This window comes from Acomys russatus, chromosome 3 (genome assembly GCF_903995435.1).
Source record: "Acomys russatus chromosome 3, mAcoRus1.1, whole genome shotgun sequence".
In the NCBI taxonomy this organism is placed as follows: domain Eukaryota; kingdom Metazoa; phylum Chordata; class Mammalia; order Rodentia; family Muridae; genus Acomys; species Acomys russatus.
The window spans coordinates 47,828,750-48,326,771 of record NC_067139.1 but is presented as its reverse complement, the minus strand read 5'-3'; the positions used below and the strand labels follow the sequence as shown (position 1 = coordinate 48,326,771).

The window sequence follows — 498,022 nt, the reverse complement described above, 5'->3', positions numbered from 1 at the left end:
GGTCCAAAGTGATCATCCTCACAGCTCGACAGCATAGTCCAGCATTTGCACGCGGGTGCAGTTGAGTCCTCTGGCCTGTTCCTCTGGCCTGTTTCTCTGTCAGGATTAGTTAGACGTTCACTGTTCATAGCTAGATGGAGTTCCAGGGAGCTTGTAGCCTTCTGAGGCCCAGGCTAGGAAATTACACAGCATCACTTCTGCAAGTCTATTGGCTGAGCCAACACCCAGATTGTAAACAAGCAGGATTTCAGACCTCTTCAGGGTTAGGCTCCTTTATCAGTCTTCATATTTGTAGGCCTGATGGGCCATACATTTGCAACCTGTTTTCTGTCATTTATCTGTTATGAGTCCTGGAGCTACAATGCAGACCTTACCTTCATTTTATAAAACACTCCACAAGGTCTTTGGTGCTGTGCACTTCATACCTAAAGGAAGAAAGAGGACTTGGGAATGGCCAGAAACTTAGGAGAAGCCAGAGACCTGGAATTAAAAGACTGAGGCTTAAATGAGTGCAATTTGCACTTTCCATGTGATCTTGGAGGAAGCGTTTACTAGCCTAGAGCCTCCCATTCACAGCAGAAGGGTGGGCATGATGCAGGCTTTGCCTGTCTCTCAAATTCCTGGCACGTATACACTAAAGTATCTGTGCAGCTTACACATGGCTATAAAAAACGTAAGAGCCACTTTGTCTAATATCATGCAACATGAGGCATTAGTGACAGAGGACTCACTGGTATTACAGAATCTTGTGATATTGCTTTGTGATTTAGCTCCTGCCAGCTCTGGGTGTCACGGCATGAAGTTAGGGATATTTTTATTGCGGGCTTCTAGGTTTTCTACAAAGAAAGTCATCCTTTAAAATATTTTACTAAATTGAAAACATATCACTCATCTTACCCTGTTGTATGTTAAATAGACTCTTAGGAATTTCAATCTTCAGCAATTCATTAAATGTTTATGAGAACAAATACAGACTGTTTACTGGTGCCAAACATTGTTTGTTCTTCTTAGTCTTCACAAAAATGAAGGGTGAGTTTTACTTTGAGATTCCTATGATGAAAATATCATCACTGTTCCTGTTTGATTGGCACTGAGTCAGGGGCTTCAAAGATGGGCCATAGTCATGTGGCTTTTTAAAAAATATATTTTATTAATTTATTCATATTACATCTAAGTTGTTATCCCATCCCTTGTATCCTCCCATTCCTCCCTCCCTCCCATTTTCCCCTTACTCCCCTCCTCTATGACTGTGACTAAGGGGGACCTCCTCCCCTTGTATATGCTCAGAGGGTATCAAGTCTCTTCTTGGTAGCTTGCTATCCTTCCTCTGAGTGCCACCAGGCCTCCGTGGTCAAATATGGGGCACTAGAGTTCGTGTGAAAGTCAGACCCCACTCTCGACTCAGCTGTGAAGAATGTCCTGTCCATTGGCTAGATCTGGGTAGGGGTTCGAAGCTTACTGCACATATTGTCCTTGGCTAGTGCCATAGTGTGAGCAGGACCTCTGGGCCCAGATCTGCTCATCATAATGTTCTTCTTGTAGGTTTCTAGGACCCTCTGGATCCTTGTATTTCCCCATTCTCCCATGCTTCTCTCACCTAGAATCTCAATAGGATGTCCTCCCCTCTGTCCCACTTTCCTGGTAAGTGAAGGCTTTCATGGGACATGCCCCTTGGGCTAGTGTCCAGATATAAGTGAGTATATACCATTTGACTTTTTCTGCTTCTGGGTTAACTCCACTCCCTGGAATATACCCAGAAGATGCTCCAACACACAACAAGAACATTTCCTCAACCATGTTCATAGCAGCCTTATTCATAATAGCCAGAACATGGAAACAGCCTAAATGTCCCTCAGTAGAAGAATGGATAAAGAAACTGTGGTACATTTACACTAAGGAATACTACTCAGCTATTAAAAACAAGGAATTTCCAAAATTTGTGGACAAATGGATTGAACTAGACATGTGGCTTTCTTTACTTTCAAAGGCAGAGAGGAAAAGAATTGATGTGACTCTTCAGAACAGAGACTGTTTTTAATTAATTAATTAATTTACATTACATCTCAATTACAGCTTCCTCTCCCTCTTCTCCTCCTGGTCTCTTCCTCTTACTTTCCCATCCCCCTTCTCTTTCTCCTCAGAGAAGAGGAGGCCTCCCATGGTTATTAAACCATGTTGGCATATCAAGTTGCACAAAGACTAGGCTCATCTTCTACTGACGCTAGAGAAGGCCACCATCCAGTTAAGGGAAGGGATCAAGAAGCAGGCAACAGAGTCAGAGACAGTCCCTGCTCCTGCTGCTCCAAGCTGCACTCCTATGACATATGTGTCTGTCCCATGCATGCTTCCTGAGTGGTGGTTCATCAGAGACTAAATTTTAAGTGAGGCAGTGGTAGATGAGGAGACAGAGAGCTCTCTGGGTACAAGAGCAGCAGGCTGACTGTTAAGTGCCTTCTAAGCAGGCCATGCCTTTTGCCAGGCTTCCTGGTGTAAGAACAGGAGAGCAGCTGGAGTGACTCCAGACCCTCTCCTGCTCTTTTGTATTGTTACTAATGTTGTTGCTATTTTGCATAGCTTGGTGTCTTGGTTAGAGTTTCCATTGCTGTGAAGAAACACTATGACCAAAGCAACTCTTATGAAGGCAAACATTTAACTGGGGCTGGCTTACAGTTTCAGTGATTTAGTCCATTAATGCCATGGCAGGAAGCATGGTAGCATCCAGGCAAACACAGTGCTGGAGGAGCCAAGAGGTCTACATCTTGATCCAAAGGCAGCCAGGAGGCAGCTAGCTTCCACAGACAGCAAGGAGGAAGTTCTCATTCCACACTGGGTGGAGCTTGAGCATAGGACACCTCAGAGCTCACCTACACAGTGAAGAATGTCCTCCACAGCTCCTCATAGTTCCAATCCCTAGGGGCAAACATTCAAACACATGAATCTATGGGGGCAAACCTATTAAAACCACCACACTGAACCTAGACCACACTGATATGACTAGAATGGGTAGCCATTGAGCTCCAGGAACCTGCTTGTCTCTCTATCCCAGAATTGAGCTACAGATGTACCTATGTCCTAGATTATCATTATTATTTTTTATTTTTTATTTTATTAATTTATTCTTGTTACATCTCAATGGTTATCCCATCCCTTGTATCCTCCCATTCTTCCTGCCCTCCCATTTTCCCCTTATTCCCCTCCCCTATGACTGTTCCTGAGGGGGATTTCCTCCCCCTGTATATGCTCATATGGTATCAAGTCTCTTCTTGGTAACCTGCTGTCCTTCCTCTGAGTGCCACCAGGTCTCCCCCTCCAGGGGACATGGTCAAATGTGAGGCACCAGAATACATGACAAAGTCATATCCCACTCTCCACTCAACTGTGGAGAATGTTCTGACCATTGGCTAGATCTGGGTAGGGGTTTAAAGTTTACTGCCTGTATTGTCATTGGCTGGTGCCTTAGTTTGAGCGGGACCCCTGGGCCCAAATCTGCCTATTAAAATGTCCTACTTGTAGGTTTCTAGGACCCTCTGGATCCTTCTACTTCGCTATTCTCCCATGTTTCTCTCATCTAGTGTCCCAATAGGATGTCCTCCCCTCTGTCCCAGTTTCCTGGTAAGTGAAGGCTTTTGTGGGACATGCCCCTTGGGCTAGTATGCAGATATAAGTGAGTATATACCATTTGAGTCTTTCTGCTTCTGGGTTAACTCACTCATTATGATCATTTCTAGCTCAATCCATTTATTCCCAAATTTCGTGAATTCCTTGTTTTTAATAGCTGAGTAGTATTCCATAGTGTATATGTACCACAGTTTCTTTATCCATTCTTCTACTGAGGGACACTTAGGCTGTTTCCATGATCTGTCTATTATGAATAAGGCTGCTATGAACATGGTTGAGCAAATGTTCTTGTTGTGTGCTGGAGCATCTTCTGGGTATATTCCAAGGAGTGGAATAGCTGGGTCTTGAGGAAGCCCTATTCCCAGTTTTCTGAGATAGCACCAGATAGATTTCCAAAGTGGCCGTACTAGTTTGCATTCCCGCCAGCAATGAAAGAGTGTTCCTCTCTCCTCACATCCTCACCAGCATGTGGTGTCACTTAAATTTTTGATCTTAGCCATTCTGATGGTGTAAGATGGAATCTCAGAGTTGTTTTGATTTGCATTTCCCTGATGACTAAGGAGGTTGAGCATTTCTTTAAGTGTTTCTCAGCCATTTGATATTCCTCTGTTGAGAATTCTCTGTTTAGTTCCAAGACCCATTTCTCAGTTGGGTTATTTGGTTTGGTGGTGTTTAATTTCTTGGTTCTTTATATATTTTGGATATTAGACCTTTGTCAGATGTAGGGTTGGTGAAGATCTTTTCCCAGTCTGTAGGCTGTCGCTTTGTTCTCTTGACCATGTCTCCTGCCTTACAGAAGCTTTTCAGCCTCATGAGGTCCCATTTATTAATTGTTGACATTAAGGCCTGGGCTGTTGGTGTTCTGTTCAGGAAATTGTCTCTTGTGCCAATATGTTCCAGGCTCTTCACCACTTTTTCTTCTAAGTGACTTAGTGTCTCTGGTTTTATGTTGAGGTCTTTGATCCCCTTGGATTTGAGTTTTGTGCAAGGAGACAAATATGGGTCCAGTTGCAATTTTTTACACATAGACTTCCAGTTAGGCCAGCACCATTTGTTGAAGATGCTATCCCTTTTCCATCAAATGGATTTGGCTTCGTTGTCAAAAATCAAGTGACCATATGTGTGTGGATTCATATCTGGGCCTTCGATTCGATTCCACTGATCAACCAGCCTGTTGCTGTGCCAGTACCATGCTGTTTTAATTACTATTGGTTTATAGTACAGTTTGAGATCAGGTATGGAGATTCCTCTGGAGCACCTTTTATTGTACAAGATTGTTTTAGCTATTCTGGGTTTTTTGTTTTTCCATATGAAGTTCAGAATTGAACTTTCAATGTCTTTAAAAAAATTGTGTAGGTATTTTGATAGGGATTGCATTGGATCTGTAGATTGCTTTTGGTAGGATGGCCATTTTTACTATGTTTATTCACCAGATCCATGAGCAAGGAAGATCATTCCATCTTCTCATGTCATCTTCAATCTCTTTCTTCAGAGATTTGAAATTTTTTTCAAACAAGGCCTTCACTTGCTTAGTTAGAGTAACTCCTAAATATTTTATATTGCTTGTGGCTAATGTGAAGGGTGTGGTTTTCCTAATTTCTTCCTCTGCAAGCTTGTCATTTGTGTATAGGAAGGCTACAGACACTTTTGAGTTAATTTTGTATCCAGCCAATTTGCTGAAGGTGTTTATCAGCTTTTAGGAGTTCTCTGGTGGAATTTTGAGGGTCACTTATGTACACTATCATATCATCTGCAAATAGGGATAATTTGACTTCCTCCTTTCCCATTTGGATACCCTTGATTTCCTTTTGTTGTCTTATTGCTCTGGCTAGAACTTCGAGCACTATATTGAAGAGATATGGAGAGAGTGGGCAGCCTTGCCTTGTTCCTGATTTTAGAGGAATTTCCTTGAGTATCTCATCATTTACTTTGATTGTGGCTATTGGCTTGCTGTATATAGCCTTTATTATGTTGAGAAAAGTGCCTTGTATCCCCAATCTCTCTAAAACCTTAAACATGAATGGGTGTTGGATTTTACCAAATGCTTTCTCTGCATCTAAAGAGATGATCATGTGATTTTTTATTTTCAGTTTGTTTATATGGTGGATTACATTGATGGATTTCCGTATATTAAACCATCCATGCATGCCTGGAATGAAGCCTACTTGGTCATGATGAATGATGTCTTTGATGTGTTCTTGTATTCATTTTGCAAGTATTTTATTCAGTAGTTTTGCATCGATGTTCATAAGAGAAATTGGTTTGAAATTCTCTTTCTTTGTTGAGTCTTTGTGAGGTTTAGGCATCATAGAATGAATTCGTAATGTTCCATCCACTTCTATCCTTTGGAGTAGCTTGAAGAATATCGGTATTAGCTCGCCCTTGAAGGTCTGGTAGAATTCTGCAATGAAACCATCTGGCCCTGGGCTTTTGTTTTGGTTGGGAGACTATCAATGATTGCTTCTATTTCAGTGGGGGAAATGGGACTATTTAGCTTGTTTATCTGTTCTTCACTCAACTTTGGCAAGTGAAATTGATCAAGAAAATCATCCTTTTCCCTTAGATTTTCAAATTTTGTGGCGTATATGCCTTCAAAGTAGGATCTTATGATTCTTTGTATTTCTTCAGTGTCTGTTGTTATGTCTCCCTTTTCATTTCTGATTTTGTTGATTGCAATACTGTCTCTCTGCCTTTTAGTTAGTTTGGCTAAGTCTGTCTATGTCGTTGATTTTCTCAAAGAACCAGCTCTTGGTTTTGTTGATTCTTTGGACTGTTTTCTTAGTTTCTAATTTGTTAATTTCAGCCCTGAGTTTGATTATTTCCAGACGTCTACTCCTTTTGGGTGTTTCTGCTTCTTTTTTTCTAGGGCTTCCAGTTGTGTTGTTAAGATGCATCTGCGTGATGCTTCCAATTTCTTTTTAAAGGCACTTAGTGCTATGAATTTACCTCTTAGCACTGCTTTCAGTGTATCCCACAAATTTGGGTATGTTGTCCCTTCATTTTCATTGAATTTCAGAAACCTCTTGATTTCTTTCTTTATTTCTTCCCTGACCCAGGTGTCATTTAACAGAGAGTTGTTTAGTTTCCATGTACATGTAGGCTTTTTGTTATTTCTGTTGTTGTTGAATTGCAGCCTAAGAGCATGGTGATCTGATAGGATACAAGGTATTATTTCAATCCTCTTGCATCTATTGAAGCTTGCTTTGTGACCTACGATGTGATCAATTTTGGAGAAGGTTCCATGGGGTGCAGAGAAGAAGGTATATTCTTTCTTGTTTGGGTGAAAGGTTCTATAGATATCTGTTAGATCCATTTGACCCATGGCATTGGTTAATGATGTTATTTCTCAGCTTAGTTTCTGTTTCAATGACTTATCCTTCAGTGAGAGTGGGGTGTTGAAGTCTCCCACTATTATTGTGTGGGGATTGATGTGTGGTTTAAGCTTTTTTAGCAGATCTTTTACAAATGTGGGTGCCCTTGTATTGGGAATATAGATGTTCAGAATTGTGATGTCATCTTGGTTGACTTTACCTTTGATGAGTATGAAGTGCCCTTCCTCATCCCTTTTGATTAATTTTGGTTGAAAGTCTATTTTGTTTGATATTAAAATGGCTATGCCTGCTTGCTTCTTGTGACCATTTGCTTGGAATATTTTTTCCAACCCGTTGCCCTGAGGTAATGCCTATCGTTATGGGTGAGATGTGTTTCTTGAATGCAGAAAAATGTTGGATCTTGTTTATGCACCCATTCAGTTAGTCTGTGTCTTTTTATTGGAGAATTGAGACCATTGATGTTGAGAGATATTAATGACCAGTGACTGTTAAGAGTCTTAATTTTGATGTTGGTTCCAGTCGAGCATTTGTGTAGTTGTGTTTTTGTCATGGGATAGTTATCTATTTCCTGAGTAATTTTGGTTGTAGCTTGACCCTTTGGGATGGAGTTTTCCTTCTAGTACCTTCTGTAAAGCTGGATTTGTGGATAGGTACTGTTTGAATTTGTTTTTGTCATGGAATATTTTGTTTTCTCCATCAATGGTTATTGATAGTTTTGCTGGGTAAAGTAGTCTGGCCTGGCATCTGTGGTCTCTTAGGGTTTGTAGAATCTCTGTCGAGGCCCTTCTGGCTTTGTTGGTCTCTGCTGAGAATTCGGGTGTAATTCTGATAGGTTTGCCATTAAATGTTATTTGGCCCTTTTCCTCTGCAGCTTTTACTATTTTTTTCTTTGTTCTGTATGTTTTGTGTTTTGATTATTATGTGACAGGCAGTTTTTCTTTTCTGGTCAATTCTATTTGGTGTCTGTAGGCCTCTTGTATGTTTATAGGTATCTCTTTAGATTGGGGAAATTTTCTTCTATGATTTTGTTGAGAATAGTTTCTGGGCCTTGGAGTCTGATATCTTCTCTTTCTTCAATGCCTATTATCCTCAGATTTCTTCTTTTCATGGTGTCCTTAATTTCTTGGATGTTTTGTGTCAGGAGTTTTCCAGATTTGGCATTTTCTTTAATGGTTGATTCAAGATCTGTGATTGTATCTTCTAGACCTGAGATTCGTTCTTCCATCTCTTGGATTCTGTTAGAAAAGCTCACCTCTGTGTTGCTCGCCTTCTTCTCTGAGGTCTCACGTTCTTGTTTTTCTTCTGTGTGTTTATCATTGAATCCAATTTCATCTTCAGATCTTGAACTGATTTTTTGATTTCTTTCATCTGATTGTTTGTATATTCCTGAGTTTCTTCCATTGCCTTGTTATAGGTCTTCAGAGCTTGAACCATTTTATTTATTTCTTTCATCTGGTTGTTTGCATTTTCCTGCAATTTTTCCAGTTCCACTCTATGTGCTTCTTTTATGTCTCTCACCTGTTTGTCTGCGTCTTCCTGCATTTGATTATGAATTTTATTTGTTTCCTCCATTACCATCCTCATTACTAAGGATTTGAGATCATTTTCTTGTATTTCCGTTGTATTTGAGTTCTCTGGGTTGTTTTCTTTGGGATAGATAGAAACTGGAGATGCCATGTTGTTTTGGTTTTTTTTTTGCATATGCTTTTACGCTGTCCTTTACACATCTTGCCATCTTTGTTTTTGTTGTGTAGCTTCCAGAGTTGGGTGGAGTGAGTCCAATGATAGATTCACTTGTTTTCTCATAATTTCCCTAGGCTGGAAGCTCTGATGCTTCACTGGTGTGGATGGCAGGAGGTTAGCCCTGTTGTTTTGGACTCTCATAGCCAGTGATCCTCAGCTCCCCTGTGCCGTGGATCCTGCAATTGTTCTGGGTCTCTGAATGAGTGTTGGGTCAGGCCTAGATATCCATAGCCTTCTGTGTCCCCTGCCAAGTCCAGCCAGGGACACTGGGCCCGAACCACAGGCCGAACTCAGCTAGATTCTCAGGGCCTGAACCATCTGCCAAGCTCAGCTAGGGATTCTGAGCCCAAAATGCACACAGGGTCCAGCCAGAATTTTTGGGCTGGGACTGCGCACCAAGCTCAGCTAGGGGCTTTTGGCCCAAAGTGCGTGCTGTGGTCAGATATCGGCTCAGGGCCAGAACCATCTGCCAAGCTTAGCCAGGAATTCTGGATTCAAACTGCACACTGTGTCCAACCAGAGTCTTAGAGCCGGGACTGTGCCAAAAGCTCAGCTAGAGTCTCTGGGCCCAACTGTCTGCCAAACACAGTTAAGGACTCTGGCCCCAAACTGCATGCAGAGCTTCACCCGAGCCTCTTGGGAGGAATTGCTTACCGAGCTTAGCCAGGGACTCTGGACTCACACTGCGCCCTGAGTTCAGTCAGGGACTCTGGGCCTAAACTGCGTGGATAGACCAGCAAGAGTCTTAGGGCCCACAGCTCAGCTAGAGTCTCTGGGCCCAGTCTGCCTTGCATGTCCAGCTAGGGCCTCTGGGATGAATCTGCGTGCTGACCTCAGCCTGTGTCAGTGCCCCAGAACTGCCTGCCGAGCTGAGCTAGTGTCTCGGGCAGAACTGCTTGCTGAGCCGAGCCAGCACCTCCGGTGGAACCGAGCACTACGCCCAGCCTGCATCACAGCAGGAGAACTGCAGCTGTGCTCAGCTAGCGCCTCCGGTGGAACTGAGCGCTCCATCCAGCCTGCGTCACAGCAGGAGAACTGCGGCTAAGCTGAGCCAGCACCTCCGGTGGAACCAATCACTCTGCCCAGCCTGCTTCACAGCAGGGGAGCTGCCGCTGAGCTGAGCTGGTGCCTAGGGTGGAACTGAGCACTCTGCCCAGCCTGCTTCACAGCAGGGGATGCACTGAGCTAGTGCCTTGGGCATAATTGCTTGCTGAGCTGAGCCAGCATCTCCATGGCACTGTGCACTGAGCTGAACCCAGGACTCTGGGGCTGAACTGTCTGCCGAGTCCAGTCTGGGTCCCAAGGCACCACGCGACCCAAATCCTGTCCAGAGTCCCCTCTCCCGCAGCAACTCCCACCAGCCACCACACCAATCGCCTCCACCGGAAGGCTTTGAGCCGCAAACTTCAGCCATTGCCACTGCTGACACTGGTGCCGCTGGTGCTGCTGCTGCTACGATTCAAGAAAATCCGCGCTCCTCTTGTGTGCAGGGGCATGCAGGTCCTCCGCACCCTGGTCCCTCTGAACCATGGAGCGCTCTCGCTGCCGTGGTGTGGGGACCTCGGTGTTCCTGGCTCAGAAATCTGTGCAATTCCCTGAATTGTTTACTGGAGCCTCCAAACACGGTCCACACTGCTCGCCGCCATCTTGTATCTCTCCTCATTATTTTTAAACTAAGAAAAATTCAAACATTTCATGCATGTAGTTGTAATGCACCTTAATAAAATTCACCCCCTCATTTTCTCCTCTCCAGCTTCTACCCTCTCCTTCTTCCAATACAATTTCTTCCCATCTTTATGCACTTTTATTAAAAAAGAAACCCTGCCAAGTCTGCTTCGTGCTTCCCGTGTGTGTATAGGAGCCCAAGTAGCTTCTTGGAAGCCACATCTCTAAGAACACTGACTCTCCCAACCCCAGCACCAATTGTTACTAATGGGCCCTCCCATGTATAGACTGAGGTTTTGCCTGGCTTCGTTTTGTGCATCCAGTCACAGTCATTTGGCTGGTTTTGAACCCGACTGTTAGGTGCACAGCTTGGCTATCATTTTCAGGTTCCAGTGTGAACTGTTAGATAAGGGTATAGGTTGTTTAGGTGAGTGTGTGTGTGTGTGTGTGTGTGTGTGTGTGTGTGTGTGTGTGTGTAGAACAGGGTTTTCAGTGAAGGACGTTGTTAACATCTGTATTAGAAGAAGAATCATCCTTCAGTGACTGGATTCTGAGGACTGACTCAACATAGCACAGCTTTTCCTGTGTGGGTTGTTTCAGATTGTCGTTGACTGAATGTTTGGCAGGATGTAGACTGTGAGGCACAGGACACAGCCTCCTCCTGATCTTTGGCTGTTAGTCATCGAGCTCTGTAGTCACAGATGGTGCAGCATTGGCAAGACAGTTGACGTTTGTGTGCCTCAGTTTCCTCATTTCCAATATATAAGCTCCTCTCCAACATATTAAGTGTGTTTGGCACGAAAACATACCACACACTTCTCTAAATACTTCTACTATCTGACCAGTACTCCAGGAAGAATTTTTTTTTTACTGTTGTTAATTTTTTATCTAACCACATATTAAACAGCCATGGCTTGATATCCACCTTTTCAAGTCTTATCTCCCCAGCTCTTTCTCCAGTACATCATTGTTAGCTCTATGAGGTTGGTTGGTAAATAACCTATCAATTAAGGTACTTTAGGGAATGGGAGCAGGGGAAGATTCAGTACAGTTCTGAGGGCTTTTTTTTTTTTTTTTTGTAAACTCTAAAAAATAATTATAGGCTCACAAAAATTTGTCAAAATTAGTTCATATCCCTCTGTCATCAAGGTTCTTCTAAAACACTGGTTTTCAACCTTTCTAATGCTGTGACCCTTTAATACACTTCCTTATCTTGTGGTGGCCACAAACCATTAAATTATCTTATTTCTACTTTATAACTGTAATTTTTCTACTGTTATGAATCATATTATAAATATCTGATCTGCAGGGTATCTGATATGTGACTCCCAAGAACATTGTGACCAAAAGATTGAGAACCACTGCCCTAGGGAATATATCTTTTATAATTACAATACATTGTCCAATGTAAGAAACTGACATTGGCATAATACAACCAGGTAGACCAGAGGCTTCAGATTCCATCAGTTTTTGCATGTAGTAAAGTATATTTCTCATTATGGAGAGCTAGTCATTTGTGGAGAGTAATGTAACTGCTGAAAGTGTCAGTGTGTAGTACTGGTCTCTTTACAAAGGATCCACTGGAAGGCTCATGCTTTTAAAGGCATGTGAGATCACAAGCCACCTCCTTTTGCTTCCTTTTCTTTTGGTAAAGAGAGAAAGACTTCAGAAGCCAGGCCAGCTGCTCTCTGGACCACACAGCAAATGGTCAATAAACAATCGGTGCAAGTTTGTCAATCCGTTTTCTCTATGTTGCCTATTTCCTTTTCCACAGTCTCTGGGAACGTATATGTATACAACAGCCGAACAGGTGCAAGAAAGTGGAAGACACATGGGCACCAGGAAGAGTCCTTTGGGAACATGTATTCCCTCACAGAGGTCTGTCCCTTGGATGAGTCAACAGCTGTGAAAACTCCCATGCAACAACAGTTCCTCTGAGGGATGCCATCTTTGTAGGGATTACTAGCATGGCTACCTAAATTTAAGCTGGAGACCTGAGTTGAAAAGATGTGTGTATGTTTATAGCTTTTTAGAATCAGCTAGTTCAGACAGAGGCAAAAAGAGCTGTCAGTTTTGAGTCTCTGGTTAGGTTTTGTTGAAAACTAGAAACTAAATCTGTATACACTCTGTGTCATGCCTGGCTCAGTAGGGTATAGTTCCATACCTACTCAGTAAATAAAGGAATTTGAGTATATGAACTGAGTTCCCTCGCCTTTGATTCTGTGCACTTATTCCACTGTGACTTACAGAAGAGAAACGGGAATCATCTTCAGGAAAGGTAATTTGTTTTGTTTCATTACATTTCTTGTAGTCATAAAAAATGTAGGATTTTACAGAAGGACAATTGATCTTGCTTTTAATTTTCTTTTTATAGGTCTACGGAGGATGGCCACCTGAAGGCTTTACTTATTAATGACTTGCTAAGGAAATGTCAGTGTCAAGCTTTTTGAAAGCCATGTACTTAGACAGATTTTTAAGATTCATGTGGGCTTTCTGATGACTTTTGATGTGGAGACCAGAAAACAGAAGAGCAGGTCACAAGCCTGGTTGAGAGGCTATGTCAATACTCTTTCCACAATAACGTTGCCTTGGGATATTTGTACTCTTAATCATAATCAAAGTAATATATACACCATGAACATTCATAAACTAATATTTGAATTGGGAGCTATCAGGGACTTGAATTACCACGATTGCTTTAGCATCCATCTCTGTTTGCACAAGTTCAAAGTTTGGGAGACATGATCTTCCAAGAGCAAATACCTGAAATTAAGCAGAATTATTTCTTACTTATGTCTTCCTTGAGGGACTGATCCTCAAGAGGCATTGTAGAACAGAGGCATCAATGAATTAGAAGCATGACAGTTCTTTCAGTTTCCCCGAAGTCCAATATTTATTCTTTCAGAAAATGTATACAGAAATCACAGATCTATCTGTCTGTCTGTCTATCTACCCTTCTACCTATATTTTTATTTTAGTGTGTGTATTATATAGACATAGATGCACATCATGCATGAGTGCATATGTGTAGATGCCAGAAGTTAATGTCTGGCTTCTTTGCCAATACTCTCCACTTAAAAAATTTGTGTTTGAGATCATTATTTAGTGATAGCTGACCTGAAATTCACTTGGTTGCCCAGGCTGGCCTTGAGCACACAGAGATCAGCTTGCTTATGTCTTCTGAGTGCTGGGATTTAAGGTGCATGTAACTATGCCTGGTTTTTCATCTCGTTTTTTTGAGCTAGAAGCTCACTGACTTGGCTGGGCTGCCTGGCCTACAGTTCCCAGGTGCCCATCCACCTCAGTCTTCCCTGCCCTGGGATTACAGGCATGCATAACTGTCCCCAGTTCTTTTTTTTACATGACTGCTGGAGAAATGCATATTTATATGGCAGCCTGACCTGTGATCCACACCCCCCAGACTTCACTGCTTTACTTCTGTGTCAGCACCTCCTGACCTATAAACTGGGGACATATGAACACGAAGGGATCAGTACATAGTTTTGGGCTGTGTAAGTTGGAACCAGTTGATAATTATCTTAGCAATGTCTGTGAAAGGAGCAGCCTGTTTTTTCCAGATGGCAGGTAATTCTCCTCCTGGGAAGAGACCAGAAATTGTCTGCAAAAGTGCTCTTCCCCCTCCAACAAGGCTCTCTTAGGATCAATTATGGTTTGATGAATCGAGATTCCTGAGCCTCCATCTGCTGCCACCAGTCTTCTAGGCAAAAACACAAACACTTATAAACTTTCTTTTCAAAGTCTAGATTGGATCAATTTGTATTGGAGCTGCCTGTGCCAAAGCACAACAAACGAAATGTTAAGTTGGTGCTTGTTACCCACATACACAGGCTCGTTTCAATGTATTTGCTTGTTTGGGATCTAGTTGCAGACCTGCCAGGAGAATAGGCCTGGGATGGAATTAGTCTGAAGGAGTTGTTGCCAAGAGACGTGGAAGAGCTGTCCTCAAGGTGAGGCTTTGCAATGGAATCTTGTGTCTCTGTTAACTTGCCTCCAACCTACATTCATGTCTGGTGTCGCTGTGTGTCCAATTTAATAATAATGATTTTATCAGTTTCCAGAGGTGCCATTGGCACTGCCACAAACTGAGCAACTTAAAACGACAGAAGCATATAAATCCCTTCACTGTCCTGGAAGCTAAGATGCTATGTGGTTGTTAATGGGGCAGAAGATCATTGGGTTTCTGGGGCGGAAGTCTCCCTGTCTCTTCCACTCTTTGATGGTCTTTAGGTGTGTCTCGAATCCCTGTCAGCTACGCAGTACATTTCCCTATATGTCTCTGTCACACTTTCTTCTGCTGCACATTCCTTTGTCATTGTTATGGGTTTAGTTTTAATTTGGCCTTTTCTACTTCACACTGACATTGCACCTGCCTTTGGGTATGGCTTTGGATGAAAGCCTGTCTGCAGTAAGTGCATGTTCACAGACTCCAGGAGTTAGGACATGACCACACCAGTTTGGAGGGCTACCATTTGATCCAATATGGTACTTTTGAAATACTTTAATAAGTGTGATTGTTAGGTCTCTTGTCTCATGCCTGCAGACCCAGTATTTGGAGGGAGAAACAGAAGGACCAGTGTCAGTTTGAGGCCAGCTGTGTCTGTGTAGTGTGGTCTATGCACCATAGGCTACAGAGTGAAAACCTGACTCAAAAGAACTTCACTCATCCACTTGCTCAATGTGTGTGTGAGATACAGTAATGCAAATTTAAAAAATTTATTTGTCTCTCATATATTCCATCCCTACTGCAGTTTTCCCCTCCCTCCTCTCTTTCCTCTTCCCCCTACCCATATACTCCTTCTCCATGTCCCTTCAGAAAAGGACAGACATCCCAGGGATATCAACCAAACATGGCAGATCAATTTGTAATAAGACTAGGCATCACCTCCTAAGGCTGAATGAGGCAACCCAGTAGGAGGAAAAGATCCTAAAAGCATGCAAAAGAGTCAGAGTCAGTCCTTGCTCTTAGACAGACCCTTGGTCAGGGGAACTCTCATAGATTCCTAGGAATTTCCATTGCACTAGGTTTCTACCTCATCCCTGAGATGCAAACCCCCCCTCCAGGATTCTCTCCCTCCATCCTCCATAACCTGATCCTTCCTGTTCCCATCCCTACCTGCCTCCAGTCCACCTATCAGATCTATTCTATTTCCCTTTTCCAGGGAGATCCATGCACCACTACCACCCCCTTGAGCCCTTCCTGCTGCTTAGCTTCTCTGAGTCTGTAGATTGTAGCATGACTGTCTTTTACTTTACAGCTAATATATACTTATAAGTGACTGAAAATCATGTTTATCTTTCTGGATCTGGGTTACCTCACTCAGGATGATTTTTCACTAGTTCCATCTACTTGCCTGCAAATTTCATAATGTTATTTTTCGACAGCTGAGTAATAAGCCATTGTATAAATGTACCATATTTCTTTATCCAACATCTAGGTTGTTTCCAGTTTCTGGCTATTAAGAATAAAGCTGTTATAAACATGATTGAGCAAGTGTCCTTTTGGAATGGTGGTGCATCCTTTTGGGTATATATGACATTTCTTTAAGTGATGCTTGGCCATTTGAGATTCTTTGTTGAGAATTCTGTTTAGATCTATACCCCCTTTAAAAATTGGATTATTTGGTTGGTGGTGTCTAGTTTCTTGAGTTTTTTAAATATATATTTTGGAAATTATCCTTCTTTCAGATGTGCAGTTGGTCAAAATATTTTTCCATTTTATCCTATTGATGGTGTACTTTGCCTTACAGAAACTTCAATTTCATGAGGTTTCATTTTTTGATGTTCTTAGTGCTTACACTATTGGTGTCATTTCTGTTCAGGAGGTTGTCTCTTGGTCCAATGTGTTCAAGGCTCTTCTCCACTTTCTCTTCTCTCACATTCAGCGTGTCTGGCTTTCTGTTGAGGTCATTGATCCACTTGGACTTGAGTTTTGTGCAGGGTCATAGATATGCATCTACTTATATTCTTATACATGTTGACATCCGTTGAAGATACTGTTTTTCTTCTATTGTATAATTCTGGCTTCTTTATAAAAAAAAATCAGGTGTCCATAGGTGTGTAGATTTAGGTGTGGATCTTCAGTTCAATTCCATTGTACAACCTGTCTTTGTTAATGTAGTATCATGTGGTTTTTATTGCTACAGGTTGGTAGTACAGCATAAAATTAGGGACAGCAATATCTCTGGTTGTTCTTTTATTGTACAGGATTGTTTTAGCTGTCCTGGGTTCTTTATTGACATTGATTATTGTTTTTTTAAGGTATGTAAGGAATTGTTTTGGAAATTTAAGTTCTGTGAAGGATTGATTTGAATCTGTAGATTGCTTTTGGTAAGAACCCCCTCCCCTCCGCACCCTTTCTTTTTAGTATGTCAGTCCTACAAATCCATTAGCATGGGAGATCTTTCCATTTTCTGATATCTTCTCCAAATTATTTCTTTCTTCAAAGACTGAAGTTCTTATCATACAATTTCTTCACTTTCTCAGTTAGAGTTACCTCCAATTTATTTAATATTATTTGTGGCTCTTGTGAAGGGTATTATTCCTCTGATTTTTTCTTAGCCCATTTATCATGTATATAAAGGAGGGCTAACGCTTTTTTTTTTTTTTTTGAGTTAATCTTATATCCATTCACTTTGCTGAAGGTGTTTATCAGCTGGAGGAGTTCTCTGATAGAATTTTGGGGGTTGTTTATGAGTACTATCGTATCATCTGAAAATAATGATACTTTGCCTTGACAATATAGTAATTTCTTCTAATCCATCTTCTATGCCTGAGATTCTCTTTCATCTCTTGTATTCTCTTGGTGATGCTTGCATGTATAGCTCCTGTTAACTTACCTAGGTTTTCTCTCTCCAGGATTACATGTTTGTGTTTTCTTTATTGCTTTTATTTCCATTTTCAGGTCTTGAATAACTTTATTTATTCCTTCACCTGTTCGTTTTTCCTGGCTTTCTTTAAGGGATTTATTCATTTCTTCCCATTGTTTGTATTTCCCTGGATTTCGCTAAGGGATTATTCATTTCCTCTTTAAGGACATCTATTATCTTCATAAAATTGGCTTTAAAGTTGTTTTTCTTGTGCTTTAGCTATGTTGGAATACCCAGGGCTTGCTATAGTAGGAAAGCTGGGCATTGCTGCTGCCACACTGCCCTGGCGGTAGTTGATTGTGTTATTATGCTGACATCTAGGCATCTTGGTTTGTGCTAACTATACATTCAGGTGCTGGTTTCTGAGTTTGTCTTTGTTAGATGGATGTTTTCCTTTTGGTTTTTGTTTCTCTATGGTCTTATTGCCTAAGTGGCCTGTGGTTCTAGTGGCAATGAGACCAGTCAAGTCCAGTTGGTTGCTGCTGCTGGGGAGCTGGTGTCATGGTACCAGCATGGCCTCTTGTGAAGCAGAGAGCTTCTGCTGGAGCTATGGACTGAGATATGGAGACTAGGGGAAGGGGTGCTATTGGGTAAAGCTTGGGGGAGCCCTGAGGAAGCATTGGGTGGGGGATTATCTGTAGGTCTGGTTACTGGTAGAGATGAAGCTTCTTCTGAAGATGTGGAAAGTAATTTAAATTTTATGATAGACAATATGATAATTTTAGTTTCATTGAGTGCCTACTTCATGCCAAGAATATTTCATCAGTAAAAATGAAAATATCATTGCCCCCAAGGCATTTCAGTGTTTATACAGTAAGTCTAAGCTATATACAACAAGACATGCTTATATAATAATGACAGGAATTATTTGCAAGGTTGTTATGGTTGCCTTGTCTAGAGAGAATAGTAATAAAAATAAAAATATTCATTACTTCAGCATTTGGATGGGAAGTCATACTCTGTCTGTGTTATGGTATGTATGCAGTAGCCAAAACAGAAGTAAACACACATACGCACAAACCAAACAAAGCAACAAACCCCAAACAAAAAACAAAACAGTTATGAGGTGGTATTGGGCATTAGAGATTGTAAATTTTGTAATTTTAAAATATAAGTATTCTCTGTGTATGAGGGTTGGCATACACACACACACAGCAGAAGGAAGAGAGAAACCTGGGATTACTAGATGATTGTTTGACCAGTCCTGGAATTTTCTGCTTTTATGACATTGTGGATTTGGCATTTTTATTATTTAAAAGAATTATCAGAGATGATCTAGTAATGATAATTTAGGGCATTATTTTCTTTCTAAATTCTGTCTCTCTATCTCTGTTATTATCTTCATTCATTCATTCATTCATTCATTCATTGTGTGTGTGTGTGTATGTGTGTGTGTGTGTGTGTGTGTGTGTGTGTGTGTGTACACAGGTCATGTATTCCATGGTCTTTGGCATTTCCCTTCTGCCTTGTTGGATATAGGATCTCTTGCTGTCCATTCCTGGTCATGCCAGGGCAGGCAGCCTGGGAGTGTCCAGAGGTTCTTTGTCTCTTCCTCTTACCTTACTGTAGGCATGCTGGGACTGTGGGCATGCTACCGTGCCTAACTTTATGCAGGTTCTGGGGATTTGAACTCAGGTCTTCCCACTTGTGCAGCCAGTGTCTCCCCCCCCCCCCCACCCCCCAAGCCATCTCCTCAGCCAAAGCATTACTTTCTTTTTAAAGATACACTGTTTCTGGAATTTGGGAGTCTTCTGAGATCTAGCAGTCTTCTTTCAAATTACACAAGTCTGGGGCTCAAGTCCCTCTACCATTTTGAGGTATTTTCTTCCTCAATTATGTAACCACTGTTGGTTTTTTAAAGATTTGTTTTCTTTGCCCTTGGCACATGGATTCTTTTTATTTTCAGATTTAGTAGCCAAATCTTTTCTTCTTCCTCTCATGGTTCCCTCATCTAGCCTTTGTCTTATGAACACAGGTGGTTCTTTAAAGGGTCACTTAATTTGCATCTCACCGGTGACATTCTCAGTTTCAACACATGCTGACTTTTTTTAAGCTTTAAAATCGTATTTTCCAAGAAGAATTATTCTGCACCTGTGTGCGAACACATGTGTGGATAAGATGTGCACTTTATACATGAATCTGAACGTCCACGTTATCTGTTGTTAAAGTTGCTATCTGCCTTCTGAAACAGTTCCGTGTCAGCAGATGTCTGGTCTGAACATTTTATTTGCTCTTTCTTAGGGGTCTCGCCTCCCTTGGTGAGGGGGCTGGACTTCCTATTCTTCTGTCTGCCCTCCCGTCAAGGTATAGAGAACACAGGCATGTCATGTCTCCCTGATGTGAGTTGACAGTCTACTGAGGCAGGCCATCAGCTCTGCCATGACAGCTGGTCTTTCTTTGCTCTTGCAGCAGTAAGGAACACTGTCCTATAGCTTATCTGGTTCTTGACTGTCTTTGGCATCCGGGAAACAGAGTCCTTTTGTTGGCCCATGTCCAATTCTCTGTTGTGGAGGGTAGGTCCAGTGAACTTCATATCCTAGAGAGAAAGTCAATTCATATTCAAGCTCCTGGGTGTCCTGTGTTGGTCTTTAGTTCTTTTCTAGGTCAGAAAGGGCAAATGGCCAACTTTTCGATTATTCCACCAGGTCCCTGCAGATGAACTACGCACAACCTCTTTGACCCTGTGCAAACTAGGGCACAAGTCCAGTCAGTATAATCAGAAGTGCCCAGCAGGGGCCAGCCTAGACCAGTCCTCCTATAGCCTCCCTTCATCCCTGTGAGCTGCCATAATACATGGTCAGAATCTCTGGTCTTTTGCAACAACTAAGTCATAATAGAAAGAAAAGCAAGGCAAAGTCTTCCTGTGGTGTTTTCTATATTTAAAATTCTGTACAAAAATAAGTACAATTAAAATTTGGACCCAAAGAAAAATATTTAAGATAGGAGAAAAGATCTGCTATACATTTTTATAAGATGCATTTATAGGATCTGGGTGAAAAAGTGTGGGGAGTATTGAGATAAGCCTTTTGGAGGCCCACAGAGAATGTTGACTGAAGCATCCGCATCTCCTAAGACTCCTCAAATGGTCCCGACCCACTGCACACAGTGTTGATCTACTAGGGGCTCCTAGCTAACTAATGAAGTCGCAAATGGATCCGAGGCTAGTGCAGTCTCCTAAGGTGACCTCCTCCCCCAGCCCCTGCCAATCTCCCAGAGTTGCTCAAAGCTACACCAACCTAAATGATTGCTATTGGTACTTGAGGCTAGTATGGGATGGTCTGTTTGGCCCTTTAACCTTTTAAAGGCTTATACACTGACTAATAAGGTTAAATCTGCACCTTTGCAGCTGGTCTTTGGAATCTGATTCCTGGGTTTCTGCGTGAGTTCCATAACCATTCACCCCCTTCCTTCTGGTTCCTGATCCCCCAAAAATGATCCATAGACTATATTTTGTTTGAAGATGGGAGCTGACTTGAAGGAAGTTCTGTCCTATAGGGCCTGGCTCAAGTGAAGAGACTGATAAATAAATAACCCATGACATATCTCTATGTAAATCTTGTCTGTTAGGCTGACGTGGGGTGAATTACTTACCATGTAGCACTCCTGTGTTGACCTTGTTTTTCATCGTCATATGGATGGGGAGCTCTCTAGTCCCCAGCAGCTTTCTACTTTGCAGAGGTCACATTTCCACTCATGAAGAAATCTCCCCGGAATTACACAGTCTCAGGAGCTGATGACAGAGAGACTTTGGACTGGGACACACGTACAAGAGCTTGTCTTCAGTACTGCCATCTAATACCTTGGATCCAGCATCACACTGATTCATCTATAATAAACAAATGGGCTGTAGTTGAAAAAAGGGAAAAAACTCTTTTGGATTAAAATTAACCACATTTCATCTATGAACCTATCACCTTAGTTCTTTGTGTTGGCTTTAAATAAGAAGCCCTGACCGTCATATTGTCTCCTTGATCTGTCCCTAACATCAATACTGGCATACTTGACTATAGGGCCAGCCTAGATACCCTCAACACAAATTTAGTTTGTATCTATTGCATTGAAGATAGCATTAGCTATACCCACTTGGGCTGGAGAGATGGCTCGGTGGATAAGAGCACTGGCTGCTCTTTGAGAGGGCTGAGGTTCAATTCTCACTACCCACATGGCAGCTAAGAACTATTCAGGGAAATCTGATGCCCTCTTCTAGCCTCTGTAGGCTTTGAATGCATGAGGTTCTTGACACACATTCAGTCACAGGTATACAACTAAAAAGAAATAAAACCTCAAAAAAATAAAGATAGTTATCTATTTGACTATTTGTAGGCTTGAGAATAAAAACTATCGACTGCCCTCTTCATATCCCTCATCCTTTTAATTTTAAAAAATAGGTGTGGAATAACATATAAAAAGTGGTTAGCAAAAGGCTTAACCCATAGCATTTGAAAACTGTCACCAGTTTGCATTTGGGTTAATAACATTTAATTGCTGGAACTGTTGCAGCTATCAGCAGTGTGGCTTCCAGCTCCTTATCCAACACTGAATCTTGAAACACTTCTCTTCTGTCACCTCTATTCTCCCTTTCCTACACAGATTTGGGGTGTAATCAAACCCCGAGAAATAACTTACATATGGCATTAAGCCTTCCCCTTACCTCACTTCCAGAGTCAAAGAGAGGGAGGCTTAGGGATGAAGGCTTCCTGGAATGTCAAAGCCTTTCTCACCAGGAGCCTCTTCTAGTTAGGGCTGTAGAGACTGAAAGTGGGCTCATGGCACAGGTGAAATAAATTGGGGGGAAAACCCAGAGCCACTGTGTAAGAACTGGCAGTCTGTGTCTGCAGGTCTGAACTCCTATGTTAGTTATTGATTATTGTTTCCTTCATGTGCCAGGTTATGCTTGGCACAAGATGGACCCTTGATGAGTGCATCAAGAATAAACAAAGCAAGGCTTTTTATTCTGATAAATCACACAGGTTCATCAGAGGCTGAAAGGATGATTCTACAGTTTGGATTTAAAATATCCCCACAGGCTCTTGTGTTTGAACAATTGGTCTTCAGAAGATGGCACTGTTTGGGAGGTTGTGGAACTGTTGATGTGGGAGGCAGGTTGGTAGAAGTAGGGTCGTTGGGAGTGGGCCTTTGAGAGTTACAGCCTAGCTCACTCTGGCCCAAGATAGCTACTTCCTAGACAGTACTCATATGAGAAGTTGCTGCTGTAAGTTCCTGTTACTACAGACCACTATTCCTTCCTTACACTCTCTGAAACTATGATGCAAATGAAACCACCATCAGGTATTTTGTTAGAGTGATGGGAAAAGCAATAGATAGAGTGGCTTGATTGCTCCTTTTGGATTTCTTTAAGACCCAGTTAGTTTTCACTTCTCACCATGATACTGCAACTATAGTCCTATGTTTCTAATGTAGAGTTGCCAGATGCCTGGCAGAGATGCTCTGCACCTGCTTCATGGCAGACATTACTAATGAATTGTAGCATGCCTTTTCACTGGGAATAGAAATACCTATGGAATTCATGGAAATCTATAATCTAGAATGCTTTCAAGGAAAGGTTTGCTTGTGAGGGCTGAGGAGTGCGGGTAGCTGAGAGTCCAGCTGGAAATACATGGAGGTCAACTTCAGCTGCTGTGCAGCTTCCAGATGAAAGTCATGCCTTCTCTGGGATAGTCCTCCTCAAGATAGTCTGAGTCAGGGTGGTGACTAGGAGAGGGCAGGTATAAAGATGCAAATGCTCTAGGCTACTATTAGCCAGCTCTTCTGGGGGACACTGGCTCCAGCACTTTCCAGGTTGGTGGAAGCTTTACCAGACTTGCACTGTCTTCAGTGCAATCCTAGCTCTCCTTCCTTCTTTTCATAGACGTTGCTGTCTAATAAATATCTCATACCTCAACCCTCAACTCAGGGTGCCTTGAGAAAAGCCAAACTAGAAGTCATTGCCAACAGACTGAAGCTGGCAATACAATTAGCTTCCTTTCTGTGCCATCCAAATGTGGGTGTTTGTATTGCATGGTACAATCAAGCAAAGAGAATATTTAAAGACTGTTTTGGCCTGCTGGACATGGAAAGTACAGCTGTGTACCAGTTAGTTGGGTCTTTTTTTAAATATATAACAATAAAACTCAAAAGGCATGGCCATCTTCAAAGCATCTGAATCATTTTTTCCATTTTCACACGCAGGGTTTCCCAACCTTGGTGCTACTGACATTGGCAGAATGTCCCCACTTTGTCCTTTGCATTGCCAGGCAGTTACGAGCATTCACTTTATGTTTCTAGACCTTAGCAAATGGCTCCCAGAGAGGGAATATATCTCCCCAGTTGAGAACCACCAGCCAAGGAGAATATAGGCAGTAAACTTCAAACCCCAACCAAGACCTAGCCAACGAACAGGATATTCTCCACCGTTGAGTGGAGAGTGAGATCTGACTCTTACACGAACCCTGGTGCCCCTTTTCTGACCACGTCCCCTGGATGGGGAGACCTGGCGGCACTCAGAGGAAGGATAGCAAGTTACCAAGCAGAGACTTGATATTCTAAGAGCATACATAGGGGGAGGAGGTCTCCCTCAATCACAGACATAGGGGAGGGGAGAAGGGGGGAAGTGGGAGGGAGGGAAGAATGGGAGGAAACAGGGGAAGGGCTAACAATCGAGATGTAGTATGAATAAATTAATTTAAAAAATGTAAAAAACAACAAAAAAAAAGAGTTCTGCTTGGGGAGGCAGTTTCCAGGAAAAGACAAATCCAAACTCTTAGAATGCCTTGAAATATTCCTTTTTTTCATGGGCCAAGACCCTGGCCTGAGATCTTTTCTTGGAAGGGGAACAATAGTTCTTTGAATGAATCATCAAGCAGATAGAAAATCTGATTATGCTTTGAACACAGGCCTCCCAATTAACAGGTTGAATTCAGAGGCTGCTGGCAGCTGTTTGAAATCTCGGGGCCAGCTTTTTGAAGCTCACTGGGTCTTTGGGAAGGGCGTCTCACCCCTACACATCCTACAGGAGGGTGGTGGGCTCTGCTGTCCTGACTAGGAGAAGTATATTCCTCATCCTAATGAGAACACTGGGAACTGGTTTTCTGTGTTTAGGACAAATCTGAATTTGTAGGAGTTAAAGGTCCTTTACCTGAAAGATAAAGAAACAGTGATTTCCCCAGGAACTTCCAAAAACAGTATTTGCATCTTGTTGGAATGTTTAGAATCAAATATGCTAATGCACGTGTACACTGGTCACTTAAAGTGTTCCTTTGATATCTTACTTTATTTTTAATTTTTATTACATTTAGTGTGTGTGTGTATACACACACATCTGCACTTGCACATGTGCATGTAGATCAGAGAACAAGTTTTGTGAGTTAGCTATCTCTTTCCACCTCCTAGATTTCAAGGATCAAACCTAAGTATCTGGCTTGGCAAGTGCCTTTATCCACTGAGCATCTCTCTGGTCCTCTTGGGTAACTTTTTATGTAAATAATGCATATCTACTGAAGAACATTCAAAATTATAGATGGCTGGCTGTGTCAGTGCATTCTGGTAACTGCAGAACTTAAAGGCAGAGGCAGGGAGGGTTCTAGTTCAAGGTCGGTCTAGCTTGCATGAAACTCTGTCTCAAAAAAAAATCAATAAATAATAAAAGGCTGGTGCTGGGATGTAGCTCAGTTGGTAGGGTGCCTTCCTAGAGTGCATGAAGCCGGAGTTTGATTCCTAGGTCTTACATGATTAAGGAAGAAAACTTACTCCACAAGTTTTCCTTTGATCTCCATGTGTGTGTGCATGCACACATAGGCACCATAAATGAATAAAAAATAATAAATAACTTTAAAATATCAGGGCCAAGGATGTGGTTCAGTGGTAGCACATTTGCGTAGCCTGGGGGAAGGCCCAGGTTTGACCAGTAGGCCCAATAAGAAGTAAAAATAAAAAGAAAATAACAACAAAAGAGAAAAATTATACTTAGGTAGGGAAATTAAAAATTGTTTACATCAACTCCACTTAATGCTAAATGTAGTCAGTATTTTGAAGAGTAACTTTTGAGAGTTCTCTTCTTTATGTAGAATTATACTTTTTGATATAAACTGGATCATATTGAGATAGTTTTCAATTCTGTTTTAGCTGGTTGTGATTAGTAGGATTAGTAATATTCTTGGGGTTCACCACTTATGTTCTCTCTGTCTCTCTGTCTCTGTCTCTGTCTCTGTCTCTGTCTCTGTCTCTGTCTCTCTCTCTCTCTCTCTCTCTCTCTCTCTCTCCTCTCTCTAATTTCAGTCTGACATCTGAAAGGGATACCTCAGGAAACAAGAATTGCTTCTCATGTTCTTGGCTGCAAGCCCTGTCTCACTCCTTCATGTTGGGATGGAAGGCTAGCAACTACGAACTTTGTAGATTCTCCTGGAAAAATTGAAGGCAGCCCTGGGAGAAAAAAAAATCTCTCCTGATCATATAATAGCTATACTAGATCTCAGAGCCTTGAAATAGTATCTGCTGAGGTTGGCTCCTGAGCTGTTAATACTGCACAGATCGCTTCAATCAAGCTACAGGATTTACAAGGTAATAGAAAACGTTTCCCATAAAATCTAACTTCTTTTTTTTTTTAATCTACCAAGGTAAGTTTTTAATAAAAATCCTTTGGGCTGACCTTTTAAAGCATGTTTTTCTCTAGAGCAACAGAGTGACCTGCAGGAGGTTTATAAGAACTTTCTGGAAGGCTCCAGGGCAATATGGCCCCATTTGCATGTTGGCAATTGGTAACTAGAAGTGATCTATCCATGCTATTACTGTAACCTTGGATCAATAATTTCCTTTCTCTATATTTTCTTTTTTCCTTAGTACAAATATTTATTTATTTATAGAAAAATATCTCTGTACAGCCCAAGATAGCCTTAAACTGGCAATATTTGGGCCTCAGCCTCACAAGTGCCAGAATTACAGATGTGTCTTGCCATACCTGGGTTAAATAGTACTTAATAAAATCCCAACCAAATCAAAGAAGTTTCAATTTTGAAGCACAGCAAAGTTGCAGGATTCAAGCTATGTTCTTCCTGACCAAAGTGCTCAGTGGTGCTAGTCTGGTTTGTATGCTGTTTAATTTGTTTTGAATTGCTTGGTTTCATCAACTTGACACAACCTAGAGTCATCTGGGAAAAAGGAACATCAATTGAGAAAATGCCCCCCATAATATTGATCTGTGGGCAAGTCTCTTGGGGGTATTTCCTTGATTAATGAGTTCTACAGGAGGGTTGGGCCCAAAGAAGCCAGTGCTACCCATGGGAATGTGGTTGTGGATTATATAAGAAAGGGAGATGAACACAGTTTGGTGAGCAAGCCAGTAAGCAGTGTTCCTCCATGGTCTCTGTTTTGGTTCCTGCCTTGAGTTCCTGCTCTGACTTCCCTTCATGATGGACTTTTTCTTCCTGAAGTTACTTTTGGTCATGGTAGTTATAATAGAAAGCAAACTAGGATAGGTTGGGTGGGAAGGCAATCCTCATCTGTGTTCATGGTGTTCTTTTTAGAGAGTCAGTTTCCATGTTTTACATTATAATGCTTATGAATAAAATCAGTACCTTTCCACCATCCTTCTTGTTAACTGTGCTCATTGCTTCCAGTCCAAAAAATCCTGACATACGACTCACAGCCACCCAAACACTCATCCCTACTCTTCTGTCTTTTTCTCTCTTTCCTAACACTGCCATGTAAGCATAACCATTAACTCAAGAGGACTCTCATGAAGCAAAGTGGGGAAATTTGACATTAGTATGAAGACTCAGAGCATATGTTGATCTCAGGGTCAGCTAATGAAGGGAGCTGTCATTTTGGAACCAGTTATAATCCTGATCCTCTCCCAGAGAATGACACATCTTTGGGTAGCTCATTGCAAGGCTTGTATATTATGAAGCTATTATTCTTTTTGCACGCATTAATTGGGTATTTATTCTAGAGACCTGAAGACTTTTCATGTCATGGCCCAAATAGGAGACACAAAGCTCAACTGTCATATTTATAGCATTTAGAAGCTTTACTACTAAAGTTTGGAAGAGGACATAGGAGACTCACAAACCAAAGTTTGTGGTTGTATTTCAAAGCTTTATCCATGGATACTGGTGATTGAACTTCATGCAATTTCAAGTGTCATGGAATAGCATTACCATTTTCTTTCAACAACTTTCTTTCAAAATATGAAAACCATATGTAGCTCGTGGGCCAGATCCAGCTTCCTGGGATAGTGTGTTAGCCCCTAGTTTACTCTGTACTAAGCACTGTCAACAAATGGGCCTGGCGGTTACCCTCACAGAGTTTTTCATGAAAATGTTTAGGTTATGCAAGCAGGAGAATGCATGCACACACACATACAAACACACACACACACACACACACACACACACACACACACACACATGTCTATAATCAAAACCAGGAGGAACTAGACGTGGTGGTGCACATCTTTAATCCCAGCACTCCAGAGGCAGAGGCATGTGGATCACTGTGAGTTCAAAGCCAGCCTTGTCTACAAAGAGAGTCCAGAACAGCCAACGCTACAGAGAGAAACCCTGTCTGGAAAAACAAAAACAAAACAAAACAAAACCAAAAAACAAGCAAACAACCCAACAACAACAAAACCCCCCAAAAAATCAGGAAGGAAATCCTGAGTTTCAGTAGTCTTTTTTTCCGAAATATTTATTTATGTATTTATGTATTTATTTATTTATTGTTGTTATTTATTTTATTTTACTAATTTATTCTTATTACATCTAAATTGTTATCCCATCCCTTGTATCCTCCCATTCCTCCCTCCCTCCCATTTTCCCCTTACTTCCCTCCCCTATGACTGACTGAGGGGGACCTCCTCCCCGTGTATATGCTCATAGGGTATCAAGTCTCTTCTTGGTAGCCTACTATCCTTCCTCTGAGGGCCACCAGGCCTTCTGATCCAGGGGACATGGTCAAATATGGGGCACCAGAGTTCGTGTGAAAGTCAGACCCCACTCTCCACTCAACTGTGGAGAACGTCCTGTCCATTGGTATTTATTTATTATTATGTGTACAGTGCTCTACCTGCATGTCAGAAGAGGGCATCAGATCACAATCACATTAGAGACCACCATGTGGTTGTTGGGAATTGAACTCAGGACCTCTGGAAGAGCAGTCAGTGCTCTTAACCTCTGTGCTATCTCTCCAGCCCCTTGAGCAGTCTTTTTACTCCAGGATACAATATGACCAAAAAAAAAAAAAATGATATTAACACTGTGAGTCTCTAAGATGGAGATAACAAGGGACAGATTTGCAAGAACAAACAGAGCACTTACCATGCATGACTTGTTTAAGAAAACTCTTTTCATTAGGTAAATGAAGTCATTTATAAAGTGACACAGCTGCAAGATTAAATCTGTACCTAAGGCTTAATCCCTTCTTGAAGGTTTATTCTCTACCCAGTGACCCAGTGTTGTAGAAGAATGACCTCCACATTTTTTAAACTTTTGATTGTGTATAGTTATTGTACACATCACAGGACAATTTCATACATGTATACATTGTACATTGAGCAAATCCCCCAGTGTCTTTTTCCTTCCATGTTCCTCCCAAGCCAATGGGGTCATGTTCTTCATGGCAATAGCTGTTCTTTGGAATCAACTTCTGTGTCAGTTGCTTTTCTATTGCTGTGATGAAACACCATGGCCAAGGCACCTTAAGGGAGGAAGTGTTATTCGAGTTTATAGTCCCAGTGTGATAAAGAGTCCGCCATGGTCGGGAAGCATGGTGACAGGAACAGAACGCTGAAAGGCTACACTTCTTCCTGCAGACACAATGCAGACAGCAAACCGGAAGTAGGGTCCAGCTATAAACTCCTATAGCCTCCTGGCAGGCGCAAACATCCTCAGGCAAGACTGCACCTCCTAAACCACAAAACGGTTTCATCTACTAAGACCAGGATTTCAAATACATGTGCTTCTATGAGACATTTCTAATTTAAACCACCACAATGACAACATTTTTCTTTAGTCTGTTAGCCTTCTCCACTCCCATCTCCACTCGTCAGATGGCTTTTTTTTTTCAAATCCATCTTTTTTGAATTTTCTCCTATGATAAAAAAAAAAAAACAAAAAACTTGAGAGTTAAAGTGGCAGTGTGGTCTGGCAACCTGTCACACTTGCAGATGAGACTCATGTGAAGTACGTATGTCATCTTGCCACAACCTCAAGATGGAGATGTGCTCAATGGAACCATAAAAATCATAAAAATAAGAAAATACCCAAGTATCCTGTGAATGTGGGGTCCCTGGAAGCTCAAAGTAGAAACACATCTGAAGAGACAGGAAAATAAAAAAAGCTAAAAGTGTCCCCTCCACACACCTTTACGGTATTGACCAGTGTCAAAGCAGTGCCACAGTCTCTGTTCCAGAAATAAAACAGAAAAGTAACAAATGACACAGGGCATGAACCCCAAAGAAAGCCCGAGGCTCCTCTGGAGACAGAAGGTTGTGTGCAAAGACAGCAGACAAGGCAGAGGACAGCGATGTGCCCAGTCTGCCCCAAGGACTGACAGGTGTTTTTGAGGACACCTCATTTGTCACCCTGTCTAATCTCATCAAGGGAAAAAAACTCTGAAGGCTGTAAGAGAAATGGCTTCCATTAACATGACCAAAAGCTAGGACAAAACCATCAGGCTCTTTTGGGAAGAACGGATCTATCAAGGGCAAAGGAGAGAGCAGCAAACCCCTACCCACTTTTCTAATCTCCGTGGTTAAGGCAAAAGTTTCTGCTCAGGGGTGTAATAGCAGTCCTGATTTTGTAACTTCCCAGAGAAGTGGCCATGCAGACCTTTGGTGTTTTCAAGTTGCTAATGATACACCTATGCTCTCACATGTACCTCATCATGGGCAGCAGTAACAGGGCTGTCAAAGCAAAGGCTTGAAAATGGAATAAATATCCCAGGTACAATGCAGGACAGCCTCTGGACTACACACAGAAACCTTAGAGTTATGTACAAAAACCTAGAGTGTCTAGTTATTGATGAGGCTGACGTATGTATCATGGACGCTGGGTTTGAAAACTTTTTAACAGCATCCAGTCACACTAGATTTTAATAAGAAATTCCCTAAAAGAGAAGCTTGTTGTATGTGATTATTGATGACAATAAAGGCACATGAGCATATATACAGACACCACACACACACACACACACACACACTGATCTTTATGTTTCCTAGGACCTGAAACAAGTTTTTTGTTATGTTTATTTTATAAACTACATACAGCAAGAAGAACCATAAAACAATCAGTCATAGTGTTTTGGCTATTTGTATTTGGCACCCTTGAAGAAAACATCTTTCCTTTCTTGGTGAATCTAAAATTCTGAATGTAAATCAATATCTATCATATCTCATCTTTATCAACTTAAAACATCTATCTAGACCTAAAAACATCTTAACCCCTAAACAACTAAGCTTAATTGTAAAACTAAACTCTCTGGTCTTCAACCCCATCAGAGGCTTGAGAAGGAATAAAATTAATTACATGAGTAGACAGGAAATTCAAGTTAGCAGCTTCCAAACTTCCAAAGTGAAAAATAATAGAGACAGTTTGCTGCCTGAACAGTCACCAAAAACTCTCCATAATGTTGGAGCATCATCTTCAGCCTTCTGGCCCAGTATATCTGACAGACATATTTGTGAGAGAGGAACTATTGAGGACTTGCTTACCTTGTCTTGGAAGAGTTTGCTGTTGACTTTGCCTGCATCCAAGCTTGCCTATTTTTAGGCAGAATTCTGTCTGTAACTGAAACAAGGACATTTTGCCCAATGGTTGGTTTTTCACATTTGAAGCCATCTCGGTAAGGAGGTTCATTGATGCTCATCATCATCTTTGAGGTAGGCTGCGTGTTGCCAGGAGTTAACCTGTCTTATTGTGAAAGAATCCTTAAAACAATAAAATCTTTAAATGCCATTTTCTGTAGGACTCCGAGGGTTTTGAAGACCTCATCTAACTATTTTATCTTCTATATCTATAAAATCATATCTATTTGTTACACCTAGGATGTATATTCTTATGATAAAAATAGGCTAGTAGTTGACATGACCATGATTTGATCAACTAACAGTTAACTTGTATAGTTTACTATTCTAAACAGCTTTCAATAGCACTTTCAAAGTATCGGAGGAAAACCTCATATTCTACTTGAGTTGTATGGGTACAGTACTTCATTTTAGAGTGGAGATATATAAAATGTGAGTGAAGAATAATCTTAAATTTGAATTCTATACCAATGTACCAAAATGAAACCTATTTTCATCAATATACAAAATTCTATACCAATGAATTAAAAATAACCATGTGAGCAACAATTAAAGCCTTAAGTTGAAGAGTAGACTCAGTAGTCTATTTTTTTTCCTATCAACTCTATATATTTGTATATTCTCTCTTCTTTATTTTCAACCACTATCTCCAAACCTAAGAAAGAAAGATGGAGGAGAAGAGAGACATCTCTGAGTCTGATCTCGTTTTCTCTCTGAATAATACCAATAGTAACTTATAACCAACTCCCAATGAAAATAAACATCTATAGCCCAAGAAAGCAACCATAAACCTACCCACCCTTCCTTAAGGGAAATGGGGTATCTTTCTCTTAAGGTTTCTTCTGGCTGATTTGGATAAACAAGCCAGGAATAGCATTTGTGGTCCAATTTCTAAATGCTAAGAAATTCCAGGCTTAATAGAAATCCTGCGTGTAATAGTCTGAAATGCTGGACCGATTGGGATCAGAAGCTTTCTTCGAAGCTGTCTTGGGAGCTATCCTGTTCTGATGGAGAACAGCAACTGAAGCACTTGGTGCTGGGACATGAAGGATGCTGGGTGTCAGCATGCAGCATGCTGAGAGGAATGAATCCTGTCAGGTCTTATCCAGCTTCAATGCCTGGTTCTTTTGCTCTGAAAACATATAATTTCTCCCAAGCATTATACAGTTCTAAAATTATAAATGTATGAGGTGTGCAGGGTACACAGAACAATTAATGCTAGTTCTCTGCTATTTGCATGAGCAGAAGAAAGACATCTGTAAATCTTCATTTATGCCATATGAAGAATGGCATCTAAGCCTAAGGCATAGGGATTCTGTAACCAACAAGAAACATTGTCTATGCATATTCATCTCTTGGCCAGTCTCAGAGCTAATCCTATGTATTGGGATTAGCAAAACAAGTTACCTGCTTGTTCTGCAGTTTAAATTTTTTGCATCCCAATTGTAGCCCCCTTCCTCATCACCTCAAGATCCCTCCCTCCCTTCCTCACCACCTCTCCCCGCCTCCCCTAGTCCTCAGAAAGTTGAGCCCTCCTCCCCTAATATCTGACATCAGCTCATCAAGTCTCTTCTGTACTACCTGTATCCTCTTCCTCTGTTGCCTGGCAAGGCTGCCCAGCCAGGGGGAAGTGATCAACACAGCGGGGGGAGGGGGGGAAGGAGGGGGAGTCAGAGTCCATGTCAGAAGTGGTTCCTACTCCACATATTGTGGTATTCACAAGGAGGATGTGCTGTCTATCTACTGCATCTGAGCAGAGTATCTAGGTCCTCACCATGCATGGTCCTTCATTGGTACATCAGTCTCTGGAGTGCTCCCTCCTCTGCCCGGCTTTTAAAAAATGTGTATTTTATTTATTATAATTTATTCACATTACCTCCCAATTGTTATCCCCTTCCTTTGATCTTTCCATTCCCACCCTTGCTCCCTCTTCTGTCTATTCTCCTTCCCTAGGCTTCTGGCAACATATCAAGTCTCATCAGGATAACCTGCATCCTCTTCCACTGTGTGCTCACTAGACCATCTTGCCGCAGGGTGGTGACCAAATTGTGGGCATCCAACTGCATGTCAGATGCTCAGCAGCAGTCTCCCCTTACACCCACACTAAAAACCAGCAGTCCGTCGGGTACATCTGAACAGGGGCTCTTGATTCTCTGTATGCATTGTCCTTGACTGGTGTATCAGTTCATGTGGGACCCCCTGTGCCCAGATCCATGGGCCCTGATAGTCTCCTTGTGAAGCTCCTGCTCCCTCCTAGACCTTTTATGCACCACTATTCCCTACAACTCTCAGCACTCTGCCCAGAGTCTAACTCCGAGTCCCACTATCTATCACAATCCCCCACTGGTTGGAGTTTCTCAGAGGACATCTATATTGGGCTAATATCCACTTTTAAATGTATTTTATTAATTTATTCAGATTACAACTCAATTGCCATTTGATATTCCTCTGTTGAGAACTCTCTGTTTAGTTCTGAGCCCCATTTCTCAACTGGGTTATTTGCTAATATCCACTTATAAGTGAGTATATACCATGTGTGTCTTTCTGTATCTGTGTTACCTCACGTAGGATGATCATTTCTGGCTCCATCCATTTGCCTGCAAATTTCTTGATTTCCTTTTTAATAGCTAAATAGTATTCCATTGTGTAAATATACCACAGTTTGTTTATCCATTCTTCAGTTGAGGGACATCTAGGTTGTTTCCAGATTCTGGCTATTACAAATAAAGCTGCTATGAACATAGTTGAGCAAATATCCTTGTTGTCTGGTAAAGCATCTCTCAGGTATATACCCAGGAGCTGTATAGCTGGATCTTGAGGTAGAACTAGTCTCAATATTCTGAGAAAGTGCCAGATTGATTTCCATAGTGGTTGTACAAGTTTGCACTACTACCAGCAATGTTCTCCTTTCTCCATATCCTTGACAGCATGTGCTGTCATTTGAGCTTTTGATCTTAGCATTTGAATAGGTGTAAGATGGAATCTGAGTAATTTTGATTTGCATATTCCTGATGACTAGGGACATCAAGCATTTCTTTGTTTCTCAGACATTAAGTATTCCTCTGTTGGGAATTCTCTGTTTAGCTCTGTGCTCGATTTTTTATTTGGATTATTTGGTTTGGTGGTGTTTAATTTCCTGAGTTATTTATATATTTTAGATATTAGCCCTTTGTTGGACGTAGAGTTAGTAAAGACCTTTTCCCAGCCTGCAGATTATTAGTCTGTTCTGATGACAGTGTCCTTTGCCTTATAGAAGCTTTTCAGTTTCATGAGGTCCCATTTATTAATTGTTGCTCTTAGAGCCTGAGCTATTGGTGTTCTGTTCAGGAAGTTGTCTCCTGTGCCAATAATTACTAGGTTTTTCCCACTCTTCTTACATATTTAACATGTCTTGTTTTATCTTGAGGTCTTTAATCCACTTGGACTTTACTTTTGTACAGGGTGATCAATATGGATCTATATGCATTTTTTTAAGAGGTAGACATCTAGTTAGACCAGTACCATTTATTGAAGATGCTGTCTTTTTTCCATTGTATGCCTTTGGCTTCTTTGTCAAATATCAAATGACCATAGGTGTGTGGATTTATTTCTAGGTCTTCAATTCAATTCCATTGATTAACTGGCCTATCTCTATGTCAGTACCATGCCATTTTTATTACTGTTGCTCTATAGTACAGCTTGAGATCATGGATGGAGATTCCTTGGGAAGATCTTTTATTGTACAGGATTGTTTTAGTTATTCTGGGTTTTTTGGTTTTTCCATATGAAGTTGAGAATTGATCTTTTCAGGTCTTAAAAAATTGGGTAGGTATTTTGATAAGGATTTCATTGAATCTGTAAATTGCTTTTGGTAAGATGGCCATATTTACTATGTTGATTCTTCCAATCCATGAGTATGGGAGATCTTTCCATTTTCTTCAATTTCCTTCTTCAGAGACTTGAAGTTTTTTCATATAAGCCTTTCATTTGCTTGATTAGAGTTATACCAAGATACTTTATATTGTTTGTGGCTATTGTGAAGGGTGTGATTTCCTTAATTTCTTTCTCAGTCTGTTTGTAATTAGTATCTAGGAGGACTACTGACTTTTTTGAGTTGATTTTGTATCCAGCTACTTTGTTGGAGGTGTTTATCACCTGGAACAGTTCCTTGGTAGAATTTTGGGGTCACTATTGTATATTATCATATCATCTGCAAATAGTGAAACTTTACCATCTTCCTTTCCTATTTGTATCTCCTTGATCTCTTTTAGTTGCCTTATTGCTCTAGTGAGGACTTCAAGTACTATATTGGTGAGAAACAGAGAGTGGGCAGCTTTTTTGTGTCCCTGCTTTCAGTGGAATTGATTTAAGTTTCTCTCCATTTAGTTTGATGTTGGTTATAGGCTTGCTGTATATTGCCTTTACTATACTTAGGTATGTGCCTTGTATCCTCAATCTCTCTAAGACTTTTAACATGAATGGATGCCAAATGCTTTTTTGGCATCTAAGGAGATAATCTTGTGTTATTTTTTTCCTTCAGTTTGTTTATATGGCTGATTGCATAGATGGATTTCCATATACTGAACCACCCCTGCATGCCTTGGATGAAGTCTACTTGGTCATGGTGGACGAGATTTTTGATGTGTTCTTGGATTTGGTTTGCCAGTATTTTTACATCAATGTTCACAAGGGAAATTGGTCTGAAATTCTCTTTGTTGGGTCTTTGTGTGGCTTAAGTATTAAAATGACTGTGGCTTCATAGAATGAGTTTGGTAGTGATTCTTCTGTTTCTATTTTGTGGAATAATTGAGGTATATTAGTATTAGTTCTTCTTTGAAGATCTGAAACCATCTGGCACTGGGCTTTTTTTTTTTTTTTTTTTTTTTTTTTTGGTTGGGAGACTTTTGATGACTGCTTCTATTTCCTTAGGAGATACAGGAGTATTCAATTAGTTTGCCTGGTCTTGATTCAACTTTAGTAAGTGGAATTTATCAAGAAAATTGTCCATATCATTTAGATGTTCCAATTTTGTGGCATATAGGCTTTTGAAGTAAGACTTAATGATTCTTTGGGTTTCCTTGGTATCTGTTGTTACCTTTTCATTTCTGATTTTGTTGACTTGGATAGTCTCCTTTTGCCTTTTAGTTAGTTTGGCTAAGGGTTTGTCTATCTTGTTGACTTTCTCAAAGAACCATTTAGGTATAAGTCCGTCTCCTGTTCTGAGAGACTCTAGCCAGCCCAAGCATGACAAACATGGCCTGGCAGGCCTGGGCTTTCTCCTTATTCCCTCTGCATTGATTAAAAACCATTTGATTACATTCCTAAAGCTAGAGGTCCATTCCTTTATTTGGGCGCTTTCTCCTTCTAAGGCTGACTACTAATGTCCAGCTATCAAAGTATTGAAGTTCAGCAGTCAAAAGCCCTCTGGCTCACCTAATTAATATGCTCAATGAAAATGAAATACCCAATCCGAACACTGGGTTTTCTATTTTACCTTTATAAATAGCCATTTTTCTAAGTGCCACATATATCTCCTCTCTATCCAAAGGCTATAATTGTCCCATTGGGACAAATAACCCTTTCCCTCTCCTGTTGTGTCTGGAGTCACACAAGCAAAACACCATGGAAACCCAGTAGTGGAGCAAAAAGTTTGTTTTCCAGGCAACAGGTACTGGCAGCCAGGGATGCAGCTCCAAGCTTGGGAGTTGGAATTGCCACCCAGAACGAGATTATTACAATCTCTTAAAAGCAAAAATAATAAGCAGAAAGACATGTGTAGGAGGGGAGGGCAGTCTTATCTAGACTGGTCAGTACCAGATGGACTCACCATTTTTTTTTAAAACAAAGCTGGAGATAGCAGGATGTGATAAGGACCAGGGAGTCAGTAATGTGTGGAGTCAGTAGGATGGGAAGCAACTGTATTGTATTTTGGGTACTGGGAACATCCATCTGTCCTTGGCTGATGGATGGTCCCATCATTCTGCCGGTTTTTACATATTTTACTAGAACTGAAGGCCTATGTGCTCATATGGAGAACAGGCCTAACACGGGAGTCAGGGGCTGGAGAGATGGCTCAGTGGTTAAAAGGACCCACCACCTGCTCTTCCAAATGGCCTGAGTTCAATTCCTAGAGACCATGTGATGGCTCACAACCATCTATAATGTAATCGTACGCCCTCTTCTGGCCTGCAGGTGTACATGCAGGCAGAACACTGTATACATAATAAATAAATAAATAAATCTTAAAGAAAAAAAGATGGAGTCAGACCAGCTAATCTTTTCACTCCCTTGTTCCCTTTCCCCTTCTCCCTTGTTCTCTTGCCCTTTGTCCCACTAGGGCAAATAAAACTGCTTTGTGCTGAGACCTTGGTCTTGGGGTGTGTGGAGCAGATAACCGATAGCAGCCTTGTCTACTTCCCTGCTGCTTCTTGCTCTTTCAAGTTTCCTAATGCTTCTTACCCATTCGAGAAGAGGCAGGCACCTTTCGGTGTCTTTCCCAATAAATCTCTTGTGTGGGGTTTATTGTGCTGTGTGACTTTGGTATTCTTTGGCTTCCAACTCCTAGGCCACCTTTCCCCTCAGAGCTGTAACATGTGCACTGGGAAAACCTTTCCTCTCAGAGGTGTAACATGTGCACTGGGAAAACCTTTCCCCTCAGAGCTGTCACAGCACTTATGATCTTCAGCGGGGAGCTGTCTTTCCACCTGAATGAGCTTTCCCTACTTTTTTTTTTTAAAGGAACTTTTGTGACCTTTAGAATTTTTGGCCTTTTAATTTAATTTAAAATAGGCTCCACAAAATAAATCATGTTGTCTTAGTGGGTTCTTTTGCATCTCTCCTCTCTGGTATGTGGAGAGTTTTGTGGCTTGAACTTCTAGGCAGCTCATGCTAAGTCATTTATACTGAACAGGTGGGGGTGATGTAAAACAAAATCCAAGCAACAAGCTGCACCCCACCACAGCATGGAGGATCCCTTGGGTCCATTTTCTCTGGTTTGTAACATGCCTTTTTGGAAGGATTCTGAGGAAGTAAACAGAACTCTAGCCTCCTCCCTAAGATTAAGTAAGAAGGAAAGCTCTCCCTCTGGCCCAGCTGCTTGCAAGTTGTCCAGGTTCATTCTCTGGGGTTCCAACTTTTGTGAGTCTGCATCCATGTGGGGAAGGCTTTTTAATGATGCAGCTGCCTTTGAGTCACCCGTGCTCCAGTAACTCCTCGTCAGTGTTCCTGTAAATAACCCCAATAAACACATGGCTCACCAAGATAGACTTGGGCTGGATTGTTTCTTTGGTCTGTCAGTGCCCTGTCTGCGATGAAAGAATATCTGTTCACATTTTCCTAGAAAAATCACAGGACACCAGTACTGGAAGTTTTGGACTAAGGTCAGTGTCCTCATGGCATAAGTAAATAAATATTTAGTTCTCCAATGGGTATATGCCCCACCCCTCCACACACACAGGCTTTGTTCCTGGCCAGAATGATCTTATGAGACTCAAGGATTTTTTTTTTATTCTAATAGAGTTCATTTATTAGCAAATATTTAAAAGAGATGGAAGAGACTGCTAATGGACAGGATGTAGTCTTGGTCTACAAATACTTTGGATCTGTGAGGAGGACGCGAGGTTCTCACAGAGGGTACAGGCCAAAATTGAATAGAAAAACAATTACCATGCTATTACCCACAGCTCTTACATCTGGAGCACTTAGCCCGCCAAAGGCGTGGGCACAGAATGCTGCACATCTGCTCTCACCAAATCTCACTGCTCTGCCAGCTGAGATTGTTTCCAGTTGAGGCTGTTGAAGCTTAGGGAGAAGCTACAGACAGAGGCCTGAGGGGTTGATTGTGTGGTACAGGAGATCTGAAATCCCAGAAACAAGACATTTGTGTTTTCCAAAGAACCAAGGTCTCATTTCTTCACAAAGAAAACCATCAGGAAACGTCAATATAGACATTAAGTTCATGTGGTTTTTTTGTAAGGAGGGAAACCTTCAGGATGTTTGGAAATAAAACACTTAAATGCCATCATTTACTGCATAATTATTTACTGAGTCTAACTCATGTGCCAGTGTCTAGACTAGGTGCATGGGTAGGGCTGGACTTAGAATTTAGTTTGAGGAATGGATGGTGAGTGTATGATGGTCAATGATTAGAAACTTTCAGTTATAATTTAAATAAGTTATAAACAACAGTGCAAAGATAGGGATTATAGTTAATGATAGCTTTCTATGTCTTTGAGGTTTTTCAGGAAATTAGGTAAGGTTTTCCACCATGAAAAACAAGGTAACTACGCGAAGCAGTAGTTAATCCTGAACGTCTCTGTGGCTGTGATGTCACAAGGTTTCTGCAGAGCAAGACAATTTTTATTTGTCAATTATGCTTCAGTAAGTTTGACTAAATAGAAATGTTTCATCCTCAGAAATGGTGTGCTTCCTGTGCCTTCTCACGCTGGCAATGTGGGCTCAGTGCCTTACAGTGCCAGAGTCATTTTCTTCATATCGTCACCGTACACTCACCATCCATTCCCTACGTTGGGTGGTTGGATGATATTCAGTTACACATGTGTGCACATGCGTGCAGACATGTGGGCACACACACAACACACACACACACACACACACACACACACACTGTTCTTTATCTGTTTATCAATTGACAGGTTATTTCCATGTCTTGGCTACTGTAAATGATATTATAATTAACACAAAAACTAAGATACCACTTAGATATTCTAATCTATTTGAGTATATCTATAGGCATGTGTGTATCTAATATATATATGTGTGTGTGTGTGTATGTATACATGCATAGGACATTTCAGGGTGCCTAATTTCATCGTAAACACCTTGCATAAAGTTCTTAATCATTTACCTATAACGCTGAGTTATATTGCCATTATTATCCTACTTTACAATTGAAAAAATAAGATATTGAGACGTTTAATAGCAGATTTAAGGAAGTAGTCATTACTATCACCCAGGCTTTCAGATTTCAGAGCTATCACCTTAGTATATGTATTCCTCCTCCATGAGAAGTAGTTGGAGGAAGAAGACATAAGGCCTTACCTTTCTGAACAGTCTACTTCTGCTCCACCTCAGTAAATGGTACTGCAATGTTCTTACTTGTTCAGTCTGAGTTACACACACACACACACACACACACACACACACACACATACTTTTTCATTTATGACCTACAGATTATGCCATTCAAAGTCATCAGAATTTCTTCTTTTACCCAAGGCAGCCATGCTACCATCTTCTGACTTTTAAACACTGTAACAATTTTCCAGTAGATTCTCCCATCTTCAGTTTCATTCCTCCAAGTCACGCTCCATCCCTCCATGTGGAAGCAATCTTACTAAGCTGTAAGTCATACTCACTTTTACTTCTAGTCCTCAGATAAACTCCAAGTATTGTAGAGCATTTAGTGTGAGGCAGGCGTTTCTTTATGGATCTTACATATATTACCTTTATACATTAATTGTATATTATTTATTTTACATAGGATTAGTTTATCCAGATTGTAGGCAGATGTTGTAGCAGAAAATCTTTTTCTCTCAAAACAAACAAAATTAAGTCACTTGAATACTTAAATCCAGTGAATCTTTGCTGTGACTTTTAGGAAACACAAACATCAGGTCTAACTTATTTTGTCAGAATCTTTCTCGTGCCCTGGATAGTTCCACAATTGTTAACTTATTCCTAGCTCTGAACCACCATATTACTTACTACAGTCCTGTGTATTCTGTCACTTTACTTCTCATCACATGCCATCATTTCTAATACTTTCTAATTTTCTCTCAACAGAAGGGGCTGGGAAGGCAGTGAAAACTGTCTCTGCCTCCCTCCCCTTTCCCTTCTCCTGTGCTTGCACTAATCTGCACACACACACACACACACACACACACACACACACACACACACACACGCTTTCCGAGCTCCCAAATGCTGCTCAGCTGCTCCTGTATTACTGCTATCTTCAACTCATTAAATATTTATTGTGCTTCTTTAGTGATATTACTTGTGATTGCATGGATATTGCCTTCCATCCAGCCGCTCCACAAACATCCATCTTTACACTTACCAGGATCAATAGACTCAACATTTAGGGATTTGGAATTAAACATCAACCTATAGTGCACACATAAAAAAAGACTCACCTTCAAGGAAGGTGGAATTTAATTTCATTTGCTTGGACGATCGGTTGGAGGATGGTGGGAAATACTTTGGAAATTACTTTTTGGCTAATTTCCTGGGGAGAGGGTGTCACAGGTAGGAAGGCTTGCTTTTGAAATGAAGACGAGTAGAGCCATTCATCCAGAGTGACTCAGAAGCAATCACGCTGCGTCCAGCATTCAATTAGACCTGCCACCACTTTGATCTAGCAGAGGAATTTGTTATTTCCCTGGCTTGTTTGGTGCTGAATCTCAGGCTGGGAGCCTGGTTGGCAGCATTGTTTCTAAGTGGAGTGCAGGCTAATGCCCCAGCAGAGAGTCCTGGCGAAGACCTGGGGCATCCCATCTTTTTATGGTTAATTAGAGGCACTCTGTACACATTGTGCCCAGGTTCCTCTCTGAGGCTGCCACATGGTGTTGTGACCTTGGGCTATGTAATTCCACCTCTCTGATGCCAGCTTTCCAAGCAAGTCCACCATCAGATTCTGAGATGATGTTTTAAGTAGAGGGCAGGAAGGCATAAGGGAGGAGTCCTGGTGATGCTGTAGCCATGCCCATCTGTGGCCCACTGATGGCTCCATTCTCTTCTGCCAAGTGGTATCAAATTGTCTTGTGACCTAAGTTCTTCCTCTGAGTGACACAAGGCTTCAATCTTTTCCTTATTCCAGCATGGGGGCATTCTATTCTTTGGTGTCCATTTTGGGATTGTTTGATAGCCACAGGGTCCAAGCATCTCTTTACATTATCTCCTTTCCTGTCAGAACCGTCACACTGTGAAAACATTCAAACGCATATAAAGCATTTAGAGTGAATCTTGTCTCTAGTAAATGTAGTAATGTACAGTAATACATGTCACTGTGTGCTCTCCCTGTCACCCACTTCGACTGTGCAAGCCCGACAAGTGTTTGTCTGACTTTTTACAGAACTTACTGAATACCATGGCTCACGGTATGCTCTTAGATAGAACAAGTGAGTACATGAATGAAAAACAGACAGAGGAAAAGACTGAAAGGTGCAAAACCAGGCAAGAATAATAAGCCAGTATTTTTCATGAGACACCGTAGCATGGTGTACTTTACTAACTCCTTCATGACTCAGAACAATTCTGGATGGTCACTATTGCTGCCCCATTTCACACACGAGGGGGCTGAAATGCAGGGGCGTGAAGCCATCAGCCAAGGCCACTGAATGAGTGGGATGGCATCTTTTGTTTTGAGGCTTGTCTGTTTCAGGGCTCGACTATTTACAGTCTGGGGCTCTTTTCAGAATCTTTCAGTCTCCTTCCCTTCTTCATTTTCAGGCAAACCCACATGAAGATGTCCAGTATGTGCCCTTTGCCTTCACTGACATGCCTGTGTGTGGCTGTGGAGGAACGGCAGGGGGAATACTGGTGGTTGATGTGTCGGCAGCACCTGCTTCAGATGCGTCAGAAAAAGTAGATATTATCTTGGGCCCACATGCAACGCACATGTCCACAGTCACATTTTGAGAATGGGTATCAGCCATTTCAGATTGCCCAGGCAGGCCAGACACTAACTATATCAGATATTTTGTTTACTTATTTACTTATCTGTCATATTCAGCAATATAACAACAATGATAAAATGATAAAATGACTGCAATCACCTAACCAGAAATTTCAGGGCAAAAGTCTCGGCTCTGGCACTTTCAACAAGTTAGGCTTGACTGCCTCCTCAATATGCCAATCAAAGTGACAAATAATGGACATGTTTATTTAATGAGGCTAAATTGGAAACAGATAAGGTGTCCCTTGATCCTGAAATTCATCTTTGAGGTACTGACATAGCTCTGAGGTTTGTAGAATGCAGAGGTATACATAGCCAGACAGCAAGCAGCTCTAGTTAAGATCAAACCATCATTGTTTCAATTCTAGTTCTACAAAGAACACCATAAATATCTATTTATATTTTTATCCCACCAAACATTTATATTTCTGCTTTCTTTCAATATTCTAAACATTGTATGAAAGATATCAACAAATTGATCTTTGACATTCAGGCTTGTACAGGTCACAAACCCTATATTGGTGTATATATTACATTGCATGTATCATAATATACATTACAAACTGGTTTACTCATCTTTGCCTGCTTGGTTTTCTGGCCCCTCAACCTCTATTACTTCTCTTTGCTTTCTTTCTTTCTTTCTTTCTTCCTTTCTTTCTTATTGTTTAATGGTATATTCTAACCCCTGTGAAATAGGGACTAAAAGTACCAACCTCAGTATTTTGGAGTTTAATAGAAGGGCAGACAGTAAATAAGCCATGATCACTTGGAACACTCAAACTCCCATGTGGGTGTTCTTTTTCATGATATAGGCTGATCAATCATGAGCCTAGAAACAAAGTGCACAGGTCACATGGGATTCTGGTGATAAAGTATGTTGGCTTGTGACCATTGCCCATGGGCTGGCTAGTGATCATTTACAAAACCCTTGAATTCCTGTCCACTGTGGATGGCTCCCTTGTACTTCTATCCTGCCTGAGACATAAGTCCTCCTATTGCATTGGGAATAGTTGAGGGATGCAGCAAAGGCCAAAGACTGACTGTCCCCAGTGAATCAGTGGGGGACACTAATAAGGTGATTGAAAATTTGGTGTCATTTGCTCTTCATGAGGAGAGGAAAGGCTTAACAAAGATGGACACTGGATGGGGAAGGCCTCCCGACTCTCAGTAGCAGGAATTATCAGGGCCTGAACAAGACATGCTGTGTAACTGGGCCTGTTTCTCCATCAGCCTCATCAGCTGCACGTTCAGCTTTCCCAGGTGAGGCTCAGCTGTTGCTTCATCAAATACCCAGCTTCCACAAGACAAAGAGCTCTGCCTTACCATGCCCTTCCACCATCAGGCCAGCAACAGATCTCTGAATCTGTGAGCAAACCACTGCTAACACCTATTATGCCATCTGTTAGAAATAGAATGGCCTTTCAGGAGTGGGGTGGGAGAAGCCCACATGGAAAAATCCCGAAGGGCTACAGCCTTTCAGTGAGGCAGTCAGACCTTCAAAACCAACTCTGCTTTTCTCTGACGATAGATGGATCCAGAAGGGTTATTTTGGGCTTTGCGGTGCCCCTTTATACATATCCCTGTGTTACCTCAAGGGATCCTACCCCAAACAGCTTCTTGCTCTTGAGTTGGTGAAGTAGATTGCTAATAGGCAAGGAAGGGAAAAAGCCAAGCCCCTCCTTAACATTGCAGCTCCAGCCAGAGCTGATAGCCATGAAAGTGAAAATGTCAATGATAACAGATGTTTTGGAAGTGACTCCTATTGTCACTTCTCTATCACATCCCAAGGCTGGCCAACCATAAATAATGGACACATTCTTCAGGGCGTAGATAATGGGCACATTCTTTAGAGCTTAGATCCTGCTGATGTGAGACATCCAGGTCTTTATTCCTGCAGTGTGTGAATACCCTCTTACCTGGTAAAAGTATCTATGCGACATGACTAGGTTAAGGGTCTTGAGGAGTAGAGGCACTTTCCAGCTGGCCTAATGGAGCAGGCACAATTACAAGAGTGTTTACGCAGTATAAGAGGAAGGCCAGGGCCAGAAATGAATATGTGCTTCTGCTACTAAGATTTTCATCTCTGTGACAATCTATTTGTGAAAATGACCTAAAAAAGCAGATATTTATTTTGGCTCTAGTTGCAGAGAGTTTATTATAGGTTTGTCAGGGCCCATTGCTGTATGGTGAGATGAGGAGAGAGGGGGGGGGAGGGAGGGAGGAAGGAAGAGAGAGAGAGAGAGAGAGAGAGAGAGAGAGAGAGAGAGAGAGAGAGAGAGAGAGAGAGAGAGATATCCTTTTTTAAAGCCCCAGAATTCCAAGAATTGGGATAACAAATCTGTAGTTCCATGATCCCTGGAATGGCCGGACACACCAACCACCAGGCCCGATCTCTGGGCAGAAAAGGAAGAAGCACGCTGCAAAGTTCTGCTTCCCTCAGGGATGTGGGACTCCTGGAAGGGTGGAACGGGGAAGTGAGGTACGTGCCACAGGATTACTGGTCTAGCCGTAGGTGCTAGAGAAAAAGATTTCTCCACAGCTAAGTGTTGAGGCTCTTTTAGTAGGAGTGACTGCACCTGATGGCAGCGGAACCTCAGGGCTCTGCAACAGAGACAGGTGACAGCAGAAACCAGACCTGATTAGGGCAAATAGAATGGCTGTTTCAGGAAGAGCTGACAGCTCACTACCACAGAGAGGCATTGCGGAGAGTGGAGCAGAGCACAAACAGTGGCAACAGCGATCTGTGCTGACTCGCTGATGAACAGCAGATGCCCACGGCAACCAGACAAGCTTCTACAGTGGCCACAATGGTAGCGGCAGTGCCATGGCAACAGCCTGTTGCAGTCAAGTCCCTGGGTCCAAGGATGAATTCTTCTGGGGCCGGGAGTGGGCGCTTTTCTTTCTCCAGTGTTACCTACTACTCAGAACAAACAGCTGTCTCAGACGATTTTTGATAAAATAGATGTTGCACTTTATTTCATGTGATCAGGACCTTTATAATCCTTGGGCAGTGGGGATGGGTTTCGAGGGTGAATGTGTTTCATTAGCTGGGTCTAGGATCCTGGTGATGCTTTATATGCACGGGGAAAGATAACAGGTGACACCTGTTGTAATCACCTTGGGGGTTGTGTCACATGCTCCTGACGCAAGCACGGAAACAGGGAGAGAGCTTTGCCCCATGCCTTCCGTTCCCAGGATGATATTTTAATCTCAACTTTGAGATTCTAGGGTTTGAAAGCGCTCCATCTCGCTGGTTTCTATGCCCGTTCCCCTGGAGGCAGGGTCCACGAGCCCCACACAAATCTCAGTGTGACACCGCCAAGGTTGTGGTAACTTTTTGCAACAAGGACAAGACGCATATACCAACCTTCGGTTCCTTGAGTGTCTTCACCCTTTTAGGACTCGGTGGGTCAGATTCCTCCTTGTACATTAATGACACCCGAGATGTCATTCTCAGGCTTGGCCTGTCATGACAAAAGCCACAGAGACTAAGTTTGCCTCTCATCTGTGCCCTTCCCTAACCTCTAGTCCTTTTGACCTCCGCTAGTCTTGCGTGATTGCCCTTACCGCGGTGTTCACTGGGTAGTCGCTTATGCATTATTTGTCTTCTAGTAGGCAGTAAGGTCATCTCAAGCCAAGGCCTCATCCCATTTCTCTTTCTACTCATAGCCTTTGTCACATAGAATTGCACATAGTAGGGTATCAAAGAGGGGGGGACTCTACAGGTACCATCTCATACTCCAGGGAAGGAAAGTGAGTCTTGGAGAGAAGTGATAGTGTACCAGCGCCAGTTTTAGGTACTATTTTTTGGGTGGTGGTGGTGATGTACACAGGTTGTCTATGTGCCTTCTCTCCTATGTTTCCCTGCAGAATGGAGCCACAGCAGCTCATCCTGAGAAGATGCACATGGAATGGCTTTTATGGCCTCTGGTCTTCCCCACCTCACTTATCTGTTCTCTTCCCACCTTTCTGGGAATAGGTCCCAAAAAAACTCTTACACTTCGATATTAGTCTCAAGACCTACTTCTGGGGATTGTAACTCAGGATGAAACCCCAACATCACCGTGTTTCAACATTGACTTTTGTCTAATTTCACTCTTGAGTCTGATAGATAGGGATTCTTATTTCCACTTACAAGAAAATAGAGTAAGTTTCAGGCAGGCTCCGTAACTGATATCCTAAAGAGAAGGCTGGAGTTGGAGTGTTGGTCAGCTCGGCCTCGGCTCCCACATTCTTAGCCATGTGTCAGAATATGGATTTTGTCCATTTTACAGGTTCAGCCAGACTCCTGGGTGTGATTTTGGGTATATGATTCCAATTTCTGGGACGTGAAAATGGTTTCCATGAAATTGGTTTTTTACAAAACTTAGACTGAGTAGGCACATGTCTAAAAAGTGTCTCTGATTTCATGTGGATGGAACAGAGATGTAGCAAATATATTTTATTTTTAGAGTTACAACATTAAAAACAATAAATAAAACTTTTCATAAACTATTCTAAGTTTCAAGGCAGTCTTCTCTTTGCTTGCTTTACCTTTGCCTTGTGCAGCGATGTGGACACATTTATCAAAGGTTTGTTGGCTACACTTAATGGATGGATCACTAGTGACAACTATACTTGGAGTAATGGGATTCTTGTATTTTGTTCTAAGAAAGAAAAAGTTACCTTATGAGGTTAATATGCTCAAAAAGTACATTATGTATTTGCACAAAGTGGCCATAAATAACAGTGAAATAAGAAAATAAAGCCCTTTATCAAACATTGTATTTTCCCTCTCGTGAGGCACCTACAGTAAGTGGAAGGCAGATAACCAGCACAATGTGATCAGTTTGGAGGTCTTCCCCAAGTGACATTCATAGAAACACAGTTTGGAGGCCTTTCCCAAGTGACAGTCATAGAAACACAGTTTTTGTTGATGTTGCAAAGCCTGTCTTTCCAGGTCTTCCATAGACACCACTCCTTTTTGCAATTAATTACTTTATTTTATGTGCATTGATGTTTTGCCTGCATGTTTGTCTGTGTGAGGGTATCAGATATTGGAGTTACAGATGGTTGTGAGCTGCCATCATGTGAGTGCTTGGAATTGAACCCGGGTCCTCTGGAAGAGCAGCCAGTGCTCTTAACCACTGAGACATCTCTCCATCTCTCAACACTCTTGGTAGTATTAACTGTCCTACAGCAGGACTTGGATAGACTTGCGTTTCTGCTGGCATATCTACCATCTGTGGTGTGAACCTGGGCATATCCCTGCAAATGTCCAGATTCTTGTTTCTCTAAGACTCAGATACAACTCAGCTTAGCATCAGTCTATGTGGGCAAGGGACTGCCACCACCACTACTATCCCAGTGTAGTGGATATAAACATGTTTTTGTTTTGACCCAAGTGTGGGATATGTAACAGACTTGTGTGAGGGTGTGTGGTGTTTGTCTGCTATAAACAGACTTGTGAGAGGACACATGGTGTTTGCCCACTAGAAGAGGAACTGCCTCTTGCATGGCCATGCTTTTTGTCAACTAATAAACATCCTAGTACAGACACATATATGTGTGTATATATGTGTACATACATACATTCATACACATATGCATGAGCCCCAAAAACAAGAGGTTTGCCTTTTTTTTTTTGGCTTTTTGGTCTTGGCATCGATTCCTATCATTTGTCTGTTTATTGCTCCACTTCGAGACACTCCTCCCAGAGGGAGCCATTCCAGAGAGTGCTCTGAGGTTCTGGCTGCTGTTCTGGGTTCCAGCTGCTACGGTTGCAGTCACCTTTGCTGAATTGTTGGTTTGCTGTTTAATGGGTCGGCTGGAATCCTGCCTACTACACCAGTAGAACTGTGTTTACAAAGATCTACTTCTGTTCCCATTAACCTATTTTATCTCCTATCTAGGGCAGGTGAGTTGAAAGAGAGCCATAAGCATTAAAGAACCCCAAATAAAGTATGCTTGAAACATTAAAACCCTACACCCCAGCCTCATACAGTATAGCATTGCATGAAACTCAGTTTTCTGTGTGTAGGACAGAGTAGGAACCACAAGAGTTTATCCTGAAATCTAGTTATGGGTTTGTGAAATAAAAAACTAGGCAGATGCCAATAGTTCCCTCTCCACATCTGCCTTACAATGGAGAAGCCTCTAGGTATTATCAGACAGACTGAAAAACAAATGCTGGCAAGGAAGTGGAGAAAAGAGAATCCTTACACACTTGCTGGGCATGGGGATTAGAAAGAGCATGGACCACAGTGTCTATCATTAAAATAATGAAGGTACTGTTTGATCTAGCAATCCCACTCCTAGGTAGATAGCCAGAGAAATGACGGCACAATGTATCATGCTAGAGCAAGGAGTATTGTTTGACACTATGCAGCACTGAGATGGAAAAACTGAGCATTGTGATTGAACGATTCAACATTTGATGGCAAAATGGATCATTGTGGTTGGACAATGCAGCACAGTGTAGGCACAGTGAATCATGACATGACAAGGTGGCATTGGCATGCCCAGTGGACCATTATGATGTCACGATTGATTGTGCTTTATTAAATATGCCGTGATCTTTATTTTTTTTCTTTTCACTAATTTCAGTGTGAAACCTAATTTGTCAGATATTAAATTTAAGCACCTGATAGGTTCTAGTTTTACTGCTTTGGAAAACCTTTTTCATCTCCTTTCTCAAAGGCTGTGTTTATGCTGTGAGATGTTTCTTTAGGCAAGATGTGTCACACAAATCTGATCTACTACCCTTACATTTAGATTGGGTGAATCAAGACTATTAGTTCTCAGAGTTATTAATGGAGCAGATATATTAATTCTTGTTATTTTGTTGCTTTTGTATATTTAGACTTTCCCCAACTTCCATTTGCTTATATGCCATCTCTATGACTGTATTTCTCTTTCTCTTCTCTGTCTATGATTGATTCCATAGAGTGTCTTCTCTAGTTCTTAGTGGTCATGAATTTTTTTTAGTTTATGTCTATCATGGAAAATGTTTTTTCTCCTTCAAGGATGAATTATAGCTTCCTGGTTATAGTGATATTGGATGACTTATTGTTTCTCACAGCTTGACGTATGTCATCTCATACCCTTTTGGCTTTTAGAATTTCTGCTGACAGATAGACTCTTATTTTCATGGGTTTGGCATTTTATGTGACATTTTACTGCAATATTCTTTGCAATATTTAATGTACTTTATCATGTATATTTAGTGTTTTAACTGTAATACAATCTGATAACTTATTTCTGTTTTTTTTTTCTATTTGATGTTCAAAATGCCTCTTATACAGGGATGACCAACTATTTCCCCAGACTTGGGATACTTTCTGCTCTGATTTTATTGAATATGTTTTTTTTTTGTGTGTGACTTGTTTGGAAACCATTCTATTTTTCTAGACACATAGTTTTTAGATTTGTTGTTTCAATGATGTCCCATAGATCTTGAATATTATGCTCATACTTTCTTAGTAACTTATCTGACAAGCCTTGATACTCTGTCTTCCATTTGATTAATTCTGTTGATGAGAATTGTTACTAAAAAATAACTTATTGAACTTTTGCTTCTAATGTTTTAGCATGAAATTTTAGATATCTGTATTTTTATTGAATTCCATTTTCTTATTTTATGTCAACGTCCTTACTTTATTCATGTCATACTTAATTTCATTGAACAGTCTTATGATCGTTGCTTTTATTATTTGTCTAGGATTTCATATGATTCACCCTCATCAGAGTCTGTTACTTTAGAATTTGTACTCATTTTAGAAATCACAATGTCTTTAGTATTTCATGATTCTTGTATTTCTGCTTTGGTACTTGTGCATATGGGATTAGGCCATTGGTTGGGTTTATCAAAATCACCCCCTGTCTGTTAGAGGACTGTTAAGATGCCTCCCAGCTAAGAAACATGAATATTTGACAACCATGAAAGCTGTAGTATAACTTGCAATCATGGATGGTGATGCTTCTAGCAGTGTTCTTATTGGTAAAGATTGTTTGGGCTACCCTCAGTCTTTTGTGTTCCATACAAACTTTGAGATCTTTGTTTTTAATTTCTATACAGAACTGTATTGGGAGATTGCTTTGAGTATGTAGGTTGTTTTTTGGTAGGATGAACATTTTCCCAATGTTAATCCTATCAGTCCATGAGCATGGGAGGTCTTTACTTCTGCTAGCTTCTTCAATTTCTTTCTTCAGTGTCTTAAAGATTTCATTATCCAAACCTTTTGTTTCCTTGGTTAAATTTATTTCAAGATATTTCTTGAGACTGTAGTAGGTGGGATCGTTTCCATGATTTTATTCCTTTTTAAAATTATTATTATAAAAACTTGAATATAAATGGAAACATCACACCCCCAAGTTAATAAGACCCCAAGTCTATACAACTCAATGGAGTTTTATATAGTTAGAACAGGCATTTGGTGTGTTTGTTGTTGGAATGTAAAAAACAATTTTATGTGCTAACTTTGTATTCTGCTACAGTGCTGAAGGTGGCTATCAGCTGTATGAGATTTCCAGTGAAGTCTTTAGGGCCTTTTAGGTATAGAATTATCTAATTTGCAGATGAGAATGCTCTTACTCTTTTTTTTTTTTTACTTGTAGCCTCTTTTTCTTAGTCTCTTGTCTTATTATTATACTTAAGTCTTAAACACTTGTTAAATAGAAATGTAAAGTAGACATCCTTGTCTTGTTTCTGATTGTGGGGAAACACTTTGAATTTTCCTGCATTTATCATGATATAGCTGTAGAATGGCTAGATGTAGACCATTGATTGGCTGGTCAATGAGCTCCAGATGTAGATCATTGATTGGTTGGCCAATGAGCTCCAGGAATCTTCCTGTCTCTACTACTGCATGCCCAGTTCTGAGGTGCTGCTCACTTGCTATTCTTGATGAACTTCCTTTTTGTCTGAAGCTTCCTCTGTTGCTGACAGTTTTCCCTTTCATCTCTAACACTTCCTTAGTCTCTTTTAGCTGTGAATTTTATTGAACATTTAAAAAAATATGAAGACACTGCTTTTTGCCTTCATTCTAGTAGAATGCCTTTTCTCATGCAGAAGCTGGGTCTTCAACCTTCTGCTTTCAACCCTTTAAGGTACTTCATTGTTTTCTGGTCCCTATAGTTCTTGTATTTTCTGGTTCAGTTTTTTTTTTTTTGTATGAAATGTGTTGTTTTTCATTTTCATTCAAATCATTTTACTTTTTACATGCTGGTTGGAAAATTTTGCTACTACTAAGAGACTTTCACAGGAGTGTAAATTCTGTGGGGCATCCTGATGTCTCTAGATTTGCAGAAGTGTGTAGAAGTCATATCTTCTATTAACTACAGATAAGTCAGTTGTTGCATTCACAAAAGTCACACTTGATTATATGAGAACCATTTATGCACAAAATAGTCTATTATCTCAGAAATCTTCCTATTTTCATAAGTGATGTCTCACATATACCTTTGCAAGAGTGATTTGTTCCATTGGCCTCTGTAACAAGAGTTTGCTTGCTTATTTTTGGGAAAGTAGTTCAAAGTGCTTATCAGTATACTGAACACATCTGTCAATGTTTTCCAGCCCAAACAAATTAGTGTATGTCATTAACTTTAGTTTACATCCAAATTTCATGGAAAGTGGCCAAATGTTAAAACCTTGCTGTCATTTCCAGTAATAAAACTTAACCACATGGTTTTAAACTGATTCCTTAGAAAAAGATAATTTGTAGAATGTTCTCAACTAAAATCTGATTTCTCAATTCTCTCAGTAAAACAGTTTTGAAAACTCTAGAAGATATGGTATGAAATAGTAGCTATCAGTATTGCAAAGATCTGTGTTCAAGTTCACCCTGCTTCTTTGGTGTGGTGTTTCAGGACATTACCTAGTTTTTTTTTATCTCAACCTTTTCCCATGCAAATAATAATTTGTCCATCTGTGTAAATATTTTATTATAAACATATAGGATATATGAAGTTAGAAAATAAGCATAAATTCAGTTACAGTTCTAACCCTAGTGATAATCACAGTTATTGTCTTATGTTTTGGGAACACTAAACATATAAAGAAAAAAAAGTGGGGCTATACATAATGTAGATTTCTGAATTAATGCCTGTAACAGCAGGTCCAGGAAGCTACCAGTACTTGGCCCAACATGGTGGGGAGTTGGTCAGTTCACTGTCTCATGGCTGGGCTCTGCCTCATTTTCAGGCTTGTACCCTCAGAGAAAGCCAAATATGCACTCCTTGGCAATCACACAGAAATCTCTCCTTTGGTCAGTTACCTACGGTGTTCCTGCAACAGTCTCCTGTCAGTGTGCCCCCAGGCAGGCCCTTCTCTTTATTCACTGTACTGCTGGTCAGTCTGTCAAAAGCGAGATGTGGTCACTGATGCTTGTTCAGCACACTCCCAACAGGTTGCGTGCTCGCGTCAGGGTGGTCTTCAGTTATTCCCACATGCCTCTCTTTCTGTAGCTCGGTTCCTTTCATATATTTTGTCATTCGGGCAGTCTTCAGTCCATAATTTTAACTTAGCATTCTCTTTCCCTCAGCAACGCAGTAAGGCAAATGTGAGGAAGTATAGTTCACACGGCTGTCTAGCATTGTTTTATACACACTCCATCAGCTAAGTAGCTTCTAAGTAGCTTCAGCCCTTCAGCTTCTCTGCGTATCTATAAAATGGATAAGTTAGCATCAGTTGACAGTTTTAAGAATAAAAAAAAAACAGCTTTGTATATTCTAGCAGGATTCTAGACACAGGGTTGAACTGTACAATCTTACCACTGCATCAATCAGGCAGGATGCTCCATCTCAAGATCCTCCATCCCTACTTTCCCCTGCGAGCCTTGCAGGTTCCCAGGCTTCCTGTGCCCGGGGATGCTGTCTGGGAATCACAACTCAAGTTTTGCAGCTGTTTCTACAGCTAAGAGCTACTTAGACAGAACCAGGCAGTGAGTAAACAAAACCTCAATAGAGTCTGCTCTTGTTGACATGGCAACCTGACTACCAGCTGTCACACGCAGGTCTGTCAGGCTGCACATTGAGGGGGAGACTTTTACCACCTGTGCCTGAGTAACAATTCTCCTGAGTGGGGAGGGAGACAGGTGGGTGCATACAAGGACTAGATTCTAGGGGTTGCTTCGGCACTCATCACCCTCCCCCCGCCAGCTAGGCAAGCCCCTCTTTGAAGATGAGCTCAGGCTTTGCTGTTTTAATTCTTGGCTCTACCAGCTGCCTAAGTCAAGGTGCTGAGTGGAATCTGCTTGAAGATGTTTCGCCTTCAAGTTTCCACCTGACTGGCTTTCAATAGCTTCCCAAAGACACTCTAGCAAGCAGGGACTAGGATGATGTGACAGGAGAGCAGCAGTTGTCAGACCCGCTGTGATGGGAGACAGAGTCACTTCTTAGGGAATGACTACTTCAGAGAGAAGTCTCTGGGGTGTACATTGTAACAAACACAGGGCACAAGGGTCTTAGCTCTCTAAAGCAATGGGTTTGTTCTCTGTTTTTTTTATTGCTCCAACTTCAGTAAAAAGGTATGATTCCTTTGTGGAAGGTCTGAGCACACAGTTGTTACAAGAGGTGGATTCTACACTCCCCCACCACCACTGCATTTTGGCACTTTGACTAAGGTGGAGTACAGTTGCCTCAGGGTGACTGTATAGCAGTCAGCTCCCTGTTGCTGTAACAAATGAGCTGAAATAACTTTCAGAGAGGAAAAAATTTTTTTGCTCACAGTTCGGAGGCCATCATCTATAAATGGCCCATTTTGCTCTACCCTATGGCAAGGTGGCACATCTTGTTGGGGGTAGGAGTGTGTAGCCAAGGAAAACTGCTCGGCTCATCAGGATGAGGGTGGGTCTCCTACAATCCATTAAATGACACACTCCAGTGACGTAAGACCGTTTCCTAAGTCCCTATGTCCTACAGACCCACAGCTTCCCTGTGGAGAACCACCTTGAGCACAGCACATGGGACTTATGGGAGGACATTTAGCATCTAATATATGGCACTGATGAAAGTTGTTCACTTCACAAAACTCCCTGACTGAAGGGTCAAAGGCCCTGAAAGGGCTTCTAGCAGCCCTGGGGGTTATCTTGACACTAGATTCTATTGGCAGGGTTTAAGAGGAGGAAATTGCCACCATGTAAAAGAGGCACAAGAAAATTTTACCTGAATCTTATATTTCCAAAATAATTAAATTTTGATTATTTTTCCAATGAAGTCCAACTGAGTTAATAAATATAGCTATAGAATTAAACTAAGAAGACTGGAAAGGTAAGATAGCTCAAGGATTTTATAACGTGGTTTGGAGGATGCGTGCACATTCTAGTAGAAGAGAAACCTCTTGGTTCTGAAAGGTGTAGACCATGCTGAACGCTCCTTCTCTGTCCCCAGGGCATGGATATCCCAGCCTGGCCTCAGTCCTGGGGTGGATGTGAATGTGGTCAGCTGTGCTCTAGTTATGATTTGTTACAGGAACTCTTTCTGTTTTCTGCTTTGAACTTTGGGATCCAATATCTCATTTCACTCTGTAGTAGAGCAATCTATTGCGTGGTAATTTGAACATTTTCCTCTGACCATTTCCCCCTAGTTCCCTGACTTGAGCTGGGGTGAAGGGGACTTCAATCCAAGAATCCAAGCTGGAGGGGAGGGCATTCACTTGTCCAAAGCGGTGCCAGCATAATAAAAGCAACGCCTCTGATGTTTGTTTTTATTCCAAAACCTTCCTTACATGGCACCCACCTAATGGCCCTAGTTTGCTCACCACTTTCTGGCCTTAGTTCTAAAATCCCACATCCTAGTAAACTCTCAAGTCCCAAGTAGTCTAGGATGGAAAGTAGTCCTGCCCTGAGGATTTGTGAGACCAATGAGTGAATGGAAGGCTTTCTATCCTTCACATGAGGTCTCGCTGAGGGCGAGGTTAGCACACAGGTGTGCCAAGTGGGGACCGATGTCTATGGCTTGTACACTGAGGTGCGTGTTAAACAGTTAAAGACTGTTCAGTTACACATGAACATTATTTATGAAAGTTGACTTTCAAAGCCTGTAAATATAGTATCATTGGAACATGGCTACACTTACTTTGTGCATTGTCTGTGGCTACTTTTCCAACATGTGGACTCAGATGGAGGGTGAGAGGTGACAGGACCATGGCAGACAGCAGTAACACCCCAAGTGGTCTTAGGATACCATCTCTCTGTCTCTCATCTGCACCCAGAGCTTCTGAGAGTGGCCAGATGCTTCTGTCCCCTGGGCAACCATGGCACTGGGGAGGGGTGGGGGGTGTCAGAAATTGTTTTCTGTCTTCTGGGTACTTTGAAATCTCCGAGATTGTAAAGGAACTCAGGGAGGAAGGAGGACAGTGAGGGTCACAATTTCCCCAGCATGCTGGGGATAGGATTTGGAGTTGTGTACACACAGAGTTTGATGGAAAACAAACAAATGGCAATCCCTCATGCATCTGGTCATTGAAGGTTCTGTGGTCACAGTAAGGACACAGACACTGCTGGGAGTGCTGGACCAACCCTGAAATGTGCCAGCCAGGTGGCTCACTTCATGCCAAGGCAGAACAGTCACAATCTGTAGGCTGGTCTCTCCTCCACCCCCGGGGGACTACAGGAAAGCTGTCACCTAAATAAATGCTTAATGCGGGGAACAGGCAAAGCTTTCTTTCTCTTTTCTAGCCCTTTAGATCCTGTTAGAGTCTGAGTGACCTGGATACTTTACAGGCATGTGTACATGTTTGTTACTAAGCCAAACAGGAACATACTCTTCATTAAAAGGGATTCAGATAGCATGTTAGTTTGTGTCCACATTTTAATGATGCTTCTAAGAGCAGCACCTCACTGAAAATGCTAAGAGCAAGTGTGTACCTAGTAAGTGTCTAATTCTTGAGTTCTCATGGTTGAATTTGCTTGGCTGTGTTAACCTTGAGACTGCTACAGTACTCCTCAGACTAAAGCTAACTTGAGTCATTTGGAGAACCTGGAAACAGCGCGTGGTTTGTTCTTTGGCCTCCCAGTTTCCGTTGTGGTTAGGGACAGTTCCTGGACCAGGCTTGCGTTGCTTGAAAGCCTCAGGTAGGGACCTATTTTGGTGTTGGTCCCTCAGTCTCTGACTGCTTACAACACCATTATCTAGGTCCCTAGAACTACTGCCCTGCCTCTCCTCCATGTGATATTTTTTGAACACCAGTGGCTGCAGGGCTGTGGTAGACTCTTGCGTGTAGCAAGCATTTCTCCTAGTTCCTCTTCTAGTTACACGCAGCTGGAGTTCCCATCCATTACCTCTGAAGGCACACTGATAAATCCTGCATCATTAATTTGATCAGAGCCTCGGGAAGTTCAGGAAGAGAAATGCATCATTTTGAATAATAAGCGTCCTAACTCGACATTTCCTCACGTATAAGGAAGTACCTGGGTCTCAGGTCCCTGGCTGGCCTTCTAATTTATACTCATGAAAGTGTGTGTCATGAAGACTCCATTTGGCAGCATTCCCAGCAATGTATGGAGGTGTGAGCTGAGGATTAATTTATAGTCCTGTTCCTGGGCTTATTACTGCACAGACTTCAAAATCCAATTAGAAATTATAATGCACTCCAACGTATTCCTCATTTTCACAGCACCACAGGGACTCAATGAGATGATTTACCTGGAAGGTATTTACATTTATTACTTCTTATTTTATAAGGCAAAATATTTCTAATTTGTTATTTAAAGATTCATATACTGAATTCTTGCTCTGAAGCTCTCTGGATTACCATCTAGTGGGAATGAGGAACTGCCTTTCCATGGAAGAGAGAGAAGGGTTCTCCAAGTCCTTGAAGCAGTGTGCAAGCTGTTTGGTGTCTGCATTAGTACAACAGTTAAGCCTTGAAATTTTGAAAAATTAAATACTTTCCACTCTGCCTATGAAAAGTAAGCAATAGAAATAAATTTCAGCAATTTGAAAAAATTTAATTTGAACACTTAAATACAAAAATAAAATTTGTACTATTCCACCATGCAGTTATTACAACCTATAATATATTTGGCTTATTTATAAAATGAAGTGTGTGTGTGTGTGTGTGTGTGTGTGTGTGTGTGTGTGAGAGAGAGAGAGAGAGAGAGAGAGAGAGAGAGAGAGAGAGAGAGAGAGAGAGAGAGACTCTGTGTACCTGTGCATACATGTGTGTTCACTGAAGCATTATCCTGGTTGTAGACAGTTTTATCTAAGTCTGTCAGCCACCATAGGAGACAAAGATTACCATTAGCCACATTTTATAGATGATGTGCAATTCTAGATTCATTTGAGCAGTCTGGCTAAAGGTTTCTCATCTCAGACTCTTCCATGTCGTGGGGTTCTGTTTCCATGTAGGAACACAACAGGATACCAGCATTAACATGGTGTCAAGTTTATGACTGTGTATTTAAAAGTTAACTTGGTTGTGCTGCATTCTTTCTATTCTACTTAACAAATCTTACCCATGCTTATTTCCACCTCTATATTATTTTAAACACAATGTTTAACTTGTGGCTGGCCAATTGATTGCATTTTAAGAATATAAGAGTATTCATGTCTCATTTTATGTCAGACTTAAACTTCAAACTTCATGAAGGAGTAAAAGTTTTTTAACTATAAAGAACAATTCAAGAAAATATTGGGCCATCAACATTTCGCTGGTGATGGCAAGACTCTTGAGGTCTTCATTGAGGAATATGGGGATTAGTCAATGCTTTCTGGGAGAAGGATATCTTTTTTTTTTTTTTTTTTTGAATAGCGATGTAAGAACTAAAAAGTACCCTGTGTGTCAGTAAATAAGTTCCCATCCATGTGTATTCAGGCAAACACAACTAAACTCAGAGAATCACACACAGGAAGGCATGAACATAAGAGGACGTCTCCTTGGGGACAATAAAGAGTTTCAGTAAAAGAGGGGGCAAGGATGAGACAGAATAATGGAATAAAAATGACTAAAGTTTATTATATACAGTTATGAGATTATGAATAACTTTTTAAAAGTAAAATACACGGGAGCTATTCCACTGGAGTAGACTATTATCCTCCTAGCCATCATGAAATAGTGCTGTAGTCATAGCAATGAAATAAGCAGAATAATTCAGTGATACTTAGGTCTATGGTAATGAAAAGGGAAGCAGGGGATGCAGGTGTTGGAAGATGCTAGAGTACATAAGAGATGGAAGATTAACTGGAGGTGGGACTCCATGTTGCAAGTTCCCTGAAATTATTACCCATGACGAGGTAGGACACCACTTTTATTTTCAGTGACACCACTTTTCTTGAGTGACCCATACTCCCATCAATATCAATCCATGTATACGCTCCTGTAAGAAGACCAAATGAACTCATTGGTTTGCCAAGCTGGGCTTGGAAGGACCCCTTCCCTTAATGTGCCATTAGGCCACTATCTGGAGTGAACAAATATTAATGAAACACCTCCTCATCCTGTTTCTAGCTATTTACAACTCTGTCACCCTAGCCAATTACCTAACCTCTTGGAGTCTTTATAAATGGGTATGGTAGTGGAGTTCTGACCCAAGATCTTGCACATGGTTGGCAAGCCCCATCTTGCCCCCCAATCACTGAGCTACATTCTCAACTCCCAGAGATTGTTTCTGAGTTGATGACTGTTAAGGGATTAAATGGAAGGATTGCCATAGGTGTATATAGTAAATGCAAAGCAAATGTTAGATATTGTTAGATATGAGGGAATGGAAAAGTAATTTCAATACATACAACACTAGACTCCGACCCTAAGCAACCCATGCATTTGTAAACTCAAATCTCTACCCTCAGCCTGTTTATTCTAATTGGCATCTAATGAGGAATTGCTTTTATTCTTACACATGGCTCAGGGTGAATTAAACCAGCTTTAAATTAAGTTCAAAAATGAAAATGCCTGCTTTCCTCACAGCTTTTTTTCCCTCTTTGTTATTCAATCATTAAGAAGAGGTTTGGAGTATGAGTCTGCATATTTGAAGAGGCAAAAATCTGATTTCCATAACTACTTTCAGTCTCAAAGGAAAAGAACTGGAGTAATTGCTAAGCGGAAATGGTGGACAAATCCTACTCAAGAGTCCAGGCTAGATGCATCTTAAGCCACCTACCCAGATGAAGCCAACAACCTAGAGCTGTTTGAGAGTCTATAGGGAATTTGTCAAATGTGCTCAATTGGAAATCTGCACACAGCCTTTGCCATGTGCTCAGGTTGCTGAAGTCTGAAGGACAGAGCCAGACCACAGCCTTTAACTAGACGGCATGAGAAGGGAAAGAGACTCCTCAGCTATGGCTCTGACTGATGAATTTGCTAGCAGAGAATCCCAACTGCTTAAGGCCTTTCTTCCTTCCCAGCTATAAACCTGTAAATTTCTAGAAATCTCACCAGAAGCTATGAATACGGGAAAAAGGCATTGCGTGACCTTAGTGACTCCTGGTTTCATCCTATAAGATTATAAAAAACAGAAGAAAAAAAAAAAAAGCAATTTCTTAGCTACCTTTATATTAGTTTTTGAATTCGTTCTTTTCGATTTTTTAAAAAATTTATTCAGATTACATCTCAATTGTTATCCCATCATTTGTATCCTCTTGTTCCTCCCTGCCTCCCATTTTCACTCTATTACCCTCCTCTAGGTCTATGACTGAGAGGGACCTCCTTCCCCACTATATGGTCATAAGCTATCAAGTCTCATCTTGGTAGCCTGCTTATTCTTTCTCTGAGTGCCACAAGTCATCCTCACCAAGGGGAAGTGGTCAAATATGGGGCACCAGAATTCATGTCATAGTCAGTCCCAATCTCTACATAACTGTGGAGAGTGTCCTGTCCATTGACTAGATCAGAGTAGGGGTTTGATGTTTACTGCATGTATTGTCCTTGGTTGGTGCAGTAGTTTGAGCAGACGCCCCTGAGTCCGGATCCACCTGTCATGATGTCTTCTTGTAGGTTTCTAGGACCCTCTGGATCCTTCTATTTCCCCATTCTCCTATATTTCTCTTATCTAGAGTCAAAATAGGATGTCCTCACATCTATCCCAATCTCCTGGTAAGTGAAGACTTTCATGGGACATGCCTTTTGGGCTAGTGTCCAATTATATGTGAGTATGTACCATGTGAGTCTTTCTGCTTCTGGGTTAACTTACTCAGTATGATCATTTCTAGTTCTATCTATTTGTCCACAAATTTCGGGATTTCCTTGTTTTCAATAGCTGAATAGTATTCCATGGTACAAATGTACCACAGTTTCTTTATCCATTCCTCAACTGAGGGATATTTGGTTGTTTCCAGGTTCTGGCTATTACGAATAAGGCTGCTATGAACATGATTGAGCATATGTCCTTGTTGTGTGCTAGAACATCTTCTGAGTATATTCCAAGGAGTGGAATAGCTGGGTCTTGAGGAAATTCCCAATTTTCTGAGAAAGCACCAGACAGATTTCCAAAGTGGTTGTACAAGTTTGCATTTCTACCAGCAATGAAGGAGTTTTCCTCTTTCTCTACATCCTCACCAGCATGTGATGTCACTTGAGTTTTTGATCTTAGCCATTCTGATGGGTGTAAGATGGAATCTCAGAGTCATTTTGATTTGCATTTCTCTGATGACTAAAGACGTTGAGCATTTCTTTAAGTTATTCTCAGCCATTTGATACTCCTCTGTTGAGAATTCTTTGTTTAGTTCTGAACCCCATTTCTCAATTGGGTTATTTGGTTTGGTGGTGTTTTATTTCTTGAGCTCTTTATATATTTTGGATATTAGACCTTTGCCAGATGTAGGGTTGACGAAGATCTTTTCCCAGTCTGCAGGCTGTCGCTTTGTTCTTTTGACAGTGTCTCCTGCCTTACAGAAGCTTCTCAGCCTCATGAGGTCCCATTTATTAATTGTTGACATTAAGGCCTGGGCTGTTGGAGTTCTGTTCAGGAAGTTGTCTCCAGTACCAATGAGTCCCAGGCTCTTCCCTGCTTTTTCTAATAGGTTTAGTGTTTCTGGCTTTATGTTGAGGTCTTTAACCCACTTGCACGTGAGTTTTGTGCATGGTGATAAATATGGGTCTAATTGCATTTTTCTACATGTACACATCCAGTCAGACCAACATAATTTGTTGGAGATGCTATCCTTTTTCCATTGAATAGATGTGGCTTCTTTGTCAAAAATCAAGTGACCATATGTGTGTAGATTCATTTCTGGGTCTTCAATTCGATTTCATTGATCAACCAGCCTATTGCTGTGCCAGTACCATGCTATTTTAATTACTGTTGCTCTATAGTACAGCTTGAGATCTGGTATGGAGATACCTCCAGAGGATCTTTTATTGTACAGGATTGTTTTAGCTATTATGGGTTTTTTTTTCCATATGAAGCTGAGAATTGATTTTTCAGTGTCTTTTAAAAATTCTGTAGGTATTTTGACAGGGATTACATTGAATCTGTAAATTGCTTTTGGTAAGATGGCCATTTTTACTATGTTAATTCTCCTTATCCATGAACAAGAGAGATCTTTCCATCTTCTGATGTCATCTTCCATCTCTTTCTTCAGAGATTTGAGGTTTTCTTGCAAACAAGTCCTTCACTTGCTTGGTTAGAGTTACTCCTAGATATTTTATATTACTTGTGGCTAATGTGAAGGGTGTAGTTTTCCTAATTTCTTCCTCTGCATGATTGTCATTTGTATATAGGAAAGCTACTGACTTTTTTTTGAGTTAATTTTGTATCCAGCCATTTTGCTGAAGGTGTTTTTCAGCTGTAGGAGTTCTCTGGTGGAATTTTGGGGGTCACTTATGTACACTATCATATCATCTGCAAATAGGGATAATTTGACTTCCTCCTTTCCCATTTGGATCCCCTTGATCTCCTTGTGCTGTCTTATTGCTCTGGCTGGAACTTCAAGAACCATATTGAAGAGATATGGAGAAAGTGGGCAGCCTTGCCCGGTCCCCGATTTTAGAGGAATTTCTTTGAGTATCCTTCCATTTAATTTGATGTTGGTTATTGGCTTGCTGTACATAGCCTTTATTATGTTTAGATATGTGCCCTGTATGTCTGATCTCTCCAAAAAGCATCTTGTCAAATGCTTTTTCTGCATCTAAGGAGATGATCATCTGGTTTTTTTCTTTCAGTTTATATGGTGGATTGCATTAATGGATTTCTGAAGATTAAATCATTCCTGCATAGCTGAATGAAGCCTACCTGGTCATGGTGAATGCTATCTTTGATATGTTCTCCTTTCCATTTGCGAGTATTTTATTGAGCATTTTTGCATCAATGTTCATAAGAGAAATTAGTCTGAAATTCTCTCTCTCTCTTTTTTTTTGTTGGGCCTCTGTGAGGTTTAGGTATCAGTGTAACTGTGGCCTCATAGAAAGAGTTTGGTAATGTTCCATCCATTTCTCTCTTTTGGAGTAGCTTGAAGAGTATCAATATTAACTCCTCTTTGAAGGTCTGGTAGAATTCTGCACTGAAACCATCTGGCTCTGGGCTCTTTTTTTTTTTTTTTTTTTTCTTGAGACTATTAATGACTACGTCTATTTCTGTAGGAGAAATAGGACTATTTAATTTGTTTATCCGATTTTGATTCAATTTTGGCATGTGACCTCAATCAAGAAAATTGTCCATTTCCCTTAGATTTTCAAATTTTGTGTCACATATGCCTTTAAAGTAGGATATTATGATTCTTTGTATTTCTTCAGTATCTGTTATTATGTCTCCCTTTTCATTTCTGATTTTGGCAATTTGGATAGTGTCTCTCTGCCTTTCAGTTAGTTTGGCTAACGATTTGTCTATCTTGTCGATTTTCTCAAAGAACCAGCTCTTGGTTTTATTGATTCTGTGAATTGCTCTCTTTGTTTCTAATTTATTCATTTCAGCCCTGAGTTTGATTATTTCAAGACGTCTACTCCTCTTGGGTGTTTCTGCTTCTTTTTTTTTCTAGAGCTTCTGGATGTGTCATTAAACTGCTTATATGGGATGTTTCCAATTCCTTTATAAAGTCACTTAGTGCTATGAATTTTCCTCTTAGCATCACTTTCAATGTGTCCCAGAGATTTGGGTATGTTGTTCTTTCATTTTTGTTGAATTTCAGGAAATCCTTAATTTTTTTTAAAATTTCTTCCCAGACCCAGGTGTCACTAAGTAGAGAGTTGTTCAGTTGCCATGTGTGTGTAGGCTACTTGATATTTCTGTTGTTGTTGAAGTCCAGCTTTAGACCATGGTGATCTGATAGGGTACAAGGTATTATTTCAAACTCCTTGACTCTGTTGAGGCTTGCTTTGTGACCTACTGTATGATCAATTTTGAAGAAGGTTCCATGGGGTACTGAGAAGAAGGTATAATCTTTTGAGTTTGGGTGAAAGCTCTGTAGATATCTGTTAGATCTATTTTATTCGTGACATTGGTCAGTGTCCTTATTTCTCAGTTAAGTTTCTGTTTTGCTGACCTATCCTTTGGTCAAAGTGGGGGTTTGAAGTCTCCCACTATTAATGTGTGGGGATCAATGTGTGGTTTAAGTTTTGTTAATAGTTCTTTTACAAATGTGGGTGCCCTTGTGTTTGGAGCATAGGTGTTTAGAATTGTGATGTCCTCTTGGTTGACTTTACCTTTGATGAGTATGAAGTGACCATCTTCATCATCTCTTTTGATTAATTTTGGTTGTCATTCTATTTTATTAGATATTAAAACAGCTACATCAGCTTGCTTCTCATTTCTGTTTAATTGGAATACCTTTTTCCAGGCTTTTACCCTGAGGTAATATCTATCCTTGTGGCTGAGGTGCATTTCTTGAATGCAGTTGAGGTCCCACAGAGTCTAGGGAACCCCCTCAGTTTGCTGAGGGTGACAACTACAAGCTGTGTCTTTGTCCTCTTACCATTGATAGATGAATAATACACTTGGCCCTTCCAAGAAATTCTAGACCAACTACCCCCCAAAATTAAAGTATAGTATCTCAGAGTTGAAGATGGGACATACTTTGAGATGGCTAAGGATAGCAAGCATCTCTTCATGTGCTTATTTTGTTTGTGTACTTTGTGTGGCTGAATGTCCATTTTCCAATTAGATGGTTGTAGCCTTACTCCTACTCTTTCAGAGTTCTTCACACATTCCAATGACAAGGTCTAGGTCAGGCTGTGCAGTGCATACTTTCTGTAATGCTGCCTTCCTATTGCTGTTTTCAATTTATTAATTTTGAAAAATACACCTTTGAGAAACCCAATTTGAAGAACAGACTCTTCAACAATCTCTCGGTAATCTAATAGAGTGCTGTAATTTGGATATGTCCCTTAAGAGTTCAGATGTTTGGAAGTTAATGATATTTTGAGGTAGGGATGTGAGGAGATAATTAGAATTAAATGAAGTCAAGAGAGTTGGGGAAAATAGGAAGAGATTTGAGCTAGCATTCCAGCTTTACATTTTTCTGTTATGGCCTCTGCCATTTTATAATGTGAGGCCAATGCCAAGCAGATGTTGACACCAAGCTTGGATTGCCAGTCTTCAGAACTGTGAGCAAAGCAAATTTCTACTCTTTATAAATTATTGAGTTTCAGGTATTCAGTTATAGCAACAGAAAGTGGACAGGGACTCAGTATTTGAAGAAGCAGAAAACAATTAAGAATGAAGCAATATATGGGCAATACAAAATATGCTAAAGATGAGAGTACCGTAAGTTAATCCTTGTTTTTTCTCTTCTATTTTAACCAGATAAGGAAACTTAGGTACAAAGTGGGTAAGTAATGTGCTCAGTGTGGTGGTTTGAATAAGAATGTCCTCACCTCATATATTTGACGGCTTAGTCACCTAATAGTGGCACTATCTGAAAGGCTTAGTAAGTGTGGTCTCATTGAAGGAAGTGTGTGACTAGGGGTGGGCTTTGTGGTTTAAAAAGCCCATGCCAGATGCAGTGGCTTCCACACTGCCTATAAATCCATTGTAGCACTCTCAGCTACTTCTCCAGCACCATATCAGACTGTGTGCCACCATGCTCTCTGCCATAATGACAATGGCCAAAGTCCCGAGATTGTAAGCCAGCTTCCAAATAACTTTATAAGAGTTGCTGTGGTCATGGTGTCTCTTCACAGCAGTAGACACTGACTAGGACACTCAGTGAGTTGTTTAATGATTGAATCCGGATCAATTGTAGATCATCTGATTCATAGGTACTTCTCTCTCTCTCTCTCTCTCTCTCTCTCTCTCTCTCTCTCTCTCTCTCTCTCTCTCTCTCCCTCCCTCTCTCTCTCCTCATGTGTGTATGTTCCTAAAAAAAAATTTCTCTTAGGAAATGTTAACTTTTTATGACAGAAGGGTCACACCCTAGACTCATATTATTTCTGTCCTAAATATTTTAGTACATATCACTAAAGATAAAAGCTCTTAACAACTCATCCCAATACCATTGTTGCCCCATACAAAATTTACATGAGTTCTCTAGTATCAGAGGGTTTTAGAGGCATCTTCTGCCTCAGGTGTGACAGAGTTCCATCTCTGGCCATGCAAATGCTGCTCAGAACAATTGTAGTGCATTATGGATGGTGTGTACCCGGGTCACCAGATAAACCAATGCTTGGTTGATGAAATTTGAACTTCAGATAAACAATTAATTTTGTCATGATAATATTCAAAATATTTTTGGGACCTATTTTTACTAAAATAAGTATTTGTCATGTATTAGTAATTCAAGTTTTACTGGGTAACCCATATTTCTATTTAACAGTAAGAGCTAGCTTTTTTTGTTTGTTTGTTTAAAATAGGCTTTCTCTGTGTATCTTTGGCTGTCCTGGGCTTGTTTTGTAGACAAGGCTGGCCTGGAACTCACAAAGACCCACCTGCTGCTGCCTTCCCAAGGGCTGGTATTACAGGCATGTGCCACCATGCCGGGTTATGGGCTAGCCTTAATGTTACCAGGAAAGATGGACCAAAAGCCTTCCTGGAGAAGATGAATGCATAAAAGCATGCAGATACACAAGTGTGTGTGTGTGTGTGTGTGTGTGTGTGTGTTGTAATAAGCATTTGGAGCTCTGGATGTGGAGTACTTTGCCCTTTTGTCCTACTTCCCACAAGGTCTATTGAAGCATTTTGTCTCCAAGACCCCTCTCCCCCAAGAAAGCTGAAATACATGTAGCAATAACAGCTATTACTTCTAGAATGTTTGCTTTTGTCCTAACTATCTAATTCTCCCAACATTGCCATGAGTCTGGAATTCTCATTGTACAAGTAATCTAGAGCTGAGTGAGTTGATATGATTTTCTTTGTTGCCCAGTGTAGGCTTTGAACTTTTCAAACCTACTTTTTGGGGGTTCTTTAATGCTTACACCTCCCTTTCATCCTACTTGTCCTAGATAGGAGAGAAAAAAGGTTATTAGGAACAGGAGAAGTAGACCTGTTTAGATTCAGTTACTTGGAGCGAGTACACTGGTGTAGTCAGCAGGATTCCAGCAGACCTGTTAAATAGCAAACCAGCAATTTAGCAAAGGTGACTGCAACTGCAGCAGCCAGAACCTGAGCAGCAGTTGGAACCTTGAAGCATTCTCTGGACTTATTCTCTCTAGGAGCATCTTGAAGGGGCGCGATGAACAGCCAAGCAATAGGAAACAATGCCAAGACCAAAAAGCCAAAAATAGTCCAGCCTCTTGTTCTGGGCTCATACATATCTCCTCTCAGAGTCCATACTAGGATGTTTATCCGTTGGCATAGACCATGCCCCTGCAAGATGAAGTTCCTTTTCTAGTGGACAAACATCACCTGTTCTCTCACAAGTCTGTTTCCAGTGGAAAAACACTGCACATCCTCACACAAGTTTGTTTCACATCACACTTCGGGTCAAAACAAAAACATGTTTACATCCACTATAACCCAGTTGTATTAAAACCAGCATTCAACCCATTTTGCACACTTTATGAACAGTGATGCTTTCAGTTGTTTCTGAGCCCCGAGGAAGAGCTGGGGATTTGCAGGAGGGCACATGTAAGGTCTGTTCTAGAGTCAGGCTCTGTATTATCCTGAACTCTTGCGTCTGAACCCTGTGGTCTAGGAGCCACTGTGTTTCCCAGTTTGCTTAGCCTAGGATGAAGACACATTCATCACGAGGTTCTTAGTATGGGAAGGGGACCAGTGGAATAAGTTGAGTCTTATTTCCTGGATCTGATGGAGCTCAAGAAAACCAGAACTAAGAGCAGCAAGTCAGGATTGGGAGTTTTATTCAGGAAAATGGAGATGTAGCAAGTTCTAGCTGCTACTTCTACACTGACAAAAAACACAGACTTTAGGGCATATATTGTGTCTGATCTCCATTTTCAGTTGTAGAATTTTGGGAAAGTTACTTGAAATCTTTGAGCTTCACCTTCCTCATGTCAATCACTGTTTGATGGAACTGCTTGAGACATTGGTCCTGACATTTTATAAAAAGCGCACTTTCAAAGTCCTTTGAGGCACAGTGCCAAACTTGATAGCTATTACCATATCACTACCACCATCTTCATTACCATCACCACCACCAGAACAATACCATATTACTACCTTACCAAGCAACAGTATCATTACCACCATGACCAAACACTATCATCATTACCACCACCACCAAACAACACCAACATTACAGCCATCACCATCATTACTACCCCTACTATATGAACAGCACAACCATTACCAACATCACCACAAACCATTACTACCACCACCACCGTTCCAACAACAATACCATCACTATCACCACCATCACTACCATACCCAAAACACCACAACCAAAACAACACCATCACTACCACCACCAAACAACACCATCATTACTTTTATTACCACCATACCAAAAATACCACCATTACTACCACCAGCACTAACACCAACACCACCAGCACCACCAATACAATCATTACCACCACCACAAAGAAACACCATCATTACCACATCACTATACTAACTACAAAACCATTATCATCACCACCACTTAAGAATATTGGCCTAACTTATCCCACATCTCTGAGTCTGTATATCGTTTACTTTCCCTATTTATTAAATATTTACTAATTTGTATCAGACCTTTGGTGAAAAGGAAAGAAAGAAACTCAGTACCTACCGAGGCAATACAAAACAATAAACCATGCCACAGACTATAGGGATAGACCTAATTATGGGAGTTTGAGTTTAGAGGAACTGTACAGCGAGTGTGGAAGCTAGCTTCAACTCATTCAAGCCACAGGACTGATCAAGAGGTACCAGGGCAATCTGGGTTCATGAACTTGCTCCATCAGATCGGAGCTTAGTTCTCATACAACCCCACCAAGAATGAATCTTTCTGTGACTCTAAACTCTGGTTGCATTCATTTCTGGGCAATTCTTTCCAGGGAAAATTTGTAATGATCTGAGAACTCCACTGAGAAAGGACTTTTAAAAAAGTGTGTGTGTATGTGTGTGTGTGTGTGTGTATGCTGTATGCATTCCTGTGTAAGTAGCATAGTGTGTGTGTGTGTGTGTGTGTGTGTGTGTGTGTGTGTGTAAGAAGATAACCTCAGATGTTGGTCCTTGTCTTGCACCTTATTTAAGATAGGGTGTCTTTGTGGCCTGTGTATGTCAGGCTAACTGGAGAACAGCATCTAGGGAGCTTCCTGTCTCTGCTGCCTATTTTGCTTGAAGACTGCTGGGATTATAAACTTGTGCTATATACTCTGGAAATCATACTTTAATCCTCATGCTTGTGCCGAAAGCACTTTTGCCATTTACATCTCTCAAGCCTGAGAAGGCCTTTACATTGCAGGAAGGCCACACACTCAGCACTGGCTCTTTGGCCTGGACTTGAAAAATGTCTACCCCTGACCCTATCCCTGTGATTGTGAGTCCAGCACTCTTCCAAGTGTCATGGTAAAACAACTGTAGTGGTTTGAATAAGAATGGCCCCTATAGGCTCATATATCTCAATGCTTAGTCATCAGGAAATGGTACTATTTTAAAAGGATTAGGAGTTTTGGCCTGTTGAAGGAGTTGTGCCAGTGGGTAAGGGCTTTGAGGTTTCCAAATTCATACTGTTAGGGTCCAGAACTCACTGAAGAAAACACCTAATACTCAAATAGTAGGCAAACGACAAAGACTGGTTATTCTGCAGAAATCTAGCATACTGGATTCACCACTTAGGCACAGTGGCAACCCTGAGGTGAGCTCAAAGTCTCTCTTTAAAGGAATTCAGGGGAATTCCAAGGGGGTTAGGTAAACATTCAAACTAGGAAACTTGGAGAAGCTGAGAAAATGTGGGCAACTTTAGTCGGTGGTCATGAGTTAATCATAAGACAGGAAATTTTCCAGACCAGCTCTAAATATTTCTTAAGCAATAGACTGGCAGTTGATCAACCTTAATCTTATCTTCCTCTAGCCAGGAGGAAGATTGGCTGCCTGTTTTCTGCAATATTTCCAGTGACTGCTGAGCTCATTTTGAGGAAAGGAGACTTAGGCCTATTCTGAACCAACCAGAAACTGAAGCCTGTTATAGAGTCATCTTGGCCATTATATCAAGCCTTCTGTGGTCTCAGAGTTCCTCGGAAGTCTTGAATAGGCGTCCCTCTGGGGTCCCAGATTCCCCCCTTGAGAAATGCTTCTTCTTAAATCTGTGAGATATATTTATAGGCTGGTACTGTTATTGGAGAGCCATTAGTTGGATGGTAGAGACCTTTCTTTCTACAAATTGAACCAGTCTGTTGACCATGCAGGGGCGGACCAGTGAGGGCAATTAGCAAGAGAGTCAGGGGTCCTGCTATGGCTGAAAGCAGGGTAATCAACAATGGAGACTATTTCTTTTTTTCTTTTTTCTTTATTAATTTATTCTTGTTACATCTCAGTGGTTATCCCATCCCTTGTATCCTCCCATTCTTCCCTCCCTCCCATTTTCTCCTTACTTCCCTCCCCTATGACTGTGACTGAGGGGGACTTGCTCCCCCTTTATATGCTCATAGGGTATCCAGTCTCTTCTTGGTAGCATGTTATCCTTCCTCTGAGTGCCACCAGGTCTCCCCCTCCAGGGTACATGGTCAAATATGAGGCACCAGAGTACGTGTGAAAGTCATACCCCACTCTCCACTCAACTGTGGAGAATGTCCTCTCCATTGGCTAGATCTGGGTAGGGGTTTGAAGTTTACAGCCTGTATTGTCCTTGGCTGGAGCCATAGTTTGAGCAGGACCCCTGGGCCCAAATCTGCCTGTCATAATGTTCTTCTTGTAGGTTTCTAGGACCCTCTGGATCCTTCTACTTTGCTATTCTCCCCTGCTTCTCTCATCTAGAGTCCCAATAGGATGTCCTCCCCTCTATCCCAGTTTCCTGGTAAGTGAAGACTTTCATGAGACATGCTGCTTGCGCCAGTATGCAGATATAAGTGAGTATACACCATTTGAGTCTTTCTGCATCTGGGTTAACTCACTCATTGTGATCATTTTTAGCTCAATCCATTTGTCCACAAATTTCGGGAATTCTTTGTTTTTAATAGCTGAGTAATATTCCATAGTGTAAATGTACCACAGTTTCTTTATCCATTCTTCTACTGAGGGACACTTAGGCTGTTTCCATGTTCTGGCTATTATGAATAAGGCTGCTATGAACATGGTTGAGCAAATGTTCTTGTTGTGTGCTGGAGCATCTTCTGGGTATATTCCAAGGAGTGGAATAGCTGGGTCTTGAGGAAGCCCTATTCCCAGTTTTCTGAGATAGCACCAGACAGATTTCCAAAGTGGCTGTACTAGTTTGCATTCCCAGAAGCAATGAAGGAATGTTCCTCTCTCTCCACATCCTTGCCAGCATGTGGTGTCGCTTGAATTTTTTATCTTAGCCATTCTGATGGGTGTAAGATGGAATCTCAGAGTTGTTTTGATTTGCATTTCCCTGATAACTAAGGAGGTTGAGCATTTCTTTAAGTTATTCTCAGCCATTTGATACTCCTCTGTTGAGAATTCTCTGTTTAGTTCCAAGCCCCATTTCTCAATTGGGCTATTTGGTTTGGTGGCGTCTAATTTCTTGAGTTCTTTATATATTTTGGATATTAGACCTTTGTCAGATGTAGGGTTGGTGAAGATCTTTTCCCAGTCTGTAGGCTGTCACTTTGTTCTCTTGACAGTGTCTCCTGCCTTACAGAAGCTTCTCAGCCTCATGAGGTCCCATTTATTAATTGTTGACATTAAGGCCTGGGCTGTTGGTATTCTGTTCAGGAAGTTGTCTCCTGTGTCAATATGTTCCAGGTTCTGACCCACTTTTTCATCTAAGTGACTTAGTGTCTCTGGTTTTATGTCGAGGTCTTTGATCCACTTGGATTTGAGTTTTGTGCAAGGTGACAAATATGGGTCCAGTTGCCTTTTTTTACACATAGACCTCCAGTTAGACCAGCACCATTTGTTGAAGATGCTATCCTTTTTCCATTGAATGGATTTGTCTTCTTTGTCAAAAATCAAGTGACCATATGTGTGTGGATTCATATCTGGGTCTTCGATTCGATTCCACTGATCAACCAGCCTTTGCTGTGCCATACCATGCTATTTTAATTACTGTTGCTTTATAGTACAGTTTGAGATCAGGTATGGAGATTCCTCTGGAGGGTCTTTTATTGTACAAGATTGTTTTAGCTATTCTGGGTTTTTTGTTTTTCCATATGAAGTTCAGAATTGAACTTTCAATGTCTCTAAAAATTGTGTAGGTATTTTGATAGTGATTGCATTGAATCTGTAGATTGCTTTTGATAAGATAGCCATTTTTACTATGTTAATTCTAATGGAGACTATTTAAATAGTGACTAGTACCAGTTCTGTGTCTGTTCCCTCTCTAACTTTTTCTTGTGTAGACCATTTCTGACTAGGGACATTGACTCTTTGACAATCTCCAAATGATCGATATAGAAACAGCCTTCTAAAAAAAATCATCAATAGCCTAGCCATCTACAAATCCTGAGAACTCCACTGCAGATGGTCTCCTCCTTTCTTTCTAAGTTACACTACTGCTTCTCTTGCTCAAACCACCAATCAGACTTGCAACCAGCCTTCTAATTTCTTTTTTTTAATTAATTTATTCTTGTTACATCTCAATGGTTATCCCATCCCTTGTATCCTCCCATTCTTCCCTCCCTCCTGTACTGTGTTTGTTTGCATTTTCAATATGAAAAATAGTTAGAAGAATATTTCAAATGTCTTTAGGCCACTGGATTATAGTTGATATGGATCATATGAAAATATATGCACACCCAGAGCAAAACAATTTTCTTAAATGTTTACATTTGTATTATTTGTAAAACAAAGAACTAAACTTTTTAAGAAGAAAAAAAAAAAAAAAAAACCAGCCTTCTTCCCCAAGGGCAGCATAAGGCTCCTTGTTGCAAAAACAACAAATCTAAACCTCTTCTAGTCTGTAACACTACTTCATAGAGGGATGTTAAGGACTCTTGGAAGTTAGAAATGGGCTTTTCTATGTTGGCAATATCTGGGTCTTTGGCTCCTTGAAGAGTCTGATACTGTTTATTCTGAAGCACTAAGGCTGAGACCCGTACCAGCTCCCGCTATACCAAGGCCTAGTAAAATCGACAGTGTTACAGCTGTAACTGGGGTTCTCTTTTAAGCTGGAAATTGGCATTTTCTTCAAGCAGACTATAGATATCATCTTTTAGGTGATAAATCATTTTGGCAATGCACTATACTAATACACCGAACTCTCTGATATGGTTTAAGAACTGAGTATGCAAACAAGGAGTGAGCAAGTGGTGCAGGCCCAACAGCTGTCTTCTGGAGGCATAAGAAATCTTATGTCTGTTAGGGCTACAGTTTCATTGCAGAGGTGAGAGCATCCTGGGAGGTGTCATGTCCTATGCATAGCCCCTTTTCTATTATGAGCTGTAACATTAATCTGGTACCCTCTGGTTGTTGCCATCTGCTGGCTATAGTTTGGGGGACTCAGAATAACGTCCTGTAATTGTGATGCACTTGTGGTAGGGGGATTTGACATCTAGGCATAACCAAAAGCCTCAGTAAGGTCTGGCCTTGAGGTGTTCAAGATCTGGTAGGTGGCCCTTAGGAGTTCTAATGGTCCCAGCAGAGGGAGGTCTGTCCCCTTGGGCAGAGTTGTGGTTGGCAAGGTTATAAGACTAGCTTCAGAAGCCAGTGCTGTAACATGAGGTTTGGGTAGATTTACCTTTGGAGGTCCAGATTTATTTATTTTTGGATGAGATTCTAGATCAGAGAGTGGTATCAACAGGCCTGGATTTTGATTGGGTCTGGCTCTGCATCAATTTTGATGGTTCCTTGTTGGGTCTGAAGGCCAGTTTTTATCCAGGGGAATTTGGTGTTTGACTATAAAGTCAAATATTAATTAAAAAGCCTAAGGTCCAAGCTGAACACACTCCTTCTGGCACATGATATATGTAAATTCCCCAGACTTTCCCAGCATCCCATTTAACCTTTTCACCTGATTCAGTGAATTGGACCAGAATGATCAGAGGACCATTTAAACATCTGTATCTTTTGGACCTGTCCCTTGGAATCATGGGGATCAAGTCAGTCGTTACAGGTGGTGTCCAGGAAATATGTCCCAGGAGGTACAGAAATAATCTGAAGGGCCTACATATTTTCTCCATTGAGTTTTGGTTAAGCTATATCCTGGGCATGCATAAAATCTGGTATGAGGGGCCCAGGTTCCATCAGTGTTCAACTCCATGTCTGGAAACCAGGTGCCTTCAGGAGCAATAAAAGATCTTTGGTAAAGAAGATCACCTATTTCAACATGGGTAACTATCCTGGTGAGGTTCACGTACCAGTGTGGGGTCATCAGGATGGGTCTTAGGCAGTAGGCAAACAGGATCAGGAGTGTTGGAGTCACAGCTTTAGCAGGTCGATGTGGTGTGGTGTTGACTTCCATCACAGTCCCTCCTCAGGTGGGATACTGAAGAGTATTTGTCTTGCATCTGGCCAGGGCCTATCCATAAGGTCTGGCTTTAAGCTCTGGATGTGACACAGTACGATGTGGAACTCATGGTAGATGGCCGAATCTGTATCTGGCAAAAGTGTTACTGGGTGGAGGGCGGATTTGAGGAGAAAAGATTGGTAATGGACCAGTCTGGCATTTGACAGCCAATGATCCGATGGGTTCTTTAGAATCCCTTCAATAGCATGAGGGGTAGTAATAGCAAATTCTTGTCCCATGCTTATTTTATCAACATCTTTGACTAATAATGTGGTGGCTGCCACAATGCAGAGACAAGGGGGCCAGCCTTGTGACCCTGGGTCCAGTTTCTTTGATAGGCCATTGGTCTCTTCCAAGGGCCTAGGGTCTTGGTGAGAATTCCTTTGGCTATGCCCTTGCTTTTGTCCCCATATAGGTGGAATGGTTTGTAGATGTCAGGTAATGGCAGGGCAGGTGCCTCTACCAGGGCTTGTTTAAGTTCTGGAAGGCATCATCTCTCTCAGGAGTTCAGGTCATGTCATTTTCCCGACCTCTCATGGCCTCGTAGAGGTCTAGCAATCTCAGTAAACCCGGGAACCCAAAGTCTACAAAACCATGCTGACCCCCAAAAATTCCCTTACTTTCCATCATGTGGTAGGCACAGGGATGTTTAGCTCCTAAGGCCCCTTGAACCTATCTTTTTGTTAGATAGTGGCCACGTTGGCTGTTTCTTTTTATTGTTGTTGTTTATTTCTCTTTAACATATACATTTATATTATTGCACACATACACAATAAACTACATACAGCAAGAAGAACAACAAAACAATCAGGAATTATATAAATGTTACATTCATAGTGTTTTGGCTATTTGTATTTGGCACCCTTGAAGAAAGCATTTTTCCTTTTTTGGTGAGTCTAAAATTCTGAATGTAAATCAATATTTATCATATCTCATCTCTAGCAACTTAAAACATCTTTCTAGACTAGACCTAAAAACATCTTAACTACCAAACAACTAAGCTTAATTGTAAAACTAAACTATCTGGTCTTCAATTGCATTAGAGTTTTGAGAAGGTAATAGGGTGTCATTCTCCTAAAGTTTCTTCCAGCTGAATTGGGACAAATAATAACTTTGTAGCTGCCCAAATTAAATAGGGAAAACGGATAAACAAGCTAGGAATAACATTTGTGGCCCAGTTTCCAAATGTTGAGAAATTCTAGGCTTAATTAGAGTCTTGTGTGGGACAGTCTGAAATGCTGGGTCAATTGGGGTTAGAAGCTTTCTTTGAAGCTGTCCTAGGAGCTGTCTTGTTTTGATGAGGAACAGCAACTGAAGCACTTGGTGCTGGAACATGAAGGGGATGCAGGATGCCAGTGTCCAGCATGCTGAAGGAATGAATCCTGTCAGATCTGATCCAATATCGGTGTCCAGTTCTTTTGTTCTGAAAACATATAATTTCTCACAAGCATCATACAGTCCTAAAATTATAAATATATGAGGTATGCAGGATTCATAGAACAATTAAGGCTGGTGGTTCTCTGCTCTTTGTATGAGTCAAAGAAAGACATCTGTAAATCTTCATTTATGAACAGTGGCATCTAACAATAAGTCACAGGGATTCTGTAACCAACAAGAAGCATTGTCTATGCATAGACATTCATACCTCAGTCAATCTCAGAGCTATGCATTGGCTGTTTCAATACTGAATGTTGGGCCCCCATGTCACTAGGAAATCGACAAGTTTCTCCTCCACCTTCAGAATTATCCAGGGCTCATAGAGGAGTTTTGAGTCCCAACATCCTCAGTCATCTATCCCCCCCCAATCCCCTCTATCTCGAGGATCTTGGGGCCCTCCTGACTTTTCTTGGGGCACTCACTTTTCCAATTCCACAATCATTACAATATACACATTGATCTTTCTGCAAAGGTTTTCAGGAGAAAGAGTGGTTCCCCTGTCAAAAACTGTTCCACCACTGGCTGTCAAAGGCTTACTTCTGCCTGGCATGGAGTTTGTCCAGGTGGCCCCACTCAGCCACAAGGATCTGGGCTAATCCTCGTATCTGTTGGTTTCTCTCAGTTTCCCGATCACTGTAGATTTTCTCTTACGGCAACCAGCTCACTTCTGCTCTTACCAATGAATCTATCAAGTCTCTGCAGCTTCTGGCAGATGTTGAGGGTGGCTTGTGTCACAAAGGCCAGGTTGATTGCTGACTGACGTTCTGGCACCTCTGGGTCAATGTGATTGTATGTCTAGTAGGTTTCTAAAAGTTTCTGCAAGTAGTTTCTAAGAGACTCATCTTTTTCCTGCAGTATTTCAGTTGTCTTAGACAAATTTATGAGTCACCTGGCAGCTTCCTGAAGGGCGCCCATTAGAATCTGGCAGTAGACCTGGAGCTGCTTGCTCTCTACTGCAGGGGTGTGGTGGTCCCAGTCCAGCCATGCCAAGGGGAAGGCGGCATCCACTTGTGGGGGAGTCTGCGCTTCCAGAACCGGAAACTGCGCTTCCGGGCAGCTCCTAAGATGAGGTTCCTCTCCTCAGCTGTGAAAAGGGTTTGTAGGGGTTGCTGACAGTTATCCCATGTCAATCGATGTGTTAGTATTATAGAATCTATGAATTCAATAAGGGAAGAAGGTGTCTCAGAAAAGTTGGGATTCTGGGCCCCCCAATTGTACAGGTCAGCAGTGGAGAAGGGAACATAGATCTGATATTGGTAACCATTTTCGTTTGGTGGAGTTGTGGTGCATGTGGGCAGGGCCACTGTGGAGGCTGGCTGATGTCCCACTGCCACTGGGTTCATGGAGGACTCCATTCATCGCAACTTCCGCTCCACAGGGAATCCGAGGATTCTCGACTCCTCAGTCTCTCCCATATCCAACTCCTACCTCTTTCTCTGCTTTTTCCCCTCTCACCATCTCTCTCCTGTTTTTTTCCCTCACCTGTGCATCCCAATTCTGCTTCCTGCTTATGACATGTTCTCCTGCTTGGCCTGGGGTTGGGGTTGGGGGCTGGATGCGGCCATTCCTCCAGTGCCTACTAGGAGAAGACAGCTGATCTCTTGTGCCTTTCTCTCACTGGCAGGAGAGTCATCTGAGGTGGGGGAAGGGTGGGTGTTCCAACCAGGAGGGAGGGCTTTCTACCAGGTATTGCCAAGTAACTATGTAGGGCACTTGATCTGGTGCCTTGGCTTCTCAAAGATGGACCCTTAATCCTTTGACCCTGTGAATCGTGGGGAGATAGAACATCCCATTCTCTGGCCAGGCAAACCTCAGGTTGGCCATATGCTCCTGTAGAGAATAGTTAGTTTCATTGGATGGACCAGCAGGCTGTTGCCATCTGCCAGCCATCCAAACTCCTTAGAGTGAGCCTGGACAAGGACTAGGGGGGATGGTTTGTGTGTGGCCCATTTGGCTAACGTTCCAACAAATACAATAATGAGACAATAACAATTACAATCAGACAAACAGTGACACACAGAAAAAAAAAATCCCTGAGAAAATGAATGCAAAAACCAAAAGCTCGGTCAACTGGAGAGTCCTATTGCCTTTGGAAAGGAAAAATGGCCACAGGCCCCAGTAGAAACAAGGTGAGAACCACCTTGTTCTCTCAGAGACGCTAGATGAGAACTTGACCCACTGACTTGTTCTTCCATACCTCACCTTCTTCTGCACATTTCAGGCCATGGGGTCTTAAGGGGATCTGCTGACTCTGAGGGCCAATTCAGATAGCCAGGCTAACACAAACCAGATACAGATCAAAATGTGAGCAGATCAAAGTGTAAGCAGGCCAGAATACGTTATGAGTGCCCCCAGACTCATCAGACTCACCAATCAGCAGGGAAGCTGAAAGTTCCCATTAAATGCTCTAATATTTGAGTAGGGGGCTTCAGCAATTCCTGGTCAGGGAACCAAATGTCAGGGTCCCGGATGCACTGAAGAAAACACCCCAGACTCAAATAGTATGTAAGGAACAAAGAGTGTTTATTCTACAGAAATCCAGCATGCTGGGATCACCACTTAGACACAATGGCGACCTCCCAGCTGAGCCTGAAGGCTCTCAGGGGGGTAGAGGTGGGGGTAGGCAATCATTTAAACAAGAAACTTGGGCAAGTTGAGAAAGTGTGGGCAACCCGAGTTAGTGGTCATGAGTTAATCATAAGACAGATTTCCAGACTGGCAGTAAATGTTCCTTAAGCAATCGGACAGGCAGTTGATCAACCTTCAACAATCTTATCTTCCTCAGGCCAGGCTGCCCATTTTCTTCAGTATTTCCAGTGACTGCTGAGCTCATTTCTGAAGAATGGAGGCTTAGGCCTGTTCTGAATTGACAAGAATTTGAAGCCTATTATGGAGTCAGTTTGGCCCCTTGATCAAGCCTTTTGGGGGCCTCAGGGTTCCTAGGGAGTCTTGAATAGGGAGTCCTTTTTGGTCCTCACAATACAAGGCCCAGTGCCTCTCTCTTCCAGGCTCCTGAGGATCGGGATGTGGCCCTCTCAGCTCCTTCTCCAGCACCATGTCTGCCTGCATGCCCCCATGCTCCTTGCCTTGAAGATAATGGACTAAACCTCTGAAACTTCAAGCCAGCCCCACTTAAATGCTTTCTTTTATAATGGTTGCCATAGTCATGGTGTCTCTTCCCAGTGGTAGAACACTGACTAAGGACATCGTTAGCAGGAGTTTATATTGCTGTGTCAGGACTGATTATGCTTCTTGTTGACAGATTATGGACTTTGGGAGTTTGGGTTAGGGAACTGTTGAACACTTTAAGCATCGTTTAATGGGCCATGCTAGTGGCAGCATGAAAGACAGCAGTGCTGAGAGGAATGTGGATGATGAAGGCCAACTCAAAAGATTTCAGAGGAGGAGACTATTAGTAAGTGGCCTAGAGATCATTCTTGTGAGATTTTGGCAAAGAATGTGGCTGCTTTCTGTCTTTGTCCAAAAAAATTTGCCTGAGGTTAAAGAGTTGTGGATCAATGTCACTGGCAGAAGAGGTTTCAGGTCTGCCTAGTATTGAGTGTTGCATGGCCACTCTCTTATGCATATCTGTAATGAAAGGGAACAAACTGAGCAAGGAAAAACTAAAAATGTACAGTTTGAAGAAGAAAAAGAGCACCAGGAAGGATAATGGAGCTAACTCCAGTGCTCAAGGAGATAAAAACTTAAAAGAAAAGTCTGATGTTAACTAAATGGAGTAAAGGGAGTGGTGTTCTCTTGGCAAGACCCCACCCAGCTAACCTTCCAACTTGTGAAAAGGAATTAAGGAAAAGCTTAAGCAGTGCAGGAAATAATCAACAACAGAAAGCTGATGCCGATGTAATTGTAGGAAGAGTCCAAGTTCCAGGCCCAGCAAGCAGAACTTGGCAGCTCTAGTCATGTGGTTCTGGCTTTTGAGTCAAGGAGACAAGAAAAGGATGTGTGGGAATTCCCTCCACAGCCAAGGAAAGCTGCTGAGGCAAGGCATTTGTCAGGGTTTTCCCTGCGTGGGAGTCCCAGCGAGGCTGTTCTGTGAAGCCACAAAGATGAAGCCTGGATTGGGTTGAGGATCTCAAGATGCTGGAGATGCTAGGGTCATGAGATACCTGCCTAGGAAAGCTGCTGACAGGGAGTGAAACCAGCCAAAGAGAGAAGTGTGTTGTAGCCAATAAAGCTGAAAGGAGCTGGAGATTTGAAGAGCACTTTGACATCAGACATGGAGATGCAGTGTTTGGAGTTTGATAGGTTGGTTTTTCCATCTGGCTTTGATCCAGTATTTCCTCACTATGGTCCCTTTTCTCCATTTTGGAATGGAAACTGCTATAAGTCTATGAAAAGACTTTGAACTTTGGACTTTTACAGACTTTGATCTTTGGATTTTTAAAGACTTTGATCTTTGAACTCACAAACAGAATTAAGACTATAATAGGCTATGGTGACTTTCAAGTTGGACTGAATGCGTTTTTTCCATTATGATATGGGTACAAGCCTATGGAGGACCAGGGAGTGTAATGTGGTGTTTTGAAGAAGAATGCTTCCCACAGGTTGGTGTAGTTGAATCCTTAGTCATCAGAGAGTGACACTATTTGAAAAGGATTAGGAGGAGTGGCCTTATTGGAGGAAGTGTGTCACTGGTGGTAGGCGTTGAGATTTCAAAAGCACAAGTCCAGCCCAGTGTCTTTCTCTTCCTGCTGCCTGCCAATCTGTAAAACTCCCCGCTCCTTCTCCAGCATCATGTCTGCCTGCATGCCACCGTGCTTCCTGCCTTGATGATAGTTGCCTAAACCTCAGAAACTGTAAGCCAGCCACAATTAAATGCTTTCTTTTGATAAGAGTTGTGGTCATGGTGTCTTTGCATGGCAATAGAACACTGACAGAGAAAACAACTGCATGGCAAGTGGACCACCTAGTCTATTTCCAAGGGTAACAGAGGTATGGCTATGGGAAGGAGAATTAGACATTAGGTAAAATAAACAGATGTGTATTCTTGGAACAATAAAAGGGAGGCAATGGGAAGCCTCTAAAATGAGGGATTGAAGTTAAAACTATGAATGTGTTAAGCTATGAATTTCAGTTAAGCTGTGATTGTTGTTGTTATTATTATTATTATTAAACAAGCGAAAAGAAAAGAGGCAGTGTGTACCGGAAGAGGCATAGTGACAAGGAGATGGAAAGATGCACAGAAATATTGTTTGTAAATGCTGTCACTTGCACTGCTTCTTTCAGTTTCCCTTGGTCCACTTAGGTAGGAGAGTGCACTCCAGTTTCCTCACTGGTGGGGCTAACATGCAGGGTTACTCTAGAAGTGGAACCACAAGCTTCCTGCTACTGCCGCGTGCATAGTCTTCATCACCAATTGCTGCTTCTCTTTCAGTGTGCCCTTTGACAGTGATCTCTTTGTTATGTGTCCATAGTCAGCCTGTTTCCATGTGAGGACTGCAGTCCGGAGCACTTTACTGGTACAACAACGTGTACAGTTGGGGGTAAAGTTCAGAGGGTTTGGTCTCCTCAAAACCAGAGTCGCACCTCATCTTCACCAACCATGCTGGGAGCCCATGTTATGAATTGATGTCAATCTTCCAGGACACACAGAAGAGCAGAAAAGAGTGAGGAGAGGTAGGCGTAAACTGATGGCAGGCATGATGCCTTCTCCCATTTCCGGTAGGATGCAAGGATGCAGGGGAGTTCTGAGGCCAGTGTGCATCTGGCATCAGAGTTGAGCCTTAGGGGCAGGGAGCAGATGAAAATGGCCTCCTAAACAAGTCAGTGGGGGAAGGGATTTAGCATTCTGATCTCCCAGCTAAAGTGGATTTGACAGCCTGTAGTCAGAGGCCAACAAAGCTGTGCAGGTGCTAGCTATTGAGTGCAGATACTAATTGCAGTCTTATGTGAACAACAGTGGTAAAGGGGTTGAAAGGATGTGATCAAAGCCCCTGTAGATCTTTTATTATAGACATTTTTCCTTCTTCCCTACTATCTTCTCAGCGAATCCTTATTTTAAACATACATATATCTTTGTAACATTGACTTCTGACCCCAGGGCCAGCTTTGTGGGAGTGTGGAGTGTGTCCTTGCTCATCAATTGGCAGACTCTGATGGCTTAGGACTCTGCCATCAGCATTCTGAGTTTATTGTACAAAGAATCCTGCATTTTTGATTTGTACCAAACCCCATAAATTATGTAGTTGGTCTCCTCTAGCACAGGCTTTGGCACAGCAGATACATTTGGTTTATTTTTATTGAATGAAAAAATTAATAGCTGAGATTTATGAGGGGGTTCAAGACATGGGGTAAATGCCTATCTTCCAGGGGAACTGCTATCCTCAGGTCTCTGCACCCAACAGTGAGGAAGTTGCAATTAGAGCGTGCTTTCTGTTTACTACTCACCTCCCCTCACCCCAGTCCTTTCTCTGGGGTCTTCATGAGGAGAATGTAGGATCTATTTATTTTTCTTTCCCACAACATAGACTCCCCCCCCATCGGATAACACTATTTTTATTTTTTCTACAAAATACTTAAATTTCAGATAATTTTTTTCAAGAAATAGGCAGTGGGGAAATGAGATGAGCCCTGATGAGGCTTTGATGGGGCGAGGCGTGTAGATAGAGAAGACATTTGTCTGGGATCTGTGAAAGGAAGAGGCAGTGACAGCTGCACTATAGGCAACAAGGTTGACCTCTCTATTACAGCAGCCACAGACGACTTTCAGAACTATGAAGACTGGTGGAGCTGTAGGTATGTCCTAGACCAGAGGTCAGAAAACTATAGCTCATATAACAATATAGTGTCACCTGATTCTACACATAAACCCTTTTTGGAACACAGTGGTCCCTTGAGAATTGTCTACAAATGTTAGAATATAGAAAAAGAGTGAGAAAGTTGTGAAAAGGACTACCATGGCCTTATCTAAGCTAAAAATTAGTGGCTGGTCCCTTATAAAGTCTGTTGACCAGTGACTGCAATTAGGAACTCCTGTAGTTTATCACGAAACACCTGTAGTACTTCAGGCTGCCCTGTGCAGAAGGAATCTCTGGTTAATGCATTTCAAAAGTACCCTGCCAAACCTGCCCTCTGGAACTTCTGAAACTCGGTAACCTACCCTACCGTGGAGTCACTATCCACACTTGGCCATAACCTCTGCAGGCTCTGCATAAGTCCCCGTGGCTCTTGCTCAAGGTGTGTAGTGTGTTCATTGTTTTCCTTTCCTCCTCTCCCAGCAAGTTCCTTCCACGGCATGCAGGAAAAGCCAGAAATACCCAAGAGGCAATTCTGTTCAAATGGGTCCCAGCCAGTGACTTAGAGTGATTATGGGAAAAGTCCAAGGCCTTTTCTGTGTTGATTGGCAAACTCCGAGGTGCACTCTATGGTGTCTCCTGGGGCTAACCTGGGATTGAGCTCCAGGTGCCCAAAGTGGTAAACCTGTATTGCCTGCCTCCACTTCCCATAGGGGAATGGCTGTAGACTGTAATAAACTATTCTGGGGGGAATAGGAATTAGATACTGAATAATGTAAGGGTGTGAGAAGTCCTGTAATAAAGACATATGTTTTCTTTCTTGCCACTTAAAGCTCTTTCTGATCTGGGCTGTGTTCCATTTCCTAGACGACTTTCTCATATCTCCCCAGGATCTTTCTTTCACTATGTTGATGTCATATTAAACTCCTGTTCTCAACGTATGGGGTCTGTCTGGCTTTGGATGCTGTTCTTTAGCTTTGCTGCCTTGGTTATTCCTCCTCATCTTTTGGATCACAGACTTTTAAAATGCTACATCAGCTGGATAAAAGGGAAAGAAAGAAACAAACAAAAAAATCCTAAAGTCAGGCTGAGCAGAACATGCGCTGTTCCTACCACAAGAATTCTCTTTTTCCTATGCTTTTAAAAAATATGGCAACAGGCTTCATTATGACATAATGGAACATATGCCATTGTTCTTTGTTCTTTTTTTTTTTTTTATTAATTTATTCTTGTTACATCTCAATGTTTATCCCATCCCTTGTATCCTCCCATTCCTCCCTCCCCCATTTTCCCATTATTCCCCTCCCCTATGACTGTTCCTGAGGGGGATTACGTCCCCCTATATATTCTCATAGGGTATCAAGTCTCTTCTTGGCTACTTGCTGTCCTTCCTCATGGGTCCCCTTTCCTACAGTTCTACCCCACATCTTCAGCGGCTACTCTTGCTGGTTCCCTCCAACCCTCCCTTCCCCAAATAACCTCCTTTTCCTTTAGGATCACATGTATTCTGTTACCCCTTCTTTTTTCTTCCCCCTACTCTTTTTAAATTCTATTATTAATTCTGTAAAATTACATGTATGCCTGAAATGTAGTTGATTTTGTTTATCTTCCTTCCTCTCTCCGGCTATTTTATTCATCCCACAGCCTCCATGCCAATCTTCTGTCTTCTTCTGCTCTTCTTTTTAATAACCTGCTGAGTTCAATTCTGCGCACATATTCATAGGTATGGGTTTATCTGTGGGAGCAGGATTGGCCTATCAGAGGACACACACACACACACACTTTTTCCATTTTATACCCTAAATGTAGCCCTTCCCTCCTCTCTTCCTGGTCCCAACCTCCCACCCACTTCCCAATTTTCCCTTTCCTTTCTTGCCAGAAAATGGGAAACACCTCCCATATCAACCTGCCCCAGTACATTAAGTTACATTAGAACTAAGCACATCCTCTTCCGCTGAGGCCAGGTAAGGCAGCCCAGCTAGGGAGAAGTGATTTAAAAGCAGACAACAGAGTCCATGGCAGAGACAGCAGAGATAGCCTTCATTCCACTTGTTAGGGACTCACATGAAGGCCAAGCTGCCCATTGATTACATATATGTAGGGGGCCTTGGACCAAACCATGTATGCTCTTTAGTTGGTTGCTTTAGTCTCTATATGCCCCTGTGAACCAACAGAGTCAACTAACAGGCCATACTCTTAAAAAAAGCCTTTCTTTAAAAAAATCAGGTGATGATAGTGCAAGCCTTTAATCTCAGCATTTGGAAGGCAGAGGTAGGTGGATTTTTGTGAATTTGAAGCCAGCCTGGTTTACAGAGTGATTCCAGGACAGCCAGAGCTACATGGAGAAACCTTGTTTCAACAAAACAAAACAAAGAAAAACAAAAACAAAACCACAGAGCCAATCAACCAAACAAAAAAACCAAACCAAAACAAAACAAAAAACCCAGGCTCTTAGCATTTGGGAGAGAAGGCCCCCTCACCTGGGCAGCATAGTATAGTTAAGCCTCAATGTTGGAGTTGCAGGTGCTACTGGTCTGGACCTGAGGGAGGGAGTGTGGGAGAGCCAGCCCTGCCTCTTGTCTGCAGTGCTGTGGCTCTGCTTCTCCCTTTTGCTCTCACTATCAACGTAAGGCTGGAGAGTTGGCCCCAACAGGGTCAGGAGAGCAGGAGAGCTGCTTCTGCCCCTCACCTGGGCAGCACAGTAGAGCTGACCCTGATGGTGGGGTTGCAACTGAGCTGGCCCCGAGGGTGTGTGGTAGAGCTGGCTCCTCAACTTGTCTGTAGAGTGGGCAAGTGAGAGATTCCCTCTTGCAACCTTGTCTGCTGCTACCTACGACAGACAGGAGTGTTGTCCCTGCCCCCTCACCTGCTGGAGGACTCAGGAAAGCGGGTCCTGCACCTTGCCTGAGTGAGACAATAGAGCTGGCCTTAGATGTAGGAGTTTCAGGAGATCTGGTCTTGAGGGTGTGAGCGCAGGAGAGCCAGTTCTGTCTCTGGTCTGCTGGGTGGTAGTGAGGACAAAGGAGACAGGTCCTCCTCCCCTCCCTTGTCCCTCACCATCTATAGCAGAAGAAGTGATCAGGGTTCATGAGAGTGGGAGAACTGGCCATGCCCATCACAAGCTGCAACACTTGGGAGTGCAAGCCCTGCACCTTGTCTGTACAGCAGGGGCAAGCTAGCCCTGGTTGTAGGGATGGCTGGTGAGCTGTCCCCAAGGATGTGAGAGTGGGAGAGCCAGTAGACTGACCAGCTCAGATATCTTTCAGGCCCAGATCCAGGCCTTTGAATTGGCCCACCCTAGCATCTTCCCCATTGATGAACTGCTTGAGTGCATGAAGGGGCTGGTCTAAAAGATACAAAACTACAGGATCTCCATGACACAGGGCAACAAGAAGACATCTGAGAGGAGTCCCTGTGAAGATCCAGTATGGATAGAGTAACAGAAGCCAGAGACCTGGTACATTTGCAAGCAAAGAAGTTTTGACAAAAGGGTATACTATGGGACATACCATGACACACTACAGCTTCCACAAGGAAAATTTTCCCCCTCGGTTGGATAGGAGGTTTGCAGTGAGAATTTTTGTTTCTTAAAAAGTCCAGTTATGTTATGTGAATGTCTGTTTTAATTCCAGGTGTGAGATATGGGCGGCTTTAGATTGTCCACAGAGCTAGCTACAATGTTCTCATGCTCCAGGAGAAGAATGGTTTTACTAGCTGAGGATAGTTTCTGTTTGTAATTCTGGAGATTCTTATAAATGCCAGAGCCCTGGGAGGGGCTGTAGGTGTTCTGAAGAGGCAGGTACCACCTCTGCTGCTGCTGGTTCCTGCTGCTGCTCTTGCTGGATTGCTGGATTGCTGCTTGCTGGTATTCTAATGATGAAGATTGGGCTTGCCCCAAGGAACTCAACACCTCTAATCATCAGGAAGTAGTCTGTGCCACCTTTGCTTTCTAACCTTATTTCTCTCCTACCTAGTGTTGGGGGGGGTGTTGAATGGCATTGGGATGGAGAACGGTGGTAGATAAAGGAACCCAAATAAGTAGCCAAAAAGCCTGGTATGAGGGGAGAAGGAGATGAGTGGAATTGGGGAGCATGGTGTGAAATTCAAAGAATCAATAAAATGTTTTAAAAATAGAAAAAAGTAAGGAAACCGACTCATACTCCACAGAAGCTATCAACTGTAAATAGCTCCTCATCTAGGAATGGGGCAAGCCCCTCCCTCCTCTCTCTGTGTTGTAGTATTAGCCAGCTTGATCTTGTGCAGGTGTTGTGTAGGCAATCATAGATGCTGTGAGTTCATCAGAGCAACAGTCTTAGCATGCCACTTGTTTTGTTCTGGTCATCCCCAGACTGTTGGCTTTTATTTTTCTTTCTGCCTCCTCTTCCATGATGGCCCTTGAACCTTTGTGCATGCAATCTGTCACAATGTCATCTTTATGGATAAACCACTCCACAGAAACTTATTCTTTCCATTTTGGCCAGTTGTGAGTCTCCATATCAACTGATGTCCAAAATAATAGTTTTTGGATGAGGTCCAAGAGCTGTGATAATCTATGGACGCAGTGATAGAAATTTAGAGGGCAGTTTGACACGATGTCTATTTGGTGGAATAATAATAGTAGGTTCACCACTGGAGACTACAGGCTTATTATCTAGTGGCTCTTAGCTATATTGTAGGCATGCATTCAATCTTGTAGAGCAGGCTTTAAATGCAACAATTAAGTTTTGGTTACCCCTATAACTTCATGCCACTATTGTACTCATGTGTATCTTGCTATGTTTGTTATTATTAGAGCTTACATTGTTCACTGTTGCATAGGATTGTTGATAATCTTTCTCTTCCAGGAACCTACATAGCACCTTCATGTTCTGTTAAAGCTATCTAGTGAGGAGGTCATTTCCACATCAATACAAATTTGATTTCTACATGCTCTCTATCCAAAATGTATGATGTCTTCGCAATGGGATCTTACCTCTATTTCAGGTAGACAGCCAAGGTAGTTTCATATAATAGCCTGCATTGTTTTGAATGTCTGTAGGACATTCACAACCAACAATTTCATGGGAAGTATCTCACTTTAGGCAGTGTACTCTTAATTTGGAAACCCATGGCTTTTGGCAGGAGCATTATCCCCTGTATAGTGTAATTCCAATTTATATAGTCTTATAAAATAGGTTTCCACATGACTTTTTAATTTTTCTTTAAAGCCAAATAAAATTCCACCATATATGTACATATATATATGCTTAACATTTTCGTTATGTACTTATCAATTGATGAATATCATCTTTCTTTCCTCTCATACCCCCTGTATTAGTTACTTTTCTATTGCTTTGATTAAAAAAACTTTGACATATATTAACTTAGGGAAGAAAGGGTTGTTCTGTTTTGCATCTCTGGGGTGATAGTCTATCAGACTGGGGAAGATATGGCCATAGTTGGGGAAAACAGTGACAGGAGCAAGAACTGGCACTGGGATGAGGCTATAAACCCTCAAAGCTTAAGCCAAGTGACATACTTCCTCCAGCAAGACTCTACCTCTTAAGGGTCTATAACTCATGTTTTACATGAGCTTATGGGAGACATTTATTGTTCATACCACAAGAGGCTCCTTTCTTCTTTCATGAATTACAAACACACACACACACACACACACACACACACAGAGAGAGAGAGAGAGAGAGAGAGAGAGAGAGAGAGAACAAAATAATATAGATTCTGTATGTGAGAGAAATATGGTACTTTTGTCTTTCTATGTCTTAATATATTTAACATGACCTCCAAATTTACTCATTTACTGAAAATGTCATGATTTCATTTTTCTCTAAGTCCTAATAAAATTCCATTTTGTATATGTCCCATTTCTTAAGACATCTATCTGTTGATGGACATCTAGGTTGTTCTCACATTTTAGCTGTTATGACTAGAGCAGCAATGAACATGGATTGTATCTTTCTTCACGGCACCTCTTCATTGACATAATTTCCAGTGTCTGCCTACTCATTTCTTTGTTATTCACCAGAGATATTTCTTGGCCATGGAAATGAAAGGTTCCATTCTTCAGATGGCCTTTATTTAGACATATAGGTACCACACAGCTTCTGTATGAGGTTCTTGACCAAACTGAAGTCGGTTTCCTTCAGTGTTCTCTGGCAAGCTTTGCTCTGGACTGTGAAGCCCAGTTTATTACCATAACTCTTTGTACCTAAGCAAATTCCTGCTCCAACCCTTAGTACTTAACCAGCTCCTCTTAGCAATTTTCTATCCAGTCTCTCACTCACCCTCTTATCCATAAGTCTTCACTTGATTCTACTCTGCTTCAAATGGAGCTTACTAGCTCCCGAGTGTTGCAATAGTTGTGAGCAAATCCGTTCTTGCCTGTTGAATTTGAGACTGAGTTCAGCCCCCAAATGCAAATGCTCCTTTATCACACCAATGAAAACAAAAATCTGTCTTGCCTGTTTCATCAGGTGTAGAAAGGGGTTTAGTACAAATCCTCTTCCATTAGGGGCTTGTTCTTTAAATTTAATCCTGAACAATCTTATGAGGAATGAAGATTCTTGAGTAGCCAGAAGCTATACCTCTAACCTTTCACCTACTAGTCACTCCCACTTCCATAAGTCAAAAGAAGAGAGACTGGACACATGAGCATCTTATAACTAATTCCTTATCATGCTCCTTCTAACCCATCAGATGCCCTAGAACACAGAGATACAACCATCCTGTTCTCTCCACTCCTACTTATGTTTTTCCATGCTGGCTCTTCCTTCTTTGAAGGGAAGGTTTACTGTCTTCTATGTTTTGTGGTCTCTAATCATGCACCTCCCACAAGACTCCAAGGAGCACCTGGGACTTCCACCAAGCACATTGCCCTAGATGTCAGGAGTCCTTTTTGAATTTATGTGAAGCCTAAAGCAATGTTTGCATGGCTAGGTGTCAGCGGGAGAGTTTTCTCAGTTTGTTCTATCTAACACAGACTGTGGGCAAGGACTTAGGCGTAGGAAGTATAATAGAAAACAATATTAGAACCCCAAAACTGAAGAAGTTGGGAAATTGAATCAAGGAAGTGAGAAGAAGCAGTCGTGATGTCGCAGTCACCACGGACAACTGGGACTCAGTCTCACTAAAGATAGTCTGAGCACCTATGAGGGTATTACCTCATAATTATATGGTAGAGAGGCATGAAGAATTACCAACTGACTCCTTCACCTAAGGAAAGTAGTCCATGGAAGATTTGCACTTCTTGACCTCCTACTATTGGGCAAACAGAGAAGAACAGACATCTGTATTTGAAGTAAGTTTGTCAATGTGCTAAAAAATAACCTACTGTAGTTTTGTGCTGCTCCAAGTGTGCAGAGAAGATATGGGCTGGGTACTAACATCATTTCATAGCCTGGCGACATTAAAAATATCCCACAATTCATGTGGCATGAATACAGGCCCTTCCGAAGAGGTATTAACTGTAAGTATGTGAGGATAGATACGACAAGGAATATAAGCTACCAGGACACAGAGGGGGATCAAAATCTCAGTCTTTGAGCTGGGGTACTCGAAGAACAGCATTGTTTGTAAGTTAACAAACTATGTTGTAGTTTTTGAGTTATGTCCAAAGCGGCTTGGAACAGTTAGAAATCTGAGGAAACATCACCATCAAGTCGGTTTTGTGTGTGACCTCAGGGCAAAGGCAAAGTCAGCTGCTTCTCCAAGCCTTGTTGCCTGTCCAACAGCAAAGAAATCCCAGTTCATTCCTGGATGGTGACTCCAAAGATCAGAAATAACTTCCAGTTTGTAAACTCTTTTTATCAAGAGTTCCATGAAACGCTAAGTGGAGAAACCTGTAGACATGGCCACTCTTCAGTGACGAGCCTGTTGCTGTACAATGTAACATCCTCACCATCACTCATACTTTTGGCAGAGGAATCAAACTCTTACTTTGAAGAACAAAGCATGGGGAGAAATCGAAGAGGCTTAAGAAACCTTCTGGTTCTTCTTTTGCACTTTAAATTTCATTATTGATTCCCATTAAGCCCCCAGATGCCCCCTGTGTACCCACAGCTTTCTCTCCTTCAAAAAGAGACTTAAAGAAAGTAGCTTTAAGACCATTCAAGCTATAGCAGCCTTACAAACAAGCAAGCACCTTCCTGTTTCTGATGGCGGAAGGTCCTCAGATTTACTAGAAGCAACCTGTCCTTACAGTGGGATGCAGATATGTCTAAGGTTATAGTGTATCTCTTGGATAAAAGGCCAAGAAACTGGACTGAGTTGCCCATGAGGCTACTTTGGATAAACATGGGTTATCCTATTTTGTTTTTGTTTTAATTTTTTATTAATTTATTCTTGTTACATCTCAATGGTTTTCCCATCCCTTGTATCATTCCATTCTTCCCTCCCTCCCATTCTCCCCTTATTCCCCTTCCCTATGGGTTATTCGATTTTGAAAAAGCACTGTCTTTTAAATAAAAACATGTACTGAGAACATGGTTAGGTTGTATTCTTGAAGTCTACTTAAATAAAGATATTTTATCATATTCCTGTGTTTGTGTGTGTGTGTGTGTGTGTGTGTGTGTGTGTGTGTGTGTGTAGTTACATGCACTTAGGTGCCAGAGCAACCACATGAACTCAGAGGACTACTTGTGAGACTCAGTTCTCTCCTTTTACTCTGTGGGTCCTGGGAATTGAACTCAGGTCATCAGGCCTGGCAGCAAGTGCCTTTATATATTGAGCCATCCCATTGGCCCAAGTTTTTTGTTTTGGTTTCTTGTTTGTTTTAAAGATTGTCTCTCTCTGTAGGCTGGGCTGGCCTGGAACACACAGTCCCCCTAGTTTAGCCTCCTCAATGCTGGGATAGTATGCACCACTATCCCTAGTTTCTTGAAAATACTTGGCTCACTCACTGATTCTGAGATGGGAATGACATCCACGACTGCTCTCCATGGTACCAGCCTCTTCATGGCACCATGTGGCACATACCACTGTCTTTTAACCACTTTCCTTTCCCAAGAATTCTGTAGCTCTTTCTTCCTAGAGCTCTGGCCTTCTTCATACCATTTGCATTTTCTTTAAATGAAGGCCACGGGCAACAGATGACATAGATTTTTATAATTCCATCACCTTCCAAGAAGCTAAACGAAACAACACAGAAAGAGGGTAGGCAAACGATATTACCATGTGGTTGCACAGAACAACAAGCACAACAAAGTTGCCTCATGATCCTTTTGGTTCTTAGACATATGAAACGCCGTTCTTCTTTTTCTTATCTTTTGTTTTGGAGAAAAAAATGTGCAGTTCAGATTGAATTACAAATAATTATCAGAGTTTCCCATTCTCATGGTACTGTAGGAAGACATGACATGCAATAAGCCTGAATTGCAGTCCTGGGTGAGATCCACACCCTATTGCACTGTGGCTCTAAGGGATCCGATTGCATTTCCCTAGTGAAGATGAGGTAGTAGTATCAGCCTTCTGAAGATGTGTGTGGAAGTAAGCAAAAGGCCACACAGCAATACCTGCGTGTACTAGGTGTTCGGTCAGGAGCATCTGTTAATTAAAATAGTAGTAATTTAGGTGATTGAACAAATTTGTCCTTGGAGTTTCATAACAACTTTCAAAGGAAATGTATTTTGTTTCCAATCTTAAACTTGTATTTGAAAAAATGTGAGTTTCCCTCAGAAAAGTGGAGAACTTTAAGAACCACAGCTCTGGGTAGCAGATCTGGGGCCAGAATTTCTCTCTCTTCCCCTGTCTGCTTCTCCGCAGGCATAGATATATACATTCTAATCCAAATATACATTCTGGAAACTCACACCAAGTAGGAGAAATAAGGACCATAAATAGCTTCTAGCTAGTTGTATTTCACATTTTTTTCTCATTAAACGAGTATGAACACATTTCAGTGGCCACTGCCCTTTAGATTTAGAATCGTGCTGAAAGGCTTGTGCTCTTGTAATAGAAATCCATGGTGTTTCTCAAGAAAAGGACCTTTAAAATGCAGCAATGATGGAAAGTACTCAAAATCTCAGAGAACTCCAGAAAACATGTTCATAAATCTACTTGGCACCTTCTAAATCTGATTATTAAAAAAAAATCTTTATCCCTTTATATAATTCAATAAGAACTACTAATTCATGTTCATAGGATTAAAATAGCAAAAAAGGAGATCCACACAACAAATGTCTCAGACACAAAGTCTGTAAGTCCCTATATCCTTTGCTGTATTCTTTCATTAGCTCTACCAGTGCCCAAGTTCAGTTGATTATCAAGGCTCCCATTGGTTCCCTTCCAGCCTGTTCCACTTATACATGACTATTTAAAGCACAAGTCCTGATCTTATACTTGGACCCACTTTAGATGTTAAAATAAAGAAAATTAGGGGTTCTGAGATTGCGTATGTTCCTGTCATGCTTAGAAAATTGCAAGGGTGTCACAGCCCTTGTGTAAGAATGTCTTGGCTATAATTAATCATGGTAAAACTTCCTAGGGAGACTCAGGTTGGTTTCCTTTGTACAAAGAACAAAAGGTTTCACATGTAAGAATGAAAGAAATTGTTCCATCAAAAAACTTTGTCAAGATCATAGCTGGGAAATGAACAATGTGGTCTTTCTAGTGCAAGCTATAGATTTTCTTCTAGAAATTCTTTTAATTTCCTCAATGTTTTCCTTTCTCACCTTTTCTCTTCCTACTTTGAGATCCCCCTCAAAGATCCTCTCTGAGGAATTGGCTTCTAAGGGACCTACTCAGAGGCCATGTGGCTTGTCCTCTTGACCCCACACAAAACAGGACCAGGGACACTCCCTGCTTATCCATAGCTAATTGAATTATCATTCTGAGAACTAGTGTTGGGGCTTCAGAGATGCCATGGAGAGTTGAGCATTTCAAGAAACAAAGGAAGTTCGTAACAATGTATTATTTGGCTCTTGTGTGAAGAACAAAAAAAAATTTGGTCAAGAGTTTGAGACAGAGAGATAGATGATAGATAGATAGATAGATAGATAGATAGATAGATAGATAGATAGAAACACAGATAATTAGCCTGCAGAGAAGAGAATAAAAAAGAAAACTTTTTTGTTTTTTTGAGATAGGGTTTCTCTGTGTAACCTTGGCTGTCCTGGACTAGCTTTGTAGACCTAGCTGGCCTTGAACTCACAGCAATCCACCTGCCTCTGCCTCCTGAGTGCTGGGATTAAAGGCATGCTCCACCATGCCTGGCGTCAACTGCCCATTCTGATTTCAGTATTTTGTGGACTTTCATTGCACTCTCTGACCCTTCATTTCATTTTAGGTTCTGGTTCTTTATAAATTCACTCATTCTCTTTTTGCTGTGTTGATATGGATTATCACAGTGGACAGTGTCCCTTGCAACTGAAGGATTCCAAGACTGATCTGTGTCACAGACTTGTCTATGCTCATCAGCAACATCTTCAATATGACAGAGTAGAGCTCATGCTCCAGGGACTAGATTCAAGAAGTGGAACTACCACTATTACCTGAGCATCATATCCCCTGATTTATTTGTCACCAATGCTGCAGCATACACATACTTTTGCTATGTTTTCAACCTTTGTACCAGACAAAAATAGATTCTACAGTTGATAGATAGCCCCTCCGAGAAGTATGACTTCCCATATGGGGTAGAAATTGGAGTCTACCAGAGTGCTGGAAGGATTCCAAGATCCCTCATCACACCACTGACCAGGCTTTCATCTTTCCTTCCCTGAAAGGTGTGAATTTGATCTTTTGGTTGGTCATCAAGATTGCCATATTCAGCTGCTTGTAACTGAGACACACAAAGGGCTTTGCAGGAAGACAGCCCACAGGATTCTATTTGAGGAGTGCCAAATGGTTCTCTAGGACCCAGCTGGTTCTGTGGTCTTTTGCACAGTGCCTGAAATGTGCACAGCTATTTTTGTTGAGTTATAATATTATTGCTCACAATGAAATCTAATATTAAAGCAGAGAACTCTCAAACCTGCTGGTTGTGTAGTTTTGGGAAAGAGCAAAACATCTGTGCTCTGTTTCCTCATCTATGAGGTGGTGGTAATAGTATCTGCACCACCAGCTTCTTACAGGGTTAAATAAGTTACTACTTAGAAAGCCCAGAGCAACATAACACCATCCCTATATGTATCCAAAAGAAAAAAAAAGAAAAAATAAAAAGGGATGAATATGAAGAAGATATATAATGAAAACCCATTGTTACATATAGTAAACATGCTAATGAAAACAAACAACTGTTTTACCTAGCTGAAAGCCTATGAGCCACAATAGTGACAAACCTAGCAAAAGTGGCACTTATGCCCTGGGAATAACCATCAGCTGTCTAATTGGACTTACAGTTTTCTCAATAGGAGGGAATTTATGCCTGGCCTTTTAATACAACTCCCTGGCCGGTGAGGTCATGGACCCTAGAAGAGAACAGACTACTGCCATTTTCCAAACCAGTATAATTTTTAACTGCATTCTATTTTTCTGTTTGTTTGTTTGTTTGTTTGTTTGTTGAGACAGAGTTTCTTTGTGTACCCTTGGCTGTCCTGGACTCACTCTGTAGATCAGGCTGGCCTCAAATTCACAGTGATCAACCTGCCTCTGCCTTCCAAGTGCTGGCAGTAAAGGTGTGCGCCAACATGCCTGGCTTTAACTGCATTCTAAATACACATTTTATACCCACAGATATGTGTAGCTCTTACCCCTCATCAAAAATGAATTAAAAAAAAAAAACAAAACAAGTGGAGACTATTTTTTAAAACCCACAATTGGCTAAAATACAGAGAACAACAAATCATGGGGTGTTCAACCCTAGATGATACATGTACAACACAGTTCTTTTTTTTCCTTTTTTATTATTAATTTATTCATATTACATCTCAATTGTTAGCCCATCCCTTGTATCCTTCCATTCCTCCCTCCCTCCCGCTTCTACTCCTATTCCCCTCCCCTATGTCTGTGACTGAGGGGGACCTTCTCCCCCTGTATATGCTCATAGGGTATTGAGTCTCTTCTTGGTGACCTATTATCCTTCCTCTGAGTGCCACCAGGCGTCCCTATCCAAGGGACATGGTCAAATATGGGGCACCAGAGTTTGTGTGAAAGTCAGATCTCCTTCTCCACTTAACAGTGGAGAATGTCCTGTCCATCGGCTAGTCTGGGTAGGGGTTCGAAGTTTACTGCCTATATTTTCCTTGGCTGGTGCCATAGTTTGAGGAGGACCCCAGGGCCCAGACCCGACTGTAGTTTTCCAGGACCCTCTGGATCCTTCTATTTCCTCATTCTTCTAGGCTTCTCACACCTAAAGTCTCAATAGGATGTCCTCCCCTCTGACCCACTTTCCTGGTAGGTAAAGTTTTTCATGGGGACGTACCCCTTGGACTAGTGTCTTAAGTGAGTATATACCATTTAACTTTTTTTGCTTCTGGGTGAACTCACTCATTATGATAATTTCTAGCTCAATCCATTTGTCCACAAATTTCGGGAATTCCTTGTTTTTAATAGCTGAGTAGTATTCCATAGTGTAAATGTATCACAGTTTCTTAGTCCATTCTTCTACTGAGGGACACTTAGGCTGTTTCCATGTTCTGGCTATATGAATAAGGCAGCTATGAACATGGTTGAGCATATGTCCCTGTTGTGTGGTAGTGCATCTTCTGGGTATATTCCAAGGAGTGGAATAGCTGGGTCTTGAGGAAGCCTTATTCCCATTTTTATGAGAAAGCGCCGGATAGATTTCCAAAGTGGTTGTACTAGTTCGCATTCCAACCAGCAATGAAGGAGTGCTCCTCTTTCTCCACATCCTCGCCAGCATGTGGTGTCAGTTGAGTTATTGATCTTTGCCATTCTGATGGGTGTAAGATGGAATCTCAGTGTCATTTTGATTTGCATTTCTCTGATGACTAAGGAGGTTGAGCATTTCTTTAAGTGTTTCTCAGCCATTTGATAGTCCTCTGTTGAGAATTCTGTTTAGTTTCAAGCCCCATTTCTCTATTGGGTTATTTGGTTTGGTGATGTTTAATTTCTTGAGTTCTTTATATATTTTGGATATTAGACCTTTGTCAGATGAAAGGTTGGTGAAGATCTTTTCCCAGTCTGTAGGCTGTCGCTTTGTTCTCTTGACAGTGTCACCTGCCTTACAGAAGCTTCTCAGCCTCATGAGGTTCCATTTATTAATTGTTGATGTTAAGGCCTGGGCTGTTGGTGTTCTCTTCAGGAAGTTGTCTCCTGTGCCTATGTGTTCCAGACTCTTCCCCACTTTTTCCTCTAACTGGATTAATGTCTCTGGTTTTAGGTTGAGGTCTTTAATCTACTTGGATTTGAGTTTTGTGCATGGTGACAAATAGGGGTCTAATTGCATTTTTCTACATGTAGACATCCAGTTAGACCAGCACCATTTGTTGAAGATGCTGTCTTTTTTCCATTGAATAGATTTGGCTTCTTTGTCAAAAATCAAGTGACCAAATGTGTGTGGATTCATCTCTGGACCTTCAGTTCGATTCCATTGATCCACTAGCCTATTGCTGTGCCAATACCATGCTGTTTTAATTACTGTTGCTCTATAGTACAGCTTGAGATCAGGTATGGAGATTCCTCCAGAGGATCTTTTATTGTATAGGGTTGTTTTTGCTATTCTGGGCTTTTTGATTCTCCCTATAAAGTTGAGAATTGTTCTTTCAATATCTTCAAAATATTTTGTAGGTATTCCGATTGGGATTGCATTGAATCTGTAAATTGTTTTTGGTAAGATGGCCATTTTTACTATGTTAATTCTCCCGATCCATGAACAAGGTAGACCCCACCATCTTCTGATGTCATTTTCAATCTCTCTCTTCAGAGATTTAAAGTTTTTTTTCAAAAAGGTCCTTCACTTGCTTGGTTAGGGTTATTCCTAGATATTTTATATTGCTTGTGGCTATCGTGAAGGGAGTAGTTTTCTTAATTACTTCCTCTGCCTGTTTGTCATTTGTATATAGGAAAGCTACTGACTTTTTTGAGTTTATTTTGTATCCTGCCAATTTGCTGAACGTGTTTATCAGCTGTAGGAGTTCTCTGGTGGAATTTTGGGGGTCACTTATATACACTATCATATCATCTGCAAATAGGAATAATTTTACTTCTTCCCTTCCCATTTGGATCCCCTTGATCTCCTTTTGATGTCTTATTGCTCTGGCTAGAACTTCAAGAACTATATTGAAGAGATATGGGGAAAGTGGGCAGCCTACAACACAGTTCTTACACTCTTGGGGAACACGGTAGAAGAAAGGGAAGGAAAATTGTAAGGGACAGAGGACCAGGATGTCTGCTGTGAGATAGTCTTCTACATGTGACAGGAAGATCAACCCGTGAAGTCTCAGGAGTACGCTTGCAAAACAACACTTGGACAATAACACCAGTTGACATGCTTTTGTGGATGACAGAACTCTTACAAGACCACACCTTTAGATAAAGTGTTATAGGCAAGTAATGGCTAGTGAGATAGGGAGAATAATATTTCTCCAGGAATGAACCCTGATAGGCTATCCAATCTCAAGTACTCAGCCCTAAACACACATGTGAACAATTATAAATAGACCAGCACATGTGTGTTTCTGTATGTGTGTGTGTGTGTGTGTGTGTGTGTAACAATAATAATTTAAAAAGAAGAGATCAATACTTTGAGAAAGAATGAGGGGTACATAGCAGTTATTGGGGAGAAGGAGGGATAGAAATGATGTAAACATAGTGTTCATGTATGATATTCTCAAAAAAAAAAAGTTAACTTAAAAATGAATAGAATTTTTAACAAAAAACTTTATTTTGGCTGAAACACCAAAATGCAGAAACCAAATTAGAGGGGAAAAAAAAAACCCTTTCAACTGTGAAAATAAATTGATTTGAAAAACCCCATTTTCTATTTTTCTCTTCTACTGGTCTCTAAACAAATAGCTTGAAAGCTGGACACAAAGAAGTGAGTTTTCTTTTTTCCTTTTGTGAGGTAATTGAATTTGGATGTTTTGGTCGAATGAGCCTACCTCCTGTTAAAGTCCTGAGAGAGTGGACAAATTTGAGGATTTGTTTATGTGGGCTAATAAAGCCTTAGACTAAAATGGGAGGTGTGGGAAGGAGAGAGCCAAGCACTGGAGGCTGGAGGGTTTGGTCCCCCAGGAGAAGAAGCTGCACTTCCTTGGCCTCAAGGGCATTAAATGTGTCATCTCTTTTAAAAGGATTTTCGTGTTCTTTGTGCGTGATCCTGTCATTTCTATCCATCTGAAAAAGGATGTATTTTGCACTTAAATGACACATAAATTCGTTTGGGATTCTTTTCTTACTCAGCCCTTCTCAAGACCCAGGCTGCTAGAACAGCCTCCATAGGCCCTTTCCGAGTTGTCATAGGCCAGGGACCCAGAGAAATGGGAAGAGTCTGAGCTGACAAAGCTTCTGCCTGGGACTGGAACACAGCACTCCATTTTAGGAGATGCTAGCCAAAGCCTAGACATGCTTGTCTGTAAGGGAGCAGAGTGACAACAGTCCTAATAGGTGCGTTGGTCACATATGTGCATAGCATAAAACTGCATCCTCTCCCACTGGTGCCAGACAAGGCATCTCAGTTAGAAGAATGGAATTCAAAGGCAGGCAACACACACACACACACACACACACACACACACACACACACACACACACACATGCACGTTAAGTGTCATACCTGAATCTCTAAGGAGATTCTCATAAGAGCTTTTATTCATGCCTGAGGAGTACAAGCCTCCAGCGAGTCAGCTTAGTGGATGGTGACAGGTATCCAAGTTCCCCCAGAAAGGTCATTGGGCTCCCAGCAGAAATCAAGCCTTTCTTGACCATGTGCCTTTTCCTCAGTCTTTCTCAGCCACATGATGACTTCGATGCATGCATGTAATTTCAAGGCAGGAATACAGGAGGTAGCCATAGGTCTTTCAAGTATGACGACTTTATGACACATATTAAAGTGTATTCCAGCATGTGATTAAAAACAGTCAAGTTACACAGCTCCTGAAATGCCTCTGTGTGTGCAAGTGCATGCATGCGCGTGCGCAGTTAGCCTCATGTATCACAGCCAAATTTGGCTTGAACTCTGGATCCTTCTGTGCTGAAGTGCTGAGATTATAGGGGTGCACTACCGTGTATAGAATGATTTTTCCTCATTATTTTATTTTTAAAGTACTCTACAGTCTGATCACAGCCCCCTCCCTCTTCTCCTCCCAGTCCCCCTCTTCCCTTCTTCTTCTTCTCTTCTCTGAGGAAAGGCCCCACAGGTACCAACCAGACATAGCACATTAAGTCACAGCAGGACTAAATGCATCCTCTCTCATAGATGGCAGACAAGGCAGCCCAGTTAGGAGAATGGAATTCAAAGGCAGGCAACAGAATCAGAGACAGCCTTTATTCCCATTGTTAGGGGACCCACACAATGACCAAGCTGCTGCACATTGGCTACATATATGTGGGGTGTCTAGGCCCAGCCCATTCACGCTCTTTAGTTGGTGGGCTCTCTGAGAGCTCAAGTTAGTTTACCCTGTAGGCCTTCTTGTGGTGTCTTTGACCCCTCCTGCTCCCTCAATCCTTCTTCCCACTCTTCCACAAGACCCTCCAAACTGAGCTCTGCCCATTGTTTGGCTGTGGATCTCTGTGTGTGTTTCTATCAGCTGCTGCATGAAGCCTCTGAGAAGACAGTTATTCTAGGCTCTTGCCTGTAATCATAGTAGAGTCCCATTAAGAGTGTCAGGGGTTGACTCTCTCCTATGGAGGGGGTGTCAAGTTGGATCAGTCATTGATTTGCCATTCCCTCAATCTCTGTTCCATCTTTATCCATACACTGATTGTAGGCAAGACAAATTTTGAGTCAAAGGTTTTATGGGTAGGTTAGTGTCCCCCTTCCTCTACCAGAAGTCCCACCTGGCTACAGGAGGTGGCAAATTTAGGCTCCATATCCAAAGCGGCTAGGAGTCTTAGCTAGGGTCATGCCCATAGACTTCCAGGAGCCTCCCTTGTCCCAGAGATGCCAAGCCACATTGATTTCCACTGTCTCTTTCAGTCCTGCTCCCTATCCCCTCTTCCCACACCTGAGCACCCTCCCTCATTCCCCTCCCCATCCCTCCCTCAGTTCCCTTCCTCCATCTATTTCTGATGTCTGATTTTTAAACTCATATTTATTTAGGTATAATTCACAGCTCACATACACATAATTTGTCTATTTTTAGTGTAAAGCTGTAAGAATTTTACCAGTGCACTCACTTGTATAACTACCACCACCCGCAGAATAGAGAACACAGCCATCTCCTCAACATCACCCATGTATCAGTTTGTAAACAATCTCATTTCCAATTCAGAACCTGGCAAACACTAACCTTAGTTTATTTTTTTCTTTTATAGGTCATAAAAGGTCTGATCTTTGAACATTGATCATGTAGTAAACTGTGTTCGCGGTCTGTAACCCTTATCTTTATAACTATAGTGTATTTTAAACTTATTAAATAGTTGTTCAGAGCGGGGGAGAAGGCTCAGTTGCTGAATCACTTATTATGCAAGCGTGAGGATCCGAGTTTGATCCCTAGAACCCACCTACAAAAGCTGGGCATGGCGGAAATACAGCACTGGGGGGGGGGGGGGTAGAGACTGGTGAAACCCTGGGCATCACTGACCTCTGACTTCCATATGTACATGTATAGTCACTTTCACATGCACACACACACACACACAGACACAGACACATACACCTGTATACAGCTGCAAACACTGACAAAAATGATTGTTGTATGTCTATTTTTTTTCTTCTGGAATTATGTAAAACATAAGCAAGAGGAGGAGGAGTTATCGAGCCATTTGTTACTGTATTTTAAACAATATTACCAAGAAGATGCTCACACATATGTCTGCATGATCAGTGAATAAGTGTGATTCTACATTCAGTAGAAAGATTCTCTAGGCTACTGCTCACTCACTCATGATAAGTTGTGCTCCCCTGTTATGTCACAGTTGAATTATTCAAACATTTCTGAAGAGGTTGAAATGTTTCAAGTTATACTGGGTGAACACCTCTCATGCTCATTACAAATCAGACAGAAGCATGTTTAGTCACGTGATACTGCTTTGCCCTCCTTTTGCCCATTCACATATTTCAGTCTGTTTATTTCATATTTTCATTCCATATGTTTTGCAACAGATCAGACATGACGGCGAGGCTCAGGAGCAAGATCACGAAGTCCTCAAAATCCAGTTTATTTTCTGTGTGCTCATCAAGTTCAGAAAGGATGTCTCAGTATTTTGGCTTGGATTCTTCTCTCTGAGAATAAAGAATAAGTGAACCTACCTTGTGTATAAACTTTATATTTAGAGATGGTAATGAATACTAAGTATACTATTAACAACAAAGCATGCATAGAATCATCACAGGAGCACTGGGCAAAATCCTTCCATGGCTTGTTTCTGGGACTCTTCACAGTGCTCTCACTGTGTATGTATATCTACTATACCCCAGGTTGGCCTGACAGAGAATTATGTCACTTGCCTCAAAGTAAGCAGCTTTTGCAATGGAAGAAAGATTTTGGCCTTATCTGCCTGATTCCAGAGCCACACTCTTAACTAGTAAGTTATTTTGCTTTTCTTCATACACAGAACTTCCTGTGTTTTCAGACTTTAAATATATAATCTCTCTCTATAGGAGGTACCTTTTATGTGTTCCCTGGACTGTGAGATTATTCAGAAATACCCAAGAAACTGCTAGAAGAAAACGCATTGCTTTGCGGGATTGTTCAGCATTTAGTCTGATTGTCAATCATATCCAGGCTCATAGCTGTCATACACAGATTGCAGGAAAACATCTGTATGGCATATAAATGGAGAGCCCTTTCAGTTTCAAACATTTCAAACAACAGCTGGAAACTTTGACATTCAGCACAGAAAAGTCATTTGAGTCAGTCTGGTACATAGCTGTTTGTGTATTCAGTTTAGCTGCACATGTTCGTCCATGAGCTGGCTGATCCACGAGCTGGCTGTAATGCTTGAGACACTCTTGGAGTGATGACACATTCTTTTTACAATCTAAACCCATGCTTGTTTCTCTAGGCTGGCTATCCCCAAAAGTCACATATTCAGCCAGAGCCAATGGTGCTCTCTACCCATTTGCTCCAAGAAAGCTGAACACTACTTAGAAAGAGTCAGAGTTCAATAAAAGATACGACTTTCCTGGTGAGACTGCCCAGCTTTCCCAAAGAGCATGGAATGTGTACATCAGTCTGCTCCCTCTCTTCTGCATATTGAAGGATCAGGGGGCTGCTAAGCTTTACTCACTCAAGGGTTAACCAGCCATCTTTTTTTAGTATCTTCTCAGCAATGCTTCCAGGCACCAGTTTTATTGTATCTTACTGGTGACTAAGTGTGAAAGCTGGAAACTGTATTTAGGCCTTTGAGAAAGGTGACATTCTCTTTAGGACACAAGCCTGGCAAAAGGTGTCACACAGTTTACCAGAGAGCTTCACGGAGAGTTTAGAACAATGGTTTTCAACCTGCGAGTTGCAACCCCATGGAGGACGAATGACCCTTTCATAGGTATCAGAAAACAATTATATTACATTTAATAACAGTAGCAAAATTGCAGTTATGAAACAGCAAAGAATGTTATGGCTGGGGGTTGCAGCATTAGGAAGAGTGAAGACCACTAAGTCCCATTTAGAGAAGAACTTACTTAGATGTGGCCTTTTGCTGGCGCTGCTGATCACACACCTGCCTTAGAGACAGAGAGCTGCCCCGTTGGGCTAATCTTTTGAGTTTTCCATGTTTGACAAAGTTTAACTGCCGTTTTTGATCCAGAGAATGCCCTCGCATGAGTTACTCCCCCTCTAATTGCCCAGAAATGTGGCTCTGCTTCCTCATGCTCCTCTTCCCGGGATTACACTTAGGCTGGGTGTCTGCAGTGGAAACTGCTGCCTCACATGATTCCAGCCACAGTGCAGGACATGAAGCCAAAGGCATCTTCCCTAATGAATGCTGTTTTCAGAAGGGGGCAGTTTATATCAGGATGGAGGTCCCACTCGCTCCTCATGCTTATGCTTGTTGAATGTCCTCTGAAGATGTGACCCCAGGTGAGGGGCTCTTGTTCTTTCTGGGATACACCATTTATTTTGGCAACACGCAGATATATGTGACCACATGGTTAGTTCCCACCTCCTTCACTCCAAAGCCCCTCCCTGAGTTTATCTCAGTTCTACCAAGTATTTCTTCTTAAAAAAGAGTTTTTCTTAAAAAAATATTTTCAAAACATGCGTATATAACACAGAATATTTAGAAAAACATTTTTAACAAGAATATGTAAACATAACTCCCAAAGAATGCTGTCAATAACATTACTTTCTAGTTGTGTGTGTGTGTGTGTGTGTGTGTGTGTGTGTAAAGACGAGTGTGAATGTGTTATGAGTACATACTATGTGTGTATATGTATGAATGCAGGTAGGTGCATGCTACAGTGTGCATTTAGAAGTCAGGGGGACAACCTCAGGTGTGCTTTCTCATCTTCCGCCTTGTCTGAAGCAGAGCCCATTGTTTCTTTCTATTGACTGAAGCAGGCTAGCTGGCCACATTGCTTCCATGGGTTCTCCTGTCTCCACCTCCTGTCTCACTGTAGGAGTGCTGGGGTTACACACGAGTGCTATGGTGGGTACTGGGGAGTCAAACTCAGGTCTTCATGCTTGTGCAGCAAGTGCTTTTGTTGCTGAGCCATCTCTCCAGATCCCTCCAGTCATTTTTATATATGATGTAGCATGCATGCACACTTGCACACACATGCACACTTGTGCACGCACACACATGCACACTTGTGCAGGCACACACACACTTTGATAGAATTATAGGTTCACTGGAAGCTACACTATTGATCTAGCTCTTCCTAGCAAGTAACATCTTATATGATTTAGTGTACTAAAACCATATATGTATACAAATACATATATACACACACTTACAGAAAGATAATAGTTATCCTTCTAATACTTCAGAGCATGTTAGGAAGGTATAGACAATTTTTATTTTTTTTGTTCTACCTGTGAGTATATCTTAGTAGTTTAGGCTTGGATACTTCTTTCTTTCTTTCTTTCTTTCTTTCTTTCTTTCTTTCTTTCTTTTCTTTCTTTTTTTCTTTCTTTCTTTCTTTCTTTCTTTCTTTCTTTCTTTCTTTCTTTCGTTCGTTCTCTCTTGTAAGAACCATAGGTCAGTATTGGCCAAAGTATGAGCATGTGTATACGATACCACATAAGAACATAAGAAAATTAAATAAAACAACAGCTACTCTTGCTCATACCTCAAACACTATCACATTTTAATGCTCAGAATCCCTTCTTAGGTTTTTCACCTCAAGATGGCCCCAGTATTTTGCTGTTTCACTACATGACCTACTCCATTGGGATTGCAGCTATGAGCCACTGTGCCCACATGTTAGCTTGCTCTTCAAGTTCAGTGGACAACTTATATACCAGAGATAGTCAATAAACATTTGTTGATTGAAATAATATGATGGTATCATGGAGCTGGGGTTCCTTGCTGCTTGGTATGCATTCATTCTCTTACCTCTGTGAAATTCCTAAATTGGGTTTGTAGCAGATTCTTGGCAGTGGCTTTTCCAAGTTTGCCATCGGGGTCAGAAGAGTTTCTGAAAATCAGAGCAACAGTTGCAATGGCTTTTTCCAGATCTGATCCCTTCTTCAAAGCTACAAGAGAAGAAACGTTGAGTGGAGAATCAGAAGAGAAGGGATGGCTTGTGCAGACACAGGGATGTGCCTTCCATGGGAACTGTGGGAAGTAAGTTTGGACCTGCAGGTCAGTGTGACCTAGTACTTGGCCACATTGTCCTCTTTCGTAGAGTGGGATTTGGAGTTACCTGATTCTGAATCTCTGAGATATAGAAAACAAAAGTTCCTTTCATAACATTTGAGTTACTTAGGCTGAGATTTGACACTTGCTTGCCGTGTAGCCCTGGGAAAGCCCCGTGCTTCACTAAGCCTTGGCTTTCTGAGCTGTAATTTCATTCAGTTATTCAACAAATATTTACTGAGCACCTAGGGCATGTTGAGCATCTTTTGATACGAAAGCTACCTCACGTAAAGATTTCAAAGCTTACTCTTGTACAATTTATGTTTTGCATTAGGTATGCTGTCCCTTCATATGGCTATGATAAAGGGGTATGGCATCAGGGCCAGCTATGACATAGTAATGTTTACAACAGCCTTTTTTTTCTTTCCAAACACTGTGATGTTCCAGTTAGCTTCTCTGATTTAGAATCCTCGGTGGGGAGGGCAGTGTTAATTGAATAATCTGTTACAGTCGGCAGCAGCCAGTGCACTCAGAGACACACACAAAGAACCGTTTGAACACCTCTGTATGTGGAGTTGCCTCAGTCAGCCATACACCTGCTAGGATAAGACAGCCACACTGTACAGCTGTGCCAGGTTTACCTTCTCTCCAGCGAGATACACTCTTCATGAAGCTAAAAGCTATACCTTTGTTTTTCTCCCTATCTGCCCAACAGAAGCACCAATGTCTGCTACATACTAGGGCTAGTCAATGCAGTAGAGTGAGTGAGTGAGAGGAAAAGAAATAAATCTCATAGCCTTCACTCTAGGCAATATGCAACCATCATGGATTCAAGACTGCTCTTAGCACAAGGCTAAGCACACTGAGGTGAGGAGATTATATGTGACCTCTGCTCAGGTGGATCAAGAGAATACATATGAATATACATGTATATCTGGCTTTTATATTTTTAATAATACATGAAAAAAACCTACAATTTTCTCCTTTTCCAGCATTTGACTTTGTCACTATTTTTATTGTAGCCATTTTTGACAGGTGTTAATAATATCTCAGCATGCTTTTTGTTTGTCTTTCTAATGATTACTGGTGCTAAAAATCTTGTGTGTGTTTATTTGCCATCTGTGTACATTTCTTGATGAAATATCTACTGAAGTCTATTAGTGGGCTGGGATTAAAGGTGGGCAACACTACACTACTCCCAGCTGAGAACTTTCTGAAACTGTCCACAATAGCACATAGAATCATCCTAAAATTTGGTAAATGGGATTGTTTTGACATGAAAAAACCTCTGTACAGTTACAGAAGCAATTGTCAGAGTGAAGAGATAGCCTACATAACAGAGGAAAGTCTGTGCCTGACAGGTGTTGATGCCTATAACCTATAAGACCTTCAAAATTCTATTTAAAAAGTCAGCCGATGAATAAGTGGGCTAATGAATTGAATAGGTAGTGCTCAAAGGAAGAAATTCAAATGATCAAGAAGTAATGGTAAAAGTTCAACATCTTAATACAAAATCACTTGGGGGGGCAGGAAATGTGTGGGGGACGGAGGGGGACAGTGAGAAGAAGGGAGGGAGGGAAGGAGGAAATGTGTAAATGTGTGAGTGTGTGTATAAAAAAGAAAGTGTTGTGCTTGTGTGTTTGTATATGCATTTGTGCATGTGTGTGCATCTGTGCATTTTCAGACCTCTGATCTGGTCCTTGAGTCTATGGTCTGACACTACACTGTCTTGGCTACCATAACTATGAACAAAATCTTTCCAGTGAAGAGAGTGGCTCTTGTTGCTTCATCCGTTGGCCATATTGCTTTAGTTATTCTAGAGCCTTTTCTTTCCAAATAAGGTTTAAAATAAGCTTGCCTGTCTTCAGAAACCTCGCTGCGATTTTTAATACAAATTGCACTAAAGACCAGTTTGGAGGCAAAACCATGAGCTGACTCACTCAGGGAACGTTTGTTTGTTTTGCTTCCTCTTGAATCTGCAACGCTTTGGATGGTGCCAAACACAAAGCAGGAGCCTCGCAAACACATGTTGAGTGAACGGCTGTAAAACTTACTTTAACTTCTTCCTCCTTGGTCTCCTTTTTGGTTTCAGGGTCTCACCTTTATGATCTTGTGATTTGTGCTTTTTGCTCGTAGCTTCTGCTTCTCCAGATCTGACATGCTATCTCCCCTGAGGTATTATCCTCAGAGAAATGTCCCTCTACTTTTAGCTCTTTCTTGCCCTGTCGTAACTATCTATTCACCCAACCTCTGCCATTTCCAGGAACCTATGTTTATATCTAACACGTTACTGTTCACTAAATACTGGGGCATGGGCATATTTCTTACAACTCCTGATGTATCTTCATATGTGTGCATGCATGCACATGCATGCGTGCACACAGTGCTGATGTAATAAAGCCAACTTTATCTCAGTTTTCTCCATTTTCATAATTTTAATCTTAAACCTAAGATGCTAGTGTGTGAACCTTATGTAAACATAGTCTTTTTTTGAAGAAGCCGTTGACTGGATGGAACATAATTCCTTAGGAAATAAATAGATGAATATTTAGGACTGATAGATTTATTAATCAACATTCAAGATTAGTTAGATATGGTGTAGGAAGTCTGTACGGAGTCTGAGACTGTTCTTGGAGGATGGCAGTTGTTGGTACTCTGCTGGACGCCTCTGCCTGGGGAGGGAGGAGTAATCCTCAGGCTCTGAGTGAGTTTCTAAACAATGACGGGCACCTTCCTTTGTTACTAACTATGCTTCAAGTATCTTTCAAGCACAATCTTATTTAATGCTTCCTCAAACCCACACAGGTGGGTACTATTTGTGACAGATTTACATGTTAGAATCCTATGCTCGGAGAGATTAATGACAGAAAATGTACAGTGCTCAGACACAAGGAAAGGAAGGCTTAAGGGTCTAACTGCAGAGCCGGCAGAAAGAGCAGCTCCTTTGGAGTATGCCTGTGCAAGGTCAGCCCTGCTGGCTGTGGAAAGTAGGCCTTTCCCAGCCCCGGTGGAGGGCAAGTCGGCTTGGTCTCTGAATTGGGGCTCCATCTGGACTACCCAACTTCACGTTCTTATCCTACCTCCCTTATAAGACAGCAGGCATTTCATCCCAGCTGTAAAACAGCACATGCTCATGGTCAAAACAGAACTGGAAATATTTAAAGTAAGAAATAGAAGAGACTTGTCTGTCCTACCAATATTGATGATGATAATGATGATGATGATGATAATGATGTGTGTGTGTGTGTGTGTGTGTGTGTGTCCCGTCTTCTCAGTTTGCTTCTTCCCTGAGTGAACCCAGCAGATCGCCACCTAACTTTTAGTCTGCCTTGTATAGACTTGTGAAGTGTGTGAAGCGTATTTTAAGGGGTAAAGGAAAGGCTGCCGTGGCTTTCTTGTCTTTGGGGTTTGGGCCTGGCGATGGCTGCAAGGCAGATCTTCCAGGCTGCTTTGTGTTACCCCTTCTCTTCTGTAGCCCATTGAAGTGGATTTTGAACAATAGACATTTTATTCCTACTCTGTGCACAAGTGTGTGACATCCAGCATTTGTTCTGGGCACAGGATGGTGATGACTTCAGAACTACACTGAGCTCTTGCAGTGTTCCCTCACTCCAGTAGGCCCACAGCAGTGAACAGTCCTCCCTCAGTAGTGGAGGTGATTCAACTCCTTTAATGTGCGTGCCAATCCTTTGGAGTAGGTCCACTTTGTAGATGAGGAAACTGAGGCATAGAGATGCAATGGCAGGGTCTGTTGCCTTGTATTTGATCATTAATTATTTTGTTCCCTGAGATCGGCTTGCTCTTGCTGTCTTTTACAGGTAGACTATCACATACACCAAATGTTGCTGTGTAAACTTGCCTCCAAATAATCCCTGTGTGACCAATAAAATGCCTACACCTGGACAGGACAGAAGTGAGGTAAGCATGGCCACCAAAGTTCGAGGCTTGGAAGAAGGATCATGGGAAGGGGAGAGACAGAGAAAGAGAGAGAGAGAGAGAGAGAGAGAGAGAGAGAGAGAGAGAGAGAGAGAGAGAGAGAGAGAGAGAGAGAGAGAGGGAGGGAGAGAGAGAGGAGAGGGGGAGAGAGAGAGAGAGAGAGAGAGAGACAGAGACAGAGACAGAGACAGAGAGACAGAGAGACAGAGAGAAACAGAGAGACAGAGAGAGACGGGGGGGGGGAGGAGGGAAGAGGACATGTCTTTTATTGCTATTGTAGGGTTAATAATACCCACCTCAATAATTATAGCTACTACTAATAAACATTTATAGCCTTTATTTTCTGCAACATAAAGAGACTAAGTAACATACCCTGAGTCACAAAAGCAAGCTGGCTTCGTTCTCATGTGCACACTACCTCTAAGTCCAGGCAGCTGTGTTCTTCAGGACTTTTTCCTAAACCTCTTCTTAAAGGGGCAACAGGTCCCTCTGTGGTAATGCTCTCTTCCTCTGCATATAGCATCTCTATAATTCTCACATTTGAAACTTTGTATCATCTCACTTGTCTCCTGGATCAGTGTGACCCAAAGAAATACACCGCAAACCACCATCATAATTTAGAACTTTCCCATAGACAAATTAAAAAGGCTAAAAAGAAATGAGTAAAATTGATTTTAATAATGTATATTACTCAACTCAATTTATTAAAAATTTCAACAGGTAGTTAATACTAAGTTCATAAGGGATTTTTATATTCTGTGTGTGTGTTTTTTTTTAATTTATTTCAGTGTTCTAATCTTTATTCAAGTTAATTACTGCCCCAGGTGCTCCTTATGGCTGGTGTGTGCCATGGGGATAGTGCAGGTCCAGGCTGTATGCTCTCTAGAGCAGTGCAACACTGAACTACTGTAAATCTTTCTCAGGTCCTAATATGTTGTGGGTCTCGGAACACATACACTCAGTAAGTGTGTTAATCTGAACTGACTACTTCAGAGCCGTTTTCTATGTTTGTTCCCTCCTTTTCCCTAAAGCATGGGACACTAAACATTAAGCACTAGATTTGGTGATTTCTTAACAAGTTAGTATTGTATAAACACCACTCGCAACATTGTGAAGTGTCAGAATCACCTTGTCTTAGATTTTCTTCTCATTTAAGTTACTTTTGCAAGTGAGAAAGTGGAGTCTTGCAGAACACACCTCATCTGCCCTAGCACATTCAGGTTGTGTGGACAGTACTGATGGCTCCTAACCCCCTGTTTACTATTCCCCTGGCCAACAATTCCGCTAGCACTATATTGCCTTGGTATCAAATACACAATGCACTTACCTGACATCACTTCCTTCCTCTTAAGCACTCATTGAGCCTAAGTCCAAACACCATGGAGAGAAAAGGAGCTTCATGGATGTTTCATGATTTATCCAGAAGTTTCTCACATCTCAGGCATTTTTGATCTTATTAATTTTAAGTCTTGGCCTGCAGTTATGGAGCAAGAGAAACGTCCATCTTAACTATTCCAGTTCTTACCTTTTATTGAAGCCAGTTGTTTAGATATTGAAACACTGCCAACAAAATAAAACAAACAGTGATTTTTTGAGTTTGAACACTGATCTCTGCATAAAGCAATAAATGATTTAAATTACTATTTTCAATAGATGTCTGCTCTTTGTGCCTACTCAAGACTGGCCATACAGTAAAAACGTGCATGGCGGTGGCTGGCTCTGGCCCAGATATCTACATGTTCCTGGTTCTTATATTGCCTTGTGACTTAAATTCCCTCAACTGGGAAAGGAACAAGGGAGAACACTTTACTGTGAGCTTCTCTGTGTCTTGGGAAGGTAGGAGGCCACAGTGCTTCCTAGCACTGGGAATCCACCTGTTGTAGGTGGTGTGGATTCCATGTTCATACATGGCTGCATGGTATGAAGCTGTCACAGACCTGGAACTCCACTCAAATGAAAAAGGAAAAATTAAAATCTTGTTTATAGAACACTATAGAATGCTAAGCCTTTAAATGTGATTTCTGTAGCTTTTTAGCCTACCCACCTAACCTGGGAGTGAGATGCATTAGTGGGTGGTAGAGACATGTTATCTTGTAGCTTAGGGTCTAGAGCAAAAAACAGATATTAAAAAGGGAGTGCAGTACAGTGCAACAGAAATACATGCAAAGAGAAGAGAAGGGCTAACTTTGTTTATAGTCAGGGTAATGGAATCAGTGAAAGAGGAGGAAGAGTTCTTCGGGCAGAGGGAACATTGTACTGAGGCCCTGAAGTAAGAGAAAGCATGGCTTGACAGAAGAACTCAAGCAAATGGCATATGGTTGGAAACTAGAGAAGGGAGACAGTCAGGAAAGGAAAGTGTTGTCCAGGGTTAGGACCAGAGAATACTGAGACTTAGACCCTTGCAAGGCAAGTGAAGACGACGTGTCAGATGTGCATTTGGGGAATCATTTCACCTGCTAATCTGAAGTAGGTGGAAAGTAACCCCATGAGAGGCAAGAAGAAGGCAGCTACTTTATGAGCAGTAAATCAAAATTTGCAGTTTTCTCCCACCCCCGAATGTCTGGGAAAGACCACAGAACAAAAAGCTGTGGTCAGCCGCGGTATACCATTGGCACCTTCTTAGAAGGAAATTCTGGATTTGAGATCCGGGTTTGGTATCAACAATTGGAGGTATGACTGGTCTTTGTGGGGAGGCTTCATTTTTCTCACATGTAGGACCTGGCTGCCTGTTTTTCCTATGTGTTAGGACCTCCAGGCTCTTCTCTGTGAGTTCCTCCTGATTTCTGAAACCTCTGCACCAAGATCATGCATCGTAGGATGGAAGAGGTGCCATCTTTTCTCTCTTCACAATGTCCACTTGCCACATGGCATGCATTAGTTTTTATCACCCTGATTGATTTTCTGTCTCTTTCATTAGTAAGTGAAGACCCTGACAAGCCAGAGCTCTGCAGTTTATCCCCACACCTCCCACCTCTTGCTTGGCAGAGTACCTTGCCCTTGTTAGGTGTTCCAATACTGCTTTGGGAAGTGAAGGTGGTATTCTAAATAGAATTCTATGAAAAACAGCATTTTTTTTTTTACTTGTTAGACCCAGTTTACACATTCAAACAATGTGAAAGTTTTCCCCATCACAGATACTTTCAAAGACTGTGCTGTTGAGTAGAAATCAGCACCAAGTCCAATTTGCAAATATATCTCAAGAGGCAATCAAAGATTTTTATGTTAATTCCATCCTTCCAGTTTACAGGCAAAGCTTCAACTTTGTTCTCTTTGTTTCCCTGTTCTAATTTCACACTGGTCCTGGGCAGCAATAAACAGCAAGTTTTCAATATTATGGGTAGGAATAGATTGAAACTACATTTACAAGTTCCCTGAAACTCAATAAAGGAGACTCAAATAGCACTGACCTTTTTGGCATTTTGTGGGGTGCTGAAGTGGGTCCTGGAGCTTCAGAAGGACTGGACTCTCCTCCCGAGTGGATGGTGTGGTCCTGGGCGCTGTGCATACAGCCTCCCATTCTCTTGACTTCCCTTGTTGTGCATCAGCGCTTCCTAAGCAACAATCACCTGCTCACAGATGCTGTTGTCCTTCACTCCATGGCAACTGAGTAATGACACTTGAAAAACTCTCCTGGTGTTATCCTAAGTAGGCCCTGAGCCATTCATATGTTTAATCAACCTTTGAGTGTCTCTTGTGGGCCAGGTGCTATGCAGGGTTGTGGGGATATAAAATGACAGAGATCAAGATTTGACACAAATCTTGGTCTCGGTGTGTTTACTGGAATGACTAACATTAGTTAGGTAGGTGTTTAAAGTGTGGCTGTGAGGAGTCGTCCTATGTAAGGTGGATGCCAAGAGGTCAGTCAGCCATCAGGAGAAGCATCCCTCAGGAAGTGATAGGTTGCTGTTAACTAGGTCCAGAGGTCTATGTTGGAGGCAAGGATGTGACATCTCCTGTGTGGTGGTCAGAACAGAGAGGCACTAAGATCAGGGTGACTGGTAGAGTGTAGCTTTCATGGATGCTAAAGAGAAGAGTGCTGGCTAGGCTACGCAGAGACCTGCAGACCACAGTGGAGGATTTTGCGTCTAAGTCAAAATAATGGAAACTCATCGATAAGATTACTGAAGCTAGATTCACATTTGGGAAAGATCACCCTAGCTTCCGTGAGAGTAACCTTAGGAAGGAGAAGAGAGTGAATGCAAGTCTCTTTTGTTCCTAGTAGTTTTAGAGCTCTATGAGAACCAAGGGGTTCTTATAGAGAATCTCAGTTGAATGAGACTAATTCAGAGCTGACATGTCCAGTAATTACTGACGTCACTGGTGAAGTGATGAGAGGAAACAATAAGAGAAGCTATGAGAGGTCTCCTTCAGAGTACATATTGGCCTTAAGACATTGCTTTGTCACTGCTATCCTTGGTCACTACTGCACAGTCATTATGACCGTGTCACTCCCACTGCCTATTTTTATTCTTATTTATTTTTTATTGTTTGACTTTTCAAGACAAGGTTTTACTATGTAGCCTTGGTTGTCCTGGATCTCTCTCTAGACCAGACTGGTCTTGAACTCATTGAAATCCATCTACCTCTGCCTCCTGTGCACTGGGATTAGAGATGTGTGCCACCACCAACTAGCTGCTTGATTCTTTTTTAAAAGTGTGTGTGTGTGTGTGTGTGTGTGTGTCCACATATGCATGTGTGCTCACATGTGGAAGCCATGAATCACCTTTAGTGTCCTTCTTGGTTGCTGTCCACTTTACGCTTTATTTTTTGAGAGAGGTTCTCTCACTGAGCCTGGGACTCATAGCCTGCCTGATCAAAGCTCTGAGGTTATAGTATTTCTGTGCTTGCATGTTTGTTTTAAGATTGACTTATTTATTGTTATGTATACAGTACTCTGCCTGCATGTACACCTGCAGACCAGAAGAGGGCATCAGATCGTATTATAGATGGTTGTGAGCCACCATGTGGTTGCTGGGAATTGAACTCTGGAAGAGCAGTCAGTGCTCTTAACCTCTGAGCCATCTCTCCAACAGCTCTGAGGTTATAAGCACATACTTCTGTGCCCAACTTTTTAGCACTTGTAGCAGAGAGCCAGACTCAGGCTCTCCTGCTTACATAGGAAGTACTTAACTCACTGAAGGCCCATGTCAACTTCTTTTTCTCTTGTCCCTCTAGCTTTTCCTTAATATCCTTAACAGTTTTCAAACAAACCCTGCAATGAAACGGAGGATTTCAGATCTAGCCAATGGACAGGACATTCTCCACAGTTGAGTGGAGAGTGGGATATGACTTTCTCACGTACTCTGGGGCCTCACATTTGACCATGTCCCCTGGATGGGGAGACCTGGTGGCACTCAGAGGAATGGTAGCAGGCTACCAAGAAGAGACTTGATACCCTATGAGCATATACAGGGGGAGGAAGTCCCCTTCAGTCACAGTCATAGAGGAGGGGAGTAAGGGGAAAATGGGAGGGAGGGAGGAATGGGAGGATACAAGGGATGGGATATGAATAAATTAATCAAAAATTTTATAAAGAAAAAAAGAAAGGGAGGATTTGTTTAGCTCTACTAATTATAACTGCCCACACTGGCCTGCTTCACAGCCAGCCTATCCTTTAGGTAGCCAGTTACTCCACACTGCTCCTGTACGCCGGGATTGGCGCTGAGCCAATTTCACTGCTCAGATCAAAGCCTTAGCATTAGGACAGCCATGGTGGTGCATGCAGTCCTAGCACTTCAATTATAGAGGCAGGATGACATAGTTTTTTTGCTTATATTTTTGTTTGTTTGTTTTTTCCTTTGTTTTGTTTTGGATAGCTTGGGCTGCATAGTAAAACCTTGGTTCAAAAACCTAAAAATGAAATATGCTTAGAGGTGCTTTCCTTGACAGGACACCTAGGGTAAGATTTTCAGATCTGGATTTTTAGGAAACAATTCAGACCATTCTGATGTGTAGCATCGGCAGATAATAGCAATGGTCACAAACGGCTTGAAAGCAGAAGCAGCTTGGGTTTGCATCCCAATTCAGCCAATCACTACTTGATATTCAAAACTGTGATGTCTCTCTTCTCATCTGTAAAACAACACATTTTTTTTCCTTATGGAGTTAGTGTTGAAACAGGATGGGTTCATGTCGAGGAAGCACTTAACACTGTCTGATATCGTAAGGGAAATCAATGAAGATTAATTCCTGGAAGGGTAAGGTCAGAGATGATTTTATCATTAGAGTCCTGGCAAGACACAGGCTCTGACTGAGATGATACCGGAGATGTTCATCAAAGAACACTCAGTGGGAAGAAAGAGGAAACACGTGAGGCACAGTAGTTTCTGCTCCTCTCTGTCCAGACAGGGACGGACCAATATTATAGAGTCTGGGGAGAGCTGAGTTCTTGGAGCAGAGAGCACTTGACAGGTTTGTTAGAAGGAAGCAGCCCTGCTGTAACGGAAGTTGAGCAGGCAGGGGCTGGAGTGAAACTTCCCACACTCTTCTGAACCTCTGCCTCCCATTCCCTAAGCCCATCGGTAAACTAGTAGCAAAGACGGCTTGCAGAAGTAACTGCAGGGATGCTTTCCTGGGCCATACACAAGGGTGGGGAGCAGAAAGGAAGGGAGAGATATACTAGGGCACCAAAGAGTGGAATAAAGGAGGTGACAGGGTGAGACTAACTACAGGAATCTGTGGTATATTGATGGCCTTATTGAGTTTTAAATGAAGCTGGCATTCTCTGAAAAATACACGTTTCTGGAGCTAGGTGGTCCTGGATCATTTTTTTTTCCCACACCAGTGTTTCACATTTTTCTGGAACATTAGGCTGTTTATATGAGTCAGTTTAAAGCCATTTGGGTAAAATATATTTTTTAAAATCCCCCAGTCAACTGGACCTTGGGGCAATGAAAAGACAGTGTATTGAGGATAATGAGTAGACATCGAATTGGGGACAGGAAGTGTGTAGGTGGCCTGTGTGTGTGTGTGTGGGGGTGTTGACAGATGACACTGTGGGTTTACTGATAAGCACACAGTCCCACCTGTATGTAGGTGGCAGCTCTGGGATTCTTGTAACCCAGCTGCAGGCTGGGTGGGCATGGATATTACAGAGGTCCAGGGTTTCATGAACCGAGAAAAATGTCATCACAGAGAAGAGTGGGTTTCTCTGCAAAAACTAGGTTTGCTCTCACATTTGGTTTCTTTTCTTTCATGCTGTTCAGCAAAAATGCAATAGCAGATTATGGGAGAGTAAGAGGCCTGCCTGCTGGGGGCTGGCTGGCCCTCTTTGTTCACATGGTGGTAAGCTTTTCATGTGTGCTCATTTCCCGGCTACAAGGACTCCTAGATTCTTAGACTGACCGAAAGCTATCTAAGAGTCACTGCTAGAGGCCACCGTGCTCTCTGAAAAGACACACATCAGCTTCATGCCAAGAGAGGCACAAGAGGACACAGCTTCACATTCAATTACCATGATTGTCAAAGCGCTGAGATTTGGATAACTGGTGCTGGGCTAACAGTTTGCCAATTTGTTTTTTCATATCCGCAACAACCATTTGAAAGAAGATGTGTCATCATTTGCAAATGGCGTTCAAACTTAGAAGGATTACATTACTTACCTAAAATTCTATTTCATCCTCAGTGGATTAGACTAGGTCAAACCGGAGGCTCTGGAGTTTCAGACATGATGTTCTTTTTTATTACATTATGCTGCCTCTTACTGATGATTTGGCCACAATAAAAGCTCTATAAATCTAATGAGATATCTGACCAGAATTTTCTCACTTAAGCTAGCCTCCTCCTCTATATCCCTGGAGCACATCTTATTCTTATTTAGCACCTTGGATGACCTGCTTTATAATTACCTGTGGCTTTCTTTCTGCATAGTGATAATGATAGATGGCATTAATTTGAAGCATCTTAAATGCCATGTTATCCCACACATTTCTCACTGATCCCTTTCAGTTTTTACAGTGTTTGTTAACCATTGCTTTTGGTGTCTGTATCATGAAAACTTCTTATACAGCTGGAGTAAAGGTTTGTCCAAAAACACACAGATAACCAGACGTGGGATTCAAGCATGGAGCTTTCTGATTGTGTGATTCAAGCTCTTAACCCCTGTCTCCTCATAAGGGACCATAAATTAATCACTCTGCCTTCTACTCAGCATCCTGCTTATGAAACTGGACATGGTGGAATACAATGTGACAGCCACTGAGTTAGATACTTGCAGTGCCCAGCGCTCTTTCCTTTTTTATATCTACTCTCTTGTCTATAGAAATTTGGGTTGTTTCTGTTTTGGGAACACTATATACACAGCCACTGTAAACATTTTTCTACAGTGACATTTGAATGGAATGGGATGGTGGGGTTATAAGATCTAGTAATCTCAGAAACGACCAGATTGTTTTGCAAAGGAGTGGTTCCATCTCATACTCCAACCCCCAAGATCTGCTTTTGAATCAACACTTGCCATTATCATCCCTTAGAGCTTGAACCATTTAGGCATCAGCATGGGTCTCATTTGTTTTTTGTTTTGTTTTTGTTTTTGTTTTTGTTTTTGTTTTTTTATGACTGCTGATATCATGGACTTCTTATATGCTTATTAGCTGTTTGGTTATCTTGGGAATGGTATTCAGCAGTAAAAAGGAACAAATTACAAATATCCACAACAGCATGATCAAACTGCAAAATCATTAAGTTGAATAAAAAATTCAGATACATTAAAAACACAGTCGCTCGGTATGATTACGTTTATTTTCCAGCAGCTCACAAAACAAGCAAAACTAATCTGTGGTAATAGAAGTTAAAACAGTGGAAGTCTCTGAAGTGGACTTTGGTTTACTAGAGCAAGGAGGCTATCTAAAATAAGGACAGTGCTTTAAATCTTGAGGGAGGGGGGCCCTGTAAGTATGATCCACATGTAAACCAATTTCATTAAAAACTTCACTGGTGAATTTTTTTTTTTAAATCAAAGGCTCTGATTCTTCTTTCCCACCAAATAGCACTGTTCCCATGTCTCGAGCTCTGCTCCACCCTCTTCTGGTGGATACCCTGGGTCTGTCTTTGAACATTGTACCTCCCTTCACAAGGTGGGGCTTCCTCTTAGAATCGAGAACTTACTTCTCCAGTAAATAAGTTCTCAATTGTATTAGTGAAGATTCCTCTTCTCCAAATGGGAATTTGAGGGGCTAATTTAATTTATTGAATTCTTCAATTTTGTTCTCATAAATCCTGTTAAATAAACTACAAAGTTGGGCTTGGGGCATTTGAATAATGTGTATTGATTCTTTCCCAGAACTTAATCTAATTCCATGATTCTGCTGTCAGCTCATTTCTTTTTCTACAGAAGGAAGCTAGAAGTGCACAGAATTCCTGCAGGGACAGCTTTGTCCTCTGCAGTCAGGCCGTCTATTTCCAATGGTGCGGTGCACGTTACGTAACCGCTGACTCGGCCACTCCCTGTCTACTTGTTTGATCTTAACAACGGATGAAAATGGTGCTCATATGACCAGCTATAATTTGTTTTCATAAAACACAAGCTTGTTCTGAGATGAAATTTTTACACTCACCCTGCAGCCTAGCATTTACCAATGTTACATATATGATTTTAGTGCTACACATACGACATTGACACAGTGCAAGTAGGGTGTGATTTGTTTGCTTGTTTGGTTTGTTTTAGGTTTTTGTTTTTTAATTTTTGTTTGAACTTGAAAAACACAGGAGATAGTTGAGTGAAGCACACAACTATGAGGGCCTGGATCCCCAGGACCCCCATAAAGCCTCATGGGAGGATATGTCCATAATCCCAGTACTCCTATGTGATATGGCAGAAGACTCCCAGATACTTGTAAGCTGGCTATCCTGGTACACTTAGCAGCAAATAATAAGTGACCCTGGCTCAAAGAAGGGGCAAGGTAAGCACCAATATCTAAGTATCCTCTTTTCTCTATATGTGCACTCACACTCACACCCATGGACACACACACACAGTATACACATCATAAACACATACATATATGTGGTAAACTATGCACAAAATTATTTATTTAAAAATTTGCCATCTTTCAGTGTATGGCTCACTGGCATTAAAGACCCTCATATTGTTGTATTTATCTCCACCATCCATGTCCAGAGTATTTTCATTTTTCAAACTGGAATTCCATGTGCATTTAACACCATTCCTCTCCCCCAGATCCTGAAACTACTGTTCCATCTTCTATCTCCAGGAATGCATCTTTCACATGTGAGATCATATAGCATTTGACTTTGTAACAGACTTTTTTTTTCAGTTACTGCAATATTCTCAAGATTCATGTATGTTGTTTCATGTATGCATCCTTCCTTTATATGGCTGAATACTAACCTGTACCACATCAAATGTGTACTGACATTTTGTTTAGCTACTGATCCATTCATGGTCAGCTGGATTGCATCTCCCTTTCGCCAATTATATGATTCTTCTATGAGGATGAGAGTGCAAATACTGTTTAAGTGCCGACTTTCAGTCTGGGGTGTGTGCTTGTAACGGTAAGTAAAACTGCTGGGATGTGAAATAATGTCATTTTAAATTATAGTTTTAAAATGCTAGGTTTTTGTTTGTTCGTTGATAGTAGTTACACTATTGTTAAAAAAAATTACTGGTTCTTGGGTGAATTTCACATCATGTACTCAATCCCACTCCTCTCCCCCTCTCCTTGTACCCACCCTTTACCCTTGCCACTTCCCTCCCAACAGAGAAAAAAAAATTCTTATTGTGGAAGCTGTAGTGTGTCACAATGTGCCTCACAGTATACCCTTTTGCCATACGTCTTTACTTGGAAGTATTCATTGCAATGACTCCTTGGTCTCTCTGGTACAAGGCCTCTGGCTTCTACTATTATGTCAATATTGGATCTTCATGGGGACTCTTCTCCAATATTCTCTTGTTGCTCTGTGTCATGGAGGTCCTGTAGTTTTGGATCTGTAGGACCAGTCCTTTCATGTGCTCCAGTAGTGCATAGATAGGGTAGGTGTTGGGGTGGGGCGACTCAAAGCCCTAGATCTGGGCCTGAAATATATCTGAGTGGGTCAGCCTACCACCTCTCAAGATCATCTTCCCTCAAGGCCGACTCACCAGCATTGCCCACAACCAGGGCCACATCTACTCTGCTACCCAGGTGAGATTCAGCACCTGCTCTCCTGAGTGTTGCTGCTGGTTAGGGCAGGGCCAGTTGTCCTACTTTCATGACCCCAGGCCAGCTTTCCCACCTGCCATAGATGGCTAGGGATGAGAGACAGGAGAAGAGGTCTCTCTCTCTCTCATCTGTGCCATTACCCAACAGACAAGAGACAGTGTTGGCTCTCCTGGAATCACAGCCTTGGGATCGGCTCACTTGCAATCCCCACATCCAGGGCTGCTTTACTGTGCTGCCCACGTGAGGTCCAGGGCCAGCTCTCCTGAGTGCTGCATCAAGTGAGGAGCAGGGCCAGCTCTCCTGAGTGCTGTAGCAAGTGAGGAGCAGGGCCAGCTCCCTGAGTGCTGCAGCAAGTGAGGAGCAGGGCCAGCTCTGCCACCTGACATAAGTGGTAAGGATCAAGGGTGGAGGAAGACACTGCTCTCCTGTCCTTGCTGTTGTATGGCAGGCAAGTTGTGGGGCTAGCTCTCCCATGCTCACACCTTTAGGGCTGCCTCACTCACACCCGCATCAGGATCAGCTCCACTGTACTACCCAGGTGAGGTGTAGGCCCCTATATCCCCAGTTCTGCAGCTGATGAGGGGTAATGATAGCTCTCTTGCTCTCATGACCCCAGGGCCCAGTCTCTTGCCTGCCACAGGTGGTGAAGGTTGAGCAGGACCATGCAACTGAGCTGTTCAGCTCTCTTGCTCTCATTTCCCCAAGGACAACTCTCCCAAGACACCCAGGTGAGGGGTGGGGCTAGTTCTGCACAGCCCTCAGACATCAACATGTTCCTGGGTGGCAGCGCAGACCAGGGACATCAGCCTAGCATTTGGTGTAATAGACCTCAGCTGCTGCAGGACCTTGGACTCAAATGTGGCTCCAAGTAGCTTGATAGGCCAGGACCCCACCCACCATGGTCCTTGGTGACATCATCAGCTATTCACATTCTCACTACCCTTGAGTGTTCAGTTCTGTTCCAATTCATTGTGCACACATGCTTCAGTTTCTCTTTTTCTTCTATGTCTTCACCACTTACTTGCTACTTTTAATGGTACCTGGGGTCTCTGAGTGTCTGGGGTCATTGCAGGAGTGGTCTCAGGAGTACTACACCCTGCTCACGCATTGTGGCATTGGGCAGGGGTCATCTTGGGCATGGTCTGCCTCATCCCCAGATCTGTGCAGCACCAGACTGGTTGTCATCTTAGGCTAGCTCCCTGTCTCGGCCTCATGGTGCCAGTCTGGTGATCGTCTTGGGCTTGGTTCTTTCTCGGCCTGCCGGAATGGCCTCAAGCCAGAGTCATCTCTTTTAGGCTCACTCTCACCTGCGGCCAGTGGTCCCAGTTGTGGTTCTTCTAATCTCTGGCTTAGCTCCTTATTTAATCCCCTGGTATAGGACTGGTGGTTGTCTGAGGCTAGCTCCCTATCTGAGCCCCTGGCATTGGACTGGTGGTTGTCTGAGGCTAGCTCCCTATCTGAGCCCCTGGCATTGGACTGCTGGTTGTCTCAGGCGTTCTTTTTCCAGGGAATGCAGGTCAGAACACTCAGTGCAGACATAGCCTCTCTCCTCTCTGCCATCCACTGACATACATGTGACACAGCAACACACCTGCAATGCCCCTAGGAGCAGCCACTGTTCCATTTAACTGCTACTAATATGTGAGGATTGTGATTTCTCCCAGTCCTGGCTATTTTTTTATTTTTATAGTACCATCCTAATAAGGCAGTGATTCATTGGTTATGATTTCTACTTCCCTCACAATTGGAAAAATAATCTCCCTTTTATTTTCTTATTGCCTACTTTGTATCTTTGTATAAATATTTATGCAAGTCACTTGCCCACTTAAAAAGGTGATTGGTTGTTTTCTTTGCTGAGTTACAGAAGTTGTTAAAACAGTCCAAAAAAGTTGTCTGTTTGAATATTACCTTACTTTGTCTTTGCACTAATACATATCCTTAAGTCACCTTTGCAGCTTTACCATACAGTGCAAATAGTTTATTTTGCAAGTTATGCGAAAAACATATTTTCTGAGCACCTGTTTCAAGTTTGACATTAGCCAAGGCTAATGCTACAATGATGTAAAACTGAGCAAGGCCTCTGCCCTCTGGTACGCATCCTACTGGGAATACGTGAGAAGCATAAGCCAATAAAACCAGGACTGTGAACTACAAGTAATAGCAAGAAGAAAAACTTGAATATGAAGAGGGAACATACAGTGTTGATAGGAGGTCGAGACAGGAAAGGGATCTTGAGGCCACATTTGACTGAATACCGAGAAGAAAAGGGACGGAAGAATAACAGCGTCTGGGGGAAATTTCAGAGGAAGACAGCAGGAGTACAGGCTGTCTGCGTCCAGGCAATAGTGTTTGGTACTAGCAGGATAATGACTACCCTTGCAGTTACTGTTGCCAGTAATAGTTACTTTCCTTCCAATGTCCTATGCAGTTTTAAATTTTTAATGTTTAATTCTGAGGTAATTATAGATTGTTATGCAGTTTCATCCCTGGCAACACCTTCAGCAGCATGGTGAATGGCATGACCAAGACTGATCACAAGCTGTCTCCCCAAGCCTCACTCTTCCCACCTCCACCCTCCCTGACCCCTTGGCCAATCTGTTCTCTATTTCTATAATCCCACCCTGCCAGGAATGTTATATGAACAGAGTCCCGGGGGTTGGAATTTTTCATCTCTGTCTACTTTATCCTGAATGCTGTTCTTTTTCTTTTGGTGAGTAACAGTCCACACTACATAGCTACCACTGTTTGGTTCACTGTCCACTCAGTGAAGGACATTGAAATTGTTAGTAGTTCAGGATGTTATGTTTAAAGCTGCTGCAAATACTCATGAGCGAGTTATTGCATAAACTTTATTTCAGTTTCTTGAGGACAGATGCCCTGCCCTCTGTGCAACTGCTGGATCTAACTGCAGTGGTCTGTTTGGGTTTACAGTAATCTGGAGAGGCCTTGTTTTCCAGCAGCAATGTGAGTCATGCGTTCCCCTGTATCCTTGACTTACTGTGGCATTGTTATCTTTCCAGCCATCTTGATCAGCAAGCAGTGATGTTTCATTCTAGCTTTAGTATCTATTTCCTTAATGGCTAATTATCCTGAGCATGGTTTTCCATTACAGATCTCAGTGATAGGAGCTTTGTGTGTCTTTATTCCAATTTCTAATTAGAAGGGGAAAAAAACTGTTGACTTTTAAAAGTACTTACTATTGTCTAGTTACTTCTTTGTCTGATTGGTGCTTTGTGAATATCTCTCCCATGGTGCACCTTGCCTTCTTCCTCTTAGGGGATCTTTTATAAAGAAAAAATTCAAAAATCTTATGAGGTTCCACTTTTCAAGTCTTCCTTTTATAAACTGTCTACTGTGCTTTGCTTTAGTGTCAAATTGCCACAAACTGGAATTGCCTAAGTAGGGGCCTCACCTGCAGAGTGGTGACAGTCTTCTTCAGCATCTGAGGAGAGCTACAGTGACTGTGACCCTGAGTGGTACCCTCCAGTAGCAGCAGTACAGGTAGAAGGACAGGCAGAAGGAAGATCATCTTGCCTTTTGTTCCTTGCCTTTCCCTCTTGCTGTTGAGTTACTTTGCCACAGCTGCTGATTCCTTCACTGAGATAGAACAAGAGGTTTCAAGCTCTCACTGAGGACTCAGGATCAGCAGAGCTCCAGGACACTTCTGGACTTCCAGCAAGAGATTGGGACTGATGAGGCAACCAACCTGAGGACTGAGAAATACCAGTCATAGGCCGCCCTCGGTAAGAGACTACCGCTGACTGCGACTGCAATCCTCAAAAACAGAGTAACTACCATGTTCTCAGCTGACTTACTAAATTCTTTTTACTTTTTATTTTTTATTAATTTATTCTTGTTACATCTCACTGGTTATCCCATCCCTTGTATCCTCCATTCTTCCCTCCCTCCCATTTTCCCCTTACTCCCCTCCCCTATGCCTGTTCCTGAGGGTGATTATCTCCCGCTGTATATGCTCATAGGGTATCAAGTCTCTTCTTGGTAACCTGCTGTCCTTCCTCTGAGTGCCACCAGGTCTCCCCCTCCAGGGGACATGGTCAAATGTGAGGCACCAGAGTACGTGAGAAAGTCATATCCCACTGTCCACTCAACTGTGGAGAATGTTCTGACCTTTGGCTAGGGGTTTAAAGTTTACCGCCTGTATTGTCCTTGGCTGGTGCCTTAGTTTGAGCGGAACCCCTGGGCCCAAATCTGCCTATCATAATGTTCTACTTGTAGGTTTCTAGGACCCTCTGGATCCTTCTACTTTGCTATTCTCCCATGCTTCTCTCATCTAGAGTCCCAATAGGATGTCCTCCCCTCTGTCCCAGTTCCCTGGTAAGTGAAGGCTTTCGTGGGACATGCCCCTTGGGCTAATATGCAGATACAAGTGAGTATATACTATTTGAGTCTTTCTGCTTAAATTCTTATCTGTCTGTCTGTCTATCATCTATCTCTCATCTATCTACCTAATCTATCATCTGTCACTGATGTCTATCATCTGTCTGTCTTAGGGTTTGCATTGCTATGAAGAGACACCATGACCAAAGCAATTCTTATAAAATACAACATTTAATTGGGGCTGGCTTACAGTTTCAGAGGTTTAGTGCATTATCATCATGTTGGGAAGCACGGCAGTGTCTGGGCAGACATGGTGCTGGAGCAGGATCTGAGAGTTCTACATTTTGATCCACAAAGAAAGAGAGGAAACTGTATATATTTCACACTGGGCATAGCTTGAGAATTTAAGACCTCAAAGTCCCGCCTCCACAGTAACATACTTCCTCTAACAAGGCTACCCCTCATCCAATAAGGCAATACCTCCTTATAGTGCCACTCCCTGTGGCCAAGCCTTTAAACACACCAATCCATGGGGGTCATAACTATTCAAAACACCACAGTCCACTCCCTGGCCCCTATAGGATGAGAGCCATAACATAACGCAAAATGCATTCAGTCCAACTTCAAAAGTTCTAAGTCTCTTCTGAGCTTCATTCATTCTCTACTGTAACCCCCTATAATATCAAAATCAAAAAGCAGATCACATGCTTCCAATGTATCGTGGAACAAAACATATATTAATGTTCCAAAACACAGGGAAGGGAGCATAGTGAGGAAACACTGGACCAAAGCAAGACTGAAAAACCAGCTGGACTAACTCCAAACTCTGAATCCCCATGTCTGATGTCAAAATGTTCTTCAGATCTCCAGTTGCTTTCAGGTTTGTTGACTGCAACACACTTAGCAGCTTTCCTCAACAGGTATTAAACAGCCTGCACCCCTAACCTCTTGGGGTCTCCAAGGCAATGCAGGCTTCGCCTTCACAGCTTCATGCAATGGCCTCTTTAGGCCTCCATGACAGGCACCTGGCCTCAGAAACTTCCCTCAGCTGCAGAGGGAGATTCTACAAGCCCTTCCACACAGGGGTGTCTCTGGGATTTCATGCAGGGCTAACCTGATCCATTCCTGTCTTCAGTGGCTTTCCTTAGTCACAGAAGGAAATTCCATCCTTGATTCTAAAGCCAGAACCATGTGGCTGAAGCTGTTAAGTTCTGCTGCTTGCTGGGGCTGGAACATGGCCCCCCTGTTCAATAACATTTTCACTAGCTTTGTGTTTGTGATGGTTTTCTTTACTGCCTAAGCTTGGCTGCCGTGTAACTTGCTCTGTAGACCAGGCTGCACGTCTCAGAGATCTGCATGCCTCTGTCTCCTGAGTGCTGGGATTAAAGGCGTGTGCCATTATGCCTGGACCTAAGCTTTTCTTTAATTCCTTTTCATTATAGATCTTTATAAGGATAGACACCATGCCTCAAGATCTGGACTAAAGGCATATGTTGATTTGGAACAAAAGTCTATGCCACACCACATCAAGATTCAGATCAAAAGCCTGTGTCTTCTGGCCTCAAGATCTGGATCAGGTGTGACCTCTACTTCTTGACTGTAGTTCACTGCAAATATAGCCAAGTTGACAACAATCACAATCCGCCCCTTGTCAATTTGACACACACTCATATCTCCTTATGTCTAAATGAAAAAATAACTAGGCCATAATAACATTTAACATATACAACTATCCCTCACACAACCGCAAATGCACAAACAATAACCAGGTCATAATAATGCCTAATATACTACAGCTGTCCCTTGTACAACTGCAAGCAAAGTGTAAACTTAGAATCAGTAGCACCATTCCTTGGGGAACATGCCTTTCACAAGATGGAAGCTTAGCTGGATGGAATCTTGCCCCAAGGTCACCACACCCTTAATTCCACTTAGTATCTTTAATCTGTTTATCTCCTTGAACACAGGATTTAGCTTTATTCCACTTCCTGGTGCCCTTTTAATCCTTGAACTATTTTCTAGTTTTTCTTTCTCAGTTTGCTAAGTTGGTCAAGATATTCTTCATAAGAATGTCCCACAGGAGAGAATTTATGCTAGGCTGTTTTGAGAATTCCCTGTCAATGCAACTGTTCTAAATCTCTTCACTTTAGCCTCAGCCATACTCAATAGACAAAGGCAAGAGGCAGCCACATTCTCCATCATATTATCACAGGAATGATCTTTAAACAACATACTAAAATTCTCCTCTGAAACCTCATGAGCCAGGTCCCCGTAGTTCAAATCACCCTCATTCCTACTGGCTTCCATACCCCTACTAGGATGGCCTATTAAGCCCCACTTAAAGCATTCCACTGCTTTCCTATTCCAAAGTCCCAAAATCTACATTCCTCCAAACAAAAGCATGGCCAGGCCTCTCACAGGAATACCACAGTGCCTGGTATCAACTTCTGTCTTGGTTAGGGTTTCCATTGCTTTGAAGAGACACCATGACCAACGCAACTCTTATAAAAGAAAATATTTAATTGGTGCTGGCTTACAGTTTCAAAATCTTAGTGTTTCTGTTTATAAAATATGAGGTCTAGGAATACCTTCTTCCTGTCCCTACCCCTTGCCAAGCATGGATGGATGTACACTGCTCTAGGACCATTTTTTTGTAAAGGCTATCTTTCCATTCATCCAACTTTGTAAAAAACAAGCTTTGTCAAAATAATAGTAAACACTAGGCTCTAAAGATGGGGCTGCAATTAGAAGGGTTTGGTGTCACCCTGACATTGGGAGAGGTTTTTTTTGTTTTGTTTTGTTTTGTTTTGTTTTGTTTTACTATAGTGCTATTTCATGGATGTTATCTTTATATTCCATTTAAAAGTATATTTTACTTTTACATAATTTTTCTTTGAGTTGCACTTTAGGACAAAAGGTTGTAAACATAGTGCTTAATTATCCCTTTGTGGTTTTAAATTTTAAATACTAGTTACAATACACTTTTCCTATACATCAACAACTCACGCTCAACTCCTGTAAAACTGAACTTACTTTGTGCTCCTATTGTGCTATTTACTGTTGGAAAAATTTTCAATTACTTAATGTTGAAAATTTGAAAAGTGAATGTATTGCTACAACATATCTTTTGGATATAGCACGCATGGCATTATATGCAATAGACATAATAAAATGAATCAATTGTCCTGCTCCCTTGAGGACTTATTTAAATCCTATGAACTCACAGTGGAAGAAGAAAACTGTCTTTCAAACATTGTCCTCTGACAGTCATGTATGAGTGCTGACCCACGCACATGTACACACTGATAATGGCTAAAATATACCCTTAAAAACAATTATTAAATTCTTTGTTTCATTTTGATACATTTAGGGATTTTCTGTTTTGTTCCACTGATTCCTGTTTTTCTATGACCACTACAGAACCTTAAAACTTAAAGCTGTGTAATACACTGCAAATGAGTCAGTCTGCTTCCTTCCACTCTCCTCTTCTCTCCATTCACGCATGTGTTTGGGACAGGCTCTTTGTATTTGCTCAAGGTTTGTTTCCATCTTGCTATGTACCCAAGGCTGACCTATGACTTACAGGTATTCTCCTTTCTCAGTTTCTCAAGTTCCAGGGTTATAGTATGCTTCATCACAAATAGCAAAATTAAGTTCCTAAAGTTATATTATCTTAGTTTTCCTTCATTGGCAAATGTCTAGATTTTCTGTTTTTTTTTCTTAGAATGCATTTCATTTTGAAAAATCATACAAATGATTTTCTATATCACTGGGCAGGCCAGAAAGTTTGGCAGCTGATTTTGGTACTGTTTTAGAGTCCTATGTATATGACATGGACAAGTGCTGGGTTACCAGATGAACCGTGGTTTATCTCCATTGGGCCAGTGCTTCCTTTTATTCATTTTAATATTATTAATTTATTCAGATTACAACTAAATTGTTGTCCCATCATTTGTATTCTCCCACTCCTCCCCTCCCTCCTGCTTTCACCCTATTCTACTCCCCTAGGTCTAAGACCGAGGGGGACCTCCTCCCCCATTATATGGTCATGGGCTATCAAGTCTCATCTTGGTACCATGCTTATTCTTTCTTTGAGTGCCATCAGGCCTCCTCACCAAGGGAAGGTTGTCAAATATGGGGCACCAGAGTTTATGTCTGAGTCAGTCCCCACTCTCTACAAAACTGTGGAGAATGTCCTGTGCATTGGGTAGATCAGAGTAGGGGTTCGATGTTTACTACTTGTATTGTCCTTGGTTAGTGCAATTGTTTGAACAGACCCCCATGGGCCCTGATCCACCCATGATGATGTTCTTCTTGTAGGTGTCTAGGACCCTCTGGGTCCTTCTATTTCCCCATCTCCTATATTTCTCTTACCTAGAGTCCCAGTAGGATGTCCTCACATCTATCCCAGTCTCCTGGTAAGTGAAGACTTTCATGGGACAGGTCTTTTGGACTAGTGCCCAATTATAAATGAGCATATGCCATGTGAGTTTTTCTGCTTCTGGGTTAACTCACTCAGCATGATCATTTCTACACCCATCCATTTGTCCACAAATTTCGGGATTTCCTTGTTTTTAATAGCTGAGTAGTATTTCATAGTGTAAATGTACCACAGTTTCTTTATCCATTCTTCAACTGAGGGACATTGAGCCTGTTTCCTGGTTCTGGCTATTATGATTAAGGCTGCTATGAACATAGTTGAGCATATGTCCTTGTTTTGTGGTGGAGCATTTTCTGGGTATATTCCAAGGAGTGGAATAGCTGGGTCTTGAGGAAGTCCTATTCCTAGTTTTCTGAGAAAGTGCCAGATAGATTTCCAAAGTGGTTGTACAAGTTTCATTCCCACCAGCAATGAAGGAGTCTTCCTCTTTCAGTGTTTCCTTTTTTTTCCCAGAGGTGACAGCATGAGGAAAGATATAGGCTCTCAAAAGATTTCACACTGCTTCTCCACCCCTGAAGACAATGACTTCCTAACCCCCAGCATCCTTAAGCAGTCACCAGCTTCCCTGGGTGGAACAGACCCCATGAGGCCCTCCCCCATCTGTGGCTGAGTGTTTCCTGGTTCAGTCTTGTGTGCCCCCTGTGTAGCCAATCACGATCACTGTGAGTTCTTGAATAGCACACCATATCGTGCTCACAGGCAGCGCTTCATGAGCTTCCTCCCTGTGGCATAACTCCTTCATTCGTTCCCTCTCCTCTTCCACAATGTTCTGTGATCCAGGGAACAGGGATATGTATGTCTCGTTTAGTACAGAGTACCCAACAGTCAAGTGTTCACCACATCTTTATCAACCATGCCTCTCTGCTTTGGCCTCTTCTATGGCTGAGGACAGCGCTAGTCTATGATTATAAACATAAATACTTAAGTCGGTTTGACCATGTGCCAAATTCACAACATAAAATAGTAGATTCACCTTTATGACCTCTCAAGCCATGGGAATTTGACTACATGCATAAGCTCTCTCCTGTGGAGCAAAACTCAGATCTAATTTTAAAAAATCAGTTGGTTATCCCCACAAACGTTATGATACCACTACACTGTAGACCTCTTCACTCCTAAAGGATATTTTCATGTGTTAGAAGATTTAATATTGATTATTATTTTATTACTTTAAAAATGTCCGATTTTCCTTCTGATCTCCAAGGTTTTGGATGAGGTATATATCGACAGTGTTTCTTTCTTTCTCTTCAAGCCGTGTATTGTTTCTTTCTATTCACTTTTGAAGTTTCATTATTGTCTTAGTTAGGGCTTCTATTACTGTGATGAAACATCATGGCCGAAAGCATGTGGAGGAAGAGGTTTATTTCAGATTATAGTTCCACCTTATAGTCCATCACTGAGGGAAGTCAGGGCAGGAACTCAAACACGGAAGAAACTGGGAAGCAGGAGCTGATGCAGCTGACATGGAAGAGCGCTGCTTACTCTGTTTACTTGGCTTGCTTCTGCTATTTTCTTGTGGCATCCATGCGGACTAATTGGACCTGGGGAGGTACCACTCAGAGTGAAACACTTCCTCCCACATCAACCATGAAAGTGCACCACAAGCTTCCTCATAGACCAATCTGATGGGAGCATTTTCTAAAATTGAAGGTTCCTTTTCACACATGACTCTACCTTATATCAAGTGGTCATAAAACTAGTCAACATTACTACACTCAGCTCAACTTTGAGTATGTGCTGGTATGTACCAGTGTTTCCAGTCTGTGGCACTAATAAAGTTGTGTTTCGTATTAAATTTGGGGGATTGTCAGTCACTGTTTTTTTTTCTTTCTTTTTTATTCCCAGGACTATGGTGATATGACTAAGTTATAGCTGTAGTTATATTTTTATAGTCCCTCAGGTTCCTCTCAAGGCTTTATGTTTTAACAAATGTTTTTATTGTATATTTTATGTTGTTTTACTTCAATTTCCTGAATATTTTCTCTTTTTCCCATTCTGCTGTTGAGAAAGTTTTCATTATTTTATAAATTTCTACTTGGCAATTCAGTAATCTTCTGTTTCTTTGCTGACAGTATTTAAAAATTGTACCTTGAACATATGTATTCATTATTGGGTGAGTGCTTATAAAACATTTTAATACAATAGTTTAACTTTTTTTTAGACAGGGTTTTTCTATGTAGTCTTGGCTGTCCTGGACTCACTTTGTAGACCAGGCTGGCCTTGAACTCACAGAGATCCACCTGCCTCTTAAGTCCCAAGTGCTGGGATTACAGGCACGTACCACCACACTCAGAAATATTTTTAATTTTTAATATAATACTTTTGTTAATCTTTGAGAGTTTAATACAATGTACTTTGATCATATTCACCCCCACTTCTCCTTCTAAGTCCTCTCAGATCCATATCCACCCCCCATCTTCCCACTTCATGTCCTTTTAATATATAGCTATATATTTAAATGTATTATATAATAAATATACAAATAAATAAAAGAGAGAAATAAAGAAAATACATATGATATATATATATATATCAGAGTTTAATTTGTGCTGCCCACATGCTTATGGATGAGGGACCACCCACTTACTGCAGCTTAGCTGCCCTCCCTGGGCAATTCTTAAAGGTAAACTGACTCTTCTTCTCCCAGAAGTCATCTGTCTTCAGCTCCTCAGTTATGGGTGAGGAATAATGAGCTCATCTCCACTCCATGTAGAGTACTGACTATCTTGACCTTGTACAGGTCCTGTGCAGTCAACCATAGATGCCATAGCTTATAGTGGTCCTGTCACGTCCAGATGATACTGCTTTTCTCAGGTTTTCTCTGATCTCTGGGTCTTGATTATTTGAAAATCCATGCCATATAATTCTTATATCCTTGCCATCTTGGCACTGGTAGCTGCTGCTGTCTTTTGTCATTGAGCTTTAAGATATTTTTGTTTCTAATACTGATGGATGGTTTGCATGTGTGTTCATGTGTGTGAAGGACAGGACCATGTGTTAGTGTCTTCCTTACTGCTCTTCACTTTAGTTTTCAATGCAGCGTCTCTGACCATCATGGAACTTGCTGACTCGGCCTCGCTAGTTGACTACAAGTCACAGGGTTCCCCTATCTCTGACACCCCAGTACTTGGACTACAGAAACTTACTATTGTACCTGGGTTTTATGTTGATGGATGTCAAATTCAGATCTTCATGCTTTCATTGCAAGCATTTCACTGACTAAGCCATCTCTGACCCATGGAGGATTTTTTTCATTGAAAACTGGTTTTGGTTATTATTTTATGAGACCCCTGAGTCAAACATAATCTTCCACTGTAGAGAGTTTTCTCTACTCTTCCACCACAGAGCAGAGAGGCAAGCCTTTTGATTACCAGCTCTGGGTATAAATCTAAGATACCAGTTGTAGTCTTTTGATGCTGGAAGCAGATTGGGTCTGATTGGGAGTGAGAGTTCTGGCTCCCTGCTATATTTTATTAATATTTCCCTGGCTGAGACGCAGGGGTGGTTCCACATACAAAAATCTCTCAATGTAATCCACTATGTAAACAAGCTGAAAGAAAACACACACACACACACACACACACACACCTCATTAGATTCTGAAAAAGGCCTCGATAAAATTCAACAGCCCTTCATGATAAAGGTCTGGAGAGATCAAGGACACAAAGGGCATGCCTAAACATAATAAATGAAACATCCAGCAAGCCTGTAGCCAACTCAAACTCAAAGCCATTCCACTAAAATCAGAAACAGGCAAGGCTGTCCACTCTCTTGATATTTCCATATTTATTCAATAGCGTACTTGAAGTTTTAGCTAGAGCAGTAACAACTAAAGGAGACATAGGAGAATCAAATCAGAAAGGAAGAAGTCAAAATACCGTTGTTTGCAAATGCTATGATAGTACACATAAGGGACCCCGAAAATCTACCAGGGAACTCCTATCACCGATAAATACCTTCAGCAAAGTGGCTGGATTTAAGATTAACTAAAAAAATGAAATGAAACAAAACAAAACAACCCCCCCCCAAAACCCCAAACTCAGTATCTTCCTATATACAAATGATAAACTGACTGATAAAGAAATCAGGAAAACAACACTTCTCACAGTAGTCACAAATAATATAAAATATCTTAAGGTAATTCTAACCAAGCAACTGAAAGACCTGTACGTTGAAGACCAGGTTAGACACCACAGGGTAAACTGAGGAGAGGTGTAGTGCTCTCTGGCTAAGCACTCAGCAGAATTTCTCTGAGAGTACCTTTTCAAGTTAGAACTGAGTGCTATGGACAATGACTTCCACTGAGAATGGTAAGCTGAGGGGGCAGAATTGCTTGTTTTTGGCAACAGACCAGAGCTCCTGGCTGAAGATTCCACTTGATTGTGGCAAGCTGTGGCTAAAGCTGATGGCTCTTAGTGGGTTGGGGAGGGGAACTTCTATTGGTGGTGGCAAGTATCTAAAAAGGAAAGAAAGGAGAGGAAAAGACCACACATGCGCACCCCCACACACACTTACACTTTTTTTATTAATCAATTCAGATTACATCTTAATTGTTATCCCCTCACTTGTATCCTCCCATTCCTGCCTCTTTCACCATATTCCCCTCCCCTAGGTCTGTGACACAGGGGGACCTCCTCCCCCACCATATAGTCGCAGCCTATCAAGTCTCATCCTGGTAGCCTGCTTATCCTTTCTCTGAGTGCCACCAGGTCTCCCCACCAAGGGGAAGTGGTCGAATACGGGGCACCAGAGTTCATGTCAGAGTCAGTCCCTATTTTCTAAACAACTGTGGAGAATGTGCCGTCCATTGGTTAGATCTGAATAGGGGTTCAATGTTTACTACATGTATTGTCTTTGTTTGGTGCAGTAGTTTGAGTAGATCCCCTGGGTCCAGATCTGCCCATCATGATGTTCTTCTTCTAGGTTTCTAGGACCCTCTGGATCCTTCTTTTTCCTATATTTCTCTCACCTAGAGTCTCAATATGAAGTCCTTGCATCTATCCCAATCTCCTGGTAAGTGAAAACTTTCATGGGACATGCCTCTTGGGCTAGTGTCCAATTATAAGTGAGTATATACCATATGAGTCTTTCTGGGTCTGGGTTAACTCACTCAGTATCATTATTTCTAGTTCCACCCATTTGCCCACAAATTTCAGGATTTCCTTGTTTTTAATAGATAAGTAGTATTCCATAGACTTACACTTACAGTTAATGATGAAGTAAGACAGACTCTAGCAGGTAAGTTCCAACAAGCTTCTTTGTGGATGGAAAAGAATTCCAACAACTTTAATTTTCCTCCCACAGTTTATATATCCTAACAAGATCTTTCAAACAGTACAAAAATTACAATGTGGTTACACTGTATTTTTTCTTAAAGTGAATGATTACAATGAGTATACATAAGAAAAAATGTCCCTCAATACCCTCACATGATCAAATATTTTACATATTATGGATGTAAAACAAATATAAAAAAGTTATTCCAAATAACTCATATATATATATACATATATTTGTAGCTAAACAACTTGTTACATATTAACAAAGTGTGAGCGCAAGGTAATTTCTCAGCCAGCTGTTCTTTATGGGCAGGCTGCAATTTGAAGTTACAAAGAAAGAATCAATTATCTTAATAGGCAATCTTATAAAAATCTTAAAAGAACCAGAAACCTAAACTTTAATATGAAACATAATCAGCTATTTCCACTTTAAATCATCAAGGTGCACATCTACTCATTAATAATTTTTGTTAAATATTATCAAGAAGCCAATGGGTACAAGAAAACTGATCACCATCTCAGTCATTGCACAGCTCAGAAGAGTCATGTCAGCCAGTGTTATTTTGGGCCATCATTCTTGCTAGCCAGCCAACCTCAAAAAGTCTCTAGCTCTACTATCAAGACTGTACTTTTCTGAACTTCAAATTGTTCCCTAAGGTTTCTTACATCAGAGCCACTAGCAAAAACATTTTAATTTAATCTTGCTAAACAATTTTCCAAATACTTTCTAAAGGTGGTGGTCATTGCTCACAACAATCTATATCTGTAGGTTCTTTTCATGGGTGGTGGTTGATTTATTAATCTGATCCAGCAGCAATGTCTGAAACAGATCAAGCATGTTATTGTGAGTGCCAGTGATACTGCTAGTGAAGCCTGGAAGCCACCTTAGATTTCTCATACAATTCATATATTATGAGGGATGTGGTGACCACAAGGGCAACAAGAAGAGCGATGCTTCATAACAGCATAAAGTCCTCAGGACCTGTAGTCCTCAGGCTCCACCTCCTGAGCCACACCCACTGTGGTCATGCCAATAGGTGGGATGCATTCCATGAGTTCTAGAGCTGTTTTGCTGTTCTTCCTGCATGGTCCCCAACACTTGTACAGAAAGAACTTCAAGTCTTTAAAGTTTCTTTAAAGAAAGATATTAGAGAAGATATGAGAATATGGAAAGATCTCTCATGCTCAAGGATCTGTAGGATTAACATAGTAAAAATGGCCATCTTACCAAAAGCAATCTAAAGATTCAATGCAATCTCCACCAAAATTCTAACATGAGTCTTTACAGAGCTTGTAAGAACATTACTCAAGTTCATATAGAAAACAAACAACTCAGGGCAGCCAAAACAATTCTGTACAATAAAAGAACTTCTGGAGGTATCACCACCCCTGATTTCAAACTACAGAGCTATAGTAATAAAAACTGCATGTCATTGGCTTAAAAATAGACAGGTTGATCAATGGAATAAAATTTCAGACCTAGATGTTAATCCACACACCCAGGGACACTTGGTTTTTTGACAAAGAAGCTAAAATTATACCATGGAAAAATGAAAGCATCTTCTCCAAATGGTGTTGGTCTAACTATCAGCATGAAGAAGAATGCAAATAGATCCATATATATCACCCTGCACAAAACTCAATGTGAAGTGAATCAATAAATCATAAATCAAGATAAACTGAACTTGATGGAAGAGAAAGTGAAGAATAGCCTTGAATTCATGGGCACAGTAGACAACTTGCTGAACAGAACACCAATAGCTCAGGCACTAAGATCAACAGTTAATAAATGGGACCTTGTGAAACTGAAAAGCTTCTATAGGGCAAAGGACACCATCAATAGAACAAAACGGTGGCCTATTTTTGGGGTGGAAAAAGATTTTATTTTTTACCAACTCCACATACGACAGAGGACTAATTTCCAAAATATTTCAAGAACTCAAGAAACTAGACATCAACAAACCAAGTAATCCAATTTTTAAAAGGGCACAGATCTTAACAGAGAATTCTCAACATAGGGATCTCAAATGGCTGAGAAGAACTTTAAGAAATGTTTAACATCCTTAGCAATCTGGGAAACCTGTTGCATGATATTTGATCACACCGTGAAGCTAGAGACTGTGTTGTTTACTGAAAAAAACCTGTTTCTGGTTGTAATGTGACTCAGACCCAGCACACACTTTTGATCTAAGAGCTTTCTACTTGAGTATTATAAACAGGATTAAATAAAGTTAACCCTAGGTCAAGAAATAGAGAAAGCAGTCAGTTGACAGGGAGTAAAAATAGGGGGAAAAAAAAACCCAGAGAGTAAAAGGGAGTCAGGAGGAGAAATAGGGAGATGCACTGGAAGTAGAAGGGACTAAGATTCAGTTTTGATGGCTTTTTTTGGAGACAGCTTGGGGAAGGAGGTGTTTTTTCTTTTCTTTGAAAGTGACATCTAATTGAGAGGCAGACAAGTTAATGAATCAGAGAAAGATTTGAAATAATGAGGATATGCCTAACTCTCACTAGAAGAGACAGGAAAACCAGAATTTAGGAGAGCAGTGAAGAGGGAAAGAGAGGAAAGCAGTTTTTCAGGGTGAGTTTTACAGAGACAGGTTGCAGAGAGAACAAGCTAGATACAGGTGAAGACAGAATGAGCCAGAGAATGAGAAGGAGTCAGAAGATTAGAACAAATTGCTAGAGTTAGTTTGAGGCCAAGCAGAGCAATTTGGTGAGAAACTGAGAGAAGCCGGATTGAATTGGTCAGCTTGGAGAGGAGTTTGAGTGAGAACAGCTGAGTTGAACCAGCCAGCTGGAGTTCAGAAAGAACAAGAAAGGGAGAGTTTATTCAGCAGGAAGTCTCAGAGGCTGAAAACATGCTAGGCCTAGATTAGAATGTATAGAGGGTAGAAGCTTCCAGTACTAGCCCTAGGGTATAAGACAGGTGCACTAAGCCTAGGAGACAACAATTACATCAGGCAAATAGAAATATATATATATATAAACACCCAACGTGGGGCACCAAATGTTGTTTTTAACAAAATTCTGAACATTCCATTTTAACAATAAAGACTGAGGAGCCAGATCCTGGGGTGAAAAGCCTATTAGTTCAGAGAAACAGAGAAAGCACTGACCTTCCTCCTCAGTCAGTGTTTCAAAAGAGTTTCAGGTTTTATGGAAACCGTAGGGCTCAGAATTGCACCCTCTTGTTCACGCTTCATGCAATGTCTCTTTTAGATGGCCTGTTCATTTTTAATGAAATGGTACCTTGGGGGTTTGTTGCCAGAGATAGTGGGCACTGGGGCTATCTCTGCACAGTCAGTGGGTCCACTGCCTTGCCTATTTCCTCTCAGCCTGGCATAAGCAGAGCCAGTTGGAAGCACCGTGCTTGTCAGCATCCTGTACAATGGAGTTGCCAGCAGATGGCCTAAAGCATTTCAGTGCTTGTCTGCGGTAGTGAAATTGAGTTTCTGAATAAGGATGTTGAATATTTTATTGGTGTAGGCTTTAATTATCTTCCAATGCAGCGTGGGGAGAGAGAGCCGTTAACTGGTGGCTGTCATTATATGGACCTTTCTGATACTTATGAGGTGGAGAAACTGGCTCCGATGATCACTGGAGCAGTCTGTGGCCTCTCTCATGAATAAAGCATGTGGCAGAATCACAGTGATACAACCAACACACTAATATGCAGAGTGCTTGTTAGCCCATCAATTAACATAGAAAAGAAAACACAATTTTAGGCTATTTCTGTTAGTAATCCACTGCTCACTTAAAAGACGGTCCAGCATGTGTTTGGTTAACCCATGGGTTTTAAATTTAGGATTTGAAGGCCCAGTGGGTGAAGACATTGTCAAGGATACTCATCCAGCTTGAAGAGAGATGTCTGACAAGAAGCCTGAAAGAGCTGTGAACCCAATAAGGAATGCCCACTTGTGTTTTCCTGCAATGGCCACTTAGGAGAGTAAGAGCTTATTTTTACCAGTGTCTGAAAGGGTTGCATATACAACCTTTAAGTGACACATTCAAACTCAATTATTTTTGAATAAATAATATTTTTGCATGCTTTGTAAACTAAATACATAAAGATAAAGGTGGATGAAAATTTCCTTCCTATTTCTATGCCCTTCTGTCCAGTTCTGTTCTTTTTTTTTTTTTTTCTATCTAGTTTTAAGCACCTTAGTCTGAATTTGCTACAGTTTTTTTTTTCTCAAGAAATATCTTTGCATGATTTGCATACAGAATCAAGACGGTCCCGATTCCTTTAGGGCATGAGGCACAGAACAAATGCTCAACTTTTCAAATAGGTATCCAATGGAGACCAGATTGAGCGACTGGCACACCCTCCTCTCCACTGGCGACCTTTGAGAGGCTGCATGCCTGCTTCCTGCCTCCTAATGAGCACTTCCTGGACCTCTGGGAGCAGAAGATGCTGTAGCATCACTTCTCTCTGTAATTGTCAGTGTTTAGAGCATTTCCTAGTGCCCTGGTGGAGTTCTTGGCTGTCCCTTCCTCTAACCCAGCCATTAGTTTTTTATGCTACTCTGTGGCATGTCTCTTTATATACATTTCTGTCTTTCTCCAGGGATTCAGAGCGCCTTTCCTTTCCCTTAGACCTTCATTTTTTCTCAGTTTAAATCTCCAGAACACAGCTTTTTCAAACTAGGTGGGAGATTTTCCTCTGTTGATGTTGGAGTTCAAGCCTGATCTGCATGGAGGACCACAGTTGTGCCTTAAATTCCTACCCGCTTCCATGTGAAGGGAATGTGGTTTAACCCAGAGAGATTTGGGCTTCTAGAATATCAGAAAGATTTATTGTTTTTAGAGATCTTATGTTATTCTATTTTCAAGCACAATCTCATCATTGTATCCAGGGCTTTAAAAATACTGTGATGAAATTGTTGTGTTAAAACTCAAAAATAGCTGGCAATATGTCTTTCTCTTGGCATGTTTGAAATTGGACAGACACAAATAAGGATAACCAAGTTGTAAACAGAAATATCGAGTCTTGAGCTCAACAGAGGTATTAATATACTGAAGAATCTATTTGGGGGATGCTAATATCACCAACAAAATATATGCCCTCCTGGGATATGACTTAGGGAGGAGGTAGGGTGCCAGAAAATGTTCTTGAACTCATCCATGCCTGTCACAATGACAGACTGTTATGTGGCTTGTCTGACTGAGCAAATCCGACTGCCTGTTTTAAGGTGTCATTTCTTTATGGGTTTTCAGGAACACAAAGCACCCCAAAATACACCGAGACAAAGATTAGCCGACATCCCAGTACCTCTACCTCAGAGTCATTGGCACAGTTGGTGACAAGAATTCTTCAAGTATCCGATTTGGAGTGAGCATCGCTTAAGGAAGAACACTGTGGACACACCTCTTTACAGTTTGGGGGACTAGAAGAAAGTCTTGCTTTCTATGCTTTTTATTTATCCATCTGCTCATCCATTCTCAGAGTCAGTCAGTCATTTGGCAGCAATAAAGCAACACATATTGAGTGCCAACTACATACCAGGCATGCTGCCAGGAGCTACCCAGAGGGTGCTCTCCTTCCAAGGCTTGCACTTCAGTGAGAGTGAGTCAATAAACCTGTATGTTTGAACAATACATACTAAACAAGCATGAAAAGTACTGATTTTGAAAAAGAAATCTGATATGTCATTATGGGGCAGCATGAGATGGCACGCTAAGCTGGCAAACAACTTTAGGTAGTGGGAGCACGAAATGTTTCTCTGGTGACACTCAAGCTGGGTCTGTTTCTAGAAGAGTACCGACAAGTACTGAGTCCGAATCATGGGAAGGAGGCACTTGGAACTGCAGGAGGGGGCCTAGAAAGGCATAGAGTGCTGGCTCTGCCATGCTGACAGACAAGTGTTTTCCTGGAGGATGATGCGGAGTCATGGAGGTGTTCAGACACAGCAGGAAGTGGACAACAGATGGAAGAACAGACCTAGGACTTGTGAAAAAGTGTGAAGTTATGTTAGAGACATAAAATAATTCATGTGTGATAAATGACTGAAGATTTGGTAGTGATCTCGGATTCCTGGAGATAGAGACAGCAGGAGGGTAACAGTCTTGCTGAGAGATGAGGAAGTGAAGAGAACACATGTGTGCACACACACATACACACATGTGCACGCACACACACGCACACACACATGCACACACACATACATACTCACTTAGGTAGCTGACTATGGTATATCCATGTGAAAGAGTATTATCTAGCCTTTAAAAGATACATAATTTAATTAATTGGAAAATCATGTTGCATTAAGCACTATCTTCTGTGACCAACACTATTCTAAATGCTTTCCGCATAATTTCTCGGTGGAGGTGCTTCTATTTCATTATGTTGATTAAAGATAAAGTATATTAAAACACTTGAACACCTTCCTACTACTGAACAGTGGTGGAACCTGGATTCACATGAGGTTTGAAACGCAATCATGTTTTCAACATGCTCATGTGTTTCCCCCACCAACACAGGTACCACTGCATATGTGGAGATGCGGAATCAGTGTCCTTAGCTTTAAGGATGTGGTTTAGACGACCTTTCTCCCTAGCCATCCTTGCCTCTAAGGACATGTTAGTACCACAGCCTCACAGCATGTGGTCATGTCCAGTGTTACACATGGAGCTGGACTTTTTTCTGCCTTCTTTGTCTTCTAATAGGGATTTCCTCCCTCAGTGGTGACTCCAAGGGTTAAAACCACCACTGTCTTCACGGATCACCTCCACCTCTGGAAGAATATTTCTACAGGAAACTGAGAGCTATCCTTGCTTCTGGGGTTACAGCCTGAGAGGGTCAGAAGTCAGAGGCCTCCTATTGTGTTACTTTCATTTAAAAAAGAAGAGCCCCTTAAGTTGAGTTGTCAAGACAAATAACCACCTTGAGGAAGGAGGAAGCAGTCTAGCTAAGTGGGCTCCTGCTCCCAGCGCACCCTCCACCCCTGATTATTTGGGCAGGCCACTGCTCAGGCACAGTAATAGGCCTCTGGCTCTGTAGGCAGTTCTTCATGGGAGGGCAGCAGCCATTCCATATGCTAAGATGAATTTGTTTCCTAAATCTCCTCTGAGGTTGTGAGAGTGAAATCTACTCCTTTTACCCCGTATCTCGCTGGATGGAGAAGATCTGACAGTGTAGGTTTGAAAATGGGGAGTAATGGAAAAGAGAACCTGAAAGAAGAACATGCAGGCTTCCTCCTAGGGTCTAAGCTTTGCCCTTTGCATGTGCACAGGCTCCCAGCCCCCAGGGGACCCTTCACAAAACTGAATCACAAGGAAAGTGGAAAGTAGCAATAGACAACAAACGAATGAGTGTCATCCTGCTAGATGAGCCCAGTGCTTTGGCTTGGTGAGGCTTAAGTTCCTAGGTTGTGAAGATTAACTGTGCAGGCACCCTCTTTACATCCAGCATTTTCTTAGATACAGAAATGCTTGAACTTTCCCTCCTCCCCCAAATGTAATTGAATCTGCACAATCAAATTCACTGTAGATTATCAGGGGGAAAAGACTCCACAAATTATATATAGGACAAATTATATATTGAGGACATTTCAGCAAGAAATGGATTCCTAACAAAATGGCTTAAACTAAGAATTAGAACAACTGTCAGTCTTAATCATTATCCAAGACTAAGTCTTTTACAAAGCATTGCCTTGTATAAGTTTTAACAGATTTATTTTATATTTGTGTGTGTGTGTGTGTGTGTGTGTGTGTGTGTGTGTGTATGTGTTTGTATCTCATGTGTACCTGTGGATGCCAGAAGTAGGTGTTGGATTCCCCTGAAGCTGGGGTTCTAGGCATATGTGATCTCCTGGAAGTAAGTGCTGGGAATTGAACTTGTGCAATGTGGAAGCGCAGAAAGAGTTCTCATTCACTGAGGTATCTGTCTAGCCCCTCTCCTGTACTGCCTCATCTTGATTTTCAGGACAACATGGTAGGTGATATGAGGACTCAGATGGCCATATGGAACAAAGCAGTATGTTCAATGAAATGTCAAAAGGAGTGAGACCACTGATAGAAATGGACTTGCTGATCAGTTGACTTTGAAACTGAGAGGATATCTAGGTTAGCCAATCAGGACTCATGTGACCACCAAGATCCTTAAAAGATCTCATGTGAGATGATCTTGACCAACAATCTGTTATTTATACATTGGAGAAAGACTCTCCAACGAAGGCCAATGAAAAGCCAAGGAATATAGAGGCATCTTTTAAAAGCTGGAAATGACAAAGAAATTCATTCTCACGCAGGACCTCAAGAAAAGAATAATGTCCTCTTAGTCCTCAGAATCTCACACGAGGAGGCCTCCTTGGGACTTCCGGCTTGTAGAGATATAGAGACTGTGTTCGGGTTAATGTCCTAAGTTTGTGGTAATTGGGCAGCAAGTGAATACTACAGGTCAAAAACCATCATTTTAATTTATGTAGGTGAGTAGTTGGAGGCTCAAAGGTGCTCAGAGAGTTTCCCAGGATCACGGAATCTTCTTTCACGGTGAAGCCAAGGTCTGCCATGAAACTATTGCACCTTGCTGCTCAGAATGTACATGATCCATTTACATGTAATACCATAGAGTGTGTCGCCCAATGCCTAAGAAGGAATGGTGCATGCTGCTGAGCTCCCATAATGAAGATCTGACCACAGGTTTCATTGGAGGCAATTGCCAGTGTGAGAAATGTGTTCCTCATGAGTGGGTACGGTGCCACTCTAAGCTTGGTGGAAACATACTCATCCAACTGGGAAATTTTAATGCAAGTTGTAGGATCCTTGAGACAGCATGGGTAACAGAGGAAGTGTAAAATGAGCAGTAATCATTAGTCATCTTGTCAGACACTGTATTTGCCAAATTCTAAAGTAAAACAACTGTGGGGACCAATCAGATTAAACTTCATTGTATGAAAAAAACTAAAGGAAGAAATACCCTCGAGATAGGCCGGTTTACAGAAAAGAAGAAAAAACATTTAAAATGCATAAACTGTTCAGTGTTTGCTTTTTTTGTGTCTACCAAATTCATGAAGAAGCAGGTGAGAGGTCAAGTGAAAATGACTCATGGAGGTGGAGAAAGGACAGTCATTTCACAGAAGCCTGTAAGTGCAGCTCATAGCACTCCTCAATAAGTTGTAGTGGTCAAGGAATTGCTACATAAATGTCCAAAGGCTATGGGCAACCTCTCTACCACCAGGGAACCTCTTAGACTTATAAGTGTCCTCAAATTGTTTTTGTCAATAAACCTGGGACAGTGCAGACTCATTCAATTAAAGAAAATGCTCAGCTAGACTTAATCTCAGAGAAACACAAGCCTGCCAGGAAGGTAGCTTGCATTTGCTGTATTATCTTGACCTTTGTCTTATGTATTGCAGAAGCCAGTCCCCATTTGGGATGGGAGAACCCATGCCTACCCTGGAAATATGTGCTGCTAATAGGTCCTGAGAGGGACTTAGCTAAGAACTAAAGCTAGGAAAGCCTCAGGCTGCATTCACACAGGAGAAAGAAGCAACACTGGTTCAGCTGGGCTGTTAACAGTCCTAAAGATGGAATTGATTTATTCAGTGAATGGCATATGGACTTATCCATGTTGGCATATGGCTCTGACTGAAGCTTTTCTTCTAGCTACTGGGAGATGAGTGTCCTTATGGTGGCCCAACTTGAGGGTCTGTGTCTTTGTTGATCGTGACTTTGTCCTACAGGTAGCCCCTGGAAGATGTTTGGAAAGGTAGGGTCTAGAAAGCCTGAAAAACTGACTTGGATCAAATCATTTTGGATACTCTCATCTCCATGAGGAGAGTGCCTAACAGGCTACCTAATCTTCAGGAACACCACTTTTCTCACTTGCTTAGTCAGTACAAAATAGGACTGTGTTTTTGCCTCATGTGTGAGTATTAAGCAGGATAGCACATATAGAGTGTTAAATTAGGGTCCCATGCAGAGCAACGCTCTGCCAACAGTAGTAATTAAGGACCATTTTTGGTAGTGAAGGTGTTCACAAGGATGCTGCTACTCCCTGAGTGCTTTGAAGGATTTTTTTAAACTGTTGTTATAGGGGAAGAGCACCAGCATCTTTATCTCATGTGGTTAAAAGCTTGTTTAGCCCAGCGGCTAGCTCACATTAATTACTACTCTCCAGGTGACATTAAAATCATATTACACATTGGAGCTGAAGTAAAAAATATATCTATACATATATATGTAGGTAGTTAGTAGAAAAACCACTTTTTAGAAGTGAGAGAAAAGGGATTTACATTAAAGTCTCTTCCTGGCCTCAAGTTGATTGAGCTGTTTAACAGGACAGAACCTCCATGGCAGACACTGCAGTGGTCCATTTATGTCCTCTCAGAACTGGCCACTGCATGCTACCTGGCTTCCTGGCTTCCAGCTATTAACATCTGAGGTCCCATCTGGACTTTTCTGCATTGACCACAGCCTAGGCATGGGATGGCGCAAATGTGCCAGGGAAATTGTCAGGCCTTCCAAGCATCCATAGCTCCATTCTTCTCTGTGGAGGCAACTGCATTGGCTCCCATGTTCCTCCACACAACGAACTTGGCCACAGACATCTTCCTTCTTTGCCTCCCGTCCTGAAGCCCTTGCTTGCCCTTGAATTGTTGACTTAAGGGTTCCTCCTGGGGAAATTCAACTTAAGACACTCAGTTCCACATTGGGAAAGTACAATTTGCAGGCTGTTTAAAGGAACAAATAAAATTCAGGCTACTACGGCTTTTGTCCAGCACAAAATACTCTATATAAATGACTTGCTCTTTTACCAGCATGTAAGGTCCCCTAGACAGAGGTCTATCTGAGTCGTTGCTGAAAGCTAATGCGGTCCTCACTTTAGCTCTGGCCTTCAGATTATTATCTGGAACCTAGTATGGATGCATACTTTGTCATCTTCCTCTGACACTTTTCTAATTATTTGAATTTATCTCTTTTTTCATCTTTTTTTATTTATTCATATTACATCTTTATTGTTAGCCCTTCCCCTGTTTCCTCCCATTCCTCCCTCCCTCCCACTTTCCCCCTTCTCCCCTCCCCTATGTCTGTGATTGAGGGAGACCTCCTTCCCCCCCATATATGCTCTTAGAATATTGAGTCTCTTCTTGGTAACTTGCTATTCTTCCTCTGAGTGCTGCCAGGCCTCCCCATCCAGGGGACGTGGTCAGAAAAGGGGCACCAGAGTTCGTGAGAGAGAGTGAGAGAGTCAGATCTCACTCTCCACTCAATGGTGGAGAATATCCTGTTCGTCGGCTAGGTCTTGGTAGGGGTTCGAAGTTTACTGCCTATATTCTCCTTGGCTGGTGCCTTAGTTTGAGGAGGACCCCAGGACCCAGCTCTGCCTGTCATAAAGTTCTTCTTGTAGGTTTCCAGGACCCTGTGGGTCCTACTATTTCCTTATTCTTCCATGCTACTCTCGCCTAAAGTCTCAATAGGATGTCCTCTCCTCTGACCCACTTTTTTGGTAAGTAAAGATTTTCATGGTACGTATCCCTTGGACTAGTGTTTTTTATATAAGTGAGTATATGCCGTTTGTCTCTTTTTGCTTCTGGGTGAACTCACTGAACTCACTCATTATGATAATTTCTAGATCAATCCATTTGTCCACAAATTTCGGGAATTCCTTGTTTTTAAAAGCTGAGTAGTATTCCATAGTGTAAACGTACCACAGTTTCTTAGTCCATTCTTCTACTGAGGGACACTTAGGCTGTTTCCATGTTCTGGCTATTATGTATAAAGCAGCTATGAACATGGTTGAACATATGTCCCTGTTGTGTGGTAGGACATTTTCTGGGTATATTCCAAGGAGTGGGATAGCTGGGTCTTGAGGAAGCCCTATTCCCATTTTTCTGAGAAAGCACCAGATAGCTTTCCCAAGTGAATTTATCTCATTTCTTTTTTTGTATATGCCTCATTTGACAAACACTAGGCTATCATCTCACAAGTACAGGGCCATGGTCTATCTTCTTCAAATAACATTTGTCTGAAATCTAAAGGTGTAGTCATGCTTGGCATGTGGTAGGAGCTCATCAAACAGTTGGTGAATGGCTTGATGCCCGAATTAGGCTATTCCCAGTATTCCCATTTATAAGAAATTGAAGCGATAATATAGACTTCCATACATTATTCTTCCAGCTTCTCCTAGTGTTGACATTGTATATAGTACAATGCCAAAGCCAGGAAGCAGCTAAAGGAGCAGTGGAATCGGGTCCTTGGCTCGTTACAGGAAACCCCATGTTTCCCACCCCTCTTAGAATGAAGTCTCTTCCTGTGTCCAAGGCCTTCCAGTACTCTCTCTCTCTATTCTCCACTCTTCAGCTCCCATCTCTGCCTCTTCCCTTGTATGTCCTGGAACCATCAGACTTGCTGTTGCTAGTTGTCCTGAATTGAAAGGCATTGAGTGCTTCCCCACCCCCCACCTTAGGTTCCCAGGTACTCCTCTCTGCCCTGATATGTTCACCTCATGTCTAAGTCTTTCTTCAAGTCTCATTTTAAAATAATGTCCCCAGAGGTTGCCCTTGCTGCCTTCCCATTTCCCTAGCCTTTGCTTCTTTTATCAGTAGCATCAATCAAATCTATCCATGCACATCTTATGTGTGTTACTTGTCTCTTGTCTGAGTCCTCTGATCTTGAGGTACAAGGAGAAGTTTGGCCTGTAAAAATCTCAACCTTGCATCAGTTTTGAAGTAGATTTTCTTCCCATTGCATACGTTAACTTTGCACAGCCAATCGCTTCAAAGAATTGAGCATCACACAGTTTATTAGCTTTCCCCACATGCCATCAGATCATCTCTTGTCCCTAAACTATGTGGGGAACATGAGAAGTCCTGTTTCATAGACAGAGTAATAACAGTAACGGCGATGACCAGTGGAGGAGGCAGGGTGGCGCTTTGGATTGCGTTCTCATGGTGAACCCCTGGCTAGCAGCCACAGCTTGAAGGAGTCCCTGCTCCTGTTGACAGTGACCTCCATCATGCAGGTGCCTCCAAGACTTACTTTTTTCCCTTCATTATGTTCACTTTTCCAGGAATTGAGATTGTGGTAGGAATTATGTCCGGTTCTTTTTGCTGGCCTATGGTCTGAAGTGTTTGGTGTCTATTGGCAGGTGCACCTGTCATTAGTGTAAAGTCACCTTCATTGGGCAGACTCCACCAATGGTGGCTGCCAGTGGGTAGGTTAAAGCTCCATTTCTCTTACTTCTTAAATCTCAGAATATCTTTCGCAATTGAAAAATAATTTTGCGTGGGGGAGGATTGCACATGTGCATGAACATACATATACATGTGAAGATGGAGAGCAACTACGGGTATCACTGCTCATTAGCAGTCCACATTGGGTTTGTTTGTTTGTTTTATTTTTTTCCACCTTGCTTTTTGAGACAACCATCATACTAGGCTAGGCTGACTGGCCACAGAGCCTCAGGGATTGCCTGTTTCTACCACCGTAGAGCTATGATTACAAGAGTGCTCCACTTCTATATGCATTCTGGGAATTGAACTCTGGTCCTTCTATAAGCAGTTACTGCCTGACCTACACCCCAGACGCACTTTCTGCTCTGCTCTGAGATTGTGTTGGGACTGAGGTTCTCCTGTCTTCATCAGCAACACCACGGAGACACCTTTTCACTGTTGCTGCATTTCTGGTTTTCACTCTTTCCTTGTTTCATTCTCCCATTTCATACCTTGGCTGGTTTCCTAGAATCCCCTTCAAGCTGGCTGCTTTTGTCTCTGGCTCTAGTTTCATGTGGGGAGTGCCGAGATAAACCTTTTGGGGGACCATAGGAAATGGCATGTGAGGCGTCAGTGGCTTCTACGGCTTTTTGAACAGTCCTGATGCACTACACGCTGTTGATCTACTAGGGACTCATAACACACTAATGAAGTCTCAAACTGGATCTGAGGGTAGGGAAGTGACTGCTTCCTCCTTCTTTATGGAAGTATCCTGAGGTGACCTCTTCCCCACATTTCCTCATAGCTACACCAACCTGATTGATTACTATTGGTGCTTGAGGTTAGCATGGGATGCTCTGATTGGCTCTTCAGTCATAAAAAGGCTTATACATTGCCTAGCAAAGTTAGATCTGCACCTTGAGTGTGGTCTCTGGAGTCTGAGTCCCAGGATTCTGTGTGAGCTCCTATGCTTCTCATCCCCTTTTCCCCAGTTCCTGATCCACACAAGTTCATAGGTCCCACAATGTGGACACTGTGCATTGTATTCTAGGAGTTGCTCTAGTTCCTTTCATCCTGGTATCAATTTTCTGAGTTTGTACTCCTCGCCTCAGGATAGATAGGGGGCAACCGAAAGAATGAGAAGTTGTCTTCACAGGCACATTTGCTGACTTCGCAAACCCTCCTACATGGTCCCCAGAGTACTAACTTTCTTATACTTCCACATTCAGGTGCTCGTACACTGTGACTAAGGGAAAGTCACAGGGCTTCGAAGAAATTGCTGGGGAAAGAAAGAGGAGTCAGGAAAATGGTATGTTGGGAATTCTAACTTAGGTGGTCCATTCGCCGGGCCCCCCTTGCTATCTGTGTCCTTCAATTCCCCAAGGAAGAAAGTCTGTTATCATTTTGAAATAGTCAATGAGCAGTGAAATTAAGAATTCACATTAACCCTTGGTGGTCCTAGGCCTACCGACTATCCTGATTACTCTTAGTTTTTCTTCATCTATAAAGGCCAAACCTTTGTCTCATTCCTTGAAACCCAAAGGAATAGCCAGTTCAGTGAAATCCCTGTTTAATTAAGGCAGCATTCTAATGTCACTCTATAGTAGACTAGGAAAGCATGTCTGTATCTCAATCATAGAATTCTATTTATCAGAGCTCCCAAAGAGCTTTGGACCTGTGACAGATTGCCTGTCTTTGTGGGATATGAGCTTTGGAGAGCTCATGACTGTGCATGAAGAAGTGGCCACTTTCTCTTCCTGAACTGGGCTGAAAGAAGCTAGTTACTTAATTCAGCTAGTTACCTAAACAGTAGGGCAGAGGAGACATGGGCCTATGACAGTGGCCCTACCTGCCACCCACTATGAAGCAGATGATCTTAGCATTGGGGGGGGGGGAGGGGATAAACCTTCCTTCCTCAGTATGAGGAAGGCTTTCTGTTCTGTCTCCTCTTGCACTACATTGTCCTCACCACAGCTTCTGAGATCTGTTCAAAAAACATTTTTCAAAGCACTAATCCTCTACTGTCTCCCACCGCATCCTAGCAAAATCCTTCAGGGTCTACCTTAAGTTTCTTTCAGATAAAGATAATAGTTCTAATTATAGCCTCCAAGTAGTTCTTACCCCTGCACCCATAGGCATGCTCTCTTGCTGCGAAGCCTTCCTCAGTCTTTGTGTTATGGTAGCTCCATCTACCCCTCTTGTCTCCTACCATCAGAGCTAAAGTTTGCCTGCCTCTACTTGACTGTGGCATGCTTCCGTCAGCCCTGTCCTTCCTTAGTTTGGTGATGCCCAGACCTAAAGCTCCTTCACCCTTTTCCATGACTAGCTCAGATATTGTGGATGCCTGTGCCTCCATCACACACAGTGTAGAAAGGGTGTGGATATTTTAACACAAGTTTCTCCTAATAGAATGGAGGTTTCTTACTATAGAGCCTGTTTCTACTTTGATTTGAGTTGAACAGTGATAGGGATTTAGGAGGTTAGACTAGGGGAGAGGTTAACTAAGCAAAGAACACCAGGATCAGGAAGCAAAGGGGGGGTGGGGGGGTCAGGAGACAGGGACAATAATGTTAGAAGCATTGCATTTAACCTTGATTCTCTCATTGTTAAAGCCAACGGGGCCCCGAGGCAATGCTTCTTCGTTGTTCAGCCAGATTGTATGCAACAACTTTATTGAGGTCAAAGAGATATCACAATACAGATTTACCCAGCAGGATTTAAGGAACTGGTTACAGACAGTATTCAAGACACAGGCTATTTTGTGCTAAACTGTTTGCAGCATCATGGATCACACAAACAATCTGTACATCAGTTACAACTTTATCTAGAAACACAGATTCTTAGCTTGCCCTTCTTGTTGGGCCCTGTTGTTTCAGTTGTGTTAAGATGATGGAATGAAGATTGGCATCTTCTAGATAATGAATATGCTCTGGACCATCTTTCATGAGAACCCTTTATGGGCTAGAGTAGCATAGGGAAGCCATTCTTAATTTTTGCATACACAAATCTACATTAGTAATTCTGTTCAGGTATAACTTGAGATTTCTAATAGTTATATTCAACAACATACTAGATTTAAAAATAAACAAAATTAAACATTTGACTGGTCACACAGGACTACAGAGCACATTTCTTAGTATTTAAACTATGGTGTCTAAATCTGCATCTTTGGATGCTAAGAAAATGCCACACTATAAGCACAGGGTCATTGGGCCTTATCAGTCATGGCTCACAGGATAAGAGCCACAAAACACCATAGAAAGTTACAAGAATGTAAATATTTCCTTAAGTAAATCGGATAAATACTTGGCAGTTACCATACAGAACACAGATTGTCTACATAGGGAAGGCTCCCAGACCTTAGCTGAAACACGTTCAGAACATGGGTAAAGTCAGAGAGACAAACCTTGCAGAGTCTACAAAGTAGTACATACATGTCTGTAAACACCTGCTTAACAAGCTTATGATGCAAACTGAAAACTCTCCAGAATACAGTCAAATGTTTATAGTATGAGAAAATGCTTGTTCATGCATTAAATCATATAAACATTGTTTCATCAAGTGAAAACAGTACAGAATAATTATCTAAAACAGGTTTACAGTCCTAAAGGGCCTAAACTAAAAAATATTAACACATGCATGATGTTGTAATTCATCAAATAGTCTTCTAGAAACCATTAAAATCTCTGTTGCATCAAAACGCATAGGAAAACTCAATACTATTTAAGTTACTTTATGCATATTACGTACTAGAGACTTTAAGCTACAAAATGCTTCTACTTTTTTCAATACACATACAAAATGACCATAAAAGTATCTGTGCATTTAACAAGGTACTTCCTGGTTACCATCTGTAATGAATAATGTATCTCCTCCTGGCATCTCATCTCTAAGTACCACTTATCACCACCCAGGCCTTTCTGCATTAATGAGGACTACAGAGCTCTGATTTGCATTCAACATTGTTTGCATTAATAATTGATGGAAACTCTTAGAAAAATTCTTCTGCTACTGAAATGGAAGGTGGTGAGGCTCTCGCCAGGGGAATTTGGGTGACACTCATTTATATCTGATTGTTAAAGGAAGTGGGGCCAGTAGGCTGTTGGCCATACTCTTCAGAAGATGGCCCCAGACTCGCCTGCTGGCTGTACCCACCACTTGACCCATAGCTGTCTTGGTTATAGCCACCTTGATTATAGCTGCTGGAGTGCTTCTCCATGGGGTCTGAAAGGTATCTCTGTCCCGAGGAATGCCAGCCAGTCTCCTTGAAAACAAACCAAATGTTTCCAGCCCAGAGGATGAAGTTCAAAAACCCAAAGACCTGAGGGAGGAGGATCAGAACAAGAGGTTAAATAGTGAGAGAAATGCGAGAAGGAACCATACCATTTTCAGTGACTTTTTTTTTACAGTGGCATGGGTGACTCTTCACTTTCATTTTAAGTCTGTTTAAAATTTTCACTTGGAGCCACTATTTGATTTAGGATTCCTGAACACTTTCTATAGGCCAGGCACTACATGAAGAGTTTTTATATATTGATTCCCTTAGTCTAAGAGTTCAGTGTGATTATATATGTCTACATTAAAATATAGACACTTATATATGTCTGTATTAAAAATGAGAAAACAAAGTTCAGCAAGAAAAATAATCTGGGTCAAGGTTGTATGCCTTGGTAAGGACTAGATCTGTGATTCAACTCCATTCCGTCTGCTCCAGAGTCTGAGCCTCAGCAAAGCCATCTGTATCTTCACAAGTTATCCAGTCTTGATTTGTATAAGGTAACTGTCAAGTCACGTATAATCGAGTATTTTGAGTTTAATAATGGTGCATTAATTGATAAGGCCCCCGTCTCTTTCAGGCTAGATGTGCTCCTTGTCCAAACAACTTGGTTCACAAAAGCAGTGCATACGCAATGCACAGGTGACAGATGAACAAACTGTGTTTGCACACAGAAGCAGAGTCTCTGAAGGGCAGTACTTCTACCCCCCTCCTTCAGAAGTAAATGCTAAAACCATATTACAAACGTGGTGCAGGATACAGAAAGGAGGGATTTTAAAAAAAGAAATAGGCGTGACATTATGGAAATTCCTCTTTTTCTCATGAACTATGCTAGCAGGTCAGAGGACATGTGTTACTTCCTCAGGGCCAGTGGGTCGCTGTAGACAAAACTGTTTATGATTGCAAGGGGCTTAGGTAAGAGTTTCCTAACATATTGATTGTTCATTGGTTGACTAGGAAAGAAATAGCATATTTTAACAACTGTATTGGGGAAAGGCAGCAACAGCGTGATACAAATTGATGACATTAGAGTATATTTGATTACCAAACCAGCATAACGTTGTCCAGTTAAAATGGCTTCTTGATTAGCTTGGGGTGGTGTGTGTGTGTGTGTGTGTGTGTGTGTGTGTGTGTGTATGCATGAGTGTGTGCATGTAGAATGCTGGTGTATTCAACATGCAGAGACTTAAGGGCTTGGATCAAGACTATTGCAGTATTTTAATGTATTTCAGTATTTTAACAGCAGGTATTTCTCAGGACCACCTGACAGCAAGCTGATTACCAGTGAAATGAAGGTAATATTTCGGTCTTGGAGGATAGTTGAGACTAATCAATTGGATGTATATAAAGTTGACACATTAGTAAACACTAAATGGTATTAACAGCATTGGGGAACCACTGCCATCATGGTGGTTAGACCCAGAAACACTTTTTCAAGATCCTGAACACCACGGCCCTGTATCTGTGATGTCCAGATACCTCACTTATATTTTAGGGTTACCATGAAGTTACAAATGGCAAAAAAAAAAAATGATTTTGTTACCACAATAGAAAATATTTATCATTTCTTGACCCTTTTCCTCGTAGAGATAAAGGTGTGTATGGTTCCTTCTTCAGAACTTGCATTTGCCCAGCAGGGTGACTCTGTGAGACATGCTTTGACTTACACAATTCCTAAAGCCCTTATCAAGGGCTGATGAGAGTGAGGTGGACACGTGACCATGGAGGGACCAATGGGACGTTCTCATCCAGACATTTGTAACTGGACTTGAGTGAGGTAAGCTCAGTCTAAGATGAGTCCTTTAAAAAATATTTATTACCTCTCCCTCTCCTTCTCCCTCTCTCCCCTCTCCCTCTCCCATTCCTTACCCCACCCCCAACCCAATCCCACCCTCTTGCTGTGTGTGTGTGTGTGTGTGTGTGTGTGTGTGTGTGTGTGTGTGTGTGTGTGTGATGCATGCGGAGGTCAGAAGACAATTCGTGAATCTGTTCTCTCCTTCCTTTTTGTAGATTTTGGGGATTAAGTAAGTATGGGCAGTGAGCACCTGCACCCACTGAACCATCTCATTGGCCAAAGAAGTTTCTTTGAAAGGAAATATACATGTAGAAACTGCAGGTTTCTCCCATATGAACAAGAAAATCATTACTACTCTATTTGGAAAAGGAGGATGACATAACAGACATCGTCTTCCAGCAGATGCACACACAGAGGAAGGGACAGAGGGAAGAAGTGAAGAATGTGAAAGGCCTGGCTTATTGACTATCTTCCAGCCCACAGCCCTGGATTCTGCTCTAGGGGGAAAACTTCTAGTTTTTCTAATTATTTTTGGGTTTTGCTTGAGCTTAGTGCAATGTGCCTTGAAGGCAGGTATACTTGTAATTTTTAAAAAATCCATGTTGATTGATTAATATCCTTTCCCCTGTGACAGTAAGACATAGTTCCTTTTCCTTGCAGTGTGAAGTTTTAGTTCAAGAGTTTGAGGTCCATCCTGGAACTTTTCCACTGGAGGTGAAAAACAGGAGGTTAGGTAAAAAGTTCCGATGGCTCGGCAACTCAAGGAGACAGTATTTTGGTTGTCTGCCATCAGGAGTTGAGGATCTGATCCAGATTCTCCCATCCTCATCTCTTCAGGTCTCAGCAGTTCACGATATCTTTCCAAAACCTATCATTTTCATGACAAAGTTGGAGCCAGTTTCTATTTGCAGTCTGGATATGTCAAGGAGCACCGACATCAGTCCCAGACAGGGGTCTAAAAAATACTTTACACTTGCTTTAGTCAGTCAGTGAGCTGTTCTCCTAGAACTGTCAAGGACATAGTGGCAACCCCACAGCCTCTCCGTTCACACACGCACATTGCTGTTGGGTGTAGGTGAGTGTATTGCTCTCCACGGGTGAGTCTGGCAGTTTCCTAGAACACGAGTGGAATGGACAAGGGCACGTGGGATGTCATAACTCACTAGGAGATGGATTATCAAGCTACCAGGTGTTGAAGGCACATTTACTTGCTTCTTTAACGTGTCAAGCAATTTTCTATTTGTTCTCTTGAATTTTCAAATCAAAAAATCACAATTATTTGTCCCTGCCCACAAACAAGTTAGAGAAACATCTGTATATATGTTAATAGGTGCTTCAAAGCTGTTGCTCACAAGTGTGGCCAGCAATGTGTAAGAGTGTTTGTGAGATCCAGGGCACGGCTCAGTTCCATGGTTCCTAGTTCATGAAGGCGAGATTTATCAGGAGCAGTGGCGCAGCCCTTGCCCTGCTGCACTGAGTTCCAGAAAGCCGGCAGAGACACAGGTTAACTTGGCAGTCAAGATAATTATTCGTAACTTTTGTTGCGGAGCATTCCTTTAGTGAACACAGCTGAGCCTCCCACTGCTCAGTAAATGCTTCTCTTGGCTGATATTGTAGCTGGTCTCTATCAGATGCAGCTTCTGGCTGTGGACTGACATAATTGCTTACACTTACAAGTTAGGAATACAACTGAGCCTCTCTCCCACTGTTAGTATTCCTCCTTTCCTGTACAGCCCAGACTGGTAATGAGAATATTTGATCTTTCACTACTTTAGTGCATCTTTTTTTCTAAGCTGTCAAGCAGCTAACCTGGAGTGGGGAGAAGATCCACAATGGTTTTAAGCACCTTCTCAAGCCATGCGTTTCCTCTTGCACCCTACTATGTCTGCATGTTTTCCCCCAAGCAGCTTGCTATAATTTCGTGTGCGGCTTTAATAAAAAATTTTTTTTTCTTCTAGGAAACATCTGAGTTAACAAATCCTCATTCAGCTCCTGGCAGGCTTCTGCCTTAACATTTAGGTTTTATATCGGCTCCAGCTTAGAATTTTCCCTTGACAGTCATCTAAGCTACAACTGCTAATACCTGCTGGGTTTTCATTTAAAAAAAAAAAAAAAAACTGTAATCAGCAGCATTGTAGTGTGTTGGGTTTGACAATGAGAATTGTGGAGGCTAAAATATCATCTTACTCTTTCAGGGAGATTTTCCTCTTTTGATTGACCTAGTTTGGGGTCAGAAATGTCCACAGTGGCTGGCTTTCGGGTGTTTTCTCTTAAACAGTAACCATCAAATAAAGACTTGGGAAGTCAAGCCTGGAGGAGCAGGTACTTACCACAGATGTGTTTAAGCTGGACATGACAGGGCTGTGGACAGCCATGCATTTGTTGGAGGGCTGCTTGCAAGCTGACATCAGTAACAAGACTTCCTTGGGATCTGTTGCCACTTTGACATCAGACAGTCCTTTTGCCCAAGCAGATGAGCCCACCAACCACAAGAATGAAAAGACTACAGTGACGATAAAGTCCTGCGCAGAGAGAAAACAGGAGAATAAAACAGATCCGAGTTCCAGAAACAAATCTATTAATTTATGCAAATACTATTTGTATTTTTGAAAAATTCTAAGTTTCCAGAGCATCAGGACCTAGATATTCTGTCAAAAACAAACAAGCAAACAAACAAAAGCAACAACAACAACAAAAAATAAAGTTTTGTGATGCCGTGTTTAAAGAATTATATTGCTATCTGGTTTTTGTTTTTTGAGACAAGATCTCTCTTTGTAGTCCAGGATCTCCCTTATACAGAGCAGGCTGGCCTTGAACTCATAGTGATCCTCCTACCTCTGCCTCCCCAGCGCTGCGCTACCACATCCAGCTCTATTGTTATTTATTGAAAAGGTGCTCTATCTCAGGAATGACTCAAGGACTTTATAATCCTTATCTTGTTCCCCAAAGCATCCCTATTTGCACATGGTAAAATAAGTCAGAGAATGGTTGAAGCATGTCTGAGATTCCACATGTGATGATGGCATTCTAACTACTGACTCCCAAGTTCTTAATTGCTGTGGTGTTCAAACACTTAGAGACATTTATTTGCCCACTGACAAAGATTCCTGGGTGGCAATATTTTTCGCTTACCTATTTGTTAATTTAACAAATGTGGGCAGTAGCTATTTTATGCCTGGAACTGAATTAAGTAAGGGCAGTACTAGCTGTTATATATTTGTTGATGAGTATAGGCTTAGAATTATGTTTACAATTATCATGTTATATGGTATATAATTTTTGAGACAGAATCTTTTTTTGTAGCCCTATCTGTCCTGGAATTCATTGTGTAGACCAGGCTTGCCTCAAAATCATAGAGATCTGCCTTCTTCTACCTCCCAGAGGGCTGGGATTAAAGACATGCTCCACCATACCCTGGCTATACTATGTTTTTATACCCATTTTATATATGAGGAAACTGAAGTCCAAGACAACTGAGTTACAACATAAAAAAAAGTGGCAGAGCCAGGTCTAGCTGACTATGAAAACTACCTGCTCTGTCTGCAGAGAACAGAATCTTCTTTGCCATTATCAAGCACAATGTCTATGATATTAGGGCACTGCTATTTAGGAGAAAGGTCTCCACAGCCAGTGAGATGTCTTTGTAGGCAAAAGCACTTGCTACCAAGCTTGATGACTTGAGTGACTCTCAGGACCTACACAGTAGAGGGAAAGAACAGACTCCTGCATATTACTGTTGGAGCCTCATATGCTGTGGTGTGTATCATGTGTACACATGAAGACACACACAAATAAAATAAATGTAGTTTCAAGAATTAAAGAAATGAACATAGAGAGATGTCTCTGAACGTCTGACAGGGGATATTTGTTACATCCTCTCTGTCAGGGTGTGGGGCAGGTGTGAGTCCTAACCCTAGGCTCTTTTGACCCTAATATGAGAAATCTTAAACCTGCTATATTGAAGTGTGATTACTTAAAACACATCATGCTTGCTTACATAAAATAATAAAAGCAGTAGGCAGGAAAGGAAGCTAGCAGATGTGAAACACCAACAGTCTTCTGAGCCAAGCACTCCACATGTTTTTCTTTTCTCCTTTGGGACATGGTCAGTTTTGCCTGTATTGCCCTGTACACAGGGGCGCCTGCATGACTTTTCAAAAAGACTCATGGCCTGTACTGGGGAAGCCATTACACTCTAGTGATGTTGTGTTCTGTAAGTCTCACAACTAAGATTGGCTAAATCTTTGGAGCAACTATTCTTTTGCTCCAGAGGCTGTTTTAGGTTATACACATCACTGGTTTCCACTACTTCAATGTTACCTCAACAATATCAATGGCCAAAATGTTATATTTTTACAGGGGTTCTAGGATAAGGGGGTTCCCTGTTTCTGTTTACTATACCCATACTCTCTCTTATTTTCTTTTCATATCTAACCATTTTCATTCTGCGTTGTATATAGTATTGTGAGATGTCTTAAGTCCCTTCTGGAAAGATGAGGAGATTAAAAGTGCCATTAAATAAATATAGCATTTACATCTGTCTTGGCATTAGTAAGAACAATCACACCTAGTGATTGGATATGAACTGAGTGTGTCAAGTCTATGAACTTTTTGTTCGTAGCCAATGTGGTACTTTAGCTCATCCTTCATTTTTTCAGGCAACCTGAGTTTACTCTTACATATTATAGGTCAATAACTCTGAAAGAAGGGTCACCAAGGTAAAGTAAAGTTGTTATCAGGGCCATCAGGCCTTTTGGTAGTCTCTAGAGAGAATGCATACTCTCACTTCTCTTTGTTAGTTAAGGCTGTCCATCTTCACTGCTCATAGCCATTTTCTGTGTTCAAGGAGCAACGTCCAGTCTTCTTCCCAACATTGCATCACTCTGACAATGACTCCTCTGTCTCCTTCTCACTTTTCAGGCCTCCTAGTTACATTGGGCATATACAAATAATTCAGGGTCTCACTATTTTAAAGCTCTCTTAGCAATCTGACTTCTATCTGCAATGAAAATCTTCTCTTGCCATGCCATGCAATACAGTCACAAGTTCCAAGGATGAGGATGGGGACATCTTTACGGGGCTATTATTCCACCTACATAGTTGGAAATGTTTTGAATCTAAGGATTAGTTGGAGAATAGTTGGCATTTTAATGATGTTACATCTTCCAAGGAGGGAATATGAAGTATCTGATTTAATTCATATATTCAAATAGTATGGTTTGGATAATGTGCAACAGTCTTGAGGAAACTCTTACAGGAGATAAGACCATGCAGGGCACTGCCATTCACTGTAACATATTGTAAGGCCCCATAGTTGTTGTATAGCTCAAAGTACTGGGCAGTGCTCTCCCTTATTAATGCTCATCACAATTAGAGACAGACTTGTCTAAATGCTAGTAGGATAGTATGGGAAAAACAGTAAGTTTCTGTCCATTTAGCAGAATAATAGTTTTAGGTTCTTTCTTGGGGCCTAGGTTCTTGGCTTGATAATGGTGTAGATTTCATCTTGTGGATTAGGCTTTAAATCCTATCAGAAAGTGTTTGGTCACTCCAATGACACATGTGCCACTATTGCACCCATGGATGCGGTGTCCTGCCAGGTCAGTTGTTGATATAGTTTTCAGGGTTCACAACTGGGTAAGATTGATCGTTAGGTTTCTCCTCCAGTACTGTGCATAGCACCCACAGAATCTATTCAGTAGGGGTAAAGCTTCCAGGCAAGTACCCATTTTATTTCTTCTTGTTCTGACTCTAGTATCTATAAATTCTCAATCAATAAATACATTTGTATAGGATTCAATGAGACCTTTCAATTGGATAATAGAGAAAACTATGTCAAACTAACATTTACCGAACACTTATTATGCACTAAGTGTTATTCCAGATTCTTTTGGATTAACTCAGTCCTGATAACAGCACTGTGAAACGCATGATAACACATGTTAATCCTGTTCCTGTTTTGTACTGATGTACCACGGTGTTAAATAAATTGCCTAAAGCCTGAGTTAATTGATAGAAGAGGCAAGATTCTAAGCCTGGCCATCTGTCTCCAGGGGCTGTGGGCTTGACTGCAGTATGCTACTTCTAACATCTGCTTTAAGAAGATTTTTTCCTACTTAAAGCAAATGCATTAAAAAGGTTTTCAGGAGTCAGTGAGAAGGATCAGTGAATAAAGGTGCCTGCTGCCAAGACTGATGACCATGTAGCTTCCCCCACACAGTGGGAAGAGAGAACTGACTACAGTAAGCTGTCCTCTAGCCTTCATGGGTGCATTGTAGTCTACACATACACACACACACACACACACACACACACACACACACACACACACACACAAATAAGAATGAATAAATGAATGAAAAAAGGATATATATGGATTTTCAAAATCCGTATTTGAGATTCTGCTTAAGTTAGTGAAACACTTTTCTGCGGAGGAATTAATGTCCTTACTGAATTCAAAGATCCATGTCATTGGACTAAACACAGTGCTTTTTGGCACCTGATATGACATATTATCTCCTAGGAATACACTGTAAATAAAAAAAGAGGCCACATAATTTATTTCCTGCATAAGTTAAAAAAGCTCAGTTCTGGAACTGGTCAGATCCAGATTTGAATCCTTAATCTTATACCTTCTTGGGCAATTTGCTAGTCTCCCTAAGGCCACAATTTACCACTGTAGGCTCAATAAGAGCATCTTTTCATGGGATAGTTGGAGGATTTAATGAGTTACTGTAAGCAATGTTTATCACTATGCCAGGAAACACCAACTTTAACAATCACCCATAAAAATAACCATGACAACACTGACAATGCAAACAGCACGCGGCTATGAACAGGTGATGTCATGGCTACTCACCTACCTTGGGTGACTTATCTCTATGCAAATGGAAAGCAGAGACATTAATTTTGAAAGTAGAGATTTTGAACAGGGTACTACTGCAATAATCCCCCAAAACTTGGAAACTAGCTGTGTGTCTTATGATGGGGAAAACAATGCTCAGCCATTTACAGTAATTGTTCTATGTGACTATGAATGTGTATCTATTCCCAGCATGATGAGTAGAGCATTCTTAGTGTGAGTCCAATGCTGAGCATACATTCTCTGCTCAAAACCTGCCTGTGACACCTCCTCACTGAGAACAAACATCAAAGACCACACAGAGGGTCCTAAAGAAGCCTGAGCTGGTTGTTCTTCTGCTGTGAATTGCATTCTTGACCTATCCTTTCATCTCTCTAGAAAACACATAAGGCTAAGGGGGCTTGCTTCCTTTCACCTTAAAAATCACTGCTTCAACTTTAATATGCTCAGGTACTGCCTTGCTAAGCACATATGTATACAATTTCCCTATTCATCTTTTTAATTTTAATTTTCTTATTTTCTAAATTTCCCTTTTAAGATCTGGTGTTTGATTTCTGCAGTTTTCTTGGTTTGTTTACCCCCAAATACAATGTACACATATTATAGGAGACTTTCTATAATGGGAGTGACTGGAAGACAAGGTGCCTGTGGCAGATAAAGAATATATTAACTTGAAAGTTGTTTGTCTTTTTCTGGCTTTCGGCATAAACTAAGTTGAAGGCTACCTTGCAGAGAAGGAGACATAGGTCAAACAATTGACACCATTTTCCACTTATTCTCCAGCTTCCAGCTGAGGCTCCCCTGAGGACAAATCCAGGCTAAAGCCAGGAGGTGAATACAGACATAAAGTTATTGTATAATTCAAATGCTGACTTCTGTATCCACCATATCTGGCCGCAAGCCTTGTTCTGAGAATCTTCTGTCTCGATGTTGTATAAACTCTTCTCCCTAATTGTCCCCTGATATCCCAATAAAACAGCTTATAGCCAATTGCTGAGCAAAGGAGAGACAAGGGCTGGACTTCTTGCCAGGCAGGGGAGGAGGAGTTAGAAGAGGAAGTGGGGGACTGAGGTACTGGCAGAGGTCCAAGAGACATCAGGAGGAGTTGGAGCAGGAAAACAACAAAGTGTAAGTATCTCTGGGATGTACTCTGGAGGAAGCCAGATTAGTTTAGAGGATTAAGAATAGAATAGTAATTGCTCAGTTATTGTGCTGTGAAGCTTATTATTAAGCAAATATAAAAGAGTCTCAATTATGTGTGTGTTGGCCAGGTTAAGAGAGAAACTGAGAAATAAACACAGTTGTATAAAAATAACTCTAAGAGGTAGGAAGTCCCCAGACACAGGAGTTCAGTTGGGATCTGTGCTGGTGCTTCCTCACAGCCCCTGGGTGCTTCCCACATACCAGCTACCCCCACCATGACCCTAAGGACATTGTAAGCCTTACCACCTACCTACTTTGGTCCTATGTTACTGGTGAGGAAACTGGAGTATAGATGTTTAAATGTGGAACGATTAATACCTGGCCTAATTGCAGCAGCTCATCATGGGCTTTAGGAAGATGTGCTTTTTGGTGTGTGCATAACTATTTTAATCAGAAGTCTCTAAATTTTAAACAATTTGGTATCACCTAAATGATTTGGATTTCGCCTACATACTTTCTACATTGTTTAATATTTCATATTTGTACCAAATATGATTAACCCAGGAAGAACTACACATTCACAATAAATGATAAGCTAATAAGCTAGTCATAAATAGAAGGCTGAAAACATTAATACTAATAGAGTAAACATAATATAGCTTGGTTATTTCCTAGAAATATCTGCCAAATGCTTTCGAACCAAGAACTTTTGCTAACCCAGTTTTAGAAGTGTTGAGACAGTTATTAATGACATTCATAGTGTAGGCGGATCAGAAAGCTTACAGTTAAACTGACTGTGGAGTGACTTGCTTACCTGTGTTATTGAAAGCCTGTTGATGGCTGTGCCTGAAGCCATTTTCTGATCAAGAGAACTATGTGGCTCAAGCATGGGTAGTGGCTTTCTTTGAGGGTGTAGACAGGAATTCACTTATTGGCAGATACTATTCCTGGTTTATCTAGATGACTCTACAACATTTACTTTTCATCATTCTGAACCATAGTTAGTCTTGCTTTATTTACTTATCCCTATTGAAGAGAGAAAATGCCATTTGGAAAGTACGTCAACCTTTCAAATCTCTCCTGCTTGGGATCTGGGTCTCTAAGAAGTATTCATAAGAGACATTACCAACTGCAAAGCCATTTCAGCCAAATGGTCAAAACTATCTACTGTCTATGTCTTGGTAAGTGGTTAAAAAGTGGACTTGGAAGTACTGGTCACATTCTGAACCTGAAGAACTCTGACACATTGGGTGTGGGTCTTCCTAAGAGAGCACGGGCTGGCTTCACTTTGCCTCGGTGGCCATTGCTTTGAAGGGTTGATTTGTTTCCCTCAAAAGTTGCTGTTAGCAAAGTGGTTTATACAGAATTGATATAATAAGACTGCTGGTTTTAGAATACTCAGGTGTACTGAGAGAAGAGTGCTCAGTATGAGAACATTGTTCGAGCCCATTCCTCTTTCCCCTGCATATTGATAAACATAACCAAGTGTTCCATTTCTCCCTATTAGCAAATACATCTAGTATTTCAGTTTGATGCCTTTGTTATCTGCTTTGTCTGATAAGAGTTTTGCTTTTCTTTCTTTCTTTCTTTCTTTCTTTCTTTCTTTCTTTGTTTCTTTCTTTCTCTTTCTTTTCTTCTTTCTCTTTCTTCTTTTCCTTCTATTTTGTATTGCTAACACTTACCCCAAGATCTAGTTTGAAACTCGTTAATCCAAAAAGCCAACCTTATCCTCAGTGTAAGGGGATTCATCATGTGAATCCCTCCTCCAGTTTCCCAGAATGAGTCTAAACCAGCAGAGAGAGAGAGAGAGAAACCAGCAAGACGGACACTTGGTGGAGGGTGGAGCCTTCACTTTGGTTTTCAAAGAAGGAAGAACTAAGTTTTTTCCATCATTCCATCTGAAATGCTTATCCTAATTTATCAGAATTCTATGAACTCCTTAACTTTTTTTTAAAGCATGTGGCAGAAAAAATCATTTGATCTTCACAAGAGCTTGGAGAAGGCAAAGACTCTTATTTCACACTCTGCAGAATCTAGAGCCAGATGGAGGGGGCTTAAATCCTGTGCCCAGTACTCACAAGAACTTACTATCTGAATTTGCCTGTGTTTTCTAAGGTTGAAATTGCCTACCATGTAGGGAGCACAGATATAGCAATACATTCCATTGGTCTCCAAAGCACGGCATTCTCTCTCGTAGTTTTCCTTCATCTGAATAGTAAAGAGAAATAAGCTCTAAGCCCTAACTAGCAACTGCTAAAAGTCAGACAAAACTGATGCTAGAATTAGTTTTTAGCCAAGTCATGGCACTCAGCTGGAAGACAGCTCTGTTCACTTTCCATTGATACATTTTAACACCTATCTTTTATTATATCATATTATTCTGAATTTCTGTATCTAGTAATTATACAGGATTTTATCAAAATAAATTATATTTAAATTTAAGGAATATATTTAAACAACAGTAGTAAATAATGTGTGGCCTAAGCATTAGGAGTAGAGAGTGAAGAGACCTGAGGTCTGGAGAGGACTGTGATGTGTTTTAGGATAGGACCCCAACACAGCTTCCTGCCAGAAGTCTAGTACACGCTGCCAAAATGGGCAATATGTGAAACTTAAGATACTTTGTAGACATGTTCAAAAAAGCAAAATGATCCAGAAGAGACTCTGCATACTACCAAAAGAGAAATGTAAACACCAAGCCAGCCACAAAACTTTTATATCAAATATAAAATGCTGTCCTGCATGGAAGGTAAGCTAGGACAATGGTGGCACAAAGCTTGTGGGAGTAACCAAGCAACATCTGCTCTGACTTCAGGCCCACTCTGTGAAATGAAACCCACACCTGTCACTGCTTGGATGACCCAAACCCTGAGACTAGATAGCCCAAGGACCTATGGTAAGGACAAGCACTACTGTTCTTAAAACACACAAAAGACAAAAACAAAACACGATAGCAATAAAATGATTCCTACTGACATTTTGCTATACTTATAGATCAGTGTCTTCCTCGACCATCATTAGAGACACTTCCTTCAGCAGCAGATGGGGAAACATACAGAAACTCACAGCCAGACATTACACATAGAAAGAGTGACACTGGAACACTCGGCCCTACATGGGATGTCTCTAATATATCCTTCCCCTCAAAGCTTAGGAACCAGGCAAGAAGAGGCAGAAAGAGTGTAAGAACCAAAGGCAATGGGGAACACTAAGGAAAAAAGGTCTCTTTGATTCACATGGTCAAAGCTCATGTGAACTCAGACAGAAGCAGTATGCATAAGGATTGCATCAGGTCCTCTGCATATACACTGTGACTTTCAGTTAGTGTTTTTATGGGAATTCTGAGTGTGTGGATGAGTGGGTCCATGATTCAGGGAAGTCAGGGCAGGAGCTTAAGCAAGAGCCAGAGGCAAAAATAATGAAGAACACTGTTATCTGTTTGCTTGCAGGCCCATGATCAATTAGCTCTTTGTGCACCCCAGGACCACATGCCTAGGGAATGGATCTGCCCATGGTGGAATGGACCCTCCTACATCAATTAACAATCAAGAGTGCTCATCCCATATGATCTGGGCAGTCTATCAGTTGAGACTCTTCTCAGATGACTCTGGTTGAGGCAAGTTGGTAGATAAAGCTAAATAAGACAGTCACTGATCTTACGCTTTGGGAGAGAACTTCTTACATTGTTAATTTATTTGATGATTACCTTACAGCTCAAGAGCAAAGACTGTGGGGTACCAACTACTTCACTGGCCAACCACATTCTTGGAAAAGCCCACCCATCTCAAATGCCCCCCTTTTCCAACTTCTGGAGCTCAAAGCTCCATTTGTCCTTCAGTTAGTGTGTGTATGTGGGGGCGGGGCGGGTCATGAAGAGATGGGGCAGTGGTGGTGGACGCAGGAGTGGTCCTCTCTGTATCTCCTTCCCGGAAGAGGTTTTGCTGAACTCAGTCATAATTCTGTATAGGCAAATGGTCCACAAAAGTAGAAACTGTTACCTATTGTAGTTAACAGAAATTTTAAAGTGTTTGTATTGCTGTTCATTTAAAAACAGAATTTTCTAGATGAGAGAAGCATGGGAGAATAGCAAAGTAGAAGGATCCAGAGGGTCCTAGAAACCTACAAGAAGAACATTATGATAGGCAGATTTGGGCCCAGGGGTCCTGCTCAAACTATGGCTCCAGCCAAGGACAATACAAGCCATAAACTTCAAACCCCTACCCAGATCTAGCCAATGGACAGGACATTCTCCACAGTTGAGTGGAGAGTGGGGTATGACTTTCACACGTACTCTGGTGCCTCATATTTGACCACGTCTCCTGGATGGGGAGACCTGGTGGCACTCAGAGGAAGGATAGCAGGCTACCAAGAAGAGACTTGATAGCCTATGAGCGTATAAAGGGGGAGGAAGTCCCCCTCAGTCACAGTCACAGGGGAGGGGAGTAGGGGAAAAGCAGGAGGGAGGGAGGAATGGGAGGATACAAGGGATGGGATAACTATTGAAATGTAATAAGAATAAATTAATAAAATAAAATAAAAATTTAAAGAATTCAAAAAAATTTATGTGCATGAGTGTTTTGCCCAGAGATAACTGCATTGTGTGCATGTCTGGTGTCTTTGGAGAGCAGAAGAGGGCATCTGGTCCCCTAGAACTGGAGTTGAGGTGCTATGCATGGGTGCTGAAAACCAAACCAGTCTCCCTCAAGTGCTCTTAATTGCTGAGCCCCTGCTCTGTTTTTAGGTGTCAGGGGTACATGGTTGTAAAGGAGTAGGAGTTAGACCCATAAAGTGGACGAGCACAGCAAAGAGGACAGGAGTGCAGGTCAGTCATGGTGAGGAGGAGCACAGCGAGCACCAGAAGCACTCTTTCTGCTCTACATGCACTTGGTTACTTCATCTCTCAGTGGCCAACCTGGAGATATACTAATATTCTCCCATTTTACATGAGCAATGAGTTATTTAAGTGAGATTTAAAGGATGCAGTTATGATGTAGACCCAGAGAGTTTGGCTCGAGGATCTGTGCTCTTCATGTCTTATATAAGCACTCTATTACCTTTAAAGGGCTGTGATTTTACTAAAGACATGGCCTTTTGTTAGTTTAACGACTATGTGGCCATATTAATACAACTATCATTTATGACGAGTTCTTGTGCATGCTACTGAACTAAGAGTTACTCATTTAAACTCTCAGAACACTTGGAAATTGCTCTTTGGCTCCACTTCACAGTGTGAGAGTCAAGGCAGAAAAAGATGACGTGATTTGCCAATGAGGTCATGACTATTAGGCTGCTAAGCTTTGATCACAACTAAGGCTCTCTGAGCTCCGGTCTGTACCTTTCTCTGGAAGGTGAAGCTCCTTATACCCAGGTCCACCTTTAATGGTGCACACTGTGTCTGAGAGTTGATCTTGGAGGCCTTTGCCTGCTTTATCTCCTTCATTCTCACTCAGTTCTGTGGAGCAGCTTCAGTTCTGTCTTCCAAACAAGGAAAGAAGAGACTTGGACTAGCTAGCTAATGGCAGAGTTGGGTGCCAAACTCAGACCTGTTTCACTCTAAATCAGGTTCATTGTTCATTGCTCATTGTTGAGTTTTTCCCTTTCACAGTCACCTTGTCCAGGGTGTGTGTGTGTGTGTGTGTGTGTGTGTGTGTGTGTGTGTGTGTGTGTGTGTGTGTGTGTGTGTGTGAAGTATATGTGCATGTGTGTGCACTCATGGAAGCCAGGGGAGAATACCAAATGGACTGCACTATTACTGTCTATCTTACTGCTTTCAGACAGGAGGGTATCTCATTGAAGCAGTAGCATTCTTGTCTCCCCTAGCTACAACCCTGAGTTTCCAGGTACATAGGCCACACCTATCCTTTTACTTGGGTACTGCAGATTCAGACTCCTCCCACTTATTAAGCAGCTGCTCTTCCCCAGTGAGCCATCTCCCTAGCCTGTCCAAGATGTATCATCTTCCCATTCTGGGTCAGGCGCTATCATGTGACTGCTGTAGGGATGGAATAGATTGAAGGGGGCTGCTATGACATAGGAGTATTCTCATCCTTGGTGGGTTATGCCTTCCAATGCTATATACTTCCTAGGTTGCTCTGTGCAACAACAGTTCATACATGTGGTGATGTGAATAAGATGTCCCCCAAAATCTCGGGCTTTTGAATACTTGATCTTCAATTGTTGATGTTGTTTGGGGAGGCTTAGGGGGCATGAATTTGTTGGGAGGGAAAGATTTGTCGGAGGCAGGATCTGAGTTTAAAGACTTACACTATTTCAACTTGGATCTCTCTTCCTCCTACTTGCTGTTGGAGATGTGAGGTCTTGGCTGCTCTGCCACAATTCTCTGCAATAACAGATTATGTTTTCTTTCTTTCTTCATTTTTTTTTTTTTTTGGCTTTTTGAGACAACGTTTCTCTGTGTAGTCTTGACTGTTTTGGACTCACTTTGTAGACCAGGCTGGTCTCAAACTCACATAAATTCGCCTGCCTCTGCTTATCAAGTGCTGAGATTATAGGTGTGCATCTTCATGGCTGGCCCAATAACAGATTCTTATCCTTCTGAGACTGTTAGGCCAAATAAACTCTTCCTTCTGTACATTGCCATGGTCTGGCTAAGGTATATTATCACAGCAATAGAAAAGGAACTAATACTGCACACCACTGACACACTGGGAGCAATCAGAATTGTGCAAACTAAAGACGGAGTAGGTGCTAATGTTCTTCTGTCCACGGCTCTGTGTAACTCAAGCACTGTGTTTTAGAAGTGAGCAATCTGCCTTGTGTCTGTGAGTCACTGCAGGGTGCTGCTGCTTCTCTCCTTGAGCTAAATTTGATTGTGATTGACATGTAGCACTTTTTGTTTTCCAACCTGTTCCTGGAGAGCTTCGCCAATTGATTTGTTGTTGTTCAGCTGTAGAACTGAGACCTCTTAATTCATGTTTGTAATAGTCCTTCTGAAGATAAGACTTTCAAAAGCACCCTCTCTATCTGCATCTGATTCTGTATCTATGTCTGTGGCTGTGTCTGTATCTGTATCTGCATCTATCTGTATCTGTGTCTGTATCTATATCTATCTGTGTCTGTGTCTCTGTATCTGCCTCTGTCTCTATCTCTATCTCTTTCTCATCTGTATCTGTATTTGTGTCTGTATCTATATCTGTATCTATCATGTCTATGTCTGTATCTGTATCTATCTGTGTCTGTATCTATCTGTACCTACCTGCATCTGTGTCTCTGTATCTGTCTCTATCTCTTTCTCATCTGTATCTGTCTCTGTCTCTGTATCTGTATCTATTTGTTTCTGTATCTGTATCTGCATCTACATCTATCTGTATCTTTGTCTGTGTGTGCATCTGCATCTGCGCCTGTCTGTGTCTGTGTTTGTGTCTGTGTCTGTCTGCATCTGTATCTATCTGTGTGTGTCCCTTTAGCTTACATTGTTACCATGGTGCAAGACGAGGCATTCCCAACTGGTTGGTGAGCCCCAGAAAGCCCCACTAGTTTTTGCAGTGCTATGAGCATCCCTGAGACCATATCTGGTTTCCAGTCAAGCCTGACTGACTTTTGATTACAAACAGCACAAGCCTTGTAGAACAGATTAGCAGTAGTGTTAGCAAATTAGCTGCTCACAATACATTATTATTAATCTGCTCTGGGGACACAGGCCAGCTCTTATTGGCTGGCTCTGGGACCCTGCTACATTCTGGTTTCCTATCTATAAAGAAGCAAAAATGGCATAAATTGCTCCAGTTCTTTTGCCAGGGCTAAAGGAATTAATGCAGTGTAGTTTTTGTCTCATTTCCTGAAAGTTCACACTTTTTAGTTGTTGTTTTGGTTTGGTTTGAGGCAGCATTTCACTCTGGAGCCAGGCCCCTGACCACTTATGTGCCCCAGTCCCCCTGCCTCAATTCTCCTGCTGCTGAGAATATAGCCACAGTGCCTGGGTAAATGCGGACAAATGCTTGCTTTTAGTTATTATCAGCAATGGGGAGACTCTTATACAATAAGCCACGGTGCAACAGTATAGAAAAATGTGCTGGCCTCATGTAGTGAGATTTACTGGCCAATAAATCAGGTGTACTTATTAATTTCCCCCACAAATGTTTGGTAAGAATCTACTAGTACATGTATTGAGGTTATTAATAAAGATTGTTAATAAAAACAGACCTGATACCAATACTCCTGTAGTAGAGGAGAGAGACCTTAAATCAGATAATCTTTGAAGGACGTGGCATTGCACTCAGAGATAATAAGTTTCCAGAGAAAATACTTAGAGTGTTTTGACTTCTGCCAAACTATAAAAAACGAATGAGTGTGGGCCCTGACTAGGCCAGCCCAGAGGGGCAGAATGCTTTATGTAAGGGTTTATGTTGGGTCCGTACAACAGTGGGCATTTCTTGAGGTGCAGTGGTAAAGGATGCTGGGATCAGTTGCATGCTTCTGGGGCAGGAGGCTACATGTTTGCTGAGGCTATCAGTGCTCTATTGTTGTCAACATGTAGCCATTTCCATCTTAGGAAGCCAAGCAACAGACAGCTTGGGCACAGGCCACACTGTTTCTGTGCTGGAATCTTAACAAAAGGGTACTGCTGTCTCTCTGAGTCTAGGCTCTCCAGAAGTTAGCAAGCCGAACCCTGGTAAGTATTTCTAGGCGACTTGAGATCTTATACAGGACACTCAACTCTTTCCAAATAATTGGCAGTTGGTATGCCACAAATATTATTAAACACACACACACACACACACACACACACACACACACACACACACACACACACACACAAGGTTTCTACACCAGAAGCGAAGCCACTGTTAAAAACAACTTAGCTATCTTAGAAATACAAGTTGGTGGGGGTAGGTGGGTGGAGGGAAAACACACTAGCAGAGTTATCCAAGGATGAATCTGGAAATTGTGGAACCTTAGTGAAAACATATCAGTCTTGTAAGTTTTATTTGTTTAGTGCTTCCAAAATATTTTGGGGATTGCTGTTGAATGAACTGCATGAAAATGCTAACCCATCTTTACACAAGACATCTGGGAATTAGAAACCTGTCTACAAAATACCAGATGCCAGGCAGTGTATAGAGGGCACATGCTGAGGGAGCCTAGCATACAGGAGCAGGGTCAGCAGCCCAGGAGAGCCAACAGTTAGGCAACTTGAGCTTCATCTCTCATGTGCTCTTTGGTCCACACTATTTTCTTGTCATGTGAATACACCACCTCCTTACAATTTATCACACATTCTAGAAATCCCATATGGACGAGATATCACACATACAGACATACAATCAAGAAAATGCCACAAATACCCATTCAATAGTGGACAAATGAGAGATTAGTAATTAAAAATCTCATAATCCCAAGTAACCTTATTTGTTTAAGTATTTTAAGTTGCCCACCACTAACCTCTGTTTGAAATGATTGTTTTCTATGGAAAGTGGCCACAAATCAGCTATACTAAGAAATTTTGACTGAGATGTGGCTGACCTCTCACTTATCCTCTTCCCAATTGAGTCAATTTTTCTCTAAACTGTCTCATTTTGCCATAACCTCTTAAAAAAAAAAAAACAGAAAGACTACACAGCTCCCTCCTCCAAAATTATGTAATAATAGAGTGGGAAGGAACTGCTGAGACAAACTCAGCCTGTCCAATGCTACTTAAAATCACAATAGAAATATTGCATCAATTTATTATTTGATGCCACAGGCACCTTGGGTGGAGCCCTGGCAATTGGAAAGGGTCATCCAGCAGTGTAGAAAAGCAACCTACCTATGGAGATGAAACTTACCACAGTTCAGTGTCCATGTCTATGACAGATCAGGAGTTCACTCTATATGGACTAAAATGCAAAACATATAAAATATGGGGACTAGGATATGTACATTGTTGCAAAGATGATGTTGGTAAGGATGGTGTGTTTTCAGAGGATGTGGACTCATTTGTTCTTGCTCAATGACACTGGGCGAGGCTTGAGGTGAAATGGCTCACGTTCTGATCTGTATTGTGCTGCTTTTTAAAAGGTATAATTAATCATGCTCCTGATGTTAAATAAATATGGCTTGTACTTAGACAACTCAGGTTAAGGTATTGAACTGTTTTTTTTTTGTTTTGTTTTGTTTTTTTTGTAGGCATCCAAGAGTGTGTGGTGTGTGGTGTGTGTGTGTGTGTGTGTGTGTGTGTGTGTGTGTGTGTGTGTGTGTGATTTAACACTTCATTTGGCTACAATAAACCATAAACTTGATATATCTGTGTAAAGGCAGGCCATTTGAAGATGCTCTGCCCAGTGGAATGAGTCATTGGTACACTGAACGGTGTGAGTCACACAACCCTGCAGACAGTACCTGTGTTCCTAGTCACTATGCTGAGTGAGCAAAAAGAGAATGTCAGGCTGGGGTATAGGAATGGAAGGATTTATTTCAATCTTTGATTTCATTGTATTTCTCTATGTGACCTCCCCTGCACATCCCTTTAAGTGATCAGACAAGTTTTGCATGGTTCTAGAATAAGCGTATTTTACTTTATTTGACCTTTGGAAACGGTGGGACCTTTCTGTTTAGGCGAGCGGCTATGATTATATGTCACACTTCCTTCCCACCAGCTTTTCCATTTTTCAAATGAGCAAGTGGTATTCACACACAGGTTCACGAAAAGAGCTATTTTTCAAGTACTCCTTACGCCTTTCTCGAATTGAGGACCCATTATTCCGTCAAATATCAACCCATCTGTCAGCCTGCAACAGATGGTTCACATGAAGAACTTCAAAATACCAAGAAGGAAATTATCTTGTGCTTCACCAGCCACAGCTTAAATTCCATCTAACTTTAGCATTCTCCTTCCTTACTCATCATGTGAAGTGAATGTGAGGAAAATATTGCATTGGAATTACAAATTAGAAGCCGTTACTCAGTGAGGTGCCTCTTGGCTCCATAGACATCTTTACTGTTCGATGAGAACAGGAGACAGACTTGGGTTGGGGTCTTCATTACACCATCTTTCAGGCACATGGCCTTTGGTAATTTATTCCATCCTATGGGCATTTATTTCCTCCGTGGGACCGTAGCAAATTAATAACTTGTCTTAGAAAGAAAGGAAAGGATCACCTTGTGAAAATCATGTTACGAGGCTCTGAAAAATTGAGACAGGCTTTTATTTTCACCCTTGATTCTCCTTTCTGTTCCTGCTGCTGGTTTCCTACAAGATCATTCTAAAGGATTCTGTGTTTCTGGAAGGCAAATTTTGAGCTGGTGCCAAAGGCTAGAAGACAGTCAGACATAAAGAAATGGATATATGTGGATGAAGTCCTCTCTCTACACAGGTCTCCATCTTTGTCTCATCTGTCTGTCTGTCTGCCTTCTTGCCTGACTATTTCTCTGTCTGCCTCTCTCTGTCTCTGTCTCTATCTCTGTCTCTGTCTCTGTCTTTCTGTCTCTCTGTCTCTCTCTCTGTCTTTGTCTCTCTGTGTCTCTCTCTGTCCCTCTGTCTCTGTCTCTCTCTATGTCTGTCTGTCTGTCTGTCTGTCTCTCTCTCTCTCTCCCTCTCTCTATGTCTGTCTGTCTGTCTGTCTGTCTGTCTGTCTCTCTCTCTCTCTCTGTAAGAGAATAGACATGGAAATTGCATTAGTTTTGTTTCTTGATATGTGACTAAACTACCTTGACAAAAGCAAATTGAGAGTTTGTGTGTGAAGGTTTCATTTTAGTCAGTAATCCTAGCTCTCAGCCCATCACTGTGTGCAAATAAAGGCCGCAGGAGTATGAAGCAGCACGTGCCATCCTTAGTTGAGAGCAGAGACAGAGGAAATGCAAGCGTGGTTCTGCTCTGCTTATGTGTCCTTTTTGTTCAGCTGAGGGTCCAGCCCATGAAACAGTGTCACCCATATTCAGAGTATACACCCCCATCTCACTTAATGGAATCAAGGTAGCTTGCCACAGACATGCCCAAAGGCCAAACGGATCTAGAGCTATTCACTCAGATGCTCTTCCCTGGTGAGTTGAGATTGCGTCAAGTTGACAATCAAATCTAATGAGGGGCATGTCACTAAGGCTGGTCTTCAACTTACTTTGTCGTAGCAGATGATTTTGAATCTCTGATGCTCCTGCCTCCACCTCCTTGGAGTTGGTATGAAAAGCTATACCACCAAAAAGCTATAACCCTATTCCAGCCAGTCATCCAGGGCTCCCTGCATGCTAGGCAAGTATTCTGCCAACGGAGCTCTGGCTCCCTTACAATCATGGTGCTTTTTGCAAACTTGAGCAAGTGATGTCAACTCCAAACTTCCCAAAGAAAGTGATCATATGCTTTCTTGGTTTTTATTTCAATCCTGTGAAATAAATATTTGGGAGTTTTCCCTCTCTAGACATAAATATTAATTGAATCATAACTTATGCCTCATGCTTTATTTAGCTGTTTCTATTTGTTTTGTCAGTTTTTTCATACTTTCGATTCACATTCCACTTTTACATTTGCAGGCTTTCTGTTTTCTTTTTCTCTTGCAGGGGGAATTTCTGATGATATTGGCTTCCCTATGTCCAGTGGATTCTTTTTTCTGCACTGCTGTGTGTTTCCAAAGATAAGAGTGGGCCTGAAAGTTTTCAGAAGCAAATGTGTTCTAGGAGGGCTGAGATGGCTCGGCGGGTAAAGTGTTTCCTGGCAAGCATGAGGACCCGAGTTAGAATCTCTATCATCCCTGTGAGAAAGCTGGCCACTATCTCCTCGGCCCTGAGGAGGTAGAGAGGCACGGATCCCTGATGCTCACTGGCTGCTGAGCTCACAAATGGACAAGTGCGAGAAGAAGAACCAACCCTGACCTTCAGCCTCAATGCTCTCTCTCTCTCTCACACACACACACACACACACACACACACACACACACACACACACACGTCCCATCATGTGCCAAAAAGCTAACAGACATCTCACCATAGAGCAGATTCTGACTCGGGAGATCTGAGACCAGGATCTCTAACATGCTTTGAAGCTCTTTATGTGCTGCTGTGCACACACGCTCCCGGCTCTCGGAGAAGCAAGTCTAGCCTTCCTCCATGCCAACTTCCCAGCCTACACCATGGCTAGTACAGCCACTAGTAAGAAGCATCCTACACTAGCCTGATGCTTTCTATTCTGCCTCACTTTCAGATAGGTTTGTTCGTTTTGCTAGTTCAGTTTTAGGATAGCGGCCTCTTACTTCCCCCATTGTAATATCCGTCAGGTATGTGCTATATACCAGGCACGGTGGTAAGCACTTGAGTGAGATAATCGCACCCATTTCTCAGTGGATTTAGCAGGACTGCAGTTGATGAGCAGGTGAAGACACAAATGCACAAAGACATCACCTAGCTAGCAAGAACAAAAGCCAGGACATAAGTAGTGTGACTCTAGAGCCTGGGTCCTCACCATTAGGGGGATGAGGTCCCCTTCTGTCACAGGCCTTGGGGAGAGGAATAGGGTGAAAGAGGGGAGGGGGAGAACAGGAAAATACAAGTGAGGGGATAACAATTAAGATGTAATCTGAATAAATTACTTAAATAAATAAATTAATTAAAAGAGATTGTTAAGATTGTTCCTTATTAGAATCATCTCAAATGTATTTGCACACTCACCTTAGGCCCTTTCCAGGCTTACATTCATGTGATACAAACAGAGTAAAATTTTCTATAAAGGTAAAGAAGACATACATACGTGCTGTTTTTCTTGCTTTTTCTCCCTAATTCGCTACCTAATGAAATTCATTATAACCAAATACTAGGTTATTAGGATTAACATTATCAGACCATAGTTCAGTAATGTGTACTTAGCCAATCTAAACATTATTAGACTCCAAATGAGTGATTACACTATGAGGGCATCGTTTGACCTATGGTCCATTAAAATCTAGAATAATGAGGTCTTGTGTGCCATATTGTGTGCTATTGGTAAGCAGGAGAAATTGTCTGCTAAAAACATGAATATATTTCTGTAAAACATATTCTTAGTTACAAAGAAGACCCCTTTCCCATATAAATTTCCAGCAGTCAGATGAGGAGCAGTAACCTGGCAGTTTAGGGAACAGCTAGTTACACAGCACTCGTATCATTCTCTTTTAAGACCTTTTCAACTACACCTAACATTGAGACAAATAAAGAGTGATTTTTTAAGAACACATTAAAAAGCTTTGAGCCTGTTTCAGAAGGTAGGCGTGGGGGTGGTGATTTTATACTTCAGAAAACACTTCCACTCAGTCCTTGTACCCTGGTGACCAACATCTAACCTCATGGAAAGTGATGGTAGGGAAACATTTTTTACCCAACACTTTCACTTGATTTCTGAATAATGTGAAGTGTGAATTATGTGGCTTCTGTTTAGCATAAATAAAAACAAAAGCCCATGCAAAACCAATGGACTGGAATCTGCTGGAAATAGACAAGAGTTGAATCCCACATGAGTTGAGATAGCTGCTAAAATCTAGTTGAAATGAGAAAGTTGCCAAGTCAAAACACAAACAAACAAACAAAAACCAACAACAAACCATTTGGTGATCTGTCATGTCTGCTTTGGTGAGCACTACTCTTGCTTTGGTATTTACTTGAAGTTGTTGGCTTGTGTTTGGGACCATGTATGGAAAAATACACACCCATCAACACGGAATTAATTCAGTTCAGGGATTCATTTTCACTGCGAGAATACAAACTGAGCAGACATCCCATATTTGCACGGACTGAAATGTTTTTAAAACTATCTTGTTAATGTTTTGTCTTTTGGATAAATGCTTTGAATGGCCACATAGCTAATGCTCCTCAACTCATTCTGTGATGTCACAGGTTTGCAATGGCCACAAGGATGCTGCTCAGTTGTGTGTGTTCATACTAACCCCGCCCCACTCTGCCTTCCCCAATGGTTTCAAATAAGAATTTTGGCCTCTGCTCCCTTCAGGCAATTCATGAACTGTCCATTGGACCAGAGCCTGGCTGGGTGTTTTTCAGGTTAGGTTGTGGCTGTTCTGACCCTGTTCAGGATCAAGGTAGACAATCCTCCCAAAGAGCCATTCTTTCCAAATTCATGACTCTTTGGTTCTACTTTTTAAAGGACAGGGCAGGAGAGAGGCCTTATGCTTCCACCATGAAGCTGATCTGGAGGAGTCGTCATCACCGAAGTGACATTAGTCCAGATCTCTACATTCCTTCAGTCTCAATTTCCCCACCTGCCAAACAGGATAACACATATCTCACAAAACTGTTATGGATATGAATTGAGATGTAACACTTGAAATACTCACCACAATCCTGATGTGCATGGAGTACTGAATAAATGTTAATAGTTAAAGTTCTTATTGGCATTTTTCTTTTTTATGTATGTGTGTGAATGTATGAACCTGTATGTGTGTGTATGTATGTATGAACCTGTATGTGTATGTATTATGTATGAATGTGTGTGTGTGTGTGTGTGTGTGTGTGTGTGTTTGAGTGGGATGCATGTATGTGTGGTATATGTACCTGGTGTGCACACCTGTTTACCTGAAGAGGCCAGAGGATGTCAACACGTGTCCTGCTCTACCATTTTCAGATCATTCTTTTGAGACAAGGTCTGTCACTGAAACAGGAGCTAGGCTGGTGGTCACCAATCCTCAGCAATCCTCCTGTCTCTGTCCTTCATAGAGCTGGGGTTACTGGGATGCATGTTGTCACACTCTACTTTTTACATGGGTGGAGAGATGAAACTCAGGACCTCAGGCTTCCCTTACCCAGCCTTACCCACGGAGCCATCTCCCCAACCCCAGCATTATAATTTATAGGTTTACTCAATCAGATCCAAACTCCTTGACCAGACCTATACATGCAGATGAATCCCCAAAGTAGGTTGAGGGTGGCAGAGGTAAAGTCCTTCTGAAATTTAGGGTGTATACGCTTTATGCTGACCCATTTGATTTTGTGGAAATGCCTGCTAGTTTGCAAACTTGAGACAGACTGAGCAATGACTGAGCCTAGCTTCCCCTTTTCCTTGTTACCCAAGGCAGACGTGTGTGTTGGATGAATGCTTTAGCTTGCTAGAAGATCAGCAGCCACTGCCTGGCTGCATCTCCCTCTGTGTGATGCTGTGCTCCATGTGTGCCGGGCTTTGTGATTCTTCTCCCTGTATTCTGAAGTGCCACAACCGTTGGCATCGCAATCTGTACCTGGCTTTTATCTCTAGTGCCACCAGCTCTGAACAGTAATTGAAGTGTTCCTTGAGTCACATTTTCAGCTGCATTTGGTAAACACAATCATCTCACTCATTCACCCCTGGTCGTTTTGCTCAGTCACCTGCAGCTTATTAATAAACAATGTTTTTCCCAAGTCAAGTGGGCCTTTCCCAAAACTGTAGGTTCTATTCTAAAAAAGGTTTTGGTGAACTTTGCTCATAAAAGATGTAATGAAACCAGATGCTTTCTTGTTCAAATATTCACCAACTCCTTTGCTTCTCAAGATGAAATGGCTTTGCAGAATAATTTCACCTTAGCCCTTAGAGAGGTTCTAGCTCAGTTGGGTCATATAATATCTATTTATAAACATGAATGTGAAGACTGTCCAAGTAAAAATTCATAATTCAGTTTAAATGCTTTGAAAAGAATGAAACAATCTACTCCTAATATTTGGCATTCATATTAAAGAGGAATACCGAATTTTTCTTATAATGACACATAAGTTGTATTTCCCCCACTTGGGGATTGAGCCCCAGGCTTTATGCATGTTAGGTGAGCTCCCCAACACTGAGCCAGGCCCCCAGCCATTTAGGCCTTTTTCATTTTGAGACATGGCCTCACTGAGTTACTTATGGTGATCCTGAGCTCACTCTGTACCCAGAGAGGCCTTGAATCTGGAATCCTCTTGTCTCAGCCTCCTGATAAGTGTGTTTCAAATATTGCAATAGGCAAAACTATAGAAAATTTAATGCCCGTGGAGAATGTACATGTCCTGGAAGACATAGACAGTGTGCAAGGCAAAGCAGAAGCCTGGATACCACAGACAAGCTGTCTAGTTAGACTAGCCAAACTGGTGGACTCAAAGTTCAACAAGTGACTTTTATCAGCAAATAAAATGGAGATTGCCTAAGGAAGACAACTGATGGCACCCTCTGGTCTTCACATGCATAGACGTACACCCCCACATATACATGTACCCACACATACCACACACTTATACACAAGGAGAAAGACAAAGGGAACAATCCTGTGGGCATCTGTGGGTCCTCAAAGTAGAAGGCCTGGGGGACAAAAGGACTCTGTGACAGGAGAGAACTTGGTGGACTTGTAAATCTTGGAAAAGTGAAAGACAACTTATTTTCTTCAAATGACTTCAACTCTGGCTTTTCATCATTTGGAGACCCTTGTAGGATGTAATAACCAGACCCTTACAGGATGTGGAAACAGGATCCTTACAGAATGACAAATTGGCTTTGAGAGAAAGAGGAGGAAGAAGTCATCCGAGAAGACTGTGGCTGCACTTTAAACATGAGGTGATGAGAGTCTAGACCAAGGAAATGACAGCGGGACTCAAGGAAGAGAGAATAGGAAATGATTGCTCAGTGAAGAATCTGCTCTGGAGCTAAGTGCAAGGCGTCTGCTATAGGAAACACTCTGGATTCAGAGAGGGCACATGGTGCTTCCAGTGTAGGGGCCTGCCTCAGAGCTTGTGCTCCCAGAATTCCAGAAGCAGTGGACTCTCTCAGGTAAGCATGTGATCTGCCTGCTGGATGTCAGAAGCTCTCCTGGCAGGGCAGGGTGTGGCATGGTCAGTTAAATCAAGATGCAGATCCTGGGCTTTATCTGTAAAATTTCAAAAATTTACAGGGCAAAAAAGTAGGGCCTTCTCTTTGATTCAGAAAGATGAATGGCTACTTCCTTGGGTTTTGAAATCTTTTGATAGACAATCCAAGGGTACTACCATTTTAAGTTTTTGAGGACTTTCTTTGAAAGAACTTTTCCTGTTAGTCCATAAACTATGGAATAGATAACACTGCAGCATCTCCTGCCTCTTCTTGCCTTCCCTCTTCTCACATTCTCATCCAGTCATGACCCCATTTGCATTTCAGATCTTCACCCCTGGTATTTGCCACTATCCACATATGGGCATCCTGAGCTCCCTCAATTTAACTTGTCTGAAAATAACTCATGTCTCCCCAGACACCTACTCCTTCATCTACATGTATCACTTGGCTGAAGACAAAATTCTCATGCTCCATGCCAAATGGCAGCTGCAGTCTGAAGTTCCTGTACCCAGACTCACCCCAACCCTCTTTCAGGGGATGGAAAGGTACCCTGGATCAGACAGGTCTGGCTTCATGTCCACATCAGCTCCTTATCTGATGTTACTAACCTTGGACCTCCTAGAAACAAAAATAAGAACTCATAGGATTTCTTTGAACTGTAGGTGAGATAAGGCTGTCAGCATAGGAAGCCCCAGGCAAAAGACAGCCTTGTGGTAGGTAGATTTTCCAATCATTCTCTGTGCACCAGGTTTGTCATCTTCACCTATTCTCTGCTGTATTAATGTGTGTGTGTGTATGTGTGTGTATGTGCAGTTGCATGTGTCAAGGTGCACATGAGGAGGTCAGAGGACAACTTTCAGGAATCAGTTCTTTCTTCTACCAAGTAGGCTCTAGGGACCAAACTCAGATCACCAGGTTTAACAGCAAGTGCCTTTCCCACATGAGCCATCTTGGCAATGCTGCAGCCTCTTCTTCAGTTCAGAGTCTCACTTCTACTACCAGCGATTGTTCAGTTGTTAACACAAAGTTTTAAAACATGAGCTAGTACATCTCTCCTGGTCACACATCTGGCTGTACAGATGTGCAAGTGCTTTAGGGTTCATCCTGTTTTGCAAACCCTTCCTTTGAGGTGGGAGTCAGATATCCTGTATAGAATGTAAATCTCTGATGAATTGTTAGGCTCATTTTGCCTCCCTTCTAGCTTTAAATATATTCATTTTCACAAGCACTCACCTGTCCTCACCTCTATCCCCCCATACAAGCGTTGTGCCCTCTTTGACATGTGATCTAACACTCTAGTTCAGTCCTTACAGAAGCCATCCCATCAGATCTTCCTAGATTGCTCACCCTTTGTCATGTGACAATCCCCATCTACTGACTTACTTTCCTTACAGTGGACCTTGGTGAACTAAATGTCTTCAAGACAAGTGCCTTTTCCAGCTGAGCCATCTTGGCAGCCCTGCAGTCTCTTCCTCAGTGCAGAGTCTCAGTCCTTTAACTTTCTCTGGGTTTTTGGGTCCTCATGGTATTTTCTAAGCAATGATTTTTTTTTAAACTCAAGTGTTTGTTGAATCCAGTTACAAGAATCTCAGTCCTCAAGAGCTAAATGGAAATATGCAGACAACATTTGAGTAGTGTGTCTATCCAGCCACCTGCTGCTCCTCAGTTCACAGTTTACCTTACAACTGAGTGTGACAACTGTATTTGCATAGCCATCTGTTTTACAAATTGCCAACAGGCCAGGATTTTCCAGGTCCTTAGTCACTACACCTTCCATTTAGTTTTTACCAATGAGCCTTTTCAGTGAGATCTGTCACCAGGCTATGTGGCCCAGAGATTAAAAAACCGAACCCACTAGTTTGACATCATAATTTTTGGGAAAAGAGTGAATGTGGAAATGGATTGACAAAGGGCCAAATATTTTTGTGGCTCACTTTTGACCTTGTTGACATATACCAATCAATGACTGGGTGAAAACCCTAATACTGGCTTTCTTTGTGTGGACAAATGTGGCCTGGGTTGATGGCATTAAATAGAATGACTGGCTTGGTGGCATTAAGTAGAATGACTGGCTTGGTGGCATTAAGTAGGATGACTGGCTTGGTGGCATTAAGTAGGATGACTGGCTTGGTGGCATTAAGTAAGATGACAGGCACAATTTTAAGAAACACCAGGGAGTGGCTTTATGAACTTTAGAAAGTTATCCAATGGAGAATTCCTTTTTTAACTCTGGGTGAAGGAAGTGACCAAGAACTTTCTAAAATTAGTACTGATTCCCTTATCCTTCCACAAGTTGCCATCTGGTGTTTGTTTCACGGACTCACAGGAAGCCAACTGGAATAGAATATATTAAATATCTGTAGCATTTTATTCTGAAAGGTCCACTTGATGTCAAACTTTTGTATAAAGTTGTGAAATCTCAAAAGTCTGAAAGACAGCAATAGACACTCTTAAATCTTGTGCTGAGGGGGATTCTCTTAAATTTAGTCCAGGAAGAGATGATTTATTCTAGTCTTGGTTGGGGATTTATTTGTAGCAGCAGTGTCAAAAGAGATTACAGAATGAAAGGAAGCTCTTCATCTAAATATAGAGATAATAACGTTATGAACCCTAACTTGTGCATATGCGAAAACACTGGCAATTAAATCATAAAGAAATAAGCACTTGGATTTTGATTTTTTTTTACAATAACCATATTTAAGAACTATAAGTGATTGGGTTTTTTTCTCAATGAAAACATTAAATTAAGACTGTGTCTTTTGTGCAAAGCCTGGGCTTAGAAGTATCACAAATTACCTTGTTTTTACTAACTCTTTGGCAATTGTCCATAAGAGGGCTTTGTTTATGATGTTTACAGACCCTTGCTGGTGAAGACAGTTCTTTCTTCTTACATAGAACCATGAGGCACCTTATGTGGTGCCAGGGACCTACTGAGCAAACTGACGGAAGTATTTCTGGATATCGCTTCCTCTGTTAAGTTTTTCCTGGCAATCCCAGGCAAGGTTAGCTTCACTCTAGTTACAGCATTAGAGAAATATCCACTACCACTTGTAACTATTAGAACAAGGTCTAGGAAAAAATATTTTTGATTTCTAACTGGTTCCTGAGTGGGGAGATCCTTTTGATGCCTCAGCTGCACCAACGGTGTGAGGATGCTTTCTGAGACTATCCATGTCTTTATAAGAGGAGCAAGGAAAGCCAGGAGGAAGAGAGACTGGGGAGACAGGCCCAAGGATCAGGGAGCTCTGCAGAAGAGGGGGTAGGAAAATTGTAAGAGTCAGAGGAAGGAGTTTTCTGTGATCTGGTATTCCCCAGGAGTGTCAGAGGGTACACCCATGAAGTCTCACTAACATGACGGGCTGGAGTTGAGCTGAACAAGGATGACAGCAAAAGACATGTTAGCATGGATGAGGGAAAGCCTAATTGACCTCAAACCTATACAAATAACTGCATTCAACTAGAGGATGCTGAAAATGGAAGAAATAGTCTTCTTCAGGGAAAATCACAACAATTGGTTATCTAATTCTAAATGGTCAGCCCTTAAAACAGTTATACATAAGTAATGTCATATAGACTGAGCAGGTGTATACACACACATGTATGTAATAATTAATAAAAAAAAAGAGGCCAAGAATATAAAAGGCAGAAAGGAGGGGTATGTGGGAGGGTTTGGAGGGCAGAAATGATGTAGTTATATTACAATATTTTAAAAATTTAAAAAGAATAAATCCTCTAAACAATTTCCTTTATTTGCTTATCATCTGTTTTTAAAAGCCTTGTGTGATATTTAATGTACAGCAGAGTCTTGATTATCTGAGATAATTATTTTAAATGTTTTGATTTTGGAGGCAGAAAGATTTTTATTTTTTCCATCAAAACATAATAATTGTACATGCTTAAGTGTACAACGCAATCTTTGATATATATATAAATATATATATATATATATATATATATATATATATATATATATTTATATATATATTTTAACTATTAAGCCAGGTTAGTTAGAATAACCATCTACCATCTTAAATGTCTATTGTTTTTTCAATGACTACCATTAAAACCTCTTGTTTAGATGTTCTGAGATGGGAAACAATTCATTATTGTTAACTGTGTTGCATTTGAATAGAACTTAGTTTGTGACATTGGTCCTGTTGGCCAATTTCTCTCTTCACCCATCTTCACTACTCCTCCCTTCAGGAGCTACCATGCTACTGTTAACTGCTGGGAATTGACTTGCTTGGATTCTATATGAGAGTAACATCCCGTGGTATTTGTCCTTCTGCACCTGGCTCACTTCACTTAGCAAAATGCCCTCTCACTCTAACCATGTCACTACAAATGACAGGATCTTATCTCTTTTATGGCTGAATAAGTAACTTTTCATCACATGAGGCACCCCGTAGACTTCTCCAGATGTCATATAATCTCCTACATTTCCATCACCAACTCATTACTGTGATGTAAATCCTGGAGAGCTTGCACACCAGTTACATATGTACTGCACACGTTGATGTGATCATGTCTGGGCTCTAATCTTTATAGGAGTTCTGTCTCAGGAGGCCATTTGTTGCCCCGAAGGGCTAACTTTGAAAAGAATATTTATTTTGATGAATTACAAGGCCAGACAAAATGGCACATATTTGACTGTACCATGAAGCCTTAGTTCAATTTTAATTTAAAATCATTGGTTTACCTACCCCCACTCCTGGAATTGTGGACTTTGTGATGGAAGCTGTGCTATCTTCATTACTTGCTTGAACTCTACATCTTGAGTTCTTTATATATGTTAAATGCTGGATAACAGTGAAGAATACACGTTCTCTCTACTCACAGGTCTTACTTTATATCATGAAAATCCACAAGTGTAAAAAAGAGAGATTATTTTTCAATTGAATTGCTACTTCTGTTACTATCAACACTGGATTCTACATGAGAGTGAAGTCACACGTATTTGTCTTTCTGTCCCTGGCTCATTTCACTTACCATAATGCCCTCTAGCTCTATCTATGCTACTACAAATGACAAGTTCTTATTGTGCTAGGGTACCTTGCATGTCACAAGAGGCTTATCAGCAACCTGGCATCTATGTCTAGGTGCCATTAACAAGGTCTCCAATAAGGAAGACTATAAGTGCCTCTAGTCATTGCCATGTTCGCCCTTTGTGCCCCTTTGATGTACACTGAAAGCTACTAAATCCTTTAGACTAGACCCAAAGCTCCTCAGGACTCTTCTATTGGTGGCATTTTTATTAGTGCTTCATCCTTAACAACAACTTAGCATTTCAAAGGGATTTTTGCATGCATGGGATACACAATAATTATGCCAACCTTTTGGGTTCTTGGAATGAAGTCTATCAAACTAGAGGGATTCAAGTGTGAGGTCTTAGGCATTCAGTGAATGAATCAGTGTGAATCACTGGCCAGATTAGCTCCCAGAACACTCTGTATCTAAAGGGTCTTGTGCCCCTGATGTCCCAAGGCCAGATTTTCTAGCAGTTATTTTCCCATTAATGAATACTGACTATCAAGCATTTTGGCAAATACCAGGTGCTTACAAATGTTAAGTAGTCATTATAAAAAACAAATATTTTAGACTCTATATTCTGCAGTAGATTACAGGAAGGAAAAAATAGTTAAAGACAAACAAACAAACATCACATTCAACTAATGGATTTGCCCACAAATGGTGGTTTGGAACCTAGTGTATTAGCAGTAAATGTTCTTGGTAAATGGTCACTAAGTCTGTCTAAAACTTTGTGGAGACATCCTACTCACAAGTGGGCGTTTTCCTAAAATAATGGAAAATAATTGCATGGTGTCACTCACACATCCCTTCCACATACTCCACTTTAACCAGCCTGACAGAATGACAGGACAGAAGAGGGTGATGGCATAAGACCACACCCTGTGACCCTGGCATGGGACAACTTCTCTGCGGCTTTATTGGTGAACACAGAGAACACAGATATGGCTGACTTCAAAGCCACCCACAGTACATATTTTGATTCTTTCTATTTTCAATGACTGATGGAATTGGGAGTTCATGGGATTTATTTCTATTTAAGGTGCGGGAAGAAGGAGCACACAGACGCTATCCTTGACCTTCTACCTTAGCTAGAATGACAAATGACGAACCTCCACAGAGCCAAACTCTAATACTGGAGTCACATACAACTGGGAGAGCTACTCTCCCAGGCTTAGAGGTGTCTGTTTGGCTCACAGTGGTGATGAGAAGAGGACCTTGTGGTTGGCTTCTGGGAATTTTCTGAAATCTTTGGCTTTCCACAAGATAAATATTTCTAGTAAGTGCAGAAACGCCCATCAATGTATCCAGAGACTGGAACCAATAAGAAGGCCTTCCCTTTCCAGATCTGCTGTCCTGATCGCCAAGCCGTACTGTTGCTGCTAACTCCCTGGAGGCTTGCTTTACTTGCAGTGCTCTGAAAGCACACACAGAACGCCACTGCGTTCCTGCTTCTTTGTCTTACAGTTGCTGCCAGGCTTAGAAAAAGAAATCACATGCATTAAAACTTGCCTCCCTCCTTCAATTCCTCCAGGAAGTGCCTCATTTTCAGTACTTATTAAAAATGGGTAGGCCATCCTAAGAGGCTTCTGGAAGTCTAGGTTCATAAGGTGAATGCACACAAAGGCAGCAGAATATCAAGTTTTCGTAATTAAGCCTTTCATGTGCTCAGTTCCTAGAGTGAAAACCGGCTTTCACTTCAGCTGATTTAATACAGCCTTTCTAATTTAAACCTTCCCCTCCACTCCTGTTTAGCTGTTGTTCAATTTTAGATGGGAAAATGGGTTCCTAGTTCCCACGTTCTCAAACCAATAAAGATTTTGTGTTTTTTTTTTAGACAAGTCTGATGAGATAGTAGTAATTTCTGACCTCTTTCTCCAATTCAAGAGCTGTGAGAGAAGGAATATACTTCTGTTTTGAATAGATAAAGTATTAAAAGACAGAAAGAGAGGGGAGACTTGGATGGGTATGCCTAGCATAATGTCTGACTTTAAGTTAGCAACGTCGGCACTGTTGCAAGACCAATGCTCCAGAGGAGGGAGATGACAGAGTCATCTCATGGCAATAGAGGCAGCAAAGGGAGCATACAAAAAGCAAACAAACAAACAAACAAAAAAACCTACTTAGAAGTGAAATTATGATAAACACGAAGGCTGTTAAACAACTTAGCTTCATACATAGAGCGAAGCGACTGAATTTGAATTACAGTTGAATTACAGCCGAAGGCACCATTTGTCCTGCTTCTCCACGTCCATGCAGGAGCATCAGGATGATGCGGGTGGATGCCTGTTTGAGAAGGAAAGTCAAGTGTTTGTGCAAGGAGGGATGAATTCTACCTAGCACGGGAGCCACAGACACAAAAACTGGAGTGTGGATAGCTTTCTTTTATAGATTACAGTTGATCTTTTGTCAGGTTGATTTAGAATCACCAGGAGAACAAACCTCTTGGCAAGGCTGTGAAGGAGTTTGTAGATTAGGGTAAACGTGGTAAGAAGGCCCACTATAAATATGACTGAGCACCACCACTCCATAGACTAGGCCTGGGCTGAATAAACAGAAGAAAGCAAACTGAGTGCCAGCCCTGATCGCTCTGCTTCCTGACTCTGGACACAATGGATCCAGCTGCCTCATGTTCCTGAAATCATGGTTTCCTTGCCAGGATGATGGTATCCTTGACCCATGAGATTAAATATAAATATCCCCAACTCCTTAAATTGTTTTTGTCAGTGTGGTGGCTTGAATGAGAATGACCCCTATAAGTTCATCTTGGTCCCCAGTTGGTGGAACTGTTTGGGAAGGATAAAGTGTTATAGGCCTGTTGAAGGAGGTTTCTCACTGGGGCCAGAATTTGAGGCTTTTCAATCCCATGCCATTCCCAATTAGCTCTCTCTGCCTCATGCCTGAAGATCAGAATGTAAGCTCTCTGCTACTGCTTTGGTGCTATGGGTGCTGACTTACTACCCTGCTTGCTGCCATGATGGCTATGGACTCTCACCTCCTGAAACTATAAGCTCCCAACTAACTCTTTCCTCTACAGGTTGCTTTGGTCATGGCAATAGAAAATGTCTTATCACAGCAATAGAAAAGTAACTAAGACTGCCAAGTCTTCTGTCTTAGCAAGGGGGAAAACGACCAACACAGGCTACCAACTTGTGACTATGTATTCAAATGTGTGAGACATATTAGAAGTATTTCATTAAAACCACCACAGGAAGTGAGAACGTGGAGATCCTCACAGAAGGAGGAGTATTTACAATGGGTCTTTGAGGCTGAACTTGACTTTGATAGGATGAGATAGGACAAAGGGAGAATAATCCAGGTGGTAGGGATATAAACGCAGAAGCAGGAGTTCATGCAGTATGGGTTGAGGGAATGATGAACTCTTCAGCTTGGCTACAATATAGGACTTATGGGATATAGGTCATGGCTCTAAAGAATGGTTGACACCCATGGTATGGGAGGTTCTGAGTGCTGGTATGAAGAGTAGGCTGTTACTTTTTTTCCATTAGAAAGTGACAGTGTCATTAATTTAGATGTATGCAGAGTGACAGACTGAAAGAATAAAATTCAGGAGGGTGTTCAACAGGGTCTTCAAAACTATGACAAGACAGGGTCATTTATCCCTTTCCTACAGATCTTATCTGCTCCAAGTTGCTCATAACTATAAAGCCTTTTAAGACACAGAGTTTCATGAAATTTAGAATGTGTTCCCTGCACCTCATGCCCTTTCTGTGCCAGGACACCAATTCCATGGACTTTGTTCTTTTTCGATCTCCAATCTATAAAAAGTGGAAGAGAGGGGAGCCAAGAAAGGCCGTGGCCGTAGGAAATTATTTAATTTGAGGGTTTATGAAACAGTTCTCCAAGGCCAACTGTAGTAGGCAAAGTTGGCAGCTTCCTCCTTCTCTTATTGCTCATTGATCATCCTCTAGGTGGCCACACCCAGAATTGAAGTTAATGGAAACGCCACAGATCAAGTCCATCCATTACTTAAATATCACTTGTGAATTTTCAAAGGTTTGCTTAATGGTTCCATTACTAGCCAAAGTTCTGTTACCAGTCTTGACCTTCACTTACTGAGCCCCAGTGAGAAGAGAACTGCCAAAGCCTTCACAGCACACACAGAGCCTAGTGCTGGGTCTTAAGCTCAGGTGGCCCATTTTGGGGTTTTCTCCCTGGTAATTAAAGCCCAACTTCTGCCTCCTCAAACATGAATCCAAGGCTGCTTACTTAAGATACGGAAAAAATTCAATGTATAAAATTAATACAATTAAATAATTCATGTTATCCAATATAATGGAACATAATGTAGCCACCAAATATCAAAATGGCTAACACTGATGACAAACATAAACATACTTCTAAACTCATCTTACCTCACCATCTCTTGATCATGTGATGAAGTAAACTGTTACTAAGCAACTACTAAACTACCACTCACCTAATCACTAAAGTAGAAAGTTTCAATCTTCCCAATAATATTTTTGGCATATGTATTATGACAGCATTCTAATTGAAGACAAAAAAATTTTATAGTTCAAGATTATTTAATTTGGCAACAGAATCCCAAGTCAAGGTAACAATCAGAACAGTAAATTCAGTGCCTCACACACTGGAGCCCAGGGGACGCTGGCCTCAGGTAATGCTGAACTCAGGAGCTCAGCTGCTTTGCTCATTTCTCCATCTCCACTGTCTTTTCTCTCTAGAATCTGCACACATTTGCTCAGCTTTGTTCTCATGGCAGTCTCCTTCTGGGCTGGGGAGATGTCCCAATGGGTAAAATGTTTACATAGTAATCACGAGGACTCAGGTTTGAATCCCCAGAACTCATTTACATGGCATGTAAATTGCACGACACCATAGCATGACTGTCTATGTTCCCGTTGCCCCACAAAGAGATGAAAGATGAACACAGGAAAATGCTTGAAAGCTTGTGGTCAGGTGGTCAGTCTAGTGTATGCAGCAAGATGAAAAATGAGCAAACTAGCAAAGAAACTGTCTAAACCAAGGTGGAAGGTGAGAACAGACACCCAGGGTCGTCTTTCTTACCTCTATAGGCATCTGTAGCATGTGTACACTTGTGCGCACACACATGCACACAAGCACACACACAAACACATACACATGTACACATACACACACACACATGCCCACACACTGGAACACACATGGGGGGTCCTTTTTATATCATAGGCAGGATGGCCACCACCAACTAGACCCACATATTTCTCAAGAAGAAGAAGAAATTTACTCTATAGATAAACCTACGATGAGACTTTGGTTGACTCACTGTGACTTGATGTCAGGTGAGTCATTATGTCAGATAGCTCAGCAGGACTCTACAAGTGGGAGGAGGCTGACTCCTAAAAAGAAGGAAGCTGGTGAGTCAAAACATGCCTACAATTAGATTATCCTCCCCCGTATCTGTGGCCAAATCATTTCCCCAGCCAGATATCTATGTCTCCCATTCAGTTGGTTTCTGTTCCTGTTCAAGCTCTATTGACTCTACTTTCCTTCCACCATATGATCCAGCAAGTACTCTTTCCTGTTCTTCCCTTCATGTTGCCTCTGTCACTGGTAATGATAAAACACAGTTGCTTTTTCAGATAGCTTCATCATGTTTTCATTATGTGATGGCCAGGTCCAGCAGGGTGACAGCGGTTTAGGTCACTCCAACATAGTTCCCATGCATGACTCACACAGCAGATACTCAGGCATCTGATTGATGTCCTTGGCTTTTCATTTTTCTACACTCAAGTCTAAGCAGGTACAACACAGCACTGTGGGGGAAGAACATGTACTTCAGCTCTGTAAATCTGAACCAACATCTATAGTGGGCAAAGTAGTAACTGCCTTTATGGTAGCTGGGGAGTTTAAGTAGATAGCATTCATTTTATCAACTCCCAGTCCATGGAAGCACTCAAGGAATTTTAGTTCAGACAATTGCGTTGAACTCTAATTTTCTCTAGCCTAAATTAAAATTATCCCAAGTTGTAGGGACATTTCTAGTTCGTTAATTATCTACATTTCTTTTCTGTCCCTAGGAGTAGGCACTCAGGTGCCGAGTGAGCCTGTTAGGCTATGACCCAAACAGCACACTTCAGCCCTAACTGTGAATCCTTTGGGATGGTATATGAGTTGAACTGCAGTTTCATAGATATTTCAGAACAACATGGAAGGACTTTCAGATTTTCAAGTCTTAGATAGGTGTTGAAAATAAAGATGGAGTTTTACCCTGGCCAGTCTCTCATTTGTTTCCATAACTACATCACTCATAAAGGATCAAATAGTATTTACTTCTAGACATTTCCTTCTTGCCTCAGAGCCAAATTTCTAAGTGCTTTCTTATATGTCTCTGTGGCTTTGCTTAGAGTTCTGCTAATAAGCAACAGGAATTAAGACAACCATCAGGGAAAACAGGCTGAAGGCTGCAAAAATACCAAACTCTGGACTCTATGCCCATTATTTGCATGTCTAATGAACTCTGGGTATTAGAGCAAGGCATTTCTGAACTGCTGGGTGTCTCAGAGAAGCTGAATCTGTAAGTAAGCTTGTTATGGATTCAAAGCAGCAACCCAGGAAACAGGTAAGGGCAGCTTCCATCCTAGAATGATGGAGTAAAGAAGAACAGCAGTTAAACAAGAGTGATGGGGCTGCCAAGATGGCTCAGCCATAAAGGTGCTCACTGTCAAGCCTGGTGACCTGAATTCCAACCCTGGGGCCCACATAGTGGAGGGGGAGAACCGACTACTGTCAGTTGTCCTTTGACCTCTACAGGCATGCCATGGGCCATGGAATGCACCCCCACATAAATGTTCTATGTTCTATGTTATTTAACACGCAATAGGAGGAGAGGAGGGACTGAGACTAGTTCACAGCTGTATGTGGTAATCAGATTGCCCGAGTGTTTTTTTTCTTGCTATGCTATTGCATTCTTTATACTTCTTTACCATCTTTAGATTGGCCAGTTGTAACAGTATTCGAGCTCCTGCTTAGATATAAGGAGTTGTGCTATGTTCTCTATAGCGTAAGAATAAGTACCATAATTGTAGGGATACCAGAAAGGAAGGTAGCAGAACAACGGAGGACAAGGTGCTACTCTATATTATTAATCCTTATTGCATTCACCTGTAACAACAACAGCTTAAGCTGAGTTCAGAGGTTCAGAGAATAAAAACTAATGTAAAAGATATGTGGTCATGACAGTGCAATAAGAAATCCATGTCATTTCTCAAGATGACAAAGTAAACAGTATTTACCTATTCACTGCTCTCAGTTGACCCACCCAGTAAATCTTAAACACCAGCTACATAGAGCAGACGATGGATGCCAGGGTGGCTAATATAAGGTTGATGGAAATGATAGCTTACTTTAATAAGCACCCTCTGGATGCCTGCCATTGTTGTAGTGGCTTTAGGTATAATCGCTCATGTAACCTGACCAATGGCCTCATCTCTATTTCACAGGTGTTAAAATGGAAATGCAGAGTGGTTCTCAAAACTATCACAGTCACATGAGTGGCAGATTGTGGTTCTGGGCTTTTGACCCAGACAGTTGGGCCCTAGAGACTGAATTCTTAACCATTACTTCTTACTGACTCTACATGACAGAAGTTTGAGCTCAAGGCTAATAGGAATAAAGCTGAGAGGTGGAGGCTAGAAACTGGACATTATACAGATTTGGGTCCTTGGAGCTTAGCCTCGGACCTGGGAGCTAAAGCACAGTCTAAACGTCCATGACAATTTCATATGTGCCTATAATGCATCTTTTTACTCTGCACTCCCTAACTCTCTCTAATCCCTTTCCCATTCCACCCTTTCTTCTCCCCAATAAACCCCATTCCTATTTCCATCTTATGTCTGACCTAGTGAGCCTCAGTAGGTTGCCTGAGTGACTATCGGTGGAGAATAACTTGCTAGAGTGTGGTCACACCACTGAAGAAAATGACTATGATCAGTTTTCATGACTCCAAGAAAAAGCTTTGTCTTATTCTCAAGATGGACGTGTCACATGGGTTTTCTTACTGTGAAATGACACCCAAAACAAAAGCAATTAGGGTGGAGGAGTGCTGACCAGTGTTTACATCAATTTGACAAATGGTCATCTGAGAAGGAATCTTAAATGATGTCTCCATAGCACTGGCCGATAGGCAAGACTCTAGAGTAGTTTCTAGATGGATGATTAATATGGAAGGGTTCATGTCCCTGTGGCTAATACCACCTGGACAGGTAGACCTCAGTAGTATAAGAAGGAGTCATGGAGAGCAAGCCACTAAGATGTGTTCCTCTATGGCTTTTGCTCTAGCTCTTGCCTCTACGTTCCTGCTCTGAGTTCTTACCCTGACTTCCTTCAGTGATAAAATATGAACTGATAGTTATAGGATGAAATAAGTCCTTGCCTCCTCAAGCTGTTTTTGGTCATGGTGTTTTATCACAGCAATATAAACCCTAGCTAAAGCAGGCGTTATACAGAAAAACCCAAGATAAGATAAAAATCTCAAAGAAAATTGTAAATAACTCTTATAGAGGGCTCCTTTCTTTCCAGCTCTATCCCATATGGGACTTTCACCCAAACTACTGTGAAGCTAAAGTAGGGTCCTAACTTGCTTGGAGAGATTCAATTGGATGGGTCTCTGTTATTAGGGATGGAGGCAGAGGCAGTGTAATAGCTCCTGAAGCCTTCTAGAAGAAGATAATATCTCAAACTGGTCAAGGAACTGGAGGTGCCACTGTGTTCTCTAGGATGCCACCTAAAGAATAATGTAGAGGGGGATCCAAGATGGCGGCGAGCAGTGTGGACCGCGTTTGGAGGCTCCAGTGAACAATTCAGGGAATTGCACAGATTTCTGAGCCAGGAACACCGAGGTCCGAACATCACGGCAGCGGGAGTGCTCCACGGTTCGGAGGGACCAGGGTGCGGAGGACCTGCGTGCCCCTGCACACGGGAGGAGTGTGGTTTTTCTCTGATCGGAGCGGCAGCGGCAGAGGCAGCAGCACCAGTGGCACCAGCAGCAGCGGCTGAGGTTTGCAGCTCATAGCCTTCCGGTGGAGGCGATTGGTGTGGTGGCTGGTGGGAATTGCTGCGGGAGAGGGGACTCGGGGCAGGATTTGGGTCACGTGGAGCCTTTGGACCCAGACTGGACTCGGCGGACAGTTCGGCCCCAGAGTCCCGGGTATTGGCCCGGCCCAGCAAACAATTCTGCCTGAGGCACTAACTCAGCGTGGCCATAGCTCCCCTGCTGTGGCGCAGGCTTAGTTGAGCACGCTGCTCCACACTAGGCACCACCTCAGCTCAGCGGCAGCTCCCCTGCGGTGACACAGTCTGGGCGGAGCACTTGGCTTCACCACAGGCGCTAACTCAGAGCAGCTGCAGTTCTCCTGCTGTGGCACAGGCTTGGTGACGTGCTCAGTTCCATCCTAGGCTCCACCTCAGCTCAGCGGCAGCTCCCCTGCGGTGACACAGTCCGGGCGGAGCACTTGTTCCACCACTGGCGCTAACTCAGAGCAGCCGCAGTTCTCCTGCTGTGGCACAGGCTGGACAGAGCTCTCGGTTCCACCAGCTCTAAGACTCTGGTTGGACACAGTGTGTAGTTTGAATCCAGAATTCCTGGCTGAGATTGGTGGTCAGTTCGGGCCCTGAGTCAATAACTGACCACAGCACGCACTTTGGGCCAAAAGGCCCTAGCGGAGCTTGGTGCGTAGTCCCAGCCCAAAAATTCTGGCTGGACCCTGTGTGCATTTTGGGCCCAAAATCCCTAGCTGAGCTTGGCAGACGGTTCAGGCCCTGAGAATCTAGCTGAGTTCTGCCCGTGGTTCGGTCCCAGTGCTCCTGGCTGGACTTGGCAGGGAACACAGAAGGCTGTGGATACCTTGGCCTGACCCAACGCTCATTCAGAGACCCAGAACAATTGCAGGATCCACAGCAGAGGGGGACTGAGGATCACTGGCTGTGAGAGACCAGAACAACAGGGCTAACTTCCTAACATCCACACCAGTGAAGCTTTGAGCTCGCAGCCTAGGGAAATCGTAAGAAAACAAGTGAATCTATCGTCAGACACCCTCCATTCAACTCTGGAAGCTACACCAACAAAAACAAAGACGGCAAGATGTCTAAAGGACAACGAAAAAGCATACGCAAAAAAACCCCAAAACAACATGGCGTCTCCAGTTTCCAGCTATCCCAAAGAAAACCACCCAGAGAACTCAAATACAATGGAAATACAAGAAAATGACCTCAAATCCTTAGTAATGAGGATGATAATGGAGGAAACAAATAAAATTCGTAATCAAATGCAGGAAGACGCAGACAAACAGGTGAGAGACATAAAAGAAGCACATAGAGTGGAACTGGAAAAATTGCAGGAAAATGCAAACAACCAGATGAAAGAAATAAGTAAAACGGTTCAAGCTCTGAAGACCTATAAAGAGGCAATGGAAGAAACTCAGGAATATACAAAAAATCAGATGAAAGAAATCAAAAAATCAGTTCAAGATCTGAAAATGAAAATGGATTCAATGATAAACACACAGACAGAAGAAAAACGAGAACGTGAGACCTCAGAGAAGAAGGCGAGCAACACAGAGGTGAGCTTTTCTAACAGAATCCAAGAGATGGAAGAACGAATCTCAGGGCTAGAAGATACAATCACAGATATTGAATCAACCATTAAAGAAAATGCCAAATCTGGAAAACTCCTGACACAAAACATCCAAGAAATTAAGGACACCATGAAAAGAAGAAATTTGCGGATAATAGGCATTGAAGAAAGAGAAGACATCAGACTCCAGGGCCCAGAAACTATTCTCAACAAAATCATAGAAGAAAATTTCCCCAATCTAAAGAAAGAGATGCCTATAAACATACAAGAGGCCTACAGAACACCAAATAGAATTGACCAGAAAAGAAAAACTGCCCGCCACATAATAATCAAAACACAAAACATGCAGAACAAAGAAAAAATATTAAAAGCTGCAAGGGAAAAGGGCCAAATAACATTTAATGGTAAACCTATCAGAATTACACCCGACTTCTCAGCAGAGACCATAAAAGCCAGAAGGGCCTGGACAGAGATCCTGCAAACCCTAAGAGAACACAGATGCCAGGCCAGACTACTTTATCCAGCAAAATTATCAATAACCATTGATGGAGAAAACAAAATATTCCATGACAAAAACAAATTCAAACAGTACCTATCCACAAACCCAGCTTTACAGAAGGTACTAGAAGGAAAACTCCATCCCAAAGGGTCAAGCTACAACCAAAACTACCCAGGAAATAGATAACTATCCCATGGCAAAAACACAACTTCACAAACGCTCGACTGGAAACAACATCAAAATTAAGACTCTTAATAGTCACTGGTCATTAATATCTCTCAACATCAATGGCCTCAATTCTCCAATAAAAAGACACAGACTAACTGAATGGGTACATAAACAAGACCCAACATTCTTCTGCATCCAAGAAACACATCTCACCCATAATGAAAGGCATTACCTTAGGGTAAAAGGTTGGAAAAAAATATTCCAAGCAAATGGTCACAAGAAGCAAGCAGGTGTAGCCATTTTAGTATCGAACAAAATAGACTTTCAACCAAAATTAATCAAAAGGGATGAGGAAGGACACTTCATACTCATCAAAGGTAAAGTCAACCAAGATGACATCACAATTCTGAACATCTATGCTTCCAATACAAGGGCACCCACATATGTAAAAGATCTCCTAAAAAAGCTTAAACCACACATCGATCCCCACACAATAATAGTGGGAGACTTCAACACCCCACTCTCACTGAAGGATAAGTCATTGAAACAGAAACTAAGCCGAGAAATAACATCATTAACCAATGCCATGGGTCAAATGGATCTAACAGATATCTATAGAACCTTTCACCCAAACAAGAAAGAATACACCTTCTTCTCTGCACCCCATGGAACCTTCTCCAAAATTGATCACATCGTAGGTCACAAAGCAAGCCTCAACAGATACAAGAGGATTGAAATAATACCTTGTATCCTATCAGATCACCACGCTCTTAGGCTGCAATTCAACAACAACAGAAATAACAAAAAGCCTACACGTTTGTGGAAACTAAACAACTCTCTGCTAAATGACACCTGGGTCAGGGAAGAAATAAAGAAAGAAATCAAGGAGTTTCTGAAATTCAATGAAAATGAAGAAACAACATACCCAAATTTGTGGGATACATTGAAAGCAGTGCTAAGAGGAAAATTCATAGCACTAAGTGCCTTTAAAAAGAAATTGGAAACATCGCACATAAGCATCTTAACAACACAACTGGAAGCCCTAGAAAAAAAAGAAGCAGAAACACCCAAGAGGAGTAGACGCCTGGAAATAATCAAACTCAGGGCTGAAATTAACAAATTAGAAACTAAGAAAACAGTCCAAAGAATCAACAAAACCAAAAGCTGGTTCTTTGAGAAAATCAACAAGATAGACAGACCATTAGCCAAACTAACTAAAAGGCAGAGAGACAGTATTGAAATCAACAAAATCAGAAATGAAAAGGGAGACATAACAACAGACACTGAAGAAATTCAAAGAATCATAAGATCCTACTTTGAAGGCGATAAAAGAAATTGACCAAGCCTTGCCAGTGTCTCATGGGACAGTTTCTCAGTTTACTTGGGCTTTTGAAACAAAACTCCAAAGGGCAGCGTTTATAAAGGTGACAGGTTACTTCCTCATTGTTCTGCAGTTTCCAAGTTCAGTTTAAGCTCTTTGATAAAAGTTGTCTTTGGTTTCTAAGATGAAGCCATGTCTGTGTCTGCTTAAAGGCTATATGTCCAACAGAGTGTAACCTCAGCCTATAAAAAGAAACACTACCTGAACCACCTGCTGTGAGGGCTGAAACCTGTTAAGGAAGAACCCTTCTATGCCTAAGGACCTCCTAAAGGTTCCTTCTCTCAATACTTAAATTTTCTTTCTGAAAAAAGGCATGTTTTGCCAATGTGATAGAAAAGGTGAAACCTTAAAGAGGTGACAAGGACATGTAGATTCCTCTCCTATTTAGGAGATGAAGCCATTCATAAATAAAGCCTTCATACAATTTGCACACTGGCCCTTCACATTTTATAATTCAAGATCGCATTGCTCCTCCTGTTTGAAGGATGTGGTAACATGGTGCCATCTTGGAAGGGTAGAGTGGCACTCACCAGACATCCAGATATGACACCATCTAGCCAAAGAACCTTTCGGGGCACGGGAGATAAAGAAATCTGCTTTAACAACTACCTGTCTCAGACATTTTGTCATAGCAGCACAAATGGACCAGGATAAGGTAGGAGTGTCAGAAGCACATTGCCAGCCCTCTCTCCCCTATGTACTGGGCATCACTGATCTTGTCAGGGGAAGCAAGTAGAAAGATGTCACATTTCCTTTTGCATTTGATGAAAATAGGAAGCTCACAAGAAAAAGAGTTTTGGTGCTGGCCAAATTCCCTAGCTTCTGACTTTTTAACTGGATAATGAGTTCCTTGGAAAAAGAGGAAACAAATAAACACCAGATGGGGAGGGGACAGACACTGTCCACCAACCCTCTGTGGACGTATTTCCAACAGTGGCCAAGAGCTGTGGTCTCTGGAAGACCCACACTAGTCCTTTAAGCAGTCACTGGCTTTATTAAGGCTAACTCCTGTGTTTAACTTACTATTTGCAGAGACATGATATCAAACACGGTGGAAATTTCCCTCTATTTAAATTGTAATCTAGATTTCACTTATCGTTAAAAAGCTTAAAAGAATTGTAGATGTCAATTTTGATAGAGCACTTCCACAGTATGCTATGGACATCTTAAATGAATTAATTTATTTGCTTTTATCTGTGCTGTTCTTGGGGGAAACTATTTGCTCATGCAAATTTTATAGTAGTTTAGATTAAGAGTTCATTCAAAGGTGAATTCATCCCTTTTGTATTGTCAACATTTCTTTTTTCAGAGAGCAAGCAGATGGAACGTATAACATACAGGCTGTGCACACACATGCCTGACGAGTCAGGCTTTGGACTTTGACAAGCACATCTGTGGTTAACAGGAAACATATTCACGGATTCAAATGACATTATTTCAAGCATTAACTACATTGTGTCTGGGACAGAACTTAAAAAAAACAATGTTCTCCATTCTATCTGCCAACTTCCAAATGCGCTGGACTATCTTTAAAAGGATTCCATTCTCCTAGATGTATGGGAGAGACAGCTTTCCTCCCAAAAAGCCACTGTCCCTTCTTAGGCTCCCAAATCCCTGTCCACGGGCTTTCATCAGGCCAATGATATAAGCTTCATAATGATTCTGTGGGTTTTGTTAGTGTAGCGAATGCTCTTTACTCATCCATCCATCCATTTTGGTTGGCCTGTTAAAGATGTTCAGTGCTATTACAGTGAAAATTACTTAGACATGAAGTGAAACTGACACTGTAAGGAAAAAGACAGGAAGAAGAGAGAAAAGAAAATGAAAAAAAGAAGGAGAGAGAGGGAGGGAGGGAGAGAGGGAGAGTGAGAGAAGATCAAAAGAATGAGAAAGACAGCGAGAGAAAGAGAACAAGAGTGAAAGAGAGAGCAAAAGACACACACACACATACACACACACACACACACACACACACACACACACACAGAGAGAGAGAGAGAGAGAGAGAGAGAGAGAGAGAGAGAGAGAGAGAGAGAAACAGACAGACAGACAGACAGATGGGGGCAGGGGGGAGTCTATTGGTTTTAGCAGTGCAGATACTGAAAAATCCAAGTTCTACCCATGATCTCACCCAAGTTAATGCTTGACTAAACAAAAGCATTGAGTCTATGCTTACCTCCTGTTTTTTTTCCCTCAGCTGTGGACTAAGCCTGTACTTGAAAACACAGTCATGGCCTTCTGGTCATGTGACATAGTGAATTATATGGAGAAAAAAAAAGATAACTCATACCCTCTACTTTAATAGTTATCACCTCAGACCCAGCAACGAGTCAAGCTATACTTAGGGACTTGGGGCTGGAGAGGATGTCTGGTGTAGAGGGACTGAAGACAGTACAGTCATGAGGGCTGTAGCCCATTGAAGAAAAGTACACCTTTGTCTTCAGCGCTATGTAATATACAGGGGGATCATTAAAACTAATGGCCATAAAAATGTTCTAATCAGGTATCACTGACTACATTACAGTGTGCCCTTCCCTGTACAGAGCCTGCAGGCAGGCACCCCTCCATCCTTATAGCACCCAAGCAATGTGTGAGTCATTACTAGCTGCAGAGAACATAACAGGCATAACCCTAACTGTTAGGGTTAGTGCACTCAGAGGTCCAGCCCACACACTGCACCCATCTTCTATCAGCATCCTGGCTCCTGAGCTTTCAGGCCAGCTTTCCAAAGTCTGTATAAGAGGGTTGACTCATTGTTCCCTTTCTCTCTTGGGATTGTTTTGAGGCTAAATGAGAACATATTAAAAATATTTGGGGAACACTGAGCATAAAACAAATGCAAGCCAATATGGTTGCAGTGGGTAAACTCCCTTGTCTCATAAGTCACTGCTCATCAAATTGGTCTCCTAGTGGGACTGGATAAGAGAGTTCAAATAATACAACCTCTTTCATTTGCCCACTTTCCTTTCTTCCTTCCTTCTTCCTCCTTCCTTTCCTTCTTTTAAAAAATTAATCTTTTATTTATTTATTTATTTACTTACTTATTTACTATACACCTCGATTGTTATCCCCTTGCTTGTATCTTCCAGTTCCCAACCTCTTCTGCCATATTCCCTTCCCCTAGACCTCTGACAGGTGGGGGAGCCCTCCTCCCTTACTGTTTGACCACAGCCTATCAGGTCTCATCTGATGGCCTACATTGCTTCGTCTGCAATAAAATCTGAAGGTAGCTATTGAGAATGTTTGGAATTCTTTGAAGAGTGGGTTACTGAGAATGTAGACCACTGCTTACGTACTCACTCTGAGAGCATTTTGTCAGGCATGTGAGACAAGTCATTCTTTTTTGTTTTGTTTTGTTTTGTTTTGTTTTTTGTTGTTGTTTTTTGTGTTTTTTTTGTTTTTTTTTATTATTTTTTATTACATTTTTTTTATTAATTTATTCTTGTTACATCTCAATGTTTATCCCATCCCTTGTATCCTCCCATTCCTCCCCCCCCCATTTTCCCATTATCCCCCTCCCCTATGACTGTTCCTGAGGGGGATTACCTCCCCCTATATATTCTCATAGGGTATCAAGTCTCTTCTTGGCTACCTGCTGTCCTTCCTCTGAGTGCCACCAGGTCTCCCCCTCCAGGGGACATGGTCAAATGTGAGGCACCATAGTACGTGAGAAAGTCATATCACACTCTCTACTCAACTGTGGAGAATATTCTGACCATTGGCTAGATCTGGGAAGGGGTTTAAAGTTTACCTCCTGTATTGTCCTTGGCTGGTGCCTTAGTTTAAGCGGGACCCCTGGGCCCAAATCTGCCTTCAAAAACTCAAGCGACACCACATGCTGGCGAGGATGTGGGGAGAGAGGAACAAGTCATTCTTTTAAACCAACTTCACCTTCAGTTGAGAAAACTTAAATCCCCTCTGACGTGAGATCTGAAAAGATCCAGAACACGGATCCCGGGGAAAAGGCTAACTTGAAAGCTATGCTCTCTGAAACATGACAAAGTGTAACTGGATGAGACACATCAATTTCAGAATCACAAATCATTCAGGTGACCACTTCTGCCTTCTGAAGTTGGCATGTTTCCTTCTAAACAGAAAGGCACACTGTCTGTAGTGACACATGGTAGCTACCTGATTCCTTTGGCTTCGTTTTCCTTTTCCTGCTTCTGGATCCCTTAGCATAATTAGCAATTAACACATCCTCCTGAAGATACTCAAATCCTTATTTTTACTTTAAAAGGGCAATTTGATATTTTTCCAGTAGATTGAAATTTTTATAGATGGCCATTAATAAACTTGTTTCTAGTCTGTCTGAAACGGCCTGCACTCTGGCATCCCTGATATATAACTCATAAACCTGGCCATTCTAAAGCCTGCTTCCTGTCCTGTCGTCGGCAGAAAGATAAACCCCAAACGAGCTCTCCCATTGTTCTAGCATCAGAGACTCAGAGCATTCCCTCCATATATAGATGCTGAAGAAGCAGAAGAACCTAGAAACCATCTGTTTCCAAAGTAGCCAGCACAGGAGCTATCCTGGGCGCAACCTCACACACTCCCTCCTGCTATTACTTCTGTAGAATATTGTCCACCTGAGGATCTTGCACGACAGGTTTGGGTCAAAATTCTACCCCTCGCCTGCTGCTGCTGTGGTGTGGAAGAGCAGATGTCATCCCCAATATTCCCACTCCATATCTATGTGAACAATGATATAAACTAAGGCTGTTGTGAATATTAAGCCAGCTCAGTACATTCTGCAAGTCGTCTTAGTATGATATGATGTCATTGTTGTGACTCCTGCTTATTATCCGTAGTGTCATCCTTCTCACTTGTCTATACGCTGATCTCACTCATGATGTAGGATATCATATCCTAGAAGAGCATAAAGCATGATGAGAATTTGCTCATTTTCAGATGAGTATTTCTTCTTAAAGCTGATTGAATCAGCTATTGTTAGCATAACGTGAGAACTTCATTGCACCATACTGCAAGTCTGACAAGGGCCAACCCAAATCATATAGTTTTAAAAATCCATATGTATGTTCTAACAAAAAACAAAATACATGTGAGTTCAGTTTTGATTGCCAGCTTGACCTAGTCTAAGGAGGAATTTTCCATAAAGTGTTGGGTAAGAAAGCCGGCCTGTGGTCATGTTTGTAGGAAGCCTCTTTGGTTTTGATCACTTTCACTGAGATGGAAAGACTGTGCCCTGGGTCTGGTCATGAACTCTACAGAGTAGAGGAAGTGAGCTGCTGAGCTCTAGCTCCCATGCAGTAATCCACTGCTCTCTCTGTGGATGTGGCGAGGCTTAGCTGTTCTGTATTCCAGCCACCTGACTTCCCCACAATGATTGGCTCTTAGTGTTAAGTTACCATCATTTCACACAGTGAGCTAAACAAACCTTTTCCTCTTTATTACAGCCCTAGGAAACAAAACTACAAAAGACAAAACAGTAAGAACATCAAAGAATCAATGGTAAGGGGAGGGAGCTGCTGTAGTCATGGCCAGCAGCCATCCTTCTGCTTAAACAGGACTGAACAAAAGCTAGCACAATGGTTAGCTCCGCAGCAAGTGACTCTCTAGTAACAATGTGTTGAGTGAGCATCATCCAAGCCACCCTCCAAGCTGCATTGGCTTACTCCCGCTCTTTGTGGGTCCCCAAGGGCAGCACCAGCGTGATGGTTTGGAACTGCCATGGTTTGCCCTTCATGGCTCCTACCAAGTGCATGAAGTCTGCCTGTGGGATTCCTAGGACAGGGGCTCTTTTTCAAATAACTTTATCATGTTTTCTTTTTATGTCACAGATGTTTCATATTGGGGTCTTTCCTTTTTTATTCATGGAATTATCTCCTCCTTGTCCCCTCCCCTAGAATATAATAAAACAAACCCTGCCTGGAATATTACATAATTCCAGATCCCATTAGATCCTCATTGATGAGAAAGACTATTTGCACAGGGACAGAACAGAATAATTTCATATGAATAGACTATGGGGTTTTTTTTTTGTTAATAAATAGGCAATTCCCATTAGATCGGTAAACTAACAATGCAGACTTCTTCCTCTGTAAGGAGGGTATTGCCTTGGCCTTTAGAATTCTGAGACTGTCTTCTTTGTCCATGGAAACAATGGACGCATGTTAGTGTTTTCCTGACACTCTCTTCTGTGCATATCACAGGAGGAGTGAAGACATTCTGGTTCCATTATGAGGTGAGAAAAAAAAGAGACACCTGGCCAGAGACATAAGCTCTGTTCACTGCTTCCTCCCCACATGCTACTCTATCAAAGTGCTGGGGTTCTGAACTTTTAACTGACCACAGGGTCCTAAACAAACTTCTTGCCCTTGGCAATTTGTTCAACTCTACATAAATATAATTTACAGATCAGATCAAAGATTTACAAAATTTACTAAAAGAATTTCTAAAAACTATTCCTATCTATGAAAACTAGTTGAAAGAATATGATTTCTGTCACAGTCTCGGTATGAACATTTGAAAGTATAATGGTAATGTATCAATTTGACATGCTACAATGAATACTTATTTGGTATTTTGTGATTCACTAAAAAGACAGTAAACAAATTCTCTAATAGTTGATAAATTTATTGTTTATTCACTGAGAACTTATATTTCTATTGTATTTTCTCAAGAAATTAAAGCCTACTATAAGATTTTTCACTTTACTTATTACCATATTATATTTCTTTCCAACAGAAATGTATATACAATTTTTAAATTACTTTTTAGTTGTTACTGGTCTTAAGACTTTAGTGTTATAAATTTTGTTGGTCTTGAGTGTCCATAAAATTATTATTAATGCACACTTGCCTAAAACAGCACAATGTCCTATTCACTTAATAAGTAATTATTAATCTAAAAAGCTAAGTTGTGTTACAGATTTATGTCTCTTAGATGGATAGGTTGCTATTGCTCTCCGCTTAGCTTTTAAATACCTTTGGGTATAAGATACGCTACTGGGAAAAGTACTTGTACGAAACACGTGGAGATGAGATGGAATTTGCTGTGACAGTGTTACTAATTCTTGTTTCTGACTAATAGTCAAATCACACAGCGTTCTGTCATCAAAAACACTCTTCATGATCTAGCAATTAACAAGCAGGGCATGAATATTGATTATTGAGAGCAAAAAATTGTATGTCCCTCATATCTAAGGGACCTTCGCCCAGGCACTACACATTCACTGCTGCCAGCACTGAGGATGTTGGACAGTCACTCCCCACTGCCTGCAGCCTGTGACAATCCTGTGCAATAAGCTTTCAGATGCCGAGAAAGACTGGCTTTTTTGTCTGTGGATTGGGAGTACATAATTCCTATTATTTGGTTGTTCAATGTCCCCCAAAGGCCTGTGCTGAAATAATTAGTTCCCATGGTGGCCCCTTGAGGGGATCGATGGATAAAATATGGGGCCCTATGAGTGGTCCTTAGAACACTGGGAGAATGTGCCTTTCGAGGTGATCGTGAGGTCCCAATCCTTCCACTTTTTGTTTCCTGCCATAAATTGAGCAGTTTGCTTTACCACAAGCTCCTCACTACTGTCATTTGACACCCGTACCTGAAGCCTAAAAATAATAGGTCCATCCAATCATAAGCTGCAATTTCTAAAACCATAAAAATCCTTTTCTTTATATGTTAAATATTTCAGGTGTTTTGTTATAGAAACAGAAAAATCTATTCTCAGGAAAATGTACCCATAAAGTTTTAAGTAAAATTACCCATAAAGGTTGTGATATTTATTTATTTTCCTTAAATCTACCCACAGCTTAAAAACAAACAAACAACCCCCCAAAATAACAGAATCTCCCCCCCCAAAAAAATAAAAACAAAAACAAAAAACCACCAAAAAAACAAAAACAAAAAAAACCCAAACAACAACAAAAAACTGGAGAGTTTTGCATCTCTCTAGGTGTATATATGGTCATATTAGAACAAGTAAGACTATACTGATTTTACTAATCCAAGTCCTTGAACCATTGTCAAAGACAAAAGAAAGTAGTGGTGGGGTACTGAAGGAGTGATAGGGAGGGTGGAGGCAGGGTATGGAGAGTGCAAAGAGAAAGGGGGGCAGGGAGGAAGGGGAGAGAGAGAATTTAAACTTTAACTACTTTGATTTCCTTATAATAAGGAAACAACTTCAAAAAGCACAAATCATACTAAGTGACTACTGAAAATAATGGCTACCTCACTCTATAATGCTACAACTACAAGTCCACAGCAGGTCTCCTTTTACTTTTCTGGGTCTCATGGGCTTCCTTACCATTGTTGGTCCTGTCTACTTCCCCATGCCAGGGCACAGGGACCAGTAGACATTGTATTTTCTATTGTAGATCTGAGAGATCTGGATGATAGCACATACGATTGCCTTCCACACACCAGCCTGAGATACAGGTCACTCCAAAGCCCTTCAGGCCCTAGCCAAGGAAGTTATAAAATGTTGTTTAAAAAAAAGACAACAACTTACAATGAGTGGGCCACGGTTGTTTTCGCGGTACTTGTTCTGGAAGAAAATGTACACGACAGTGGCAGCCAGAGAGTAGAGAAAGGCGAACACAGCCACAGTGACGAAGAACTCTGCTGAGGATGAGGAGTCGCCAACCAGTGCCAGCTTCTGCCGTTCCTTCCCCGCACAGGTGGGCACTTCAAAGGTCACCTGGTGCAACCTGAAAGCAGCAGAGGCAAGAAGACCCTTGACATGTTGTAGGAGAAGTGCTCACTGTCACATCTGCTAACGCTACATTAGATACGGTTGGGAGTTCCATGATGCATCCACTAGAGAATTTGCTAACGAATTTGTAGATTCCGGCTTGACCTGTGGGAATAAATACTGCAGAGGTGGTAATTCAGCCAGCAGAGGCGAGAAGTCAAAAGAGAACTGAAATGAGCACAGCCCTCCGCTGAGACTCTAGGCTTTCTCTCCTTAATGTGTGTAGCCCAGCAGCTTTAGGCCCTGGGCCCTGCCTGTGTCCCCAGCCTCTTTTCTCAGTGTCTTGAGACCTGTCCTCCTGCTCCTCCTATAGCTTGCTTAAGCTGCCTCAGTTATACTGAATGGGGTCTCACCTGGCTGAGACTCTTCTGTCTATGATGGCCTTCTCAGTGTCTAGGCACTATATCTTCCTTGGGAAACCTCCTGCTAAATATTCCCCACAGTGGTTTCCTTGCTTCTGACACTCTTATTGCATATCTTCTTACTTTTTAAGTAATTATAATTACAGCATTTCCCCCCAACAGTTTTAATCCCATCATGCTGCTTTATGACGTGTGTGGTGTTTGTTACAAGGTGATGCTTTCTAGATAGCATACTTGCTTGTTGCTTGTTTCTTTTTTCTGTCTGCATTGCATCCTCAGTAGTAACTACCAATCTCTGTTGTAGTGTGGGGTTTATTTTTTGTTTGTTTGTTTGTTTTGTTTTTCTCCATTTCATGTACCTCAATGCTGGCTTTTATTAGGCATATCACACTTGAAAATAAGTACAAGAACAGTCTTTGTTCTTTGATTGACCTTTTAGAGTGTTTAAATTATTAGTTCCCCTGGGAGAGCATGCAGCACAACATACATGGTCCATGATGGAGACAAGTGAAACACGTAAACAACACTCTCTGCCCAACCACAGACACTCAAGGAAGACGTATTACACGTACATTACAATGCTGTGAGCTGGAACCAAGTGCTAACTGTAATTTGGTACAGGAACCGGGAGTCTTCAGAAAGGACTGTTATGGAGACACTTGGAAATCTACATTAATGAGGCTCCTTAAGGTCACTGAAGTCTCACTTGGGAAATTGCCTGGAGAAGTAACTGTTCATACAGCCATTCCTAACTCATATTTATGGAGATTTTTTTCTTACTAGGCCAAATGTAAATAACCCTTTCCAAGTGTCCACAGTGTATACACCCTACCAGTTTATATAGTAATGGTAACCATGAAATAATACTAATAGAAGCAGAGTTAGCACAACCAAACCTTTCTCTTGTGTTAAATTGTTTTAAACACATTATTTAACTTAATATCCACAGCAAACTCTGCAGTGGGGACTCTTTGTTGGCCTTTGTCACTTACTGATAAAGAAATGAAGACTTAGAAGGCTCACATAATTTGTCTTAAGATGCCCACCAAGTTTTGGTGGACCAGGGGTTTAAATTCATGTCTGACTCTAGAGTCTTTAAAAATGTCTATATTAACCTGTTTGTGCTAACTAATCAAGACATTAACTAGGATAAACATTTCTAAAATGAAGCCCATGAGCTGCTGGCATTCCGTATATAGCAAGGCGCCCTCTTCGATGCACTGAGAGCTCCAGAAGTGAAGCCGCATTGAGAGCAGAAGGAGGAAAAATCCATTTCGTAAAGACATACTCTTTTTATTTCAGTCCTTGACTGAGGAAGCAGTTTGCATTGCCCACTTGACTTTGTGGAAGGATCTTTTCCTTTACAAACAACCATGTTAAGCTGTAATGTGAAATAAGCATTGGGAACAGCAGTCTGGGTGATCGAGTCAGATTTTCTTCCATAACCTGTTCTGTGCGAAAGCAGGGGAAATGGATGAGACTGAAACAGTATTCATATGAATGCTGGAGCAGATGCTCTCACAACACCTGTTTCTTCCCCATCTTTAATCTGCCATTCATTGAATATGCTTTTGGTAAGCAACCCTTTATTTCACACAATTAGAGGGGTGATGGTTCTGGAATGGGAGACAAGAGATGGGATGGTTTCTGCTTAGGTTGATGGTCAGTGTTAGTGAGGAAGGTGGACATTCTGAGGGGCAGCCTGGCTTATCCTGGGCATAGCTGGGCATAGGGCAGTCAGGGAAGTTTCCCTGTGGAATTTACCTTTAAGCCACAGCTTCAGAAATGACCAGAAATTGTCCAAATCAGAAGGAGAGAGAGAGAGAGAGAGAGAGAGAGAGAGAGAGAGAGAGAGAGAGAGAGAGAGAGAGAAACAGACAGATGGACGGACGCATGGATGGACGGACAGAGACAGAGACACAGAGACACTGAGGCAGACAAGAGACAGGGGTTGGGGGGAGAGATCCTACTTCATGTCCATGTGGAAGGCTACCCTGTGAAAAGATTATGAGAACAGCAGTTGCTGACACGATGTAGGGAAGCTGGCAGGCTCATTCACCATTGGTGGGAATGGAGACTGGAACAGCCACTTTGGAAAACTGTGGCAGTTCTTCAACTGGTGAAACACTGAGTACTGTAGGTCCGAGCAACCCTACTCCTAAACACATGTGCAAGAGACATGGTAGCACATAATCACACATAAGAATTCTCAGGTAGCATATTTCTTAATGGGAAAAATGGAAACAACCCAAATGTTGAACTGATAAATGGATAATCATGGTGTATTTATCCATGCACTGTTGCTTTTAATTTACCCGTGTGGCCTAATAATGTTTATTATCTGGCCTATAATTATTATTATGGCAGCATTTTCTAACCCGATAGCAATCAGTCAAGACACAGACACCTGTATCTTTAAAATACCCTTAGTCAACCTGGGGCAGGGCAGATATTAATCCCCTAAACTACCTCCCATAGTGAGGCAGGTATGGGATATCTGCCCCAATCCCATCCCATCTGCTTCTATTAATTTCTATCAAGCTACCGCCCATCCACAATCCCATATACTTGCTAATGTTCTTCATCTGGGCCAAATCCTCCATCCACACCGGCCATGGGCTTCTCCTCCACCTAATCCATGGTGCAGCCTCCTCCTTCTCTCCTCTCCTCTGGTCTCTCTTCCTCCCAAGATTCTCTCTGTCTCCCCAAGCCCTGGAACCTTAGCCAGGCCTATCCCATTTGCCCTGCCCAGGTGTGATGACCTTTTATTAGTCAAACAGGTTAGGCTCTTAAGCAAGGTACAGGTGGGTCATAGAGACAGCAAGCACTAATTAGCATCAAAATACATCAGACCAACCTCCCACAATGCACTATTATTTATCAGTAAAAATAATCAAGCTCTTATACTTGATATACCATAGAAAAACCTTGAAAGCATTTTGCTGAATGAAAGAAGTCATGCGTAAAAAGCCAAATACTGCATGCTTTCCCTTACAGAAAATATTCAGAATAAGCAAATCCATGGGGCAAAGACATAGCTTACTGCTGCACTGTAGCTGGCGATGGGAGAATCTGCTATGGTGGTTAAATGTGCCAAGATTTGTTTGGAGGGTAATGAAGCAGACCTAGAATCAATTGTTGTGATGGAAACAGCCACGCAGCCATGAAGATGTTAATATTATATTAACATACTGTACATTATAAATAGTGAATTAGAAGGATGGCTCAGCAGTCAAAACACTTGTTGCTCTTCCAGAAGATTCAGGTCTGTTTCACAGCACCCATCTTGCAGCTCAGAACTCCAAGTAAGCCCAATTCTAGTGTATACATTGGCCATGCTTGGCCTCTGAGGACACCAGGTGTGTATGTGTTACACAGACAAACATGTAGATAAAAGATGGAAATAAGTACAAAAAATAAAATAAAGATAGTAATAAAATGGTGAATCACTTGGTAAGTGAATTAAATTTATAAAATATTACAAAATAGACAGAGAGGAGTGAGCATGTGTCAAATCTGAACAAATGAGAGGCCAGCATATTGGGGGAACATTGTGTGTGTGTGTGTGTGTGTGTGTGTGTGTGTGTGTGTGTGTGTGTGTAACAGTGAGTGGGGAGAAATGCACTGTGGGGAAGAATGCAGTGTGTGTGAGGAATGCAGTGTGTATGAGGGGAATGTAGTGTGAGTGGGGAATGCAATATGTGTGAGGAACACAGTGGGTGTGAGGAATGCAGTGGGGAGTGCAGTGTATGTGAGGAATGCAGTGTGCGTGGGGGAATGCAGTGTGTGGGAAATGCAGTGTGAGAGCAATACAGTGTGTGTGTGAGGAATGCAGTTTGTGTGGGGGATGCAGTGTGGGTAGGGAATCAGTATGGGTGGGGAATGTAGTGTGGATGGAGAATAAGTGTGGATGGGGAATGCAGTGTGTATGGGGGGGCATGCAGTGTGTGTGAAGAATGCAGTGTGGGCAAAGAATGCAGCATGTGTGAGGAATCAGTGTGGGTGGGGAATCAGTGTGGGTGGGGAATCAGTGTGGGTCAGGGGACGCAGTGTGGGTGGGGAACCAGTGTGGGTCAGGGGATGCAGTGTGGGTGGGGAACCAGTGTGGGTCAGGGGATGCAGTGTGGGTGGGGAACCAGTGTGGGTCAGGGGATGCAGTGTGGGTGGGGAACCAGTGTGGGTCAGGGGATGCAGTGTGGGTGGGGAACCAGTGCAGGTGGGGAATGCAGTGTGGGTGGGGAATGCAGCGTGTGTGAGGAATCAGTGTGGGTCACAGGATGCAGTGTGGGTGAGGAATCAGTGTGGGTGAGGAATCAGTGTGGGTCAGGGGATGCAGTGTGGGTACGGAATCAGTGTGGGTCAGGGGATGCAGTGTGGGTGAGGAATCAGTGTGGATGGGGAACCAGTGTGGGTGGGAAATCAGTGTGGATGGGGAACCAGTGTGGGTGGGAAATCAGTGTGGGTGGGGAATCAGTGTGGATGGGGAACCAGTGTGGGTGGGAAATCAGTGTGGGTGCAGAATCAGTGTGGGTGCGGAATCAGTGTGGGTGGGGAATTAGTGTGGGTGAGGAATCAGTGTGGGTGCGGAATCAGTGTGGGACAGGGGATGCAGTGTGGGTGGGGAATCAGTGTGGGTGGGGAATCAGTGTGGGTGGGGAATCAGTGTGGATGGGGAACCAGTGTGGGTGGGAAATCAGTGTGGGTGGGGAATCAGTGTGGGTGGGGAATCAGTGTGGGTGGGGAATTAGTGTGGGTGAGGAATCAGTGTGGGTGCGGAATCAGTGTGGGACAGGGGATGCAGTGTGGGTGGGGAATGCAGTATGTGTGAGGAATGCAGTGTATATGGGGGGATGCAGTGTGCATGAAGAATGCAGTGGGGGGGCATGTAGTGTGGGTGGGGAATGCAGTGTGTATGGGGGAATTCAGTGTGGGTGAAGAAAACCATCAGGCAGTGGGAAAGGAGATGGATGGTGGAAAAGAAAAAAAAAAGAAACATCCAGAAACCTCTACTGGGGGTAAGACAGAGGCTGTGAGAATCATGTTACAGATGTTGGCTTTAACTTGTACACTACCAATATTTTCTTAGTGTAAGCAGCATGAACAGCAAACCCAAACTACCATGTAAGCAAAACCTGTGTTTCCTGATGTAGCTATTTGGATCTATACCCGGATGTGCTCCAAGACCAGCATGTCTTCATCAAGCCAATTCCTGCTACTGGCATACAGCACCTGGGCATGTTAGCATGGTACAGAAGCTTTGGGGTAAGGCTATGACAGACTCATCATTGTTTTCTCCACCATCTGTTGAATAACATTATCTCCATTGCTGATTCATTACTTTAACTAAAGTGAATTGTTAACTATGCTCATTTGTACAAAGAAATAAAATCAAAATGTAAACTCAACTGTACCTATTAATGCCAGTGACACACAGTGGAATGTTTGGCTCATCAGCCATTCACTGATGTGAAATCAGGATAAAGGGGAATGGAAGTAGAGTTCCAAATGAGTACTTGACCTGAAGAAAGGAGCGAGGATAATTTATGAGGAATAATGTCAGCACAGGGTTGTCAGCACAAAATAATTCATCCACGCATTTGAATGCGCATGTGGTTAGGTTTTTTTCAACTTGACACAAGCTGGAGTCATATGGAAAGAAGGACCTCAATTAAGAAACCGCCTCCCTCAGATTGGCCTATAGGCAAGTCTGTAGACCATTTTCTTGATTAATGATTGATTTGGGAGGGCTCAGCCCACTGGGGAGGGTGCAAGTCCGGGGCAGGCTGAACAAGACATAGGGAGCAAGCTGGTAAGAAGTGTCTGGCCAGGTTTTTTTTCCCCCCAGTTCCTGGCACAAGGTTCCTGATTGAGGTTTTTTTGTTTGTTTGTTTTTTGGTTTTTTTTTTTGTTTTGTTTTGTTTTTTTGTTTTTGTTTTTTTCCCCTGAGTTGTAAGATAAAATAAACTTTTTCCCTCACAAGTTGATTTTGGTCAGGCTGTTTAATAATCACATCAATAGAAACCTAATTAAGACAATGACTACACATATCTACTTCCCATCCCCAGATACATGCATAGGTTCCTTTAGGCAATATATACTTGTGTCTCTGTGTGCACTGTTGCGGAAGAGAGGTTACCATCAGCACATATTTTGTAGCTGCAATAATTTTATGAGCAAACATCATTAATTTAGAGCCTAAACAAGTGACAAAAGCTGTTCCCTGGAGATAGAGCACGCCTGCCGAGAATCTGGAAGCCGCCCGGTCCACCTCTGATCTTGTGAAGGAGTCAGGAGGCAATTGCTGAGGTTGTAAAAGGCACCAAATTCAATTTGTTGATTTCAAATGTACAATTCCCTCATTCCCTCCTTGGTTGACCTGACCCAATCAAGGGGTAATTGAATTTTTCTGGGTTTTACTGCATTTTGTCTGTCAAGAAAAGGCTTCCATTTTAGAGTAGTTTTTCTCTTAAAAAAAAAAAATTACCAGTACACCCTGGGAACCATTTTAAACAAACCATAACTCTCCAATTAAAGTAAAGAAGTCACCATGTGTACAAAGTTTTGAGTTTTCTTTGGTGGGGCTAGAAGAATATTAAACTATTTCTTCAGCTTCAGTAGTCTGGGGAAGGGAAGGCTGGTGTTGCTGTATTGATAACAGTGTTAGTGGGATGGGAAGACGGATCCATGAATAGGACTCTTGTCAACACAGACACAAGGACCAGAGTTCAGATCAGCAGCACTCACACAAAATACTGGGCTCTGGGTCCAACTAAAGACCCTTCCTCAAAGAGGGCAAAGAGTGACTGAGGGGGACTCCCAACATCAATTTGGGACCCCCACTTGCATGTACAAACTTATACATGCAATCCACAAGTTTCCCCCCACCTATGAACACATATACACAAATTCATGCATATAAAGTGTGTATACACATAAAAATAACAGCACTTGCAGTAACAACTGGTGACATTTTTTCTACATCCAGTCAGTGTGCTTTATTCTGGATTCGCCCACTTAGGTCTCTTAGCACAGTGCTGCTAGTGTCACTATTGTATACATGGGAAACTGAGGCTCAAAGTATGCAGTGATCCAGCAGAGCTCATGTGTCTCATGTATGGCACAGATGAGTCTCAAACGCAAGCAGATCAAACGGAGACCATTGAAGAACTGATGCCAATTTCTGCCTCTCTGCTTGGAAGGTTAAAGCAAAGTGAAATTTCAAGCTGAATGCCTATGTTAAAATAAGCATGCCAGCTGCCCTGCACTATCTCATCCAATGGCACACAAGTCATCTACTCGGCAGAGTTTACATGGGATAAAATTCTAAGGCATTATTCATTCGGCTACCACATGGACATGTGTGCAGTACATAGTATCTACCCGGCCATGCTGGTTGGGACTCTGCATACCAATCAATATAGCATCAGAAAAAGCTTCCTGGTTCCCAAATCTTATGAGAGTTTATCCTGCTCCCTGTGGGCAAGTGGTCTGAACATGTGGCCCTAAGAGTACGGTTCTGTACGGGCAGTGAGACACAGGGTAATGGCAAGCACAGGCCTAGCTCTAGGTAGCCGTGAGGTTCTGTGATGAGGTTTTTGAGTTCACTGCAGGAATTTTCAGCAGGTTGGGCACAAACAAGTTAAGGTCCCACCAATCTGTGAGTAAGTGACTTAGTGGAAAACAGTGAAGCCGTACTCCAAAGGCTGTGATTCAGCCAGCAACAAAGTTGGAACTCAGTCATTTTGGGCAGACTAGTCAGAGATCACTCTGCTGACATAAAGAAGAACCCAGACTTCCTGACACCCATCTTTGAGCTGTTTTCCTTGTGCCAACGTCCATTTCTAAATTTTACACCACTGTGCTCCACATGATGCTCAACTCCTTTCATTCAGGGGGATTCAGGAAGTGCGTGTGCCAGTCATTAGCGAGTGGTCCAAAGACTTCTAGGAAAATAAAATGGAGATGGCCTAAAAGGCTGGGGAGGACAAACCCCTGCCTGTTACCTCAGGTTTTCTTGTGTCTGGTGCTGTTTAGGAAGATGACAGTGATTTCACATCTGCTATTGCTAGGTGCCAATCACCAGTGGACATTTATTGAGTCCAAACTATGGCAGGCATGGTGCCAGATGCTTTTACGCACTATTGGACATAGACCAAAGTGCAGGTAGTCTTCGTATCCTTTTGCTGACGAATGAGGAGACTTACTGGCATAAAAGTGTTTGGGGACCGTGGCCATCTCAAGCTGGCTCTAATGACAAAGATCCAAAGGAGGCTACCTTTGATGCCACTTACACCTCAAAAGACCTTTCTATGCTGTGATCCAAGTCTGGGGAAACTGTCTCTTCCCAAGAGCCTTTGGTTGGGATCTGTTTTGGGTAGAGATGGCATGAGAGGACAAAGTCAAGCTTGAGCCCAAACCTGGGAAATTCACTCACTGTGAGGAGACTGAAAATGTGCTAGCAACTGGGCTCTGGCAGCCTAAGATAGAAGACTCTCTCCTCACCTCATAGAGGGTGGAAAGCAGTTATCTGAATGCAAGGCTCACTCACTGGGAGCTGACATGAGGACCGGCATACCTAGGGAACTTCTGGGAAGAAGCGTTACTGCAAAGCTGTCTGCAGTGTCAAAACAGGAGGATCATGAAACAGGTCAGGACCAACATCCTTCTCACAGAGCCCCAGCGCGAGGCTGCCTGCTTCCACCAAGGTCAGCAGACATGGCACTGAGACAATGACCTCTCCCCAGCCTGCTTGACTTCAATGACAAGCTCAGCCTCTTCATTTTCACAGCATGGCTTAGGAAGACAGAATCATGTTAGAGCATGGTTTGATCCTAACCTTGAGTAAATCCGAAGCAGCCTGATCCCCAAGGTCTATAACAACAGTGTATATTCACTAGAAATCAGTTCTTTGAGAAGGAGAAAAACGGTGAAAATAAAATGCTCTTCAGCACGATCGGCATGCTTGTCCTTGACTCACTTATGCAAGAACTGTGTTTCAGTTTATTGTCACTTTAGAAGGAACTTTCTGTTATTTTTTTGTCCTTCTTGCTTTACTGTTTTTTTTTTTCCTCCCACAGGAAATTGAGTGAGATGTTGGGAACTATAATTAAAGGTACTGAAAACAATCCTCCTTTCTGCATGATTAACTGTATTCATGCATGTGAGGCAGGAAAACTGCTGCCCTGCTCCCCAGCTCCCAGAGCAGAGATCACATCTTCCATCAAAAGATATTGTGTTGGTAACAGAGAACTCTCCAAATTTTACTACACACACACACACACACACACACACACACACACACACACACACACACACACACTTCTGAATTTGCATTGTGTAGACAGAAAACTTAAAATGAAAACAGAAGCTTGCAGGTAATTAAGAAGGAATGGTTCTACAGAGGCAGGCCATGGCCAGGAGTTGAACCAGGAGCACTAGAGCTATAAAAATCTTCTAATGACTCACAAAGAGGCACCTCTGAGCTCACCAGCTATGATTTATTCATTTTGGTTTCTTCAAATAGAATTTGAGTAATAGAAAATTCAGATGGCCTCTCTATTGCCAAAGTAACATAGATAATAAGGTTACCAATTTATCTGAAGTCAAATCCATCTTTTCTTGGTCCTGTTTGGTACTCTACCCAAGTAAGTTGTGAGGAAAGTAAACATTCCAGAGAGCCTCGAAGAGAATCTTGGGTGTTCTGCTGAAAATGGAATATATGCTCATTTTATTTGGTTGATTAAAACAATGTTTCATGAGTGAACCATCCAAAGGATTTGATTAAAATGTGTTTGCAACATTCAAAAATAAACTACTATCATGGAGGGTTACAGAATCTCTTTCAGCTGACATTTTATTTAAATTAAGGTGATTTGATTCATTAATTCTGTGAAAAGGTACAGATACATTTAAAGAAGAAAAGTACAATGATTCTTTTCCAGTGATCAACTTAACTAAAATACAGAGTCCTCAACCTACTTCCTGTGTACATGTGTGCACATGTGTATCCACTAGAGATTGTGGAGTCCAGAGATGAACACTGGGGTCATCCTCAGGAATACTGTCCACCTTATTTTGAGGCAGGGTCTCTGACTTGCATGGTATGTGCCAGTTTGGCTAGGTTGGCCAGCCAGCTTGCCCCAGGCATCTGCCTGTCTATGTCTGCTCAGTGCTGAAGTTACAAGTGCATGCTACCATGCCCAGTTTTCCCACATGAGTTCTGAGGACGGACGTCAGGCTCTCATGCATGGGAAACAAGAACTTTACTATCTGCGATATCTCAGCCTATCGACTTTTATTACATAACCATGTTACCATAGCATAGCTTACATTTAAAAAGAGATATATCATATTCTTAGCAGTTATTGGCTACATATAAATATGGTGTATGAGTCCCACATCATACAGGTTGTCCTGCAGAGCTACATAAGGATGATTGGTAACAATTTCCTAAAGGTTCACGCTATATAATTATTGATATATCAGATTGTCAGTAAGTTTCCTAACTCCAAAAAAATGATTAAAAACTTTGTCATTGTGGTGACTGATGGAAATTGCAAGTAAGACCTATATTTTAGTGAGATTACATGTGGGCTATTCCATTGCAATCCTTCACTCTGCCACTACTAACCTCGTCTACTCTAACCACGAGGTTAACATGGAGACAGGATTCAAGCACAAGTCTAGTCAAGGACACGCTCTTTCCAAAACGCCAGTGTGCTTCCGGCTCTGACACACAGTGTGCTTCCAGCTCGGACACACACAGTGTGCTGTTTCCATTTTCCTTCCAATGTAAAGCTATCTTTTTTCCATCAACTTGAAAGGCAATTATCGTTACTAACCATTAGCTGTGTGACAAGGGCCATGTCTCTTTTGTTTGCTTGTTTGTCATTTGCTTTGGAGCTGAGCCTCAAAGCCGGAGCCCTGTGTATGTCTCATCTGCCTGTGTGTTCATTCGCTTATACCTTCACACTGAGCATTTGATAGAATGACAGATTCCATCGTAAACAACTAGAGATGATTTTTCTATCAGAGCCTTTGTTGTAAGTCAAGGAGGTACCCAAATAATCTATTCCAAAAGATGGCAGTCAACATTAGGATGGAGACTACATAGGGCTTAAGCCAGCTTAGGGTCCCCTAGGGGACCAGAGGCTTAGTTGAGATATAAAGCAAAGATTAGTGTCAAGTATAAGGCCCCAAGGAACTGGGAAAATGACAGGGAGGGGCGCTTTAGGCCTGAAGTAAAGTGTGTGCAATTCATGCTAGGAAGGGGAGACTGGATTTCCATGGGAAATTTTGTCATAATAGCGGTAACAGAGGTGGCCAGTGGGTATTGATTACAGTCTTTTGCACTACCCACTGAGCTCTGTGCCCTGAATGTTGTACTCACTACATCCTTAGTATAACTCCAGAAGCAAATCACCGTTATCCTTATTCTACAAATGAGGACACTGGAAGCTGAGCACACAGGAAGCCAATCCACTGTAACTGGCCTGCCTAGAGAAGCCTAGAGAAGCTCTCACTGTCACGTGAGTGTTCTTCTCCTCCATCTGCCACACACGCGTGTACTCTCCCAGGCCAGATGCTGTTGAATCTCTCCTCAGACGATCATCTGAACCAGCTTATTATATACCATGTGGAGAGTGGATGTGTAGACTTTCAGAATAGTAGTTGTGAGAAAGCTAGTTCACTCAGAGTCCATTGGTTTAACAAAAAGACACAGTGTACTTGAAACACTGGATGGAGGTACACCGCTGCTGCTTTGCCAGTGTTTGAGGTAGAGGCTGATGTTCAGCGGTAAGGTAGAAGAATGCAGGTGTGTGTGTGTGTGTGTGTGTGTGTGTGTGTGTGTGTGTGTGTGTGTGAGCATGTGCCTGTGTGAGCATGTGCCTGTGTTAGAGGCTTTCCCCCCAAAGTGTTTAATGGGAAATCCAAGAAAAGAGAACAATTTCAGCAAAAGCATTACTGACTTGGTTGTCTTGTCGATTTAGTTTTAGTTGGAACTGATCTGGAGGTTCTTGGAGATACTGCCCTTAAGGGAAAAATTTTATGAAAAGCCTTTAAAGCAATGGCTACATTTCTCTTGGCTTCAGAAAAGAAACTGTTGTAAGTAGGATTTGTCTTGCCTTTCAAGCTGCTCAGGGAAAGGAACACTATGGCTCACCGCCCTGCTCAGCTCTAAAGTTGGCATGCCATGGCTGTTGTCTGGCAATCTTCCATTGTGTTGTGTCTAGCTCAATCACTTTCTACATAGCCAAACCAGTGTCTTGAACTCCTGTCTCTAATTCAATCATCTCAATTTTAATTCCTCAATGGAAGGCAGCTTAATATAATAACTCACAATGATATGGTTGGAAAGACTTTGGAGGTTTTCTGAGCATACTGATGCAAATCTATGACAGAGCATCAAAACTCTGTTTTGAAAAGGAAAATGGCATTAATTATTGGAAAGGCCCCTACAACCCCATAGTAATATGTCAATAAACATCCCCCTCTTGTTATAGGTCAAAGTTTATCTTCTAGGATGTTTTTCCTCTTAATTCACAGAATATTTAAAAGGACAGAATAAAACCTAAATTCACTTCTCTCCTTTCAAAACTAAAAATTAAGGTCTCTCTCTCTCTTTCTTTCCCTCTCTGTCTCTGTCTCTGTCTCCTTCTCTGTCTCTCTGTTTCTGTCTGTCTGTCTGTCTGTCTGTCTCTCTGTCTCTGTGTCTCTGTCTCTCTCTTTCTCTCTCTCTCATAGTCCTGGCTGTCCTCGAACTCTGCTTCCTGAGTCCTGGGATTAAAGGCATGCACCACCATACCCAGCTCTCTCTGATTTTTTTCAGACAGGATTTCTCTGTGTAGTCTTGGATGTCCTAGGCTCACTTTGCAGACCAGGATGGCCTTGAACTCACAGAGATCTACTTGCCTCTGCTTCTCGGAGTGCTGGGATTACAGGTGTGTACCACCATGCCTGGCTACAAATAAGTCCTCTATGTATTTTAATGTTCAACAGTTATCTTTAGCTTCCTAGAAATACTTAATCCCAAGAACGGTTCAGAAACTTCTAGGGGTGCTGCTTTCCTGGGCCCCATGAGAAAAACACCATTTTCCTAACATTACTAGGATGCTGTTTTCCATGTCCACTCTGTCTCTGAAGTGGTCAGTGGCATGCCACGGGAATGACATGAAGTATGATTCAGTGGGTTTTCCTGATTGCCAATATGATATGTGTTTGCACTTTCTCACATCTGATAACATTCTCAGGTTTGATTTTTAATGTCGTAAGTACCCATTAGACGTAGTCCTCATAAATAAAATGCACTGTGTGACCCGCAGTCGTGTTTGTAGAATACACAGGGGCCTTAAGACCTCACATTTGAGAACTACAGCTTCCTTCGAGTTATTTCACTTCCCTCATGGCCAGCACTGGTAGTTTGGGTGATGTGGCCCATCTCCCAATTTCCCTGGGCTTTCCTTTCACCTTCTGGAGACACGTGAGTCATCACACTACTCAACTGTTCCTACGGTAATTGGGCAAGAGTATACCAGCTCCTCATCCTTGCTGGATACTAGGCACAAGGCTCTGAGAGCCAGCTGATGAAAGCACTTAGCTAGCTGATTGGTTATGTCTGACCGCATAAAGGTAGGAACCCTTACCTCAGCCTACACATATACCCTGATCTGTCTGGCACCGCATATAAGGTGAGAGCTGAATTAGATGCTGTATCATGAAATTATAAAGTGTAGTCGTGGACTCTCTACTGTTCAGCTCATCGCTGAAGAGGAGACACAGATGGAAGCCCAAAGATGTGGTATTTCCTTTGAGAGCACAGGAGCACCCACCATAAAGGAGGCCTCTTATGTTTGTACTTACATGCACATAGTCCTTTCCTGAAATCCTTTGAGTTTTCAGGTTCGAACACTAGATGTAGATTTGATTAGTTACCAGGTTTTAGCATCTAACAATATGCACAGATCCTGCTACAGGGCAATGGGGCAAGAATGAAGGAAACAAAGAGAAGGAAGAAAACTATGCTAATTCATTGGCTGTATCCTCAACATCTAGTACAATGCATTGCCCATGGCAAGTGTCCAAGACACTTCTTGACTGAACTGACTTTGGCATTGCTTCTTAATAAATGAATCCTCACAAATGACGATTCTGAACAGCTATCAGCTGCAGAAATAGACGTGGTTTTGTGATAGTTTCAAATAATCCATTCTCTTCTCTCTTTGCTTGCTCTTATCTCTTTCTACTTTCCTTCTGCCACTTCTCCACTTTTTCTCTGTCATAGTAAATGCTTTCTTTACAGTGCAATTGTTTTTACAGGAGGATACTGGATATATTATTACATGGCTCAAAAGAAGGCCTTTTGGAAAGTATCTTTTAGCTTTACACTTCTATGTTTAGCTTGTGTCAGATCCTAAATCTTAAAGAAAGAAATTTCACATGTTAGCCAACCTGTGCCAACATTTATATCCTAGATCCCGAGGCAAGAATCATGAACCAAAGTGGATTAGGAGAGTGGGTAGGAAGAGGAAGAACTATAAAAGAATGATTATATTGAGCAAGATTCAATACTCAATATATCTGGCACCCTCACTCAAGGGGAAAGCAACCCAAAGTTAAGATTTCCATCTGAAATCCACATAAGTATTCTAGAATTCTATCTATATGAGGTTTCCAGCACAGGCCCTTGGCCTACTCAGGTTGGTAGAGAGATCATACTGCGAGGGCCATCAGAAGGGAAGTCTGGGTTTTTTATTGCTTGAGTTTTCTAAAACACTATGTTAAGAAATGCTTACTTTTCTTGTGCAGTTTCTCCATGCACAATTATCCAGGTTTTTCATGAGGACTTTGAGAAAACATGCATTTTCTTTCTTTCTTTCTTTCTTTCTCTCTCTCTCTCTCTCTCTCTCTCTCTCTCTCTCTCTCTCTCTCTCTCTCTCTCTCTCTCTCTTTTTTTTTTTTTTGGTTGAGACTGAATCCAAGAACTCAAAAAATAAAATGGCAATACAGTGACTCTCCACCCTCAACTGTGCTTGTCTGTGCTTGGCTTGACTCTTTCTCCTTGTGGACAAGAGTAATGCTCACATAAGCACCTTGGCATCTCAATAACTTCAAACACCAGAGGCTGCAGTGAGTGCAGGAATCCCCTAGTGAAAGAATCTCAGAGTGGATGTGTGTTGTTGACAGGTCCATGTCAAGGACTCCAGAGCTTTGCATCCATGGAATATGGCCAACCATTCTTCCTGGGGAGTGGAGGGAAGGGGGTACAATGGCAAAGCCTTCCTCTGTGTCAGAGTGCAAGTGCTGACTGTGTGCAGAAAGTGTCTGCCATAGCTTTCTCCCTGCCAATGCCTGCCACCTGTGTAAGGACTGCTCCCTACAGAGACTGCTCCTGCTGAGGTCAGCTAAGCCTGTCTCCTTGATCCATCTGTGTACCATGAACTCTGCCTCCTTGCTTATTTGGATATAATAACCCCACCTCTTTGTTCAACTGTACACAATAACCTGACCTTTCTGTTCAACATCCTGAGCTTCCAGGGTGCTGACATGTCTCCAGATGACAGCCTGTACCACCTGAACCCAATATTTGTGTGTGTGTGTCTCTGGGTATGTTTTCTTCATTTCCTCACTGTTCCTCTCAGGTTCATTCCTCAAAGAATGGGCAAGAGGGCAATATCCCTACCAGTTCCACTGGGAAGATCCAAATTGGGTTCTTAAAAGCCATTACCAAGGCTAACACAAAGCTGCACTACTTGATAGCTAGGTGTTTGTGTGTTTGTGCACGCATGTGTGCATTAAGTATGTGTATGTGCGTGTGTATTTGTTTAAAGTGAAAAGCTGTGGAACTTCATACTTTTTATTGTTGGGAGGATGGGTCCTAGTACAGGTAACAGAAACAGTATAGGTCTACTCTCTACGTCTTTTCCCTACAAGATAGGATGTGGGTCATTTCATTGCAATATCTGCAATGCAAAAAATGAAGTAGATTCATTTACAATGCATAGTTGTTTTGAGAGAAAACATACTTATGTGCAATATGCCTTATATGTCTTGGGAGAAGCAGGATAGGGGAAAGATAGAATTTGTATTTATGAGCACATTAGTACAATAAGCAACTAGAACTCATTCCTTCTGTGGTCTTCTAAGAAACTGTGGAATACATCAAAGAACCTTAAAGCCAAGGGCCTGGATTACTGGGGCATTTATAGTCTTTAGTGCTCCAGTGTTAAGGAATAAATCCAAAAACGTGGAAAGAACATAGAGTGACAGGCTGTGAACATCCATAGGGGATGTGTGAACTGAGGTGGACAAGAAATGCGGTGCAGGACATCATGTGATCTTGCTATAGAAACACAGTGTTTATTTTTGTCAGTTATAAGAGTAATTAATACATATTGAATACTTACTGTGTTGGGCACTGTTGGAAGTTGGTCTGATATTCTTTGATGCTAATTACTGCTTGCTGTCTCTGTAACCTAAGGTTGCCCTGTAACCTTGCGTAAGGAATTTCCTGTTTGACCAATAAAGGGCCATCACACATGCAGGGCAAATGGGATAGATGCGGCTAAGATTCCCTGGCTTTGAGAGACAGAGGGAATCTTGGGAAAGAGGAGAGACCAGAGAGGAAGAGCAGGAAGGAAGGAGGCCGATGCCATGGGTTAAGTGGAAGAGAAACACATGGCAGGTGTGGACAGAGATTTGGCTCAGATGATGATAATTAGCAAGTATTTGGTATTATGGATGGGAGGTAGCTCGATAGAAATTATTAGAAACAGGTGGCATGGGATACCTGCCCCACTATGGGAAGTAGTTTAAGGGATTAATATCTGCCCTGCCCCAGGTTAACTAAGGCTATTTTAAAATATAACAGGTGTCTGTGTCTTGATTGATTGCTGGTGGGTTAGAAAATACCACTGTAATGATAACTATAGGCCAGATAATAAACATTATTAGGCCATACTGCTAAATTAAAGACAACAGGGCACAGTTCTAAGCTTTGTTTTTATATAGATAGCCACACTTTTAAGTCTTCAATGACATTATGAAGATGTGAGTATTGCCCTATTCTTAATAAAATCCTAAGGATAATACTCCAATTAGACGGTGCAGTATTGAATGTGAATAGCTGAAAAGGAAGCCATGAGGAAAACACATTCCTAATGTAGGACAAGGTATAGAAAACAAAGGCGATGATGGCCTAATATTTGAGAAAATAACCAAGCAGATAAAGCTTGAGAAAATTACAGGGAGGATAATATACTTAAATAAGTACTTTAAAGTTGATTAAAGTGGAGACTAAGGAGCCTATGCATGATAAACATACGGAGAGAGGAAGGTAGGAGAAGTATGACATAATGGACAGGAATTATCAAAGTGTTGGCATTGGAGAATATACAGAGTTAACTCCTTGCTTCAGAATAAAACATAATATTTCCCCTGAGCCTTTGTTGTGTCCTCGGGACTTACCTTATGTAACCTCACTGTGCCCAAATCTTTCTCCTAAGATCAACCTCATGGAAACCCAAATTAAGTTAGTTTCCATTGGTAAGCTGTGTCTTAGGATGCATACCTTTTTTTTTTTTTTTTTTTTTTTGTATCTTCACACCATTTTGGCTTCATGTGTTTTATAGACAGTAGTTCAGAGGGTAAAAGCACTTGATATGGAAGCCTGACAACATTAGGTTACTGCCCTCAATCCAGGAAAAGGTGGGTGGAGCTTGCCCATTTCTGGAAGGTGGTAAGAATGCTACTGAAGAAGAAAAGCAATATTGATATTATCCAGTTGTGAATCCTGTCAGTAACTGGCTTGGGAAGGCACGCCCACTTGTGCAATAGTGGCATGAATGGCAAGGGAGTAACCAAGCAGTTTCAGATTCATTTAAGGCCTGCTCTGCAAGATGAAGCCAATAACTGACACTGTTATTGAGACAAAGAGCCTGCTGTTGAGTGGCTCATATGACATAGGAAAGATCCTGGAACTTTGATTCTGCTATATAGCAATAATGGTATTAAACCAAGACCTCATGGCTTATCATTATGCTCCTAGATTAGTGCATCTCTCAACCTTCAGCAGAAAAGTTTTTTTTTTTTTTTCAAATTCAGTTGATGGCAATTAACATGGAGACCTACAACTGCAAGATAGAAGACTGCAGAGTACTCAGCTCTAAATGGGACATATACATCACCTACCCTCCTCCCAAGGCTCAGGGATCATTGTAGAAGAGGGAGTGGAACGATTATAAGATCCAGAAGAGATAGATGACTACAAGGAAACAGTCTTTCCTGTACTCAACAGGGCAATTGCACATATGAACTTAGAGTAGTTGTCACAGTATGCATAACCTGAGCAAACCCTAGCATGGAGTTGGGGGGGGGGGCAGTGGATGGACACAAATTCTTATTCCTAGATGAGGAGCTATTGACAATTGATAGTTGGAGAGTTGGCTTTCTTTAAGGGTGTGCCCGTGATAGGTCAACCAGGATTCAATGGATAACCATACACCCAAGAATACATGGACTTCAGAAATTGGACTTTATGGGTTTTAAAAAAGAACATGAAGTCACATGGGTTAGGGAATATCTGAGAGGATCTGGGGAAGGGAAATTAATATGAACAAAATAAACTGCAAATAACTCTCAAAGAAGTACTGAAAAATTAAACATTTGAGTAATTATTTCTTGAGTGTTTTTTCCCAGAAATTTTAGTGTTATATTCCATTAAAGTCTTATAAGTCTTTCTTACCACAGCTAAATTTTAAATTTGCATTCTTGTTAGATACAAGTTTGGGACATATCTGCATAAAAGCCTCAACTTATGTTGGAAAGCTTAGTTTGAGAAAATGAACCACAAATTGGGTTTATTTATAAAAGTTGTCTCACACTTCCCTTGGTAGATTTTCCTTTGATGTGGAATCACCCATCCATTGAATGACTAGGACTAACAAACCAATATGTCAAAATATAAACCTTGAGCTACAGCGCTGTGCGTTGTTTTCACCGAAGCATAAGCTTCAAACTATGAAACAAACAGCAGATGGTCTGATACACAGAGAAAAAAGAATCAGTGAAAGGAGAAAAGACCTTTGCCTTCAACCTACACAAGACTAGAGTAGGTCATGAATCAAGCCAGATGAGGTTTGCTTTTTCTAAACACCCAGGCTCTTGTTTGTGTTATTATAACCCATGTGTTATTATAACCTAGCATAGGTTATAATACCAGCAACTTGCCAATTCTGTGACTAATTTGGAAACTGGTTGTTAAAGACAAGACGATTCTTTAAAGAATGAAAAACAAGAAAAGAACAAACAATGTATACAACCAGGATACACGCTACTGTCAGTCAGCAGCAATGGTAAAAGTGCTTGATCCGCCCAGTGGTTCAAATTGACTGGTTGGAGTGGTTCTGCCTCATGCACGTTCCCTCGACACCCAGTGAAAAGTTCTCTTTCACTGGAAAAAGCCTTCTTTATTTCCAATAGAAGAGCTCATGAATGCAAGTACAAATGCAATCCCAATAGAGGTTTCATGTGGAAGCTGACATAAGAACAACACTCAGGAGAACCTAGCCAGACATTATGAGACCATGAAGAGGTGACCCTTTGCTTGACATTACTTTCTCATAAGTTTCTTTTCTCCTAGAAATGCAATCTCTAAGAAGCCAGTTGTTCTTGGTCTATTTCTTACTGATTGCATTTTCTTATTCCTGAGATGTCCTCAGTTATTTAAAATAATTTTGAATTTGCGCACTGAGAAAATGTCATGTTACTATTACATCTATGTGTTTTAATGATTTTGATCAGATGTTTGGAAGCATCATGTCCTGTGGTGACAGGGCAAGGGAATACTGATTTGGAAGGAGAGTAGTCTGAAGAAAATGCTAAATCCTGCTGCAACAAACCCACGATTCAACTCTTCATATTGCTGGCTTCGCTGATAACCAAAGCTGGGTATTCCAGTGAATGGGCTAGGATCCACAGCATAGGTATAGTTAATTATGCAAAATATTCCATGCAGCACACACACACACACACACACACACACACACACACACACACACACACACACACACACACTCACAAGAGAATTCTTGTTCTTTGGCAACTCAGTATCCTCAGACACTGGAGAGTGAGGTGGTGGTTCATGTTTCCAGTGCTGCAATTCAATGCATTATTGATCTCCCCATGCAATTAGAATTCAATGTTTGAAAGTATTTAAGATTTAAATAAAAGAGAGTGTAGTCACTAGGAAGTATCAAGATGCATAGAATCTTTCAACAAGAACTATTCTTTTGCTCATTTTCTGTATTTAAATACTCCTTTACTTATTTCTCCACCATTAGAAATGTTAGATATTTTAGCAAGCTTCACAACACAAAGACAAATGTCTCAAGAAGTTCACACAACAGCAAATGGAGATATACAGTGATCTTGGTGCGAGGCTTCTGCTAGAACAAAGGCTGTGCAAGGTGAAAATCCTAGATCATGTGGTTCAAGGTAAATACAACCCTATGCTTAGCAGTTGGAGAAAATGGCTTAACATTTCTTCAAAGTGGTTGAACTGTATCACAATCCCACTAAAAAATGTTAGGGAAAGCCAACTTTCCCACAGTGTTGTGACACTCCGTGTATTCTGTCTTTCCCTCATTTGCTGCCTTAGTGATATGGAGGCATCGTTGTTTACTATTATTATTATTATTTCATTTATTTTTCTTTTTCTTGTCTCAGGTAGTTCAGGGTGCCTAAAATATAGCCAAGGGTGACCTTGAGCTATTGATCCTTCTGCCGCTACCTTAGGAGCCACGGGATTGTAGCATAAACAGCATAATTCCCTAATGGCTAATGATGCTAAGCATCTTATAAACTGCTTTTCTTGTTATCTGTACATTTTCTTTGAAAGAATATTCATTCATTTTAAAATTAAGTTGTAAATATTCTTCCAATATTCTGGGCACAGATTCCTTTTCAGATGTATGATTTAAACTTTTTTTTCTGTTCTGTGGGGTTTCTTCTCACTTTCTTGATAGTGTCCTTGAAGAGCACTTTAAAATTATATAGTTTTCCTATTGACTTTTAAGTTTTGGTCTTGTGTTTAGAAAGAAACTGATTATGCCAATGTCATAAAAATGTATTCCTATGTTTTTCTAAGGGTTTTATAGATTTATCTTCTGTGTTGTTTATACTCATTTTAGGTTAAGTTTTTAAATATGTTTTGAGGCAGGGAGTCAAGCTCTATTTTTTCTCTTGTCCATAGTTAGGTGTTTGAGCATCATTTATATTATTATTATTATTATTATTATTATTATTATTATTATTATTATAAAGATGATTTTCTATGAAGAGTCATTGTATTCTCATCAATAGTCAGTTGACTGTGACAGTGATTGATTTCTGGGCCTGAAATTCAGTCCAATTGATCTGCATATTGTTCCTTTTTCCAATACCACACTGTCTTAATTAGTCTGACTTTCTTTAATGAGCAGAAATATGTTCTGTTTCTATTAATAAGGTTTTCCAGAGGTGAGCAGAAAAAAGGGTGAAGAAAAACACCCCCTGAATCAAGTATTAATTTAGTAAACCATTTTCAGAGTCACTAGAAAAAAAAAAATGGGCCACTGTGTTCTACCCAAAAGCCTCTCTATTTAGATGAATCTTAGTTTCTGCCCACAACAATCTTATTGGCAGTCATATTTTAGACTCACATTATGAAATGCATTCAATACACAGTAATTGAAAGCTTGCTCATAGGGCTAGAAATGGCTCAATGGGTCAAAGTGCTTGCTATGCAAGTGTAGAGGCTGGAAGAGGCTGGAGTTCAGATTCCCAGCACCCATGTAAAATGTCCCTGGGGCCAGTTCGCCAAATATGAGCTGCCTTGTGGGTGCTATAAGAACAAGCGGTGTTCTTAACCACTTTGATTTTCTTTGGAGAAATCATGTTTCTTGTGGACCCGTATGGTGTTTCTAGAAGGGACTGTTCCCTAGTGAAGCAGTGAATGTGTAACCCCGGGGGAGACTGGCCTGATTCTTCTATTTTTTATAATTTAATTAATTTATTCAGATTACAACTAAATTGTTATCCCATCACTTGCATCCTCCTATTCCTCACCCCCTCCCCCTTTTTTCACCCTATTCGCCTCCCCTAAGTCTATGACCAAGGGGGACTCCTCTCCTCCCCGACTATATATATGGTCATAGGCTATCAAGTCTCATCTTGGTAGCTTGCTTATTCTTTCTTTGAGTGCCACCAGGCCTCCCCACCAAGGGGAGCTGGTCAAATATGGGGCATCAGAGTTCATGCACTCTGAGACAGGCCTGATTCTTAGCTTAAGTGAACCCTGTAAAGATGGAATAGTACTTGTATCCAACCCAAGATTGATTTAAGGCCATTGTTTAGATCCTGCGATAAATGTGTTTTGGAGTGTCTCCTTTCCTGTGGGTTTCTTTTGTTTGTTTGTTGTTTGTTTTTGTTTTGGAAGCCCAAGTTGTCAGCCTTCCCTTCCATTAGTGGACTTTCCCTAGCTTCCCAGTGCATTTTCTTTGTGCTCTGACTCTTGTGATACAAAATCTGTCCCTATCCCCATGTGTTTTCAGATTCTCTAAAACAAGAAGAGATATTTAGTGCAACTTTCTGTATGTATTTGTTTGTTGAAGTTTTTACTCTCCCAATAGATTTTCCTCTAAATTTCTTTGAAATTCTCTTATTCTACTTATGTTGCAGACAGAATCTCTTAAATATATCAGACCAGTCTTCCAAAATTTGGACAAGACATTGTATAAGAGGAAAATGACAGTTGATAATGACAGAGACAAAACACAAAATACTTTGCCAATTTACATCTTCCACATCTTTAATACATACATATCTTATGGGATACATCCTGTCCAAGATACTAAAAATAAAGAAGTGACTAAGATGGAGTGTTGCTCATCCCAGCACCTGGAGTCTAGCAGGAGAAATGAGATACAGAAATAACTCTAATGCCAGAGAGAGTGACATGAGCGCTGTAGTAGCAGCACAGGTCAAGAGTGATGGTAACACAGAGAGAGGAGATTCATTTAACGCAAGGAGAATTGGGAGAGATTTCATATGAAACTTCAAGCAGACTAACCCTCTCGTGAGTTCCTTCTGACCAATTATCTCTAGGAGATGGAGTTTGCAAAATTAAGTATAACCTGTAGGGAATAGTTTATTTACTCTTAGCATCTTACATTAAAGTTTCCACATTTTCTGCCTTCTTTGGCAGTGAACTAAACTGCTTAGGACAGGCCTGAGAACATAAGAATGTCAAACCCTGCTAGTTTGTGGCTACAGTGTCTAAAGCCTAGTGTTTGGTGCATTTAAATTTTTTCTTCTTTTTTTTTTTTTTTAAATGCGGGTGGTGGTGCTGCTGCAGGGAATACCAATGGAAGTTCGTAACAACTGACTATAGCCTGGGTTGGGGCCAACCCATTCCTTGGCAGCTGTTAATAGGGTATAAGCTAGCTGTGTCTGCTGTGTGGCTGTGTTTTATCAGAAATGTTTGTAAAGACAGTAATCTAGGATGTTTTCTCTACAGATGATGATTAGAAGCTAATTTTAAAAATTGTTCCTGGTTCTACCCTAGTACTATACATGGTTCTGGGTGCCACCCCAGTGACAGGCCTTTGCTGTTCCTGAGGCTTTTTTTTCTTTTTTTTCTCTTTCTTTTGTGACATGTATTGGTTGCTCTCTTATTCTGTTCAGCTGTTCATGCTACCAATACACACCTTGTTTCTGTTTACTCGTTTTTGTATATAAATATATATTTATAGCCACATATATAATTCGTACCTTCAGAAACTATAGCTTTGTCATGAACTCTGGAAAAAAAAGTATCCTGATTTACTGTGCTTGGTTGGCATTATACAGAATTTAATAGGCATGTGGGTGTGAAAATATTAAAGTTACCCTTTCCTGCTTGTACCGAGGTAGCACACTTAAATGAATATGTGAAATCTTAACTACAGGGGTTTGATTGCAGAAACTAATGAAGTGTTCTCTAAATCATGAAATATTATGTTAACTTCCAACTCCAACTAGCTGTTTGGTCTTCCCATCTTCAAAAGGAGGCAATAAGAACAGGAACTGCAGACTTGTTTCCAGCTGCCTTGAACATGGGCACTCATTTCTTTTTTACACTGTCCTTCTTTCTACCACACACGACACAGACCTTCTTCGTCAGTTTTGCAGAGAAAGGCCCTGTGTTAGTTAGTCTGGGGGGCACACAATCAGGCTGACAGACAGGGCTTGGAAAGCTCATTACCGCTCATAGCTATCCTCACAGTGACTTTGTGTGAAATAGCCCTTCCATACTGGCAAACTCAAATACATTGGGAAGGCCTGCTATTTTCAAACACAAAATTGTGTGTACCCAGGTGACAATAAATTCATTTATCTGGCCAGAGAATAGATGATTGAAAGCAAGAAAGCTATTCTTAAAAAAATAAAATTCAGGTTTTCAAGGAAAGTAGTTTAATTTGATAAAGAAATTTTCCCACTGTCTTCTTCCACCTCCCCACAAAATTCACATTGTGGATAATCTTTACATTTGTTTTCCCACTGGACCGGAGCCCAGGGGAAAAAGGAGAGACCGGCATTGCTCCTCTGATTTTATTGATGTCGGCCTGCTGTGTCATGCATTAGCAGACACCTGGTGGATTCCCATTCTCAGGAGGGTGCCAAGTTCCTCCTACAAGCACACATGCAGGAATTCTAGTGTACTTTCTTTTCTCAAACGCCACCTTCATAGACTTACAGCACAGTGTGATGACTTGCAGAATGTTCCAGAGATGTTTGCATAATTAGCTTCAGAACTGCAACAGAAGAATCCATTTGGTTTGTGGGACAGTGCCTCTGCACCCTTAGGAAATCAATACATTTGCCTAAGACTATCCTAAAGTATGCTTTGCTGGGGCATGCAGCAGTCTTCTGGGCTCACCAGCTGCTACCTAGCAACGTGACCCTTTTACCATACTTTAAGCTTTGGACTTACTGGGTCTTTTAGCAGCCCTGAGAGTTTGCAGATGCTTTCCTATCACTGCGAGTCTATCCTGTCCTGCAAATCACCAATGTGTGCAGTTTGAGCTTATTGGAATTTGACACCCTTTCCTCACTCTTGCATCCTGCTTTAGGATCATGTGACTTCTCTTGACTACAGCTGGGAGAAAACATATGCTGTGATGCTCATTTGATTCAACAGGTATTGCCTCTGAGTGCATGCATGCGTGAGTGGAGGACCATGAGGGTATCTTGGTGACTTAATGAAGACATGGGCCCTGGGATCAAGCAAGCCTGCCATCAATCCACATACTCACCGAGATGTGTGGGTGGATCTGGGTCAGTCTGACTAGAGAAGTATCAGGCAGGAGGCTTGAAGTTTCTTCAACCCAGATTTACCATCAACAAAGTTGATAGTGGTGAAAGGGGAAATTTTTAATTAGCATTAAAGCAACCAGAACAGCAGAGCTCTCTAACTCATAAGTGCAGGTCGGCAGGTATGCTAGCCCAAGGTCCCAGATGATAAGTCACAAAGAATGCGGAGCTAAGAGACAAAGGCCTATTGAGTGTTCCAGGGACCAGCTGGCTGTAAAAGATAGAGAGGTTACACAAGGACAAATTCCTGAGAGAAACAGGTACCAGACATGGTCGAGTGAGTCATGAGCTAAGACCCTTCATCCAATCTTATGGTGTTTGCTTAATCCCCCCTTGAGGCCCGCACACAATGTTCCAGGTTTGAGTTTAACCAGATGTGTCATTAGCTCAGATAAACATCTACCCTCGGGTTCCGAGAAAAACAGGAACCAAGGACTGTTCCCGTGTGATTAAGTCTGACCTTACCCCAGATCTGCCTACACAATTTGCTGATGTTCAAATGTTTGAAACAACCAATCGTGTGTGGCCGCACCAAAACTCCCCTGATATTTGTCCATATAAACCCCAAACCCCTGGGCTTCTGGGTCGACCCCTCTGTCTCCTGCGTGAGATACGTGTCGACCCGGAGCTCCGCCAATAAACTGCCTCATGTGTTTACAGCAAGACGGTCATTTGTGTGTCTTTGGGTGTGCGCCATCCCGAGGCTTGAGTGAGGGTCTCCCTTCGGGGGTCTTTCAGTGGACGTTTCTTTTCGCATGCCAGTTCTGCAAGTGTGTGAATTCTCCAGGTATTAGAAGTAATAACTCCAGACATCCAAAGTATAAGTCAGGTAAAAATCATAGGCTTATACTTAAGGGAAGGAATCGTACATGAAACTCTAGCCAGGCCTCCCATTGATGAGGGCATTTAGAGAAATGAGGTGGGAAGAGCTGTGCAGACCTGAGCTGAGGTCAAGTAAAGTCAAGTGTTGTGAGAATTTAGTATGAATGAAATTGTGGTTTCCATTTCCTATGCACACAGGTAGGAACTGTTCTTTCGCATAAAAGCAGCGAGAAGAGTGAGTGAGTGAGTGCAAGAGGCTGGTGTTTTCTAGTCAACTATAGCAGCTACTGTGAGACAGAAACTTGGGGCTGGGGAGCTGGAGCTGGTGTTGCAGAGAAAGACCTCTTCCTGCTGGTTTAACTACAGAATGGACCTGGTTCTCTCAAGATGCTGCCTCAAAGAAGGATTTCACGAGAAATGAAATGAGAGCATTCCTGCGTACTACACAGCTCTTTGACTACTAATACTGCAGAGTCACCACTAAACCTCATTAAATACGCATGCTTAACTTTGTTTAATTCAGTATTCCCTCAAGTTTATCTGATTCCAAATTAAGGTTGCATAAAGTCATTAACATTCTGTTCAACACATTTTGATTTAAAATGAAATGTTAATGCAGGGAGATCAAGGGAGAGACTTTATGGATTGCTGGGAGGGAGAGAGAATAAGAGATCATTTCTCTCCAATAGTTATCTCCCATTTGGGAGTTTTCTTGAAATCAGATATTAGCATATGAGAAAGAAATGAAAGACCATTGCGCCTTCTGACCCACTGAGAAGGAAGGTCCATTTCTCCACACATTATTTAATACCATAAAATCTCCCCTGGAAGCCTCTGTTCCATTCTGTAACTCAACAGAGACCTTTGATAAAATTAAATAGGATATTATCTCTGAAGCACACTGGGAAAATGAAGTGCCACATTAACTCATACCAACTTTTAAAATGTGGACACTGAAGTCATGACTCGGCATATTGGGTACAACACTACTGCAAAGTGTCAGAATAAAGAAATAGAAAGTAATGATGATTTGTCAAGGGCTTGCTGGGCTCTATCCACAGGGTAACCAGGCCCATGTGCATGGCTGTCTGGAATCCACCATCCTGGGGTACTTTTCTTCCCAAGATGCAGGGAAGGAGCCAGGTTGGACTCTCAGTGCTCAAAGGGGGCTTATTTGAGTTTCTTTTGTTGCTGTAAAGCTTTCTACTGCACAGTTGCTTGGAGCTCCAGCAATCTCTAGGGTGTTCTCAAAGATGAGTGTTTCCCTTTATACAAATCTAGGGCAGCTATGGATGCCCCTCTGGGTTTCCAAGAAGAACAAGAGAGGATTTTCTAGGTATTTTCTTTGTGGAAAAATGCTGCATTGTCATTTGTAACTTGGAAGCATAAGATGTCCCCAGAAGCCCTTCATGGGGGACCTTCGGGATGTTGGCTAGGGAATAAGGAGGCAAAAGAGGTTCCGTGTGAGAACTTCTGTGTGAGTTTTCCACTAAAGCCACAATAGGTGTCCCATGATCTCATTTCCCCAACACTGTACTTTGTACTTCTCCTATGGCTGTCCTTCATTCTGCATCACACTGGTCCACATCTCTGCCATGTGAGGTTCCAGTCTTTCAAGCACCTTCTTCCCAATGGCCTCCAGTTGAAGAAATACTGCTGCTCTCTGCTTGAAGTTGCTCACAGCATTTTCTGCAGCCATGGTACCAAGGCTATCTTTGAGGCTTATACGTGGAACCCTTTGAAAATGAGACTGGGTTCTTCATAGTGTGGCCACTCTTTCCTCCAGCACTGAGCACAGAGCCAAAGTCCAGGGAGTGGCAGCTGACCTGCACTTTAGCATTTGCAAGAGACTGAGGAGCGAAGCTGCGGGTCCCATTCAGCATCTTGACTTCAGTGACCTGATAGTGTTGGGTGGCACTCTGCTCCCTGGCATCTCAGACTGGGGTTCCCCACACACAGGCCATTTTCTTATAACTTATACAAGTGGTGTCACATCCCGGTACTACTTTTGTTTCCACTTACTTGTCGTTTTCTTTTAATTAATTCTCTTTTCCTTGCACTTATTTTCAAGAAGCACCACCAACTATCTCTACTTTAAACAGAAACCTAGTGTCATTTGCTCTTAATAAAAAATAAGATTACTCCTCAAAATAGTAAAAATAATTACTGAATTCACTCATTAAACAAATGTCCATTGGGCATCTATTATGTATCAGGCACTGATCCAATGAAAAGGGCCATGAACCCAACTCTTTGGGGGTGGGGGCACATATATGTTATAAAAATAAACAGCTAACAACAAATGTAAAATAAATATTATAAAGCCACATGAATCAGGGCACAAAGAAGACTATAGAGGGTAATTAGGATGCTGTTTATATTAAGAAGTCAGGAAAAGATTCTCTAACATTTGAGATGAACCCAGAGAGAACAAAGCCTTTGACTACATGGAGGCAGAGGTTCTGGGGCAATAGAACAGTGGGGGTCAGGGGTCTGAAAGGAACTTCAGGGCCTCTGTGAAACTAAGGGGCTGGAGCCTTCTAAGTGAGGGAGGAGGCCAGGAAGAAGGCCACAGAGAGAAGCAAGAAGACAGCATGCCAGACCTGGTGTACCAATTGTATTCTAACAGTGATGAACACTTATGGTGCCTGCATTATGTGGCTGCTCTGTGCTAAGCTTCGGCAGCATAGGCTCATTTCTTTCTCTCAGCTGTCTGTGCGTGAAGGCACAGTTACAGTTCCCCAGGTATGAGCATTGAGTTCTGGAGAGGAATGACTGCGTAAGTACTGTCTTTCTGCACTTCTTGCCACCTTCTGTGCTCTTCATAGCAACTGAGGAAGCTGCCTACTATGAACTTCCTCATCCACTCTGTTATCTTCTGGTTTCTAATGCATTTGGCTACGTGGAGGTGCTAGCTGGAGAGACCATCGAAGTAGAAGGAGCTGTGGCCAAGCCTAGCTCTAAGGGGCTGTGTCTTGGAGCTTCCCTATGTCCTGATTGTACACTGTAGAATGTGTGTATGAAAGTATCTTCAGATCAGCTAGTTTGAATGTAGTAGTGTGCTGTGCATCTTCTGTATGGCCCTCATACCATCCAAAGATAAGAATGCAGAACCTGACTTGCCTGGACCACAGCAGATTTCTTAAACTGTGCATGTTGCCTCCAGCTGACTGACTGCAAAAGCAATTTAGTCGAGTTCTAGGAAAATGTTATAACAGGGCTCCAAAACCAGACCGTGTGGTTTCCAACCTGGCTGCAACCACCACCCATTTAGTGTTTCCCCCAATGTATTTGAAAACTTGATGTGCGCCTTTCTCTATTCTGATGCTATACAAACCTTCCTCAAACTGCTTCCGTGTCAGAACATGGAATCTTGGGTAACCTAAATCTGCATTTTCTGGTCATGGTCACTCAAAATGGCAACATAAAAAGCTTTATCTTTCTCTGAGGAGAGAGCTGGGTTTTTGCACTGGATATCTACACTTGTCCAGCCATATCTAGACATGTGGAATATACATGTGCATGTCTATCCGTATGTATATGAAAATTAGAGGTGGTTATCACAGTAGGAAACTTAAGAGAATTTATATTTTGTGCTTCTCAAAATATTACTAAATTTGTCTTCTAAGTATTCAATTTCATTTTTTATAATTAAAGGTGTCATTAAAGACTACTCTGCATTTGTTCAGGGTAATTACAATACATCCGACTATCATAAATATTAATTAGTATCAGACTGGAGCTAGAGGGTTGAAGCAAAATATTTTAGGCAATGTGGTGGTACAAATCTAAGTTCTCCTTGAGGAAGTTCCCTTACAATCCAACCTGTGACAGTGGCAGAGTGAACAAATTGTGCCAGCCTGATGTTTGCCTCAGGGACCAGGAAATTTGAAAGACAACTATTAATGACAAGTGCTCTAGTGACAGAGGACCTGGCTCTGAGTACATTCTATTGTGCCCAAGAAGGACTCAGAAAATGTAAGGAACATTCATATTTATCAAGAACTTACTCATTTCTAACTATTTCCAACAACTATTGTTGTAATAAAAGACATTGTCTCTTTTAAAACATTCAAAATTCCACAAGGTGGTTATTTTGTTGTGTCTTATTTAGAGGTGAAACTAAGAAAATTGAAGACACTGTCATGGCTTTGCAGTGACATGGCTTGTCATGAGAGAACTGAAGCCAGAAACTGGTTCCAAAGCTTAAGAGCTTGCATACAAAGGCAGTTCAGTTCCTTTGGTCATTCAGCAGATATCCACTTAGATTTTCTGTATAAGGCAGAATAGTAATGCAGCATGGAAGTTCTTTGAAGTAACAGGGATGGGCAGGTGTCTCAGAGGGTAAAGTGCTTGCTGCGCCGGCATAATGGCCTGAGGTCAGATCTCAGCATCCAGGTAAAAAGTCAAGCATGCCAACATATACCTGCAATCCCAGCACTGGGGCTGGAGACAAGAAGGCGACCAGCCAGTTTATTTACATCAGTGAGCTCCAGATTCAGTAAGAGACCCTGAGTCAAAAAACAAAGTGGAGAGGGAATGACAGAGGATGACTGACTTCTGACATCAACTTCCGGACTTAATATATGCACACACTCAAACATGTACACACATACACATTCATACACACTCATGCATGACACACAACAAATGTAGAAATGAGATAACATCATAAAGAGAGATGGCTGAGGGTGAGCATGACTGGGTGATGGAGGCGCATAAGTAGGGTGGTGATGGAGGGTAGGCACCACAAAGGGGTCAAAGAAAGACCCTGGAAGACAAGTTGTATCAACTGAGCAGTAGAAGCAAAGACTTTTGGGAAGTGTGTCAGCTAGAGGCAATGATATGATATGTGCAAAGGCCCTGGAACACCGAGTGTTGACTGCTTTTAAGGAATTGTGACAGTCAAGAGGGTGGTAAGAAAGCAAGTGAGAAGTGTTGATGTGATTTATTCCTTGTTGGTTGAGGTCACTTTTCTTTGTAAAAACCAGTCTGGAACATTTTCTGTTAATTATTTGCCATTCTCCAGGTACACAATTGAGCTGTCTCTTATTATTAACTTACAGCCATGTCTAATGCAGAGTCTTCGTGTCTGACATGGGCATACACACTTACTGTTCATGGACATACTCATTCAATGTTTTCAGTGTCTATGGTCATTGAAGACAGGAGATATCTTTCTTCTCCCTAAACACCACACCCCTATTTCCACCTCTCTCACATAAAGTGATCTTTATCTTGTGGTTCTTCTGAGCCTCTATCCTGCCAAATTCTGAACTCTGTGCCTGGTTTTCTAGAAATCCCCTTTTTCCTTGTTCAGTGCAAACTCCAATGGTATTTACTAAAGAAGTCATTACATAGATTTAACTCATTTCCATAAGAAAAACAGCAGTTAAAAAGAACTTGCAGGCACATACACAATAATAAAAGAAACAAACAAAACCATGTCAGCCCCTTGGGGTTGAGTGTATGTATCACTTTTCCATAACAAATTATGCTCAGTCACCTTTGAGAGAACATATTGCAATGGAAATGGAACATATCAATCCAGACAATTTGAGGAAAGCCATGCCATTTATTAACAAAGAATGATCGACACTGCCATTAACGGAAGCCATGATGGTATAAAATGCCATAAGTTCAGCCCAGTTGAGCAGCCACTTGGGAGCAGTGTAGAGGGGAACAGAAGGTGAAAGGAGCACAAGAGAATGATCCAATATGCCACTCAGCTATGGGTCGGTGTCACGTGGCGACATCTGCTGCTCCATGGCCAACTTTCTACAGCTGCGGGTTCTTCCCAGAGGGCTGCTCTCACTGGTAGGGACTCTCGGAGTTATTGATTATCAAAGCTGCACTTATTTATTCAATCCTAAAGAATCAGTAGCTGCACCTCATCTTTACAGACCTGGAGACAAATCTGTTCTGGAGATAAACTGTCAGAAAAGCACCAAGGCATAGCAGACTGGGGTTGGGGGGCGGGGGGAGCTCCACCTACTTACTATAAGATGCTGGCCAGGTGAATTGTGCTTCAAAGCCGTAATATTGAAAGTTATTATGATAATAATCCTTCTTCAGAGGGTTAATGGGATGGTGGGCTGAGGTCACATGCGTAAAGCACTTTGAACACTGCTGGAACACTACTTTAGCCAACAGTAGTCAATACACATTCAGTGAGTACTTGGAGGCTTAAGTGACTGTCCCAAAAGCTGGCAGGCTAGAAGGCTATGCTCTGAGTTTAGATATATTGTGGAAAACTATTTAGTAATAAAGGTCTGTGTCTAACATTTGCCATATATTTAAAGTGAGAGGCAGCACCCAAACCTTGCTCACACACTTGTGTCGGTGCACAGTCTACGTCGTTAGCACATCCCCTTTCTACCTTTCTCCTTTTCCTTCTCCTTATTCCTCTTTCTACATCCTCCTCTTCTTTGTTCATTTCCATTATGTTTATTTTATTTCTTTTTTACAATTTTACATTTTGGTACCTCTCTTCCTACGAACTCTTTCTGTGCCCCAACACACTCCCTCTTAAATCCATAGTCTCATGAATTTTCAACAGTATCATTGCCTAAACAACACCTGAAAATTAATAGCACCAGTTGACATGCCAACATAGATGGGGAAATCTCAGAAGGCTCTGCCCCTAGATGAAAAGCAGGCTATAGATAATTAGTGGCTACTGAGAAAGATAAAATCATTCTTCTCCATTGACAAGCACCTTGAGACATTATCCAGTGTCAGGTGGTCAACCTTCACTTTCTAAGAGTCCTTTGCCTAATATATAGGCTTTGAAATCTGGGACATAGGACCATTAAAAATCCAGATTGTGAGCACTAGAAGTGAAAGTGTGCCTGCTTCCTTCCCTGGACATTTGGAAGTAAATTTAGGAGCCTCAACAGGGGCCTTGGTAGCATAGTGTTTCAAGTGCTTTGTAGGTAAGAATAGACTTATCCAGCATAGGTATGCTTCCTATTAAGTTTCTTCCACTCCCCTTTATCTCTCTGGTGTGTGTGTGTGTGTGTGTGTGTGTGTGTTACTTTGGTATTGATATTGGGTATGACCATTGGCTCACAGAATGTCCTAATTTCTGACAGTCACTGATACAACTGCTACACTTATTATTTTGTCTATGTGTTTGCACATACATGCCACAGTGTACATGTAAAGTCAGAGGACAATGTATAGGAGTCAGCTCTTGCTTCTCACCATGTATTCCTAAGAGCTGAAGGTTTTTGTTGTAATGATTTAAAATTACACTTCTGTCTTCTTTGTGGTATCATACACACCAAAAGAAGATGCTGTTTCATATCCTTAATTTTTACACAACTGCCAGTTTCTCCATCCCTCTTATGTTTTCTCATAGTATTATCTCTAATGGATAGTTTTATCCAATTCTTAAGATAGCTTCATTTTCTTTATAATCATCCACTGAGGTAAAGTTCAGGATACAAAGACTATTGAGTAACATAAAATTACACTAGGTGACTTGACAACCCAATTATTTTCCAAGTAAGCATAAATGATCCCCTGTTACACAGAGAAGGCAGTTGAGGTTCACAGTTGAGATAATCTCTACGTCTATCTTTTTACGCATGTAACAGTTTTGGCTTTGCTGGGTCCCATGCTTTGTGGAAATGAGTTCTTGAGTCTCAGACTTGGTTTGAAAAACACCCAGGTCTTGAGAGTTCAGAATTTTTAAGAACTTAGTCCATATCACATATCATTCTTAGGCCCACAGGTTATGTTTCCTTTGAGTCATAATATAACCTTCTCTCAAATCAGGTTCTGATTTATTTGCACAGATTTCTTTTAAGGCAAATTTAATAACATTTCATACACAACACGATTGCAAGGCTTCATGAATATATATTAAAATCTTAGGTAAAGAGAGAAGATACTTCAATATGTCAAGGATTCTGATGAAAATGTGAACTATCTGTAAAGCAAAAGAAAAGTTGTTTTCTAACAATTGGAAAGTTCATTGTATAGGAAGTTGATCTTGAAAAATAAAGATAATGGTGATGATAACAAAGAATCTAAGATATGCTTCTTCCCTGCTGTAGACATTGTATCTAAGAAGTTAAGCTGTGCAGTAATTTAAGGGGCAAAGGGTCATGGTCATGGTCTTTTGGCTTCAAGTAGGTAAGATGAATCTAGGGTACTTCATGACTAAGTTTTTTTTTGTTTTTGTTTTTGTATACTAAAGGTCACTTCTCCTCTGTATCTGGGTAGATACGGCCTCAGCACTGTAGAAAGCATCACTATTCCTTCATCCCTTCTGCACATTCTTACTCACAATTTATGTTAACACCAGAGTACTGTTTCTAGAGGCCCATTCTTCAGATGTGGAGATCTTGATTTTCACTTTTCTGATGCCCTAAGGTTAAATAGGACCTCACCAGTAAGTTGAAGGAAATCCTGAACATTGTAGAATCCCTTAAGTAACCCAACATTGGCATTTCCAAAACAAGAAGCCAAGAAGACCAATGTAATGTCAGCTATCAAGAGTAAGCAATTTCCAGAGGAGAAGCTCCCAACATGCTCTAATGGAACGCCCCTGTTCTAATGAAACTAGAATAGACAGTGTGATTGGAAGCAATCTCATGGGTGTTTTTGTAAATTCCTAATGAATATTCTTTCAAACCAGTAAAGGATTTTTTTTCTAAATTAAAATATGACCATTGATACTGTAAATGATGATGGTTATGATACCATTTATATTTGCATATTAGTTGCTGGGAGTAACTGCTGACTAAAAATCAATTAAAATTCACTTGTAGGCGATTTAGTTATGATTACCCTATATAAGACATAGCCCTATGGTCATAAAGATGTAAAGAAGCTTTTAAATATTGAGAATGTTATGGTGGCTTGAATGAAAATGGCCCCCATATGCCCATAGGGAGTGGACACTATCAGGAGGTGTGTTCTTGTTGGAGTAGGTGTGTCCCTGTTGGAGTAGGTGTGTCCCTGTTGGAGTAGGTGTGGCCTCGTTGGAGTAGGTGTGTCCCTGTTGGAGTAGGTGTGGCCTTGTTGGAGTAGGTGTGTCCCTGTTGGAGTAGGTGTGGCCTTGTTGGAGAAAGTATGTCACTGGGATGTCGTCTTTAAGGTTTCAGATGCTCGAGTAAGACCCAATGCCACTCTCTTTCCTGTTTCAGCTACTTTTCTAGCACCATGTCCGCCTGCACATTGCCATTCTTCCCACCACAACAATAATAGACTAAACCTCTAAACTGCGAGCCAGCCCTGTAATGATTAAAAATGAGATACCACACAACCTATATAAGTATGGAGAGGTTTATTTGGAGCAGGGAAAGGGGGAGAAGTTAAGTTCTGAGTGGACCACGAGGGTAGAGGGAGAGTGTGTGACAGGGACACAGAGAGAGAGAGAGAGAACAAGGGAGTGGAAGAGGAAGAGAGAGAGAGCCGAGGTGGGTATTCCTTTTTCATATCCTTGGCAGGGGCACACCTAGTGGGAGGCAGGTGATGGCATCATAGGTTGCTAGGCAGACTGGAGGCAGGTATGCTAATAAGCCCCAATTAAATGCTTTCCTTTATAAGAGTTGCTGTGGTGTCTCTTCACAGCAATAGAAATCCTAAGACAAATGTATTAAATTAAAAACCCATAGTAGAGATTGCTGTATTCAGGTTGACTGTTCTTCTGTGTGCTAAAACACCAATACAGAATATGCACACACACAAAATTTGTAAGCTATAAACACATATGTCTATCTTTATATTTATGTGCCTTCTGAATTATCTGAAATCTGTACAATGATTTTGAGTTGATTTGGTAATACAGTCATTAAAAAGAAAAATCTCAAAGGCCCTGATAATTCCAAACACATATTTATCACATCTCAATCTTCTTTGTTCTTTTTCTCAGGCCCCAAACACTTGGATATGTTCCAATTTCAACTAACAGTCAACTTAGGGAAAGAACTTGGCTATGCTTTGATTTTTCTCCTTTAAGGAAAGACTTTTATTATTCACACCTGGGCAACTAGGAGGGAGAAAAGAGTAAAGGAGGAGAAGGTGATTGGGTTGAAGGCAAGGCTTCACGATAACAATGATAACAATCCACTTAACACTGGGACCGCACCTCCAGTCTTCAAAGCTGTCTCCAATATTATCTAATTAAGGAAAGCAAGGAGGGCAATGACAAGAGTGAGATCGAAGCACGAGGGGGCCTGGAGATAACTAGGAGATGGTGACAACAGAGGGGCATAACAACAGCCACTAAGTGAGAAGCTGCAGGTTCTGATCTATCCTGACTTCATGGAGGTTTTGAGGGATGAACTAAAAAGATAGAAGAGCAAGGAAAAAGGAAATACAGAAAGGAGAACTGATGGAAAAGAACAAAACTAACCCCCCCCATAGAATCCCACACTGTCAATCCATTCAACCAGGCTTCCTAAGTATGAGAATGCACCTGCATTCCTGATGGAGGGACTTGGTGATGTAATAGCAGCCTGAAGCACTGGGCCTGCTGCGCATGCACCAGGACAGCAGTTATCTCTATAACAGAGGATCAGGCATTGTATCACAGACCTCACCGGTGAAGCCTTCAAGGATTGAAAGATCAGTTTATATGCAGAGAGCAGGGGCACCAGGCACCGGAGAGGTTCTCAAAGGCAAAGCCCTCACTTCCTGAGAGGAGGAAGCTGCTATTCCCCAGCAGTGAAACCAATGAAATGAACAAAGCAGATTTCAGCACCTTTATGTCCCATTAATCTTAGTCCCATCTGGTACCCTTGTTCACTTCATTGCTTGCCCCAAACAGCCTCATTCTCCACAGATTTTACAAGAGACCTTGAGTGAGAGGTATTGTCTAGGCACAGCGAGAGCATTCAGAAGTGTGCACATCACTGGCCAGGCGCTGGTGACAGAAATGCCAAAGGCGGGTTCCTGCTTTTCTCCAGCATAGGCTAGATGGAGACTTCTCCAAGTGGGTCTGCTTTCATAAGCTCCCATGACTTGCTCATCCCCCAGCTAGTTCAAAGCTGTGATACATTATGCCTCCTGAAATGCATCCTAGCACCTGTTCTTTTCTCCCCCACCACATTCAAACCCACAGCGACGATCCAGCTGCCTATTTCTATGGGCTTTCTGCCTCCACAGTGAGTGATGCATGGAAGGAGCCAGGTGAGAAAAGTCACGTGTAATGAACACGCCTGTGCACTTTTGACAAAACCTGAAAGCTAGATCTGCGTTATACCTTTATGGCAAACACTCACTGCACTTCTGACATTTCACTTGCGACAGCAGTGGCGGGGGAAGTGACAGTAGGGAGATGACCAGCATGTAGTCAATACCAGGCATATTCAACAGTGCTTATGAATTAAATATAAAGGGCTTAGTTTAGCAAAATATCCTGCTGGGCTTGCAAAGGCTCTCCATCACTATCAGCACAGCTGATGTGCCTTTCCTCCCTCTGTCTTTTCTTTTCCATTTTTCTTTCCTTTCCCTGCCCTCTCTTTCTCCTGCCTTTCCTTTATTTATCCCTTCCGTTGGATATTTAGACATTTCTCCCATGCATAACTCCTGAAAATCTTTGACACATTGGGCCATTAGAGGAGAGAATGCATCAAGCCTCCATTTTGCTTGGCTGCTCAGATCTCTCCCCATCTTTCATCCATGCTTCCCTTGGGGGGGTGCATGTGCAATATCTCTGAGGTGCAAAGTAATTTTGTCATTTGTTTAACCAAACTGGCACGATAAAAATAAAACCCACAAGTTATATGCAAACCAGAAATTGGCGCTGCATGCGACAGGACCTCAGTTGGCTGAAGTCTGCATATCTGTCTCTTTGGGTGCCTTGGTGGTGGTGGTGGGGGGTGGTGTTGGCTACAGACAACAGAGGAAGCAACTGCTTTCAAAACCTGTTATTTTAGCTTTCTGGAGCTGCCATAACAAATATCCACTAAGTGGGAGCCTTCAAATAACAGAACTCTATTCTGTGATAATTCTAGGGGTCAGATACCAGAAGGCAGTGGCATTGGGGAGAATCTGTTCCATCTCTCTCACAGCTCTGAGGCTCCAAGAATGTTGTCACCTTACTTGGCTTGCACATGCGTCACTCTAGTCTGTCTTTGCGTGATGCCCCTGGTGTCTACATGTCCTCTCCTGTTCTAAATCTTATGGAGAGTAATCTTCATGGGGTGGATTTAGAATATCCTATAAATCCAGGAGGCTCTTATTCTGAGGACCTGACCATAATCACACCTGTAAAGGCCTCATGTGCCAACAAAGTCATATCCACAGGATGAAGTCCAGGACGTATCTTGTGGTGTCAACACGCAACCCATTCTACCAGTGATTGCTCCATTCTCATCATATCACCAATGCCGAGATTCAACAATTGTACCGACTCCATCCCCGTGCCTTTCACAGCTTCTAGATCTCATACTCTGTAGCTCTTGGCTCTTTCAAGTTTGGTAACAACCAGCAGCTGAGTCCTTCTCCCATCAAAGCTCTCTGTCCCTGCTTTTGGCGCTATGTTTCCTCCTGGCTCTGCTCTCCTCCACACTTCCTTGATTTTCAATGCCTCCTGTGATCACTTTGGGCCCACCCTGCCAATGTAGCATTTCATCCCTATTTTAATTCCACTGGCAGCCCAAATTATCTTCTTCTGCATTAGACAGCCACTTACAGGGTCCAAAGATTAAGACTTTGACCTTGCTTTTCATTGTTCAGCAGCATAGTATAGATATTTTGTTCTCAATATGGAATAAATACAAATAAGCAAATGCACACACCCATCTTTTCCAACACATTAAGAAATCTTTAGGCGGGGATAGGCATGGTGGCACATGCCTTTAATCCCAGCCCTCAGAAGGCAGAGGAAAGTGGATCACTGTGAGTTTGGGGCCAGCTGGTCTACAAAGTAAGTCTAGGATAGCCAAGGTTACACAGAGAAATCCTGTCTTGAAAAACATAAACAAACAAACAAACAAACAAACAAACCAAAAATAAAAAATAAAAAACCAAGAAATTTTAGGAAGAGGGAAGCATGAGGAACCTGTCCAGATGCAGGTGGGGGCCTAAAGATGAAAAACAGGGTGAAAAAGAGAAGCTATTTTGTTAGATTCCATGGGTCCAGCCGTTAATAAGGAGAACATACCTCACCTCACAATGATTATATAAAAAATTCCTTCTATTTGCTTAAAACTACTATGTTCCTTCTCTCATTTATATATCAAAGAGTCCTACTAGCATGTGTGTCTGTGCATATGCAATGGTATATATTCATACATGTGCAGGGTGACTTAGGAATAAAGTTCAGACTGAAGCTATAGGTTACATTTTTGATGTGATGTATTTATTTGTATTGCTTGAATATTGCATCATAGGCTCATACTTATATCATTCAAGAGATGCACCATAAAATGTAAGTTTCTACAGGGATCCAAGGCCTGCATAAGCAGCAGTGGAAACTTCAAAATTGCCTCTTTTACCTGACACTTACTTTTAAATAGTACACAAGTCCACTCGAGAGCCAATAATTAGAAGTTGCCTTTTTGGTGCTGATAACATGCTTTATCCTTTAAGAAAAGCTATTTAGTTGGTGTCATGGATGATGAAAGGCCCATCCTCAGAGACAAACAAAAGACCGGCTGGCTCATCTCTGCCAGTCTCACCTCCCTGCCCAGGTCCAGAAGGCAGCCTGGAAAGCATAGGGTTTTCTTACTTATCATTCTTGCATCTGTGGACTATAAATACATTGCAGGGATGTGACTTGAAAGAAAAAAAGGCAAAAACAAGTGTCCACCTTTCCCTCAACAAAACAAAGACATGAAAGGAGCCTGGACTCTAATGCTATTAAGACATTAGCAGGTAAGAGTGAATTAAAATCTCACAATTGAGAGCTGTAAAGAATCCTCCTGCTGGACTGAGCACAATGGGTTGCCCTACACTGATCTAAATTCCCTCTTCCCTTTCTTACACCCTGTACAAAGAGTCTCATCAACTGGCAAGGGGTATGTTGATGCTACCTCCTTGAAAAAGGACCTCGGGAGCCCCAGACAAAGGGAAGGGACTTCAGGAGTCACATTGGAGCCTGTCAGCTGCCATGCAGAGTACAAGACTCTCGAGGCCTAAGGAGCATACGTGTGCACCATCAGCCGGAAGCTAAGCAATCAGATGCACGCTCTCTTTACCTCCCTAACAACCAGAATGCAGAGACCCTGGGCTGAGCCCCAAAATCTATATTTCAACAGGCAAGAAACCTGACCTGATGCAGATGCTCACACTTGCAGAGGAATGCCAGCCCCTAGTGTCTGCTCCGTTATCACCATTTTAACTTATTGAAACGTCTATGTTTGGACTCTGAAAAGCACAAATGTAGGCGGATTTACATCTTTCCACCCTCCACTCTTTCCTTGTGTCTTGAGAATAAAGAACTCTTATGCGAGCATATATAAACGAGGAATGATTACTGATAATAAGTTAAAATAAAACGAGACTCGTACTGTGTTACAAGAATCAACAAAGTCTACACTCATTCTAGACAAACATAATCAATTTCCATAATATGTTAAATTCCCTGAGTTATGTATAATTATTCAAGTTTCAGGGAAAGAAGGAATCAAGCTGTGTTGATCTCCTGGACTTGTATAAATCCATTGCTCCTGGCTGCCTATTCCTCTGCTTCCTGCTGAGATAGTCTTGCGCTCACAAAGCAACTCTCTCATACTTCTGCTTTGTTTAGGTGGAAGGCTGGTGAGTCAGAATGATGCCTTCCTAAAACCAGGCTTTGAGAATGTCAGTCACATGTGTTTGTTTATAGTTGAGCTAGACATGGCCCTACTAAATACCAAATAAAGCCGCACTTGCTTGGAAATTCTCCATTGTTCTCTGCAATGTCAAGCCTGGCCATGGTGGTGGTGATGGTGCAGGTCGTCTTTAATCCCAGCACTCCAGAGGCAGAGGCATGTGAATCCCTGAGTTGGAGGCCAGCCTAGTCTACAGAGCAAGTTTCAGGACAGTCAGGGTTACACATAGAAACCCTGTCTCAAAAACAAACAAACACACAAACAAAAGTATTTGTCAAAATCAAAGAATGGGTGGAAACATTTTACAGTGACAGGAGATATGGGTTTAAATTGAAGCCTGCCTCTTTCAGCAACCTGACCTTGAAAACAATTATAGACTATTTGGGTCCCTCCTGCTTTAGCTCTCTGTCATACTTACCTTTTAAATATCTTTAGTACTTGCTCTTTTTTCTTTCCTTTTTTTTTTTTCTTTTCTTTCTTTCTTTTTTTTTTGTTTTTTTTGTTTTTTTGTTTTTTTGTTTTGTTTTTTCTCAGTCGCTGCTATACTTTCATGAGCAATCTCACTCATAAATATGTGGCCAAAAGAGACAGATTTTATTTATTTTTTGTCTATAATATAGATGACAATATTTTTTGATCTAGCTCATAAAAAGAATCAAGGAAGGAAGAAAGATATGAAGGGAAGGAGAGAGAGAGATAGAGAGAGGAGAAAGATTGCAAAGAGAAGAAATCAAGGAAGGAATAAAATCCAACTTCATATACTCTTAATAAAAGTTAACTGTGATAGTCCATGTGAGAGATGATTTATAATGTAGTTGTCACTTAAAAATCTTCTGAAAAAAGAGACCTTTCAAGAAAAGTGAATTTCACAGACAACATGGTCAAGTATTTTTACTCAACATTAAATTGTGTAGTTTTAAAAATATAATTTTCTTTTTCCTGATTTCCAAAAACTGTCTTTCTTGGGAATTAAGTAGGAGCTTAAAAATTAATGGTAAGTTTTTATTCATGTTTCTGAGTAAACAGATTTTCCTTCAGTTTTGCCACTCAAGTGAGTGAGATTCCTGAAGCTCACAGTATTTTCCCTCTCCAAAGAAGAGAGCCTCAGGAAAGCTACCCCAAGCCCTTGTGTGCTAGGTGTGTTTTCACAGGAAAGAGGAATGTGTGGAGAAGCAGGGAGAGGCCAGGGAGCGCAGAACCACCTGAGGGACCAGAGGAGCTGTTTCTGCAGGCTTGTTTAGATGTTAGATGTTGCTTCAGCCTAAATCACTGTGTGGAGTCTTTTAGTTAAATCTACACAAACATCTGAGGCGGAAAGTGCATGGAAAAATCAAGGCAGACACTTCTGGTAGAGATGGTGGTGGTGGTGCACCACTTCCACTCACTGACCATCTGAAGAAAGCCTGTGAAGGTAGGAAGTGCACAACTGGGTAAACACAGCCAGGGAAGAGGAAATCACAGGACATTAGAGACCAGGCCCGTTTTTTAATTGTATTATTATTTTTTTATTTTTTCCTTTTTATTAATTCATTCATATTACATCTCAATTGTTATTCCATCCCTTGTATCCTCCCATTCTTCCCTCCCTCCCACTTTCCCCCTACTCCCTTCCCCTATGACTGTTCCGGAGGGGGACCTCCTCCCCCTGTATATGCTCATAGGGTATCAAGTCTCTTCTTGGTAGCCTGCTTTCCTTCCTCTGAGTGCGAGCAGGTCTCCCCATCAAGGGGATGTGGTCAAATATGGGGCACCAGAGTTCATGTGAAAGTCAGTCCCCACTCTCCAATCAACTGTAGAGAATGTCTTATTCATTGGCTAGATCTGGGTAGGGGTTCAAAGTTTACGTATAGTTCTTGGCTGGTGCCATAGTTTGAACAGGACCCCTGGGCTCAAATCTGCCTGTCATAATGTTCATCTTGTAGGTTTCTAGGACCCTCTGGATCCTTCTCTTTTCCCATTCTCCCGTGCTTTTTTCACCTAAAGTTCCAATAGGATGTGCTCCCCTCCGTCCCACTTTCCGGATAAGTGAAGACTTTCATGGGACATGCCCCTTGGGCTAGTGTCTAGATATAAGTGAGTATGTACCCTTTGAATCTTTCTGCTTCTGGGTTAATTCACTCACTATGATCATTTCTAGTTCAATCCAGGCCCATTTTTTTAACAGTCCTAAAAACATTGTGATTTTCTTTTCCTGTCTATTTCTTTCCTTTGTGAGAACGGCATGTCTCCTTTTGACAGATAAAGTTAATGGCTGCAATTGTTTCTTGCTCCACTTGTCACAAATGATCACTGCTATCTTTTTACCTGTGACTAGAGAATAAGGTGGCCCAAGTTAGACCAGTAAGAAAGATTATATTGCATTCTCTGCTCGTGGTGATTGGTCATAAAGAAGTAAATCACGTGACTTCATCCAGGCGAATCATACTCCTTGCTTAGGAGTACTTCTCGGTGGGCCTTGTGGTAAACCTGCCACCCATTCTTCTTTCACCAAGGCATCTCATAGCCGGTGTCCTCTATCATTGAGATTACCTGCATAGTTGTGCCAATGCCTGAACTCCCAAATTTTTTGTGACTGGCTATATTTCTCACAGTCCAGTATTTGGTCAGTTGGTATGTGTCTGAGGAAGTATATTTTTAATTCTTAATTTTCTAATGATGTGGATCTTGGGGGTGACATTATGGCTTCATAAGTGAAGTCTTTGTTGTGAAAGCAAAGGAAACTGTGTTCAGATTCCCAGAAACCTGAGGAATAACCGGACTTGGTGGTATACCTGTGTAATCTCATTGCTTCTGTGGTGAGATGGGAGATGGAGCCAAAAGAGCCCCTGTGAGCTCATGGACACGCTGTCCTGGTGTATGCAGCAGCAAAGAAGAGGCCCTGTCTTAAGAGCATGTGGAAAGGTATGATCAGCATCTCAGATTGTCTGGACTCCACAGGAACACCATGACACATGTGTGCATGCCGTAAGAACATGCTCATGCATGCACGCACATACACAGTTTTAAAATTACATGGTTCTTTTCCAGTTAGTGTGATAAGTTACTAACATCTAGATAACCTAACTGAGGCTTTCCACTGAAGAGTAATTATGTGATGTTAATACCTGTCGTGTTTTAAATTTTTATTACATTATAGTTAGTTTATTTAATGCACCACAGCATGTGTGTAGCAATCAGAGCACAATTTATAGAATCAAATCTTTTCTTCCATTATGTAGGTTCCAGGTGTGGAACTCAGGGCGTTCAGCTCGGTGGAGGCTACCTTTACCAATGGAGCCATCTTGCTGGCCCAGGTGTTGTATTTGAAGAACAGGCTTTATGGTCTGATGTGTAGAGTACATTTAAAGTTAATAAGATAAACAGATCTTCTCTGGGTCTTCCCTAGTGAAGACATCAGGATACGGTGGTGTCCTTGGTACTCAGAGTCTCCCTTTGAGGAACACTGCATGGGATTGGTATTTCTCAAAAAGTCACTTTGGGACCACTGGCTTAACTAACACACCATGCATAGACTAAGGGACTTGTCCCCAAACATTTAACAAAGAACATGAAGGGATTTTTGCAGCACACAGCTGATAACACCAGAGTTTTCCATGTGTAAGTGTGCACTGATGAGAAATGGCATGCTTGGAAGCGAAGTGTGTGCTCTCATCAGCCACATTCCTTCTCATTACCTTTCAACACATTACAGCTTGTGCCAGTCAGTAGTTCCTCTAGCAGATTTGTTCTTGTCTGCTTGATTATGAAGAAAGGAAGGGGGAAATGGGACAGTGGCAGGTTGAATTGGTCAAAGTACAAGTGGAAAAAAAGTGTACAAGAGGAAGAATCTCAGTATATATACTATATATACTTATCTGCCCAGGCTCCACATTTTATAATATCTCCTAAAGTCTGACCGCTACATAGGAACATACATGCAAATGAGAATTTAAAGCATAACCAATACATTATTTTGTAATGTGTTTTCATTTCACTAATGAATTCACAATCGCTAAGTCCTTCATTTAGGGGTAGAATGGCAAGAAGCATGTGTGTAAGCCTGGAGACTTGAGTTCAAATCCTCAGAACCCATATCCAGCCCAGCATGGTAATGCTCTTACATCACCACAGTGCTCCTGTGGCAAGATGGGAGGCTGAAACAGGAGCATCCCCAGATGATTACTGGCAGGTAGCCTGGAGTGCTCCTTGGCAAAACAGTAAGCCAAACAATGCAGAAGGCAAGGACTGATCCCCAAGGCTGTCCTATGACCTCCACATGCACAGAAAAAATTCATCCTGTTCCATAGAGTGTGCAATTGACAGAGACTGAGAAATATCCATTTATTTTCAAGAAACACCCACTGGGTTCTTAAACTACCATGGAATACTGCACAGAGGATGCTGTCTACAGTCTACATTATTGCCAGACATGGTGACATTATTATAAGCAGTACTAAACTCGTAAGTTAATCAAAATGTCATTGATAACTAATAATTTGTGATTTTTTTTCAGGCTTGTCACCAAACAGTCACCGATTATTAACAGGATTAAAATGTTATCTGGTTTTGTGTTTGTTACTTTGGTAGTTTGGGTAGGTGTTGTGCTCTTCAACACCTTTTAGTCTTTCAGCAACAATGTTCTATGCTATAAAAGAGTGCAATAACAGAACATATAAATGAACAAAGAACAAACCTAGGATACATGACCAAGCCCTAGTATTTTAAAAAGTGTGTCTTACTACGAAGTAGTAAGCTAGAAAGTAACTCATCCCACAAAATTGGTTGAGATTAAAATTCTGAGAAGAGCATTATTATTGTTTGCAGTTCAAAATGGCCAATTTATATTATACCAATATGAGAAAGTCCACAATATTTTGTCAATGTTTGAGCTACTCAATGCTCAAGAGAACCGAACAAGCCACAGACTCAGAGCAAAGATTTTCAAAAGCCATTTGAAAAGAATGAGAAGTAAACAAAGCATTGAGCAAAGATCTTAGCAGCCATCCCACCAAAGGAGATCTATAGATGGCAAACAAGCATAATAAAAATGCTCAACTTCACATGTCATCAAGGAAATGCAAACTGAAACAACAGTCAGTACCATTGTGCACCGATTAAACTGGCCAGCACCAGCTGATGAGTATATGTCGTAATAGCTGATCTCTTTTATGTATCATGAAAATGAAAATTTTGTTTGCCACTTTGGAACATAGTTCCATGCTTATCTTACAACTTGACCCAGGTATTGTATCTTTGGTGTCAGCCCAGAGGACCTGAACATGTGTCTCACTAAAATATTGCACATGGGAGTTTTGTTCTTGCTTTTTGTTTTTGCTCCCTGGCCATCTTGGTGGTTGATGGCTGGGGATTGTCCCGCACTTAAGGCAGGAAGATGGTGGCTGCAAAGAAGATGAAAAAGTCTCTGGAGTCAATCAACGGTAGGCTCCAAATTGTTGTAAAAAGTGGAAAGTATGTGCTGGGATACAAACAAACTGTGAAGATGATAAGACAAGGCAAAGTGAAATTTGTTATTCTGGCCAACAACTGCTCAGCTTTAAGGGAATCTAAAATAGACTTAAACTGGTATACATCACTACAGTGACAATAATATTGAATTGGGCACAGTGTGAGGAAAATACTGCACAGTATGCACACTGGCATTGACTTAAGAGATTCTTAAATTATTAGAAGCATGCCAGAACATTACTAATCAATTAACCAGCAATGTGTGAAAAGTGCACATTGTTAAGTGAAAGAAGGCAGTCTGAAAGCTACCTTTTTAGATGCCAATTTTTCTGGGAAAGGCAAAATTTTAAGCAGAATAAATTTTAAAAAGAATGATTACCCAGGAAGGGAAAGTGGGTGAATGACAGAGCACAGAGAAGTTTTAGGGCAGTGAAAATACTCCAGTGGAGGTGTACAAGTCAATGCCATTATACACGGGATGAAATGTCAGACAATGTCCAAGTCCGAGAGTCGTTGTTAGCTATGCACTTTGCATGACAATGATGTGCCAGTGTAAAGTCCACCCATGTGACAGATATGTCATTCTGCTAGGGTTGCTGACAATAGTGGAACTTGCTTAACTGCCACAATATCCTTCTGAAGTGGGTGCAGTGATGTGCAGAATCTTAGGTGACAAGCATAGACACCCAAAGTGAGGATTAGTTCTCATCTCTCTTGCCACAACAGTGACTAATGTTTACTGAGTGCTTTCCATGAGCCAGGCATTACTAATCAATTAACCAACATTTCATTAAGTTTCACTAGTTGTTGTACACCAGAATGAGGGTTGGTTTATGTTTATATTTGTTACCTTATTTTTTATGGAACTAGCATTTGAGAAGGTGGGTCTGACATGCTATAGAAATAATGTGAAAGACCTCAAAAGCAGTGAGAAAACTTGTGCCAAACTGTGTGGCCTTGAAAAAAAATCTTCAGAGGTAGGTTGAGCTGGAACATTGATTATCACATAGAAGAGAAATCACCAATGTTAGTGTCCAAATATCAATGTTTCCCCAACTGGCACTCCCACTGAGAAGCCACACCATGGCCATTATGTTCTACAATGTAACAGGACTACCATTTGTTGAAAATAACGCAAAACATTGTGGCTTGCTTTGGCATATTTGGCCAGTGGAAACCCTTTTATACTCTAGGGCAGCTATTACACTGACTTTGTTACAGAGGGTAAAGAGAGCAGGCCACCTGGAATCTGCAGTTGGTACACCAGGGAACCAAACCTAAAGAAGTGTAGCTCCCCTTGCTATAATGTTAGCATTTCCAGTCCTGACATGGGAAGTCCCAGGGATTTCAAGATGGTTGACAGATATAGAGTCTGTATTTAAATAGCAAAATTATTCAATTAAAATTAATTAAATTAATCAAATAAAAATATTAAGCAACTGAAAGTCCCAATGGTATGCCAAAGTGGTAAATAGCAAGCAGAAAATTTGGCAAACTTGATACCTTATACAATGCCATTTATGTTTTCTTTTTATGTAAATTCCAGTGGCTTTATTATATGTTCTATATATTGTTTGATCCCAAAAAAATTTAATCCTAGTGGCAAATAGTGTTTTCATGTCGTCAGTTTACCCTTTTGAGTTCTCACAACAGTTCCTTGTATTAACTTTTCTTTTCCCAAACTGTGAGCTTGAACACAATGACTTGTTCTTTTATATATTTGTGTACTCGATGGTTCTGTTTATTTGTTGTAATTAGCCTTGTGTGTTGGAGAGAAGCATTTTAGTTATTTCAAGAGAGAGCATATTTCTGTAAAGATAGGAAGCTAGAAACTAAAGACCGAGATGGCTCTGTCGATGGACCTGGACCACAGCCTGCTTCTCTGGCACTCTCCTTCCTGCACTGGCTTCCTTTCTGATCTGGACTTTGTGCTTTTCTGTAGGTTTTGCCTCTGTGGGGGGTCTTCAGAGACTCGTGGGCCTTCACTACAGCCACCTAGTAAACTGCAGTTCCCTCCTCTTACCTGCTTCCTCCCTCTCTCTAGATATCTGATGTAAGTTTCCCAAAGATAGAATCTGGTTGTAACAGTAGAGTTTGTTTGTTTTGTTGTTGTTGTTGTTTTGTTTTGTTTTTACAATGGGGCATTTGATATTAAAAACAGCAAGCAAGCAAACTACTACATCTGACAAATCCCATAATTTCACCTGTTCACAACAGAAAAGCCATCCAATGCTCCCCCACTGACTTCCACCATCATTTCCCAGGCTGTAAACACAGACCCTGTTTCCTTTCTTCCTTGCCACCTATAAATTCTTTCTACTAAACAGTTCTGTGAATCACACTATTAAATATAACTGAAATGTTTCTAATCTTACCCCCCTCTGAGTTCCTAAAGCCACTGTTAAGCTACCACAACCCCTTACCTTAACAAACAGCAACAGCCAGTTAACTGGTACATGTAGCCCATGGAAAAATACATTTTCAAATAACAGCTAAAATGGTTCTTACAGTATGTAAACCAGCTCATATCACGGCCTTAACCTAAGCCAATCATATTCATTTCATCTAGAATAAAACTGAAGCACCTTCCAAGGCCCATGAGGCCTTGTGTTGCTGGCCCTGCCTACCTCAATGCAGCCTACTTGGCTCTTACCTCCTGTGTTCTTGAAACTATCCTTTTTTATTCCATCCTCTCCCATCCTTATCCCAGCTGCTCTGTCTCCATGATCTTTTCACCTTATGCTTCATACTTCCTGTCAATTAGCTCCCAAGTCTTCTCTGCCTCCCTTCACAGTTTCTGCCCACCATTGTGTAATCTATTGCAAGGGACATGATCCTGGTCTTTTGCTTATTTGTTTCTTGTCCCTCTCCACCCTCTCACTGCAGTGAGACATATACTAAGGTCCCTGTGCTGTTCATTCCAGCACCAAGAACAGCTCCCAGTGCAGCCCATTCAAAGCATGTGCCCTGTGAATAAATGGGTCTCTTTTTGTGCCACAAGTTATTTATAAGCCATCGACTCGCTAATGCATCACCTCAGATCTAATTAGAAAGAATGGATAGGGTCCCCGGGACCCAAATGCGGGGCTGAGCATGAGCTGAATCTGTAGCACAGGCAAGCCTCTCCCTCTCCGATCACACACTTGGCAAGTGTTTCCTGACCAAATGAGGGAATGGATGTGGGTCAAAGGTCAGCATACCTCTAATGGTGCCTGCCAATGTACAGTAAGACTTTGAAAGAAGGGCTGAGTGTGCTATTTTCCCTACTGACTGTATCTCTCTACCAGAGAGCATTATAGAAAGTGGCAGAGACACACTGTTTATGGCACTAGAGGCATTTGGCTGAAATTAAAGTGATTTTTAAAACTACAGAGACACCGTCATCTGGCAGCAGTGATGATCTGAGTGGAGAAGGCATCCCACCACATCCTCATTTCATCTGGCACAATATAAGACATTTCCACTCATCCTCGTCTACGGTACTCTTTGTTCCAACATGGAATACTGGTGCTTTCTGTTTTTATCTGCATAAAGTGACCATTAAACTTTATCATTCTTTACAGAACACTTGCTCTAAAGAAGGTCTGAATTTTCTCTCTAAAGACCATGATAACCAGAGTAATAATTTTAGATTTGGAAGTGTTACGGTTCATGTCAGTCTAAGACTGTTTCACAACAACAACAACAAAATCACATTTAATGCCATTTTATCTGTGGCAATCACTTTTTCTTCACAACTTCTGTGAGGACTTAAAAATGATCAAAGGAACTAATGTCTTCTTATTTTGGCAAGTAATATACCAAAAGCTAGATATAAATAATAATGAATTCTTGAAAAGCGCCCCAAAGACAGATTCTTTCATAACACACGTTTAACTGTGAGGGAACAGGGATCCATACAACCCTGAACTCACTTCAGTACAACACAAAGTGTGTTGTTAAGATGAACACCATGGTGTAAGTTAATTTATCTATTAGTTACCTTACACTGTGTAAATATAATTTGTTAATTCAGGCAATTTGTTATAGACTTCCTTGTCATTACAGAATATTAGCAGGCTCTGACATGAATTACTTTCATTGTGGCTCTCTATGGTGGACGTATAGGTAATGATTACAATAACATTACTGCAAGTTCCTGCTTAGTAGTAGTGGCACTCTAAGTCCTAGGTGGGCAGTATAAATTCTGTGTCTCAATTTCATCAACGGCAATCTATTCTTTAAACGACTGATATCCATAAAAAGAGAGCCCACAGCCCTTTCATCCTCAAGGTTCACATGGCCAAGTGCAGTGCTGCCGCCATATTGAAAGTTTGGCTCAATTAGTGCGTCTCAGAGGGCTACATTGGAAAATGAATGATAAGGTAGATCTGGCTCCTAAAAAACATTGACACTGAGGTGAGCAGGTGGATCAGGGGGTAAAATGCTTTCCGTGGGAGCATGAGCAGCTGAGTTCGGATCCTGAGAACCCACATAAAGTCAGATGAAATAGGATGTTTGTAAGCCCTCCACTTTTACAGCAAGGTGAGAGCAGATTTGTAAATTCCCAGAAGCCAAAGGCCAGCTACTTCATGTATAAAGCAGTGAACAAAAGATCTGGTCTCACATGAGGTAAAAGGCAATAAACAACACCTGAGGTTGCCCTCTGACCTTCACAATGTACTGTTGCGTGTGCACACCTACATGCACACATGCAATTATGCACAGACACATTCATCATACACACATGTAACCTGTTTTTTTAAAAAAAACTTAATCATAACTTTTTTCAAAAATTTTTTTTGCCAGAAGTAAAAATGTCTAATAATTAGATAACAGTGAAAATAAATATTCCATGATAGTAAATAAATAAACATACTTATGGGGTTCTTTATTGAGAACAATCTAAGGAAACAGGCACTTTCATATCTTTCTATTGGACATACAGACATTATGATTTAAAGACAAATTTAGAAACATTTACAAAAACGTAAGCTATGCATGTTTTTGTAACAATTTCACCTTAAAAGTAAAATTACAAAAAAAAAAAAAAAAAAATCTTGGTGGTAGCCTTATTTGTAATAGTGAAAAACTGAAACAGCCAAGATATACATCGGTAGGCAACTGGCTCCATTATTTATTATATAACAATGCAAAAAAGTGATGATCTAGTTGTGAGATACTACAGATGGTAGATGCTGATGAGAAAAAGCACTTGGAACTTGTAAATAAACAAAAATTAAGTTGCAATATCATAATATAACAATTACTTTGCATAACTTGAGTGTATAAAGAGGAAGTGTGAAAATACTGTGATGATTTTCTCTGAGAAGTGCTCAGAAGGGCACCAATGCTCTACCTCATTTCTCCTGAGTCCTTGTTGAGGTATTTTATGTAGTTTTAGGTTCATGGTAAAGATGAGAGAAGTGTAGAAAGATGTCCTATTTCTCCCTTATAAAAGAAAACACAAGCCTCTTCCGTTTCCAGCATCCTCCACTAAAGTGGTATATTTGTTACAACTAATGAACCTGCATTCATATGTCATTGTCACATGGGGTCCATAGCTTATAAACTAGGGTTTACTCTTGGTTTTTGACACTTGATCAGCTAGTACAAATGCATATTATGACATGTTTGCACCATTCTGGAACCACCCAACATATTTTTTTTGAGTCAGGGTCTTTCTGTGTATCCTTGGCTTTTCTGGACTTGCTTTGTAGACCAGGCTGGCCTTGAACTCACCAAGATGCTCCTGCTTCTGCCTACGGAGTGCTGGGATTAAAGGCATGCGCCACCATGCCTGGCTCACCCAACATATTTTCAACTGTCTCAGAAATCCTTTGTGGGGCTGAAGAGATGGTTCCATTGTTAAGGCATGGGGACTCACAAGCATGAGAAACCCACATAAAACATGCTGGGCATTGTGGTGCATGCTTGTAATCCCAGTGTGGGGGTGCAGAGACATGTACCCTGGTGTCTACTGGCTAGCCAACCTCCCCTAATTGGTAAGCTCCAGGCCAAAGATAGATCATGATTAAAAATAGAGTAGAATCTTAGTAAGCACATCTGAGATTGTCTTCTGGCCTTCATAAACATGTGTGTGTGTGTGTGTGTGTGTGTGTGTGTGTGTGTGAGAGAGAGAGAGAGAGAGAGAGAGGGAGGGAAGGGGTGGTGGTGGTGAGAGATGGCATGCTCAGGTGCAATCTCTCTCTTGCAAACACACAATTTTTTGTATTCTACTTATTTATTTGTCCCACCCACTCCCTATTCCTGGCACCCACTGATTGTTTTACTGTCTCTTATTCTTTTACAATATGAATTTTAGGATGGAAGCAAATGCTATTGTTTCTAATTAAAAAAAAAAGATGTAACTGTTTTGGAGGACGAAGCAGAAGATGGTGAGAGACACAGTAGGAAAGAACTCCTGTCTACGTTTACTGAAGCGAAGCGCATATGGAGAATTTGAAGCATCGTTCACAGCTAAGGTTTTAAAGAGCAAAAGCTAATCAGACACAGCTTGGAAGAGGACTCAACTCTGGACTAGGAAAGATGGCTCTCCCATTTCAGTACTAAGCTTAAGGGACATTATAAGTGATGGTTCTCTGCCATCTAGAGTTGGCGACCTTCTAAACCCATGCCAGGGAAAATTTGCCAGGGAAAAGAGAATATGCAACAGCAGTGAACCATAAAAGCATTTGATTTTAGAGAACATTCATTTGAACTGGGTGTGGTGGTGCACACCTTTATTCCCAGCACTCAGCGAGGCAGAAGCAGGCAGATCTTTGTGAGTTTGAGACCAGCCTAGTCTATAAAGGGAGTCCAGGACAGTCAGGAATGCACAGGCAAACCCTGTCTTGAAAAACAAACAAACAACAGCCTCCCCCTACAAAATGCCATTTATTTGTGTAACCCCTTAAAACCTAGTTTCTAATTGACATTCACCACTTTTGTACATAATCTTTCCAGCAACTACAGCGACAACAGCCCATTCATTTCCAGTCAGCAGCTGAAAGGGAAGGGGCAATCATCTCATCCCCTTACTGGAGTTGTTTTTTCCTCATAGTTTCTCGCTTGACCCAGGAAAGCAATTAGAAAATAAACAGCAGCAATTCTTAGTCCTAAGGAACACAGTGGCTCTGAGCCATCCCCGTTCCTCCTGGCGTGCACCACCTGTCTGCTAAGAACAGCAGACTGTAAACTTGGAAGAAGGAAGGAAGCACTCAGGAGGGTTGCCAGCTGGTGGCATCTCTTTATAATACACGGGTGACCCATAATATGGTCTTTGAATGCTCAGGGTGAGCTAAACACATCTGCTCAAAGCTTGCTCTTGTGCTTACTAACTATGTGAATTTGTTCATCCTCCGTGAGCATCAGCTCCATGCACTACAAATAAAGTTCAGAGTGGCTAGCTCATATGACATCATTGGGACAAAAGGCTTTGATACATGTGCTTGCTTTGTACAGCTCATGGTATGCAGTAAAAATGATTCATATTTCTTTTATTTGATGATAATGGTGATGAAGATAACTCATCATTATTTCGTGTTACCAGAAAAGAATTAGATGTGACGACACTTTATTGTGACACCAATGAAAAGCATTTACTAGTTGTGCGGTTTCAGATAAAGTTTATCTCTGAATTCCAATCCATGAAAAGGAGGTAAAAATTAAATGCTCTTACTGTTACAGTGTTCCTGTGACACCAAGGAACATAAGTATGCTAAATCATCTATAATTGTGCATATGTACATACACACCTGCATGCAACAAAGGCATTCACAGACCTCCTCTTTCTGACTTTACCCTCTAGTCAAGTTAGGCTCCGGGTAAAAGACAACCAGCACTTCAATCTTTGCTAAGGGGCATGCTTAAAGCAAGTTGTGGGAGTGGGAAGTTAGTAAGTGTAGTTTGCCTATTCCTACAACATTTAGATTGCTATTTGATTCCCTGTTATTTTTAAGGTTCCTTTCATTCTAACAGTGATATATGCTACAATTGATGATTTGGAAAAGTAAAAGACAGTAACGTACACTTACTTATTCACAGAACTTTGCTATTTGTTGTGTTAACTATATTAAATCGGGTGTTTGTATAAAGTATAATCTGCTTTTTTACAGTCCAGCAATATTAATGGTAGCACTTCCATTTTTAGCAGGCATTCTATGGAATACAAAGCAGATAGGGAGTCCCCAGCCTCAAGCTAAGAATAAACCTAAATTCAGGACCTCTGAATCCTTCCAATGGGCTCTGGAAGGGGAACCTGGAATAAGAGGGTTAGTTCCCCCATTATTTGAGATTCCTCAGTCCCATTGCCTTTACAACAGCTCTGGCAGTTGGGCATCTAGTGGGCAATCATCTTGAATGCTGATGTCCTCTACCTTTTACCCAGTAGCCTCTGAGAAATGCAATCATTCTGTCAAAGATGGGTAGGGGTCACGGAAGAAGGGAGTACAGGCCTCTATGCTAAACTGAGTCTACTTTTACTGCATAGGGTACATTGTGTGACTTTCATTCCTCCTTTGGAAGGGACATGATAAAGAAGCAAAGACTCAGATTCATGAGGCAATGGAGCAGGCACTTATATTTTCAAAAGATATGATACAACATAGAGATATTTGAGTGATGGTGTCCTCCTCTGATATTTGTTGAACCTAGCTGTAGCTAACTTTCTTTCTCATTTTATAATCAACTCGAAGTTCCAGGCCTCCTTCCTATTTTAGAAAGAATAAAACTGTAAGGAAAAACTAGTTAATTTTTTCAACTGTGAACAACGGTGTTCTGACTAGTTTTGAGTCAACTTGACACAAACTAGAGTTATTTGGGGAGAGGGAACCTCAACTGAGAAAAGGCTTGCCCAACAGATTGGCTTTTAAACAAGCCTATGGTGCATTTTCTTGATTAATGATTGGTGTGGCAAGGACCAGAACATCGTGGGTGGTACTACCCCTGTGTTTGGTGGTTCTGGGGGCTATAAGAAGGCGAAATGAAGAATCGGGGAATGGAAGGACCCAGAGGGTTCAGGAGTCCCACAAGGTGACCATCAGGGTCCCTGGATCTGGACCCAGGGGGGCCTGCAAAAACTGTTGCACCAAGGACAATGCATGCAGAGAACCTAGACCCTCTGTTCAGATCCAGCCAACGGGCAGCTCATTCTCCATGGTTGTCAGGAGAGTGGGAACTGCCTCTGACACGAACTCTGGTGCCCCAGATTTGATTACTTCCCCTTGGTGAGGAGGCCGTGCGGCACACAGAGGACAAGGAATCAGACGATCCACATGAGACCTGATAGACTGTGGTCACATGGTTGGGTAGGAGATCCCCTTCTGTCAGAGGTCTAGGGGAGGGGAATAAGGAGGAAGAGGGAAGGAGAACTGGAAAGGGAAGATACAAGTGAGGGGATAACATTCAGGATGTAATTTGAATAAATTATAATAAATTAAAATTTAAAGAAAAAAGAAATCTAACTGCACAAGCGAGGAGGAAGAAACCAGTAAGCAGCATTCCTCCATGGCCTCTGTTTCTGCTTCTGCCTCCAGGTTCTTGCCTTCAGCTCCTGCGCTGACTCTCCTCAGTGATGGAGTGCAACCTGAGAGTTTCAAGCTGAAATAAACCCTTTTCTTCCAAAGTTGTTTTGGTCATGGTGTTTTATCACAGAAATATAAACACTGAAACAAAAGCTATGCGTGTGTTACCTCAGGGCACAGAGCTTCACCTAGGTTGTTAGGGTCTTGCTACCGCATTCTCCATCCCTGCTTTGCTAAATCCCACACAATGAGACAGAGAACTCTGTAACCGCACGCTGATTTACTCTCTGCAGCTTGTAACCTCCCCATTGGAGACCAACAAAAAGAGCTGCCTTGATTACAGCTGCCTTCATTGCCAGCACATGCCCCCATCATGATGCTTAAAAGCCTGTTCAGACATTACCTTGGTAGGGCAAGAATCAGAGTAAGTCTTCCTCCGAAGTAAAAAGGAGGAAGCTGAGTCCTTTCACTGCCGTTGTATGTTGCCTTCTGCTCTTTCTGATGGCAGCTGGTACACTACCAGACTTTTACTCATCTCCTGAGTTAGAGAACTAATTCAACCTTTAGGGAAAAAAAAATTCTCAACCAGACTCATCAAATTCTCATCCTATAGACAAGGGAATTGAGGTTTACCAGAGACTGCTTCTGTGCAAGCGCTGTGGGCATCTCAGATTGGGTTCCCACCTAATTGGCTTCCAATGATGTCAACCAGTGGAAAGCCCTGGTGGCAGCCCGGAGGTCAGAAGCACCCAAAGGCTGGGGGTTCCTCTTGCTCTCATCACTAATGAAAATTTAATTTCCCCTGTATCTCTCCTTTCTTGGAGTCTCTACCAGACAGGCTCCATGCTGTGTACAAACTACGAAGACTAGAAGACTACTGCTGCCTCTTTAAATGAGTCTGGTCTAGAGATCACTAACCATTATTTAAGGCTGATATTAAATAGTCTAGGCTTTAAAGTCCAAGAGGCAAAATTGTGGACAACTGATGGGTGTGTAGAGGGTGTCTGAGTTTCTTTTTTTTTCTTGCTGTGTTAAAATAGATGGACAGAAGCAGTCTAAAGAGAAGGGTTGTTTGGGGTCACAGTATAAGGCGACAGTCCGTCATGTCTTGAAGTCAAAGCTAAAGGAACTGAAAGCAGCTGGTCACACATTGCTTCTATGACCAAGAATCAGTGAGTGGTGATGCTAATGCTTGGCTCATTTTCCATTTATACAGTCCAGAATACCCAGCCAGGGAATGGTGCCACCTACAATGTGTGGCTCTTCCCACCTCAATTAGCCTAATTAAGATCATCTCTGGCAATCATTCTCAGAGGCTAACTTTAGCCTACACAGTCCCTCACAGTTGTGCCCTGAGGCTTGTCTCTTAGGTGATTCCAGTGTCTATCAAATTGACAATGAACACAGAGTGCGTTAAAAAATATATATAATCATTTAAAAATACAAACCATTCTTAGATAAGATGTCATATTAAAAGAAGTGGTGGGCTAGATGGATTTTGTTCTTAGGCCTTAGTTTGTCATGCCCTGCCTTATGGGCGGCAATGGCTTCCTCAGCTGCTAGGTTCTGCATGCTTGAAGATCCCAATTTTGGTTGTTATCCTTTGAATATACAATGTTCACTACAGGCTCATGTGCTGAAAGTTAGGTGACCACCAGGTGGCAGTATTTAAAGACATGGTGGCTTGCCTTTGTTGGCCCAGTCCCTTGCTCTGTTTCTGATTCCTGTTGACCATAAGGTTAAGGGCCTCCAGAGTCCTGCTAGACCACCTGGCCTTCACCTGACCTCAAAGGAATGGGACCAGGTGGAAAAGACTGAAAGTATAAGCCAAAATAAATGATCCTTTCCTGTTAAGTTGTTCTCTCACATATTTTAGTCTATCACATCTGTGGAGCATACTGATGAAATACTTCCTGCAAGTTAGTTCCCTATATTGACCTTTGCAAAGCCAGGCCACCTGAAGTGAGTTCTCTTTTCCAGAATGAACTGAGTTCAAACCCATAACCCATGGAGGGTATGTCCTTTTACTTCATAAGTTTCTCAGTGCATCTAGATCTTCAGAAATGCATTCACAAATATGTCTCAATGGGACTCTGTGTCTTCATCACTCACTCCAAGTCAGTTGGCAACCTGCTGGTGTTTTCAAGCAGCGCTAAAGTTGGCATCCAGTGCTGAACACTTAGCGACCCCAAGAGGACCAACACACAAAATTGGGACAAGCTGACAAACAGGCTACTTTGTGGACTCACATTACCATCAGAGGTTAGATGTGAAGACAATGCAGAGACACAAGATTGGGCCTGGTTCACCCTGTCCACCACCTGCACCATGATCATTTCAGCTTCTCTCTCATTAGTCTTGACTCTGTGGCAGTGTCATCATCAGTTCTGCTGTCTCCTTGCGCAGCCAGATCCACTCATTGCTCAGATCCTTGACCCCATTTCAATCAGTATAAAATCTAAATTTTTCTAACCAGTCTCTATGTTGATGATCTCTTGCCATTTGTCTCCCAATCAAGCAAGCACATGTTTCCTTGCTTGTTCTCAGCTCTCTTCCACATCAGACATAGGGCCTCTCCACTCCTGCACATCACTTCCTCTGCCCTATGTGCTTGGCCTGTCTTCGAAGAGCTCCCTCTTGTCTTTCGGGTGTGTGCTCATACATAATTACATAAGCAAATCATGTCTAACCAGAAAACCTAAAATGACATGGCTTCTCCCTTGATCCTTTAACCTTCTCATTCTCTCCTCTTGTTTTTTGAAGTTCTGGGATTTGCTCCTGCCATACTTCGTGTTTTCTTCATCCCTCTGCTTAGCAAGTCTTTTTTCTCTCATCTGATCTGCTTTAAATGCTTCCATTGTAAGCCCCTTTTCACCACTCTACTGAAGTTCATATGGTGCACTCAGTCCACACACTGTATAATTATCATCTTCTTCATAAAAATATAGATATAAAAGAATATGTATGCATATTATACACACACCTTCCATCTTGCACTGGTTGTAAATTTCATGAGAGAGTAGGCCATGTCTATGTTACTAAGCAACCATGTATATATAATTAATGGACTTTATAATGGCTCAATAAACACGTATTGATAGAACAACAGGATGGGGCATTCACAACTCTAGGCTAATGACTGAAAAGTCTCACTAAGCTATTGAAGGCTTTGACTGCTCACCTGGATCTCCTTAATTAAACAATTTCTACCATTACAATCCAAAGTGATGGTTTTTTAATGCAAGCATTCAGTATCTGACTGGTGGCTTTCCTGAGCTGCAAGTGGACAAGACCTGCAGGCCTGGCTTTTGACCAGGCAGCAACACAAGTGGTTAGGTATTTGCCTGGATGATTCCACCCCTATTGTGATGCATTGTCTACAGTTTTCCAGAGTCTCAGGTACCTGAGTTGCTCATGGTGACAGGTTGTCTGTCCTTTGTCTCATGTCCTCTACCTCTTAGGAGTTTCCAGTGATTCTCTACCAAGGAAACTACTTGCACTCATGTATTTGTCTCAGTATGTGTTGGAGGAAATCCAAAACAAGACAGCTCAGATTTGCTAGCCACACTCTCCAGGGAGAGTGCCTCCAGGGAGACATGGCAGCGGTTACACTTTAGAAGCCTTATAGGTTGGGAGGAGAGCAGTGGGATGCTGATTAACTTGACATTCACTTAACTTTTTATTTAACCCCTCCCACGCTGTCAGCCAATGTGCATGTTTTTATCATTTTCTGTAATCTCTATAATGTTCTCTACAAATAGTGCAAACTAGCGCTCAATATCTTGTTTTCATTGTCTAATTCAACCCTGGTGCAAAATCCTCTCACAAGACTCCACTGGTAACAACAACACCACTAATAGCATAATTCATGATACACTTGATTTATACTAATCTACACAACTAACTTGCATTATCTAAGTGAATGATCAGTGGCAGACTGTGAAGAAGACGCCATGATTTCATTTTCACACTGAGAGAGCTGAAGGGCCAAGAGGTCCCATCACGTGACTTTCAGACCATACATTCCGCATCTACTAAATGGCAGAGCTTAGGTTTGAAATCAGGAATTTCATCAGGGTTTTTCCTGGGTCTTTATACCCTGACTAATCTTCTAATCTCTTTTTTCATTTTCCTTTATTTTTATTTCATTCTTCTCCTCCTGGTCCCACCCTTCCTACCCCTTTCCCTATCCCCTCAATCCTACTCCTCAGAGAAGGGAAGCCCTACATCCACCTACTCACCCACTCCAGAAACCAAGTCACATCAAGACTGAGTGTATCCTCTTCCCTTTGTGGCCTGGTAAGGTAGCCCTACCAGGGGGATGATAGAAAAGCAGGCCACAAAGTCCTTGTTAAGAGTCATCCTCCACTTGCCTTAGTAGGGGACCCATATGACGACTGAGCTGCCCATGAGTCACATCTATGTAGGGGGACTAGGTCCAGTCCATGCATTGTTCTTGGTTGGAGTTTCAGTCTCTACAGCTTCCCTACCCCCACCCCTGGAACTTCTAACCTTTTAATCTTCTAAATTCTCTGGGCCTGGCAACTCTTATCATTAAAAAATATCAGTTTAAGGTGCAATGTTAAAATGAGATGTTATAGACTCGAAATTTCTGAAGCTTTGTCCAAACAGAGTGAAAATATTTAGTAATGAGAAATGATAACAAAATACCAACTGTAGACACAACATCTCTAGAACACAAGATAGAAAATATTGCAGCCTTTACTACCTGTATCTCCCTCATTGGCTCAATAGTAGGGAGAAAAGGAAGAGTTTATCTCCACTACCTATGAATATGAATCTTTGTAAAGGGGTCTCCTCCCACCTCAGCTCTGGAAGAGCTGGTAATATAGTGTAAAGGCCCAGATGCCACAGCTTTCTTGTTCAGTTGCATTTATTCAAATACTCCAAAGAGGAATAGGGAGCCAGAGGGGAAGGGCTAGACTCACTTAAGGGGAAGAGGTCCTGTTCAGTCAGTGACAACTGAGCAGCCCTGCTTGTCTTTATGTTAATGTGAATATCCAATCCTTGAGGTCTCTGTTTTCAGGATCTTATGGCTCATGCTGAGTCTCCCTCTCCAGCTAGAGATGCTAAATAATCTCTCCAATGGCATGATAATGTGGCAGATTTCTCTGTTCTGCCAGTCTGGGAGGGTTTCATTAGAAACACAAAGGTCCTATAATAATAAGTAAAGACAAGCTACCAATACCCCTCAAACTATTCTACAAAACAGAAACAGAAGGAACATTGCCAAACTTATTCTATGAAGCTACAGTCACCCTTATACCTAAAGCACACAAAGTTTCTAAAAAATTAGATCACTATCCCTCATAAACATTGATGCAAAAATACTCAATAGAACATTTGCAAACTGAATCCAAGAACACATAAAAAACATCATCTGCCATGGCTTCATCCCAGGGATGTAGAGATGGTTCAACATATGAAACTCTATCAATGTAATCCACCATATAAACAAACTGAAAGGAAAAACCACATGATCATCTCATTAGATCCTGAAAAAGCCTTTGAGAAAATGCAATACTCTTCATGATAAAAGTCTTTGAGAGGTCAGGGATACAAGGCACATACATAAACATAAAGGCTATATACAGCAAGCTGATAGCCAACATCAAGTTAAATGGAGAGAAACTTAAAGCAATTACACTAAAATCAGGGACAGGACAAGGCTGCCCGCTCTCTCCATATGTATTCAGCATAGTATTTGAAGTCCTGGCTAGAGCAATAAGACAACTAAAGGAGATCAAGGGAATACAAATTGGAAAGAAAGATGTCATGTATCTCTAATTGCAGATGATATGATAGTATACATAAGTGACACCCAAAATTCTACTAGGGACCCCCTACATATGATAAAATGCCTTAATCAAAGTAGCAGGATATAAAATTAATTAAAAAAAATCAGTATACAAACAACAAGTGGGCTGAGAAAAAAATTAGGGAAACTACACCCTTCACAATAGCCACAAATAATATACAATATCTTGGTATAACTCTAACTAAACAAATGAAAGACTTTTATGACAAGAACTTCATGTCTTTGAAGAAAGAAATTGAAGAAGAAATCAGAAGATGGAACGATCTCACATGCTCATGGATTGGTATAATTAACATAGTAAAGATGGCCATCTTACCAAAAACAATATACATATTCAATGCAATTCACATCAAAATTACAGCACAATTTTTTACAGACCCTGAGAGAGCAATTTTCAACTTCATAAGGAAAAATAAGTAACCCAGGATATAGAAAACAATCCTGTACAATAAAAGAACCTCTCCATAATTTCAAGTTGTACTGTAAAGCAACAGTAACAAAAACTGCATGGTGTTGGCATATAAACAGACAGGTTGATCAAAAGAATCAAATTGAAGGTGCAGAAAAAAATGAGCATACCTACAGACCCTTGATTTTTGCCAAAGAAGCCAAAATCATACACTGGAAAAAAGAAAGCATCTTCAACAAGTGGTGTTGATCTAACTGCATGTCTGCATGTAGAAGAATGAAAATAAATCCATATTTATTACCCTTCACAAAACTCAAGTCCAAGTGGATCAAAGACCTCAACATAAAACCATATACACTAAATATAATAGAAGAAAAAGTGGGGAACACATTGGTATAGGAGACAACTTCCTGAACAGAATAGCAATAGCTCGGGCTCTAAGAACAACAATTAATAAATGGGACCTGAAATAAATGGAAACTGACAAGTTTCTATAAGATAAAGGGCATTGTCAATAGAACAAAACAGCAGGCAACATATTGGGAAAAGATCTTCACCAACTCTATATCCAACAGAGAGCTAATATCCAAAATATATAAAGAACTCAAGAAATTAAACACCAACAAGCCAAATAATCCAATTAAAAATGGGTACAGAGCTAAACAGAGAATTCTCAACAGAGGAATCTCTAATGGCCAAAAAGTACTTAAAGAAGTGCTCAACATCCTTAGTCCTCAGAGAAATGCAAATCAAAATGACTCTGAGATTCCATCTTAAACTCATCAGAATGGTTAAGATCAAAATTTCAAGTGACAGCACTTGTTTGTGAGGATGTGGAACAAGGAAAACACTTCTCCATTGCTAGTGGGAGTGCAAACTTGTACAACTACTTTGGAAATCAATCTGGCACTATCTCAGAAAATTTGGAATAGTTCTACCTCAATGCCAAACCATACCACTCCTGGGCATTTATATCCGAAAGATGCTCTACCATACAACACGACATTTGCTCAACTATGTTCATAGCAGCTTTATTTGTAACAGCCAGAATCTGAAAACAACCAAGATGTCTCTCAACTGAAGAATGGACAAAGAAATTGTGGTACATTTACACAATAGAATATTACTCAGCAATTAAAAACAAGGAAAATTTGAAATTTACATTCAAATGGATAGAAATAGAAAATATCCTGAGTGAGGTAACTCAAAGCCAGAAAGACGCATATGGTATGTACTAACTTATAAGTAAATACTAGCCATATAGTATGGGATAGCCACACTACAATTCATAGACCCAAAAGCTAAGTAACAAGGAGGGCCTAAGGGAAGATGCTTGACTCTCACTCAGAAAGGGAAATAAAATAGACATTGGAAAGAGATGAAGAGAGAGAACTGGGTGAGCGAGGTGGTAGGGAGGGGAATAAGAGTGTGAATCAGGTATGTGGAAAATAGGGGTGGGAGGTGAGAGGGCTAGAAGGGAGAAGGGAAAATAATGGAGGGCATCTCTGGAACAAGCTGGAGACCTGCCACAGAGTAGGCTTCTGGGAATATATAGAGGTGACTCTAGTTGAGACTCCTAGAAGCAGGGCACATGGAAACTGTAGTGGCCATCTTCTATATCCTGGAAGGACTACCAATGAAGGGAGGAAGACACCAACCCACCCACAAAAACCTTTGACCCCAAATTTATCCTACTTACAATATGTACAGGGATATAGATGGAACAGAGATTGAGGGAATGGCCAAACAATGACTGGCCCAACTTGAGACCCTCCTAATGGAGAGAGACAGCCCTTGTCACTATTAATGATACTCTGCTATGCTTGCAGACAGGAACCCAGCATAACTGTCTTCTGAGAGGCTTCATCTTACAACTGATGGAAACAGAGCCTGAGACCCACAGCCAAACTTTAGGCAAATCTCAAAAAGTCTCATGGAAGAGCTGGAGGAAGGTTAGAGGGATGCAGAGTGGACAAGAACTCCACAAGAAGACCAACAGCATCAATTAACCGAGGACCATAGGGGCTCACAGAGCCAGAACCACCAACCAGAGACCATGCCCAGACCAGAGCTGGGTCCCCTATGCATACATAGATGATGGGAAGCTGGGCCTTCACTGGACCCCCTAGCAATTGAAATGGAGTTGTGTGGAAGGATGGCAGGCTTTACCTCAGGTGAAAGCAGTCTTGACAGGCTTTACCTCAGGTGAAAGCAATCTTGGCAGGCTTTGCCCCTTGGAAACACCACAGATTCTCCATTGAGATGGACATTGTGATGAACTGAGGGGCCACCATCCTGGGTCCAGAGTTAAGGACTACTGTGTTGCAAGTCGACCATTAAGTGGAGGAGGGAACCGGAGGAGAGTCCAGGGGTGGCAGACCAACTGGGAGAAGCGGAGAAGAGGAGGGACAAGGCTGTTCTGCGGTGGTGTGAATTACTTCCATCTGGGAGAGAATCTGCCTACAGGCCCAGAGACGCTAAGAAATTTGCCCCACAGAACCGATTCCTGGAAGGTTTATTCTTGTTCTCTTTAACTGCCTTTCCCTCTCACTTAAAGTGGTCAGGTTGTAAGGAAGATACCTTTGATTAATAAATTCATAATAAAACTTAATTGCTAAGGACAAGAGCCAACAGAGTTGTCTTTGACACGGACTCTGTTGCCTGCTTTAGGAGCATTTTATCCCAGCTAGACTGTCTTAGCTGGCCTCAGTGGAAGAGGATGTGCTTATTCCTGAGGGGACTTCATGTGCCTGGGTGTTGGTGGGAGGGCTTCTGTTTTCTGAGGAGAATGGGATGGCTGAAACGTGGAAGAGAATGGTGGGACCAGGAGGAGAGGAGGGAGGGATCTGGGACCCAATGTGAAGTGAATATATAAACTAATTAATGAGAAAGATGGTTAGGTTTTTATAAGGTGGAACCGTCCAGGGTATCTCTGAGAAAGTCTATAGAATAGAACATGCCTTGGTGTTCAACATGTGGGGTACCACTTGTGGCTGTCAAGGATGTTTTTCCCAGGGTTTCTTTCTTTCCATGCCTGTTAGCCAGGCAAGTTCCTATAACTAGAGACAAGGTACTTAAGGGTGGGCTTGCACAAACTTTGAAGTACAGCAAAAAATGAGAGAGGGGCATGTTAAATATGTGACAAATGGCAATTTTTACTCCAATAAGCTAGGGTGGGGAAAAAAAACACAAAGCATTACATACATGGCCTTGTATTTGTTCAGCAAGCACCTCAGCCATCTTTAAAAACCATTTTAAGAAAATGTTTTAATGGCTGTCTAGCATTTTACTATATGGATGTTTTAAATTTGTAAACTGTTTTGCCCCTAATGTGTTTATTTCCACCCATGCATAGCCCCTGAAATGCACAATCCTGACCTCCTTCTTGCCGGATCACGTGTTAACTCAAAATATGTACATTCTTCTGGTGGGTGCTCTTCACATATACTAAGTACCTTAAAATGAGCAGCCTTGTGTTACACTTCAGGGACATGCTATGAATATAAGATCCAAAAACCCACTCCCTCCAATGTCAAACAAATTTCACACCATCATAACACTGTATAGGAAATAGGAAAATGGTTAGCAATCACCTGTTTGTTTTAACCACAAGCCAAAAGGGAGGTCGGTGGCAGTTGTCTTAGTTCTGTAGTAAAATAATATATTGCTGAGTAGCAATCCTCTCTGGATAAGTAGAAGTAAATATGTGCACATAGGTAGTGTAGAGGAAGTACAAATTTTGGTATGTTTACTAGAAGCAGCATTTGAGTTATCCAGGATTTTCTAATTGACATTACCTTATTAGCCAAAGTCCTTGGTGATAACCAGCTAAGTAGGTGTTTTGACCTGTCAGTGTAAACTATCTTCTGTTTCAATGACTTTGCACTTGAGTTTACATATCCCTTGTGTTTGTAAGTAAAGTAAACAGTGAGAAGCTACTAAAGGCCCACATCTTAATTCAAGGATTAGGATCAAATCAGTGGCGGTGGCTTATTGAGTCTTTGGAAAACACAATAACCCATGTAAATTCTTGCTTACTCTTGAGAACATTCTCAACAGGAGAAGGGCGTAGCATTTCTCAGTGTCTAAATATGGAGCTGAAACTGCTAGCTAAACACTTCTCCTACATGCGTGTTCCTGGGACAGCAGAGCAAGGTGTTCTGTGGGAGTGGAGGTGTGTTTAATGAGCAGACATGGTAAAGAGAGAGGCAAAATTTACTTTCCTTCTTTATGAAGAATGAGGGAGCATACATAGCTCCTGGGAAATCTAGGAGTTATTTTACATGGCCCGTTATAGTTCAGTAGTTATAGTTTAGGCCATTTGCCTGGCAGGGAGAGAATGGAAGTGGGTAAGTATTTCAGGCTTCTTCTTTTCTTACATTAATGATTTCAATGACTTTTACCCGGTTTGTATAAGAACTCCTGAGTAAGGTGGCATTTGATAGAAAATTCTGAGTTAAAAAATGGTTGAACATTTTTTGCTTCAGATCTGTAGTAAAAGTATTTCCAAACGAAGGGACTGCTATACTTAAAGGTGGAGGTACTATCTTTACCCAGTTTCTCCAGAAGCCCTTCAGTGGGCCAGCAGCATGACTCTGCAGTCTTGGGAAAGCAATGGAGAAGCCCATGCTGGAAACTGTTTGCTTGCTAAGTCTTTCCATTCCTCACAGGGTTACAGGAAATGAACCCCTTACTCTCCATCCCCACCTGAGCCTAGTTGCTGGTTTTCACGCAGATGGCTCTCTTAACTGCTCTTCTCCAGTTTGAGAGCAAGACTAGGAATGCACGTGCTTTCTGCAGTGTTTACTAGGTGGCTGTTCTAGATCTTACAGGGTTGACTGTGAGGGTACCCACTCCTAGTAGCTCATTATCAGGGATCATTGTGGAAGCAATGCAGACATTATGAGTCCAGGAATAATGTTGAGCAGCCAGGTCCCATTGCTTGGCCATTGACAAATCTTGGCTAGCAATCTAGCCCTAACCATGAACATTGGTCAGTGAACAGATACTAATCTGGTCTTTCTCCTCCAGAAGCCAAGGGTTTCATACAGAACCTCCAGAAGAATTAGCTTCTTCATACTCGTTTTATCAGCATGACACAAATATTAATAATGAATTTCTCTGAGAAATGCTTGGCAGTTCTGAGCTTTGTACTCTCTGGTAAGTGAGGAGAGCATTCGAGCAGCAGCATTTGAAATTGCCGTCAGTTCTATTCTCTTAATCCTTCAAAATGTTGGTAAAAACATCATTTCTTATGCTTCATTGCCTATGAATAAAAGCACTTTTGTCTTAGGCTAGGAAATGTTTATGAAGCCAAAATATTAAAAGGATATAGTCCATAATTTGTGAAGCCTTTCAGCTACTTACTAGGGAGAAGAATTTCCATGGAGAATATGTTTGGGAAACAATGAGTCTCTCAGTGACTTAAAACATACATTGGATTTCTTGAGTTTGTTTCATCACACTCCCCAATTCTTTTCTCCCATCTTCTACCTACCCTTTACTCCCCTCTTTCTTCCTCCTTTTTCTTCCTTCATTTTTCTTTCCTTTAGTGACAGTCTTATAGTTCATGAAAATGTTTCTAAAAAAATACTGTACTTACCAGCTTACAAAAGGTTTTAAAGGTTGACTTTGACTTTCTTTGTAATTAAAGAGCCAGTGTCAGGCCCATAGAAGGTAATGTTAATATAAGCTGAACAAGAGAGTATATTGATAATACACCAAAAGCACTGTTGAACGTTGCTCAACACCTCTCCCCAGAGTTAACTGATGTCAGTTATTGGAGAGCTTTACAGGAATAAACAATTTTAAAATTGAATGAAATTAGCCTGTTCTCAGGGTCTGGAGCCACAAGATGTGAGGTTGGAAACAAGCTCTGAGGGGAATCTGCCATTATCTTATGGGCATGGAACAGACATGGAGTTGATAAAGTGGTTGAAAGGTTATTTCTATCAGTTTATCTTCTTCCCTTCTTCCTCTCCCCCCCCCATTCTTCAATAAACAAGTATATCAATAGAGATATGAATTCCTTCAAGCTAGAGGACTCAAACTCTAAATAGCAGAGTAAGGGAGAAATGAAGTTTTCCTTCAGCATCCCAGGATGTAACTGATGACAGTAATGGGAGTTCTCTCAAAGTGTCACTGTGAGAGTAAAGGAGATTGAACAGGTACTCATCTCAGTAGTATTTATCTGGTACATAGATGCACTATTAGATAGTAACATCACTAAATACATTATCATCCAGAACTGATAATCAATATAAAATTATAGGTAACCCACAAATCTAGATAGGATGTGAGAAATTTCTTGATTGGTGGTGTGTTCTTTTCAAGACAGGGTTTCTCTGTGTAACCCTGGCTGTCCTGAACTTACTTTTGCAGACCAGGCTGGCCTCAAACTCACAGAGATCTGCCTATTCTGCTTCTCCAAGTGTTGGGATTATTGGTGTGCACAACCAGGCCCAGCTGAATGTGAGGATTCTTAAAGTTGGAGAAAATAATTGTGTAAGTGGGGTCTCTCTGTTGTTAGCCCCCAACACTTGGCCATAATGGAAGGCTTTCATTTTGGAGGACAGTCAATGTTGTATTGAAGGTATAGTTAGAAAATCCTTTCAGCGTGCAGGGGTAAGTACACTCTGGGAAGGACATTTTGTGGTTTCAAGCAGAATTTCTTCCTATCCAGCCTTCATTTCTCTACCAGAAATCACAGAAGGAAGGCAGCTTCTTGCCAATCACGGAGCACCATTCCTTACCTGAACGGGTAGGCAAAGGCTATGTCAATGCTGAGATTACTCTCTGTCTTGTTGACGCAGTCCACACTCAGCCGCAGGCCTCCTGAATAGCCGCCACATGTTGCAAATGCAAAGATTGCAAAAAGCTGCCAAGAGCAAAAGAAAGGAAAAGGCAGCTATTAAGATGATGGCGATCTAAAACAGCAACAAAACAAAACAATAATAAAACATAACCAGAAGCTCCGTGTCAAGGAGGAAAGAGGTTTTAGCATCTCTGTAGAGCTGCATCACATCCTGTCGAGCTGGAGGAGGATGAGCATTAGGAGGAGGGTAGGCTGGAAGAGGGTCTAAAGAACAGTTCAGTCAGTTAAAGAAACGCTGCTTGGACAGGGAAAAATGACTGCTAGTGTGTGAAGCAGTGCCATGCCTCACGGGGCCATGGAATAATTCTATAGACAAAGACTGGGGGACGTGATTGTGGATGCCTCCTGATAAATGTTTCCTTGTTTTGTTTGTTTGTTTTCGTTTTGTTTCTTTGCTGGTTGGTTGGTCTTTGTTGTTGTTGTTTGTAGGCTGCATTTTGTAAAAGCTTGACCTGACAAATCTAGAGCTAGGGAAGTGGAGAACAAATAAGTAAGTGGTTCCCTTCAGAGCAGGAGAGCTCACAGTGCGTTGCCTCAAGTCCACACATGGTTATATCTCTGTGTTGGCTGTTGTTTTTAAATTAAGTATTGGAAGATTCAGTGTCTGAGTTGCTGCCATACATTTTCCTGGTGGAAATATGGATCTGTGGGGAAGACACCAAAAAGTAGGAGCATGAACTCAAAGACGTTTGCTAGGCAGGGGACAAGTCAATGGGGGTGGGCGGATGGAGGGAGGGAGTCCTAACATGAGAATTAAGAAAATGCTAGACTTGGTTACTTCATAGTTCACATAAATTGAAAAGAATTCCCTGATCATACCCAAAGAAAGCCATATCAATGTACTTCAGACTACCCCATACAGAAAGATTCCAATTTATTTTAGTATTAGTAGAACTAAGATGATGATGAGTGAGAGAAACTGTGTGGATTATGTGCAGGGGCCCTAGTGGATAATGTGCGAGGACATTAACTAATATCACTGTGCCTTGGTTTCCTCATCAATAAAACAGCATTGGCAATAATCTCCTGAGTTATTTTGTTCTTTGTGATACAAGCAGACAACTATTATGGAGGTGTCTGCTTGTCCTGGACAGGTGTCTGTCCCGAAAGTTCACAATGTGGATGAGTGCTTTCCACCAGAGGAGCCGTTGGTGAAAAAACCACTTTAAGAACTGTCTTCTTCAATTGCCCATTTAGCATTTATAGAAAAAGACTAGCTAGTGACAACAAAACATTGTAAATCTCTCACAGGGTATGCAATGTTTTGGGGACCCCTTTTGCATATATGTGTCAGTTTTATACATTTTCAAAATCATTATTTTAAACTGTGACACAAATATTATATTGGGAATAGTGTATGCAAATGGATTCATACTTGTTAGGCCTGTGGAGCCCATAGAACAGGGTCTCCTGGCATAGTGTGACTACGCAATAAATGTTCATGAGTGTTGTTACTGTAAACAGTCTGTTTTGTGATAAGTTTTTCCAGGCAATAGAGTAGGAAATTTAGAAGTAAGCCCAAGCTAGATCTAAACAAGTCTCAGCTCTAGAGAACCAACAGCTATGCAGTCAGAAGAAACTCTGTTTTTACATTTTGCTTTTCTTTGCTCTCTAGCTTGCCCAGGGTATGGGACTGATGGGTAGTCAGTGGGCACTCCAGCCCACTCCACAGTCCCACCTAATGCTCAGTGGCCCTTCCCATCAGCTCTCAGTGTTGACAGCAATGAGAAAGAAGTAGTGCTAATTGCTCAATGCTTACATCTGGATTGTGCCTCATGATGGCGAATATTCCAGATCCTTGCAGCATGTGCGCATGGATATTTTGGTGAGAATAACTCTTTCAGAGACTGGTGTCATAAGGTCTAAAGTAACATGGAGAAAGTCTGCTCATTCCTTACTGTATCTTATCTGTTAAACATGTAATGCATGTGCCGTTCTTTCCTCATGATGGTGTTCTCAATGTGTGTGTGTGTGAAGATTAATATCCCTGTATTGAATATATGACAGAATAGCATAATCATGTCAAATAGTTGCATTTAAAAATTCCTTGAGGACATTATATTGTAGCTGAATGCCATAAGAACAATTCTTGTTAATATCTGTATTTGATAACTTTAAAGAACATACAGATGGTTGTGGTGATGCACACTTGTAATCTCGGGACTCTGAGAGGCAGAGGCAGGAGGATCTCTGTGAGTTTGAGGCCAGCCTGGTCTACAAAGTAAGCTCAGGACAGCCAAGGCTACCCAGAGAAACCGTGTCTCAAAAAACATACACATTCACATGTGTGTGTGTGTGTATGTGTTTATATATATGCTTATATGTATACTTATATATAATATTATATTTATATAAAATATATAAGTATATATATAAAAGAAAAAGAAGAAAGTTCTTACAATAATGTTACTGTGCTAACCTTATAATGAGTAAATACATTATGTACAGTGAAGACTGTTTCATAAGATATTATTGTTACCACTATGTAATGAGCTTAATATAGGATGATAGTTATTTACTAACTGATCAGAAACACTACATGGATGGTAAGGAGGAATTAGCCTGTTGCGAACACACACATCATTTGTTTTTCCTCTAGTCTTCAGTAAGCTTTGCAAAGACAAGACATCATCCTCCAGTTACATTTGATACCTGTAGCTTTCTGGTTAAGTTTCTTATTCCCTACTGTTGTCACTGATTAAAGGGAAAGCACACGGTATGACTGATATCAAACTCATATGTGTTTGGCAAGGATTAAGCAGAGCACTGAGGTATCAGATCCTGCTTACTGAATAATTTATTCCAGAGATGGTTAATTGTGTATTTGGAAAAGTGAAATTAGCCCCCTCAAAATATACCATCTAAGTAATTAGGAAACATCAAAAACACACTGAAAAGAGAGGACTAGTGGTTCTTTGGCATGGGAGAGAGGAGAATTCTATGGTATTGTAGAGGAAGGTGCAGTGGCTTTCCTTCCAGTGGTTCACCTAAGTCCTTTACCGTAGGTGGCAGAACACAGCACATCTGACTTTGAGTCCAATTTCTAGCTTGGTAACCCTAAGCAAATCACATCACTTCTCCAAACATGAGTTCCTAGTAAGCCACGATTAACCCAATGGTTATGTAGCAATTATTGAAGTACAGAAAGGTAAGTATGTCAGGAAACAGATACAGCTGCTGCCATTGCCCAGCTATGCACAGAACTACAAATGGTGTCACTAATTTGGAGAAGAGAGTAAGATGGAAAGTTATGCCCGAAGATGCTACAATTCGAGCATCTGGGAAACTAATGAGTGGAATGAGACAAAAATCGATGGAGAGATGGTTTCCAGTAGAGGGGATGGCTGATGTGACAGATAAGGAGGTAACAGACAAGGAGGCAAGTTCAGGGCCATTGCATCAATTCGATGGTGAAAAGCTGAGAGTATTAGTTTGTATTTCACAGGGCTGCTGTAATTATTAAATAGTAGACTCCTAGCTCCCAACAAATGTTAAATTTCATTCATTTTTTTCTCTTCTTCTCATTGCTCTGTCATTGCTATTCACCTCACTCTACTAGAGAAACTGAGATTAGACAGGAAAAGCTGCTTGCCTCACCTCATCCAGCACTGTAGAGTTGAGGTGTGAATCCTGACACCCAGACCTCCTGAGACAGCATTTCTGTCAGCTTCAGGATTTTGGGGAAAGCAATGTTTGCCACAAGAGTAGAGCTAACAGTCAAACTGTTCAGAGATATATCATGAGAGCAACTGGAGATTCTCCAGCATCCTCCTGTTTCTCTCACAAACACATGTGGCTATCTCACTAGCCAATGAGAACAGGCCTTGTATCCTTTCTATTTTCCCTATAATTCTTTTCCCCTCTCCCTTCCTCTTGTCCTTTCTTCCTTCTCTTCTTCTCCCTTAGATGAATAGGTTGAGGCATTTAGAAGGAGGACTTGCAAGATGCAATAGTCTTCCTAGCTTGGCAACTAGGATATGGGTGCACATGTGACACAGATTAGCACTTGGGCTTGGCAGTTGGTACAATTGGAGACAAAACTAAATGGATCAATTGGACTGACTCGTGTAGAAGCAGGCAGACATCTGTTACGTATTGCTTCAGGTAGCATCTGAGCACTATGGCTCCTATGCCATCCCCAGCTGCCTCTCTGCATGAGGCACACCCCATGACTGCTTTCACGCTGTGACACTGAAGTCTATGTTGCTATGATGGTAGCTGATAGCTTATGTTCTAAAAAGCCAAGCAACAGGCTGTTTGTCAACAGTTTGTGAAGCTGCCTCATTCTTGTCAGGTTGTAGGTTTCCGCCAGGGGTGGTGTGAGCAGATGGATACAGTATACAAAGCCTCGCTAGGGGCCGTGTAAAGCGGAAACAGCTGGAAAAGGAGAATGGGTTTCACTCTTGTAAACAATGCACAAACCCTGTGTGAACAAGACTATGTTTCCATATATGTCTGTTGTCCTCCTGTGCTGAAATATTATAGGTGAGTCATTACTGTTACCAAGTGAATATTGATAACAGTGGGAATAATGAAATACCCCCACTTGGGGTTCAGGAGATGGCTAGGCATGTAATGTACTTGGCCCACAAATGTAAGGTCCTGAGTTTGAAGGCCAAGAAAATAAAAGAATTGGCTATGGTGGTATGGTGGGCGACCATAATTCCAGTCATGGTGAGATGGGAGGCAGAGACAAGCACTTCCCTGGAAGTTTCCTGGCCATCTAGCCTAGCCTATTTGGCAAAGGTCCAGGGTAATAGAAGACCTTGTTGAAAGCAAATGGTGGAAGACTGCCAAGAAACAATACCTGAAGTTGTCCTGTGACCACATATACACCCCAACATGTATGTGTACACACACACACACATGCATGTGCGCACACACTTCGGCATTTGATTGATTCTCATTGTCAGTTTTGTCTGTGAGTATATTATCAATCCACTCAACAGTGCATATCCTCATTTCACAGGTGAGGAAAAGAAGGCCAAACAGCACAACCAAAGTCACATTGATTACTGTTAAGTGAAATTGTTTGGGTTCAGATCTGCCTTTCTTTAAAGCCTATGGTCTCCCTTCCCAAGGCGGTGACTTGAAGCATGCAATGCAAAGATTTATGCAGAAGTAACTGCTGCAGGTCTGCTGAAGAGGCTTTCTCTCCCACTCCAAGATTCAGAAGGCCAAGAGAGGGTAGAAGGAGCATCTGTAGGAAAAAGCTGGATGCCTGCCTCAGCATCCCAGCCTCCTTTCCATAGCATCATAGGCCTTCCTTGGGGCAGCAGGGGAAGGGGGGGGGGGATGAGGAGTGCTGCTCTGAATATTTAAACAGCCTGCTGTGAGCGTATTGTGCCAATTATACCTGACAAGCCCCTCCTTTTAACTGCTAGCCTGCCACAGCTGGGGGTGTTGGCTTGCTTTCTTACTTTCAAACATCCTTTCCTTGGCAGTGCTAACAGGGTCCTGTGCCTTTGTGCCCTGAGTTAAGTAAACTGAAATTGCAATTTGTACTTGATTTTTATTTTCCCGCATAAAGTAGTCACAAATCTTTAAAATAAATACTAGGTAGAAATAATAATGGCATTTAGAAATTAGCTTCATGCTTACAAAAAATAAAATAAAATAAAATCATGAAGGAAAGCTGTAGCAGGTGGCGATATGCAAGGAATGTAAACAGTGTATATCTTGAACTAACGTGAAAGCCTCATCTTCTCTGGGGACTAGCTTTCATAGTACCAAAGGATGCCATTCAAACTTCCAAAAGAGAGATGCAACCAACAGCCCTAGCCAGCTATGACATGCACGGACCACAGCAATGACCAGCATGGTATGAAAATTCTAAGGGTGCAGTAGTTGACATCCATACCTGGGTGGTAACTAACAGCTCTCTAGTTGGACTTAACAATCCCCTTAACAAGAAGAAAATCATGACTGGTACTGAAAATCTAGCAGCTACCAAGGGTTAGTGAGGTCATGGGTCTTGGTAAACCTACAACTGGCACTTTATTAAGCCAGCATAATCTCTAACTACATTCTAACTATTTTCCTTATACCCACAGACAAGTGTGGCCCTTATCCTCATCAAAGCAGCTTCACTTTGCAATAGACAGAGACCACTGCAGAAAACCACAATGGATCAAAATGCAAAAGGTTGTGGAGCCCAGTCCCAACTGGTACATCTACAACATGCACCTAAGGCTCAGGGTTTATTCTGGAAGAGCAGCAGAAGGATTGACAGGGGAAGAGGGAGGAGTTGCTGTGAGACTGTGTCTCACAGCAATGTCACGAAGTCTCCCCAACACAGTTGCTTAACCATCAGCTGAAAGAGGGTAACACCAATAGACATGTTTATGTAGACAGGGAAAAGCTCACAAGATTTCAGCACGAGTCGAAGAACTACAGGCAAACAAGGAGCACGGAGAATGGAAGAAATTGTCTTTCCCCAGGAAAGAGCACGCCATTTAGCAATGAGTGAACAAGTACCAAATACTCAGCCCTGAGTGTGTGTGTGTGTGTGTGTGTGTGTGTGTGTGTGTGTGTGTGTAACAGCAATGAAAATAAAAGAGGACATGAAATTGGAAAGATAGTGGGGTAGGGGTGTTTGTGGAAAGGTTTTGAGGGAGAAAAAAAAGGGGAGGGGGAAATTGTGTAACTAGATTATAATCTCAAAAAATTATGATATTTACAAAGAATGAATAGTTGTTAGAAAGTGAAACCTTGTGCACAACCTTCTGTCAAGTGTAACACAGCATTTAGAGAAGAAGGTATTCATACAGATACATAGAGATCCACTTTCCCTGGAGAGGGCTAGAAAGAGAGTATTTGAGGGCTCTTAGCTATTACTATTAAGAAATGGAATTAGAAATAGAAATTTTCTTTTAATTGTTTTGTGTTACTTGGATTTTTTGAATAAACATGTATATCTGCCACGTAAAAACAAATTTTCTTATAACGACAAATTGAAATAGCCTTTTAGCAATTATACGGAGTAAATTCAGACTTGTCACTACAGGGCAGAGTCCTTCGATCAAGGTAGTTACTGTGAGACCCTGGTTAGTTCTTGCATGGGTATTTTAAGTGAGAAGGATATATTTCTCATTACCCTGCTTCCCATCTGGCCTTGTGCTTCCTCTCTCCTGTGTACCTTCCTGCCCCAATGAGCCTGAGAAACAATATAGTGGAGGCCGTCTCATTTATGGCCACACTGTAAAAGGTTACAGTCTCCCAAGTTTTAGCTAACTAAGCTTACCAAAAAAAAAAAAAAAAAAAAAAAAAAAAAGTTCTAGCCTTGGGTACTTTGCTACAGTAACAGAAAAAACAGACTCACAGACCCCTATGTGTATGTTAGCACACTACAGAAAATAGTTGATAACAAAAATGTTAACTACAAAGCCAGGTGCAGTGGCACACTCCTGTAATCCCAGCATTCAGGGAGGCAGAGGCAGGTGGATCTCTGTGAATTCGAAGGCAGCCAAAGTAAGTCTACGACAGCCAAGGCTACACAGAAAAATCTAGTCTCTAAAAATGTTAACTACATACTTCTAGTTGACAGAAAAATGAGTAAAATGAACTCACGGCACTCAGTCACCATTTTGCAGGTCAGTGGTGCTTGTTCAGATGTGTGAGCAGAGACCATTTTTTGCCAGAATCCACACTATCACAAACTGAAGGTGATTCACAGCCTTCAGTCATTTTGTTTTTATAGAAGGCCTAGAAAGCAAGGGCCAGGATTCTCTGAACAGAAAATAAAATTCCAGCTAGATCCAGTTCTGTTCAAATTCAAAGTAGTTAGCATGCCTTCTTAAGTTTAAATATTTCATCAGACACAGTTGTATTTGTACCCACAAAGCAATTTAGAATACCTTCTGCTTATTTTGGAAAAAATATTGATCCGTGATCAATTGGATGCATTCAATTAACATCTTTTCACTAGACAGAAGAGTCATTAAGCAGTCATTATGCTCATCTCCTCTCTTCTCCTTAAAAAAAAAATTCTCTTATTTAATGAAAGTACATGCTGCCATTAATAGAATAACAGCAATCCATTTAAAGGGGAAGATACTCTATCCTTGTTGCTAAATGACACACAAGGCTTAGCCAGGACAGTCCCACATGTATAGACAGACATTGTATCAATGCTCATTATTTATGGATGGAAACCTGGAAGTTTTCTATAATCATTTCTATTCAGAATACTTTTGAACATGTAACTAGTTATGCACCCAGGTTTGTGTATCTTTCTCTGTCCTAGTCCTTTGAAAACCTCAGTGGAAACTGCTTTTCTGCAATCTCCTTGAACACATGAACATAGTTGTTTTGGTCCTTATGCCTCTTGACTGGCAAATCAGTGTTCTAGATCTCAAACACAATGTTTCCCTAGGAGCTAACCCTTTAACAGTAGGAAACCTACCATGATATACAATTTTTATTCTTAATGGAAAAGGAACAAATCTAGATAGACAGTCAAAAAATAGCGTGCAAGCTGGGTACAATGGAACGCATGGAATCCCAGTACTGAGGAAGGAGAAGCAGACAGATCTTTGGGTTTGAGGCCAGCCTGGTCTACATAGTGAGTTCCAGGATAGACAGTGCGATATAGTGAGGCACTGTCTCAGTAAAAAGTCATATCATTGTCTCAGTAAAAAGTCATATTTATTACTTTATTTTTTTCCTTTTTCCCTTTAAAAAATCATATTTTCATATTGAAAAATATTCAGTATACATGGCCAGAAATTCTAGGAGAGCAGGTGGGGAGTATCCTAAAGTCCTGCTTTCTGTCTGTAAGTATAAGGGCCATAGTGACTGTGGCTGCTGCTTTGAGAGCCAGGAAAGCTGTGCTCTGGAGAAGTCAAGTGACTCATCCAGAGTCACATAGGAGGAGAAGAGTAACCAAAACCTACAAGTTCATAATTACACTATCAACAAATGTTTAATTGGCTACTACTGGAGAGTACTTGTGGATGAACTGTCTAAAACTACTATAAAAACTACCATTCATCACCTATTTTCTTTAAGAATGTTTGTCAAAAGGTAGGAAAGGCATTCTCATTATAAAAATGTTCAGTTAAGAAAAAAAAAGGTAGCCAGGTGTGGTGTCACACTCCTGTAATCCCAACACTCTGGGAAGCAAAGACAGGCAGATCACTGTAAGTTCCAAGCCAGCCTGGTCTACAAAATGAGCAACTAAGGCTACACAAAGAAACCCTGTTTGGAACCCTCTCAAAAAGAAGAACATAAAAGGTATGATAAAGTTAAATATTACCCCTTTGTAATCAGGTAATAAATGCATCAAAAATATGTAAAAACCCCAATTGCTAATGTGTCTGTCTTTGGAGACAGGGTCACCAAAGAAATCAGTAATAAATAATAAATGAAGTCATATGGATTGGGCTGTAATCCTGCAGGATCAGTGTCCTTATAAGAAGACACAGCAGAGCATGCTCTGTCTCTGTCTCTGTCTCTGTGTCTCTGTCTCTGTCTCTGTGTCTCTGTCTCTGTCTGTCTCTGTCTCTGTCTCTGTGTCTGTGTCTGTGTCTGTGTCTCTGTCTTTGTCTCTGTCTCTCTCTCTCTCTCTCCTCGTATGTGTGTGTATGTGTGTGTGTGTGTGTGTGTGTGTGTGTGTGTGTGTGTGTGTGTGTGTTTGAGACAAGGTTTCTTTTTTGTAACAGCCCAGGCTGTCCTAGAACTCACTTTGTAGCTTAGTCTGGCCTCAAATTCACAGAGATCTTCCTGCCTCTGCCTCCTGAGTGTTGGGATTAAAGATATGCACCATTACCACCTGGAAAAAGAGCTCTCTTTTAATCTTGCTCTATAAATGCACTCAGTAGGCACACAGGGAGGAGAAAGTCACAGAGGAGGCTTTGTCATAAAGCCCAAACTTCCAACACTTTGAACTGGGTCTCCTTGTTGCCAAAACCTGTAATATATTCATTTCTAATGTTTACTCAACAAGCCTATGGTATTTTGTTATAGCAGCTTTGCCTGAATAAGACACAATCTCTAACAAACCAGTTGTACTCATTGACGGCAGGTTACAATATGAAAAATTATTAAATATTATATACCTCAAATGAGAGACCAGTACACAATATTGATACACTGGGCAAAAAAACATCAAACAAATGTGGACAATCTTTTAAGTGCAATTGCAGGGGGCGGGGGCGGGGGCGGGGGCAGGGAGAGAATGTGTAATGACAGTACTTAGATGAATTCAGAAAAGCCCTGAGAGACTCTGAGGAGAGAACTGTGTTTATGAGGTAGAGATGGAGCTAGGGATAGAGAGAGATAAAGATAGAGGTAGAGAAAGGTTGATGGATAAATAGATGATAGAGATGGATAGATAGATAGATAGATACATAGATAGATACATAGATAGATATAGATGATAGAGGAAGATAGATATAGATGATAGGGGAGAGAGCAAAAAGAGCTCACAGATAAATTTTTTTTAAGAACATAGGGTTATTACATTGTTTTGATTTTTAAAGTCTAGGGTCTAGAAAATGAAGAAAAATCAGAATAATGAAATACTTAAAATCATATGGAATTATTGCTATTTTTATAGGTAGTAAAACAATGCAATGTTGTTTGTATTGAGTTCTATTGAGAGATGCATAACAACGCATTTATGGGGAAAATGAGATGCTATGTATGGAAGAGTATGGAAGGACCCTTGTCTATGAGCTGGTGTGGTTGGAGAAGCAGGTCTCATTACATCATCCTGTGGCTGTGCATATTTGATGGGTACTATTATTAAATGCTTTACAAATTATGATCATATCGTGTTCTAAATGAACCTAAGTGTTTACAGAGGCAGAATTCAGCGTAATTTTAACTTAACATACATAAAAACTGCTTTTGTATTTTTAAAAAGAGCATTCAGTAGCTGGGTATAGTGGTATATGCCTTTAATTCCAGCCTTTGGAGGCTGGGGCAGAAGAGGCAGGTAGATCTCTCTGAGTTCAAGGACAGCCTGGCTTAGTTTCAAGATAGCCAAGGCTACACAGTAAGAAAGACCCTGTCTGAAGAAGGAGGAAAAAAGGAAAAAGGAAGGGAATGAAGAAAAGGATAAAGTTTTAAAAAAGCCTACAAATACAAAATACGTGAGGGTTGTACCTACTAATGTCAGCCACCTATACCTGTCTTGCTACTATAAGCCCACAGTACTTACAAGAATATATACTCTCTTTAGCAAACATTTTTATTCTTAATAATCTTTTATTGATTTTTTCTAAGGGCCTGCTTTGTTCTGCCTCATTATGAAAGAACGGGTTTTTCTCATTATACTTTAATGAGAATAAAAATCACCATAGCCTACCAGGTTATGTGTGCTATCTGAAGGTCATTCGTTCCTATACCAAGGGGAAATGCTACCATCTTTTTCAATAATGTCTTGCTATTGATTAAATCCAAGTGGCAATAAAATGCATCAAATTACTTAAGATTTACTATATTGGCATTACTTTCTGAGTACTGCAGACAGGGTGGTTCACATAGTGATAAGCAGAGCATCAGTATTTTACCATCTATCTCAGCACTGCAGAAGGGACAGCAAACATGGGCCATGAGATTCAGTAAGGGAAGGACAGTGACCATTTCTAGGAACTCTGTCCTCCAAGCACAGGCAGCCCTTGCCTTAAAGTTAAAGCTTCATCAGAGTTGTCTCATTTGCCCATGAGAACCAAAGACAACTGAGGGAAGAAAGAGATCAAGAGAAGCCTGGGAGATCACTCAATGGGTAAGACTCTTGCTGCCAAGAGAGACGATATGAATTCAAATCCCCCAGGAAAGTGGGGAATGGCAGTATGTGCCTGGAATTCAAGGGAGCCTATTCCCCTGTCCACTCTCTCATACAGGAACATATGCACAATAAATATATTGAGTGTGGAAGACTTTAACAGAAGACTCCTATTGGACTGAGAAGGAGGAGCTTTGAAGGTTCCACAGGGAAGTGTCTTATAAATGAAAGTGACATCAAACAATGTATTCAAGGAAGAAAGGACATCAGGAATTTGAAGAACTCAGAAGAGAGGCAGAAAATGATCTATAGTCTAGAAATACCATGGGACTGAGCCTGTCTAGTGCATCACACGCATTTTATAGGCACTGGTTAAACAGACTTATCATGTCTAAAGAGGAAGAAACACAGCAGGGCATGGTGACGCATGCCTATAATCTCAGCACTCAGCCAGGCATGGTGGCATAGGCCTGTAATCCCATCACTCAGGAGGCAGAGGCAGGCGTATTGATGTGAGTTCGAGGCCAGCCTGGTCTACAAAGCGAGTCCACGACAGGTAAGGCTGCACAGAGAAACCCTGTCTGGAGGGGATGTGAGGAAGAAACTCACAAGTTTGTGCCAAAGTAATCTAAGAGGCTCAGAAAATGTCATTCAAGTGAGGGCAAAGTGGAGCTGGCTGTGAGATTGAAAGGGTTTAGTGGTCTAGCATGCCTAAGGCTCCAGGTTTGATCCCATCACCACCATAAAAACAGTGGATGAAAGAAACACAAATGTCCTCATTCATATAAGACATGTCAGAGTAAAGGGCAAAAGCTAGGGCAAAATAAGAGAGGTGAGAGTTACAATAATTTGACAGTGTTTGAAAATAAAAGTTTCATATGGTGTCAAAAGCCAGGAGCTAACACTGAGAGACTGCAAGGTTAATTTTTTGCTTGTCTAGGTCAGACTTACACTCTCCTCAGAAGCAGGAGAATGAAAGTGGCTCAGACCTGTAACAGAAAGGCCTTTTGATGGCAAACAAGCAAGTGGTTTAAAAAGTGGAATCTTGGAGTTATTTTTATGGCCACGGGAAAGGTACATGTTATGGGTTTATGGTCAGACAGTTAACATACCATGAAATGTTTCATGGTCAGTCAGTTCTCAGAACAATGGAAACAATGTTCAACGTGTAATTTGCAAGTTCATTGAGGTGGAATCAAACCAAACAAAAAACAAGTTGACCTTTAGCTAGGGATATGATCAAAGCCTAACATTGTGTAACTAAAAAGAAAAATGGAGTCAGCTTTCCCTTAACAGGCTTGTCCTGGAACTGGAAGGAAGTGAAACTCTTTTGTGGGAAATCTCACAGCAGTCATTTTCCGCAAGCTTCTTAAATCATAAACACCAATGGGATGACAGGCAGAAAAGTGTGGGCTGGTGTCCTACTTCAGTTTCTACTGGGGGAAGTTATGGCAATCTTTAGACATAATCCAGTGAAAATTCTCCACACACATGTTTAAAAACTGTTTATGAATCTGGATATTCCTTACTGTACTCTAATAGCCCAAATTAGGCGCCCAAAGAGCTCATGGTAAGAACGAACACTGCTACAAAGAAGCACAAGTGACAAGCTACCATAACCGGTGGCAAATTATAGATACGAAGTCTTCGTTTGGGGGCTAGTTATCTGCATTGCAAGATACTTTCCAGGTCATTCGCTTAGGTTTCTTATTGTACATTTTTCAATCTTCTCATGCATATTTATATCCCATGAGCCATTTCTTTAGAATTATGTCACTACTTACTGCCACTTTTACTATCTCAGTGTGTTTAAAAACAACATCTATTATGAAACCCCAGGATTTGTATTTATTTATTTTTTGTTTGTTTGGAGGGGGTTTGTTGTTGTTGTTTTGTTTGTGTTATTTTAACAAGGCCAAAAAAAAAATCACTTCATTGCAATGGTAAAGAACAAAACACCCCACGGTAATTTTACACTTGCTGTATCCTGGATTACAAAAGGAAATAACAGAATCCTTCAGGGAAACCTGCTAAAAGGACATAGAAGACCTCAATAGCTCTGAGCCGCATCCTACTGATTGGTAATGGAAACACCTGTCCCTGAGGATGTGCTTAGCACGGGCCAAGGCATGCCATGTCATGGCAGCTGATTTATTTCTCTGTGGAACATCAGAGGCCAGCCTCCATTCATTTTCATGATGGTTCTGGGGCTGGCTATGCACACCAGCATACTTCCCATTCCAGAGAACTGAAAGTGGTACCCAAGGGGCCCATTGAAGGCATCCAAACCTTATGGTGCTCCGCCTTCCTTTGCACAGACCAGTTGGGGATACGTGTTTTAACAGATGCACACTGAAGTATGAAAAAAATTTGCTATCTGTTGTTTCATATTTCCCTGACTGTAACAGATACAAGAGGGGATGAGCATTGGGAAGAAATGTCTCTGCTTACTTTCTATCATTGTACAGAGGAGGATGGGTGCCTTCTTTTCTTTCTTTCCCTTTGATATCAATAACGAGGACACTCAGCCTGTGGACTGATGCACAGCTAGGTGACCTAAATTAAAGGTTAATCGATATAATTCTATGCCTTCCTGGAATGGTCTTTTCTTTTGCTAGCGCATTTTAATCAGAGTATGAGGACTTTCTTTTCTTAAAATAAAAACATATTTATTGATTACATCCTAGGGGCCCAGCTCTCTGTCTCTTTCTGTCTCTCTGTTTTTCTAGCTCTCTGTTTCTCTGACTCTGTCTTGTCTCTCTCCCTCTCTCTCTCTCTGTGTGTGTGTGTGTGTAAGCTGTGGCACCTTCGGCACTTATGTCTGTCAGGAGTGGCATACAATACACAAATAAATAAACAACACATATAACGTTGTAATTATGGTGTAAGAGAAGAAGGTTGAGAACATCGACAACAATGACACATTTTCTGATCAGGTAAATAGGGGAGAATCCTTTGAGGAAAGAATTCAGGCCTGAAAGATGGAGACAGAGCGAGACATAGGAAGAGGAAGAGCGAAACAGGGAGAATCCTGGGCAGACAATTTGGAGAAGGACAAGAACTTGGCATCCTGGGGGAATAAAAAGAAAGCCATTGCAGCTGCAGCGGAGAGGAAGAAAAGGCCCGTAAGAGGACCTCCAGGCAACACTAGGAGGGTCTTCATGAAGTGTTTGCATGTACACACAAAATCTTCTTGTTATTTATTTTACTCTACAGTAATTATGAATAGTAAAGTTCTCGAGAGAATAACTGATATTTTGAGGCCTTTTGCAGTGTGCAGAGTAAAATGTTGCACATCCATCAAATCAAGTGATCTTCTCAGCATCCATGCATGACAGATGCTATCATTGTTTACACTGAAGAAACTGAGGCTCACAACATGACAGCCTCTTTACCATCACACAGAAAGTAAGTGGCAATCAAGGAGCTGGCCCCTGGACCCTCTGGCTGAATATCTTAGCCAAACCTAGCGATACCTCTCTTTCTCTTGAACTCCATCCATACCACAAAGCATTCAAAGGCAAGCAGGGCCTGTCTCACGATGAGAACACTGAGGACCCGGGCTCCTTCTAATCCCTTGTAATTGCACCATTGAATGTGGCAGATGCTGGGATGAGATTCAAATGTCTAGCAGAAGCAGTGGTTTGTGGAAAGACATTAGAAGAGATGTCCAGGAAAAGGCCAGAACTAAGATGTAGGAAGGTGTCACAATTGCTCAAGTAAAAGGATGAGTGTTCTGTATCTGGCTTAGATGAGCTGATGTGCTTATGTGCCCTGAAAGGACTGGTAGACAAAGGCCAGAGGGAAGGAGAAAGAGGTGGAGAATGTAGAACTCACCTCACAGGAAGCAGTTCCTTTTAGTGATTATTATAATGTTACTTCCTAATGCTGTAGGTCCAATAAAACACTGAAGATGAAACAACAAATCCGTTTAAGTACTAAGAGAATTTATACATGGTATGGATTTAAGACTCTGGGCTTAACAACCATCTCAAGGCTGTTGCTTTGTTTTAGATTCTCTTAGAAATTATGCAGACAGTGTCACTTGAGATATACTCAGTCTCTACCTACTTCCCCATGTTCCATTACCAAAATAATTCAGCCAGCATTCCTGTGTCCATCAGTCAGTCACCTAACTTTGTTGCTTATTTATTCTTTATATCATTCATAGCTGTTTACCCTGACAGTTCATGTAAGTGTTGTATCACAGGCCACTGTCCTAGGGCACTGGTGTTCCTGTCATCTGAAGCTTTCTCCAGGATACCCAGGATTTACTCTGCTGTCTTTCCCTTTGTACTACTTCCCTCCACCACTTTATCCTATCCATGGTCCTTCCCTGCCTTCCTTAGCTCAGTGCACAAGGCCTCCTGTCTTCAAGCCCTTGTCTTCCTCTCTAACCTCCTATAATTCTTTAGCCAAGAGCTCGTTACTTATAACTCTTGTTCCTAAACAGTTATAGGTGTTCTTTGCCTGTCTGCTTGGGTTGTTTTTGTCTGAAGTACGGCACAATTTTTTTGTAGTTTTAATTTTTTACATTCATTTTTTTTAATTATGTGTATGGATTTGGGTGTCTGTGTGTGGGTATGTGCTTGGAGTTGCAGCTGCCCGTGAAGGACAGAGTTGTTGAAGCTCCCTGGAGCTGAAGTTACAGTTAGCTGTGAGCTGTTTAACATGGGGGTCAGGCCCTCTTGAAGACTGAGCCATCAATCTAGGCCACAATTTTTGTGTTTTAACATTAAGTTTAAGTTCTATTTTCCCCATGAGACTCTTTTATGATTCTGTGATAGACAGAACAGAACATCAAAGCCCCTACAAATGTTTGTGTACTACTTTACCATGCAAATACCTTACATGGTAATAATAATCTTGACTTGTGTGGCTGAATCCAGCGACATTACTCAGTGGCTCACGGGTAAAAGAGTAGATACATATAAAGAGGGCAAGGGGAGAGAGAATAAAGTTAAACATGTGACCCAGGCTAATGGCTTTAATGATGTGGGGAAAGTCATGTACTGAAGATTTAGACCACCTGCAGAATTTGGAAAAGATAGGAGGGTGAGACTACCTAACAACCCAAAGAAGGAAAACAACCCTGGTGATTTCTTTATTCTACGACTTCTAACTTCTACAACTAGAAAATAAGTCTGTTTGAAGACACTGAATTTGTGGTAATTTGTTAACTAGAATTATTTACATTCCCTTATCCTTTTGTCCACCACAAGGTAAAACTGGTCTTTTTTTCTATAAGTTTCTACTTAACCCTATACACACTAAATAATTCCCAGATACACCTCTTTCAATGAGAATATAAGCCTTAAGAGAAGACACTACATCTCATCATATTTATGCATGAGCATACAACTGGAAAATAACTATTTATTAATTCATTCATTAACTTTTTCATTCCTTATGCCATTCATATATTTATTATTTGTCGAGTACTTAATATGCAGAAGAGTCTAGAGACTCCTAGGTTCTATTACTACACTGAATAGCAAAGCTAGGAAGAGTTTTGGCTTCAAGAAGCTTATACTTTGATGCAGGAAACGTTGATTAAAAGCCATGAAGATCATTTGAGTTGACTGAAAGTTGTATAAAAATAGATAAGGACATTCAGAGGAGGAAGAGTGTGCTGGAAGAGGAAAGGGCATGCATATAAGATTGGCGCAGAAGGAGCATAGTGTGTTTGAGGGACTGCACTAGAAAAATCAGTGACATAAGAGTTCCAAAGGGAGAGATGAGGTGGAAAAGTAGGTAGGTGCTACAGGCTTGCTATGCTGTCTCATCATCCTGTAATCTGACACAGTGGAATGTGTTAAACATGGAGCAAGTTGAGTAGACTTTAATTTAGAAATGACTACTTGGTGGTGCATAAACAAGTTTGGAGAAAGGTGCAGATGGTTTAAGAGTATAAAACAGTAAGGATATTTATAGGGAGTTTCAAGGCAGAAAGAGGGGTAAGGATGGTAGTGGACAGATTGTGGGGTGTTTTGGAGGTTAGAGAGATGGTATTTAATGCTGAGTCGGGTGTAGGTGAAGTGGGTTGAGGGGTACCTCAGGTGACTTTATGGGATGAAGGAACACTGCACTCCACACTTGAGATGCAAGTCATCCAGCAAGATTGCACAACTTTAGAGACTGGGTGGAAAAGGCAAGTATTCTTACAGAGCCACTACCTCAGCTCCATAAGTATAAGACGGCGTGGCCTTAATACATTCTACTTTGTAAAGTAACAGGGACCATTATCTGCATAAAGGAGATGACTAGGTGAAATGAGGAATTTAGTTCAAGGTTGGAAGTTTTGTTGAATATCTGTTTTCCCTTTACCCATTCCAGTGAGATCTGGTTTACCCACTAAGGAAACATGACTTGCTTCCTTATGCTCCTGGAGGCCAAAGAATGCTAGAGAACAATGTTTCCTACAATATGAACATTGAGCAAACTTAAGCTACAGCATAATTCCATGAAAAACACATTGTGCTTCACTCATTAAGGCACGGTGGGACAACATGGAGGTGGGACATTGTTGAGACTTCACGCTTCAGAAGATGATACCTGGTTCTCAATCCCAGAAATGGGTTAGAGTTTAAAATGAAGAGATGGAGAAAACGTCATGTGACGGAAGAAAGCTATGTAGTGCTTGGGGCTGCAGAAGGGCCATGTTTTGTTGAGGTATGGAAGTCCAAGTCAGTGTGAACAAGTAAGTTAAAACTGAATCAGAAAGTATGGGTTTAGCAAAGGAATGTCTGCTTGTTGCATGGAGCTTAGGGAGCTGTGGAAGGAAGACGCTGACACAGGAGAGAGAAGGTACTAGATGATTTGTGTGTGGAATAAAGGGAGAAATATAAGTGATGGCAGGCGAGAGACTGAGACATCTTTCCAGAAGGATTCTCAAGGGATCTGATGGACTTGTATATAAAGAAAATGGAGAGAAGAAAACATAAGATGATCCCATGGTTTTCATTTAAAAGCAATGGACAATTTTTAAAAATAAACACAGCTTTTAGGAGAAGGGTAATGAATGGTTAAGTCTGCTCTGAAATGCTCCCAAGTCAGGTAAGGCTGATCCAAACAAGCATGTGGATTCGAGGACATCACTGAAGAAGGCTGACCATTGGGAAGTTGGTAAGAAAGGGTGCCGTGCTTCGAGCTCTGCCTGCTAAGAGGTGGGGTCTTTCTACTCAATCCTTAAATCTGAGTTGACCTTGTGACTTTCTTTGGCCAAAGTGTTATGATCCAAATAACATGTGAAGTTCAAACATGAGCCCTAAGTAGCCTTGAAGCCTGAAACAACCCCCAGTCCATCTTGAGGGATGATAGGAGGTAAGCAATTCAGTCACTCTCATTTTCCTAGTTGACAGATTTACTTACCATTAGAAAGAAAGCTATTTTATTGAAAAAAAAAAAAAGACTATTTATATGCAATTAAGACCAGCAGACACTCAACCCAACCAGGCCAGAGGTCATGCCTGATTGCTAACATATAGAAGTAGGAGTTATACGCACAATGCAGTTTCAAGGCATTACACTTTAAGAGGGTTTGTTATCCAGTCAAGGTTAAGGATACATAATATTCAAGAGAGGCTATCAAGGAAGAGAATTAGCAGACAGTGTAAACAAAGAAAACTGAACAATTAGAGGAAGTATTAATCTATCTCATAGGTAGACTTTATTGAATGCAACAATTCAATTACATGTATCAAAAGGACAGTTTTGGTGGCCCAAATTTGAGTGTTTTCCAAGAAGGTACATTCATAACTAGGATGAGAAGAAGCCACATGAGAATAATTATGCATAAGAAGTAGTTTGAAAAGTTAACAAAAGCAACAGCATCAAGTCGGTCAGTGGTAGATGCATCAGTATCTCTTGCTGTCAGCCATGCTCAAAGAAGCAGCCAAGAGGAAGGGGCTAATGCCATGCTTATGACACTGACTCATGGAGGCACATGGACTTTCTTCCTTCCTGAACCACAGCTTCTGGAAAATTCATGGTTTGGACTCTGGGTCTGTGCATTTCTCCAGGGAGGCTCTCTCCCTGTCATGGGCACCACACACTATAACGTACTCTACTGAGACTCCCATTACAAAAAGCTGCTGTTTACCTGTGGTTTTAGCCAGGTTCGTTTATACCTTTCTGTTTTCTGGAGAAATAAGTATTTAAAGGTCTCTTCCAGCTTGACTTAATTTATTTTAGTATCTGCAAAAAGTACAGCATGCTCATTAAAATGAACTGTCTGTGTGTCTCAGAGCCAGGCCTACCAGGGAGATGGGTGTCCCAGAAAAGTCCTGGGGGAAAATAGTGACCAGATAAAACCATAAAAATGAAAAGCAATCTGAGTTTAATTGGCTGGCATTAGTAGAAAAGAAAACATAGTTGATTAAAATCAGAAACAACCACTGAAGAGACATTTTGTTCAAAGAGAGACCACAGAAGGTCCACCACAAAGATAATTCTGGTCTTGGGCAAAAACAGCAAGAGGGCTCAGAGGATGGAGCGAGCACCTCACACAATTCTCAGAGCTGCCAAGGCCTGTGGAGAGGGAACCTGCAGGTGGAAGGTGATTGAAGGTGATGCACCGTGGGAACAAGGAACGCAGAGTGGCCAGTAGTCGTTCCCTGGGGGAATGTATTTAGAGTGCTCCCTCAGTAAAGATGTGAGCTTCCCTGGATCCTTCAACTCAGGAAATAAAAGGCACTTTAGTTCTGTGCCTTGTGTTCTCTATCAAATGGAATGAGCTAAGCATTCCTAGATGATCTGAAGATAAGGACTTCAAGACAATGTGGATGGAGGAAGTCAAGGACAACCTGGGATGGCAGGGGTCCTATGTCTTGTCTGGAGGACAGAGCAAGTGGCAAGGCCATATTGCATAAAGAACTGGCATTGGGTTAGGTGTGATCTGGAACTAAAGTATATACCATCACCTGGCTCATATCATTGAACAAGTTACAAACGACACCGGTCCTCCTCACCTGGCCTTTGTGACATGGCTGGTCACCAACCTCTCAGAACTATTGGGGAATTCCGTGATTAAATGTGTTTAACAGATTCCACCCATATGTGGCTCAAAGAAATTAATTCCCCAAAAAAACCCCACCACAATTCTTTCCCCTCACATCCTTATATATCTTTATATTTCTGAACAAGTCCACCAAACTACTTTCAATTCACCTGCCAAGTTGGCCTGAGGAGGAGTCAAGGTACCAGAACAACAGCGTGGTCTACCAGGAAGTGTACATTTTAATTGGCTGTCATTTGTTTATTTAACAGACATTTATTGAGCACTTCCTCTACAGAAAACACCATGACAAGATGAAACCACTCATGCTGGAAATTGAGAAGACACATAAACACAACCATATACAGAGGCAAATATGGAAGGGAAAGTGGAAACATATTTTTTGCTTTTATTACAGCTTGAGTGGGTAAATACATAACTCAACTCTTGTATTCCACTCACTGGGCTTGGCTGAGCTTTTCTATAAATATTCAGCATGCTGGGATATAAGCAAATTTCTTTCTTTCTTTGTTTCTTCCTTTCTTTTTCTAATAGTGGAGCTGAAGAATATTGTTTTATCCAACATGTGCAGTGAGTGAACTTTTTTAAAAGGACACTTGTAAATTTAAAACATGTTGTTATCCCCTACATCCAGTCCCTCTAGACTATGTGTTCTTATTTCCACATCTCCCCATCAGCACTTGGCAGACTCCCTGGCTAGACAAGAAGGAACTAGATCTCAGCTTAGTTTGGAAAACCTTGAAAGAGTCTAAAGAAAGACACTTTCCAAGTGTTGCCATCCTAACTCTTCATGATGTAATGTTTGTGAGCTGCTTTTTTAATGTTACCATTGTTGCTATAGTTACTATATCTTAGCAGTGGTATCAGTAGTAGTGTTACTAGGGGGCATGACACTGCACACCTGGGGCTCCCAGAAGACAGCTTTGTGCAGTGAGTTCTCTCCTTCTACATTTACATGGGTTTCCAGGATGGAACTCAGGCCACCATGGCTTCCAGTGTTTCCTGAGGTCTCCAGAATGTCCTATCCTAGGGCAGTTGTGGGAGTAGGAGGAGTCTGCAGTGTGTAGGAGACAAAGGCATGACCGATTATGAGGCTAGAAACTGTCAATCATTCATCATATAAGTAATTCTAGGTGAAATTAGAACACTGAATTTAGACAATTAAAAGGCGCTTCCCTACACAGAGGAAACCCTGTCTCGAAAAACCAAAAAAAAAAAAAGCGCTTCCAGAGGCCTTGGTGGGTATGGCTGGATTGGGACCTGTTTATCTCTTCACTGTGCTGGAAAGCAGAACATGGTAAATAGATGATTTACTTCATATTTCAATGTTATGATTGTAATAGTCCCATCATGGGACCATTATATTATTTGTAAAGTTGCTGTTGAAAGAAGAGGGGTATCACCTTTTCAGTTTACAGCATAGACACTTGGCTGAGATTCCCTGAGATCTCATCTCATTTTAATCTAGTAGAACAATACCATTCTTAAGGGTTTTTAAAAAGCATTAAACCAGTGTTTATTTGTATTAGGTGCTTTAAATGTCTAATTTTATATTTAGGTAAAGAAGCCACACGTGGTAATACAAAGCCTCTTGGAAGGCAGACCCATCTGGATTGCTACACGCGCAAGGCTAGCCAGGTCTATATAGTGAGTTAAACGAAAGGAAAACAACAACAACAACAACAATAATAATGAAAACAATACTGTAACATTCTATAATCTAATAAGTTTTCTTAATACATAAAATTGTCTTGAAACTGATGCTGGCTACCTCATAGGTGCCCTTTACCTTTTTAATACTTAGTCTGCATCCTCAATCCTATCATAGGCAATAGCAATAGGTTACATGCAAAATGACCTCCCCATTCCCACAATGCACAGCAATTCCTGCACATAGAGACCTTCACCACCCAGCAGCTCTTATTTTTCGCTTAGGAGGCAGATTTAAAAAATCTTCCTCAAGCAAGTAGGTAGGGGTCCAAGGTCATATTACATTCAAGAGAGCAGGCCTGGGCTACATCCCTGTGTCACCGCTCACCAGCAATGAATCTTGAATCAAGTGAATATGACCCTTCTTGATGGAGAACCCAATAAACAATGGCCTTGATTTCCACCCATGAAGTAAGCTACTGCCGGTATCGCACATGAAAGCGTCAAGTTACTGGGTGTCATGATCTTGCCATCATCACAAACTCTGTGGGAAGGTGGAAGACACAGCACAGATGCTCAAAAAGCTGGAGTCGATTCAGATGTTTGGAGTCGGCTGACGCTTCATCTGTGAGAAAAGCTGGAGAGGATTTCTAAAAGTCCACAAAGAAAAAGTAGCAGTGTGTGTGTGTGTGTGTGTGTGTGTGTGTGTGTGCGCGCGCGCGCGCGCGCCCAAGTATGCAAGTATGCAGGCTATATATGCAGGTGGTGGTCAGATGTCAATGCCAGGTGTTTTTCATTATCATTTTTATATTGAGTTTTGAGACAGGGTCTCCCACCGAACCAGGGGCTTGCTATTTCATGTCAACTACCTGGCTTGCAAGCTCCTGAGATTTACTTGTCTTATTCCAGCACTGGGATTTGCACTTGTGCCTCTGCACCTGGCTTCTAGAAAGTCAAACTTAGGTCGTCAGCAAGCACATTACACACTGAGCTCTCTCCAGGCAATGGATTTCCATTTTTTGTTATAGATTTTCACTTATAACTGTATGATTTGAGCTAACTTGTGGAAATAAACAGTGAGAAGAATAACCCATCACCCTACCCTGTTTTTTATTTCCCAGTAACTCTTATCACTATCAAACATTTTCCATTTCTGTGTTTCTTGTTCCCTTTCCTTACCCCTCCAAATCGCAGCGAACTAACTCCTGGTGCTTGCAAAACAGTTCCTTGCACTGAGTGAAAATTGCTCCTTTTCACATCTAAGAAATAGTTGCTGGATGAACAAACGAATGACTGAAGTGACACGATCTCTCTACTAAATTAAACATCACTTCAAAAACATTCAAAGTGGGTTTGTCTTTATATTTAATCTGTAATTTCACAGTTGTCATGAAAATAAAGATAAAGAGAGTCATGGCTGAAATCTCACTCTGTCTGATAACTAATAATATCCTCTGACTTATTTAAAGTGCTGTGTTCCACATATCCACTGACACCATCAGACATGCCACAATGGCTCCTTCCTCTTGTCTTTTGTCCTCGTTTCACAGATGAAAAAAAACTGGGATTCAACAGGAAAATGTTTCAAAAGCTATATATCAAGTGGGGAGCAATGGGAGCTGGGTTTAATCCCTGAGCCCCAGCCAAGCACAAGCTCCTCATGACTGCTCCTTCTCACGAGACACAAGTTCAGTTTTAAATGTAACTACGCTGCAGTGGCTGTCTCATACTGCTGTGGAAGCAATCTCCTTTCTTTACACTGGACAACAACCGTCCCTAAAGACACCTGAACTACAAGCTAACAGAAAGGCCACAATCTCACATAATAACATTTCCACAGATTCCTGGTGTGGGTGGATGGCTCCGTGGTTGTATTGGGTGCTCTTGCAGAGGCCTCGGGTTTGGTTTTCAGCACCCATGCCCTGTGGCTCACAACCAGCTGGAACTTCAGTTACAGAGACTCCAATGCTGTTGTCTGGTTTCTGCATACAAGTGGTGTGTTCAACATATATAAACACACACACACATACACATGCACACAAACACACACACACACACGAATAAATGTAAGTTAATCTTAATAACAACAACAAAATGGTTCAACCTCAGGCTGGTGCCATCCTTATTATCCCTCCTGGTATCAAGGACAGTCTTTTGGAAATATTGTCAGTAATCTTTATTTTACTCTCAGCCTTCCCAGACAACCTCAGCCCGTGGGTATCAACTACTGAGGGCATACAAATTCCCACTACAGAGTTCTGCGACTCCTGCTAAAGCACCACTTTTCTTTGGAGGCTTTCTTTCAGATAGTAACACAGCCTGACAATGCATGTATTGCACTCATGTGTTGGATAAATACCTTAAGGGAGATACTCAATTTCCTTCTGATGCCAGTTTTTCCCTAGTGTCTGAATATACGGTCATACCATATCTTTGACACTTGCTGTCTCTCTAAAGAGTCCATTTTTTAATCTAAACATGACTTTTAATAAACTCCTTATGTGCCTGGAACACATAGGCACAGGAGACAACTTCCTGAACAGTACACCAACGGTCCAGGCCTTAACATCAATAATTAATAAATGGGACCTCATGAGGCTGAGAAGCTTCTGTAAGGCAGGAGACACTGTCAAGAGAACAAAGCGACAGCCTACAGACTGGGAAAAGATCTTCACCAACCCTACATCTGACAAAGGTCTAATATTCAAAATATATAAAGAACTCAAGAAATTAAACACCACCAAACCAAACAACCCAATTGAGAAATGGGGCTCAGAACTAAACAGAGAATTCTCAACAGAGCAATATCAAATGGCTAAGAAACACTTAAAGAAATGGTCAGAGCATTCTCCATAGTTGAGTGGAGAGTGTGATATGACTTTCTCATGTACTCTGGTGCCTCACATTTGACCATGTCCCTTGGAGGGGTGACCTGGTGGCACTCAGAGGAAGGACAGCAGGTTGCCAAGAAGAGACTTGATACCCTATGAGCATATACAGGGGGAGGTAATCCCCCTCAGGAACAGTCATAGGGGAGGGGAATAATGGGAAAATGGGGGGGGGGGGAGGAATGGGAGGATACAAGGGATGGGATAAACATTGAGATGTAACAAGAATAAATTAATTAAAAAAAAAGAAATGCTCGTCCTCGTTAGTCATCAGAGAAATGCAAATCAAGACGACACTGAGATTCCATCTTACACCCATCAGAATGGCTAAGAGCAAAAACTCAAGTGACATCACATGTTGGCGAGGATATGGAGAGAGAGGAACACTCCTTCATTGCTGGTGGGAATGCAAACTAGTACAACCACTTTGGAAAGCTATCTGGTGCTTTCTCAGAAAAATGGGAATAGGACTTCCTCAAGACCCAGCTATCCTACTCCTTGGAATATACCCAGAAAATGCACTACCACACAACAGGGACATCTGCTCAACCATGTTCATAGCTGCTTTATTCATAATAACCAGAAAATGGAAACAGCCTAAGTGTCCCTCAGTAGAAGAATTGACTAAGAAACTGTGGTACATTTACACTATGGAATACTACTCAGCTATTAAAAACAAGGAATTCCTGAAATTTGTGGACAAATGGATTGAACTAGAAATTATCATAATGAGTGAGTTCACCCAGAAGCAAAAAGAGACAAATGGTATATACTCACTTATATTGAGACACTAGTCCAAGGGATACATCCCATGAAAAACTTTACTTACCAGGAAAGTGGGTCAGAGGAGAGGACATCCTATTGAGACTTTAGGTGAGAGTAGCATGGAAGAATGGGGACATAGAAGGATCCAGAGGGTCCTGGAAACCTACAAGAAGAACTTTATGACAGGCGGATCTGGGTTCTGGTGTCCTCCTTAAACTAAGGCACCAGCCAAGGAGAATATAGGCAGTAAACTTTGAACCCCTACCCAGACCTAGCCAATGAACAGGATATTCTCCACCGTTGAGTGGAGAGTGAGATCTGACTCTCACATGAACTCTGGTGCCCCTTTTCTGACCACGTCCCCTGGATGGGGAGGCCTGGCGGCACTCAGAGGAAGGATAGCAAGTTGCCAAGAAGAGAATCAGTAATCTAAGAGCATATATAGGGGGAGGAGGTCTCCCTCAATCACAGACATAGGGGAGGGGAGAAGGGGGGAAGCGGGTGGGAGGGAGTAATAGAAGGATACAAGGGAAGGGCTAACCATTGAGATGTAATATGAATAAATTAATTAAAAAAAAAAGAAATACAAATAGCCAAAACACTAAGAATGTAACAAGTATGTAAATCCTGATTGTATCATGGTTATTCTTGCTATAGGTAATTTATTGTATATATGTGGAATAATATAAATGTATATGTAAAAAATTTAAAAATTAAAATAAAATTACAAAAAAAAAAAAATAAACTCCTTATGTGATTTTGATGTAGGCATTCCACAGACCATACTGTAGAAACTGACTGTGCAGGTAACAAGAGGCTGAGCGTCTACACTGTCTTCCTCCTAACGTTTCCGGATCCTGCTGGAGAAGCTCTGTCAGCCCTGTTTGCAGAGAAAGCTGTCATCCTAACTGATAGCTATGAGCCAAAATAAACTGAGCAAACCAAACAAGTGCACAGAGTCAGAATCAAGTGAAGCTGGGAGCACAAGCCACACCCCTTTCTTGGAGCTTGGAGACCACTAATGTGTAGCTTCTGATCGTAGGTACAGAGTAAAACTGGAAGGTATGCCTTTATTTCCTCTTTTTACTCTGTCTCTGACTGTCTTGTCTGTCTCTGTGTGCCTGTTTTTGTCTCTTTTGTGTGTATTTGTGTGTATTTGTGTGTGTGTGTGTGTGTGTGTGTGTGTGTGTGTGTGTGTGTGTGAGAGAGAGAGAGAGAGAGACATCTGCATATGTGGCTATGCCATAGAATGTCTGAATCTGTGTGTATCTCTGACTCTGTGTCTCTTTCTCTCTCTCTCTGTTTCTCTGTCTGTGTCTGTCTCTGTCTGTCTCTCTGTCTCTGTCTCTGTCTCTCTCTGTGTTCTCTCTCTGTGTGTGTGTGTGTGTGTGTGTGTGTGAAAAAGAGAGAGAGACAGAGACAGAGACACAGAGAGACAGAGAGAGAGAGAGACAGAGAGAGATATGCATCTACATGTGTGACTATGCCATGGTATGCGCATGGAGGTCAGAGGACAATCTTACGTATTAAATCTCACCTTCACCTTTGCTTGAGATAATGTCACCTGCTATGTACAGTAGGACAGCTAGACCATGAGCCTCTGTGGGCTTGCCTGTCTCTGCCTCTCATCTTATTGATAGCCCTGCTGGGGTTACAGGTGAATTCTGCATGGGATCCAGGCATCCAAACTCAGGTCCTCATGCTATTGCAGCAAGTGTTCTACTCTCTGAGCTGTCTGCCCTGCATGGAATCCTGCCTTTTTTTTTTTTTTTAACAAACCCTGGGAAAGCCCACAAAGACTGCTGTCAGTCTCTCCTTTGCGGGGCAGCAGTAGTGCTGGAGCTGATGCCTGTCCGTGCTGACAACGTAAGCACCACCGCTCCCAACCCAGGCAGTCCCCATAAGCTCCCTTCTTATCTTGAGGAAGAGTCATTGTTCTGAAGGTCTACTGAGAGATGTGTCTCCTAGACATGATGACAAAGCTGCATCCATGAACACTCAAGAGTATGGCTGTCTGAACAAGACCCCAAATATGACAAAATCAACACACACGCTAAGGTAGAAGAGTGAAATCTCCTGGGGCTCCAGCCCTAGACAAAGGGCTATACAGCAACTGCTGATACAGGGAGAATTAGTCCTTCCCAGGGATGAATCCTCTGACTGGTACCAAGTGCTCCTCCTTAAAAACATGTGCATACAAGCGACACTAAACAAACTCAGTGGGTTGCAGGTTACATTTATATGTTTATCAGTTTATATATCCATATGTGACAACAATAATTAAAGAAAAAGGACATGAATTTGAGATAGTGTGTTTGTGGGAAGAGGACATGGGAGAGATTGGAAGGAAGGGGGGTTAGTTGTGTAATTCTATTTTAATGTTTAAAAAATTCCAAATAATAATAATTCTAAAAAAGCAGTCAGTGTCCACTTTATTCATGATGCATTAGACAGTCCCCACTTTCCACTTCAACTAAGGGCAGGAACTGGGCATGGGCTGCATTCTACCAGCTTCTCACAGGTTGTCATAATGCTAAAGAGTTCAGCATCAGGGTCAAATACAACTAAGGTCCAGTTCACAGTTGCCATTTATACCCTGTAGGCCAGGGGCTAAGCATCCTCACATTTTTCAAATAGTAATAGTGATCCATCTCATGCTGTCTGGAAGATGCAAGTCCTGCCAGATAGAGAGCACAGTGCCTGTAAACAGTGCTGTGCAGATGCTAGTCAAGTGAATTCAGCATTTGTCCACTCGAGGCTTCCTCATTCCAACAGTCCTGGATTCTCTAAAGGAGTCTTTGCTCTTCTTATGTGACGGGCTCTAATCCTTCCCACATTTAAACTCTATTGCAGAACTGTTATGGGGATTAAATAAATTAATATGCATAAACACTTGGAGCCTTGCCTGTCCTATAATTAGCACCCAAGACAGCTCAGCTCTTATATTCAACACTGAATACAATAACAATTAAATAGCTTTCGAAGGATTTTTACAGTAGACCCCACTGCCAGCCCTTAGACTGCAAACCTTGCAATGGCGTGGACTGCATTGGTTTTAGTTGTTTCCAAATGTAAACTCTTAATGCTGGTGGCACATAGTTGCCTCTCACAGGTGAGAGGATGAACAAATGGATGAGTAGAAATGAGTGCCTGAATGAATAGGGGTGTGTGTGACATTACCTTGGGGGAAGTAACTGGTGTGGGGAGGTTAGGAAAAGTGTCAGTCAAAACCTCAGAGGGTATAGTGTCTGCAATTAGGAGTCAGAGAGAAGTGAGCAGAGGGCGGAGTATCGCCTGCTAGCAGAAAACAGCCTTCAAAATCTATGCGCTAACTGAAGTTTTTGGATCAAATGTGTCAGGGGATGCTTGGGTAAATAAAACATGAGAAATGAGAAAGCTTTGAATTTGCTGTAGCACAGGCTTAATGAGCAAACTGGGGAAGGTATCAGGGTTTTCCCTGAACTTTCCTCTCCAGTGCAGAGACAGTCATGAGCTGTGAATTCTGAGAAGCTGCTGAGGCCGCGTGGAGACAGAAGAGGGTTAGAGTCCCCACAGCATTAGAAGGTAATGGACTGAGGCCCGAGGGTATATCAGTCTTCCCCACAATTATAAAGGCTGTGGCCTGAGCCAGGACTGATGGAGGTGGAAAGGAGATGGAAGATTCAGGAGTATTCGATGTGAGAAGCAGATTGCAGGGAATGGCTTTGTCCATATCGCATTTGGCTGTAGTGTAGTTACTCTTTGGTAATGGTGCTGGTGTTTGAAATCTACAATATGGCATCCATCTCCCCCAAGAGAGTGTAACCTGACAAAGCTTTTCCAGGCTGCTTTAGACCTATCAAATAACTACAGTCCTTTTCCTGGTAGAAAGGAAGAACATTTCCCGAAACCTTGTAAACTCACTAAGGACAGCAGGTGAAAACTGATAGCAAAATGGACTCAGAGAGAGGAAAACAATGCTGTTGTCTGGGCTGTCATAATCTCTAAAGGACTTTCTTGTATCCTCTTCTCAAGGCTATGGAGGAAATTCATCACTTCCGTGGTACAAAGAAGGAAATCTAGCTCTATAAGCGTCACCCATGGCCAGCTATACTCTTTAGTCAGGACTGGGATTTATTTCCTCTCATTGCCAAGTTCAGTGCTGTGAGACAAAGCAGGACGAGGGTAATTTTCTACAGAAAACGTGCAAAGGGTCCTGGAGGTTGCTCAGAATTTGCAAATAACTCAACAGGGGCCTGGGTGTCTACCATGTGACACCTGGGGTAAGAACTGCTTCTTTCTAAGCTGGAGAGCAGGTGAAAGTGCCCCTGTAAACCATACCTGCCTTTGATGTGCTTTTGTCTACTCTGCCAAGTTTCTCCCAGGATCACCTCATCTCTTTTGCCTTTCATGAGGCCGAGGTTTAATTAAGCCAATGCCTAAAAGATTCTTAGGTGCAGCCAGCTAAAAGTCAGGGACCTTCCTAAGGCCCTTGGACACCTGTCTATACCCCCAGGTTTTTTTTAAATTAATATAATCTTAGTTTTTGAGAATTTCATGCATGCATTTTGAACATCTTCACCTCCTCCTCTTTCTAACTCATCTCACATACACTCTGCACCTCCTCATCCATTCTCAACTTCATGCCCTTCAATTAAAAAAAAAAAAAAGACCTTATTCATCAGGGATATGCAAATCAAAATGACTCTGAAATTCCATCTTACACCTATCAGAATGGCTAAGATAAAAAAACTCAAGTGAGAAAAAAAAAACACAAAACAAAAACAAAAACAAAACTCAAGTGACAGCACATGCTGGTGAGGATGTGGAGGAAAGGAAACACTCCTCCATTGCTGGTTGGAGTGTAAATTTGTACAACTACTTTGGAAATCAATCTGGTGCTATATCAGAAAATTGGGAGTAGTTCTACCTCAATGCCCAACTATACCACTCCTGGGCAATTACCTGAAAGAAACTCCACCATATAACTAGGACATTTGCTCAAATATGTTCATAGCAGCCTTATTTGATAGCCAGAGCCTGGAAACAACTTAGATATCCCTCAACAGAAGAATGGATAAAGAAACTGTAGTACATTTACACAATGGAAATACTATTCAGCTATCAAAAACAAGGAAATCTTGAAATTTGCAGGCAAATGGATGGAACTAGAACTGATCATCCTACTTGAGGTAACCCAGACCCAGAAAGACATGCATGGTATATACTCACTTATAAGTGGATATTAGCCCAATATAGATGTCCTCTGAGAGACTCCACCCAGTGAGGGATCAGGACTGATATTGGGGCTTTCAGCCAGACTCTGGGTGATGTGCTGAGAGTTGTATAGAAGAGTTGGGCCATTGAAGGACCTGGAAGGATCAGGAGCTCCATAAGGAGACCATCAAGCCCGGTGGATATGGACCTGGGGGGCGCTTGCACAAACTGATGCACCAACCAAGGACATTGCAAGCAGAGAACCTAGACCCCTGTTCACATGTAGCTGATGGACAGCTCATTGTCCATTGTGTGGGGAGGGCAGAGCAGGGACTGCCTCTGATATGAACGCTGGTATCCCTATGTGATCACTGCCCCTTGGCAGGGCAGCCTTGGGGGCACATAGAGGAAGAGGATGCAGGCTATCCTGATGAGACTTGATAGGCTGAGGTCATATGGTGGGGGAAGGAGGCCCCCACCCCTTCAGAGGTCTAGGGAAGGGGAATAGGGCAGAAAAGGGAGAAAAGATAGGAACAAGAAGATAAGAGTGAGGGTTAACAATCCAATTGGGATGTAATGTGAATAAATTATAGTAAAAAATTATAACAGTTACTTTCACACACACACACACACACACACACACACACACACACACACACACACAGCATACCAAATCTAATTTGTATTTCCTCATATACTCATGGATGTTGGACCTCCCATTGGAGCATAGTTGGCCTATTAACAGGAATATTCTTAAAGAACGTCAACTTTCCTTCTCCTAGTTATCAACCGGCAATAGCTCCTCAGCTGGGAAGAAGGCTCACACCACTGTTCTCCTGCTCCATGAAGAAATATTGATTCATTTGATCTCATGCTGACAACCACAGCTGCTGTTAATCCATGCATGCTATAGCCCTCTCATGTCCACAAGAGTTTTTCCCTTTGGTCCTCCCCAACCTCTGGCTCTCACAATCTTCCTGCTGCTCCCTTTTTCACAATGGTCTTGTGAGCATTGGGTTAGAATCTGTGTGATATAGACGGCCCCTATTTGTAGCTGAGCTGCACAGACACTTACTTTTGCACATTGACTAGCTGTGAGTTTCTGTCTTAACAAGTACATACATCTCTGGCATGCAGCAAATCCATGATCTCACTGTCTGCCATTTGAAGTGGTTTTGCACCCAATTGGGCCAAAGGACAGGGAGCTCAGCTGTTCTGGTGTCTTTCCTTTGAAGTGAATTCACCATAGAGCCTTGGGCATTACTCACCTCTTTGAGCCTTTTTTTTTTTTTTTTTTCTGTCTTAAATTAAATGTGGGTGTTTTCGAATCATGAGATTGAGAGTGTGCTCTGTCTGGGATGGTCACACACAGACCAGATCTATCTCACATCAAAACCAATCCCCTCTTCAAACTGCAGCACACAGAACTGATACCCCTGTGGGTCCTGCAATGTACCACTCTATACTCCAGAATAGTTGAAGAAATTCTAAGGTATAAGAGGACCACCTGGAGCCACCCAGCTAATGATGCTGCGATAGAAAGCCAAGCTTTTAGTCACCCACCACCATTGCCCCCATCACCCCTTGGCAAATTTTCTTTACTACTCAACATAGCCTCAAAGGGAGGGGAAAGGTAAAGACATTTGCAATTTCCACTAAATGTTATAATTTTGTGTGAATTTTTAGAAACATATTGGAATTTGAGGACACATTACTGTGAATTCAAATTCTTTGGATGTAAATATTTAGTCACATAACCATCTAAATGTCTCTATTTGCTAAAGGAGATAAATTTTAATATAGCCTCATTTGTTGATTGCTAGAACCTAATGAGATAAGACAAGCTGTCCAGAAGTAAAGGATAATGACGGGGAGAAGCTTACAGATACTCCACTGCACAGAAGTAAAGAGTATTGACAAGGAGAAGCTTACAGATACTCCACTGCACAGAAGTAAAGAGTATTGACAAGGAGAAGTTTACAGATACTCCACTGCACAGAAGTAAAGAGTATTGACAAGGAGAAGTTTACAGATACTCCACTGCACAGAAGTAAAGGGTAGTAACCACGCGAAAGTTATGGATGCTTTGCCAGCAAATACGTCAGGCAAGCTGTACCAAGCCTCCTGAGGTAAATACACAGCTAAATCCTAAAAATGAAAAGAAGAAATACCACATGCAGAATCAGCCAAAGGTGACTGTAATCATCAAGTTTCCTGCAGTGGTTTGCAGTTTGGCAAAGCCTTAGCTAACTTAGGTTGTCTTATCTTAGGGGAAGAGGTTGCTACTGACACCTAGTGGGCGGAGCCCAGGAAAGCTATTACACATCCCACAGAGAGACCTCACAGTTACCAACAATCTGGGCAATGTGCTAATAGTGCTGGAGTTACATAATCTTGTACTATTAGAAGTTCCTCAAGTTCAGAAACAAGTGCATCTTGTTTATGGCCATGTTGTAGCATCTGGCCCTATGGTTAGCACAAAGAAGGACAACTGAATGAACACCCAAGTAAAACTGATGTGGCAAGCCAGAGACGGTCCTGGTTGTCAGGGACCATCTTAGGTCCTGAGGAAACCTTCCCTGTTTGCTTTTCTACCTTCTTTTTCTGTCCTCTCAAAAACTTCTCCTTTCTTTTCTCTCCCAAGCACTGGAGAGGAAGGAAAGTCACTGTCAACTGTGAGGGTGCTTAGGAAGAGCCAACAGTGCTGATAAGACACTGCAGAGCTTCTTCCAGGTCTCCCTTCAACCCACTCCATTCAGCAGACTGCAATCTCGTCATCAAGCAAGTGGATGTCTGCTTGCTCCTTCCCTAAGCATGAAAAGATAAGACCAATAGCACATATTCCCTCAAGATGTCTTACCAAGCCAGATCAATTATGCCTTTCAGAACATACATTCTGGGATATGAAATAGAATCTGGGCTCACGTGAGGAATGGAAAGCAAATACACTTCATTCTGGAGGTAGAGGTTTTCTATTGGTTTGTTTGCCACAGTATCTCCAAGGCTCACCCAGTACCCACTGCATGGTAGGCACTCTTAAATATTTGTTAAATAAAAGGGCAATGTGGTGACCAGCATTCTAGTCTTTTCCTTAAATTCAATCAAAATTTAAAGCCTATATTTTGCCACCTCTTCATAAGACATGCCTATCTATTGACAGTGGCTCTCTAACACTCCTCAGTGAACTGTTTTTGAGGAAGATGGAAATTAGCTTTCCAGAAGCTATAGTAGGCTGTGCTCAAAGTTTACCTTTCAATGACTTCCCAACAGGATTTAGGGTAGACGCTATGCTAAAGTGATCACAAAACATAATACTAAGATCTGCTGCTCTGCCCAGTAGTGAAAGACTAGGGTGTTTCCAGTTCATTTCTCCCCCTTTCTGTAGCATTTTTATATTTAAAGGTACACGTCAAAGATCAAAACCCTCTTTGAAAGGATGGAGTTCTGCTGACATCAGGCTTCAGACCGGAAGTGGTTTTACATGAGTCCCTAAGTCACACACTAGTGAGACTGGTGTCAGGTTCAAGAATGTTCCAACACCTCTTATCTTTACCCCAGCCACTTTCTCTATATGTAATAGGTTCTTTCTAAACACTCAATGATCAATAAATTTAAGGACATGCATCTATATCTCAGAAATGGCATTAATAAGATAGGTTGGATGGGGTAGAATTCAATGCTGTTTATTTGGGATTTTGTGATCTCTCTGAAGGAGGCAGACTGGAAAGTAATTTCCTTTATAAAACTGTTTCTAAGATTAGTTTTAAGGGCTTGCATGCATTTGATGAGCCCTGGGGCTGACTCCAACATACTTTCTTAGAGCAAAAGTCTATATTTGGTGGCTCTTGGTACATTTGCAACCCTCATAAATACTCATCAAAAAAAAGCAAAGTGATCAGCACCTCTTTATTGGTGTTGGCTCTAATACCACACTTGCTTATTTAACCACCAGATTCTTATTCAAGAGCAGGAGGACAGAGACTGCAAAATTGTGTTGTTGCTTCTACCAAAAAATGACTGTCAGCTTAGAAACATTCCACTGTGCACTGCACTTTGAGCTTTTCGCTGCCTGCCTGTCTCTGTAAGTGGTGGCTCAGGACTGCTGCTCAGGAGCCAGCAAATCACATCCCAAACCCCTCAATATTGTGCCCACTGCTTCAGAGCCACCAATGCGATTGTTTCCATTCCCTCATTTTCTCATATCCTTTTGGGTTTTGGTAAAATATAGTAAGACTCTCCTCAGCCAGAATTTAGACTCTAGCCACACTGTCATCACCCACTATCCTTTCAGGTAGAATGGAGACAGCACAGTGCCTCCCAGATTTACTACAAATGTTGTGCCCCGCTTCCACGCTGCTGCTTGAGGGGAACTTTCAACCATATTGATTCTGTTAGTCAAAAATTTCTCTTGGTAGACTTATCTGAATTTCACTGACTCAGATAGATTTCCAATGGGGAGCTCAGTGCCCGGGTGCAAAAGAATTGCTTCCAAACTCAAGACTTCAACTCTGTCTCAGTGTTCACCTCCCTTCTAGGCAGCTGTGCTCATTTTTAAATAACCTGGCTTGTAGAGAAGCAATATTCTAAGCCCTTTCCAGTTAGCCAAAGAATAGAAAGAAAATCACGGGGGCGACTGAAGGGAAGGTGAGAATTCTATAAAGTTCTCCCAAGTGAATCAGTCCAATTGGAATTGCCTTTTGTACTTTGCATCCACGACAAGCTGGGTGCCTTAAGACACTGATATTTCTAAATTATCTTGGCATCTTTATTTGGACTCTTTGTTCACAGACTGAAAGTCAAGGGACAGATTTGTCTTGCTCAGTTACAGGGATACCTTAATTTAGCCACATCTGCATAGTGTCTCTCCCCAGGCTGGCTTCCTTTTGCTACATCCACATCTTGGTAGCTGCACAAATTGAGTGGTTTTTAGGTACGTAATTAGCCTGGAGTTACAAAAGCACAGTGTGAGAAAAGGAGGTTATCTATTGTCAGAGAAGGGAAAAATACCAGTGGAAACATGTTGTGTTATTGTTAAGTGCATGAAAACCACTGTGACCTAGGTGTTTGTCACAGGTTGTTGACAAGGTGAAGGATGGCTGTGCCACCAGCTCCATCTCAGTTACATCACTGGGGTATCTCATCAAGTTGCACACTTTTTTTCTGTCTCCAATTCCTTACCTGTAAAGTGGGAAGTAAGATTAGCTTTGTCAGGGTGGCTATTGAAGACTACCGACATAAGGCAACTGGCATGCTCAGCCAGGTGCCAGACATACAGTGCCCTCTTCACTGTGTTTAACAGAATAGATGACTTCGTTGTGGAAAAAATTCAAAATCACTGTATTATTTCTGCCCAACACAGCATTGCCCCATTTTTTCCCCCTAAAACCAATTTTTCTGGACTTGGTATTCTGGACTTATCAGGAGGGACACAATGAAAGGCCATGCAGATTTATCCTAACTTAAACTGAAATTGTTACTATGGTCCAGTTGACCTCCCTATGGCTTCCTATATGGAGCCCAGAATTTTCCATAATGATCAGGCAAAGGTGAAAGCATCCCCTCAAGCTCCACTAATTAATGTTGAGGTGTAGTTCCAAATGCTCACAGCTCCAGCTACAGCTTCTGACTTTACATGCAACCTGTTACAGCTTGCTGGCTTTGAAAGAATACCATCCAAAAATATACGGAGGAGCTTGAGAGTTAGTTGGTTGTGAGTGTTGGAGAGGGGACAGGCCCTGCCCAATGCTAATGCTGTCACTCAGGCCAAGAAGAAAAGCCATGCTTATTTTATTCTGCAGTGGACTACCTGCTAAGGCATACTTAGTTCCTGTAGGATGTATGACACTTGGGGTTGTTACTGGGAACACATTCACAGAAACTAGAGTCAGGTGAGCTCGGGGCAATTTATTCCTGAAGGTAAATCAATCAAAATTCAGGCTAATTATCAGAATGAACAGCTCCATTTGGCCTGCAAATAGCAGGCGAGTTGCAGGTTGTCCTGAAGGTGGGACCCAGGAGGGTCAGTTCATTCCTGAGCAAGCGTTACCATTTCCTAAGAGTTAGCCAGAGACCAGGTCACAGTCCCAAAAATTGTCATTCAAGACGAATGTGTGCTTCAGAGTTCTAGCATGGAATTGTCAACTTTATATTCAAAATCTCCAAAATTGCCAGGCTTCTGCTTCTGATTTAAAGATGCCCTTAACTTTGGTTATGAATACATTCTGTGGATCATTTACTACAAAAAAAAGCTATATCAATTTGCTGACTGTGTGATAAAAAGACTAAAGCATGTTTATTTCCACTAACACAATTAGATAATCGTCTTTCCATCTGTATCTACTATAATTTTATTAATAGACTTTCCTCCCGACTTCCGAATTAGCAATAGAGAATTCAGACCATACTTTGCCTTTAGCGAAGCAGGCGACACATTCAGAGACCGTGACTCTGAGCAGATGCATCAGTCTGAATTAAACAACAGCAACAACTTTTCTCCTGATTAGCTTGAGCTATGGCCACACCAGATCCAGGGCTGGGCATCTGGCCAATGGTGACACAAATACACAACACAAAGAAAGTCAGAGAAGAACCACTAGACACTGGGAGCCCAGCTTTTCATGCAGTGCAAGAGATTTACTTTAACAATATGAATGCTTCATGTATAGAAATCCAGTCATTCTAAAGAATGTCTTGGGATTGGAAAGGAATCTCATTCCTTCATTGTATCTTGGTATAAGACCTTATGGGATTAACACACACATAGTGTTTGGTAGATATTTAAGGAGTTGAGGACATTCTCACTATGATGGTGACGAGGAAACTTTAATTAAAATGGTAAGCCAGTTGTAGCACAAAGAATATACTCAGAACACTAAACACTCTGAAAGAAGGCTCACATAGAATGACATTACATTTTTATGAAGCCCAAGATAACTTTGCTTAAATAGTTTCCTTACTGTGTTAAAAGAAACCCAGAAACCTAGTACATGTTTCTCCAGAAAATATGAGAATTATGCTACATATTCCAGACTTTTTGAGTTAAACATGCATAAAAGGAAGCAAAGTTAAAGCAGAAAAAGACACTATCATTAAATATTTTTTTAAGAAACTCACATTTGAGAAAGAAATGTATACAGCCCAAATGTATTAACACACACACACACACACACACACACACAGATAGAGAGAGAGAGAGAGAGAGAGAGAGCAGAGAGAAGAGGAGGAAGAGAAGAAGAGGGAGGAGAGGAGAGAGAGAGAGAGCTGGAAGAGAGAGAGAGAGAGAGAGAGAGAGAGAGAGAGAGAGAGAGAGAGAGAGAGAAATTAATAGAGAGATGAACTTACCGGAGCAAATATCACCATACACATTTACAAAAGAATTGATAATCCAACTTCCCTCTCCTGAAAAAACCCAGAGGTTGTCTCATACTAAAAATGAGGCTTCTCTGTCCACAGCACCAGCTCCTGTCCCTCTCTTTATGAAGCAAAGGAGGAGGACAAGAAATCAATGCAGGGGGAAAGGGAGATGCTATACCAATCAGACAGCAGCTTCTGCCTTCTTGCAGAGAGATGGGAAAGCAGTCATATTAGTAGACAGTGGCAGCCCACAGCTGACTACAGGAATCTGATACTCCCTTGATGCGAAGCTGCCTGCTTTGTGGGGAGGTGGTTACCTCCGCTGTGCACTCCCACACTTGGCTCTCTGTTCACAACTGCAAGTGCAGGGCCGCTGTGCACAAGCACGCTGCATCATGAGCAGACAGAGGCACCAGTTCCCCTCTTACTCAGAAAGCCCCCTCCTCGCTCAGGCAGAGCACTTAAAAATCAAACTGGGAGCTGAACACAAGCCAGGCTTTTGCACGTTGAGGGTACAGGGAAGCAGTGGTTTCATTAACTCCTCAGGAATAGATTTGCACGGCAAATGTATGTTTGTTTTTTTAAAAATTGCCCTCCTCCTCATAGAAATGCATGGGTGGTATGCATGATCCTCACTTGGAAATTCATGTGCTGTCCATAAATAATCATTAAGGTGATGGCGTTGGAAGGCGGCTTTTCAGGCTCTGGGGACTGTGGAAGGGACAGATTACAACTTGGTGCTCGTTTGTCATGATAGTGTTAATGAAGGCCTGCAAAAACACAACATTAAAAAGCTGGCAGAGGCTTGAGCAGGACCTCAATGCAGAGATTTCTTTCTCTCTGTTACAGAGAGAATTGGCACACACATCTTCAGGGGGCAGTGGTCTGGACACCTAGATGTTATGCGTTGTGGAAGCTGGACCAGCATTCAAGGAGAGACTGGTGCAGGTTGCAGATGCTCTTTGCTCGGGTGCCCTGAGGCTTTGTATCACATCCATCTGAGGATGACGTCCCCTGAAGATCTGTACTGAAACCCAGAGGGGAATCCTGCAGGCCTCTGCTTTCCCTGCCCTAAGTGAGCACCCCGTCCACAGGAACAGGGTTAGTTGGCGCTGATGTCCCAGCTTTGCCTATTGCTCTGCTACTGATGCCCCCACCGGAAACGTGAACAGGCTGCTGTGTTTAATCCACGGCAGGTAATCTAGAATCGGCCTTGCATCGTATTTGTACCTCTTTTTGTGAACTGAGAGCCTTTTGAGGTCTCTGAGCTCCAGTTTTCCCTCTGTACAATGGGCACACTAACATCTCACAGTTCTTGATCAGGAGGCGTAAAGATGGAATGAAAGATAAGTCAAGGCAGTGCACAGGAACTTTGGCTTGCTGTCTCTTCCTCATTTGATCCTGTTCCATTTGTATTTCTCAGCAGTACTAAGGGACTCAGGCATTTGGGGCAAGTGTTCTAACACTTGGTTCAGCTCCAGCTTGCGATCTTGTTCCTTGTGCATAAGTCAGCCTTTAGGGTGCTTAAAATCTTCAAATCGCATGAGCTCCATGGTCCTTGGATATGCATGAATTTTAAAATGGGGATCATGCATGTCACCCCTCCTCCTCCTGCTCCTTCTTCTCCCCCCCCTCTCATATTTATTAAACAGTTACCACAATGCAATGAGAGAAATTCTGTCCATCACCAAACGTTTAAATAAGCACTCAATACATTTTTTTTTTCAGAATTATTGAATGCAGACTTGGTGGAAGGAGTGATACCTCATTCCTAAGGCCACTGATGTCCCAAGTGATGAGGAGCAGAGGTAGGGGTCATTTTGTCATCAGTACAGCCGTTGGAGAAACCCATACTTTGCAGTTTCCCAGCTCTTCTGGATGGCCATGGAGCATTCCTCATCAGCTTTGACTTTGAAGAGGCTTGGGTCAAGTTTTAAAGAGTACCTTCTGCATAATAACCATGGACGTTCTTGACTCTATTCCAGGAGATCTGGTGATTCCTAAGTGGTGTTTTCATATATCACTTTATTTGGGCCTCAGAGAACTAAGATGTTACCATTGTTATTCCAATGGACAGGTGGAGAAGCTGAGACCCAGAGAATTACCTGGTTTGTCTGCAAGAGCACAGTCAGTGGTTAGTTAAGCTGAGCTGTAAGACTAGGCCAATGCAGTTGTATGCAGCTGTCACACAACCCTCAACACCCACTCCATGATGGTGCTTAAATCATTATTCATTCAGCGTGCAGGGATGACTGCTCATGAATCCACATAGAGACAAGGACCCTGGGTGAGTTGGGAGCACGGCTGAACAAGGAGGGGCAAGTCTCCATCTTGCTTTTGTTAGTGATATATTGTGTGACCCAGGGTGAGTCCCTGATTTGTTTGTGCTTCAGTTTTCCTCTTATTTAGATTAAGGAATTTCTCTCAAAAGACTTTCTGGACCAACTTATACGAGGTAAGACACCAAAGCTAATAGGTAAAGCGAGATCTTCTGACTAGGTTAGCTTTCCCTAGAGGAGTGCTCAGAGCCCAGCTCGCTGCTGTTTCAGACAAAGCATCTGCACATTCTAAGTGCTGCCTGCCCATCACCATCATCTTTCACTGTAATGGATTCTCAGTGGGTCTTGCTAATTATGCAGTATTCTGTGAATGCAGAGGTACCCATAGCAAATCCCATGAGGTGTAAACTAGACCAGTCGCTTGTCTGGGAGTGATGCTTCAATTATACTCCAGTAGGCTTAGGAAAAATCAAAGCTCTTTACTCTGCCCTCAAAGCCTTGAGGATCTGGCTCCATCTATTATTTTATTTCTCTTTCCTCACTCCTCATCAAACTGGCCTCTGTCATTGCCCCTGCCACTACCCTGCCTAAAGCCCCCTCCTTAAGAACTGTCCTGCTCTCCGCTCCCTTTGTCAGTCTTTAGTTCTTAGGGTCCTTCTCTGACTAATAATTAAAAAGTAATCCTTCTGTCTCTGTTTAGATCTCTCCATTACACTAGCCCATACTATTTGTTGCATTTGTATATTACTCTCTCTCTCTTTCTCTCTCCCTTCCACCCTCCCTCCTCCCTCCCTCCCTAATGTATGTGTGTGTGTGTGTATTATGTTTGCTAATGTGAGGGGAGGTGACAACAGAACCTTTGGTAGCACACTTGCAGAAGTTATCCCCTCTGTTTCTTTGATACAAGGGCTCGTAACGGCCTGGAGTGTGCTTAGTAGGCTAGGGTGCATCATCACCAAGCCTCTGAGGTCCTGCTGTCTCTGCCTTCCCAGCAATGGATTTCCCAGTGTGTGCCTCCAGGACCAGCATTTTCACATGCATCCTGTATGTCTGTAAGGTAAGCATGTTTCCAACTGAGCCACCTCCTCCCACAAGAAAGCCTTAAGGGAGCATTTCTTCAGTTTTAGAGCACGTGGAATGAAGTAGCTATTCGGCAGGTATTTGGTGGGTAAGGAAATGGCTGACCCAAACAATGAATCAACACGAGAACAGGCAAGCCTGGGATGTCTGTAAATGAAACTAATCCATTAAAGTAACAGCCTTGAAGCACAAGACGGGAACAAAGCAGGTGCTGCTTTCTCATTTGTGCAGTGGTTTCAACCTTGCTAATGCTGTGACAATTTAATACAGTTCCTCATGTTGTGGTGACCCCACAATAGAACATTATTTTGTTGCTACTTTATAACTGTAATTTTACTACTGTTATGAATGGTAATCTAAATATCTTACATGCAGGGCATTTGATATGTGACCCCTGTGAAAGGGTTCTTTGACCAGATTGTGGCCCTTTGTTGAGAACCATTGGTCTAGACTCACAGAGAAGTCTGGCTCCTTTGGGATTCTTGTCCATAGTAGGACTCAAAAGAGACACTAATCCTGTCACCTAGCCACTCAGATTGTTTCTACCTTCCAAAGGACCAGACAGTTCAGTCAGCTGCCACGCTGACGTGGAGTCAAAACTGACAATAAAGAATAAAGCAATGTGCCATGATTTGAAGGCTCTTTTCGGAAAATGGTATCAACACCATTTCTACTGCCTTGAAATAACATTTGTCCATTATTAGATGATCAAAAATAGCAACACAATGTTTTCTAAGTTAAGTATTTATAGAGAAGGTTAAGCAGATTAAAATAATCCATGAGTCTCTGAAAAACTTCATTAGCAATGCTAATTTCCAGTATGGTCAGATCTTTAGTTCTCATCTTCCAATTGAATATGGCCTTCAGACAACTTCAAAAGATTATTATTTTTTTTTTTTTCTCTCTAAATAAAGAAGCTCAGCTCTGCTCTGGTGGGCTTGCCTCCTGGTAAATGTAGCAGTTCCTTACCTTTAGAGTTTCTCTGTCTGGACATCTGGTCTCTCAAAAGGGGTCCTTCCAGGCTTGCCTGCTTCAGGGCCAGGCAGTGGGAGGCCTCACTTTCCAAGCTTATAAAGAAACACTGAGAGGAAAATTCCAGAGCCAGGAGGACCTGTGTGGAGTGGTGGAGCAAAGAAAGCTACCAAAGATAAGACTATGTAGGTGATACTACGAAATGGCTGGGCATTAGCTAAGGCTGTTTTGAGCGGCAACGTGAGAGCACTTACAGTCAGTCTGTTTATGTACTAACCTGGAGAGCTTTGATAACGCCTTCCTTACAGCTCCTGATATGAGTAGATACAGAGAGCTAGGGCAGAACTGTCCAGGATATGCTGTGTGTGTGTGTGTGTGTGTGTGTGTGTGTGTGTGTGTGTGTGTGTGTGTGTGTGTGTGTGTTTGTAGACAAAGTTTCATAATATAGGACCGGATATCTCCAATTCAAGGCAATACTACATTGATATTTGTTACATCATTGTGTTTTCTCTCTGGAGATCAGGGCTGGAAAAAAAATGCCACATGGAGGCTGGATGTTGGTGGAACAGTAGAAACAAGAAACTACTTCCGGTGTCTATTATACATCAGATTCCTGGAGATGGTTGCTTCTAAATACAAGGTTTTATGGTCTGAATGAGAAACTGCAGAGAACCACTAAGATAATGATAAAAGAAAAGGTTTAAAATTTGTAATTCTCTGCCATGGGTCTCTCTGACACCAGTGAGATGATTCTGCTATTCCTCCTTGGGCTTTAGTCTAACACTATCTACACCTTATTTTATTTGACTACCATCAAGTCATATGAGTTAGAAGCTTTGTTGTTGTCAGTTTATACATTGGGAAGCTCAGGTCTGGTACAATTCAGCAAATTGCCTAAGCAAGTGACATAAAGGTTATCTCAGTGAGGATTTGAACTCATGTCATCTAACTCCCAAGCCCACGTGTTCTAACTGTGCAGAAATTTATCCTCTCCAGGGTGAGTCTCTGGGCATCACCTCTTTGACTGTGGTTTCCCCAGTGTCTATTTACTGGGAATAAAATGTTATGTTGCTTTTCTGTTGCATAGCTTCTGGGAGATTATATATGCTGTTCTGGTGGTTTTACAGTGGTCCCCTGATAAACCACTGCACAGTGGAGTTAAGCATTCTGCCCGGTTACGTAGTATGTCACAGCACACTCTCTCTGCACGTGGGTAGTACTAAACGAGACCTTGCCGACTTATTTAAAAAATAGTAAAGGCGTATTTCCTTGCTTTCTTCATATATATATATATATATATATATATATATATATATATATATATATATATATATATATATATATATATATGGGACCGTTCCATCAGAAATGGAAGGCTTAAGAGTTCGGCTGCTCCTGACACAGATTTCCCAGTCCCAAGTGGAAAGAGAAGATGGAGAGTTGTTTCTATGATTAAGGATTAAGACTTTATATGAGAAAAAAATCCCCGAGGTCTGGTTTTTACAAGAATCGTGTTAGTACTGTAATAAGAATGGAAGAAAAAAGCATGAAAACCATTTTCAATACTCTTGCTGAGTATACTAAGAAACGAATAGTAAATTAGATCAAGAGCTCTGTTTCAGCGATGTCCTCATGAAGGCACAGATGGTGTCATAAGCAAGTAGTTACATTAACAATGTCCTTTATTATAAAATCATGTATGTTCGTCATGTAATTTTACTCTTTGACTGAAGCATTTGTATGTTCTGTAATGGCTCAGGCTAGGTAACAAGTGTGGGAACTTTTAACACGTACTGTGTATGTTTTTCAAGAATGCAGTGTAGTGTCATTAGCTGTATTTACCACATTGTCCAGTGAGTCTCTTGCTTCCCTCAACTCTCCTCAGCCACTGGCGACCATCATTCTTTCCCATTCCGCGGCAGCGTCATTTTTAGATTTCCTCTGCCCTGATCTATTTCATTTATCATGTCTTTCCGTTCCATGCATGTCTCTTAGCCTTCCCAAGCTTCCTACTCTGCACCTGTGAAATGGGACTAGTAATGCTGTTATCCGGATGACATGCAGAGAAATCTGATGGTGATTGTCACGGTACAAGTGAAATGCATTCCCTTTCTGCTAATGCTTCGGGCTAGAGAGATTTGAGAATCAAACATTTGCAAAATGGCTTTCTGGTTTCCCTTTTCTTCCAGCAAATTAGGTTACAATCCCTCTGTTGAACAGGCATGGCTCTCAAACTCAGACTTCATTACAGCTTCTAATAAAATAGGACACGTGAAGGAAGATGAAAGTCTGCTCCTCCCTGTCTAGTTTACAACGTCCCGGATTGTTGAAATCTGAGTGCTTTCACAGTGTACAGGATCCAGTTACAGTCAGCTTGATTCTGACTCCTTCGTCTGAAAGCGTCTCCCACTTTGCTCCTTCCCACAGCCCCAGTCTTGGGAATGTACTTCATTGTGATGCTATGTGGGGAGGTGGCCAAAGGAGATCTGGGGAAATAAGTTAACTTGAGTATTTATAGTAGTGTGGGCAAAATCTTTTTTTGCTGAGTACTTCTTGTAGCAGAGATGTGTCTGGACTATTATGGTATGGAGTAATCCATTTGGCAAAGAAAAAAAAATCCACAATTTTAGTCACCAAAACCTCCTTCTCACTGGGAATGGTGACACACACCTTTAATCACAGCACTTGGGAGGCAAAGGCAGATGGATCTCTGTAAGTTCGAGGCCAGACTGGTCTACAAAGAGAATCCAGGAGCATACACAGAAAAACCCAGTCTCAAAAAACGAAACAAAACAAAACAAAACCCTCCCACTCACATGGGAAAGGCTTCCTGTATTCCTGTTTCATATGTTTCCGAGCAGGAGATGTTCTACAGCCATGTTCTCTGGCACAACAGCTGTAACACCGCATCGCCTTCCCGGAAGCATTGGGGTGGGGGCAGGGCTAGAGTTTGCAACTGGAAGTTACTGTTACATTCTGTGCTGCACACTTCTTTCTCTAAGGATAAAATTAAACTTCTTTTCCTCCAGTAGTTCACTATTTATCATGAAGGACTCTATAGCACAGTTCAAAATGCCATGTGCCCTTGGACAGGAAAAAACTACTTTTCTTCTGGGTGTCCATTTTCAAAATAGAAATGTTTTCACCCATGTCTTCCTTAAAATGTTAGTTCCTTAAAGACCATTCCCAAGACTTCAAATGGCGTACATTAAGAGTTGGTGTGAAGATCGGGACATTCAGATATTTCCAGAATGTCATGTATCTCAACTCTGAGAACAACATTTTCCCTTTAATTTTTTTTTAGACGTTCAGAGGCAGAAATTCCCTGCGAGGAGCTGTAATGCCACTTGCTCTGACACCAGCTATAGGACAAAGAGTCCGTCTGACACCCTGCTCAGAAAGAAGAAAAAGAAACTGTGTGCTCTTTCTGTTACGACCCCACAATGCCCCATGATTTAAAACTTGGGTCAGCATCATGTGGTTCAAAGCCTAGACCTTTGGAGTCAGAAATGAGGCTGTTGGGTGAAGAGAAGTCTGGGATTTACCAACTCTCCCAACCCCCTCTCCCCATGGGGCACTTACAGAGAACTTTGCACAGAGCTTGAGGCCATCAAGTTATTGGCAATGAAGCCACTGCAGTTGTTACCCAAGGTGGCCTGCATGACAAATATTTTAGGTAAGAAAAAGACTGGCAAGGGTGATCCTAGGAACATCATCATTAACCTACCTTTGCCAGCCTGCTTTCTTTCTTTTTTTTTTTTCACAAGCAAATGCAACATCTTTATTTTTCACAGTTACTAAAATCAGTCAAATATTAAATAATTTAACTACAAAGTATCACATATGCACACAAACTACTTGTAACAGCATGAACAGTTACTTTTTGAAAAACAAAGGACAAAATATTATATTTTTATTTACATATTGCCCATAATATTTGATGAGCCTTTTTTAGTGCTGTTGCCTAAAAACATTTTTTAGGTACATTTGAAAAAACTGAACCAGAACAATGCCACCTAAAAATCACATCCTATTGTCAGCCATCACTGTCTTTGTAACAATTGCAGAGCTGGGCCTAGGTTTATTTCCTAGGTCAGAGGCCTAAATTGGTCCTTTAGTTGTTCAATACATTTAATTAGGCTACATAATACTGCATCGTTTGTTGGTAAAGTGTCATAAGTCACATCAGAAACCATCACTTTTATATGAGCACGTAGAGACTGAAATAGGAAACTGCCTATACCTTGGGAAAGGTTATCCAGCCTTCTTTTTTGTCCAAGAGCATCTGTCTCACGAGTCTGCCCTGGCGCTCCCACACAGGAGGCAGAAGCAATACATGTGGCAGAAGTCCCAGTGCTTCTTTTCTGTGACTTCAGTTCTTCTGCATCAGTTGCCCATGGTCAGCCACCATATTAGCTGCTAAATACAGTACTCTGAAAATCATTTGTAATCTTTTTTTTTAATATTTTGTTTTAATTTATGTGCATTGGTGTGAGGGTGTCAGATCTTGGAGATGGCTCAGCCGTTAAAGGCTAGGCTCACAATCATTTGTAATCTTAAGTGGCATGCTTTCTGGTTGATATGATGAAACCCTCCACTGAGTGATTCCTCACTTTGTGAATCATCTTTCCTCTGTCCAGTGTGTCCATGCTGCATACACCATCATTGCTTAGTCACCCCGCAGCTGCCTCGTGTGCCATGCTGACCTGCAATCTCACAGTGCTTGCATTCAAACGACCCCCATGTTGGTGTTTGCTCCAAAGCACAAGCTGTGGTGCAAAAGAAATGCCAGAGCATGGCACATGGATGGCCTGGTTAGCTTTGGAGACCTGTGGCAGCAACCGTGGTATTTCAATCTGTACATTCAAGAAGTCCCTGGATGTCTTTGAACATTCCACTCTGAGAACCAGGGCTACTGTGCCGAGGTATCATTTGTAAGTACCTCACAGGAGACAGCTCAGGTGGTCCTCCTTAAGATGTAAATGAGGAAGTATTAGAGCCCTGGGGCAAGGCTGGAGAGATGGCTTAGTGTTAGGAGCACTGGCTGATTTTCCAGAGGAACTTGGTTTAACCCACAGCAGTGCATGGCAGCTCACAACCATCTCTGGCTCCAGTTCCAGGGGATCTGATGCCCTTTCCTGGCCTCAACAGGTACTGAGCATGCTGCTGGCAGGTGGTGCATAGACAAAGAGGCAAGATATTTGCACACATAAAATACACCCCCCATTTTGAATTTTATAAAAGCCCTAGGACCACGTTGCAGTCAGCTGTCTTGCCTCAGCTATCCTTGCTGTCCTGGACACCAGCCATAGACTTAGGCAAGGCTGTCTCAGGTTGCCCCTTCCAGAAACATTCTCCTGAAACAAATACATAAGCATAAGCAATGTGTGTAGGATGGGACTCTGGAAAGGGGGCGGGGTCTTGAGGAAGGAGACATACAGATGCTTTAGTAAACCTGTGGCCAGCCTCCCTGCCTGCTCTGGGAGACAGAGCTCACTTCAGAGGGCCTAAGCACAAAGAGCAAGAAGCCTCAACATTCATCCTCTCCTCTTCCTGCTTTTCCTGAGGCTGCTAATGCTCTGGGCGCTTTAGGTAGAGGCCTTTCTGTGCAGGAGGAGGCCCAGGCTGGAACAATGACAGCTGCAAGGCTATGGATCAGTGTTGACAGCAGGCTCTTCAGTATCTTTCCTGATGTCTTGGGAGGGGCCGGCTAGCTCACTAGTTGCGAAGAAACAGGTCTAAAAGGAAGTTGTGACCTTCCTTTTGTATTTCACGAGAGTGCCAAAGATGAAGATGGTGGTGATGGCTGCACCTCAGAATTCCTTTGGTCTTTCTTGATTTTGATCTTAATGGATTTGCTGTCTTATGCCACAGAGCAGGCTTTGCCTTACAGCTCTCATCCTCAACCCTCTGCCCTTGGATTACCCTGTATTTTCAACAAAGAATGCCTTTCCTCCTCTTCTCACCCTGCGCAAACTCTGCCTTTATTTTTTGCCACCAGGTAAGCAGCCGCTGCATCCTTTCAGGGTTTTGCTCTGCCACAGGTAATCCCGATGTCACTCTGTGTCTTTATTAGCTGTTGCCATGCTTCTCGCTCCCCTAACCCAGCATCTTGCAAGTGGGAGTACTCAGGGGTGTCTCCTGCCTGCGTGGACAGACTTATTTCGAATAAAGAGATCTCAAGCTCCTTATTAGTTCTACCTGATTAAACGTCTCACCCTGAGCACACAAGGATGGAACTTTTGCAGGGTTTTCAAAATCCTTTTAGTTCATTCAGTGGTATGGATTTCGGTGTCTTTCTTTCTGCCCTCATCTCAAAGCCAAGGCCACGGCAATGTCTGATGGAAGCAGGGCTTCAATGAGCGCAGTGGCACAGATGATTTAGGTCCACCAGGTCAGCACACCAACATTATCAAAGAGATAAAGAAGTTGAAAAGTGTTGGTTCTACAGGGTAGGAAGCAAAAGCTGCACAAATTCCTCTCCACCTTTATAAGTAAATCCCCCATGGAATGTTTTGCTGAAAAGCCACATTCCCTATTACAGTAAAAGGATTTGGTTTGCAAACTCATAAGAATCACTCAAAACCCCAGCCCAACTGACTGCGGCAATAGCTCAGTTAGTAAAATGAATTGATGCTTTAAAATGCTGGATGTAGCACACAACAAGGACATATGCTCAACCATGTTCATAGCAGCCTTATTCATAATAGCCAGAACCTGGAAACAGCCTAAGTGTCCCTCAGTAGAAGAATGGATAAAGAAACCGTGGAACATTTACACTATGGAATACTTCTCAGCTATTAAAAACAAAGAAATCCCCAAAATTTGTGGACAAATGGGTGGAACTAGAAAGGATCATAATGAGTGAGTTAACCCAGAAGTAGAAAGATTCAAATGGTATATACTCACTCATAATTGGAAACTAGCTCAAGGGCCATGTCCCATGGAGGTCTTCACTTACCAGGAAATTGGGATAGATGTGAGGACATCTTATTGGGACTCTAGGTGAGAGAAGGATGGGAGAATGGGAAAATAGAAGGATCCAGAGGGTCCTAGAAACCTACAAGTAGAACATTATGACTGGTGGGTCTGGGCCCAGGGGTTCTGCTCAAACTATGGCACCAACCAAGGATAATATGTGCAGTAAACATTGAACCCCTACCCAAATCTAGCCAATGGACAGGACATTCTCCACAGTTGTGTGGAGAGTGGAGACTAACTTTCACAGGAACTCTGGTGCCCCATATTTGACCACATCCCCTTGATGGGGAGTCCTGGTGGCACTCAGGGGAAGGATAACAGTCTATCAACAAGAGACTTGATACCCTATGATCATATACAGGGGGAGGAGGTCCCCTTCAGTTACAGAGATAGAGGAGGGGAATAGGGGTAAAGCTGGAGGGAGGGAAGGATGGGAGGAAACAAGGAATGGGATAACAACTGAGATGTAATCTGAATAAATTAATAAAAAGGTATAAAAAAGTGAAAAAATAAAATGCTGGATGTGGTGTGCCTAGAATCCCAGCACTGGGGAGCCATGGAACTTGAGGTTCATTGGGCATTCAACCTACACTATTTGATGAGATTCAGGGCAAGGAAATACCTGAAAAACCAAACCAACACTCTGAAACATGCTGAAAAACCAAAATCAAAGACAAAAGATGGATGATGTCTGATGGTCAACACCCAATGTTTTCCTCTGGTTTACACACACACACACACACACACACACACACACACCTCACTTACCCTGGCTGTGAAGAGGGATATATATTTGTGGAGTGCTTATATGTATGACATTTTATTTATTTTATCATTTATTTTCCAAGAAAAATAGAAATCAACATCATTGTTTAGGGAAAAAATGGGAGGGTAAACAAAAGTCCAGCTCATAAGCAAAGTATGCCTGTGTTCCAAAAGCCAACACTGCACTCTACTCATATATATGGGATGTGTGTATTCGAGCACATATATATGTATATCCTCATGTGATATCTTGTGAAATCCTTCCAGAAACCTAGTTGTTGGGCATTATCAACCATCTTCCATAAAGTAAAACAGAACTGGAGAGATGACAGCTCAGAGGGTAAAAAGAGCATCTGTTGCTCTTTCAAAAGTCCTGGGTTCGATTCCCAGCACTCACATGGTGACTAACTACCATCTATACCTCCAGTCTTAGGGGATCCAATGTTCAATTATGGCCTCTGTGTGCACCAAGCATGCACATGGTGCCTGAACGTATATACTTTTGTCTTATATGGTTGCAAAGTGGATGACCTATATCTCAATTACAACATTTATCTCAATATTTAATAATTATATAATTTATCCTCCAAATATGAATTTTGTGTGATAAAGGCAAGGTTTCTTACATTGCGTCCTTCTCTACCTGCACCTCTGCCAGAAGCCATTCACCATGGGCGCTGCACCTCAGCATCCCCATCACAATTTTTATAAGTTCCCTTTGATGGCTTCCTCGTTAAGCACACCAGACCTTCTTATCTATGGTGTGTGCAGCGGGGTGCAAGTTTACCTACCAAACTTAAGTAGATCTTAAAGACTAGATGTAATCACCTTGGATCACAAGTGCAGTGTAGCTAGGCACCCCTTGGTTATTCTTAGCCCTGCTACATATACGCTATACGTCACCAAGGCTGGCACCTTCAATGGCCATGAAGCTCCAGCAATCTCAGGGAGTTTTAGGGAACATTTTTTTAATAACCATGAGCTCTGATAGTTCAAGTTCTGTCCATTTACAAAGTAAAAAAATTAGTTTTCTGTTTTTCTTTAGGGGTTGTAATAGTTTTGAACAGAAATTATTCTTGATAAACTGCTCGTGGTCTGTGTTTTAAAATAGTTAAGAGAAAACATTTGAAGAGGTTTTTTTTTTTTTTTTTTTTTTTTTTTTTTTTTTTTTTTTTTTTTTTTTGCAGTAATACTTTATGCTGTAATTCAGCATCATCCTCAAAGCCTGTGGAACAGGGTTTCCTTCCCTCACATGAAGGACTTTGAGCATGCTGTGAGTGCTCTCCACTCTCCTCTATATCCCTCTAATGTTCTCTCGTGCCGGCCTGTTCCCACCAAACTGTGTGTGTGTGCTGGCCTTTGGCAGTCTGTGCCATTTTACTTGGTTTTCTTCTACCATTCAATCAGCTTAGAGAAACTGACCTTATTAGGGTTATTTGGAAAGTAAGGATAATCACATTCTCAGTAAGGGCCAGGATTCTCTAATCTGAGCCTTGCCATTAGTAAACACGGAAGGTTGCTGGTGTGTCCTCTGGCTGATTGTGTCCCAGATCTTGTCTACATCTCGAGGCAGACAAAAGCCAGTTTACTAAGACCCCAAATCCTTGACACACAGCTCAGATAAGCAATGACTCAGTGAGCTACTGAAATCTATGACCTTGCATTGTTAAAAGTTGTTTTCACGTGCCTTTTCAAAGCACCAATTTACTCTTTCCTTTTATTTTAAGGCATGTGGTGATTTAATTCCTTTCAGGGTTTTTCATACACACACACACACACACACACACAACACACACACACATACACACACAACACCCACACATACACACACACACACACACACACACACACACACACACACACACACACAGTTTTGTTTAGGGAGCAGGCCCCTGGAAGTTTGGTCCTGATACAGTGAGTGTATGGACAATGCAACCAGACTTGTTTTTGTTTTTGTTTTTGTGCGAGAGGGAGGACACAAAGAGGCAGACATGGAAGGACTGGGAGGTGAGGGTGATTAGGGTGTACAAGGTGAAATTCCCAAAGAATCAATAAAAATATTATTTTGGAAAAAAGGGGTCATTGTTCTATGATACACCAATCATTGATACAATCCTTCCTATGATGAATAATGACATTTGGAATAATCCCAGGATGGCTCACTTGATTGATTGGTCTTGGTTCTCATTTGTTGTTGGCTGGACCAACAGTGTTCTAGCCACATGTATGAAAGAATAAGCATACAAAGTAAAAAGCAGGAACACCCAGAGCCCTAACTTGCCAACACATCAATTCTTGTGCTCTTTATATGTCTTCCAATCTCACTCAAGTGTGTAGTGTAATGTCTGAAAAAATGGTCCAAATATTCCCTTCCTGGGTCCACACTGCTCCATATGACCAGGTGTCTTTTCTTGGGTGAGAAATGGAGTTGGCTTACCATTCTTTTGGTCTGGAATCACCATACAACTTCCTATGGACAACAGGATGTGGTGGATATAAGGCTGCGTCCATTCTGAGCTTACACCTCAGCTTTGACTCTCTTTCTCACAATTTGACCAAACCGCGTCCTGAACACTAGCCTGCTAGGAGAGTTGATATTGTCATCCTCATCATGCCATCTAGCATGTAAACAGTCACTAGATACGCCAAGGAGACTATCTTAGACTTGCACCTTCAGGCTGCCCAACAGCTGGCTATACATGCAGAAGCCCCCATAATGAGGGAACCACCTTTTATCCCATGGATCACAGTGCTTTTGCTTATTTATTGTCTGTTGCTTTAGGCACCATTTCAGGGGCCTATTGTGCAATGCTAGCTGATACAATATGCATGTGGAGAGTTGACCCAGTCATAGCCATGTTACATATCACGCTTATGATAGCTGGCTAAGGTGTTGGACAGCCCATATGCAATAATTTATTTAAATGTTCCCTGAACTGTTGCATATTTAAAATTGTCTCCAGCTACCTAAGGCCCGCAATGATACAATGTACTCAGCACATGTTATCATTCTTCTAATGATGATTTCAACTCAAAACTTGTCTAATGAAGAATTTAGTGAAGTTTTTTGGCCTATTTATCCTCAGTGAATGTCGTTTTTCTTATCTCTGAAAAATGGATAACAAAATGTTCAGGATTATCTAAAATGCTGAGGATGATATATGATGGATGATCCAATGTCAGAACACTGGGGTCGGTTACTCAGTGGTAGATATGATTTTTGAAAAGAGCAATTTGTTTGGTCCTCAAGTATGAATTTGTTGCTTTGAAGCTGAGGCAACACACACACACACACACACACACACACACACACACACACACACACACACACTACTGCTGGCATTCCAAGAATATGCTATGTAGTCAATAGGTACTGGCAGCTAACTTCACAGCGAGTAAGCAGACAGTAATAGATCTTGGGGGGTACATTGAGGTAACATACTTACTCAGCTTACATTTCTTAGAAAAGAACATTTCTCTGCATATGCAGATTTGTACATCGACTTAGAAATTAGAACTCCTCACACCACTGGTCACCAAATACCAATGCACAGAGGGATCGCAGAGAGCCATGGGAGAATCAGCTAATGACCTCAGGTAATGTGCAAATTCTCAAACCACTTCTTCATGGATTTGGATTCTGAAGATCTGGCATTAAGCCCAAGAATCAGGGTGTCTCTTGATTCCCCCAGGGGTTGGTCAGCATTGACCAATTTAAGGAACCATTGCCTGATTGTTTTTCAGGTGGGATATCAAGACCAAGAGGGTTAAGTTTGAAGTTCAGATTTCCTCAAGAAGTCAGTCAGTGGTGAATTAAGACAAGGACAAATTCTTCAAGTTGGCTTGTGAATGAAGTTAGTCCTCAAGGACAGGAATCAGCAGAGACATTTGTTCTCATCCTGTGTCTCAAGGCTAGCCTCCACTGCACTCTAGTCAATATGCATTTTATATGCTGGAAAAATATTAATGTGAGCACATCTTTTGTTTTTCACTGACAGCACATTATCTGACTGTAACCAGAGTAACTGATTTCAGGCAAGTCGAAATATACCAGCAAATTGTTCATCTTGTACATCAATAAACAGCCTAGTGTTAGCCTTCAAATGAAGCAGGAAATAAAGTCAAGGTAAGAGATTCTCTTAAAGCTTATTGTTTCCTTGAGGCCCTGTAGTACATTTTTTTGTTGTTGTGTTTGTTGTTGTTGATAAAGGATCTTACTCTATAATTCATCCTTTCTAACAAATAGCATGAAACATTTCTGTCTTCCAAGTTCAGAGTTTGAAAGGACATTGTTCTGACTTGTAGTTTCAAGAAACGCCACGGTAAAGATAGATTTTACCCAGGAAACACATATATCTTGGTGGAACTCTAGACTTGATAGCCATAAAGTAGTTTAAGGATTATTTGAAATTAGTGATGAAGTTGAATTCAAGCCAAGCCAAAAGCAATATAAATTGTTTACTCAGATGAAAATAATGATTCTACAAACCGATCTGTAGTCGTAGGCCCATATGCCTCATCAATGACTGTGGTACCTGAAATGAGGTGCGTATCTGAGACACAAGGGTCTGATTGCTTCCCTGATGACAGGCACTTGACTTTGGAAACAGACGCAGCATTCCTAAGCCTCAAGACCACTTTTATCCATAGGGATAATTACAGCCTTATGTTCTTTAATTCTCCTTAAAGTAAGAGATGGATTGAAGAAGAAAAAAAGAGGTGCATAAAAATAACAGTTACCGAACCCTTCCATCCAAACAAGTTTTCTTTTAACAGTTTGGTCTTTCAGGCCTCTTTTCCCCCAAAATGCAGATTAGCTACAAATAGGGCTGTCTTAGCTAAGGTTTCTATTGCTGTCATAAAATACCATGACCAAAAGCAACTTGGGAAGAAAGGGGTTTATTTCAGCCTACAAGGCTTGGGTCACACTCCATCACTGAGAGAAGTTGGAGCAGCTTGAACTGAAGCAGAGGTTACAGAGGGATGTTGCTTATGGGCTTGCTCTGTAGGGCTTGCTCAGCCTGCTTTCTTATGCTCTTCAGGACTGCTTGCCCAGGGGTGGCACTGTGCACAGAGGAGCAGGCCCTTCCACATCAATCATCAGTCAAGAAAATGCAACACTAACTTGCCAACATGGTGGAGCTTTCTCCGTGGAGAAATTCAGTCTTTCTTCCCAAATGACTCTAGCTTATGTTGAGTTGACATAAAACTTGTGTTAGTTTTATAACTTAAGATATAACTTATATCAGTTATAAGTTATAATTTAACATAAAAGCTTGTTATTGTCATAACACTAACCAAACATAGGGCTTGTTCCTGCCTTTCCGTCCCATCAAATCACAAACATTTCTATATCCTGTGAGCAATTCTAAGAAAGAGGGTTTTCATGGTTGTGTAATATTTCACTGTAGGGTTACATTAAAGAGATGAAGGAAGAACCATCCTCCTTCTTGCTTCCACTGACAATGGCTATAATGTGATGAGGCCTGGTCATGTACATTAGTAGAAAGAGTCAGCTGTGTTAAACACTATGTGCCTGGCATCTTGCTGTCTGGTCCTCAGTTTTGTTCTTTCCCTTCTTTTCACTGAGACAGGATGACACTGCTACTCTTCTCATTGGATGGAGTAGAAGTGTCATGGGATCTTGGCATAGACTTTAAAAGTAGGACAGAAAATTCCCCTTGCCTCGCACAAGACCCAAGGTACTTATTGACAGTGTCCTTCCCTGAGCCTGACTCCAATCATGGAAAGAACTGTGAACCTGGACATTTAGTCTTAACAAGGTCACTGCAGATCTATGCCTATGCACAGATATATCAACAGAAGGTGACTCAAGCATGTTTGTTGGTTGTTTCTGGTCTTCGTATCAGACCAAAATAAATGTATAGATGTAATAGTGTACAATAATTCTAATAAAGTAGAGTAGTGATTGTTAGAGTATACAATATGTGCTAAGCTCTTTAGGCATCCCCATTTACCCTATCAGTGAATTCCTAATGTAGGAACTTCTATTTTCAAAAGAATATAAAAGCTAGAATCAGTCACAGCATTGGTCACTACAAGGAAGCAGGCTTTCCTGTCTCCAAAATAGTGTTTCTCAGGGGCAACTGCCTCAAATGATTCTTTTCGAAAATAAGACAAATAGTCAGTCCAGAAGCACACACACACACACACACACACACACACACACACACACACACACACAGAGAGAGAGAGAGAGAGAGAGAGAGAGAGAGATATGCAAGCCCACAATGAGATTTAACCTCACCTCAAAGAAAATAGCTACCATCCAAAAGGTAATGCACATGAGTATGGGTGTGAAGGAAAGGGGACCATGTGTAGACTGTGGTGAAAATGTGACTTGTTACAGCCATTATGGAATGGCTGTCTTCCAAATGGTTTATCTTCCAAAAAGAGAAACAACAATAACAACAGTCAGAGAGACAGCTTACTGGTTAAGAGCAGTTGCTGCTCTCTTTCAGACCTGGGCTCAGTTTCCAGCATGCACACAGCAGCTCATAACTATCTGTAAACTCCATTTCCAGAAGACCTGAGAGCCTCTTCTGGCCTTCATGGGCACTGGTATACATGTGGTGCATGAACACACACACACACACACACACACACACACACACACACACACATCCATACAATCTAGTTTTAAAAAGAAGGTTCTGAATTTAGTAGGACTTCTCAGAGCTTTTTTTAAGAATTACTCTACAGCCCAGCATTCAAGTTCCTGAGTATCTATCCAAAGGAGATGAAAGTAGAACATGTAGGAGACATTTGCCCAGTGGAGGAACATTTACAGCAGGACCCCCTCTACAAACAAGCAGCCCAAGTCTCCACTGGTGAACGAGTAAAGAACACTTTCATATATGTGCACTACGGAACACCCATCAGCCATGACCAACAGTGGAATCCTGCTGCTTGTGATGGGAACCAAAGTAGAGCTCATGGTGCTAAGTGAAACAAAGCATCACAGAAAAGCAACTACTCTAGCAGCTCGGCTATGGGTAATCTAGTGTGGCGCCAAAACAGGGACAGTATACCCTGCAGGACAATGGTTCTGATCGCAGATTAGACAGTTAACAATATGTTCCTATTAGTTCTATGTTAAGTCCTTGCAAGTTAGGGCTTCGATTTGTTATGAAGAAGTTCCTGTTTGTCCTGTGTCAAACCCCAGTTGGAAAGTAAGTCCCTGTTTGTCCTGTGTTAGGTCCTTGCAAGGTAAACTTTCTCTTTGTAATTAAGAATAAGCACCTGTTTCTTAGATCTAATGTAAACTACTTGCAACCCCATTCACACAATGTATATGCTTACCCTTGTCCCTTCCTTTTCATGGTATCTTTCTAACAACATATAACAGCCAACTCTCTCACCACTGTGAATACTTTCTCTCTCCTATAAAAGGGAGTACAAGAGGCCAGAGAGGGCTTTCTCAAACCCTAACAGGCTTAGAGAGCAGCTGGCTAGTCCTGGGTGCACCCCAAATACACCTTTAATTGGGTAGTCATGGGTTTTGTCTTTTTCCTCACGGTTCTCGGGTTTAACGCTACTCACAGCACTGATCTTATAGGAGTTGAGAGGACAATGGTGTTCACTGGAGGCTGGTGAGACCATGGGGAGAAAAGTGGTCACATGCTAGCCACAGTTAGAAGCAAACACCTCAGAGCGCTGCTGCACACGGGAGTAAACACTCATGAGAAAGAGGTGTTGTATATTGTGAAATGTCAGGAATGAAGTTTCGACGTGAATATAAAAAAGTGTTTGGGTAGCAGGAGGGCTTAGTGGGCAAAGGCACTTGATGTACAAGCCTCTTTCATCCCAGGAAACGCTGGTGAAAGGAAAAACAGGCTCTCCCAAACTATCTTTTGATCTCTACACACGCACCATGATAGATGTGCACCTGCACTCACACCTGCCCATTGCACACACACACACACACACACACACACACACTACTAATAAATAAAACTACTTTAGATAGTTAATGCTTCAGGAGATGAACGTGTTTAACTGGGTTGAATACTTGATGTGTAAACATTTGTTGAAACACTGCGTGCTATCCAAATAATATATGTAGTCTTATGGGTGTTTGCGTATATTTTCAAAATAAGTAATAAGCACACTGTTTCTCTATGTGATACCTGTCAACTTGTTTTCTTGGAGTTGTAGATGATGTTTTCAAAATTACCTTTCATATTCTAAAGGCATAATAGCTTTAGATTCTCTGAAGCCAGGAGACTATTTCAGTGTTTATCACCACGCACGTACATTTCATTGCCGTGGCACACCTGTGGCGACTGGTGAGCAGTCCTGTTGTTCCTCCCAACTGCAGCTCATTATTCATTCTGCTCCTTATTCAGTCTGTTAAATTTTAACCCAGTGTCCCTCTTCTGTTCCAGCATCACATGTATGATGCCACATCACATTTACAACGTGTCACACCTCAGCCACTTCAGACCATTGTTCCTTAGTAATTTTATTTATTTATTTATTTATTTATTTATTTATTTATTTATGACCCTGACATTCTGAAGGGAAGAGTTAAGTACTGTATAGAATGCCCTGAGTTTGGATTTTTGATATGTTTTTCTCAGGGTGCAGAATGGGGTATAAGCTATAATTATAAAACAAAACAAGACTACATTTGATACTAGGCATCTAGAATGGGAAGCTAAACATTGTTTTTCATATTTACTTCTGAAATTTATTTTATATTTTTAAAAAGGGCCAGGGAGATGGCTCAATGGTAAAAGCTGCCCTATGGACCTGATGAGCTGAACTGGAGTCCCAGAACCTACAGGACAGGGAGAGGGGGAGGGGCAAGGACAGGGAGAGGGGGAGGGGCAAGGACAGGGAGAGGGGGAGAGGGAAGGACAGGGAGAGGGGGAGGGGCAAGGACAGGGAGAGGGGGAGGGGCAAGGACAAGGAGGGGAAGGGGAAGGACAGGGAGAAGGACAGGGAGAGGGGGAAGGTGACAGAGAGGGGGAGAGGGGGAAGGTGATGGAGAGGGGGAGAGGGAAGGACAGGGAGAGGGGGAAGGTAAGAGAGAGGGGGAGGGGGAAGGTGAAGGAGAGGGGGAAGGACAAGGAGATGGGGAAAGTGAGGGAGAGGGGAAGAGGGACTAACAGGGAGAGGGACAAGGAGAGAGAGAGTGGAGGGGGGGACATTTGGGAATTTAACTCAGTTAAGCATATTCATCTCCTGAAATGTTAACTATGTAAAATAGTTTTCTTTATCAGTATTATGTGTCTGTGCAATGTGTGGATGTGAGTTTAGATGCACATCTGTCAAGGTGCATGTACAGAGATTAAAAGACATTTGGGAGAGTCTGTTTTTCCTTCCACCAGTGTTTCCTGGGACGGAAGAGGATTGTGCATCAAGGACCTTTGCCCACTAAGCCATCTTATTACCCAAACATTTTATAAATGGTGGAAATGCCCTTCTTACTTTCTTATAATATATAGTACTTCATTCTCATGAATGTTTATTCCCTTGTGCAAGGAAAGGAAAAGGGAAAGAGAAGAGAAAGAGAAGGGAAAGGAGAGAACAGACTTTGAGGTGTCGTCTTATCACTATACATGCATGCATCTTGACACACACACATGCAAACACATGCATGCATGCACACACATGCACATGACATATTCATGATAATAATAACCAAAATAAAAGTGTTTCAAAAAATCAATAGCCATGCCTCTTTTATGTCCATCTTCACTTCATTCTCTTTCCCCCCATGTAACTGGATATGTATTTTTAAAATCTGTATTTGTACATACATTTGTTACATTATTTGTCAGCAAATTTTTAGCAATATTTTGAATCTTTGTGAGGGTGTAATAATGAACAAACATTCTAGAATTTTCTGCCTTTTTTTTTTAGGTCTGTATTGATATGTACAAATCTATTTCATTCACTTAAAATACTATTTGCTATCTCACTTGGTGAACATACTACGTTTATCCACTTGTTTCATGGTAGGCATTTTAAATTGTTTTCAGTTTTTGCTATTGCACCAATACACAATTAGCACACTTAGCCTTATTCTTAGACAGTGGAGTTTCCCCACACTGCATCTGCATCAGTGGAGCTCTTGTGTGATGGTTGGCTTTGTCACCCTGACACAATCTAGAATAGTGGTTCTCAATCTTGCTGATCCTGGGAGCCTCTAATGCAGTTCTTCATGCTGTGGTGGCCCCCAACCATAACTTTGTTGCTACTTCATACTTGTAATTTTGTTGCCATTATGAATCATATTGTAAATACATGATATGTGGGATATTTGATATGCAACCTCCAAAGGGCTCATGACCCACAGGTTGAGAACCACTGATCTAGCGTCACTTGGGAGGGGAGGCTCAGTGAAAGACTGCCTGGATAAGCCGACCTGAAGCAAGTCTGTGAGAGATTATCCTGACTGCATTCGTTAAGGTGAAAAAAACGCACCTACTGCAGAAGGCCCCATCCCTTAGGCAGGTGGTGCTACACTGTTTATAGTCTTATGAGTGGAGAAAGCCAGCAGAGTGCAGTATGAATGCATTCACTCTCTCTGCTCTTGACTGGACATGGATAGCTGTGTCAAGTTGAAGAAGCCTGGACATTACAGCAGTGATGGGCAGTATCCATCACTTTCTTCTAAGTTGCTTTCATTGTGATATTTTTTTCATAGTAACAGAAGTGAAGCTAAGATGCCCTGGATCGTAAACCACAGTGATGTTCATCTTTTTAAGACATAGTCAAATCCATCTCCTTTACACAGTCTTACTCCATTCTCAAACTTTTCAATGGCCAATATATTTAATGGTGTCAAATGTCTGAACTTAATTAGCAACTCTGTTGAATCATATTGAGTAATAAACTGTACATGCTTAAAGACTATAATTTGATCAACTTTGATACAAGAAACCACAGAAAAGAAACTAAATATCTGTTGTCTTCATAAATGTTCTCTTTGCAATTCCTTTCTCCTGAAAACTCTTAATGTCCTATAGGCAGTGGTATTGTTGATCTCCCAAACAAGTTTGTTTTCTTTTAACTGCATAGTAGGTGAGAGAGAGAGAGAGAGAGAGAGAGAGAGAGAGAGAGAGAGAGAGAGAGAGAGAGAGAGAGAGAGAGAGAGACACAGAGAGAGAGAGAGAGAGACAGAAAGAGACAGAGAGACAGAGTGACATTTCCATTGTATCAGCGGGCAGTGGTGGTGGGGCATCTTAATTTTTTAAGAGGAAGAAATCTTATGTAGACAGCGGTTAAGGACCATGATAAAGCAAGACTTTAAATCTTTCCCTGACTCTGACCACAAATGTGGTAAACAGTGTCCTAAGGTAACCTTCAAGTTTCTTGCCTTCTGGTGAACATATTCTGTTGACCTTGAATGTGGATGAAGGAAATGAAAATGACAGCCCAGATACCCAAAGATGGATGCAGGTCTGGAGGAGCTCAGAGTTACCTCTGCACCTATGAGTACTGCAGTTCTACTAGTGAGTGAAGTTGCCACCACCTCTGCTGAGACATGAGCCTGGATGCCCTGCAATCCCTGTAGCCCAGGTCCTGGGAGGTGATGAAAGCCTGCTGGGAAGTCTCTGTGTAATTTATCATCCAGCATCCAGCAGCAAACATCCCAGGCAACAATGGGTCTCTTCCTCTCATCCTACATTCTCTGCATTTTCTATACTTTCTTTATATGTGAGATGATAGATTATTTATCTTTTGTCTGGTTTTTCTCATTCACCATGATGGTTCTGGGGTCATGCTGTCATGCTGCTAGGCATCTGTGCTTAGTCTGTGTTTATTCAAATACAAGTGATCTGTATTTTGTACACTCATCTGTCAACTGGCTTTGGCTTTCTAGTCTTTAGCAATTATAAGTAAAATAAAAGTCTCTGTGTGGATGTGTTTTTATTTCTTTTCCTTGATTCAAGTGGTCCTAACTAACTATTTGACTAATCATGTTTTCATTCTTATTGCCTATAAATTTTCTCTTGTTGTTTTATGTCCACTTACCTTTTTAATTATTTATGTTTTCTTTTACTGATTTATTGCGTTATTGAGATTCTGAATGCAAGTCCCGTGACTGGGTATGTGTATGCAAAGGACATTTTCCCAGTTGATTGTTCTTATTATGGTATCTTTTTTCCATATAAACTTTAAATTCTAAGAAAACTCAATTTGTATCCTTGAACGTATATTTATTTTTATTGCTGACCACTGTCTCCCTCCCTGTCTGAAAAGAAGGAGATAACTAGTCACATTTGAAATCACAGTTTCAGGCTTTCATTTTCTACCTTTGGGTCTTCAACACCTTTGTGTATAAGACAGCAGGAGTATAATTATTTCTCTTTGTGTATTTTTGTGCACACATGTGTATGCAGGAGGCAGGTGTGTTTGCCCATACATGTGGAGACTAGAGGTCAATGTTGGTGTTTTCCTCGATTGCGCTTTACCTTATTTTTTGAGAAACGATCTCTCACTAGGCCTGGAACTCACTCTTTGGCCTAGACTGGATGGCCAATGAGGCCAAAGCATCCATTTGTCTGTACAAATGTGAATTGCTGTGCCTGGAGTATATGTGGGTATGGGGGAGCAGAACTCGGGGCTTCATGCTACAGCAAGCTCTCTTGTTCACTGTGCCATTCCCCAGGGCCCTACGATTAGTTTTCCTAGGAATGCAGTTTACACATCAGATAGTGCATTGTTTCTCCACTGATTCTGAGCCTCAGACATGGTGAGACAGAACACACACTGCTGTAGCCTTCACTGTACTCCGAAGCATTGTGTGGTGGCTACTAACGGTCCTGTACCACTTTGTGATGAAAGTGACTTTGCCTTGGGGTTCCATTACATTTTCTCCTTTCTAGTCTTCTCCTTGAGAGTGATCTGTCCTTTCTTGAATATTGCTCCTCTAGATAAAATTCAGAATAAATTAATCAGAATATCTGAGAATTTGTTGCCTCATTTTATTAGACTTGTATTGAATTTTTATATTAATTGGGGGGGAAGTTTATACCCTCACAGAACTTTCTGTGAAAATTATATTTTAACATTTGTTCTGTTTTCTTAAATAATATTTCATTTTCTTTTCTTTACAAGAATCCTGAATGTCCTTTGTTAGACATACCCTGTCATAGTTATGACCTTAAATTTTATACAAGTTGTCACAGATATTTCTCTCTGAAGTTATAATGTGAAGAAACTGGAATCTTGCAAAATGGACTATTTCAACAAAGAAAACGAATACGTTACAAGCATGGCCTGATGTTCAAAGTGATAGTCTTTTCTTATACTTTAAGAAGGAGAAGAACATTTTGTGACTCCTCACATGACAGCTTCAGAGAAAGTTGCCTTCTCCAGGCAGAAGTCTAAATCTAGGAACTTTGCTGCTTCCCTGACCTACTGGTCCAGGGACTGAGACTCAGTTGCACATTGATGAATTCCAAAAGATAGGGGACTAAGTTTGCCAGTGCTAACAATTTTACATATATATATATAAAATCTGGTGGTCCAAAATCCCATGAAATTTCCTAGTCATTAGTATTGTCAAAAATCTTTGCTGTTGTTGTTTTTAGTTTAACATTATTTGGGCCCAAATAAGAGCACAGGATTTGTAGGGTTGGTAGACTGTCTGGTCTTGGCCTTTGGAGAAACCATGTGCTTTCAGCTCAGTCTCTCCATTTTGTAAAAGTGGGAGAGGCAGTCCTGCCCCTTATAGGATATAATTTGATGTAAGTGTCTAATCCCCTAGAATGGGCTTTCTAAAGGGCATTCAAAGATTTAATTTATGTTTATTTTTATTGTACATATGTATATGAGTATGTGCATGTGTGTTCAGGTCCCCACAGAGGCCAGAGGTGTTTAAATCCCATGGAGATGCAGTTGCAGTTATAAACCACCCGATGTGGGTGCTGGGAACTGAACTATAGAGCCATCGCTCCAGCCCCCTAAAGAATGTTTATGCTGGCTAGAATTACATACCAATTTTAATGATGATAGCCATTTTAGGGAAGCAACCATCCCAGGGTCACATGGTGACCAGGAAGCAATGCCAGGCCAGAACTCAGCTAGACCTGCCAATTTCGAGCAAATTTGTGGCAAGCTATGCTGTCTGCTTCATTAGCAGAGCCTTCAAGACAGGCTGTGAGGCTTGACAGATTGTCTTATACACCCATTTGCCAGACAGTGAGGGGCTGTTGAGAGGCTAATCCTTTGGTTGGGGGAGCAAACTGAAGAGCTCTAGCCGAAGGGCAGGGAATGCACATGGATAGGCATTTGTCCTGTGAGAGTAAACCAACATGCACTCACACCATTAAATCTATCACCAAATGTTCCTTGTTAGCTACCTGTGGGCCTACAGTGTGAACAGTTGTGACCTGATTTTTCCACACTGGTGAGTAGCAAGATTGAGTTGAAGGACACTTGTTTGCCATAGGCATTTCGTACTTGTTCTCTGTGTGGGCCAGCAGATCGCGGCATATACAATCACACGCATATCGATAGAGTAAAATACAGTACAATGACAACCATTTTACAGCACGCTTCCATGTGAACAATGCTCAGTGACTCAATGGGAAAGGCTTTCAATAAATTCAGGGGTTTCTGAGCCCTGTGATTTGGCTTGACAGCACTTCCAAGCTTGGAGTGAGGAAGGAACAGGAGGTCGTCTGTGCAATTTCTATGGCTTAAGGGAGCAACTTTAAAGGACCTTAATAACTACAAGGTTTCATGAGACAGCTGTTGTCACATGACTGGCAAAGACCTTCAGAAGCTGAATTTTCATTTGACAGAATTCAAAGTGGCACAGGCTCTCCAGGTTTGCTACTATGAAAGATTTTTGACTCATTCCTTTGAACACCCTCATCGCCTCCCGAAGGACACGTCACTTCCCAAAGCTGTCACTCTGGAGGCACAAACATCAACATGAGCTTCAGAGAAGACAAGCTTTACTCAAACAGTAACGTATTAACCACCGACTCCTAACAGGATAGAAGTGTTTACTACATGCTGGCCAGTCATACCTCTACTTTTCTTTCCTTCTAAAAAATAATCTTAATTTCTTAAAAGCGTTACATAGATATACAATCACAATGCTGATTGGTAAGAAAGTCCATACACTTCATTATTTCCTGTTGAACCGCTAGGACATGTGAACCAAATCAGCCCACTGGTTGTTTGAACAAAAATTTACTGCAACAGAATCATGCCTACTTATGTGTCATTCTTAGATGTACCTGTGGAGTCCCGTGGAGTCAGGACAATCCCACATGTCTGTGGCACATTGACTTAGTCATTTTGGGTTACTACAACAGATAAATCAATTATCAAGTACCAGCCCCTAACAGGACAGAAGTGTTTACCAGCTCTACCTCTTCTTTTCTTTCTTTTTTAAAAATAGACTCTCTTGGTTAGTTTTATTGTCAAATTGACACAACCCACAGTCTCCTGGGAAGAGGAAAGCCTCATTTGAATAATTGCATGGATCAGATTGACCAAGCCATGTCTGAATAGAAAGATTGTCTTGTTTGCTATGAGAGGGCCCACACAACATAGGCGTAACATCTTTAGGCAGGTGGGTCTGGCCTATATAAGAAAGTTATCTGGGCAAGCCAGAAAACAAGGCAATAAGCAATGTTCTACCATGATTCCTACCTCCAGGTTTCTGTCCTGAGCACCCTTAGTGTTAGATCGTGACTTTAAGTATAAGCTGAATAAACCCTTTCTTCCCCAAGTTGCCTTTTTTTCTGAGTTGTTTTCCTCCCACAGCAACAGAAAGCAAACCAGAATACAAATCTTTCAATGAAGGTTTTTAAACAAAACAATATAGCTCCCTGGGACACAATTTAGCTTTGGTCTATAGTTTGCTAAATTTCGATATAGACATGGAAACTATAAATCAGATTCTGTTTTATAGCATCTACCTATTTCCATGGTGTAAATGCAACAGCAATTCTAAAGCTGTGAACATGCCCTTTCTGACTGATATTTAATAAAGATTTATTTGAAGTCTTCTAATAAATGTGTCACTATTGATTTAAGCACTAAATATAACAGTGTACTAGTTGTTGAGCGTTCCAACTCTGCACTTTGAATGGGATAACTACATCAATGCTTGGAACCTTAACTAACAGGTAAAATCCACCTGGGAAAAAGGCAGATAGTAGATTTGGATTTTGAGGGATTCATCTCAGATTTTGTACTAAAGATGCCCACAACTCCAGCAGAGTGCTGGTTGTAAAATCCAAGTCTGAGCTCATTCACAAACATGCTTTCAGGATACTGGCTGCTATGGTTCTTAACTTGTTCCCAACAGTTGAATTCTTGGTCTCCAGCTTCTGGTGCCATTTTTGTGGGTAGTGGTATCTTAGCAGGTAAGGCCTGGCTGGCAGAAGTATGACATAAAGCAGGCTGATGAATGGTAGCCACTTTGGAGCACTCTGGTCCCACCAGCACCCCAAGTGCCCAGTGTTCCCACTGTCATAGAAAGAGAGAGACCGACCCACCATCTCCAACATGATGAATGATGACCCATAACAAACCCTTCCTCCCTTATGTAGTTTCTAGCAGATAGCATGGCCACAGTGAGACAAGAAGTGGCTAATATACTTCAGATATAGTTACTCAGATAAAGGTTCAAAATGTTACAGGATTGTTGACACCAACTTCCAGATTAAATCTCTAACTGCATCTGCCAGATTAGGTCATCCTCAACACCCTTGTTTCAGCCAAGGTAACACTGATGATTCTTAAAAACAGGCTCTCTCCTATCATGACAACCTGCTGTGTTACTGTCTCCTCTTCCAAGAATACCAGTCTCATTGTATCTCAGCCCTAAAAGGAACCCTATAAAAGGTGCCTTTACCTGCATCCAAGCTTGCCTATTTTTAGGCAGAATTCTGTCTGTGGTAGAAGCAAGGACATTTTGTCCAGTGGGTTGTTTGCCACATTTGAAGCCATTTCCATAAGCAGGTTCTTTGATGCTCATCATCTTCCTTGAGGTAGGCTGGGTGTTGCCAGGAGCTAACCTGTCTCATTGTTAATGAATCTTAAAATAATAAAAAAAAAATCTTTAAATGTCATATTCTGTAAGTTCCTGAGGGTTTTTGTTTGTTTTTTGGTTCCTAAGGTTTTTAAAGACTTTATCTAATTATTTTACTTTATTTTTCTATAGAATCATATTTATCTATTACACCTAGGATGTATATTCTTGTGATAAAAGTAGACTAGTAATTGATATGCCCATGATTTTATCAACTAACAATTAATCTGTATAACTTACTTATCCTAAAGAGCCTGCAATAGTACTTTCAAATTATTGAAAGTAAACCTTGTATTATAGTTGAGTTGTATGGGCACAATAACATATATTAGAGTAGAAATATATAATCATATATAATATATTATATATAATATATATGAAGAATAACTCTGCCAAGACAGGGTAAGCAAGTCCTCAATAGTTTCTGCTTCACAAATATGTCTGTCAGATATATTCGGCCAGAAGGCTGAAGATGATGCTCCACAATTATAGAGAGTTTTGGGTGACAGTTTGGGTAGCAAACTGTCTCTGTCATTTTCTCATTCGGGAGCTGCTAACCCTAACCTGCACTCCCCGTATACTTGGGTGATTAATTTTATTCCTCCTCAAGTCTCTGATAGGGTTGTAGATCAAACAGTTTAGTTTTACAATTAAGCTTAGTTGTTTAGGGGTTAAGATGGGTTTTGGTCTAGATAGATGTTTTTAGTTGATAATGATGAGATATTATTGATATTGATTTACATTCAGAAATTTAGACACACCTAGATAGAAAAGATGTTCTCTTCAAGGTGGCCAAATACAAGTAGTGAAAACACTATGAATATAACATTTATATAATTTTTGATTGTTTCATGGTTCTTCTCGCTGGAGGTAGTCATGTATATATGTGTAATAATATAAATGCATATGCAAATTTTTTAAAATACAAAGTAAAAAAATAAAATAAAAATAAAAGGTGACTTAAAAAAAAAAAGAGTTTAGTGCACATATCATCACTATCTGCATTTGGGGAAGTTTGTGCGTTTACTTGGGTATTCCTTTGGGTCACTGTCCCCATTCTGCCTGCATGCCCAGTATTCAGTACAAGGTGTGCATTTGCTAAAACTGCAACAATAAATGTCTGGATGAGTTCAGCTTATGTTTATCAGGCTGGACTAGCCAGACTAACTTTAGCTGCTTCTGCTTTTTAAGATTAAATAACAAGGTATTCCCAGTGTTACTAGAGTTGCTGTGGGGAAAGCCGAAGCCCTGGCAAGCCTAGTGAGTGAAACTCAGCCACCGATCCTCAATAGGCCAATTAAACAACAACAGCAACAACAACAAAATAACAGTGAAAAATGGGTGAGGTGGGGAGATTGTTCAATGGGGCAACTGAAATATACAATGACCCAAAATATATAGTGCTGACATGAAATTTAGATTTAAATGAGGAGGAAAATGAACATATAGCTAATGGTTCTGGTTAGGATGTGGACATACCCATCACTAGTGCCTAACATACCCATCACTAGTGCCTAGCTCCAGTCTCTCCTGAAGAAAAATGAACTGATAAGTTATCAGAACTGTGTAAAATGTTTTTCCAAGAGACATGCCATCCCTCTGACCGACATCAAACTTCAACATTTTCTTTCTCTAAGCATTAGATTCCTAGAGAAATCCCAATTTCCTGAGGTCCACTTTTTCCATCTCTAATGGCCAATGGGAGAGCACAAGTGTCCCTTTCAGACATCTCCAGTCCTATCAGTATGGCTATAACAGGACAAGATTCTGTAGACTCAAAGTTTTAGAGTATGCAGCCCTCAGAGTCAATGTTCTACTTACTGATGTCCCTGCAATAGCTCAGATGCCCTATTTCAGCACATGCAAAAGTACAGACATTATTCTTAGTTTTTGCTGGCCAGTCTGGTGCTCCTGCAGTGGTTGGTATGTAAGTTGTACAAGTCTGAAAATTTAGATTCACTCTCATTCCATATTTGACTCATCATGAAGTTCCCTTGGTTTTTATTCTAGATTCTTTTCTTCTCTGTTCTCCTCCACTTCCTTCCAGTGGTCCAGCCTGATGCTGCAACCCATGCTTGTCTCGGCTATTGCTGTACCCTCCTAATTCACTCTCCTGTGAATTCTGTGTCCTCTCATGTCACCCTCTGTCCCCACTCTAGCCCGCAGGGAATTTCAGGATACCTAAACAGTGTGAACACATAGCTTAAAACTCTGCAATCACCTCCTATCAATGTTAGAGTGAGAAGAAAAAAACTCATATTGGGTCCTCTGCATGGTCCTTCCTGGCCCCGCAGGCCCAGGCCAGTCTCATCCTATCCCATAGTTGTGTTTCCTCAAGCTCCTTAGCCTTTTAGATATCCAAATGTGCTTTCAGAGTCTTTGAGCATGAGTCTTACACATCCTAGAATATTCTGTTCTCCTCTTCTGCTTTTATATGTTCTTCAGATTACTAGAGCAAGGCTTCTATGCTCATACTTAGTCATGTCCTGTGATTATGTATGACTTTCTTTTATCATCACATTCCAATATCCATACATCTATTGGTGTGATCACATCATTATCATCAGACTTCCCATTATATAAAACTATTAGTAGCATATGCCCAAGCTTTTTCCTGACTTACTTGTCATGACCTCCCCTTTGCCAAGCCCTGGGCCAGGCACACTGGATGTGCTCTGTAAACATTTGCTGAACGACTCAATTAACAGAAGAGGACAGAAGCAACAGAAGGATGCCAGTTTGTTCAAGGAGGACCCAAAGATCACCCCTCTGCAAGCTTTTCCACCTCTGATCTCCAGTTTTGCAGGCTGAAATTCCATTCCCACCCACACCCCTTCAGCCACTTCTGTTCTCTTTTCCCAGGATCTGACTTGAATATGACTCAGATTCCTTGCTCCCTCTCTTAAGGTAACTCTTGTCTGAAGAAGCAGAAACTGACTGCGGTAGATCAAACAGAAAACAAGTTCATTAAGGAATACAAGTAGCTCCTAGATACTGAGAGGTTCAGAGAACTGGGACCATTGCCAGATTTCTAGGAATAATACTCCGATTTATGTTCCAAAGTAAGTCTAATAAGATCATCATTTTACCCCGTCCTGGGACTATCAAAAAAGCTCCTCCACTTCAATTTCTATGTTGCTATGGCTCTCTACCATCTTGTCTTTCCTCAAGCAGGGTCTTTCTATTGCCTCATCATCCCTCACCAGCTAGAATTGACATTCAAATATAGTTGACGTGAATCTACTTGGTAAGGAATGCTCACCGGCATGGGTCCTAGTTCCAAAGAGTTTGGAAGTGAATCTTTAGGCTCCCACATTGGCCACCTGTCAAGTGGAAAGACACTGAGAATATAATATAGAGTGTTTAAAAGATGTTAGCCATAAAACACGGCCATTATTTACCCTACAAATCATGGCCAAACTTTCAGTGTCCTAGCCAGCCTCTCTCTGATAGTTACCCTCAGTCAATTGTCTTGTTTTAACCAATAATACATTAGGCAGTTGGCCTATTCTGCTGCCTGATATATACCAGACCTAAATTTGCACCACTCTGGGCACCGATTGTAAACTACATTGAAGTCTTTGTTTGGGAAGATGAAAGAACAGAACTTCCCTCTGCAAACTCTAGAATCCAATGCCCTGAGCTTAAACTGTGACACCATCATTTAATTAATTGTATAGCTTTTCTGAATAAGTTGTTAGATGCTACAAAGACAAGCATCATGATGGCTCTTGCAGTACCTAATCCATATGTGGAACACAAAATAATTGGTATCTGTTCAACTAATAAATGGATAAATAATTGCCTAATTGAGTGACTTCTATTACTAATTAATCTGTTAATTAATATTTAATGGAACAAGGTTAAGCTATATTAGTAAATATCTTGCAAAATTTCAGTGGTTTACGTCCCCTGGATGGGGAGGCCTGGTGGAACTCAGAGGAAGGATGGCAGGGTACCAAGAAGAAACTTGATACCCTATGAGCATATACAGGGGGAAGAGGTTCCCCTCAGTGACAGTCATAGGGGAAGGGAGTAAGGAGAAAATGGGAGGGAGGAAGGAATGGGAGGATACAAGGGATGGGATAACAACTGAGATGTAATGTGAATAAATTAATAAAATATATTTTTAAAATTCAGTGGTTTGAAATAACAATATTTGCTTTTTAACATGTTGCTTCACATCTACTAAAAGATGGATGGAGCCCTCTTCCACGTCACATCTGTCTGTGGTGCTGCTGAGTAGACCATCAATGGAACACAGAGAGAAAACTCACAGTAAATTGATCATTGTGCTCATTGGCTCTTAGACCATCTACATAGGTGTGGCAATGATGCATCCATTCAATATTGTATTTACCAAGGCAAATTATAAACACACAGCCAAGTCTAGGTTAATAAAGCATCATTCTCTAATGAATAGCATAAATTATAGTTCTGACTTTTCTGAATCTGCTTCTTCATTGTCAAAATAAGAACATTTGTTTCATATGCTGATGGCAAAGACTAAGTGAGACACATTGGAAACACTCAATAGACGTATAATGAGAATTAGTTCATTATGTCAGTGGGAATTAGTGAGTTCCTAAGGAACATTATAATGGAAAAATGTGAGGCTTTGTATAGTTTTGATTATTGATGTTTAGCATATTAAGAAATAGATTTCACTGTGACATTTTAATACACACATGTCTTTGCGTTATTCCCTCCCCCACTCATTCCCCCCTATTTCTAGTTTTCTTCCTCTTCCCAAATAGTTGCCCACTCAGCTTTCATGACATAGAAATTCCATTTCCTTCTCTTATTCACTCCCCCTTAAGGCCTCTTCCTTTTCTCAACACACACACACACACACACACACACACACACACACACACACACAGAGGTTCATATATGAGGAGAGGATACAGTCTTTGTCTAGCTTATTTTGGTTAAGGTACTGATCTCCCGTTCCATCCATTTTCCAGAAAGTGCCATGAATTCATTTTCTTACAGATGAATACAATCCTATTGGATATATAAATCATATATAGATTTTATTCATTCATTTATTAAGGGACTTCTAGGTTGGCTTCATATTTTACTCATTGTCCATAGTGCAGCAAAACCCGTGACGTACTAGCATCCTCTAATATGGTGGCTTAGAGTCCCTTCAGGTATGTGCTCAAGAGGAGTATAGCTGGATTGCAATTGTACAGTTATAATGGCAATTCTAGATGCAGTTTTTTGAGGAATGTTAATTTCTACATTGAATGCAACAGTTTACATTCCCACCAGCAGAACAAAATGCTCCCTTTTCCCTTACACCATCATCCTTTATTGCCATTGGTTTTAATTTGCATTTTCCCTATGACAAAGTTTGCTGAGTGATTTTTCAAATATTTATTGACCACTTGTATATTTACATATTTTCCTTGAGAATTGTTGATTCAATTCATAATCCATTTATTGATTGGAAAATTTCCCTTTGGCATTTACTTTTTGGAGTTCTTTATGGAGTTGAGACGCTAGAGAGTAAGTTACCGTCAGAGGCACAATAGGTAGAGCCTTGACTTTTTCTCTGTCTCTTCACTCTATAGGTGGTTTTCACCACTGTGCAAAAGCCTTTTCATCTCATGCAATCCTTTTTACCCATTCTAGGGATTATTTCCCAATATTACTGAAGTCCCTTTTTAGATAGTTGTTCCCTATGCTGTATCTTGAAATGTTTTGCCAACGTTTTCATCTATCAGTTTTTGGTTTCAGGTTTTAAATTAATGTTTGCAATCCATTTGAGTGATTTTGGTGCAAGGTGAGAGATACTGACCAAATTTCATTCTCTAACTGTACCATTCGTTGAAGAAATTAAGCTATTTTCCAACATATTTTAACACTTTATCAAAGATTAGATGATTAAAGCTAAGTGGAATTTATTTATAGGTCATGTGGTCTATTCCATTCTTCTATGTGTATGGTTTTTTGTTTGTTTGTTTGTTTATTTTTTTGCAGTACCTTGCAGTGTTTGCCACTATGGTTTTGTAATATAGTTCAAGACCTTGTATTGTAAGGTACTGTAACATTGTTCTTTCTATTTAGGATTGGTTTAGATATGTGCTGTGTTTATGGCTTTCATATGAATGGTGTGATCTTTTTCTAATTATTTGAATAATATCATTGGAGTTATTGTAGGTATTGTATTTAATTAATTTGTAGGTCACTTTTGGAAACAAGTCATTTTCACATTAATTCTGCCAATCCAAAGGCAAGGGACATCTTTCCATGTTCTACTGTTATTTTAAACATTTTTTAAACTTCCGAATCAGCCTGTCAATTTCAAGAAAACTTTACCACCATGCTTTTCACTTTAAATCCCCCTGGGGACAAGAGAGATGAGCTTAAGGATCAATATCAGCAATGAGTCATAAGTAGGAGCCAAGCTATTGAGAATTGAAAGGAATCAAGTGAATGGTACTAATAGAGTCTGCTATGATTTAAAAATCAGCCCTTCTGCATTTATTGCTGTCTTTGATTACAATCCTTCTTCCTGCCATTCAGAAACCTCATTGCCTCAAGGAAAACTGCTGTTTCCTGTTGTACTTACACCAGACATGTAATGAGAACAAGATTTTGATGCTCAATTTCTATGAATTCTAAAATGTCTTCTTGAAGTCCACAGCAGAAACAACAGCTTTGAAAGCCACAGCTTTTTGATATATAAGGGATTCTCTTGAGAAAAGAAAGGGCCTCTGAGAAACAGAATGAAGAACGTAAAGAATGAGTGAGGTAACAAGATTAAGTTTATGCTGTGACCATCTCAGAGCAAGATTGCAAACAGAAGTCAAAGGTTACACAAGAGGCAAGGGGGTAGGAGGGCTCTGGATCCCAAAGAGAGCTGGTGTGCTCAGTCATTAAGGGGAGGAAAGGAAAGAGTCAGCGTGAATTCTGTGAAGATGCTTTGTGAGCAGGCAGAGGTTAACTTTTGGTGTCAACAGGGCTGGATTGAGGAATACCCAGATTGTTGAAAAAGGATCTTTCTATGTATATTTGAGGATATTTTTTAAATGGACTGCCCTGTGATTCAGTGGACTGAGTAGAGAATCTCTGGCCTCACCTAGTGTGGGCTGGTGCTATGCAATTAGCTGAGGGCTAAATAGAACAAAAAAAAAAAATCAGAGAAAATGAAAATTTGTTCTCTCCCTCTCTTATGTAACTGGGACAACAATCTCCTGTTCTTAGACACTGACATGTCAAGTGCTCTCACTCTCAAATGCAGTATTTGCACCTGCCACCTCTCACGTTCTGAAACCTTCAGCTTTGGGCTGAAAGGTAACACTGAATTTTTGGCTCTTCATTTAGCAGATCATTTCTGCCCATACAGATTGAAATTCTTAGTGTTGATAATTTTATAAGCTGACTCCCATAATGATCTTTTTATTTTTCTATCACCTATCTGTCTGTCCTATCATCTATCTATCTATCTATCCATCTACCTATCTAATCTACCATTTACCTATCTGTCTATAATCTATCTGTCTGTCGGTCTACTGCATTTGTTATATTTTTCTAGAGAGCCTAGAGTAATACAGCTGCCAAATAACAGCTAAGACAAATCCATGAAAGTAACATCAGTTACTTTCCTAAAATTGACTATGAACCATTCAATAAAGACATCCTAGTTTGTCTTTCTCAGTCTGTATTACCTCATGCAGAATGATTGCTTCAGGATCCACTCATTTACCTTCTAATTTAATAGATTAATTTTTGTAGTAGCTAAACAATACTTCATTGTATAAATACATCACATTTTCATTATTCATTCATAGAATGATTGACATGTAGACCTTTCCCATTTCCTGGGTACTGTGAGTAAAGCAGCAATGACTATGAATGAAATAGTATCCGTAGAGTAGAATATATAGTCCTTTGAGTCTATACTTGAGTTGTATAGATGGATAATATGTAGAATACAATTTGTATCTTCATGGGGACCTTATACACTGATTTCCGTAGTACAAGTTTTCACTCTTTCCCCATATCCACATTAGCATTTGTCATCATTTTTTTAAACCTGTGCCATTCTGACGGGGGTGATATGGACTTTTAAAGCAGTTTTAATGTGCATTTCTCTCATGACTATGGATATTGAACATTTTGGAAAGATATTTATAAGCCATATGCATTTCATCATTGCTCACAATGATGAAATATACTCAAGTGTCTTGGAGTTGGTTGTGTATTTAGTATGTGTTAACCATGGAGATAAAGAAGTCAACTGGATACTGCACTGCCTCTCTAGAAGCACTTCCTGTTCTGTGTCACAATGGCTAACTAATGCCTCTGCTCTACACAGTGCTGATATTTTCTCCATGGCAAATCAAAACTCTGTGGGAATAACTTTGTATCAACTTTACCATTGAATATTACATGATCCCAGGTAAGTATAAAATATTGAAATGCCTTGTGCTTTGGTAGCTCTTAGGTATTTTGAATCCTCCAACTAATTATACAACTCTCCAACCTGACTGAGGCAAACCACGAGCCCATCGAAGCATATACTCTAAGGAAGTTCAGAAGCAAACTACCTCATCTTCGTCATTTGATGCAGGCTAAACTGGTGACAAGCCAAAGGATGCAAAACCACTTTTATCAGCAGTAAAAAATATCTAGACTGGAACTGATGCTCTGATCCTGACTTTTAATTGTTGTGGAGTTCATGTGGGCCAGTAAAGTAGAGAGAACACACTCCTGCTATCAAGGAATGAGGCAACAATGTGAAAAGAGGTGTCTCTTATTCTAATGAGCCTTGTTTGTAAGAGTCCCCAGCCCCAAATTCTGTACTAAATAATTCTACCCTCTTCATTCTCATGAGAACACTTGTTTCTTTCTGCCCAGAGGTGTATCCACTGTCTGCCTTCCTTCTCTCTTAAAGAGGCAGCATCATGCTCTGGAAAGAGAACACAGGATGAAATGAAGGAAGAAAGCAAAAACAGGAAAGATGGAAAGAAAGCAGAAAGGAAGGAAGGGGAAAAGGGAAGAAAGAAAAGAAGGAAGGAGAGGAAGGAGAGAAGGAATGAGGGAAAGAGAGAGGGAAAATGATAGCAAGAAAAGGGGGAGGAGGGAAAGAGAGCTAGGCTAGTCTGTGTCCTGGCTTCTAAATGACCCTGCGCATAAAGCCAACCCCTTTTCAACGTCATTGACAAATTCATAAGATATATCTACACTACAGAGGGTCATTGAAGGGTTTAAACTATCACTTTGCACTTTGCACTGCAACAATTTCAAATTACAGCCCTTAACATTGTACCTGGTGCCAAGAAGATTACTTATTTGATGCTTTTCTTTCTTTTTTCTTACCTCACAACTCTACAGTCAAAGAAATGATCTCACTAAAGCTATAAGGATGCTGACAATTACAGCAGGCACTCTGGCTTTAAAACAAAGAGCTATAGTCTTCACCCATGCACATCCAGACTCAGGTATCCAGCTAATCTCATTATTTTGTAATGCTAATTTCCACCCAGAACTTGAGTTCTGGAGTCACACTGCCAGTACCTGTGTCCAGGCTCTGCCAACCTCTGGTAACAAGATCCTGGGAAAGAAGTGTGATGTGTTTGGTTCTGCTTGCTCTTTAGAGGGCAGAGAAAGAAAATGAATAAATCTAAATCTGACTTACATATTGTCAAGATTAATGACAAGCACAGACCAAGTGTCTATTAGAGACTAAATGCCCAAGCAAGGCTATTACTTTGATTCTATTACAGTTGTGTTGGTTTTGCAACCAGTACAAACTGAAATGTTTCCCAGAAATACTCCCTCAAGCAGCAGAGAACAGCTTTAGTGGAGTCTACCCATCACTGTTCTTTTCACATCTGCTTGCACCATCCTCTCTATTTATGCAACAGTTGGCTAACTGCTCTCCCTGCTGACAGCGGAAACTCTGACCACATGGCAGCCAGAAGGAGTTTTCTCAGGGGTTAAGTTGATAACCTTACTCTCTTGCTTGACATCCTTTGCTTGCCTTTTACTGCTCTTAGGGTTAAGATCCCTTCTTCAGGCTGAGGAGACAGTTCAAGCTGTTGAGTGCTTGTCTAGCAAGCATGAAGCTCCAGATCCACAAATGGTGGCACTCACCTGTAACCATAGCTGGCACACATCTGTAATCCTGTCTGGCACACACTTGTTACCCCAGCTGGCACAAATCTGTTACCCGACTTGGCCCACACCTGAAACCCAGGCTGGCACACACCTGTAACCCCAGTTGACACACATCTGTAACCCCAGCACTTGGGAAGGAAGGTAAGAAGAATCCGAAGTTTAAAGCCACTTTAGGCAACACAGCGAGTTCAAGACCAGCTTATAAATAAATCCTTCCTTTAAGACATAGGTCTGTGTTATTTAGGCCTTATGTGCATTTACTACGGCCTGTGCACTAAGCACAGTCGCTTTCATGCTCTGTGATCCAATGGTACAGAACAAGCCTCCGCTCCTTCAATGACAGTGCTGCTCCCTATTGACTTCTGCACATTGAGTCTGCTCTGCCCTCCTTCCCTTTCCGCTGCGTTTAGGGCAACCATCGCAGCGGTCTATGGAAGGCCTATTCTGAGAGGTTTCTATAAGCTGTTTCAGGACTTCACATCTATCTTCCTGTAGTCCACTCTTCCCACATTTTCCCACTTCCTATGGGATGCCGAAGACCTGCCCCACAAACGGCTGAGCACAGGAGCCAGTCTCTCATTCAATTCCTCTAAGGCATGCAGACCACTGTTTGTCCTTGGGAAGAGGCAGGACAGGGCTTACAGGGTGGGGCTAGAGCAGCTGAGGCAGGCAGTCTCTAATACTGATGGAGATACTGCCTGTTCCTTAGGAATGTCACCAAATAATGGTGTGGATTGCTGTACCCACTTCTTCCTCACAGTGGGGACACAAGAGAGGTTGGCAAGACCTGCAGAATGAGTGACTAAATAAATGATTGCTGGTCACCGCACTGCTGGCCTGTGATATCCAACCACAGAGATGCAGAACAGTGTCCTTCCCTCCTGTGGGCTTCAAATTTCAGCAGGACAGGACGTGCTAATTTCTTTTTACCCCTTAGATTTACATAAAATGTGTTAAATACATGAAGCCAACTATTTTTAAAGGTCAAATGGCAGCATTTGTATGAAAATAAAGAGTTCTTTCAAGTAAAAAAAAAAAAAACGCAAATAACTGCATTCAATTTAGTTCATTTTGGAATATTAGTTGAAAACAAATCACTTTAATTCAAGTTTCTTGTGACATATGACGTAAAGTATCTTATGACATACAGATTATTGCACAGATTTTAAAAGTGCATAACCATAATATTGGCAAAATGGTGGTTTTTAAAGAACTTCTGTCAGTCTCAGGTCAAAGGAAAATCAGAAAGTTATTAAAGCCTAAAACACTACAGTGAAGCATTGAGGCAAGGCTTCAAGGTAACGGCTATTCTCCTAAGAAAGGTTCTTTCTGTCCCAGTATCTTTCACGGTCTTCTTGAGTGTGCTCTATATGGTTCATGGAAGAATATCGTCATTGTTATAGTCCTTTGTTAAGAATCTATTTCACTATAATTCTATTCACTGTAATTTCCTTAGTAACAAGCTGCTCTCTTTTTCTTAAAAAAAAAAAAAAAAAAAAAAAAAAACTATTAAAATGTCATTCACATCACGTTCTGGATGCAGATCCAGCTATTCCCAATAGCTATTCAAAACACATAATCAACATAATTACTGTTGACATCTAATTAACATTCAGCCTCCTTTCTGCAGCATCTACAGCTGGACAAACCATCTATTACAGGATAAAAACCAGTGCTCGCTTGCCTTTTCCTCAAAACATTAAGACAAACCAGGATCCTAAACACCTGGCCTCTGGTTCTGTTTTTGCAGTTGAAAAGATAGAAAAGTTGTTTTTCAACCCTGGCCACTATGTACCTCCTGAGGTGGCCTCAGGGCTGTTCTATACTTTCAGAAAAAAACCATACCCTCATACCTGTCCCGAGCACCTGACGGCACATGATGTCCCAAGCTGAGCTCTTGCCCCCTCAAGGATAAAATAACTAGTAACCAATAATTTTAAAGGTCAACTAACCAATCATGCTTGTACTAAGTTCTGCTTCTGTAAGAGTATAAAATACCCAAGCTTTGCTTATTCGGAGTCTCCAGCTCAATAGAGTTTGGTAGACCCCATTGCAATGGATCAATAAAGCATCCTTTGCTGTTTGCATCGGACTGTACTCTTGTGTCTCATTGGGCTCCGGAAGTGGGACCTAGGCAGAAAGTAGGACCTAGCCCCCAGGTCTTACACAGGGATGGCTGGGAATGGGAGGGCTACATCAATAAATGTGTGAATGTTGTCAGCTGGTACACTGGACCTTGTCAGGTAAAAGCAAACCATCCTATGGGGTACAGGGATGGCTAAATTCCTTCCTGCAGTAGGAGCTATGATTCATGGGGCATGGCTCCCAGGCTTCACCAGTGAGTATGCATTATTGCTTGAGGACTGCCATGGCTTGCCTTCTTTCTAGCTGTCCTATGTCATCATTTGCTGCCTCCCCCAACTTCGTTCAAGCTGCATAATGCCTGCCAAGGCCCTTCTGGCTTTTCTTATCATGTTCTCTGTCATCTTTGGGGCATCCTTGAAGGATGGACTATTTCAACCTCAGGGGAAACTTTTACACAACACTAGTGACTGAAGCATTCCCTCTTGCTTATGTGATAGTGGCTTAGATACCAGGCATAAGACCAACAGCTTTCCAAATGTACTTAAGGCCCATTTCACAAGAGAGAGTTCACATCTGGTCCTGCAAACTAGGGCATAAACTTGGGTCTGGGGATGTCATGGCACCCAAGGTGGAAGCAAACTATTGTTTTACTAGATGGATGAGATGTGCCTGTCAAACTGCCTTCCAAATATATGCATGCTATACATTACTGTATTGTTAGTCCCAACTCATAACCACTCGTAACTATACTCAGAACAAGTTACTATTACTGTGCTGTGGTGGCTTAATTCATAGCCATCATGGATAGGTATAGTTTAGAGCTCCATGGATCAAGCATCATTGCAAAAAATGGAGTAAGCATAAGAGCAAGAGGAAGGGGCAGAGTGTTGTGTAAGAGTGTCCTCCTAGATTGAAACCTGCCAGCCTGCAGGGAAGCTTCTTAAGCAGAACAGTAAACAATCAAAATACCTTCAGGAAGTCTCTGAAACTGATCAGGTTCACTTGGCCCCTCCCTCCCAAGAATAAACAACAGATTGCTAAGAGTGACTCTTAGGCAAGCAAAGCTGCAAAAGGGATTCTTAGACTAGCCAAGCTACCTAGGCTTCTGTCTTTTCTGACCTGTCACTTGTGCAGGTGGTTTAGTGATGCATCTGTCATTGAGTCATTTCTGCTCCTGTAAGTAACGCCTCACCCATATTCCTGTAAACAACCCCACTAAAACTCACTAGTTCTGCAAGTGGCGGTATCGTACTTTTGTCTGTTGTGGGCTACCTGTCTGAGGTGAGTAGACAAGTGTGTAGCGTCTCCCCAGGAAAAGTTCTGTCACGCAACAGGAGTCTCCTCAGTTACGTCTATTTACAAACAGTCTGACCCGTCCTATTATTAAGGGTTTGGTATAAAGAGAAGTGATACAGATAAAATAGCAAAACGGACAGAGATTCTGGAATCTCCCATGGTTCTTATGGTCATGGATCCCAGGTTGGAGAAGGTTGATTTATATTTGAAATGGAAACAAAAATCGGTGTTCAATTTCTTCTTTTTCTTTTATTAAATTTGTCCTTTTAATTTTTATTCTCTGGATAATTATCTAAATCTGTGGTTCTTGAAGGGAGGAGAGTTCTATGGGGGAGTGCGCTAGCAACTCATGGGATTAGAATGCTGCCAATCTCCCACAATACCTCCACAGTGAAGAGTTGCCAAGCCCCAAATGTCAATGTCACCTGATATAGATAGTAATCTTCAAGTCTCTCTGCTGCTTCTGAATTTTCTTTATCTTCTGAGACAGAAAATTGCTTTCTAGGCCGTCTTGCTAGAAATTCATTCATGAACGTGAACATACAAAGTTAAGGATAACCAACAGGGCTGGTTTGTCTTAAGGAAGCAGTGTACCCTGGGAGTCACCAGGCTCACTGTATGTATGTGGAGGTAATGCCCCTTCATAAATAGAGGAACAATACTGCATGTATGGCATCTCTTTGGTATGTAACAGGTAGCTACAGCTTTTGATCTATCAACCTCATCCCACTGTCTGCTTCCCAGTCTGGGCTAGATACACCACTCTCTTAAAAACTTAGTTAATTCCATTACTAACTCTGCAGGGACCACCCGAGGAAGTCAATGTGTAGCTAATTGTTCTGTGTCTTAGGGTGCCTCATTTCATAGCCTGGGAGGTAGAAAGGCTTGATCATGTAGCCCATGACTGGAGTGGTACTTTCTAGTCTCATCTTGACACAGTTCTATTCAGTAGTAAACATAATGACTGCCACCATCCTTTTCTTCTGACTTCTAATTGTCAGTGGCTATGGCTGGCTCTTATAGCTGGTGGCTCTCCTCAAGCAAAGATTTGATTCCTGGCCAATCTGTTGAGTGCACACACAGCAGCACATCCAATTATCTCTTCCAGTGCTTGCTTTGCCTTTTCACGTGCAGCTCTCACAGATTTTTCTGTAATACCTTTATGAGTGTACCAGTTGCCACCTCTCTCTGCTTTCTAGGTCAAAGCACCATAGGTTTTGTAGTCCCCTCCCATTTAGGTTGGGGCCTCTTTTCAATGAAAATCCTCATTAAATCCTTTTTGTGTGTTATCACTGGTTCAGTGTGTGTGTGCGTGTGTGTGTGTGTGTGTGTGTATGTGTGTGTGTGTGCACTTGCATATGTTTGCAGATACACACACGTAGAGGCTAATAGTCACCCTCCAGTGATAGTTTCTTCAAGAGCTGTTCATTTTGGGGTTTTTGAGACGAGGTCTCTCAGTAGCCTAGGGCCTGCCAAGTAGGTTAGTCCATCAGGCTGGGATGACCTGGCTGTCCCTGCCCTTCCTGTGCCAGGATTACAGAACATACCACCACACCCTGCTGGGAATCGAACGCCCATCCTCATGCTTGCACTGCCAGCACTTTGCCGACTGAGTTATCTCCTCAGCTTATGCGTGCCTTGTTTCTGCTACTCGCTGTTTTAGTGCCAGTTTTGTTTTCTCTTTGGATAGTGTTAAAGTATCTTCCATCATGTGGACTGGTGGTGTATGTGTGGCAACTCATGTCATACTACCGCTTTTACACACTGGAAAATAATTAATCAGTTGATTAGTTAATCAGTCAAGACTGCCGTGTTTCTCCTTCCTATAACATTTATTTATAATGTTTTTTTTAACATCCTTGTTTATTTGGTAAATTACCTCTTCCTTGTTTGGTTCAGGCAAGTTAATCAAATACACCAGCCTCCCTCCACTTGCAGTTATATCTAAGATCTGACAACCAACGCCTGCATGATACTGTCGGATTTCATCTCTGTTAACTATGAAAGAAATGCTGAATGGTTCCAGGCAGTGGGCAAGGCTTTCTAAGTCATTGTGAAACAAGTTCTATGTATGGTGCCTTAGCCTTTCTCAAGAAATCTCTTGCTGTGGGGAACGCCAGACACCGTGTTGTAAGAACAAGTGTCTAGCCCCACTGAGGAAGCTCTGTGGTGAGGAAACAGAGGCACCGTACCAGCTAATGGCTTTAAATTGCCACCCATGTGAGTGGATGGAAGTGGACACACATCATATAGGTGACATCTTAGCTGTGGTCCCCTTGCTGAGCTCATGTTAGACACCCTCAGCTAAGCTGCTGTCACACTCTTCACCTGAGGGACCCATGGAACAATAAATAAATGAGCACATATTTTAATAGAGTACCAGAAGTTAGGATGCAGAGTGTGGCTGTCAGCTGGTGTATACTGTGTAGGAGCCAGCCTAAGTAAATTGTTATTTTATTTTATTTTATTTTATTTAAGATTTATTTATTTATTATGTAAACAGTGTTCTGTCTGCATGTACATCTGCAGACCAGGAGAGGGCGCCAGATCACATTATAGATGGTCATCAGCCACCATGTGGGTGCTGGGAATTGAACTCAGGACCTTTGGAAGAGCAGCCAGCACTCTTAACCTCTGAGCCATCTCTCCAGCCCCATACGTAAATCTTTAAATCTTATTTCCATGGAAGTGTTAGTATTTCTTTTCTTTCACATGTATGGGTCAGCAGGGATGACGCTGTTGGTCTTAGTTAGCCTGTTTTATTCCTCTACAGAAACAGGTTCACCTTTGTAGTTGTTGTTCTTGTGCCCCCTTTTTCCACTGAACTTCAGGCTGGCTTGGGCAATTTCATTTTTAAGTATCTGACATAAGTACAAGAGAATAAGAAAAACTGTGGCTATCTTTTAAGACTCTGACAGGAACTGACTTTTTGTTTTTTCATTTTCACCTCATTCAGTCAGCCAAAGTAAGTTATATGGTTCAATGCAAAGTCAAGACCTGAGACAACTTTAGTGGCTGGAGGGAGTGTGTGTGTGTGTGTGTGGGGGGGGGGTGCTGCCAGTTGTATGGCCAAGGCTGCACCTGTGATTCTGTTGCTGGGCTGGCAAGCACTGGCCATCACAAGCCAGACTCCGGTTACCTATTGCAACAGACGAAGTATCTGTGATGGCTCCAAGTTAATGTTGAAACCCAATCCCCAACTTGATCCCACAGAGCTTTCACAAGTGCTTGCATAAAGCGGTACTAGGGAGCCCACTTCTTCTCTCCCCATGTGAGAGAGTAGCAGGAAAGCACCATCAAAGAGAAATGAGCCCTGCCCACACAACAAACCTGCTAGCCCCTTGACTTTGAATCCTGCAGAACTGTAAAAATAAATTCCATTGTTTATAAGATGTTTAGCCTGTGGCATTTTGTTACAGCAGTGATATAGGTTAAGAGACCTACAGTATATCAGGTACTGGGACATACCTGTTCTAATCTGATGATGGTCCGGCACTTTGTACATCACACATGCTCCCAAAGGTGAGCTGGCCACTTGCCCCTTTTTATTCTATTTATTTTTTATTTTTTTATTTTTTTGCTAAAAAAACTTTGATTCTCCTTTTCACTGTGCCTATCTTAGGACAGGGGCCACCTCTGCCTTCCTTTACCTATCTCTACCAGATAGGGAGCCCCACCTTCCACTGGGTCCTAAGGATGCTTTCTACCTCCAACATGATCTCTTTGCTTAAGTTAGATCAATACACATCTCAATGCCACGTTTTATTTTGTCAAATAAAATTTTGGGGGCACAGAAAGAAAGACTGTTGCTATATCTTTCGTGTTGGCTTAGGAACCGCCATCACAACTTAGAGGAAGGTATTATCTTCCCTGTTCAATTGAACAGAAGGCTTTCTCAGGGAAGATGACTGATGCATTCAGAGGTGTACAGCTGGCAGGGGTCAGCACTGATGGAGAGCCATGTCTGTGTAATTCTAAAGTCACCCTCCACAGACACTGCAGGCGGTGGCCTAGCCTCTCCTATCATGGGGCTTCAGAACCTGCAAGATCTTAGGATTTGTTTCTCAGCTGTGAACCTGTGAACCCAAGAGTTCTTTGAATCTTCAAAAATGCTTTAAAAGCTTCCAGGAAAAGGAGGAGGGGGGAGAGACTAGGGAGGAACAAGCATACGAAAGAAGTGACAGAGACACTGTCCATGTAGAACTCTGGGTCCCTTCATTCTGTTTTAACCAGAGCAGTTCATATTCTATTTTATGTGATAGAGTAGTATTTTTAAAAGGTTATCTCATACTTTAAAGTTACTGATTCAAATAAACACTTATTTAATAGATTCATGATTGAGGGGAGAAGTTAGGTGGTGGGTCTAGGTCTCCAAAAATAACAAGGCCAAGCTCTCTCCCATACCTTGTTCCCATTGGCCACCTTACAATCTTTTCCTTGAAATCTTCTAGAACTATTTCTCAACCCCATCACTGTATTTGTAATGTCAGTATCTTAAGCCTTTAGGCTCTTTCTCTTTACTCTACTTAATCCTCAAGAACCTAGAAGTTACAAGCAGAATTCTTACGAGAAAGATAGCAACATAAAATACAGGTGTAAAATATTTAAATTGTATCATTTTCCCCTTTGTCTGATTTGGGGTACGGTTAGTCCCCAACATGGAAGGAGAATCTGACTATCCATCACGCATCTTCTCAAACTAAAGACTTGACAGCCTGGAGACATGCCCCGGGACTGTTCTTGACATGAAGAAAAAGAGGATGCTGTCAGTGTGAGAGCTGAGAAAGACACAAGGTCTGAATGGATAGCCGCCTCTGACAGAGGTACCACTTGGGTGTCTTCGGGAGGGAGCGATTGTAAACATCTCCTGCTAGACAAAGGATATTGACTTGCTCCCCAGTTGGCTTTATAATTCTCTTTGTGGTGTCTTGCTTCTCTACAGCTTATTTTGTCAGGAAGGGAGCTCTCAGAGTTTCATTTTTAGGCTAATAGCTTTCCCGAGAAGTCCGCTCTTGAGCAGCCTTGTGACATGGATGAATCACTGATGTGAAGGGTAATTAGAGAAGCTTCGTCTGAGGCCTCAGCAACTGTAGCTTTAATTAAGCCTGGAGCTGACTCCATGCATGCACGGGCCTCTCTAGATGCCCGGTGCAATTGCTCCGAGAAGTGAGGGTGCAGGGAAGGGGTCTCCCTTCTGCTCAGTCTGGCCACACATATGTGGCTGTGATCATATCACTGTGACGCAATAGCCAACATGTCTCTGCTGCTTACTGTTTAACCTGTCCTCACTGAACCTTCAGAGGGAGAAGGGAGGCAACGGGAGACTGAGTAGAACAGAGGAATGGGCTTCAAACAGAGCTATTGTACTTCTGGGGTTTTGATAATTGCAGCAGTAAAAGAGAAGGAATGTGCAGATGTAAAACTGGGGAGAATAAAACAAAACCCCAGGATTATTTAGTATATACCACACAAGGAAATGAAAACAAACGAGATGCCAAGTCCAACACTTGGTGCACATGGAAACCCTATGCCTAATCCTCATTTGCTGAAGGAAACGCTGTACATACAATAATACGACGAACCTGTGTATGGTAGCTCTTATACAGTATCAGGTTGTTGCCCGTTATCACTAGTTATTTCAGTTGTTTCACACTGGAGTTGCACCAGCGCACATAAGCTGTGTGGTTTTATGTAACTTACCTAACGTCTCTGAGTTTGAATCTCATTCTCTTCATCTAAAAGAGGCATAATCACAGTTGTTGCCTACGAGGATTTGTGATTTATATATGTATATGTGTTCACGGGCGTGCGGTGTATATAGGTACATATGCATATATATGGAGCATACTTTTAGACAGGGTCTCCCAGTGAACTAGGCACTTACCCAATGGGCCAGGCTGTCTGGCCAGCTAGTCCAGGGACCTTCTTGTCTCTATCCCTCCAGTATTGGAATAACACCTGTCCTGTCACCCCTGACTTTTTATGTGGCTGCTGGAGATCTGAACTCGGGTCCTTGGGCTTGTACAACAGGATTCTACCCAGTAAGCTGTCTCTATCTCTGGAGTTGGTTTGGAAGAAGATGGTGTGCATAGAATGCTGAGCATAATGCAGGGGTGCTGAGCGTAGCGCCCCGCACAGGGCAACCAGGAAATAACCAGAAACTGACATTTTGTTACTGTTATTACTAGGGCACCACATTTGCCAGCAACACTGATACTGGGTGTGACTCTTGGAAAAACACTCTGGGATAATTCACATACAGAAAAAATTTATAAAAAGATCTATTTTCATCACCTGAAATTTCTTAAGAGGAAATGATTCAACAGAGGCGTAAAGCAAGATGTAACTTGCATTTGATTGACGGTATTATCTCTAATAACCTTGAAGTTTTTTTAAGAAAGATAGACATCTTGAAACTGTCTCCCGAAATAACATGGAAACTGGGGTCAGAAAATAGCAACTGCAACACTTCATCCTTCCAAACATCAGCATCTCAGTGGCGATCAGCCGCTCCCTAACGCCACAAGGTGGGGGTCTGTTTCCGAATTTTTTAAGTCTGGCACATCGTGTGTGCCCAGCTTTTCATATGATGCTATAGATGACTTGACCCTTGGTCAGTTACAGACCGTCTGATGTCGAGCCCAGGGCTACTTTAGTGGTCATTGTTTGCTATCAGTGAAAAACAGCGAGGGGTGACTATAGTGTTTCAGTGTCTTTCACCATGGAGAAATGACTCTGCGTGCAATGGGCTCAATGTCAGAGCTGTGTCTGGTTCTGTCTTGACCATACAAATAATAGTAATCCAGCATATTCGCCGCCTGGGAAAAACAACAGAACACTTTGGTAGAAGCTGATGGCTTCTCTGCTCCATAGCGGGTGGCTAAAAGCTATTTCCTGAAAAGAGACTCCACTATTTTCAAGAAATAAAATGTGCAAGCAGTTGTCTAAATTAAAAAAAAAAAAAAAAACAGAAATAAGCACTCAGAGGAAGGATAGCAGGATACCAAAAAGAGACTTGATACCCTATGAGCACATACAGGGGGAGGAAATCCCCCTCAGGAACAGTCACAGGGGAGGGGAATAAGGGGAAAATGGGAGGGAGGGAGGAATGGGAGGATACAAGGGATTGGATAACCATTGAGATGTAACAAGAATAAATTAATAAAAAATTAAAAATTAAAAATAAAAATTCAAATTAAAAAAAAAAAAAAAAAAAGAACTCTTTGAGTTTCTTTCAGTGTTATCCTTACCAACCAGGCCACACTGGAATGGGCCCTTCTGGATCCCTAGTAATAATCCATCAGAGTCGAACTGGATTTTATTTGTAGCGGGTTCTAGAATAGGAGCAGGTGCAGAACTAGACTCCAATAGCAAGAAAATGGGAAGAAGAATGGGCAGAAGACAAAATGGTGTATTACAGATATGGAGACGGGCTCAAAGGGGGTTAAAAGGTTTGATCATTGATGGCAAGAATAGTGAAATAGGGGGGCAAAGGCTTGATTTTTTCTCTGTACTATGTATTAGCTCAGTGATCTGGAGAAAATAAATTGGCTAAGAAAAGAAGAATCTTGGCCCTGGAGAGACTGCATTCATACAGGGAAAGCAGATGTAAAGTATGTCTGCGTAGGACGTATAGGTAGTCTATATAAAAGACAAATCCGTCATTTACACTCACAGGACAATGGATATGAGACCTTTCATATTAGCTTTTACTATGACACAGAAAAAAAGGAGACGTCTATATCCTTATTAATAAGAGAAGTGGTAAAATTAATTTTGGTGCATTTAGTCTATGTGTAATATGTGACGCTACCAATAAGTGGTTTAAAGCTGCTTGTGACAAATAAATACTTAACAAACTATTTCAGTGACATGGGCTGGGGTTCAAGTGGCAGCAGAGTGACACCTTTTGTGTTGCAAGCTCTCAGGCATACCATTTAGTGTGTGTGTGCATGTGTGTGCCTTGTACATGTGTGTGCGCACATATGCATATGCGCACATGTGTGTGCTTGTGTGTGCATCTGTGTGTGTGTGTGTGTGTAGTACATAAAAATGCATATAATTGCAGTACTGTCACTCAGTTTGCCTCTGAGGAAGTAAGCATGTGGGAAGTTGGGTATTGTCAAGAAAAGCAGGAGATGACCCACTGATATATTAGGACATTTATTACAGGAATATTACATTTACAAGTTATTACTATAGATGAAAGGTAATCAAAAGTAAAAGGAAATATTGCTTATAGCATATGCCAGCCAGAAAATGAAGACCTCCTATGTATCACCACTTCCAACAAGGAAAGCCATTTCTCTATTAGCTATCAGTGATGGTTGACACCTACAGAACTTGAGTTAACTGAATTCCAGAGACAGTAAAGAGAACACAGAATCCGAGGTAGCCCCTGGCACATTCACTAGACACCTTTTCTGGGAGTCTCCCACAAGCCAAGAGAAGATGAAGCATAATTACCCCAGTTGCTGCCCATATGGGTAGAAAAGACGGTAAAATTCACAAGCAGACATGCGCTACACACAGTCATTTTTTGGGTCATGTGTAAAATGAATTTTTATTGGTCTGTTTCAGTTGTTGTCTCAGAAGTTTACTGCCTCTCCTCTCTCTGCAACCCTAGGATTAGTCCTGGAAGCTTCTGGCCCCCATACAATCTAATCTAGGCCTAGAATGTTTTCATCCTTTTAGACTTACTGCTTAATAAGCTCTTATCCTTATTTTGGGAGTCCCTTTGTGCTGATGGCCATCTTTCTGACAGGGAAGATACAAGACGGAAAATGATTATGGGGGAAGTTTCTGTAATGCTGCAACCTCAGAGTAAAGTTGCTCTCTGCTGCTGAAGTAGGAGAACAGCATCCCTTCTGAAAACTTGCCTCTCACTGCATGGGACCAGGCCCTTGGAGTGTGTGTGATACTGACTCTCGTATCCTTTCCATAATAACATTATGATTATACAACTATTAATGATTGATAGTGCATTTTAGCCAAGCAATAAAGCCTCTAGTCTTAATGGAGCTAGAGATTACATATCATAAGAGTACATACATAGAAGGCTCAGGGAGGGGCTGTATAGTTCAGGATGGAGTAATAAACATGGCTATTAAGGACAAACGTGCTGGAGTCAGGCACACTGGCACAGTTGCTTCGCCTGTGTTATTTGCTGGCTCTGAGAGTTAGGGTACACAACATCATTTCTGTAAGCTCCAGCTCCTTCTTTGAAAGAGGGTTAACATAGGAGCTACAAAAACAGAATTTGACCCTAACCCTCCAGATCCACATGTCAGCTCTGCCACCCATTAGGCCCGATGTGATCATGGCTAAGTTGCTTAGGCCTTCTTCACCTTGGGCTTTGCGTCTATACGAGAGGAAAGAATTTTACCTCCTGCTATGTCTCAGGAAGCCCACATTTCCATAAATGAGCTCAAGGTAAACTATGGAAAGGCAGTTATACAAAAGCCAACATTTGCTAGAAACTTATAAAATGGATTTCCTTTCCACCAAAAGGAGTCATTTCCCTTGCCTCTGTCACGAAGGATATGTGTTCATGCTGCCTTACTGGTTTCCTCTGTCTCTACTCACACGTACTTGTTATACATTTCAAATCCCCATACTAACATCCTGGGCCCTCTTCCCCTCTACCCCCCGACCCCATAGGGGTGGCCATTTCAGCAGTTTCTTTCCTGTGTCACTCTCATATACCCACCACATAGGGTTGCTGTGTGAATTGACTGGATTAATGCACTTTATATTATGTACCAATTTATAAAATATACTCATTGGTATGTTTAATGTTCCTAGTGGTGTAAGGTGTATAGCAGATGCACAATATGTGATATAATGCTGCTATTAATTCAATATAAGTAGTGCTGTGACTCCCAGAACAAATGTTTTTCATATTCAAATGAAAGTCAGGACAGATTCCTCCATCCAGAGAGTTTCAAAGCCAAAAGTCTGGATGGCCATGGGTTGACAAACAAACACAGATATCCCCAGGAAGCCAAAATGAATGCTGACCTGAAGCCGCAATAAGACACATTGGCACGAGATTAATGGACTTCCCATTTCACAGTAAGGCAGACACCGCACTGGCCTGGGACGGAAGAACCCAAGGACAGGCTGAGATGAACAGATACGAGACAGGGGTGCCAGTATACTGATCTCGAGACTAGCTAGACTTTAGATAGAATCCTAAAAAAGAGCCACATTGTCAACTATTTGCCTCCCTGAGTAGACTAAAAAAAATACAATTAGAAAGGAATTGGTTTGAAGCCAGGCATGGTGGTGCACGCCTTTAATCCCAGCAGTTAGGGAAGAAGAGGCAGGAGGATCTCTGGGAGCTCGAGGCCAGCCTGGTCTACAAAGTGAGTCCAAGACAGCCCGGGCTACCCAGAGAAACCCGGTCTTGAAAACAAACAAACAAACAAACAACAACAAAAAAGAAAAAAAGAAAAGAAAGAAAGGAAGAGAAAAAGAAAAGGAAAAAGGAATTTGTTTGCATTAGTATCTAGTATATCTCATTTTAATGATAACTCATGAATTAGCTTAAAATATATTTAAGCTTATAGACCCGGAACTGTTTTGTGAACTGGGCATGTAACCAAAAACACTGTAAGTCTGATTCCTAGACTCATGGGGCTGATACGTTAAAGAGAAGCACAAAAGAGAACAGAAGGTCCAGGGTAAGAATAGTGAGCCACGGCAAGAGAGGCACCCAGGAGACTAGAGACAGGCTTGAGGAGGAGGAGGAGGTGTTAGCAATGTGGAGGATTTAAAGATGGTCACTTCTGGCCATGGCGTGAGAAAAGGCCCTGGGAATGGCTGCATTTCTAAGAGAGTTCTTTTGTTTATTTGCTTTTTATCAGCCAGGGTACCTCCTGAGTCTAACTGGGAAAACAGTCAAGCAATGGGGAGACTGAGGTCCAGCTTGCAACATATTTTTTTTTCTCCAAGTTACACACCAGGGTGCACACTAAGTCTGTAAGAGATCAAAAATAGTAACTGCCTGCTGCCTCTCAGGGGTGCTGCTGGTGTTGTGTTCCCATAGCAGCAGATGGGGCTGGAGTCCTGGGGAAAGCAATCAGCCAGGAGCTATCACACCCTCCTCCGGGGCCAGCCCAGATTCTTTCCTTGTAGGTGCAGAGATAAATGAAAGGTTAGCATTTATCCCTAACCTTTCAGTCACATCAAAAGCCATCATATTTGAATCTTGCAGCCATTCATCATTTCCTGGGTGTCCCACCTTTGATGTATTCAACAGCCACCTGGGCCCCATTTGGAGGTTATAGCGTTGCCAGTCGGATTTGCGAAATGTATCCTCAAGCGAAAGACCTGACTGGAAATCTAGCTGCTTTTATTCAGTCCTTTGATTAGGATTCACAATTATGCTATAAAGCACATTTGCTTATCATGTTCTTTAGCTGCAGCAATTTCACCATTGCTCATTTGAGAACAGAATGCAAGATGCTAGATTATGGGGCCACTTGCTCTTCACAGTGCTGAGACCACGCTAAACATCCACTGAGGAGGTGGAAGCCATTAGTGCCTGATCCAGTTTAAAGGCGTTCCTGGGTTCTAATGGAAGTGAGACAATGCCTGAGGAAATGCCAGCATAGTGCCTGGAGTGTGCCTGCTGTCTAGCCTGTACTGGGATTCAAAGAGCTTTTATGTGTACAAGATCAACTATCCTCGTAAGCATGTTGCAAGGTCACAATGATCAGTCCATTTGTATAGAACAGTGAAGGGAAGAGAGTGGAAATGACCTGTCACAGCAAGTTGGCACACGGTGAAGATTTACTCAGGTAAAGGTAGAAAGTAAAGGTAGAAAAAGTCACTTGTTTTTGTCTGACCACCATTTGTTTCTTTTGGTGTGGAAGCATGCTGATTTCCATAGGGGAACAGCCCCAACAAAATCATCAACTTAGAGCTGACAAGTGTCCTACTTGCAGTGTGAGCACACTCCTGCTTGCACAGGGCATAGTCCCCTTCAGCTAACCAATGAAGGATAGATAGACAATGCAAAGGTACCAGCCACAGCCAAAGTCCTACAGAACTGCCTGGGACTGAGGTCTGATGCCCTCTCAGCTCTTCATAGGCAACAGTAGAAGTCCAGAACTACTGAGAGTTGTAAGAGACATCGCATGATCATTTAATCTTTGACCCTGTCTTGTTGAGCCTAACAACTGTCTGCCTCTCCTCTTTTTAGAACAGAAAGTAGATTTGGATTATTTTCTTTGCTTAAGGTAGGTTTTAGTTATTTGACTAAAATTGAGCCTAACCTTGTATTTCAGCAGCTTAATGTACCATTTCATAATGCACCCTACACAGGAGTGGACTCCGTAAGGCATATTCTATTATTCCTAATTTCTTTGACAACAATTAAAAGAGACCATCATTTTTATCTTTGTTGATCATAATTTGATAAAAAATAAAAACCCATATGTAGCTGGAATTCTAAATCTCCTCATACAAAGATCTAACTTTGGAGTTGGCCTGACTATTAGAATAAAATATGACAAACTCATTTACTCCTGCTCCCTTTTCCTTATTTATAGGAAATTATATTGCTTGAGTAGGTGTCAATTAGTGGCTTGGAGAGTCTAACATTGAGTTTCTGATATAAAGTGTGGTAATTCCCGGGACCACATGTAGCTAGTCTTTAACAGTCATGTTTTGAATTGTACCACTACAAAACTATAAGTTAAAAACGTAACTCCAAAAATTTCCTGGGATTATGAAGACCATTAACTGAATTCCGTTTCTATCAGAATTCATTTTCTATCATAGGTCAGTGCACACTGTGGCAGGCCATCCAGCTACTGCCTCAGCGACCCAGTTGCCAGTTGCACTGCCAGCAGATGACTTAACGTTGTCTCTCTCAGTGATTTTTATCTCGTTCTAACTGGGGTCCCCTTCTTACTTGGCTGTTTTGGGCTGATTCACCCCCACAGTGCTCTCTCCTTCCAGAACAATCCAGTCCATGCTTCTTGTGCCAACTGGCAGCAGCTTTGATCCAGCCTTCAGAAGTCCCTGCACGGCCAGCTGAACCTCATGTGACAGTTACAGCCACAGTTCTTCCTCTCCTGGTTCCTATCGTTGCCCATGGCCACTTAAAGTGCTGGTCATGTGCTCCAAATTCTCTCTGGTGGCCATTTAGTTTCTGACTGGAGTCTGCTACCTGGGAAGCCAGGCTTGTAACATATGGTATGTGGTATCTCTCAAGAACTTCAGCCACTATCTCCAGCACCTCCTGAGGCAGCTCCTCCTAAGAGACATCTGAACCTCTCCTGTCAGTCCTGTAAACCATGAGGAGCCCTCATGCCCTTCAGTCTTTCTTCCCATCTCTCCACTCCTCCTTTCCAGCCAGTTAGTGGCTTCCATTTGGTTTCTTTGCTTCTAACTATGTATTCCCATCTCTTTTTTTCTTCCTCTTCCTGCTATTTGGTTCCCAGAAGAAGTTTCTTTGGTGGCTGGAAGGATGAGGTAGACTTCAGGAGGCTGCAGTCAAAGGGCTCCAACCACACTAAGCTGTAGCAAGAAAGTTCCTATTACGAAGGAGCGAAGTGTTGAGAAAGGTCCTTCTGAAGAAGCTGTTGGCATTTACAATTTTGATTAATTTGGATATGCCAGTGGAGAAAGAGTCGGCTCATTATAAAATAGAAATCCCCAGATTTTAACCTTTGCTTCTAAACACAGTGGAATTCTATTATAATTGTGCAGTGAATTTTTACATTCATTTCCATAAGAGAGTGATTAAAAATATTATACTGAAGACTGAAGAGCATTCTCAGTGGATAAAGCCAGGCAAGCCTGAAGGCCAGAGTTCAGGTGCACAGAACTACACAAAATCCAGGCAGGCATTAGCAGCTGCCTTTAATCCTAGGGTTGGAGAGGCAGCCACAGGAGATGCCCAGAGCAAGCTAGATAGCTGGACTAGTCAGACTGGCAAGTGCTGGGTTCAATTGAGAGGCCCCGCCTCAATGACTACAGTGGAGAGCAACTGAAAAATACTCCAGACCTTAACCATGGGCCTCCAAATTCACAAGCACATACATACATCCTTGCACACATATGCATGAGAAAAACCAGTGCACAAATGGATTGAACATTAAAACGGTGTGATGCCCATAACTAAGTCATAGGGGGGCTGTGAGGATCAAGTCAGAAGGTTAATGTAGAAGCCGTTGGAATATCCCTTAAAACACTGTATCATTTATTAAAGTTTAGCCCTGCTTTGAGGGCTTTGTGGATCCAGATATGACCTGACCCCAGAGAAATGAGATTCTTGAGGAGTCACTGCACCTTGTTTTAGGAAATCACAATTATGCTGAAAGCACAGCAGAGGCACCTAGCAGGACTCTGTCTCTCCTCTGACCTTCCATAGGCTGTTGCCACTGAAGGAGACAGAGTCACAGCCCAGCCTGACGTGTTGTGCTTAACTGGTGAGAAGCATGACCAGTTCCCACTAAGTTGACCCTCTTGGCAACATAGCTGGGACCCAGGCTGATCCCAGCATGGTGAGTCATAGTTAGATCTACTTGTTTTAAAGTGGGGCAGGGTAGAGAAAGGGAGGAAGGACTAAGGGAAGTAAATATAATTCAACTCTGCTCTTACTCTCATAGAAGATAATTACAACCAAACAAGAAAATTAAATGCCAAAGTGCCAGACTGTATTATAATTAAACAAGCACAAAACAGGTTTCAGGAACATTAATGCTACCATCTAAATGATTCAAACAAAGCTTGTTAACAAGGAAGGCAGGCACCTTGTCACTGCTCTAACACTCGGCATTGCCCCATCCTTTGGGAGATGGCAGGCAGCAATGGTACATGCGAATTCCTACAGGGTTGAAGACATGTTTTGTTTTTGTTTTTTTTTTTAATTTCAGTGGTAAGAGAATAAGGTTTAATCCTCATAGCAGTGGGTGCAAGCCCATTCGAACACCTAATAATTGAGCACATGCATTTTCTGCACTTGTCTGTTATCTATAAAGAGAGGGTTAGGAACAGCTGTGAACAGCTGTTCATCTCGGTGCCCTGTAGTCAGCTCTCTGTATGCCTTGACTGCATGCTGTCCATAAGAACCAGATACATTCTCAAGGCATGACTTGCAGCTTCTACAGTGCCATCCTCATCCTCCTCATAAGCTCTGACACTTCTAACATTTGGCTTTGATATTTGTTGCAAGACTTTAGGCTATGAGAGCATGGGATACATGTTTTCTTTTTTCTAAAGTTATTGGATGCTTCTAGAATTGGAATAGTAAACAGCCATCTGTAGGTGTATGGATTTGTTTCTGGGTCTTGGATTCAAATCTATCAATCAACCTGTCTGCTTTTATATCAATACCATGTGGGTTTTATTACTATTGTTCTGTAGTACAGTTTGAAGTCAGGGATGGTGATATTTCTAGAAGTTCTTTTATTGTACAGGATTGTTTTAGTTATCCAGGGTTTTTTTTCCACATGAAGTTAAGGATTGCCCTTTCAATGTCTATAAAAAATTGTGTTTGAATTTTACCTTGACCCAAATTTTGTCTTACCTACAAGAAATGCAGGGATAAAGATGGAGCAGAGATTGAGGGAATGGCAAACCAATGGCTGGCCCAACTTGAAACCCACCCTATACGAGCGAGCTAACCCCCTAACAGTATTAATGATTCTCTGCTATGTTTACAGACAGGAGCTTAGTATAACTGTCTTCTGAGAGGCTTTACCCAACAGCGAATGGACACAGATGCTGAGACCCACAGCCAAACAATAGATGGAGCTCAGGGTGTTTGTGAAAGAGTGGGAGTAAGAACTGAGTGAGTCGGTGGGGTCAAGTACACCACAGAGACTGAACCAATGCATGGGCTGGAGCTAGACCTCTAAACATATGCAGCAGATGTGTAGCTTGGTCATCCAAGAGTCCTCTAACAATGAAAGTAGGGGCTGTCTATGACTCTGTTGCCTGCCTTTGGATCCCTTTCCCCTAGCTGGAATTTCTTGTCAGGCCCCAGTGGGAAAGGATGTACTTAGTCCTGTGACGAGGTGCTAGGGTGGGTTGGTACCTTTTGGGAGCCTCCACCTCTCTGAGAAGAAGGAGAAGGGGGAATAGGGCAGAGGAAGAAATGTGAGCGTAGGACTGGGAAGAGAGGATGGGGCTGGGATCAGGCTGTAAAGTGATTTAATAAATAAATGGGAAGACTTCAGAAAAATAGTAAACAGCATAGCAAACATTTCCTACAAAGGAGTAACAAAGGGACATTTGATTAACTTGTCCTCCTGTCAATTTGTAAGAACTTATCCCTGATCTTCAGCCCTTACATCATTCGAAGACAGATTCTAAATAAAATTTTAAAGAAATTAAGTCATCAGCCGTGGGGAGAGTGAGAGATGCTATTAAAGAAAGGGCCATGTTCACGTTTCTTCAGTCAAAAGGGGAGCACTATAAAAATAACTTTCCAGATTGCTGGGTAATTTCATGTCTATTCCTCCATTATTTGCATAACAATGCAAAGAGTTCATTTCAAGGCAGTGGTTCTTAAGTTCTGCAGCATACTATTCCTGAGCTGTGATATTAGGAGAGAAAAATGTTACAGCACAAATGGAAAAGTTATTTCATTTTTCAATTTTTCAGCCCTTGTTATATCAAGGTCTTGGTGTCTCTTTAATGTCTCCACAACCCTTGGTGAGCCTTTAGGGAGGAAGGATGGAAGGAGGGACAGAGGAGGTAAGAAGAAGAGAAGAAATGAGGAGAATAACCATTTTCAAAGCATCGTGTGGTATTTAGAAAGAATGTAGACACATAAAAGGAATACAAAGTAATATTAAGTAAAAGTACAGGAGACACCAGAGAATACAAAACTCAAAGTGACTTTGGGCCACTGAAATTATATCCATAGTTATGGCTTAGATTTTAAATTGGCACAGTTGTGGCCATGGGACATTTGTGAATCAAATTCTTGTTCTCTTTCTCCTCAAGACTGCTTCCTATGAGATGACAAGATGCCTCCACCAGTAAAGGTGCTCGCTGCCAAGGCTGATGACCTGAGTTCAGTCCCTCAGCCCACAAGGTGGAAAGAGAGAACCAACTCCTGTGGGCTGTCTTCTGATCTTCAGATTCCGATCTTTATGGTATTGCATGAGTGAACACACACACACACACACACACACACACACACACACACACACACACACACACACACACACACACGAACAGTAACAATGAAATAACTTCAGAATAGTTGAGTGTGGAAAGATCTGAAGTGGAATCAGCTGCAGCAGCTCTGGCCATACATTGTTAGGTGAGTTTCTTCACCTGAGCCTCAGTCTCTATTTTAAAATAAAGTGCATGAGTGGTGTAGTGGGATAACAAGTTTAACTCACAGGACTATAATGTTGTATCCATAAAACAGTCAGTATAAAGCACTTGACACAGCCCCACAAGAGTAGGGACTCTGCAAATGTCTTCACAAAAAAAAAAAATTAGTGGAAACGCTTAAGTAAAACAAGCTTGGCAACTCCAGTATTATAATGCTTAGGGTTTCAACCACCAGGTCTGGCCTGGGTAATGATGTACTTTGCTCTCCCAAAGCAAAGCCTACCCATGGCAGAGGTTGGCTTATGAGACTGACTGGCTTAAACACAAAAACCTGAAGTTGCACACAGCAGGCAAGCTACGATGCTTTGTGGAAGGGGGAGAGGAGAACTTGGTATTCCTAGAACTCCTTAAAAGGCATTCTGTTTAGGCAACTATATTAACATATGTTGTGTATATCTGCACACCGACAGCAAGTAACCTTTTTTTAAATTGGTATACTAATCAAATTGTGTCAAATATTTTGATTCATTTTAATTGTTTACATATAATTTGACTTGAACTATAGTTTTACATTATATTTCATACTATAATTCTCAAGATACAAAATATTTATATTTCTCAGGTTTTTGTTTTTGAGACAGGGATTTTCTGTGTAGCCTTGGCTATTCTGGACTTGATCTGTAGACCAGACTGGCCTCGAACTCACAGAGATCAGTCGGCCTCTGCCTCCCCAAGTGTTGAGTTTATAGGTGTACATCACCACGCCAGGCTATTTTTCTCAGAATTTATCACAGCTCCTTATGATTTGTGTGAGGATTAAAGAAAATACAGATAAATACCATTAGGTTTGTTTTTTTAAAAAAATACAAAATATCCTGTCATGACCTCTCCTCCTCTACTCATTTGTTTTACCATACTTTTCCCAATTTAGCTGATTAGTAATTAGAATGTCTAATTTCAGCTTAAGTAAAATATTTGGAATTTCCAAGAAAAGGTGCTATATTTAGAATTAAAATAAAACGGCATTGTGAAGGGTAACTCTTTGGATGGTAAGAGATATTTCATGGAGAGCTGCCCATTTGGGGTATTGGGCTCCATCTATACCCTCTAATCTCATCCTTTGTCATAGTACTATTCTCAGATGTTGGCACAGAGCAACAAGGAGAGAGACCCAGCCTTGTCTTTGAAGTGTTACGATAAAGTGTCCTAGGATGCTGAGCAGTCACACATTCTTTCCCGCAATCAGTCAGGAAAAAGCAGAAATAGAAAGGAAGAATGGCTCTTACATTATGACACAAGATTGCACACCCAGGATAAAAGAACAATGGTGTTTGTGTTAGGGCACAAGATTGCACACCAGGACAAAGGAGCAATGGGGCTTGTGTTAAGGCACTCGATCTCACACCCAGGACAAAGGAGCAATGGCACGTGCATTAGGACACAAGACGTCATACCCAGGACTGACTTCAATTTAGCTACAGGTATAGCAGAGGTGACTGAAAAATATTGATGAGAACATTCTGTTTTTCCTGAGTGTTCTTACGTAGTTAGGTATTTGGATCAGGGTTTCCAAAATGTCAAGAAGTCATGCAATATCAACTCTTTCTTATCTGTGTTTCAACATGTCATTTGTAGTTTAGTATTAATACATTTAATTTTCAAAGATATCCTCTAGTACTACATTTATAAGCTGGTTAGCTACATAAATGGGAGTCATCTAGAAAAAACAAACATTTAACTATGGTATAATAAAATACTATAGACAATTATTATTTTGGACTTATTGGAGTATAATTGATGACCAATGTGTATGTACTTGAAGTGGTATAGTAGAAAGACTTATGGGAAGTAGATATTGTTTATTTTTTATCATGTTCAAATTAATCAACACATCCATAGTCCTACTGTTGTGTGACTGTTGAGAAAATTTATGATCAGTGTCTTAGAAAGTTTCAAGTCAACAATACAGCAATCTTTTATGGACACTATTGAGAGTTCTTTCCCAAGTTATGGCAGAGAAAGAATGTCTCAAGCCAAGATGCACTTCTTGCTGTCATCAGGAGAGATGTGCTGCCTCTTACTCCTGTTATTTGCTAGAAACATTAATAGGCACAGACAAAGGGAGCTCATCAAACGTCTGCTTTCCCTATACAAAGGACCAGAAAAGAACTCTCCAGTGAGAAAGACGTCTTTTAAAATAGGCTATTCTGGGGTCATAAATAGCTAGACTTTGGGGAAGAAAGCAGTAACAGAGAGCTTACACATGAGGCAAAGGGTGGGGGAAAGTGCTGTGCTACTTGGGAATGGAGTGGAGTTCTGACACTGCAAAGCCTGCCCTGAGTGGTACAGCCCCTTCTATAAGGCCACGCCCCCCAAGCCTTCCCAAACAGTTCTACCACCTGGGCACTAAGCATTCAAACATATGAGCCTGAGGGGTCATTCTCATTCAAAACACCACAAACATTGGTACAAAAAAAAAATACCTAACGAAACAGCCCAATAGAGTTCCAAATCATGCACTATGACTGTGACCAAGAATTATCCAAGGAAACAGTCCTGGCTCCACATTTTAGAGTCATTCAGTACAGTCAATATTATACACCACACTATTAGGCTATAAAGTAATAACTGCATGTTCACATATGCCCATGCATTAAAACATGTGGCAAGATACTATGCTTCCAAGTGGATTTCTTCACACATCTTTCATTTTGATTATCTCTCCCCTACTACCCATCATCTCTCTTTTCTTCCCATTTCCCACCCTGTTTAAAGCTTTCCATTCTCAGTATTTCACCTCTCCACTTTTAGTTTATCTACCAAACTATCCTTGAAAACAACCACTCTAAATGGCCCCCTTACAGCTTCTAGAACCTCAGAGATACTCCCATTTAAGCATATAATATATAAAATTCAAAGTTAGGACCACAAATAACAAGTCAGAAAAGCACATGCTATCTATCCTTCCAGGGTTGGTTTCTTTATTAAATATTTTTCATATGCTTTTACATGCAAATTTCATTTTTTTACAGCTAAATTGGAGAGGAGGAGTCATTGTCTTCAGTTGTATACCCGGTGATGATGTCCCCAGGCTCCAATGGTCACACAGAGCACCCTGATTGAATCCAGTGAGTCACAAAGCAAAACAAAAAGACATGGGTGTGGGAAGGAGGCTGTAGGGAGTTGGGAGATTGATGGTGGGAGGTAGAGAAGGAGGCTGGGGTGAGCGTAAAATGAGTAATCGTGAAATCATATGATTTGTATGGAACACCGATGAGCCATCTCTCCAAACTCAAGAATAGTTTAACGGAAAAGAATTCAAATCTGAGGTGCTAGATAGATGGTTCCGCTGTTAAAAGCACTTGCTATAGAACCATGAGAACAGGAGCTCAGATCTCAGCACCCACATAAGAAACTGGTTATTCCACAAGCATTTCTTCTGGTGCGTGCACACACACATACACAACACACACAACACACACACAACATACACACAACACACATACAACACACATATACAACACACACAACACACACACACACACCCAACCTACATTTTCACCTGAATATCACAGTTAAGAGGCATTTTATGACCAGCTTCCCAGACAGCAGTTTCCCTCATCTCCCAAGGCTTAAACAAATGTAGTTTACACATCTGGGTTTAAAAGGTAACTGGCTCCTCTGTTGGAAGTTACTTTAAGGTACAGAAAAAGAATTCTTATTTTATGAGTCTAATTATCAGGTTTAAGTGAAACTGACAGCCTGGAAAGGTACAATAAAATGGCTTTGGGATAATAGAAGGCTTCAGTAAAGCAATGCCAACCTATCATCTTAAATAAAGTCGTGCGCTGTGAGCTAAAGTCTTAATTTCGGTATACTATATAATAAAAGGGGGATTTTTTTGGAAAGAATCCACAAGCAAAGATGAAGCAAACGAAGGGAGACACATTTTAGTTGCTAAACAGAACCCATTTCACAAAGACATGGTGCGCCAGAAATCTGAATCTGTGTTATTAAACAAAAACATTAATTATGTGGTTTTCATCAGGACAGAACAATGTAGAGTCATTATACAGAATGTTCTGTGTGCCATGATTTTCCATTTGCTGCCAAGTTGAATCTGTACTAAAACAACTACAGTGGAAATTAGAGCAAGGGAGTCTTGAGCTGCAAGAATAAATGGGCACTTTTTCTTTAAAGCATCATGCCATTAAACCTAAAACCTTTCAGCTCGACTGAGAAGTATTGGTTTAGAAAGCAAATGATAAAGAGCCCATGCTAAGATTTTAAAGCTGGTATGTGGATCCATAAAGCACTTATTTAAGGACATAAACTAATACATCTTGGAAAGGGAGATGATGCAACATGGTGGAATGTTTCCAGCAGAGAAAAAAACATGCGCCTGCTTCCTAAGTGTGGACTAGCTGTTCAGTGCATCAGTATTGTAACCGGAGGGGCCTTGCAATTTGCCTGGGGGAATGTGTCATCATGTGACTTCAAGTGCCCGAAGATCATCACATGAACATTAACTCACATAGTGGAAATGGTATTCACTTTCAAACTGCCCCCACCCCGGAAGACTTTATTACTTTTTGTTTTATGTCTTTGAGTTTTATGTCTGCATGTGTTTAAGTGTACCACATACATGACCTGCTCATGAAAATTGGAAGGAATGTTGGATCCCCTGGAACTGGAAGTAACAAGGGCTGTAGCCTTCATATGGGTGCTGTTATCCAAACCCTGGTCCTCTGCAAGAGTAGTCAGTGCTCTTAATTGCTAAACTACCTTTGCATCACCCCTCTCTTTTTAGATTAATTTACTTATTTGTGTTTTCCCAAGACTGTGTGAGCTTATGCACATGGACACACACACACACACACAGACAGACACACACACACACACACACACACACACACACACACACACACCTTTCTCCTTTTCTGGTTTTGATGCTATTTTAGGTGATATAACCAACCTAACGATTTGGAGCACAGATCCACAAATAAGACAGAGTATGTGGCATTTGACTCCTTTCCAGCCATTAGGCAGGAAGTTCAGGAGACTTTAAAACCAATATAGGCTGTTGCCATTGCCCTCGGTTGTCTCTCAGAACTTGCCAGTAAAGCCCTATTGCTGATGACACCACACACTTTGGACACAGGACTTCTAGAAATCCACTTGGAACTGACCTGGAAGATCCTTCCTGAGAACTAGCTCTCATAGTATCAGATGGTGTGCAAGCTTCCAAGAGAGAAAAGCAATCAAGAGTCCTTCCCAACTGTAACTCTGAACCACAACAGTGGCCAGACTGACTATTGCCAGTGTTGCAATAGTGCACTGGAAACCTTGAGAGTGACTAATGGCATTCTAATTGGACTTAAGGGCCACTCAGTAGGGGAGAATTTGTGCCTGGTACCGTATACCTAGCAAGTTAACTGTGGCAGGTGTTACATATCAGTTTCCTCCAAGACTAGAACTTTCCACTTTATAGGGAAGCTCCTTAAGATACACGATATGAAAGAGAGGTGAAGTGTTGCATCCTGTAGGAGACCTCCTTACGGCTCTGGCGTAAACAACAGTATAGCCTCAGAGTATCCCTGAAGCTGGCCAGATTCCCTGAGCTTTTCCCTCCTTGGGCTTATATAAGTAGTACGGAGTGGTGAAAGATGCTCTCAGTCAACCAAAGCTGCTAGCAGAGACTGCTAAGCTGACGAGGAGAGCCTCAAGGCAGCTGAAGCACTTAGAAAGGACACTCTCCACCTTGTTGAGCTGCTCACGTGTTGTGCGGTGCAATCCCAGTCTCCAGCTTTTGTGAGCTGTTATCTTTGCTGGAATGCTGGCCTTTGGTGATTCTGCAGTTTGGAGTCAATTTTGTTGCCATTAAATAACCACCCATTGGTCCTAATAACACTCATTGGTTCATCACTGAAGTTTGGTGGTGTCTTTACTTTGGCCTAGCATCAGTTCCCTGTCATGCCTTCCAAGAAATAGTGTGGAGCAACAGTTGGAGAGGTCATACACCTGAGAAAATAACCTATCGCTCACATTTTCCAAAGTCAGTACAGTTTCTAGCTGTATTCAAAATAGTTATTGTTATGCCAGTGGATACATGTAGCTCTCCACCTTGTCCTACTTTGGTTTCTATTGCTATTGTTAAGTTCATTACCAAAAGAAACCTGAGGAGGAAAGGGTTTGTTTGGCTTATATGTCTCAATCACAGTCCATCACTGAGGGAAGGCAGGGCAGGACTCAAGTATGGCGGGAACCTGGAAGCAGAAACTATGGAGCATATTGGTTCCTGGCTTGCTCTCCATAGCTTGTCCAGGATAGGTTTTTATACATCCCAGGACCACCTTCCCATGTGTGGGACCACTCACAATGGACTGGGCCCTCCAATATCTGAAGGAGAGATAAACATGGTGTTTTTTTTCTAGATCACAAGTGGGGGATGAGAAAAAGACTTGTGAGAGAGCAGGAGATGTTTATCCCCTTAGAAGTTGAACCACCATGTGAGGGAGATTGGTTGTTGACCAGCTAAAAAACATCCTTGAACACATTCTGAGAGGAGCTATGAATGTGAACCAAAAACAAGAGATGGAGCCTTTCGAGACTTGGGATAGTTTTGGTTGTCATCGCTCCAGTCCGAGACACTCCTAGAAAGAACTACTCGAGGGAAGACTTGGGGCTTTGGGGCTCCCAGCTCTGGCTGAGGCTCAGGGTTCTGGTTGCTCCAGGTTCCAGCAGAAGAAATCCCGCTGATTATATCAGGAGAAACGTTCCTCGGAATTGATGTCCTTATGGTTTCATTATTGTATTCTTTAGTCTTCTTTTCCTATTGTTTAGGCTAGTCAGGTTATAAGTGAGGTACTCTTGGTTAATAAGTTCATAATAAAATACATTTGTTAAGAAAATTGAGCCTACACTTATCAGTCATTAATCAAGAAAATATCCCAAGAGGCATGAGTGGTGCACACCTATAATCCGAGAACTCAGGGAGGCAGAGGCAGATGGATCGCTATGAGTTTAAGGCCATCCTGGTTTAGAAAGCAAGTCCAGGCTACACGGAGGAGCCTTGTTGTGGAAAACCATTAAAAAAAAAAAAGTTAATACCTCACAAATTTTTCTTCAGGTCAATCTAGTATAGGTATTTTCTTAATTGAGGTTCCCTCTTCTCGAATGTCCCTTGCTTGTGTCAAAATAACAAAACAAACAACCCCTCAAAAAGCAAAAAGACACACACACACACACTAATCAGCAACTCCCCCAATCAAAGATACTTCTTTTTGCAACAGATAAAGACCTATTACAGAGTTCAATAACTGGTTCAATTGAACAGGGTTCAATAACTGGTGCAGAAAATGAATGACTCAGCCCTAGTTGGTACATCTACAGCACAACCCCTATACTGAAGGCCCAGGAAATATCACAGAAAAGATGACAGAAAGATCGTAAGATCCAGAGCATCTGGATGTCTCTTACAAGATAGTATCTTCTAGCCATGACAGAGTGCTATACCCAGGAAATCAAGACAATATTGTCACCTAAATGGCACCTGCATAATGGAGTACACTGGTTGATGGGCCAACATGAATGAAAGATTTCTCACAAGACCCCATCTTGAAATAAAGAGCTGTAGGCATCCAATTTCTGCTGAGACAGAGAAAATAATTATTTTCCGTGAATGAGCCCCCATAGGTTATCCATCTCATGTAGACAAACCAATATTCATATATATGTGGGCAACTCAGTAGGGTGTGTGTGTGTGTGTGTGTGTGTGTGTGTGTGTGTGTGTGTGTGTGTGTAATACAATAATTTCAAAAGAGGAGATCTCAATTTTGAGAGTGAGTGGTGGCCTGGGAAGAGTTGGAAGGGAAGAAGGAGATGTGAAAATTATATAAAGACAGAATTCATGTATGAAATTCTCAAAAATATTATTTTAGTAGTAGGTCTTATTTTAATCTTTTTGCTGAAAGCTTAAGAATGAACCCCTTTCTCAAATGTATCCATAGTTAAGCTAGCTGTACTGGATAAAATAAGTGTTGAAAAGCTGTAATAAAGAGAGATTGGGTTAAGGTGTGGTCTATAGCAATAAGAAAACAATTTTGACATGAGAATTTAAGCATATGTTATATACAAGTTGTTTTGTACTCCAGAGATAATCTTGAATAAAGTATTTCTTTTAGAACCTACACTGCAACAATTAATGTTCATTATCAAAAAAAGAAAGAGACATTTTCAGACAGTAGCTAGTGCCATGAGTCAACAAAGTGCTGCAGAAAGTGCTGCAGGTGGCCATTTTAAATTCTACAACTTGGAAGATGATTCTGGTCAGTTGGAATCTGAGCTAAAGCCTAGCAGCTTTGAAGAGAATGATCCAGTTGCCAGGTGATGTAGGATGAGATGGTAGCAGCACCGCTGAAGGTCGGGAAGTACAGAGGCACTGGCAGGATGTTTACCTTCTTCTAAAAGAAATAAAGAAAAAGTGGTGGAGGGGTGTGTCTGGTACTGAGAGCAGTCTAATGATGTAGGAAGATGGACACATAGGCATACCATGTTGAAGGACTATGTGGATAACAATAATGGATGCATTTCATTCTGATTGCAAGAGGAAGTCTTTCCAGGATTTGCCAATGAAATGGCATGATCTCATCAAAACCATAAGGAGATCACTTGCGGTTACATAGAGAACAGGTCTGGGAGTGGTGAGATGAGAAGGGTGGAGGGAGAAGATTGGTTTGGGAACTCTCTCGAAGCAACATGGTGATACCTATACTGGGGTCCAAGGTGGAAAGAAAAAGATGGACTTGGGCTGCTTCCAATCATACATCTGATGGCCCTTGCTAATGAATTAGGAAGGGGAAGAAAAGAGAAAGAGAAGCTAGGTTGACTTCTAGGTTTGAGGCTTCACAGGTGGTTCATCACGTGTTTACCAGCAGAGGCATACCACAGAAGCAAAGCTGAAGGCAGAAAACATGAGGTCTCCATGAGGTCTGGGATCCAGGTGATTTGAGACACTAGTCAAACCTGGTATGTTGATACTCTCTGAAGGAAAAACTTTGAAGATCAAACCAGGACCAGTGAGAAGAATTTTGGACATGCTGTCATCTAAAGAGCATATTTGAAAATAAGATTGAATGAGATCACTGCATCAGTTACTCTTCTCACTGCTAGAACGAAGTATCTGACTGAAAAAAAAAAACAAACTTAAGAGTTTGAAGGTTCAGTCCATCACAGTGTGTACAGAATGGGGAAAGGAGCTTGAGGTGTCTGGTCACATTAAGTTCACAACTAGGAAGCAGAGTAATGTGAGTACCCGTATTCAGCTGGTGTTCTGGCAGTTCTATGTCAACATGACACAGCTAGAGTCATCTGGAAGGAGGGAACCTCAACTGAGAGAATGCCTCCATAAGATGCATCTCTAAGGCATCTTCTTAATATGTGATTGGTGGGGGTGGGCCCAACCCAGTGTGTATAATGCTATCCCTGGGCTGAGCAAGTCATGAAGAGCAAGCCAGTAAGCAGCACCCCTCTATGCCTTCTGCATCAGCTTCTGCCTCCAGAATCCTCTGTTTGAATTCCTATCCTGACTTGACTTCCTTCAATCATAGATAAACAAAAAGCCCTTTTCTCCACAATTTGCTTCTGGTTGTGGTGTTTCATCACAACAATAGTAACCCTGCCTAGGAGCTCACTTTCTCCTTCTATTCATTTCAGGACCCCAAGCCATGGAGTGTTGCTCCTGTATTCATGGAAGGTTCTCCCACCCCAACTTGCCTAGTCTAGACCATCCTCTCGGGAATGCCCTTACCTCCTAGGTTCTGTCAAACTGACAATAGTAGGCATCACTGTGAGTGTTCTTGTGGAAATATCATCTCAGTGTGTCCATCTACATAAAACTTAATGTAAACACAAGACTTTAGTTAAACTGATGTCAGCTATTATTTTTTACACAAATATAGAAACTATAATCAAAATGCGTAAGTGTAACTAGAAACCATGTTAGACATCAACATTCACTTTAAAAGCTTCGATCATAACTCAAAATGAGGTTTCTTGAATTCTAATTCAGCAGTCCGGTTGAGCTTTTGAATATGTAGTATTTATATATTAGTATTTTGACATTCTACGTTGTTACAGGTTCTAGATTCTATCTACTGGTAAAGAAGCGTCACCTCTCCTCATTCTCCTCATGGACCTGCGCCATTTAAGAGCAACCACAAAGTGTCTGGGAAGGGGAGGATGTGCTCACTTTGTAGCATGCCAAGTCCTATGAGGTCTGACTTGAACTTTTCCCCAACATAGGAATCCTAGATGAAAGAGAACATGCCATTTCAAACATCACTGTGTCTAACAGCCATAGCTAAATTCCAGTAGAAATATTGGGTAAGCACAAGTTCCATTCTTCAGATTTCTACAGACCTGAGTTCGTGAAGCAAAGAACATATCCATCAGAGCCTTTGTTGACACACTAGACAGCTTGTCAATATATATTTTTAAATTCAACTAAAGGATGATCAAAGGATTAAAGAAACTCTGAACCTAGGCAGAGTCAGTCCTCTCAGAATACTCTCAAAGGCCTAGTTTTCCAAATGAGGCCGTGAAAAGAATTTTAATACACCATTGTTTCAAACTTAGATTTCCCCCAGGCCAGAGACCTGGCTCCCATTGGAAAGCTGTTCAGGGACACAAGGAATTAATGCACACTCCATGTGCGGACTATACACTCATCGCTTACTCCACATCTCCCTCATCTGTTTAGCCATTTGCTGACTCCTTTGCCTTTCAAAAACCAGAAGGAACACAAGTAGTTCTCCAGGCCAGAGATGCACAAACAGCTTTCTAATTTTATTCTAAGATTCAAGTGAGCCAACTCAGAATGCCAGTCTGGAGTTCTCTTCTCAAAATGGTTCTGGAATTAGAAAGGGCAGGAGTTTTGTTTTCCTGAACCTTTGAGTTCCACAGAAAAGGGAAAATCCCTTCCAGTCTTTCCTGGGTCACATCAAATTCAGAATTTTGCATATTGATAAGTAGGCAAGAAGTGAAACTAAGATTGCTTTACAAAAATGAATGTATGCTGTGTTGGTATGATTGTGATCCTAGGCTCAGAAGGCTGCCGCAGGAGGGTTATGAGTTCAGGAACAGCAAGACCATGACTCCAGTTTCAACTACATCCAGTGAAGACAGCAGCATGGAAAGTTTTTGAAAGGACAACCTCCCTTCATCTTTACTTCCTTCAAAATTAACATTTAAACAATGTCAAGGAAAAGGTAGTAAAATGGAGAAAGACATCACATCATAGGGAGCTTGAACACTAGGTTTTCATTTCAGATTAGGTTTGGAAGCCAAGGAGATGGCTCATCATCTAGTCATGCAAGCCTGGAGAAGGCCCAAGTTCAATCCCTGGTGCCTCCATTTCCACACTCATCAATATGTAGCACATAGATAGCACTAGCAGAGTGGGGTTGCCATAGAAAAAGACCTTGGTTTCTTCTTGTTTTGTTTTGTTTTTCCATAACAGGATTTGTGTGTGTGTGTGTGTGTGTGTGTGTGTGTGTGTGTGTGTGTGTGTGTGTGTGTGTGTGTGTGTGTGTGTGTGTGTGTGTAACAGCTCTCGCTGTCCTGGACTCACTCTATAGACCAGGCTGGCCTCAAAGTCACAGAAATCCACCTTCCTCTGCCTCAGGAGTGCTAGGATTAAAGTCATGCACCACCACCACCCCAGCTTCAAAACACTTGGTTTGAATTGCTTTTAGGACATTAATCTATTGCCCCTCAGTGATGGAAGCAAGAAATGCAGTGTTGGAGGCTTAGCTCTTTTCAGTCCTCAGCTCACAGAGGGTTGTCCTCTGCTGCCTCTTTCCCAGGTTTCCCACCTGCAGATACCTTGATGTCTTTCCTCACATGAAGATGCCAGTCCTGCTGAAGTGGGTCCCCATTTTAAGGGCTTCACTTTAGTTCAACCACTTCTGTCAAGAGTCTACTTGCATTTTCAGTGACATTCTCATGTTCTGAGGGTTAGCCTGTTGGTGTGAGAATTTGTCAGGGTCACAGTTCAGCTTAGATAGGAGACAACATGCATGGGCGATTTGTTTTTCTTTATTAAAAGTGACAGCAACCCCCATTCATAAATATTTTAGGTAACAGTGTAGGCTCAATATTCTTAACAATTATATTTTGTTATGAAATTATTAACCGAGTGTACCTCACTTATAACCCAACTAAACTAAACAAGAAGAAAAGGATATTAAAGAACACAAAAAAAGATACTTTCTGGGTATCAATTCACAGGAAAGATTCTTCTAGAATAGTCAGCAGGATTCCTCCTGCTGGCACCTGAAGCAACCGGAATCCAGAGCAGCAGCCTAAGCCCAGAACACAGAAGCCTTCGCTGGAGTGGTTCTCTTGAGGAGCGTCTCGAAGGGGAGCGATGAACAGCTAAACAATCCCAAGTCTCCAAAAATGCCCCGTCTTGTTTTGGGCAGATATGTATATATGCATATCCTCCAAGAGTCTGTTCATGGATCTTTTTCAGCTGGCAACAATAAGGTCCTGCAGGAGGTAGTTCATCTTCTACTGGATTAACATCACCTGTTCTCTTACAAGACCCCAACCCACATTTGAGATCATAACAAAAACAGGTTTATCTATCCTTCATAAAGGTAACAATCAACCTCATTCCTTTCCCTAGACACGTGTATAAAAATCTCAAACAAAACTATGAACTTTTCAGTAAAAATACTGAAAGATTCTGATAGATGAAGAAATTTCTTTTTGTGCTAGGCATCCATCCATCTTGGTACCTAATGGCCAATTGTTTCTTACTCAAGTTTCTGGAAGGGAAGTTTCTGGCAACACTGATTCCTTGACCACAACCCATAGCCATGTGCAGCTATGGCCATTGCTTTCTATACTATGACTGACTAACAGCTGATTGTGGCTTCTGTAACCTGCTGACACAGATATTCAAGGACTATTTTGCGGTCACCTTGAGCATCTAATCTTGGCAAAGCAGAACAGATCTTGTGGTTCCTTCACTCGCCTCTGGGTGAAAAGTCTCTGATTTGGGCTGGAGGCCATGGCCTTCCTAGCAGCTCTGAATTGAGTCTGGTACCTTTTCCCCCTGTGGTCTCAAACTTCATTGCAATATCTTATTTTCCTGCATGCTGGGGTCTTAAGAAAGGAAATCCTGTCAGGCACCCCACAGGAACCACCCTATGAAACCCTTAGCTTCCTTATCCACCCTCTAAAATCTGTAACTTTAAACTACACCTGTATATGACTATAGTAAAGACAGTGACGTGTAACACTTCTTTAAGAACCACAGGCAGGCACACTTCTTATTTTCTTCCTTTCTTTTTCTTAGCTTTTGAGCTTAAGCCAATGTTAAAATACCATCAGCAAACCCCAGGTCTGCTTAAAAAACTTAAATAAATCAGAGTGGGTGTTTGTGAAGGGATCGATGGGTATGGATGTGCGTGAAGAAATGAGAGTAATTATTTAGCCTTTTAAAAGAAAGAAAGTGCTATTTGTGACAACTAGATAAGAATGGGAACAGTACGCTAAGTGAAAAAGAGCTAGGCAGAGAAAAACTAATGCTCCCTTCCTGCGTGGTTAGGTGGGTCTGGCCCAAAGTCTCTTCGGTGTTGTTTGGTTTCACCACAGGACTAAAGCAATGGGACCAAATCACTATGAACTCAAATCTGGGAAACAATGAGCAAAAGTAAACTTTACCTATTTAATTTGATTTTCTCAGGTGCTTTCATGGCAACAGAAAGCTGGCCAATGCATCGGCATACACAAAAATCACATTCCTTTTTCCTTCGGTGGGAAGTTTGCAGTGCCATGTCTCTGCCCGAGAGGCCTGCACTCAGGCGAGAAACCTGTCATTATCTCAGTCCATTCATTAACTACTCTGTGGGGATCTAGTAAAGCCCTGCCGGGAAGGTACTCAAGAATCAAACAGACACAACCTCGGCCTTGAACTTCTCCTGATGGAAGCCAGTTTTCCCTTTGATGTCCTCTCATGGCAGGCACTGGGTTTTATAAATTCATTACTCATCTCGTTTTTTTTTTTTTTTTTACAATTTCCTGCAGTTAAAAAAAAACATTTGTTTCCCATTACATTAATTTTTACCACACTGAGATGAATGTAACAGCCACCAGCTGATCCAGGCCTCTCTTGTCTGTCGTATTCCACCCACACCACCCAGTCACTCCAGGGTATCACCGCAGCATTAGCCTCTGACTCCCACCATTATCACCATGACTCCTGGGAGACAGCTGTCAGAGTCTCCTGGTCCTCTGAAGAATAACACTCCAATTCAGGGGCAGAGGAGACCAGAAGTATGTAAGCTATGAATCCCTACTTTGCCACTTAAGTGCCCTGGAAAGTCACTTATCTTACCAGAACTTGTTTGCTCCAGATAAAACCTTAGGGTTAAGGTTGTAATGAGCTCACAGGCTGTTCTGAAGGACATTAGTGCACACTGCTTCCACTACCGGCAGCTACTACCATCCGAGTCTTAGATTTACTTTCCACCCATAGCCCCTTTCTACCCAATAAATTTTAAATTGATCCTGGGTATATAGATACAGAAAATAGCCCTACGATTAAAACATTTACTAATAATAAACCATAAACAAGTTCGTTTTTAGATAATAATCTTACATACAGACACATTTAGTGTTTCCAATAACAGCAAATTTGCACACTACTGAGAGGAATGTGCTTATCTTTCCATACATAAGGAAATCTCAGATGAGTAAGCGATACCACAGGACACAAAGCCTCTTCAAGGGTATGGTAGAGTTGATCAGTATTTTGATTGCATAATTGCCAATACTCAAAAGGTATCAATGCACACTACAAAATGTAGAGGTGTGCCTCAGGGCATTTCAGAAATTATTGGAGAATCCCAGACTAAAATTTATTAACATTTTTTATGAAAGTCAAGTTTCATATTTTAAGGTGTTTTTTTTTGTTTTGTTTCTTTGTTTTGTTTTGTTTTGTTTTATGAGACAGGAATTCCTTGTGTAGCTCTAGTTGTCCAGGAACTCACTCTTCAAATAACCATTTTAAAAGTCAAACATTCTAACCTAGTATAATCCAATCTGACTTGGTACTTATATACTTTATATGTATATATGCTCATAGGAAAGTATTAAAATTCTTTATTTTCTGCAATTATACCATGATGTTTCTGTAAAAGGTGAAATTTTTGCATATGCATTGTAACACTGCAGTTCATGACATATAATAGTCTGGAATCTGTCATGTTTCAGGCAGTATTTGTTGTGTTAACATGGCATTGAAGTCATGCCCCAGGTAATGTACACATGTTGTGTGTTCAGAACCAGGGCTGCAGAAAAACTTACACAACACAGCATAGGGGGTGCTGTCAGAAAGAGCGTGGGTTCCTGATGCGTTTGATTTTGAATTAATTCTTTTTAATATCACATCTTCAGAAATACTTTATTATCACTATTTTTGTGATTTCCATATCAATTATGAACCATAGCCCACAGCTTTAGAAACTGGTGCCTAGCCTTCTAGCATATATTCATGACATAATTAATGTGCAAAGTGAGACATCAACTACCTGCCGTGCACTTACTCATTTAGCGTTGATTCTCAATACTTGCTATGTGACCCTGGGGACAATTCTATCTATTTTGTTTTCTCTTTCCTCCTCCCTTTCATTCTTTGTTTTCTGTCTTTGTTTTTGCGTGTTATTTGTGCATGCTTGTGTGTGTGTGCGTATGTGTGTTGTGTGTGTATAGATGTGCATATATACCAGTGTGCACACGTGGAGGATAGAGGTTGCTGTGTGATATCTTCTTTCATGCCTTACTACTTTTAAGACAGTATCTTGTTCCTGAAGTTGGGGCTCCTTATTTTAGCTAGACTTGCTGTTCAGTGAGCTTCAGGGAACCCTAGCACTATGGTAACAGGGGCAGGTTACGGTTACTTCCCCTAGCACTAAGGTTACAGGACCAGATCACCATGTCTGGCTTTTAAAAAAATATTTATTTATTAAGTGTACAGTGCTCTCACTAAGCCACTTAGAAGAAAAAGTGGGAAAGAGCCTGGAACATATTGGCACAGGAGACAACTTCCTGAACAGAACACCAACAGCCCAGGCCTTAATGTCAACCATTAATAAATGAGACCTCATGAGGTTGAGAAGCTTCTGTAAGGCAGGAGACACTGTCAAGAGAACAAAGCGACAGCCTACAGACTGGGAAAAAAATCTTCACCAACCCTACATCTGACAAAGGTCTAATATCCAAAATATATAAAGAACTCAAGAAATTAAACACCACCAAACCGAATAACCCAGTTGAGAAATGGGGCTTGGAACTAAACAGAGAATTCTCAACAGAGGAGTATCAAATGGCTGAGAAACACTTAAAGAAATGCTCAGCCTCCTTAGTCATCAGGGAAATGCAAATCAAAACAACTCTGAGATTCCATCTTACACCCATCAGAATGGCTAAGCTCAAAAATTCAAGCGACACCACATGCTGGCGAGGATGTGGGGAGAGAGGAACACTCCTTCATTGCTGGTAGGAATGCAAACTAGTACAGCCACTTTGGAAATCTATCTGGTGCTATCTCAGAAAAATGGAAATAGGGCTTCCTCAAGACCCAGCTATTCCACTCCTTGGAATATACCCAGAAGATGCTCCAGCACACAACAAGAAACTTTGCTCAACCATGTTCATAGCAGCCTTATTCATAATAGCCAGAACATGGAAACAGCCTAAGTGTCCCTCAGTAGAAGAGTGGATAAAGAAACTGTGGTACATATACACTATGGAATACTACTCAGCTATTAAAAACAAGGAATTCCTGAAATTTGTGGATAAATGGATTGAGCTAGAAATGATCATAATGAGTGAGTTAACCCAGAAGCAGAAAGAATCAAATGGTATATACTCACTTATATCTGCATACTAGCCCAAGGGGCATGTCCCACAAAAGCCTTCACTTACCAGGAAACTGGGACAGAGGGGAAGGCATCCTATTTGGACTCTAAATGAGAGACGCATGGGAGAACAGCAAAATAAAAGGATCCAGAGGGTCCTAGAAATCTACAAGTAGAACAATATGATAGGCAGATTTGGGCCCAGGGGTCCCGCTCAAACTAAGGCACCAGCCAAGGACAATACAGGAGGTAAACTTTAAACCCCTTCCCAGATCTAGCCAATGGTCAGAATATTCTCCACAGTTGAGTGGAGAGTGTGATACGACTTTCTCACGTACTCTGGTGCCTCACATTTGACCATGTCCCCTGGAGGGGGAGACCTGGTGGCACTCAGAGGAAGGACAGCAAGTAGCCAAGAAGAGACTTGATACCCTATGAGAATATATAGGGGGACGTAATCCCCCTCAGGAACAGTCATAGGGGAGGGGAATAATGGGAAAATGGGGGGGGGGGAGGAATGGGAGGATACAAGGGATGGGATAACCATTGAGATGTAACAAGAATAAATTAATTAAAAAAAATGTGCCTTAAAAAAAAAAAAAGTGTACAGTGCTCTGCCTGCAGGCCAGAAGAGGACACCAGATCTCATTATAGGTAGCTGTGAGCCACCATGTGGTTGCTAGGAATTGAACTCAGGACCTTTGGAAGAGCAGTCAGTGCTCTTAACCTCTAAGCCATCCCTCCAGCCACCCACGTCTGGCTTTTATGTGGGTCTTCGGTATCCAAACTAAGATCCTCATGCTTGCTTAGCAAGAATTTACCCCCCAGAGCCATCTCCGCAGCCCAGGACCAGTTTGTTAAGTACTTCACAATGAGATGCTGTCAGGCTGAGGGTGATGGTGCATGAAATGACAACGCTGAGACACCAAGGAAGTTCTCAGATGCGGGTGCTATGCCTCTTGCCTGCCACACACACTGCAAATCTTTCATATCATCTCTCATGTACTTCCTGAGCAGCTGCTCCATGAGGTGGGATTCAGTCTTACATTGGCTTTGTTTTTCTCACAGTAGCAAGCCACACAGAGAGACCCCTTGTTCCGTGAATGACAGCGAATGGGTTGCCTGGTAACACGCCTTGTCTGTAAAGGCGCACACCCTTCATGTACAGTGTGACCCAGAAAGTTTCAGAGTGGCCATTCTTCTTCTGTTTATTCAACATGGATTATTTCCATTAGTTACTGCAAAAGGATCTGACAAAGCAACTGGAGGAAGAGAGGTTTATGTGAGTTCTGGGATGCAGTCCATCCTGGAGGGGGAGGCATGGCAGCAGGAGTTTGAGGCAGCTGCTACACTGCATCTCAGTAAGAAACAGAGATGGTCGCGTGTTCCCACTCTGCTCCCTTTTCTTTGTTACTCAGTCTGGGGCCTCAGCCCATTGTATGGTGCCTCAGGTAGGGCAGATCTTCCCACTTCAGGTAGCTAGAGCCAGAAAGCCCCTTGCAGACACGCCAGAGGTCTCCATAGTGACTCAGGGTCCTGCCAGGCTGACAGTAATACCCACAACACCAAACTTGATGGAATAATGAAGTTATGCATTGATGGCTCTGCCACTACATCGATGCAACACATCTAAAATTGTCTAACATCATAAATTTTCCCTTCTCTTCTCCTGGCGTGTGTGAGCATTTGCAGAGTCTAAAGAAACCTGTAATGGGAGCAAACAAGCCTTCAGTTTTGTATTGAGAAAGACCAGAACAGATTTAGAGTCAACTTGGATTCAGTGTATATAATCAGTAATTATATTTCAGCTAATGAATCCCTGAGGTAAAGATCATTAACATTATGCCTCTTTTGCATAGAATAATATGGCTTTGGCATGACCTAGTCTTTTACATCTTCTATTGAAATAATTACTAAATGCAAATGTTTGTGAGCTGAACAGAGAGTGTTCAGAAAAGAGCTATTGCCTCAGCAAAAGAAGCAGGAGACAGACATCAGAAGTGTCTCACCGATCATTTGCTCACCCAGAGTATGTGAGAAATAATGAGAGTTGGAGATGTGTCCTTATTAACTGGCTCATCACACTGAAGCAGTAACAAGGGCTGAACAGTTGGGATTGCTTTTCTGATGAATCGAAAAAAATGCAAAGAGAAAATGTCTTTGTCTACTTGATTGTATACATGTGAAATGCACATGCATTTATAGCCTTATGTCTTTAATTGTGTGTGTGTGTGTGTGTGTGTGTGTGTGTGTGTGTGTGTGTGTTTTGAACACACACAGCCCCCTTTGGCTTAGGAAATGGTTTTACTCAAATTAGTGAAAGTAGGGCTGAAAATGTTTGTTTCTATTTTCAATACCTTTCTGAGGAAAAAAATATATCCTGGTGGTATTTTTGACAGCAACTTGTAAGGCTGACTTTCTGTCAGCAACTCCTTAGCTTTTTTTTTTTTTTTTTTTTTTGCCATGTTCAATTATAATCCACTGAATTTTAAATTGAATTTCCCAAGGCAACCTGTACACGGAGCTAAATATGAATGAGATCACAGCAAAGTGGTTAGAACTGCAACTTCCTTTAAGGATGAGAGTCTGGACTTCTTATTTCTGAAAACAATATGAGGTCTGTAGTTCTTCTGGTGTGTATGTCTAGAGGAAGACATAGCTGCACGTTCAAGGAACTCACACCCACAAACCCATAGTTCCACTTTGTATATCCTTCATGACCCTTCAGGGCAGGACTCATGCAGCCTCCATGCGAGTTCCACTCCTTATGTCCTGCATGGTTGGTGTCACACCCTGTCACATACACCTCCACGCCCACCTTGTTTGGCAATCATGTGAAACTGGCCCCTCATTTACCACAGTCTCAGAGTGCAGCCTTATTTTCCCCTGCTCCAGGGATGGGCACCAGATGGAGATAGGAAGATCTCTAGGATGGAATAGAAGATTGGTGCTGTATAGCCTAGAGTCAGCCCTGCAAACCATTTATTGATTTATTTATTTCAGTATTTACTGGCTACTCTTTCTGTAACAACAATATGCCTCTTGTCTTTATGGGGTTTATTTTCTGCAGACAAACACATACATGTCGTGCATGGTCCTGGATAGCATCACATATTATAGACAAAAAGGAAGAGGGGGGAAATATAATGGGTAGAGGCTCTACGCGACAGACAGTAAGTAGAGGGTCTATGGGACAGGCAGTAAGTGGAAATGCTTTTGAGAAGCTGATCTCAGCCATGTGAATTATCAGGTGAACAGTGTTCTAAGCCAAAGGGATACAGGAAGTACCAAGGTCCTGAGAAGTGGATGAGCTAGCTTCATTGAAGAACGTGAGGTAGGTTAATGCACGTGCCCCAAGTAGAATGCTGCTCCATACATTTGGAGACACAACCCGGGTCCTGATAATGTTTTAGGCCAAAACCAAGACTGTTAGATTTTATTTGAAATGTAACAGAACATCATTAGTGGGTTCGAGGAGAGACTGGGTATGTTTCAATTGTGTTCTTTACAAATATTTTTCTGGTTGCCACATGTAGAATAGTGCTGTATCAAGGGTAAAATTGAAACTGGGATAAAAAGGTCACTGCAAAGGCTCAGTCCAAACAGGAAGGCATCTCTGGGCATGGACAACATTGGAGTTGAAAAGTAAGACCGAGTTGGGATGCTGGCTGATGTCACATGGGAAGGACTTTGCTGACAAACTAGACATGAATGTGAGAAGATAGAAATTTGGTGATAGTAATTGGGGATAAAGAGTGTATTTATAAAAAATGAAATTGCTGGAGTTAGGAGGGTATGCTAAAAAATTTTATTTTGTGAGTATTGAGAAATGCCTACTGACCGTTTTGGTGGTGAGACTACATGCTCCTGTGTATAGGCTGTGGTATATATTTGAAGGATTATGTAACGGTGGTTACCTCTTGCCACTCCAGATCATTAGAGCTGATTGACTCAGCCTGCGTCTGTACACTGTTGCTGAGTCTATACACTCAGAGCCCGGCAGGAGCTCGTCTTATACTCCTTTCCGTTGACTAAAGTCAATTTCTATTATACTAAGGCACTATGCTATGGCTTCCATCTCACAAAGACAGAAGCTGATAAAAATCACAAAGGTAAGAAAGTGCAGAGGTGGAGCCTGAGGCCAGGACTGAGTGTAAGAAATCTCGACCCAGAAGTCAGAACATGAAAGAGCTGTGGTCTGCCCTGTCTCCTCAGCAACATGGCTTCAAAGGCTAGGGCCACGGGATGCTGTTCAGAGTGACTGCACGAAGGCAAGGAACGGCTGGTGAGGGGCAAAGACTTCAAAGAAAAAAGGGCATCTCTGTGGGAGAGCCATCGGCTGCCAATCTGCTCTTTCAGGAGGTGCGTGGCAGAGCAGCAGTCGGCTTTACTTTGCTAATAGGTCTTTGCACACAGCCTCCAGTGCAGTGGGCCCACTCTCGGTTGACATCTTCTGACAGTAGAACAGTTGCCTGGCAAGGAGGAAGAAAATGTTAAGCTTTTTTTTACATGTCTTATTTATTTGCTTGTGTGTGTGTGTGTGTGTGTGTGTGTGTGTGTGTGTGTGTGTGTGTGCAGGGTGTGTGTGTGTGTGTGCATGAGTGTGCTTGTGCACATGCGTGTGCATGAGTGTGTGTATCTAAGCCAGAGGACAACTTTGGGTGTAGCTTTTTCAGCATTTTTTTGTTTTGTTTTTTGAGATAGGGTTTCTCTGTGTAGCCATGGCTATCCTGAACTCACTTTGTAGAAAAAGCTGGCCTCAAACTCATAGAGATCCACCTGCCTCTACCTCCCAGAGAGCTGGGATTACAGGAGTGCACCACTGTACTGGCTATCTTCTTTTTTTTTTTTTTTTAAGACAGGACGTAAGACTTCCTGTTAGGCAGGCTGGTCAGCAGCCCCAGGGATCCCCGAGTCTCTACCTCCTCAGTGCTGAGATTATAAGTGCATGATACCACACAGACATTTTGGCCCCCAGGATGTAAAATGTCACTCCTCTACTTTTAATTCTTCTTGCTCTATCAGAAAAGACGGTCACCTACCTTGCGGGAAATCTTTTCTTGTAAGTTTGAGGTTAAACATTACTCCTTTCCTAGGGTGAAACAGTGATAAGGAGGGACACATCATGTCGCCGAAGCTCACCGGGGGGTTAAGCACAGTCACATCACCCACCTGGAGCTCACAGTGCTGGCTCCGAGGACAAAGCCGAGGATCTGAACCTCAAGGGCCAGGCCATGGTATGTAGAGTACTCCTGCAATGTGTGTGCACACTCAAGACTTAAGTCACCTCAGTTTGGGCTCGTAAATGTCGCCCCTACCTCCCCTGACACAAGACTTTGCTCTAGGAATGAGAAGCCCTCAGGTAGCGAGCAGGACTCCAGTGACTGAAGGCAGACTGAAGGGGGCCATGGGTTTTGAGATGGGAATCTCCTGGCTTTGCAGAAGCTGCTATTACCGAGGGTCCAATACCCCAGACACAAGAGCCACAACAGACCCATAGCTGAAAGAAACGAAGGCAGTGTCAGACTGCTAAGTGCTCTCATCAGAAGCAAATGAGCAATCTAGGCCAGCAACACACAGGGATTCTGGTGAACTTGCCCAGGGAACACTTAAAGCAGAAGTGGCTGGGGGCCTCAGACACGGATAGAACACTACACTGGAGCAGCTGTCAGGGTGCAAGGAGGGACAACAGAACTGAGACACTGGCTCCGGGTGTTCGGCAATCACAGAAGCCACATCTAGTTGCAGAAGCCTGAGAAATCAGGTTCCCACCGTGCATAATTATTGATGGCTACCATCTTGAGAGCGGTCACTCTTGTCATCTGAGAAGTCCAATTCTGAACACTGTTTTCATATTACCTCATTTAATGCCATGGCCCCACAGCCACTTGGACATTGTGACTGCTTACTACCCCCAACTTTTAGACAGAGAATCCAATGCTTGGGTAAAGGCCTTGCCCTGATCTTCTGCATGGCTGTGGCATGACTCAAGCTGGAGTCTGAGAACTTGGATGGAGAAACCTCTTGCTGACGGTCTACCTAGCGATAACGACTTTCGTTGTTTCCCTATTGCAAGCATTGCTAGTGTCTTCAGCTTACTCTACGGCAAAAATTGTTTTTCCCCATTTCTAAAGCTGCCTAGAGGTTTGTGTCTAAATAGATGTGTTATACATTCCACAAAGAATTGAATGTAAACTTTGAGCTAGGGTACACAACTTTAGAATCTGCTCTTACTTGGTATATGGTATAGTCCCATAAGGAAACAAAGCTGTTCCCATACAAAGCCCTGGATGTCTTTATAAGAAATACTTCAAAACAAGAGCTGCAGGTTACCTAAGAGGATCTGCTGGTGCTGTGTTTAAGTTATAGACATTAGATGCTGTGATGGCTAACTGATTGGACTGTGGAGAGCCCGAGGCATAAGGCACACCATGAGGACCTTTACCGAGGGCACTGGTGAAATGTCTGCACTGAATGTGGGTGGGACCATCCCTCAGGAAGAGAGGCAAGATGGCAGAAATCTGTAACTGGAGGTATTCTCCCTTTCTGTTTCCTGGCCTCTTGAGGTGAGCTGCTCAGACTCTCTATGCCCTTTCTACCACAATAGGCCCTAAACTTCTAAAGCCAGCAGCCAGAATAGGCTTTTCCTTCTCTTGAATTGTTTTGCCAAGATTTTCTCACGGCAGAAAAACGGCCTCATCGAGATCTCAGCATACTGCAAGACTCCCATGCAGTAAATCCCACTGCCCCATCACATCCCTGTCATCCCACCACGATCCCCCCTGCGCCATCCCCCCTCCATCCCTGGGCCATCCCCTCTCCATCCCACAGCTATCCCCCCTTCCATCCCATCGCCAACCCATCACCACCCCTGCAGTAGGCAGTTTGCCTCATTCCCCTAGAGGACTGTGTTAACAGCTCAGAGTGGTGCAAATGCAACTTTAGAAGGTGGAGATTGGCTGAGGAAGGCTAGCTTCAAAGGGGAGTCACGGAGAACCTGCCTGCTGAGACCTGCATCATGCAGTGGCTCTGTCCATACTATTATCTAGCCAAAGGCAAATCTCTGAATTTCCTCTCTAGTCTATGTGGACAAAGGCCTATAACTCATCACTGATGTCTGACAGGCCTGGAATGTGCTGCATGGACAAAATCAGAAGTTCCAACTTAGGAGGAGGCTGAGGGCAGTCTCACTAGGTCTCAGTTGCTGTGAGGGAAGGTGACTAAGATGCTCCATTGCCTTCCTGAGTACACATCTCAATTCCTGAGGTTGCTGGCATGTTTAACTCCTTTGAAGGTTCAGAGCATCCCTCCCCCTGCTCCCACCCCCGAGAGAGAGAGAGAGAGAGAGAGAGAGAGAGAGAGAGAGAGAGAGACAGAGACAGAGACAGAGACAGAGACAGAGACAGAGACAGAGAGAGACAGACAGAGAGAGACAGACAGAGAGAGAGACAGAGAGAAACAGAGAGAGAGAGAGAGACAGAGAGAGAGAGACAGAGAGAGAGAGAAAGAATGTGTGCGTGCAAGCATGTGTGTGTGTGTGCAAGTATGTGTGTGTGTGTTTAGTTTTAGTTTTGGATTTTTGAGATTGGGCATCTCTATTCATCCCTGGTTGTTCTAGAACCTTGACTTCACAGAGGTCCACCAGCCTCGGCCTCAGGAGTGCTGGGATTCAAGATGTGCACCATGACGGCTAGCAGAAGGTTTTCTTTTTGCTTCTATAACCAGTTTAGCATTTCTGAAACATGAAGAATATTTCATGGCTCTCTAACTCATCTTGGATATATTATGTGCTTAATGAAATGTCTGGACAACAACACAAAACATTCCAAAAAAAGGGAGCTATAGCCCAATAAAGAGACAGTCTTCATTGTTGGTCACTGTATTGCAGGACCTGACATGCGGCCCTGCAGATGCTGAGTAACTAGAGATGAGTGCTGATGAGTAAATAGTGTGCACAGAGAAGCGGAGAGCCTGGACTAGAGCCCATCCCACTGCTTTGCCTTGAAGAGATTGGCCCACCCCAAATGCATGCGTGAATATAATTTGTCAATTATAACTAAAACTACACGTACTGAGAGAAGAGATTCTCTGGTATGCCTGCAAACCATAGTGCCTGAAGCAGTTTGGGGTCGAGATGCCCACAATTCCCCATTAGTTTTCAGTTGCCTAGCAATGAATTTCCTTCTGGCTTCAGTTAGCTGAGGCTGCACTCTGTTGCTTGCAGTCATACAGTCACAACAGACAGAGCAGTGCTTTCTGCAACATACAACCATGGGCCTCTTGGACCTCTTGCTTCTAAACCAGAGCTGAAGCTGTGAACCCACAGTGCCTCCCGCCCAGAGCCCAGTGTGCTCATCAGACTTTCCAGTACAATCTGCCTCTGGGACAAACTCCTCAGGAGATGCTTCAGCGTGCTTTTGGGAATACCTTGAGGAGGGGTGGCCAATGACTCCTCAACGTAAGATGGCACAACTGCGTGGGTAAAGGAAGTGATGGCTCTCTGCCCAAACCTGTAGGTGTTCTGGTCAGCTGTTCGTCTCTGGCCACATCCCGCAGCCTCTGCTCTTAGTGCTCACCACACTGCTGGATCACTAGTGTCTTTCATTTCTCCCCCAGGACCTTTGAATTCGCTGCTTCTCACTTATAGCTTCTTGTAGAGTCCTCACCTACAGAGAACACATAAGTCCCTATGACTCAGAGCCTGCTAAAAGCCCACAGTGTGGTCCTAGCACCCAGCAGGTTTTTCCGGCTGAACGGGTCACCATGTATAAACCTGATGACTTGCCTAACCTTTCTTCTGACAAGTGGGGTGGGCCTGGCTTGTGATTTCTCTGTCGCAGCCCATAGAACTTTATTTCCAACAGCAGATTCTTGACGAATAATGCTGGACAAATGGGTCTACGAGTTTCAAGTGGCCTCTGAACACTGTCCTATATCTACTAGTCAGAAAACTGTGAGCTCAGGGATGCTAAACCCCATACTTACCTGTAAGAACCTGTCCTCTCATCTGTGCCATTGGCTGTTATCCCTAAATGTGATTCTTATTGACAGGAATAGCTAGAAGAGCTACATCTTCAACATTAAACTTTCTCATCTAAAGAAATCGGGCCAAAATCTTCACAAAACAGTAAAGAAACACCAATGTTTCAACCTCTAGGAGACAGGAAAACTAAGCTAAGAGGATGCCTCCTGCAAATGCTAGATTTGAAATGTGTTCCTGCCCTCTACTGGACATATGCACTATTGCAACTTGAACTCAAACTGTCAAACCCATTAGGCACATGAGTGAAAATGTCCTGATTTCCGGAATCAGATAAAAAAAAAGCAGATGAAAAGAGTAAGATACACAACAAAGAGAGGACTGGCTTTTTCTGTCTTCTCATAAGACAGTAAAAAAAAAAAATCATGGACAGCTGTTCACTTTAGAATAATTGAAGAAACAAACAGGATTAACTGGGAGAAAGAACGAAAAAGAAAACAACAGGCAGGCAGGAAGTCAACAGAGCCAGAGCCAGGAGAACGGGGCTACTAACTAAATGCAAGGCAGCCAGACTTCTCATGGTTAAAAACAAGGGAGACACTGAGGGGATAGTGAAGGAAAGTCCCTTAATCAGAGGTCACGGGGTCACGAAGTGGTAGTGGCCCCACATTCTGCAGGCGAAGTGATTCATCTGGAGGCTACAGACACATTTCTCAGGTTCATGGATGCCCACTTCCTGCAATGTGTTGGTTACCTGAGTGTAAATGTCCTTTTTCACTTAGCACACTCCATTCCCTAGTGGCCACGATGCTTCAGGCAGGAATTGTGCTGGCCTGGCCCCGCTGCCGTTCGACTCTCTTGTTAGTCCTTTCTGACTCCTTTATGTAATACCAAAGCATTGCTCTTTTCACCCCAACACACACACACACACACACACACACACACACACACAGAGAGAGAGAGAGAGAGAGAGAGAGAGAGAGAGAGAGAGAGATTTAGCAACCTGCATTTTCTTTCTCCCTCACGATATACTCAAAAGTCTCCATGTGCCAGGAAAAGTAGATACATAAAACAGAGGGCTCCCCTTCTGACCCTCTCCCTCAGCCCTAGCACAGTATGTGCAGTGACTGTGGCATTCGGGGCTGCAGTCGTTCTAGCATCTCTAGGAACACACACTGTGTGAACAAGGAAAATGCCCCCCCCTTTCCACAGATGTAAACCACTGTGGAGTGTGTCAAGAGAATTAACCTACAGGCCTCCCTTCCTCTCCACATTTGAGAGTGCTGTGTATAATTCCAACTGCGAAGATTTTCATCCTGTCATTTACTTCCTAAAATGCTATTTGTGCAACACTAAAATCAGGTAAGTTTACTATTCTTATCTGCATAGTATAAAAGTCCACACATACCTGTGTTTTAGAAATAAAATGCCAGCATTTTAAGAATACCCTATATTTAAGCTTTGGGTAGCTTAAATGTGTTTAGAGCTACTTGATTCAGGGGTGGGCATGAGGGCATACATCTTTAACCTGGCATCCTGGAGGTAGAGGCCAGCAGATCCCTATGAGTTGGAGACAAGCCTAGCCTACACAGTGAATTTCAGTCCAGCCAGGGTAGATAGTAAGACCTTTTCTCAAACCAACTTGATGTAGCATTTTAACATTTTGTCTTGGGATTTTTATGAGGCCAAGGAAAAGAAAAAGAGATCAAAATGAAAACAAAAGTAAAAACAAAAAACAAAACAAACAATAAAAAACTTGAAAATTAAGTCATGCTCCAGTTAATGCCAGTTAGGTACAGAGGACATGGCTGTTCTGTTGCCACCTTCTGGTTAAAAGCAGGGAATGCTTAAAATGTGACCAAAGCTCCAATTATCAAACAAACTACCCATCAAAGATGAGCACAGAGCAGGCAACAGCGCACTTACAAAAAGCAAAGGGTGGGTGTGAAGTCCACGGAAGGATCAACAGGCCTCCAGAGACTATCTCTAACAGTCCAGCACCTGTCTCTGACCAAAATTCACAAGGGAAACACCAGAAGGTAAGGACAACGGCCAGAGAATGACACTCTTCAACCTCTCAGTCCATGTCTGGTCATGGCCAGAGCACAACACTGAGCTGCTATCTGCAATGTGGGGTAAGAGGAACAATCAGGTATTTCCTTAAGAAGCAGATTGTTTATGACCAGTTAAAAGCTGTGCGAATACCCAACACAAAGTGGACACTGTGACCCATGTCTTCCCATCTACTAGGCAACTGAAAGAAGAAGGTCGCTTGAGTAAGGAGTGTGATGCCAACATGGGTAACGGAGTGCAACCATGTCTATCAAGAAAGACAAAAAAAAAAATGAATTTTTATCAGTTCTGTGAGATGAACAGTTATTATTCTACAACTTGAGCAAATGAGGTCTAAATATTAGCATAGAATATGGCTGCCTACTCTGTTTCTTCTACAGAATCATTCACGACATAAAAAGAAATATCATTCAATCTGTGTCACTAAGAAGCCTCTCCTAGCATCTTTCACTGGTAAGTGCAGTTCAAGAAAACTGGGTATTTCTTGGGGCGGGGTTGGGTGGTGTTTGGATGCTTAGCTAAAGTGACAGATCAGTAATATGAGAAGCAACAGAACACAGACATGTTCCACCTACTTCTCATTCATGGCCTCTCAATTATAAGGACCAATATACTTATAGTCATTTAAAAATAATTGTTAGAAAGGGCTGGAGTGATGCCTCAGATGACTGCTTTTCCGAAGGTCCTGAGTTCAATTCACAAAAATCACATGGTGGCTCATAACCACCTATAATGAGATCTGCTGCTCTCTTCTGGCCTGCAGGTGTACACACAGGCAGAGCACTGTATACATAATAAATAAATAAAAGAAAGCGAATCAATTACTAGTTGTTCTGTGTGTAAAAGTGCTACACTAAAGAGTCAAGAAGACCTGCCAGACATCTCAGTGATAAAATGCCTGCAGTCAAGGCCTGGCCACCTCTAGCATGGACCCAGGGTGGAAAGAGAGAATAAGCTACCAGAGCCTCCCTGTGTGTTAGAAACAGATATATAACTATCTGGGTGTTAGAACAGAGTGAGAGTAGCTCAGCAAGCAACATCATTTTTTGCAATAGTAATAGTAATAGTAGTAGTAGTAGTAAAATAAATAATAATAATAATAATAATAATAATAATAATAATAATAATAATAATAATCCTGTGCCAGAACCCAAATGGGAAGGAGATTCACTGGTTTTTGTTCAGATTTAGGTGAGAACTGTGTCTTTTCCCTGTTGGTTAGAGTCCAACCTCAGTCTTTCCAGAGATTTCACTAGTTTTATAAGAATGAATGCTGTAATGATCATGGTTAAAAAAAAAAAAATGCTTTTCAAACATAGAAAAATAAGCCAGGCATAGTGGCACATGCCTGTAATCCCAGAACTCAGGAAGGCAGAGGCAGGTGAATCTCTGAGTTCGAAGCCAGCCTGGTCTATGAAGTGAGTCAAGAGAAAACGAAACAAACATGGAAAAGTAGCTTAGTCAGCATCCCTGCTACACTCGAGACTGCACCTGATAACCAGAATCCAGTGACACCACTCAGTCACTGAAGTCCTAGAAGTCCATGAGACACACTGGGCAGTATATAAGCAGAGACCAAGAGCACTGCTCGGCTCTGCACATCCGGAGGGATGCAACCTTGATCTGTCCTGTGGCTGAAGTGTCTCCCCCAGAATCCTGACCCTTAACTCAGAGACTTCTGTTAGAGACTGGATCTGACCTACAGCTAAGATATGTCATACAGGTGAGCAGCCTTGGAGAGAAGGGCTTAGGACCATAGTTAGAAACTTAGAGTATGAACTTGGTGTGATGACCCTCAGCATAATAAAATACCACTTTTGTTATACCAACTACATGGGTCTACCTTCTTGCTCACAACAAATGCAAAGAAAATGAAGGAAAGAAGGAAGGAGCTGGCCATTCCAGGGCATCAGGTTCTGGGAAGACAGAGGTCCTTTGGGTAAAGAAGTTTTACTAGGTAATGAGATCAAAAGATTTGCATAAAAGTTGTAGGAACTGGAAGATTAAAAGTGGATGAGGTTTATGAAACAGTGACCATTGACAGGAAAGCTATCTGTGACAGAGAAACAAAGCTTTCACCTGTGGCACACTTATACCTATGTACACTCACATGTGCATATTAATAAATAAAATAATTTTATAAAAGTGAAAGAATCATAATAATATGTGACTGTGTTTGTGAACTGGAGAAAGTTCCAGTAGCATGTTAGATGTAAAAATTATAGACAAGTATTTTTATTTTATGTGCATGAGTGTTTTGCTCACATGTCTTTGTGTCCAGTATGTGTCAGGTTTGCTCACATGTGTTTCCATGTGCTCAGTGTGTGCCACACATCCTAAGAAAAGGTCATTGGACCCTTGGAATTGGCGTGACAGCAGAGTGTGAGCAAACATGTGGGTGCCAGGAACCAAACCCAGCTCCTCTTCTAGCTGGACCATTCCTCCAGCTCCACACAGGTATTTTCAAGTGTGACGAGCTCTGAAAACCATGAAGTGACTTGGAGGTGGTCCACGGTCTCCTGTAAGATGAATGGATGGGGTGAGTCAGAAGAGAACACTTTCAGGTCTGCATTGGTGAAGACACAGTCCCAAAGATCTGCATCTTTAGATATGTGTGAATTTGTCCTTCTAAATTCACCTGTGTCTGCCTTCTCAAGCTACCTGCACGGAGGCATAAGTGGAATGCCTTACGTCCTGACCTCAGGGATTTAGCCAAAAGGGAGGAACTAAAATGAAGTTTCCCAGACTCTTCTCTGTAAGGTTCTCTCAGGCCAGCTTGCCTCTCCCTGGAAGTCACTGATCTTCCCCCACTCCCTCCTCCCCACCCCCCACCTCCTACCCCTGCGCCTGATGGATTGTGAAGGAGTTGGACTGTTGCAGCTCCAGAGCTGGATACCTCCTGAATAGACAGAACTTTCTTCAAAAGCCGGGCTGAAACTCAAGTCCACTTATCACAGGATCATTTAAGTGCCAGTCTCACTCATCGCTGGGTAAGAAAGTAGAGAGGGACTGCGGTGGGCAATTGGGTCAAACGAAAAAGGACTGCTGATACTTTGTTACCATACACACACACACACACACACACACACTACACACATAGATTACACATATACACCACACTGCACATGCGTACACCACATACTACACTATACACATACACCACACTACATACACACGCATACTAAACACACACACCATAGACCATACTACATACACACCACACATACACTACACTACATACACAAACACTGCACACACACACACCACACACAAGCACAAACACTACAAACACACACTATACTACACACATACACCATGCACGAGACAACACACACTACACACACACACACACACACACACACACACACACACACACACACACACACACTTCCTTCTTATAAAGTACCAGGCTTGTTATCAGAGATACACTCTGGTGGACAGAAAAGGTTCATTGCTTTTCATCAAAATGTCAGGCAGGCAGATTTTAAAGTGAGCTCCACAATATGAAAGAACACTCTTCCATCCATGGAGCTTTGAAACTGATTGCAAATGAGTTGCCTTGGAGCAGTGGGGCTAGCAATAATGGTATGCATCTGCGAGGCTTCGCTCCAGGCGTGGCCGCATTTACATCACTAAAGCTCGGCAATTGCAGATCAGCCTTTCCTTTCCGGCAAGATAGGGTAGGAATTGCTGCAGCAGGTTTCCTGCCTTGGATGGCCGCCAGCAGCCTGAGTCACTGTCCCAGACATCTGTAGCACATTAAGCCCTACCCTCCTTATCGCTCTACTCTGAACAATGGCTTAAACCTATGACAAAACCTATGGCCAGAGCCTTAAGAGCCTTCTAAAAGTGACCAGCAAATCATACGCCTGCACAGAACAACTTCTAATGGAATTGATAGGGTATCAAAAAAGCCTTGTTCGGAGGCTTCTTCATTTCAGTGGGTTCTTTGGACAAGGCAACAGAAAGGCCTTGTGTGGCTCGGATGGTTTTGATAATCTCACCTCCATTTAAACCTTTGTGCTTCGGGAAATGCTATGGTAGACAATGTCAATGCTCCAACATCAATCAAGGATGTTAAGGTATGTGTCTTTATCTATATATGAGTTCACCCCTTCTATTCACTTCCCATCTTTTTTTCTTTCCTGCTTCCTATCTCCAAGGGAATAAGAGGCAGTCTGGATGGGTCACAGCAGTGGACGTTCTTGCATAAAATGTCTTGTGAGGTCAAGGCAGTTGCTCCCCAGATGGTCTGGAAAAAAAGTATCCATGCAGAAAACATCCATCAGGCAAACAAGGATGGTGGTTGTCCTGAGTGCTCTATGCCAGAAACACAAACACGCTTCTGTTTTCTCACAAGGTCAGAAGTTATTGAACGACAATAACCTCACAAGCTGCCATAGTTTTAAAGACAGCAGTTTGTCAGGCAAAGTGGCTGAAGTGAATGCAGTTTGTTTTATTCCAAACTTAATGACTAAGATTAACCTTTGTATCACAAAGTTCATGGTAAATCAATCAATCTCTATCTATCTATCTATCTATCTATCTATCTATCTATCTATCTACCTATCATCTGGTTTACAGAATTGAAAAGGCTCCAGCAGAATTCCAGAACAAATAGGAAGAACATAAAAGCTTCTGTCATCCATGTCCTTTCATGTGATGGCCACAGAAGGTATGGCCCAGATGTAGGATGCGTCTTCTGACTTCAAATGATGGGGATTTAGGGAAGATCCTTCCTACATCAAATGGGCCAATCAAGAAAAGTCCCTCAGCAGTGTGCTGAACTGCTTGGGTTTTAGCTGACTCTAGATATAATCAAGTTGATAACCAAGATTAGCCATCACATGGGGTCACAGGGGTCATAGGGGCTGTTGCCATTGCAGCACTAAGTGTCACCATTGTATGGGTTCTGGTGAGCGAATCACACCTTTTCCATGGTTTGCTGTGTCTGATAAGTTCTTGAGTCTGGTTTCCTGTAATGAGCATGTAAGAGCACTGTCAACTGCTCAGTGTAGAAAACCATAATAAGTGTGTTATGAAGTGATAAGGACAGCTGTAGCCAGCTGAGCTAGTAAACATGAGTGGCGTATAGTAATAGATAAGCAGACCTGAGTGTGTGATGTGATAAAGAGTAAACAAACTCAGTGAAAAGTATATAAACCGCGGTCGAAAGCCATTCAGTATCTCGCTTCCACCATGGCCGCATAAATCCCGACTGCCCGGAACGAGATCTACCGAACAGACCGAGTCTCTGCCCAAATACCCAAACACGAATGACGGCTCAAGCTCCTAGGACCCTACTGCTGTAACCAGAAATCGCAGCTCTGGACCTGTCGTCGCTGACACGACTCTCCATCAGGTCGTATAACCCTGATTAAGAATGTTAGATGCTACTCCTATTAGAATTAAGATAGTTATGAATGTTTGAGTATAAGATAGAATAGTATGGAATGGTATCATTATATGATTTTGGCCATTTGTGTTTTTGGACTGATTTGGTGTTGTTTTTGTGTAGTGGTGACTGATATTCTTGAACCCGTTTATGTTAATAAACTTAGCAACTGCAGAACCACTGATCAGTCTCAGATTGAGTTCATTCGGGATCCTGAGTACGAAGTACTCAGTGCTCGCGACATTTCCCTGATACAATTTTAATCTACCCATGAGCTCCTACAGGCCCAATTCACTCTGATAAATTTATGAGGCAGGACTTTTCCACTTCCAGGAGTAAGTGATTTATCAGTCTATGCCATATGAGTGGCCCCAGTCAGGTGGTGGTGTTTGTAGGTCCTGCTACTAAAAGGCAGTCTGGTTTTACACAATATGGAATAACAGATTACAATACAGCCACATCTCAAATAGAGTAGTTCCTCCATCTGTATCCCAACTCTCATTATTTCTCTGCATCCATATCAGCCCCTGAGTTCCAACCCATCATTCCTATACAGAGAAGGCTATGTATCATAGACTCCTTTTCTGATACCACCTCTGCTACCATCTATCTAGCATAAACAGCCGCAAATACCTTCCACAGGTAAAAATCTAAGAATAAATGACATTTTCCTGCTTTAAATTATCAAATGATGTTCTACCATATTCACCCCTGTTGGTTTGAAGAAGGTGTCCCCATAATTCTTGGGTACTTGAATACTTGGGCCCTCATTGGTGGGAGTTTAGGGAGAATTAGGTGGTATGGTCTTGCTGGAGAAAGTATATTACTGGGACAGGCTTTGAGCTTTCAAAAGATTCATGCCATCCCTAGTGTGTTCTGTGCTTCCTGCTCGCAGTTCAAATGTGAGCTCTCAGATGTTTCTGCTGCCATGTCCCCATTCTGCCATCATGGACTCTAACCCTTGGGAACTCAAAGCTCAATTAAACACTTACTCTTATAGGTTGCCTTAGTCAAGGTGTTTTGTCACAGCAAGAGAACAGTAACTAAATCACCACCATCACATCTGGAGTATCCCTATGCTCCAAAGACTTCATTTTATGACTTCTGCTTTCACAAAAGAAGAAAGACATTATGGCTTGGTGCTATGAATAAAGAAACCATAGTATCAGCCATAGCCCTTAATTTACCTTATAGTCCACACTCTGCATTACACATACACTTGCACAGACTTGGTTAAATTGCCATGCATCCATTACAGTACTACACAATGAATTTGGGGAAAGGCTTAGTATGTGATTCCCAAAAGACTGTGCTCAGCTTGGGATAAAACTATCAGACTATCTTTTCTGATGTAGGGAATCAGAGTCAGTGAATGAGAGTTCCCATGTCCTGCATGGTCACCGGCACTTGGCATCTTCTGTGCCATTCCTACTCTGCTCCATTAATGGTGTGATTGCTTGTAATCAGAGCAGTGGCCTGAGAGGGAAAGCAAGGTAGGAAAGGCCAAGGGTGATGGAGACCTCAGGTAGTGGTTGAGCACGAGGAGAACAGACTTTTAGGAATCAGGCTTCATCGAGCATCTAATTTAATTGGCAGTGGAAGTTACTTAAATCTTTGGAAAGTGGGTAAAGGCTTCTGGGATGAGTGTACATCGTTGGCCAGGGCCAATCTCTTGGGAATGCTTTATTTGCATGAAGAGGAATGCCAGGTGCTTACTGACATGACCTTCTAAAAAGAGAGGATATTTAACCTTTCTGATCACATGACTTCCTCTGGTGTGGGCCAGTGTGAGAGGTACAGGACCAGTGTGCAGGCCTGAGGCAGGGGAAGGAGTGGTCCTCACTCCCACTGGTATCAAGATGGGATTTTGGGGGTTAGACATAATTTGATCCCACTCCTGCTTTAGACCAGCTCCTCCCAGTTTCACGTTACCCTGGCCCAATACTTTAGCATTTTCCAATGTAGCCCCTGTAAGAAGGATACATTTCTTATCCTGCTTTAATTTCAGTTCTTTTAGGACCTGCGCTGTAGCACAGCTTGGATATGCTCATTCTCCACCTGTGTGTCTTCTGGACAGGTGCTTGAGCAGGTTTTAATGAGGTCATATTCCTATTGCTGAATTTTAATCATTATGTTTCTTGGATTCAAGCATTTAATTGGATATATGTTACGCAGACACTGTATTCCACTCCATAGCTTGATATATATTTCTTAAACCCTGGCTATCATGGAACAGAAACATCTTGCTCTAATTGGAGTACAACTTTTAAGTTTTTGCTTTCATAGAATGTGCATTTGCAATTGTTTCTAAAGCTTATTATTAGAACTCTGGTCAACTCGATTTTCTCTCTGTTGACTTGCAGAGGTTGGATGTTTTCTGCTCTACTTCCGTTCTAAGTGGACATTGTCTGGGTTTATGTTTCTGCACTTGGATATCCATGTGGTCCTGTACCATCAACACAGAGAATGTCCTTTCTCATAGGACTACTTGAAGCTCTTTTTTTTTTTTTTTCCCTCTCTATGGTTCTATTCAGCGCATCTCTAGGCCTAGAAGGTGTTGGGCCTCTTGGTGGTATTGAGTGGCTTGTTCTGGAGCTGCCACACCCAGTGGGGCAATGGGAACTTGATCTTGGAGTCATGGAACTGCTTGACAGCTGGCCAGCTGCACTAGCCAGCTGCAGCCTCTTCCATCTCCATGATCTGGATGGAGTGTGCAAGGGGATGGTACTGGGAATCCATGTTGCCGTAGCACTGTGTGAAGGCGCAGCAGTGGTTAGGTCCCAGTACTCTTGTTATATGTTGTGTATGCCGCTGTGGGAATTGTAGCACAGCCAGATGCCGAAGTTCTTTACACGAAATGGTGACTTCTCAAACACCTGCCCGCAGTACACTATCTCCCTGGATGACTTAGTCATCTTCTTCAGCTGCAACACAAAGTACCAGAAGCAGGACTTGGCCACCGCATGGTTGTGTGCAAAGATGCACATTTGTACAGTGGTGGCGTATGGCATTTCGGGGTAGGCAAGCAGCACTCTACTACCTTGTACTCCCGAAGTGTGCCTTCATGGTGGTCAGTCTTGCTTCGCTGCCACTCACAGAAGGTGAAACTCACTTTTACAGATGGAAATTTCAGATTATACAATCATGAATTTACAATTAACAATGTAATTTGTCTTTGTGTGTATGTGTTGTGTATTTGAGATTGTACTGTGAATTATCTCCCCTATTCCCAGTACTAACTAAAGTAACTTTGGGTTTCACACCAAAGCAGAGACCACTAGTTATGGTCTCTGAGAAAAAAAAAAAAATATATATATATATATATGTATGTATGTATATGTATATATATATATATATGTATATATACATTCTTTTATAATCTGACTTTTTCATGAATCAGTGTTACAAATATTTTCCCAAGCAATTTTCTATGTCATGCTTTGTTGTCTTTCCATATATTTTAGTAAATTCTAATGATAAGACATTTAGGGTATTCTTCTAGTATTTCTAAATATGATAACAAGTGGATCATATCAGAAGAATGGCCTTCAAAGAAGACTAAGAAGCTGGGCGTGGTGGTGGCCACCTGCCCTTGCAACGCATGGGAGGCTGAGACTGGAGGCTTGGAAGTGCAAGATCAGCCAGGCTACATAGAGAAAAATGTAAGGCAGGGAGAAAGGGAAGAGAAGGAAAGAACACACAAACTGATCAGAAAGACTAGGAGTCAGACAAAACTGAGAGGGAACAGAGACCCTGGAACAGGAGTAGGTCAAGTGGGATGAGGGAGTTGTGTTTGTTAGAATATTTTGGTCAGGGCTACTTAGCCAAAAGCATCCTTCTGAGAGATAAACAGATTCTCAAGTGCCCGCCCATTCCTATGCTGTGGGATAAACTAAGCTCAGTGGAAGGAAAAGCACCTGGACTTTTGGGTATAGTGGCCTCTGCTCTCCTCCCCTCATTTCTCCTCTGCAAAATCCACAGCACTGGATACTACACTTGCAGAGACCGTCTCTCCCCAGAACTTGGTGCCTCAGAGTCCAGGGCTACATACAATGCGCCCAGCTGCCTTTGCATCCAAGAGGCCGGATAGTAGAGCCTACCTGTCAGGCCATCTCCCATTCAGGAATTATAATTTCCAGAAGCAGGCCCCCTGTCCCAGTCAGATGCTAGTGGAGATAATTTTAAAAGAAATATCAAAGAAAATGTTTGTCAGCAAAAGACTAGGTCAGGAAATATCAATTTATTTTTGAATGTGAAGGGCTTTTCCCCTTGTTTGACTTGTTTGAGGGCCTGAAGTACTCACATAGTCCTCTTTTCCTCTCTCCTCCCCCTCCCTCCCTCCCTCAAACCTTTCCTTCCTTCCTCACTATCTCTCTTTCTCCCTCCCTCTTTTTTCCCTCACTTTTCTTCTCCTCCCCCTTTCTTCCTCCCCACATACCCCTCTCACTGTATTAGTTACCTAGAAATTCAAGGCTGAACAGCAGAAGGCAAATCAAAGGCAGGTATGTCAATGGCTATTATGTGCATATGATCTTTTAGTGGAACACCGTGTCATAGTAGGCAAGTCATAGTCACCTGCCACCTTACAGAGCTATCCCTTATAGCAACCACCTCTGAGCTGCATCCTGTAGTGCATGGATGAGGTCCTGACTGTGGGTTGTGTTGTGGACATTGGATGAAGTCTTGAGTATACATATTGCTGACATGGCTATGACCACGGCAAGGACCACAAAGCCTTAGAGCCAAGGGAATGGCAAAACCTTCCATCTGTGTGAGTATTGACAGTGTGTGTGGGGGGGGGGTGGCGGGAACAACTAGCAGTTGCAGCTTCCTTCTCCCTGATTATAGCTACCTGAGACTACAGCCCGAAGAGCCCTCCTATGAAGACTAGCTAACTTTCCTCCTCACACTGTACCCAAATAAATGCACTGTGTTTCTGGTTTGCATAGACAGTACCTCCATTAGAGTGAGCACTGCCCACTGGATCTCTTTCTGTATGTTATTTCTTCATTCCTGAGTTGCCCAAGTCAGGTTTCCAGGACCAAGCCACACACACCACTTGGCAGCTCTGCTTCTAGCCGTGCTGGTTTCAAAGGTCACCAAAAGTTGCCTTTCTGGTTTTAAGTTCTATGCTAGGCCCCTGTTGATGGAAGTCTTATAAACATGAAATTGTTTCTGTTCCAAGTTCGTGCCAGCAAGCGGCTCTTATGCCCTAGAAAAATATGTGCTCCTGTTTCTGAACTCCACAGTTAAACTATTTGCAATTCTGCGCTCCTGCTCTATTCAGTAAAACAGCTGTGAGCCAAAAATACTTTATAATACTTGACCAAACAGCACAGATTATTCTAAACTAATAACAGCCTTGTTTTGAAGCAGTAAATGGTTCACCACCAGGTGTCACTAATTTCTCTATTACTACAGGCCATCTCATTTTTAACGTGGTTTAGAAAATATCTTCATAAAATATTTAATCTTTTAACAAATTCACATGAATGGAACAAGGGGAATAGACATAAACTCTGCTTCCTATTTTGTAAAAAAAAATTTATTTATTGTCATGTACATTGGTGTTTTGCCTGCATATATGTCTATGTAAGACTGAGAGACGCCCTGGATCTGGAGTTGCAGACAGTTGTGAGCTGGGTGTGGGTGCTAGGCTTTGAACCCGGGGCCTCTGGAAGAGCAGCCAGTGCTCTTAACCACTGAGCCATCTCTTCACCGCCACCCCCCTTGCTTCCTATTCTCATGCAATTGAGACGGGGTCTTGCTTTGTAACCCAGGCTCATCTCCAACTCATGGTCTTTCTGCCTCTGCCCCCTGAGTGCTGGGATTCCAGGTACACACCACCAGACCCTGCCAGAATCAGATCCTGGAGCTGTCCTAAGAGAGCTGGCTACTATTAAGGATAAGCACATGAATGTTACCCATGTTATGCCTGAGCCTTTACTTTTGTGTTCATGCCTTGAAGCTTGTGCCGTGTGTGTTTGGTGCTTCAAAGCTACAATCTCAGCACTTGGGAGGCTGAGCCCAGGAGGATTTTCCCAACTTTGAAATAGCATGTACTACCATACTCAGTGAGTTCCATGCCATTTTGGTATACACATGAAGACTCTCTTTAAAACGAACAAACAAACAAACAAACAATATACATTGATTCTTTTCCTTTAGCCTTTCAGATGCATAGTTGAATGAATCATTTGAGATGCCACCAGGCAGGTGGGCACAAAGAACATCCTGCTTATCAAGTTCTTGAGATATTCTACTCAGAGACAAAGGGATCCAGCGACAATTCTTTTTTTTTTTTTTTTTTTGGAATTTGAGAAATGATATTGTTTATTTACTTTGCTCCAACTGAACCTTCAACTGATGATGATTTTTTTTATTAATTTATTCTTGCTACATCTCAGTGTTTATCCCATCCCTTGTATCCTCCCATTCCCCCCCCCATTTTCCCATTATTCCCCTCCCCTATGACTGTTCCTGAGGGGGATCACCTCCCCCTATATATTCTCATAGGGTATCAAGTCTCTTCATGGCTACTTGCTGTCCTTCCTCTGAGTGCCACCAGGTCTCCCCCTCCAGGGGACATGGTCAAATGTGAGGCACCAGAGTACGTGAGAAAGTCGTATCACACTCTCCACTCAACTGTGGAGAATATTCTGACCATTGGCTAGATCTGGGAAGGGGTTTAAAGTTTACCTCCTGTATTGTCCTTGGCTGGTGCCTTAGTTTGAGCGGGACCCCTGGGCCCAAATCTGCCTATCATATTGCTCTACTTGTAGGTTTCTAGGACCCTCTGTATCCTTTTATTTTGCTATTCTCCCATGCATCTCTCATTGAGAGTCCCAATAGGATGCCTTCCCCTCTGTCCCAGTTTCCTGGTAAGTGAAGGCTTTCGTGGGACATGCCCCTTGGGCTAGTATGCAGATATAAGTGAGTATATACCATTTGATTCTTTCTGCTTCTGGGTTAACTCACTCATTATGATCATTTCTAGTTCAATCCATTTATCCACAAATTTCGGGAATTCCTTGTTTTTAATAGCTGAGTAGTATTCCATAGTGTATATGTACCACAGTTTCTTTATCCACTCTTCTACTGAGGGACACTTAGGCTGTTTCCATGTTCTGGCTATTATGAATAAGGCTGCTATGAACATGGTTGAGCAAAAGTTTCTTGTTGTGTGCTGGAGCATCTTCTGGGTATATTTCAAGGAGTGGAATAGCTGGGTCTTGAGGAAGCCCTATTCCCATTTTTCTGAGATAGCACCAGATAGATTTCCAAAGTGGCTGTACTAGTTTGCATTCCCACCAGCAATGAAAGAGTGTTCCTCTCTCCCCACATCCTCGCCAGCATGTGGTGTCACTTGAGTTTTTGATCTTAGCCATTCTGATGGGTGTAAGATGGAATCTCAGAGTTGTTTTGATTTGCATTTCCCTGATGACAAAGGAGGTTGAGCATTTCTTTAAGTGTTTCTCAGCCATTTGATATTCCTCTGTTGAGAATTCTCTGTTTAGTTCCAAGCCCCATTTCTCAATTGGGTTATTCGGTTTGGTGGTGTTTAATTTCTTGAGTTCTTTATATATTTTGGATATTAGACCTTTGTCAGATGTAGGGTTGGTGAAGATTTTTTCCCAGTCTGTAGGCTGCCAGCGACAATTCTTATAACTTGAAAGTTATCCCAGTTCGAATCCAGCAGAGAAAGCTAAAATGAACACTAGATAGGGTCAGAGGAAAACCTGTTTTTGTTTTTGTTGTTGTTGTTGTTTTTTAAACTGAGTTTGAAGATGTTGGTTGGAGGATGTGGTTAATGCTCTAAGGCAAGCACTCTTGGTCCAGATCAAGCCTATCACCCAGTGCACAGCTATCTGGAGACAGTTTGTTTCCTTGCAATGGGGGTAATGGTGGGTGACAGGGCATCGATGAGTAGAGAATGAAAATGTTGATAGCATCCTATCATGTGGAGCAGAGAGCTACCTTAAAGGACTGGACAGGCCCAAAGGGACCTTGTAAAGCAACTTGGGACATTACAGAGCCACACAAACTCATGCAGACCGTTGATGCGATGTTTGACAGATTACTGACTCGGTAAAAGTTACTATAACCTGTCTGGACCTCCAGGCTGTCATTTATAAAGCCAGCATGCTAAACAGCCTAGGGTGTCCTGCACGATCAATGCATCTCAGTCTTATCTTCATAGTTCCTGAAGTTAAGACACAGTCTATATTGAGTGCACACTCTGAGCAGTCCAGAACAGGAGGCTGTGGTACCCCAGAAGAAGGGCCAAATAAGTTCTAGCCCTAATGGAGCTGACATCCCAGTGTGAGGCATCCTAGTAGGTTGTTGGAGTGATGGTTTTGTGCACTGTATAAAGATTATCCTTGTATTATTCAAAGGTCAATTTCTGTGCTGATCTGACTACCGGGTGGACTTTGGTATTGTCGTTTTTATGAAGCATCTCCCATCTCGATGTTTTGTAAACATTATTCCCATCACCTTCTGATTGGTTTTAATAAAAAATCTGATGACCAATAAGCTGAGACAGGATTAAAAAGCAGGACTTAAGGGAGGAGAGAGAGGTGGGTCCCAGGTGGGGACCAGAGAGGGAGGCAGAGGTCACCAGCTGGACACATATGAAGAAGCAGGTGCCAGGACAAGACTAGGAAGGGCAAGGTAAAGGGCCACATGCCTGGAATATAGGCCAGGCCAGCACTACCGGGTCAGAATAGCTCAAAATCTTCCCAGCTTAGTGCCATAAGCTAATAATAAATATAATAAGTCTTCGTGTCATTATTCAGGAGCTGGGGCTGGCTTAGAAGGTCCTCACCCACACAGTAGGTGACTCCTTACTTCAGGATGGTGGTGAAGTCGAGCAAGTATACAAAGGACCAGACATGCAGGCACAGGTAGGAAGGGGAGACAAGGCTGGGTCTGAATGCCGAACAGGAAGCAGATACCAAGTGGGAAGAGATGCAGCGAAAGCAAGCCAGGGATGTCTGGGAACAAAGTTTCTGAGAAACTTCAGAAGGAGGCATGCAACTTTGTGAGGTCTGCTTCCTTTCAGGTTCTTGTTCCTATATTGAAATCTTTTCTTTTCCCTTTGTGTTAAGCATGTTTTAAAAGGAATCCACTTAAGATGGCAGTGTGGCCGACCGTGTCTTCACACTAGGAATCATGAGTCAGGGTTCTGTGAAGACGTCACATCTGTGTGGAAGGTGAAGGCCGACTGCCTGATGCTGTGTGATGTGGAGAGATCTTGGCTGGTCTGGTCCCCTAAGAACCATCGCTCTCATCCTGTATACCTCACCACACACCCCTGTGGCTAATGGGTGAATGCTTGGAGTATATTTCACAGTAGACCACTTGCTACCACCAACCTTCAAGCTAGGAATGTGAGAAGATGGCACGTGAAACCCATAGCAGAGCTTTCTCTGCTCTGCTGCCACCTGCACGCCTCATGCCCCCACTGATGTATTTGGTACAAAAACTGATCCTTTACACCTAAGACTAACCGTGTGACCTACTCCACAATAAATCATATCACCGTGAGGCCTGAAGCCCCATTCTGACACGTTTGGCTCAGAATAAAGTACTACATACCCCTTGGAGCAAGAGCATCATTGAATCAGTAAAAGTAAGTACCAGGATAAAAACACTCATTTATAGACTGGAGAGATGGCTCAGTGGTTAAAGGTGCTTGCCACCAAGCCTGACCACTTGAGTTCAGTCCCAAGGCTGAGCATTATTGTAAGGGAAAGTCAGCCTAGGCATGTTCTTGTCTGACCGTCAGATGTGTGCTGTGGCCCCTTTCACTCTATGTGTGCCCCCTTCATTTTAAATATACAAATAATCAATGTGAAAAAATTAAAAGAAATCATAGTAGCTATGGCCTTTCCAAACCACCATGCTTCCAGTGCACAGCCCATTACACAGGAAGCTTAGCAGATGCCTTTTGATTTGTTTGTAGAAGCTCAAGGAGATTCTATTGTTTTGTAGCTGAATGGCTACAACTCGCTGAGTTTTAACTTCCTCCTTCAAAACAGAGACGGAGGGATATTCCCAGAACCACAGAGAATAGATTCCTGGCTCGGGAAGGGAGGTTTTTCCTCTTTTCTTTTTTCTTTTTCATATACATTTATTTTATTACACATGTATAAAACAAACTACATACAGCAGGGAGAACCATGTGACAATCATGAGTTCTATCAATGTTACATTCATAAGCTCCTCTAAGGGGGAAATATTTGCAGTGTCTATGCTCAGCTTCAGGTCTCATCTAGACTGCATCACACTGGCAGCATGCTTGACACTGATAAAGCATTTGTTTTGTATTGCCCTGGACTTCAGGGCTGTTCCTGCCTTCAAGCAGGCAGCTGGGATAACCTTCCGGTTGGATTTGACATGGAGTTCACACTTACATCACTCCATAACAAATACATGGTACAGCTGCTATAAACTGGCCTTTCCCCCCAATACTGAACATATAGCATATTTTGGAGCACAGGGGTATTTGTAGATACTGTAATAAAGAAAAGGCAGGAGAAAACACACACACACACACACACACACACACACACACACACACACAGAGCTCCCAATGCTGTTCAGCAATATATAATGTTCATGTTTAAACAAAGGCCACTAGCAAATGTGTCAAGTTTATTGAAGCATGGCAGAACCAGGACTCAGCTCCAGGGAATCAGAGCTGCAGCCATGAGCTGTGAAGTCCCCGGAGCTCACATCAGCCATCTACACAGATGTTTATCTTGCATGACCACGGTGCTGGCCTCTATAGCTTCACCGCCCCCAAGCGCTGCCTTCTTCCCAGAATGCCTAGCTGCTATTCTTAGTCACCAGCAATTTTGTTTTTATCTTCATCCCCTTGTCCATTTTGGAAACACATGACTGTGAGTCAATAACAGGGAGAGCAGGCATGTTAGAGGAGCTGAGGCCTGGAGCACCAACCCAGTGATTAAACTCTTGGGCCATGCGGGTACATCACGGAGTTCTTTCTTTTAAATACAGAGCAGTTAGTTGCATTTGATATGAAATGGGCTGACTCAGGCCTGTCATGCTAGGCAGGTCACGTAACTATGGTGGCACATGCAGCCTGAATAAAAAACGTTATAGCGCCTTCCAAAGAGCGAGAAGAGACGCCAAGCTTCCAGAACTTAAAGGGAAAGTGCAAGTGAATTCTCACATTGAGAACATTGCTCTTTTCCTGTGGTTTTGCCTTTGTCTTCACCTGGCTAAGTATTCGCACCTTGAGTGATTAACACTAGTCCTGTGACAAACTTGAGGATTGTAGAATTTCTTAAAAGTAACACAAAGCCTGGTGGTGGTGAGGCCACAAAAAATCTATTTTAGATTCAGAGTATATGGTGTTCTCCATTTAGATAACACCACACTCTTTATGCCTGATTAATTCTCTGACGTGGTGTGTGCTGCTTTTTCTACCTGCACATCCCCTAGTCCTTAGACACATCGCCTTCCTTCCATGTCCTGTGCCATCCACGCAGCATCAGGGAGTTTCCTCAGGAAAAGCATACACAAGGGCACCATGAGAAGCCACTCTTCATCCTCTCCCCCTGACCAAACACAACCTCTGGAACTCCTAAGACCATCGTCTGTTTTTAAAAATTGCCTTTTTAAACCAATGGATTAGATACTATACACTTCCATATCTGGTTTGCTTTCCTCAATGTGTCTATTGTGTACAATTCATCTCTGTTGTGTGAACTCTGGTTTTTCCCATTTCTTTTTTGTTTATTTTTGAGACTGTATTTTTAATTACAACAGTTCTCCCTTCCCTTTTCTCTTTTCACACCCTCCCATATATTTTACTCATCCTTATTGCTGCAAGTACGCTTTTGTATAAATGTGCCATATTATAAATTGCAATACATAATGATAACATGGCATTTCATAAGTGGCCAATTCTGAATATAGTTATTTTGGAATTATACATTTAGAAATGAATTGATCAGATATAATACATTATACATATTATATAATTACATATTACATGTATGTGGTGGCTTAAAATGAGAATGGCTCCCATAGGCTTGTATATTTGAATGCTTGTTCCTCAGTTGGTAGGACTAGTTGGGAAGGATTAGGAGGTGTGGCTTTGTTGGAAGAGGTGTGTCACTGAGGGAGGGCTTTCAGGTTTCAAAAGAGGGAGTTAGCTTCCACTGCCTTGCATATGTGGACCAAGCTCCTGATTCCTCACTATTCCTGCTTGCCTTTTTCTGAGCTTCCACCAATGAAGGTCATGGACTCTAACCCTCTGAAACAGTAAGCCCAAACAAACTTGCTCTTCTGTAAGTTGCCTTGGTCATGGTGTCTCATCACAGCACTAGAAAAGTAACCAACACAATGTATCATATATGTAATGCCTACATATACCACATATAAACCTATATATGTGCTCATATTAGTGAGTTCTCCAAAGTTATATCAAGGAAGCTGTAGCTATTCTATGCCCTTGCCATTAGTGGTATTATTCTGATACTTTGGTAGATACATTATATCAGTTACTTTTTTGTTGCTGTGATAAAACACCATGACAACTTATTTGGGAAAAGAATTCATCTGGGCTTGCAGTTAAGAGGAGTAGGAGGCAAAAAGTAGGCATGGTGGTGGGAGCCAGAAGCTGAGAGATCACATCTTATGCACAGGTAGGAAGCAAGGGATGGCTGGCAAGGCTTTTAATTCTCAAGGCCAGACCCAAGCAGAACCTTCCCACAGCCTCTTCAAACAGCTCCACCACCTTGTGAGGTAATGAGGGACAGTTCTTATTCAAAACACCACAGACATAGTTCCTGTAGAGTGAACATATTCATCTTATTTTGCATTATACTTTCTTTGCAGCTGGCATGTATTTTTCCTTCTCAATGTATGTGAGTTACAACTTTAACATAGCTGGTAATATATAATAGTATCTTGTCACTTCCTTAGAAAATCCAAAAATAAAGTGTCAGTGGTTCTTTTATTTTTATTTTTTCCATCAGCAATGTAATCTTCTAAGGTTTTATCTTTATAGCAGTTAAGGGTGGGAAAGTGAAATTGATAACCATGGAAATCCAAGATATGTCTTCATTCCATCTTTGAAAGCTAGCCCATTGCAAGCACAATTAGAAAGGACAGAAGCATAAATCACAAGATACTGAGTCTGATTGGTAAAGCAAGGTTCACTGGCTTCTGAGGATCTCAAAGCTAACGACAACTTTGGTTCCCTTTCTTGATTATATTTAACAATCAGAAAACTACAGATGGTAGAGAGAAGAAGCCGGACTTCAGGATGCTGAGAAGGTCCAGAATCTACACTCTATCATTCCAGACAAGACCATACAGAATGGAGATACTCATTGAAATTTCAGCATAACCCTTTTTTGTCATGGAGACACATACACAGACAGAACCTGGCGATATGTGCGTATAGCTCAGTGGTAGAGCATTTGACTTTAGATAGAACTTGACTATCATCACTAAGAGCCAGTACTATAAGAATATAGTGGGGCCCTGATATGATATTTTGATTTGCACATAGTCCCAGGCATGAGAACAAAACTCTAAGTTAGGTACTCCAAGCCAGCTTCAGTCTCTTCTGCCTACAGCATGGAGAGCTACCCTCTGTAGTCAGACAGATGTATCCGGTCTCCTACTTGTGCTGTTATTGCCTTTAGTGGACCTTAGTACATTCCTCAAACTTTTAAGCCTGTGTTTTCTCATTTCTATTCATTTCTACTACCAAAATGTAGACATTAAAAGAGGCAGACAAACAGACTGATGATGCTACAACATGAGTTAGCAACTATTCTTCATTTATCTTCCCACTTCACTCTCATCCACACAGACACAACACACGGTGTCACCATTGGCCCCATGGCAGGGATTCCTCAGAAGTGAGTTAATGAATGATCATGACAATGTCTTAGTTTCTTCTTCTATAATAAACAAACACACAGAAGCATAAAAATAAGGTGAACGCTCTTTACAGCCCATGCCTCTCAGCCCTGTGGTGTCATGAGGATGGGTGTCCCTTAATGATTCTTGAGTCTTGGGCAGTAAGCAGGAATTAGCTGAGAAGGAGAGATGGAAAGGCTTACCGATGTCCTGTTGTTTGGACAGAGTTCTGTGCCAGATGTCAGCTGTGTGGACAATTCCCCTAAAGATGACCATCAGGCAAAACTTTACCTTCCCTGGTTACACAAGCCAGATTCTAATAGGGACAAATCAAAACTGTAAGATTATCTAGCCTTCATTTTTAGGTATATCATATTGTGACTAAATGAATTTTCCCTGAGTATAGGAGACAATCAGGAGTCTTACTGTCACCAGGATAGCACCCAACTGACCGGCTGAGCTTCGTGTCTCTCCTGGTGGAAAGTAGACAGAAACCAGAAAGGTGAATGTGAGTGCATGCTATCCCTCGTGACTCACACATTTCTTCATCAGAACGTTCCTTCATTAGAAGGGGCCAGTGGTTCTCAATCTCCCCATTGCTGTGACCTTTAACATAGTCCCTCATGTTGTAATGACTCCCAACCATAAAGCTATTTCATTGTTAAGGCACAACTACAATTTTGCTACTGTTAGGAATCACAATAGAAATATCTGTGTTTTTTCATGGTCTTAGGTAGTCCCTGTGAAAAGGTCATTCCACTTCCAAAGGGGTCACAACCCACAGGTTGAGAACTACTGGTAATGATGGTGTTTGACCACTAGATCCATGGGTTCAAATTGCTCTAGTAAAGTTATATTTCTTGCACATCCCAAGGGAATGGTGCTTAGAATCCGTACCTGGTATGTGCAGGAAATGGCCTGGCACATCCAAATGGCCATCGCTGCTAGCTGGAAGATGTAATTAGCCCCCTGTCTCCTGTTACCAAGAATTAAGCTGTAATTGTAGTGTCGATTTAGCCATGCTATAAATAGTCTTTACTAAGCCTTGAGTAGCAGAGATTTTTTTTCAACCTCTAACTGAAATGTTTTAGATGCCAGGATATTAAGAATACTCACTGGAAGTTCTCGACAAAATAAAAATCTGATTGTTTTAAAGTATTCTTTATCAGTCCAAGTTCACACAACAGGTGGAACGAGGGACAATGATGGAAGTTACCAAGCCTGCATCAAGCAAGGTTTCTGAAGGTTTTGTAGGAAACCATGTGCCGCTCACTTGTGGTTTTTATTGTATTTCTTCCTGAGGTCCGTGGAGAACAGCCATCACCATCTGGCCAGGCTAATTCTGGGTGGCTGCAGCTGCAGCCCCATGTCTGGCAATCACAGCTCCAGGTTCTTTCCATACTAAATAGCTGGCTCGACTGCAGCCTGGCCAGCATATTCCACAGCAGACAGCCTCATTTTCTAGTACGGGCTCAGCCTTATGAGCATGACGGCTCATCCTTGCCAATCCCTAGCCAGACATTCACATGCATTCCCTTTTCTCCACTTAGGATGATACAGCAGGCTTTTGGAACCACACACACACACACACACACACACACACACACACACACACACCTCACTTGGGCATACCTTTTTACACAGACAGTTGCAGTAGTCCTATAATTGGTCCCTCTACTTCCATTTCATAATCCACTCAATTCCAATTCCATATTAATAATTCAGATGCCCAGATCAAGCCCTCTTATGTCCACATCATAATTTTTCTTTTGAAACAGTCTCCCCATGGACCAGGCTAGCCCTGGCTTGTTATTCTTCTGCCTTATACTTGTGCTAGGATTGCAGATGTGGGCCACCACACTGTGCTCAGTTATGGACTTGCTTGTGTGGTCCCAGGATAAAGGCAAACATCCTGGGATATCATTCAAGGCATTTTATCAACTGCCCCTACTCTTGGCAAGCAGTATAGCATGGTAACTAAGAGTTTAGTGATCACAAGTACTAGCCCATAGCAGAGCCTGTCCAGCAGAACTGTGACATTCTGGCCTGAGTGTTTTTCTCATTAGCTAAGTGAATAAATTCAAGGTTTTAATCTTCCTAACAGCTCCACAGTACAGGCTCCATATAAATGGTCCCTGAAACTAAAGCTTCACTCACCTTCCACTCTTGGGACTCAAACACCCCGAAGTTGATAACTTGGAGGCATCAAGTGAAAAGAAGTTGGAGTGTCCTAGCGCACCGGAATGTAAGAACGGCCCCCCACATGTGCCAGTTTACAGATTATTTTTTGCACCGTTCCCATCCCTCTAGTACCAGTTTTGTACACTCTGTCATTAATGAGAAAAAACTGTTGACTCACAGGAAACCAACGATGACCTAAGCACCAAGCACCCTGACAAATAACAGCAGCTCCTTGCTGCAGCTTCTCTGGTATCTGGGGCTGTCGCTGTGCGGGTCCCTCTGCTCTGGGGGACCTTCTGGAGTCATGGAAACAGTCCTCCTCTTGGGGACTTCAGTCTTATCCCATCTTATCTTTGCAGTGCTCACTAAAGGAGAAGTCCTTGGGATTCTGCCCATCAGGGACTCTCAGGAAGCAGAAATGCCTGAAGCACAAGCAACCATCCCAGGCTGCTGCTCTTGACTTTCTCATCTCTTCTGAGACTTGTATGTTTCTTTGCCTCTGTGTAGGTTCACTTAGATGATGGAGAGTCAGTGAGCTTGAGGATAAAGGGCTTAGAATTTTGCTGTCACCCCATAAATGACTCCGAACTTTAACACAAAGACCAAGGGATCTTGAGAAAGTAACCTTGTACCTTGATATTTCCCTTTTTTACTTGTAAGCAAATGGACAGTACTAGCTGACCCAAACAAGCATTGCCAGTATTGTAAAAGCTTCCATTAATCAGCAATACCATTAAGTATATCAACATTCACTATGCAATACATTATACACACACACACATTATATACAAGACATACACTCACACACATGTGCACACACACCACACCACAGCACACACCACACACCACAAAACATACACACACACACCACACACCACTAAACACACACACACACAGCACACACACACATACACACACACCACACCACAAAACATACACACACACTATACTACACACCATACCACTAAACACATACACACACACACACACACACACACACACACACACACACACACAAACACACGTGCCCCAAATGCACAGGTTTATCAGGAATGGTAGTACTCAGCTCTATCTCAGTGTTGAGGAGGCAGAAGCAGCAGGAGGACTGTGAGGTGGGCCAGCCTGCCTGACATAGCTTGCTCTTTTTAAGCATAGATTCTGGATCTCATGGAAATGTGATTCTAAACCTTGCCCTATTGTCACAGTGTTCTCACGACAGGCCTTTGCTTTCACGAGCCTGCTTCTTGGTCTATATAGTGGGAAAACATTACCTCTCTGAAAACTTGCAGAGAACAGTACATTCCAGAAGGCAGAGTGGTACTTGGATGTGCATGCTTGCCCCCTCCGTGTGTCATCTGACTGTGCTTTCTGAATTATATGCACCTGGTGAACATCTACAGGCATAGCCTATGCTCCTTTCAGCCGTGAAGTCACACTGCAGTGTCCCTCCACAACACAAAGCCAGTCTTATCTCATCCCTCATGAAAAAAAGCCTTTCTAGTATTCTGGCCATGCACATCTCCTTGAAGCCCTTTGAAACAGACCTAATTAAACTTGTAACAACAGTGCACTCCCATGGTGACAGGCAAGCTGTAAACATGCAGAAGGAAGAGTCACAGTTCCAACCCTCTCAGAGCGGAGAGCTGCTGACACCCTGGGAGTGAGCCTACCATCATGTCTTTTAGTTGCCTTCTTCAAGGGAGTTTCAGGTGGGCCCTGGGAGCTTGCCCAGACCTGGTGCAAGGGAACCTTGGCCCAGTATTTTTCTCATGTTCAGATTGGCTGGCCATGTGCACAGGTGTGCAGATACATGGAACTCCCTATCTACATATGGGACCAAAGGTTTAGACTCTTCTCCCTAAGAGAACAGAGGGAGTTTTTTCCCTCTCTGTGTGCCACTGCAGAATAAATGCACCCAGCAAGAAAATGTCTGCTCAAGCCACAAATAAAACAGCACTGCGACCCCATCCTTCAGGGGTTCAAAACTAATTTTCCTTTCTAAGCATCCACACATGTCTTGACTTTCATTATTTATACAACAACAATGGCATTAGTATGTGTTGGCATAGAAATGGATATTGCAGAAATATTTGAAGCCGTTCTCAGAACACCAACTCTGGGAGACAACCACTTTCTTCTTGAGAGTTTTTCTTCAGCATCCTTATACTTGACAATAAAAACATTATGTATATAGTAAGGTAACAAACACAAAGGGTAATATGGAGATAGAGAGATGGCTCAGCAGTTAGGAGTAGCTTCTACTCTTGCAGAGGATCTGGGTCTGGCTCCCAGTATCCACACTGGTAGCTTATAATTTGTAATGACAATTCCAGTATAGCCTCAGTCACACACTTGTTCACTCATGGTATACACAAACACACTCAGGTCTATACAATACACATAATGTAAATAATGAATATTTTAAGTGTAATAGTATTTAAAGGTCAGAAATAGAGCAAGCATTTGTTATTTATGAGTTCACAAAATAAAAATTTTATAATACTGGTATTTTCTAAAATTAAGTTCTGAAATATATAAGGTCATGTCTGTATTTGAAAGAAATATCTCAGGGCATTAAACTTAAACTTTACACCTAGTTATTCGGGTCCTCTGAATTAAGAATGCGGTGTACATCGAGCATGTGTCCCATGACAAATTTGACTTGTCTAGGACACTTGTTTTGTGTCACTGTTACTGTTTCTGGCTCTCCAAATTGGTGAACCTACGGGATCCCACCCCAGAGTCAACTGAACTAAGGAAGTCACCTAGTAAATCACAAAACTAAGATAAAAATACTTGTCTGCTTCTTACAATGGTGCCATTTACATGAAAAAGTCAGTATATGATATAAAAGCATGTTACCTAAAATGATCACATGAGCTGTCAGGGTCTAAAAGTTCTCTTACACCACTTTGTTAACAATTATTCATTCAATCTCTCAGCCATTGACAAAATATCACCTAATATGTTGCTATGTACCATGGAATTTTCTAAATTCTGTAGACACAAGAGGAGAGGAGCTAAACCTGGGTCCTGCCTCTCAGCCCACATAGACACTGTAAGTCTTGGATCTCCACATTCTCTTAGGAGTTGTTTTTTCACTTCTTAATAAGGTGTGCTTGTTTTAGTGGTCCACTAGGAGCCTGAATATAGCTTTCCTTAGCTTTGTCACAAATTTCTATGAGAAGAATTAGAAATATTTTCCTAAGATGTGTAGGGACACACAGTGATTTTCATTTTTCTTTACCTTGGCATCATTTTAGCAGAACTGAACTAACCAGTGCTCCCTTCCCATTGCCCCATTAATCCATTTTAAGAAATTACAACCAATAAATAATTAAACATACACATGAAGTTGTTCATTGTAGTCTTAAAATATAGAAAAGGAGAGGCACCTAATTTCTTCATATATGAGGTCTAACTAAACAATGATACAGCAACAACATTCAATTAGTAATCTTGGCTAACATGTATGATGGTACACTTATAATCTCAGCCCTTCCAGGTTGAGGCAAAATGATATGATGCCAAGACCATGCTGAGCTATGTAAGAAGTTTACATTAAGCCTGTGTTACTTACTGATGGCTGTCTCAAGAGTTATTTTTGAGTGCTATATTAATGGGCAATCTTTATGCTTTTCTTGTCTTTTGCAAAATACATGTTCAATGTTAACATCAAATATTTTATTTTAATGACAAGAAATCTTCAGATACACATGTTCCATCTGGAATACCCATGGAAGTCAGGGAATTAGGAAGGGCCCAGAATTGTGTATGTTCATGAGAGGGAGATAGAATTCAGTGATATAAAGGGGTGAAGAAGAAGAAGAAGAAGAAGAAGAAGAAGAAGAAGAAGAAGAAGAAGAAGAAGAAGAAGAAGAAGAAGGAAGTAGGAAAGTTTATGTGATGAGGGATGGGAGGGTAGAGTGGTGAAGGTAATAAAAGGATGGATAATTAACATTAGCAAGATTTAAAAAGTCATATGGAAATGTGCTACTGTAAAAGCTTCCTAAATTATATACACACATATATAAAAAGTTTAAATGGAGTTACCCATAATGGACACCACAGGCAAACATCTAAAAAGCCCAGTGCTAGGAATGGGTCACCCCTTCTGGAGTGGTTGGAAGTGAGGTTTCCTAGAACTCCAAACATCACACACTATTGCTAAGGTTCTTGGTTGCCCTCCAGAAGTTGATGGTAAGACTCAAGACTCTATTGTTAAAGATGCCACATACTTGTATCTTTGAACACAGAGAGATTCTGGTACTCACCTGAAACTTTCATTCTTACTGTCCAGCTTTCATGGCATTGGGCTGTGCTATTCATGTTGCTGGAAGAGAAAAGTAATCACCAATCTTACCCAGCTTTAAACCCTGTGAGTTAAAATAATGATCAGCCTAGGGAGACATGCCCAGTGGTCCAATAGTGGCAGAACTGTCATGGGAGTAACCAACCACTTTCTTATTGGTCTCTAAGGCCCACTCAGAAAGCTGAATCCATACCTGGAACCATTACCAGAGCCAAGAACCTGCGGATAAACAGGTCACCTGGCCCAGGAGAGACCCTATTATCATTACTCTGGACACAGTAGTAAACCCATTCCTAAAGAACTATTGCTGTGTTCAGAGATTAATGCATTTTCAACCCTCATCAGTAAGTGGCGATTAACATGGAGACCTGCAATGGCCAAGGTGAAGAGAAGAAGAGACTATGGATTAGTTACTCCTAAAGAGGGCATCTATAATACCACCTCCTCCTATGATTCAGGATCATTGTATAAGATGAGCAGGAAGACTGTAAGACTATAAGAACTAGAAGCAACAGATGACTACCAGGAAATAGTACTTTTTGGGCACAGCAGGGCTGCTACACATGTGAACTCACAGCAGATGAGATGGCCCGTACAAAACCTACACCAGCTCAAGTCAGTCAAAATCCCAGCATTGTCAGCTGCTGAGGGAGGGAAAACTCAGTGTTCTTTAAGGGTGTGTGCCCTGATGTGTTGGCCATACTCCAGTGAAAGGCTACACATCCAAGAGTATGTGGGCAGCACCAACTACACTTCATGAGTTTATATAGATATAAAGTTGAACTTGGAAGTGAGGATGAAATTGGAGGAGGAAATTAATATGATAAAAATTTGCTGTATAAAAATCTCAAAAATATATTAAATATGAAAAAAGATCATTTAGATTTTTGAAATCTAATAATTCACTTGTGTGGTAAGCATTCAATTGAATACTAGACAACACCTGATCAGTAACATATAGGAACAGTACTATACTCTTCCTCAACCACTGCAGTATAAGTTGCAACCATGGGTCTCAACCTCTGGGTTGTGATGTGGGTGGCCTCTTAGATATTCTGCATGACTAACATTTACATTATAATCCTTACCAGTAGCAAAATTATAGTTATGAAGTTGCAACAAAATAACCTAATGGCTGTGGCAGGGGGTGGGGGGAACCACAACATGAGAAGCTGTATCAAAGGGCCACTTAGTTACAGGGACAAGCATTCCTTACTTACTCAGTATTTGAGTCGTTGATCTGGGTTTATTCTAATACTTTTACAGACCAATGATAAGTGGGGTTTTTTTTAGTTATCTTTACCAATCTCAATAGATTGGTAGAAATAACATGGCTATTTTCAAGTATTTTTGAATCTGTAATTTCATCTCTGAATGGATCCCAGCAAAGCCTTGTCAGCATGTTTATTAAATAAGGGCCGTTTCATGAGAAAGTTTTTATACATTCATTTCCCACCATCATTGCTAATGGAAAGAAATACTTTTGTGAAACTTATTGAATAAACTTCTTTATTTTCATGATTCAGTTGGCTGAGAAGACAGCACATGGTCTCAGATAACCTGAATTACAATTAAGAATTCCTAAGGCCAATGACACAAAATTGAATCTACAAATGTTCACACAGGTTGCCCAGGTAAGATTTCTCCAGCAGAAATGACCTCCCATATTTGCCAATTTGTTCATTCAATTATTCACCATTCATTCTTTCCATAAACAGTAACAACCATTCCGTGAGGCCCTGATATAAATTAATGATTTTCAACAGTTTCTTCTGTAGAGATATTTCTAAACTTGGGGAAGAAAGAGATTATAAACAGAGGAACGAGCTTAGAGCCTTGTGATTCCTGCCAGATCAGTGCTATCAAAGAAATGCCAGTGTTTTTTCTCTGACTTTCACAAGCATTGGGGCAGGCATACACCCCTACACATGCCTGCACACACACACACACACACACACACACACACACACACACACACACACACACACACATACACACACACACATACACACACACACACACACCTAATGTCATAAACCTTTAAAATAGTAGTGTTTAAAAGAGAAATACAGTATTGATGTGGAGTATCCATCAAGGTGAAAAAGGAGGCTGTCAGAGAACTGTAAAGGGAGACTGACTATCTGGGTAGGAACCCAGAAGGACAGAAGCGCATCCATCCAGTCCTAAGAATATGAGGGGAAGATTATTCTAGAAGACCAAAATAGCAGCCCTAAGATAGGAAAAAGTTTGGTATGGTCCAACAGTTCAGTTAAGGCCACACTCTCAGGAGTTATTCAGTACAAAAGAGGAGGCAGGGAACCCTTACCTGGTTAGGAAACAGGGAGAAAAGCTTGTGTATGAACCAAGCTACGTCATCTAATAAATTTGATCACAGGAAGTAGGAATGGAAGCACTGACAAACAGGTCCCTCAGAGTTTGAGAAGATGTGGCAGAATTTGAAATAGGCCTTCTGGAGGTAGAGGAGATGGGGGGAAGGAAGTGTAGAGAGAGGGAAGGAGGGAAGGAGAGAGGGAAACTGAGAGTGGGAGAAAAAGAATATGAATAAGTAAGAGAGCTGACCAAGATGAACAAGAGACAGCCGATTGAGGAAACAGAGTCGGCTAGGAGGCACCTAGATCCTAGTTTGTAAGATGCTGTGAATTATAGATTCAATAACAACAAATTAAATCTTTAGTCAGCAGGTTACAGAGTTTCAAAGAGGGTCAATCTTGTTTATGTAACTTACAAATATACATGTGTATATAGACATGCAAGATATAGATATCATACATGTACATATATACACACATTTATACATACACATACATATACATATATATGGACATATTGACAAAGATGGGTTTTTAAAAGAAAATTCAACAGACCATCAACAGTACTACTAATTGCCTGAGTGATATTTGAAGCATATCTTATTTTGTATTATTAAAATTATTTAATCAATAAGCATGGTTGAGTCCATTTCGTATTTGTACAACATTAGAATTTATTAATATGGTATCACTGGGAGAAATTTAGAGAATAAGAATTCTAGATCTGGAAGTACTTTGTAGTTATTCTTTGATAATTTCATAGACATTTTTGTAGGTATTTTCATCAGATCTATCTCTTAATCATCTCTTTTATCCCACTCCCACTTTTTCTGGAACCTTCTTCTTTCACCACTTTGCCCTGTCCTTTCACAGCTGTATCTTTTATAGCCCACAGAGTTTGATAAGTGCCACTCACAGGTGCATGGTGCAGTAGCTATTAAACACCAATAGATCCTCAGCTAGGGATGGAGTCCTGTTTGACTTTCCACAGTCCATGCTGGAATGTCGACAGGCTTGGCTCTGTGCAGGTCTTGGGCAGATAGCTATGGCTGCATTGGGTTCCCAAGTACAGTGGTCATGCCATGTCTAGAAGAGAGTGTTTCAAAGCACCTGTCCCCATGCTCCAGATCTTGCACTCCTCCCGTCCCTCTGCCATGATGTTGCCTGGACCTTGGAGTGGGGTTGAGGGGCTGAGATGACATAGGTGCCACATGTAAATCGGAGGACTCAACTGTCACTTATTCTCAGCACCTTTGATAGAAGGGACCATTTGTCCTACCTGCCTTCCCCTTGTAAACACAAGAGAAGTAAAGTTTATAAGGGAGTAACCAGGAGATGGGCATGTTTTCAGTCTCCATTTTCTATCAATGCTCTTTCACTTGCATTATGCTGTGTTCTTTAGAGAATTAAATCAAAATATTTTGTGCATGTGCACATGCATGTGTGTATGGAAAATTGTATTTGCAATAGGGTTTGGAGTAGTTTTTTACATCATGACATCCTGTTTGACGATAATGCTTCAAAAATATTTGTCTCTCTATATATACAGCAGTACAAATACATACACACACAAAACTACAAGACCATTTTCAATAGCCGCACTACCTTATTTTTTGTTTGTTTGTTTATTTGTTTGTTTGTTTGTTTGAGACAGAATCTCACTATGTAGCCTTAGCCAGCTTGGAACCCACTGTTTAGTGCAGGCTGACCTCAAACTCGTAGGAATCCACCCATCTCTGCGTCCCAACTGTTGGGATTAAAGGTGAACTTTACAGACACTACATGGAAAATTCCTGTGGAGATCCTCAGCCACTTCCTTCTTTCTGTCATTACTTTCCAATACTGGCTCCTGGTTACCAGGATGTAGATAAAATTTCTCAAAATGACAACTGATTACATAATTACATCTTATTTGTTATTGATCTAAGGGTGTTAGAGAAAGGGGAAAGCTAGCCACAAACAGAAGGAGATATGTAAGCCAAACCACAAAGTATCATCTTCTCTAAGCTGCTGTCCATGCACACATACTCAACCTCACACATATAATTGAGAGAATGCACTGTGTGACATCTGCATGCATTGTGGGTAGCTTAGGTAGCAAGAGGAAGAAACACAGTAGTGCCTCCCTCCAACAGTGTAATGGAGTGGACATTTGAACCAAGTTTCCAAGTCAACACCACCTCCTGGTTGGAGCCTGTGACTCCTTGATTTCTCTCTGGAAAGCCAGCTTCTTGGCTTACATGTCATGTAATTCAGTTGGGGACCATACTGAATGGACCTGGAAGGCAGCCAGTACCCTACAGTGGCCTGGGAAGCAGCCCTGTGGTAGACACACGAAGCCCTCAGAGCCAAGGAGATAGCAAGAACACTTAGCTAAGACCACAGAATAGGAAAACTACAAAAGTAAGGCCACAAAATATCAAACTATTCTAAGTAAGTAAGCTCATTCCCCAAATATTTGCACAAACTTTAAAGTTCCACATTAGCAGAGTACAATTTACAAAATCTGTGTCTAAGCAAACATGATCAAGAATGTAAACGAAGAGGAAAACACAACACACCATGAGGGGCAAAACTGATGAAAACTGAAACAGAAGCATTACAGGTGCTGGAAAGGACAAACCATGACAGTAAGACGGTAGTAACCACATCCCAGTAGCCAAGTTCAGCAGAGACATTGAAGACCATAAAAAGTTACAGTTGAAATTCTAGGAATGAAAACTGTAATAATTAGGTAACATATATGATGCAATTAATGGCAAAATATAATTGCAGGAAACAACTCATGAACTTGAAGGTGTTACAATCAATATTATCTAAAGCAACAGTTAAAAACAGAGCATCCATAGGACAAACTCAAGAAGCTCACTATGAGAAATTGGAGTTTGGAAGAGAGGAGTGGAGTCCAGACAGGAAAGTTTGGAGACTGGGGGTTGTAACCAGAGAAAAGTATAAAATGCATCACTGAATGAAACTCTAGACTTGATGAGATGTTGAAACAGTATAGTCCCATGGATTGAAGGAGTCTAAGGAAGCACCCTGTAAGACAGACAGGAAGGAAACAACATCAGATGGATTGTGGTTAAATTGTTCAATTAATATGATGAAAATATTTTATATGAAACTTGGAAGAAAAAAAGGGAAAATTTAGAATTATAGAATACTTTTTATTGGCATCAATGCAAGTAAAAGAGACTGCACTTGAAACAAAATCCCTCACAGCTTACAAAGACTTTCAAGAACAAAGACAAGGCCTGGAGAAATAGTCTCATTGGTAAAGTGCTTGATATGCAAGTGTCAAACTCTGCGTTCATGCTCCTAGCATTCTCACTTTAAAAAGGAAGAGGGCATGGTGGTACATGTCTGTAGTCTAAGTGGAGAGGCAGAGACTGGCATTCCCCAAGGCTCAATGAAAACAAGCCTAGCCTAGCTGGTGAGCTCTGGACCAATGAGAGACCCTATCTGAAAAACAAAGTGGATGAAACCTAAGGAATGACTCAGGGGCGCCTGGTTGCTGGTCTACAGACACACACACACACACACACACACACACACACACACACGTACACATGCACACACACTCATGTACACACATGCACATGTTTCAAACAGGTGGGCAACTATTTCTCAAATTGCTAATACGGTTTATATATTTCAATCCTATCTCAATAAAATTGTGTAAAAATGAAATGCTTAGGTAAATTATGTTTAAAGTGATATTTACTGGATACCTGCTGTATATTTGATGCTTTCTATGCTGAAACCACAATGGCAAATTCTAAAGCTAAAGAAGAAACAAAAGTACCCAAAGTGCTCTTGACTCTCAATGGAAGCATCAGTCAACATAAGACACTGCACTTCAGTAGTTTTATATGTGATGCTTACAGACCCCTTTCTTTTTTTGGCTTAAATAATTATTACTATTACTGAGAGTGCTTTTTTTGTCCTTTAGTGTCATTTACCTTGGTAAAAGTCCTTATTTCACATTTTTCCATCACACAAGTGAGATTCAAAGCTATAAAGTGTGCCTTTCTCTAGACTGGTGTCAGCTGTCGATTAGAGCCTGGGTACCGGCTGCATTTTGATCAGTCATTGCTTTTTTTCTCTAAAATGAAGTTGCTGAGCAGGCTCCCTCCTAGGAACCTTATCAGGACAGGATGTCTCACATCATCTCACTGTCTGACCTCCTTTAATAAATTTTAATATATGAGAATCAAAATTATAGAACTTGTAAATTCAGGGCTCATTATCAGCATTAGAAACGGCTCCTGTGGAGACTTCCTTCAGTTACAACTAAAAAAAGAAATTATTTGACAGGAAGACATAGGAGGGGTGAGCAGAGACAGGAAGGGCCCATAGCCAGGCCGACTAGAGGCCAGTGAAGTGGCTAATTAAAGGGCGAAGGTGGGGGAGGAGTTTGGAACACTTCTGAAATTATAATTCAGTCAATGATAAAATATGACTGTGTTACTACACAATTTCTGGGATGCCATATAAAGAAACAAAGTAACTAAACTCAGAGCTCTCTTAATACATTACTGAACACGTTTAAAGTCATTTTTAAAGATGGTGGCTTTCACTAGAAACATCTTATTTTAATGTGAGGTCTGTGCCTCAGGAGGGAACTCATGGCTGCTCTGTAAAGCTGGTCAAAGCCCCACGGGGTTGGGGAAATTGTAAGCGAGGGAGAACTCACTATTGGTTTTGGGTTCAGTAGATGTGGTGTCAAGCTGCTTTCTGCGTGTCCTATGCCCCTTGAGTGGGGGTGCTCCCAGCCGTCAGCAGAGAAGCTTCTGCTTGCACTAGGTAGTGGCTAGTGCGGAAACTCCCCACTGGCCAAAGTGAGAATGAAGAAGTGCTGAGTGCTCAGCCCTGAATATCAGCCCCCATCTCAGGACTCAGGGGATCGAGCAGAAGGTTGGAAGAAATGTAAGAGCTGGACACAAGTACAAGAACCATGCAGCACTAGGGCCATGGACATGGCGTGGTTGTTACATTCGTGAACCCGTAGCATGATGTCACCTTAAAACCTGCACAAGATGGAGCCTGTCAGCTTCCAGCATGGCCCTTCCCCCCCTAGATCGTTGGTGGCTGATAGAGCAGGAAGTCATTTTTCTTCAGAGGTGTGATTGCTGGTAAGTTTCTGTGCTCAAGTGCATGGCCCCACAGGCGTGCCCAAGCAGGCAGCACTAAGCTCTGATTCTTTTTTAAAGTGGGCATGACAGTGGGGGAGGGCAGTCTTGTGGGGACTGAGGGAAAGTGGGGATGGGAAATTGGGTATGGATATGATTAAGATGTATCAGGTATATATGCATATATATACATATACGCATGTGTATACGCTCATACACTGGAGTGTGCACAGGAGCGCGCGCGCACACACACACACATACACACACACACACACACACACACACACACACACACACACACACACACACGACATTTGAGGGAGGAAAATCCTCCCTCCTGCCTTCCCCAGGTCAAAAATATGTCTTCCTCAAATCTAAAGCAAATTGATATGAAATCTGTGATTAAAATCACATGTATCCCAAGTGCAAGGCCTTTCATTTGCCTGAAACAACCTGGAAGTGGGCAAAGTGGATATACTCCTTTTCAGGGGGGAGGGAGAGTTTTGACTGATTTCTCAGCAGTGAAGAGCACACCATCATCTCAGATTTAGACAGAAAGGGAGCAAATCTAGGCTCCTCAGGAGAGACACATTTGGTTCCTTCTCCTGAGACTTGTGCTTGAGGGCTGCAACTGAACGTGAGTCAGCACCTCAAAGCAAGGAGCCTCGACATTCACTCTTGAGATGAATAAGACAGCAGTCTTTGTCCCAGGAACCAACAAAAAAAAATAAAGAAGGTACAAATGTTACTCTTGTAGGAAGCTGTGAAGGAAAAAAATCGAAAAGCCTTCAGGGTAACAGAGACGAGTCTGAAATAAATGGAAGAGGTGGAGACAAGGCTTCAAAACCATACCTAAGGAGTGGGTTAGATGCTGGTGGGTGAGGATGAAGAGACTAACAGGTGTGGAGAAGTCTAGCTACCCAAGATGGGGTGGGAGCCCCTGTGACCCATCATCTCTGTGTGTACACATTCTCGGTGGTGTGATTAGTCATTGTGTAGTTTGAAAAACTGAAGAAAACATAAGGTTTGCATGGAGAAAATACCTAAAACATAAATCTCATACTCACCATGTAAACATTTGATTATTCATGCTATAAAGAATAAACTTTTTTCCTCCGTCAACTTTGTTGCTTATCAATGGCTGAGTAGCAAATTAGTTCTGGAATTTGCCACTTAAAATAATAAGAGTTTACAGTCTTGCATGATTTCTGAAGGTGAGGGGTCCAGGGTTAGGTTAGCTCGATGGTGGTGACTCGGTGTCTCAAATGGTATGTTAGCTCAGGCTACAGTTGGCTCAGGGTCAAGTGGAGCTGGGGAGTTCAATTCCACAGCCATTACTGGGTAGGGTCATGGGTCATCTCCTCGGCTGCTGTGGTCTGAGGCTTCACATGGCAGGCATTGTTAAAGAGGAAACTATAACCAAATGACCAGTAATTTCCAATCTAACCCCTGTTTCTGACTTGCATTTTTTGTTAACTGTTGTTACTTAACAGTTCACTAAAATGTCGCTGTTCCTAGTGGGGAAGTAGCGCCATTGCTACCCTTGTCCTTCTCATTAGGTCTTCAGTGTTTCTCCCTATAGGGTCTGCCAGCAACTATTGAAAACTATTGAAAATCCTATAAAAATTAACCCAGCTATTATTTTTTCCAGAAAATTTGCTATTTAAATGTTATTACTCTCCAGAATAAAGAACTTTCTTTTTTTTTTTTTTAATATTCCCAGAACAAGGATGATAGGCAAATGTACTCACTTAAGATTGCAAGTTATGTCTTAGCTTGGTTTCTATTGCCATGGTAAGACACAATGACTGAAATCAAGTCAGAGAGGAAAGAGTTTATTTAATCTTACCAGTCCCAGACCTCAGTCCATCACCCACCAAGAGAACCATGGCAGAGACTTGGAGGCACGAACTGAGATGGAGGACACAGAGGGACACAACTTATTGCTTTGCATCCCATGAATGGCTCAGTTAGCTTTCTTATGTAACCTGGGGCCATTGGCTCAGAGGCCATGTGGTCTGAGGTAGGAGGGGTTCTTCCACATTGGCCATTACTCAGGAATATGCTGTACGGAAAGCTCATAGGCAAATCTGATGTTAGCGATTTCTCAGTTGTGGTCCTTCTTCCCAAGGGACTCTAGCTTGTATCAAGCTGACAAATGCTAACCAGTACATGTCTCCAAAATAAGTTGGGTTCTGTGTATGCGTTTGTGTGTGTGTATTGTGTGTGTATGTGTGTGTGTGCATGCCTGTGTGTCTGTGCATATATGTCTCTGTGTGCATTGGTCCTTTAGCCATTTGTAACAGATAGTTTTGATAGTTAAATGCCCAAAACTATTGAATGAGAAGGTTTTATTAACTACACTTACATGGTAATATTTAAAGGTACCATCCAGCTTTATGGGAGACAAGTTAATTTAAGGTAATGATGATACTTTTAAAAAACTGTGAAAGAAAAATTGCTGGCAGAGTCCAAAATATCAAGTTTATGAAGTGACTAATTTTTTTTTAAAGTGAAGAGAAGAAATGTCTACACTCAATGATTTTCCTATCTTCACATGAGCTACCGACTGTGAGTGCTAGCTAGCAATCTGCCATCTCTTAGTCCTGTTCATGTATGTTGAAGTCTCACGGCCGCCATGTTCTCTATAAGAAGCACTTCCACTGCAGTCCCTCAGATGACATTAAATAATTTGCTTATCCCAGAAGTAGCTGAGCTTCCAGTTGAAAATGAGCCTGTCTCACCCAAGAAGAGAAAAGCCCACCTGCAAACATGCCAGCGTTTGCTGCTTTGCACCCTTGCTCACATTGGGGCCACAGGCAGACTGCAAAGCACAAGCAGTGAGCTGAGCAAGTATTAATGGGTTCATCTTACATATGAGCGCCCTGAGTCTCAAACATGGAAGCCACCTCCTGTGGTGGCTCAGCAGTAAGTCACTGAGTCAGGTCTTAGACTGGGGTCTTGAATGAATGAACCCAGGGCCCTGACAGCACCCTACTTAAAGACAGATTTTCAAAGAGAGCAGCATAATGACAGCATAGTGGCAGCAAGGTAAGGTCACACAGCAGCATTTTACTTTATTTTCCCTCCTGAATTTAGAATTATGTGATAGAATATTTGCAAAGTCCATTTTTCTACATTCATCTGTGGACATTTTTTAAAAAGTAAGTAATCTTTAGCTCTTAAAACAGAGGCTTTCAAAAACGATTATTTGGGGGATTGGAAAGAAGTCTCAATTGCTAAGAGCATGTTGCTCTTCCAGAGGACCCTGGTTCTATTCCTAGCATCCACATAGTGGCTTACAACTTTCTGTAACTCTAGGTCCAGGAAATCCAACACCCTCTTCCGGCTTCTGTGGGTACCAGGCACATGCATGGTGCAGGCATATATGCAGCAAAAGACCCATACATACAAGAGTAAATTAAATTTAACAGTGTAAAGTGAATCGCTGGGGTTGGGAGTTTATCTTAATGGTAGAGTGCTTGCCTAGCAAAATCCTGGTTTCAATCTCCAGGACAAGAAAGAAAGAAAAAAAGTGAAAGAACAATATAGGAGGTAAACTTTAAACCCCTTCCCAGATCTAGCCAATGATCAGAATATTCTCCACAGTTGAGTGGAGAGTGGGATATGACTTTCTCATGTACTATGGTGCCTCACATTTGACCATGTCCCCTCGAGGGGGAGACCTGGTGGCACTCAGAGGAAGGACAGCAGGTAGCCAAGAAGAGACTTGATACCCTATAAGAATATATAGGGGGAGGTAATCCCCCTCAGGAACAGTCATAGGGGAGGGGATTAATGGGAAAATGGGGTGGGGGGAGGAATGGGAGGATACAAGGGATGGGATAAACATTGAAATGTAATAAGAATAAATTAATTAAAAAAAAAGAAAAAAGAAAAGAAAGAAAAAAAAAAGAAAAAAAGATTTTTTGAATTCATTTATTGAATTTAATAGTTATAATATCATCATTTTCATTTAGATAAAAATTTCATTTAGATAAAAATAAACACTAGTTTAAAGAGACACTATATATATATATATATATATATATATATATATATATATATATATATGATAATATATTTATCCAATTTAGCCAATGAATATTATTGGTTCTTTTTTACAACAAGGAAAATAAAGCTATAAAAATATTTTAATAAAAGTTATTTTTTTGGAATCAGTTTGGAGAATTCACCAAAAAATAATAAATAAAACTATCCTGAATCGCAAAAAAAAAAAAAAGTTATCTTTTACTGAACAATGTAATATATTATATGTTTAGGTGGTCTGAAGACCATCTGAAACAACTGTGGAGAGAGGGTGGAGAATATAGCTTAGTTGTCAGTACTTCTAGGGCATGCACAAAGCCATGGGTTATACCCTAGACCTGCCTAAAGCTGGGCGTGGTGGTACACACCCACAACTCGAGCACTTAGGAGCTAGAGGAAGGAAGACTGAGAATTCACAATCATCCTAGTGAGTCTGAGGCCAGTCTGAACTACACGAGACCCTGTCATGGGTCGTGGATGACAGAAGTTATAGACTGTGGAGTCAGACCACTGAGATGAAGTCCTGGAATAGAATTCCAAGAGGGAACACCAACCCCATCTTCCCTTTTGATTCATCTCCTTTGAGGAAATCCTGGGTGCTGACCATGAAGCAGGAATAGTTCTGCAATGACAAAACTGCAGAGGAACAGAGTCAATTGACAGAGTTCCCACACTCTTGCAGTGTGTGTTCTGGTAGGGCAGGTGTTGTGGGGACACCTGACAGGGATGAAGCGATGTTTTAGCATTGGGTGAGACCTTGAAATATCCTGGTAACTTTACAAAATCCATGGTTGTAAAAATGGTATGAGTTATAGACACGAGTCTCTATCTGCAGGTGATGACTAAGCTTCAAAAGAGAATTTTCTAGAATGGTCAGCTCTTCTGTGTATTTAAGCACAAGCTTCCTACAGTAGGCTTGGGAGAGTTGTATAGTGACAACATGACATTTTCAGAAGAGTTGCTTTATAGCCTCTGGATAAAAATTACTTTGCCTTGGTGAAGAAACACTGGAGAAAATTTTAGTTGTTTGTACACTTCAGGACAAAATAGATTGCTTGTGAACTGTGGTCTGTGCACCAGACCGAGCTGAACTCAGCTTCTTCCACAAGAATGGCTACTGCTGACTCAGACATAGTGCCCTAGGTTTAGGGTCTAGGGAAACTGACTGAGGTAAACATAATGCCTGGCGGGGGTGTCAGCATTGGCCTGGCCATAAGATAACAGGAGTCACTTAGGTTGTTGTAAAGCACCAGTGACATCTCTTGTAAGGATGGGTCTCGTGGTCTAGGTTTTAAGGGGAAAGGGTCTGAGATGAGCAAATGCTGGGGACCCAGACAAGTCTTGTCTCATCAGACAACAGGGGATTATCAGATTGGAAAACTCCATCTGCTTGGCGTTCCTGGAAGAGCAGAGGCACATCCCATTCCACCGAAGGGTAAGCTGTGTGTTTAACGCTCCTTGCTTCTCCGTGCTTATCTATGTGCATGATGCCTTTTTTTGCCCTCTACACATCTTTCGTCTGGTCCACTAGTCCTCCGGATCATGAGCTGCAGCAGAGCTGATGTGCTTAAGGCATTCAGTACCCCTGTGTCAGATGTGAACTGCCCGTGGGCTACCTCGGAGCAGCCTGTGAACTCCATGGTGAGAGGGTGTCCATTCAGCAAGAAGCAGCTGTCATCTGCTCTTGTCAGCATTCACATCAGCTCAGGATGGGAGAGAGGGCTACGTTCTACTCTGTCTGGCCACAGAGCTCACCAAAATTACTTCAATTACTTCAGCCATAAGTACACCTAAATGTTGGCAGCAGGCTGGTGAACATGAGCAGGCAGTAACTGTCTGGTTTTTAAGCCAAAAAGTTTGACTTAACAATTCTATGCCAGAATTATCTTAGAATAGATATATGAGAGAGAGAGAAAGAGAGAGAGAGAGAGAGAGAGAGAGAGAGAGAGAGAGAGAGAGAGAGAGAGAGAGAGAGAACAGTGTGCCCTCTAGAAATTATATTCACAACTCATAACCTATGCAGCATTTGAGAGAGGGTCTCTGAGAAAAGCTCTTTAAAAATAAAAACGCAGTTACTGAATCACACCTTGCAAAGGCATCATTTGGAGGTGGGTCCTTGTTTCCACCCCTGTCTCCTCATCAACACCCAAATCCTCCTGAGCACCGTAAATGAAAAACATACCCTGATGCTGCAATCAAGGACACTCATCATGCGCCGCTGATTTTGATGCCAAGCACATCTAATGATTAATGAATTCAACAGTGCTATGTTCAAAACATGGTAGCGTCTCACCCAGCTGCTCAGGAGACCGTCTGAAGATTAGGATCCCCAACACGGAAATGACAGTCACCACCCACAGAGACACCTCATCTCAATCATTGTGTTCCAATCATTGTGCAGTGACTGCCCTCACTCTCTTGGGCTCTGTGCCTGATCAGTGATTACCAATCCCCCTGAGACCCACCTTGCATTTAGAAAATGATAAGCCCTCGGGGGTGGGGGTTGGGAGGAGCAGGCAGCAAAACACAAGTGACATGAATGTAGAGGCAGAGAACTCCGGATTTGGAAAGTGTTAAATGGAGATAGGCATAGGAGTTTGAGACAGGGTCAGGAAGATAGTGGACAAAAACTTAGGAGACTTGAAAAAGTCACACAGCAACCTATAATTTTGTAAGCTAATTCAAAAAATAAAGGATTGAAAAAGTTATTATTAACAAGGGAGAAATTTCCCATGCTCCCACTGACTCCCTTAAAGTATCTCCCTCCACCAATCTTGCCTAATCTCTGGGTACAGCATCCTTCCTTTCCCCCTAAATCCTGCTGTAAGACCCTAGCTCAAAAGTATGAGGCAGGTACCTTATCCACTTTTAAGAATATGGGCCAACAAAACAGTGTTAGCCGCGTGAACTGTGAGGTTAGAATCAAACTTAGGAAAGACGCTGTCTCCTTGTATCCAAATAATCTGCTACGATGCTTAGAGTAAGAATGAAGAGGCGCAAATGCATCTGTAACAAGGCCAAGCAAGATGCCCAAAGGTGCTTCCCTCATTTCTTCAGCTCCCAGCTTTCTTTTCTGATTGATCCCTTGACTGATGACAACCTGGATTTCTTCCAATATAGACTTAACCTCCCCTGAGCCAGTTTGCAGTGTTGCTACTCCTTGGCACAAACTGATAGCTCGTAGGCAGAAGGAGAAGAATGGACCTCTTAACTTTAAGTTTAAATTTAGATGAAGCCAAGTGGAGAATTCAGCATCTTTGGACTTCAGTTGCCATGTATCTGAATAGGAGACAAACACCCCTTCTCTCAAGATCCGTTTTCTTGTTCTATCTTTGCAAGTTTTGCTGGAGGTACCAACATGCCTGGGCATAAAGCCACATTTCTCTGGTTCTTTTCCAGTAGGGACATTCTGGTGGCACAGTCACCCCACAACACACATCTCACACTGGTCCACAGGATCCCTCCTGCCCACCATGCTATCATTTCTTCAGTACCATCATTATGGTTTCATTTCCAGTCCTGGCCCCGTAGCTCTTCCTTTAGGAGATTTTTTTACTGGTTTTACTGGATTTGTCACTTTTATTAGTATTACCTCCCAAACAAATTCTGGTTTGTTCATCCTTTATTATTTCACTTTACTCCACTACGAGTAAGCCAAAAATAAAACAAGAGTTAGCTTCTACAAGGCCATCTGTGATGAGTAGGGGATGGAAGTACAAAGATTCCTGCTTTATCATTCGTCCCCGAGGCAGATCGTTCTGAGAGCCATTGCCTGTGCTGCTCCGAGCTCCCAGGGTAAGCACCAGTTTCCCACCAGGGGGGCAACTCCATCAGATATCCTGACATTGGTTTGTGGCTTCCTTACTTCACTGCTTTGGTCATTTACTCCTGCTACTTGGGATCATGTCTTAATAAATTAACACCCTCCCCCCCCCCCCCCCCCCCCCCGCCGCCATGACTTAAGTTTCCATGTTCTTTTATTTACTTCTGTATTTGGTCTCAGGATCACTGTATGTGATTGTCATGGGTGCTTGTGCCCATGAGAACATACAAAGCCCAAATGAGGGTGTAATGTGTCCTTCTCAATCACCCTTTCTGTTAGTGCCTTCAGAAAGGCTCTCCAGCTAAACATGGAGCTAAGCTGGTAGATAGCCAGTCCAAACAACCCTCCTGTCTCCATTCACCAATGTATTGGAGTTAGAGACCGACAGCCGTGACTGGCCTTTTACATGGGTTCTGAATTCAGAGGCTCAGCCTTTGTAGCAAGCATTCTTATCCACTGATCCATTGCCCCAGCCCCTCAACATGATTTTTCTTGCTAGCTAAATCCCGGTAAAACTATTTTGATTTCTGTGTATCACATCAAATTGTTCAGTCTTGATAGTTTTCAGTCTGCCCTACCCCCCAATGCCCTAGGCTTAACTTGTTAAGAAATGTTAACTGGTACCATGAAATGCTCTTATGCTAAAAAAAAAATCATTGCAAACTTTGACAACTATCATTGTTTTACATGTGAAGAACAAATAAAAAAAGTTATTAGATTTATATTTTTCGTTCAGTATTTTAAATCAATGTAAGATCATGCGCTGTGAAAGTGTTGCAGTTTCTGACACTCTGCCTATATATACATGGTGGTCCACTAATATATTAAAACCAAACCTGTTGCCTGATGACATGATGGTGCTTGTGTGATGCTGGCTGTAACCAACTTCTGAGTGCCCAGTTGCACAAAGGTAACACAACAATTAATTACGTATGGCACAGAATGCTAGATAATGATCATTCATGACCCTATGAGGTTATGTTTCCTATTCTATATTTTTTACTATTGCTTTAGAGTAAATTCCCACCCATAACATTTACTGTAAAGCAATGCATCACACAGACAGCGGCCACTTTTGTTTTACACCCTTCTCTCATGCTTAGTTAATCTACTTTCACTTTATTCATCAGAGCTCCAAGCAAACAAAATATTGTTAATGTTTAGTGGCTGGCACGGAAGTGTCATTAAAAGTGATCAAGAACTCCAAGCTGGTGGTTATGCTTGCCCATCAGATACTTCCCCGTGACCATCACTGTGTGAAGAACAAGAGGATGTTGTGAGTGCTGTTAAAGGATGTGTTTCATTGAAGGCAATAAGACCAGGGAGAGCTGGACCACGACCTATGTATGATAGTCTAATGTCCCATATTAAAGACACAGAGGCCTCATGAACAATCACATCCAAAAGCAACGAGTACCTTATTGGTGCTGGGCAGTTTAAGTGATTCAAAATTTGTTATTCATTTCACGTGAGAGTGAGTGGTAAGGCTGCAAGTACTGATTTGAAGGCTGCTAAAGAATATTTGAAAACTCTGGATCAGCTGATCGTGGAGAAGAAAAAGTGCTTGCCAATGCACATCTTCATCTAGACGGAGCTGGTTAGCATAGTGATGAAATCACCTAATGATGCATTGCTCAGAACATATGCCTACCATTAAGCAAAGTCTGACTGTGTGAATGTACAAAATTCACAAGCATATAGAAACACACAAAAGTGTCAAAAAATAAATAAGAGCTGCTAAAGTTTGTAAAATGCAAGTGTCACCTTGTGTCTTAGGGTTATTATATACCATAGTGCCTTTGCCATTGACTGCTATGCTGCTCTAATGGGCAGGGGTCAGAATTTCTTATCTCTGATCTTTTTGATCACTGGATTCAGTTTAGTGGGGTCAAATATCTTTTGGATATGGGTAATATTAAAACTGTTCTATGCTGCTTTACTTTATTGAAAAGCTGGCTATGGAGTTGGGTTTTGGCTCTCCCTTCTCTAGACCCAAGCATGTGCATCTAAAAGTCTTCTCTATGTTCTATGTCAGGCAAGGCATCTGATTCTCTGACAGGGAAAAGAAAGCAAAGCAAAGCAGCCAAAGAAATTAAGATCATTGGTTTTATTTAACTGACTAACATTGTTGCTAAGATATAAATAAACCTTATCTCAGGATCTGTAAGACAACTACGTGAACTTTGTGTTACTCAAGATGTGTAAACTCATTTGATATGGTTAAAAATCTATAAAGTATTTAACACAAAAGTTAACTTAAAACTTGCAACACAGGGTGGGGGGATATTGATAGTTAAAAATCTATATACAGGTAATCTAAAAGTTATTTTCTAAAATAATACCTTTCAATAAAATAGAACATCCTAGAAAAATTTTAGTATTATTCATACCCAAAAGATATTTTGGGCAACATGTTGTTTGCCGCCATCTTAGCTGATGACCCTCATTAGGATGGAGACAAACACATGGCTAGCAGCCATCTTTACTAAGGTCAGAGAGGATGAACACCATGTGACGTAACCACCATCTTGATTAAAGGTGACCATGTGGTATAAATCAACCAAGAAACCCACAACAGCTCTCCCAGTTGAGTTAGGATGGATTTTTGTATGATAATTTGTGTCCTAAAAACAAAATCATAAAATAAAAACAAGGTGTATAAAAGATGGGATTATTTAATAATGCATCAAAGCTACCCCTCCACGTGCTCATGTACAAGCATGTACCTTGTGCTGGCAGCTGAATTTTGTAATGTAAGAGTCGCACAGGTAGTTTTAAAGGCATGAAGGGGTCATACAGAGCAGCTGAGGCTTAGCACTGTGTGGTAGAACTGGCACTCCGGGGGATAGCCCATGGCAGGATTTGTTGATAGAGGTGCAACCTAATTGCAATAGGAAACCCTAGCAGTTCTGGAGATGCTGGTACCATGTGATGCCCACCAGAGACAATATCCACAGTGAAATGGAGCCAGGTGGAGTCTAAAAGATAGGTTATATGTACTGCTGTGGGTGGAGCTGGAGAGGAAATCCTGCCCCTTGCGAGAACCCAGAGGATCTTGCGTGTATCCCAGATATTAAGGATTGAGTCATTTTTGTATTTCCTTGTCTGCACTGTGGTTCTGCCCTGTTTCTTCCCCCTTAAAGTTTTTGTTTGTTCGGTTGCTTGGTTGGTTTTGTTTTTGTTTTTATGAGTACTTTACTTTTTTGATATGATAGGAGTCCACAATTGAGAGATTTTTAAACGTTTGTTTTTAACTTTTGGAGATTTAAAAATAAATAAGCAAAAAACTAAAGCATTAGGGCCACAGCAGGTATGAGTACTAAACACTAAACACCAGAAGCAGGGATAGTCCTATCATATGATACAGTGAGACAATGACATAAGTGATCTGGCAAAGAGCCTATAGAACGTCTCTCCTTACCTAAGGTCTATCCAGGCTAACAGAGGCTGACTTAAGAATGTATGCCTAGCCCCCTCATCTTTGCTAACTTTGTTAAGCTTTGCCTATTTTGATAAAGTGTGTCATATAAGAAACCGTGATACTCTGTAATGTGCATTATGAGAGGACCAGGAAAGTAAAGTTGCCAGTCTCCCTATGGACTGTATTTATGATTTAAAGTTTTACTTTGATAATGAAAGAGCTTCAATTAAAAATATTCTTTTTAAGGCTAAACCTAAGAGATAAAATTACAAACCCTAATCTTATAAAACTTATTAACTTATTGAAAATTTATATCGATGGTTAAGTTAAAGGTTAGTTTCCTTATAAATGTCCAAGTTTAGAACTATAATTGTAGTCATGCTAAGTTCTAATGTAATTAATTATAGAAAAAGCTTTATTTAGCTTCCTGTATGTGTTTTCAAGGGAAGCCTAAAGCAAGTAACTAACAAGTCTGCTTAAAATAGATAGTTCTCAAAACTTTTCAGAGATCTGCTGAATATCTCATTTTAGATCTTTAATGGAAAAGCTTCCTGTGACAGAAAAAAATGCCAGATCCTAGTGGCAACACCAAGGTCTCCAAGGAAGACAGATGGGGCACGGACATGGATTGTGGTTACCATAACCACTTGGCAAAACTGTCCCATGCCTCACCTCCTGCCAGGGCCCTGCACAAACTGTGCATGCTGTTGGGTTGACTGCCCTACCCTGCTTAAGTCAAGGTAGGCCAATTCCCCTATGTTCTTCATTCACAGAAAAATCTCTCAGACCTTCTGGGTTTGGCAGCCAAAGGCCTATGCTGTACTGTGCAGTAACTGAAGATATAGCACTCTTCTATGTGACCCCTTCCCACAAATGAAGCCATCAAGACCACAGGAGCCTGCTAGCGTAATCATCCAGATAGCTGGTAAGTCTCTGTCATGTTAACCAATATAGAGCCCATTGACGTATTCTTTCTGCTATAATTTATCCTCCTCTCATCTCTGATAGTATCATGGCTAACTGTAGCTTTATCAGTTTTCCAGTGGCAAGCAAACAGCTCCTTTCCCAAGGCCACATCTACCTTGTTAGTTCATTTTATATATAAAAATCCCCTTGTTTTAGCTAGAGCTACTCGGTCTCCTGCTGAGAGGTAGACAGGACTGCTTTGCTAAGAGGCCCCATAATAAAGCATAAACAGGTTTCAGATGTAATGTTTTACTATTTCCTTGTTTAAAGGAACTTGCTTTGCAATTACTGCTTTCAGCGATCAACCACCTATGTCTCACAGTAAGTGATTGCATAGAAAGAAAAGGTTTCAAGCTTAAGTTGTGAGGGTCTAAGAAAATGTTTTATGGCCTGTAAATACAAGTTGTAAATGCTTAAGAAAATGATTTAAGGTGATGGAAAATGTTTCAGACTTCTTTCCCTCTCTATGTTACTGTTATGCTAAGACTTCAAAAGTTCAGAGTTTTAACACTGACCAATGGATTTCTGGTAAGCTCTGAATACTATGATCAGTCATAAACTCAAGATTTTACATGGTGTTTCTCGTCTAGCTAAAAATATCTCTGTCCATCTATATTTCTAGCCCTTTGGAATTTTAACCTAAATCTTTTGCCATGACTCAATGGTGTGAGCCTATTGCAGCCATTCTATAGACACCTGGTTTCTGCTGTTTCTACAATGGACCTCAGTGGATTACAAACAGCGATACTGTCAATATATCTAAAACTTTATATCTTTTTATAAAGTAAAAGTTGAAATAGTTCAGGGAGTCACAACTTGAATCTACCTGTCACCAGTCAAATGGACTCTGGATAAGTACTCCTGTAATGTCAACCAACAGCCTAAGGTTCTCTGCCTATTGCCTGTTCCTGAGAGGGACTCTTGAAGTATAAGATTTTACTTAAGGTTTCTTAATGCTAACTTCTGTCCCTAGTCTATATCTGTCCCATCAGATGTACACTCAGCTGAAAGACAGCATCCAGGAATCAGCTGCAGACTACAAACTGCTCCAAATGGCTACAAGCCCTGGACTTGCTGAAAACTGATGTGAACCATTCCAGCCAACAGTGATTGCTCCCTGTCTCTTCAGCTGTGTCCGCACACCAGATGCTTCTGATAAATGCCTCATTGCCTGAATCCCCTCCTGGCCTTTGACTAGCACTCTAGACTTCCTGGGTCTTAACAATGATGTCCTAATTTCAACAGGAAGTAGTTACACAAAAGAGTCTGTTACTCCTTATTGTCAACAAAAGGCAGGAATGTTAGGGCTAAAGGAAATTCACGGCAAAGACAACAAAATGGCTACCCATAGTGCCTATTGGCATACCAAGACTCAAGGCGGCCACTAAGCTCTTTATCAAAAAGGCGCCTGTTATAACCAAATAAATCAAGATCTATCAACAAGCAGATTCATTAGCTGAAGTAGTTCCACAATATGAAAGGGCGCTCAACCTGCTTTATGGGGAGCAAGGAGAGTATTGTGTGAGAAAATGTTGTTTCTATGAAAAACCTTTCAGTAATAATTAGAGATAATAGAAAAAACAAACAAACAAAACAATTCCAGATAAAATAAATGACTGGTTCCCATTCTCAGTTTCAGGTTCTTCATAGGTAGTAACTCTGATGTCAACCATTACATGGCGTTTAGTCCTTCTGTTTCTACTAACTACTGTTGGGTCTTGTATCATTAGTGACTTAACTAGATAACCAAATTACTGTGTGAGTGCCATTAAGCTGATGCTTATTAAATCCCAAAATGAAGAAGTATCCATGACAGACTCAAAGCTTTGACTCAGGATATAACTCAAAGAGGGAATGTGATGGTTAATGTTACATATTATGTTGAAATTACTGTGCTTAAGAAGTCTATAAAACAAAAATGCCCTTCACTTGTAAGCCTCAGTTTCCCAGGGACAGATAACTTCCTGGAATGCTGATGGCTGTTCATGTAAGGTAACAAAATGTGTGTTTAATTTCTATAAACAAGCTTGCCTGCCCTCAGGATACATGCTTGATTACACATAGGCAGGAGATATGTAGGTAGGAAATATGAAAGGATGTATGCTTGCCCCAGGTTGGACAAAGGCAGAAGTAGGTAGCCTTGTGGCTTTTGCCTTTATAAGTCCTTGACTAATGTAATTCAGTGCCATACTTTAGGAATCTCAGGTATGGACCTAGGAGTGTCCACTGTCCTGGCCCATATTAAGTAAAGCTTGCTTCAAATTTGGCTCAAAAATTGTTGTAGTGGTCTTATTCTTGCCTGATGAGATTAACATTAAAGTTTAATATGATGCAACGTTTGATATGCTTACATGTTTGCTTTTATTTATAAATTATTAGCAATATTAAATTCTAATTTAATATCTCTGCTTGATTTGTTTTCAGAGTTACATTAGTTTCAAAAGCTGAACTGAAAGCTCTCTTGGCATTAACCAGAAGGTTTGGAATGATCAATTACAGTAGAGATTATATCATTTCTCCTGGAATTGTCTAAGAGAATTGACCATTGAACACTTTTCATTTTTGATAGGATAGTTTATGATTGTCAGAAGAAGTCCAGGAATGGAGCTCTGTGAGGAGAATTCTGAGTGCTTATGAGAACATGAGTAAACAGGACAAGAGTCTGTGACCTCAGTTTCTTCAGGATTGCTCTTGGAGAGTGCTTTCATGCGCCGCCTAGGTAGCCGAGAGGAGTGGGTTTGCTTCAGATTAACCATTGCCATTTGCTATTGTTATTTAGAGTCTTTACAGCCTGAACTCATGCGAACTTTACTCATATAACAATTCTTAACCTTCAAAGTGTAAATGTCCAGTGTTCTAAATAAAGCTCCTTATTGCATGAGAGTTTATTCCATCTCATTCATCAGTTCCCAGACACCATGGCCCCTAGTGACATATGATGATAAAATAATTTTCTTTAGGAAAAAGAGAAATGTTTAAATGTTTCTTTTTTTCTGGTAACTTTCTCTTTCAATAATTTTTCTATCACAAAAACAAAAGAAAACAAAACAAAGATGGGAAATACCCAATCCTCTTGTTTTTCTAAATGTTTTCCAGCATTTGCCTCAGCAACTGTGGCTCTACTTTCTACAAATAAGATACTTTCAACTAAAATAAAACGCTATCCTTTAATTTTTTCATTGTAAGAAGACAAAACTTTCTAAAAGTGAACTCAGAGCCAAGTGTAATGGCACATAGGTGTAATCTCAATGGGTGAAAGAAAGGTTGGAAACAGGAACATCACAAGTTCAAGACTAGCCTCAAGTTTTCTAGGTCAGCCAGGTCCACATGAGATAACAACTCAAAAGAATATTGCTGTCTTTGGAGCTGAAAGATAATGAAGAATGTGCTTTGCCTGCCAACAGATCACTGGTCACTTGAGAAGAACACTGGGTAGGTTCTGACAATCCATCATTTTGTCCATGGTTCCCTCAGGGGTATTAGCTATAGGGATATTAGCTATAGGGGTATTAGATATAGGGATTGGATCTCCAGGGGAGGACGAAAACTTTATTGCTGCCAAGCAGACCTAGGGTCAAAGGTCAGTGCTGCTCTTATCACTTGAGCACACTGGACCATTGTTCATTTTCCTAAGACTCATTCCTTTCCTAAAGAGAAAGAAAATGAGGATGCATATATTTGTGAAAGTGGGAGTCACTTGTATGGATCTCAGCAAACACGCGTATAAAGCTGAAAGTGGGACAGAAGGGTTCTCATGTATGGCTGCCTATTTGTAACCACCACAAGCACGCTACGAGAACTGCAGCTTGTACAAAAGCCATCACAACCTTCCACAAGCACTTCCACAAAGACAGTTCTCCACTCTCTCCCTGGGAGTAGCGCTAGATTTGTGATTAGACCATATGCTCATGATGACTATTTCAAAATATCTGTTGAAATCCTCTTCGTTTTGCCTTCAATAACTTCCTCTTGTCCCAACCTCCCCGTGGTGCTCAAACTGACCATAGCACACACTTTCCCACTGCAGTGCTCTGCCATCCTCAAGCACACATCTTTGTTCTTTGTACAAACTCTCCCTGACTGTCACGTAGGTTGAGCCATTTTAGTGGAGCTGTTTAAATTAAATGGCATGACATGTAGAAAAAAAGCACAGTGAACATAGAATGAATGGCAACAACCCTTTCCTAAATTCACAAGAGACCAAGATGGCTGTGGAAGTTTAAATGAGAATGTCCCTCATAGGCTCCGGTATTTTAATACTTGACCCCCATTTGTTGGTTCTATTTGAAGAAGTTCAGGAGGTGCAGCCTTGCTTGAGAAATTACATTACTGGGGGCAGGCTGTGAGAGCTAAAAGCCTCACACTACTTAGAATTTCTCTGCTTTATGCTTGCAGGTGAGGATGCAAGCCCCTTGGCTTACTGCTTATGCTTGCAGGTGAGGATGCAAGCCCCTTGGCTTCCCACTCCATGCCTGCCACTTGCGGCAATGCCTCCCCACTGTGATGGGCATTCATTCCTCTGGAACTATATGCCAAATTGCACCCCTTCCGTAAGTTAATTTCTTCATGTTGTTTTATCACAGCAACAGAAAAGTAACTAATTCAGTGTCCAAAAATAGCGGTATGTGAGGAAGAGGCAGAATGGACTCATGATCTCAGTTAGTAGCAAGCGTGCTCAGGAATATGGTCTGAGAAAAGGCTCCTGGCATCAGGAAGCTGATAATTTTTTTCATATGTTATATTGTTTACTTTATTGATAGTTTTTCTGTAATTAAAGGCCATGTATGCCTCACCTCCCCCGATGGTACAAGAACACTCTTTTTATCCCTTCTTCTGGCAAAGAGAACCACTAATGTTCTGAGTACATTCAGCCACCCCCACATTTTCCTTCATACACTTGTGCACATCTCACTCTGGCAATCATATGTATGGGTGCAACTTCAGAGAGGCCCTGACTAGGGGCTGATGCTTAGATTCTCACTGAAAGTAAAAGAAGACACCATCAGAATAAGTAGACTTAATGTGCAATACAAACAAACAAACAACTAGAGTAGTAATTTTATATTAAAAGCTATTTCTGTTCTGAAAGATTTGTGACAGCAGTAACCTCTTTGATATTCTCAAAACCATACATATATCTGTCTATGTTTCAAATAAAGGAAGATAATTAACGTCTCTGTCCAAGCCAGGGCACAGAGATCTACATAGCTTCCAACAGCAGAATCATAACATGACCTAGAAAATGGAAAGCAGCAGCTTACATAAAAGTTCATGTGAACAACTGCCTGTGTTGGGTAGCTGAGGCTGCTGCTTCACAAATCAATTCTCTTTATTGATATGCTTCCAAATTAAAGCCAGAATACAATCTTTATGAAAAAATGTGCAATCTCAATGCAAGATTAAAGAAGCAGTTATTCAACTAGACTTCGTATCATATAGAAAAACATGCAACTGGAAATGATCTCTCCAAAACCATAATATTGCAGGGCAACTTGTTCAATTAAAAAAAAAATCTTAAAATGAAAATTGGAATCCTAGGATTCCATGCTTTTTAAAAGGGGTATGTGTGTGTGTGTGTGTGTGTGTGTGTGTGTGTGTGTGTGTACACGTACATATGTGTGTACACTGTTGCTGAACAAATGCACTTTAGAAGGCCATTGTAAGATCTGAATGAAGATAGCCTGGGCCAAATGGTGCATGCTTCAAGGTGAGAGAAGCAAAGAACATTTTCTCTTCAAATCTACCTACTGATGTTGCTAAACAGGTTGCTTTCTGCCAAGTTATCTAAAGTTGAATGCTGCTGTAAGTTTTACACCTACCTGTAGATTTCTAGGACCCTCTGTATCCTTTTATTTTGCTATTCTCCCATGCGTCTCTCAAGTAGAACAATATGATAGGCAGATTTGGGCCCAGGGGTCCCGCTCAAACTAACGCACCAGCCAAGGACAATACAGGAGGTAAACTTTAAACCCCTACCCAGATCTAGCCAATGGTCAGAATATTCTCCACAGTTGAGTGGAGAGTGTGATACGACTTTCTCACGTACTCTGGTGCCTCACATTTGACCATGTCCCCTGGAGGGGGAGACCTGGTGGCACTCAGAGGAAGGACAGCAAGTAGCCAAGAAGAGACTTGATACCCTATGAGAATATACAGGGGGACATAATCCCCCTCAGGAACAGTCATAGGGGAGGGGAATAATGGGAAAATGGGGGTGGGGGGGGAGGAATGGGAGGATACAAGGGATGGGATAAACATTGAGATGTAACAAGAATAAATTAATAAAAAAAAACATTCTTTAAAAAAAAAAAAAGTTTTACACCTACCATTTTGTCATCTTCCATATGTTTCTTATCCTTGAGAGTTTGTACACATATTTTGATCCTATCTACTCCCAGTTCTTCCTGGGTCCACTTCCCCTCCCCTTACCCAACCTTGTGTCTTTTTCAAAAACACCTTTCAAGCCCAGTTTGTGATGCCTAAATATTCTTGGATGTCTGGTCTCCCATGGAAACATGGTCTAGATGGGGAGGGGGGGGGGGCTATAACCTTAGAGAAAACTTGATCCTTTTTTTCCCATGGCAGCTAATAATTGTCAATCACCCCAGGGATAGTAGTGGCATTGTATGCCCCACCTCTCTTTACATGATGGGGTTTTGCCTCATTTGGGTTTGCACAGGTCCTGCCTACGCTGCCATAACCACTGCAAAGGCCATATGCACAACTGCTTCCTTGTAGCCATCCACTGCCTCTGGCTTTTACACTGGTTCCTTCCCATCTTCTGCAAGGACTTCTGAGCCTTGAGAAGGAGGCTGCAATGTGTACTTTCCTCTTAGACCTAAGCATTCTGCAGTTTCTTATTCTCTGCATCAGCGCCTGGTCTCTAAGTTAATCTACATTAAGTAGAAGCTTCTCCCAGATGAGGATTGAGAGATGCACTGATCCATCAGTATAACGAAACATCCTTAGGAGTTGGTTTAATACCACATCTATTTAGCAACAGAACAGTAGTAGATTCTCTCCTCCTTTACATCTCAATCACAGCTTCTCCTCCCTCCTCTCCTCCCAGCCCCTCCTTTTCCTCTTCCCTCTCCTTGCTTCCATTCTCCCCTCATGGCATTGAGATTTTAATTTTTCAGCCTTTGGTTCCCAGTAGAGGCATAGTTACCCTGTTCGTCTTTTTAAAAGTCAATGTTGCACGTGTCTGTGTGTGTATGTATGCGCTCGCGCGTGCGCACGTGTGGATGTGTGTCTGAGTGTACATGTTTATGTTGGTGCTCCTGTGCAGAGGCCAAAGGAGGGCACTGGGAGCCTTCTTCTATTACTTTAAGTTGTTCTTTTGAGACAGTCTCTTAATGAGCACACCCCATTTGGCCTAGCCTATCTTCATTTATGTCTTACAATAGTCTCCTAAAGTACATTTGTTCAGTAATACAGCTGGTGAGTGACCAAGTGAGATCACCAGCCAACTAACTCTTCATGACCTCCTGCCTCTCTCATACATGCTGTGCTGCCAAACATACCAGTAGATTGGTGCTTGCATTTTATTTGTCAAAGCTGGCATAGGCAATGCCCAGAAATTTCTCTCTTCACTCTCAGGCACAGTGCTGTGACTCCAGGTATAGACAATACCATACCTGGCTTGTTACTTGGGTGCTAGGATCCAAGCTTAGGTCCTCAGAGTTGGACAATAAACACTGTTAGCCATTGGCCTATCTCACCAGACTGCACATATACTTTAAAATATAATAAGATATAAATAATAATAAAAATAAATATAATAAAAATAAAATATAAACTCCTGAGTGATGTTGGTGATCTCATAAATAATTTTGGTTTTCTTTCAATTGTTTCATAAATGCAACTGAAAGGCCTAACAGTGAAAGTTCTAGCATAAACCTCATTTATTATCTATGATAGATGAAAACACACCTTCCCCATTTTCTTACAGAACGGTGGTAGCAGATGAACACTAAAGGCAGTTAGTAGAGCATTTCTGTAGGAAGGATTCTCAGATGGCTTACCTCAGCCTTTGTTTTGATGTTTTGTAAGGCTGAAGACTCCATTCATTGCAGACAAGGGCATCAGCACCGAACACTATCTCTAGACCAAGTTTAAATTCCAGCTTATGGACTGTCATCATTACTGAGCCTTTGAATGGGAGCTTTCATACTTTTAGTTCACACTTTTGCATCCTAAATGCCCATCCCGTTTTAGAGCTGACAAATTGATAAAGGAGTTTGCTCAAGAATTCTTAGCTATTTGTCAAAATTTTAAAATATGTCTTTGATGTAGGTGAAAATCCTTAAGAAACTTGAGTCTCAGTGAAGTGGATTTGTCCATGAACATATCCAAGGTTGGTGGTTGAGCTCAAAGTTGTGTGGTTCGAAATTTAGCATATTTTATCTTCTATTTTGATTCAAAGTCTCACTATGTATTCCTAGCTGGCCTAAAGCTCTCTATATAGACCAGGCTGGTTTCTACCTCACAGAATCTGCCTGTCTCTACCTTCTTCTGGGGTCTGGAACTAAATGCATGTGACACTATACTCGGCCTCTCAGCACATTCTTCTGTCTCTCTCTCTCTCTCTCTCTCTCTCTCTCTCTCTCTCTTTCTTTCTTTCTTTCTTTTCTTCCTTATTCTTCTTTTTATTTTTGGTTCGCGTTTGGAATTTTTGTTTGTTTTTAGAGACAGGGCTTCTCTGTGTAGCCTTAGCTGTCCTGAACTCACGCTTTGTAGTCCAGGCTGGCCTCAAACTCACAGAGATTGCCTGCCTCTGCCTCCCTGGGTGCTGGGATTACAGACATGCGCCACCACCCCTGGCTTCTCTGAGCACATTCTATACCAGGCTATAGTCTCTTCTTAACTAGCCACCTCCTTTCCCAGATGCAACATCTCTCAAGATCTCTATGTTTCACTCTAATCATGGGCCAGTATCTGCCAGTTCACTAGAATCACTCTAAGCCTTTTCCCTTTGTAACTCTGACCCTCAGCTTCAGGAAGGATTCCAGCATGTCAGCAATCTGTCTATCAGGTACAAGCAAAACCATCAGGTGAAGTCACTGTACCAAAGCAGAGCCAACAGTCTATGGTAGACCAGATGGACAGGTGAGTGCTTCCTGTTGACACCACAGAGGAATGTCTTCATATTTGGCACACACGTCCTCTAAAACACAAGCCTAGGGAATCTTAGTTCTCACACACAGGAAGCAGACAAAATCCACTCATTCTTCATCATCAATGATGGAACTCATTTGGCTTAAGTAATTTCCCAAACAGCCAAAGGCATTTAAGTGTTTATAATCTTTCTAAGTATTTAGATATTTCCTGACTTCCCCAGATGTCTTCCTGGGCATATGTCCACAACAGATTTCTTAATTTGAATTTCCTTAGCGAGTGGACTAGTGAATGAATATTCCATAAGAGATACAAGGTAAATAAAATTTTCTAAAGAAACAGGAATCTTTTGGGGTACTAAGAAACTCCCCAAGAAGCTATTTTGGGGGCACTTAGCATTGAAATTGTGTTTTATTTTCTGGTTGCATTTGATAGTAGAAAAGGAATTGAAAATTTAAACTTCTTAAAGTCTTATTTTTTATTAGTAGATGATAGATACAGATAGATAGAGACTTGTGTCTTTTCTCTTATTGCTTCCAGTGGGGAAATCACAGCTACCCTAGACACCTGTGAGGAGTCTCTATTAATGGAGAAGCTCAGGAAGACTATCCAGGACATGGAGTTGGCATCACATCTGGTTAGATACACTTCCTTTATGACTTACTAGTTGTCTGACTTTAGGAAAATGATTTGATCACTCCATTTATAAACAAGGTTACTAATTAGTCCTCTGAATGTAATAAGAAATCATATGAATCATTAGCAGCAATTGGAAATTTATTGGTACCTACGTATTATAATTAGTGCTGTTTGTGTGTGGTTTATGGTCACATCACTGTTCACCTTTTTCCAGTGGGAGGACAATAGAAATCAACACACACACACAAAGCATCACTGATGTAACAGTATAGCATGGAGTAACCTGTGTTTATACAGAGCTAGAAGCCTAGAGAAAGTTCTCTGCAATTTGATGTAGCATCATCATTAACAAAGTCTTTTCCAGTTATAGGTCACAGCTGTGGTACACACCAAACACTGATGGAGGCTCTGCTAGAATTTAACCCCTACGAGCAAGCAAAAGATGTGACAATTATGATATCCATTTGATGCTAATGGACCAGTGAGGTTCCGTAGTTGGAACGAATGAAGTGAAACATGACATATATATAACATTATGATATAATTAATATAATATAATATAATATAATATAATATAATATAATAGCACCTGGCTGATTCCAACTCCACATTCCTTCAAACTTCAGGTGGATTGTACATATCAATGAATCCTGATTCTCCTTCATGAGAGAGACATTTGTCACATCAAGCAAGCAAATGATGTTTCTACAAATTTTTGGTTTTCTACCAAGCTACATCACACACAGCACATACATACAAACTACACACAGACAGAGAAACCACACACACAGATACACACACACACACACACACACACACACACACACACAAACACCCCACATTTCCATTGTCCACTCATCTATTGGACCTGTCATGCCCTTAACTTTAAAGATTGTCCCTCCTACTGATTTATTAAAGGACAGTCTAAAGGAGAACAGATTGACTCTGTGACCCTCTAAAATCAGGCCACAAGTGACAGAACAACAGTGGACATTTGACTTGTGGGCAATGAATCCCTTATGATATGGCCTGGGGTTGATAGTTGGGTTAAACTGAAAAAAAAGAAATGATCAGCAGGGGCAATCAAATTCCTTCCTTTTGGGTGTCAGATGAGAATCCTGGGTAGACTGAGTGATACACCTAGAGAGAACATGCTGAGAAGGCAGGCAGGAGAGTGTTGAGAGTGTCTAAAATGCTGGAATGGCAGCCACCTTGCTAAGGACTTTTGCTGCTTGGAGCACTTAGCATGGGGGTATGAAGCCTGGGCCTGTTCCAGTCCTTACCTTTTTTAAAATTTTTATCAGGGCTCGTTTCTGCTGCTGAATTGAGGATGTCTGTAACATCCCTTCTCTTGCACATTTCACTTGGTTTATTGAGTTTATTCTCTTTCACAACTAAGACCAACAGCTTAACATGTCCTTCTCTGGTCCTTACAGTTCTTCTTCACAACAGATTACAGGAAGGGACTGTGTTATCTAGAATTCACCTATTCATTCTCCATTCTGTTTCTCACTTCCATCTTTCCCTCACTTCTCCCATTTAATATTGAGTAAACCCCAGGACCTGGGAGCCATAGAAGGATTAACAGATGTTCTTGGAGTCAGTCTTTCTGTAAAGAGCTGCACTAAATCCTTAAAATGCACAGATGAATAAGACAAGCTTCTAGTTTAGCTAGAATGTAAATGTATCACTAAGGGGTACTCTCCAGACTCCATCAAGAGTTCAACCTTAACCAGCAACATCTCCCTTCCCATGCTGACCGCCAAATGAAAAGTGATTCACAAGCCAGTAGGGGTTGGGTAAGTATTTGTTTGTTAAGCATTACTTATGTTTGTTCATTCATTTGCATCGTCTCTCCCTAATTTGACTTAAGGATCTTCCTGTGTCCACCTCCCAGTGTTGGGATTATAAGTACCTTCCACCATGGCTGGATTTTGCCATGGCTTCTTAGGACCACACTGGGGTTCTCATGCTTGCAAGACTAGCACTTTACTGGCTAAGCCATCTCCCCAGTCTGAGCCTCACTCACTCTTGTAAATTCTGAGAAATTGGAGACAGAGGCTAAAGCATGGAGGTTGTTTAAGAAAGAAGGGCTCAGCCCTGTGGGGAGCAAAGCTCAAGCTCCCACCTTCAGCCCTCACAGATCCTCCACCCAACAGCCGCCTGCCATTGGAGCCACCATCTGGAGCAGTCATCTTTGGCTGTCCAGGGACCTTTTGTGCATGACATCTTTACAAATTCCTGACACTGTGGGGCAGCAGGCAATGTTCAGGTGAGGAAACACAGTCTACAATAAGGTTAAGCTAACACAGTGAACGAGGACATCCAGAAATGCAACAGATATGATATCAAGATTACAGAAATAAAGGTACTGAGAGGTCACGGTCCTGCGCACATGTATCTTGCAGGTCGAATTTTAAAACACTAAGACATGACTATTTCTCTTCTGACTTTATGCCTGTGACAGGGGGAGATTTGAGTCCTCTTGAGAGAAAGTGTCCCTCTGTTATTTTTCCTTGTTCTGATGGGCCGTCATGCCAGCTGCCTCAGTAAGCTCACAGAAGCATTATGTGCTGAATGTTGGGACACTGCTGAGAACCATGCCCATACCCATTCATATTCCAACTGAACACAATTTTGTCAGAGGGGAGAAAGTTATAATTAAATCCACATTAACTTAGATTTAAATACATCAGACCCTAATGGCAGACTGCCACTCAGGACTTTGATTCCCCATCTTGTTTATATTACAAGGTGGGAGTGGGGGAAAAGAGTTGCTTCATGCATGCAAAACAAAATAATTACAACAAAATATGATTATACTATTAACTTTATAATCAAAGACTTTTGTAGACATTTTATCTGGAAAAAAGATTTTAATTAAAACTTGCTTGATTAACCAATAATGAGCAGAAAACTAAACCAACTATAAAAGACAATAGATATCTGTTGAACTTGCTCTAAAAACAGACATTCCTTGCATTTTCATAAAAAGTCTCAAATATATATCTTGGTGGGAGAGATAACACAAAATAAGACAGTGTCGGCTTGTAAATATTCTTTGAAACTTTGGGATAAGTGACATGAGTGCTTGCTGAATGGAGGAAGAAGACTGTAGCATTTGAGGAAATACAGAGTGGAGTGAGGTGGTCGAGTCTTTCCTTTGGCATTCTTACTGGCTTTGTTCTTGATGGATTAGTTAGGATTCCTGAGCCCCAAGGGGAAGTGATGTCATACAAAGCCAACATGACACTTGAGACATAGCTTCATATGGAGCTTACAGAGAAATGTGACTGTTGCTTCTCTTACTAGCGGTTTGACAGTGTGGCCATCATTATATTACATTCTGCTACAGGTATCAACTGGTGGTCACCAGTAACATGCTATCTCTAGCAAGATGGTGGAGAGCGGTGAGATATTTCTTGGAGAACATAGCTTTGAATTTAGGTTCAGAAATAGAGATTATATAAATGCTAGTGCAACCATTTAAACTGACCACATGCATTTCTGGATTGGCTGGCTTCATCAGGGAGATAGAAAGGCAGAAATGAAAGTTAGAATAGAAATGTGACTGGGCGTGGTGGCGCACACCTTTAATCCCAGCACTCGGGGTGGGGGGGGGGGAGCAGAGGCAGGAGGATCGCTGTGAGTTCGAGGCCAGCCTGGTCTACAAAGTGAGTCCAGGACAGCCATGGCTATACAGAGAAATCCTGTCTCAAAAAAAAAAAAAAAAAAAAAAAAAAAAAAAAAGAAAGAAAAAGAAAGAAACCAGAACAGTAGACATGTTATAGTCTAATTAGAGATGGATATCAAAGAACAAAGCTTAGAAATCATGGGCAAGTTGATCCCATAAGGGCAGAATCTGGAGCTGCAGCACAGTGCTCGAGGACTCGTCAAGTCACACAGGCATCATCCGGCAAAAGTTCTCCATACTGTTCCAGCAGGGTCAACATCTGAAGCATTAGTCTGTCCCGAACAACACAAACATGTTCAGCCCACTTTCAACTTCACACAAATACCAAGGTGCAAATCCAGAGTTTATAAGTAGCAGGAAAAAAAAAAAAAAAAGAAATAATGTGTTTATAGCAAGTTGAGGTGAGGAGGAAAGGGGGCGAGGCGTATTTGTAGTACTGAAGTAACAAAATAAGAAAAACCAATGAAAGAACCGGTGGTATATTCATGGTTTCTCAAAAATATGAAAACAGGATAAATTAGATATTTTATAACACTTCCAAATAATACTTTAAGATATTTATAGGACATAATTTCTCACCAAGTAATAAACGAAATAAACAACCAGAGCCAGGTCTATGTTTTAAATTTCTGGTTTTGAAGAGTTAATAAAAGTCTGCTAAATTGATTCAATAGAGATCAAGGATGGAGAAGCTTTGTCCAAAAATGTCTGGAAGTGGTTGAGGCTTTTCCCGCCATGCTTTTCTATGTTATTAAGACTTTAAATGTATTTCATCTGCAAGCTCTCCATAAGGAAAGAACATATACTGTATATCTTCCCTCTGAGGCTATCACTTAAAAGTAAAGGATGCCTTCAGATGGGAACCAGTTCAAATGGTCCGTCCATAGGGAAAATCTTACAACATGAGTTACTAAAAATCACTAACGTGCAGACCTGTAGATAAGTGATGCATCTACAGTTGTGACTTTCATGACTTCCCTTGAGCCTGCCGCATTCTCTATCACTGACCACCAAATTACATCTTGTAAAAAAAAATCACTACTTATTAGTTCAATTATATATATTGTTTTGCTTCCCACTGCTCATATAAAAAAAAAAAAACCACACACTCATGCACACACACACACACACACACACACACACCTATCACTGACCACCAAATTACATCTTGTAAAAAAAAAATCAGTACTTATTAGTTTAATTATATATATTGTTTTGCTTCCCTCTGCTCATATAAAAAAAAAAAACCACACACTCATGCATACACACACATACACACACACACACAGAGTATTTCTGTAAAGGGAATGTTGTGTTCGGCAGTTACCCTGTACACCTGATGAAGTACATAATTTACACACTGATTAACAGAATGCATATTGTTCTTCCATTTACAATTTTAAGAAATATTTTAAAAAGAAAGGAAAGCTTATTTTCTTCCTTTTCTCTTTTTAAGGATTCTTTTGAAGCAGGGTCTCACTGTGTATTCCAGGGTCATCCCCCTGCCTCAGCCCCCTTATTGCTTGGAGTACAGTTGAATAGCATTCATTATGCCTAGACTCAGTTTTGAGAGTTAATAATTGTATCAGTGAAGATTATAGGTATCGGCCTCCATGTAATGAATATTAACTTAATTCATGATTTTTTAATGGTAGTATATTTAATCATGTGCACAAATTACACCTTTAAGAATTTTTCTGCATGGATTTAATAGTTGTTTCCATTTTTTCCCACTGCAAACAATGCTGTAACAAATATCCTTGAACATACCATTGTGGGTTAGATCTGTATCCAACACTGGCATGTTAAACCCTAATTCCCAAAATGGCAGCATTAGATGGTGGCACATTTGGGACATGAGTCATTCACAAGGTCAGAGCCCTCATGAAAAGCATTAGTGCCCTTACAAAGGGGCAGGTGAGGACAGAGAGATGGTGCCATCTGTGAACCAGAAAGTGAGCCTTTGCCAGACACAGAATCTGTCACCCTTTGGTTGAAACTTCCAGCCTTCAGAACTACAAGAAAGAAATCTCTCTGGTGTAACAGCTGTCCAATTTAAGGTGATTTATTTATTGTAACAACCAAAAAGGACTATGGAACATATATCTTTACAGGGACTTTTATCTCTGTGTCGTAAATGCTGAAAGGAATTATAGCTTAAAAATTGGAGACGCTGAGGCTCAAAGCCAGTTTTTATCACTTTGTCAACTTCTACAGAGGCAGAGAAACTGGGTATGTTAGGTGCACTCTCATTACCAACGGACAGTTTTACAGGCAGAGAAACTGGGTATGTTAGGTGCACTCTCATTACCAGCGGACAGTTTTACAGATCACTCACTGCTTACCAAGTGATCTCAATGGGACCAGTGAAAGGCACAGACACAGACCAAATATGAACCGTAAGAGGAGACTCTACTTCCACTCGGCGTGACTGTCATCATCTGTGTATACAACACATATGTCCCAGAGAAGCTCCACATGCTACTGAACGCACACAGGTGTGTCCTTGCTCTTCCTCTGGCCAGTACTGTTATTTCTCAGTCTACAGAAAAGACAGCCTCTAGTACAATGTAATACAGTGTGATACTTCTCATGAGTAAATGAATAAAAAGTAACGAAAGCCCAGAGAATGGAGTGAGTCATTCAGTTTGGGGGTAAGAAATGGTAGGAATATGAGACACACTTTACTAAGGAGCTATCCTTTCAACATCTTCCCTCGACCTGGAATGTGAAAGAGAAATGCAAATATTCACTGAGGTGAACAGCAGTGCCTTTGAGCTCTGAGGAGACAGGGTGCCCCAGTGGGGTGCTTCTTCAGCATTGATGAGTCCGAGTATTACCCACCAGAGGAGCTTATGTAGAACGGTGGTGTGGTTGGTGAACATCCATCTTCCTAGGGTTCTGATTGGCTGTCCAGAAAGCTGCGATCTCAACAACCTCACTCAGATCGACCAGGCTTTGTAACATATCTATAGAGGACTTGTGGGGAGGGTCAAAAATTATGCTGAGGAATGAGTGGTATTTGAAGACAATGTGAGACAGTCACGGGTTATATCAGAAAATGATGTCAGGTTTCTGACCTTTGGGAGAAAACAAGTTGGCAACTGAAGTACTGTTTTGATTTTTAAAAAAGCGACTCCTTCCCAAGAAGTACTAGTTAACTGGCTAAGTAAATTAATTCACGGAGGAGGTTATGGAAGACAATTGAGAGACTCACCAACTATGAGAACAGCATGGCTTGTTGGATTTGGCAACAAGGAAAAAACCCAAACCAACCAACCAACTAAACAAACAAACAAACAAACAAACAATGTTAAGGCTGGCAGAGTCACTCAGCAGATAAGTGTACTTGCTACTAAACCTCATATCCAAATTCCAACGCAGAAATCTATGTAAGTGGAACAAGAGAACCAACTCCCATATGTTGTCTTCTGACCTCCATACATGCACCATGGCCTTGGTGTACACACACACACACACACACACACACACACACACACACACACACACACAGAGTAAAAAGGAAAACAGTATCAGAATAGCCAACTGAAAACCAGCAGCCCAACCCTTCTTAAAGAACTTTGTTGAAGAGATTAAACTGCTCCAATCAGGCATTGTGATTTAGGTCAATACACAGGACAGACGTGATTACCTCCAGACTGTCATGTAAACATGCATCACATCTGTGTAGTTAAAGACACGCCCTGGTCTCCGAGTCTGAAGCACAGAACAGGCTCTTACATAATTTCTTAGCCGGTCGGCGTTAGCGCCTGTGATTAATGCTACATGACGGGCTTTGAACTTTCTGTTCAGATGGCTTCTCTAGCCTAGCAGAGCTCCTAGCAAGAGGAAATGTGTGACCCGCAGACTTCACTCCTGATAACTATCATGCCAGCCAAGAGCATTGGCAATGCTCCATGAGGCCTCGTTCCTTGCTCCCGTCTGCTGACAGATTACCACAGGACTTTTGAGGTGGCTCTTTACAGCAGAAACACAGCAGAGGAGTGGTCTAAGTTACCACAGCCCAATCATTAGAGAAAGCTGATTAAGGATTCCTCTGGGGGAAACCAGAGGAGCCCACTGTACTCTTCCTCCACATGCTGTTTAATTCATTCTAAAGCCTCCTGGAGACCCCCGTCCCCCCCAGCCCCCTCCACCCACCCCCCGCGCTCTAGCTGGAGCTTCCAGCAGAGCAGTGGGTGTCAGAGCTGTGGAGTGTTTCTGCACAGATGAGAAGCTTTCCGAGTGCTGACCAAGTTTTCCAGCTTGGACAAGTCCTCCCAGTGCTGTATCTCTGATCCTGGGTCCCTGTGCTGCCTGGTCTCAGCCTGACAATGGTCCAGGGGAGAGACCAGAACGCTCTAGAGGCTTCCCTTTCTCCCTTCCATCTCCCCTGCTTTCCCACCAGACCCTGCTGGCTAGCAAGCTGCTAAGGGAGGTGATTCAACCTCCTGCACAAACGCATCCATTCTTTCCCTGGAATCCTAGTGTGACCTCCACCTCACATAGCCGCCCCAGAACCACACTTTGGGAGCAGGCAGGTCTGAAGGAGCCTGGACCCCAGGCTGTGAACAAACCGGGCAGAGAGCGCCCCACTTGACCTCTTTCTAACTGGCAGCTCGCTGCCTCACAGCTACTCACCAACTCCAAGGCTCGCAAAAAGGCAAGGGGTTCCTTCAATGCCCGAAAGGTGCCCGCCGAGGCCAGCTACGGATGAACGAGACAAGGGAGAGAAAATACAAGTATGAGCGGAGGGCTGGGGACACCTGTCCAGGGTGTCGGAGTTCCCCAACCCTAGGCCAGCCGCCCTGCCTGTCCTGTTCAGTTCTACCTGGCTCACAGGGTCCATGGCTCCTCCTTGCTCTGTCTTCTGCACTAATTCTCTTCGGGGATGAAGTCCCTCTGACTTATGGTCCCCAGGCTCAGAAGCCACTTCAGGCCCGGAGCAGCTGACCCGCGACCCGGGCGGAGGAGCGCGGGCAGCGGGTGCCGGCTCGCTGAGCCTAGGCTGTGCGTGCGCTCCAGGAGCTAACGCTGCGGGAGGCAAGCGGAGCTGAAGAGGGGTGGGCGGGGCAGAGTGGGCTAGGGAGCAGCAACAAGGGAGGGGAGAAAGCCAAGCCGTCAGGGCCAGGCTGTCATTGGCCAGCCGCTCGCTCCTCGGGGGAGGGCGTCCGGGTGGGCAAGGCACAAGGCGCGCACATTGGTCCAGATCCTGGGCTCTGGCGCACGAGCTGCTTTAGGCTCCGGGGAAACTTTGGGGCTGTTGGCTGGCAACAGTGGGCTAATGTCCTCAGCAAAAAGGCTGCCTGCTGCAAGAAGGGGCTTCCTGTAAAAAAAGAACAGCCAGTGTCAGGAAAGACATGGATTCATTCTGGTGGCTTCTCTACAACAAAGAAGCCATCACTCCAGTCATTATCCAAAGCCTGCCTGGAAAGACTTCCTTGTGGCTAAACAGTTTTAGACTCTGGGGTCCAGCTGCAGACAGTACCCTACTCTCCTCCCTCCCCTCGTCCCCCACCCAGGAAGCAAGAGCTGGGTAGGAAACTAGGGTGTATTCTGGAGAGCATCAAGGTTGGTGGGGGAGAGGGAGGGTAGAGAAAGAGGCTAGAGGGAGACGTGTGCGTTGGGGGCAGCTAGGAAGCACGGAGTGTTTGGGACTGCAATCTATTGATCTTGACTATCGGACCAGGTAGCAGGCATGTAGGTAATCTTCATGGCGGCTACCGGTGAGCTCTGTAGCAAATACACCCATTTTAAAAGTAGAACACGTCAAGGCATAAAGTGATGTCGAACTTAAAGTACATTTCAAGCCAACCCTCTAAATGAGCCTCCCCAAAATAATGACAGATAAGAAACTGGAGTTTCCATTCCCACCCGAGTCAAATACTTCTTAGAGCTCAATGAGAAGTAGCTCACCCTCATCCCCGCCCCCCCCATGGGTCAAACTTGCTGAAAAAGATACACAGCAGCTTAGTTCCGTCAACCAAGAAAACACTTTGCTAAGAGCTTGACAGACATTATTTCGTTAAATTTTCGCAAAAACACTCTTGGCTTAATAGAATTATTATACTCAGTCTTGAGACTGGAGGTTTCCTGAGGGGAGGTGATCTGCTCAGTGTTGTTAGGCTTGCAGGCAATAAACCAGAACTGAATTAAGAAGGGAGTCATGGAACACGTAGAAGAAGGAGACAGAGAAGAGGTGCTCATATCCATCACCCTATGCAGCCCTTCCTACCCCCGCCCCCGCCCCCTTTGGACTGGTTTCTCCATGTGAAGTGGTCTCCCAGCAACACGGAGAGTCCATCTGTTTACTACAGAGATTTGCCAAAAAGGCTTGGAGTGTGTGGAAATATGTGATGGGTGTATTTAATACCTAAGAGAGGGAAATAGAGAAAGGAATAGTTTGCAATGTATAAAAGAGACAGCAGGACAAAACTAGGCAAGAAAGGGAGCTTTCGGTAGAGACCCCGCCAAGCCCGTCTATGGATTGTATTAAAGAGAAACTAGAAATCTCAAGAGTGGAAAACCCAACAAGGCAGTTGCACCATCTGCAGCCACAGCTTTGTTCCTACTGCTCTTCCTACATGGGAAAACAATGGGAAGCAATTGTTTAAAAAAAGAAGCCATTGCGAAACTACAAGGTGTATGGGAGAGGGGAAGCATAATCCAACACTCAGTGTCCTGAATTGTGTTTATGAACACATGGGTGTTCTATCTATGACATAGAACACAATATTGAATATTCACTGGAGCTTGTTGCTATGAGAACTCTAGTAGATTTTGTAGATAGCCTGTGTAGGGTAGTATATCATACTTTGAATTCTCTCAATAATTGCGTCTTTCCAAAAGCAACCACAAGCATGTAACAATCCAGGCTCTAGCGCTGTCCATCCACTCTTTAGAATGCTTCTTCTTTTTTGGTCCAGGAGCCACGTGACTTCTGGAGACAAGGTGTGCATATCTGATGGTAAGGTCTGGGAAGAAGTTTGGGGAAATTTAGATAATCTACCCTCAGTCTTATTGCCTAACACTAAATGATGGTGACTATAATTTCTGCATAGAGATTGGGGCTACAGTCTAGTGGTAGAGCATTTGCCTGGCATAGGGAAGGGCTTGGCTTTGGTCTCTAGCATTACTAAAAGCAGGGCAGATGGCAGGCTTATATAGAGGCACCATTGACAGCCTTGGGTTCCCACATAAGGTTGATATAGAAAAGTTCTGCAGCTGAGCCTTGGTATTAAGAAGCAGAGTGAGAAATGTTCTGGGGCCTCTAAAGAACTGAAATACAAAGTTTTTTGGTTGTGGTGGTGGTGGTGGTTGTTATAGCTGTTACAATTAACTTTAGTTGACGGAAAAAATTTCACACAATGAAAAACCAAGATTCCACATTAGGTCTGTATTATAAAACATCATCTTGGCTCTTTGCATAATTGTCAGTGAGTTCACTGGGTATAACAGTTCATACTTATGGTCAGTGATGATAATTTCCCTAATTGTATCATTTGAGTTTCTGTTACTGAGGAGGGCTGCACTGTTTCCTGTATTTCATTTAAGCCATATCTTAGCCTGCTCTTCTTCCGTATGATCACATACCCAGCTGTAGGTAACTTGCATTAGTTCATCTATATAGTTGAATCTCTAAACAGGGAAAGATTTATATAATGTATTGCCCATTTGAAGATCATTTGAACTGAGATCCTGGCTCTTATGTAGTAATGATATCTGTATCCATTTCTCACATCTCTCTTCATACTCAATGCCTCTTGCCAGCCTGGTCTACAAAGCAAGTCCAGGACAGTCAAGACTACACAGAGAAACCCTTGTCTTGAAAAACAAGCAAATAAACAAACACACTTCTAACTAATACGGTGGTGTATTTTCCCAGTTCTCTAACGTCATGTGGAACTAGAAAATGGGGTGTAATAGCTTAGAAAACAGTGGCACATTGTCAGAGGTTGCTTCTCACTTCCCACAGATGTATACGTTTCCAACAGGTGCATCACCAAAATAAGCAAAAAACTGTGAGTCCCATATAGCATTCACAATGCTAAATGCTATGAAGACTTTGGGGTTAGAACCTCTGCATTCAGACCTCGGAATGACACTGGATTCCCTATGAACTACATTGGGAAGAGAAGGAAAGATGACAAACACTGCCATAGTTTTATTTTGGTGACTTAAAATGATTTCTTCTGTCTTGGCCAAAGAGTAAAAACTAGTTTCCATCTTACTATAACAAACATGCTGCAAGGACTCAATTACTGGGTTAATTTTGATGAAGCATAAGCAATCTATTTAAGTGTTTTGAATTGACTATGAAACTCAAATAGTTTCCAAGTCTTTTTTTCTCTAGTTGAGGGACTCATAACTATGAATGCTTCCTTTGACCCAGCAATGTAATCTGTCCACCCTACCTCAGAGGAGCTTAGTCCCAATGGAGAGAGATTTGAGTTCTTCCTTCCTCTATTGACAGTGTTGAGAGATATTTTGACTTTTATGCCTTGGGGGTTGATGGTGACATCTAGAAGGTAATTGACTAGGGTTTATTCCAAGCAGCCTTCTAAGAAGAGACCTCATCTCTTCTTAGATGAGAGAATGGCATGGAAAGCATCAGTGGCCGCAAGGCAGAACAGCCTTAGCTAGCCAATTCCATAGGTAAAGGCTTGAGAGCCCACTGTGTATTAACAGTTCTGATCTGCTCCTGGGTGCTTGCTGAGACTCCTGCCTTCCCAAAGCTTGCATTGTACCAGAAAATACTCAAAGACTAAACTTTTAAAGTCAGCGTTTTCTGTATATGAAAGTGAGAAGTCAAGTAATAAAAATAGCCAGTTTAAATCTCACAGAGAACTAATATAAGATCAAAACTACAAAAGAATAAATCATTATAAACTAACATAAACATATGAAATATGTATGTACACAAAGACAATATTCTTAGTATATTAACTAGCCAATGAATAGGCAATGGTAGAGAAAAACTGCACAACACAAACTAACACACTGCAGTAGAAAAACCTATGTTATTCAGGCAAATGGATTGCTTTGGACCAGTATCTTTGAATTTCATCTTCCCGCCTCTTCCCGTGAAGAAGAAAAATATTTAGTTTATCTGTGGTAGTAGTTTGGAAGGAAACTGTACTCATGGGTTATGAAATCTAAAATATGACAAAGAAGTAATAAGTGGCAGCCTGTCTGAAGGCTAGACACTGCACTCTCTGCTCCTGCAGGCAGCAGGAACTTCCCACATTCCTCCTAAGGCCTGTGAGGAAGTAGGACAGTGTATGTCAGGGTGCTTACTTGCTCATTTGGTTTGCAGAAGACTCTAACCTAACAGCAAATGAAGCACTGTCTTTCACACAGACAATAAAGCTGTATTTATTTTCTTACACGTTTGTCTTAAGTAGATACACTAAAGCACAGTATGTTTAAATTTCATCACAAAATAAGGCTTCATTACAAAGACTTCCTATTGCAGGTCTTTTGTACAGAATTTCCCCTCCCTTTCTCCCTCCCTCCCTGCCCCCTCTCTCTTTACATATTTAATTTCAGTTTATGTATGCTCACTGTACATGGATGGTAGTGGGTCATATAAGCACATTTCTCATACAGGTGTACCTTGAGCCTACTTCCCTCTAGCCACCCATTTTCCTCTTCCTCCTCCTTCCTGTTGCAAGTGCTCTTCCCTCCCTACTTCCAAGTCCCCTACTGTTGGCATTCTTTACCTCAGTGTTTACATGATTTAATCTATACAAAATCCAAGAACCTCAAATGAATGAGAATGTATGCAAATTTGCCTTTCTGAGGCTGACTTAATTCCTTTATTATGGTTACTTTCAGTTGTATCCACTCTCTTACAAGTGCAGTAACCACTCTGTATTATGGTTAAAACATTTATATATGTAGCATTTCTGTAACTGTTCCTCCAGGTTGAGTCATAGTTTAGATATTGTGACTAGAGCTACAATAAACATAGATATACAAATGTGCCTGTCATATGTCACCATAGAATTCTTTAGCTAAATATCCAGGAGTGGGATAGCTAGGTCATATGGTTGATCTCTATGTCCTGTATAGACATCACAGAGAAGATGTGACGGTTTCCTTTGGTCTGTGTGCTTGTCAGCTTTTGTTGTTGTTTTGTTTTTGTTTAACAACTGCCATTCTAAGTGATATGGGATGGAGCTCCCCTAGGGTGACACAGTCTGGGTGGAATCTCAATATAGTTCAATTTTCATTTCTCTGATGACTAATGAGGTTGAACATTTTTCATGTAAGTAATGTGGCCTTTGGACATCATCCTTTGAGAACTTTCCATTCATGTTATTAACAAATTTATTGAATGGGTTATTGGACTTATTAACTTCCTAAGTTATTTGTATAGCCTAGATATCTACTTTCTTTCAGGTGTATAGCCAACAAAGATTTTCTATTTCTTTAAAGGGTAACATTGAAATTTTGATGGAGATTACACTTAATCTATAACTTGCTTTTTGGTAATATAGCCATTTGGTGATAATTCTAATCCATAAGCATGGGAGACTTTCTGTCTTCTAGTGACTTCAATTTATTTTCTCGGTGTTTTACAATTTTCATTATAAAGCTTTTCTGCTCCCTTGGTTAGGTTTATTCCCAGATATTTTTGTGAAGGGTAATAGAGAATGTTGTTTTTATTTCTCATTTCTTTTTCAGTAAGTGTTATTTTTATATATAGGAAGGCTACTAATTTTGTGTATTAATTTTTTTATCTCGCCATTTTGCTAAATGTATTTATTGGGTCTATCAAGGTTTTCTGATGTCATCTTTGCTTTTACATATTTGACTACTATATCATTTGCAGTTAAGGAACCTGTGACTTCCTTGCTTATTTTATGGCATTTTCTTTTCTCACTCTCTTGCTATAGCTAAGACTTCAAGCACAGAATTGAATAAAGGAGATGTGGTGAATACTCATTCCTGCTGGAAATATTTTGAGTTTTTCCAGTTTACTATTTACTATTTGCTTTGCCATTGATAGTTGTTATTGTGATGAGGTCTGTTCCTTCCAGTGCCCGCTTCATTGGGGCCTGCATTGGGAAGGATTGTGACATGGTGTTAGACACTTTTCTGTGCTTATTGAGAGGATTGTGTGATCTCTGCCGCTGAGTCCATTTCTATAATATATTACATTTATTGTTCTGTGTATCTTGATCATTTCCTACATATCTGAAATAAAGTCAATTTGATCATGGTGAATGATCTTTTTGATGTGGTTTAAATTCAGTTTACAAATATTTTATTAAGAATTTTTGTACTAATGTTCACTGGGAAGTTTGGTCAATAAAAGTAATGATGTTAGTTCTTTAAAGTTGGGATAGAATTCTTCAATAGCAGTGAATTCATTTGCATCTGGACCTTTGTTTTAGATTTGCTTAAAATAAAATATGTGTCTGTGTGAGAGCTGCTGAATGTATACCATGTGTGTGCTAGGCTAAAGGTGGGATTAACTCTCCTGCTCCTCCACTATCATGACCTCTGGAGTAACTGTGGAAACCAGAAGAAAGCATGCTATCCCCTTACCCAGTGTGGGTACCAGGACTAGAACTTGGGTCTTCTGGAAGACTAGCAAAGCACTCTTTACTTCTGAGTCCTCCCTCCAGTTCCCATACGTGGACTTTTTAAGTTGAGAGATTTTGTTTTATATTATTACTTCCATTTTATTGCTTGTTATAGGTCTGTTTAAATTTTATCTCACCTTCATTTAGTCTGGGTAGGTCATATGTGTATATATATATATATTTAAATTTTCATTCTTTTTTTTTTTCAAGATTTTTTCATTGTAGTAGAATATAAGTTTTCAAGATATGCCTTAATGGTTTTCTGATTTCATTGGAATCTATTATAATATCTTCCTTTCATTGCTAATATTGTCAGTCTCGGTTTTCTCTCTCCTGGCTAGTCTGGCTAAGGTTTGCCAAATCATTTATCTTTTCACAGACGTTCCTATGTCATTGATTCTTAGTGTGTGTACACATTTTAACTTTATTAATTTCTTCTCTGCTATTATTTATTTATTTATTTTTCTACTGATGCAGGTCTGGTTTGTTCTTTTTTCCCATGGTTTTAAGGAGAATTGTGATTTATTCATGATATCTCTGATTTGTTTTATTATTTGTTTGTTTATTTGTTTAAAATAGAGTCTCATTGTATTTGGCATAGAAACTGCTATGTAGACCAGGCTGGCCTTAAACCCACAAAGATCTGTTTGTCTCTGTTTCCTGAATGCTGAGATTGAAGATGTGTATCACCATGCTCAGCTTTTTCTTTCTTTCTCTCTTTTTAAAACCTTTTTATTGATGTTTGTGAATTTCACATCATATACCCCAATCCCACTCATCTTCCTTGCATCTCATATCCATCCTCCACCTTTGCAACTTCCACCACAACAGAGGGGGGAAGAACTCATTATGGAAGCTGTAGTGTGTCCATGTGTCCCAGAGTATACCCTTTTGTTCACACTTCTTTGCTTGCAAATGTTCATTGCAATGACTCCTTGGTCTGGTACAAGGACTCTGGCTTCTGCTACTCTGTAGATACTATGACCTCACTGGGACTCTTCTCAGATATCCTGTTGTTACCCTGTGTCATGGAGATCCTGTAGTTTTGGATCTGTAGGACTGGCCCTTGCATGCACTTCAACAGTTCATCTATAAGGTAGATGTTGGGGTAGGCCAAGGCAAAGTCCTGGATATCTGAGCTGGTTAACCTGCCAGCTGTTCTGCCCTCAGAGCTGGATCATCACCAATCACCACAAACAAGGCCAGCTCTACTCTGCTGTCCATGCAAGGTGCAGGTCCCACTCTCTCAAATGTTGTAGCTGGTGAGGGACATGGCCAGTTTTTCCACTCTTGTGACCTCTGAGTCAGCTCTCCTGCCAGCCATAGACGGTGAGGGATGAAGGAGAAGAGGGGGGGCATCTCTCCTTGGTCTGCACCACTACCCAGAAGACAAGAGGCAGGACCAGCACTCCCACACTCTTGCCTTCTAGGCTGGCTCACCCTCATATCCAAGGCCAGCTCTACTGTGCTGCCCAGGCAAGATTCAGGGCCTGTTTTCCCGAATGCTGCAGCAGGTTAGGGTCAGGGCCAGCTCTCCCACGCTGATGATCTGGGGCCAGCTCTGCTGCCTGCCATAGGTGTCAAGAGGCAAGAGAAGGGAGTCATCTCTTCCTTGCTCATGTCACTGCAAGGCAGACAAGTGGTAGGGCCAACTCTCCCAAGATCAGGCCCTCATTCAGCTTGCCCACAACTCTACCAGGCCCTAGGGTCAGCTCTACTGTCCTGCTCAGGTGAGGTTCAGGGCCAGATTTCCCGCTTGCCACAGGTAGTGAGTGGCGAGTAGAAGGAGGATATTTCTTTCGTCCTCATCCACACCACTGCCCAGGAGATAGTGTTAGAGCCAGCTCTCCAATAACTCCCTGCACTCTGCAGGGCTCTTCTCCCAAGAAATTTAGCTGTCTAGAGATGGGGTCAGATTTCCTGCTTTCATGACTACAGAACCTGCTTTCCCAGGATGCCCCAAGTGAGGGGTGAGACCAGTTCTGCAGAGCCCTCTGACTTGATCATGTTCCCAGGCAACAGCCCAGACCAGGGCCTTTGCTAGAAATGGATCCCTGCTGCTTCAATGCCACAGACCCAGGCCAGAACCCTACCATGGTTCCAGGTGGTATCACCAGCTACTTACATTAGGCCGTTCCTCACTACCCCGAGTCTCCATTTCTTCCCCTCTTCATTGTGTCCACATCCTTCTGTTTCTCTTTCTCTTCCATTTCTCCACTACTTGCTTGCTTCTCTTAGAGGTGCCTGAGGTCTTTGCATGTCTGAGGTTGACTCAGGAGTGGCCTCCTGAGTGTTATGGCCTGTTCTTGAATTATGGTCCTGGGCAGAGGTCATCTCAGCCAAGGTCTTCCCCACCCCCAGGCTTGCAGGGCACACAACTGGTGGTTGTCGTAGGCTAGCTCCCAGTCCAGGCCCCACGGCAACAGTCTGGAAATGATCATCTCGGGCTCATTCCTCACCCAGCCTGCCTGAGCAGCCCCATGAGAGAGTCGTCTGTCTCTGGGTCACTCCTGACTAGGGCCATCAGTACTAGGCAGGTTTCTTCTAGTCTCTGGCTTGCTCCTACTCCTAGAAGCCATCAGAACCTATGAAGTGCCAGAGTGGTGGTCATTCTCAGGCTCATTTTTTTTTTCAAGGAATGCTAGGCTACTGATGATCCAGAGTTTCATAGGTCAGAAGACTGAATGTAGACACAGCCTCTCTCCTCCTGACACACGTGACACAGCAGCCACACCAGCACTCCTAGGAACAGGAATCTTTTTTTCCCCTGTTGTTATTTTTTTTTAAGCCTTTTTTTTAAAGATTTATTTTTGCTGGGCACTTTGGTCCATGCCTGTAATCCCAGCACTCTGGGAGGTAGAGGTAGGTGGATATCTGTGAGGTCAAGGCCAGCCTCAACTACAAAGTAAATTCCAGAACAGCCAAGGCTACACAGAGAAACCCTGTCTCAAACAAAACAAAACAAAACAAAACAAAAAAACTAAAACAAAAAACATTTATTTTATGAATGTTTTGCGGCATGTATATCTGTGTACCATATATGTTTAGTGCTAGCAGAGGCCAAAAGAGAGTATTGAATCTCATGGAACTGAAGTTACAGACAGTTGTAAGCTGTCTGGGACTTGATTTTTATTTTTATTTTTGTTTGTTTTTGAGACAGCATTTCTCTGTGTAGCCGTGACACTTACTATGTAGTCCAGGTTGGTTTTGAACTCAGAGATCTGCTTGCCTGTGCATCCCAAGTGCTGGGATTAAAGGCGTGTGCCACCACCACCTGGCTGAGTGCTAGGACTTCAGCCTGGTTCTCTGGAAGATGACGTAGTACCCTAAACATTGAGCCATTTTTCCAGAACAAAATGTTTATTTTATGTGCAAAGGGAGATGGGGCTGGGGGGGCAGTGTATGCATGTGCACCACCTGTGTGCTAGTACCCCCAGAAGTCAGAAAACTACATGGATTCCCTGGAATTGCAGTTACATAAATCTGTGAACTACCCAATCAGAATCAAGGTGCTTGGAACCGAGCCCTGGTCCTCTGCAAGAGCAGTTCTCCTAATCCTGATCTTGTTGGCTATTTGATTGTATAATGCAGGCAGTTGCAACTATAAATTTTCCTCCAAGGAAAAATTTTATTATACCATAGAGTTGGGTATATTGTGTTTTAATTTTCATTCAACTTAAGAAAAAATTTAAATTTCTGTTGTGATCTCACTGATAAGCATTAATTGTTCAATAGTGCATTGTATAGTCTCCATGAATTTGTGTAAGTCCTATAGTTTTCCTTGATTTGTGTTTCTAATTTTATTTCATTGTGGTTATATAGAATGCACCAAATTATTTCAAATTTTCTTCTGTTATAACCTTCTATTAGGTCCTATTTAGAGAGAGTGTCATGCTATTATGAAGAGACTATGCACTCTGCAGGGTTAGGATACAATGCTGCAGCTGTTTGATTTTGAGATATGATTTTATTCGACCCAGCTGCTTCTCTGCTTGTGTTTTGTTGGCATGACTTGTCTGTTGGTGAAAGGTAGATATTATGGTCTTTGACTCTTACTGTGTTATGGTTAAAATATGTGTTCACATACAGTTTTGTTTTTATCAAAGTTGATGTACTAGTATTTGGTGTATATATGCTTAGAATTGTAATAGGCACTTAATACTCAGAACCATATGCATACATACATACATGTATGTGTATGTACATACATACATACATATATTCTTGCATACATGTGTGTCTGTGTTTATAGTCAATATAAACTCACATCATAAAATACCTATTTGTATATTTTAAACCAAAGAGAACTGTGCAGAATTTGACTGCTTCAATACATACAAACTAGAACACGAAGCTATTGAACCATCGGCATTATAGTAGCAACTGAAATCGTAGTAACAGTCTGGCAGTGTGTTAAGTCGGTACTGGGCAGAAGGCAAGAGCCTTCGCAGGCCTCATTCACTTCATTCTGTTCTCAACCTTAAAGCATGTGCTACTGCCACCCCCACAGCAAAGTCAAGAAAAGTTAAAACCTTAGCTAAGGTTTTATGGAAAGTAAACAGCAGAGTCAGTATTTTCCTCCTTCCCCACAGCTTTCTAAGAAAAGGATGATGAGCAGTTTCCATTGCAGACTTGAATACATCACAAGCTGCTGGCAAAAATATGTTTCTTGCTAGAATATAAGCAAAATGTCTCGGGAAGAATGAAGGATAGACAGCATATTCTCCCAAATTACTATTGCATAAACATTCCAGAACACAATTAGAAAAAAAAAAAAACCCTCCTCCTTCTCAAAGACTGACATATTTCATGTTTGCCTTTTACCATTAGCTGTTTTCTCAAGGGCTCATCATTTTGGTGTTCCAAGCACTCAGGGCATACAGACAGCTCTGAGTTTCTGCCACATCCCCTGCAGGCTTTGAGCAGGTTAAGGCAGCCCATTTAGCTGGGGTTCTTTGCCAGGAAAGAGGTCAGCATAAAAGGACAGACTAACATGACGACGTCAGGCTTAAATTGACTGTGTTCATTGCATCCTAACTTTTCTAGTTCTCCATGACCTGGGGTGGATTGGGGGCTGTTATTTTTATGGTTTAACTAGCATACAAAATAATGTGTTTTCTTAGGGATTTTCATGCCATTGTTGATCTTTCCTACTCTCTTGTTCCTACCATCCTGCCACTGCCACACCCATCTATCTCCAGTGACACTGTTTTCGTTTTCAAGCTACGTATTTTCTATTTTTTTCTTGTCTTCAAAACTTCACTTCACTTCTGGTACTCCTCCTTTTGGTTCCGTATAGCCCCCTCACATCTATGTCTGCATGCAATTATTGTAATGAAAAGCTAACGTCTGTGTGTGAAGGAGAACATGCTTGCTTGTGTGACATGAGGGTGAGTGATGTCGTCTTCGTTCAGCTTTCTTCTCCATGGAAAATAATGGTTTTTAGACTCCCACCACTCCATGAGAAAGGATGGGTTAACAAACATAAAGTGCCCAGGTAAGCATCTGGTAGCAGACGCGGCAATACGGTTATCTATGGATGGGCCAGCAACCATGGAAGGGTGATATTCACAACATTTGCTTTTAAAAACCACGACTATCTCATATTCCTTCTTCTCAAAGTTCTCTTTTCCTTATTTCCCCAATTTTTTCTTCTTTCCTTCTCAAGCCTCTGCCTGTCATTTGATTTTGGAGATTTCCTTGAAGATTATATTGGGGATAGAAAAATACTCAGGGGTAGAACATTTGCAGAGCATTGTTAGCTCCCCACAAGCTAAGAAGTCCTGGCAGAGCTCCAGACACACATTTCTAGAGCTTGTATAATGTATAAAAATTTTGTTCAATGTCTCTGGGCCTAAGGTCAGGGCTCAGTAGATAAAGTGCTTACCATGCAAACATAGGGGCCTGAGTCGAGATCCTCAGAGTCCATTCAAACACACACACACACACACACACACACACACACACACACACACACACACACACACACAGTCACTGTTGAATATAAGTAGAAATTCGGTAGAGATTTTTATAAAATATAGTTTTGCTTTTAGTCATTTTTATCCTTGTTTTAAGGAAGAAATAAACATGAAAAAAATCTTGTAGGGGAGATAAACATGGTTTTGTTTTGATCCCAAGTGTGGGATGGGGAACAGACTTGTAAGAGAGCAGGTGATGTTTATCCATTTGAAGTCGAACCATTGCATGTGGGGGATTGGTTGTTGCCTGCTGAAAAACATCCTAGTACAGACTCTAAGAGAAAATACATATATGAGCCCCAAACAGGAGGCTGGGTGGTTTTTTTTGTTTTTGTTTTTGTTTTTGTTTTTGTTTTTTGGATTTGGTATTGTTTGGCTGTTCATCGCTCCTCTTTGAGACGCTCCTAGAGAGAACTGCTCCAAGGAAGGCTTCCAGCCTTGGGGCTCCACCTGAGGCTCCAGGATCTGGTTGCTCCAGGTTCCAGCAGCAATTTTGGTGGAATTGCTAGTCTGCTGAAATCCTGCTGACTACACCAGGAGAATCATTCCTAGGAAGTGATACAGAGAAAGTTTCATTCTTGTTTTCCTTAATCTCCTTTCCCTCTTGTTTAGGGTAGTCGGGTTGTAAGGGAGGTACATTCATTTAATAAGTTCATAATAAAGCATAATTGTTAAGGAAATTGATATTATAAAATCTATGGCTGATGAAGATAAGAGAGATTAGCTAGATCCTACCATACAGTTAATCAGTGTAGTACAAGGAATATGTTACATGTGTCTGTTGTGTTACGTTCTCCAGATAGTCTTTAGATCTTCTTTTCCTTTTACTTACTTTTTAAGAACTAATTTTTCAGCATTACAAATAGTGTTTGCACCTGTGTGGGGGAAAACCTTATCTTACTCAGCAGTTATAAGAACCTATGGACTTTTTCTTTCCCAATCTAAACCCACATATGAAATGACCTGCTTCCTACTGAGAGCATGGAACTCTTTTGCCCTTTAATTTTCAAGTAAAAAAAAAAATAATTTGAGATGATTTCTGTTGGAACACAGTCCAAGAATGGATTCATGTGGGGAGAAGTCCGAGCACTTGTGAGAACACTCTGAGAAAACAATACACGAGTCTCATGACCTTGGTTTCTCCAAAACATTATATTGTTCTTGGAATGTGTTTTCATGCAGCTTCCAGGTTTAGCAGATTCAATGAAATGGTTACACACCTCTATGGATAAAACAGGCTTTTGCCACATGTGACTTTTCCTTGTGGGTGTATACTTCTTGAACTTATGAAAACTTTACTCATATCACCTTTCTTAACCCTCAGAGTATAAAGTGTCTGAGACTCTGAATAAATTTGGTGGTTATCTGAGACCTTAGTCTGCTTCAGTTATTGTCTGCATTTATCCAGTCCCACCATCTTTAGACTGGTGACAATTTCAAATCTGAGACCCTAGAAAATTAAATTCTGTGTCACAAGTGATCATGAACTTGCCTGCCTCAGTCCTTGCACAAAGCTTGAGGGCTACAGGGACAGGGCTAAATACACTCGCCCAGACAGAAGCAGAAATTCAATACCTAAAATTGGTTTTTCTACTAAATTATACTGCAGTGCGTTTTTACACCTGCTTGGCAAATAATACCCAGAGGAAGGCTACAATTACATAGGTTCTTTGCCAAAAATAAATGATGGGTTAAAATAATAAACCCTTCAAATAAGTAAAAAGAGAGATGAAGAGAAGGAAGGAAAAGAAGAAAGGAGAGAGAGCGAGGAAGAGAAAGACAGAGAAAAAGGGGTGGGAGCGTATGAATGAGTCTTTCCAAACTAAGATCAACAGAAATTACCAACCTCACTGTACATTACTTCTTTTCAGGATTTGCTGTGTCCCCCAGACCCAACCCCCAGCTCTGCAGCAGAGGCCATAGCAGCGTTCCCTTCCACCTGCTCCCATTTCCTGGGGATCTGAAGGGCCTTCCCCATTTAAAAAATTTTTAATTATTTTATTTATTCACTTTACGTCCCAATCATGGCCACTCCTTCCTCTCCTCCAGGTCCCAGCTCCCTCCCACACAAAAGAGGAGCCCCCCCCCCACTCATCCCAGCACATCAATACTGAGCACATCCTCTACCATAGTGGCCTAGCAAGGCAAACCTGCCAGGGCGAAGTGATCAAAGGCATCCATGTACCTGTCAGAGACAGCCCCAGCTCCTTTAACTAGAGGACCTACGTGAAGACCAAGCTGCCCATCTGGTGCTTATGTGTAGAGGTCTAGGTCCAGTCCATACAGGGTCCTTCGTTGGTGTTTCAGTCTTTGAAAGCTCCCTTGGGCTCAGGTTAGTTGGCTCTGTTAGTCTTCTTGTGGAACTCCTGTTCCTTCTGGGTCCTTCTATCTTTCCTCTCACTCTTCCAGAAGGCTTTCTGTGTGCCACCCAATGGTTTTCCCTTTTAATCTTCCTCCATCACTTGTTGCTTTGTGCCAGACCCCAACTCCATTTGGGACCCCCTCCTAGCCAAGGTCTACTCCTACCAGGGCAACAAGTAGGTTGAATGCAAACCCACACCTCTCTAATCCTCCAGAGATCCAGTCCTCCAGTTTTCTTTCCATGTCTCCAGCAGGAAACCTGCTGTGATCTCCGTTTTCTTTCTGACACATCCCCAATGGATCACAAAGACTTTCTCCTCTAACTTTTTTTCCTCCAGCTCATGCCAGTAGCCTAGTCTTCAACCCTAGCTGGCATTCCCTGCAAACACAGGAGCTGAGCAGGCCGGAGAAGCAGACTGTTAACACACAGCAACATACTCTCTGAAAACCCAGAGGGGAAACAGCAGACAAATTCAGAAATCAGCACCTAGCCATATATATAATCATCCCAAACCCAGATGCCTAGATGCCAGCATAAAAACAAAGTAAAAAATCCAAGGCAATGTGTCCACACTGGAGCCAGCTATCTTATCACAGCAGGCCCTGAATATCCCTACATAGATGAAGCACAAGAAAAATGCCGTAAACCTAACTATATGAAAATGATAAGGATCCTTAAGGAGGAAATCAATAATTACTTAAATAAATTCAGGAAAACACAAACAACTGAAGGAAACAAGCAAAACTATTCAACTTGAAAATGGAAATAGAATAAATAAAGAAAACACCGACTGAAGGAATTCTGGAAATGAAAAATCTAGGAATTTGAACAGGAACTATAGCAGCAAGTTCCATCAACTGAATACATGAGATGGAAGAAAGATTTCAGGCATAGAAGAAATAAATACAACACTCAAAAAATGTTAAATCCAAAACACTCCTGACACAAAACATCCAGTACACTATGAAAAGACCAAACCTAGGAATAATAGGTATAGAGGAGTGAGAAGAATCCCAGGTCAAAAGCACAGAAAATGTCTTCAATAATCAGACAAAATGTTCCTAACCTACACCAACAGCCCAGGCCTTAAGGTCAGCAATTAATAAATGGGACCTCATGAGGCTGAGAAGCTTCTGCAAAGTAGGAGACACTGTCAACAGAACAAAGTGACAGCCTACAGACTGGGAAAAGATCTTTATCAACTCTACATATGACAAAGGTCTAATATCCAAAATATATAAAGAACTCAAGAAATTAAACACCACCAAACCAAATAACCCAATTGAGAAATGGAGCTCAAAACTAAACAGAGAATTTTCAACAGAGGAATATTGAATGGCTGGGAAACACTTAAGGAAATGCTCAATGTCTTTAGTCTTCAGAGAAATGCAAATCAAAACAACACTGAGATTCCATCTTACACCTATCAGAATGGCTAAGATCAAAAACTCAAGTGACAGCACATGCTAGCGAGGATGTGGAGAAAGGGAAACACTCCTTCATTGCTGGTGGGAGTGCAAACTTGTACATCCACTTTGGAAAAATATCTGGTACTTTTTCAGAAAAATGGGAATAGGGCTTCCTCAAGACTCAGCTATTCCACTCCTTGGAATATATCCAGAAGATGCTCCACCACACAACAAGGATATATGATCAACCATGTTCATAGCGGCCTTATTCATAATAGCCAGAACCTGGAAACAGCCTAAATGTCCCTCAGTTGAAGAATGGATAAAGAAACTGTGGTGCATTTACACTATGGAATACTACTCAGCTATTAAAAACAAGTAGTTCCCAAAATTTGTGGACAAATGAATGGAACTAGAAAGAATCATATTGAGTGAGATAATCCAGAAGCAGAAAAACTCACATAGTATATACTCATTTATAATTGGGCACTAGTCCAAAAGGCATGTCCCACAAAAGTCTTCACTTACTAGGAGATTGGGATAGATGTGAGAACATCCTACTGGGACTCTGGGGAAATAGAAGGACCCAGAGGATCCTAGAAACCTACAAGAAGAACATCGTGACAGGTGGATCAGGGCCCAGGGGGATCTGCTCAAACTATTACACTAACCAAGGACAATACAAGTAGTAAACATCGAACCCCCTACTCTGATCTACCCAATGGACAGGACATTCTCCACAGTTATGTGGAGAGTGGGCACTGACTCTGACATGAACTCTGGTGCCCCATATTTGACCACCTCCCCTTGGTGAGGAGGTCTGGTGGCACTCAGAGAAAGAGTAATCAGGCTACAAGATGAGACTTGATAGCCTATGACCATACAATGGGGAGCAGGTCCCCCTCGGTCATAGACCTAGGGGAGGGGAAGAGGGTGAAAGTGGGAGGGAGGGAGGAATGGGAAGATATAAGTGATGGGATAACAATTGGGTTGTAATCTAAATAAATTAAATAAAAAAAAAACCAAACAAACAAAACAAAACAAAACAAAAAACCCCAAAATGTTCCTAACTTAATGAAGAAGATGTCTATACAGGTACAAGCAGCACACAGAACACCAGTAGATTGGCCCAGAAAAGATAATCCCTTTGCTACATGACAATCAAAGCACTAAGTGTACGGAACAAAGAAAAATATTAAAAGCTGCAGGGGAAAAAGACCAACTAACACATAAATGCAGACCTATTAGAATTCACCTGATTTCTCAGTGGAGACTCTGAAAGCCAGAAGGGACTGGATAAATGTCTTGTGCCTCTAAGAGACCACAGATGCCAGTTCAGACTACTATACACAGCAAAGCTATATATTGAAAAAATAAGATATTCCACAATAAAGTCAAATTTAAGCAATATCGATCTACAAATCCAACCCTGCAGAAGGTGCTGAAAGGAAAAAAAAAAAAAAAAAACAACCTAAGGAGATTAACTACACCCATGAAAATACAGAAAATAATCTCACACCTACAAAACTAAAAAAAAAGGGAAAACACATACACACACACACACACACACACACACACACACACTACCATCACCACCACCATCACTACCACCACCAAAATAACAGGAAACAATAATCATTGGTCATTGATATCTCTTAGTATCAATGATCTCAATTCCCCAATTAAAAGAAAAACACAGACTAATAGAATGGATTTGAAAACAGGATGAATCCTCTGATGCATCTGAGAAATGCACCTTAGTATCAAGGATAGGCATTATCTCAGGGCAAAGGGATTGGAAAAAGAAAAAGATATTTCAAACAAATAGACCTAAGTAGCAAGTTGATATAGCCATTTTAAGATCTAAGAAAATAGGCTTCAAGCCAAAACTAATCAGCAGAGATAGGGAAGGATACTACACACTCATCAGGGAAAAAAATCCCCAAGGACGCCAATTCAATTGGTAACATCTATTTCCCAAACATTAGGGCACCAAGTTTGTAAAAGAAACACTACTACAGCTTAAATCACATACCTACCCTAACACACCAGTAGTGGGAGACTTCAATGCCCCACTGTCACCAACATACAGGTCTTCCAGACAAAAACTAAAGAGAGAAATGTTGGCCATAATACACATTATAGGCCAAATGAACCTAAAATATATTTACAGAACATTTACCCAAACATGAAATAATATACCTTCTCTTCTGTACTTCATGAATCTTTCCACAGATTCAACACAATCCCCATCAAAATTCTAAAACAATTCTTTACAGACCTTAAAAGGACAATTATTAATTTCCTATGGAAAAACAAACAAACAAACTAGGATAGCTAAAATAATCCTGATCACTAAAGAACTGCTGGAGATCTCACCATTCCTGCTTTTATGTTATCCTACAGAGCTATAGTAATAAAAAAAACAGCATGGCATTTGGTATAAAAACAGACACATTTATCAATAGAATCAATGTGAAGACCCAGACATAAATCTGAACACCTATGGACACTTGTTTTTGTTTTTGTGTTTATAAGGAAGCCAGAAATACACGCTGGAAAAAAGAGAGCATCTTCAACATCTAGTGCTGGTCTTACTGGGTGACTGTGTATAAAAATGCAAATGGATCCATGTTCACTACCTTGCAAAACAAAACTCGAGTCCAAGTAGATCAAAGACCTCGACATAGAGCCAGATACACTGAACCTGATAGAAAAGAAAGTGGGAAAGAGCCTTGAATGCATTGACACAGGAGACAACATCTTGAACAGAAAACCAACAGCTCGGGCTCTAAGACCAACGATTAATAAATGGGGGCCTCGTGAAACTGAAAAACGTCTGTGAAGCAAAGGACACCATCAATAGGACAAAATGACATCCTACAGAATGGGACAAGGTTTTTACCAACTCCGCATCCAATAGAGGACTAATATCCCAAACTGGATTAACAACAAATCCTAAATAATCCAACTTAAAAAGTGGGGTACAGACCTGAACAGTAAATGTGTAGTAGAACACAGGTGACATAAGCGGGGAGGGGGAAACAATGGGAATGGAGGCTCAGTTACAAAGAAGGGTGGCAAAGCAGAGAAGGGATAAGCGACACTAAGAATTAGTTTGAAAGGGCCATATGGAAACCCAGTGTTTTATAAGCTCTCTCTCTATATACTTCTTGTATCTATATAAAAAGTTTAACTGGAGTTAAAGGGTAATGCCCCCTGAAGACATAGGCTACCTAATTAAAACCCCTAGTGCCGAGTGTAAGATACCTCAAGTTGCAGGAGTATCCTAGAGACCCTCCAACGCAATACAGCCTATTGCCATTGCACTTGTCTGCCCACTGGCACTTAAGATGCTATTGCTGGAGGTCGCACACTCTTTGATCACATGATATTGAGAAAGCAAATTATTATTGTTTGAGGTGTTGTGTGACACTGTTCCTGGCAAAACATTAACAAATATCACCACAATTTTCGAAGTATTCACGTTTGCTTCAAATAATCTGATACATGTCGAAGTAACCACAAATAAACCTGCCTTGTTTTTTATCAAGGAATGACTGATTAGTCCGGAAGTGACTTATTTTTGTTGCTTGTTCATATTCTCTGTACAGGAAGCTGTCATCAGAGGCAGTGCAGGATCCAGGAGCTCTCAGCACCAGTTCATCCCTTTGGCAGTGGGTGCTCATGGAGGAGCAGTATTTGATACATGCATTGTTGGCATCTAACAATACAGCTCCCACAAACACATCAAGCTGTCCAACACCCTGAGAGAGAACTGTTCATAACATGCTGGGAAAGCACCCAATCTGCATGAGCTCTGTGCCCAGGCGGGCCTCCTGGGCTCTTATGATAGATACAGAAACACATAGCTACAGAGCCTATGGCCACTGCACACATACTGAGTGTCTGCGGCAGGGCCAATTGTGCTTCCGTTATGAAGAAAAGAGTGAAAATCTATGTGAAAATGTTGCAGGTACAAGATGAGCAAGTAATTGAAGTTTGAAAATGTATTCTTTCTGCCTAAAAATGGGCAATTTAGATGCAGGCAGAGTCGACGGCTGCACACTGCCAAGTCAGGGTAAGCAAGTCCTCAATAGTTCCTGCCCTGAGAACAAGTCTGGCAGAAATATTAGGCCAGAAAGCTGAAGATGAGGCTCCAACGTTATACAGTGTATTGGGAGACTGGTCAGGAGGCAAACTGTCTTAAGTCAATTTGTACATTTTGGAAACTGCTAACCCACACGGCTGGTTCACTCAGGAATTTAAGTTTTATTCCTTCTCAAGTCTCTGAGGGGCATTGAAGACAAGATAATATAGTTCTATAACCAAGTTTAGCTGGTTAGGGGACAAGATTGTTTTAGATCCAGATACAGAAGTTAAGCTATTAGAGTTGAGATAAGATAGATATTGAATCTCATTCGGAGATCTAGACCCAACAAGACGGGAAAAACACTTACTTCAAAGGAGACGAATGCAGATGGCCAAGTCACTATGAATGTAACGTATATAGAACTCAGTATTCTCATGATTGTCATACGGTTCTTCCTGCTGTATGTAGTTTGTTTTACACATGTGTAATAAAATAAAAGTATATATTAAAAAATTATATATACATACAAAAAAAAAAAAGAAAAGAAAATGTATTCTTCAGGTTGATGAAAGGATGCTCATCCCTGGTCCCCACCTGAAACAGCAGCATCCTCAGCACCCAGGGTGCTTTTATCATAGCCAAAGAGTCCTCTGATCAGTGACTCTTCACACTCCCTGAGGTCATTTCCCCACTTAAGACTCAGCGTGAAGAAGCAGGCCCAAGCCTCTGCCTGGTTACCATAGGAATGGTCCTTGCCTTGGGCAAAGCGCTGGATGTCCAAGTGAGACTCCCTGAGCGTGTGGGCTTCTCTAAAGTTAATATTTCAGAGTATTTTTAATGACTTGATAGTAATGGACAGATCTCCTTCCCTGGGGGAAAAACCTCCCCAGGCCTCTGAAAGAAGATTCAATCATACCTATAGATTACTCTGTTGCAAGAAAAAACAAAACAAACAAACAAACAAAAAAACCCAACATATGGTCATCTAATAAATTATCTTGATTCTGAAATTCATAACTACAGTGTCTGTAATAAACAGTTTTGCAAGCCAGATTAAAAGTTAAAAGTCCAGTGCAAGCAGAGTTTCCTGCTCGGGGATTGCATGACTGCCTTCTGTTGTTCCTTGGTCCTCTTCTCTCCTTTGCTAACAGCTCTCTGGCAGCAAGGAAGAGTGGGTAAGGGACCAGAGATGGTCCAGGCAGATCTACTTGCTGGGACCTGGCTTCATCACCATTCTGACTAGAAGATTTTCTCATCTCCAGATTCTTCCAGCTCCCCATGTGTGCCTCCTAGACTTCACTGTGCTGCCTCTGCCTCAACTCACCTGCCTCACCTCAGTTGGTCATGCCCTCCTTCTCTGGTTGCTTAGCAACCATAAACCCTCAGTCTCCCTTTAGCTAAGGCCTTATCTATAAGCTATGACAGCTGCCTTATATGTGGAACAGAATAAGAATTTGTGAAATCTGTCCCCCACCCCACTGTGAACCTGGAGAGAATGGGTCATTTGAGGCTTCCAGTTTTCCTGTGACTGTCCTTGGCTAGCCCACTGTATTTCTGTTGGAAGGCAGATGTAACTTCTGGGACACACACTGGGCTCTCTAGGTTTCAGTGAACCCAGTGAATAGCTCAAGCTTTGCTCATCAGCTCTTATTGTACCACAGGAGGACCCAGGGCCATACCAGATGCTCTGGGCCCTGTCTTTACAAAGTCACATGGATTTGTATTTTATGATGTCGTTGGCATAATTGTGATTCCGATTACAATTATTCTTTTCTTCTAATTTTAAAAGAAATCAAATGTTAGACAAGCCCTTCAAAGGTATATGTGAGGCCCCGTATAGCAGAGAAGCTGGCCCCACAAGGCACTCTGTAACTATAACCGGTGCATGCAGCAAATTTCATGTGACTGCTGTAATGGCACAATTTTATTATCATTTCCCTCTTATTAACAGTGTGCTGAGGTTGTACAGGTATTAAGGCCTAAAACAATAAATGCAATGGATACATGAAATGGATAATGTTTGGCTATATGAAGAAAAAACACGACGGGATGATGGTGAATATCATAAGAAGATAATGACCATGAATGAATGTAATTGTCACTCAGGACCTAAGGCAAAAGGAATGGGGTTAGAGGCCAGGCTGATACAGAGCAAGGCCCTCACTGTAAGGAAGCTGATGAACTCCTGAATTTGCATATTATGAACATAAGGACAGCCATGTCAAGGACCCCACTGCCTCAGACGTGTGGGGATGGCAAAGACTTTCTCTACTCCAAGCATGAGTCTTTATGAACAATTGATCAGTGTATGAAATAATGATCAAGCCCAGCTTCCTCCTCCTGGATGACTCCAGCCTGGGACTGCTCACCTACAGAGACCTCCAATCAAGATAAACGAAGCCTGCCTCCTCCTCCAGCTGTATACAATAAACCTGGTTTCTCCACGCAGATATATAAAATCAACACAATGGATTCTGGGTTGTGTTGGTGTGTCTCCATCAGAGTGTGCAGTGCCCTTGATCCTTGCTTTTCCTCATGTATGTCTGTTCTCTCATCATTCCTCCATCATCCCAGACAGATTTCCAGCATCAAGCCACACAGGGTGTGTATTGTCTCAAACACAGAAGGTTCCAGAAAGATGGGCTTTAATAACCCTGGTGCGTCAAAGCGAGTAAAGCAAACTAGCAATGTCAGTCAACATATTGTTCCATATTGATGAGTCCAATTCATCAAGTGGCTGTGTCGAAAAGAGCAAAACAATTTGACTTATTCAACTGTTTATGGATATCTACTTCAGACACAATAGCTAGACCTTACAGCCATGACAGTACAAGAAACTGAGTCCAACAAATGTACTGAACAGATGTGTCTGAAATAACTATAAGATTAATTCAAAGTGACCCATACTTACCTACATATATTAGTTCTGGTTACCGCAAAGCTAGTTGCCTGCACTCATGACTGTATGCTGGGAAACATGAAAATACAGGACTCTGTCTAGTCCCTAAAGCATCCTTGCTCCTTTTGATGATTAGTACCGTTTTAGCAAAGTCTCCTGTAGCTTTGCATTGGGAAAAACGTACATGTCCTCATTTACATGTGATGTAGGAAAGTTTTCCTTAAAAGTACCTGGTAGCATTCCCCCAGATGGCAAAAGAAAACCAAGCAATTGCCTAGAATTCTTCTGCTACATCCAAAAGATATTTAAGTCATGTGTCTTCATAAAATTATTAAAAGTAATCACTGCATTACTCAAACTGTAATTCAACAGAATGAGTTAAAAGGCATGGCATAGTACAAAGGGGGTATTTTATTTACTATTAAAGAAATGCTTGGTTGACAGGAAATTCATATGAACTGGTATAAAATGAAAGCTAAAGTCTCTAAGAAGAAAGTGTCACTCACACCCTTGTAATGCATAGTTCAAGGGTTTTTTTTTAAAGGCAAAGTCAATGAAAACTATCTAAATTGTTTCTACCTGCTGAAGGAACCACTGAACTAAAGATAGTCTAACACCCTCTTGTTTTTTAAATGTAAATGTAAGTTATAGATCTCTTCTATTAGACCGTATTTACTTGTCTCATGAGTTTTGATCAGCATATAATCCTGTATGTATGCCTAAGTGAAGGCTATCTCGTTTCACTAGAGCAGCTATGAAAGGCGTTGAATTTTCTTACTCAATTTTATTTTTATTTTTTGAGGATCCTATTCTCTTCCGTGATTGTAAGTCAATGTCTCTCAAGTCAGGCTTTCATTCTTTAAATGAATTCCACATGTCATGTGTGGGAGTGAGAGGGCCTCGGCAGAGGCAGAGCACACTGCTTGTTATCATGCGTGTTTCTCAGTGATGATCCTTGCAGAATCCGGCCATCCCGGCTCCAATTCAGGCCTTTGGATCTTCTCACTGCATCTGTGGCATGGAGTGTCGGGGAACCTCACAGGCTCTCTCAGATGCAGCTTTTAGTGGCACCACACAGCTCTTTCCATTCTTCTCCCACCCCCACATCAAGCACACTCATGTAATCAAGGGCTTTGCTATTTCCCTAATTTTCTTCTCTGTCACACAAGCAAACACAATCTATGGTCTTTTTAATTTTCACCCTGAGATTCAGCCTTGTATGGAAAAATAATTCTTCGAGGGCACATGAATAATTCACTTCTAATGCTATCCCACCCCTGAAGTCTAGGGTTTTTGTTTTTGTTTTGTTTTGTTTTCTAAATCTATGAGCACAGCATGTTCGTGTCTTAATTATTAGTGGTCACATAGACATTTGTGACTTTTTCACTTCTGTTATTGTTATGAAAAGCTACAACAAATATTCATATTCTTAAAGCTTAAAATATATGGTTGACTGTTAACAGTGAAAACCCTATCATGGGAATTCCTGGGACAAAAGGCCTTTCTTAGCATTGATGGATCTTATCACCTTCCCCTCTATAGCAGTTATACTGTCTCCATCTTCCATAGGGTATCTCATTCTATATAGCCTCATACGATTATGTTTAATACCTAGTCTATATTTTATCAGCTTGGTAGCTGCAAATATTCCCCCAGTTTATGGTTTCCCATGTCTTCAGTTATGAAAGTGGCTAGCTGTATTATCGCAGACACTCTAGCATTTTGTATGTTTTATTACTTATTGACATGCATTGTATGTTAAAGGATCCTAAAGCTTGAATGGAATTCAAGAGTTATATAGGGATCCATCTAATTTAAGGCAAGTACACACTCTCTCTCTCTCTCTCTCTCTCTCTCTCTCTCTCTCTCTCTCTCTCTCTCTCTCTCTCTCCTTCATCTGATAACAATTAAATATGATGCAGGGATAAGAGGATGGAAAACCGAGTCTCTGAGATACAGCTAATGTGATTCTGTGATGATATCACTGCATCCCCAAGCTGCAAACACAGAAATGGTTCTCATTACAGTGGCATTTGTTTCAGTGCTTGCACGACAGCAGCTATGAGAGACAGATAGCATTGTCAGTGCGTGTCCCTTGAGCATGTATAATTATGCAAAGACTCCAGTGTCTAATTAGTACAATGGATTTTTGGTCTCAATTCAAATTTTGCGAAGCCTCTATTTCACGTGTTCCATGCTGTTACTGACTCAGACTTCCCAGGATAGATTCTTTTCCCCTTAAGAATGCCACAAATAGAAGCTAAAAGAAGATGCATACATGTTTCAAGAAAAATAGATGAAACCAATTGTCAACTATATGATCACAATTCTTAAGCAGGAGTTGAAACATCTAAAATATGCTCTGTAAATTCTGTGCCCATTTGTTATATTTCCTATTTCATACTTACCTAGGTATCACCCAATTTTCAGTTTTCTCCAGCTATGGGGGAAAATCATCTTGAAATCTGAATAACAGCAAGGTGACTTGCAGCCACCACTACATTGATCATAATTGCTGCCATACCTTAAAACTACACTGTGTGTTGGCAAATTTTGGGGTAATTATCACCTCCCCATTTTGCAGTTGAAGCATAACTCTCAAAATGTACTAGTTATTTTTCTGTTGTTATTATAAAACACCAGGATCCAGGCAACACACAGAAGGAAGAGTTGATTTGAAATCATGGTCCCAGAGGAACTCAAGATCATAGTGATGGGAAATCATCAAAGCAAGCAGTAGATATCTTCAAATGCAAGCTCCCAGCAAAGGGGGCAAACGAGCAATGGGGTGACCATATAGACACCCAAAGCTCACTTCCCCCAGTGACACATTTCCTCCAGTAAGATTACTCCTCCTAAATCTTCTCAACATTATCAAACGTCTGGGCATGTTGGGGACATTCTCATTCAAACCACACTAAACACAGACATTTGAAAACTTGACCAAAGCCAGTATGTGGTTAGTGGCTGGATCAACACGCAACACTTCTAGGAGGCTTCTAACTCTTGTATGGAGAATAAGTAAGGGAGGTTTATCATATGAGACAAGGCATTTCCTGGAAGAGATGTAGCCGCTATCACCAACAGCTTTCAGTGCTAAGGTCACCTTGTACAGTTTTCCCTCCACCCAGGTGGCTGTCTTTTCAATGCTGCTGACAGCTTTGTTTGGGGTTTCTTATATATAACAGTAGGTGGGGCATCCAGTTTTCTATATCTCAAATGTGGAAAAAGAGAGTATGAGATCCGGCCTGGACCACTGATTCCCTGCTCCATCTTTTAGCCAGGCTAGTCCATGATAGAGTAATACCGTATGAACCCTTCTTCTTCTTCTTCTTCATCCTCCTTCTTGGCCAGGAGATGTCCAGTCTTCTGACCACATCCATCATCATATTTAGTCCCAGTTACTGAGAGAACTTGGGAAATGCCTTCCCTTCCAGTAAGTGGCAGAAATTGGAGCTAGTTTTAGGAAGAAGGGTAGGGATGAAATTTTTAGTCTTGAGGTGGAATCCAGTTCATGTGTTGAAGTTGCACCCAGGTGATAGAGAACTCTTTAACTATATCAAGAAGGCAGGAGCTTAGGGAGAGCAGTCTTCCTATGGTACATATAATCAACAGCCTTTCAGGATAGCCCTGTAACCTGACCAGCATACCCCCTAGGAAGAGTTCTTAACCACCAAACTCAGTCCTACAAAATTAACCTTTTCTTGAGGGCTGGGCTTGAAAGTAAAGCCTCTTGTTATCTTTAACAGAAGCAAATCTGAAATTTCATGCAGAAATTTTAAGAGAAGGAGAGAAACTCCTGTGCCACATGGAAGATTTAGATTGAGAGCCTCCTATTTTATCCAATTCCTTCATTTTAAAATGTTACTACCCACACAGAGAAAACAGTGTGTCCAAAATCACACAGAGAAAAAAAAAAAAGAGAGAGAAATATGTTGTCATCTTATAATTTTCAGCAAGAATTTAGTGGACATATTGATTTCAATCCTTGTCATCAATCTAGTATTCAAATGTTGCCGATGAATCAGATTTCCTCGGAGAGCATTTTTCATGGTGATAGTAAACATGGTTGTTGAACTTAGTACGGGGCTTGTCTAATCTCCACCTGCACTCATCGCCGATTTTTTAAAATATCGCTAAGTAGATGTTTGTGTATATTTCTAGAGGTATCAGTGAAAAATAAAGGCTCACTAATTTCTAACAGAGTCGTGCATCAATGACGAGGATAAATTCTGAGAAGTGGGTTATTAGGAAATGGTATAGATGGGTAAACACCCCCAGGTTACCCACGTACACATCAGATGCAGCAACACAAGCGGCCCTGTCCTGTACCAACTTATTTGTCTAATAAAAATTAATAGAAAGTGAGGAGCCACTTGCTATCATTGTGAAGTATGGCATTCCTTACTTTTTGGTCTCTGTAACTAAATACTTGGCAGAGACAACTTGAAGTGGGGGGTCACTGCGTCGGCTCATGGTTTCAGAGAGTTCAGCCCTGGTTTCTTGACCTTGTGCTCTTCGGCAGGGCATCACGGCTGCAGGAGTGTGTGATGGAGGTTAAACTTCATTTCTTGGCATAGAGGAGGCTGAGAGAAGGGGCATATAGGAAGGAGGAATAGAAAGATCTAGCCCCACTCCAACGCCTTGCTCCCTGCATCTTAATTTTACCACCCCTCAACATCATTATATTAAAAATCCATCAGGGCTAATCCATTGATTAGAGCAGAAAGCTGATGACCTACTGGCCACTGAAATTACCCTTGGACACCAAGTGATGTGATTTACTAAGATCCTTGAGGCCTGTCAGCACAAGAAGCTGACAAAACCACCATTATGCACATCATATGCTGTGCCTAACTGAATATGCAATGTGTTTACAGGGCTGGCTGTGCCTTGATTCTGCTCCCTGCAGCATCAGCACAGATACAGGGGCAGTGTGTTGCAGTATGATGTTACCATGACGACTCCTTGACTCATCACTGGATTAGGAAATTTTCAGCTCCCCTATAGCTTACAGGACCACCATCCTTTCTGTGGTAGATCTAACTGGGCAAAATATGTTTCCGTGCATGGCAATACACAGAGGTTTACTCAGGATTTAAAAATGTTTTAATTTATTATAATTTATTCAGATTATATCCCAATTGTTATTCCCTCACTTGTATCTTCCCGTTCCCACACTCCTTCCCCTTTCCACCTTATTCCCCTCCTCTAGGCCTCTTACAGAAGAGGACATCTTCCCCCACCACATCTCATCTGGATAGCCTGCTTCCACTTCTTCTGTGTGCCTGTGGGGCCTCCTCACAAAGGGGAAGTGATCAAATCTGAGGCAGAAGAGTTCATGTCAGAGGCATCCACGCTCCTTCACAACCATGGAGAATGAGCTTTCCATTGGCTAGATCTAAACAGGGTTCTAAAGTTTACTGCATGCATTGTCCCTGGTTGTGCAGGCCCCGCTGGGTCCAGATCCACAGGCCTTGATGGTTTCCTTGTGGGACTCCTGAACCCTCTGGGTCCTTCCATCCCATCCTCCCACTCTTCCACCACTCTTAAAACTCCACCCAGAGACTGGCTGCTAGTCCTGGCATCTGTCCCATTCCCACACTGGGTGGAGTCTCTCAGAAGACATCTGTGTTGGGCTATTATCCTTTTATGAGTATATACCATGCATATCTTTCTGAGTCTGCATTAACTCAATCAGGATGATTGTTTCTATTTCCATCTATTTGCCTGCAAATTTCAAGATTTCTTTGTTTTTAATAGTTGAATAGTATTCCATTGTGTAAATGTACCACAGCTTCTTTATCCATTCTTCAACTGAGGGACATCTATGTTGTTTCCAGATTCTGGCTATTATGAATAAAGCTGCTATGAACACAGTTGAGCAAATGTCCTTATATGGTGGAGCATCCTTCAGGTATATGCCAAGGAGTGGTATAGCTGGGTCTTAAGGTAGCACTATTTCCAGTCTTCTAAGAAAGCGCCAGATTGATTTCCACAGTGGTTGTACAAAAAGCAGAGTCTCATCTATACCGGCATTTTCAAACTCTGTATCACTGAAGTGTTTGCAGCAAACCAGCAGCCTTGCTTCAGCGGGTTTGCTCATGCTGTTCCTTCAACCTGCAATTACCTTTCTCTAAATGATCACAAGGTTTAAACTCTGGCTTATTTCAAGTCTCTGCTTAGATGTTGCTTTAGTAATTAAAAATGGTGTAACCACTTGGTATAAAGTGCCTATACGTTGTGGTCATGTTTTACATAGAATTTATTGTCATCTACTGTACCATATCTACTTATACATTGTGTCTGTCTCCCCTAGAAATGTAATCTCTAAGAGGTCAGGGATTTGAATCTGTTTCTTGTTTCTCCAGTACTGAGATGAAAGCATGGTACACAGTAGCACCCACTAAAAACTTCCTGAATGAAAGAATCATCCTGTACCAAGACAACCTCATCTCTGTCTTTAGGCATTTTACACACACACACACACACACACACACACACACACACACACACACACACACACACACTCATTCCATGCCACAACATACCACACCGCGTCACATCACATTACATTGTAGGACAGTTTGGGAGAGTCCAGGAAGTGCTATTTAAAATATAACTGGTCCTGTTAACACACACACACACAAACACACACACACACACACACACACACACACACACACCCCACTTCAAGAAAAGCATAGGAGGGATTATATTTTCTTCAAGCACTAACAGCTGCAAGGAGAATTTGCGCACCTGCTTACACTGTCTGCCTCAAGTTCCCTTACTCCTTGTGTAGTTCTGTTAGTTAAGGAGTCACTGTGGACATTCATTGTAAGAATGTGGAAGAACCATCTTTTCCCCTTTCCATGAGCTAAACATGTATTCCCAGTGGTGACACTCAGCGAAGGCAACTGTTTGGACTCCAGCACTTACTAGTGTTTCTGAAATATACAGTGTAATTAAATTACTCCGAGGTCAGGCTTTAATCAGTGGCAAATCTCATGAATATTCAAGTTGTTCATTGTGAGGAAATGGGAAAAGGTTTGAATATTGACATTCTAGCCTCAGAAGAAATCCGGAAGAGGGTGCTAATGTTCTTTATGAAAACTAGCGCGCGTGCACGCACACACACACACACACACACACACACACACACACACACACACACACACACCCCTTCTATCAAAACTGAAAGACTTACAAAAGGACAAGTATTTTGATAAAAATTGTAGCTAATGACAGAATTTAAGTCAAAACCAATAGGTTTTTATTTGGCTAGGAGCATGATCTTTGTGCAAAGGATTTTCTTATGACGGCAAAATAAGATGGCTGCTAGGTATTACTTGTCACAAGAATGATTGTTCTAGATTCCAACTGTATATTCAAAATGAGGTAGAGGTTTGACAGTGAACATTTTTTCTGGTTCACGGTCATGAGCTACATTTTGAAAAAGATGAAACCTCTGTGAGCTAAGTAATTTTCAAAATTCTTTCCTTCTTATGAAGATATAAGTTGAAGTCGGCTCTATTCAGTAATTTTCCCATCACTGTGACCAAACATCTGACAGAGGACCTTCAGGAAAGAAGCATTTATTTGACTCGTGGTTAGGAGGTTAAAGTGCACTAAGGCAGGCGGAGTGCAAAGGCAGACACCTGAGGCAGCTGGCTGCACCGCAGCAGAACTATGCCTGCTTTCCTCTCCTTATTCACTCCAGGGTCCGGGGGGAGGGAGGGAGGAATGGGAGGATACAAGGAATGGGCTAGAAATTTAGATGTAATATGAATAAATTAATAAAATATTTTTTTTGATACAGGGGTTCTCTGGGTAGCCTTGGCTGTCCTGGACTCTCTTTGTAGACCAGGCTGGCCTCGAACTCACAGCGATCCGCCTGCCTCTGCCTCCCGAGTGCTGGGATTAAAGACGTGCACCACCACGCCCGGCCTAATAAAATATTTTTAAAAACTACACTGGAATTTAACCCGATTTGCTGTCTTTACAGTTCAGCAAATTGGTAGTTTTATTATCGCCTTGAAGCTGGGCAGTCATGTGAATGGTACATATTCTGTGGACACAATGAATGCAAATAAGAGGAGCTTTCCGCTTCCGTGTCTAAGTGATTTTCCCCAGAATACAAAAAAGAAAAGCCATGCAGACAGCAAAAGTTATTTTTGTATTCTACTATTAGCTTCTGGGCAGAGCAGATTTGAGAGGACTGAGGTGCTCTAGAAAACTCGGTAGAAGGGTTATCTTAAACTAAGCCCTCCCGGTACAGCAGTGGAACTGGGCTCTCCCTGAAAAGAATCAATGTCTCCGTGACCTCTTGCAGGCAAATGCTGACCCCCCAACATGCTAGCCTGGAGACTTTCAGAAAGTTGGAAGAGAAATGGAAGAAGAATTTGAGGAAGCTTTGGACATTTAAAATTATCTATCATGCATTAAATCTCTCCTGAATCCACCTGTCTGGAGGCAGCCATCTCTTGGCAGTTGTCCAGCGCCCTGTCTGCTGTTCCCTCCCAGACAACACACTGCAGGAGACTCGTGTTTACTGTGAATTTGATTTCGCTGAGGGCATGGATAGCCAAAGGAAAGCCTGGGGAGAAAGTGAAAGACAAAACAAGGGGTATCTTTTCCATTCAACCCTCACTGTGCTTTAGGTAGCCTCTCAGGCAGAGCTGGGATGTCCATGGGCTCCTATCTTTGCAGGATGATGACTGTCTTCACCATACCTTGGTTCCCA

General features: G+C 41.7%; 2 protein-coding genes and 3 pseudogenes across 2 annotated transcripts; all 5 read right to left on the bottom strand.

Moving 5' to 3' along the window:
• Window positions 1–101,725: 101,725 nt before the first annotated feature.
• Sntn (sentan, cilia apical structure protein) lies at window positions 101,726–113,033 on the bottom strand. The gene is given in 4 exon segments (XM_051139867.1): window positions 101,726–102,045; window positions 105,321–105,460; window positions 111,025–111,059; window positions 112,907–113,033. Coding segments are annotated over 4 exon segments (441 nt in total). The 5' UTR covers window positions 113,017–113,033; the 3' UTR covers window positions 101,726–101,889.
• A 9,138-nt stretch (window positions 113,034–122,171) lies between these two features.
• On the bottom strand, window positions 122,172–122,271 carry LOC127187288 (uncharacterized; annotated as a pseudogene).
• A 28,251-nt stretch (window positions 122,272–150,522) lies between these two features.
• Window positions 150,523–465,909, bottom strand: Synpr (synaptoporin). Its single transcript, XM_051139857.1, has 6 exons — window positions 465,776–465,909; window positions 465,586–465,651; window positions 275,341–275,465; window positions 205,806–206,004; window positions 156,272–156,463; window positions 150,523–152,191 (listed from the first exon to the last, which is right to left on the bottom strand). Exons 1-6 carry the CDS (start codon window positions 465,791–465,793, stop codon window positions 151,934–151,936), a joined length of 858 nt encoding a protein of 285 aa, XP_050995814.1. The 5' UTR covers window positions 465,794–465,909; the 3' UTR covers window positions 150,523–151,933.
• Window positions 409,919–421,904, bottom strand: LOC127186888 (60S ribosomal protein L18a-like; annotated as a pseudogene).
• Window positions 465,910–475,175: 9,266 nt separating the features above from the next.
• Window positions 475,176–475,284, bottom strand: LOC127187287 (uncharacterized; annotated as a pseudogene).
• Window positions 475,285–498,022: the final 22,738 nt, after the last annotated feature.

What these genes read in the sequence shown, in the direction of transcription:
- Synpr (XM_051139857.1), bottom strand. An exon ending in TTTTGCGAGCCTTGGAGTTG is followed by an intron (nt 275,466 to 465,585) that starts GTGAGTAGCTGT and finishes TGCTCTTGGCAG; the next exon opens with CTTTTTGCAATCTTTGCATT. An exon ending in ACAACCGTGGCCCACTCATT is followed by an intron (nt 156,464 to 205,805) that starts GTAAGTTGTTGT and finishes CTCTCTGCGCAG; the next exon opens with GACTTTATCGTCACTGTAGT.